At 39.4% G+C, this 511,821-nt stretch overlaps 10 protein-coding genes across 11 annotated transcripts; 5 read left to right on the plus strand and 5 right to left on the minus strand.

Annotated features, from left to right (window-relative positions):
- Positions 1-30,772: 30,772 nt before the first annotated feature.
- Positions 30,773-44,044, plus strand: LOC146703148 (uncharacterized). Its single transcript, XM_085467320.1, has 8 exons — positions 30,773-31,338; positions 31,431-31,506; positions 32,383-32,411; positions 32,841-34,928; positions 35,865-40,744; positions 42,291-42,407; positions 42,524-42,627; positions 42,732-44,044. The coding sequence occupies exons 4-6, from the start codon at positions 33,644-33,646 to the stop codon at positions 42,294-42,296; spliced, it is 6,171 nt and encodes a 2,056-aa protein (XP_085323446.1). The 5' UTR covers positions 30,773-31,338; positions 31,431-31,506; positions 32,383-32,411; positions 32,841-33,643; the 3' UTR covers positions 42,297-42,407; positions 42,524-42,627; positions 42,732-44,044.
- Positions 44,045-73,716: 29,672 nt separating this feature from the next.
- On the plus strand, positions 73,717-75,967 carry LOC146703149 (leucine-rich repeat-containing protein 51-like). The gene is made up of 4 exons (XM_085467233.1): positions 73,717-73,874; positions 74,329-74,534; positions 74,774-74,922; positions 75,804-75,967. Exons 1-4 carry the CDS (start codon positions 73,823-73,825, stop codon positions 75,928-75,930), a joined length of 534 nt encoding a protein of 177 aa, XP_085323359.1. The 5' UTR covers positions 73,717-73,822; the 3' UTR covers positions 75,931-75,967.
- A 10,797-nt stretch (positions 75,968-86,764) lies between these two features.
- LOC146703150 (protocadherin-15-like) lies at positions 86,765-317,540 on the plus strand. Its single transcript, XM_085466271.1, has 40 exons — positions 86,765-87,405; positions 115,927-116,077; positions 134,213-134,227; positions 134,707-134,772; positions 151,189-151,349; positions 151,816-151,971; positions 155,146-155,265; positions 157,683-157,793; positions 163,274-163,444; positions 172,814-172,922; positions 175,900-176,012; positions 178,864-179,070; positions 183,116-183,250; positions 186,205-186,354; positions 186,571-186,662; positions 187,173-187,274; positions 196,118-196,250; positions 196,449-196,528; positions 200,617-200,710; positions 211,318-211,446; positions 226,659-226,778; positions 227,783-227,968; positions 229,117-229,353; positions 236,916-237,032; positions 238,934-239,074; positions 240,590-240,702; positions 265,127-265,236; positions 265,452-265,592; positions 268,796-268,923; positions 271,875-272,105; positions 273,083-273,171; positions 276,732-276,908; positions 279,566-279,784; positions 283,936-284,046; positions 301,490-301,511; positions 302,143-302,181; positions 302,413-302,486; positions 310,151-310,280; positions 312,321-313,972; positions 317,483-317,540. The coding sequence occupies exons 2-39, from the start codon at positions 115,945-115,947 to the stop codon at positions 313,944-313,946; spliced, it is 6,288 nt and encodes a 2,095-aa protein (XP_085322397.1). The 5' UTR covers positions 86,765-87,405; positions 115,927-115,944; the 3' UTR covers positions 313,947-313,972; positions 317,483-317,540.
- Positions 317,541-324,478: 6,938 nt separating this feature from the next.
- On the minus strand, positions 324,479-402,509 carry plce1 (phospholipase C, epsilon 1). Of its 2 annotated transcripts, XM_085466272.1 has the most exons (47): positions 402,387-402,509; positions 394,250-394,335; positions 390,171-390,334; positions 388,701-389,355; positions 388,135-388,551; positions 387,831-388,040; positions 363,940-364,133; positions 363,407-363,549; positions 351,956-352,110; positions 351,566-351,724; positions 347,656-347,801; positions 347,378-347,525; positions 347,158-347,268; positions 346,929-347,038; positions 346,710-346,826; positions 345,146-345,187; positions 344,640-344,768; positions 344,420-344,556; positions 343,889-343,995; positions 343,668-343,792; positions 343,403-343,547; positions 343,060-343,221; positions 342,838-342,952; positions 342,523-342,682; positions 342,293-342,415; positions 341,131-341,267; positions 340,807-341,045; positions 340,635-340,696; positions 340,173-340,338; positions 339,976-340,083; positions 339,490-339,606; positions 338,449-338,607; positions 338,004-338,139; positions 337,700-337,741; positions 334,371-334,489; positions 334,031-334,148; positions 332,533-332,670; positions 332,051-332,341; positions 331,520-331,683; positions 330,372-330,633; positions 330,093-330,211; positions 329,744-329,872; positions 329,459-329,656; positions 329,126-329,317; positions 328,817-329,029; positions 327,773-327,884; positions 324,479-325,896 (listed from the first exon to the last, which is right to left on the minus strand). In XM_085466272.1, the coding sequence occupies exons 4-47, from the start codon at positions 389,307-389,309 to the stop codon at positions 325,709-325,711; spliced, it is 7,173 nt and encodes a 2,390-aa protein (XP_085322398.1). In that variant the 5' UTR covers positions 389,310-389,355; positions 390,171-390,334; positions 394,250-394,335; positions 402,387-402,509; the 3' UTR covers positions 324,479-325,708. The 2 variants fall into 2 exon arrangements, with proteins under 2 accessions (XP_085322398.1, XP_085322399.1); XM_085466273.1 differs by lacking the exons at positions 337,700-337,741; positions 345,146-345,187 and having other exon boundaries at positions 325,834-325,896; positions 327,676-327,884.
- Positions 402,510-408,981: 6,472 nt separating this feature from the next.
- On the minus strand, positions 408,982-417,448 carry slc35g1 (solute carrier family 35 member G1). Its single transcript, XM_085466274.1, has 5 exons — positions 416,995-417,448; positions 415,424-415,604; positions 413,934-414,068; positions 413,576-413,772; positions 408,982-412,181 (listed from the first exon to the last, which is right to left on the minus strand). The coding sequence occupies exons 1-5, from the start codon at positions 417,308-417,310 to the stop codon at positions 411,769-411,771; spliced, it is 1,242 nt and encodes a 413-aa protein (XP_085322400.1). The 5' UTR covers positions 417,311-417,448; the 3' UTR covers positions 408,982-411,768.
- Positions 417,449-418,134: 686 nt separating this feature from the next.
- Positions 418,135-433,873, minus strand: lgi1b (leucine-rich, glioma inactivated 1b). The gene is made up of 10 exons (XM_085466275.1): positions 433,273-433,873; positions 433,109-433,180; positions 430,750-430,821; positions 430,168-430,239; positions 424,846-424,917; positions 423,236-423,405; positions 422,983-423,147; positions 422,123-422,343; positions 420,865-421,111; positions 418,135-419,871 (listed from the first exon to the last, which is right to left on the minus strand). The coding sequence occupies exons 1-10, from the start codon at positions 433,521-433,523 to the stop codon at positions 419,522-419,524; spliced, it is 1,692 nt and encodes a 563-aa protein (XP_085322401.1). The 5' UTR covers positions 433,524-433,873; the 3' UTR covers positions 418,135-419,521.
- A 1,297-nt stretch (positions 433,874-435,170) lies between these two features.
- fra10ac1 (FRA10A associated CGG repeat 1) lies at positions 435,171-455,239 on the plus strand. The gene is made up of 14 exons (XM_085466276.1): positions 435,171-435,250; positions 437,256-437,335; positions 437,534-437,626; positions 437,855-437,900; positions 438,071-438,147; positions 438,337-438,420; positions 438,567-438,651; positions 440,902-440,947; positions 449,396-449,509; positions 451,799-451,841; positions 452,261-452,394; positions 452,991-453,041; positions 453,987-454,071; positions 454,695-455,239. Exons 1-14 carry the CDS (start codon positions 435,233-435,235, stop codon positions 454,735-454,737), a joined length of 999 nt encoding a protein of 332 aa, XP_085322402.1. The 5' UTR covers positions 435,171-435,232; the 3' UTR covers positions 454,738-455,239.
- A 1,101-nt stretch (positions 455,240-456,340) lies between these two features.
- Positions 456,341-467,364, minus strand: pde6c (phosphodiesterase 6C, cGMP-specific, cone, alpha prime). The gene is given in 21 exon segments (XM_085466277.1): positions 456,341-458,315; positions 458,405-458,558; positions 459,621-459,704; positions 459,830-459,904; positions 460,214-460,277; positions 460,439-460,546; positions 460,680-460,780; positions 460,872-461,150; positions 461,247-461,354; positions 461,856-462,011; positions 462,131-462,196; positions 462,516-462,659; positions 462,916-463,065; positions 463,158-463,205; positions 463,434-463,500; positions 464,376-464,440; positions 464,557-464,631; positions 464,726-464,866; positions 465,007-465,096; positions 465,998-466,150; positions 466,729-467,364. Coding segments are annotated over 21 exon segments (2,640 nt in total). The 5' UTR covers positions 467,197-467,364; the 3' UTR covers positions 456,341-458,271.
- A 6,289-nt stretch (positions 467,365-473,653) lies between these two features.
- On the plus strand, positions 473,654-476,184 carry rbp4 (retinol binding protein 4, plasma). Its single transcript, XM_085466279.1, has 6 exons — positions 473,654-473,736; positions 474,019-474,121; positions 474,232-474,368; positions 474,480-474,586; positions 475,138-475,350; positions 475,603-476,184. Exons 2-6 carry the CDS (start codon positions 474,020-474,022, stop codon positions 475,638-475,640), a joined length of 597 nt encoding a protein of 198 aa, XP_085322405.1. The 5' UTR covers positions 473,654-473,736; position 474,019; the 3' UTR covers positions 475,641-476,184.
- Positions 476,185-476,843: 659 nt separating this feature from the next.
- Positions 476,844-487,072, minus strand: cep55l (centrosomal protein 55 like). Its single transcript, XM_085466280.1, has 12 exons — positions 486,985-487,072; positions 486,244-486,463; positions 486,013-486,120; positions 485,023-485,178; positions 481,491-481,544; positions 481,192-481,336; positions 480,679-480,824; positions 480,169-480,362; positions 479,760-479,883; positions 479,365-479,436; positions 478,920-479,045; positions 476,844-478,774 (listed from the first exon to the last, which is right to left on the minus strand). The coding sequence occupies exons 2-12, from the start codon at positions 486,430-486,432 to the stop codon at positions 478,562-478,564; spliced, it is 1,527 nt and encodes a 508-aa protein (XP_085322406.1). The 5' UTR covers positions 486,433-486,463; positions 486,985-487,072; the 3' UTR covers positions 476,844-478,561.
- Between the last annotated feature and the right edge of the window lie 24,749 nt (positions 487,073-511,821).

Consider the following 511,821-nt stretch of genomic DNA (forward strand, 5'->3'; position numbering starts at 1 on the left):
GGTTATTAGTAATAGATAAAAGTTTAACATTAAATTTTTAAATGCTTGATGATGTTCTATCATTAATGCTTTGTTTTTGTTGACATTTTCCCGGGGTAAGTAGGACTGGGAAACCACCCAAAAACGTTGAATGTACTTTATTGGAATGACACGACCAGAAAATTTAGAACTGTTGACCTTGGTTGATATTAGCTACTTGCCTGCATTTATAACCATGTGAGAAGCTGGGAGAAACACCCTTCAGCTATTTTATGATGTTGCATAATGTGCCCACTAGAGGGCACTCTGCAACTTCCCTGTTGATTGGAACATCACAAGCACGACAAGCAGCTGATCTGAGCAAAGTCTAACACAGTGTAAATGAGTAAATCATTTGTTGTGACAAGTAAACTAGTTTACAAGTTTGCATTGTCATATTATCTTATTTGTAAAATACATGTAACAAATGTTAGGGAAATCTGTTTATTACCAAATATCAGTGGCGATATCACTCTTAAAAAGCATATACCCTCTGATTTCTATTCTAACCTTTTAATAGGACAATGGCTTTAACAACCTTTCAGCCTAAGGGCCATCACAAACAAAGCATGCTGCAAAAAGGCATCATGAAAATGTTCAGATATGAACCTGATGCGGGAAAATTTGTCCACAAAAAAACAAATACAGAAAAAGGAACCGTAGTGAAAAAAGGGTGAAGTCGACATCAAGCGATGATGAGCTGGTACTCATGTTTCTAAACAAGAAACTGAAGATTCTTGGTTCATCGAGTCCAGATACAGGGAGAAATTCATGGTTTGATGCAGGACTTGAAGCTTTGTCATGACCGCTTTCGTACATATTTGAGGAGGCAGAGAAATATTTTCAGATTGATCCCAGATGTGACTGAGGTAAAACATTGGACTATTTCATATTATTGTATGTTCAGTACTGATGCATGCTTTAAGCTGTCAGTGCACTTGTTGCCAAAATGCAGTCGTCTGATTGGTTAGATCAGTTTATTCAGATTTGATAAATCTGAAAAATTGAGCATGGTTGAAAAAAATAAACGCCTCAGATTCATCCATCCATCCGTGAAAATATTTGCATGAATTTTACGTGGCCTGAGTGTAAAGTCCTTTTAGAGTTATTAGACTCTGGCAAGTGGACCAAGCAGCTAACGGCTTATTAGACAGTATATAAGGCTCTATTCACCCAGGCTGAGGTTTTAAAGGTAACATCCAAGATGTAAAGCAGCATAATGCAGCCCAATAGAAGAATGTAACTGAGCTCCCAATAAAGCTGGAGACAGAAATGAAAGCAGATGAGCATCAGACAGCATGAGGCTGTATGCTGAAGCAGGCAGCAGAGCAAAAATGATATGCAGAAAGAATGAAAGCAGATCAGGGGATCATTCAGGGGCTGACAGATGAACAGGATGTCCACCATCAGGAGCTGGAAAGGCTGAAAGCAAGACTTAAGGAGCTAACCTCAACCAATCAGTGATAGAACTTGAGCTGAAAACTGAGGAAGAAGTCAGTCAGGCTCTTCAGAAAGAAACTGCTCAGCTGAAGGAAGAATCGAAAGAGCAGGAGGCCCTTGAAATTGTGCCAGACTCAGACAAGAAGCCTCCAAGCATACTTCTAAAATCAATAAATTCATGTTTAAGAATGAACGGGAAGCTCGACCAGCTATCAAGACAAAGGCATGCCCTAGTGAGTGACTGAAATTGGATATCTGCTTCTAAATGCAAAGTTTTTTAGAATACAAATTTGAATTGTCGGAGGTGATTGTTTCACATCAAAACGGGAAAAAAAAATCCAAGAGAATATGATTTCCTAGCACTAAAATCTGATCAATCAAACAGATTCTCACCTCTCTATTTCATTCAACCACAGTAAAAAATGTAAGGGCTTCAGCAGCGACGCCTTTCCGGTGACCTCGGCTGTTGATTTGTTTGTTTGATGCGTTCTACTTTAAATTCAGTGGCTGTGATCTTATCCACGCACCGATTAGATGATTACTAAATCGACCAAGTTCATCAATTACTCTGAGGAATTTTAATGAAGCAACGGAAATACTAAATTATTCTTCCTATATCAGTTAATCTGTGGGTGGACAATAAACTGGACTGGTCATGCAACACAGAGCACCTGTATAAAAAAGCCCAAAGCCGACTGTACTTCCTCAGGAGGCTGAGGTCTTTTAACATCTGCAGGAAGCTCCTGAGGATGTTTTACCAGTCGGTGGTTGCTGGAGTACTTTTCTATGCTGTGGTGTGCTGGGGGAGCAGCACAGCAAAGAAGGACTCATCCAGGCTGGAGAAACTGATCAGGAGGGCTAGCTCTGTGGTCGGCATGAAGCTGGACACTCTGGTGACAGTGGCAGAGAAAAGGACACTAAAGAAACTGATGGACATTATGGACAATGCCAGACATCCTCTGCACACGGCCATAAACAACCAGAAGAGTCTGTTCAGTGACAGGTTGCTTCTCCCAAAGACAAGAACTAACAGACTTAAAAACTCCTTTGTCCCACACGCCATCAGACTGTTTAACTCCTCCCTGGAGGGGAGAGGGAGGGGAAACAGGAGGACAAAGGAGGGAACAACTAAGCTGTAGTGCCTCTGCACCTCACTGTGCAATACCTTTTGTGCAATACTTTTTGTAAATAGTCAACAGTGCAATAGACCTCAATACTTGAAATGTGCAATTCACTTGTATTTTTATTTTTTATTCCTATTTATTCTATTTATCCCCTTCGTATATTTTATTTATATTTGTTTCTGTATTTATATATATGTGTGTGTGTGTGTGTGTATATGTGTGTGTGTGTGTGTGTGTATATATGTATATATATATATATATATATATATATATATATATATATAACAATTCTGTAACTAACTTCGGTCGTTGCTGTGCTTTTTTTGGAAATCGAATTTCCCAGAGGAACCCACCCGAGGGATTAATAAAGTTCTATCTTATCTTATCTTTATCTTATCTTATCTTAATCATGGTTCAGTAATGATGGTGGGCGAACATACCGTGTCGCAAAGAGAAGTCATAGTCTTCCCCCCAGCAGTTGTTTCTGTTTTTCAAGCCAACCTCTTTTTTTCAGCCTAATTATCATCAAGACAATCAAGAAAATATTATTTTTAGCAAAGTTCAGAACTGACAGATATCTTAGGTTTCCTTTCCCTCCCATCCTTTTTACTGTGTCGTCTCTTTTATTTATTACTCCTCTTCTTGCCTTTGCTGGATGTCAAGGAGAAAATATTGGCTTGAGATTTTTTTTTCAAGACATACTCTCATTCATCCCTCTCTTCTCCCCATATACAGCCATAATTAAGATTATCATCACAGCTATCAAGCTGGTAATGACCTCAGCAACAGATGAATGTTAAATCAATAAGCACAGAGCTTTGTCCATAATTAACTGGGCCTTTCTTATTCGTACAATAATAACTTCATTACAGTGGGAGACAACCAAAGTAATGGTGTTATTCTATTAAATTATGCAAGTAAAAGCATATGGGTTTCTTGCAAACAGCAGATTGATCTTTAAATGGACAGATGAGATTTAAGCTCATTTAGCTGAAACGATTTACCAACCTGAAGTGTCCTCAAGAAATCCTAAGGTCTCCTGTTGGTGATTTTAAGGGCTTAGAGCTGGCACTGACTATAATTTATTATAATCCAGTTTATTCTCCAGGTGGACGACGGCGGGTCCTCAGCCACTGTTAGGTCATCACTTACAATTATGCAGTCAGAGAGGGGTCACAGACTTCTTTCTTTAGACTTGTCACACAGAGTGTCACTGAGATCCTCTTTTCTCGCTGCGCAAGTGTCGCTGCTCAGTGGAGAGGAGACTAAAGCAAAGGGAAGAGAGACAGAGCAGGTTGTCTAGTAATCAGAAGGTTGGTAGTCCGATCCATCCTGCACATCGAAATATCCTTGGCAAGATACCGAGCCCCCCCTGAGTTGCCCCATATTCATGAAAAGCACTTGTGTGAATGAGGCTTTGAGTGCTAAAATTGAGTAGAAGAGCACTACAAAGGTACCAGTTTACCGTTTTATTTTCTATTTTTAACTTGAAAATGTATTGCTTTGTGTAGATGGATTTATGGAACAATGATAACCAGCAAAGGCCGTGTATGGAACAAATTAAAAATATGACCTATTGATGGCACGAGATTAAACATTTATGGGCTCATCAAAGTTATTACAAGTGAACCTGAGGGCAGCATCGATGTGTGAGCAGATATACTGGCAATCCAACCATCGGCTGGTAAAATATGTGAGCGAGTGGCCAGTTTGTTTTCTCAGCTTCTTTAGTTTCAAAGTTGAGAAGGCGTTTTGACTAAATTTGCATCTTGTGGTAAATATGAATCCTATCTGTGGAGGCATGCAACCGTCCATGATTCTTACATAAGATGTTTGGGACATGATTGTTCATCTTTGAGCTGCTACTTTTTCCTCACTATCCCTTGCACGCTTTTCAGTCACGCCAATCCCCTGCATGTCTTCTCTGCGTGCTTCCTCTTTTTCCTCCTGCCTGACGTCTTCATCTTCACCATCCTCTGTCCAGCATATCCCCTATCCCTCCTCTGCACACATCCTAACCGCCTCAGCTGTGCCTCTCTTAACTTTGTCTCCAAACCACTCAACCTGAGCTGTCCCTCGGATATACTCATTTCTAATCCTGTCCAATGATCCTCATTTGCTGTAAAGCAGAAGAACTGAGTGTCTAAATCCTGACTGTCTGACTTGATAGGAGCTCTTTCCTTTCATGTACAGTGTTTTGCCAGGGGAAAACAACACACACAATCTTTACAAAGAAGGAGGAGAAGAAAATAAAGCCAGCAGAGAGGAGGCACGATAACATATTGACACAATTAGAGCAACTGAGCCAAGATAATAAAGTGAACTAATAGAGGTAATTGAATTTTGTATCACCCTCAGTTATAATTTCACCTTCACTACCTACAATTACCGTCTACCTCTCAGCCATAGTATGAATTTGATGATTTGTCTTTGTTTCCGAGTTACTTAATCTCCTCCCTCCGGTATCCCTTCTTCTCCCCCCTTCTTCTATAATTTCCTCTCTTTCCCACTTCTTACTTTCGTTTATTTAAAAAACCCATCTCTTCCTACTAGAGGAAGCTGAAACTCAGAATGAACTTAATTCCAACAAATAAATATGGATGGATGAATGATGCTCACACAAAGGGAATTCAAACAAGGGCAAACATGCATAAACATACAAGACTGAATCACTGAGTTATGTGCCTCATACTGACTAGTGACTTTATGTTGCTTTAAGGAGGCGACTTAAGAATATTTCCGCTGTTGTCAACATAAATAGAAAAGGACCATGCTGTTGGAAGTTTTAGCTGGATCTTAGCTCGAACCCCAAAAATATCCATTTCATAATGTTTTTCCCCCCCTGTCAATACTCTGTGTATGCATGCCATTTTTAACAGAGTACAGCTTAAGTGTTTACACAATAGTAGTGAGGAGATGCTAAGTGCTGGAACAGGGTTGAGCACCTGAGCCATGCTCAGATGGGATTAATTTTACCGAATTAATATTATCACAAGACCTCTGTGTATGCTGAAATGTGGTAATGCGCGGCAGAGTTTTTATTTTACAAAATACAGACACAGGAGATTCCAGCAGGATTTGGATCACAGACGACCTCTGCAATTATTGCAAATTACTAGAGGTACCCTGGTAATAGTCCTGTGTGAATAGGGATTTACACATAAATGAAAATAAACTTTTTGGCTTACTGCGTTTTAGCATGGAAACTGCCACGATGTGTCTTCATTTACCAAAGATGTCGTGCAAACTAAAAAAAACAGGGAAAAAACCCAAAAAAAATGGCGTCAGAGAAAAGTGTGAGATGGCTGAGTGACAAATGAAACAAGGAGAAGACAATGAGCCGATCGGGATCTGAGAGCAGAGATACAGTAGATTGACTGAGCTGTCGAGAGAGAGGTGATTGACAGGGAACAAGCACAGAGGGAGACAAAATGAGAAAGGGAAAGTAGGAAGCACTCAAAGGCGGAAAAGGGGAATTTAATTTCTTTTAAATCCATACAGGTTATTAAGAACCCTTCATCAAATCCTGCTTGAAGTTTAAAAAAGATCAGTGGACATCCCCAGAATTACTGCTACATCATTTTGCAGTATACTGTGGTCAACAGTATGTATGTTTTTTCCTGAACACTCTAACTAGTTAGACTTTAATGCGTAGCTCTTATCAGGACATTGTTTGCTAGCATAGTAGCTTCTTTAAATGTGCTCTACAAAATGAAAGCCCGTGACCTTTACTGTGTGAGATACAGTAGTGGCCACATCAGCGCTATCTCACAGAAAGCCTTTAAGGTTTCTATATTAGAACTCTGTTCATTTCCTGTCCGGGCAGCCTGCCTCAACATTAATAAAAACCTTTAAATGTAAATGTAGCAGCCCACAGCTCCAAGCTTTTTTTTTTTCTTTTTCACCACTAGTTTTTAAGTGCACCCAATGAAACTGTGAACACAAGTTCAAAGAGGTCAGAATCTAGGGCTGGCGAGTTTGCAGGAGTCATCATGCTCATTGACCCTTTTTCTAATCTGGCAGGAAATAAAGTAAGTAATCCAACATGTCATTCTGTACACTTGTGTCAAATAAGACAAGATGCTGAAAAATCTGTAAATCTGGTTATTAGAGTTTGCCCTTTAATAAAGACAGGCTCTATATGTTAGCATATTGCTTGACTAATCTTACTGACAAGGAATTGGTTTTTCATGGAGATCATTAGATAGTGATCTGGTCTCATCTATTAGAACAAATATCGGTGAAAAACTAGCAGCATAATGTAAAAACGGTAAGGTCGCGGACAAGAACAGTATCACTGTGCCCCAGTATTTATGGGACTCAATTCTTTTAAATTTTGTGACAAGTGAAGATGTTGGAAAACGACTCAAAGCTGCCCCGATTGAAAAGAAGATGAGGGAAACGCACCTGCGGTGGTATGGACACATCATGCGCAGTGTCGAGAACAGCCCTGCGACTCCACCCTGGAGGTTGCCAACCAAGAGGGAGACCAAAGAAGCGGTGGATGGACGCAATCACCGAAGACATGTGCGCAGTGGATCACACCCCAGAGGACACTCAAAAACCCATCCAAATGGAGACGACAGAGCCATGCAGTGGATCCCATAATGGGAAACCGCCAGGAAAGAAGAAGAATTCTTTTAAATTTTAACCACTGTGTATTGTTAATGTTAATGATGGTTGATGCTTCAGTCCAAAATCAGCCATATTTATTCAACCGGGCCACGATCAGGAGACGGCAAATACAAGAGTGATTGATTCATACTTCCTACTTTCACTGCGCCAGGATAAAAGTATTCGACCACAGGACTGGAGTGATGAAGCAGAATAACTGCACTGTTTTCAACAGACAGCATACCAGCAAACAGAGTCACCAGTCCACCCCCCCCAACTAAATGGGTCAGGAGTTCAGATTTTTCCTTTAATATGTCATCCGTCTGTGCTATACAATAACTTCTAGCTCTCCCCCCACACATACAGTCTCTCTGTTGTCCTCTGAAAGTTATCTCCCCACTGCCCTCCCTTTATCGCCGACCTCAGCTGTCACATTATCAAAGGAATTGAAGAGAAATTGCATGTGTGTGTCTGAGAGGAGAGATGGTCTTTTGTCAGTATATGTCTAAGGGGGCTCTTTAACTTTTCAGCCCATTTTTAGGCTCGGATACGGCTGAGATTTTTTGACTTGTGCCAAACTCGAGGCTGATTTTAAAATAGATCTTGAACAGAAAAGAAAAAGAAACTCTACTACAGTGGGCAATACTTATCATTTGGAACCTGCCTTTAATAGACAAGAATATATGTGTTGCAAACACAGCAATGCTACTTGTATATTTTGAGGGTACACATTTGACACAGGTAAATAGACTCAGGTCTATTTGTCATACATCTGTGCATGAAAGCTAATTTTACTGGATTTAAATCAGAAACTAGATCTTATTTTCTTAGAATATGGGGTGAGCAGCAAATAACGTAACATCTAATTTTCATGTATTAACATTTGCCAGTCACTCAAAACTTTAGCTGAGTGTTTAAAGTAGAGAATTAACCAAAATTGTAGACATTTTCAACTCTTAGTGCACTGATTTTTCTCCTTATTGTGGACATTGCTGCTTGGTTGCATACAGACTCATTCTGGAATAGGTCCTTCACAGGAAAATATGGGGAAAAAGGATTTTTTCCTGAGTCTTTCCCGTCTGTACAATCCAATCTGTTCTGATGGACAACATTGTGGCTATGTGGAGGTAGATGAGTCTCTTCTCCAACTGGATTGGCAGCTGCTTACAGTCACGATTTTCAATGTGGAGTACCATAATCTGCACAGATGCACAGTCCAGACTGTTTGAACTCATTCTCGGCACTGTGTAAGCTGTCAATGCCACAACGCATCTGAGGACAACCTGCTAGTTTGGAAGAGAGCACTAAAAACTTCATTATAGCTGTTTTCACTTCACAATACATATGTGGTTGTTGTTGTTTGCTTTTTCTAAACATAGCATCTTATTCAGAGTTTATTGTATTTTTTTATTCTAATTATTTTAGTGTGAGTTTATTAATCTTGAATCCCCAAGTGTACATATTTCAGAATATATTGTACTTCAGTACAGAAGAAGAATCAGCAAAAATGTCAATGAATTCAGTATATCATGGGAACGGATTTGTTTAGATAGAATAAAATAAATATGGATAAAATATAGGATAGAAAAACAGTAACTCCTGCACAAAATGGAAGGAAAACTATTTCAAGTGTGTGTGCGTACTTTTCTTTGAATGTAGCTCCCTCAGAGTTGTCTTCTTCACTTTTAATATTGAAGATTTAAGAGATAACTTAATCAAGAAAATGTAATTTTTATGGCACTGCTCCGAAGATACCAATGTCAGTCTGCCGTTCCATATGCTAACTATGGTTTGGCACAATATTTTGAAGCGTTCTCAGAAGATGAATTGTAATGACTTTTGTGATCTACTGACTTTCCCTCCAGCACCACTAAAAGGTTCACTTTATTTTTTTCTTTGAAGGAATAGGCCTCATGAAATTAACACCCTGATGTTAGTAGTCATGACACATAGTAAACTCTTTACTTCTATAATGAATTCTTTTGATGACTGTTCATCATCACAGGTCCCAAAAGCCCAAAGTGTTGTCTTTGGTCAATCCAAATTTCACAAGTTATTGGCTCTGATTCAGTTCAGTTCAAGTTTATTTATATAGCACCAAATCACATCAACAGTCACCCCAAGGTGTTTTATATAGTAAGATAATGCAGAGAAAACCTCCACAATCAGCGAACTTGGTGATAGTGGGAAGGAAAAACTCCCTTTTGAACCAGTCTCAGGGAGGGGCGGCCATCTGCTGTGACCAGGTGGGAATTAGGGGAGGGAGACAGGACAAGAGACACACTGTGGATGAGAACCAGAGATTAATAATAATTAATGGTTAAATTCAGAGTGGTGTGTAATAGTTATTGGGGGAAAAAAAAGGTGATTGAAGAGTAAACACTTTTGTGTCATGGGGAAACTCCAGCAGTCTAGACCTATTGCAGTGTAATTAAGGGAGGTACTGTGATGTCTTTAAGATAGTATGGGGCCTGAGTTTTTAAGACCTTGTATGTCATAAGAAGGATTTTAAATTTGACTCTGGATTTAACAGGGAGCCAATGAAGAGAAACTAAAATAGGAGAAATATTCTCTTTCTAGTCCCTGTCAGTACTCTTGCTGCAGTATTTTAGATCATCTGAAGGCTTTTCAGGGAGTTTTTATAATCCAGCCTAGATGTAATAAATGCACAAAATCATTTTTCAACATCACTCTGCAACAGATTCAATTCTAATGATCATTTATGACTGAAAACTGTAGAAAGTCCTTGCACTTGAGAAGCTGATGTCAGTTAAGGGTTAATGTTTGACATGCCAGCTATTTATTCTGAATGGAAACTTTATGCAGACAAATAGAGTGGTCAGTGACCATTGGGTGACTGTGCATTCATTCACCGTTTGGCAGGTAGTTGCTTGAGGCTGCTGACTGTCCCTAGGTGACCATTCTTGTGATTATTTTTCCTGGTAGCAGATTGCACCGGTCACCTGTAGACTGCATGGACGATGCTGACTGGAAGTTGGTGCCTTTAATGCAGCCTGCTCAAGACAATCAATTGCCAACTGGTTGGAGAAAATACATTCTGACAGTTGCCAGGGTGTTACTGACCAGTTTCTAGGCCTGCAAGAATGGGTCCTACTACAAGTGAGCAATGTCTACCCAAGCCCTTTTAACCAAAATTGCTTTTTGATGTGTTGATTTGATTTACTAGCTAAATTTGAAAGCTAACTGTTTTCTGCTAAAGCATTTTGAGAAGTCATATACGTGCAAATATTTCCTTTCTACGTAAGGCTCAAATGTGACACTAATATGGTGATTAGTGTAATGCCGGGTCTTGCTGAATGGTCTGCAAAAATACCAGATTAAAACATAAACACAAGCAGGTATAGAAATATATAAAATGAAGCACATTCCATCATACTGTATACAGCCTGCACTCACACATCATCTGCAAACATAAACTCTGCATTACGCCCTCTTGCATTCAAGCTCTTTTGCTCATTCATACTCTCACGCATCAGTTCATTTTGTAATCCTCTCTCATTTTCACGCTCACATTTTCTGCCTCTGTTTCTATTTCTCTCTGAAAAACTCAGCCACCCCTGCACGCACACATTCATAGCTTAGCTGCCACAGTGACTAATGAGAATATGTGACAGCGCTGGCGGTAAGTGAGACAGAGAGCAAGTGGAATCGAAGGACACCTGAATTTGTCATTGAGGAAATGAGGGGTTACAGGGTTCAGTGCTTTCAACTTCCTCCTGCCTGACCAATGGCTGATGAGTATTTAGAATAGAGTTACAGACAGGGAAGACCACATCTGAAAGACCCAGATATGAATGTGACCTCTGTCTTTTTTATATTCATTTATCTTTATCCAGTTTGCTTTCCTGCACATCGAGCTCTGCCTTAACTCGGGCCTTCCCCTCTTTCTAGCTATTTCACCAGCTCGCTTTCCATCAACTCAATCATTCCCTGCTTTTCCCTTCCCCTTTGGTATTCATTTACTGTCTCTTCACCATCAAGCACGCTTTGTTTGTCTCTCCATAGTCTCTGTCCCTACGCTGTTATCATCTATTCTACCCTTCGTCTTCCTATTTCCTCTACTCATCTACCCTTTTTTTTTCTTATCCACACGCTCATATTTCTCTGTCTATCCATTTCTCTGCCTCTTTTTCTCAGGTGGCAGAGCAGATTAGTGCTTAGTGAGACCATCCCATTACTGTAAGGTTACAGATTCATTCTCAGAGGCAGACAGTGTGCGCATCAACATCCATGAGTCCTGTCAAAATGTCCTTGAACAAAATGTTGAATATACACCTGCACAGTCATTTTACGTCGGCCTTGATAAAAGCTGACTGTCAAAATTGTAAAATTTTGCTTTTACTGCCCTTGACGTTATTCGTATTGCATTCATTCTGTACTTTCTACTTCATCCGTCATAAGGGCTGTTATTACACTAAACCAGTATTTCGGGCAGTATGAGTGTAGGCTTATGGTCTGTTTCTGATATGTCTTTACATCTAAAGAGATAAAAGGTTGCTTTTAGAGCTCCAACCAGTCATACTTTATCACTTGTAAGCGGACCAATAATTTGGTCACGGAAACAGTATAAATATAGTGGTGAAAGAACTCAGTCCTAGTTTCTCAGAGTACTTAAAAAAATAAATAAAATGCCAGTATCCAAAAGTATATGGTACCAGCTGGACGGCCCAACAGATTGTGAAAGCAGGACAAGGTGTCGCGTGTGTGCCATGGCGTCAGGACAGTCTTCTATTTATATTTTTTATTGCCTCACAGCAATAAGGTTCCTGGCTTGAACTTCCTGGTCAGCTGAGGCCTTTCTGTGTGGTGTTTGCATGCTTTCCCCATTATTTTTAAAGATATTAAGGTCCCATAAGTCTGCAAAGTTTCAGCCCAGATCATTTATTATTCAGTGACTGCATCCCCCTGGTTTTGCAGCTGTTACAGTGCCCTTTAAATCCAGCTGCTGCCCAAGCCCATTTCACAAAAGGGTCTATGAGTGCTTGACATTAAAAGCTAATGTTAGTAGTCCAGATGTTTTACTAGACATTTATAGGTTTTATGAGCCTTAATAGGAACCGTGTATACCTTAGTCACTGTACATAAACAGTGTTATTGTCCGCCTGTAATACACACAGATCTGGACCTCAGTTGCTATCTCCAGAATTTTTTCCACTCGATTCTTGATGCAACTTCTCACAAAACTTGAAATCATCCATCGATCTGCATATGCAGGTGAAGTACACCCCGGGTAGGTCATCAGTCCATTGCAGGACAACCACAGACAAACAGGCAGATGATCCTTTCAGCTTATGGCCAATTTAGTATTGCTACTTAACCTTAGATTGTGGGAGGAATGCAAAGTTCCAGATAAAAAAGGTTCAAACCCAAAGCCTTCTTGCTCTGAGGTAACTGTATAACCCGCTGCAGCACAGTGCCTGAAATCAGGCCAGTAGTTTTTGACAAACCAGCAAATAAGCAGGAGAGATCCTTAATATAGAGACTGGGATTTGTATGCCTGCAGTAGTCTAAGGTGCCACTGAGATGTGATTTTCCTTCATAAGTGAGATTGCTTTCATTTAGAAGAAAAATTCTCCCTTATCATCTTATATCAAACAAATGAACAAATCTTCTTGTAAGTGGAGAACAAAATGAGGTTTTGTCTTCTTTCTGCCAAGTGTCCTAGAAAACCGTTTGCGACATCCTTCTTATCTGGCGTTCATAGGTTTATCTCTTGGAGAGAAAATATCTTTTTTTTTGAAGAGATGAAAGGCATCAATAGCAAAAGGCTTTGATTGTATGAAAGCTCCTTGGAAGCGTCTGTCAAGTGCTTAAAGTGCGAAGAAGCAGCTTGCAAGTGTAATTTATAATTTATTTTCTTGATAATTATAAATAGATGCTTGTGAGTGGTTTGCATCTTTGCTTTGGACAGTATTCCATCACATCAGAGGGGGCGCGTGATGGTGTGTACATGATCTCTGTATGTATCTATTGAGCCCAACGTTGGCATATGCTCCAAGGCCGCTGCTTTCATTAAATAAGCTTTCAGTTTGACTTGAGAAGAGTTTAACACGTTCTATGCAAAACAGCTAACAAACCAACTCAAAGAAAGACAGCACGATCGTGAATAATTTCATGAATTTTTCCTTATGTGGCCCACTCTGTCAGACGGTGTGTTTCTTTATGCAGCAAGTCATGATTCGAGCTTTAGGAAGAGATTTGTTTTTGTCACAAATCAAAAGGTATTCTTTCTGAGATTACAGGGACACCATAAGTTTTCCTTTGAAACTTGTCACAAAGGCAAGGCCTCTCCCATCCTCACCGCATGCTCTAAACACAAGAGAGGACAAAAAAATCCATAGTCACACTTTTTTGAGTTAGAGATGCCAAACAGCTTCCTGCATTCATTTGAAACTTAAATTACATGTTGGTATTAATATGTACAGTATACATTAATATTTATGAATTCAAAGTGCATATATTAACATTCATGCAGTTGTCCCTGTGTTTACCTCTATGCTTGTTTGACTGTGTGCCTGCCACCCTTCTGAGTCGATGAGTGAACCTTTCTAGGGTAACCTCTAACACTCACCGGTCAATATTACAGCAATTACCACCAAAGCATAAAATATCAATATATGGCATTTTTTTAGAGGTCAAACTAGAATTTTGTTGACCTGAGAACCCACACCAATATGAGCCGCCTGACGATGTTCGATCTAAAGTAAACTGTTAAGTAAGACTTTAATAGTCATTGATTTTTATAATGCAATCATTTGGAAAGTTAAAGGCCTCCCAAACTGGCTTTGCCATTCAGCTTGTTATTACAAGTGATGGAATCCCTAGATGTGTGCATAAATTCCTGCTAAATTTCAGTTGTTGCTATTTTTTTCCACCTCATGCTTGTTTGAAGGGGGTGAGGATCTGTTAGAATGTGAGGCCATGTCCACATGTAGAAACCTTTGGATGAGATTTTAGCAGCTCACAGGGGAGTGGATCCAATGCATGACATAGACCGGGATTAAAGCCCAATGAGCCAACAAGTCATTAACAAGTGAGTCAAGCAAAGCGAATAATTATAGTAATCAGCAGGCTAAAGGTAGAATTTTTACAAAAAGTCATAAGTAGGGAGCTCAATAGTGACATGAGGGTAAAGAACAAGAAAATGAAACCAAACCAAGAGGAGCACTGGGAAGGCAACGCTGACACTAGGAATGGACAAGAAAAACACATGAAAATGGCTTAAAAGCTTGACAGCTAAGTTATACAAAGACAATGTGGCAACTGGGAGGTGAACAGCTGGTGCAATGTATATCTACTGAGGGGGTCATTAACTGAGTGAACACAGGTGTGACACAAAATGAGTGGGGAACAGAACAAAGGATGGAAGCAAAACTAACAGCAGTGCCAGGGATTAGAAAAAAGGAAGAAGACACAACCAGAAATGAACGGACCTGAAATCTAAAACCATGACAAGCATGCTTCACTGGGTTTCCTCACACCTCAGGGTTTCTGGGCTCCTAGGGTACGTGCGATAAATCCTTCTACGGCTTTATTAGGACTAAATGGGGGGAAAATAACACAAAGGAACAATGTTCAGGGTTAGTGAGACTCATGAGGGTTAGTGAGACTTGATTTTATTACAATAGAGATTAGCTCATTCATAATTAAGACGGAATACTTTTTGATGATCGAGCGTTCTGCGTTTGAAGTTTTTTCTAAAAGACCTGTGCTTTTGATTACTAGCTAAGGGTAAGTTTATAGTCTTTACAATGCACAGTCAATGATCAGAGGAGCTTTATAAATTTTTAATTGAATATGTGATATTTCTGATGAAACATAGGGTATTTTTAGTGATGTCAGTCAGCATGAAGATAAATAAATCAGCGGGAAGGAAAAAGCAAGAAGAGAAGGAATACGGATATCGTTTAAAAAGTTGCACTCATGCTACACTATTTCCATTTCCAACCTTTTCTTTAATTTAGCATGGTGAGCTTTTTAATTTGACTCGCCATGAGGCTTCTAAAGTAGCCTTATAATCATCTTTGAATACTTTTAAGTAGGAAAACAAAACTGTGAGGCTTAACAGTGTGATTTAGATCACTTTGGAGCTGTAGGGTTTCATCATTTCGGAGACGGGCTCTTAACTGGTGCTGCTTAAAGAGGCTTGTGGTTAAACCACAAAATGTCAAATATCAAAAAAGGTGTATAAAGAAGGTAACAACAGCTTTTTTTTTTATCTTGAAAACCAAGACGACTGTCTTTGAACAGATGGAAATGTTAAAATTGAGGTCCATCCATAGATTCATGTTCTCTCTAAGCAGAGAAGCTCAGACCTTGTCTTCCCTGGCCAACTCTACAAGCTCATCCAGGGGACACACCGAGACATTCCCAGGCCAGTCAAAAGATGTCATTTCTCCACTTTGCCTTTCGTGAAAGATGCCCGGAACACCTCACATGCCCTAGGAGGCATCCACTGGCATCTTAATTGATGCCCTAATGAGGTGTAGCAGCTCTACTCTGAGCCCTTCCCAAATGACCAGACTCTTCACCCTGTCTCTAAGGGAGAGCCCAGCAACCCTTCACAGGAAGCTTGTTTCTGCTGCTTGTATCTGCAGTGCTATTCTTTAGGTCACCACCCACACCTCGTGACTGCGGTGAGGTCAGGTCAGGAAGGTAAATTGACAGCTTTGCTTTCACACAACTCTCTCTGGACCAAATCAGATCAGTAGAACACCTGAGTTACGAATGATTTAACATGTGACTTCACTGACCTGAGAAGTGAATGTGTGCTGTGCACTCAGTGCTTTACTCAGTAACATTTATTGTGGCTTCGGCATGGAGGAGAGATAACATCACTCAGTTCTAAAGGCTATCCTCAACATTTATGCCATTACCCCAGTCTACACTCCTTTCCTGATTAGGCAAAAGACTTGGACTAACCTTAAGTCTAAAAAGGAACAGCCTGGTCCTGTCGTCTTCAGTTAGATAGAGAGAATCCCTGACAGGCCTTCAGGTTTCCACAGACACATATATGAGACACCTGAGGTCAACTGTAGTGTCAGGGCATCGCTTTTCAAAAAAGGCCACACTGTATGTGACCCCATGAGATCTAACGAAATTGAGAGATCTGCTCTAAGCTGAAAAGTCAATAAGAAGGTGTCACAATCGCTTGTCATTAGAACCTAGGAGGGGCTTGACTTGACATGATTGATTCTCACCAGACCAAGGTGGGGTTTGTTTGTGACTTGAAGATGAAACCTTGAGATGTGTAGGTGACTTGGCACAGAAATACTTTACACCACAGCTCTCCAGCTGAGCTAGGGTCCCTTCAGTCTGTGAAGAACTAAAATCAACTCAAATCAATTTCACCATTATGGGGCTTTGTTAGAAGCCATGGTTATTTCCCTTGTTTCAGTACTAACATGATTACTTCAAAAACACAGAAGAAACAACAAATTGCACTTTGAGAGGGCTTGTTCAATTAATAATAAGATCTTCGCTCCACATTAATGTCGATCAGCTATAAGCACATTAGCTACAGTCATGAATCCACAGTAGAGGAAAGCAAGCATGGAAATTTTGGGGGTCGCTATGGCTCAGGTGGTAGAGCAGGTCTACCGGCTCCTCCAGTCCATGTGTCAAATTATCCTTGGGCAAGATACTGAACCCGGAGTTGGCCCCAATGTATCCGTCAGAGTGCGTGTGTGTGTGAATCTTAGATAAGTCTCTAAATAAAATGTGTGTGATTGATGTGTTGAATGAAATGTGTAGTAATAGGGAGCTCAAGTTGAATAGAATGGTGTTGTATGAATACCACTCCATTCCCCAATAAAAGCTAAAAACTTCAAAACATTAACACAAACATACATTCTTATCTCTTCCTCTTCTCTCTGAAGGGCAGCTCTTTGTCCTTGAGTGTTTCTATCATCAAAAAACCAGATCAAAATCGACGCAATATAATTTCAGCTATTCACAAAGAGCCAGAGTGAAAGACAGTTCACATCTCAGTGTGTTGGCATTATCTGTTTATACAGAGAGACGTAAATATACAAGCACGCGGGCTAACCAGCACGATGGTTATCACAAAGTGGGCTCTTTGTGTCAGCGGGTCCGTGGGACGGACAAACAGACCTGTGTAAATGATGCGTGTTGCGAAACCGCTGCTGCGGAATGAAGGTCACCGTTTTAGCATATCTTATTGTGCTGCATGAAACAGCAACGCGGCTGCATGAATAATGCATTCGGAGATGAAGTTGTCATGTTTGATGCCGCGGAGTTGAAGTGCAACTTATTATTTCATGAGTTGATTGGCAGATGATAATGACAAGTGGTGTCGTGGATTGGCTGTTTGATGTCATGCGCTCCTTTGATGTTTGGCTGGGGGGGGGGGGAGAAGCAGGATCAAAAACAAACAAACATAAATGTGCACGAAATCATGACAAGAAAATTAAAGTTTGTCCGTGGCACTTGACTTTCTGAAGTTTGCTTAAAGGAGCAATTATGCTGTCAATAATAGGTCAAACTTGTATTTTTTTCAAACAATATTTTTTCTTGTTAATGTAAAATTTGAAGGTTTTTTTCCTCAACAGTATTCCTTCCAAAATCTTTCCCACTCACACCCTGACATCCTGAATTAAATGCTCCCAGACAAGGCGGCTAAAGAAGTGTGTGTTTACCTTGTCAACAAGAAAAACAAGCACAGTGCCTGCAGCAACTATTTAGGAGCACTAACGCGCTTGTCAGAGTAAGAGCAAGTGTTACTGCCTGCCTGACAAATGTACAAACATAATATTGAATGTAGCACTACAATATGCAACCACATAACAAATAATATCTCGACACAGTTTAAAAATGCCCGTGTTAGCTCTTCTGTCTGTAGCATAGACTATCCGAACCTCATTTGACAATCACAAAGCCATCATTCACTGACAAAAGCAAGTATTATACTTCATGCACAGGGAGGGGAAGATGTAGCACGCAACCAAACCTCGTGTCTCGCAGGTTAGAGGCACCTGGGTTGATCTGCCTGCTCTCAAGTTGTAATCCTTGTTTGATTTCTGTCCTTGTTGAGCGTGGTTTAATTCTTTGTTAAATACCCAGAAACATGAATGAAAGGCTGGAGGTGCACAGCCTGTTGCTCCTCGCTCCATCATGTTCCAGCTCTACATAAAACAATTATTAGCTGGTTTTCAATTTTTTTTCAAAATGTTTTTGTTTCATTTTTTCTCTTTTATCTATTTTTAGATACATGATGAATGACTAAAGTAATCGGCTGTGGGTGGACAATAAACTGGACTGGTCATGCAACACAGAGCACCTGTATAAAAAAGCCCAAAGCCGACTGTACTTCCTCAGGAGGCTGAGGTCTTTTAACATCTGCAGGAAGCTCCTGAGGATGGTTTACCAGTCAGTGGTTGCTGGAGTACTTTTCTATGCTGTGGTGTGCTGGGGGAGCAGCACAGCAAAGAAGGACTCATCCAGGCTGGAGAAACTGATCAGGAAGGCTAGCTCTGTGGTCGGCATGAAGCTGGACACTAAAAAAGCTGCTGGACATTATGAACAATGCTGGGCATCCTCTGCACACGGCCATTAACAACCAGAAGAGTCTGTTCAGTGACAGGTTGCTTCTCCCAAAGACAAGAACTAACAGACTTAAAAACTCCTTTGTCCCACACGCCATCAGACTGTTTAACTCCTCTCTGGAGGGGAGAGGGAGGGGAAACAGGAGGACAAAGGAGGGGGGAACAACTAAGCTGTAGTGCCTCTTCACCTCACTGTGCAATACTTTTGTTAATAGTCAACAGTGCAATAGACTCAATACTTGAAATGTGCAATTCACTTGTATTTTTATTTTTTATTCCTATTTATTCTATTTATCCCCTTTGTATATTTTATTTATATTTGTCCCTGTATTTATGTGTGTGTGTGTGTGTGTGTGTGTGTGTGTGTGTGTGTGTGTGTGTGTGTGTATAATATTCTGTAACTGTAACTTCTGTCGGTGCTGTGCTTTTGGAAACCGAATTTCCCAGAGGAACCCACCCGAGGGATTAATAAAGTTGTATCTTATCTTATCTTAATCGCTAACGACAGTGATGAATACAGGTTTCATGCGGTTGCTCCTGTGAGTTCCCCAGGGGTGAAAATGGTGGACTCTGTCATTTAAAATTGAGACTACAACAGAATAAGAGGTGCAATTACTTAATTTGAGTACATTGAATTGCTCTTTTAGGGGGGGAAAAGCTGATCCCAAAACATGGTTTGATTTAATTACAGTTTTATTAAGATTAAAACTTGCAAATACATTTTTAATGGGAAGATTACATTTGGCTCAAATGAGGCTGTTTATGAAAAGTCAAGTGGTAAATTGTTTAAAACTGCAGCAGCATAGAACAGGAAAGCACAGATCCAGTCTACAGCTCAGGCTGACGGTGTGGGGGATATTTTAATGGCACTCTTTTGAACTCTTACAACCGGCTGAGGTTTATTTTGACAGAGAGTTCAGGGCCTCCACAGTCACCAGATCTCAGCCCAACAGAGAAGCTTTGGGTTGTGCTGGAACAGGAGATTTGCTTCTTGGATGTGCAGCTGACAAATCTGCAGCACCTGTGTGATGCAATCACATCAATATGGAGCAAAATCGCTGAGGAAGGTTTTTGACATCTTGCTGAATCCATGCCACAAAGAATTAAGGCAGTTCTGAAGGCATAAAAAGGTCCAACACAGCACTGACAAGGTGCACTTAATGAAGTGACCCTTGAGTATGTAGCAGTCTGTTCTTTTTGTTACTATTTTTTTTTTAGGTGTCACCTCAGCATCTTTTTCTTTTTTTTAATCAAAAGCTCCTCAAAGTTGTCTTTTTTGTGAATCCTTGTTTTTCTTCCTCTCCCACCTTCTAAAAGAAAAGATGTATTGTGAGGTTGTCAACATGACTTCTTATTATGGAGTTAAGTGAGTATAAAATTGACTTTGGGCCAGAATGTGACAACTCTCTGAAATCAATTGCAGTTTGAGTCTGCGGGGTTGCTTCTCACTGTGTGCGTGTGTCTGTGAGAGATATAGAAAGCATGCCTTTGCATATTCTCGTGTTTCATCATCATGTCCGCTGCTGACGACATGAGAGCTAGTGTGAAAATCGGTAACAAATTTGTCTTTCAAGTTTCAGATCTAAAGGGCACAGGAGAGTATAATGTTACCCTTTGGGTTTCTTACTAACACGTGTGTGCCAACTACTTGATTACTTTACAAAACACTGTTGTTGTGCAGGGAGACGGTGTAATCAGTTTTAAGCAGCATTTACGCCCACGTTGTCCGTATTGTCACCGGGATACATGTCAGTTCTTGTATAAAGCTGACAATAACTGCCTTTTTATTTTCTATGTATTTTAAGCTATATTTATCGATCCACACAGGCCTTTATGACATTATGCAAAGCCTATTGTGTCTAAATGGGGCCGATGGCGCGATATGGCAGCCTCGCTTCTGTCAGTCTGTCCCAGGGCAGCTGTGGCTACAACTGTAGCTGCCTCCACCAGTGTGTGAATGTGTGTGTGAATGAATAGTGGAATTGTACAGCGCTTTGGGTGCTGTAGAGATGAGAATATTATTTTACTGTTACTATTCATAATCATTATTATTACTGCATCACTTATGATTTATCATTATCATTTCATTAGAGCATTTATTGAAACTGTTGATGTTAAATTAAAGTCTGTATTTCAGGTGTTAGCATAAACACATAATAATCTTTCATTGCAGGTGCAACTGTAATCATGTTATACACATATTGAATTTTTGTGCTAATTAAAGAGCTGCCCTCAGCAGCCTGCTGCATTGGAGTTTGCCTGGTAACAGATGACTCAAACGGAGTCAGGAAGTATACTTCTAAAATGTCTTTGTTTTTTGAGTGAGGTCATGTACTGAGGTTAAAACACAGACACATGGGCTGCCTGCACACATGCACAGTATATAGACTTGTTTTTCTTGTAAACGGCATGCTCATGTTCTGTTCTGAAGTGCAGCAAGTGGAATAACAGGAAGCATGTGGCGGGTGGCGGAGGAACAGAGGAAGGAACTGTTCTTTTTTAGAATATGTCCTAAGACAGAATTACTGGAACATGCATATGTTTTTATCTGCTTGGACGCACAAGGGGGCGTTATATTTCCTGATACCCTGATGTTATATATATCACACCCCATTTATTGTTCGGAGAAGATCGAGGCTGATGTTTTGCAGAGCTCATCTTCCCACATATGTGTTTTAATAAAATCATTGTTTCGACGCACAATGGACCTTCAGTCGTATGTCTCTTCCTCAAATCACGAATCAGGACAGTGCCTAGAAAAGCGCTATATGAATGGAATCCATTATTAAATTTAGACCTATATTCTGTATATATCAGAGTTTTAACATCCTGTCAATTCCTGGATGGATTCCTGTTGTTTTTTTCAATTCATCTTGCAGGAACTAGCCACTGCAAGTGTCCAAGCTCTTGTTAGAGAAGCTTTACCCCTCAGTGAGCTGTAGATCTGCCCGTCGAGGCACTCCACACAAAGTTCAATCAATTTGATCTTTGACCCTCTTTGCTGATGGCCTTTATAGGGGCAGCTTCTGAGTTTACACAAGCTGACAAGAGAGGGAAGAGGGAGGCTGAGGAGCATTATAACACCCCAGAAATCCACTTTCCCGTGTCCCCCGAGTTCCAAAGGGGATTTTAAAATATATATTTTGTTCCCTGTCACAGCAAGCATGTTGTATAGGGTATTAATGTAGCTGAGAATTTGAGATTGAGGTTGTATAAGTTATGTGCCGAGTCCTCTCTGTAGAAACATTGCAAAATTACATGATTACCCTCACCACAACCGAGGCAGGGCAGGTGCTGTACTGACAACCAACAATAAATGCAGTAAATCAACACCTTGCACACCTTTCTTTTGAGACATATATATATAAATAAAAATGAAACTGCAGTACTCTGTTTTTGTGATGACTGGTCATCTGATAAAAACAACAGTTGATGTCACATGTGCTCTGGTGAAAAAGGTCAGTTGTTTTCAACTTTTGAAAGTGCTCTGCTCAGCCAAAAAAGCAGCTTGGTATAGAGCTTTTTTAAAGGGCAGCCACATTCTGAGCATCTGATTGTTTTTTGTAAAAAACACACACACACACACTGAAAAATAAGTTGCCGTCTGCTCTGTTCTGGGACACGCAAATGAGATGGATTTCTGTATCAACTGAGAGAACAGGGGAAAAAGAGGGAAAGAGAATAACAGTATTTAGTATTAGTATTTATTTATTTATTGTCATTGTCAAGCGGTAACAGCGGTAAATGGGAAGGAGATAAGTAGAGACAGAGAAGTGAGAGATTTAAAGGAGTGAAAAAAGAAACTACAAAGAACGCATGTGAGAGGAATAATGCAAGAGAAGTAAGGAGGAGGAGAAAGAGCTCAGAATAGCGTAACCGAATGAATGAGAACGAAGTGAATAGAGAGACAGAGAGGAGGCGAGATTGCAGATGTCATGTTGATGGATGGGCTGACATTTCCCCTACCCTCACTAATGTTGTCCCACTGCTGACACTGCTACTGTACACTAACACGCAGGGACACGCATACACTCTTAAAGTTTTATCTTTATTGAATCCTAAACACACACATTGACACGAGTGTGTTCCCCTGCTATCAGCCAGTCATGGCCATGCTTTTAGCTTTTCTACTTTTATCGTCATCACATTTGTTTTGCTTTTAATGCACACAAGTGTCATCTGTACCAGCAGATATCAGGGCATAATCCAACCAGTAAGGCTTTGGGATTGTGTCTCTACTTCACAACATCAAACCTACTCTGATCTGTTAACTACATAAACTGGACTACAACAAGCGAGCAATCAATCCTAACTCATATTTTCAGTGGGATACCTAAAAGAGGCACCAAAAGTAGGTCTCCAAGCCGATTTGGGAAACCAGCAACAAGGATGCCTTGAAATATGGTCCAGCTTTCTATCAGCTGCTCCTTTCACTGTCCTTGTTTTCCAGGTAATATTTTAAAAGTACAATGTGTGATCCAGTTTAATTGTAGAAGTTCCACTTCCTGCTACAGATAGTTTAGGGTAAAACACGAGGTGCATTATTGCAGCCATCTAAAGGGTTTCAGTATAGTCACTTCCTGTTTTGTTTTGAATGTACAGTGGAACCCCACCTTACGAAGACCCCATTTAACGAAAAATTAAAGTTACGAAGGCACTTAAAGGCAATATTTCTGCCCGTGGTATGGCAAAATGCCCACGTAACGAAATACATGAAATAGAAAATTTAAAAAAATTAAATTAAATTCCATAATTTTATGTACACGTATGTATGCATGGATATGTATGCTTTCTTCAACCTCCGCCACCTCCACCAAGAACTTCGTCTTCAGCCAGCATCGCCTCACTCAAAAGGCGATGGAAAAAGGTGCTTTGACTTACGAAAATTTTGACTTACAAAAGACCCTCGGGAACGAATTAATTTCGTAAGTCGGGGTTCCACTGTATTTGTTTTATTGCCTTCACTTCTACTTCCTCCCTTTGTTTCTGTTTTATGCCAATTTTCTGGCACAACTCTGTGCCGTCAGTTAATCACTCTCCCACTATACATAAAAGCACGCTTCATATATCCCTCAGTCTGTCTCAGCACTTTTATGAATGTTCCAGCATTTTCCAGTATTGCAGTTATTCTCTCATGTATGACCTTGTGCCATTGTTTAACTTCTGCTTTTAGACTGATCCCTTCGCCACACTACTGCCTACTCACGTATGACCCCAGTTATGATCGTCATCATTATTAGTGTGAATGCTTGAAAAGCATTCACAGTATTGTTCTTCTAATCTTTATTAGTGTGAATGCTTGAAAAGCATTCACAGTATTGTTATTCGAATCTTTATTAGTGTGAATGCTTGAAAAGCATTCACAGTATTGTTATTCTAATCTTTATTATTAGTGTGAATGCTTGAAAAGCATTCACAGTATTGTTGTTGTAATCTTTATTATTATTATTATATTTTATTCTGTATTCCGTACGTTTTTTGTAATCCTACTCCTTCAAAACCGTTCAACTTAGAAAAACCATTCCAACACCGTTAGATTCCTATTCTTTTGGACAACACTGCTTCCATTTTTCATATTTTTAACATTTATATTTTTAATTTTATTCAACTTTATTCAACAAAAATTTATAATGTATTTCAATGGGGAGACCCTTCAAATCCTCATTCAACTTACTCATTTTTAAACTCTTACTACTTCCACATACATTGACATAGAGCCACCATTCAAACTTTAAAACGAAGACAAGACATTCAACTATTCAACTTGCATTTATCTTTTCAATATCTATTATACTTTTTCTTCAGTTCCAGTTTAAGTTTCATGATGTTTTTTCACCCGTTTCAGAGTTTATAATGGGTGTGTATGGGACGGAATGTTGGGGCTAGAGTGAGGCAGCTCAACTGCTAGAGTGAGAGGAGCAAAAAAATTAATCTTAAAACCTTTTTTAAAACTGCTGCTGTGTCCGCAGCGTTTGCTCTACAGGTATGATTTTACCCTCAAAACGTAGCCATGGCTGTCCTCTTTCATCCAATGTGTTTACTATTGTACTAGGTGTTATGGTTCTTTCATAAATGTCACCAATGCACAGCCTCCTCCCTCCAACTCTTCCATAGACTCTAATGTTAAAATGGCTCAGAAGGTTCGTTTGAAAATCAGAAGAGCATGGTGTCTTTCCACTGTCACCACGTCCATATAATAAACTCCACAGACATGAAAACTGAGAATTTGGTAGATTAGACATTGCTGTCGCTCACAGTGAAAGAATTTTGTCAATACGACTTTTACTTTTAATTTGGGAACGATTTGTTTCGGCCTGACTTTTCTGTTCATTTTAAGCAGCAAAAGTGAGGCGCATGTCTGTGTCGTGTGTATGGAGCCATTGGGTGCAGTCACTATAGCAACCAGGCTCACACCTGCCTGCTTAACGAGCTCTCTCTCTCACTCTGCCAAGATTCATCTTAAACACTTCTCTTTCAACTGCTGCTGTGTCCACAGTGTCACAGCCATCATTTTACCCTCAAAACGTCGCCATCGTTGTTCTTTTTCCAACATCTTGTCTTTCAAAGCTCAGAGATGTAAACTTTTTAAACTGTGTGGATCAAAGTGGAGGGATCACATTTGAGTCATTCAGTGATTCAAAGAATATGACCTTTTAATATTCTTTCAGATGTTTTCTGACTCTAAATGTTCTTTTCTCATTTCTTAGGTTTTTCTAATTTACAATTAAAACATTTTCAGTTTTTTTCCAACTCCTTCTTCTGTGTAACCTTCAGCTTTTAGCAGTTCAGCACCTTTGTTTTCAGGTTAAATTCGGGTTTTTTTTGTTTTTTTTTTAATCTCATTCAATATTTTTAACTCAAAATTCAGCAATTAATTCATTTCAGTGCATACATTCAGATTCAAGCATTCACACTGCAGTTTCTTCAGAAAATGCACTTTCTAGTTATTAGTGTGAATGCTTGAAAAGCATTCACAGTATTGTTGTTGTAATCTTTATTATTATTATTATATTTTATTCTGTATTCCGTACGTTTTTTGTAATCCTACTCCTTCAAAACCGTTCAACTTAGAAAAACCATTCCAACACCGTTAGATTCCTATTCTTTTGGACAACACTGCTTCCATTTTTCATATTTTTAACATTTATATTTTTAATTTTATTCAACTTTATTCAACAAAAATTTATAATGTATTTCAATGGGGAGACCCTTCAAATCCTCATTCAACTTACTCATTTTTAAACTCTTACTACTTCCACATACATTGACATAGAGCCACCATTCAAACTTTAAAACGAAGACAAGACATTCAACTATTCAACTTGCATTTATCTTTTCAATATCTATTATACTTTTTCTTCAGTTCCAGTTTAAGTTTCATGATGTTTTTTCACCCGTTTCAGAGTTTATAATGGGTGTGTATGGGACGGAATGTTGGGGCTAGAGTGAGACAGCTCAACTGCTAGAGTGAGAGGAGCAAAAAAATTAATCTTAAAATCTTTTTTAAAACTGCTGCTGTGTCCGCAGCGTTTGCTCTACAGGTATGATTTTACCCTCAAAACGTAGCCATGGCTGTCCTCTTTCATCCAATGTGTTTACTATTGTACTAGGTGTTATGGTTCTTTCATAAATGTCACCAATGCACAGCCTCCTCCCTCCAACTCTTCCATAGACTCTAATGTTAAAATGGCTCAGAAGGTTCGTTTGAAAATCAGAAGAGCATGGTGTCTTTCCACTGTCACCACGTCCATATAATAAGCTCCACAGGCATGAAAACTGAGAATTAGGTAGACTAGACATTGCTGTCGCTCACGGTGAAAGAATTTTGTCAATACGACTTTTACTTTTCATTTGGGAGCGATTTGTTTCGGCCTGACTTTTCTGTTCATTTTAAGCAGCAAAAGTGAGGCGCATGTCTGTGTCCGTGTGTATGGAGCCATTGGGTGCGGTCACTATAGCAACCAGGCTCACACCTGCCTGCTTAACGAGCTCTGCCTGCCACTCTGCCAAGATTCATCTTAAACACTTCTCTTTCAACTGCTGCTGTGTCCACAGTGTTAAAGCCATCATTTTACCCTCAAAACGTCGCCATCGTTGTTCTCTTTCCAACATCTTGTCTTTCAAAGCTCAGACATTTAAACTTTTTAAACTGTGTGGATCCAAGTGGAGGGATCACATTTGAGTCATTCAGTGATTCAAAGAATATGACCTTTTAATATTCATTCAGATGTTTTCTGACTCTAAATGTTCTTTTCTCATTTCTTAGGTTTTTCTAATTTACAATTAAAACATTTTCAGCTTTTTTCCAACTTCTTCTTCTGTGTAACCTTCAGCTTTTAGCAGTTCAGCACTTTTGTTTTCAGGTTAAATTCGGGGGGTTTTTTTTATCTCATTCAAAATTTTTAACTTAAATTCAGTAATTATTTCATTTCAATGCATACATTCAGATTCAAGCATTCACACTGCAGTTTCTTCAGAAAATGCACTTTCTAGTTATTATTATTATTATTATATTTTATTCTGTATTCCGTACGTTTTTTGTAATCCTATAACTTCAAAACCGTTCAACTTAGAAAAACCATTCAAACACCGTTAGATTCCTATTCTTTTGGACAACACTGCTTCCATTTTTCATATTTTTAACATTTATATTTTTAATTTTATTCAACTTTATTCAACAAAAATTTATAATGTATTTCAATGGGGAGACCCTTCAAATCCTCATTCAACTTACTCATTTTTAAACTCTTACTACTTCCACATACATTGACATAGAGCCACCATTCAAACTTTAAAACGAAGACAAGACATTCAACTATTCAACTTGCATTTATCTTTTCAATATCTATTATACTTTTTCTTCAGTTCCAGTTTAAGTTTCATGATGTTTTTTCACCCGTTTCAGAGTTTATAATGGGTGTGTATGGGACGGAATGTTGGGGCTAGAGTGAGGCAGCTCAACTGCTAGAGTGAGAGGAGCAAAAAAATTAATCTTAAAATCTTTTTTAAAACTGCTGCTGTGTCCGCAGCGTTTGCTCTACAGGTATGATTTTACCCTCAAAACGTAGCCATGGCTGTCCTCTTTCATCCAATGTGTTTACTATTGTCCTAGGTGTTATGGTTCTTTCGTAAATGTCACCAATGCACAGCCTCCTCCCTCCAACTCTTCCATAGACTCTAATGTTAAAATGGCTCAGAAGGTTCGTTTGAAAATCAGAAGAGCATGGTGTCTTTCCACTGTCACCACGTCCATATAATAAACTCCACAGGCATGAAAACTGAGAATTCAGTAGACTAGAAGCTGCTGTCGCTCACGGTGAAAGAATTTTGTCAATACGACTTTTACTTTTCATTTGGGAACGATTTGTTTCGGCCTGACTTTTCTGTTCATTTTAAGCAGCAAAAGTGAGGCGCATGTCTGTGTACGTGTGTATGGAGCCATTGGGTGCGGTCACTATAGCAACCAGGCTCACACCTGCCTGCTTAACGAGCTCTGCCTGCCACTGTACCAAGATTCATCTTAAGCACTTCTCTTTCAACTGCTGCTGTGTCCACAGTGTCACAGCCATCATTTTACCCTCAAATTGTCGCCATTATTGTTCTCTTTCCAACACCGTATCTTTCAAAGCTCAGGCATTTAAACTTTTTAAACTGTGTGGATCAAAGTGGAGGGATCACATTTGAATCATTAAGTGATTCAAAGAATATGACCTTTTAATATTCATTCAGATGTTTTCTGACTCTAAATGTTCTTTTCTCATTTCTTAGGGTTTTCTAATTTACATTTAAAACATTTTCAGTTTTTTTCCAACTCCTTCTTCTGTGTAACCTTCAGCTTTTAGCAGTTCAGCACCTTTGTTTTCAGGTTAAATTCGGTTTTTTTTTTGTTGTTTTTTTTTAATCTCATTCAATATTTTTAACTCAAAATTCAGCAATTAATTCATTTCAGTGCATACATTCAGATTCAAGCATTCACACTGCAGTTTCTTCAGAAAATGCACTTTCTAGTTATTATTCTATTTAGTGTGAATGCTTGAAAAGCATTCACAGTATTGTTCTTCTAATCTTTATTAGTGTGAATGCTTGAAAAGCATTCACAGTATTGTTCTTCTAATCTTTCTTATTATCTATTATTCCATATTCCGTACGTTTTTTGGCATCTAACTCCTTCAAAACCGTTCAACTTAGAAAAACCATTCAAACACCTTCAGATTCCTCTTCTTTTGGACAAGACTGCTTCTATTTTTCTCATTTTTAACATTTATATTTTTAATTTTATTCAACTTTATTCAACAAAAATTTATAATGTATTTCAATGGGGAGACCCTTCAAATCCTCATTCAACTTACTCATATTTAAACTCTTACTACTTCAACATACGTTGACATAGAGCCACCATTCAAACTTTAAAACGAAGACAAGACATTCAACTATCCAACTTGTATTTATCTTTTCAATATCTATTATACTTTTTCTTCAGTTCCAGTTTAAGTTTCATGATGTTTTTTCACCCGTTTCAGAGTTTATAATGGGTGTGTATGGGACGGAATGTTGGGGCTAGAGTGAGGCAGCTCAACTGCTAGAGTGAGAGGAGCAAAAAAATTAATCTTAAAATCTTTTTTAAAACTGCTGCTTTGTCCGCAGCGTTTGCTCTACAGGTATGATTTTTCCCTCAAAACGTAGCCATCGCTGTCCTCTTTCATCCAATGTGTTTACTATTGTACTAGGTGTTATGGTTCTTTCATAAATGTCACCAATGCACAGCCTCCTCCCTCCAACTCTTCCATAGACTCTAATGTTAAAATGGCTCAGAAGGTTCGTTTGAAAATCAGAAGAGCATGGTGTATTTCCACTGTCACCACGCCCATATAATAAACTCCACAGGCATGAAAACTGAGAATTTGGTAGACTAGACATTGCTGTCGCTCACGGTGAAAGAATTTTGTCAATACGACATGTACTTTTCATTTGGGAAGAATTTGTTTCGGCCTGACATTTCTGTTCATTTTAAGCAGCAAAAGTGAGGTGCATGTCTGTGTCGTGTGTATGGAGCCATTGGGTGCGTCTATCTCCTTCAAAACCGTTCAACTTAGAAAAACCATTCAAACACCATTAGATTCCTCTTCTTTTGGACATGACTGCTTCTACTTTTCTCATTTTTAACATTTATATTTTTAATTTTATTCAACTTTTTTCAACAAAAATTTCCCATGCATTTCAATGGAGAGACCCTTCAAATTCTCATTCAACTTACTCATTTTTAAACTGTATCTACTTCCACATACATTGACGTAGAGCCACCATTCAAACTTTAAAACGAAGACAAGACATTCAACTATTCAACTTGTATTTATCTTTTCAATATCTATTATACTTTTTCTTCAGTTCCAGTTTAAGTTTCATGATGTTTTTTCACCCGTTTCAGAGTTTATAATGGGTGTGTATGGGACGGAATGTTGGGGCTAGAGTGAGGCAGCTCAACTGCTAGAGTGAGAGGAGCAAAAAAATTAATCTTAAAATCTTTTTTAAAACTGCTGCTGTGTCCGCAGCGTTTGCTCTACAGGTATGATTTTACCCTCAAAACGTAGCCATGGCTGTCCTCTTTCATCCAATGTGTTTACTATTGTACTAGGTGTTATGGTTCTTTCATAAATGTCACCAATGCACAGCCTCCTCCCTCCAACTCTTCCATAGACTCTAATGTTAAAATGGCTCAGAAGGTTCGTTTGAAAATCAGAAGAGCATGGTGTCTTTCCACTGTCACCACGCCCATATAATAAACTCCACAGGCATGAAAACTGAGAATTTGGTAGACTGGACATTGCTGCCGCTCACGGTGAAAGAATTTTGTCAATACGACTTTTACTTTTCATTTGGGAGCGATTTGTTTCGGCCTGACTTTTCTGTTCATTTTAAGCAGCAAAAGTGAGGTGCATGTCTCTGTACGTGTGTATGGAGCCCTTGGGTGCAGTCACTATAGCAACCAGGCTCACACCTGCCTGCTTAACGAGCTCTGTCTCTCACTCTGCCAAGATTAAATCAAAAATGTGTGTTACATCTAAGCAGTTGTAGTAAGATTAACTTTTTCAATAGGTACAATAAGACAGGTTTGACAGGCTTTTGCCACAGATTAACAGTATGTCAGTAGTTAATATAGGCTAACTGAATAGAGCCCTGAATTATTGCCCTGTTAAATTCAAGTTGATTGTGTATTGGTGGACTTGTCTTCTCCACACAGGTTTTTCATACCTCGGCAGTTTTAGTCAGTTGATGACTTTAAAATAATCTTTTCTGACTGGATAATTAAAGCTCACAGCATCTACCTGTCTGTAGTGTATTTTCCCACATTTTAAATAATCGAATCTCATTTAATGTCTCTGTTTTTAGTCTGTATAGTTTATCTCCCCACGAATACGCTCAAAGTAGTCTTAAAATAAAATCCATAAAACAGTTCAAGATGACATACTTTTTATTTGCTAATTTAATGCCAGTTGCCCTCTTTCCTGAGTATAAGCGAATGAGTGACATAAAGAGAAAAAGTACCAATTTGTATGCTGGTGAGTCTTGTGTATTTTTTTCTCTGTCTCTCTATGACAGAGAAATATATATGCTCATTATTGATGTTCAAACTGATGCTCAAATTTCCAAGCACCACCTGAACGCCTCATCAGTCTTTAACTAATCACTGCACCAACTGCCGTCATTCCGCTTTGCTCTCTGCTGTGGTAAGTACAATACACTCAGTACAGCACTGTTTTAATTTTATGATGGTAAAAATACATGTTTGACATTTAAACTCACATATCAAGTCTTTTTAAAGTTCAACAGAGTTCAAAGAATAAAGAAAGCAAAAAAAGAATAACCTTTGCTACCATTTATATAGGTTTATGACTTTTGCTGTTAGCAGCAGTGCTAACGCTAGCTTCAATGCTAATGCTAGCTATAGTGCTAACACTAGCCTTAGCAGTTGTTAACTGACAAAAAGACTATTCTTGTGATATTCCTGTGATATTTATTGGCGGTCAGTGAGACAAAAGTAACAAATGAGATTTATTATTGCCATTGTGCCTCAGTTTTAACAGTAAGAGTACTTCATGACTTTTGCTGTTAGTAGCAGTGCTAATGCTAGCTTCGATGCTAATGCTAGCATCAATGCTAACGCTAGCTATAGTGCCAACACTAGCCTTAGCAGTTTTTAACTGACAAAAAGAATATTCCTGTGATATTCCTGTGATATTTATTGGCGGTCAGTGAGACAAAAGTAACAAATGAGCTTTATTATTGCCATTGTGCCTCAGTTTTAACAGTAAGAGTGCTAGTTCTACCAGCAGTGCTAACGCTAGCAGGAATGCTAGCGTTAGCAGCGATGCTAAGGCTAGTAACAGTCTAACAGTAGCCTTATATAAGTACTTAAATAAATACTTCAGTTAATTAGTTTGAATTATAAAATGGCTGCTGTATCAGCTGGTGTGCTATATTACTCTATAATTACCCTGCTGACTATAAGTTCAGTGTATCATGTCGTGTGGGCTTTGTTTTTTTGTTAGTCTGATAACACTGTACAGACAACTAACATGTTATTTCTTGTCTTACACTTTCAGGAACTTGACTCACATCTGTGCTTTGCCTGGTAGGTGTGCACATACTGTTAGAGAAGTACACCAAATTTTTAAAAAAAGAGTCTGACTAATATAAGCTTTAAAGTGATGGGTTCAAACTTTGTGCTAGACCTTTTAAACACATTTTTATAATAAATACACATAAGTTCAGCTTAACAATTGGGCTAAAATATTTTTTTCGTACATTTTTGCACATTACATGTGATTAGTTAACAATTCACTCAATCATATTTGTATTTAAAAATATTATTGCTGAATTTAATTAAATATTTATTCTTTTAAAAAGTGCCAAATTGTGCAACTTTTTGCACATGGCAGCCGACAACAGTTTAGCTTGAATATTTGTTTTGCCCTTTTTCAGTAGTCACAATTAGTTCATACAATTACCATGTGATATAATTTTATTAAAATTATTTTTTTTTCTTGTTTTTTGTTCACAGTGTGCAGAAGAAGAACAAGGACCAGATCTCCAGTCTTCTATCTCACATCCCAACCCCCCAACCCCTCTATCTTCTGTCCTACTCCACCTGTTGTCTCTGCCTTCTTTCCATCTGTATTTCACCCTGTGGTTTGTGAGAAATTTTGCCAAACCAAGAATCTTATTGCGGTTTGATTTAAAGCCGTGTCTCTCCTGCTCTGTCTGTTCTCTCTGCTAAATTTTCTCTCTACCTGTTTTTCACTCTTTGGCTTGCTGCTGAAAAATGCACAAGCCAATAAAACAATAAAGAGTGCATATTTTGCCTCAACCTGAGAACAAACTGAACAAACAAAGAAAACTCTGCGGTTTGATTTAAAGCCGTGTCTCTCCTGCTCTGTCTGTTCTCTCTGCTAAATTTTCTCTCTACCTGTTTTTCACTCTTGGCTTGCTGCTGAAAAATGCCAAGCCATTAAAGCAATAAAGAGTGCATATTGCCTCTACCTGAGAACAAACTGAACAAATAAAGAAAACTCTAATTCACGGTTTGATTGTGATTTCCCAGCCGTGTTTCTCCTACTCTGTCTGTTCTCTCTTCTAAATTTTCTCTCTACCTGTTTTTCACTTTGCGCTTGCTGCTAAGTTGTGCCAAGCCAATAAAGAGAGTGCATATTATTCTCTCGACTGACAAACTGTCAAACAAACAAAGACATCTGTTTCTGAGAAATAAAAACTGAAATATAAAGACAAAGAAAACATCTCCTGCTCTGTGCCACTCTTATTTTATAAACATATTTTCTAAAGACTAAGAGAAACACTTGTGTAAAAATGCCAAGGAAGCAGAAAAAGTCACAAGCTGCAAAACAACGCTGGAAGAAGTTCCATGAGTTTCATGAAGTACCAACATGTGAACAAGCTGAGTGTGATTTTCCTCAGAGCTCTGCAGAAGACTTTGTGTCTGCAAAGACCAATGCTGATGGTGTCAAACAGGCAGGTCAACATGTTCCTGCACATGTACAACAGGTATCCTATGCAGATGCTGTAAAGATTGGATTGCAGCATGAATTTAATGATCATCAGGTAAACCATAGAGACCAACCTGAGGTGTCAAGTGCCCCACAGGTGGGTTATGCTGATATTGTAAAAAGAGGCCGTCACAGTGATGTGGCAGGACCATCTCATGCAGAAAGAGTGAACTTTGAAAACCAGCCCTCTGTTACACATATCTGTGCATCTCGCAGCCAGGCTCATCCTAAATATGGAGACTCCAGAAACAAGCAGTGCACATGTAACTCACTCACATTTCTTGCATTCCTTCATGAGAATGAAAACCTGACTACAGCTGGCCTTAATCTGGTCTTGGATAAAGGTGATGTGATGTACAAAGAGGCCAAGAAAAGATTTCCTAAAAATATTCATTTGGCAACCGATGAGCTGCCAGACAAAGTTGATGCTCGTAGGTCTATATATCATGTTGACATGACACAGCCTTCCCGGTATGGGACATTTGAAGAACCTCCAGAGGAGGCAGTAGATACCTTTCTGAGCTTAGAAGCAGGACTGAGCTGCCTGTTGTCAGATGTGCAGTATGCCTTACTGATTATGAGTGGATTGTGTATCGCAGTGTTCAGATCCACATCAGGCAAATATGGTTTCTTTGATCCACACTCCAGAACACCCAGTGGTCTTCCTCTACCACTATGGTCATGTAATCGTGGTACAGCAGTGATGCTGAAATTCACACTCCTGAGTGACATGATTAAGAGGCTCCAAGATTCTTATGAAATGATGGAGATATCACCCTCTTGTAACTATGAACTGAAGCCTGTGCAGTTTTACAGTGTGCGCACAGTCAATCTGAGTGATACTATCACAGACACAGTCTGCAGACCAACAGCCGCCACTGCTGTGGCACCTACTCACTCTGATACAACTGTTGATGAAGCAAACCCCTCTACTCCAAGGAGAAACACAACCACTGATCTTACTGAGATCTCTCCAATGTCTGTTTGTACACCACTGGTGAAACAACAAGAAGTCTACATTACTGAGTTCACATCATATGAAGCTCATGAGAATGAATTTACTAATATACCAACTGAAGACCAATCCAGTCAATTTAATTTCCTTTTATCAAATGATGCTTTTTCATGTCAATCAAATGCTGCAATAAAAAATGGTGCTGCCTGTGATCTTTCTGATGAAGTTTTTCAGAAAATCTGTAAACTGACAAAAGTTAATAAACATCAAAGGCGAAAAATGAAAAGACGATTAATGGCATCAGAGAAAACCAGAAATCAAAGAAAAGAAAATCAAAAAAGGAAAGAACGACAAAAGTATGCTTCAAACAAAGAATACCAAGAAAAGAAAAAATCTTGCACAAGCGAGGCATATAAAAAGAACCCTGAAGTTAAGCGGAAGCAACAACAGTATATGAAAAGACGTTACTGTGAGAATGATGAATTCAGGCAGAAAAAACAACAATATATTAAAAGACGTTATTATGACAATGCTGAATTTAGACACAAACAAAAAGAATATATTAAGAGACATTTTTCTGAAAATGCTAAAGTTAGACAGAAACAACAACAATATGTTAAAAGACGTTATAATGAAAATGCTGAATTTAGACAAAAACAAAAAAACTATATAACTAAAAGGTATCAAGAAAACCCTGAATTCAGAGAGAGACAGAGATCTCGAGTGACTCAGCGTTATGCACATGACAATGCATTCAGAGAGAGACACAGACAACTAATGAAACAACTAATGCGAGACAGGTATCAAAGTAATCTTGCATTCAGGATTATGCACAACATGAGATGTGCAATGAAAATAAAAAGGAAATACAGATGGGTGAACAGACAAACCCAAGAGAGTGACAACAGTGTGATCAACGAGGCCATATCTGTGTTCAAATCACAAATCAAAGTTGGACCATCATACCCATGTACTGTCTGTTTCAAGGCTTCATTTCCAAACCAAGTACGACCCTGCAGAAGGTCAAATTATGTCAAAAACCCACATGTGGTTGCAACATGTTTGACAGGAAAGTATGTTCATGTTTGTGATGAAAACTGCAGAAATGAGCAGTGCAAAGTGCCTGATGAGAGAAAGAGAGAGTGGATTTGTCACACCTGCCACGATCATCTTAAAAATGGATCCATGCCAGCACTTGCTGTTGCCAATAAACTGAATCTTGCTGATATTCCACCTGAACTGTCTGATCTCAACATACTGGAGAGACATCTCATAGCCAAGTGCATACCATTTGCCAAGATCATTCCTCTTCCCAAAGGCAGACAAAGAGCAATTAGAGGAAATGTGGTCTGTGTCCCATCCGAGGTACAGGAAACTGTTGAAGCATTGCCTCGATTGAGAATTAATTCTCAGATCATGAGAGTAAAACTGAAGAGACGCTTGTCTTACAAAGGTCATCAGCTGTTTCAGACTGTAAGCTGGTCTAAACTTGTGCAAGCACTGCATAAACTCAAGCAGATTCACCCACAGTATAAGGATGTGAGCATCAGAGATGATGCTGAGCTGTGTGATCCAACACTTCCTGATGAAGATGATGATGATGATGATGATGATGAAAACATGAATGAGGACGATTATGATGAGGCTGATTTAATGGAAATTGACAGCTGTGAGAAAAATGCACTGAGTGAAGCACAAAATATAAATGAACAGGACATTGACATGTTACCCTGTGATGGTGAACAATCGCATGAACAGATGAGAGATGATTCAGAGCAAGCAGATGGACTGACTAATGGTGGTTTTGCACTCGAGTCCTGTTTGCAGCCCCCTGATGTGGCTGAGGAGATATTATGTTTCAGTGAAGGAATCTACTCTGTTGCTCCTGCAGAGAGAAACAATCCAATAAGTTTTTTCAAAACACCTAAACTGGAGGCCATGGCCTTCCCTGTGCAGTTTCCTACAGGCCAAAACACACTTGATGAAAGAAGGCTGATCAAAGTATCCCCCAGTGGGTATTTCAAATCAAGACTTTTCTGCATTGATGATCGTTTTGCCAAAGACACAAACTATTTGTTCTTTGCACAGTTTGTGACTGAAATACACTTGGCTACATCCAGCATGACAGTACAGTTAAGGAAGGCAAAGCCTCTGACCAGAGATGGTAGAAAAATAACCTCAGGCATGTTACAAGATAAACATGAGGTGGAGAAACTGGTGCGAAATAAAGATGCAGTGAGATTCATGCAGCCTCTGAGAGGAACCCCAGCCTATTGGGAGAAAACAACAAGAGATCTTTTTGCCATGATCAGACAGTTGGGAACTCCCACGTTCTTTTGCACATTTTCAGCTGCTGAAATGCGCTGGCCTGAAGTGATCGAGGCAATAACAAGGCAGCAAGGTGAACAAGTGAATTTTGAAGGACTCGACTGGTCAGCAAAGTGTGACATCCTGAGAAGCAATCCTGTCACAACAATGCGCATGTTTGACAAGAGAGTTGAAGCATTATTCAGAGATTTACTCTTATCTCCCGCAGAGCCACTTGGCAAAGTCATTGACTACTTTTACAGAGTTGAGTTTCAGCACAGAGGAAGCCCACACATACACTGCCTCCTGTGGGTAGAAGGTGCTCCTGTGTTTGAGGAGGATGATGAGCAAACTGTTGTTGATTTTATAAACAAATACATCACAGCTCAGCTGCCTGATCCACATAAACAACCTGAACTGTACAAAAAAGTAACAGAAGTGCAAAAACACAGTAAGAACCACACAAAGACGTGCTTTAGGAGTTTAAGCTCCGGGTGCCGTTTTGGTTTTCCCAAACCACCCTGCAATGAGACAATGATCACAAGACCCAGTGAGGATGATGCACTGGAAGTAGAAACGGCAAAGAACAAGCTCAGACCACTGAACCAGCTGCTGAATGAACCTGAAACTGCTTCCATGAGTTTAGAGCAGCTCTTGGAAAGATGCAAGTTGACACATGCAGAATATCAGAGATACCTGAATAAAATGAACATGAGGAGTACGATCATACTAAAGCGTGATCCAAAAGACTCTTGGATAAATGGCTATAATCCACATCTGCTTGAAGCCTGGAACAGTAATATCGACATAAGCTTTGTTTTAGATGCTTTTGGTGCTGCAAATTATTTAATGAAATATATATCAAAAAAAGAGGGCGGGCTATCTGAGTACCTGAAAACTGTCATTGAGAACTCCCATAAAGACAGTGTAAATGAGTGCGATGAAATGAGAGCCGTCATGCAGGCATATTCAAAGAAGCGAGAGATCAGTGCACAGGAGTGTGTTGCTCGTGCATGTGGTCTTCACATGAAGCAATGCTCACGTGCTGTAATATTCATTCCAACTGATGATAATCCTGTGAAAATGAGTCGTCCCCTGTCAGTTCTGGACAACACAACACCTGAGTCTTCCAATGTTTGGATGACATCTTTGAATGACAAATACAAAGCCAGACCTGAAACACCAGAGTATGAGGAGATGTGCATGGCAGACTTTGCTGCTACTTGCAGGATTGTCTATGGCCAACAGAAAAAAGGTAAAGATGTTTTGCCCCTTCTCAATGAGATGGGGTTTGTGCAAAGGCGCAAAAACAATAAGCCTGCTATCATCAGATTTCACCGCTGCTCACAAGAAAAACATCCAGAGCAATATTACGGAAGACTGCTTAAACTGTACCTTCCTCATCGTTCAGACCACGAACTGAAAACACCATCGTTGCCAACCTATCAGGCTTTCTATGGTGCTGGCTGTGTACAGCTACCAGGTACTGACCATCTTGAGTACGTGCAACACATTGTCAAAAGAAACAGAGAAAAATATGAGAAAAACAGTGAGGAGATCGAGAGCGCTGTTGAGGAATATGAGCAGAACAGAGGTGTGACTGACGAATGGTGTAATCTGGCACCTGAATCAGATCTCGTAAGGTTGCCACTTGTTGAACAAGAAAGAGAGCGAGACAATGAAAATGAACAGGAAGATGTGCCCGACTACAGCCGTCAGGCTGATGCTTCAACAGAAGTCAGAGCCATCAGGGAACCCCCTGCTATTGATCCCACATTGTTACGTCAGATGTTTCAGAATCTGAACAAGAAGCAAGCCTGCATATTTTATGCAGTTAGAGACTGGTGCATTAAAAGAGTCTGTGCTCTAAACCCAGAGCAGTTTTTCTTTTATATTAATGGTGGTGCTGGAACAGGAAAATCACATCTTATCAAATGCATCTACTCAGAAGCATCTAAGATACTGAGCAAAGTGCCCAGATATGCAGACGACGTTGACATATCAAAACCCACTGTCCTGTTAACTGCTTTCACTGGGACTGCAGCTTTTAACATTTCTGGAACAACACTGCATTCTCTTCTCAAGCTGCCTAGAAGCTTAAAACCTCCCATTCAGGGACTTGGCAATCAGCTGGATGAAGTCAGATCAGAACTTTTGAATGCTGAAATAATCGTCATTGACGAAGTGTCTATGGTGTCAAGACATCTGTTTGCATATGTAGATGCAAGACTCAAACAGATCAAAGGGACTCGGAGACCCTTTGGAGGCATGTCAGTCATTGCTGTCGGAGACTTCTATCAGCTACCCCCAGTGCGACAGTCTAAACCTCTCTGTGTGCACGACCCGTCTGAGATCGACCTGTGGCGGGAGCATTTTCAGATGATCACTCTGACTGAGATTATGCGTCAGAAAGATGATGTTGTCTTTGCAGAGATGCTGAACAGAATTCGTGTGAAAGGAAAGTTGGATGAGCTTTGCGAAGCAGATAGAAATTTGTTGTCACAGGCCATAACTGAACCAGCCCTTTGTCCAACTGATGCGTTGCACATTTTTGCAACTAATAAAGAAGTGGATGCACACAACTCTGCAACACTGGCTCTGCTCCACACTCATATCATTGACATCCATGCAGATGATTATAGAAAAGATCCTAGAACTGGCAGAATGGCACTTCAAGACAGACCATTGAAAGGAGGTAAAAACGAGTTACCAGACACACTGAAAGTTGCAGAAGGAGCTCGTGTCATGCTCACCAGAAACATTGACATACAAAATGGTTTGGTTAATGGAGCTTTTGGAATACTACTTAGAGTAGTTCACTCTGAAAACGACCAACACATCATCAAGCTTGGACTTAAAATGGATAATGAGACATCTGGAAAGAATAACCGCACACCAGCAGACGACATGGTGTACATTGAGAGAGCAGAGGAGAATCTGAAGCAGAAAGGAGTGGTACGAAGACAGTTCCCAGTGAAGCTGGCCTTTGCATGTACAATACATAAGGTACAGGGTATGACAACTACATCAGCTGTTGTCTCTCTTAAGAGCATTTTTGAGCCCGGCATGGCCTACGTAGCTGTCAGTAGAGTGACGTCTCTCAGTGGACTGTATCTTCTTGATATGGAAGAGAAAAAAATATTCACCAACCCAGAAATCACTGCAGCGCTTGAGAACATGAGACAAGCCAACCTTGATGACATGATGCCTCTTCTACACGTGAGGCAAACACTGAGCAGGTCAGAGGTTTTCACCATTGTTCATCATAATACAGAGGGACTGCCAGCTCACATTAATGACATCAAAAGTCACCATGAATTGTGTCTAGCAGATGTTTTGTGCCTAACAGAAACACACCTGCGGGGCTCTTTTGTCGCAGAGAGTCTCCACTTGGAAAATTACAATTTGTTCAAACGCAACAGACACCTGTCCTACACAAACTTTCCCCAGATGGCAAACAGAAGTGGTGGTGGAGTTGCTGTTTATGTGAAAAGTGACATTCAAGTGCATGAAAAACAGTACATTCATAATGTAACTGACCTTGAATTTCTGGCTTTAAAGGTTGAAGCACCAGTCAGTGCTCTGATTGCAGTTGTATACAGACCTCCAGACTACACTCTGAGGCCATTCCTGAAAAACCTGGTAAGCCTATTAGACTCATTGGAGATCATGGACTGTCATCCCATCATAGTTTGTGGTGATTTTAATGAGAATGTTTTATCCAGTGCAAACAAACCAATCCTGGAGCTGTTTGAGTCTAGGGGATACGCACAGGTCATCACTGCCCCTACCACAGAGAAGAACACACTGCTTGACCTAATTTTCATTTCTCAGTCAGATCGATGTCTCCATTCTGGAGTCATGAAGACATACCATAGTTACCATGACCCAGTATACTGTGTATTGTCCTGTGATGATTCATGATCTAGATCTTTGAATACAGTAAGTAATTTCTATATTTTTGAATGACTTAAGAAAGTAGAGCGATATTTAAAAGTTGACGCCCTGCATTGCAGTATAATGTTTGAATTGTTTACATAAAATACAATTACATGAATTAAGTAATGATATCAGTAAAAGATGACAATTTTATTTATTACAGAAAATCTAAAATTCACTAACAGTAACCTATAAATGTCAGAAAAATCAAATATAGCAGTTTAAAATGAATAGTGTAGGCATATCCTCTCTGCAGCCAGGCTTCAACATCCTGCCAGGCTGCCCCAGTCTCACTGTGGCTGGGAGGGAGGGAGGGTGGACCAGAGGATTGCCTACACAACACATAAATGTTCAACAGCTTCTTCATTGTTTCTGAGAGAACAATAATGACTAAAGGTTGCTTTTTAAAACAAACAAACAAACAAACAAACAAACAAACAAACAAACAAACCTAATTACAGCAATAATGACAGTTAAGCCACTTTATGTGTGCCTCTATTTTGAAATACTATTTACAAAAATATTATTATTTTGGTTTGTTATAAACTTTAAACTTTTTCAAAAGTATACGATTATATTTTTGGACAAATCTTTCGATGAAACATAAATTTTTATGAGCTTTTATCATGTTTCGGCCAGTGCATTTATTAGGGTGGGTCTGGGTTGATAACTGCACATTTCTGGCCAGAAATGTTTCAGCAGTGTTACATAAGTAGTACATATGTAACACTTGCTTTCTGTTACCAGCTGATACCCTACATTTGTATAGACATTGGATGGTGTGAGGTTGGGGAGTTGAGTGGGGGGGGGTTTACGGTGGGAGCTGAGGGGGGGGGTGTTAGGTTTCCTTTTTTCTTTTTCTTTTTTAAGAGAGACACAGTCCTCCTGTGTCTTCTCCAAGCTTCACATGTAAGATCCAACAGTGTGAAGCACATAGCAGCTAGAAACTGTAATGCCACAGATCAGAGAGGCTTCATCATCACCATCTTCATCGCCGTACGATCAGAGCGTGAGACTTCACATCTGGAGCACAGGAGACATTCTGTGATAAGTCCTCCTTCTAGCTTGTCCCACAAGCAGCCGGTGAGATTTACTCACAACAAAAAGGGTTAATGACATAATTTCCATGAAAACATGTATTCATTCTTTGTAAAGTGTTTAAATTGTGTTTTCACTTGACCTTAGGAGTGTTAGAGTGTATTGTAATGTCTGTACTCAGGTGTTTCCCTCTGTGATCCATCCCCATCAGAGCTGAGACACTCAGGACTGAACAGACTGCACAGTTTCTGTGACCGAGCCTCCAAAACACCTTCTTTGAAACCACTCATGATAGAAGGGCTTCATATTTGCAGCAGCACTACTACAGGTATTCAGTTTATTACAGGATGTGTTTGTTTCTTAGGACCAGCTCTGAGTGCACACTACCTAACATATACACCTTTCTGTTCATTACAAACCAACTACTCTGGATCATACGGCCAGTTGGCAGGAATGTTGCTGCAGGAAAACATCCCTGGAGATCACCATCATTGTCAGACTGACTGTGCCTCCTCTGTGCAGTGTCAAGATCCTCTCTAAATGAGTGTGTAAGTTAACATTTTCATTATTTTATTCCCTTTGACAAGACAAGTATCACTGATATTTACATTTACAACTACATATGTTCCCGTTTTCTGCTCTTCTTTTAAAGTCCTCAGCTATCCTGCTTCTGTGCTGCTTGCCACACATCAAACACTGGCCGGATGACAGGGAGGATCCACTCTGAAGTCACTGGACATGATGAGGATCATATGGGACTTTATAGTTTCACAGAAACATTGTGCTCTGTGATTACAGGTTTTAAATGGACATAATGACTGCCTCTCTCTGATCAACAGGCTAAAGGATTGTTTTCATTGTTATTGCTCTGTACAATGTATGCTTATTTAATATTTCATCACAGAGCAAACCTTTATTTATTTAACATTTTTTTATTTTGTTTTAATGTTGAATTAACTGTGGGGATTTTTTTAAGTGGGCACTTGGGATGTCATATGACCAGAAATGTGGTAACTGGAATTCAACAGTATGGAAGAAAAAATCTGCTGAGAACGAAACACATACAAAAACCCCCAAGAAAATTCAAATTCATTCCATGTAATCCAATCTAAAACATTTTAAACTGCTGAACAGCAACACAAACAGTGTTAAAAAACAGTGTTAACAGAATGATTATGATGATTTTGTACCAAAGTTTCAGGTCACATGGCACACCTAGTGTGTAGTGTGGGGTATCAGCTGGTAAGTATAGGTTTTTTCATATTTGTGTCCTTAGAGTTTAGATAGATAAAGCCTTGTGTATAATAATTAGTCATAACCACAACTCAAAGTCAGGGACTAACTAAATTTGGGACTTTGTGTCTGAGCCCAGGTTAAAACAATGTGTAAAAAAGCATTTAGTGGCATGGCTGAACAATGCTGTAAACTATTGATACTTATTTATCCATGTTCACAAAAAGGACTAATGTGTTTATTTGATTATTTGCATGTGTTAAACTGTGTCACCACCTTAGGCTTTCATTTGAGTTTACTCACAAATCTCTATACAGTTCTCTTTTACCACTGTGTGGATTCTGTTTACATTAAAACATAAAAAAGAATGAGTAATAAAAAGATGTGTAGACAGATCAGAAGATTAAGTAGACCGATAGAAACAGCTGTTCAGCCATGTTCTAAGAAACCAACACAATTTAAAGGTTCAGGATTGTGGTTTTAAAAGTTGAATTTTCATGTATTTCATATGTTGCTCATTATTTTTTATTTAGTTATTTAATTTAGTTATTTTTCTTTATTCTACCAGTCCTTTTCAGAAAGAAGCTGTAAAATATGACTTAAGATTTTTATGTTATTTTCTATGACATACAAAACAAATTGATGTATGTAATACTATTAAACATGATATACACATGTGTATATGTCTGAAAAACATCATGCTGTATATTAAAGTTTGTATTTTCTGCAGAATGTTTGTTCATCTTTTAAGTTCATTTCAATTAGAAGAATATGAACTTTTAATATTCATTCAGAGGTTTTCTGACTCTAAATTTTCTTTTGTCATTACTCATCTTTTTATTATTTACATTTTAAACATGCTTAGCTTTTTCCAACTTCTTCTGTGTGAACATCAGCTTTCAAAGGTTCTGCACTTTTATTTTCAGGTTAAAAATTCTGTATTTTCCAGCTCATTCAGATTTTTAACTTAACATTCAGCAATTAATTCATTTCAGTGCATACATTCAGATTCAAGCATTCACACTGCAGTTTCTTCAGAAAATGCACTTTCTAGTTCTATTTTATTCTGTATTCCGTACGTTTTTTGTACTCCTACTCCTTCAAAACCGTTCAACTTAGAAAAACCATTCAAACACCATTAGATTCCTCTTCTTTTGGACATGACTGCTTCTATTTTTCTCATTTTTAACATTTATATTTTTAATTTTATTCAACTTTATTCAACAAAAATTTCCCAAAATTTCCCATGTATTTCAATGGGGAGACCCTTCAAATCCTCATTCAACTTACTCATTTTTAAACTCTTACTACTTCCACATACATTGACATAGAGCCACCATTCAAACTTTAAAACGAAGACAAGACATTCAACTATTCAACTTGTATTTATCTTTTCAATATCTATTATACTTTTTCTTCAGTTCCAGTTTAAGTTTCATGATGTTTTTTCACCCGTTTCAGAGTTTATAATGGGTGTGTATGGGACGGAATGTTGGGGCTAGAGTGAGAGAGCTCAACTGCTAGAGTGAGAGGAGCAAAAAAATTAATCTTAAAATCTTTTTTAAAACTGCTGCTGTGTCCACAGCGTTTGCTCTACAGCCACCATTTTACCCTCAAAACGTAGCCATCGCTGTCCTCTTTCATCCAATGTGTTTACTATTGTCCTAGGTGTTATGGTTCTTTCATAAATGTCACCAATGCACAGCCTCCTCCCTCCAACTCTTCCATAGACTCTAATGTTAAAATGGCTCAGAAGGTTCTTTTGAAAATCAGAAGAGCATGGTGTCTTTCCACTGTCACCACGTCCATATAATAAACTCCACAGGCATGAAAACTGAGAATTCAGTAGACTAGACATTGCTGTCGCTCACGGTGAAAGAATTTCGTCAATACGACTTGTACTTTTCATATGGGAACGATTTGTTTCGGCCTGACTTTTCTGTTCATTTTAAGCAGCAAAAGTGAGGTGCATGTCTGTGTCGTGTGTATGGAGCCATTGGGTGCAGTCACTATAGCAACCAGGCTCACACCTGCCTGCTTAACGAGCTCTCTCTCTCACTCTGCCAAGATTCATATTAAACACTTCTCTTTCAACTGCTGCTGTGTCCACAGTGTCACAGCCATCATTTTACCCTCAAAACGTCGCCATCGTTGTTCTTTTTCCAACATCTTGTCTTTTAAAGCTCAGAGATGTAAACTTTTTAAACTGTGTGGGTCCAAGTGGAGGGATCACATTTTAGTCATTCAGTGATTCAAAGAATATGACCTTTTAATATTCTTTCACATGTTTTCTGACTCTAAATGTTCTTTTCTCATTTCTTAGGTTTTTCTAATTTAAAATTAAAACATTTTCAGCTTTTTTCCAACTTCTTCTTCTGTGTAACCTTCAGCTTTTAGCAGTTCAGCACTTTTGTTTTCAGGTTAAATTCGGTTTTTTTTTTTTTTTATCTCATTCAAGATTTTTAACTTAAATTCAGTAATTAATTCATTTCAGTGCATACATTCAGATTCAAGCATTCACACTGCAGTTTCTTCAGAAAATGCACTTTCTAGTTTATTATTATTATCTATTCCGTACGTTTTTTGAAAGCCTACTCCTTCAAAACCGTTCAACTTAGAAAAACCATTCAAACACCGTTAGATTCCTATTCTTTTGGACAACACTGCTTCTATTTTTCATATTTTTAACATTTATATTTTTAATTTTATTCAACTTTATTCAACAAAAATTTATAATGTATTTCAATGGGGAGACCCTTCAAATCCTCATTCAACTTACTCATTTTTAAACTCTTACTACTTCCACATACATTGACATAGAGCCACCATTCAAACTTTAAAACGAAGACAAGACATTCAACTATTCAACTTGTATTTATCTTTTCAATATCTATTATACTTTTTCTTCAGTTCCAGTTTAAGTTTCATGATGTTTTTTCACCCGTTTCAGAGTTTATAATGGGTGTGTATGGGACGGAATGTTGGGGCTAGAGTGAGAGAGCTCAACTGCTAGAGTGAGAGGAGCAAAAAAATTAATCTTAAAATATTTTTTAAAACTGCTGCTGTGTCCACAGCGTTTGCTCTACAGCCACCATTTTACCCTCAAAACGTAGCCATCGCTGTCCTCTTTCATCCAATGTGTTTACTATTGTACTAGGTGTTATGGTTCTTTCATAAATGTCACCAATGCACAGCCTCCTCCTTCCAACTCTTCCATAGACTCTAATGTTAAAATGGCTCAGAAGGTTCGTTTGAAAATCAGAAGAGCATGGTGTCTTTACACTGTCACCACGTCCATATAATAAACTCCACAGGCATGAAAACTGAGAATTAGGTAGACTAGACATGGCTGTCGCTCACGGTGAAAGAATTTTGTCAATACGACATGTACTTTTCATTTGGGAAGAATTTGTTTGGGCCTGACTTTTCTGTTCATTTTAAGCAGCAAAAGTGAGGCGCATGTCTGTGTACGTGTGTATGGAGCCATTGGGTGCGGTCACTATAGCAACCAGGCTCACACCTGCCTGCTTAACGAGCTCTGCCTGCCACTGTACCAAGATTCATCTTAAGCACTTCTCTTTCAACTGCTGCTGTGTCCACAGTGTTACAGCCATCATTTTACCCTCAAATTGTCGCCATTATTGTTCTCTTTCCAACACCGTATCTTTCAAAGCTCAGGCATTTAAACTTTTTAAACTGTGTGGATCAAAGTGGAGGGATCACATTTGAGTCATTCAGTGATTCAAAGAATATGACCTTTTAATATTCATTCAGATGTTTTCTGACTCTAAATGTTCTTTTCTCATTTCTTAGGGTTTTCTAATTTACATTTAAAACATTTTCAGTTTTTTTCCAACTCCTTCTTCTGTGTAACCTTCAGCTTTTAGCAGTTCAGCACTTTTGTTTTCAGGTTAAATTCGGGTTTTTTTTTTATCTCATTCAAGATTTTTAACTTAAATTCAGTAATTAATTCATTTCAGTGCATACATTCAGATTCAAGCATTCACACTGCAGTTTCTTCAGAAAATGCACTTTCTAGTTATTATTTTCTATTCCGTACGTTTTTCGCCGACTATCTCCTTCAAAACCGTTCAACTTAGAAAAACCATTCAAACACCATTAGATTCCTCTTCTTTTGGAATGGTGTGCTTCTATTTTTCTCATTTTTAACATTTATATTTTTAATTTTATTCAACTTTATTCAACAAAAATTTCCCATGTATTTCAATGGGGAGACCCTTCAAATTCTCATTCAACTTACTCATTTTTAAACTCTTACTACTTCAACATACGTTCACATAGAGCCACCATTCAAACTTTAAAACGAAGACAAGACATTCAACTATTCAACTTGTATTTATCTTTTCAATATCTATTATACTTTTTCTTCAGTTCCAGTTTAAGTTTCATGATGTTTTTTCACCCGTTTCAGAGTTTATAATGGGTGTGTATGGGACGGAATGTTGGGGCTAGAGTGAGACAGCTCAACTGCTAGAGTGAGAGGAGCAAAAAAATTAATCTTAAAATCTTTTTTAAAACTGCTGCTGTGTCCACAGCGTTTGCTCTACAGGTATGATTTTACCCTCAAAACGTAGACATCGCTGTCCTCTTTCATCCAATGTGTTTACTATTGTACTAGGTGTTATGGTTCTTTCATAAATGTCACCAATGCACAGCCTCCTCCCTCCAACTCTTCCATAGACTCTAATGTTAAAATGGCTCAGAAGGTTCGTTTGAAAATCAGAAGAGCATGGTGTCTTTCCACTGTCACCACGTCCATATAATAAACTCCACAGACATGAAAACTGAGAATTTGGTAGACTAGACATTGCTGTCGCTCACGGTGAAAGAATTTTGTCAATACGACTTTTACTTTTCATTTGGGAACGATTTGTTTCGGGCTGACTTTTCTGTTCATTTTAAGCAGCAAAAGTGAGGCGCATGTCTGTGTACGTGTGTATGGAGCCATTGGGTGCAGTCACTATAGCAACCAGGCTCACACCTGCCTGCTTAACGAGCTCTGCCTGCCACTGTACCAAGATTCATCTTAAGCACTTCTCTTTCAACTGCTGCTGTGTCCACAGTGTTACAGCCATCATTTTACCCTCAAATTGTCGCCATTATTGTTCTCTTTCCAACACCGTGTCTTTCAAAGGTCAGGCATTTAAACTTTTTAAACTGTGTGGATCAAAGTGGAGGGATCACATTTGAGTCATTCAGTGATTCAAAGAATATGACCTTTTAATATTCATTCAGATGTTTTCTGACTCTAAATGTTCTTTTCTCATTTCTTAGGGTTTTCTAATTTACATTTAAAACATTTTTAGTTTTTTTCCAACTTCTTCTTCTGTGTAACCTTCACCTTTTAGCAGTTCAGCACTTTTGTTTTCAGGTTAAATTCGGGTTTTTTTTTTTTATCTCATTCAAAATTTTTAACTTAAATTCAGTAATTAATTCATTTCAGTGCATACATTCAGATTCAAGCATTCACACTGCAGTTTCTTCAGAAAATGCACTTTCTAGTTATTATTAGTGTGAATGCTTGAAAAGCATTCACAGTATTGTTCTTCTAATCTTTATTAGTGTGAATGCTTGAAAAGCATTCACAGTATTGTTCTTCTAATCTTTATTATTAGTGTGAATGCTTGAAAAGCATTCACAGTATTGTTCTTCTAATCTTTATTATTAGTGTGAATGCTTGAAAAGCATTCACAGTATTGTTCTTCTAATCTTTATTATTATTTTTTCCTATTCCGTACGTTTTTCGCCGACTATCTCCTTCAAAACCGTTCAACTTAGAAAAACCATTCAAACACCATTAGATTCCTCTTCTTTTGGAATGGTGTGCTTCTATTTTTCTCATTTTTAACATTTATATTTTTAATTTTATTCAACTTTATTCAACAAAAATTTCCCATGTATTTCAATGGGGAGACCCTTCAAATTCTCATTCAATTTACTCATTTTTAAACTCTTACTACTTCAACATACATTGACATAGAGCCACCATTCAAACTTTAAAACGAAGACAAGACATTCAACTATTCAACTTGTATTTATCTTTTCAATATCTATTATACTTTTTCTTCAGTTCCAGTTTAAGTTTCATGATGTTTTTTCACCCGTTTCAGAGTTTATAATGGGTGTGTATGGGACGGAATGTTGGGGCTAGAGTGAGGCAGCTCAACTGCTAGAGTGAGAGGAGCAAAAAAATTAATCTTAAAATCTTTTTTAAAACTGCTGCTGTGTCCGCAGCGTTTGCTCTACAGGTATGATTTTACCCTCAAAACGTAGCCATCGCTGTCCTCTTTCATCCAATGTGTTTACTATTGTCCTAGGTGTTATGGTTCTTTCATAAATGTCACCAATGCACAGCCTCCTCCCTCCAACTCTTCCATAGACTCTAATGTTAAAATGGCTCAGAAGGTTCGTTTGAAAATCAGAAGAGCATGGTGTCTTTCCACTGTCACCACGTCCATATAATAAACTCCACAGGCATGAAAACTGAGAATTCAGTAGACTAGACATTGCTGTCACTCACGGTGAAAGAATTTTGTCAATACGACCTATACTTTTCATTTGGGAACGATTTGTTTCGGCCTGACTTTTCTGTTCATTTTAAGCAGCAAAAGTGAGGCGCATGTCTGTGTACGTGTGTATGGAGCCATTGGGTGCGGTCACTATAGCAACCAGGCTCACACCTGCCTGCTTAACGAGCTCTGCCTGCCACTCTGCCAAGATTCATCTTAAACACTTCTCTTTCAACTGCTGCTGTGTCCACAGTGTTACAGCCATCATTTTACCCTCAAATTGTCGCCATTATTGTTCTCTTTCCAACACCGTATCTTTCAAAGCTCAGGCATTTAAACTTTTTAAACTGTGTGGATCAAAGTGGAGGGATCACATTTGAGTCATTCAGTGATTCAAAGAATATGACCTTTTAATATTCATTCAGATGTTTTCTGACTCTAAATGTTCTTTTCTCATTTCTTAGGGTTTTCTAATTTACATTTAAAACATTTTCAGCTTTTTTCCAACTCCTTCTTCTGTGTAACCTTCAGCTTTTAGCAGTTCAGCACCTTTGTTTTCAGGTTAAATTCGTTTTTTTTTTGTTTTTTTTAAATCTCATTCAATATTTTTAACTCAAAATTCAGCAATTAATTCATTTCAGTGCATACATTCAGATTCAAGCATTCACACTGCAGTTTCTTCAGAAAATGCACTTTCTAGTTATTTTTTCCTATTCCGTACGTTTTTCGCCGACTATCTCCTTCAAAACCGTTCAACTTAGAAAAACCATTCAAACACCATTAGATTCCTCTTCTTTTGGAATGGTGTGCTTCTATTTTTCTCATTTTTAACATTTATATTTTTAATTTTATTTAACTTTTTTCAACAAAAATTTCCCATGTATTTCAATGGGGAGACCCTTCAAATTCTCATTCAATTCACTCATTTCTAAACTCTTACTACTTCCACATACGTTGACATAGAGCCACCATTCAAACTTTAAAACGAAGACAAGACATTCAACTATTCAACTTGTATTTATCTTTTCAATATCTATTATACTTTTTCTTCAGTTCCAGTTTAAGTTTCATGATGTTTTTTCACCCGTTTCAGAGTTTATAATGGGTGTGTATGGGACGGAATGTTGGGGCTAGAGTGAGACAGCTCAACTGCTAGAGTGAGAGGAGCAAAAAAATTAATCTTAAAATCTTTTTTAAAACTGCTGCTGTGTCCGCAGCGTTTGCTCTACAGGTATGATTTTACCCTCAAAACGTAGCCATCGCTGTCCTCTTTCATCCAATGTGTTTACTATTGTCCTAGGTGTTATGGTTCTTTCGTAAATGTCACCAATGCACAGCCTCCTCCCTCCAACTCTTCCATAGACTCTAATGTTAAAATGGCTCAGAAGGTTCGTTTGAAAATCAGAAGAGCATGGTGTCTTTCCACTGTCACCACGTCCATATAATAAACTCCACAGGCATGAAAACTGAGAATTCAGTAGACTAGAAGCTGCTGTCGCTCACAGTGAAAGAATTTCGTCAATACGACCTATACTTTTCATTTGGGAACGATTTGTTTCGCCCTGACTTTTCTGTTCATTTTAAGGAGCAAAAGTGAGGCGCATGTCTGTGTACGTGTGTATGGAGCCATTGGGTGCAGTCACTATAGCAACCAGGCTCACACCTGCCTGCTTAACGAGCTCTGCCTGCCACTGTACCAAGTTAAACACTTCTCTTTCAACTGCTGCTGTGTCCACAGTGTTACAGCCATCATTTTACCCTCAAAATGTCGCCATTATTGTTCTCTTTCCAACACAGTGTCTTTCAAAGCTCAGACATTTAAACTTTTTAAACTGTGTGGATCAAAGTGGAGGGATCACATTTTCTTCATTCAGTGATTCAAAGAATATGACCTTTTAATATTCATTCAGATGTTTTCTGACTAAATGTTCTTTTCTCATTTCTTAGGGTTTTCTAATTTACATTTAAAACATTTTCAGCTTTTTTCCAACTTCTGCTTCTGTGTAACCTTCAGCTTTTAGCAGTTCAGCACCTTTGTTTTCAGGTTAAATTTGGTTGTTTTTTTTGTTTTTTTTTATTTCATTCAATATTTTTAACTCAAAATTCAGCAATTAATTCATTTCAGTGCATACATTCAGATTCAAGCATTCACACTGCAGTTTCTTCAGAAAATGCACTTTCTAGTTATTAGTGTGAATGCTTGAAAAGCATTCACAGTATTGTTCTTCTAATCTTTATTATTATTTTCTATTCCGTACGTTTTTCGCCGACTATCTCCTTCAAAACCGTTCAACTTAGAAAAACCATTCAAACACCATTAGATTCCTCTTCTTTTGGAATGGTGTGCTTCTATTTTTCTCATTTTTAACATTTATATTTTTAATTTTATTCAACTTTATTCAACAAAAATTTCCCATGTATTTCAATGGGGAGACCCTTCAAATTCTCATTCAACTTACTCATTTTTAAACTCTTACTACTTCAACATACGTTCACATAGAGCCACCATTCAAACTTTAAAACGAAGACAAGACATTCAACTATTCAACTTGTATTTATCTTTTCAATATCTATTATACTTTTTCTTCAGTTCCAGTTTAAGTTTCATGATGTTTTTTCATCCGTTTCAGAGTTTATAATGGGTGTGTATGGGACGGAATGTTGGGGCTAGAGTGAGACGGCTCAACTGCTAGAGTGAGAGGAGCAAAAAAATTTATCTTAAAATCTTTTTTAAAACTGCTGCTGTGTCCACAGCGTTTGCTCTACAGGTATGATTTTACCCTCAAAACGTAGCCATCGCTGTCCTCTTTCATCCAATGTGTTTACTATTGTACTAGGTGTTATGGTTCTTTCATAAATGTCACCAATGCACAGCCTCCTCCCTCCAACTCTTCCATAGACTCTAATGTTAAAATGGCTCAGAAGGTTCGTTTGAAAATCAGAAGAGCATGGTGTCTTTCCACTGTCACCACGTCCATATAATAAACTCCACAGACATGAAAACTGAGAATTTGGTAGACTAGACATTGCTGTCGCTCACGGTGAAAGAATTTTGTCAATACGACTTTTACTTTTCATTTGGGAACGATTTGTTTCGGCCTGACTTTTCTGTTCATTTTAAGCAGCAAAAGTGAGGCGCATGTCTGTGTCGTGTGTATGGAGCCATTGGGTGCAGTCACTATAGCAACCAGGCTCACACCTGCCTGCTTAACGAGCTCTGCCTGCCACTGTACCAAGATTCATCTTAAGCACTTCTCTTTCAACTGCTGCTGTGTCCACAGTGTTACAGCCATCATTTTACCCTCAAATTGTCGCCATTATTGTTCTCTTTCCAACACCGTGTCTTTCAAAGCTCAGGCATTTAAACTTTTTAAACTGTGTGGATCAAAGTGGAGGGATCACATTTGAGTCATTCAGTGATTCAAAGAATATGACCTTTTAATATTCATTCAGATGTTTTCTGACTCTAAATGTTCTTTTCTCATTTCTTAGGGTTTTCTAATTTACATTTAAAACATTTTCAGTTTTTTTCCAACTTCTTCTTCTGTGTAACCTTCACCTTTTAGCAGTTCAGCACTTTTGTTTTCAGGTTAAATTCGGGTTTTTTTTTTATCTCATTCAAAATTTTTAACTTAAATTCAGTAATTAATTCATTTCAGTGCATACATTCAGATTCAAGCATTCACACTGCAGTTTCTTCAGAAAATGCACTTTCTAGTTATATTTTATCTATTCCGTACGTTTTTTGAAAGCCTACTCCTTCAAAACCGTTCAACTTAGAAAAACCATTCAAACATCGTTAGATTCCTATTATTTTGGACATGATTGCTTGTATTTTTCTCATTTTTAACATTTATATTTTTAATTTTATTCAACTTTATTCAACAAAAATTTCCCATGTATTTCAATGGGGAGACCCTTCAAATTCTCATTCAACTTACTCATTTTTAAACTCTTACTACTTCAACATACGTTCACATAGAGCCACCATTCAAACTTTAAAACGAAGACAAGACATTCAACTATTCAACTTGTATTTATCTTTTCAATATCTATTATACTTTTTCTTCAGTTCCAGTTTAAGTTTCATGATGTTTTTTCACCCGTTTCAGAGTTTATAATGGGTGTGTATGGGACGGAATGTTGGGGCTAGAGTGAGGCAGCTCAACTGCTAGAGTGAGAGGAGCAAAAAAAATAATCTTAAAATCTTTTTTAAAACTGCTGCTATGTCCGCAGCGTTTGCTCTACAGGTATGATTTTACCCTCAAAACGTAGCCATGGCTGTCCTCTTTCATCCAATGTGTTTACTATTGTACTAGGTGTTATGGTTCTTTCATAAATGTCACCAATGCACAGCCTCCTCCCTCCAACTCTTCCATAGACTCTAATGTTAAAATGGCTCAGAAGGTTCGTTTGAAAATCAGAAGAGCATGGTGTCTTTCCACTGTCACCACGTCCATATAATAAACTCCACAGACATGAAAACTGAGAATTTGGTAGAGTAGACATTGCTGTCGCTCACAGTGAAAGAATTTTGTCAATACGACTTTTACTTTTCATTTGGGAACGATTTGTTTCGGCCTGACTTTTCTGTTCATTTTAAGCAGCAAAAGTGAGGTGCATGTCTGTGTGCGTGTGTATGGAGCCCTTGGGTGCGGTCACTATAGCAACCAGGCTCACACCTGCCTGCTTAACGAGCTCTCTCTGCCACTCTGCCAAAATTAATCTTAAACACTTCTCTTTCAACTGCTGCTGTGTCCACAGTGTTAAAGCCATCATTTTACCCTCAAAACGTCGCCATCGTTGTTCTTTTTCCAACATCTTGTCTTTCAAAGCTCAGAGATGTAAACTTTTTAAACTGTGTGGGTCCAAGTGGAGGGATCACATTTTAGTCATTCAGTGATTCAAAGAATATGACCTTTTAATATTCTTTCAGATGTTTTCTGACTCTAAATGTTCTTTTCTCATTTCTTAGGTTTTTCTAATTTACAATTAAAACATTTTCAGCTTTTTTCCAACTTCTTCTTCTGTGTAACCTTCAGCTTTTAGCAGTTCAGCACTTTTGTTTTCAGGTTAAATTCGGGGTTTTTTTTTTTATCTCATTCAAAATTTTTAACTTGAATTCAGTAATTATTTCATTTCAATGCATACATTCAGATTCAAGCATTCACACTGCAGTTTCTTCAGAAAATGCACTTTCTAGTTATTATATACATACATATATATATATTAACACTGTTGAATCACTGCTTCTGAGTTTACAGTTGGTTCAGCAGTTCAAGTTATTTTCTTATCACCTTTAATACAGAAAAGCACATTTAAAGTTTTGAATGTCTGTTGAAAGAAAGTTTAGACAAACTAATACAGGAAAAAAAACATACTTAATAAAGCAAACAAATAGTCAAAGCTGTGGAAAAAAATGTTTTCATTTGAAGAATTTTATTGATTTGAGCCCATCTGTGCACAGTATAATGGGCTTACTGTATGTAGAATAAACATTTATTTATAGTGGCAATAATGTATTTGGATTTTCACTAATGAAGCAGTTCATTGATGTGGATCAGTTTCTTTAAATGTCATTTGGATGTGAGAACCAGAATTGATCTTCAGATAACAAAGGGGACGTTTAGCTATATTGGCGTAAAGCTGAGTAATAAAACTTTAAACAGTTTCTCGGTTATATCACGGTGACGATGGTGGTGTTAGTATATTTTACACTAAAGAGTCATAGTGACGGATGATAAGACCCATTAACAACTTCTCCACTGTAGAGATCGCCCAGTGCACTAAACATTTGATGTGCAAGCTGGGTATTAATCAAACAACTCAATTAAAGAACTCGCCTTTCACGTCAGCAACAGATCAAAGCTTATCTTACTAATACACAGCCAGTAGCTTTCAGCTTTCGCATATGCATAACTACCCACAGATGCTGTGTCAGACTCAATTCTTAAAGTGGCTAGCATTTTTAATGGCTGTAACTCAACCATGAGGAAGCTGAGGACTGTAAAAAATAAGTTGGAGAAACAAAAGCAGTCAAAGTTCTCGTTCAAAATGAGCTAATACATGTTAAACACACTGTGTTAGATTCTGGCCACACATTGGCTCATTAAACATGTTACAGAATGGAACTAAACTATGACTAAACACTGCAGGAAAAACCTAATTCTCCTTAGAAGGTAACTAGAATCAAATCACAGACTATACAGAGTGCAGCAGTTCATAACTTAGTTGCTTGCTAAATGCAGTATGCTGACACTTTAATTTGGTCAACACCTTTTTGGGGCATTCAGTCATGCAGTACCTATCCTATTTAATTTTTGATTTAAAAGATGACAAGAACCCTAAACATTTACTTTTATCTTAGAAAATGATCAACAGGGGTATGAACTGGTGAAATGGGATAAAAAGTCAGTCTCAGAGATGCATCTTTTCATACTTGTGCAGTCATATGAAAAAGAAAGTTTTCAGAGGACTGAATGCAGTTGTGTGGGGAAAAAAACTAATTACAGCCTTACTGCTTCCATGGGGATTACGAGGGTAAGTAGCAGTCGCTGCTAATCAAATGCACTTGATTAACTGATCGTCATCAAGTGTGAGCACTTCTATAAAAAGCAGACATTTTGGCAGTTTGCTGACCTTGAGCATTCAGGTGTGTGATATAACACAGTGCCACAATCTACCCAGGAGAGGATGTCACAGCAGATTTACCCCCAAGATCTTAGAGAAGCAATTGTTGCCTATCAGTCTGGGAAGGGTTATCAGACCATTTTCAGACAATTTGAAGTTCATCATTCTAAAGCGAGGAAGATTATTCCGAAGTGGAAACCATTCAAGACAGTCGCCAATTTTTCCAGGAATGGGCGTTCCAGCAAATTCACTCCAAGGTCAGATGCTCAGAGAAACTGCAAAAAACCCCACGAGCTATGACTCAGACTGTACTGGTCTCCATTAGCATGTTAAAGTTCATGACAGTACAATTAGAAAAAGACTCAACAATTATGGCTTGTTTGGAAAGGTTTCCCAGATTTAAAAAACAAAACAAAACTTCTCTCTTAAAAGAACACGGCAACACAGCTTAGCTTTGCAATGGTGCTTCTGAACAAACTGCAAGATTATCATCACAAATACCACCAAGTGAAGTGTCAGCATGGTGGTGGGGTAGAGGATAATTTGGGCTTGTTTTGCAGCCACAGGACCGGGGCACATTACAGTCAGTGAGTTGACCACAAACTCCTCAATATACCAATTTATTCTAGAGTCAAATTAGAGGACCTATGGCTAATGTTTGACAGAATTATGCCTTGCAACAGGACAATGATCCCAACCAGAGCAACAAATAGTAAAAAACACAGGGTTGCAATGACCCTGTCAAAGTCCAGACCTCAATCTGAATGAAAGGTGACAGCAGTTTACGAGAGCAGCTCTTAAATGTACGGTCTCAAGCCTCAATGAACTGGAACAATGTTCTAAAGAACAGAGTTAGGAATTGAAATAATAAAACAACTTCGAAGTCCTTTATTTTCTAGGCAATACTCTATGAAGGTTTTGGCTGTATTGATTATTATTTCAGCATCTGAGCACAGTTGCTAAGTAAAATCGACACTGACTCTGACATAGCTGAGGATCTCCCGAGCTCCAGAGTGATTAGCAGTCGTATTGCTGTCATGAAATGAAGAACATGCTTCTCTGTTTGAGTTTTCAGTGTAAGGTAAAGCAAGGTGAATTCAGGTAGGAATTGTATATTCCTGAAAATGTTCCATATAATGGTAAATTAATTTCTCTTTTTGTGCCTTTGAAGTGAAGGCTATGATCAAAGGCAGGGCTGCGAGCCGTATTTCTGCCATCATGAAGAATCCTCTTGACTCCACAAGCATTTATATGTGTGTGTTTCACTTAAAAAAACAAAACAAAAACACAGTTTATGATGTTCTGTGTTTAAATTCAACAAGCCCTGGGTGTACACAATTTATTTTTACACGATTTTCAGAAAATATTTAGCTGTGAATCTGAAAATAAGCTTACACATATTTTCTAGAGATTGGAAAGTTTTTGTTCTTTGAGTTACAAGGTTTCAACTGAACATCCGGCTCTATTACATTGTTTCCCGTAAAAATAAAATGGGAACTGGCATGTGAGGCTCAGTGTCCCACGTTGTGTAAAATACAATAAATAGGATATGCCCAATTTATTTTAATCCCCAAACTGAACAGTCTTAGATGTTTTATTTTGTTAGAGAGTCATGGGAAGCAAATGAGCTTGAATTAGTCCCGTGGGTCATGTCATTGAAGGACGCTAAATCCATGTTGTCTTAATTAAAACTCAGTGAATAGATGAAAATTAGCATTGCCCAAAGCCTCTGTGAACAACACCACCGGGAAAATAAAGTTTTCCAGCTAATAATTATGGTGATTGTGCTTTTTAGTGTGAACAAGGCTTTCCGTGGGTACAAAGCAAAACAAGCCATTACAACGCTCATCAAGGGAAAAGCCAAACTCTTGATGGAGCCATCAGTCACTTCTAAATTAGGGACAGTTCACATCTCAAATGTAACTTATTAAACAAAAATCACAGATGAAAAAACAGGCTTCTTACAACATAAAGAGGCCTCTTTATGTTCAGGGTATAATTAGTATTATTTATTCATCTGAACTGTGTGTAGTGGGAAAAACTTTTTTTTTGTAACCATTCATAAAAGACGCAAGTCTCATTTTCAGTCTTAGAATATAAAAGATTTGAATTGATACATTTTTTTTGTTTGTTTTGATGATAACTTATCAATGCAGTGGGCAACTGAACAACAGTGACAGTCTTTCTAAATTATAGATTTCTGTGTGATTACGGCGCCATGTACTACAAACACAACATGTCCCAATAATGCATAGTTGGCCTAAAATGCTGCAGTCTGCTGATGAGAATTAAGAATATACAGCATATTAGTCCCATTTTAGATTAACTTTGGTGGCTCCACTTTGCAGTTTGGGATTGATTTTAAAGTGTTATTGATCACATAAGAAACAGTTTGGACTGGTGCCCAGCCAAAGCTCCCTTGGCAAACTGTTTCAGTCATTTCACGTTTAAGGCTGAAGACTAATGCCGACTTCACAGCAGATGATCCTTGAAGCACTTTAAGAGATTTTAACAACATTAGGACCGATATCTTTGGGGCGCAGAGAGAGAGAGAGAGAGAGAGAGAGAGAGAATATGAAGCAAAGCATCAAAAGCAGTCCTTTTAGTACTGTTATATTCCTTTAATTACATGAGATCCGCTAATATAGATTTTCAAGACCAGCAATTGGCCAATATTGACTGGGTGTGGGGGGGGGATCAATACACCATACTATTACTACCGCCATACTAATGTGTGGTAATAGTGTATCAAGTATGGGGTGCAAAATATCAATACTTTATCACATAAATTGCTAATTGCATTAAAGTTGATGAGCTTTTTAATAAAATGAAATATTACTGTCCTGAGATAACAGTAGCTAAAGATAGCATAGCTTGCTTTACAATCAGATGAAACGCCAACCAACACTGGACACACTTTGCTTGGCAAAACCTCCAATCTTGTCTTGTAACTTAATTCTAACTCAATTGAACTTGTTTTTAGTTCAATTTATTTGTAGTTAAATACCTCATCATCTCAAGATAGTTCAGATTTTAAGAGATAAAAACTCTGTTTCTTTATGAAAGAGTATTGGCATCAGTGTCAGAAAATAACTGATTTTTAACAGGAAGAAACCTCTGGTAGATCCGGGCTCAGGGAGGATAGCCATCTGCCTCGGCTCGCTGGGGTGAGAGGAAAGAGAAGGCAAAATATAACAATAAACAGTGTGTATGGTGGGGGGCCCCCGACTGCAGATAAAAAGCAATGCAGCTCAAGGGCCAGAGACAGAGGAAACAGAGGAAAAGAGTGGGGGACACAAAGTCAGTGCCGTGCAATACTGGCATACAAATGCATAGAAAGTAACAGGGTAACAAAAGGATGATTCAGGGTCACCTTAGCCTGCTCTACCTGAAAGCTTTGTCAAACATCAAAGTTTTAAATGTTAATAGTGTGGTGTCTGCCTCCTAAACCCAAACTAGGAGCTGGTTCCACAGAAGAGGAGCTCGAAGCTCTGCCTCACTCTGCCTTTACTTTCACAACTTTAGTAACCTCAGGTAATACTGCACTCTGAAAGCATGCTGTGTCCGTGCAATGATATGCTCTAAATCCAAAGTAAAACTCTTTAAATAAACCCTTCCTGTGCAAATAGTCACATAATTGTTTTCCAACAACCCTTTCAAATGATTTTAGAAATAAAGTATAGCTTGTTCTACCACTACAATTTCCTGGTTTTGCCCTTACATCCAGAATTCAGGCAGTCATTGACTGTGATCCTGGTACAGTTTGATGATAGTACAGTTTTTCTAAAGAAGGCTGTACAGCAGCTGTTTTGACTTTTTCTAACCAGAATAGAATAGAAATCAAAACCATAAGTTTTTGTAAAGGCTGCTAAGAGTCATTGTTGATAATTGTTGAACCTCTATGAAGTAGCCACACATGCACATGAAAAACTTTTTGACCTCTTTTAGCCCTGAGGAAGAGATTACTACATATTAATTTTAATTCCTAATTGCTTCATCACATATTTGAATGGAAATGCTTTAAAAATAAAGCAGCCAATATGTTCATATTCAAGTCTTGAGCTGCCCCTAATTTCTTTATATTTTGATAGAAAAAAGGAAAATTGGTGGAGTGATATACTGTTTTGCCTGTTTTGATGAGTTTAAAGTCATTATTTCTATCACCACTTTTATCTTAAGTAGTTTTCACGACAGTGTGGGGGGGGGATATGATATTAAGAATGGCTTCTTGCCCTCTTAGATCCTAACACAGCCTAATTATCAGATGGACCCCGCCCCCCCCATGAGCATGCATTGGTGACAGTGGGAAGAAAAATCTCAATTTTAACAGGAAGAAGCTTCCAGCAGAACCACGCTCAGGTTGGGAAGCTGCCATGACCAGTTGGGGGTGAGTGAAGGGAGACGGGACAAAACTGTGGAAACAAATATGTTTTTGCTAACAGTTGAAATAAGAATAATATTATGTGTCATTCAATGATAACTAAACATGTTACACTGTTTTTGAAATATTTATATGCTATAAAAAGAATATAAATTTAATTGTCAAACTACACTAAGGTAATCCAACAAAGGGGGAAAAAAACACATCACACAAAAAGTTTCATTGTATTTTAAAAACTGGCTATTTTAAATATCCAGTTTAAAATAAATAAATGAAAAAATATGTAAGGCTATTGATATCTGTGACCTAAAAAATAAGAAGCTTTTGACAAAATTCTGATCAGATTCCTTGGCCAGGGTTCATGCATTTTTAAAATGGTCCTTCTTTCCAGCTCATCATTTAACAGTCTATTGCCTCTGATACTTTCTAAATTCACCACTTGCCAAATAGGCCAATGGCAAAACACTCTTTTCTGAACTCACTTGTTTTCAAAGATGCTCTCCACAGGCAATCATAATTTCACAGAAAGCCACACACATGCATTAGCAGGCACGCCACTTTTAAGAAAGTCACTCAGAACTGTCCAAAAGAAAAAAGAAGAAAAAACCCCAACAAAAGCTTGGAAATCTTGCTGTGTTTTAACATATACTTTATACTTTCCTCTAACATGCACACACATTCAGTTTGGGCTGTGTTAAGTATTGTTTCTTTCTGTTGGCTGTTATGTGACAGTTAATTAAGCCCTTCAGTAACATCCTCAGCTTTGGCACCACAGACAGACGTTACTCACTCTTATCTTCACACAGAACACACACACACACACACACACACACACACACACACACACACACACACAGCTGTATTTCCATCACTTCAGATGGAAATCGTTACACTGATTTTATTAACCTAACTCAAGCCTTTACCTTCAAGTAATCCTCCCTTACACTAACCTTAAAGCAAGTCTTTAAAGTAACACTCAGTGATTATGGTGATTTGCATTTTTTTAAATCCCCACAAGCCAACCAGATCACCACAATGTCACACTCTTTTTATGTGGTGTCAAAAAGCTACCGTGTGTCCTCAGAATATATTTAACCTATTTCGACAGGGAGCAAAATGCGCACACACCAACACACACTCATTCATCATTCTTCTCTCCACGCATGTAGACATGCACATTCTCTCTCCATCACTTATTCCTCTAATGTTAAGAGGTCACTGCCTGGGCGTTGCAGATAATAATGAATTATGATTTTGTGTGCAAGAGCACACACACAGATACACTTTGAGGGGTTAACACGCATTTGAAAGACTGTCTGTGGTTATGTGCATTTGTGTGTGCTTGTGCGTGCAATGTGCTGATGTCAAATATTCACTTGACAAGCCATAAAGATGGATATCTTCCTATTACATTCTTAATTACATGACCTTTAAGAAGTCAATCAAAATGGATGTGTATTTTCCCGAGCCTTTGAACCAGTACCAGTGTCAGCAGCATAATACTGAATGTGTTTCAGATCTGTACTGTGTTTTTCATCGTGTAATTATATCTAACACATTAACAGTGAAGTTATCCTACTCTGTCCTATTCAAATGTGATTGGAGTCTCTTGAGCTCTGCATGAAATCTTCCCTACCAGCTTCACACCAGTGCATATCATTTCAAATATGTTTAAATGTGACTGACACAAATCTTTGAAAATTAAAGGTTCTTAAACTGAGTACATGTTAAAAGAATAGGCAGCCTGCTGCTTTTAAAAATGTAACGTTATTTTACTTGTATCATATATACTTAGATTACTGTGACCCAAGCTCAGCCTTTGTAATCAAATTCCTTTAAATCTTCATTAGTATGTCTGTGAAGGTTCTCAGTCATCCAGGTCATTGTAGTCTAAGGAGCTTGGAAAGAAAAGCGTCTGGACTTCTTTAAGTTTCCTTGAAGACGTTTCACCAAGTTCAGTCCTAAGAGTAATTGGTGGAGAGTCCCAGATTTAAGCCGTATAGGAGTGTCCCCAAGAAGGTCATGGACCCTCTATTGATCCTCTACTTAATCACATGAGCCAAGATGTGAAAATGGGTGTGGGTCACAATCAGCCAAGGTTTCTGGTGAACCCAGTTTGAAGCCTAGCCCCACCCTATCATGTGATTTCCTGAGGTCAAATGGCCCAGGATGTAAGTGGGCGTTAAAGCATCTGGGAAGGGATCTCAAAACTGGATTATAGATGGCAGACAGTTGGTGTCATATGCCAGCGGTCCCCAACCTGTTTTTGTGGTTTGTCTCATAATATTTTCACGGTCCGGCCTTTAAGGTGTCGCGGATAAATACAACACAATTAAACCAGTACCAGCACCAAAGAAAATAAGATTTATTCATAACACATGGGAAAAGACCCAGGGAAACAGAGTTAACGATAAAAACGATAAAAACCTGAAAACCATAAATTTCACACCCGAGCCTCAACTCTTGCGGCCGGGTACCAAACGACTCACGGACCAGTACCAGTCCATGGCCCAGGGGTTGGGGACCACTGTCTTAAGCCACCGCCTCTGTTCAAAGATGGTTGTTCACAGTGGACATAGATGGCTTCTTTCACTCCTTTTTCAAACCATCTGTCTTCTCTGTCCAAAATGTGAACATTGGCGTCCTCGAAAGAGTGACCGTTGTCCTTTAGATGCAGATGGTCCTTGCTAAGCTGTTCAGCATACACTACGTTCTTGTTGTGCACTGAACTTTTAAAAGTGCTACATGTTATAAACTTGTGTTAATATTCAAATATTCCGTTCTAAGAACACGGACTCATGATCCCTCTTAAAACAATTATTTGAGTTTGACTATAAGTATAATTATGTATATTTAATATATATATAAAGTATAATTACACACTTTTTGAGGCTTCTTCTTGGAATGTTTTGTCCTACATCCTTGCACCCACTTGCCAAGCTTCCTTTTCACTCTAGGGTTTTTCTCTTAATGAAGATATATTTAGGCAGGTAGCTGAACAGAGCTGCAGTTCTATCACACGAATGATGCTTTCATCCTAATCTGTATAAGCATACCGCAGCGTACGCAGTACTTCATTTTTACTCCTGGGAATTATGATTTTTGCCTTTGTTGGGTTTTATTTTTATAATTAAGATCTCAGTTTGGAGATGAAATTCCAGGTCTGTCTATTTTAAATCCAAAACCTTACAGGCAGAGAAACTTTTTTTATTCTTGAGATGCGCTCTTTTGAAGTTCCCCATCAACTTTTTTTTCACTTTCTCAGTTACACCAGCCATTCTCTAAAGTACTTGCCACAACCCGACTAATATTGGTTTTAAGTGTCAGCATTCGTAAAGATCTTTTTTGTTTGTATGTTGAAATTTCGTAGTATAATGTTGGTACCAATTTGTGTAAGCCTTGGCTGAATCTCACATAGGAGTTGAATTGTGTTTCTTTTATCAGTATACATGATAAATTCAGTCTAAAGTGATTCCTCAGTAGACCTCCGCTAAAGTTTAAAACACTGAGTATGCATTTGCAACAATTAAGCCCTTGGGAGTTTACACAATTTCGTGTTTTTGTCTAACATGAAAATATTCTGATAAAAAGAGCGACTACACATTAGTCTGTGAGATTACTTACCAATTTCTTACTAAAACAACACAAATGCTGATATGTAAGGGGCTTTGTGAGGTTGGGTTAAGGTATAACTGGTACACAATACAAAGAAAAAATGTTATGCTCCTGGTAACGAAAGTGAATATAACTTTCATTACCAGGAGCAACAATATAACCAAATTCATAAGATTTTGGGAGCAGCAGAAGCCAAGAGGGTGGATAACACTGTTAAAACAATAATCTGGTTTTATTTAGTTGTTGTTCAGATCAGCAACATGAAACGTTCTACACTGTGTTACAATCAGTAAACTCCAAGAAAAAACCCAACTGTGCACACATATGAGAAATCAGAGTGCACCTTTTTAAGGTCACTTTGATCCATTTCAAATTGCTGGTTGATCTGAAGCAGGTGGTTAGTGTGAAACCAATACACTTATCTGTGTTAGAGTACACTTTCTTCTACTGCACTTACTGCAGGCTGTAAAGTTCAGTTCCTTTTGGGCTGGGGCTTGTCATCCACTACAAATGGAAAGTTATCAATCTTCTGTGGGTCTCTGGAAGGTCTGCAGAAACTCAAACTTTGTCATGTCTGTCTTCTGAACTTCAACTGAAAGAAAAACTGACCTAGACAATTAATGTTTACAAGTTTACCCATGAACATTAGCTTAAATGATAAGGCTTAAGTGTAATTAGCTCTTTGCTCCTTTTCTAAGTGAGTTGTACAACCATGACATGCAAACCTCCATGATGCATAGCAATCTCATCCTGAAGCGTCATGGAAAATTAATTAATTTCAGAGAATGAATCCATGCAGCTCATTTAAGGCGGTATAATTATCCCTTTGTGTACCCTTAATCACAAAAAATGCTAGTAAGGCAGTTTTAAACAGGAGAAGTATACGAAATACTGAAATACAGAACAAGTGTCTGTCTTAATTTTGCTTCATTACATTACAAAGACTCTTTTTGTGCAGCAAAAATACTTAGTGTGAGTGAATGTAGTTTTGTGATTCACTAATTAGACTTTCACTTAGCATCATCTAACTTCATCACATGGATAAATTAAGCAGTTTTTAGCATATTGGCTAGCAATCATGTTTATTAAACATTACTTATATGCTAAATCAAGCAGTCAAAAATTTAGCTTATTAGCTAGTGAGCTTGTTTGTTAAAAGCTTCTTACCCGGGAAAAGTTCTGTACATTAGCAGAGAAACAGGCTTCAGGTCTGTAAAGGTTGGAGCAACAAGGATTGCTCTGCTGCTTCAAAAGTGTCAGCATTTCAACGTTTAAGGTTATGTTTATCTGTACATCTACTGGAGCCTACTTAAGCTCACAGTAACAGTATGCTAAAGGCCACGCCTAGCATGGCACGCTAATTTTGAGCAGGTATAAGTTTTAATGTTTAACAGCTTGGCATATAATGTCAGTCTTGCAGTTTACAGAGGTGGACAATCCTCCAGTGAAGATAAATGTTTCACCAATGGTCATTTGACTGTCTTTCAGTATGATTCTGCTAAAACTCACAGGCTGAATTGAGTTTTTCTGAGGTAAGCCATGGGAAAAGAAGGGACAGATTACATTTACTGATGCATATGTTGAAATGTTAGGGGCTTTAGCCTTGACAGTAGACTGCTCTACTTCAAGTTTCACATACTGAACTCTCTGATCTTGCTTGGAAATGATGAGTTATTGAAACAAATTTATTAACTGAACAGTTAGTGGTTCTTCAACCAAGGTTTGTAAAACATCAAAAGGAGGACCGAACAGGATCAGTGTAACATGATTTATTTTTCTGTACCGCAGCACTAGGTTTTCTCAGTTACATGTATTCCAATTATGTAATGAGTTTTGAACAAATCTGTGGTGTAAGTGTCAAAATTGTGGCCTGTGACTGGAGTGCACCTCCCAGCACTGAGGCAGAGCAGATCTTTGAGCAATGCTTTTACTCTTCACAAGCAAACCTCTGGTGGTGCCCTTGACAAAAGCACTTAACCCCACCTGCTCCAGCTGAGCTGTATTGAGCAACTCCCTGAAGTCACTTTGTTAAATTGAATGAGGGTGATACAGGTTGTATTGATAAAAGGGCTCCCAGTGATCTTTAGTTAACAAAAGGTATGAAAAAGACTGAAAGAGATAGTAACAACTTTGTCCAGCTTTTTAGTTTTATCTTTCAGTTGCCCTCTTTGAAATACATGCTTTTTAGCAAGAATCCTTAGCCTACTTAGGTTTTGATCTTCTTAGTTATTCAACACTGGGACTGTAGCCTAATACAACTACTGTCGGCACCTATTTCTCTCTTAAAATATTTCATATTTATGCCATTGACATATACCATTGACAAATCAAGTGATTTAACAAGAATCATCTGCAATGTTCTGCTTATAATAGATAGGTTCTGATATTCATGTAATTTAGATGCCACTTTGACATGCAGCAACCTTACAGTAGATCTAACTGGGTGTCGTACTGGTTCTACAGCTGTAGAGCCAGTAACACACCTCAAACTGCTACACACCACAAAATCCGGCCTAGGCATTCACCCATCTTCGAAAATCCTAGATCCAAATGCAATCTGGCATCTATGGAAGTCAGAACAAGCCAGATTCAGAGAGCTCCCACCCCGCAAACCTCCACAACATCCAAAACATATTTTGCTACGTTATGGTTTCTCAGACATCACAAGACACACTCTGGGATTTCTTTGCGCAGTCCTGATGAGTCACACGATAGTAACACAGTATTATTACAGATATTTAAAACAGGTAGCTCTTGAAAATGAGACCTCATGTCTCAGTGAGATTTACCTGTATAAATAAAGGTGAAATACAAAAGTAAAAACCACAGAAATGTAGCTGCTTAATGAATACTAATACTTAATCTTCAGACATTGATTACATTTAGCTGCATAACTATATTTATTGAATAACACAAAATAGTAATAGTTAAGAACTGATTGATGGAATAAACAATTATTTATATGGCTTTAAGGCAGGTGTGTCCAACTCCAGGCCTCAAGGGTCGGTGCCCTGCAGGTGTTTTGGTAAAATAGATGCAGTAAAAGAAAAACACTCTGTCATGAACTGATCTCCCCAGATTGCAGATCTCAGTGTTATTGAAACAGCGTGGGATCATCTCAACAGAAAGGAACTGTTCATTTATTTATGTCAGGAAGTAATTCTAGGCAAACAAACACAGTACTATCAGAACTTGAGTTACACTGCCTGCTAAAGCAATAGTGAAGATTCTTTATTTTCTGTTATGTGTTCGTATGTCTCTGATGAAAGCAGTACAACTGACTGGATAACTAATTAGTAGCATCGCTGTATACATCATCCATCTGACTGCCTCACTAATGGACTGATACACTGCTTTACCCACGCTGCCTGTCAAATTGACTGACATGACTGATGCATTGCGTGACTGGTTGAATGACCATCTGACACAGCAGCTTGCTGACAGATATACTAGCTTTCTGACTGACTACACAACTGAGAATTTAAGAGAGTGACTGGCTGTGGAGGCCATTGATGGACTGTCAGTATATTCTTAATAGAAGGTAAGCAGCAAAGTGTGCCCATGCCATGAGAAGCCCGAGTGACCAGTGTGCTAATAGCATGACCTCCTATGTAATACTAAAAGGAGAGGGTGGGGAATAGAGTAAGAGACAGTGACAGAACAAAGGTAAGAATATGCATGAAGAGAAGAAGAAACACATTTATTACATAAGAAGAAAAGGGGAAATTGCGGTGAGAAAATACCCCTCTTTAAGTCTGTTGTTACTGATTCTGAAGGACAGGGACACACAGCTGTTGTTAAGGACAAATAGGAGAGACTGATAAAAAGCAGACAAGGAGAATTAGAAGGTGAAATTGAGAAGATCAGTGCTTTTTAATGTAGAGTAGAGGCCGATAATGAGTGAAGGGAAGAGACATGGTAAGGGCAAAGCCTGAGCACTGGGGTAGAAAAATTTCATGGAGGTAGAATTTGGAAAAAAGATTCTTTCTATGTCCCTTTAGGCAACACAGAATATTGATTGTATCCATGGTCATTTAATGTGTGTGGTAATGCAGTTGTGTGCCAAGATCGTTGTACTTTTACAGTAACTGTGCACACTCCAGCATTCATTGTGTATGTCTGAATGTGTGTATGTCTTTGTACCCCTGGGCAAAGGGCATAAGTGATGAACTCGCCACTATAAATTTCTCATATTCAGCTATGAATGATGCATTTTGAGTGTGGGATCTATGCACCTCCAGGATAGGATAGCATAGTTTAAGTGTTTGAATACACTGAGAGATGCAGCAAAATCACATTTGCAGTATAGCATAATATCATTTTTAAGCACAAATCTGAAACATTTAAAGTACAAAAAGTAAAAAGAAGTATCAAAGAGAATGGAGTAATTTCAGTGGCTCGGACTTGATGATTACAGCTTTAAAATTAAACATTGTTTTCATAACACTGAAGACAATAAACTGTCGGCACTGTTTTCAGCACAGCATTAGCTGATGCTCATATATTGCTGAAAGGCCAACTTTTGACTGGTACTGCAAAGACCCCAATTAAGCACAGAGCAAACAAACACTAACAGTAACTTAAATACATAGTGCATTGAGTTAGGGGTGGGACTTTCCTCAAATGGATATTTTTTCTTCTGCTGTAACAATAGCTGTTTTCTCTCATGTTTATTGTAACAAGCTTGGATGTATGACTGGCTAAATATATATTCAGTCAAACAGAAGAAAACACAAAAACTAAATAACAGACAGTGTTAAAATTGTTTTGCTTGACCAGCATGGCATCCATTCCCCAGTTTTTTTCCTGCACAGTTAATGTTAAGATAATTAAAATGACATTAACTGTGAGAAAGCTGCTGTTTTGTTGTGCATGCTGAATACGCTGTGGATCACCTTGAATGTCACATGAAGAAATAATCTTGTTTAAATCCATCTCCTTTGTTTTAAATGTTCAAATACGATAGTTAAGAATAAAGCAGGAAGCAAGGATATTCCTCTAATACCATTACCTTTCATCAGGGGACAATGGCAGATGCACTTACGCCGCAGAAGTTGGTATTACACAACAGCGGCTGTGTTTATGCAGGTCTCTTACTGCAGGCTGAAAATGTGCCTGTATTAAGCCGTTCTTCTTGCTTATACCACCTATATAATATGCAGATGCAAGTGCGGAAAGAAATTAAAGGGATACGTGAAACACTAAAGGCTGCCCGAGCTCTACCAATCTTGCAGTCCAAACATTAACAGCACATCGATGCTGAACGATTATGTAAAAACATGCATTATGTTTCAAGCCGCTGTTTTTAAATCAGTCATTTCAGTGCTGTGTGTACAATGTCATAATTGTTGTTTTGTTTGAAGCGGGTGAGCTGAATTGGATGAGGAGTGATGTGGAGTTCTTATATCACTTTGACCTTTGATTTGAACTCTTCAGACCAGAGTGTCCATTCTGTTTCTTTTCTGCTATGTGACTCTTAAGAACACAAGTTCAGCTATCTTACTAAATCTTGATCAGAACCTGGACTTTATTTATTTCATGGTTTTTAGTCATATGCAAGTGTTCAGCTTACATAAATACAGAAATACAGTATACAAGGAAAGAACAGAGTTTTATGTTTCTTGAGCCCAGTACCTTACCTTCGCCTGATATTTCCTCATTCCATATTACACTGATAGCACTTACCCAAACAAGTCTTTAATGGAAAGTTTAAACTAGTTTAGAGCTACTTCAGTTTCACTTGCATCCAGTTCTCCACTTCCAGTACCGCGCTAATGTAAGGTGCTAATAAATGGAAAGAGACTTGGCGACAGCCATCTGCCAAGTTAAGCAGTGGACAATGCAGCTGAGAATAAACAGCTATAAAATACTATACTGCGAAAAAGTCTTAAGGCACCTCCCATTTCTTTATATTTGGCTTGGAAATTTGGAGAGTGGGCACAAGGGTCTAAAGTTAACATTTGCTGTGACCACCTTTATTCTTCAACACAGCATGAACTCTGTTGGGCAAGCTTGCTGTTTCTAAATTTTTGAAGTGGTCTTCAGGAATAGTCCTCCAGGCTTCTTGAAAGACATTTTTTGTCTGCCTTTTGTTCTGTTCTCTGTCAAGATGATCCCACACTGCTTCAGTAATGTTGATGTCTGGGCTCTGGTGAGACCAATCCATGACTGATAGTGTTCCCCTGTCTGTTTTCACTAGGTAGTTATGCTTTTGCTCCATTGGCAATGTGTCACAAGCTTTCCAGATGGTATTCCATGATGGATCAAGATTTGACAGTACCTTATTGTGTTATACTTCCATCCATTCCCCAAATCATGACAGAGCCTCTACTGTTTTTTGCAGATAGCCATAGACACTCATTGTTGTACCTGTCTCTTGACCCTTTCTGTACATAGTGATGATAGTTTAAGCTAAAACATTTCAAAGTGGAATTCATCACTCTATAAAGGTCTATGTAATTTGCAACCAATGGATCTGTAAGACCCGTTAAAGTTAATCTCAACTGAACTAAACTGAAGGACTGGATGAATATATATACTCGATATTGTGTAGCTGGATATTTTTCCTCCAACTCGCCAGTTTCCTCAGCTTTTTTAAGCATACACTGCTCACCTTGTGCAAAATTATTGAATAGTAGCTCCATTAGAATCACCTCATTAATAAACATTAACAAAGAAAAAAACACATTCCTCTGCCAATGTCCAAAGAACGACTTTGAGAGATTTTCAGAAAGCCTGGAGAACTTTTGCTCAAACTACAGCGTATAAGGAAATAAGGAGTGGCTCAAGAGTTTTGCACAGTACTCTATATTGATTATCCTGAGGTCTATAGCCTACAGTGTTACGGTGCCCTCATGAATATTCAATCCCTTCAAACCACTGCTGTTCAGATTTTTCAGCTTCCTACTGTGTGCGGCTGAATGGACTCACTGTAGTACATGGGTATTAAGCACATCACTCATGGCCGTTGCAGGGAGGAAAGAAGTCCAGATTTTTCCATCTGGTCTCCTGCTTGATGTTTTATTCATCTGAATGACCCTGTTTCCTGATCTATGATCTTAAGAGACTCAGCCACACACACACCAATGACACCACCCTCCCACATGCTTATACGCAATTTATCAGTGAGACATAAATTTGAAGATCACCTTAAACATTAGATGAACCATGCGGCTTGTAAATAAACACTCGATATCTCCTTTACATACCTCACATACTCTGACTTCCAAAACATTTGTTCAAACCCATCCTGATTCCAGCCTCTGTCTGAGTCTCTGTCTGTGTCCTTCACTATGGCTCACTGTCATTTTCATATCTTATTGAAGGACTGTCCTTACTCTTTCAATGAGGTGCTGTTGTGCTATTAGCGAGGCGTACACAGACACTGACATCTTGAGGGAGCAACAAGGTGAGGAAAATCTCCGGCTGATGGATGTAATTTTCCATGATCACCTCTTCTATCCTTTGAGTTCTTCTTTGTGAATATGTCCTCCATTTACCCTCTCAAACTCATATTCTGTTTATTTTTCTGTGCTCGTTGGTACATTGTCAGCATAGATGCACAATTCAGGAGAGTTAGAGCATATATATCCCAATAATAGAAATGCAGACAGTGACATATATTCTAGACAGGTGAGTTTTTCCACACCACACACATAATAGGTAAACATGTTTGCATCTGGTTCCGTGGACAACTCACTCACCAGTTCATCTGGACTCCGATGATGGCGTGAGGAAATTGGCATGCCAGGTAAAAGGCATTGATCTTTTCATACGATACAGGGTTGTGCTGTAAGATTTTTGGTCATGACATTCACACGATGTCCAGCTTTTAAAGTTGGGATTGGTACAATACATGATCCAAATATTGGATTGGAGCATTCCTTGACTTCCTGACGGCCTGAAAAACTTGATTCCAGGTTATGATTTAAGTCAAAAGCTCTAACATTGTTATTATGTGCTTTAGCTGACTGACTTGCAATGTAATCAATAATCACGTTGTCATGTTTTGGTTGGCAATGTACAGTCCCAATCAAAAGTTTGAGACCACTTGAAAAACGGCAAAAAACGTATTTTGCATAGTTGGATCTTAACAAGGTTCCAAGTAGAGCTTCAACATGCAACAAGAAGAAATGGGAGTGAAGCAAAACATTTTTTTGAGCAATTTGTTGAAAACAACGCTTTATTTAAAAGTTTAGGACCACACCTCCAAAAAACCCTGTAAACCCTGTAAATGAAAACATCTCAGGTGGGATCTGCTTGTCATGCCAGTAACGTTGGAAACCATCAGGACCATCAAGATTAAATTTTTTTTCTCATCAGAGAATAAAACTTCCTTCCACCTTTCAGTGTCCCATGTTTGGTGCTCTCTTGCAAAGTCCAAACGGTCAGTTCTGTGGCTTTCAAGGAGACCTTTGAAGACGTTTTTTGGTTTTGAAGCCCTTCAGTCTCAGATGCTGTCTGATGGTTATGGAGTTGCAGTCGACACCATTAACGGTCGTAATTTGGGTCGAGGATTTCCAATGTCTTGACGGACTGCCAATTGGTTCCTCAGTTCTGGTGAAATCTTTTTGGGTCTTTTACTTGACTTGTTTGTTCCATAACCCCCAGGATCATTTAAGAAATTCCAAATGACTGTCTTACTACTTCCCACCCCATTACCAATGGCGTCCTGCGAGAGACCCTGTTTATGCAGTTCAACAACCTGACAACGTTAAAAACGAAATGTTTTTTGTGCTTTTGCCATCAGAACATCATGACAATGTGAGTACCTGACAGAAATGATGATGAAACCACGTTTTTTTTCACAGATTTGACCTTTTACAAGCATGTGGTTCTAAGTGTTTTACCAACTGGAAAACAACTTGTTTCAGTTTAAGCTTTGTTTTCAATAACTTGCATGGTCAAATAATTGTTTTGTCTCACTCCCATTTCTTCTTGTTGCATGTTGAAGCTCTACTTGGAACCTTGTTAAGATTAACCATGCAAAATATGATATTTTTTGCCATTTTTTTTAAGTGTTCTAAAACTTCTTATTGGGACTGCATTACTGCAGGATAGTATTCTGTGATTTCCATGCATGCATGTATCTGTAAGAAGTAGAAAGATGAGGTGATCTATAATCAATGTTAGGTCTTCTTCTCTCTCCTTCTAAAATATATATCAATTGAATGCATTCTATATTGTGTGTGTGTGTTTGTGTATAAACTGCAAATGTTGACTTTTGAATTTCATCGCTAAGCAATATGTTTAATTTTTTTTCTCATGCAACCATGTGTTTTCAGTATTCAGTCACTGCTCTAGGTTTAATCTGGACATTCATTCTGCTGTTGCTGGAGACTTTTTGAACTGAACATGTATAGTCCACCAGTGGATCTTTCTTTTAAAAATCTCAGCAATGTTGCAGGTAGTATATTTTTAAAAATCCTGAAATATAAAGTAGATAATGAAATAGTGTTTACTTTTAAATATATTTCTTCCATTAATAATTATTTAAGTGCTCCTGGGGGGTGAGCTTTTTGGTAGGAAGTATTTTCTAGGACAGCACTTGCTCTTACAAAACCACCTAATTATAGTTAGTGTATCAACTGCTGTTATCAAAATGCATGAATTTAAATACTGCAATGTTTACACACTAGCATAATCTAGTCACACAAACTTGTAACTTATTGTTTTTAAAGCATTTTAAAATAAAATACTTCAAATCACTTCTTATTTCTACAGTATAAAATTCTGTGAACATGACTGCAGTAATCACTTTAATAGAGCGGCTTTAAGCAGCAGAAATAAAACCGCATATAAACAAGTACCAAAGCTGCCCGTATAATGTATCAAGTCTCATTATGTTATTTTTGGTTCAGGTGCATTGGCAGAGCTGCCCCGAAGTCTGCTCCGCCCTTTAACCACAAACTCAAAGGGGAAGTACCTGAGCTGCTCTCTGCGTCTCAGTAATAACAGCCTCACCGACCTTGTTGGCCTCCAGTACACGATCAACCACTTTTTTGCACAACCATCAAAGCTTGGATGGTTGGATCTGTCCTTCAACAAAATCACCTGCATAGAACCTGTAAGAATTATTTTTGTTCTTCTAATAGCTCATTTTCAGTTTTCTATGTCTTCTTCTGAAATTAGCCCCTGTCTTTGATGTATAATTACACACGTCTTATACAAAACATTTGTTCTCCCTGTTTATTTATGAAATGTTTATAATCTACATTTGTTTCCCCAAAATGCAATAAATTCTGATATCTTCGCAAGCTAACCAGCATTTTATTGATTTAAATTTACAACTAAGCCCTGTTACAGGTTTTGTGTGAGCTGAAAGAACTGCGTGTGCTGTATCTTCATGGCAACAGCATCTGGAACCTGTCAGAAGTGGACAAGCTGAGAGAGCTCCAGCATCTGCACACAATCACATTGCATGGCAATCTCATAGAAACAAGCAAAGGCTACAGGTGCAAGCTCATTTTCAGCAATTTCACTTAAGACAGACATTCTGTTCTCAGAGCTGATCTGAAGTTGCAGTGTGTGGAGTTATACACAGGCTGGTTCTAGATTGGTTGTAGATAGTTGATAGCAAGAGGCTAGGCCAGAAGCAGAGAAGAAGAAAAGCAAAAAAAAAAAAAAAGAATTAGAAAGAAAAAAATACCCCGACAAAACCTGCTTCATAGATTCATAGATCGTGCGGCATGTTGAGGATAACTCATATGTTGAGTCTAACTTGACAGTTGTTTCAGGGGGCTATGTTTTTTTAATGGGAAATCACAGGTGTGTAAGAGGGAATATTTGATCAGAAATGTAATAACTATTTTAGCAAAGTGGCAAAACAAGAGCTAAAATATTCTTCCTATTAAAGTACAGAATTTACCTAAAGTAGGTAAAGTAAAACTTCCTTTTTATGAAAAATGTCATTAACTGAATATATGTAGTACTGTACCAAGTACCATAATATTCTAGTTTAAACAGTATTTGTAATAACTAATGCACTGAATCGAATCGTATATCTTTTGCAACACCTACAGATATAGACAGAGAAATGTCACATTGAGATATGTGATACCTCTGATACCTGCTTATGTCTACATTAGATGTGTCAGGTTATTAGGTTCAATATCTCAGGGATATAGCTTCTTGATTTAATTTTCATCTCACTTCATACTCTCATTTATGTGAAAAATCAGCAAAGTCTGCTTCACAAAGACTTAGACATATCGTCCTTATTTAAAATCAAATGTTAATGCTGATATGAATTTTCATATATGGAAGCACTCAACATGTCCACGGTGCCCTTGGAGTCAAAGCTGACTTTGACGTGTGTGCCTTTTTGTGTGTTTAGGAATTACGTGATTTCTGTATTGCCTCAGCTGAAGACGATGGACTTCAGCGGTGTGACACGAGATGAGCGGGTCATGGCAGATATCTGGCGTTCTCACGGCACCAAAAAAACCCCCCGAGACCATTAAGTGTTTCTGCTGAATAAAAATGTTTGTCCTCTCGTCACCAGCCTGTTTTGTTTTTTTTCTCAATTCCCTGCGTCAGATCTTGGTATCCATGTTATTTACAGCTGAGCTAATATCCTGTGAGCATTCTCATTTTTGACCTATGGGCTGTGGCTATGGTCACCCATCTTCCTGCTTGATTACTGCAGTAGTAATTAGGAGGTAATCAGACTCTCGGTGGCCATCGTCACGACATGATGTCACAAACAGCGCACTACTTGTACAAATCTGAACATGCTGATGTGGCCCAGGGGTTATCGGTTGAAGTTAGAATCACTGTGACAGCTCAGACAATGTGAAGGACCTTGCGTAAAGTCAACTTCAGTGAACTGCGGTTGAACTGTGAAATACAGTTGCTTCCTCTTTTGGGATATTTCATATTGGGAGCACATTCTGTGATTAGACGAGTGTAAAATGAATTTGTTCAACTCAGAAGGGATCCAGCACATTTGGCATGACCCTCGATGGGAATACCTCAGTGAAAACATAGTCCTGACTCCCACCAGTTAAGCTAGAAGATGGGACTGTGATGATATGGGTCTGCATGACGAGTGTTGGGGATATGATATTATAGAGGGCACTTTGAATGCCCAGGGACATACAACACTTTACTGCCCCATGTCCAGAGGTCTATTGGAACAACAATATTCCTACTTGATCACAATCAAAATCACGCTGCTAAAATCACGCAAGAATTAAAAAATAAATCCAAACAATTACCTGACAAAGGAACATTTAAAATGTATAGTTGCAGCTTGTAATCACACCCACCTATATAGCAAATGTGACTTCATTAAATATACATACACATAAGCAAGCTTGAGTCTCTGGTATTGCCATCTGGTCTCGTTAGGGAAGAAATGTGCACCATTTATTAGTTTCTAGGCTGATTTAACTGGCTGTCCTCCAGGCTCTTTTTTGGTATAGATTCATCATTTTCTCTGAAAAACTTTAATTGGTGTGAATTAAATATGCCTGTATCAGCAAACACACCACACGACACAAAAATGGACCAATAAAACCAACACAAATGATATCATCTAAGTTCACATCAAGACTTTGACGTGCATAACACCTAAACTGATACTTTCCTAAGGGTTTTCTAAACGGAAGTATTTAGGCCCCTGTTTCCTTTGAAACCTGCACTTACATGGTTCTTTTGAAACAGCGTTTAGACCATGTGTCAAACTGTGCAGTGAAGCCAGAATCAATGAATATCTTTCAGTCACGATGGCAGCTGCTCTCAGCAGGATGGCCCGCTTTGTACAGTGCTTGAGGAAACACTTGCATGCACTTTGCAGATTTTGACGACTAGCTATTGCACATCGACATTTCGCATGTCGAAAGCTGTAGTGAAATACAATAAACATGTCCCATAAGTCGTCACAGCCATTGTTCGCATTTTTAGAAGCTAAGGGCAGTCGGCATAGACGTCTGTCCTGCCCATTTGGTAGAATACACAGTATTCCATTGTACTCTATGAATTCAGAATGGAAAGCGTTTGCTACTCTTGTCATGTTCTCTTTGCTGCAGATGGGAATGGCAGTCAAAGTTTGTTATTTATTAATGATTGTGCAAAAAAAGAATTATAGAAAGCATTAGTGCAAATGTATTAATAAATAACATCCACACTATGAATCTGAAAAACAACATTAGGAAGGGTTGATACAGAAATGAGTGTGGGATCATTTCCTCACGGACATTTTCAGCTGTCACAAAAAGGAGAGCTGTTGTACACTTTTATGGAGAATGGTAGAACTGATATCCTGAAACGTTCTTTGTGTCAGCGGGGTTAAATAAATCTGAGGGAGATGGGGCTCTGCTGCCTCGATAGTGTGGAATGGAGCAGGTGACGTGGGTTGTCTGCAGTTTTTCTTGTATTCAGTGACCTCCTGTTTCTCTCTGACTCCACATTCTGATTCTGGACAGTGATGGTTCCAACCTTGTGGATTATTTTGTTGATCCTTCTGGCATTGATGCTGCCCTCTACCCTCACCCCCACCACTTTGCAGAGAGCAGAAAAGTAGATGACCCTCGCTATCACAGACTGGTAGAGGATCTCCAGCATCTTGCTGCACAGATTGAAGGATCTGAACTTCTTCAGTAAGTAAGGAGTCTGTTTATCCCTTCTTGTACACGGCTTCACTGTCGGTCCTCTGGTCCAATCTGTCATTCAATTGATCACCCAAGTAGCTGTAGCCATGCATCAAATGTCTTTATGTAGTTTTTCTTTCTTTCTTTTCTTACCTTGTTAAGACGTCTGACACAGAGACCTAGCAACATTACTCACTAGAAAAAAGTGTATACCGTTGTAGTAAATAGTTCACAGGTATTTAAAGACAAGTCTTCCACAATGGCAGCTACAACTACAATATGCTAGCAATCAAGGCAACTGCATGGTGATTTTCAACATGGCACTGCACCTCTTTGAGATCAGTTTCACCTTGCAACAGCAAGAAATCACCCACAAAAATGTGTCTGGGAAAACAAATTTTTACTTGGCGGTTACCAGGAGGGTCACTGACTGGTGTTACTGTGTTACAGGCATTCTTGAGCAATCAGTTTCACAGGAACTGTCAGCAACCACTCGCAGCCAATGAGGGAATTATCTTGTTTCCCGAGCAACTAGTGGGTGGTTCCCAGGCCTGCCTCTTGGCCTAACTGAAAAGATCCTAAAACTGGATCTTTTTTTTTTTCTGAACAATATCGCAGAGCCAGGTGTATCAAGACATTCACATAGACTCATGCTTGAGTCTATCTGGTTTTCTGTAATTCAAAACTGCATGTGTGCCATGACAGGATGACAGCTTTATGGTGGAAAGATTAGCCAAAAAACTGTCTGGCAAACACCTAATATCAGGAAATTGAAAAGAAAAATAGCTATAGCAAATACACAGGATCTTAAATTAAGTGGGGTTTTCCACTTGTCAATCTCTGATCTGCATGAAGTACATGGCCACCTGCAGAAACCGCATCCGTCCATCACTGTCCAATCTAAGCGCTCTGTGTGGTCAATCTCACCGCAGCCACACATTCACATTGTGAGATAAAAAGCTCTATCTTCTGCACTCCTGTGTGAGGAAACTATCAAAGTCAAAGCTATCATCCCTAAAAGGACCTAACAGAAGTGCACCTAGCACCATGTGGCTTTGATGTGGTCTGAGCAGGCAGGTGACATGCACAAATCCCAGTAATCCGCGACACTAAAACTGTACTGCACCGCTTGATCGTCAGTGACACACTCCCCACTGTGCCTTTCCTCCCACTAGGTGCTGTTGTTCCCTGCTCCCATCAGGAGAAGTGACATCACTAAGGGACGTACTGTGCTTCGACGGATTGTTTTTGTCAAGTCTGAAAGCTCAAGCTAAAACAGACAGTTATATTTTCAGGTGGGGATAAGTGGTGGTGGAGGGTTTGAAGAGTGAGCTGCAGCGTGGGAGTCATAAAAGACAGAGTCCAGAGAGCGTTATTTTATAAGCCCAGATGTGTTTAATAAATCATTTTCCCCCAGACCTAATTAAACACTTACTGCCTAGCCCTGTTAAGCCATTAACATCTGCTCTGCCAAATGAACCAGGAAGAGCTCCAGCATGAGATGAATTTAATGGTGGCAGGAAGAATAAATATAGTGTTCTCTTTCATGTTGCTCCTCTTTTTCTATTTTCTCTCCCCCTTTCTGTGTGGTAATATCTTGCTGTCTGACGTGGTAATTGCCTCAGCATATGCCGCATATATTGCTTAACATTTTTTGAGATTATTTAGATGGAAAATAATGCTGTTTCTGTTATAGAAGTGGATATAGGTTGTAGGAAATATGGGTAATTTTGTTTCATCTGTGTGTCTAAGGGATTCTTTAATAAAGCAATAATCCAAAATAGTTTGTGAGGCTTCTGTTTTGACTTCCTGTTTTATTTTGAAAATCAGCCGTACACGCAGTTCCATCTCTCACCTTTGTTCTATTTTCTGCCCTTTTCTTGTGCCAGTTAATCAATCACCTGCCTACTACTCCCCTGTTGTCCAGTTCCCCTCTCTCTCTGTTCAACGTAGCTGTTGAGCTTTCAGGCCGTCTTCTCATTGTTTGTTCTGTTTACTTGTGTCCCCTTTTTTCCCCCCCTGTTTTACTGTTAGAGAGTAAAAACCAAAGATTTAGCTCTGTGTTGGAAAAATTAAGCCAGTGTGTAAGTACCTAAAAACCTGAATTCTCTCTGATAACCACCAGATAAAAATAGCTGTGGTTGCTAAAGGAATTCCAGTTCTAGAGAAGATGATGGAAAACCAGCTTTCTGTCTTTACCTCCGCAAACACTTTCCTATTGAATTTATGGGTCACTGTTGCCATTTGGGTCATTGAATATTAAAATGAGAAAAAAATAAATGGTCTTTTGGTCATACCATGATTCAGAGTTGACAATTATCTTTCAAACTACATGCTCATTGGCCAACGACTTCATTCATCACAAGTCAAACAGTCATTTCAAGGCTTCAGAATCAAATTTAAGGTTGGTGACGTCATGGTAACCACCTCCAAGTTTTATATTGTCTGTGGTTTCTGATAGACTTCCTCGTGTATAGACTTAGTAAGTTTATCATCTGTACCTCTTCCCTACCTCTTGTTGGGACTGTTTATCTAACAAAGTCCCTGTGCGTGACCCCGGTCTGTTTTGAATTAAAGACTTAAATTTGAGACTTCTCCCACTCTGCTGTGTCAGTCATAGATAATGAAATGCTGTCTGTCTCACAAAATGGTCGATTTTATTAACATATAACACATATCCATCATTAGAATGTATATTTATATGTCTTATTCTGCAAAACCCTATGTGAAGTCTTTCGATATAGAATATTATGAATATAGTGACATTTGAGTTCAGGCCACAAAATCAAGCTTGGCCTTAATAACAACAAATCAACAGGTGCTCTTCTAGAAATGTCATATATGCAGTTGCAAGCCACTTTGCAACCCAGCTCCCCCTGACATGCTGTGTCTGACATAATAAGTGTCACTGATGTCGTCTGTTCTCTGCAGAGGTCTTACCTGCTTGTAATTGCTTCTGGCTTTTCATTGAAGGCTGGAAATGTATGGTGTGTGAAGGAATAGTAATCTTATTTTAACTACGGTAGTTACAATTGAAACGATTAAAAAATGTCTCAGAAAAACATTGGTCCAGTGGTTTTCCCTCACAGTTAAACTTAAAGTTTGTGGACCTTGAAACCTGCGAAGGACAATGATCTGCATTACAGATTATATCCAAGAGATTAAAAGACTCTTTCTCATTTTGTTACAGTATTAAAATGCAAGTTAGCTACTATGTTATGTTGTGTAAGTGTTATATAATGCATCATTTAGGGTGCTAAATGGGGCCAGTTGAAAATCTGTGTAATCCTTTATACACCTGAAAGCTCTATCAGAGGAAAATTATACTGCAAGTTGTGGCAATGCATTAGTTTTCAGCTTTGAGGAAACTTATATTTTAATAAATATACTTGAGTATATCTAAGGCAGTTCAATAATAAACGAGGCAGATCTCATATATCCCCAGTTTTCTGTAGCTTAAACACATAAATCTTGACTTGGGTTTGTTAACTGCAACAAGGCAGCTTTAACTGAGGGCTTTAGAATAGGGAACCCATGTAAGTTTAAACATATTCTGAATTTGAAAGTGTTAACCATAAAAACACTATAAAAAAACGTGTGGTCTTGTGTTTAATTATGTAAAAATTCACCACAGCTATTATATGCTGCAGCAAAAACTGAACAATACATATTAAGATCATTTCTAATCAACAATTTCCTTAATACTATATCAAAAGTACTTTAGTACAGTAAAAGTAGAGTTTATAATGTTTAATGATAAAACAGCATGCTACTAATATGCACATATCTGTGCCAAATATCTGGGATGGAAATGACAGGTGCAAATATACCACAATGTCTAGTTATGATAATAAAACCCAAAGTGAAAACAGAACAACTGATATGAATGCAACACATCAAATGTACCTGTGGGGCTTCAAAAAAACAAACAAACAAACAAACAAGGTTTTATTTGTACTTTTTTTTGTTCTCACTCACCGAAAAAAAAACATTTTGTTTTCTTTGAGTCTGAGAAAAATGTGAACATTTGTTGCATCATAAAATGTTGACAGAGGCGATTTACTTGAAATTTTAAATCATGATTTAAAATTCTTTACAAGTTGCCTTCTTCATTTTTTTAAATTCAATTCAGTCTTATTTATATAACACCAAATCACAACCACGGGTGCTGTTTATTGTATTCCAATACAGAAAAAAAAGAAAAAAAAGGGGCAGGGATAGCTCAGTAGGTAGAGTGGTGGCCCCATGATTGGAAGGTCGGGGGTTCGACTCCACTGAACGGCTACCCTGAGGTACCCCTGAACAAGGTACCGTCCCTACACACTGCTCCCCGGGCGCTGCACTGGTGGCTGCCCACTGCTTCACTGGGTGAATGGGTTAAATGCAGAGGAACTATTTCCCTATGGGGACTAACACGCACACTTTAAAAAAAAAAAAAGATAAAATAGTGAAAACAGGCGAGAGTGGGAAGGAAAAACTCCCTTTTTAGATTCATCAGTATGATTCCATGTGAGTTACTACCATAACTGTTGATAAGCACATTTTTGCATTCAGCTCCCAAAATCTGTGCATTTGCATATCCATGTATGTACAATGTAAACAAAAGAGGAGCCAGTGTTACCTGTGGTCAACTTCTCCACTGGAAATTTTTAACTTGACTTTACTACCAATACAGAAATGGCACAAATTTCAGTTGAAACTGACTTACCTTAAAATAAAGATTATTCATTTTTTGCACGTTTATTTTTCTTCTTTTTTTTTTCTTTTGTTGGTGTTTTCTTCTTGTTTGCTCTGTACCTGTTGCTTTCCTATGTATCAGTGACAGCTACCTGCTTGCATACTATTATCCTCCTTCTCTATGTTCTCTATGTTACTTGTTAAGCACCTTGGCATACTCTTAGGGTTTTTAAGTGTGCTTTATAAATAAAGTTTATTATTATTATTATTATTATTGAGAAAATCCATTAAAGCTAGACCAAACTCAGTGAGAAAAAGGTGTGTTTTAAGAGAAGTTAGAGTTTTTGAGCTAAGATGAATAATCTGAGTGAATTTGTATAAGAAAAATTAAAAGGTACCATTTTTATATGCATTTCAAATGTACATCTATCCTGGATGTGTAACTTTGGTCTGCAGTACAGTTGAGGTTGGAAAGAGAATTTCACCTGTATGGATCAGTATTAAACATCAGTGGTGTTCAATCAGTTATGTGACAGTATCTTTAGCCACCTGACTCTCCTGTCTGTGCACCACATGCTGCACCATTTATTATTTCTGTAATAGCACTGTAAAATGTCTACCTATTATATTTACTCAGCTGAGCATTAATAATCACTTAATGATCATTCATTTTTAGCCACATTGTGCTTTGTAAGAAAAGACAAACTTCTCTTGTGCTGGTGGTTTATAATGATTGGTTCAGGCATGCTGATCTTGGCTTCTGTCCCATGAGCTCAATAGGATTTGATGTAATCCCAAAGAGCAGAGCGGAGCAGATGGACACACAGGTAAGATCACAGTGGTGTGGGGCTATAATTGGCCTGGCCCTCTGATGGCAAACCCCTTTTACTGGAAGCGATTTGAAACTTTTAATTTGTGCAATCAGATTTCAATTTAAAGTGGCCAAACTCTGTAACTGCTTTCACATCAATCCAACCCAACAGGGCCACTTCTGTTTTTGTTTTTTTTTTCACTGTTCAGTACATGTAGATGTTACAGTTATCGTGAGGAAACGCAGAATGTCTAGCACATTCATCATATTCTGACTTTTTCATCAAATTAATAAATAAGGAAGGTAATTACAAGATGCACTATTAAAAAACAAAAAAACGAGCAGATGGCTGTTTTACAGCTATCACTCTTCCTATCTCGTGTTTTATCAGTCGAATATAAAGCCAGGAGTCAAATCTGTTCTTAACTCAGGTGCACTTTTATCCTGGTCTATGCCTGCTGGTCCACATCCTGAAGTTGTTTCGTGGTGATTATAGATTTTTTTTCTACTTTCCATGCAACATGTTACTTAAGGGTGAAAAAAATATTCTCAGCTTTATATTTCTATTATAAACAGTGCTTAAATTACTGTGATTTAAAATCTGACCTCTATGAAGCAACACAAGCTAGTGCACTCATGAACTCGTGTGATAGCAGTAACTCTATTTTGTGCTACAGAATGACAACAACATGTGAATTTCATATTGCAGTGCCAACAGAAGCTAACCTGTACCTTTTCAAGATCTCCAAGTAAATTATAACTAAATTATAATTTGAGCAAGTGGCATTCTAGCAGTTTGATTTTTGTATTCAATAATCAATCGTTTGTATTATTATTATTATCTTAAATAGGCTCAAATGTGGCCTATTTAAGACAAACTATTTAACAGTTTGCTCACAGTTTCTAAACACTTGCACAATTTAAACAACGTAGCGGTGAAGCTTGATTATTAAGGATTACTCAGTTTTAGATCCCCTTCTTTCAGCTTACTGTTCTTTTCTGTCCAGATGAGCAAACAGACTAGACACTGGCTAAATGAAGTCTGTGTTTACTCTTCTTGTCTTCAGGTAGCCCATTTCTACTGCTATGCTGATATATTTTCCTTTTTTTTTTTCAAGTGCCAATGTGCAGTTTGATTAAAGGACAATGACTCACAAAATAAACAACCCTTTGTCATTGCCTGTGAAGTCATTTTTTGTTTTTAAAAAGAGGGGGAGGAGTAAAACGATCAGTGGATTGAGAATAATTGTTATATTATATGGATGTTGTGAGGTGCAAAGGTTGATTTTCTTTAGAGACTGATTAACCCTTGAGACTGACTTGTTATCAAGTCTTTACGGAGATTCTGCAGGAGTTGGGTGATGCTTCTGGAATCTACATTCTGTATCTGCAAAGAAACTCTTTGAAAATTAGCAAGTTTAGCCAGCATGCATTCTGCAGCTCCTCCTGTGTAAAAAGACTGAAACTACAGAATTTTTTATTAGAAATACTGCATTTTATATAGGCTTGTAAAACTTTTATATAGAAGTATCTTGGAAATATTTAAGCAACATTTGCTGATGTTCTGTATCATGTTACTGTCAAGGGTAGCAGTGTATTGGCAGTTCAGGGATTCGTTTCTACAGCAGGGTCAGTCTACAGTTTGCGTATGGAGTTACTTCCTCATACAAAGACATAAAGGGTAGGTAACCTGTGGTGTGAAATCTTTAATAGTATGCATGGAATCATTTTCTCGGGCACTGTATTTGTGTTTCCTCCGAGTTTGCACATCAAAGTCTGTTTACAGGTCTTGGGAAGTATTACAGTATTTGTAACCAAAAAAAAAGAAAAGCCACATGAAGCCTTTTATGGTTAAAGTGCAAGCTGTGCAAATACCTCAAGTAGTGGGGCCATGTTTAAAAAAAAAAAAAACATGGGTGTCAGAGTTAGAAAGATGTGACCTTACCAGATCTCTGCATGAGGATAATGACTTCAGGCTATTTTAGCTGATACTAATCTTAATGTACATAAATATCCAAAGAAGCTGGGGGTGGCTGAATTGTATTGTGGGTAAAGTGAAGGTCAAATTTTGAAAATGAAGAGTAGTTAGTCTGTTTTTAATCTGCCTATCATGAGTTTGATGGTGCCATTCAAATGATGGTTAACTAGTGGAGCACTCTTTTATGTACAATTTTGCCATTTTGCTGTCTTACTATACATGTGTTGTTCAAAGGTTACTTGCTGAATTATATTTGCATGCATGCAAAACAAATGATAATATGTTCAATTGCCATAGACTTCACTGCTATTTTATACACTAGGAATTTATAGAAGTCAATTCAATTCAGTTTTATTTATACAGCACAACAAGCTTTGCCTCAAGGCACTTTTGAGTGGCCCCGTGCAACAGAACAAGACCTTTGGAGTCTCCCGGCACTATTGAACAGCTCTTTGAGCTCTGTTATGCTTTTCTAAGCAGTTTTTACAATGTTACTGTGGCCCTGTGTGTCCAGGAGAGACCACTGCCATTGGGGAGTGTGATTGCTGGAGTAACTGTGAATGTAATGATGATAAAGTTCAATGTACAATGCCAGGATAATGTTTAATGTCAACTTTCTGTGCGATCTGCAGCATTACTTAGCTTACTTAAAAGAACATGTCTAAGGTGTTATTACGGAGAACTGAGCAAGGTGACTTCTTGAAATTGGACTTTGCAAGTATTGGAACAGTGAAAGAAACACATTAGCAGTCAGCTCTTAAAAACTGATACTCCAGAGAAGCATGAAATCCAGCGGTTAACTGGTGTCTCTTTCCACAATGCACGTAGGGAATTAAAGTTCATCCAGTCCTGCACAGTTGGCAAGGTGTGCCTTTTTAATATGGAACCGCGCACCTGTAGAATGACCTTTGCTGCAATGCCAAAAGAAACAGAAACACAATCACGGCGATTTTTGTTTGTTTTTACCTCTGAGTATCCAAATAAAAGGCATTTGATTTCAGGGCAGGAAAGTGATGTGCTGTCTCGAATCATTATTTGTGTCTTTCTGTCATTTGCTGTTTTGTTTTTTTGTTTTGCTTTTTTAAGTGAGTGAGTATGAGAGAGTACTGACTAATTAAAATTTGATAGGATAGTCTGATAGCGCTCCTATCCTCCCCTCTCCGCCATGCGACGCAAAGACCAGAGCAGAGCAGCGGGACATAGCAGAGCAACCACCCGCTAATCCGGGCGCTTTTTGCCGTTGAGGTAATTAGATTACGGCGCACCGACGGTGCACCGATCACCATCCCTGCCGCTTGCTGCTCCTGCGGTACTTGCACAGCTACCATAAGACAAATATTCTCTCTCTGACTGCGCATCGCCTCTCTCTTCCTTCAGCTGGTGTCGCTCGGTCTCTCCCCCCCTCTCCCTCTCTTTGGCTGGGAAAGCAAGGGAGAACATTAGAGCACATATACTGTTACTCTGTCTCTCCTACAGAGCTCGTAGTTACCTTGTGACTCCCACACTGGGGACTTAAACTAAAGGAGACTAGAGCAGAGGAAGACTATCTTTACCGCACGAAGGCGAAGAGCATGGCATGAAGAGCATCGCTTCTTTTTCTTCTTCCTCCTTTTCTTTTTCTTTCTTTTTTGTGACTTGAAAATAAACTACTCGATGTTTCTCTCGTCTTGAAGAGACCGACAACGGGATTTTCTTCTTCCCCCCTCAACACACACAAAAGTGGGGTCAGTCCTTAACCGAGGCGGGTGGATGAGTTGTGTGGATGTTATTTCTTGGATTTTTTCCACCGGGCTGTGTGTTACCGCGGCCCAAAGACAGCAACAGTGTGCGGAAAAGTAGATTTGTGTGTGAAACATATGGCTTCAACGAGGACGACACGGTAAGTCGTACACAGCATCCAGTCGGAGCCCGTGTTACTTTACTGCCTGAAACATCTCTGACTTATAGTGTGTGTGTGTGTGTGTGTGTGTGTGTGTGTGTGTGTGTGTGTGTGTGTGTGTGTGTGTGTGCGGTAGTGACTTTAGTCACCCAAAGGCACCGCTTCTGTTTCATGTATTTGCTCTGCTCCTGACTGCTGCTTCTATTTCCAGAGCATTATAAACCCACACAGTTCAAACCCCTCCACAAGGTATTTTCTTTCTTTCTTTCTTTTGGGGGTGGGTAGAGATGAAGCAATGCGCGTTTGTGTGGATACAAAACATCCCTTCTGCTACCAAAATTGGGGGGAGGGTGGGGGTTATAGGCTATAGGCATAATATGACACCTGCAATGAAAAAAGTCCAAAATACAGTATCATAAAGTACTTTGAATACTATGTTTATGGACCAGTGAGAAGATTCGCTCTCCGTGGTGCTGAAACTGGCTGAAGGGATTATTAATGCTGGTTTAGTAAACTGACGTCGGCTTTATTCAAGACGACTCTACATATTTGTAAGCACTCCAGAGCTGTAGTCTAGTTCAGATATCACCGAGCTATTGATTATGATTCTCTGGCTGTGATCTTAATAAGAGTAATAGTAAATGTCAGTAATTTCTTTAATGTCACCAGCACCACGCTTGTTTATGGGTATTTTTTTGACGCGATTAAGGTGGATAAAGTGAATTAAGTTGTATTTATGTTGGTCTTGAGGTTAAAAACCCATCTTAACCACGTGGTCTGTAAGTCACTTTCCTAACAGAGCGGCAGTGTCCCCGACACTACCTTGTAAGAGATCGTTCTCATGCCGTCTGAAAGAGTGTAATTTATTTTCAACAAGTAGCGTCCACGCTACAGTACGTGGGCTGTCTGTCGACTGCCTATTGCAGCGGTCCCGTCCAAAGCAGGTTACCTCACAGCAGCCTGTGTGTCTCGGATTATGAAAAGAGAGAGAATCATCCGATTACTTTAAATTACTGCAAGCTGTCGCCTCCTCAACACAAAGCAGATAGCGAGGGGAGAAAGTCAGAGGTGGCACGAGCTAGGAGTGATGTAAAGTGTGTGTAACAGGTACAATATGGTTCTGTGGGGTTTCTTTTAATCTTGATTCTTATGTTCCCATAATTGCATAATAAACCTAAACCCATCATATTAACCTTTGTATGATGGGACTCTTGCTCAGTCATGTATGAGAGTGGCTGGCACACACAGGTAGAGGAAGGCAATCAGTAATGACAAAAAACAGAATTGCTGCGGTGCCATTGTGAAGCCAAGTAAGAGGCTGTGTAACAGTGTACTCAGTGGATTATGTGGCATTGCTTTCGTGTGGCTTCCTGTAAATATGCACACAGGCAGGTGTGTGTGTGTGTGTGTGTGTGTGTGTGTGTGTGTGTGTGTGTGTGTGTGTGTGTGTGTGTGTGAAGAGAGGGTCAGACAGACAGAATGTGTTTTGTGAACCTGGGACCCATCCACTCCTCACCATGTCAAATCCTGTTAGTCACGCTGGATGACAGAGGCACCAGGACTTCGATTTAAATAACTGTGGCTTAGTCCTTGCCTACAAATGGGAGATTTTCTATGAAGTCGTGTTTCACTGTGTGTTTTGTTGTCGTTGAGTTAGTTACTTATTAGTGCAGAACAAGTTTGCTTTAACCTCCTCCTCTTCCTTCACCTTTTCTCCCCTAAAATATTTTTCTTCATTTTTAACTTAGTTATTTTAGTTTAGCACTTGCGCTGTGATCATTAACCTTACATTGCGTTTGCCGTGCTTAAATCATCAAAAATCATGAGAAAGCAACACATACATGAGAAATAAAATGTGTTTACTGCTTAAATCTTCATTCTTACACTGGTCAAAACACGTCATTGTTCTTGTGTTCGAATTAAGGTGTAGAAAAAATTAAGCACAGATTCAATTAAGCAAAAATATTTGTTGTCCTAAAAATGTTAATGTGATCTTCACCTTTAGACTTTTTGCTCAAATCCATTTTTGTTTTACACGTGTCTTCTCAAACTGTTGAGGAAAATAAGCATGTCTTTTCCAAGTAACCTGGACTAGACATTCTGAGTATTTTGTGATTTGACTGGCAGAAGCTCTTCTGTGCTGTCAGAGAGACAAAGCTCTGCTGAGTTTAGGGATTATCATTTCAAATCTGGCAATACTTAATTGATGCTTTCCGTCCAGTTTTTGCAGTGGTTCTCAATCCGGGGTCCTTGAGACTCAGAAAATTCAAATGCACCTTCTGGCAAGGTAACTCCTCCTGCTCTGAATCCCAAGGTTCACAATTAGGTGCGCTACATTAGTCGTGCTACTCCCAGTGCTTATCTCTTTCAGTTGTCATGTTTTGACAAGAATGCGAGGTGATGTCATCATATCTAGATCTTACAGTTTTGTTCTTCGGCTCTGTACAGTACTATCCACTGCAATAAAAAAGTTGTTTTTTTCACTTGAGCTATTAAAAATGCATTAAATGTCAAAAGTATGAGAGGATCTATTAAAAAATCAATAGAAAATGTTTCATATGGTACCAACATGAATTTCACACATGATGAAGCAGAAAGCCAAATGGATCTCAAGGATGTGATCGTCTATGGGAAATGTTTCGGTCTCTGGTGTTTGAGCTTGATACCACCATCTCCAGCAGCTGTTGCTCGCTGTTTGTCAAAGGTCTGTGTTAGAAATGCTGCACCACATTCTTCAGATTAATAGCTTATTAGATTACTGTCATCCATCCAGCCATCCATACATCATACTAACTTTCACATCTATGCACTTGCGGGAGGAAGCCAGAGTACATGTAGAGAACATGCAGACTCTACACAGAAGGGTCTCAGCCAGCCAGTGGATCCAAATCCAAGTCCTTATTGCTGTGAGGCAACAGTACTAACCATTACACCACTGTGCTGCCATTTTTCACCTGGCAGTGTGCCTGAATTTCGTCATTACAGCAGTTGTGAGACCAGTTTGTTGTTTAGTGTTGAACAGGAGGGCAACTGATTATGCTGATTTCTACACAGTTTCTCATAGGTGTAAGAGCTTTACACTCATATCATTACAGACACCTGGAAATGCTCCACCAACAGTATGCCTCCAAACACCGGTGCATTTTAAAAAGCACCTTTCACGACCTTCACTTAAATGCTCAAAGAGATATTTGCATTTCATTGCAACGTTTCAATCCATGCACCAGCACCGTTTCACTTTTTGTGCCTGACTCACACCACTCCTTAAGGGAGACTAATTCTTAGACTAACACCTGTTCTGCCTACGTTTCAGCAAACAGAGCAGTTGTATAAGACAGTTGCAGTTACTGCATCGTGATTTCTTACTCTCTTTGATCATAACTGACACAGATAGCAGTGTGACTTAATCATCTGATTTATTTCCAAACAGGGCGTTGTGGGATGGTTTTCTTTCGTCCCAATTCCTTGCGAGGCCTAGAAGGGCTTAATCTTTTGATTCCCTTTATTAATTTCAACACTAACTATAATTGCAAAAAAAGACTTATTATTATAGTTTTATTTACATCAACACCTCACACTTGTAATATCTGTTCACTCTGCATTTAGCTCAGTCCCCCCCAAGAGGCCAGACTACCTATTAGAAAGATGTCATATTGAATTAGCCACACTTGTGTAAGCAGGCCTGACTATTCATATTGCTGAGATCTGCAGTTTCTATGCGTGTGTAGAGGTATGTGCAGCCTTTGGAGACATTCACCAATTCCTTGTGTATATCAAAAGCATATGTTCTCTACCAGATCCTATTAGGGATTTTGTGAATGTGCTATATTCTCTTCAGAGCCTGCGTCTTAACAGTTGAATGGATCCAATTTTTATGTCTACAAATGATTTTTAAATGCACCCCACGATTAAAAGAGCTTGTCCGACAGGACTCATTTTCAGTGCTTCTTTCAAACACAGTTGTTTGCTGGGATGTATTATATATTTGGCATAATGCACACAATAAGCTGTTATAGATATAGTCTCCCTGATATAGTCTGACATCTGGACACATGAGTAGTTGCAGCAAATCTAAACCATTTTTGGTTTATTCGCCACACTTAATTAGGTACAATTCTTCAACTGCTCCTCAAGAAAAATGTTTAATCAGGCAATCACATGGCAGCAACTCTGCATTTAGATATGTAGACATGGTCAAGACGACCTGCTGAAGTTCAAACCAAGCATCAGATTGAAGAAGGATGATTTAAGTGACTTTGAATGCAGCATGGCTGTCGGTGCCAGACTGGCTGGTCTGAGTATTTCAGAAAGTGCTGATTTACTGGGATTTTCCCCCACAGCCATCGCTGAGGTTTACAGAGAATGATCCAAAAAAAAAAGAAAAAGCATCCAGCTGGAGTTCTCTGGGCAAAATGCTTTATTGATGACAGGCATATGAGGAGAATAACCAGACTTTGAGCTAATAGGAAGGCGACACTAACTCAAATTACTACATGTACATACCAAGGTATGCAGAAGAGCATATTTGAATACACAGCATGTTGAAGCAGATGGGTTACAGCAGCAGAACTGCACACCACTCCTGTCAAAACAGGAAGAACAGGAAACTGAGGCTTACTTCACTCAAGCTGAACAACAGAATACTGAAAAAACCTTTCTCTGATATACAGAGTCTCAATGTCTCCTCCCACATTAGAATGGTACAGTTATAACAACAACAATGCCTTTTATCAAATGTTCAGGCTGCTGCTGGTGTAATGGTGTTCGGGATACTTCCTTGGCACACTTTATGCCCCATAGTTCCAACTGAGAATCAACTGCCACATCCTACCTGAATGTCCCTTTGTGACCACAATGTAATAATCTGATGGCTGCGTGAATAACACGCCATGTCACAAAACTCAAATAATTTCAAACTGGTTTCTTGAAAATGGCAATAGGTTCACTGTGGCCTCCACAGTCACCAGATCTCAATCCAACAGAGCACCTTCAGGTATGAAAGGGAGATTTACATGGATGTGTTACTGCAAATTGGCAGAAGCTGCGTGATGCTGTTGTGTCAATATGGATCAAAGTCTTTAGGGAATGTTTCAAGTACCTTGTTGAATTTGTGCCACAAAGAATTAAAGCACTTCTGAACACAAAGAGGTTCTGAATCAGCACTAGCAAGGTGTACCTAATAAAGTGGACAGCGAGTGTATATTATCACATTCTTTTTTTTCTAAGAAAGAAATAGCTATTTATGATTTCAGACAGTTCTAACAGATCTACAACAGTTAATTGCTGTGCAGTCAGTCAGCGGAGAATACAGAAAACAGAGAAAACAGTGCTGCCGCACGCTTATGAAGAAGTCAAACGTGGTGCCCAACATAATGAAATGCATATTGGATGCCAGTCTATTCTGTGAATGTTTTATTTATTCACAGCAATAAAGACAAAGACACAAGCAAGAGTTTACTTGAGCTTGTTTGCTTTATTCTTATGTGGGCACTTCACACTGGGTAAAGTTTTGCCTGACTTCAATTGTTATGCTCCGGCTTCAGTGCAGATGTGCTGATCCTTATTGACATTTTGTTATTCTGTCTGAAAGATTGAGTTTATATTCAACAATACAACCAAGCTGATTGTGCCTAACAGGATTATCTGCCAGCTTGCCAAAACACTGCCTGGAATCTGCATATCTGGCAACGCAGGCAGGAGAAACAAAGAGGCAAATTAGCAAAAGCTGTCGAAATTATTTTCTTTGTGGCCAAATCTTCATTTTGTTTATTACTTATGAAGGGTGTTGCAAATTTGATTGAACTGTGCAAAACAAGCAACCACTTTTAATAATTCTAACAGGCAAGGGTTTTTTTTTTTAAGCAAAACAAAACACAAACAAAAAGAGTAAAGAAAAGGAAAAACAAGCCAAGTGAATTCAGATGTAGTTGTTGTTATGCTTACCTTAATGTCCCACCCCAGATATCAGTTCCCACAAGACTTGCAATTTCTTAAACTGGGTCAAAAATTAGTTTTTAGTTGTTGGTTATGGATTCCTGCACTTGCAACTTTACTAGTGTGAGTCTCAGGGTGAGATTAAATAAAACTAATTTTAATCCTGTGTGGTAAAAGTTCTGAGAACCCCTTGCCCCAGTTTAATACCCTGAGTAGCTTTCTATCTGATCAGGGGCTCCTAAAGCTCTCCAGTCCTGGACGCAATTTAGAGAGAATTTGTCAATGAGTCTTAGACATGGTAGACACGGTACAATGTTTCCAACGTGGATTCACCACCTCTGGTGTGGATACTTACTCATAATTTGACATATTGATGCAATGATACATGGCCGACAACAGTTAGTTCAATAGTAATATTTTTAGTGTAGTGTGGATGAGATTTTAAAAATAGGACATAACCAATGGGCAATGACTTAATGAAGTACCAGCCTTTCACCCATGTTGCATCCACCTAGGGCAGCATCCTTTTTCATCAGTGTTCTCAAAACACAGCTGCAGCAGTTATTTGAGGTCAGAATCCCATTTATTTCTGAGTCTAACAGCATCTCAGGGACAACATGAAGATTTTAGTGTAAATCCCATTCACATTAATGTAAATGGACACCATATAGACAAGACTGAGAGGTAATATCGATAAAATGATTATTTCTCACAGGAAATGGTATAAAAGAAATGGGCTCCTGGATATAAATCCATATATAAGGGATTAAATTATCACCATTTGGTAAACCTAATTGCAGAGAGTCAGGTTTGCAGCTTCTTTGCATAAACCCTGACAGTGAGAAGACATACCTGACAGGATGCTCAATAGTGAGTTAATTACAAAATTATATATTTACACCTTCTATTGTTAACATGCAGTTACATTCATAGCTGTTCCAGTCAATATTTTGATTTGGGCAAAAAGATAAAATGACTGAAGTGTCACTGGTGGTGACAAATGCAAAGAGCATTTTATACAAACATTGCAGCTTTCCAGAGCATCTTAGACTTAAACTTATTGCTGCGGTTTTTCAGACCTTACCTTTGTAATCGATGTTCATTTCAGGAGCAGCAGCTGGCTATTTTGAGTGAAAAAACAGAAGACTTCATTCTGTCTGCTCAACACCACATGGCACAAAGACGTAATAAGCAATCAGAGTAAATCAGTTACATGTCTGTGAGGGTGGAGACCAAAAGTAAGCAAAAAAAATGAAGTTCACACTTGGCCAGAAACTTGGCACAAAGTTGCAGGATTCAAAGGTGAGTATTTAGGGTCTACTTTTAAAGGCCACAGCATGAAATGTGTTATTTGTGACGTGCAGTGTTGGGAAGGTTACTTTTAAAATGTATTCCGTTACAGAATACAGAATACATGCCCCAAAATGTATTCTGTAACGTATTCCGTTACGTTACTCAATGAGCGTAACGTATTCTGAATACTTTGGATTACTTAATATATTATCATGCTATTTACAACTACGTGAATGTACTATTGCTGTGATTTATTACTGTTACTGAAGGTTCGCGGCTCCGAACCGTAGTAAAGGGACCGCTGACTGATACAGCGGGTTCCGTGTTGGGCTCGTAGCCGAAAAATAGCTTTACTTTGTTGTGTGGATCAACTTTGCTTGCGAGAGACAGAGAGAGGCGTTGAAAGGCTGCTCCAACGGACCTTATTGTTTCGAAGGAAAACACGAACACGGCGTACAGTCGAGTCTTAATAGCTTACTTACAACTGGGCTCGTCAGGCACTCTTCTTGGCTGAAGTGGTTATTATTATATTTACATGCTTCCAGCTCCCGTTTTTGCTCGATGACAACTCGTACTTTTCCACTCGCCTTTTTCTCCCTCCTCGCGTTCACAGACACATAACGGGTATGGCAGTCCATTCACCCTGCAGCACGGACTACACTGCCCATGATGCTACATTCTTTAGAGCATTCTGTAGCATTCTGCCTATTAGCTTAGCACAACAACAACAACAACGAAAAGGCGCTCTCTCACCCAGGAAACACTAGAGAGAGAGCGTCACCCTGTAACCATGACAACCGTAACGCTGCCATCTGGAACAATAGAACGTAGCTGTCAAACAAAACCCAAACAGTCCTGACCCGCCACAATATGAAACAGGAAAGTACCACCGTGTAATCCATTTATTTCAACAAAGTAACTGTATTCTGAATACCACCTTTTTAAACGGTAACTGTAATGGAATACAGTTACTCATATTTTGTATTTTAAATACGTAACGGCGGTACATGTATTCCATTACTCCCCAACACTGGTGACGTGAGATTAATATTTGTAATATCACAGAGATCTATGCCTTAGTGTAATTCATGTAGCGTTCATCCTCCGATAACTGCTTTTTAGGCAGTGGGGAGAGGACGAACAAGTAGAGAACTACACATCTTTACATAACAGCACTGTAAACTTAGATTTCTGGAAGCTAATGAAACTCCAACAGTTACAAAAGCCGTTGTGGTCACTGGTTAGTTGTTAACTGTATCCGTTTTAGATGCTGAGCATACTTATTTGTTTTCTGGGGGTTTTGTGTTTTCTGGGGGTTTGCTGCAAATATCTGCCTGCTGCAGTTGAAAATAACTATAAGGGTGGTGAGAGTAACAGAAAATTTGTGGACGGTTAAATAGTGATCCTTTAAATATTGTCTGTAAGCATAGGAAATACTTTCTTTTACTCAGGCATCTGGAGATAAATAATTCAACAGCTATGCATTCCCTTCCAAACATAACCCTCTGCTGTGCCTCAGATACTCTTTTAGCTCTTCTGTAGAGTGAAGGATATGTATTCAGGTATTATTATAATTACATGCTGTATAGGATGTGTTATTTATTACAAGGCATACACTTCATCGATAATAGGTAATATATATAAAGTCTTGCTTTCTCCGAGAATTTGCTGCATTTGGACGGTCACAGATGATCGCGCTGGAAAGTTAGCATTTCTCATTTAAGATCTGAAGATGCTCTGGGGCTGTAGAGTGATACACTCCAGAGTGGTAGTCACTTTTAGCGCACACACACGTCTGCAAAAAAAAAAGTAATTGACATAAATAAAACAAAGCACAGGGTCTGAGTGAGATTTGATTTATTTATGCATTTATTTGTGATTAATTTGCTGTTTTCTGTGTGTCAGGGACAGAATACACAACCATCTGCAACAATAGAGAGTGTTTTTGTGTATGCGTGTGTGGGCGTCTGTGTGTTCGCGGCCACATGCTAAGCCACAGAAGGTTTCCAGTGTTAAGTCTCCCCTCTGGCTCTGTGAGAGAGAGAAGGAGGGAGATTACAGTGCCTATTGCCAACTTCAAAGTGTCTACTGGTGTTGTGCCAGGTCAGCATGTTTACACAGGAGAATTGGTGTTGGGACACACAGGATCATAGGCACACACACACACACAGTCTTCTGCATGCACATGTGTAGACACACCTTATCGCCTGCTCTGGCTCCTGAACATGCACGCACACACAACGCGCACACTGCCCAGAGTGTATTGGTCTTATCAGTGGTCCCAGTGAGTTAGGGGAGGCATTTAATCAGGGTCAGCGCACAGCTCTTGGCATCAAACTGATTCCACCATCTCTCTCTCTCTCTTCCTCCTCTCTTCCATGTCTTTTTTTTTCTCACTGCTCACTCTACTTTTCGTGTAGTCGGCTAAATATTGCCCAGCAACAAAGTTTTGTTCCGAAAAAGTTAAAACTGGATCACAGGAGGCTTCAAAATAGTTTCACTTTTCATAAACTTTTCCAGCTACTTTTGAAAACATTGTAATACTGTTGCCGCCTTCACAGTTACTCATTTGGACCTGTGTGGTAAATAAAGTGGTTTGAGTTAAATCAATAGTTAGACATTCTGGGAATTGCACACATTTGCTTCTGCTGGTGGAGTGTTAGCTGAAAGGGCACAACATAACAGATGGAAATGGAGGTCCAGCTAACCTGGATCTGTCCAACACGTACACCTAAAGAGACCAGCTATTAAATCACAGCCGATATAAAAATAGATAAAACCTTTTTTAATCCCACGTGTGTATGTAGACTGGATTTGGCCCCCTTTTATCTTCAGATCTGCATTAATTCTTCATGGCATAGATTCAACAAGGTAATGGAAACATTCCTCAGAGATTTGGTCCGTATTGACGTGATAGCAATTGCTGCACGTTTGCACATCCATGATATCTCATATTAAACCACATCCCTAAAGCTGCTCTATTTGACTGAGATCTAGTGACTGTAGAGGCCATTTGATTGAACCAATTAGAGATTATTTGAGGTTTGAGGCTTTGCACATCATCCTTCTGGAAGCAGCCATCACATGGGTACACTGTGGTTCCGTTGTGTCGTGAGTTCTCAGAATTGGCTCCCTGAGCAAAAGAATGACAACACCACGGGACGAAAGTTTGATACCATCATGGGGAAGCTCGCGGTTCTCCAACGGGAGATTGAGAGACCTGTGTCGGAGTGTTAAAGAACAGCTTTGAAATTCTCATGAGTTGTTTGCAAAAGAAAAATCACCATCATAATCCAGCTACCCCTTCGGCGCCACCTGTGGGCTCAAGGCTGGAGCCGAACAAAAACTCCCTGATAACGACTGTGTTGAGTCTGTTCCTTCCCATTCCATGCAAGGCCACCTGGGTTGGCTGGAAGACTGTTTACTTAGCCTGGCAGGGCCAAGGACACTGTCTCAGCTGAACTATGGACGCGCACACACATACATATACTGATACTGATAAGCACTCACTGACGCATCACCCTCCCTACCCCGGATCCAACGCCACCTCCAACGCTTACCTCTGATGTGGATATCGAGTCAGCTGGAGGCGCAGTCGAAGATTGCAGCGGTCCCAGATCAGATGTACACACTGGAACACTTTCCCATGTTGCTTGTCTGTGTTTATTGTGCTATGGTGTGTTGATACCTGTGCATTCCTATATTATCCCTTTGTGTTACACATTTCGATGTTTTTTTCCTCGCTGCTTAGCCTGACCTGTCTCCCCAATGTGATGTTTGTGTATTGTATGTACGGTCGGCAAGGTCTGTCATCTCGGTTGTGGGCAAAAGACCTGCAACTGACAAATAAAGGCTATCTCATCATCTCATCATCTCAAAGGGCACATTTAACAACACTCAGGCGGTACTGAGGGGCTGAAAGTGTGCCAAGAAATGATCCCTCAACCATTACACCTCTGCCACAAGCTCAAACCATTGTTACAAGGCAGGATGGATCCATGCTTTCATATTGTTTACTCATCTTGTTCCGAATTCTGCAATCAGTACGCAGGCTCCTCAGACCAGGCAACATTTTTCCAATCTTCAGCTGAGCCTGTGTGAATTGTAGCCTCAGCTGCACCTGGGGCGCTTCATCTGCTTTAAGGTTTGACATGTTGTGCATTCTGAAATGCTTTTCTGTCTAAGTTAGTTGTAATTACCTTCTTGTAAGCTCAAAGTAGTTTGGCAATTCTCCTGTGATCTCTCTCATCAGCAAGACATTTTTGCAAATCAAGTTTCGCCCCTATTCTGGTGCCTCTGCTGGATGGGTTGGCAATAGGTTCAAATCACGGGCCAGGGTATGTGACTAGTAAGGGTCCCCAGGCGAGACCCTCAACCACGTTGAGGAACCAGGACATGCTGATGACAAATGGACTGAGAACATGGAATTGATGTGCTGCACATTGCAGGATGAATTTTAATAATTTAGGAGTTGGACTTTTCCTTTGTTGAGAAAACAAATAAAAACACAAAGAAGCTGAAATAAGCTTGGCAATCTTTATTCAGTACAGAATCTTACAGATTCTTACCGGTGATTTAATTAGAATAGTTTAACATTTTAAATTACTTCTACAATATTTTAAGGTCACGGAAAGAGAATTTGTGCGAAGTAATACACAAGAACATAAATTGACAAATTGTGGAAATATTCATATTAAATGCCAGTTTTGGAGACTTGACATCAAGCTTAAATATGCAGCGACTTCTTAAAATCCTTGCAGTTTGAAGGTTGCGGACCTTTTGTTTAGTCCCTTACTGCTAAAATTCCCCACATTCCAGATTACAAAACATCTTGTCGAGAATTAACATATCTTTACATAATAACGTATTATAATGAGTAGCTTCAACTGAGCCTCATTCAGACTTTTCTTGAAAGACAATATATGGCACGACTGAGCATCAAGTGGAATCCTAGACAAGCAGTAAGATTTTAGTAGGATCAGCAGACTGTTATCTGAGCCGTGTTGTCTGCTGTGTCGTGTCAAACTGGGGCAATACTCTCTTTGTTTTCACGACATAAAAAGATAGTGGCTTTATTTGTTTTCCTTTTTTCAGAGCATTAGCAACTTAATGTTCTTTGATGTACAGGAGCTGATGCATGTTTGATGAACACGCTGTGACTAAGAAGATAATTGAAACGCAAACGCTTAGTTTGCCACCTATTTCCCTCCAACAGTTTCCTTCTCTGTGTTTTTCTCCTGCTCCCTTTCCCGCAACCTAAAACCGACCGAAAACTTTACGACCAATTATTTTCACCCGTTCACCCGTGTGCTCTCCCCCATCCATTCTTCATTCTCCCCGCTGTTGTTAATATTTAACAAAGCTGTCAGATTTGAAGTGTTTTGAAGATGGTAAGTGTTTCTCTGTTGCTATCCAGTATAATACTCATGACCTTGTTTTTCAAAGCAAGCAGTTGAGGGGTTTTTAATATGTTCTTTGAGGCAACAGCACTTTTGCATTATTGTTGACTTAATTGTTTTTCACTTGTTTGTCAAGTGTTTAGTGCAAATATTCTCACAAATTATTTAATATCAAAACTCTCTGATGGGAATAAACCAATGATCCGAATCTTCTTTAACACACTGTAACATATAACAACGCAGGATCTGCTTTCACCAGCTGGAATCACTGGATTACACATTTGCTAATTTATTCAGTCACTTCATTAATAAATTATGAAATAATGACTGAAACAGAGCTTTGCGCCCAAGTCCCGTGTTTGCCGATCAGTGCTCTGCAGATCATTGGATCAGCAGCGTTGCAGCTAGACTCAGGTGACAACGTTTAAGCAGTGTTGGCAGCTGTGGATTGAGTGCAAGCCTGTTCCAGGGCAGTATGTCAGGTCTGCACAGCGAGGGTAGGAATTAGTTCACTAGGCTGACAGAGGCAGGTTATATAAGTCTGAAATTTTAATGTAGGGAATTCAGTGAGAATTGGAGAGCCCTGGTCGGAGCTAACAGTGGTATGGGTTTGACTCCACGCCAGCTACTTGCAAGAACGTGTTATAAATGTGTCCATTACTCCTGAATACCTGCTGTTAACAAAAATAGACCAAAGTAGACTTGAAGTGAATGAATTTAGAATTTTCAGGGAAACATGTAGCCTATTAAAATGCAACACTGCAGACAGAGAAGAATTCCAACCCACATTTTTTTCCATCATAGATGCCTGTCACAGTCCAGTAGACATTTCCTTGTGATAGATGTCATTCCATGTATGCCCTACAATAAATGAGTGACAGTGGTTTCCTTCCTACAGACTCCCATTTTACAGGCTATAAATTTATGCTAGCTGTTTAGCTTTTTTGTCTTCAATTACTTACCAAAAGTAGTTTATAAATACATTTCAGAGTCTCACTTTAAACTCATCATTTTGGTTTTATACACAATGTTTTCAGACTTAAATAAAGAAAAACATAAAAATATACAATTTATTAAATTAAGGGAAACAAAAACGGAAAACCAAAACAATCGACTCTTCTTCTTGTTTTTAGCAGTGAATAGGGACACTGAACAATTAGTATAAAGCAGGTACCACTTTTGAATGTTTAAATGTTTAATATCTCATTTTGGAACCCAACCAGCGCACGTCTATGTGGTGCTTCTGTTGCAAGCTCACTCATTGTTAGCTGGAGTTTTTCACACAAAAAAAAGTATCAGACTGAGGGAAATTGAACCTACTATGACATTAGAGGTGAAATCAACCACATTAAATGAGATGTGAGATTTATTGCCACCCGTACAGTTATGTGACTGTGAAATAATTGAGGAGAAGGGAGGTGAAGGCTATCTGACTGATCAGCCATGGTCACTAGTGGCAGCACAATCTGTCATAGTTAACACCTACTTACTCCATGTTAACCACGGGGCATGCCTCATTATTCACTCCCTCACATGTGAGAGGCAACATGTGAATACATCAGCACATGCACTATTACTATGCTCCGTTGTGTGATGCATTGCAAAGATCTGCCCAGGAAGAGAAAAGGAAAAAAATTATGAAGGCTTAAAGAAAGACAGGAAATAAATGTTCAGTCCACTAATAAGGAGCTATAGGCTTCATATTTTGATGTAGAGCAAAGACACAGGAGTGGTTATGGCTATACTGACACATTGTTTAGCTCACCAGTGATGATTTTTTTTTAATTTCAGTACAAGATGAAATATGTATGGGGTTGTTTGGTAAGGGTGTCAATCATGAGCAATAACAAACTCTCTTTCAGGACAGCTCTAGCAGCATCCAAGTAGTCGTAATAACTTTAAACCCAATTAGCCAGCGGAGCTTATCCTCCCTCCTCCACCCTTTAGACATGCCCATGCCTGCAGGATCACTGACAGACAGACAGACAGCTTGTAGTTAAGTTTAAAAAGATCTGAAAATGTGCAAGCAGTGGCATGCAATTCAGTTAAATTAAATTAAATTATTCATATATTGCCAATTTACAACAACAGTTACCTCAAGGTTCTTCATGTTATAAGGTAAAGAATCCCAGTAATCGCATGACACCTTATCAGTGAGCTTGTGGTGACAGCGGGAAGGAAGAACTCCTTTTTTTTACTCCCTTTTTATAGGAACCAGACCCAGGGAGGAGCACCCATCCACCCTGACTGGGTGGGGGTGAGGGGAGGGAGAAGAGAGCAGAGAGAGACAAAAGGCAAACTATAGCAAAGCGAGACAGAGTTTATTCATTGTTAATGATTAAATACAGTAGTGGTGTATGAACCACTTTTTTGCAGTTCATATTAGTTCAACAACCACACAATGATTGTGTCTGTTCCAGAGGTGGGTGTTTGTCATGAAGGACTCGTACTATCTTTCTAGCCACATGGGTTTTGATTGTGCTTAATGCAACCAGCAGTTTGTCTGGGTCCTTTTCAGTACCACAGTGTCAGGTTCTTGTTTTAAGTCTGTTAAATTTTGCTTCCTCTTTCGTCACAGACTCTTGTATTTATAGTGTTCTCATTTCCTTGTTTTCCCATTGCATTACTGTATTTACTCACTGTATTGTATGTTGTTGCTGCTGTGTGGGTTTTTTTTTTACATCCTGTTTTATTTTGGCAATGCCTTTCCTTCGTTTTGTCCCCTGTGCTTTTAATTCCTGTCTTTGAAATTCTAGCCACCAAATTGCAGTCTGTATTTGTTGCCATCTTGTCTACAGACAGAAAGAGTGACAGTAAAACTTAAAAAAGTGCAATACAACATTGCTAGGGACCAAAGCAATAGCAGGAAGGCTATACATGTTTGTAACCAATCATCCAGTAAGGAAATGCACATTTTACCCTGGTAACCAGTGGTTTCTGGGGTCAGTTTAAAGACTTGTGTTGCTGAGGACTAACTCTATGACTAGACTAGAACCACCAAAATGCTATAATGGTTTCAAAACACGAGTCCACAAACCAGCGAGTAAACGCATGAATTACACTGAGATACAATCTGTGGCAATAACTGCCTTGAGGTCATTAGTTAACAGCATCTATCTGTCAAGAATTAATACATTGGATATGTGGCTAAATTGTCCTCAGCTGACCTTACTTCCCTCATTGGATCTCTTAGTGCCCACTAATTTAAACTGGTCTTGCTTTACCACCTCTGCTGTATTTAAATAATTCAAGACTGCAAATAATATTGCTGGTATAGTGTTACTAATATATAGTATAATTAAAAGAAACACTTATGTTTATACCTTGCTGCTTTTTAATGCTTTAGTGCATAATTACCAGAGGTGTGGACTCGAGTCACATGACTTGGACTCGAGTCATTAATTTTATGACTTTAAACTTGACTTGAAAAAATGTTCTAAGACTTGTGACTTGACTTGGACTTTTACACCAATGACTTGGGACTTGAATTGGACTTGAACCGGTTTACTTGAAAAGACTTGATATTTTACCCCAAATACAAAATTTAACATGCATATTATATAGAGATTGAAAATGTGACGTCATTCACGGGTAGAACCGCAAAGGATTCTGGGAACTCGTGGCAAGCGGTACTAGCGCACGCAGGCTTTCAATTAAAATCAGTTATACAGCGATAAAAAGAAACACAAGAAGCCGTTGTATTATTAACTGCAATAGCCGGTCGCATGACAGCCATGGGAAGCCGACGGGTAAAGAGATCGGTTGTTATCGGATTACCTCGTTGAAGAGAAATTGTTCGAGCCATGTTTCCGAAGTAACAAAGAGGCGACGGATGGCCTGGATTGCAGCCATTCAAAGATCAAATATAACGTCCCAGAACACTCCAGCTCACAGGTTAGTCTGCTCCAAGCATTTACACAAAGGTCAGTCTGCTGTTGTAGTTAATACGTCATTTTCATAACATAACTGGTGATGTAGGTTACAAGCAAGTCTGGCGCTGAACAGAAATTGTCGCGCTATGCTCCTTTATTTATTGTGCATAAATAGTGAATTGTCCTGACACAATATTGCGTTTCGCCTCTGTTATTATGGTACATTGACAAAAACATATACTTTTATTCACAGGATAAAACAGGTTTTTTGTATCACTAATTGCCCAGTACGATTACAGCATACAGTATTATTGTCACTGCTACATTTCTGTGATGCTACCAGAAATTATTTCCACTACTAATTAATTACCGTTGAGCTCAAAGGTCCTATTAATAAACGGTTAATGAATGTGTATTTATGACGACGATTTGTGAGACTGGTAAACTTATGATACCTACGATGGTCTTTACTTTCTACACGGTGCATTTCAAGGTCCTGTACCCATCCGTCGGTAAACTGTACCTGGGCTTGTTGCAGTGACCTGAAGTTACTAAACTTCATGAGTGTATGCACTCACTCCAAGAACCGTATGATTATAAATATGCATATAAATATGCTACGATGAGATAGCTGACTTCATCTAACTAGCAAATGTTGTCCAGGCTACGTTGGTGATACAGTTTTTTTAATGTGTATGATATTTTTGTCATGCGATTTTAAAGCCGGTCCTACAACCGCATCCAAGAATGACATGCAGCTTATCTCAGAACTGTCGGTGAAAACTATTCTTGGAGCTAGGTTTAATTGAGCTGCATTTTAAAGAGGTGCAATTTCACAATTTGTGTATATTTTCTAAGTTAACTATTTTGTCATGTGTTGAGAAAAACACAGATTTTAAAATTACATGGTCTAATATTTACATTTAGCATAACTGCAACATTATTTTTTCGTTGTTTTTTTTTTTTTTAAAGACTCGAAAGGACTTGAAATTCAAAGTTTCAGACTTGTGACTTGACTCGGACTTTTACACCAGTGACTTGAGACTCGACTCTGACTTGCCTGACATTACTTGAGACTTGACTTGAGACTTGAGGATAAAGACTTGAGACTTACTTGAGACTTGCAAAACAATGACTTGGTCCCACCTCTGATAATTACCCTGTAAAATGTGACACACTTATATTTGCTACTTTTCTTGCTTTCTTTTATCTTGAATCTTTTATTCTGTTCCTCGTTTAAGTTACCATATTTATTTTGTCATCTTTTCTCTTTTCATCTTTTCATTCTCAGTTGGCTTCCATGCAAACTTGCTTTTCATTTTCTTCTTCTGTTTGCACTTCCAGCCCCTCTCTGCTGTCTGGCTTTGTCAATTTGTTGTATATTCACAAATGTTGTTCTGCATTGCCCATTTCCTTCTTTTTCCTTCTGGGTTGACACAACTAATCGATACATATATTTCCGCAGCCTACATTTTGTTTTATTGTGCTTTCCACGAGCTCAGCAATAGTAGACTGATTACATCTAGAAAACCCTTTGAGGCAGATGCAAACAAATTCTACAAATTGCTTCATTCATTTGGTAGCACTTGAGGTAATGTTACTGCGACAAGTGTCAGTTTTTGTTGACATGAATACGTGGCAGTGTAATCCTATCTTTTAGTATTCTGGCTCCAATACTGCTTCAAGTGCCACTGAAAATATAAAAATTGCAACTTGAGTACAGATGAAACCCCACAAAGCAGCAGAAGACAAACTTGAAAGCCTTATAATGAGAGTTTGCAGTGAGAGTTTGCTCAAAGGTGGCATTAAGAGAGCATTAAAACATCTCACTGCTATACAAACAGTTAGCTAGCTTTAACTAGCAATAAAAGGAAAACTTTATTGCATTTTTACATTTTCCTTATTTACTTATAAACTTATTTATTGGGCTCTGTTCCTGCCTTTGTTTATCTTTTCTGCTCTTGTTTGAGTAGAAGCCTTTTGGCTACGAGTATTTTTATTCTACTCAGACAGAACTTTGTTACCCTGGATAATAAAAGGAGCATGGAACTGCACTGCTCATTGAAAGAGGAGTGAAAGAAGCCATCCATGTCCACTGTGAATGGCCCTCTTTGAACAGAGGCGGTGGCTTACGCCCACTCACATCCTGGGCCATCTGACCTCAGGAAATCACGTGTTAGGGTGGGGCCAGATTTCATAATGGGTTTACCCAAAACCTTGGCTGATTGTGACCTACACCCGTTTTCACACCTTAGCTCATGTGATTAGGTAGAGGATCAATAGGGCGTTCATGACCCTGCTGGGGACACTCCCATAGGGCTTAAAATCTGCGACTCTTCACCAATTACTCTTAGAACTGAAGAAGCTTCTCGGATGAGAGGTGAAACGTCTTCAAGGAAACTTAAAGAAGTCCAGATTCTTTTCTTTCCAAGTTCCTTAGGTTGCATTCTTATATATATATATATATATATTTTTTTTATTTTTTTTATTTTTTTTTTCACCTTCCTTTATCTGGGAGTTTTTGTTTCTTCTTGTTCTGAAACTCTTTTTCACTTATTGAAAACTATCAATTCAGAACCTTAGCATTAAGACCAGAGGCTTTAAAAACAGTTTGAAAATATGTGCTTACTTTCTGTCTCTTACTAAATATTTTTCTCTGTCCACTTGGGCGCAGCTAGGGAAATGATGTTATTTGGCTACCATTTCTTCACACTAGCAGGTGCCGCCTGTCCCTGTGACACTTGCTGAGATTGGCAGAACAGTATGAGCCTAGTCAACACTGTGGATATGTGTGTGTGTGTGTGTGTGTGTGTGTGTGTGTGTGTGTGTGTGTGTGTGTGTGTGTGTGTGTGTGTGTGCTCTCTGATGCTGCTGCATTATATCCCTAATCAGCATGTTGCAATCCCACCGAAGTGGTTTAATGGCTGTTCAAACTCCAAATGCAGGGGCACGTATTACTGTAAATCTCATCTATATGTGTTCTCTAGACTTCATTTGATAGAATTATACAAGCTTATGCAAGGAACAAAAAGCAGACTCTAAATGTTGTCTACGTGTGCAGAATTATTGGAAGCTACTCTTTTGTTTTATGTTTCAAAGTCCACTTAAACACTGAATGATACACAAAAACGAAATCCTATTGAGTCAATAGGATTTGGGGAAAAAAAAAAAAATGTCACCGTGCTTTGTGTTTTGCCGTCCTGTCACCACGGCTCTGTTACAGACCATCCTACAAGCAACGAGTCGCGGATCATTTTGCTCTCTGTCCAGCACACTTGAGCCTGACAGTAAACCCCACAGTAAGTTGCTCAGTAAGGCTGTCAGCCATCTGTTGGAACAGAAAATAAGAGGGAAATTTCTTGTCTTGGCAGCATAGAAACTGTGAAAGATACAAAGCAAACAGAACACTGAAAAAAGAAACAGACAGACGCACACTTACACAAGCAACACAGGCAGGCAAAACAGACGGACTGACAGAAAAGACATAGTCAGATGTCGGTCATGACAGCTAAAGGAAAATATTTTGATTTGTTGTCTTTTTCTGCGCACACACATATACAGTCAGTCAGAGTGACAGCGAGAACCTCTCATCAGTCACACGCAGCGACAAGAAGCTGATCACAAACAAAAAAGGAGCTGAACAACTTGAGACAGCATGTCATCGTCTCTATTTTCTCCTATTGTTTCAGGTTAACTTACGTAGCTTCTTTATATTACTATTTTTTAACAAAACACATGTTATCTATCAATATTGCATCTGTTTAAAGCCCAAATTTTCGTTTTTTCCAATCCAGAGCTTGTCTGTTTTATTTGTTCGCTTGTTTTTAGGGCCCTTAACTTTTTTGTTTGCCATTGTTTCTACCTTATTATCTTCTTTATCCTTCCAATATGTTGGCTATACCCTCTACTTATTTCCTCCCCACCCTGCGATCAGTATCCTCTTGTTAACATGTGATGTATCGACTCCCAGGTCTAGGCCTTTAATGCGTCTTATGGGCACCTGTCTTTCCAAAATGCCACTTTGCTGTTTCCCTTGTTGAGTTCACAAAACTAGTCAGTTGTCATTGTGCCTTTTACAGACTTTTATTAGCATAAATCATTTATAGCACACCTTTAAGCTGAGCTTTTAAAAGCTCACAGTGTCCCATGCACCAGTATTTTAATGCCTTTGAAACTGCCCATCTACTGAAGATTTGATAAGGAGTTTTAAGGAGCACATAAATTAAACCCTGACATCATCTCTATGGTCAAAACTGGTCACGGTACGACGACAGAAACTTCAAGGGTTTAGGAAAAATGTTGGACTCAAAATTGTGGGTTTGAGTCATCACTTAAGTGTATTTCCATGTTATTATTCCTTTTTTTTAAAGAAAGTTTAAACGAATCAATAAAAAAGGTAGAAGACAATTCTTGTATAGAAGCTTTTGCTTACTAAAAAATATAAAAAGGACACCAAAGGTGATGTTTAAGAACTATATTGGACTCTTTGGAAGTATTTTTGTCAATCATGACAAGATGCTGAGAAAAGACTAGAAGTCGATGGTGATTCAGGATCCAAATTTTTGCTTGGTTAACCTTGTTCAGATATATTATAGCTGCACATAAATGTATTTATTGATTTTCTACAAATAACTAATCTAGATAACTGCTTTAGCTATTTAGGATGCTATAAACGAATCATTGTCATAACTTGTGCTCTTCTCGGTTGCTTGGTTAATATCAGGTTCTGACAGGGAGGCATAAAAGCAGCAGGATTGTCTGTTAACGTGTCCTATTGAAGCAATGCGGTAAATTTAACTTTTTTTTTTAATAGAAGTAGGTTTTGCGTTGGTGTAAAAACAGGATGAAATGCAACACTTTAAACAAAGCCATTATGTAATATTGCTAATTAGCTATGTGCTGTGGTTGCTAATGCAATGTAACCATTTGGAGCACTCAATACGTGGTTAAAGCAGGCTGGTTCAGTAACTGATTGTTCAGATAAAGAGTGGTTTGGAAATGCATCAGAATAATGGAAACTCTAAATGGAAAAAAAAAATCAAGGTATTAAGCAAACCTTTGAATCAAAGCAGTCACCTTTAAAGTTCAGGGCGCAGACTCTGGCTCTTTCCTATTTTCTCTTTTCTTCTGTCTGTGTAGTACTGACATGGACAAAGTCTCCTTCTTTTTTTCTTGCTTCCTTTTTCCTTAAGTAATCTCTTGTTGCCACCCGCCCCCCCCCCCCTCCTCCACCCCCCCCTCCTCTTGTTCTCTGTTTTCTCCGTTTCCTTTTTCTGTTTCCACTGCATTTCCACGTTTCCTCTTCGTTTCCTTTGTCTGAGTCTCTCTCGCGCTCGCTCGCTCTCTTCTGGGTGTATTTCCGCTCCTCTCTGGAGGAATAAAAGTTTTTGAAGTTCCACCAGAGGAGAAGCGCCTTCAGCCCTAATACACTTCATCCTGGTTACTGACGCTTACAACATGGCCTACTATTGTCTGCCAGAGTGCTCTGTCAACTTTAGGGAATTAAACATGAGGCAGCGACTCAGCCCAACACAGACATGCACACACAGAAAGAGTCTCACAGTTGTGATCCAGAACTTCTTTTTTCACAGAGATGAGTCCAAAAATGTATATGAAAATGTGTTTTTATTGATACAAGAAATTCCTTAGATGGATTGTTGCTGTTCTTAAATTGATTTTTTTGTGATATATCTGTCTAGCTGTCTGACTGGGCAACATTGTTTTAATTCCCTGTAATTGTCTGGTACTGACGTCTTTTATTACATCAACTAGCACAACGCTGGCAACCACTGACAAGGAACAAGCATTAAAAATGAGCTTTGACACAATATAGCTAACATCTATGTGGCACATTTCTCTTAAAATAAACCAAAAAATGTATACTTTGGTGTATTAACTAGTTATGCAAAAAACAAGTGCAGTGTTTTGATGTGGACTGCAGGCCAGGTATTAACACTGTGTTAGTACTGTGTGATTATAATGCAAAGGTGCATTCAGTAACTGTTATCAAATATTCTGTGTCATGCATGATGCAAAAAGAATCCTTGTTTTTAGCTCTATGATCAAATATTCCACCGTTAAATCTCTAAAACACATGTTTGCATGTATAGTTGACTGTAGCACTGATAAAGCAAAGTTATATTTATTCAACCAGGAAAGCCAACTGGCATAAAATAACTTCTGCACTCTTAGACTTCTTTTTTAAGTGTGTCCTATTTAAGTTCGCCATATGGATACAAATAATGATTTCCAAGCCTTTTTTTCCCTTTTTTTCTGTAATTAAACATAAATTTAGCATTTATTAAAGTGGATGGCAAATTTGGGACACATTAACTTTATCAATATCACTTTAAAATAAGTGGCACAGCCTGTCAGTGTTTTCAAGCCTGATAATTCTGATTAAAGCTGCTGGGATTTTCTGTCTGTATCTCTTTAATTGTGATTGATCTACACTTAATCAGGAAGCTGGGGTCATATTGCTTGGCAGAAGCACAGTGTAATATTCTTTTACTGAGGCGAGCTTTCATTCAGATGAACTTCCCCATCTTGTTTGCATATTCAGCGTAGACATTTAGGCTTAGTGAATCAACAAAAGACCTTCTGATTAAATCAGTATTTATTGATTACAAATGTCTGTTGATAATACAGTACTGTAAAAAAAAAACTTTTGAGCCCCTTCATTTCTGTTTTCTAGGAGAATGTGAAATAGGTGCAGCAATTTATTGGAACATGGGCAAACAAAAGTGGAAATCCAGTATATAAGGCAGATTTTTGGCTGATAGCGCTTTGGGAATCATCTTGTTGGTGCAAAAATACTGTTTTGTGCCTGTCAAACTTTGATATCTTTGACATTTTTCATAGATTCAACTAAAGAAATCTGAGCAAATTATGTGTCTTTGTGATAGGCTATGCAAAAGATACCATCTGAAATGGGCTCTTTATGAAGTTTTCTGTCATGTTGTGTAGACAGAGCACTGGCTCATGTCTTAGGTGGATTTTTAATGTCCGAATGATTCATGGAACATTCCTTCCTTCACCCACACGCTGTGCCGGCAGATGACCGCCCCTCCCTGACCCTGCTTCTACCTCTTCCTGTTAAAAGGGTGTTTTTCCTTCCTACTGTCCCCTAAGCACTTACTCACCCAAGTTTGTCAATGCGATAACTTGAGTACAAGGTGATGCCGGGTTTTCGAACTGATACCACAGTTTTATCACCTAATCTCATTGACCTTGACCTCAAAGTCAGAGTTCATCTTTTTAATATGACGTCTAATAAAGCACAAATCTATACCTACGATTAATACTGCCATGGTTGTTAAGGTTTGAGGTTATGAACTCAGTGATTTTAACTTATGAGAGTCTCACTTCAAAGGGTGACTGGGCTTCAAAGGCAACTGTGACTCATTATTGTTTGTGTGACAATTAAAATAATTGTTGAGTGGCTACATACTTAATCGAAAGTAACATCTTGACCCTGAAGCACGTTTTATTTTTTAAACCATTTTTAGAGGAAACTGATGACAGCTATTATTCAAAATACATCTAAATTTCATTTGCATACTGTATCTGCTATGCTTATACACATCATGTCCATAATAAATGCCATGACATATTTAGCCTGTACGCTTTAGGATATCTGTATGCTTGTAGTTGCTCAATGTACAAATTAAATATGCATCATGGGATTTTGCTAGGAGTTAGGAGTTAAGGTTATTTGAGAACCTTGAATATAGCATCACCTGTGGTTGATTATTGGGAAAAAGGATTAAATTTATGATATAAAATTGACCCAATTATGTTGAAAAAAAAAAATCCACTAATACTTTATAACTCTGACAAATTATGTTTTGTGTTTCATTTGTCATTTAAATACACTTCAAACTCACCTTTTGAGCTCTTTGGTGTTTTATCAGGATCATAATATGACATCCATGCTTCCCTAAGGAGGTTAATCAGCTTTAATGAATGATGCCATGATTTTTAAGGGTGAATGCAAGCAGATGATTAGAGCATTCCTTCTCTTACTAGTCAGCACCAGAAATACTTGCTGGTATCATATTTTATTATTGTTAATGGAAATAAACTATCAGTTGTAAGATGTTACTCAGCAAACTGCCTCTAGTCCCAGCAAACAGCAGCAGCTCGCTTCGTGATGGAAGGTTGTAAACAAGCAAGGTGAAAGGAGAGCTGATCTAAGCAGGCAAAGAGGAGGAAGAGACTGCTTTGAAGATAGTGGTTACTAACAGGGAGCTAATGGAGCTAACCGGCTAAATAATTATTCACAGTTGCTTTTAGCAACTATACAAAAACATAAAACACAAGCATTAGCTATGACTGTAACATGGCTATTTATGAAAGGACACAGATAGCCAACTCCTGTATTTTGGCTGTGGTAGAGTAAACTGCCATATTCTCTCTTGTAATCTGAACAATGCAACACTACATTGAGCAGAAGGGCATGGATGCAAAGAAGAAAAGCCTGCTAGCGCTAGCACCACTAACAGCAGCAAAGTGAGCTGGCATTTTGTTATGCACAGTGCAAACCGCCACACAATTTAGCTGCAGAATATGATTAATTGATTCAGTTAATCACATTGTGCAGTATGTATTTAAGTGCAATGAATCAATTCATAAATACACACATAAAATCTATCAAGACAGTCGCTTAGCAACTTATCTCCTTTAGCTTATTTTACTTTGTGGATGTTTTCTGAGTAACTGACACTATAGTTTATTAGTGTGCTCACTTGATTGCTTGGTTTTCAGTTTTGTTATGCATTTTATAGGATTTTTAATAGCTAAACACAGTTGCACAGCTGAAATTCCACTATAAAGGTTCCTTCGTGTCCAAACAGTCCTGGCTAGTTTGCATTGTTTAGACTCTCACCCTCTATCGGTGACTTCTGTATGTCATTATGTAACACACTGGCATAATTTTGTTTGGCCCTTTAAAAAAAAAAAAAGAAAAGAATAAACAGCTGCCTCGCTTGCAGTTTTGGTTCAAACTTTGATTGATCTGGGTGGTTCATGTTAGAAGGGGGAGAAGCTCTGAAAATGTCTGCATATTTAATAGAAAGAGGCACTGTGTCAATGTACAGGATGAAAACAATGATGTGTGTAAGATGTGCACTCAAAGTTTTGAAACATTTAGGACTCATAAAAATTAGACCCAACTGCCCACAGGCCTAACACCTCCGTGACTGGCCCCGGGGCTGACATACCACCACATCACACTGGAGTAAATGCAACTTGCTAAAGTAACAGAAAGACAACTGTGATGTCTACAGGCATGGGGGGAAAAATGGAGAAGCCCATTAACCACAGGTCCCCACAGACTGACCGGATGGGGTAACCTTCCAAACAAGCGAATCCCTCATTATCGAATCTTTCATTCAAGAATCATTTCCAGTGGATCAACTTCTAGATCTTTTACAGTTTTTCCACACATGAATTCTTTACAAAAGCAGAAAGACGAACTGCTCACCCATCAGTACTTCATTTTTCGACCTTATGCTCGGCAAATTCATTGACACAACCACTCCAATCTAAAGTCCTGACAGTGCATTCATTCCGCTCTCTTCTTCTTTTACGCAACTTTTTTTTTTTTGCTTTGGCTTGTTAAACACTTAAAATGCTGCTAAAAGACACTTGTTGCCATAAAAGCGATCCCACACATACAGTAATACACTTTCCAGCACGACCAGTGCCAGCAAAACTTTTCAGAAGCTCCGCTTATTTTTAATTAGTGGAGTTTGGAATAATTGAGTAAATATGTGCAGCTAAAATTCAGTTCATAAGGAAAATGTAAACTACATAAAGTTCAGCTCTGGCTCCCAAGAAGATCCAGGACTTGACAGCAAATATATGCATTCTTTGCAGTGTGGTAGTGCCCGCTTAATACTGGGCTGCTTTTACCTTCTGGGCCCTGGGGCATTGTTCTGGCTCCCTCTTCTGAAGCTGAGACATCCTTTCTCTGTTGAGACAGCATGTCTCTACAATATCCAAGGAGCTTTAAGATTCCTGCAGGCTTGCTGTGACACTGTCATTTCTAAAGCTGGAAACGTACGCGCGTAGAGCTGGAAAAACTTGTTATTAATATGTCATACTCGGTTATGAGAATCATTTAGTCTAAGAGGCACTTGTTAAATAAAGCTGCTCTTAGTTCAAGTCCCAGTCACTACAGAGTTTCCCCTCAGAGGTTTGGTGGAATATCACAGTTGTATTTTCATTGTCAGCCAACTTTATCTCCACTCAGAGGGTTGGGCAAAAGTAATTTGACTCTGTCACAGGAATTTCTGCCACGGGAGATTCATAAATTAGTCTCTAATTAAACAGACAGCAGATTTTGCATGATGAGGAGCAGTTAATGTTGTCCTAACTGAATAAGCCTAGTTGAGTTCAGTATCAGTATATTAAGGTCCTGCTCAGGTAAATTTTTTATGCAGATTAAATAATGTTCTCAGTGTGACTGCAAAACTAAGCAGATAAAGAATGAAACAAGGGTAAGGTGCTTGCATATTATAGTTCACTATCTCGAATATTTCACGTAATTGAATTCCATGATTGGGAGAAATGAACTTTTAACAAGAGACACCGTCAGTGTCGGCGCTTGACTCGTCCTCTGTAGCTACAGATGTAAGTAACTGAAACCTTGTGCAGAAAAACACTACAGCTCTGATAGAAAGATGAAAGCACAGCATGGAGGTGCTTGATTTGATATTATGAGTGCTATTTTGAATTTCCCTTGTACTCAGCTCTGTGTTTAAGCCGTGACATTTAACAAATATCTATCTGATTTGTAGGAACTGCGTTCAATTAAAAGCTAAAATTGCAAGGGTTTGAACATTAACAGACAGTTACCAGACCTTAGATCATACATAAGAGAGCTTAGGTGTGGCTCACCCTTGACTGAGAGTGTTTAGATTAATGTAGAGTTGTGTGTCAGTATCGTGAGTGACTGAAAGATGTTTTTCCTTGTACTTAACTGAACTCACTTTAAATGATGCTGCTACAAACCAATCCAAGACCAATTAATAGATATGTACACACAGAGTCAGACAGTATACAAATGTTTCTTTAACTTCAAAGAAACTTTTTCCCCTTCATCTCTGTGTTCTCACTATGACATTTAATGAATCTCATCCTAAGTGGTTAAAACACACTCACACACATGCACACACAGAGACAAGACTGCATGCACGCCAGCTTAATATATCTCTCCGCTCTTCTGTGGAGCATTTCAAATGTGGCACATTTTCCACCGCAAGATCTGAAATGTTGTTAGCACCACTGGCATTTTACACTGCACAAAAATATTTCCTTTCCTCTCATCATCCACAGGTTTCTATATTTCCCATTGTGGCGGCAATCCCTGTGAAACAATCATTTGCTTTCATGCACGAGCACAACGATTGATCAAAGATGTTAGATTGCCACGAAGTGGCTGTGAGGTACAGACACAAAACGAATATTAAATGATATCTGAGCTTTGGATTGGGATGATGTCTCACCCATAGGGATGTAATGGAGGGCGATGTCAATATGGAAAGTGTCTTTTTCTACTGAAGGGATGGGAAATCGGTGCATCCATTTCCAAGAAGTCAAACTTGGTAAGCTGAGATTCAAATGCAAGGGAGTAGATTGCAGGTGAAGTGTTTTTCACATTACATTAATCTAAGCTTAACCATATCCATAACCCTCTGCAGAGTCTCTCTGCTCTCTCAGAAGACTTGCAATCAAATGCTCTGCAACTCCTTTTGCCTGCTGCCTGTTTCTTTTAGTTGTGGAGAGAATCTCTAAATATGCTTCCAGATTGCATTTCACTGAGACCCTGGGTACGGGTCAGGCATTACATAAAGGCAACACCTGCAATTTACTTGAATTTTTTTTTCTTCTCTATTTTCCAATGAGTGAGGCCACCAGATGTTTTTATGCTGCTGCTTTCAATGTTGCACACTGCACAGCTAAAAGTGAATCAGTTGATTGGGACTAACTGTCTGCTCTGTCTCTCTCTGTTCGCCCAGCTGGATGCTTGGTGAAGCATGGTGGTGAAGATGGTTAGAATGCGCTTAACGGGGCCGCTGTCATGGGGCTGGTGCAAATGGTCAAGTGTAACAGGAATGGGAGTCCTGTATCTGCTGATGCTATCAACCTGCCTTGGCCAAGACACGGAAGGTAAAGCGAGTTTCTCTTTGCATGTCCTGATCACTGTCCTTCCTCTCCACTTTGTCTCTTTGTTTTGTCTCATGTGTCTCATTCAGTACTTCAGTCTGCTTTAATATCAGCACTGTGCATGACTTTTTTGAGTCAAGGCTTATTTTAGGTAGTAAAGTGCAGGATTTTTTATTCTTTCATGATTTCATGTGTGACAAGGTCTTGTCTGGGGATCTTGAATGTAATTGCTTTTACTTTTTATTCTAACATCTACTGCAGCTTTTTTCCTGTTTATATTACATTTTATACCCATTTCTGCCAGTACTTCAGAATTAATACCATCTGCTTAAGCCACGCTTCGTGGGTTATTGATTCTTTTTGATTTTATGACTTACATGCAGTGTACCATGTAGCGATAGTCCTCCCTGCTCACCCTGAAAAAAGTAAATTTTTATCTCAATTATGCATAAAATAATGATTTTTTTTCTTTTTCTTTTTTGCTGAATTATTGTCATGGCTCAAAGTACTGTATTGCACCTTGGTTCAGCAGACCAAACTATATTTCTGCTGTTGAAATACCAATATGGTGGTTTGAAGAGGCTGCATATGGAAAAGTAATAGCTTTATTGGTGTTTGGGTTTTACACGTAAACACAGTTGTTCAACGTGTCCAGCAGGTAAAGTCTTGGAGGAGTTGCCACAGTTCATCTCAGTTGCTCGTGTCTGTTTATGAATAGAGATGGACCGATCTGATATTATGTATCGGTATCGGTCCGATACTGACCTAAATTACTGGATCGGATATCGGAGAAAAATAAAAAATGTAATCCGATCCATTAAATATCACGAAAGCACCTCACAAAACTTGCAACACGCCGTAACTCACCTCAGAACGTTAGCACGTCGGAGCAGTATGCATCACGTGATAGAGCGGCTGTGGCATGCGGGACCTGTCGGTGGTCTGGATAGCATGTGGAGCTTCGCTAGCAACCTGGCATTTCATCTCCAACAAAGTTATCCCCGAGAGAAGTAAAGCAAGTGTGTAAGTCCATCTCTGAATGTTTGTAAAGCATTCCTGCGTTAAGCTTAACAAGCGATATATGGAGCGACTGCCTCTTCTTGCTGCTACTTCAATCATGAAACTGCTTAATGATCAGCTGATCGGCTTTTCTGTCGTGAGTCCGTGTCTCTTGTTTGTTTTTGGCCCACTTTGCACCAGAAAGAGGAAACCAGCGGCTGAACAACAGCAGCACGTTTAAGCTTGATCAGCTGTTGTTAGAATTTATTTAATATTACTTTCTACTCGAGGATCTTTTTCTACGTAGCTGACGCTGGTAACTGTGCAGGGGCGGATCTAGCAAAGTTTAGCCAGGGGGGCCGATAGGGCATGAACAGGGAAAAGGGGGCACAAAGACATACTTTTCTTTCTTATTCTCATTTAAAATGTCTAGCTTTTAATAAATAATTATCTGACACCCAAAGTTTTAATTTGATGTAAAATGAATAGAAGTCAATTACTGTATATAGTAACTATTAAGTCTAACATACCCTAGTAAGCTATAGTACTTTTTCCTTTGGGAAGGCACCATCTGTGAATTCTGCAATTTTGTTGAAGAAAGATGTTGAATCTATTTAATATTTCTTGAAAAATAATTTATTTCTGTGCATTTTTTTCCACACTGCATCAAATTAAGGTTGATTACGTCGATTAAGCATCATGAGGTGGAGGGTGAGGGGTGGTTCCCTATTTTTTATTTATTTATTTTTGTTGTTGCTGGGAGTTGGAACCCTATTAGTTAGGTTGCTTAATATTTACGCTAAGTACTCTTTAAAATACCAGAATAGGGAGGATGGTGTAGGTTTAAGTTTATTAGATTGATCAGTATTGCTGAACTATGAAATGTTTTTTTTTGCATACAGGTATAACAGAATAGCTTTAGTGTAGTTGTTGTTTTAAACTTGAGTATGAACTTATACAAAATGCAGCAAGATATTAAAAAAAAAAAACAGTTTTGTTGATTAAAAAACACTATATCGGATTCATATCGGTATCGGCAGATATCCAAATTTATGATATTGGTATCGGTATCGGACATAAAAAAGTGGTATCGTGCCATCTCTATTTATGAAATCCCAGAATGCCATGATGAAGTTACGATCAGGGCTCTGCGGGGGCCATACCATCTGTTGCAGGACTCCTTGTCTCTGAAGATGGTTCTTTATGACTCTGGCTGTATGTTTGGGACCATTGTCATGCTGCAGAATGAATTTGGGACTAATTAGACACCTCCCTGTTGGCGCTGCATGACGGATAAGAATGTTGATAGTAAACCTCACAAGACTCCAAAAAAAGTTGGGGAGGCAAACCTGACAGTGAACCACCACAGTGAAACTGCAACCTATTACAAGCTCAAAGTTAGAAATAGCAATTTAATGGGGATCTTTATGTTGTAAATGTATATGGTCATCACCTAAAGTCCTTTGTCTTGTTTACAGACAGATTTAAAGACGGACTAATTTAGTAAATGTCATGTAATAGTTGCATTTATATGAAAGTTTCATTGAAATTACAAATAATATACAAGAAGAAGAAACAAAAGAAGCAAAAGCAGAATAGCCTACCTAACCAAAGACATGCTATTGATTCCAATGTAAATGTTAAGGTGGGTGTCAGGGCTGCACTGGCCATCGGGCATACCCAGTGGGCCGCTCGTGATTTTTCATTTTTATGGGCCGATGGGGTTTTATTTCTTTTCTTTTTTTAACGGTATAAATGATGTGGTGGATTGGCCAGTTGGTCATGATCGACTCTGGGCTGAACCAATTACAGCCGAGGAGGTCGAACTTTATAGTTGAGGTGAAAAGGAACGCAATTTGTCCCGTACTACTTCAGCTAGAAAGATGCTAATTCAATCATGAAACTCATCAATGATCAGCTGATTGGCGTTTCTCTTGCGCCAGAAAGAGGAAACCAGCGGAGGTCGCGCTACACAACAGCAGCACATTTAAGCTTGATCAGCTGTTGTTAGAATGTATTTAATGTTAATTTCTACTATCAGCTGATGTTTGCTGGAGCCACAGCTGTAAAAGCTGCTCGTCATGATATCGGTTTGGATATGTGGTGAGAGGGAAACATGAAGATGAAACCAGGAGATATCCTTACTGAATCATCAGAGCTGAACAGGTGACGGAGAAACAGGTTTACCTTTTAGGTGACATGAATGAGTTGAAGGGAAGTTATGAACTGTTTCTGAGAGACAAATAACACCAGGATCCTTTTCTATGTAGCTGACAGCTGGTAACTGTGCAGGGGCGGGTCTAGCAAAGTTTTGCCAGGGGGCCAGGCAGGGCATTAACAGGGAGAGGGGGGCACAAAGAAATACTTTTCTTTCTTATTCTCATTTAAAATATTTAGCTTTCAATAAATAATTATCTGAATCTTCCAACCAAAGTTTTCATCTGATGTAAAATGTATAGAAGTCCATTATTGTATTCAGTAAATATCAAGTCTAGTATATACCCTAGTAAGTTATAGTATTCTTTCCTTTGGGAAGGTACCATCTGTGCAGTCTGCTATTCTGTTGAAGAAAGATGTTCAATCCATTTAATTACTGGAGAAAAATAATAGATTTCTGTGAATTTGTTTTATACGTGCATTAAATTAAAATCGGTTTTGTCAATTAAGCATCTTGAGGCAGAGGGTACGGGAGTGGTTCCCTTTTTTTTTCTTTTTTTTTGCTGGGAGTTGGCAACCCTATTAGTTAGGTATATGTAATTATAAATTAGGTTGTTTTATATTTTTGCTAAATACTGTTTAGAATACCAGAATAGGGAGGATGGTGTAGGTTTAAGTTTATTATAAAGGCTCTTTGGCTTTTCCTATAATACCATGGTGGGCCGGTCACTAGTCAAAATGCCCGGGCTGATTTTTTTTGTCCCAGTCCAGCCCTGGTGGGTGTTTCAATCTTTAAATCACTTGCTTTACAGCCCAAGTGATAAAGAGTATCTCTTCTATCACTTCACAATATATCAGTAATATCCAATGAGTTTAACACGAGCAATAACTAAAGGGGAAAAGTTGCCTACAAGTTATTGTAATGCTGAAAAAATATCCACATTCTGATTTCTCTGAACCTAGGGGAAGCTGAAGCAAGGTGAAGGATAAATGAAGTCATCACCTATGGGAGAGCTCAGCGTAAAACTCTCTTGACTTTCTGCTCGATTTATCTGAATATTAATATTCCATTTAACTCTTAGTCCTTGAGATTTATCTGGTTGGCATTTAAGTGACAGGGGTGTTAGTCAGAGGTGAGCGTCTTTGAGCGCCCATGCATCTGCGCAGAGATAGAAGGGGAACGTGCACTGATCAGCCAAAATGTTAAAACAAAAAAAAACTAGCCTCAATTTTGGTATCTTGCTTCAAACTAAGTTTTAAAAGTGCATTTCCCCTTACAAGTTATCCTTATGTAACACATGCCCAAAGTTAAATGAGATCCAGCATCTTTAAAGGCTCAATCAAGAGTGTTAATGTTCATTTTATTTGGCTCATCCCATTAAAACACAGAACAAATACCATGTTATAACAAACACACTATCTATATATTTACTATATTGATATTATAGATATTATAGCTCAGTAACAGTAGAGTAAAAATATAACAAGTTTTGTTCAGTTAGGAAACGTTGGTGGTTAGCCAATGATTGCACTGAATTGTTTTGCAGTCAGAGACCCATTGCAAGTAGTTCCTGTGCAGGTAACCTGGTGGGAGGGAACATGTCTGCAAACAATTGTCATCCAAATCAAACTGATTGCAATCATTTTCCAACAGATTAAATGGCAAATACAAAGGTTTGCACATGTCTCTTTGCAAAGGAGGACTTGGCTCAACAAGTTGCCAGCCAGTATATGGCAGTCAAAGCAAAGTTACTGAGTACCTGTGTCATTTTGTAGTTAAGTTTCCTTCTTGCAACAACTATGTCACTATTTGTGGAAGAATTTCTGAATTACTGCTTTAAGTCTATGAGGTTCTGGCTGGACTCTGATTGTAAACAGTTTATATAGTGAATTTAAGTGAATCCCAGTGTATGTGGTCAAATGATCACATTTGATCTCTGTATTATCACAAAGAGATTGCATGCACTTGCTAACTTGATCCCATTCATTGATGGCTACATTCATTGGTCAGTCCTTTATCTGATTGATAAAGGACTGACCAAATTTGTTTTGGAAGACAGCAACAGAGTGCGAGTGGTCAGAGACCTGCTACCCATCTTTGCAGTAACCATTTCAAAGGCAAGAATACTGCAATGTCATTGCACACAGTTGCAATAATTTGGTAGTGCTGTGGGCTCAAACACCAGTTTTCCAAGTGTGACTATAGGATTACTCACACTCAAATGGAGGAGTAACTTATAAAAGTCTTGCAATGTGGTAGACATCGTCCAACCCTACCACACATGCCTACTTGGATTCAGTTACAGATCCGGTCATTATCCTGGTGGAACTGCTTATAACAAGAATAGTATGTTTTAATGAGCCTGGGTACCCTTTTGACAGACAATGTTTTACTCAGTTATGGTCCCCTTATGACACAAGTGCTGGTGTTTTATTAATGAGCCCATGTCCCAGGATGAGCGGTTGCTTTTAACTTTTTGGACCATCACACGACAAGGGTACTAGGTTGTTTTAATTAGCCTTGCTCCCTAGGTAGGAATATATTTACTCACTTTTCGTTTGCCGGGTGAGAAGTGTACCAGTATATTTTTAATGAGCCTCAATCCCAAGATGATTAAACATACAATGAGTCAAATCAAGCTTTCGGGCAAAGCTGTTGAAAGTTGTAATTACTCCAAACTCTTATGCTCTTGTTTGTCTTTGTCACTAGAAACTTGGCACTACCTCCAATTAATAACATCTTAGTACTTATTGCTGAAATCATTTTGATTTGTAGCACACAAATTGCTTACTTTAGCCGTTGTCAGCTTATTCACATCTAAAATTTCTCTGCGAGACAAGTGAGAAACATTAATTGAAGTTTTAACTTGACTGATTATGAACTAATTTGAAGCTAGCATGTGCATAGGTGCTTCACTGTTTGTTTTAATTGACTGTGACTTATCAACGCATGTGAACAAGAGCCAACAAAAAAGGCTGAAATGTTATGCTCAAGTGGTCACACACTGAGCTTGATGGTCAACATGCTCTTTTCTAAACACTAAATACTTTAATTTGTTTTGCTGAACCTGAGTAATTACCTCTATGTCAGGATGGTAAATTAAAAAAATGAAAACTTCACCGTACATAATCAACTAGATATCCCGCTTTTCCCCTTTGTCTTCACCCTGTCCTGTTATGATAACTTTGTCATACCAGAAACCTTTTTAGATGTTCTAGGAAAAAAATGTGACATAAAATTTCATGAGCGTGACAATCTGCTTCTACTCACTAACAGTTCACCATGAGGTGACACTCACACTGTGAATGAACCCACACTCACAGCTGTGTGGTCAACGTTGCATTAGAAGTGAGGATATAAATAAATTTGCCGATTGTGTATCACGAACCAGCACGACACATCAATCACTAAAGATATTAAGCTATTAATGTAGCCTAGTGTTTGAAAAGCCCTTTCCTTGATTGTTTATAAAGGTACTGTGCAAAAGTCCCAAACCCCTCCTCACTGCTTTATTTTTTGGCTTCTACAGAGCCAGACGTTGTTATAATTCTGGTCATGATGCTAATAAACTGGGTGTTGAGCAGTAGTTTCAAAAAGCCTTTCAAAGTTTCTCTTTGTTTGTTAAACCGACCTATGAATCATTTAAGCGTAAAAAAGGCAACTATCTCAACGAATGAACCAGTGTTGTCCACATAAAACTGATATTGGGGTTATTACTAAAAAGAAAGTAAAGCATTACTCATTACTTGTCATTGTTCTTTAAAGTAATGCAGTGAGTATTTAAGTTACGTAATTACTCATTGCACTCACAGTAGAATTTAATTTGTCGTTACTTGTTGAATGACTTTTGCATTACTCCGTATCATGACCACTTTCACATAATTACCAAGTATCCTAATGAAAATATGTACAATATAATTAGTGCATACATATGAACACGAAACTAACAACATGGAGTAAAATTGAAAATTAGATCAAAGAGTCTCAAAAGCGATTGTAGTATAGAAGCAGGAACAGGTAGAAATGAATTTTACAATGTTTGGAGCCTAGCTACTCATCACTTGAAGATCATACTCTGGAAATGTCGACATGCACTCAGCCAATGACTCTGTGTTCTTTGCTAGCTTTGTGCTAGCATGCTGTCTGTGTGGATTGAAAGAGCTGGTATTGCCATAGCAGTATGACTTGGCTGTTTCTCTCTTGGATGCAGTTTGTACGTCACCATCATGATCTTGTACTGTTGTTCAATAAAGATGAATATAATGTCCATAGCTCCACTCCTCAAAGGTTTCCTCCACCCTGCTCCTGAAAATTTCTAATTATTTGGTATAACGTGCACATAACAGACAACTTAGCAAAGAACCATCTTCTCTTTAGGCATTTTGTCATTAGCTGCATGACACAAAAACATTTTAAACTTGGGTGCCACATTTCAATCAGTTTGTTTATTAGCTGTTTATTCTCAGTTGCATTTTGTCAGTGCATTGCTGCCTTTCTTGGAAGGTAGCAATGCATCCATGTATCAGCACCTTATATCACCTGTATGGCATTATTCCATGCCTGGTTGTGGAGGACTAGATGCAAGTGAATGTGAATCATCTTTAAACTAGTTTAAACTTTGCACAACGCTCCTGCTGCTGAAGAAAGACTTGTTTGGGTACTTGCCTGTCTATTGCTACAAGACTAATGATATCTGTTTTTAAAACTCTGGCCTGCATAACTGCAAATTAAATAGCACAACCCCAGTTTTATTAGACTCACTAATGTCTATTTGATTGGTCATACTTTGAAGTGCTTTAATAAATACCTGTCTAATCCTCTGCCATCCAAAGTAACATTAGACCGAAACTTAAGATTTATAATACTACTGCAGCGACCTCAATACACTTATTAGCCCAGGCTGTCTTATACGTTATTTGGATGTGGTCTTGTTTCAGTCCCAATAACTTGTATTAATCTAAAATTCTAATCCTGACATCTTATTCTTTGAAATGATCCACTTTGATCTTCTTTCAAACTCATCCTGTGACATCATGGTCACATATGATATTGCAGCATAGCATATAACACGATCTGGACTGATATATTGCGTCATGACAGCATACATTTGCCTTTGATGATAAGGCTTTTGATAATGGTGATTGTTTGCCTAGCAGCAGGGAAGAGACCACCAAAATGAGGCTACCCCTCATTCTAATCACCTCATGTTTGGCACTGCACTTACTCAAGTCCTTAGCAGTACATCCATCAAGTTTGATGTGGATGGGACGAAGAGATGTCAAGCTAAGCTAAGAACACACATACACAGACAGACGTAAACTGATTTGTTAGTTAGACATTTTTCCCTTGTGAGTGTGCGTGGGTGGAGTTTTCAAGGTGATTTTAATATTTATTACTGCTTTCCTTTGATGCTTGGGAATGTCTCTTCCATCTTTTGTTATATCAGCTTCTTTTTGTGCTTATCTGTCCCTTATTCCCTGTCTACCATTTTCTTCTCATATCCCATCTCTGAAGCAGACTGGTATTTCTCTAGATTATATTTTCTCTGCCTTTCCATTTGCTTTTGGAGCCTTACCCCTCTAACATTTATTGCTGTTTTTTTTCCTTATATCATTCCACTGGCACTACCCCTTAGTGCTGTCTCTCTATCCCTGTATATTACTTTCCACATACCCAATTCTTATTTATTATGATAAGTCAGTGAGGTTTACCAAATCATCTGCACTTGACTCACACATACAACAGAAACATAACATAATATTTAGTATGGAGAACTTCACTTTGGATGTGCAGAGCATACTATTGAAGGACATATTCAAAGTTCTGCTGAACTGAAAGATTTCAAAGTTCAAATTAAGGGGGAAACATTGAAGTGAACATAGAAAAGACAACAGATCCAAAATTATAAGTCAGAGAGCAAATGTTGTGCTAATCCCTGAACCAGACAGTGAACACTGAAAGTAAAGGGAACTGTCAGGTTGACGGAGTCCTATTGACCCTGGTTAGTCTGTTGGATTTCACAAGCAGCTGACACATACCAGTGGATGAAGATTTCATTCAACTTTGAAGCAGTTTTCCAGTAATTCTGGCAAATCATGAGAGGACTCAGAAGGGAAAACCAGTGGTCTTCTCGCATGGGTGAGGTTTGATGCTGCTTGACTTTAGTCAGGCAGTGGAAGGAAGGCTTTGAGAATGTACTCAATCCCACTGACACATCCTCCGTAGAAGGAGCAGACTCTAGGGATGAGGGTGATGTCTCACCCATCAGGTGGTATTGAGGCAGTTAAACAACTCCTTAGCGGCAAGACTCCTGGGTGGATGACATTTGTCATGAGTGCCTTAAGGCTCTGGATGTTGTGGGGCTGTCTTGGTTTGGACACCTCTGGAACACTGAGCGATAGGTGCCTCTATGCCTCCAAATTGGCAGACTGACAGTGGTTCCCCTCTCTAACAATGGAGACTTTAAGGGGATTAAACTATTCGGAATCCCTAAGAAGGTCTACATCAGGGTGCTGGAGAGGAGACTCCATCTGGTAGTCCAACCTCAGAGTCACGAGGAAAAATGCTGTTTTTGTCCTGGTCGTGGTTGTAGACCTTTATCATCTCAAGGATATTTAAGGGTGAGTGGAAGCACAACTATGTGCTTCATGGACTTGGGCAAGGTATTCAAGAATGTCTCTCTGAATTCTGTAGGAGGTGTTTCGGAAGTATCACCTCTGTGGATTCTGTACCAGTCGATCATATTGAACAAATGTCAAACTAGTCCTTTATTTTGTTTTTTAACTTCATCAGCTAATAGTATAGTCATAGCTATAGTCAATATTCAAACTGGATCTATAGATTGAAATGTGCGTAGCCTGGTGCAGTTGCAGGCTACCCAAGAAGCATTTTGGGTGCTGGGAAGGTGTTTATGTATTTCCGTTATGCGTCTTCAGATTAACTGCTGTCCGATCATCGCCACTACTGCTGTCAGCCGTGTTCAACCCTGCACTGGCTGCAAACAGACCTGACACACTGAAGCAGATAGGGAAAGAGAAAGGGGGGAAGCGGAATAATGGATAAGCCAGCACACTGACAAAGTGGTGATCCCTACAGCACTGAGTCTGTGTGTGCGTATGCGTGTCTTTGTGTGTATACATTTTTTTTTTCGTTTTTCGAATTCAAGTGGGTCGACAATCCGTTTTCTCCAGAGATGCATCAATCTAACACAAGGTTGCAGTGTCTTTCTTTGACAATCCCCTCCTTTTACTCCTCTCATCTCCTTTTTCCCCTTTCCTCTCATCACTACTCCCCATCAATCCGCTCATCACAAATGCCCCCTTTCTCTCCCCTTTCAGCCTACCCTCCTCCACCAATTCTCCCCTTCGTTTCTCTTCTCTATTCCCCTGAAATAATCTCCTCACCAATTTTGTCCCCTCTGTTCCTGCTCTGTCCTCAATGGATGAATGGATCAGGTAGAAAGGATGGATGGATAGGACGGGTGATGGATGAATGGCTGGCTGGTTGGGTAGAGGAGTAAAGACAGAGAGAAATTGGACCCCAGGGACTGTAGATGGGTGTACCTGCTGATGGAAGCTTAAAAAGAACATGACACAGGAGAACTTTAAAAAGAAAAAACAGCCTTTCTCCACTCTGCCCGCTCATGTATTTCAGCCGTTTACAACCATGTCTCTCAGTTTTTGTGTTTGAAAGATTTTGTAGTATATTTTTAGGAGTCAAACCTGTCAGCCAGCCAGGCAGTCCTGTAGCAAAACAATTTGATATATGCTTTGTGCTGTGCTGCAGCCATGACACAGCATTTGATAGAATAAATGGGCAAGCATATTAGCTGGGCTTCTTATTCTACCATTTTCATTTATTTTAACACTGTGCTTTTAAATGGTCTTGAAAGGACTTTTGTGCAGATTAAGTAAGTTGCATCAAGAAGAATGTCTAATTTAACTTGCAAGCTGTCTAGAACACCATGGCTAAAGACATACTGTGGTTATGTTATACACATATTATAAGGTCACTGCTATTCTATTTAGTGACAATTTAATAGAGATAGTCAACGCAGATCTTTCTGAAGTATCTCAAAAAAGATATTCTGGAAGATTTTTTTGGGTATATATATTTTTTTACAGTTCCACACCACATGAAGCTATTCAATCTCCTCTCTTGTTAAATTAGCCATTACACTTCAGTCTTTTTCATGAGACGAGACAGTATTATCATAAAATGTTTACCTTCTATTTTTGGTATGCCAGATTCAACTTATGTAGCCATCAATCAAGCAGTTTCAAATTCCTCTCTCCTTTGAGAGAGCAATATTTTTTTTCAGATATCCGATCAACCCAGGCGTCTGTTGAGATTACGCTTCTTTGCCTTTATTGCCACAGTATGTTCACATATTACTCCAGCATATTTTGTAGTTCACCATCATTGGGTTTTCCCTTTCACTCTGTATACTTCAGGCAAAGAAGCCATGCAAATATATAACAGATGGTAACAAGCAGAATGCAGTCAAGTACAACGTTCTCAAATGAGCACTGCTTTTTCTCAATATGGCCTGGTAAAAAATGATTAAAAAGCTTAAGAAACTATTGCAGAATCAGATGGAAAACAATTTGCCAGAAATCGAAAACTTTGCTTCCTCAGTGCTACCCTTAAATGTAATTGGTTTTTGCAACTAATCTGGTATAGTACTGGATATTAAGTCAACATATATTTACTACAATAATCGCCTAAAATTGTCATTGCGATCAGGTTTGGCGTAGGTGCTGAATTGGTTAATCTGTAACCTTTATATAGAGCTATATTAGCCATTATACCTCGTTTCCAGTGTGTAGCTATGCTAAGGTAGCTTTAATAGCTCACTATAGCTTCCTTTTCACTTTACAGATATGCATAAGGATTGATGTTCTCATCTGCAATAAAACTGATTATATGTGTATGTGAAAATGTGAAGATTTGTTTTTTTTTATATTAACATAGATAAATAACAAGTACCCTGTAAGATAGCTGACTATACTTCACTCACAGAGCCAATCTGAAACATCATCTGATGAAATGAATCAATTATTTAAATGGATGCAGGCCAAGGTGATGGCTCTGAAAGATCAGGGATGTCTGTGGTGTTCTTCACTGTCATTTGGGAAGAAAGCAACCTTGGCTCAGCAATCTGTCACGTTAGTCCACACCATCAGACTTCTTGCCATGAATTAAACTCCTGCAGACACACTATTAATTTGTTATCGAATTATATATTCAGAAGCTGTCTTAACACATGTGTGTGGCTAAACATGGAGATTAGCTGAAATCAGAGAACAGGTTCATAAATAAATTTCAAAGCTAGATCTTATTCGATCCATGGCGACTAACTATGAAGTTCCAAAGGTGGTGGTGCAAGAAGACCCTTCATTTTATTTTACTTTTGCAAATGCTCAAGGAAAGTGTTTGCTTCTGTGTTAGGTGTTTCCCTGTTTATTTGCTTTCTGTTTTATTTTGAAATCCACACATCTCTGGAGCTTTGTATGTACTTTTACGTGACTTGTCCTTTTTTGCTTTGTCTCCTTGTGCCTGATTGGTTTCAGCTGTATTCCTCATCTGTTACCTCTCCCTTTGTTGTCTTGTGTATATACTGTCTGAGTCTCTCCTTATTCTTTGCTGTGTTGTCCACATTGCTGTGTGTCTCTTGTGTACCCAGAGATAGCTGCTATTTGGATTTCTTGGCCGTTGTGAAATTCTTTTGGTCTTTTTTTTATGTGAGCTTATGGTAATGCGTTTTAGCTTACTCCCCTGCATTCATGTCTGCAAAACTTCAAGACACACAGTGGTTTAAGACAAAGTCTGTTTGTATCATGTGTGGCCTACAAACTCACTGACGTAGATGATTGTCCCATCAAAACTCTTAATTTCTTACATTTAGTGTCTTTCAGGTCATCTAGGCTTCATTATTTTCCCAACAGATCTATGGTTCTCTGCTATGCCACACATATATCTAGATGGATATAAAGGTTGACTGGAAATGTAAATAAAGAATGGAAATGGAGAAACGTGGTGTTATCCAAAGCTTGGCTCTAAAACTCAATAATTAAAATACTATGTTTGTTATTAAGGAATGTCAAATTTTACTTTTACTTGAGTGACAATAATACAAGATCAATACATTAATGCACTTTGTCTTCTCAGTGTGGAGTAACTCATTCTGTATCCAACCAGATAGACACACACAGCGAGCATCCCACAGTTAGGCTTGTCCAGGTGTCCCACTGAGTCACGGCCTCAGCATGTATATTTTATGGTAACTCTAGGATGCGTGAGTGTGTGGGGGCAGACCGACATCAGGGTTAGATTGTCTAAACTGTGTAAAGTGGTGTCAGTGTCCACATGGAGTTGTGGAAAACATGTCCTAAGCAACATCCATGTTTGTACCATGGAGACAGTTGCTGGGTTGTGGTTCTGTATGTACTGAAAACAATGACAGTCATTTTCTGCAAGCTCAAGTCTGGTTTGACTGCGGATCACTGCTTTGGTCATTAACAGTCAAAGTCACTTCTCTCTCAGTTTTTTCTTAGTCAACTTTGTTCTTAATGGGGACAGTTTTTTCTCTGCCGCTCTTGGCAACCTGTACCTGCTTATTGTGACTGCCAAATTTAGATGGACTGCATTTGAATAATAAATAAAGGAGTTATTGATTGAAACGCCCCGAGTTTAAATAAAGACGTGCTTGATGATGATAAAACTGAAAGGATTTAAACTTTTCTCTCTTTTTTTTCTGTGACTACCTGTGATATTGTCTGAATTTTAAAGTTTTAAGTCTTTTTTATGAGCTCCGCACCTTGAATGCTTCACCCCAATTCCCCTTGCACAGTTCTCAGTGGAGCTTTTCATCAGCTTGACAGGAAGCTGGCATTAGATGGATTTATTCACTTGCTCGTGCACAAAGTCATTCCAGTGATTATATATTTCTTTACAAGAAACTTTGAAAGATGAGAGCAAAAGTGTATCCTTAAAGAAGATTCTGTGAGCGCTTATAGGAAGACAAGTACATATCAATGAGAGAATAAAAATACACAGGTAAAGTTTTGAAGGTGAACATGAGTAGATACTTGCAGGATATGATATGAGCGCCTGTATGCTTGAGAACGCTAACTGTCTCGTGAGCCACTTTAATGGGTGTGAAAATATGCCTGTGACCTTTTGAAATAAAGAGCAGATAATTTGAATTTCTGTGAATGTGACTCTTCATCAGTGAAACAGAGGATTGCTTTAATGCATTATTTAATTTGGAAACTGGTAACAGAGTGGCAACAAAATTCATTCCATCTTTGTGCAAACACTTGGAAGAATTTGCTTTAATCAATATTTATTTTGGAAGAATTCACTGCACTTGAGAGAAACTTTAAATTAGCATGACCTTAAAAGATTTCGCTCATTTCATCTGGGGAAATCTCATCATGTTCATCTGCCACTTTAACTTACAACCCAGGCTGTTTACTGTTTCATACTGTTTAATTTTTATTATTTGAGGGGGAAATCAGGCTGACAGGTAGAAAGGAGGAGGGCAAATTAGAGTAGACAGGGAAGAGGAGAGACGGTGGGTAGAGAGAGACTGAGAAACTGAGGTGCCCCGTGGAGAACAAATGGCTGGTTAGTAATATATGAGGGGCATCAGCTTACACTGAAGGATAAAAAGGCAGTGAGGCAGGGGATACACATCTGTCATCTGCTGTTCGCACACACATGCACACCCTCATGCACCAGCTGGGAGAGTGTGATGTAACTAGTGACTATTGTTCCATCGCTCAATCCTCTTTTCTCGGTTGCTAACCTGAAATCCACCCTAGAAAAAAGCTTCAGAGGGGTAAAAGGCATGGACATCGTGGCCCGTCGCCTTCTCGACAACAACGGCAAAATCGGAAAATGCTTAAACTTCGTGAAACTCTAAATTATGTGTAAGAGCAGTTGTATTGGACTAGGTCGCTTACTCTTTAAGTGTCCAGATAATTATGCTGGCCATTGCTGCACAAGTGACTTGCAATCAAAACACATACAGTTTATGAATATGTCTAGACACATCATTTGGTTTGAGGGAGAAAATATTTTCTGAGTTAACTAATAAAACATTCAAAGCCTGCCTGGAAGCCATGACACAGCTTGACATCCAGGGAAATATGTGTATTTTTCAAGAAATGAACAGGACTGTGGATGATGTAGGCATAAAAAATATTTGGGTTACAGAAGATTATTCTTCTGTGTCAAAGTCTTTTGCTTTAAATATCTAGCTATCTAACCCATAAAAGTAATATTATACACTATTACTTGTGTGCAGTAAAGGAAGATTTTTTTCATTTCCCATGAAATATTGAAAAAAATGGGAAAATAAAGCAGCAATTGTGTTTTATCAATATGGTATAGAGAGATGATGAATTTAAATTTAACTAACATATGAACCCAGAACAACTTCATTGTATCTTAAGATTGAGTTTCATACCACTTTTATATCATTTTCTTTGAAGTTGATGAATTGAAAGTCCACAAATTTAATGTAGTAATTTTGGCTCAGGAGAAAGAGAGATTTATGTATCTCACAGAGTTTAAGTGTGTGCATGACAGTTACAACCCACTAAGTCAGAGCAACCTATATCTTGCAGAAGCAACCTACTGACTTGGAAAATGACAAGCTGGCTCTGGTATTTGATAAGGCTGTTTCACTTTACACACTGTGCTCTGAAACCCATGTTTTCTGTGGCGTCATGCAGTAATTGTTTTTCACTGAGTTGAGCAGTGAGCATTTACATATGCTTTGACAGCTTATTTAAGTGCAAAAAAACACAAGCATTGTGCTGTATTGCTAGTGATGTATAAATGGCTTTACCTTCCTAAGGAGTAAAAATGAATAAATAAAGCTTTTTTTGAAACTTTACTATTTCAATATACTAAACTCTAGAGTGATGTCACTTCCAGCACCGACATCCTCCTCCTGAGACAAATGGAATGCGGCAACAGTACATATGAAGACCATTAGCAGACTCAAAAAATTGTGTAAATTTATGTTGAGTTAGCCACACACCATAGAATATGAGCCATTTGCTCAACCTACCAGTCTGCGTAGGGTGTACTGCTTTCTATATTGAAGAACACATAGATGGTAGTGGTAGTTGGATGAGACAGCTTGGGAGTCAGTACCACAACAACAGTAACCATCTACTAGTACTAAACTAGCTAGGCTAACTTGATATTAGCATTCCAATGCTAGGGATTAGCAATCATTTTACTGTAACCGCAAATGGTAATAAATGTAATTGTGAATACTGAAACTTGTGTTTCTGCTCTGTTTCAGCTAGCATGTTCTCTTTCTTTTTCTGAATGTTTGTGAGGTCGTGCATAATTATTTACTGGTTTTGTTCTGGGGCTCTGTGGAAATACCAGAGATAGCTGGTGATGCTAACATTTCACCTTTGTCTTTAATCTGCCATTAGCAAAGCAAAAAAAAAAGAAGAGCAACAGTTATTTACTATGCCAACTTATTTAAAGCACACATGAAAGAGATTGAGAAAGAAAAGTGATTGAGTATTTCGATCTTTAAATATTCTTTCATTTTATGTTCATCTTTTCATTTCAAAGTCATCTCAGTTTGCAACGTTTTTCCTTCACCTCTTCCACAGGATTTAGTCAGCTTAATATAAAAATTAGTTAAACACATTATTGTAACATCATCTAAACTGAACATTTGCTACATACTTTTTTAATTAAAACGTAAGTGGCGGCACATGTGTGCGCTATGTGTTAGTGCTGCTCCAATATAATAGTACAAGTTAATCCAATGTATTCAGTTTCAGTTACTTTAGAAAGGAAATAAAGTTAGAATATTAGGTTTACCATGCTAAATTTATTTAATTTCAGCATTTCAATTTTTAGTTTACCTTAATATCCTGCTGTAGGTAGTCTGCCGACACGGAACATGATTGATTATTAATTGCTTAATTGTGCCATGCAGTGTGGCTGTCTGAGAGCATCTGTGTTGTTGTGTTTTTGCATTCATTTATTAAGGTTTAATATGTTTCTGTTTCCTAAAGCTATTAAGACTTTGAGATTATCACCTGTACCATGACCAGATTCCGTTTTTGAGGAACTATAGAGTAAGACAGTTTGAGTAGGCCTCAATCTATTAAGTAGGTCTTGAATAGATTTTTTCTTGAGTGAGTGATGTGGTTGGATTTTTACAGTATGGACAAAGAAAACGTTCATGACAAACTGGAAATCTGATATTTTTAGCAGAAAGATGCGCTAATATGAACTATTTGTGTTAACAGGCAAATAGTTCCCATTTGGGAGCTTCATTCTACATGAAAATACAACACACCACATCACCGACTTCTGATATAATCGCTGATGTCACACAGTTGTAACGCTTTATCCTGGAGAGGTAGAGCAAGAGGGTACGAGAGAGAGAAAGTGTGATCATTGTTCCATGAAGTCTATTTTCTAGGTGAGCAGATATCCATCTTCCACCCTTCCTCTGGGACTTTCCCAACCATCCTCGAGAGCTGTACAGTAATATCGGCTTGTCAGGTGAATGTGGGTGTTCTTTTTTTTTTTCACTGTATCTCACAAGAACAGGGAAATAGATGAAAGAGAATGTTTGAATGTCGGTGCTCTTTTCCCTCTGAATGAGACAGTTTTTAGCTTCTGGCCAGTTTTGAAATAATTTCTTCTCGTAGTAATACAGTAAATTGTGGGTGATGGCTCTGAGAGATGTTGGAAAAGCTCAGAAAGATTGGCAGAAATTGGCTATCATCTTCAAATCTTTGAACCTGCTTACTGCATTTCATGTTTGACGCCCTTGTCTTTACCTTTTGTCTTTGTTCTGATAGTTAATTCTGATCTTAAGTGAAAATTTTCTCCTAATTTCTCTTTCTTCTTCTCCTCTGTTCACTGCTACCTTTCTTTTCCCCTCTCTCTCCTTCCTGGTGCGGTGGGGCTGGCTCTTGATGCAGACTGGCAATATGAGGGTGAGAACATTCCTCCTTTTTCTTTCTCTGTTAACTGTGTGTTCAGTCACTGTGCTAGTTTATTAACCCCTGCCAACCTTACAGAGATGGTTATAGTGGGCTACGTCTGTCAGTCTCTGTACTGTCAGTTCTTGCCTTTCTTACTCCACCTCACCTTATTTATACACCTTTCATTCCCGCGATATAATTCGGCTGGGCTACAGAATCATTTCCTCTCTCTGTAAAAAGAAAAATGAGGTCATAAGCAACAGTTTATGTCTGCCAAGCTTTCCTTTTCAATCTCTGTGGAGTTGCCCTTAGACCTTTTCTTACACATGGTACTGCAACCCTGTAAAAAGAAAAGAAAAAAGATCTGTCCTCCAAGTACTACATAATGCTTAGAGGACCATTTAAAATGAAATTGAATAATGAAACTCAATATTCAGTAATGTATTAATGGTACCTTTTCATGTTTCTTTTTTCTCTGTTTTTCTATCCAGAATGCAAACTTTCCCGCTCGGGTCCTCCTGCTACCATAGTTGCCATCGATGAAGAAAGCCCCAACGGTAAAGTATTATTTTCTTTCTTGCTTGATGCTTCATAGGAGATTTCAAAAATGGTCTAAACTCAAGATGTGATGGGCGACCACTTCAGTATGATTACCACCTTTTAGCGTATGTTAGACAAACACTGTTTGAAAATCTTGACCTTTAAAAGACGCTGATTGGAATAGCATGTGGTGTGCCCTCATTAAAATATTCTGTGCCAACTGGGTCATAGTTGAAGCCTCATCTTATTTGAACTAATGAACGGTTCAAACTGCTATTGTGTTTTTCTATATGTGCTGTTTCGATCTGGTCACAGTAACTTCTTGGCGTTTTTACTAGTTGCCTGGCAACTTGGAAGTGATAACAAGATCTTGGTTTTGAGGTGAAATGTGTTAAAAATTAAGGTTTGAAGTTCCTTGCTGGTCGATTTCATTACCTTTGTTTGACTGTCTCCAGACAAAGCTTCACATTAAACCAACAGCTAAGGAAGAGGTGCGTTTCACTTGATTCAAGCTATATTAAGGTTTAGGAAAATCTTGTGTTCACAGGCTGTATTATGATGACTTCGTCAGTATTTTTAGAGTTTATAACTAATTGTGTTTCCGGTTATGTGGATATCTCTTCTCTTCTCTTCTCTTCTCTGTGTTTTTGTCTCCAGCTCAAATTATTTAAGGGCTTTATGGCTCATTAGTGGACCCTGGTTCAACATCTCCCATATGGAAAAGATATATATAAATCTTATAAAGTTTGTATCTGTCTTGTGTGAAACTTGTATGAAAAGCATATAAGAGTGAAAACAGATATAAGATCCCTTGAAAAATTATATAATGAAACTTGTATGTTTTGGATACTTACTAAAACAATGTATGAAAGTAATGCGAAAGTGGCCACTTTCATGAGTAAATCATGTAAGCCTTATATGATTTACTCATGAAAGTGGCCACTTTCATGAGTAATCACATATAAGTTTTTACTATTTCTTTTCCGTATGGGCTGTGCCATTTAGACCAAAGGGATGTAAACAAACACACATTCCTAGAGTCTGCTTCGGTTGGTATATCTAGCATCATGAATTTTTGTGTAGTACAGAGCAGATTATGTGTTGAGGGACCACACATTTCAATGGATTAATTTATTCCCTGCTTAAGTCAAGTAGATCAAAGCAAATGCATTTGCAAATAAAGGTAAATTATGGATAGACAAGTTGATCTGTATTGTTAAATTGCTCTCGTATCTCCAGCCTTTAGATTACTGCTTGGGGGAGGATGTTTGCTATGTCTGGTTTTTCACAAAGTTTTAAAGTGTGAGACCTGATTATAGTAATCCTAACTGACGTGAACAGAGATTAGCATAGCAGAACCAAACACAGAGGAGAGCAATGTTTTCCATAAACCCAGCTGGCATCGCTAGCTGTTAATGGCTTAATGCATCACACAAAGCTACCTACCTTTTATTTTCCTGGTGCTTTTGGTAATCAGCCTGGAAGTGTTAATTTCATGTAGGGCTTCCAATTAACACTTATATCTTTTACGAGTGAAACGTCGCTAATGTTCTTTTTATTTTTGTTGTTGTTTAAAGATAAAAATTTGTTTTAATCTGAGAAAACATTTAATCATAAAATCATAAATGCTATAAATCACCAATCAAACAAGCGTGCTGTTATTTAAAAAAAAAAAGATTTTAGTGGGACATCTACAAAGTACTAAAGAGATCCATTTTCAGCAAAAATCACTTTCGTGAAAATTGTTACCTAATACATGTTCGTTATGTTGAAAGGTTGATTGACCACAGGAAAAACAGTTTTTCCAATTATATTAGCATAAGTGAAGGCTGCTCTGCTGATTAAAGAAGCAAATAAATTAGGCTAGAGAAAATTGAAAAACTTGTGAGTCCAAAAACAGTGAATATTACTAATCAGACAAAGAAAAAGATAAAGTGGGAGACCACACGCAAGAGCAAGAAGACGAGTACAGAGCCTTTAGTTTGTGAAAAATACGCCTCACTGGTCCTCTGCTGCCAACTTCATTAAATGCACAAAACACCGGGCTCAGTGTCAACAGAGAATAGGGGACTCCAGGGTGTTGGTCTTTGGTCTGAGAAAAAGAGACTGGTTGATAAAATGAAAAGATAAGTAGATAACTCGACATTGAAATTCAAGCTTGGATTTGTCAGGCGAGTAAACACTAGCAGTTTCATCACATCAGAAGTTAAAAGCACAATATTGAGCATTATTATTGTGTATAATTAGTTTTCAGTTTTATTTACACATTTTCATTCTGGTTTCATTCAAGCAGCTGGTGGAATCCAGATGTTGACATCTGTATTTCTTTTTCTGTGCGGCGCCTCGCAACCTTGTTGCAGCTTTTCTCGATTGCTCTGCTGTCCCTGTTTAAATCTCAGAACTCATCAGAGACAGTTTGTACTTTTGTCAGTCAGAACTACAGATTTATCAGCTTCACTGCATTAGTGTTTTCAATCAAATCACTTCAGACCTTTTTTCAGATATGTATGAAAGAGCCTGATAAGTCACACACTGTCAGTAGCAGCACTGAAGCTGTCCTTCCAAAAGCAAATATAAACAACACATTGTAAGAAGAGTTGAAATAAATAGACACACATGAGGGTTTTTTTATATTTGAATGTGATTTCTTTGTCTTTTTTGGACAATAGTTTGTAAAGCTTTGAGGTGGTTCTGTGAGAAAATCCCAACAGTGTCCGAAATACTCAAACCAGCACGTATATCACCAGCAACCGTGCCGCATGTAAAGTAACTTAAAAACCTTTATTCCCTATTCTGATGCTCAGTTTGAACCTCAGCAGGTCATCTTTACCATGTCTTCATTCCTAAATGTGTTGAGCTGCTACCATGTGATTGGCTGATTAGATATTTGCATTAAGGAGCAGTTGAACATGCGTGCCTAATAAAGTAGTGTGGTTTTACTGTACTATACAGTAGCATCGTGTGAGTAATGTTCTCGGTTCTTATGAGGTTTGTTTTCTGACAGAAAAGATAACACAACATGATATGTGTTGAGATTTCACATATCATGTTGCTTTTCTCAGTTTCAGTATTTCTATCATGTAAAATTCACTTAAATCCCTCACATTTTACTTTTGGGTCTGAACACTTCTGAACATTTACTAAAAAAATGAAATGTCTAAACATTAGATACAATCACCCTTAACAGATTTAGTGTTGATAGTTGGGGGGAAAGGATTGTTAGGGACAGTAACCAATTACCAAACAAATTACTACCCTTTAATTTTTTTTTAAGATTTCACACAATGTCTCTTAACTACTAAATAGTTTGTTTGAATTAAATATATCATAGGTAATAGCTTGGCCACATTGTTTAACATTGTGTGATTCATTTGTCGGTGCAGTAATTGTGTACATATTGAATATCCAAGTGTGTGCCTGTTTAAGCCGTAATCTTCCTAATGGGGCTGGTGAAGAATAATTTAGCCTTGGAATGGTTTGTATGCATTGTGGCTTGTATTGCTCTACAACTGTAAAATAGTGTTACAGATTTAATAGAGGTTGTTGCTTTAGGGTGATTATCTCGGGTTGGTGTTAGCAAACGGGAGAGAGTCGAAGAAAGACAAGAGAAAAGAGAGGGAGACTAACAAGTTGGAAAATGTTTGCTCAATTTTTGCATTTAATAGTATCTAATCAGCTTTGCTTACTGCTATTTCTAATATTAATGTAAATATACTGAGGTTTGTTAATCTAGCTTGCACTGATAATAACGTAGCTGCAAGCTAAATAAAACCGTTATTAGTCTGCACTTTCAGAAAAAGTTGCTAGACATTATAGTTATGCCTGTAGGTTTTTGGAAAGAGGCACATCAGGATGTGATTAAAGTACAGACAAAAGTATTGGATTAACTGTTTAGTAGTTACCGCTGTTTTAACAGTCTCCAATTTTCATTTTAAATAAAAGATTGTTTTTAATAGTTGATGAAAATCCTTTGCAGTCAATGACTGCCTGAAGTCTTGAACCCAAAGACATCACCAAATGCTGTGTTTACTTCCTTGAGATACTCTGCTAGGCCTTTACTATAGCCCCCTGTTGTTGCTGCTCATTTGTGCATCTGTTCTCTCTGCCTTCAGTTTTGTCCTCAGTAACTAAAAAGCATGCACATGCACAAAAATGCACAGTTGTGTTGAACTCCAGTAACCAACTTGGTTATTGAAGAATATACCATTCATTTGCCTGGAGAAAATTATATGTTGCTTTTATATGTGCTTTGGGTCATTATCATTGAAAATCAAATGGAAGTGGCTGAGTGTGAGCAGAGTACAGCCCTATACACTTCAGAATTCATCCTGCAACTTCAGTCGGCAGCCACATCGTCAAACACCTGTGACCACTTTAGCCACCCTTTAAGTTTTCCCTTTCCCTGATTTAAATTTTTTTAACATCCTGTCCAACATGTCTGCTATAACCTTCCTCTGGACATGTCTAAACTACATTAGTCTTGTCACTCTTACATTGTCTCCACACTGCTCAAACTGAGCTGTCTTTCTCTAATCCCTTCTCGTCACTCCTAACACGAATCTTATCATCTTCAACTCTGTCACCTCCAGCTTGGCTGCAGACACCTGACACTTGTCTGCACCCACTACACCCTGCCCGCACTCTTTTCGTCACCTTTCTTGTGCTGGCCCCAGGTGTTTAAACTTGTCTACCTTTCACCTACCACCTTACATCTTTACCATTTCATCTGCTTTCCTCATATTCACACACATGCCTTCTGTCTTGCTTCTGCTGACCTTCATTCCTCTTCTCTCCAGAGCATACCTCCACCTCTCCAGACTCTCTTCCACCTGCTCCCTACTCTCACTATAGATCACAATATTATTTACAAATATCACAGCCCACGGAGACTCCCGGACAAATTGACCTCATCTGTCAATTTGTCCATCAACAATGCAAACATGAAGGGGCTCAGAACCAATTAATGATTTAATCCCCCCACCTTGAACCCAATCTCAATCAATCAATCAATCAAGGCTTTATTCGCCACATGCAGGTTGCCCTGCAGTGAAATGTGTCCTTCGCCCTGCTTCCAGCCAACCCAGGTGGCCTTGCATAGAATGGGAAACTTCTCCGTGATGTAATCCAATGTACGCTCAGAGGTCTTATTCTGAGTATTCACAGCAGCCGTAAGCTTCTCCAAGATCTTAACCATGCTGCACTCAGTCAGCCCATTCTGAGAAGTCGTGCCTACTACTTCATTCATGTCCTGCACCAACCTCGCATGCTTTTCTGCATATCCTTGGTAGCTTTGATTTCAAGCTCTAGTCAGCTGATGAAAATCCTTGTCTCCTTCCTTAGTGCCTAGCCTCATGTACAACACGCATTACAAGCTTTTTCCTTTGCCACCTCTCTCTTTGCAGTATAGCTAGCCTCCCAATACTCCTCTCTACTCTCTTCATCTCCCTGACTATCCCACTTTTTCAAAATTAACTGCTTCCTTTGAATAACTTCCCAGTACTTCCCCATTCCACCACAGATCTCCTCGTCTTCTTTCCTCTGTCCAGAGGATATGAAGACAGTCTCTTAGCAGTTTTTCTCACAACTGCAGCTATACACTTCCATTCATATTGTAACTCTTCCCTGTGCCACCGAGAGCCCATCTTAAGTCTTCCCTGAACTCTGCAACATTCTTCGACCTTATCCTCCACCATCTAATCCTTGCCTCTGCCTTCACTCAGTTCCTCTTCTTGATTTGCAAACTACCATTCGATTCTCCCCTGACACCACTTTGCAGTTTCCTATCTCTCCTTCCCACAAGATATAGTCCTCCTGTGTGCAGCTTCTCCCACTCTTATGTCACCTTATGTTCCTCCCTCTTTTTGAAGTATACATTAACCACAGCCATTTTTGCAAAACTCATCACCATCTGTCCTTTCTGCATTTCTCTCCTTAACCTACCCAAGACCTCCTCGTCACCTCTGTTCCCTTCACATGCATGTCCACTCAAGTCTGTTCCTTCATCCAACTTACTCCAGAATTCCTTTCTCTTCTGACATCCACATTGGAGGCAATACAACATCACCACATTCAACATAACCACTTCCTACAATATGTTCACCTCCACAACACGACTAACGCACTCTTCCTTCAAGATTACTTCCATTTCATTACGTTTCCTTCCTACGGTAGAAAAGTTTGAATCCATCTTTCATGCTCCTAGCCTTGACTCCCTTCCACCTGGTGTCCTGCACACACAGCACATCTAGTTTCTTTCCTATCAGCCAGCTCTAACCCTTAACTAGTTACAGTCTCTACACTTAAATTCCCTATACTCTCATCTCTACATTTATACCTTTTTATTCTTTCTCGTACCCTCTGAATACTCCTTCCAAATCTCCTCTTCCTCTGTCTTCACCTTTATGCAATTCTTCCCATTTATCCAGACTTGGGACCAGCACTAGGAGTACACTCAGTGGCGTGTCTAGAAAATTTTTGTTGGGGGGGCCAGGTAGGGGCACAGATTTGGAGAAGGGTGGCAGATGTAATTGGCAGATAATGTTTAAAAAAAATTCTACCAACCGTTAACCATAATTCAATAATCCTATAAACCTAATAACCGAATGCGCTTTTAACTCTTATTAGAATGAGATTTTAACCACTACGGTGCAAAGTTTTTAGATTCTGTGTTGATAAAGTACAAGAGATACAATCAGTGCTTTGTCAATGTTTACTCAGTATTCAAGGAATATTTGCATAGTATTTTTACTGACATATAGTGCACATATGTTTTGAGCAAAAACATTTGAATATTAAAATACAAACATTTGTAACAAACAATTGACAAATTAGCCAGTTCCAATGTAAAACTTTATCTGCCTGTTAAAAAAGAAGATCATCTTCTCACAAACTGGTGTTTGATTGTGAAACAGGAAAAAAGTGGGGAAACAACTGAAAAGACTAACATTTGAATAAAACCTGAAAGCAAGTAAATACTTTCTATGCTGCCTTATGGTAAACTTTGGTAATATTGATCAAGAGCAACACTGGCTGATGATGAAATACAGTCAGCTGGCATGGTGACACTGCCAGTATTAACCTGCAGGGCTGGACTGGGACAGAAAATCGGGCATTTTGACTACAGACCGACCCACCAGGTGTTAAAGCCATAAAGACTTTGAATGAAAACAAATGCTGTTGTGACAGTGATGTACACTGTCTTGTTGGTATATGTATGATTTCTATACATTTTACATCAGATAAAAACTTTGGTTGTACGATTTAGATAATTATTTAATAAAAGCTAGGTATTTTAAATGAGAATAAGACAGAAAAGTATTTCTTTGTGCCCCCCTTTCCCTGTTAAAGCCCTACCTGCCCCCTGGCAAAACTTTGCTAGACCCGCCCCTGCACAGTTACCAGCTGTCAGCTACATAGAAAAGGATCCTGGTGTTATTTGTCTCTCAGAAACAGTTCATAACTTCCCTTCAACTCATTCCTGTCACCTAAAAGGTAAACCTGTTTCTCCATCACAGCTCTGATGATTCAGTAAGGACATCTCCTGGTTTCATCTTCATGTTTCCCTCTCACCACATATCCAAACTGATATCATGACCAGCAGCTTTTACAGCTGTGGCTCCAGCAAACATCAGCTGATACTAGAAATTAATATTAAATAAATTCTAACAACAGCTGATCAAGCTTAAACGTGCTGCTGTTTTTTAGCGCGACATCCGCTGGTTTCCTCTTTCTGGCGCAAAGTGGGCGATAAACAAACAAGAGAGAAAAGCCGATCAGCTGATCATTGATCAGTTTCATGATTGAAGCAGCAACAGGAGAGGGAGGGGAGAGAATGAGAGAAGAAGAGGCAGCTGTGCAGCATAACGACAGAATAAATCCAGCTTTGTGTCTTTTTTTCATTATAGCTAAAGTTCGGGACAAACTGCGTCTCTTCTCAGCTCAATACGAAACACGTAATATTTTCTCTGAATGAGGGACCATTCCATTTTTTTCAAGGAGCCGTTGGCAACTCTACTAACCTTATGAATAAAATAAAGTTCACTATCAGTAACATCATAGCACCCACCCAGCTGTATAGAAACTCCGTCAAGCTGGCTAGAACGCAGTACGAGTTATTGCAACTGACAGTAAAAAGTCAGCACAACGAAAATAAACTCCACCTAAACTTAGTTTATATCTGACCCAGATAGACTGCAGGTCATAACTTCTTACCTGAAGTTCAGTTCACCTGACACTCGGACTGGCGGCTGCCTCGGGGCTCTCCTCCTGCCTCCCCTTCCCTCATCCACCTGCTGGCCTCTGTGGAAGCTCCGCCATAGCCACCACTAGTGATGGGCAGATGAAGCCCCATGAAGCACTGAAGCTTTTCATCCAATTGGTTCACCCCAACGCGAAGCTTCATGAAGCTTCATTTGCTCTAGCAGGACACCTACTGGACGTAAAAATAATAGCTGGCATGAATTTGAAGAGTGTGGCATTTTGCACACAGCCTGTAAATGTCAACAACAAAAGGAGTGTGTAAAACATGTATATTGTAGTGATGGCAGTATACTGTGTATATTTATAGTGGCAGTATGGGAAATGATCATTTGGAAATGCTTGAAATGGAAATGATCATTTACTGTGAGGTGAGGTGTGGTTGGGGTGTGGACAGTAGTTGTGCTTTTGTAACGTTGAGGTATGGACAGCTACACACTGAGGCTTTGAGCCTCAGTCCTGCCTGTTCACATTTTATTCTGTAAAAACTAAATTTTCACTGCTTTTATGACCTTTTTAGTGGGGAGAACATAGCTGGGATTTAATGATTTAACAAATCTTTTGAATCCTTTGTCCTCCACAATGCTAAATGGCTGGGAGTCCTCAATCACCATGCTGACCAGGTCTTCATCTATTTGAGATTGTTCTCCTGAGGAAAGACAATAAAGATAAAGCACAAATATAAATATCACATACGTAACTTATAACAGTTGTATAATATTGTTATATCATTTAGTAACATTACTGCATGCTATATTATCATGGCATTTGATGGCTCACCTGGTCTTGCTCCACAATCGGTGTTCCTCTTATTCTCATGCAAAGCTCTGTAGTGCCTAAGCATGGATGAGGTGTTGTTGTTATATCCCAGCTCCCTGGCACATAGCAAACACTTCTCCTTGTACAAAAGTCAAGACAGCTTAACATAAATTGTATTGCACCATCAGTATCATGACAATACATCTTCTGTAGAAATTTACATACCTTGTTGGGAGGAATAAAATCAAAATGTTCCCACACAGGGGAGGACATCCTCCTCTTCTTAGCTGGCTCCATTCTCTCCTGACTTTCTCTCCTCACTCTCATAAACCTCCAAACGGTCTCCAAACTCTCTCTAACCGCAACTCTCCATCAAACACCCACATTTTGAATGAAGTCTGAGGGGTTTATATCGCTGTCATATCTCGCGGCAAAGTTCGAACCACTTCATGAACCAGTCACGTGGTACAGCCGGGCAGCGAGGCTTCGGACGTCATCATTTTCAGCTCCTCCCATAAATGAAGCAAGCCTCGATACGCGCTTCGCGGAAACGCCCCCTCCATTACTCGACACACGCTCCGAAGCCTCGATACAGAACGTCCCACCACTAGCCACCACCAAACAACGGAGTTATTTCTACACATCGACCTGCATCTGGCCAATCCACCACCTCTCATTGTTCATGCCATTACAAAAAAAATAAAAAATAAGTCACCGGGCATATGCCGGTATGCCCGATGGCCAGTCCAGCTATGTTAACCTGCAACCAAATCTGCAGCTCCATACAGCAATGTTACGACTTAGATTATATCTTATAACTCATAACTCTTATGTTAGCTGCCCTCAGTAGCCTACTGTCTGAAATATTCGACGGCTGCAATAATTCTTTAAGTGTTATTTTTTCCTTGGGATTCTAATTTCACCGAAGTTTACTAAACTCAACAAACTTAATATTACTTACCGGGACATTTATTCTGTCCTCATTTTCTTTCACCGAAAAATTGTTTCCTGCAGTGCTGTCTTTCGTGCTTGGCTCTCCTACCTTTGCTAACGTGATGCACATTGCGCAGAAGCCGATGCTGCATTCACTTACACTCGGATATCTGAGCTTCACCGTGAAAACATAATCGGACATTTGATATTTGATTGAATTTTATTGTTTTGCCTTTGGGGTGGCACCTGGGGTGGCCAGTCTGGTTGGGGGGGTGGCCTGTGCCCCCCCAGGCCACCCCGCTGGACACGCCACTGAGTACACTGGCTTCTGGCCCCCTTGGGACTCGGTTTAGCCCAACCCTGGATTAAGGTTATCACTCAAAAAATTGTCATTGTTGCATTTGATGTAATTCAGTGTGGAAATACCAGCAAAGGCCCACATTGTACCTCTTTTTCTGATAAACTACCTTTTTAATTATTTATTTATTGAATTTTATTTTTCTTACTTTTGGTACAGATGATGTGAAAAGCCCTTGACTTGTTGTGTGAATGCAATGTTTTAACTTCCCTTCTCACACACCAAACAAAATGGACAGAATTCAGAATGCTGCTATGTTGAAAGAATGCTTTGTTTCAAAGAAGATTCATCTGTGAAAAGTGTCTCTCACCTCTGTACTTTTCTTCCTTTTATCACTTTGGAGGGACCACTTCAGCCTGTTTCAAAACAGATTAGAGCGGTCAAACAGATGTCACGAGTACTAAACGCTACATAGCAGAAACCATTATTTTGCAGGTGATAACATTGTAAATTATAGGAAGTCAAACTACTATAAAACCTCAGTAAGAGAGTCAAAACAACTTTTGATGCTTTTAGAAATTATAATGTTCTCTAATATGTCTTTTCTATGTGTCTGCCATCGAACTATCTCAACTTAAATGGTAGATAAAGTGAATTTACCTTGGCCAGCCAACACTCATTACTTCTTTTGTCCTTCCTATCCAGTGCTACAGTATTTGTCTTGAGTCTCTTCCCACCCACTAAGCGCTCAAGAAGGAGGTAGATGTGATGATTACTTTTCAGCCCATGGTTCATACCTGGATGACACACTAGCAGTGCAGCCACATTCAGTTAAGCTAATGTCCTGTAAAATATTCTATTAATGCACTGCCACTATGCTCATTTTCTCTCTATTTACTCCTAATATTCTCTTTATTCTTTATTTATATCACCCTCTCGTTCAACCCAATCTTTCTTCTCTTCTGCTGTCTTTCTCATTTCCTTTTTCTCTAAATGTTCTTTGTGTTTCTTTTTTTTTTAGGCAATTCCCTCCTTCGTGCACACCCACACACACCGGCGGCTTCATATGGTTCTGCCCGTGTGCTTTAACACGTGGGTCAATTTAATCAGATGCTGCTGTGTGCTGTATTCAGTCTACTATAAAGTGAGGTCACTGTGAAAAGAGTCCATTTGCATTAGATGGTCTGTGGTATCAAATTAGACACAGTTATACAAGGTATAGGCACTATTTCTATCAGGCTTCTTCGCCTGTCTTGGTGAGGGTTTTTTTTTTTTTTAATTTTTGCTAGAAAGAAGCAGAAAAACCAGCAGAGAGATAGCCAGACGATGGTAAGGAATGAAAGCCCCCTAATGAATTCCATTTTCTATCCCATTTCTCATATAAAGAAACCAATTTCATTAAAGTTCCTCGTTTATATAAAATCAGCAAATCACAGCAAAGCATTTGACATGGTTTCCATGGTAGCACAGAAGGCCATGACCCAATTTTATGTCTGGCAGATCAGATATGAGATCGCTCAGTGCGTGTGTGTTTATGTTGTTGTGTGTGCAGACGGGTGTGTGCACACAGACGAGAAGTTTTCCAGCGAGCAAACACAATCCTGCTTGCTTCTCAACTTTCTAGGGTTCTCTTACACACATGAACATACACACAGTAGTTTGTAGGTGTAGAAGTTTTTGTAGTTTTTTATTCCTTTTTTTGTTTTTATCCATTTTGTCTCTTTTGTGTGGTGCATTGGTCATTTTGTCTTATAAAGTTGAGTTGCGTTGAGCACAGATGAACACAGATGTAATTGTTTACAAACAAAAGCACTTGTTTCTCAAATCTGATAGGCCAGATCAGGTCTGGTTCTCCTAGTATACCCTTGGGTGCTTAAGGCAGCAACAAAATTTACATTGTTGTTTCTGTTACAAAGGTTTTGCTTTTCATTTTATTTTTTTGTACCAACCTGGAGTTACAGAGATCTCCCCTAATCTGGCTTCTCCCCTTGTACTGTACCTGGCTGACCCATGTGACCCTAGGCCCCCGCCAGCATAGCTCTCAGGCTGATTGAACAACACACAAGGGTTGCGATCCTATATGTATGAAAAAATGATGCAACGACAGGGATTTTTATTTCAGATAAGGTACAGGTAGGAGTGGAGACTCATCGCTGTTTATGTTTCCTGTTGGAAATCAAGCTTGGCTGCGGTTGGCACAGATTTAGCATCATTCTGCAGCAGGGAATAGTATTTTCTTTTGATATGTTTGGAAGGAATGGATGTGATGTTAGCAACAGTAGACAGTTGTTTCCAGCCTGGGCACAGTTTGCATAAATATTCTTGTCCATTTGTGCAATAAAAGTGAAAATAATATCTGTACTTCTCAAATGTTAGAGCACTCCATGAGAAAAGGAAATCAGCTGATTGACAAGTCCAAATAAAAAATGGCACATTTATTTTTCAATCCTCCCAGCTTGCATTCTTGAATATCAGTATTATAGTTTAATTAGTACAGAAAACAATAAGTTAACCCCATGATTCAATAACTCATAGATCCACTTTCAGTAGCAATAACTTGAAGCATAATTTTCTATAAGATTTTCTCAGTCTTTTCAGTGTTTTGGAGCCACGTTGACTAGACTATAGCAGCACCTTGATCTTTTTCTTTTTCTTTTATAGATTTCCTGCTGTGCTCTGGATTATTATCCTGTTGTCTGACCTAATTTAGGTCAAGCTGTAAGACGGATGGTACATTTCACTCTACGATTATTTCGCGTACAAAGGATTTCGTGGTTGATAACTCCAAGGTGCAAAGGTCCCGTGGCTTAAAAACAAGCGTAAATGATCATCTGTCCACCGCTGTGTTTAACAGTTGGTATGAAAGTATTTGTGCTGATATTTGACATTTTAATTGTTGTGTGTTATTGTCCAATATCTCCATTTTGGTCCCATCTGTTGAAAGAATGTTGTTCCCGAACTCTTGTGGTTTGTTCAGATACAACTTTGCAAACCTAAACAACGTCACCATGTTTCTCTTAGAGATATGTCACCTTCTCCTGGTAATCATTCCAAACAAGACATATTTGTTCTTTTTTATTATTTATTTATTTTTATTGTGATACCATGAACATTTAACATGCTAACCAAGGCCTATAGAGCGTGAGCTGTAGCTCTTTGTTTTTCTGAAGTTTTTCTGAGAGTAGCATGGTTTGACCTTGAATTCAATTTTCCGGAACGTCGACTGCAGGAAAGATTGTGGCATTGTGATAATGCACACCTGAATGCTCCAGATCAGCAGACTGTAAAAACTTCTACTTTTATAGAGGTGGTGACATTTGCTCAATTAATCAAGTGCATTTGATTAACAGCACCTGGCTACTATTTACCCTCTTAATTCCTGTGGAAGTGATAAAGGTGCACTTAGTCTTTTGTAGATCTATTTATGGTCATGTGAAAACTTTCTTTGTCATATGACTGAAATTATAAAGTGATTGCTAAATTTAGTAGAGCAATTAAATTTGTTACTGCAATACAGAAATATATAAAGTGATTACGGAAGTGACTTACTTTAGGTTGCATTACAAGCCGCTGTTGCCCTTGTGAACAACGGCATGAGCCTAATGAGGCGTAACTTGCTGTGCACCACTCAGTTTTCGTAACTTCACATATGCGGTCCGGTTGGAGACATGAGTGTAAAAGAAGGTCAATCTTTAGCATCATTTCAGTAATATATCAGTGCAGGAGCTCAGAGAGTCCCAGATTACAGAGATGAAGGTGCTGCAACAGCTTGAAAAGATAAGTTTAGAGAAAAACTAAAAAAGTAAACACAAGAAAAAAAGCAAACTGCAATCCTTTAATGCTTGCTACCTGTTTCTTCTATTCGTCAATCAGTGCTCACACAGAATTAGTTTTTTCTAAACTGTGGCCCCTATTTATTCAGTGTAGTGATACTCAAGTGCCAATGTAAATTGTCACATGGCCATGATGAATTTGCAGTTGGCAGCAACCAATGCACTAACCACAAACAAGGTTTAAGAGGAAAAGGATGTAGAGGAAGGAGAGAAGGGTGAGAAAGAATAAGAACAAGCCCAATCATTTCCGTCATTCCAGAATTGCAAGACAGGCACATAAGGGGGTGAAAGGACTGGCATCACATGATTTGCTGTAGCGTGTAATGGTGAATACTTTTTCTTTTGTACATATGGGGGAAAAAAACAATGCTTGGTTTTGAGCACAAGTCTTTTTTAAGCAGCTGCTAATGTTGCTGACAGTTTACTGCTCAGACAAAAGGATGGGAGGCTTCGAGAAAACCACAGTGATCTTCAGGTTTAGCCCTTCTTTTCAGTGTTATGGAGGTGGTTCATAGAGAGGGTTATCTTAGCCTCCTGAGCAATCAATTTGAAGACACTCTAAAGTTTTTTTTATCTTTCTCTAATGAGCTGCAAAGAAAACTTTAGATCCCTAGGCAACTTTAACTGCATTTTTTTCCCGTTGGCCACAAGCAATTATAAAGCAATTTTTACAAGGCTTAGGTGCCTGAAAATAGCACCTAAGCCTTGTACTTGTTGACCTTATATTAAAGTTACAGATAAACGACGCAAACTTAGTGTTTTTAGGTCTTTTTTAACAAGCAAAGTAGTCTGTTCATTTAATGGAACATGAAATGGTAGTGATATGTTAGTACCTGTTGGTCAAAAGATTTTAAATGCTCACACACATATTGTTTTCTTTTTTTAAATACCGTACTTTGTTTTCTACCACACATGCTCACACCCACTACTCTTTTGGCTAGTTGCAGCTGTGTTGCTGTACAGATTGTCCATTCTGTTTTTCATCCCTTCATATTTTTCTAACATAATACTTCGATCATCTTGGTAAAATATGCTGTTCTACTGCCAGAAGACCTGTCAGTGTTTGTGGCTGACCTTTCTCATGTGAGCACACTCCTTGGGTTTACTTTTCGAGCTAATAACCACCTTCGTGTAACTGCTCAGCATGATTTCCTGTTGTTTGGGCGAGTTGGACTTGGTTCGTAGCGCAGAGCCCTGGTCGTTATGTACCATCATCTGTTGAAAGGGCAGATGCCAAGTGAGATGTGTTATTAGTCTGGTAATGGGTCACTTGCATTGTGCTGGAGCGGTACAAATGGAGTCAAGCGGATACATTGTGATTCATTTTTTTAATGTAGTTGTTTTTTTCCACTTTTATTTATTTATTTTTTAATTTTTTGTCTCCTCTCTGTTTAAATATTTCCCGTAAACTAAAACAGGTCCTTTATGGTTAACGACATGAGAACATCAGCAAATATAACGAGGAGCACATTAGACCAACGCTCAAGTTATTCATCACAAGTTCACCACTAATACAGACATCCCTGTTTGATTTTCATTGACAGTTTCACCCACAAACAACAAATAACAGCACATTTTGTGACATTTCCAAGTTTATCATTTCTCATGTAATGTGCCTTCTCAGACCTCATGGCTTAATTTTTGTTTTTGCAGATAATATGCCCAGCTTAAATGTCTACAGCTCACTGATACCATTTAAATGGTCTTTTCTTCCTGTTCGTACTGTATTTCTCTCTTTGTTTTTGCTTTCCAGTAGTTGTCTAATTCCCAAATTACTTCACCACCCACCGATGATTGTATTAAATTAATCGAGTTTATTTCATTTTGCCATCTGTCTTAAAATGTTTACTTTTTAAAAATATTTCGATGTTTTTCTTTAATTAATTCCAGGCTGAGAAAAGCAATTAAATCATTAAAACATTTGTTGTTTTCTTGTTTCTTCCTGAAGTCTGTCTGTTATGTTTTGCGTTCGCAGACATTCTTCAGTATTCCAGGTATAGTTATAGCAGAAGGAAGCAGAGTAGCCCCACTAAATGCCTTTTTCCCCCCTCATGTCGCTCTCTTCTTCTCTGGCTCTGTTATTCTCCACGTAATTGCCCTTGACTTTGTCTACATCCGGCATATAATTTCCAGGTATATATTTAATTGAGAACATGAAGAAAAACTGAGGGTTCCGTCTGAATTGTTCCTGCTTCCTTTTCATTTATTAATCATTTTGGACCAAATGGTTTCTCTGTCTGTTTCTGTTTAACTCCAGAGGTAATTGAATTCTACTTTTTACATCCTGAAGCTCTGGACGCTGCGTCTGTCTCTCGAGCCAAAGGATTATTAAACCTGCTTTTATTTTATTTCAGGAACATTGTTGGTGGACAACATGCACATCAACGGCGTGGCTGAAGGTCCGGATCGAACCATCTCTCTGTCCCTGAGGGACAACAACGATCGCTGGGTCATTCTTGACCCTTCCAAACAAGCCCTTTACCTAAATAGCACGGGACGGGTTCTGGACAGAGATGTAAGATTTATTCTAGCTTTTCTTCAGTCGTGTTCACTCATTGTGCTGTATGCCAAACTAAAAGTAAAATTGCTGCTTCAGCAAATGCAGTTTTTGCTCCTAGTTTTTCTTTATTTCGATTGACCCCAGGAGACATAAACAATGGAAGTACATTTACATATCTACAGCTCTTATATATTTATTTTTACATGTTTTTTACTTTAGCCATCATGTGCTGTTGTGAGAAATTTAGCAGGTTTTAGCTCTTTTTGCCTCTGAGTAAACATTCATCATCCTGTTCTAAAGTAATCCAGCGCTTGTTTTTGACTGTGTGATTTGGCACAAAAAGTAAATACAATACACACAGTCTTTGTGTAGTCCTTTTTTGTAACATCTTTTTTTCCCTCAAGATAAATATACTTGATTTAAAATTGCACATTTAACATTTTAAGAACCTCTTTCTCCTCCTGTGTTTCCTCTTTTCCAGCCCCCCTCGTACATTCACTCCATCGTGGTTCAGGTTCAGTGTACCAATGAGCTGATAGGCACTGTGATTTTACACGAGGTCCGCATCGTTGTTCGAGACCGCAACGACAACGCGCCCCGTTTCCAGCAGCCGAGATACTACGTCGCCGTGAATGAGGTAAAAACCCAGTCGCACACAAAAACGTGCGCCATCTCTGTCTGTGAAGAAAAGATAAGTCAAAAGAAAGAAATAAAGCAATAAAGCCATTCATTAAACCGACCTGCACAGCTGCTGCTGTTGTGAAAGTATTAATCAAAGTCATCGATTTGAGTTTGAGAGCCGAGTGTGTTTGTAGGGGGGCTGCAGCTCACTCATACATGAATACAACATATCAAGTGTACTGTACACTAAGCCTTTCCACTGCTGCTCTTTCAGTCATGCCCTTTTATATATTCTATAGAGAAAATGCAGCAGTGCACATCGTCTGGCTTTTTGTGTGCGTTTTTGCTGTCATACCAAAGTTGAAGGGCAAGGTAGTGAACAGTAATGAAAAAAAATCTCAGTTCTTGGGCAGCTATATGAGCGATCTATATCTGTTATTCTGGGGTTTCCAAAATAATCTTTATGATGCCAATCCCACAGTTAGTTTGTTCTCCAGAGTCTGTAGAAGCAAAAATATAACTAGAGGAGGTTCAAACTTAAGCTGGACAAGGATACATGTAGCCGGCTGCCAGCACAGTCCTAGCAGTCCCGGTAGAATATCTCATTATACAGTCTTCCACAGCCTGTCCAACTCAATCTGTCTTCTCAGTCTCTCCCTTTCTTTCTCTTGGCCTCTCCTCTGTTTTTGCAGAACACCTCTCCCTCCCTCCCTGGCTCTCACACATATACACACTCACATGCCCCCTCACCACTCCCACCTCTTCATTATGTCACCTTTTCTCAACCTTTCCCACCTTTTCGTTGCCACACTATATAAATTTCTGGTTGTCGCCGATTCTTGTCCCCACCCCATCACCTCCCACGCATTTCCACTTCCTCATTACTCCTACTATAATAGTTTCCTCCATTCACTACCAAGGTTCACAATACAATTAAGAAGATGCACTGTAAAAAAAAAAAGATCCCTGTGGAAGGCCAAGATAAATTTATTCTATTTTGCGGTAGTAAGTTAAAAAATGAAAACATTAATTCAGATGTAGGTAGTAATTTAAAAGTAGTAGCACATTTATTGGGATCTGAGTGGAAGTGGGCTCATTAGGTGGTCAGCTATTTTCTAATTCACTTCTATTGGCCCCAGAACTCAGACAAAAGCAGTAAATTTGAAATCAAAAGGTGTTCATCCACTTTCATCTGAAATCTTATAATCTAGTCTTCTTCTTTGCTGTCTATTTCTAAGAAATACTGACTACAAGCAAGTGAGTCAGACTTATAAGACAGACAGATGATATATGGTTATTTATAAGGATGTCTAGGACACAATTTATGAGTTCAGTGAGTATTTTTTCTGAGTACAAGGTGATCACTGCGGCTGATTTCATGAGCTGGCACTGGTGCTTGAGTCTGGAGTTGCTTCATTACAGCTGTATCCAGAAGTGGCAAAGTGACAGCATGAGACATTCTGAAGACCATTGTGAGATCAGTGGGAGGCAAAGATAACCCTGTTGAGGGAAATGATGTAACAAATCACTGGTGCAACAGCTAAATTAAAGTTAATCGCGGATGCTTCCAGTGCTGTCTGGAGATTAAACTTCTGCTTTGACACGTAATCACAGATCCCTTGGCACATGGATCGAAAAATATAGCACAGCGATACATATATTGGCAAAGTTCGTCTCTTCTATGCACGGTGCCAAGTGTGCCTCTTCCACCCTAAAAATCAAAATGAATGGCGTTCTTTTTGAATGCCTTATCTGTTCTCTGTATGAAAGCAAGCTATCTTTTTCTGACTGTGACATTGAATTTAAAGGAAAATACTGGCTCACAGATCAGTGAGTTTTTGTAAACAACTGCAACAACAAGCTATTTTACAGTATTGTACAAAATCTTTAGCTGCCACTCGTTATTTAAATATTTTGGTGGGAAAATGGGAAGTACATGTAGTTATTTACTGAAACATGCAAACATGCAGTGCATAAGTACACAGTATATGAGGACGATGAGTTTAATGGAGCTTTAAGGTGAATATTTAGTATGACCACCTTTATTTTTCAACAAGTCTGAACTCGATTAGAGAAGCTTTTTTGTCATTTCTTAGTCTTAGTCCTCAGGAATAGTTCTCCGGGCATCTTGAGGGACATTCAGAGCTCTTCTTTGGATGTTGGCTGCCTTTTGTCCTGTTCTCTGTCAAGATGATCCACACTGCTGCAATAATGTTGTTGTCCGAGCATCTCTCAGGTCCTGTGTCAGGTCTTTTTCCCCCCCCCCCGTTTCTGTATTTTCCTATTTCTCAAGGACATGACTTTCAGATGCTGCTTATCTGCATGACTTTTTTAAGCCTGTCACGTCTTCTTTTGTCTTCCATTAGTCCAGTTTGCTCAGTCTTTTTTAAGGACACTGCACACCATGTGAAGATACCACCATGACAAGTTTTAAACAATTTGGGAATCCTGTTGGTGGTGAAAAATCCTATTTTATGTTTGTCAAACTGTTTCTCTTTGGCAATTTTTCAAGCCTGATTTGACCCTGATTTGACATATGGCAATGTCATGCCATATACTTACTAAATAAAATATATTAAGTTTTGATAATGTAATATATTACTCAGATGGATGTTTAGTAAATAAGATTCTCCATGATGCTGCTCTCCCATGTTTAAGGGGATTTGTCCAGCTTTGCTCTCAGTAAATGAGCGTAAGCAAGGCACCAGTTTGCGCAGTCAGCTTTGTCCTATAAATCAATTAAAACTTGTAATGTGCTTAAAAACAATTTGAACACTGGTGCAAGTTAATGTAGTTTCTCTCTGGATTTGAAACAACAGATTTTGACTGTGAGTCTTGTGAGCATCAGTTTGTGATTCTTAGTTTATGATAACTTTTTCTTTTTTTGTGTAATTATTGATTAACATTTTGATTTGTGTGGCTTTCCCTTTGCTACCATACGTGCAGGTATTTGAGTTTGTGTATGTGTCTCTTCTGATAGACTTGAACTGGATCTCACTGTGTTTTAACCGATCCAGGGACTGCAGATGGAAATGAGCTCGTACCTAAATGTGCTACAAAGCATATTTTCTCTTTTTGTTCATCTAAATTGAAATAAATAAACAAACAAACAAACAGCACAGTGTTGGTTGTTGCACTAAAGGTGTATAGAGAAAAATATTAAAACTCTCTTTTTCTGTTGTGTTTTCAGCTGACTCCAGTTGGAACGACTATCTTTTCTGGTTTCTCAGGAAACAATGGAGCAACAGACATTGATGACGGTCCCAATGGACAGATAGAGTACACCATCCAGTACAATCCGAGAGACCCGGTAGGTCATCCACTTGCCCACTGATCTCTGTCAACATGGTGTAGCATGGGTATATGTTCACTAGAGACCAAGCAGCAAAGCTGCATAAGCAGTTTTAGTGCTTCTGCCTCTTTATTCTTCCTCTTTCTTCTCTTTGACAATAGAGTATAAAGCAGTACTGATTTAAATTTTGATTGAGATCACAGTTGAGCACTGTTTACTTTTTCTTCTTGCCAAAACTGATCTTAGAAATCATATTTTTTAACAATCTGCTCCAGTTTCTAAAAACAAGTTACAAATTGGTTTCCTAATGCACACCAGCAAAATTAAGCAAAAGACAACCAACATCCAGAAAGGAGCACTTACAATTCCCTATTTACATCTTTATATAAAATATACATTATAGCAACATTAATGTAATAAACAATAAAAAAAATATTAGAAATTTTCATTTGATGCTCAAAAACAGTAGCCTATTACATTAGATTCTCCTTGTGCTTTACTTTCATCTCAGCCATAATTAATGTTAAAGGCTGTTTGGAGTAAATTACTTTTCACTGTCTCAGGGTTTAACTGAGCTACCTGAGTTCAGTAGCAGACTGACTAAAGGCATTTACTGTTCTAAGATTAGTGATCATTGCTAAAGACTGCACAATTAATCTTCTTCATAAAGTCAGCTGTAGCACCGTTTCTTATCTCTTTAAATGTTCACATCAGTGTTAATTTTGACACCAAATTTGTTTTAAGGAGTCTTTTGACTTAAACATCATTTAGTTTTAGTTATAATTTAGGCATCCTAATTCTTTTATTTTTAGTCTACTTTCATTCGAAGTTGATTTAATTGACCGAAAGGTTTTGTGTAAAAGTTTCTCTGTGCCAGTGAGAGCTGCTAAATGTGTCAGTAGAGGATGTCAACTCATCTCCTCCTTGTGTGTTGACATTTTGTTACGTTTTCATGAGAAACAGGGAGCTCATACCTAGGGCTGGGCGACATAATCATGAGTTTGTCCACGTAAGATGGTTAAAATGGCTTTATCGTAACCACTGAGTATAAATTGACATGTAAATACTGAGCAGTCGCCATGAGTTTTTCTTTTATCCTACGCACTGTGAATGCATCATTAATTCCGCCATCCCAGAAAATTTTCTACCTGACACAATGCTGAGCATGCGTGTTTATCTACTACCAGTAAAATATGGTGACAGGAGGAGTTTCGGGTAAGCGAGACTCGCTGGATTTCACATGGAGCTTGCAGAACAAGATGCAGTAATTTGAGTAGTTTGCAAAATATGCCGCAAAACTATTGCCGCAAAAGGTAGCAGTAGCATGAAATATTCCGCCAGCTGAAAGTGCAAAATTAAGACTTTTAAACTCTGCACTAATTATTTTACAATTTTTATATGTTATAAGCACAAAAGAGCACCTTTTTAATTTGAATTGTTTTATTTTGTGTCGTCAATTCTTGCTTCATGTACTTTTTTGTTGCTATTATCTTTTTTTTGTTGAAGGCCTAGTGTTGACCACAGAAAGAGACTTACTGTGACAGTAACCTCTGTGTCAACTGATGGTTAAAATGGTTTAAATAAAACATTTCAATTCATTCAGATTTTTGTTGTTGTTGTTGTTTTCAAAATGGAAAAATAATGAATAGTTAATTTGGATTTAAACATTTGGTGATATATTGTGTATTATGATATAGCCCCCCAAAAAATATCACAATATCAGATTTTCCTCAAATCTCCCAGCCCTACTCCTACCCTGTTTGTTGTAGACAGATCAAATTGTAGTGCACTTAGTGCACAAGAAGATTCTTCTGATTGGATGACTTCTGAATGCATCCTGCCTCACTATAAAACTTAATTAATTCTGATTTGAACTTGTCTCTCCATAATATTGTCATCTCATTTTTGTCCTCACGCATTTATTTAATTGTCTTGTTTTCATCAGAAAAAAGGTCTTTGACACAAACTAGTCAAAGAAATGAACACTTGTTCACATTAAGCTTTAGTAGAAACACTGAGATGTTATCTGTGCAGTTGAGAAATGTTGATGCTGAATCTCAGCTCCTTTGAATAAATTCTTTATTTCTGTTTTTTGTTTTAGCAAATTGTTGTCAGTACTGTGTCTTCTTCTGGTTTATTTTTCTTTGAATGTCACCTATTTTATAACCATACTAGTCTTTATTTTTTTCTCTCATCATAATAATTTTAATGAATTATTTTAAATATAGATTGCATGAATTATTTTTTTTAAGTTTTGTATCATGTCAAGAAATCTAAAATATATTTATACTGAAATTGCACAGTCAGGTTCATTGCTTAAACCAAACAAGTGTAATGCATGCCTTGTCAAAACTGTATTAAAAGAGAAAGAGTGAATGGCCGACCCTGGCTGCGACTCACTCTTGATGTGTGTAATGTATCTGTTTGTCTTTCAGACAGCTAACAGAACCTTTGACATCCCGCTGACACTGTTTGGCTCTGTAGTTCTCAGAGAAAGACTCAACTATGAGGATATAACAAGATACCTAGTCATCATACAAGCTAATGTAAGTTTTTTTCAACATTTCTATTTGTGTATTATTATGTCGCACTGTGTTAGGTTGCTTTTTTTAATCATATATTAAGTTAAAGCTCTTGAAGGGAACACCTTTCATGTGGACCTGTCATAAAGAATGGCTGAAGAAAATCAGCCATCTCTCATGGGTAGGCGTGTAGACTGCTGCCTGGAGTGTTGTTTTATGTAAATTTGTATTATCATGGCAACATTAATGTTATGCAGCTTTTCTCACTATTTCTGTATTGTTGTGTGAGCCTTAAGGGATCTCTTAGAGCACCCCTAATTATCACTAATGTCTCTGTTAGCCTAATTGTTTTCCTTTTATTTCTGAGCTCTGTGTATGTTTTATTTATAAAGGTGGCTTATAGTGATTTTCACTCAATAAGCAAAGCACAGTTATGGAAAATTGTAGTTGAAGTTTGAATTGTTTGTGTTGCTGATGGTGCCAAAAAAGTTTTTTTTTTATTGTGTCAAGAAAACCTTGCGTTCAAAAGCAGTTCTTGAGAAAGTATTCTGCAAAATATTCATATGTCTCAAGGCCCTGAAAGCACTATGGAGAGTCAGCAGTACACTGTAAGATTAATGTGTTTCTGGCTGCTTAACAAGGTGACATATCTGTTTGTCTGAATACAGTATTAAGAGTGTTTTGAGTAGCTTTGAAATTACTGTATATAAATTCCTAACAAAAGTTTAAGCTTAACTGAACCCATACAACCACAAAATAGAAAAGAAAAAAAAATCCCTGGGAACATGGCTGACCATTTAAGCTGTACATATATTGCAGATAAAGTATATACACCTTGTGTGAAAACCTGTGGTCCGGTACGAAACGACTCACGGACTGGTACCAGTCCATGGCCCGCGGATTAGGGACCGCTGTTTTAGAGTCTGTGGTTTCAATCTTTATGTTAAACTTGCTAACTGTGTCCACGTCATAGACTGTCCTTTTAGCTTATTCTCTGAGTCTGAAAACTGATTTGTCTTAAAACTGCATTATTGTTAATGGCCTCTAGTAGTAAAAAGACTTCAGGTTGTAAAGAAGTCTGTAAAAAGATGAGCCTCAGCTCTTTTGATCTGTAAACACTTTCCTGATGACTTCATGGCCTCAATTCCTTGAACTGTGAAATGAAACCTCGGTTTCAGTTCATGTTAAATAACACATGAAGTTCGTTTTGCAAGGTAAGTTCGTTATTAGAGTCACAATAGACAATTATCCAGGGGTATAGTCAAGACTCGTCATTAGCCGATGACTGCACAGTGCTCTCAGTTTTAATTTTAGATCCATCTCTCTCTTGTCTTGTCCAGTTTCAAAACACCAAGATAGTGTTGGCAGAATTGCTTGTCATGAGTCACTGCGTGATGTCACAGCTTCTCGTCAAGCATAGCTTACAGTAATGAAGCCAGCAGGGGAAAACTCCTCTGTGAACTTGATGGAAATCTACTATTTTTTTATGATTTTTTTCAGTCTTTAAACTATATATAATCAGAGTTTAATTATTTCATATTTGTGTTTTCTGATTTCTCTTTTTAGATGGTATCTTCAATCTTGCTCATTAAAGATGTTTCAGAAATTTTTTTTTTTTAAGTTTTGAGGAGATCATTTCTTGGCAGAGGCCCCGGTTTCTTTCTTTTACTGTCGAGTAATTGGGAATATAATGTATTGCAATGATTTGATGTGATTAAGTAATATTAAAATGGGAACTTTGAGGAAACCTAATTAAGGGTTTATACCTGATATCTTGATTGTCTAGTGCTTAAGTTGTGCTACTTAGAAGAGTTTAATGGCAGAAAGCAGCTTTATCTGAACAGGATTTGAGAGTGCTCCCTCATATGCATACATAAAATGTGAAGCTGATGGAAATCTAGATGACTCACACATTGAATAGCAGATAATATCTCGTGGGTTTCTTCCTGTAAGTAAGATGTGGTGATCGCACCGACTGTTGAGTAGTTGAGGAGTTTAGTTAGTAGCCTTATTTGGCTATTTCTTGCGTTTTATTTTTATTTTTTCAACTGGACTGCAGATGAAAAGTAGATGTAAATATTAGAATTTAAATTGTAGAGAATAAAGATAATAAATGATCTAAGTAGACGGAAATGTTTGTGAGAATGCTTACTATCAGTCTCTCAGTAGGACTGTGTTTTTTGGGATTTACTTATTTCTATTTTTTTATGAGGCTTTCAATGAAACCCAGCTTAGGGTTTACTGGCGTTCTTTTGAGTTACAAGTCACATCTATTTTTCAATTTGTGTGTACCAAGGTCATACATTCTAGTGTTTCTTGTTTCAAAAGCTTCAAACCTTTCCACAATAGTAACATTCTCACTGAAAAGTAATTTTAAGATTCAGTTTTTGTCTTTGAGTTCAATGTCATCAACCACCATGTGAATTGGTCAATTGAAAAGAATGTATTTATTTAAACACCTCTTACATATATCCTTCTATTTTTAAATTAATACCTATATGATAATTATATTACCTGCAGAATATTTCCGAGTTCTAGAGTTTTAAACTACATTATTTAATTAACTTTTACCAAAAAAAATCTAAATTTATGTGACTCCTCAGAGAGACATAAACAAAACGAAATCAACCTGTAATTCCAACACGTGGGAGTTTTTGACTTTGTACAAAATACCAAATTCTGTTGTATCAATGTCATTTAGTTAGAAAATAATCAAAATCTTCAAAACATTTTCACTGTAATTAACTGTAATCCCATAATAACCAGAAAGCATGTCATGAAATGCAGCAATGCTGTTTCATTTTTATGCAATCTTACAAAAAAAGGAAAAGGTGGGTTAGCAGTGCTACAACTTAGTCCAGCCAGTGGACCAATAAACAATTTTATTCATGCTATCAAAATATGAATAAAAAGTTTGGTTTTCAGTATTTCATTGATATGATTTTTTCTACTACTACTACTCGGGTATCTTGAAAGGCACTATACAAATCTAAGTTAAAATTATTATTATTAACTGTTATTATTTTCTCTTCTTAATTTTACATGGGTGAGACCAAATGTTGGAACTTAATTTATCCTTAGCATATATTTGCATTTAAGAAATGAGAAAACAGGCTTCTTTTTTGTCTAATAAAAATGTTACTGCCTTGCAAGGCTGAAACACCTGAAAGATGTTGAACATCATTTCCTGTGTATAGTTTTGAATATTTTCAGTGAATCATACAGGAGCAGATGGGAGTGGGAGCAGTGCATGCTATACTTCCATATTTGTTATTCTACTTTACTGGAATTTATGTAATATTAGATTAGATTAGATTAGATTAGATAGAACTTTATTAATCCCTCGGGTGGGTTCCTCTGGGAAATTCGATTTCCAAAAAAGCACAGCACCGACAGAAGTTACAGAGTTATGTTGCTGAATGTGTATTTTTGTGAAATTTTGGTCACCAAAAGATTCATGAAATACAGGGTGGGCCATTTATATGGATACACCGTAATAAAATGGGAATGGTTGGTGATATTAAAGTCCTGTTTGTGGCACATTAGTATATGTGAGGGGGCAAACTCCTCAAGATGGGTGGTGACCAAATTGGCCATTTAGAAGTCGGCCATCTTGGATACAACTTTTGCTTTTCCAATAGGAAGAGGGAAATGTGACACATCAAACGTATTGGTAATGTCACAAGGAAAACAATGGTGTGCTTGGTTTCAACGTAACTTTATTCTTTCATGAGTTATTTACAAGTTTCTGACCACTTATAAAATGTGTTCAATGTTCTGCCCATTGTGTTGGATTGTCAATGCAACCCTCTTCTCCCACTCTTCACACACTGATAGCAACACCGCAGGAAAAATGCCAGCACAGGCAGTTTCAGGTGCTGCACATCTCGTATCTTCACACCATAGACAATTGCCTTCAGATGACTCCAAAGATAAAAGTCTAAGGGGGTCAGATCGGGAGACCTTGGGGGCCATTCAACTGGCCCACGACGACTAATCCACTTTCCAGGAAACTGTTCATCTAGGAATGCTCGGACCTGGCACCCATAATGTGGTGGTATATATACCACACCAAACCATCACTTTTGTTGTTCCAACAGTCTTGGAGGGATCCACCCAACGTGGGTTAGTGTCAGACCAATAGCGGTGGTTTTGTTTGTTAACTTCACCATTCACATAAAAGTTTGCCTCATGACTGAACAAAATCTTCTGCGTGAACTGAGGGTCCTGTTCCAATTTTTGTTTTGCCCATTCTGCAAATTCTGTGCGCCGATCTGGGTCATCCTCGTTGAGATGCTGCAGTAGCTGGAGTTTGTAAGGGTGCCCTTTGTGAGTAGCTAATATCCGCCGAAGGGATGTTCGACTAATGCCACTCTCCAGTGACATGCGGCGAGTGCTACGCTGTGGGCTCTTGCTGAATGAAGCTAGGACAGCCACTGATGTTTCTTCATCAGTGACAGTTTTCTTGCATCCACATTTTGGCAAATCCAACACTAAACCAGTTTCACGAAACTTAGCAAGCAGTTTGCTGACTGCAGCATGGGAGATGGGTGGTCTCGTAGGGTGTCTTGCATTGAAATCTGCTGCAATGACCCGGTTACTGCGTTCACCCGATATCAACACAATTTCGATCCGCTCCTCATGTGTTAACCTCTTCGACATGTCAATAATAATAATAATAATAATAATAATGGATTGGATTTATATAGCGCTTTTCAAGGCACCCAAAGCGCTTTACAATGCCACTATTCATTCACACACTGGTGGAGGCAAGCTACAGTTGTAGCCACAGCTGCCCTGGGGCAGACTGACAGAAGCAAGGCTGCCATATCGCGCCATCGGCCCCTCTGGCCAACACCAGTAGGCGGTAGGGTAAAGTGTCTTGCCCAAGGACACAACGACCAGGACAGAGAGCCCAGGGATCGAACTGGCGACCTTCCGGTTACAGATACGCTTCCCAACCCCCTGAGCCACGGTCGCCCCAATGTCAATGGCTGTGAACAAAGAGAAACTTGTAAATAACTCATGAAAGAATAAAGTTACGTTGAAACCAAGCACACCATTGTTTTTCTTGTGACATTACCAATAAGTTTGATGTGTCACATGGCCCTCTTCCTATTGGAAAAACAAAAGTTGTATCCAAGATGGATAGAAGATCCGACTTCTAAATGGCCACCATGGTCACCACCCGTCTTGAGGAGTTTGCCCCCTCACATATACTAATGTGCCACAAACAGGACTTTAATATCACCAACCATTCCCATGTTATTACGGTGTATCCATATAAATGGCCCACCCTGTAGATTACAGTATGGTGTATACACTTGCTACATGAACATGAATGCTGTGCATTAGATATAGAATATATCAGATAAAAACCAGCCTTTCTGTATTATTACATGTTTTTCTTGATCATATCCTGATCGCTTTTCATTCAAGACACAAAGATAAATGTAGCCACATAATTATGCATTATCACCAAAAAAATCTGTCTGTCTGTCTAGGATCGAGCCCCTAATCCAAGTGACCGTCGAACAGCCACCACCACACTAACTGTGGATGTACTGGACGGTGATGATTTGGGTCCAATGTTTCTACCATGTACGCTTGTGGGAAATACCCGTGATTGTAGTCCCATCACGTATAAGGCTAATGTGCTTGAGCTGACCGAGCCGGTAAGTTTGTGTTTGTTCTGTACTTTGTTGTATTTGTGTGTACTATGTGTACTTAGCTTTAATTTTTGTAGCAATGTCCATTTGTGGATCACTTACTGTCTTCAGTGGACAATGATAACATGTATACACTCGCCGCCACTTTATTAAGTACACTGGTTCAGCTACTCATAACACAACATCAGCCAATCATATGGCAGTAACTCAATGCATTTAGGCATATAGACATTGTCAAGACAACCTGGTCAAGTTTGAACAGCAGCAGAATGGGGAAGACAGAGCATTGTTGATGCCAGTCGGGCTAGTCTTAGTATTTCAAGGTTCAAGGTTCAAGGTTCTTTATTTGTCACATGCATAGTTATACAAGTATAACACACAGTGAAATGTAGCCTGACACGCTCCTCGACATGTGCAAAAATTGGGGGGGGGGGTGTAGAGGAAGAACATTATATATATATACATATAGTATGTACACTGGGTGAATGTGCAGTAGTAGCAGCAAGCAGGTGAATTCTGTACATTAATATGAATAGACATCTGACTTTTCAGAAACTGCTAATCTCCTGGGATTTTTCTGAATTATCATTTCTTGATTTAGGTAATATCATACAGAGTTACTTTAGTTACAACCTTTTAGTTCCCTAATTTCCAGTAAAATGAAACTCTGTTGGCAGATTGCAGATGGTTTAGAAACTTAGGGGAAACTGCAATTATTAACCACAGGGTATATTGATAGACTGTGTCACTATGGATATCTTCACTTTCTTGTCTTCGAGCTTTCAAATCAAGGTCTAATGCCAATTCAAGCCAAATGTATTTACTCACTTTGGCATTTAAAATGTAGCTCATTTTGCTGTAAACTACAGACTATGTAATTAGAATAGGGGCTAAATTTTTTTGTACACTCTAAAAAAAACATGCAATTTCATTCTGTATGTTAACTCCTGCAGAACCCATTGTAGGTTTTTCATAAGGAATTAGAGCCATTTGAAAAGGAACCCTGATATTTTAATAATAAGACCTTGTCAAGCAATGTCTGCTGGGAGTTACAATTTGCATAAAAAAAGGATTTTACTGTGTTTATACAAATGACTAATGAGCATCATTGTATACAGGGAATGTCTTGGTTTTATATTTTTGAAATACAAGTAGGTATTGTTTTCCTTCGATTATGGCAAAATTGTATGGCGGATGAAACTGCTATCCTAAAATATGTCATGTGTGGCCATCAAAGAGTTCTTGACATTCAAAGTTTGTCTTTTATAGATCCGGCTGTTACTCTCTTTTGTATGAACAAGTGTTTCAGGGCAGATTCTGCAACACTGTAGCCCATATTTATGCTTACACAGCTGTATGTACTTTTGCATTTGTATCTGTGGCATTTAGCTGATGCTATTGTCTGGAGAAACTCAGAGTACAACTTTGTAAACAAGGGGGGGGAAAGTTGCTTTAGGCAAAATCTTCAGCTATGACAAGTCAGCAGTGCATTCATCCCTTACAACACATATACACACACCTGCACACACCCTTGATGGTGACAAGCTAGCAGTGCGTTCATGCCTTAATGCCCCCCATTCACCGACACACATGTACATAAATCCAGTATCACAGCCGTGGACCAGACACCGTCTTCTTCATCTCTCTATTTTACACTGAGATAGTTGTCGCATGCACACACATGTGCTGACTCTGCTCCAGACAGGCTGAAGGAACTATTTCTCTGCCTCAAGATTTCTCTTTTCACCTCTCTCTCTCTCAGACACACACACACACAGACACACACACACTCTCTCTCTCTCTTTCCAGCCAGAGGAGACAGTCTTGGCTGGGAGGAAAAACAGGAGTAAATCAACTTTACAGCTTGTGGTTTTCAGAAGGAGTAAGTGTATGTGGACAAGGACAGGGTTTAAGATGGAGATGGGGGGGGGGGGGGGGGGGATCTGGTGGATGGGGAGAGGGGAGTGAAAGAGAAAGGGGGGGAGGGGCTAAGCAGAAACAAACTGTTTTTCCTGGGAGTTACAATTTGCATAAAAAGAGGATTTTACTATACTGTCTATACAAATGACTAATGAGCATCATTGTATACAGGGAATGTCTTGGTTTTCTATTTTTGAAATACAAGTAGCTGTTTTTTTTCCTTTGATTATGGCAAAATTGTATGGCGGATGAAACTGCTACCCTGATATATGTCACAAAATGATACTATGTGTGGCCTTCAAAGTGCTCTTGACAGTCAAAGTTTATGTCTTTCATAGATCCAGCTATTACTCTCTTCTGCATGAACAAGTGTTACGGGGCAGATTCTGCAAATCTTGAGGGGTCACAAAACCCTTGTTATGTGGCAAGTGTTTAGTGTTGGGTTTAGTGTCCTTAAAACCCAAAGAAATATAGGAAAAAAACACACACAAAAAACCCCAAGTCGCTTCAAACACCAAGATTGTTTCTCACTTGTCGATTTTCTCCCAATACAGAGCTCTTGCTTACTCCAGACGCTTCGCTGATTTCAGTTTTTCTGATCTTATGCAATCACAGCAATAAAAATTGGAGTCAGTCAGATAAGCTGTGGTTGCTTGGCCTCATCTTTCTGTAAACTTTATATTCACTATTAATGAATTTCAGACTGCGTTCTCTCTTTACACGAGTTGGGAGCAGTGCAGAAGTCAAATTAAGGCGCATATTTAGGAAACCTATTTGACTGCCAGCACCCACATGATCATCATTAAGGAAAATCATTAAGAAATCTATTTCATAACAGATTACCTTAGGCAAATGACTGCCATGTATTTACTGCTATGACAGGTCAGAATGAAAAAGGTCCTTCATATAGAGCTGTCCTCTAAAGAATACAGTCTTATTTATCTTTAGGCTGCTCCCACCACAGAGCATCATTTCATCTCACCCTCCTTTGTCACGCCAAATGTCCCCCTTCACTACATCATGCAGTGATGTAGTGAAGGGGGACATGCAGCTTGTTGCTGAAGGAGGACACTACATCTGTGATCCGTGATCGTCCTCTTTGCCGTTCTAGTAACTCTGTACTCACCATGCTTTGTCCAGTATATCCACTACCCCTCCTCTCCACATGTCCAAACCACCTCAGTCTTGTCTCTCTAACTTTGTCCTCAATCTGCTCACCCTGAGCCGTCCCTCTGATACACTCATGTCTAATCCTGTGCATCTTGGTAGCTCCAATTGAAAACCGTAACATATTTAGCTTTGCCACCTCCACCCTGGCCTCCTGTCTTTTTTTAGTGCCGCTGTCTCTAAGCCATACATCATAGCAGGTCTCATTACCATCTTGTAAATCTTCCCTTTCACTCTTGCTGCTATCCTTCTGTCACAAATCACCCCTGACACTCATCTCCACCCATTCCACCCTGCCTGCATTCTCTTCACCTACGTTGTGTACTGTCCGTCCATCCAAAACAACGGAGAAGGGCATTGTCCATGATGAGTTTAAAAACTCCAGCTGCAGTATTTAAACTAATCTATTTTCAGTATCTCTACACCTTACATGTGCACCTTTCCTCTTGTTTCTCTCTCATTCACACAATTCTGTCTCAATTCCACAAACTTTTTATGAGAATACACCAAAGTCATTTGTGTCTTGTATCTGCCTCCCGACTGTCAAAAATCCCCATGAATAAAGAAATTAGAACTTTAAATTCACACTTTTATTTATTTATTTTTGTCATGAGATGCATTGAAAGAGAAAGTAATGTAGTTTCTTTATCACAGATATCTGGAAAATTGTATATATTTTGTATTTCTGTATGGAAATTTAAAAGACATGAGCACTGGCAAAAAGAAAATAACAAAAGATGTCTCTGAGTTATGAAAGGTAAGGGAGAAATAAAGCAGTTTTGGAGATTACTTCCTTCCTTACTTGGAATTAAAATTTGCGGGAATGGGTTTGACTTTATTTATTTTTTTATTTTGTGAATTCAGTTCATAATTTTAAAGTTCTTCTTTTTAGTGCAGAACATAACAAATAACTGCTTTAATTGTACCTTTTTATTCATTTTTCAAGGTAGTTCATTTTTCATTAAAAATCAAGCATTGCTTTTGCAAAGCAGGCTTAAGCCTTTATATATTTCCTTTGTCCACAAGTTAGTCAAAGTATGAGTGTGTCTGTAACTGAGGCCTTCTAGGAAGATTTGTCTGTATTAATCAACCCCTGTGGTCTTGGTTAATACAGTATAATTGTCAGTTCTGGCCTTTGCTTAAAGATAAAAAGAAAGTTCAATGATGTATTCTTGGAATAAATAAATGCAAAATCTCTTTTTCTCATAACCCATGATTTGGCTAGCATGACAGCAGTGTAGATGAATATCTACTTCCAGCTTTCAGAATAATGAGAACTTTGACTGTTTGAATGACACACACTATATTAAATTTGCATGTTATATTTTCTGTTTCTGATTTGCTTCTAATGCACTGTGCAGAGATTCTTCTTCTTATGGTTACACTTTGACACTGAAACACTGAACCAACAGTGCTCTTTTATGCCTTACAGTGTCACTATTTTGGTCAAATGTAATCATTTCTCTTGAAAGAAATTACAGCAGCTATAAGCCTTCCTCCCTCTCTCTGATTGGTGTTTATATACATAGTAATACACAATATTATATGCACTCACATACATTTAAATGATCAGCACAATGCTTAAACTGTGCTTTTTTTCCTCATCGGTTGCCTTTGGTGCCTTTACTACCAGTGTCGCAGTTTGGCTAGATGAACGAGCAGACTGTGTGCTTTGACAGTGGCAGCTGCTCTGCACATTTCAAAATTACCAAGGAGAAAGGAGCAATTAGAATTTTACCAAAAGTCTTAGAACTGAAGAAAGCTTGCATAAACATCATTATCAAATCCATCCAGAGTGAAAAAACAGGAACAGCTTGCAGAAACTGAAGAGAAGGGTAACGGGTTATGCTGTGCAACAGTTTTTCGTGAAACACTCAAAGGTTTAACCTGAAGAATTGATGAGCATTTAAGTTACTGGGTGGTATTTTTATGCCAACAGCAGGTCTCCTGTTGGTTTGGAAGCAAAGAACTGAGGAGGTGCAGGGAGATAGGTGAAGCTATAGAAAGAATGGAACGACAGCAACAAGCTGCTGTTCCTGGTACAAGAAAATTGGGGAGGAATGAGCGAGGAGGAGAGAAAAGGCACTGTAATAGTTTGAGTCCTAATCAGGCTGATGAGAGATGACAACCTCAGAGCCTTGGAGCCAGGATAACTATTCTCTCTCTGTGTCTTTCTTCCTCACATACACACACACACACCCCAAGATGCTGGTCATTATGCCGAGGAGTTGGCTGTCAGGCCATGTTCACACATACACTTCAAAAACACTGCCATCTCTGCAGCTCAGTATTTCATAGCTGTAAGGGATAAACCTGATTATTGACCGAGACTTGACCAATAATTTAGTTTATCATTAAATCATACTGCAATTGACTAGCAACAAGATGCATGATGCAAAGAATACAGTACTCTGTCTGTAATAACAGTATTTTTTGTTGTTGTTGTTTTTTCCTGCACTGACACACTCAGCTTCCTTCTGCAAATTCACATCTGTTACTTGTCCACATATAGTTATATGGGAGTGTGACAAGTTCCCATTGCAACATAAAGTCTTGCCGTGCACTTTTGTGTAGCTCGGTAGCCAGCACAAAGCTTCTTCTGACCACCAAATGCCCTCCAAGATTTTTTCCCCCGCTATTGATCGCCTCGCTGCTCCCTGGATCAGACACCTGCCTGCACAGCGGCTGCCCATTTGCTCATTAGTTCCTCAGCATATACGCATATATACATGCACATATATGTAAATACATATATATAAACACTACCAGTCATAAGTTTGGACACTTCTTCTCATTATTTATTTCTTTTTTTTTTCACATTTGTTACATTGTAGATACATACTGAAGACATCAAAACTATGAAGCAAGATACACTGAATTATGGAAAAAATTATAAATACCCCTAAATATGTCTTATATTTCAGATTCCTCAAAGTAGCCAACTTTTGCTTTGTTGACAGCGCTGCGTGATATAGTCACCTGAAATAGTTTTCACTTCACAAGTGTGACTTGTCAGGGTTCATTTGGGGAATCTCTTGCCTTTTTAGTGCGGTTGGGACCATCAGTTGTGTTGTGCGGGAGTCACAGCTGACAGTCCTATTTGACAACTATTAGAATTCATATTATGGCAAGAACCAATCAGCTAAGTAGAGAGAAACGACAGTCCATCATTACTTTAAGAGCTGAAGGTCAGTCAGTCCAGAAAATTGCTAAAACTTTGAATGTGACGAAACAGGCTGACATGAGGGGACCGCCCCAGGAAAGGAAGACCAAGAGTCACCTCTGCTGCTGAAGATAAATTCATCTGAGTCACCAGCCTCAGAAATCACAAGTTAACAGCACCTCAAATTAAAGCCCAGATAAATGCTACACAGAGGTCCAGTAGCAGACACATCTCTACATGAGCTGTTCAGAGGAGACTGTGTGAATCAGGCCTTTATGGTCAAACAACTGCTAAGAAACCACGACTAAGGAAAAGCAACAAGCAGAAGAGATTTGTTTGGGCCAAGAAACACAGGGAAGGAACTTAGTGGAAATCTGTGTTTTGGTCTGATGAGTCCAATTTGAGATCTTTGGTTCCACCTGCTGTGTCTTTGTGCAACGCAGAAAAGGTAAATGGATGCTCTCTACATGCATGGTTCCCACTGTGAACCATGGAGGAGGAGGTGTGATGGTGTGGCGGTGCTTTGCTGGTGACACTGTTGGGGATTTATTCGAAATTCAAAGCACACTGAACCAGCATCCTGTAGCGACATGTCATCCCATCTGGTTTGCGTTTAGATGGACCATCATTAATTTTTCAACAGGACAATTACCCCAAACACACCTCCAGGCTACGTAAGGGCTGTTTGACCAAGAAGGAGAGTGATGGAGTGCTGCGCCAGTCACCTGAACTAAACCCAGTCGAGATGGTTTGGGATGAGATGGACCACAGAGTGACGGCAAAATGGTCAACAAGTGCTCAGCATCTCTGGGAACTCTTTCAAGACTGGTGGAAAACAATTTCAGACGACTACCTCGTGAAGCTCAGCAAGAGAATGCCAAGAGTGTGCAAAGCAGTAATCAAATTAAAGGGTGGCTTTTTTGAAGAATCTAAACTCTAAAACATTTTTTGAGTCATTTCACACTTTTTTTATTTACTACATAATTACATATGTGCTCATTCATAGTTTTGATGCCTTCAGTGAGAATTTACAATGTAAGTAGTCATGAAAATAAAGAAAAAATATGAGGTGTGTCCAAACTTTTCACTTTTCTAGAGCAAAGCAGGTAAATAGCTTTCAGTATTACCTGCAGCTTGACTTGCTATGTTGATCTTTTTTTAACCCCCAGCTTATTATTTGGCCCAGTTATATCAGACTAAACCAAATACTCAAATAAAATTCTTAAGTTTATAACTAAGCTTAAGAGTGGCAGTAGCCAACAACTGATCTTCATGGAGTAACCCCAGTTTTGCCCAGTCCAGCCGAAGATGAAAGAGGCAGAAAAACTACTATATTTAAAAGTTGTAAGAATATTACATGGTATAGAAGCCAAATCAATCACATTACTGAGCAGTTTTTCTTAATGGTTTAAAAGTATTCGTGTGTATAAATTGGCTGTAGCGATTAATGGACTTTATTATTTTATTAATTTCCAAAATCGTTAGTTGCTTAACTTAAATACTAAACAGCAATTCAGTGACAGTGCCAGAGCCCTGACACTTCTAAGTAAATTTGATTTTGACCGTTTAAAATTTAATTTGGACCGTCTCTTAAAATTAATAGACATAAGTGATGGATCACTTTATAATAAAGCAATGCAATAAAAAAGCCTGATTAAAAAAAAATCCAGAGATCTCTGACTGAGCTGATGTGTGTTTATAAAGTCAAAAGCCCTGCTTTAAAATCAGGTTGTGGTCAAGTAGTCTTTTCTGTTTAGGAAAGTTCCTAATTGAGTGAAATGACCCAGTATAAAGTATGAGCTTATATAACTTTCTAAATTCTACAAAAAAAAAAATCATCAGTTTTGCTGGTTTGGGCTTAGCTGACGTGGACTGACTCAAGAATTTCTTCATGCTTTTTTTTACCAGCTAGTCAGTTAATAAGCCAAGCCATGCAGCAGCATGAAGAGCTTAAATAGAAGTGAGTGACTTCCCTGGAGATGCGTCACAATCATATCAAAGTTTGTGTATGCCCGTAGATAATGTGGCGGGAGTGATGGAGTAATTGACAGTATGAATGATAAATTATTTACAGTGTCACAACAGTATTGCCTCCACCGTCACAAATCACAGGCTGACTCTCACATCGCTTTTGTAGTTCTTGTTGTCAGTGCTTTTTTTCCTCATTGACAAAGTTAAATGGTGTCAATAACTAAAATTACAGTGGCACTCTTGCAGTGTTTTAGCGACCTGGTTGTCTTTCGGGGGCTTTAAGTTTCTTCCATGCTGCATTAACATCTCCCTGTCTCCCTTCACTCCTGACAGATTCATCTCCCTTCTATATATTTAAACCCTCTTTTACTCCACTCCATTACTCCCCATAACTTCTTCTCTGCCGGTGTTTTCGCTCCCTTCCTCTTCAGGCAACAGCAAAGATGGCTCGGTGAAGGCTGGTAGATTTTAAGTGGTGCATGACAGGTGCGGCAGTTAAATGTTGTGTCATAGCAGGTGTGTACGGTGCATGCATGTCTATGGGAGGATGCGTATTTAGAAAAACTCGCAGGCTTGTTGTTGTGCTTTGTTTGGCATTTTATTTCCTTAGTGATCATAATTTATTCCCATGGACATGTTATATTTCTCCCATCGGGGGTCTTCTCATTGCACGGACCACAGCAATATCGCACTGTCGTAAGTCAACATTATAGCCCGGCCACGTTAGTATGCAGATGGAGCCAGATTCTCAACTCCTGTGTATTTGTGTGTTTGAGTGTGTGTGCGTGGGTGTGTGCACAATATATATTACCATTTATATGCTGCACTTATATAATACATTTTAGTGTGTGGATGTGCATATTTACCCTCCTGTGTGATTTTTAAATTTACTCCAATTTTGTGTTGTCTTCAACAATACATTTTCCTGTTCTGCTGCTCCGATGTTTCCTCTGCTTGGATATAGTTTGTGCATTAAAATAACTTTTCCCAGACCACCAGTAATTAAATAATTGCTATGTCTTCCTCCTAATTTTAGCAGAGCTTCTGTTATCACACACACAACGTTGGCAGTGGATGTTAAAAGTGCTGTCCTATGTCCAAGTTTGATTGATTCATTGTTTTTCTCTCTCACTCTGTGGAAAATATTTCTCCAGAGTAAGGTGAATCCGCTCAATGTGACTCCACCCATACAAGCTGTGGACCAGGACAGAAACATACAACCTCCCTCTGACAGGCCGGGGATCCTGTATTTCATCCTTATTGGTAGGTTTGTTTGTTTTTACTAAACATTTTAGGAAGCTATTTAATAAATGGCAAAGCGGTACAGTGGTTTGCAGTCACGTCACAGCAAGGAGGTTCTGGGTTAGAACCCTCTGGCCTGCTTGGTCCTTGGTGTGTCGAGTTTGCTTGTACTCTGTGTGCCCACGTGAGTTCTCTCCAGGTCCTCTGGCTTCCTCCCACAACCTAAAAGGCATGTTGGGTTAATTGTTACATCTAAATTGGCTGTAGGTGAAAAGGAAAAATAGCATCCTTATGTTTTTGTTGTTGTTGGGTTTTTTTTTTTACCCAAACAATTTTAAATTCACATATTTTTTTTAAGACTGATTGGTGAAACATTATTTAACATGCCACTTACACAGGGCAATACGCTCTGACTCTGTTCTTTCGAGATTATCTTGTCAAATGTAGATCAGTGGTATTGCGGTTCCTTAGGCTAGATTTAAGGCCCAATGCTAACGTCCACACTCAGAAATTTTAATATAAAAGTAAAAAGCGCATGAATTATTGTATCTTAAAGGCTGCCTTGTACTATATTATTTCCACTAGAGCACTTTGTTGTCTAAATGCAGGCTTACTTGGTGGTCCTAGATGATCCGAATTTAAGTAGTAGAATTTAAGCAAGAACATTCAGCCATCAAGCCCATTTCCTTTGGAACCAGCTCCCGGTTTAGGTTTAGGAGATGCATGTTCTCTACTTTTAAGAGTGTATGCATATCCTGTATGGCATAAGAGAGGCTTAAAATGTTCCTTTTTAAAAAAGCTTAGTTACACCTGGATCAAATGATCCCAAACCAAACCATCCCACTGTTTTAGGCTCATGATACACAGAGAACTCCATTTATTTATTTTCCCTTTCATATATGTCATTATGTTTTGTGTTCCATCCTGTTTGTTGCTCATGGTTTCAGCTTTCTGTCATTTATTTCCCCCCACCAACCTCAGGTAATAAGGTTGGTGAGAGCATCTGAGCCTTTTTTGTTAGAGGTTTTTCTTGAACCTCTTCTTTTCCACCGTTACCAGGTGCTTTGTTGTAGGGGATTGTTGGATTGATGGGGTTCTCTCACTAATCAGTGTTTTTACTTTACAGTATAAAGCACCCTGAGCTGCCTGTTGTGTACTAGCACTGTATAAATAAGCTGTGCTGAATCAAATGGAATCAAGTAACACACCTACAGAAGCACCACAGCTGCACACACATTTGCCAACAGAGTGGAGAATGAGACCAGGCCTAAATGTCCATAAGGCTTTTGATGAAGCAACTTAAATAGACAGTGATAAAAAAGTATGCTCTGGACAGTTTGTGAAAGATAACATTTTACAGAATTACAGAGGTGGAATTGTTTCTCATTAGTGCTTTATACGTATCTAAAACTATAGGACAACTGTGCATCATACAAAATATTTTGATTACCATTTGAAACTATAAAATGCAGCATAACAACAACTTCAACAAGTCAGGATGTGCATAGTCTGTAGAAATGTACTGACATGACTTGACACAGGCTTGATTAAATTTCCCAGACCCCTCCTGTGAAACTAATCTCTCTCTGAGTGAGGATTATTAGAGAAAGTGTGACAATGGGCAAAGAAAAAAGATGTTGCAGCTTTGCAGCTCATCCAACATTATGATTCTAAATCTAAAAACAGAAATTACTGTTGAAAGTAAGCTGAGGAATATTTAATGTGAACTGCAGTGGTTTTGGTTACACTACTTGTGATTTTTAATGAAGGATCTGACAAATATTTGAAGTGCCATTAATGGAGGCAGTTTAAATAAATCAAAGTGAGGCTTTTATTTTACTGTTAAACATCTAAATGCGCCAGTTCACCTGAAAAAGCAAGAAACACGCAGGAGGTAAAAAGACACAGAGAAGATGGGAATTGCAGCACTATTTATGCACAAAAAACCATTTATACACAAAAGGGTAATCAGGAAATAGGACACAACGGGGTAACTAAACACAGGTAAAGATAATCAAGGACAATGAGACAGGAGGGGGAGTAAAACATTTAACACAGGAGACAAATAACTATCAAAATAAGACTGGAGTTGATAATCTAACAGGGAAATGTAGACATATGAGTAAACTTTAAAAAAAAAAAAGTAATTTATACAGGAGGATGAGATGAGATTTTTGTGAGACCACAAATTAAAATCTAAAACAAACAGTAAGTAATCTAATAACTAAAAACTGAAAATATTAAGGAAATAGAAAAAGATGCAAATGTAAATAGTAATAAAAGTAAAAAGAAGGAAACATTTAACAACTTGAAAAAAGTCCTCCATATGAGACGTCTGTCCAGTTGTACTCTTGCTGCATGTCGTACTTGGCCCTCATTCTTTCTGAACTAACATAGAAATAACATTAAAAGAAAGGGCTTTTGCAAAATTAAGATGCTTAATATATTTACCTAAGCTTGGATTCTAGGTAAAAACACATGCCTTAGAAATAATAATAAAAAAAAGATATAATATTGGGCACTCACTCAAAGAAATTTATGTAGCACATTTCATTCCAAGTGGAGGCATCCATAAACATAGTAGAAATAATCTGTCTTGCAACGTGCCATCTCTCAAAAGCCAGTCAGATCAATGCTAGCTGCTGTAGCTGTAAAGATGTAACATAGACCGAAGTGCACACTTGAGAAATGTGATTGTGTACATCTGCCTGTGTTGCTGCTCTTTTTACCAGAGCTTGATTTCCCCATTGAACAATGTAGCCTTCATAGGAATCATATATGTACGGGCGGTGTGTACCTGTTGCGAGCTGCGATCTTTAAACTGGGAGCATTATCCAAGTCTCTTGCCTTGGATTCTCCCTCTAGAAACCCATCAAGCAAACATAAAGTGATTCTAACACAAATGTTTCCTCCCCTCTCCCACAGCAGTATATCTTCTGTTAAAAATGCATTTTTGGTTTGCTCTTACTGTTTGTGTTTGTTGTCCTCTCTCTTCCAGGCAAACCAGAGTCCTATGTAGAATATTTCCGCTTAAACAGAACCACAGCAGAACTTCTGCTACTGAAGCCCATCGACAGAGAGCACTACCACAGATTTGATCTGGTGATCAAGGTGAGAAACACTGCAGCAGCAAACAAGGCAGTTTTAATGAGATTTTCTTTTTTCTTGCATGTTTCTTCTACCTCAAAGAAACCCGCCAGTTCACTCTGTAGTGCTTTTTTAATGCCTTTAATCTACAAATATTCATCAAGTTGATCAGCAAATCTCTAAGTCCTAATAAAGACTGTTTATATTAGGTTTATTTATTTCCTGACGATTAAAAGTAGTCTGCCATGAAGACATTTAAATGATAGTCATTTTAAAGCATTCGCTATAGTAGTATGCATATATATATATATATATATATATATATTAGGGGTGCAACGATACACAAAATTCACGGTTCGGTTCGATACTTTGGTGTCACGGTTCGATATTTTTTCGATACAAAAAAAATGTTCATGCCTTTTTAATTTGTCATTTATTAAAATTATAAATATATATTTTAACTCAAAAGTTCAGTTTTTAAATTTAATGTTGCTGAAACAACAAAGTAATAAAAATAAATAAATCTATCTGATTGAGGAATCACTCATCTTTGGAAAAGAGTTTATTACAGAGAAATGGCTCTTTCCAAAATAAAAGCTATACTATCCGCTTCTTCTGGGCTATATTCTCAGCAGCATATTAAACATATCAGGTCCCCATAAGGAGAATCATGTGCTAACGGCTGTCTAAATGACTCGGGTAAAGTTTGTAGCATGCGTGCTTGTTGTTTTTGTCTGCTTTCACTTGTCTTTGCACTAGGATGATGTCGGAGTAAATGTGCAGTCATATTCGTTGTGTTCCCACTAGTGCTGTCAGCGTTAATCTCGTTAAAATGACGTTAACGCCACAACACGGCAAATCTCCGTTAACGAGCTACCGCGGATCGCCCCGTGCGTGGGGCTGGACGGCCAACACGTTAACGAGCTAACTGCGCTAACGCACTAGTTCCCACCAATGTAATTGAGCATTGCGTGGCACATCCGACATACTTTTAGTTTTGTCCATGACGCGCTTACCTTCAGGGTCATACGTCACATGAAAACCAAAATAGTTCCAAACGCCACATCTGAATGAGGGTGGGGGAGGTTCAATTTGCCATGTTGCAAGGAGAGCTTAACTTCTGTCTCACTAGCTTGCCCTGCACTCAGTGAATCTGCACTCGACTACTCCGCCTAGGCTGCACTGTCGAGTGCAGATCCACTGAGCGCTCAACACAGACAGCATCGTCAGAAGGAAAGTTGATAAAATAAATTTAAAATTTTGTATTGTTCGATACATATGCGTACCAAACCGAAAGCACTGTATCGAACGGTCCAATATCGATACGAGTATTGTTGCACCCTTAATATACACACACACACACACACACACATATATATATATATATATATATATATATATATATATATATATATGTTACGCTACTCTCACATACTTACAGAATTTTACAACTAATAGCTCTTTCAAAAAAATGAAAGGAAAGGCAACAGAAGGGAGCAAAGTAACAGAAATACACTGGTTTTTTAATAATCCACCTGAGGTAAACTAAAAGGATTGGTACACATTTATTTGTACAAAACAATTTATTTTGCCGTTGTGAAATGAAAGAAGGACGTTTCATGACTTTAGTACAAACAATAACAGGTAAAGTAGGGTCTTTGGTCAGATACAGTATGTGACCAGCACCTCAGTGGTCACCGCCTCAGATGTTTCTTGTAACATTTAAAATCCTTCTCGAAGGACAACGATCAACTACACTCCATCAAGCCACTCTGAATGAAAGATTTATAAGTGCTGGTTTGGAGTTTGCCAGATGCATTGAAGGATTATTAGAGCATGAGGAAAAAATATGATCCGATGTGCCAAAAACTATTTGGGATGAACTCCAAGAACTCTGCCTGATGAGCACCAAGCACTGGTGTTCATTAAGCTCACTAATGCTATCCCTACAGTGAAGCATGGTTATAGCATCATAATGCTAAAAGAGCGTTTCTCACCATTAGGGACACGGAGACTGCTCAAAATTAAAAAGAATATGAACAAACCAAAACACAGTAACTGTTCATCTTTTAAGAGATCATACTCATGTGGATTTGACACAAGTCTGAATATACTTGAGTGGACTTGAAACCCACAGAATATCTATAGAAAAACCTTGAGATGGCATCCATTCTTTGTGATGAATCATGAAAGGTTTTTCCAAATAAAAGCTCTACTGGCTGCCAATGCACTGGATGAAGGGTTGGAATGCTTTTGCAAAGAAAGATTCTTGTTTTTAAAATGACAATTTCTCAAAAGCATGTTTTCGTTTGCTCATTGTCAGTTCTACATACTTCTAATGTTACGTTGCCAAAATGTAAGCAAACGTAGACAAAAAACGGGTCTCAAATTAGTACGTTAGCCCTGACCTGTAGCTGAACTTTCATTACGGATCCATGTTAGCATTTTTCACTTGTAAAATAGCAGAGAAGCCACACTATACAACTCTACTGATTACTTAAATAAACTTAAAAAAACAAAAGAAAAGAAAAAGAAAAAAAGACTGGAACTCAGAAATAAATCATCAACTCATACTTTTTCAGCAGCACTTAAACCTTTGAACTTGACTTACCAATTTCCTTAGAGAAATCATTTCATAAAATGACAGACTGATTAAACAGAATCACCAGCACAAACAAAAAAAGCACACTTGTTACTATTTTCAGCATGTGGAACTGTAATACATGGGTAGTCGCAGCATCTGTCATATCACTGTGTGTAATTTCGTCAACCACTGTAAAGACATAAAGGCTTAGCAGCGTGATTTATGGCTGGTCAGTTAGAGAAGATTCAAAGCTAAATTGGTTGTTATTACACTTTCCTCTCTCCCCTTTAGGCAGAACAGGACAACGGCCACCCCCTGCCAGCTTTCGCCAGCCTTCAAATCGAAGTTCTGGATGAAAACAACCAGGCACCCTACTTCCTGCAGCCTAGTTACCATGGCTACATCAGTGAGGCATCGCCAGTGGGAACCACCATAGCGACCAGCGCCAGCCTATCTGTACCACTGGCCATAATAGCACTGGATAATGATGTGGAGGAGGTATGATGAACATGTACAGAGCTGTGATTGATTACAAAAACAAAAACTAAATATTGTTGTTACTAATTAATCAAATTCTAACAGAGTGAAGAATGAAAATGTTCTTGTAAAACCAGAACGACGCAGCTGTTTTAAAATGGTTTGGATTTTTTAGTATGTGTAAAAACTCTTACAACATTTTGATCTGTTGAATCTACTTCTTTTATAGCTGGCACTCAATAAGACGCCTGTAGGTATCAGCTCGGTGCTTTCCTTCTATCTTGACCTTCAGAGTTCTGAGTGGTGTTAACAAGGACTGTGCTTCTAACAACAGACACATGACTCACTTATGTTAATGCTCATTGGTGTTGTGATGTTAAAGTTTACTATACTAGATGAAAACAGACCATTAGCCTTTTACTTCCTGTTGTATTAGAGATCATTTACCTCTGTAGGCCTGTCAAGCTCTTTGCTATCCTACTGATTTACTTGTTGTAAATAATACAACTGCTGAAAGGCACATCCTTGATAACAGGCAGACAAAAGGCCTGTTATCTAATTGCCTACTTTTCACACAGGGGATTGAAAATAACAGCTTAAGCTAGCAGATATTTTATTTTATTTTTACAATTTTGTTTTATCAGGTGCTAGCTTACATATTAAGCTAATATTGCTGATTGAAAACACTCTCTGTTCTTCGCTCTATCTCATGTTTTCAGCAACATTGTTAAATAACAAAAAAGAGAGGGAAACTGAGTGACAGGTTAGCCAGACATGATTAGCAGCTTACATAGGACCACAAAAGCACATATTTTAATAACTTACGACTAGAGTTGGATGTCTCGAGACCGGTCTTGGTCTCGAGACCGGTCTTGAGACCACTTTTACGTGGTCTTGGTCTTGTCTTGATCTCGACGGACTTTGGTCTCGGTCTTATCTTGGTCTCGCTGTCTCGGTCTTGCTGTCTCAGATCAACATAGTGGTCGGGAGATTTGGAGTCAACAGTATCCATGACACACAGTGTAACGTTCAATAATGTATCATGCGCAAAAGCTTTAGCTCTAAGAGCCGTGCTTAGAGAGTGCTTTGTAGTGAATCAGAATAGTCGACTCCCATTGAGCGAGAGCCGCAGCTCCTCAATTAATTTCCTTTCACTGCTCAGCTGTCACACAGCGACACACAGTGGCTCAGCCATGCTCAAATCCCTCCACATTGTGGATTATAATCTTCAGTTTGATGTTACAATTTTATCTATATATAAAGTATAACTGAAACCAGTTACATATTTCCCATTCTTTAGACAGTTTTTGGAGGTGATCGCTGTTTTGTCAGATGACTTTGGGGCCAGTCAGTACCATCATGTCAGCCCTCAAAAGCACACAAAAGTTAGTCTTTTTTGTCCCGGTCTTGGTCTCGGTCTTGGTCTCGCCTCAACTTGGTCTCGGTCTTGGTCTCGTCTCGACTTGGTCTTGGTCTTGGTCTTGTCTTGGTCTCGATACCCTCTGGTCTTGGTCTTGTCTTGGTCTCGATATCCTCTGGTCTTGGTCTTGTCTTGGTCTCGGATTAGGCGGTCTTGACTACAAGTCTACTTACGACTAATACATCTTTTTTCAGACAAAAGGAAAGGTGATTTAAGGGTCTTTGAATATGGGATGGTTGTTGGTACCAAACAGGCTGATCTGTATATTTTAGAAACTGTTAACTGACAATTCCCCACGCTACTATCTCTAGAGTTTACAGAGAATGTTCCAAAAAACAGGAAAAAATCCAGTGAGCAGCAGTTCTCTGAGCAAGTATACTTTGTTGATGCCAGAGATTAGAGGGGAATGGCCGGACTGCTTTAAGTTGATAGAAAAGCAACAAAAAATCAGGTAACCACTCTTTACAACCAAGGTCTGCAGAAGAGCATCTCTTGAACTTGAAGCAGAGGACCACTTCTGTCAGCTAAGAACAGGAAACTAAGGGTACAATTCATATGGGTGAATTCTAATCACCAAAATTGGAAAATGGAAGATTGGAAAAACATTGCCAGGTGTGCTGCAATGTTGAGATTGTAGGATTAGAATTTTGATTAAGCAACATTGTAGCATGTATCCATCCTGCCTTAGATCAGCAGTTCAGGAAAGATATGGGGGTATATAATGATGTGGTGGTATATTTTCATGGCACATCCCACTGTGCATCATTTAAATGCCACAGCCTACCTGAGGATTGTTACAGACCATGTCTAGCCCTTCATGACCCAGTGACCAATCTTGTGATGGCTGCTTCCAACAGTTTAACTCGTCATATCAAACAGCTCAACTTGGTGAATGGTTTTTTGAACATGGCAATGAGCTCGCTGTATTCAAATGGCCTTTACAGTCGTCGGATCTCAACCCAGTAGAGCACGAGAGAATGTGAATGATTCTAACATGTCAATATGCACTGAACTCTCAAAGAAATGTTTCCAGCGCAAAGTAGTAAGGAAGTCCTAAAAGAAAAAATAGATTTTGGCACTGTACTAGCAAGTTGTACTAATAAAGTGTTGGTGAGTGTATATTACCTTCAGATGCCTTGCTGCTGGCGGGGCTATGTAGAACATATCGCAAAATCTAGATCTTGACAGGTCTACCAAAGCTATGACTAAACAATCAGGGCATGGGTCTATCTTCTGGTCAGCTGTTAGAAGCACTTTGTATCTCTTTACCTTACTGATATAAAATCCTGCTCTCATGTAAATAAACCAGCTCTTGCCTAGAAACAAAATTAAACCATCATGTAAACAAAGCTAGAAGCATGGTGACAGTATTTAATCATACCATACAGAAATGAGGGATTGGTCTATTCAAGTGTCCATTTTCGCCGCCCTCTTTCAAGCTCTGCCGAATCTCGACTTTGTGCCTTGCTTGCAGTGTGTGAAGTGCCCTATCTAATTTCCCTCTGAATCTGGATAGTAAAACCATTTCCCTCTTAAATTGCCTCTTGGTAATGCAAGATATTTACAGTGCTGCAACATTGTTATCGCCGATGCATTCCCAGGAGCTTAGTTTGTTTAAGATGTAGCATAGGCATTTTGACAAAAACAAGCTTTGGTTCGCTGCTTTCTAAAAGACCCCAACAGCTTGGAATGGGCTTAGAGAGCATAATGTGTGCATTTGTGTGTGTTCCCGGGACTGTGTATGTGTGTGTCAAGTGATATACATTGAGTTATTTTTAATATTGCTAACCCTGGCCTTTCCTCCAGCATTAAGCACCAACAATGATGATTAGTCCTAATTGCTTTTATGTGACATCCATCACTTTTATTTATGTGTGTGCGCATACAAATGCAAGTATCTGTGTGCGCCTGTAACTGTGCTACTGTGTGTACGTGCATGCTTATTTATGACTCAATATCCACACCGGCTACATCGACAGCATTATCAGCTCCCCCACCCCCCACCCCCCACCCCACCCCACCCTACCCTGCTGAGCCAGCCTTATCTGGAATGAGAGCTCCCCTCTCTCTCTCTCCCTCATGCGCACATACACACACAAACAGACACACACACACAGAAGAGATGACTGTGTAGGTAATGTCAGAGGAGGGCTTGGATGAGGATTGCCTCTCCATCACTGAGTATAGCACCCAGACACACACCGATTGAGCCCTCTTCTTAGAAATTGTTATGTCAAGAAAACACAAGGGATGTTTTTCATTCATATTCTTAACCATCTCTTTTCCAAGCACTTCTTTGTTCACAGCTGTTTTGCTTATGAAGCGTGTGGATTCACTGTGTTTTGCCACTGATATATTCAGCTTTGTAATGTTTAAATATAATTATTTCAGAGAAACACAGTTTGAAAGCTGGCTCTTGCCTACTTTTGCCCATCAATTATCATCTTGGCCAGAAACTCTGTGTATTTTTTTTTTAACCAATCCAGTGTACCCACTTCACTACAGGTTTGCATGTATAGTAATTAATGTAGATGATAGTGAGACATGAGGGAACGGTATCTGAGTGCAAGCGATCCCCCAGCAGAGGATTTAAGGGTAAAAACAAAAAGTTAAATGTTGTAATGTTGTTATGTCTCTCTTCAACAGACACGGGATCCGCAGCTTCAATTCTCACTGGACAGCTATTCTCATGTTTTCTCTGTATCTGCTACTGGAATCAAAAGATACCTCACTCTGGTGCAGCCTGTCGACAGAGAGACACAAGACTCCTACACATTCACGGTACTCTATGGGCTTGATGTCTGTGTGCACTACACAAAGTGTTTGCATGTGAGGGGAAAAGCAATAGATAAGTGTCTGAATGCATTTGAATAACTCCCCTTCAAAGTCAGATAAAAGCAGGGATCTTGGGAAAAACAAATAAAAAAATCTCACGAAAAGAAGTGAAAAATGGAAATAAAATGACACCAGAGGAATACGCAGAAAAATAAAAATATGCTTGGGTTTCTTAACCTATGCTTGAGCCTGAATTTAAGCCATTTTAGCAGTAAGGCGAGAGAAGCGAGATAAAGTGAGGAGTGGAGAAAATGCAGAGGATGTGAGTACAGGTGAAGCACACACACAAAAAAAGCAGATTAGAAAGAAGAGGGCAGAGGGTTACAGAGAACACAAACAACACACCGACTGTGGAGGGAGGCATATAGAGAGGCCTGAAGTAAGAAAATCATGAGAAGGCGAAGGAAAAGGGCAAACATGGAAGGAATTTCTTCAACCTTCATATGTTTTTAAAAGTTGATTTGATTTTCTGTCCTAACAGTGCTTCTAAAAAATGAGTTTTAAATGACAGTATTAATTATTATACTGTCACTAGTAATTAATGCCTTTGTTGCTTACTGTAGAAATGAATGTAGCAAACAAGACTAATTACAGTGATTACAGTCCTTCTGTGTCCACATCTTTCCCTATTTTTTCTGTCTACCTGGTGCGTTTTCTTCATTTTCCCCTCCTTGTTTTTTTTTTTTTTTTAATTTATCAGTGGAATCTAATCCAGCAGCGTCTTCATTGGTAGGGCGCATGTAAGCTGCCCAATGTCAAGCAGAGTATCAAAATGTATCTCAGTATATGATGTACTGCATTGTTAGTTCACACAGCAGCTGTTATCTGACAAGCTCAGGCTGGTAACTCTGGCAGTGTGTGTTTGTGTGTGTGCACGTGTGGGACTGTATGCGGCTCTATGTGTCCTTGAGTGTGTATTCAGCAATTTGGGAGTTAGAGATGGAAAAAGCAGAAGGCCTGGTGTATTGATTTAAAGGCAGAGGTGTACAGTAATCATCATGAAGCCTTGGAGGAGAAATTAAACTCAAGGCAGAGAGAGATATGAGAAATGGTGGGTGATTTTCATTTGAAGGAGTGAATCAGCTTCTTGGCAGATGAGCTTGTGGAGAAGATTGGTATCAGCGAAGAAACTTCTTTCCTGCCGATATTCGCTTTGAATGATTTCTAAAACATGGCTGAAATGCACATTTTCGCTTGAATTTTTCTGCTACTGACTCATTTATGGGCGAGTGGAGGGACATTGGGGGAAAAAGAAGATGAAACCAGGCACGGTCATAAACAAAATTTGTCATGGATGTGAAGCGCTTTAATTGACTTTTGAATGCTTTGAACATCTCAGAGCATGAACTAAAGGACAGGGGAGACTAAAAACATGCTTGTGACATTAAAGTTGATTTAAAAACAAACAACATACTTAACGTGATTAATTTTATCTAAGTTAATCGAGCTCCTAAGACTTGAACGACAATCAGTTTTTGACATTTCTCTCATGTCGAGTTGAGCTTTTTTCGTGTTTGTACCTATGAAGCCACAAAAACTGATGTTTTAAAGTGGCAGGGTGCAAAACACAATAATAAAGAACAGGCTCTACTTAGAGGAGCTCAGCAGTTTGCTTTCAGAAAAACATTACTGCTCACTTGATAGTAAGCAAAAGCCAGCCAGCTTCACCTTTATTGTACAGTATCCTTTCAGTCTTCTTTATACGAGGTTGACTAAGCATAACTCTCACTGTTAATGCTATTTCTTATTTATATGCATTTTTAAATAAATGTATGCATTATAAATGGCGATAGTTACCGGGAGTGCTCTTGCGTGTAGGTTAAATTAGAGACAGCCAGCACTGATTAAAGAGTTTCCACAGTTTCCATTATTTTCCTTTCTGTACACAGATTTTGTAATTCTTTAATGTCCCTTCTTTTGGTAAATACTGTGAAGCATCTTGTAACTACACTCTCTTTATTGGGTACATCTCTTTGCTTGTTAATGCATATTTCTAATCAGACAGCATCCGAATGGAATAGAATAGAAATGAAAATTGAGTATTTTGCAAACTTCTGTTGAATGCTAAATTTTGAAGCACAGTGTCTACAGCAGAAGAAGACCACTCCAGGTGTCACTCCTTTCAGTTAGGGACACTTAGGGAAACTGAGGCTACAACTCATCCAACTTGGCTTAGGGTATATGGCATAAACAGCATGGATCCATCCTGCCTTGTATCAACGGTTCACGCTGGTGGGGGTGGTGTAGTAGTGTGGGAGATATATATATTTTTCCCCAGCAGAATTTTGGACCCAATAGCACCAACTGAGCGTAGTTTAAACACCTGCGTTTCGTTGCTGATCACGTCCATCCCTCTATGACCACGGTGTACTGATTTTTTTAACGTATATTCTGTGTCACAAAGCTCAGATGATTTCAAACTGGTTTCTTGAACATGATAATGAGTTCACTGTGCCCTCCACAGTCACCCGTTTTCAATGCAATAGAGCACCTTTGGGTTGTGGTGGAACCCAAAGATCTGGAGCAACCGTGTGATGCTATCACCTCAATGACCAAAGTCTATGCTTAATATTTCCAACACCTTGGTGATTCTGTGCAATGAATTGTACTTAAGACAAAAAAGGGGGTCCAACTCAGTATTTCAAGATAAAACTAATGAAGTAACGTCATTTAAAAATAACGTTATTATTATTCTTGTTATCAAAAGAATCCTACACCTTAATTTTTTTAAGAGAAATACAAAGTTAAGGAAACTCAAGATGTCAAGCACAGATTCAGTGCATAGTCCACCCGCCTTCTCATCAGCAGGCCTCTCAAAATCAAGACTGTGTTTTTTTTAAAAGAAGGAACACTTTGGCTCTTTGCTTTGTTAACTGTTTCTTTTTCTGCCTTTGTCTCAGCTTGTAGCATCAGACGGTGTCCAGGAGAGCACTGCAGTTACCGTGGCCATAACAGTGTTGGATGTTAATGACAACACTCCAACCTTTCCTAACGTTTCCTATAATGTGAACCTGTTTATCGACATGATGCCTGGAGAAGCCGTGTTACAGGTACACACTGTCGAACGCATACAGGTTAATAACACATCTAGTCTGTGGCAGCTTTAGCAGCATGATTCGTTAAAGCGTTTCTTGGAGCATGTTGTGAGTGTTTGGACATGAATCACATTTGTGTGTGTGTGTGTGTGTGTGTGTGTGTGTGTGTGTGTGTGTGTGTGTGTGCGTGTGTGTATGTGTGTGTGTGTGTGTGTATGCGTCTTTTCCTAGCTGTCAGCATTTGACTCCGATGCAGGTCAAAACGGTCTCATCACGTATCGGATTTTGGCTGGTCACCAAGGACACTTTGTCATAGGCAACAGGTAAATTGATGAGTGGCATTGTTTTTGTTTTATTTACTTTTTAGCATTGAGGGAATATGCTTCTTTGCTATTTTGTTGCAATTTTGAAGAGTGAAATCTCTAGCAGTAACCATTAATCGCTCAGCTAAACATAAAGGCTCTAAAAAGGTGAAACCGCTCGCCCGCACCAATCTATGCGGAAATAAAAAAAATTGTATAGGCCTAACAATGACAATGAGTCACTTGGGATTTATTGTGGCCTTAAGGTTGCCAGCAAACCAACACAGCATTGCAGTGGATAGAACTCCTGCTTAAGATGTTGCTTGGTATAAGTGCTTTAGACATTGGATCGAGAATACAAATAAATGTAGTAGTTAAATTGTCAGGCTTTTGCAAACTATGCATGTTAGAAATAATAGCATAATGGAAGTTATGTTGGTGATTTTCTTGAATAGCTCAGGTAAAGTTAGAAAATCCACTATGAAAGTGTGATAAGTATTTATAATCAGATAAATGTAACTATTTCCACAGCAGTGGGATCATCACTGTGGCACCAGGCGTGCAGCTAAGTGTTGGGCAGAGCTATGCGTTGACCGTAGAAGCCATGGACAACGGGCCTGAACCCCACCGAAGGTAGGGGTTTCTCACTTTGTGATTCGCCGGGTATTTTCTTTCTGTCTGGTGATGAAACTCAAAAGGTCATCAGATTTCCGGAGCGTCCACACTCATCGTCAGACACGGCACATCTCTGTCTGTCGCTTCCCACTTTGTTACCCCTCTCCTGTCACTCTTTCTGTTCACCATTTTCAGACAAGTTGTTTTCATTCTTAGAAATATATATATCTTAAATTATAGTTTTAAATCGGAATAGAGCTGAAAAGGAGTCTGAAACAAGAAAATGGATAGTGTGAGTGTGAGGGGGGGGAAGAAACAATGCAGAATAAAAGGGTGCCTCAAGACACCCTCTTCTTGAGAGCAGAGAGAAAATTATACTGTCTCTGACTCCAAAAAGGAACGATTTTAACAAATACTGACATACGTGGCATCTGAAATACCACAGAGAGAGGTAGAAAGCAAATGTAGTGCACTCTTCTGTTGCCTTCGAGGGGTACGGACAGACTTGGGAACACGGCTTTTTAAATATTTTCTTCTATCCTGTTTCCTGCTCTGCATCTCTACATCATTAATTGAATCAGTAAGGACCATAACTTTAAGCAAATCACAATTCCCTGCCGTTCTCCAACCAGCTTTATTAAATGGAAAAGGCAGCTGCTCCTAATACATTTTAAACTCTTTGTAAGTATTGATTTGCGTAGCTATAGTCTGGCAGAGATGTGAAATTTTAGTTTCAAGCAGTTACCGTACAATATTTGAGAACAGAAGCAAATCCAACCATTGAACCACTCACCCACTGGAACACACATTGATGTAGCAGCTGCACTCTCGGAGAGTTTGATTTTTTTGAGTGTTTTGTGCCGCTCCATGCTGCAACTTGACGCAAGAAACAAAAGAGACTCACTGGGAGCAAGCCATGAGCTTTTGTGTATAACAGTTACGCTTAGACTTTTTGATGTACGTCATCCTTCTTTTTGTGTTCCACTTAGTTTTGTTTTTTTGTTTGTTTTCTTGTCTTGTTGTATATCATCAGATAGAGGAACACCATAAAGAAGACTGCACAAAAGCATCAGAGTAATTGGCATCAATGAAAACAAAAGTCATACTCGCTGATCTACATCACCACACAGCTTTCTGATACTCGATGGGTGTTGTTCTTTGTATTCTGCACTTGGGAATAGCGCAGCAAAAGGACAAATTAACACTGAGTGTCCTTGTAGAAAGGACAAACAAGCCGAGTCCCTGCTTTACAAATGAGAAGCACAGAACAAAAGCAACACTTGGGTGCAAACATGGGGAAACATTTAATCAAGACTCTTTTTTTTTTTCCTTTACACACCGCTTGAGGAAAAAGAACAGGGCAATACCCAGGTGATTATCACTTGTTAGGCAGGCTGCTATAACAGGAAGTCAGTCTTTTTAAATTGATGTAAGATGAGCAGGTCAGTGGGAGATATATCTGAATTTCTGATTATAAAATACATTTGAGGATGTGATTGAATACTTGGACATTTAATTTGAACTGTCAGTGGGCACAGGTGGAGACTTCTGCTCTCTTTAGAAACCTGACAAAAATGCACCTGTATTCAATCAGCTCCCCTGAGACGTGGTTAAAATGCTGGAAGGTGTAAAATGAATGTTTTTGCATATGGTAAGGTCTGTGTATCAGCAGTGTGCAGCATCAGTAGTGTAGTGTCACTCCAAATAAAGTATCTGCACCTAAATTTCATTCAGATATTCCCACAGCTCTGACAGAATAACGCACTGTGCTCATGCACTATTATGTATGCAAACGTATGTGCTGGTGCTTGTGCAAGATTTGAGAATACAGTGCAGCTCAGCTCACTTATGATGTATAAGGTAAGAGCTTCATTAATAAATAAATAATGTATTTTGATAGTTGACATTTTGATTAGAGGTAATATTGTACATGTAGTTTGGGAAATGAACACTCAAATGCAAATATTAAACTTTAGCTTGCGAATCTTTAACTGAAGATTTCAACTGTGACTATGGGAAACCTGCATCTCAGACAGATCAATTGATAAATTTCATATAAATGGCAAAAAATGTATTGTGCCACATGTTTAAATACACACAGTTCTCTCATTTTGTCTCATACTGAAGGTACAGTATCTAATAAACTCTGAAGAAAGACTTCCAAAACAGTTGGAAGCAAGAAATTAACTTTAGCTCGCGTCTTATTAGCCTGACCTGTCACAGACATGTTACATAATTGTAACGCAACCTTTGCTTGGTTTTAGCGTAAAGAAATTATTTAAGAATACATTTCCTAAATTGCAGTTGGCCGTTTTGTGATTTTGGTTGCTATGCATTGGAGAAATTGCGCTGATTGGATGAAGTAACTTAATTTTTACTTAGACAATAAATCATAGAGGTTACTGCCATAACACTTTCACAATGTTAAATTTACCAGACAGAAACATCAGAAATATCCAGACCATATGGGTTACCTCTGGATATCAGACACTGTTGTGCCCTTGTGCTTTGTGTTTTACTATTAACGTCAAACAGTAGTTACATTTCTGATTGCATTTTGGGAAGCTAATGTAAATGTAAATAATGTAAAAAATAAAACGTGCAATGCCTTTCATCTCAAGCTTCCAAAGTTCAGGTACTTTATAAAGCATTAAAGTTTTTTGCATTTTCTGACCTGCTTACTGCCCTCACATTTACTCTGAATCAACCTACCAACTCTAATACATTAATTCAGCAAGACTGATAGTATCTAATGTGTAGAGCAAGAATAATGTATGGCTTGCATGCCACATTGCTTTTCTGGAGCAATATTTCTCAGTCATTCCAAAACTAGAATCCTTTTTTATCCTTCTAGCCATGAAGCTGCCAAATCAATATAGAATGTGAACTTCTGCAGATTGAGGTGGTTCCAGTGATTGGCATGGAGATTGTCCCCAAATTTCCCCAGACCCCCGTTTATCTCAGCTGAAAATGTAACCTGACAAATCAATATCTCTCTGTGCTACAGATTTGTTAAAACTATAAATCTGGACTCAGAATGAGCTGTGTCCTCATTATGATGGCAGCTAACAAAAACAAAAGAGAGCATTTTTTAAAGTATCGCGTTAGGCGTCTGGAACTTTTAATAATGAAATAAATCACCACAAGAGAGAGAGAAGATAACACAGATGAAGATGTTAGATAAAAAGTGAATTTGCAAAAAAGAGATCATTTTTACTGTACCTTACGTGTCATGTAGTGAATTATGAAAGGGAGCACAAGTGATGTGACTTATCAACTACAGCTAGCAAGCTTAGTTAACAAGGTGCATTGACTGTATATGTGCATCACCCAGACATCAATATTTGCTAATTAGTGCTAAGTAAGATGAAAAAAAGAATACTAAAAATTCACTCACTGAAACTGAAGCAGAGACCTTTGAATGTGATGTGTATGCGGTTTTTTTACATTTAGCTGATAAATTAATTCGCATCAAAAGGCACCAACGCCATATACACAATCAAAAGGTCCAGTTCAGTAATTTTAATTAGCTGAGGTGAAAAAAGCCAACAGCTATAACCACCAGTATTAATTGCCTTTTAGTCAAAGATTATCCTTGGCTTTTAGCAATTCAGTCAGGTAAGCATTTAAAAATTCAGCCCCATGCAGTTAGCATGAAAAGGGAGGTCAAGACTATATCTACCAGGCTGCAATGTTTTTTAATGCTCTTAACTTTTCTATGGAGACGTTTGAAGACAGCTTTAAGAAACAAGAGTTTTTGACACTTCTGCTTCAAGGTTTTCCAGCCCTGGAGTTTACCTGTTTATGTCAAGATTAATACTATACTAGGACATACACCAAGAAGATCGTCAGTTTCAGATCATCAAACAATTTTCATGTTAGACAAAGATAACCAGAGAAAATATGAAATGCACTTTATTAATTAAAAAAAAAGATTATCCAAACCTGCCTAACCTAATAACTGGAACTACAATCAAGCCATATGCAATAACTGCTAATGAGTCTCTCGCATCACTGGATCACAGGAATTGTAGCCCAGTCTTCTTTGCCGAAATATTTTAATTCAACCACATTGGATGATTTTCATGAAAGGCCTGTTTAAGGTCAGCATCTCAATCTGATTTAAGTCTGGGCATTGACTAGGGCACTCCAAAAACTTTCAATTTTTGAGAGCAGAATTCACAATTCCATCAATTACAAGTTATCCAGGGCCTGAATCTGCAAAGCAGCCTGTTTGTTCTGTAGATATCATTCTGGGGTCTTTTGTGACCTCCTGAGTGGGTTGTTAATGTGATTTGAGGGAATTTTTAAGGTAGGTTCATCACTGTTCCAAGTTTTCTCCGTTTGTAGATAATGGCACGCCTTTGGGTTATCCCCTTCTAGAATGATAGATGTCAATGACTTTGTTTATCAGCTGTTTATCAGCTTGGGGTTACTTTTTTACAAAGGGTCAGGTAGGTTTCCATAATTTGTCACTATTTATAAATAAAATGATTTAAAAACGACATTTTGTATTTACTCGGGTTGTCTTTTTCTAATATTGAAATTAGTTTGATGATCTGAAATTCATCATCATGGTACTGTATAGGTGCAAACATGAATGCATTGGGTATTGAAGCTTTGGAAAACTTTGAGTCTTAATTACATTTCATGTGCCACACATTCTCATTGAGCAGTGGAAAGGGTTAGGGAGAGGTTTGTGGTTTGTATTGCTGGCTTGCATTGAAAATAACAAGTAGTCAGTCCATTCTACATTGTCTACAGGAACCTGATGCTAATTTGATCATACTTGTGAACAAATGTGTTGAGGGTAGCCTAAATGTTAAACAGGAGTCCATGGGTTTTTGCTTAGAACTGCCATTTAATGCCAAAAACATTAAATATATAGCTTGACACTTAATTGAATAATGATTTGTTGGACAACCAAACTTTAAAAGTCTAACCAGGTTATTTGTGTTTCCCATCGATCTGAATGGTGACTCGAAGCTGAAGCGAGGTCAGTTGCTTATAAATTTGTGTGCTGACCATTGTTCTCGAGATTAAGCATCTGCCTTCTCTTTTAATTTGTGTCAAAGAACATAAGGTAGGTGATTAAAAGAACAGATTGTGGTTTTGTGTTTGTGTGCCTGCAAGGAGAAGCATTCATATACAACCATATCTGTGACCGAATTCTAGGATGTCAAACTTGAAGGCGAAATAAGTCTCAGTTACAGTATAAACCATGTCTGAATCATCTGCAGTCAATCGGTTTTCATCAATAATGCCTGAATTATGTTAATAAAATGCTGGCTCTCAGTCTCTCTGGTGGCTTACATTTTCCAGCCTTCATGTAGTTCTTTATTTATTTATAGTTGTGAGTGTAAACAGATTTTGTGGGCTATTGTTTAGACCCGGGTTTCTTTGGCGTTTTCAATCGATGATCCAGTTTGAGTGGAGTTAATCTCTCGCTTCTCCCCTTGCTGAAACTCAGCACTCTCACCAAGTAGAAACACAAGCTAAATCCCTGCAGTTTCTTTTTCTCTTAAATTCATGATCGGTCGAGCTTGATGTTAAAAGCAGGAAATGGGTGTAATAAAGCTTTTCAAACCTGTTAATGTAGGGTTAGTATTTAAGACTGTAATTTATGAGAATGGTGGCACTTGTTTTTGCAATTTAATCCAAACAATCTTCCGTCTGCCGCTGTGGGCCACAACACTAATAAGAAATTAATTATAATAAAATAAAATGCGCAAAGCTTACTGATGCACTGATGGTTTGGTCAGTGCTAGCTCACGCAGTGCAGATGAAAACTATCCATTCTTAAATGGACTTCAAATAGCCGTGGTGATTTTATATAATGAGTTTTGGGACCTGTGTTTGCAATAAGATGCTTTGATTATTTGCATTAGATGGCTGTCGATGTACTAAAACCTATAACACCTTGTTTAAACATTATCGTGCTTCATGCAAGTGTTTAAACCACCTACTACTTTACATTCGTCTTCAGCAAATCTGGACATACAGTAAACTAATTTCTAATGAAACCATGAAAAAACGATACAAATAAAACAGTAAAGTACATCTCACATTGTTATTTTATGGGTGATGGGTAATATATAAGAAGAAAGGAATTTTGTCCCTGCACTGCAGTCATTACTATAGTCTCCCTAAGCTCTTGTGGATCTGAATATGTTAAGAATCACTGCAAAATCAACTAAATTATCTATAATCATGTAGCACATCCCAGTGAGTACTGAAATACCAAAAGAATACAACAGGCTGTTTATAATGCCATAAATAAGCAGTCAATTTTAGGTCATTACAGTGACATGTTCATTTGGAATAAGTGTTATGCTGATTAAGCAAAAAAAAAAGTGTGACTACATTTTACAAAATAAAGCTGTCAGACCTTAAATCTTCATTTTATCACCATTTTTCATTTCTTAGACTTGTTTCTGGGAAATTTTTCTATTTTTGCTTTTAAAAACATTATTCAGGCATTATAATTTCATCATCCATTTTAATCACATTTCCACATTTAGTTTATTTAATACTGTTTACTGAATGTGTGGCTTAATTGAATTCATTTCCATCTGCTTTTTTTGGTATGTAGAATGATATAGATTCTTATATTATAGTTTTATGTCTTTTAATGCAGGGTTAGTTGAAGTTTAGTTAGGTTTAATTGAATTGGTTTACATTAGGGATGCAAAGACTGCAATTTTCGTGCCTGGTTTTGAATTCCGAGTTTTTGCTGATATAAATTTTCACCTATTTTGGTTTTCTTTCTAAGAGCATTAACTGACGGCATGAATAAACAAACTTAAAATTATTATTATTATTATTATTACTTTCAGTGGAATAGTGGTATTTTCATGCAAAAATTATCAAACATTATCATTTTCTTCAAACTGAGAAAAATTACAGGATTTTCTCTCAAACTGAAAATTAAGTGGTTTGGTGGTGGAAAGAGCTCCAAATAATTAAGTAAAAATTGCTGCACACCCACCTTATCTTTGCTGTATTTGGCTTGTGGTTGGTTAAAGTGAGTTCTGCATACACTTTAGCTATAGCCACTTTCCCTTTGGTAGCTTCATTAAAATACCCATGTTTAGCTAAATTTAAGTGCTTTTACAGACATGGTTTACTTTGGTGAACTCTGTGTCTTCATAGGTAAAGTCTGTGTCTTTGCCTATGTTGCTGTTTGCATGTTTTGCATGCATGAAACAGACTGTGAAGTGGACGAGCTGGTCACCAATCAGATCCAAGCATGCTAGAAAGCAGCTGGTCAATACATGGTTTTAGCTACTGTGACATCACCTATTAGTTTCTGAAGTCTCATTTTAAAACACCTCCAGTTTAGCATTTCAACCGTTGCCTTCTAAGTTGCCAAAGAAACAGATGTGACCAAGAAGAATGAGTCTCATTAACTAATGACTTGTGATTTTGTGACATTTTACAAGATTTACAAAACAGAGTAAATCTTTTTATTCAGTATGAACAAAAATGAGTAACTCAGCCCATAAAATCAACTGGAAAATGTTTAAAGAGGTCAAGACAGGAAGATAGACTTCTGCAGGACAACCATAGCTATCACCATTTGGTAGCCTTCAGGTGGAAAGCTGGTTTTTAGGCATTTCTGCATTCTACCCTGGAAGTTGTGTCTATCAGCACTGCCAGAAATAAAAATTTTCATGTAGCTATAGCCAACATGCATGTAATAGCTGATTTACATTAGTCCTAATAGGCTGCTTCTTTTATAACATCATGCTACAGGGAGAAAGAAATAAACAAATGCCAATGTTAGCCACACTAAACTGATGCTAGCACCAAGTATACATGAATCCATCTGTTGCTTGGGGGACGTTGCTACTTGGTCTCTGTTGAAGAACACCTGGTGTACTTTTCTCATAGCACATTTCAGAATTAGCGTTAGCCATAGCAGCACTAGTTAGGAAAAAACAGCAGCATGTTAGGCAGCTGGCTATATTTGGATTTAACTGAAGCAGCTACTCATGATTTGTTTGAAGGTGTGCCAAACTAGCAATTAGGCAATATGCTATTGTATTACATACTGAGACAAATAAGTACCAGAGCAAAAGCCTACAAGTCATGCATTCTGCAACTGTTGGATAGAAGAACTCACTTTTTGGCCTTTGTAAATTTGCTAGTAGTTTATATGCATTGAAAGCCTTGCAGACTAAAGCTAAAGGAGAGGTTAAAATACCCGAAGGACAAACTTCTGCACAGCATATTATACTTTATAATACTTGATAATAAAGGGCACAATAAAGAATTGTACAAAACAGCCTCTACAGTGAACACTGTGTAACTCTGTGTGTGTGTGTGTGTGTGTGTGTGTGTGTGTGTGTGTGTGTGTGTGTGTGTGTGTGTGTGTGTGTGTGTGTGTGTGTGTGTGTGTGTGTGCGTAGTGTAGAAATACTTTTATTATAATTAAAGAAGTCTTTTCTCCTAATGTAACATCACCCATGTTCTTTATAAATGAATCATTGAAACATTCACTCGGGTTTGAACAAGTCGCAATAGAAACCTCAAACACTGCATAAGAGACCTTGTATTAAAGTACTATCCAGTTTCTTTGTCACTTACACTGTTGACTTCATGCTCTTATTGATCAAACTCGGCATGAAGTGCAAAGAAACAAACACTGGCCAGCCACTCTTAACTTAAATAATGGGCCATTCACCTTCCCTGACACTGCTTTCCCCTTAGTATCCTCTAGCTTTCCCTCCTAACATTCCTCTGCTATTTCTTTTCCCGTTATAGGATGCTTCTCTTCACACTCGCTGTCTGTCTTAGTCGCCTAACCCCCTTTCTTTTCTTTGCCTTTTCACCCTCTCTTTTTCTCTTTCTCCCTTTAGGTCATCCATTACTACGGTCTACATTGAAGTTTTGCCACCAAACAACCAGAGCCCTCCTCGTTTTCCGCGGCAACAATACAACTTGGAGATCAGTGAAGCTATGAGGACTGGGGCTACACTTCTTAATCTGCAGGTACATGCTGTCATACCAACTATTACACAGTCACAGTACTTATTGGGCTTTTAGGATAGTGTTTAATTTACATTCAGATGCCATGGTGCATTAGTGCTTTCCAAAGTACTAGAACTGACTGATGTATATTACATACCGGTACCTAAAATGAGAAAGCATATATGTTTATGTTTGTGCCTGTCTCTGTTTACTTTTAAGGCAGTGGATCGGGAGAGGGACCCCATAACCTACAAAATCCAAAGCGGAGACATCCAGGGACATTTTGCACTACAACAAAAGTAAGTAGGCCCACAATTCCAGTTCAGCATGGGTTCAGGTCTTTACTCTCTATGTAGAAATAAAAGTTCTAGCTTTGACTGAAGTTAATTTTGACAACATTTGAATGCATATTATAAAATAAATGTTCAAAAATGTCATATTATGTGACAAAGTGTGCTGTCAGTATTGCATGTAGGTGCATGATAGCTGTATCGATAGACACACTATTGAGGTTTCTCAGGAGATGTCGTGCACATGGTCACTGTTTGACTAGATTTGATACAAGAACTGGTTCCTAGGGTCAAACGTCTGTTCCCTTAACCTTTAGCAGTTGTTCTCGCAATGGATTTGGTTGCTAGTACATTACATATAGTTATTCTTGTTTTTTTTACAAACACTAACTCAGAGACCAATAGCAGTACAACTTGAAAAAGTGTAACATTGCAATCTCAAGAAAATGTTTCTAACTGGTTGGAAAATGCACATTTTCCCTAGTGAAAAGTGGTTGCCAGATGGTCACAGACCAGCCTCTCGGCCTCTGTGATTGGGTCACTTGATCTTATGAATGTCACACAACCAGTATTACTGACTAGTCAACATAACATGGTTAGTGGTCACATTTCTAACACACCTTGTTTGACATTTTGAATGTAACGTAGAAGTAAATACAAAACCCACATCATCGAGATTTTCTTGACCTATTTCTTTACATCAAGACTTTAAGTTAAGTAAACAAAGAAAATAAATGTGAATCAAGGCTGTAATCATAATATCCATTAGAGGGGAAACATGGCCCCAATATTCAAATGCAGTCCAAATTTCTACCAATGTATTCATATAAAATGTATATTTGTTCATTTTAAGAGTTTTTCTGGGACAGGTAACCACATACTACCTGTTCTATTTCTGTACACTGCAGTTGTGGCTTGTCCATGTGGTGTTTTGATACTCAAGCAGAAGCCTTTGTTGAACAGGTGTGTCTAGATAATCAGCAGCAGTGCAGATTTACAGTACCACAGTAAAAATTTATTGTTTCCCTTGTAACTTCTTTTAAAAGTGAAATGCTTGTAAGCTAATCAACAGCTGGCAATATGATCCACTCACAAAACTCTAACTCAGCTCCAAGCGTTTCTTTAAACCACGTTACTCAACATCTGAACATCTGCACCACAAATGCTCTACATATATAAACTGACTTGACTTTTTGAAATTAAAAGAAGCTTTTCCCCTCCTCACACTACTCTGACATATTTTATTTTTCTTTTTTGCCCCTTTGCCCTAAATGTGAAAATGAGGCATTAAATTCCCAGAACAGAAAGGCCTTGGCTGTGTGTCAATTCCATCAGATCACAGTGTACACAGCCAATATAAAAACATAATGCATGTACAAACAGATTATTTAAACTCCGTGCCTCATGGAATATTCCTTGATGCTTATAACTTTCACATTAATTAATGCAAACTTTGAATTAAAACAAAAAATTAATTAAATATAACTCTAATCTCTATCTCTGAGAATTTGTCTCAGAATCAGAATCAGAATACTTTATTGATCCCTGGGGGAAATTATTTTTTGTTACAGTGCTCCATTTTAAACCAACATTAAGACAAGACAGACAATACGCTAACTAAGAATAGTACAATATATACATATATATACATACATACATACATAAGTCACTTATAAATAAATAGTTGGAAAAGAAACATGTGTAGTTGTAGCAGCAAACAGTGTGTTAAGTGGATGCGTTGTACAGGGAGATGGCCACAGGCAGGAATGATTTCCTGTGTCGTTCAGTGGTGCTTTTCGGTAATCTCAGTCTCTCACTGAACGTGCTCCTGTGACTGACCAGCATGTCATGGAGTGGGTGGGTCTGTATTCCGATTAACCCAAATTCATAAAACTGTATACGAATCAATTTGCTCGTAATCAGTAATGTAATGAGGGAATATGCTTCCTTATAAAAATTGGTCATGCAGGTCTTGGACGTCACCACGGCTCTTGCAAAGACACACACATACACTCACACAAGCACACATTCACCACATTCAAAGACACGCAGACTCTGATGGCTTTTGTTGTATTAATTCATTTATTTCTCATTAAAAATGCATTTCTGAAGCTGGGGGTAAGATCCTGTCTAAATTTCTGGAGGGTTGTATTGTGAAAGAACAACCCCAGCTGGTGCAGAATTATACAGATTGGGGGGGGGGGGGGGGGGGTGTGGGTGAGAATGAGTGGTTGGAAAAGAAGATAAGAGAAGAGGGCATGGAGGGGAAAATGAAGAGCAAAATGTTAGTATTAGAAATCACCAGGAAGAGAGACATGAGGAATTAAAATCACAAAATAAGTGTGAGGAAAGGAGCTGATTGCTTAGAAGATTTTCACAGTACAAATTAAAATTAAGCAAAGACTTCATTTCTGCATTCTGGGGATATTTGGTGGGTTGTTTCTGACATGGTAAAATCTTCCAATGAATGCCAGATATTTCAGTGTCTCCGCTCTGTTTTCATTATTATGGCTCCATGGGAGGAAGCGTCCAGTTGTTCTTTTTCCACTGTGCAAGTATAATATAACATATAACATATGGTGGCGTGGGAGGGAGTGATTTTTTTTTTTAACTTTTCATTTGTTTTGTGTGGTTTTAGGAGTGCAGCTTAAGTGCACTTTACGAGGATAACCAAACAGGAGCCAGATGAAGAAAAAACCCCTCTGTATAGCAGAAATGTGCATACGCGTTCATTTTGTCTGATTTATAAAGCCTCATTTGTAAATCTGAATCATCAAGAACAAGTCTGATTTTCACTCTGTGCTTTAGCTGTGGATGGATATAGGCACTCCTACATATATATTTTAGGATTTGTCCATCCATTTTCACTGGGGATTGGAGCCTTTTTGCCCTACCTCAAGAGGCAGGGTATACCCTGGACATCAAACCTATGGCCAATTTACAATCACCAACTAATGCAGGTACACAAGGAAAACAGTGATTGGAAACCATGCATTTTGAAATAGTTGCTTCAAAGACAGGGACCAGATCTGAGAGCATTTGCTGGCAGTTGCGATATTCAGAGCATCTTTGGTGCAGTGATTCACTGTGATAAAATGGTGAAAACTGCAAATCTGTTGCTGTCTACACAGAAAATCACATTAAACCAGAGATCGAGGGTTGCTCAAAGTCTGGCAAATAGTTGGTTGCAAGGAGGTTGCCGTCCTATTTTTACTTTTAATAATACTATTACTGATACTACTGATAATAATAATAAATTTTAAAACATATCTAGGCTTTAGGTTTGAAGTGTATGCGAGGTCTTTATGGAATTTATGTACACTGGAGATTTCTGAAGAAAATTTGTTGTTCATATGAAAAAACTAGACTGTGTGTGAGCGAACCTACACATTTAAACATGGACTGCTTTTTATTAGAAAAAAAGCTCTACATCTTTTTCTCTGTGGGCAACTCTTCTGCGCACACAGACACACAACTTTTCCCGTGCATCAGCACATGCACACATCCTGATACACACGACAGTTCAGATGGTTTCTAACACATTTAAGAGGTTCAAATTAAAAACACTTCAGTCATTATCTAAATCGTTACTGGAAAATTTAAAAAAAAGTAAACCAAGGCTAAAATCAAACATTTTCCTGGTTTTGATTGATCAGAATATTCAGACAAGTTGCACAGAAACAGATGATCTGATCATTTTTACTCAGACATAAAAATTCAAGATGCTGGTCTTTCACCTTTCTAGTTTTGTGTTAATTCATGATAACAAAACAGGTCAAGTCATCACCCTTGACCAGTTAAGTGAGTAGGAGGCACACTCTGCATTACTTAAATACCCATATTCACAGAAAAAATACACTTGTGGGAGTTAAAGTTTTAATGCAGTTACATGTATATATATCACTAGGGTTAAAGTAAAAAGTCAATCAAGACTTTTTGAATTTAAACTTTTTTTTAACTCTTTTTTTTTTTTTTTTTACTAAACTACAGTATGCAGTTTCACCATGGTTTGCACAGTCTTTCATCATCTTTTTATTTTTCCTGTTCTTTTGCCTGAAGGGTTAACACGAACTCTGTGTGTTTTGTTCTCTCTCCAGTTCAGGCTATTTGGTTCTGGACAAACCTCTGGACAGGGAGACTCTGGATTATTACACCCTGGTGGTGACAGCCTCAGACGGACACCCAGAAGGAGTAAGAAACTCTTCTGTGTCATATGGATATTTACTTGTTGTTTTACTCGAGTTGTCTCAAAACCCCCAGAGGAGAAGTGAGGAGCTCCAGGAGAGAATTCTCCATCCTTCACAATGAAGCTCCACAAACAACAGATGTGGTGTTATCTGAGAAAGAGGGCTATTAGAATTGTTTTAATTACCTGTCATTTAGTCACAGTAATAATAACAAAAAGCTAAAATCTATTTATAGCAACTGACTGTAAAGAAATGAATGTCTACATTTATTGAGCCTGCAGGCTCAAAAAATGTTAATAGAATAAAATGGCCTATATGCCAGGAAAGGCAGAATAATGTGTTTTAGCTGGCTGCCGATAGCTTTTTATAAATACCAAGTGTGTTAAACCACATTGTTAGTATGATTCAAACACTACGATGGTGTGTCCACACGCTGCCTATGTTTTTTCACACTGATACTCTTCAGTAACACCATCCAAAGAACTTGATGTTTTGGTGTTGGTGGAACGCTTTTGTGCTTTTCGGTTACATTGGCATCCAAAAGCCCTTCTAAGCACACAGTCCCAGTAATATCATTTCATTTCTTTCTTACTGAAAGCCAATTTACAATGATGGTGAGTATTTGAAATGCATAACAGAATGCAAAGAGCACACAGAGTCCAACTTAAAATATGCTTGAAACCAAAGAGGGCAACAGAATGCTAACTGTTTGCTGTTAAGTTCCTCTTCTAGCAGGTTTTATGTTTGCTTTGTCTGACAACTTTTAAGATTATCCATCAGTTTGGTTTCACACTCAGGAGGCCTGAAGCATGAGGGATTCAATTTGAACTGTTCACCAAGTTCAAGTATGGTGATTGAAATTTTAATGCATTGCGAACCTTCCGCACGACACTTTTCATAGAAAGTAGGTCGTTTTTACTGAATCATAATTTATGCTTTTTTTGACCTGTCTTTACAGCAGAAGCACTGTATACATATAGCCTGGTAAAAAACAACAACAACATACTGCTACTGTTCTATCACAATTTAAAATGAATATCCTCATATGTCGCCCTCATTTTTCTTAGAAACAAAAATTAGGTAAAAAAATAATCTGGTAATTCTTTGTTTTTACATTCATCGGGTCCCAATATGCTCAAATATCAAAGAGAAATTAAAAATGCATGCTGTGGAAGAGTTAGGGTCTCAGGAGGTTAAATGTAAGTTATGGTAATCAACACAGGCAATTAGTTGCACATACTGGTGATGTTTGGGTGCTAGAAACCTTACCGCTTAACATCCTTCTTTCACTGTCAGACTTTATGATCAAGCTGAGAGAAGATGAATTCTTTTTGACATTTGCATTGACCTCAAACGCTTCACTAAAACCCCCTCACATACTTTTCTGATGATAGATAGAAGGCGTGTTTTGTTCCCGATAATCTGACTTTCTTCACACCACGAACGTTTAGCTGTGCAGACGTGAGACAGAAGCCTGGCATTAACCTTGCAGTTTCTTCTTGTCTTTGTTTTCTTATTTGTTAACTATTTACAGCATTTTTCATGTACACAATTCAGCAACACTGTCATTGTTTCTGTGGAGGTATTGTGTAAAATGATTTTAAATGAAAGCTGCACCATCACCATCTGCATGATGGTCTTGCCGTTCTACGTCTTATTAAGGAAACCTGATATTGAATTGATAAAATGCTTTCCTTAGCCCCTTACTTTAACCATAACCATAACCTAACTGTATCCCTAAGCCTAAAACCACATTTTGAGCCTCAAAATGCCCTCAGATTCATGAGGACTGGCATTTGGTCCCGACAAGTCCTCAAAAGTATAGTGGCATGCCAGGTTTTGGTCCTCACAAAGATGTTTAAACAGGTACACACACACACACATCAATTAAAACAAAAGGTAAAGTTTAAGATCCCACTGTGGAGAAAATGCTGATTATAATGCTGTGACCTTTTTTATTATGGAATATGGAGGGAAACGGCAAGTGGGAGTGAGAGGTACTCATTGTGCTGGTGCTGCCCTAACGGTGGATTTGTGCTAAAGTGATATTACACAGACTCTTGCTCATGCAACCATGTAGTTAGTCTATTGCTCTCTGGACCTTGGCAATTAGTGTATTATCTTTGTATCCCAAGGGTCCAGAAGTCAGAAAATGGATAAAAGTAGTTTGGACATTTGTCTGCTTGACACTCCATTATGTTTTGAGTGAGAGTAAAAGAGTATAGGATTGTGAATGGAGAGAGAAAGAGAGGGTATACAAGAGGGGAATGATATCAGCTACAGGGAGAAACTGAAAGGAAGACAAGGAAAGAAAGAAATGGGGAAAAAGGAGAAGAGGAGATTGGAGTGTAGTTGCCTTATACAGGCCCATTAATCAGAATCACCTGGAAGGCCTTGGGTTGTCTTCATATGGGCGCACATACACACGCACACGTTTGTGTCCTATATTATTAAATGTCCTGTTGTGAGAGTGTCAGGCTACAAAGTGCCTAATTGGCTATTTGGCCAGTGAATCCATCATGCTGCCACAGACTGAGGACCCTACAAGTTGGTGCAGTAAACCAGCTTTACTGTAAGGACGGTGTGCATTGTGGGATGCCATAGAAACTGTCAGCAAATGGCCCGCGTTGGACTGTGTCATTGCATTAGTAAATAAATCCTGTCTGGATTAGCGCTGCTACGTTAATGAATGTGAAGACTTAATTATTATGTGTATGGAACAGACAAGGTCAGACTTTTAAATCCCTAGAAAAGACGAGAAACTAACAACGTGCTCATTCTTCTCACATCCACCATCTCGTCTTCTTTTCCGCGCAGATGTAACTTTGGGGCAAGTAAAATATTTGCGAGGTGTCATACTGTCTGTGTGAAAATGCCTCCTATATGATCTGTAGTACACACAAGTACATCTCAGGCTCCGGAAGATTCTTACCTTTATTGCACATTATAATGTCATCACGTTGCCTAGCAACCGCCTACTAATGTGCTAAAATGACCCATTTGTAGCATTTACTGTATGTACCTAGAAAACCTTATAAAAGTGTCATATTATTTTATTTTCATGACAACAACATAGTTTGCATCCAAAAAACCTAAATAATGTGTGACATATTATAATGCATTTATGTTGCCTTGCAATCACCTAACAGCAGACGTAAATTACAGACTGTAGCATGGACTTGTACTTGCTAAAAAAATAAGTCGGCCTGTACTTGCAACATTCTGCAAATCTTTCCTATACATGTGCAACATTAATCTCTTCAGTTGCTAAGACAGATTTATTGAAGACTCAGTACTCCTTTTCAATCTACATTCAGTCAAGTTTTACTTATATGTAAAAATAGAGTAAGAAAATGCAACAAAAACCAAAAACTAGAACAACAGCGATGGCGGATTTAAAAAAGGAGTCTGAATAAAACATTCAAGGAACAGGCTATGAACAGGATATAAATATGAAAAACTATACAGAATATGAAATAAATAACTTTACAGAAATCTGAGATATACAGCTATACAGAAATGGGAACTATGCAAGTTGTAAACAGTTGTAGGATTAAAAATTATCGAATGTACAGAATGATTATTTACACAGATGTATGCACTGTATGCGTGAATTGTAGCTGATTTATTGATATTTTTTCAGCATACTAGAGGACAGCATTACAATAAGCTTTCCTGTGTCTTATAAAAATAGTCATCAATCTATGTGTTACCTGCAATATCTAACAGTCTCCTCAAAGTACTTTTATATCTGTACTCAAAATCAGTGTTTTCACATTGTACACGTAGCCAAAACTAAAACTACTTTTGACCTTTCATTACACACTGGATTAAAACATGGGAAACACAAGGTCAGAGGCATATACAGTAGCTCCAGCAAAGCTTTGTTTATAATGCAGCAAATGCTTTTTCATCTGATTATTACAGGCAAGTAGTATTGCTGTAAATGTGTGGGGGATTTAGCGCTTTTCTATTCAGAATGCAAAGGCACATTACTATACACTAAATGTATCTTCTGCAAAATCAAAGTCAGCAGCAAGTCAGCATCAGGTCTTTGTTGTGGGTCGGGCCAGAAGACAGCCTTTGATCTGATCTTTAATCCTTCCTCTAAGGATTCTCTGTATACTCACTTCATGTGCGTATCCTGTTGTGCTGGAGGACACAGTCAATAAATGAAATGCTGACCCTGTTGATTCCTTCACACCTCCATCCTTCTGTACTTCATGCTGTTGTTTTGAAGGACTGTTTCAACACCGAGAGCGTCGTGCTGGGAGTTACCTGTTCTGTGCCCTGAGTCTTCTGATTACTGGCGCCATAAAATAAACCTGCTTAAAGTCTGCACTCTTCGTCCTGCTTTCATTGGTCATTAAACAGGAACACTAATCTACCACAGTTTCTCCAATTTCAGATAAATAAACAGTTCTTGATCTCGTTCTTCTCACCATCTTCCTTGCACTCTTGATTGTTAGTGAGAATTCAAGTATTCAGCTTGTACACCCTGCTGTCTTATGTTGGTTTCATTGCATCATTAGCAGCAAGTGTGAACAACTTTGCTTAATTGTGTTTAACTTCTGCCTGGTTGCCATCGTTCATTACGAGCACATCACACAGCAAAAAAAAATGTTCTTAGGCGCCGAGCGTGTTTAAGATTTTGAAAGTGGAACAAATAAGATCTGCAGATTGTGTGTAAGTCAGGTTCTGCTGAGTGACTGATTCAATAACTGGGTTCAACACACTGAGCATTTGGCTCGGAGAATGTGATTTAGTGTTTTAGCAATTCCGAAGAACTGCAGTGTTGTCAGTTATCAGCTGTGACATTGCATTGGCGGACCACTAAAAATTATATAGCTAAACCCTTAAAAATGCAGCGTTCTCCGGTGGGGTGATTGCTAAAATATGGCAGATGGCCACCGTGTCTGTGAAATAATAAACTCTGAGGTGCGCGGGTATTTAAAAGCGATGTTCTCAGAGCTGCCAAGGCGAAATGAACCTTACTCCATCCCTTTCTTTTGTGTCCGTATGTGTGTTTGACAGTGTTGCTCACAGACCGCCTTTCATTGTGTCATAGCTCTCTCTGCTTTACATACACTGCCATGCAGATAAACAGTTTTGTCAGGTGTGAGTTTTTAACCTTAGATCACTTGCATCACCAATGTTCCCTGTCAGCCTCAATAGGCCGTTGTCACCTCTGAGATTGTCACTCTCCCCACACACAGGCCCACACATACTGCCTCTGTTCTTCTAATCCCACTGATATAAACTGGTGAGCCCTTCTTCCTCCCAATTCCATTCTTTAAAAGTCAAATATTGGATGACTCTCTTTCTTCCACTCATGAAAGTCAAATTAAGAAATTGGTGACATCTAATCAGTAGGGGTGCAACGATACACAAAATTCACGGTTCCGTTCGGTTCGATACTTTGGTGTCACGGTTCGATATTTTTTCGATACAAAAAATGTTCATGCCTTTTTAATTTGTCATTTATTAAAATTCTAAATATATATTTTAACTCAAAAGTACAGTTTTTAAATTTAACCCTAACCCTCGTCATATCGCAGCCACAGAAATTATTTTGTCCATGAAACCATGAAGCTGCACTTTCTTTTTGCCTTATAGTCTGATTTGTCATAACTTTTCCGTTTTGTGGTAAGCTTTTCTTTGGCTGTCACTTCTTCACCCTGACCTGTCTTATTTGGCTCAGCAGAACTAAAATATATATCCTGAGAATTGCACTCACATACGCTCAGCAATTCTCTGCGCGATTAACCTCTCACATGTTTAAGCTTGCTGCGGGAGATTTCACTCGTCATGTTTGCGTAGTAAGCTAACGACTGATAAGACGATGTCAGAGGAATTGGTGCACAAATTATCATCACTCACAGATCAGTGCTGTCACTCTCTATACACAATTCGCGCGATTGCAAAGTGAAAGCAAAAAACAAGCGCAAATTCAAACGCGATTTCAATATGTCACATATTGACAGTTGCTCACCGATGCCAATGACATAATTACCCAGCTACATTTCAGAAAGAATGCAAAAGCATTGACATATATTTTTCCTTCTACGATAGGCCGACGGGCAGGGCAGAGATAGATTTTGGTAGCCCGACTGGAAAAATCGCTAGCCCCGGGACGTCGGGCTAGCAATATTGCGAGCCCTGTATCTGATTGAGGAATCACTCATCTTTGGAAAAGAGAGTTTATTATCTTTCCAAAATAAAAGCTATACTATGCGCTTCTTCTGGGCTATATTCTCAGCAGCTTATTAAACATATCAGGTCCCCATAAGGAGAATCATGTGCTAACGGCTGTCTAAATGACTCGGGTAAGTTTGTAGCATGCCTGCTTGTTGTTTTTGTCTGCCTCCACTTGTCTTTGCACTAGGATGATGTCGGAGTAAATGTGCAGTCATATTCGTTGTGTTCCCACTAGTGCTGTCAGCGTTAATCTCGTTGAAATGACATTAACGCCACAACACGGCCAACACGTTAACGAGCTAACTGCGCTAACACACTAGCTCCCACCCATGTAATTGAGCATTGCATGGCACATCCAACATACTGTTTTACTTTAGTCCATGACTCGCTTACCTTCAGGGTCATACGTCACATGAAAACCAAAATAATTCCAAACGCCAGATCTGAATGAGGGTGGGGGAGGTTCAATTTGCCATGTTGCAAGGAGAGCTTAACTTCTGTCTCGCTAGCTTGCCCTGCGCTCTTCCTTCTGACAATGCTGTCTGTGTTGAGCGCTCAGTGGATCTGCGCTCGACAGTGCAGCCTAGGCGGAGTAGTCGAGCGCAGATTCACTGAGCGCTCAACACAGACAGCATCGTCAGAAGGAAAGTTGATAAGATAAATTAAAAAATTTGTATTGTTCGATACATATGCGTACCGAACCGAAAGCACTGTATCGAACGGTTCAATATCGATACGAATATCGTTGCACCCCTACTAATCAGCTACGGCCTCTCCCTCTCTGACTCTTTCTTGGTTACACAGTCTGATAAAGCCTAAGACAAATTACATTTGCTTATAATGTTCTGTAAAACACATTTTCCCCTTCAAACCCGTACAAATATACATCAAAGCCTCAGGTTTGTTTCGGTTGATTTTATTTACCATCTTAGACACTTTTCTCCCTCTCATTCGCAATCAGGTTTAGATCACACTCCATCCGTCATCTGTTTTGCTGACACATTTTTCATTCCTAGAATCTAAAGGCAAACATTCAGATTCATTTTATTTATTTTTCTTAGTTCAAGTTTTTTATAGCAGGGCCAAAAGCCCTTTTAAATTAGCATGCAGGGGTTTTTTAAACCACACTTACCTGAATTCAGTCTGAAAGCAGCCCCTCTTTAACCCTTGTCTGCCCCCACATTTCACTCTTAATTATTCATTTAACACTGACTGGCCTATATTCAAGCCAAGTGAAAAGTCTGACACTGTGTTTTGAATGCCACTGCCTCATTCACAGTGATCTTCTGAAAGCACAAACCCTCATTATTTAAAGGGATTAAATGGTAAATGGTAAATGGCCTGTATTTGTACAGTGCATTACTAGTCCTTAAGGACCCCAAAGCGCTTTACACATCCAGTCATCCACCCATTCACACACACATTCACACACTGGTGATGGCAAGCTACATTGTAGCCACAGCCACCCTGGGGCGCACTGACAGTTTTCAGTTTTATTTGTCATATGCAAGTTAGCACAGGGTCAACATTTCAATGAAATGTGTTTGACGAGCAGCAGTCACTAAGCAGCATGATACAGTAGGAGAAAATATAATAAAACAAAATAAAATAATAAAGAAAATAGAAAAATAGTAAGGAGCAAAATATTAGAGAGACATGGTAAAAGAGAAAAGATGACTAAATATATATGTACAGTATCTATAAATATAAATATATGTACACTAGTGATTAAATAAGAAAATCTTGAAAAGAAATATGACGGGAGGGCAGATGGGATATTGCACAGGAATGAGCAGCAGAAAATTACAGTATTGCACTTTTAAATATAAATATCAATGACAATAAAGTGGAGTGACCAGTGCAGATTAAACAGAGTACTTGTGAAGCTGCAGGGTAGCTTCTGAGTGCTGTGTTGTGTGTGTTTAAGTGTTGTGGTTGAGGTGTCGTATGGCTTGGTGGTAAAAACTGTTTTTAAGTCTTGTAGTCCGAGCAGACAGGCTCCTGTAACGTCTGCCAGATGGTAACAAGGAGAACAGCTGATGTGCTGGGTGGCTGTGGTCCTTGATGATGCTGTGTGCTTTACGGAGGCATCGCTGGAGATAAATGTCCTGAAGGTGCTCTGCTGCCTTCACCACCACAAACTGTGATGCAGCTCGTCAGCAAGCTCTCAATTGCACACCTGTAAAAATTTGAGGTGATGTTGGCATTCGTGCTAAACTTCCTCAGCCTCCTCAGGAAGTAAAGCCGCTGGCGAGCTTTCCTGATAGCAGTGTCTGTGTGAAGGGTCCAGGAGAAGTCCTCAGTGATGTTGACTCCAAGGAACTTGAAGCTGCTGACCCTTTCGACCTTGACACCGTTGATGTGGATGGGCTGGTGTTCTCTGACTGGTCGTTCCCGGTAGTCCACTATCATCTCTCTAGTTTTGCTGATGTTGAGAGTCAGGTTATTTTCCAGGCACCACTCGTACAGCGCCATCACCTCCTCTCTATAGGCCGTCTCATCGTTGTCTGTGATGAGGCCTATGATGGTTGTGTCATCCGCAAACTTGATGATGATGTTGGACTCTTGTTTAGCAACACAGTCGTGTGTGAACAGGGAATATAGGAGGGGGCTAAGCACACAACCCTGTGGCGTGCCTGTGTTTAGGATGAGTGATGAGGAGGTGTGCTTACCAACTCTCACCACCTGGGGCCTGTTTGTGAGGAAGTTTAGAATCCATCTGCAGATCGGTGTTCCCACCCCAAGGTCGACGAGCTTCGTGGCAATTTTGAGGGGATGATGGTGTTAAATGCCGAGCTGTAGTCGATGAAGAGCATCCTTGCATATGTATTCCCTTTCTCCAGGTGAGTGAGGGTGGTGTGCGTTGCCAGGGCGATGGCATCCTCTGTGGCTCTGTTTGTCTGATAGGCAAACTGAAGAGGGTCCAGTGTGTCAGGGAGGGAGGAGCAGATATGACCTTTGACCAGCCGCTCCAGGCACTTCATGATGACGGATGTCAGTGCAACAGGACGGTAGTCATTCAGACAGGAGACCACTGATTTTTTGGGAACGGGAATGATGGTGGATGCTTTGAGGGACGTGGGGACCACTGACTGCCTCAGGGAGAGGTTGAAGATGTTGGTGAACACCTCTGCCAGCTCGTCTGCACATACTCTGAGTAGCCGGCCTGGGATGCCGTCTGGTCCTGGAGCTTTGTGAGGATTTACCTTTTTAAAGGTCCATCTCACAGCTTCTGTTTTCAGAGTTAGAGTTGCAGCCTCACTGTCCTCCTGAGGGTAGAGGATCTGCTCTCTGTTGTCTGCGTCAAAACGAGCATAGAAGTTGTTAAGCTCATCTGCAAGAGATGCAGTGGGCTGAACACTGACTGTGTTGACCTTCTTGTAGTCGGCGAGGCTGCCGGACACTGGCGCCACCGGGCCCTCTGACCACCACCAGTAGGCAACGGGTCAAGTGTCTTGCCCAAAGACACAACGATCGAGACTGTCGGAACCGGGGCTCGAACCGGCAACCTTCCGATTACAAGGCTTGAGCCACGATCGCCCCGGAAAAACATTGCCATGTCTCATGATTCTCAGTTTCTGCTGAGCCATTCAGACGGTTCAACTTTGGCATAAACAGCATGACAGCAATAGTTCAAGCTGTGCTGATGGTGTAATGGTGTAGGTGATATTGTCTTGACACACTTTAGACCCCTTACTACCAACTGAGCATCATTTAAAGGCCATGAGAATCGTTGCTGACCATGTCCGTCCCAGTAAGTGTCCAATCTTCTGATGTCTGCTTCCAGCAGGACAGCACATTATGTCACAAAGCTCAAATGATCTCATCTTGAACATGAAAATGAGTTCACTGTGTTCAAATAGCCAGTGGCTGGTGTAATGTGGTGGAATGGGAGATTGGCTGTGCAGCAACTGAGTCTCTGAGGCATGTTTCCAGCATCTTGTTGAATCTATACCATGAAGAATTAAGGCAGTTTTGAATGCAAAAGGAGGTCCAACACAGTACTGGCAATGTGTTAGATAGGAAGTGGCTGCTACCTATTTTCACCATAAATGTCACACAGCAATACTTCCAGGGTGTAAAGGGTTAAAACAAACAGACCTTTTACATCGAGAGAGAGAGAACAAGTGGACCAACAGTGAGCAGTTTTTAAATCTATTTATAGAGTGAACAGTTCTTACTAGCACAAAGGGATATGGCAGCCAGGGCCTGATTGCAACTCTTTAGTTAATTATATAAGACGATGTTAGCAAAAGGGACACATAGAATAAGATGGTTAAAAAAAACACAGTCTTTGAAATGTCGTGATTCAGTTTTAGTTTCTGATAATCATCATTTAAAAAAATAACGGTTTGTACAATAATTAGAGTCTTTGAACTAAACACTTACAGTCGTTTGTGTGTGTGTGTGTAGACGTCTACAGCGACGGTGAACATTGTGGTGACTGACGTTAATGACAACGACCCGCTGTTCGATACTTCCCTGCCAGTGAACCTCACTGTCATTGAGGAGCAGAAACACGCCTACGTTGGACAGGTTAAGGTAAGATTAGACACACACACACAGAGCTGCACACAACACACTCTAAATCATTTGGAGAGAAGCAGCCTGCATGACCAACCTTATTTCTCTCACATTCCCACATCACTGTTCACTACATGTTTTTGAATACATTTAAGCACTCACTGCAATTAATATTTGTAGTGTGTGAACAGGTATAATTACAGCAAGTTTGCATGCTAATGTGTTCATTTTCCACTCGTTCCTGCCTGTGCATTTGTTCAACCTTTTTAGTTTATTTCCTTACACTAATCCTTTATTATAATGATGAGTCATGAACAAACAGACAGTTTAGATGGGACTTTATCTCAATCTATCAGAAACACTGATTCTCATGCTCAATTAAAAACCCAAACACAGCGGTACAGCAAGATTACTTTTTTCTGTTATTTCTCTAGTGGCTCACACCAGTGTGTTTGAACTGGTTGCACAGCTCTCGTGTTATTGTGACACAAATCATCATATCTGAATCTAAACCATGTTTCGTCTCATTTCTTCAGTTATAACTGCAGATTCATTGACCTTTCTGTTTGTCACATGTTTCATCTTAAAATGTGTTAATTTGCATCATGCAGGCTGGCTTTTTTGTCCCCAGAAAGACGGAAGGATCCCACAATATGACTGTGTAAACAGATTATTGTCCCCTCAGCATAAGTACATGCACGCGCACACGGATTCACAGAGGCTCTAATTGAATTTAGCTCTTATAATCTTTCACAACAGGGACCAAAGACCACTAATGTAACTTCTTAAACTGTGGTAGCTTTGTAATTAGGATTGTTATTATGCTCATAGGACTTTGAGTGCATATTGCAGGTGGAAGGGGATACAAGGAAATACGTGCATGTCCTGTGGTGCAAGTGTGTGGAGTAGTGTCTATTAGGATTGTTACTGTACACAAAACCTTACAGAAAATAGGGAACGAATACAAACTGTGTGTAAATCCAAATATTCCCTGTTTAACCCTTTAGAGCCGATCGGAGCGGGAACGCTCTGTTATGCGTAACTATTTTTAAATCCCGGTAGCACTGCAACCACGTAAGCTAGCGCAAAAATTTTTTTTGCATATGAAACCGGAGGAGTTGTACTTACATATTGTGCCATCAGCTTGTCCTAGGTCACGGTTTCCTTCCACATAAAGCTTTGCAAAAACTGCATAAAAAGCGCTTGCAGGAACAAAAACATAATATTCCAGAAACACGCTTTGCTGGTCCGATCAGCTGTTCAAAACACTTCCTACGTTGGAATAGACGTCAGCGCGAACTTTTGCATTTCCGCCATTACCTGGCCGAAACCGGAAGTGACGTCATTTTCGCGGAAATGTAGTCGTTTTTGCGATCAGGGCCTCAGGGCCTATACTGCTCTTTTTAAAAGTTATCTTTGACTTTATGACTTTCTGTGTCGTTTCTGGGATGCTTAGGACTCATATTGCACTGCTGGAAATAGTTTATTTTGATGCATATGCTGCTTTTTTGCAAATTTGCAGTATAATATTTATTTTCGTTTTTCCTGCAGTGTATAAAAATTGGTGTATTTCAAAAATAAAACTATGAAGACACTCAAAATAAATTTCCTGTGGTGGGAAACTATTTTGTGCAACTTTTTTGTATTTACAGTTTTGAGGGATAAGCCTCTTAAATTTCTCTAACTACAAATATATGTTAAAAAATCAAAAACGATTTTCAATTTTTTTGTAGTTTATTGCACTTTTTTGCAATTTATGTAATTACTATGCACTTAATGAATACATATTATTAAAATCTGGGCTATAATGGTTGTATTGATGTATAGCAACTTGAAATGCTCCCAAAAATGGCTCCACAGCATGTAAAAATATAATATAAGCTCTGGCGGACTTGGTTCTATGGTAGGTCTTAAAGGGTTAAAAAAATGCACAAACCATCAGGTAAAAGCACCAACGATGGCACTAAGACCTTTATGAAGTTTCAACCAACTTGCAGTATTTATTTTCTTTCTTTCTTTTGCAACAAGAAAAAATAAAACTGAGACTAAACATGTCCCAATAAAGTACAATGGTTATGTTTTTCTTTTGTTTGGGGTTTCTTTTGTTTCTTTATTGGAACTCAACTTGGATGAGAATTCTTGGTTACATTCCCTTTATTTTTCCTGTGTTTGTGTTAAATCAGTAGCATGAAAATTATCTCTAAATCTGTGGAAAATCTACAAAAACAACAACTTAGTTAGTTGGGTTTAAAGGACGAGCTTTGCTTTCACCTGTATCAGCACTCTGGTCTCCACTTAGCAGAAAGACTCCTGGACTTGTTCCAGACCTAATAATGGACTTATGTATTCCCTAGACAGGGGCCATGGGTAAATCTGACACTTTGATAGGCTCTGATCTTTAAAGATGCTCACTTGGTTGCATGCTTGCTTGGATTTGCTCCAAGCTTAATTCATAAGCTTTATACAGCGATGTCAGGGGGTCTTTGATCAGCCTGACACTTTGCCAGGTTCTAAATGTTAATCACGCTTCTTTGCTTCAACACAAGGACTTCTCCTGAGATAAATACATGGCCCTTGTACACCCTTATCCGGGACTTTGAACAAGTCATACTTTAACAAGTTCCAAACTTAAAAACTTCAATAGTGTTTCTTATTTGGACCATCGGGCACAATTCCAACCCTTATGCCCCGAAGAGGATATCTCATTCCAAGCATTCCAGATTTTTACTTTCACTCAGATCTTTGGCCATGTTCCAAATTCAGCATCCAAAAACCCACCCTAATCTGTGGAGAGGGCACTTGAAAGAATTCCAATCCTGAACTTCCTCCCTTTCAAGGACCCTTGGATCTATTCCAAACCAAAACAGACTATGTGATCCCTCAGTGGGCTGATCAAGGCACGACTCTGGGCCACATTCCAAACCAGGGTTCGTAGCTGTAAGCATTAAAAAGATTTCCGGAAGAATGAATAGACCTGACCTTGGTTTGCTGATTCTAGTAGGTAAATGGGAACAGGGGAAGATGTGAAAATGCTTGGATGGCAGGAAGAAGTGGGAGAACCACAGTAGGGAATAAAATGTGGGATGCCAGAGCTAAGAGCCTCGTTCTTAAACTGTTTGTCATGAATTTAACACATATGGTTAAATAATTGCTTAGAAAAAGGACAGATTGAGTGAATTCAGTTTGTTGCTGTTTTAAAAAGCCCCAACATGAACTGAATTTTCATTATATAGTTGCAAATGGAAGCAAATACCTCACACTTTTAAAGCAGGCTGTTTTAAAGCAGGTCTGTTATACTCCTTCTAGCACCATATTTTCATTTCTTGAATTCCCCAAATTTACTTTGCATGGTCCACAGTTAAACATATCTATCCATCCATTTTCTTAATATTCCTGTCCTACTTGGGGTTGCAAGGAGCATGGAGCCAGCCTGAAAGCAAGGCAAGGAGGTATGAAACTCCCTGCTATGATGTAACAGTACTAACCACTGTGCCTCCCCAATTCAAAATAGAGACATCACTATGCCAGGAATGTAGTTGTCGGTACCAGTACCAGGAATAGATGTTTGCCAAGTTGTCTACAAACATAAGAAGAGATGTAGATTTGAAGAATAAAGTACCACCTTCCTGAGTGCTTATTGTCTGATATTCCAGCTCTATCAGCAACGCATAATGTTAGACACAGCCTCATAGTGAGATGCATCATATCAACTCTTAATCAGTTTACAGTTCGGTCTATCCATCAACTGCAGGGTTAGGCAGTCATCCTGGGAGGTCTTTCTCAGCTCTTCAGCCTGAGAGAGGGGAATACATCAGTGAAATGACCTGCTACACTGTTGGCTGTTCATTACATGATTACCTGTCGCTGTGTGACTGATAACTTTCTGTGTACTGTCAGTGGAAATGTGTCGCACAGAAACTGGCTCGGCCATTTATTGTAAATTGTTTTAAATTGATTGGTAAGAAAAACATCATTTAGGGGTAAACTTTTAGGAAGTAGGCCACACATTATCGATATCCCTTTAGACTGTGTACATGACTGTGCTACACCTCCTTAAAACTATCAGTTCTGGTTTAATATGGCACCTCATAGCCAAAAAAGCTGACGAGAAACAACAGAAAAAGAAGCAACTCCACAAAAGCTCACTAGAATACATTGTAGTAATGAGACGACTAGCAAGGGCTTGTCTGTATAGTAACTAACCTACTTAGAAAAGACCTACATGCTGTTATTATACCTGAAATAAAAGAAATGCACTCAGAGACAGATTAATAATATCTCAGTAATCGAGTTTCAGTTGCAGGTACTTCTTTTAGGAATTAAGTTAGAGGCGGAGGTGAGAATGGGATTAAAAAAAAAACACACAAAAGGGGGGGAACTGAAAGAAAAGAAGCCTGTGCACCTGAACATGACAGGCAGAACTTGTGAATGTAGAGAGAATAGTTCATATTTCAGGCTTTAAGGTGTGTTTTTTTTTCTGGAGTCGGTCTCTGTTGAAAAGCTTCCTGCATAAGGTAGCTGAGACATTAATTCTATTGTGGTCGTGGCTTTTAACTGTCTGGCAATGTAATTACGCTTAGATAACTGTGAGAAAGACATCAAGGGAGGGATAAGACACGAGGACAGAGAGCAAAAGAAGAGGCAGAATAAAAGCAGAGTGGAAAGTCACGCTCATTTTGGATACGCAAACCTTCTGCAGCAACCAACTCTGGGAACTGCAGCCATCAATATGTTTAACATCAGGTGATTAATCAATGTAAATGATTCAATCCAGCGTGTAAAATGTTGTGACAACTTTACTGTACTGTACTTAAAGGTGAGTTTTAGGGGAAATGTTGTCAGTTAGCCCCAATGATTTACATCATTACAGCTCAAACGGTTTGGTTTTTTTTTTTTTACATTTCAAATTTATGCAAAAATACATAGCGACAGTCAGGGGCCCTTCTTCTTCTTCTTCTTTCACCTGGTCGCCACAGCAGATCTTCTGCCTCCATCTCCCCCTATCCCCTAGCATCCTCCTCTCTCACACAAACCTTCTGCATCTCCTACTGTCTATCTGCTCAATGTTCAACATCCTTTGTCCTGTGTGAACCCCCTCCCCTCCAAAAAAACCCCACAACTCAGCCTTGCTTCTCTAACTTTGTCTCCAAGAACACTCAAGGACTCTGAGTATACAAAATCTTGACAAAAAATTCTCTTTTTAGAATTATTTGGAAATACATTGCAGATGGAGAAGACTGGTACCACTTTGCCAATGTCCAAGATGCTTTGGCCAGATTAACTTAATAGAAAAAAACAGGGGTTTAACCCATTATAAAAAGTATAACAATTTTCAATTCTGTCAGTATCTAATGCCACTGCCATTTTACTCTTATGGAAGCAAAAATATTTTGGACACTAAATGCTCTTAATCATTGTCGTATAAATTTAAAAACAATTACTTTTTTATTATAGTACAGAATCCTAATGTAGTCAACAACTGCTTACTTAGAAATACTCTCAATATGACACAGCGATTAACAGGCGTCATAAAAGTAACAAATGTTTTAGAACTTGTTTAAATCTAAAAAAAATGTATTGTTATGTTTTAGGCAAATAGCAAACTGGATTTATGTTTTTAGTTTGCTTTAGTTTATTTTTACACAGGCATGTTGAGTTTCCTGTTTTATTGTGAAGTTCTGTGTCTTATGTTAGTGTGTCTGGTTTTGCTTCCCCTTGTCTCATCAGCTCTGATTTCTCCCAGCTGTGTTTCTCTCCTGCCTCCTATTCCCTGATTACGCCGTTGTGTATTATAAGCCCTGTGTTTCCTTTTGCTTGTTGCTGGTCCGTCTGTGTTGTCTCCCCGAGTCTCCCCGTGTTTCCGCCGTATGATAGTTTCATGTCAGTTTTGTTAGTTTCCTCAGTTTAGGTTTCTCTTAGTTTCTCTGTATGCCCTTCTCGGTTCCTCCTGCATCCTGTTCACCTCAAAATAAAGCTCAATCTTCGCATCTATCTCAGTGCCTGCGTTTGGGTAGCACCTCTACATAGCCTGCCTTGCCAGCCGTGACATTAACAATACGATTCACCACAGCCTAAGCCAGTTTTGCAATACCCAGACCTAGTTTTTAATCATTTAAGAATTTAAATTTAAATTTAAGACGGTATACTGATTTTTTCTCAAGTGAGAAATTGATCAAGCACACCATTCAAGCATTTAAGCTAATTTTTCTGAGCTGATTTCAATTAAAGGCCTTGTGTATACTGCTGGATTAACCATTACATATCATTATCAGTACTGTTAGTTTATGGCATAATGTGACATAAATCTTACATTCGTTAATGACCTAATAAGCACTACAATCGTGCTTGTACACAGTAAAGACATTTTGTCACTTTTGGATAGCGCCAGGCTCATTCATTATCCTTGCATTTTTTTTTGCTAAGCTAAGCTAATTGGTGGGTTTTACAGCTAACAAATGACTGTGTGGTATTAGTCGTTTGTCTAATTCTCCACTACATTTCCCCCAAATGTTTAAGACTAACAATTTACTTCATTTGCACACACTAAAAGTAAGTAAAGAAAATAAGCACACACACTTTGTCCACGTCTCCTCGTTTTTAAGCTATAAAATTGCATTTTTCTACATTCTCGCCTTTTTACCTTCGCTCTCTCATTTATTTTCCATGTCTCACTTCTTTCACGCCTTTCTTCAAACAACATGGGATAATCATCCAATATGTGGATGCTCTATTAAGTTTCTAGCAGTTTTACCCCCAGATAGTAATGAATCACTGAATACGAATCACATCAAGAGGACTTCGTTTTTCTTTGAGTCTTCATAACACTGACAAGATGGAGTCTAATTTTCATTAATTCTAATAGTCGCTGTGTGAGATGCGATGAAACTTTAATGATCCAAAATTGGGGAAACAGACAAAAATGGGTCACTGCATTAGCAAGTAGTGACTGGAGTACAGCAAATGAGGTAGAAGGTAAATATGATTTGAGTAATGGGGGTTAGATGAAGTTATTCAACTGACAATGTTGACAATATTGCAATTAAAGCCTTTACATAAGGATTTTCCTCTCATTAAGTAAAGATGTATGGCCCCTGTTTGTTGTTTGATTTAGTGGCTATTTTTTTCAGAGATCATTACTAAATACTATTCAATTGTAATTCTAGCTTTTTACAGGTTGTTTTATTCTAGCAAGTCTTTAAGCTTTTAAAAAAGGGAAGGTTTACACATTTGCCTTCAGCCTTACACTGTTTGGGGGGGTTTTGTAACCCAAGAACCATTTGCTGGTTTCACACAATAATTGCTGTCAACCCAGCTGTACTTTTAAAGTGGATATAAAGTCAAAGTCAAACTTCATTCAAATCATTCACAATAATGCTCAACATTGTTCAGTTTAACACATAAAATACAGAAAAATGCTCTCACTTTTTAAGTTAATTTCAATTTTTATTTATATTCTGCTTCACAGAACCTAAAACATAAAAATAAAAATCAACCAAAAGCAAGTTTAAAAATATGAGTTTTTAGCTGTTTTTCAAAAGCGACCATGGAGTCCACAGATCTCAGGCTCAAAGGGAGAGAGTTCTACAGTCTGGGGGCACAGTTACAAAAGCTCTTTTGTTTTCAGCCTCGTGTGTTGGACAACCAGCAAGCCCTGGTCACATGACCTCAGGGACCTGCTGGGCATGTATGGATGTAAAAGTTCACTGATATATGTTGGTGCTTGTCCATGCAGAACCCTGAAAGTCAAGGTCAAAACCTTAAAGTGGATTCTGAATTTAACGGGGAGCCAGTGCAGCTGAATCAGCAGGGGCGTGACATGGGAGTACTTGGAAGACTTGGTCAGAAGCTTTGCAGCAGCGTTCTGAACAACTTGCAGACGCTCCAAAGAGGCTTTACATAAACAAGTAAACAAAGAATTACAATAATCCAGACGAGATGAAACAAATGCATGAATGACAATTTCTAATTCGGAGCGCGATACAATGGACTCAGTTTAGCAATGTCTCTCAAGTGATAAAAACAGGAGCGGACCAGAGATTTAACATGAGCGTCCAAAGTCAGAGCTGAGTCAATAGTAACACCAAGGTTCCTGATAGAAGGTTTGGCAAATGTAGCAAGTGGACCCAAGTTTTTCCATAACACTAGGTACAATTTTTTCAGGAGCACAAACGAGGACTTCAGTCTTCTCCTCATTTAGTTGAAGAAAGTTTCCAGCCATCCAACCTCTAATGGAGTCTATGCACTTATGCAAAATCTGTAGCTTGGGAACATCTTGGGGCTTAAAGGAGATATATAACTGAATATCATCTGCATAGCAGTGGTACAAAATGTCCTTAAAAGTGCTCAATAAGTGCTGAAGAAGAAGTAAAAACAGCAAGAAAAATAAAGGCCCCAAAACTGAACCTTGTGGCACACCATAGGCAAGAAAAGTAGAAGAGGAACTGTACTTAGAGATAGCCACAGAAAGGATCATTCATGCAAATAGGATTCAAACCAGTCCAAAGCAGCCCCTGATATACCCACCCACTGTCTCAGCCTGTCTAGCAGAACATGATGGTCCACAGTATCAAAGGCAGAGGTCAGGTCCAACATCAACAGAACGGAGCATTCTCCTGCATCACAACTCATCAAAATGTCATTGGAGACTGTAAGAAGTGTAGTTTCAGTAGAGTGAGCTGTACGAAAGCCAGATTGGAATTTATCCAGAATGCTGTATTCATCTAGAACAGCTATAAGCTGCTTAGCCACAACCTTTTCCAAAATCTTAGCAATGAACGGTAATTTTGAAATCGGTCTGTAGCTACTGAGAAGAGAAGCGTCAAGCTTAGGTTTTTTTTTAACAGTCGGTGAATGACAGCATTCTTACAATAAACAGGGACCTGACCAGAAACCAGTGAGGTATTGATAAGTATTGTGAGCACACAGGGACCAATAGACTGAAAGACAGTTGGGCGATTTCGGCCTACAAGCATGTCTCTTAGCAGGTGCCATTTTGGGATCCTTATAAACACAGCATAATATTATGTTGAAGCACAGGACGTATTACTCTGCGAGGCTCCTGACTACAGTAGCTGTAATGCTCCTACAATCCGTCAAGCAGTGCAGCTTCGTAACTTACCAAAGTCATACTAAAACATTTTGACTGATTTTTCAGGGCCATGTATCACATAGAATCAGTTCGAGGTCAGTAAGCACAACCAGAATTGATACATAAGGCGTACTGGATGGTACTGGAAGGCGCACTGTCAGTTTTTTGAGAAAATTGAAGGATTTTAGGTGCGCCTTATAGTCCAAAAAATACAGTACTAACTTTAATGTAGATGAGGCCATCTCTGACACATTACAGGCAGCAGTCCTGTCTGTAGCCACAATAACTTGTAACCACACAGCACCTGTACAGGATAGTTTTTGACCTTCAAAGGTTCTTTGTTGATGGCTTGCTTTAGGGAAGAGAGGGTGCATTAGGATCTGGAAACAGTGGATTATATAAGACTCAAAAAGCAGCTATATAGACACTGAAATTCTAAAAAAAAAAAAATGTTTTGCAATTAAATAATATAACATAGAGTAATATGCAAAGGTCTTGAGCCACCACTTATTTCTTTATAATTAGCTTCCAAAGAGAGTTTATTGTATTTTTAATATGCTCTTGAGCAACTGTTCCCCAGTTTTTCTGATGGTCTTTCAGAGTTTTCTTTGGACATTTGCTGCTTTTTCACTTATTTTCAGTCCAGTCATTGTACGTGACCATTTTCAGAAGAACCTCTTAAAAATCCATTTAATACTGACCTATTACTTTCTAAAACGTTACCCAACTCAAGGGATCTAAAAGTGTTGTGTCTAAACATGACAGGAAACAAATGAAAAGAGCTCATTTTAAATTGGATCTTTAGGTAGATTGGAAAGACAAAAGTGGCATGCCTGAAAAAAAAAAACAGAAAAGAAAAATAAAACAATCATACAACCAATTTTAAATCAGTACCTTGAGGCACTTGACTACTAGCAGCCATTTACACACATGTATATAATTTGTTTCTGTGGCTGAAAAAACAGAAATTGAGAAAGATTAACAGTCTGACAGCCATAAAATAGTATTTTTACACCAACAAGGTGTTATCAAAAACTTGGCATATCTTGGCATGACATACAATCTTGTGGAGTGATTGATTTGAAGTTTAGGGTTGATTTAAGGTTGAATTGCCATCACTGTACATCTGTATGTACAGAAGGAGTCAGGAAAAAACACTGTGTGGAGGCTTTTTCATGCATTCAGCTGTTGTATTTCAGTTCTTGTGTTTGGGATCTTGTCAAAATAAATGCAGAAACGTACAGTCAGATTTGGATCTACATCCAATGCCATGATTAGTAATATCTTGCCAATTCTCCCAAAACACTGCCAGTGCCATAAAAGCACACCTGGATAGAAAACACACAGTGGAGCACTATCAGTCATGGACAGGTATCCCCAGAGTGCAGACCGCAGCGTTATTAAAGCAGTGTGGGATCATCTCGACAGAGAACAGAAAAGAAGGCAGCCAGCATCCAGAAAAGAGCTTTGAAAGTTCTTCAAGACTGGAGAATTATTCCTGAAGACTATTTAAAGAAATTACAAGAAAGCTTGTTATCGAGTTCAGGCTGTGCTGAAGAATAAAGGTGGTCATACCAGATATTTACTCTCAAGCTTGATAGAGTTGTACAGCCTCTGGCTTTGCCTTATATAACGTATCTTTACTTCTGTTTGCACATTTTATTAAATTGCTGAACCTCTGCCAGTTTCACAGCAAAATACAAAGAGGTGAGGGGTGGCTCGAGATTTTTATGTGGCACTGTACACTTACCATCACTTAAGGGAGCTTTAAGGTTAGGACTTACTCTTACTGTAATTCGTGAATACATTAACATCCTTAAAATCATGCATAATTAAGCATATCAGCCTTTTCATCTGATACTTTCCCATCCATGTTGAATTTGTGTAACACAGATACCCCATCTGCACCTTGTGAGTGTCTTCTAGGGGATTTTCTGTCAGACATGTTTTCTCTTTATGCCCTTCCTTTTTTGGTTAAAACATAAGGCTGATTTGGGACTATGCTATGTGTCCCCATTGACTACAATGGAGACATACACTCTGTATACACTATATATAATGCTCAAAGCACTGCTGTGCTGTCAGTTTGCTAGCATGACTGTACAGTCTTGTTCCACAGTGTTGTTGCAAAGTAGGCAAAAAACACTTTGCTTTTTGTGTTACCTTGATCTCAAATTGATTTTGTCAGTTTTTTATCCTCATCTAAGAGTACAGTTATTAATAGCCGATAGTTGTCAAGGTATTACCTTCATTGAAAGAGAATTTATCCAAATTGAATCTGACAAACTACTAAATTTTTACCCTCAAAGAGCCCATTGAAGTTCTGGAAGAAAGTTGGTTCTGACAGAGCTAGACTATAGGATCAAATCAGCAACACTGAACATGTAAACAACAACCATAAGTAAAGCAGCCATCCTGAGAATACCCTTTGATAAACAGACTTTCATACAGGGCTTCAAATTTATTAGTTCTGCCATCTAGAAAAGAATGTTTATATGCCCCTGGAATCCTTCTGGAATTGTAAGCCAGATGGTAGAAGAATAAGGTGTGCCCACAGCCGTGAGTGTCTATTAACCCTTACCTTCAAAGTGCATCACAACGCCACCTTCAACCAAATTACTAAGAGGTGTACTTGTGATCAGTGCACCCTTGGCACCTTTATTCAGGACTTCCAATCTATGGAATGGATTGCAAAGTAATTACACAAGGACCACAGGAAAAGAGACTGTGCATAATCCAAATTTCAATTAAAGCTAATGTTTAAACATATAGTAATTCAGGTTGGCCTTGAGAATTAACAAGCAGAAAGTAAATTTTTGCTCATTCTGGAGTTCAGATGGTCATTGGGGACAACGTTTTACAAATTACTGTGAAATAAATAGAGACTATGACTTGAGAAGGGATCTGACCATGACCTGTTTCTGTCTGAGGAGAGAACTCTCCCTTAGATAATTAGCATTCATGGACTGCTTGAAAGGTTCCCTTCACTTTCCATTCAGTTTTCTGACCTGCTCCAACAGGTCAGCATGACCTCTAGCAAACCTCTTCACGATCACATTCATCACTGCATACTTGAAAACCCTTGGCACATTAGTAGCGCTGAAAACCTGACCATCTGCAACTCAGTTTTTAAAAAAAATCAATTTCCACAAATTTACCATCTCAGTAAATGGCTGCATTATTTTAACCTTAAGTATATCCAATGTTGGGAAGGTTACTTTTAAAATGTATTCCATTACAGAATACAGAATACATGCCCCAAAATGTATTCTGTAACGTATTCCGTTACGTTACTCAATGACAGTAACGTATTCTGAATACTTTGGATTACTTAATATATTATCATGCTTTTTACAACAACGTGAATGTACTATTGCTGTGTGATTTATTACTATTACTGAAGGTCCGCGACTCTGAACTGTAGTAAAGGGACCTCTGACTAATACGGCGGGGTCCCTGTCGGCTCGTAGCCGAAAAATAGCTTTACTTTGTTGTGTGGGTCAACTTTTCTTGCGAGAGACAGAGAGAGGCGTTGAAAGACTGCTCCAACATTCCGTTTTCGGAGGAAAACACGAACACGGTGTACAGTCGAGTCTTAATAGCTTACTTACAACTGGGCTCGTCAGGCACTCTTCTTGGCTGAAGTGGTTATTATTATATTTACATGCTTCCAGCTCCCGTTTTTCCTCGATGACAACTCGTACCTTTCCACTCCCCTTTTTCTCCCTCCTCGCGCTCACAGACCCATAACGTGTATGGCAGTCCATTCTCCCTGCAACACGGACTACACTGCCCATGATGCTACATTCTTTAGAGCTATGCTTGTAGCATTCTGCCTGTTAGCTTAGCACAACAACAACAACAACGAAAAGGCGCTCTCTCACCCAGGAAACACACAGTCGCAGAGAGAGAGAGAGCGTCACCCTGTAACCATGGCAACCGTAACGCTGCCGCCTGGAACAGCAGAACGTAGCTGTCAAACAAAACCCAAACAGTCCTGACCCGCGACAATATGAAACAGGAAAGTACCGCAGTGTAATCCATTTATTTCAACAAAGTAACTGTATTCTGAGTACCACCTTTTTAAACGGTAACTGTAACGGAATACAGTTACTCATATTTTGTATTTTAAATACGTAACGGCGGTACATGTATTCCGTTACTCCCCAACACTGAGTATATCATGCTGTAATACTGTGTTTTTGTTTTAGTCGTTATTTTCAATGTCTTTTCTCATCTTCTGGTTACTATGTTTTTGCGTGTCCATTTGTTTCTTTAGTAATTTATAATTGCTGAGTTGATGTAAGTTTCTCTTTAACTTTTGTCACATACAAGGCTTCAGTCACATGGAATTTGCTTACTGGTTGCTAGAAAAAATTCTCTACTCCCCAACTGACAAGCAGTGGCTGATGGTCGTTAGGTTGAAGTATGATGCTGCACAAGAAACATCTCCTTGTGATTGCCTTGGTCACTAGCAGATGGCAGAAATGGAACATTCTCTATTTTTGCAAAACGGAAACAGAGAATGTAAAAGTATGAGTAAACGTTTTGTCGTACTGCTTCAGCCAAAATGTTTGAAAAAGCGCAACTTTTTCTTTTAAGCCAAATGGTCTCCTGTTTTGGTTTATGTTGCAATTTTCACAGCTTCACAACAACTCAGAGAGTAGATGTCAACTGTTTGCAGACAATTTGGCAACTTCCATGCAAACAATGGGCAACTGCTGCAATCCACAAGTGATCAAATGCAAGAAGGTTTTGGGTGCAGTAGCATATATTTTTTGTAAATACTTTTTATCAAGCACGTACCAGTTACTTCCATGAAAATTTGCAGTCTTTAGTTGCTCGGGAGACATTAACATTTGAATTTAGCCCCAAAGCTATATAGATTATTGCAACTGTGGTGTTTACAGGTCATTTTTAGTTCTAAAATGTGAAATTCGAAGGCATGGGATCACAGTTTATTACTATAAACATTTAACACACCAGGTTAATGAACAGTTGTTTAAGGTTGTTTAGTAATGCTGTATAAACAGATTGCTAATTATCTGAGCAAAACTTGCCATACTATGCCATAGACATAGTATGTGAACTCACAGTTTTCTTATTGTTCAGAACAGGTGTGAAGCAATTATTTTTAACACTTGCCACTGACTCTCAAATTATATTTCACTTCTGGGAACTTGTATGAAACAGCAACGTAAGCAAACCCTAGGCCCGCACACACAAATACACACACGTGCGTCGTGTTAATGTTTCCTCTGTTCTCCTCTCCCCTGCTCTGGCCTCATCTATTTTAATGTAGTGAGAATGCTGATTGGACAAGATGAACATTTAGACAGGGTGAAAAGAACAGCAGCTTGCAATTTCTCACCTTCTCACTACTTTTTAGTAGTTGAAAGAGATGATGTGGAGAAGGGTTTGACTGGAGAACAGATGCAGAGATAAAAGCGATGCAACAAAGGGAAGAAGACAGTGATCTACTTTCTTCCAAGTGAAAATTGAAACCACTGTCTCATTAACTCTGGAAAAGTTTAAGAATTGCTGGTGGGAAGTAACTTTAACACCTTTGGACAAGTTGCAATAAGTGGGAAAAGAGAGCAGATCCCTCAAGTTTGTCTCGACACCCTTGCCAAATCAAACCCAAAAAACTTTGGATTTTTGTATAGGAGCAATAGCTAAAAGAATGTTGAATAAAGTTTAGCTCAGACAATATGGCAGGACAGATGATTTCATGTAACTCTGACCCGCTTTCAATTGTTGTCAAAGTTGTCAAAAAGTCTGCAAATACATAAGGCCCCTTATGAAACTGTACGGCAGGAAATGCTGTTAATAATTCTCATCATTCACAGCTATCTGTCCTTCTCACACATACATTGATTCACCCCCTTACCCACCCAGTATCTTTCCTAATTTCAAAAGAGAAACCATGCAGTTGTTAACAAGATTGAAAAAAATGTTAAGAGTTGTACATCATTGATTTACACATGTACTTTGTTTAATATGAGAGGACTTTTTATTCAAAGAATGACTCACCTCAAAGGCAGCCTGAAGTGCTGCTTGCATTTCAAAACAGCTGATTAAACCCTTGAATTCCCTTTTCTTATTATGTGTGTGCCTGTGCTTTTTGTTCTGTCTGGTTTAGGCTACAGATCCAGATCTGGGGGCAAACGGTCAGGTCCATTATCGGCTCGTCAACCACCAGGGGCTGTTTTCCATCAATGCCACTGGAACCATTACAACTGCAGTGCCACTGGACAGAGAGGTGAGACGAAGCTACAGATTCTGTTCCTAATTAGTTTAAGGCAAAGCAGACAACTGTAAACGGTAATAGTATTTTTATGACGTAACTCCACAAACAGGAATGGCTGAAAGAAGTGTGTTTTTGGTTTGCAAATCCTTCTATATGTCCCATTCTCTTAAATTTGATCTTTTGATGATGTTGGAGGAGTTTTGTCAAAATCTGGCATTAACATTCCCTTGGAATGAAAGATGAACTGCGGGGCTGAATAAACTGTCAGTGCAGTAAAGATAAACCTATCCAGATCAACTGAAGGGCCAGCAGCTTCTCTTGGATCCTGGGCCAGTTTCTTGCTGGATTTTTGTTTTCCCCATTTCTTAACGACATGACTTTCAGAAACTATTCATATGCTGGAGACTTGCCATTCAGGGCTAATACTTGTTCTTTTGTTCTCCAGTTGTCTATTTGGCTCAAATTTTTTAAGGACACACTGCACATCATAGCAAGATATGACATGTTTTCAGCAAATATTTTGTTATGAATCATCTTCTTTGTGCAAAAATAAAATATTTTGCCTTTCAAACTGTGTTTTGTTGGCATTTGTTGTAGAAAAACGGTTTTTGTTCCTAATAATAAAGTGCATAAAGAGAAGTTATGTCTAGACACTACAATGGATCATTCCAGTAGTTAGGTGCTGCTTTTATGCTAATATAGGTCTATAACAAACGGACTTAAAATGTGTGCAAAAGAAGCCAAAAAAAAACACCTTTCTGAACTGTTGCTAGAGAACTATTGCTCAGAACCATTGCCCTTTAAAAGCAAAATTTAAAGAAAAGAGGAGTGGTTGAAGAGTTTTGCACAGTACTGTCAAACAATATAGTGGTGACATATCCAGCAGCTCAGAATTAAAATCTGGTTGACATGAATGCAAACTGTAATTTGGGTGGTTGGTGGAAGAAAGCTGTGAGAAAGTAATTCTTGTTTGTAGCTTTGTTAATGCTAAATTTTGAATCTGTGTTCTCCTGAAGGTTAAAGGCCATTACTATCTCACGGTTGAAGCCTGGGATGGTGCAGAGAATCCACGGCGATCCAGATTAACACTTCGTGTCACCGTTCTGGATATAGACGACAACAGCCCAATATTCACCCAACAAACTTACAATGTCAATCTACCGGAGAACAGCCCAAAGGGCACTGTTATATTACAATTAAAGGTAAGTGTTTGTAAAGAGGAACAGGTGGTTTTGTAGCTTAGGCGTTTAGCGAATCAAACAAAAAGAAAAAAATCTGTAGTTCATTGGAACTTTTATATCTAAATTTTTGGTAAAGTGAAAAAGTTCTCCAGTGTAAATAAGGCTTTGTTGCAAACAAAAACTTACTGAAACTAGATCATGACAAATAAATCATCTCTGCTGATGCATTGGTTGGTTTTAGATTAGTACAGTTATATCTGAATCAGCAGATAAACAGTGCAGCAAAGAAAGATGGGGGTTTTTTTGAGAAAACTACCTGCATTATAAAATGTAATTTCTTCAGCAGATAACTCTGGCATGTATTTTTTATCTGAAGAAGATCCAACTCAGTGTTGCTCACAAGTCTTTAAACAAATGAATGGATTCCTAAAGGAACTGTTCTATATTGCTTATGCTGTTTTTATGTGTGCGTTAATTGTTTGTACTGCCATTGATCTAACCAACGATAATTTCCCAGAACAATTGTTTTTTTCTGTTTGTTTTTAGTGTATTTCTGAGAGCAATCACACAGCTTATATGTTTATATGTTTCTTAATTAAAACATCACTTTTTCTTGTGTTCTCAATGTTAGCGTTATCATTTAAATCTCTATAGCACTGTAGAGGTTTAGAAGAACTTTTTTTTTTATCAAATCTTAGCATTCCTTAGCAAAGACACAAATTGCTGGTTTGCATTTATTTTATATACAGATCAAGCTAATATGTTTAATGTCCTTAATAATGTTCTTAATAAATCCCTTTATCTTAAAAATTCCCATTGATGTCAGTCTAATTTAATGTTATTTGTGCACAAATTATTGAAAATTATATTTATGCTGCATGCAGTGATAGAACATTGATAGTTTGATAACACTTGCAGACACGCTGCACACTGCAGCAGAATGTGAGATAAAGCTGCACAGCTACACTTTAAAATTATTACATAAGATATGGACCACCAGCTGTAATTTAAAGGTTACTACCACAGGCATTTCTGACAACAACACAACATAGATCTAATTAAACTGTTATAGTGTGTTACAAGCAGGTATATATGGATTCTTGTCCTACTGACAAGTATTAGAAATTCACATTGCAGTGATATTGCTTTCCTTTCCATGTTCTCTGTAGGCGACAGACGCTGACCTCAACTCCAACCTTACTTACCGAATCAGAACCGAAGGCTCGGACCAGGACATCACTCAGCTGTTCCACATCGACTCCAGAACAGGCGAGCTTTCAGTTCTCAAGGTTCTGGACTTCGAGGCTCTGTCTGAGTCAGAGCCCACATACACGTTCACTGTAGAGGCCCTGGACACAAAGGGAAACATGCCTCCTGGACTAGCCTCTGTTACAGTCAGAATAATGGTGAGTGCGTAGGTATGTGTCTACAAGCTAGTTTCTCTGTGTGGACATAAAGATGGGTAATATTTTCTACTCTTTTAGTAAAGTGTCTTTAGTTTGAAGAAAGGTAAACTGGCGTTATGATGTAGCAGGTATTGGAAGATCATTATGCTTTTTGGTGGGGGTTTAATAAATGAATAATGAATGAAAATGGAATATGGAAAAGGCAAGCAAAGCATTTTCAGTCAGGAAAATAAAAAAGACCAAAAAAGCATTTTAGAACCAGCGTGTGAAAATACAGTGTGGTCTACATTGTAAAATGGCAAGTACCAATTGGCGGATACAACTGCTAACTTGCCATCCAAGTGGCATCGGCAGCATTAGAATTGATTGTTGCAACATCTGTTTGGTGTAGAGTCCAAGCGGCAACCTTTTGGGCTGAAAAAAAGCACCAAAAACTGCATTTTTTTGAATGACCATTTGACACTCGCTCCAAAAGAGAACTTTATAGTAGCAGTCACCATAGCTGGTTTTCCCTTTTAAATCAAATATGTGGAGGAATTCTTTTTAAACCCATCTGTTTAAATCATGTTAAGTCTTACATGTATTGGAGCAAGGCTGCTTTGAGTGTTAGATGGTTGCCAGTTCCTACTAGTTCAAATAACTTGTCACGGTCCGGGGCAGCGGCCGTGTGGAGAGCGGAAGGAGGACTCAAAACGCAGCACTTATTCAGGTGTGAGGGTGATTTATTGATAATATCCAATATAAAGTGGGGATGGTAAAACAGAACTAAGAATGAACTAACTGGGAGAAACTACACAAAGAAATAGCAAACCTGAGCATGAGGGGAGAACAGCAGGGAGAGCACGCAGGGGATTACACCAGGTATGAACACAGACGACGTGACGAGGAGCAGAGGAAAACACACACTATAAGTACACAAAGAGACACTGGGAAATCACACACAGGTGGGAGACACAGCTGGACCTGATTAACCTGACGAGACAGGGGAACACTAACACCAGGGACCAATAGAGGGAGCACAAACCCAAAACCCAGTATCTAAAATCCCAAAACACAAACCATCCCAAAACAGCCCAAGAATTATAAAGAGAATAACAACAATAAGGAACACAAACACAAAGTCACTGAGTCATGGCCGCAGGACCATGACAGTACCCCCCCCCCTCAAGGGCTGGCCCCTGACAGCCACAGAAACACACCACCAGACCCGGGCGGGCGGCAGGGGGCCCAGGACGGAGGGACCGGGCCATGACCAAAACGAAGACCCCAGAGTCCCAAACAAACGTTCACAAAACTCACAGCGGAGCAGAGTCCGAAGCACAGTTCAGGCGGCCGGCCACGAAGAAGGCCGCGGCGGCGCGTAAAGAGTTCGGGAGGCCGTCCACGAAGAAGGCCGTGACGGCGCACAAAAAGTTCAGGGGGCCGACCGTGCGGAAGGCAACGGCGGCCACTCAGGCGAAGAGGGTCCGGGAGCCGGCCGTGCGGAAGGCAACGGCGGCCGCTCAGGCGAAGAGGGTCCGGGGGCCGGCCGTGCGGAAGGCAACGGCGGCCGCTCAGGCGATGGCGGTCCGGGGGCCGGCCGTGCGGAAGGCAACGGCGGCCGGTCAGGCGACGGCGCCCGGCCAGTAGCCTAGCCAGCGGTCTAGAAAACGGCCGTTTAGCTCCAGACCCAAACGAGGCTGGGCCAGGCGAGGCTGAAGGCACGGAAGCCGGGGCCGCAGCGGGCGAAGATGCTGCTGCAGGCGATGGTGCGGATGCTGAAGACACTGCTGCAGGCAATGGTGCGGATGCTGAAGACGCTGCTGCAGGCGATGATGCAGACACGAAGGCTGGACCAGACGAAGATGCAGACACGAAGGCTGGACCAGACGAAGATGCAGACACGAAGGCTGGACCAGACGAAGATGCAGACACGAAGGCTGGACCAGACGAGGGTGAAGCCGGGCCGGGCGAGGCTGAAGCAGAAGCTGAAGCTGGGCCAGGCGAGGACGAAGCTGAAGCCGGGCCAGGCGAGGATGAAGCTGAAGCCGGACCAGGCGAGGATGAAGTTGGACCAGGCGAGGCTGAAGCCGGGCCAGGCGAGGATAAAGCCGGGCCAGGCGAGGATGAAGGCGTGGATGAAACCGGGCCAGGCGAGAATGAAGCCGGGCCAGGCGAGGATGAAGCTTCAGGCTGAGGCGTGGCAGTAGCAGGTGGTAGCGCTGCAGGTGATGGTACTGCAGGAGGCGGCGCTGCAGCCACAGGTGGAGAAGCAGCCACAGGTGGCTGGACGGGATCCTCGGGCCCCCCAGCAGGCGAAACAGGAGGCTGGACGGGCTCCTCGGGCCCCCCAGCAGGCGAAACAGGAGGCTGGACGGGCTCCTCGGGCCCCCCAGTGAAAACAGCCGCAGAACCAGTGGGCACCGGGGCCCCCGGCACACATGAAACATAACCAGTAGGCACGTGGGCCTCTGGCACACATGAAACAAAACCAGTAGGCACGCGGGCCTCTGGCACACATGAAACAAAACCAGTAGGCACGCGGGCCTCTGGCACACATGAAACAAAACAAGTAGGCACGTGGGCCTCCGGCACACATAAGGAGGGCTGCAGCTGCGCAGAGCACTGAGCCTGCTCAGGCAGTGACAGCCCGGTGCAGTTCACAGCTGGCATCTTGGCCTCCAGGGGTCCAGAGTAAGCTGAGGGCAGTAACCCAGCCTCTGGGGAAGCCCCGGAGTGAGCAATAGTCTCTAATGTTGCCAGCTTTTGAGGAACAAGTCCGTAGTGAAACAGTTTGTCTCCCTGCTCAGAAACAGCGGTGGAAAAGCAGTGTGAAGGTTGTGACTCAGCCATTAACTGAACTACGGGTTGCGGCGATGCTAGCGGTGGTGGTGGCTGAGTGGCTGACTGGAGTGGCGGCAGAACATGTAATTGTGCCCTTAGGGAGGCTAACGGTGGAGCTACAGACTGGGAAGCTTGTAGCTGGACACAGAACTGAGCCGGAGAATGGCAATAAAGTCCTGGCTCAGAAGGAGCGGCAGAGACACAGTCTGTCAGTTTTGCAGCGGGTTTGTACACGCCCACTTGGGAAGGATCCGTTACCACGAAGGTAGGTAAGCGATCCATACAGTCTCCCATCCCGCTCTGAATAGCCCCAGAAAACAGAGTCCCGGAATCTGGGGAAGCCAGAACATGTCGCTCGCTCACCGCCTCGGGCTGCTCGAAAGTAAAAGCAGACGGGGGGTGAAGTCCGAGGTCCAAAAGGAGGAACTCCCGCTCCCACGAACAAAGCGAGCCCAGAAGCCATGGGAGACCGGTCACCAGACGCTGTAGCCGCCTCTCTATAGCGCGCTGGGACGTGCCACCCGGGTTTTCCAGCCACCGGTCGATGAGCTCCTGTGTGGCATCGATGAGATTTTCCCGTAGCTCCCTGGACGGGTTAAGCGCTGCTGGGTCCATGTTGTGTTCGCGTCGTACTGTCACGGTCCGGGGCAGCGGCCGTGTGGAGAGCGGAAGGAGGACTCAAAACGCAGCACTTATTCAGGTGTGAGGGTGATTTATTGATAATATCCAATATAAAGTGGGGATGGTAAAACAGAACTAAGGATGAACTAACTGGGAGAAACTACCCAAAGAAATAGCAAACCTGAGCATGAAGGGAGAACAGCAGGGAGAGCACGCAGGGGATTACACCAGGTATGAACACAGACGACGCGACGAGGAGCAGAGGAAAACACACACTATAAGTACACAAAGAGACACTGGGAAATCACACACAGGTGGGAGACACAGCTGGACCTGATTAACCTGACGAGACAGGGGAACACTAACACCAGGGACCAATAGAGGGAGCACAAACCCAAAACCCAGTATCTAAAATCCCAAAACACAAACCATCCCAAAACAGCCCAAGAATGATAAAGAGAATAACAACAATAAGGAACACAAACACAAAGTCACTGAGTCATGGCCGCAGGACCATGACATAACTAAAGTATTGGTGGCTTTTGGATCATTTTAAATGTAAATATCTAACAAATAATATGGTTTACTGTGTGATTAATTATTATACTAACAGACCTCCCAAGAAGTCTGTCCTCCAGTTTTGGTGAGTAAAATTTGGGTATTTTATTTTTATGCTCTTATTAGCAGGTATCTGTGTCTGTGCAATGCACCCATAAAGTCTATGGATGCGACTTGCTAATCACCTTTGCTAGTGTTAGCAGATAACTTAGCATTCCACCCTCTCGTCCAAATACAGTCCCTTCTGGCTCCAAAAAGCAACACAGTGATGCTCACAATCATACAAAAAAAAGGGTTCACAAACCAATTTGTGATGAAACAAGTGGTGCTGCCATATACCAGAAGAAGCACATGGTGGACTGCTGTGGGTGGATACACTCAATGTAAAACAGTATAAATATAGGCTCAAACATATTGTATTGCCCAAGGTTTTCACTCGTCTGCCATCACATGCATATAAACTTGAGTGACATCACATATTTTAATTCATAAGCTTTAATATAATGTTGGCACATCCTTTGCAACTATAATAGCATTAACTCTTCTGGGAAGGCTTTCCACATTGTTTAGGAATGTATTTATTTTTTACCATTCTTCCAAGGTATTTCCAAGGTTTGACACTGATGTTAGATGAGAAGGCCTGTGTCACAGTCTCTTCTGTAAATTATCCTAAAAGCGTTCTGTTGGGTTGAGGTTCCCAAACTGTTCCCACAAAGTTAGGACCATGAAGTTGTCCAAAATGCATGCATTTATTATTGAAGCATTGAGAGTTAATTTGACTGGAACTAAGGGCCCGAGCTTAACTCCTGAAAAACAAACCAACACCATAATGCCCCCTCCACCAAACTTTACACTTGGCACAGTGCAGTAAGACAAGTACCGCTCTCCTGGCAACCACTGAACCCAGGCACATTTGTCAGTTTGCCAGATGGAGAAGTGTGATTTTCTACGGTGTGATTTCTTGATTTTATACACCTTTGGCCATGGAAGTGAGTGGAACACCTGAATTGAATTATTTGAATGAATCGGTGAGGAAATATGCATAAGTGTGCTGAAGGTTTTACAATAACCTTTGATTAGACAAGGTCCAGGCCTATTAACCTCTTGCTAGTGATCATGATTGCATACTACTCTATGCAGAGGTATATAATGCTCAAGCCTACAGTGATCTGGAAACTGCTGGAAGCACCAGTGTGATCGTCCACAGTGAAACCAGTTTTAGATCACCATGGACAAACAAAGTGATGAATTAGAAAGAAGTCCCTATCCAGTCGTTAAGTGATGACGTGACGAATCCTACTTCCGGGCCTAAAGTAGTCTGCGTCTAATATGGCTTTTGTGTTAACATGTTTAATGTTTTGTATTTTCTTCTATTTAATCTCAAAAAGATCCTAAAACAGTCAGTGATCACTGTTGACCTCCCTCGTCTTTTATTACCGCTAATCATTTATTTAAGCTCAGTTTTTAAAACCTTAGGATGTAACTACAGCCCAGCCCATGGAGCAGTATATGAATGACTAACCTCGTATTGTGGATGGATTATCTCAGTTGTTCTCCTGGCTGAAGTTTGGTCCTTTTACAGCATCCTGCCATGTGATTACATTTGTTCCTGACCACCAAGAACACTCACATTAACTTTTATTGAGTGGAAAAAAAGTTAGCTTGTTTATATTATGCTAACATAGCTGTGTCGCTAGCGGTCACGTAACACATCATTATATACCAGCTAGCCCAACTTCAGTAACCCTACAAACGTCACTGCTGTTTAGTTTTCTGTCCTTATTTATGTTGGAAGTGATAACAGAGCTGTACGTTTTAATTTGTTTCCAAAACCCCGCAGTCAGGACATGCTATATTGTATTTAGATAGAAGCTAGCGAGCTAACTCCCTGCTAACTTCTAACTCCGTTAAATGTCATAAATTCCGTTTTCATGGATGCCTGGATGTTAAACTCAATTGTTATACCTGGTAGAGCAGAACGCTGATCATTTTATTAAAGATGAAAGACTTTAGACAGTTTTTCAACTCTCAGTAATGCCATAGTGATCGTTTGATATATGGACCGAAGCAGCGGAGTTTAGGCCCAGACACGGCTAGTGACGTCAGACTTAATGACCGGATTACAAAACAGATGAAAACTTGGACATTTGGGTGTTCCAGCAGGACAGTGATCCCAAACACACTTCAGAACTGGTTTTGGATAAAGTAGGCGAACATGTAACTGGACACAAAGCTCCAACCTCAACCCTCTTGAAAATTTGTGGACTGTTCTTAAAAGCCATATCTGTGCCAGGAAACCAACCAATTTGAATGAATTATAACATGAAGAGTGATCAAGTATTTAGACAGAGTCATGCCAAAAGGTTGGTAGGGACATTTAACCAAACATTAGTAGGCATGTGCAAGCCTATATGTATACTTTTGACCCTGTGTGAATTAGAGAAAATCCAAAAATAAGTTCAAACTTGAGCACCCAGTTCTTGTCGTTGCTGATGTATAGTGTACAATCATTTCACCCAATGTTACATCTACTATGAAATTTCAGGAATTTGAGCAAAGTGTCAAAGAGCAAAACTGTACATTTGGTCTTCAACAGCACTGACTTCCTGCCTTTAGCCTTGACTATGTCAGTCTCTTATATACAGTATGTGGTAAAACCTTGTCTTTCATACATAGTTCACAGTATAGATGACTATACACAACAACAGATGTACATCCACTACATTCAAATTCATCTTAAACGTCTACATGCTAGTCTATTTGATTGCTTGACCTTGAACTTCTGTTCAGAGCATGGCTACTATTAGAGTAGTATATGCCAATATTTATAATCAAGGAAATGCATCAAAGCATCACAGCATCTTCATTTTACACAGCCAAAACAGCACATTGTCTTCCTGCTTTGTTTTTCTTTCCTGTAGTGCTGCTAGACACAGGATGGATCCTGTTGTCTCTGACACTCAATGACTATACCAGAGATTAGCATATGAATCTATGCAATCTATGGACTTTAGGTTCTGTTATCAGAAACTTTAAAATGACGGAGAAATAAGTGGACAGTTTCTGTGCTTTATACAACATTTAGTTTACATAGTGTGTTTTTGTTTTGTTTAGTTTTTTTGAGTTTGACAACTGTGAAAGAATTTTTTAAAAATCCATCATTTAACCAGCCAATGGAAAATTAAAAGCACAATTGTTTTGTGGTGTCCTCACTTTCACCCTTGCTGATGTTTTCCAGTACTGCTGACGCCTGCTGTGATTAAAGCCCCACAGGTTTTCATGAACACCCCATTTATTCTACTCACTACAGCATTTGTTCTATTCAGAGATAAATTAGAATCCAAGCCAAAGAAATAAAATAAACTCAGCATAAGCAATAGATTATATGCACTACTGTTCATATATATATATTCCTATGACAAAACTGCTACAGTAATTTGCTGTTATTAAAATTGTCAACATTTCAGGAACTTCAAGGAAACAAAAAGCATTTTGGTGCAGTGTATTTTAAAAATGCTAATGCCGTACCATCTCTGTGTTTGTGTTAAATCTCTCTCCAGGACATGAATGACTTTTCTCCAGTATTCAGCCAGTCAGTGTACCGAGGCATGGTTGCCCCTAATGCTGTCAAGGGAACCATCGTAACCACAGTGATGGCCAATGACTCTGACCCTGCGGTGAGCATTATCAGATGCAGCTATTCAATCAAACTGTTTCACAGCCTGCTCCTCAAATTGTGTACTGGAATGATGCAAGATAATGGTGCTTGTCTTCAGTCAGTGTGTGTGTAGGTGTGTTTTTAACACATTTTCACTTCTTTCTCTAGTGGAGTATTTATTTTTTTTTATACCTCAGTGTGTCACAAGGTGAAATCTCAAGAGAACATTTAATGCTGAGCATCCTTGTTGTGTAGACTGCTTTATTCTGGTTGTTGTAAAACGAGGTTTAGCTGTTTTATGTGAGTCTGATTTATGTAACTGTAGGTTAATAAGGTGATAACATGCTCATACAGAATTCTCATAATCGGCAGTATGTGAGAATACCTCACGAGGCTTCATTGAATCATGCAGCGACACTGGGAAAATCACTTTTTTAAAAATATTAGAAAGAAAAATAAACCAGCTGATGCGTTTAATTCACAAAACAGGTGTTTATGAAAAAGCACTGGGAGTGCTTTTATTTTGCATTACTGCTCAAGATGCCATGAGCTTATTTTTCCTTCCTCCTTCTTCATGCAGGATCTTCTACACCAGCAATGTTCTCACATAAGCCTCTTTAAAGCACCGCTTTCCTTTCACTGTTTCGCATGCTGCTTCCTGTGTCAGCTGAATTGCTTCATACTTTAGATTTAAGCATGAGAAATTCTCTTGGGTCAAAAACAACATTATAAAGTCCAGGCTACATGCTATAAAGGACCTCCCCGGTGCTCAACAAAGGTACTAAATAGCACCTTGTTTGAGCGCTGGAGCCTATAATATTCATATATCTCTGTGTAATTTCCATTTATACCCTCCAGATCTAAAGTATCCCTCGAAAGTACAAATACTTTCAAGAATTTATCAGCATCGGGTTTTGCTGACTCACTCTGAGCTGTTGTGCAAGAAAGTGTTACATCAATGTAGACAGTTGCTGAAATACTGCTCGCAACAGCAGTGCTTCTGCAAAAGTGAACTCAGATTAGACCGTTTGATGGCTGGATTGAAAAATGGCTGTTTACATAATTAAAAATATCTATTTTGTCTGTCTGGAGTTTCTCTTTAACTTCCCCCGTTGCCCTTACTCTTTCAGCGTTTCAGTGTGAAAATATGACCTTAGCGGACTTGTCATTGTTGTTTTTTCGCTGGTGGATTTACAGCCTTAAGGGAGATAAAGTGAATAAAGTGTGTATGACAAGCAAGACATGTAGCAAGAACCTTTCGTCCCCTGAGAATAAACAGAGGGCAGATATACTGTATGACTTTTAGCCAAAGGACCAACTTTTGTTGCTGTAAATGTTGTTCCTTTCTGAAAATAAACTAGCAAAAGCACCAGTTTTATCACATTGTCAGCGCGTATTTTTAAAGTTCAAGGAAAGCTTTAAACGCAGAGGTCTAATTTGTTGGTGTGTTTATTTTTCCTCCTCAGAATGGCACAGCTCATTAAAGAATACGGAGTATTTTCTTAAAATATGTGGATATTACAATGTAAATGTATGTATTTCCTGACATTTTGTGTCAAATCAGTCATAGTAACTTATGGCTGCTCATTATCAGCAACAGTTAAGAGGTTAATTCACGACCATTTGAACCGCATTTATTTAAAGTAATGATATGTCTTATAACGCTCACAATTATTTCTATATAGAGACTTAACATTTGGATCCCTGCTAATTGCTTTAGATATTAAATACTGCAAAACTCATTACATAGCCATCACCACACTATTTAATTACAGTTCAGAAGATATTAGAAAGAAAGAAATGGTTTTCCAGAAACCATGCATGAGGCATTTCATCCTATAGTTTTTTGTTTAATCAACTTCAAGTTTTTTATTTTTTATTTTAATGTTTAAAATGGATATTATTCTGTTGTCATCATAGGGTACTCCAGCAGGTTTAGTACGTTATAAGGTGGACCAGGAGGCGTATCCATACTCAGCCAGTATATTTGGCGTAGAAGAACAGACCGGACGTGTGGTTACTAGAGTGAACCTGAACGAGGAGCCGAACATGAAGTTCAGCGTAAGTGTGCACAGACGTCTTTTTTAAAAATCAATTTTTCTTTCTTTTTTTTTTTTTGGTAAAACACAATGAAGATGACTCAACTTTGCACTTGAGTCATCTTCATTGTTTTATTTAAAATCGACTGTGGTGTATAGAGGCAAAACTACAAATATTGCATCTTCATCTTCAAATTATGGATGTAACTGTACTGAACTGCTGCTACATCAAACCCATCATTACAAGTCTTTTGCAGTATTTTTTGTTAAAACCCTGAAACCAGGTTTTACATTTGTGAAGTCACGGCCCACTCGGTCTTATTCAATAATGCCTATATTTCATTAAATGTAGCCATTGCGTAGTGAGTGTTTAATTGCATCATCTTACATAACAGCGGTTGTTATTTAGATAACATTTATCCTGGTGACCTTCTTTTGGCTTTATCGTCTGGATTCTGGTATTCAGTAGGTGGGGGCGTGGAACGACATCATACAAAATAAGTCAGAATGATTAGATTACTAATTCCAGATTTGATTTGCTTACATGTAATTCTTATGAACAGGGAACTCTGAACAATTCCCTATCCACTCTACAAAATATATTGCAGCAGCTTATTAGTTTCAAATCTACCTTCTCCCAGCTGTATTCCTCAATGGGCCTTGCTAATTTCATCTTTTCATTGGGCTTTAATTAACACAACAAGGATTCAGCATCCTCTGAAGATATCACTCAAGGGACTAATTCTACCTTGTTTGCTCCAATAACTCAAACAAAATGAACTAGTCCAAAACTGAGTACAAGATTTGGCTTATGACTGAGATAAACCTTGTCTAATGTTCTCGTACACAGTAAAGACACAGTAAAGACGGTTTAAATGATGTGCAGCTAATTACTACCCAACTCGCTCGCCTAAAGACACCACAGCATTAAAAAAAATGAATTTGGTGGGCAATTCAGCGTGCGTAAGCAATTGTGCAAAGAAACCAATTGAAATCCTCAGTCGGAAGGAAAAAATAGTTGTGATGAGAATCAGCAAGCCACTTAACTATCACATGTCGCAAGTTCCCAACTGCTAAAGAGTTATTTATGCGTGTAGCTGTTTCCTATTTAAAACACTAGTTACTGTATGAATATAAAACAGGATGCATGAGCTGTAGCGTTCACCTGACTAAAGGAGATGAAGGAAACACAATATTTCAGTGTGTTGATATTTAAGGTTGGCCCTCATTAGGAATCCTTTGGGCCTGGTTAACAGCAGTTAGCCCCCCAATTAAATGAAGAATAAAAGCCGAGGCAGGAAAAGTCAAGCACACCAGTGGGACACACACCCTCTCTGTTCTTCAAATCCCATCTGAATCATGTGCAGGAAGAGAAAAGTACAATTTATTCTGGTTTATTGCGGGGCTGTCACGCATTGGCTACATCCCATTTAGCGAGCGTAAATGAGAGCGGCGGCGGCATCAGACAGCCATCTCGCAGGGGCGTGGGTATCAATGGCGTGGTGATGTTCTGGCTTTGTCTATATTTGTTTGACAGCTGGTGGTGGTGGCATACGATCATGGTGAGCCTGTAATGAAGAATACAACTCTGGTAGAGATCACAGTCCTTCAGCCCTCTGTTATCCCTGTCTTCACCCGTGAAGAATACAGGTATGTGCACATACATACACATTACCATTGTTTAAATTAAACGTCAGCCTTTTTTTCTTACAATACAGTATGATGACATCAGGCTGGTAAATGGCGTCACTAGTATGTGACACCAATACCAAAACAATGGATTAGTATAGCTTTTGTCAGACTTGAGGACCGCAATGTTGCTTTTGTGCAGCCATTTCCCTTGTTGCCAGGTTTCAAAAAAAACATTTTTGTTTTGATTTTCATGAGAGCTGATCACATGAGTCATGACGTCTGTTCTCGTCACATTTTCGGATCGCATCACTGGGAATCCCAGACGAGTAGAAAAAAGTATCTGGTACCAGGTACTATCACCTAATGTAAAACGAGTCGAGTCAAGCAGAGCCGACCCAAGTAAGTACTAGTGTTGTTTTTTATTAGTGGAATTGTTGCAAAGCAATAATCGCAATATATTTACTCAATATGGCTGCATGTATTTTTTTTTAACTCAGCTTTGACCTTGAGTGCTAACAATGAAGGTTCAAAATCAGCTGCTTAGCCAACCTTTAGGTATTCATATTCCCCAAAGTCTAGCATTGAGCTCACTGCACCACCCCTCCTCTGCAGCTGAGCCACACCTCCACCACATCTACCATCACACAAAATTTGAAAATGATATCTTGAATACTGCGGACGCTAGACTACTAACAAAAACAGACAGATAGACAAACAAACAGAACCAATTACATACTCCCTCCCTCCAGGAAGAGAATTATTGCAAAGGTTGTATTCCTGTGGAGCAAGAGGCAGGCACACATCTCAGTTTCTCACAGTTAGCTGGATAAAAACATAAGAAATGCTGGATGGCACTCTGTTGTGCCTCCCAAGTAAGATGAACAATTTGTTTCTTGTTTGGCAAATTAATGAAGTGAATTGATTTAACGGGTGATTAGAATATAGGAAAGAAAAACTATAAGGTGGAGAACTGAATTAATTTTCCCTGACAGATTAAAATCCAAAGTGCTTAGTAAGGTTCAGCCACATTTCAGCATGGACCTCTATCCATCCATCCATCCATCCATGAATGATATATTCCTGAAAAATAATATTGTAGAGCATCAGGAAGCTTTTCTGGTGACTGTTTTCTCAACTCAGATGTTCTGCCACATAATAACACAGAAGGTGCTAAATCTGAACAGCATGATTGATGTTTGCTGCTATAATTCAGTTTTGATTAGAAGTGAAGTGATGTGCTTCACTGTGCTGAAATTCTTCACAATAACTTGAACAAATTTGGCAAAATTTATCTTGCCAAAACAAATATGCATATCGGCATCAACATATAAAGGTGAGCTTTCCGCACTTGTATTTCTATGAATTCTGCAAAAGCTGCTTACACTCACCTGTTTTGCAACAACACTAAGCCACACACTATAATTAACTACCACAGAGCATGCCTGTTTCATCTTTGAGGAGCAGTGTTATGTGTTTGATAACAGTAATTTTGTCATCAGCTAAAGGACAAAACTCATCCACAAGAGTCTGTAAAAGAATCAACCTTACACCGTTTTTAAATTACATTGTGTCAAAATATTGACTCATATTCAAGTCATAAAGCAACAGTATGTAATTTTGTCTCAATAAAGTGTGTAATCCATCTCCTTTGATTATAGAGCTACATACTCTAACTGGCCACTTTATTAAGTGCACCTGTTTAACTGCTCATTAACACAACTATTTACTCAGCCAATCAAATGCAAGTTCATTGCATTTAAATGACCTCCACAGTCACCAGATGTCAATCCTGTGTAGAGCAGGAGTAGAGCACCTTTGGGATGCGGTGGAGCAGGTGGACATTCACATGATGAATATCCACAGACTGCGTGTTGATGTCAGTTCAGCATGGACCAAAATCTCTGAGGAATGTTTCCAACTTTGTTGAACGTATGCCACAAGGAATTAAGGTAGTCAGAGGTCCAACCCCTGTACCTGCAAGTTCTACCTAATAAAGTGTGAGTTTAAATGTCTCTGCACAGGAGATTTAAAAGAAGCAAAGAGTAAATATATTTTTTAAGACAGCAATTTTTCATTCACTCTGTCAAGCGAAACCCAAGAGAACCCGGCCGATCAATGCCCTTACCTCATCAGCAGACACAAATACACACTCATTCTCAAGTTGTCACCACAACTCTTTCAGTCGGTGCTCGTTTTGTGAGGTCATGGTGTCACCTCAGGTTTTCTTTTCCGCAATTGGCTGTGGTATTGTCCCATAATGTCTACCTATTATCCTTTTTTTCCCTCTATTTTGATCTGTCATTCTTTCTAACTATTCCTCATAAAAATTGTTCTCCGTTATCCTGGTTTTTATCAGCCCCGTTCTATGTCCCCTCATTGATGTTAGAATGAATGAATTGCTCTCTTTCCATTTGCTCCTTTGTTATGCTGGCTGTCAGACACAATATCGAAGACATCAGACTGGAAAAGTGAAAATTGCAGGAGAAGATGCTTTTAAACATCATATTTTTCTAAGTGTTTCAAATATTTTCACGTCGCTGGACTTTCTGTTAACGCTTGGCAGTGCGAAGGAGAGTAATACTTCGTATTATTCTTTTATTCACTCTTGCAGATTTTCTTTTCATTTTAGTTTCTTCGTCTGCCTTCATCATATCTCAAAGCGATCCATATTTTTCTATGCAGAATATGTGTAGGCAGTTGCAGCGATACAACTCACTTTTCAAGTGGCTGACAATACCAGCTGTCTCTGACACCTCAATATTCAGCACTTGAAAAAAAAAATCAAACCTTTGATACTGATTTTGTAAAAGTATATCTATATTGACATTAAAACTCACTTCAAAGCCCTTATCTCTCTTTATTCAAACACCGGCTACCGCGAGTTTGCGGCTAAATGTTTCAGAACATTGTAATTGCAACATTAACGTGTCAAATCCAACACACGTCTTACTTGTACAGATCACATTTCAAGACGTCAAGGTTTGTCTTTCACGCAGAGTAAAGCTCTTGTCTATTTTTAGGGGAAAGGGTTGGAGGCAAGAGAGAGAGATGTCATATAATACTGCATTTATGAATATGTAACATAGCTTCCAGCTAAAAGAGCGTGCACGTGTCTGTGTGAGCGTGCACTTTTTAGTATTTTTCTGTATTTGTTAATCATCACACAGTTCACAGTATTTGCATGCATCCACACATTGTTGTTCGTGCACATTAAAGTCCCTTCTTGCGCGTCTGTCTTTGAATGTGTCTGTGCATGTTTACTATGTACAGTATTTCAATGTGTTTGTGTGTAAAAGACAGCATTGTGTGTGTGCGTGCGTGTGTGTTGTTGCAATTCCTTGTCGTATTCACACAGTGTACACTGTACCAGCTTTGAATTAATTATCCCAGCTTTATAGAATAAAAGCTTACCATTGTACCAGTGTGATTTTGAGAGCTAGCTAATGCAGCTTAATGATTTCGCATGGTTTCAGCAGACCGGCTTCCAGCCATGGCCGAGTCTGAATTAGTACTAGAAAAATTTGCATTTCCTGCGAAAATGCAGTGTGGATGCTTAAAGCTGAAGCTGTATGGAAAAACTAGCTGAAAAAGCTGAAAAGTTGCAGAAATTGTAAAAACTTTGCTTAAAGCATCCACACAAATATTGATTCCTGTAATGAAAAAGAGAGTAGCGCTGTTAAAAGTGACTTGTTGAAATTTCCTCTTTTCCCCCCAACATGGAGTATTTGTTTGATTTGGTCCAGTTGTCTTTCATTTGAGACTTGTAGAAAACCCTGTGCATCAATTTACATTCTTATACTGTAGGGGATCATAAAATTTGACTTGTAGTATCAGTGCACTGAACATGCATTAAGGAGCTTTCAGTGAATTTCCTGTTTTTGGTGTGCAGTCCTGTTTAGGCTTAATAAATACAAGACAAAAAATATAAAAGAATCAGTTTAATGGCATCGGTTTATGTGACACAACATCCGAAAACAATGTTAAAGTCCAAAACTGTTATTTATGGTGTACTTGCTTCCTAAAATGTAAAAGTTCCATATTGATATGTAACTTGTCTATCTTTGTTTATTTTCTATCAGGGCTGTCAACGGTAACGCATTAACGTGATTAAAATCTTTTACGCAATTAACCCATCTGGAGCGCAGAATGACTCAAAATCCATGAAATGTCTCTGTCAACGCAATTTGCGCAATTTGTTCAAAGTTTGTCCATTCTGCGCTCCAGATGGGTTAAAGGGGGGGGGGCATTGCTGTTACCAACAATGTAGCTTTGCCGAGCAGTTTTCACATCATAGCCAAGTGATTTGCTGGACAAAGATCTGGTGCAAAATAGTGTGTTTATGCACCAGAAAATATTCCATAAATTACATTTTTGAGATGTTGTTTGAAGAGGTGTGCCACTTTAATTGATTTCACACAGCCTGACAAATTTCCTTTGGAGTTGGGGCTGTATTTGCAGACAACGAAGTTAAGACAACAAACACAGGAAATAGTGGAGTGTCCTCTTGTTCTTGATTCTGTCATTACTTGCTTGTTTATGTGCACAATTGAGATTTGTTTGTCTTTCTGTGTCTTTGCCCAGCTGTTCCTGTGCTGGGTCACATATGTGCAAAAAATGTATGGTAAAAATGCAGCTGTAAAAGCCTCGGTAATATATGTCTCAGTTCAGTTCTCAGCAAACTGCTTCAAGGGCCATGTAGGTTGGTTAAATCCATACTGGGTGAGCAATACGGGACTTGTAGCCCACAGTTTCACCCCCAGGAGTATGTATATGTATATGTGTACTGAAAAGGTCAGAACTTAAACCTTTTATACTCTCAATAAGCTAGAACCATAAATAACGCTGGGCTTCTCATTTGGAACTGTTCAAAACAAATATTCAGAAGAGTTCAAAATGCTTACACATAATGCAGTTTTTCAGCATAGCTAACCAAAGATATGTAGTTTTCATTGAAATGATGTCTTCTTATTTAATAACATCAGAAACTAGAGTTGAATTTTCACTGTATTTTGAAAAAGTGAATTATGAAAAAAAATGAAAACAATGTCTTCATTGTTTTTCTGGATGACACAAGGTTTCTCTGAAGGGGTGTATTAAAAATACAGCTGCAGATCCACACTTGCTCGCAGTATATTAAGACCAAAAACAAGTAAAGCTTTGGCACTGTCTGCTGATTCTTCCTCCTTCATCTAATAAAACCTTTAATGAGCCAAAGAGGAAGTTTGTTAAATCGTTGTAGCCACTGAGTGTAGAATTGCGAGGAGAAATTCTCCCCTTCCCCTCTTTTTCTGGACGTAGTGCCAACCTTGCACCTGCAGAATTAGTATGCAGTCGGTATCATGTACACATGAATAGTTATCAGCACCCAGTGGCAATTATCAGCATGAGGCTACGTGAACAGAAAGAAAATATTATCTTTTCAAAGATTATTAAAAGCCCTCCACTCATCTGCTTGTATATGTGTGTGCAGTCATGTGTGTGTCCATGCACGCAATTGTGCATCTGTAGGTTCAGCCCCCCCACCCCCACCTCCATGCCATCTAAATGCCTCATAGCTCGCTTGCTAACGAATCCAATTAGAAAGTAGGGAGACACATCTGAGAGCTTAAATGCCTCTAAACATCAAAGCTTAGTTTTTAATTTTTAAAAAATTGATCAAAATGGCTGCATGTTGCTTTATCTTATACGGAAAAAATGTACTTTGAACCGACTTAAAAAATGACTCTAATTTATTACAGCTAAATGTGTTAGTTTTACTCAGACTATTCAAATTTGACTGAAAGTGTAAATTTGTATTTAAAATAAGTCAAAAATATTTATCTTTCCAGAATCATAAATGTAGATTGAAACAAACTCAAAAGATAATTTATTCTAAAGACCTTAAATCAGGGGTCCCCGATCCCAGTCCACGAGGGCAGGTTTTAGGTGTGTCCTTGATCCACCACAGTTGATTTAAATGGATAAATTACCTTCTCAACATGTCTTGAAGTTCTCCAGAGGTCTGGTAATGAACTAATCATGTGATTTAGGTGTGTTGACCCAGGGTGAGATCTAAAACCTGCAGGGACACCAGCCCTCGTGGACTGGGATTGGGGACCTCTGCCTTAAATCTTTTTTTCACTTTGGTAAAACCTGATAGTTTGAGTGAGTTCCAAGTTAATTTGTTCTTTTAATAGTTAATTGAAGCACTCACATTTTTTTTACAAGGAAGTTCTTTCAACTTCTACTTTAGTCAGTGTAATAAAATACAATTTCTACTTGCACATAATGGAAAATTGGTTTCTTATTGTCTGATTCAAACATACTTAATAACACTTCATAAAAATCTATTTTTTTCCTTAAAATTCACAAACAAAAGCTTTGGTTTTGCAAAAAGATGATTTTTTTAAGGTAAAATCAAGATTTTGTCACAACGAACTTGCTGGAAATAAAGATAAATTCTCTTTTGAAGGACTGAATTTATTCAAACAAAGGCTCCCTTTTATGCACAAAAAATACAATAAAAACGACAAAATAAAGCACTGAACAGTTGCTAAAGAGAAAGGAAAAAAAACCCACTTCCCAACCCACACTCACCAAACCCATGAAATGAACATCTCACCTTTAAACCATGAGATTGGTCAGCCCGTTCTCACTCCCGAGGCGTAACATTCCGACGATTTGTCACGTTCCTGAGGAACGCCAAAGGTGACCTTCCGCGTTCTTATGCTATGCGCCGGGTTAATGGGTGAAATCCAGTAGATTGATGGTCCCGCAGTAATACACGTTCCAGCCATGTATTCCAGCCCTAACCCTAACTTTGTCCCTAACCTTAACCACCACTTTAATGACGTTAAATAGTGTTTTCCAAAGCGATTTAAGTAAAATGAACAAACGCGTAGATTGATTCCTAACGGTTCTCATGTTCCCTCGGTTTTTTTCCAATCTCGTCATTTAGGGAAGCATAATAGGTTGACAATTTGTCACCTAGCGTAAAATATTTGGGAATGAGAACGTGTTGGATTGGTAATGTAACAGCCATTAACATTAACAGCATTTCTAACACTATGCAAACACAGCTACTTAAATAAAATGAATATGACAGATTTTTTCTCAAATTAAAGTCTCTTCCTTTCCAGTATAGTTTAATATAAATTCTTTATACTTCCCTGAAGTGTATCCGAATACATCCTGTATAAGCTATCTATGCTCACACGTCTCTTTGGCTGATCCAGTGCTTAGAGCTTGACACTGAGACTACAGACTCAGACATTTTCTTTGGTTGTGTCTCCAGTTTTTGAACAGTTTGTCTCCAGAAAAGTTTTTGCAGTGCATTAAATGTTTACTTTTAATTTGAGGTATAGTGAAATAAACAGTTTCAAACCAGAAATCCCGATCAATTCAATTCAACTAAATGACACGGATGTTTCACTTTCTTCAGTGAACGTCTTTACAGTGATGGAGATGAGACACTAGACAATGGCAAGCAACTCAGTCAGGCTGTTTTTGTCAGCTTGTCAAAACAGATGCATAGGACGCTGTGTGTTCAAGAATCAAAGAGCTGTCTTGTTGAAGTTCTTGCAGACGCCATAGAGTTCAGCAACCTTCGGTAAATTGATCGAGTGTTACAGCATCATGACTAAAGCTTTAATCTTGCGGTCAGAAGAAGAGATTCTTTTTTCTGCTCCTCCTCGGTCCCTCTTCACATAATAGATGCAGCTGCAGAATACAGACAGTCGAGTTTTTTTATGCTTTTCTTTGTAGAGCTGACAATCTGAATGGAAATTAATCAAACTCTATTTCTGTATCTTTCATACAAGTTAAAATTTTCAGGACGGCATTTGTGGTTTTGCAAGTTGCTTCATGATTCATTGTCGAATGCAATGCTCAAAATAGGTATTCTCCTTTGGACTCGAGTTTAAATATTTATACAGCTTTTTCTCTTTGACCATTTCAAACAGCTCTTCTGCATGACAAATTAAGCACTGGGGTGTGCAATAGTTAAGCCTTAGAAATCATTAGGTTTACAAACATCGTCGGTCGTGCTAAATGTTTTATTGTTTACAGGGTTGTGCAACGGCGGACGAACAATGATGAAATTGTAACTCAGATTTTACAATAAACAAAGCAAACACAGTCTAATACTATAAAGTAGTGTGCGAAAGCTTTGAGCCACCTCACATTTCTTTCTATCTTTTGATTCCATGGAGCCAGACTTTCCTGCAAAGTTTTCTTGAGCAACAGTTCTTCAGGCTTTCCTAATGTTTTTCCAATTTTTTTCTTTGGACATTCGCTGTTTTTTTTGTTGTTGTTTTTAACCTTCCTTGTGTTCAGTCCAGTCCTTGTCCCTGACCAGAGGTAAAGGTTTTTATCTGTTAACACCAAAAAATGAAAATCCTTACCTACTCCTACATAATGTTCATTTCTCCCTCATCCAATTTTACTCCCTTAAAAACATCTTAAAGTGTTTTGTAAAAAATTAAGCTAAAATATACATATACGGTCCCAATCAAAAGTTTAAGACCACTTGAAAAATGGGAAAAAATCATATTTTGCGTGGTTGGATCTTAACAAGGTTCCAAGTAGAGCTTCAACATGCAACAAGAAGAAATGGATGTGTAGCCTGTTTCAGTTTAAGCGTTGTTTTCAATAAACTGCACGCTCATGAAAATGTTTCGTCTCACTCCCATTTCTTCTTGTTGCATGTTGAAGCTTTACTTGGAACCTTCCCAAAAAGTTGATTCTGTTCATCTGGACAGTGTTGGTCAAGTTACTTAAAAAAAGTAATGAGTAACTAATTACTGGTTACTTCTCCAAAAAAGTAATCCCGTTACTTTACTGATCACTTATTTTCACAAGTAATTAGTTACTTAGTTACTCTTTAAAAACATGAGATACACAACATGAATAGGTCATAAAGCAATAGATCTTTCAGCCCAATTCTACTTTTTCTGCATAACCATCATATAAAATGTAATCAAATAAAAAGTCTCTCTCTTTTTTTTTTTATTGAACTTTTACTTGCAAAGCAGGAAAACAGCAGTCACCAGCATATACATATACAGGACAAAGATGCATCTACATGTATAGCAGGACCTGGGAGGTAGAAAGAATAACCCAACAGCAATAGTAATAGACAATGAAAAAGGTTAACAATTGTCCCTTTGTTGCCAGGCTACATCCTGTAAGCCCGATTTCAACCTATGAGCAGAAGGAGTGTCCAGAAGGGCCAATAAAGGGTCCCATGTGCGATAGAAAAGGAAAGGTTTGTCCGTAAGTGCCGTAGAGAAGGCTTCCATTGGCACAATACATATCACAGACTGTAGCCACTGGTTGACAGATCAGTTGACTTATCAGAAATCCACAGTACCATAATGCACTTTCGAGCGTAGTGTAGCAGTATGTGAAGGAGATCTTTGGTGCGAAAGCCGGCAGGTAGCTCATCATTTAGTCCTAACAAGCAAGTCCTTGGACCCAGATGCAGTCGGCAATTAAATATAATACATAGCGTATCTATTAGTGATCTCCAAAACTGTAGAATAACAGGGCAGCCAATGAAAAAAGGAACCAACAGCAGACTGACATTTGTTGCAGAGATTAGGCAAAGTTGCAAACATTATGTGCCTCTTCTCAGGTGTAATATAAAGCCTATTTATAAGTTTAAACTGTCTTTCCCAAATAGAATTAGATGCCAAGGCTTTAAAAGTAAGACAACACAACTCATCCCAAGCTTCAGCATCTATGGCGCCTACATCTGATTCCCATTGGCCCTTGATTTTGTTAGAGTTATCCATTCTAAGATCAGACAGAATGTTATAAATCTTTTTAGTGATACATTTTAGTTGGGTAGTTTTTACCATGAGTGATTCTATAGGAGAAAGACCAAACCCTCCATTAAAATCCTTCAATTTAGAAGTAATATAGTGCTTTACCTGAAAGTACTTCAAAAAATCCTTATTGGTCAGACCAAACTTGCTTTTCAGTTGATTAAAAGTAAGAAGAGAGTTCTCATGAACAAGATCACCCACTGTATTAATCCCTTTTTGAGACCAGTCTCCAAAACCAGCCTGAAGACCAGGTAAGAAGTCAGGGTTTTCATGAATAGGAAACAATTATAATATCCTTCCAGGCGCCTGACTTTGCGCCAAATAGTGAGCATATTCTTTAACACCATATTATCTTGTGTTAGAACTGTGGCTTTACCTGAGGAAATATATAGCAGGTTCCGCAACGGCCAAGAGGGATTGTGGGAAGGAGGGAGCGACAAGACCGCCTTTCTGAACAGGCAAACACAGAAAACTGTATCTCAATCTAGGTCTTTTCTTACGCCATATAAAGGAGATAATTGAACCATTTAATTTTGACAAAACTTTTTTGGACAGAGCAAGCGGTAACATCTGGAATAAATACAAGAGACGAGGGAGGATATTCATCTTGACCAAATGAATACGACCTAAAAGAGGCAGAGGGAGGCTGCACCATCTATCCAAATCGCGATTGATGGTCTGAATTAAAGGGGTGTAGTTCAGACTATACATTTCATGGAGACCAACGAAAAGGCTGAGAAATGTTTGGATCAACCTCATTTATAACAGAGAGGGGCATAGCCTCACTTTTAGAAAAATTGATCTTGTAGCCTGAGAAGGAGCCGTATTGGGAAATTAACAAAACTAATCTAGGAATTGAGTGAGCAGGAGAATTTAGGAAAATTAAAACGTCATCTGCATAAAGTGAAATCTTATGTTGAGAACTGTTCAAACAGAGTCCTTCAATAGCAGCATCCTTCCTAATGGCTGTGGCAAGGGGTTCCATAGCTAGGGCGAATAACAAAGGGCTATGACCATTGGTAATTACTGCCGAAAGAGGGGAAGTATAAAGGATCTGGATCCATTTAACAAAGTTGTCACCTAAACCAAATTCTTCAAGTGTGAAAAGAAGAAAGAGCCTCGGGGTTAAACAAAGATGAGTGCTGAATAATGTTAAGCAGACGCCTCACGCTATGTGCGGAATACCGCCCCGTATAAAACCAGTTTGATCATTCTTAACGATCGAAGGTAGTATTGGCTCAAGACGTATAGCTAGGACCTTGGCAAGTATCTTCAAATCAAGATTTAAAACAGATATAGGCCTATAGGAAGCGCATTCTTCAGGAGGTTTCCCCTTCTTCAAAATTAGAGAAATATTAGCCTCCATTGGGGAAGTTAGAATCTTACTGAATTTCTTAAAAAATTCCCCCGAGAACCCGTCCGGAACCGGAGCTTTGTTATTTGGAAGCATCTGAATAACTTTCAAAATTTCGCTTTGCTTTATAGGTTTACATAAATCATCCCTTTGGATTTCAGTAACTTTAGGTAAGTTTAGTCCTAAGAAGAAGTGGTGGATTTAAACTGGGAGGTATATAACTGCTTATAAAAAGCTTTAAAAGTATCATTAATAATTAAATTGTCATATTTAGATAAACCAGATGAGTCTCTAACTCATGGGATATTACAACCAGCACCCTTATTATGAAGAAGATTGGCCAGATAGCGGTTAGGTTTATTAGCAAACTCTTATAACTTCTGCCTCATGAAGAAAAGAGATTTCTCAGCCTTTCTTGTCAGTAGTGCCTCCAAAGCTGTTTTAACCACCTGAATTTCATTCCTTAATTGCTTTGAAGGTGAATCATTATGTTTAGCTTGCAGTTCATGCAATTCCAGTTCTAATTTTCGTCGCTCCATCTGATTTTTCCGCTTCAGGCCTGCTGAATATGATATAATCAGCCCACGGGTGTAAGCCTTCAGGGTGTCCCAAAGCAGGCCTGGAGAAACTTCAGGGGTTGCATTATCCTTTAAATTTTGGGTCGTGAATCAAAAAATTGTTAAATCTCCAGTTATGAGACCGAGGGACAGGATTTAGATCACTTAGCTGAACAAAAACCGGCGCATGATCAGATATAATAATATCACCTATTGTACATCTCAAAATGTTTCCCAGTGATCGTTTGGGGGTGAAAACGAAATCGATTCTACTACTTGTTCTATGAACACCAGAAAAAAAAGTAAATTCTTTATCGTTAGGGTGAAGAGTCCGCCAGGTATCAACCAAATCAAGTTTGTTACAAGTATCTAAAAGTGCTTTGGCCCTTGTAGACATTTGAATTTGTTTGGGAGGGGATCTGTCCTTAGTTGTAGAAAAATAACCGTTAAAATCTCCGGCTATCACAGAATTATCACAAACCTAGTCAGAAAAGGAAGAGAAAGTACGAGCAATAAAGTCGTTAGACTGTACTGGTGGAAAGTAACTATTCAAAAATGACACTGCCTGACCACCTAGGATGCCCTTCAAGGAAACATATCTACCAAATAACAGTTAACAATTAACACTCGTGTTGACAGGATAATGAGACTTTGTGACCTCCATACACAGTGTTTACTTATGTGCCATTTTAATTGCTTTTATTCTTTAACAAGAACAACATGCTAATGATTTCATTAAAACGTCAGTGATCGTAATAGAAAAACTTGTCAGTGAAAAAAACAAAATTTGCTTTGTTTCACTTGGTGTTAAAAGTCATTTTTGGTTTTCTTTTATTGATTTCCAATGCACAGTAGAGTTTGAGGGATAGAAACTGTTCGTGGTCAGGCAAGGTTTAATATTTCAGTATCCCGGTGACTCAAAATTGCTTTGACAAGCACAAAGCAAACAAAATGTACAGTATATATCTTTTCCCCATCCAGCAATGCACCAAAGCAGAGGGCACAAATGAAAGGGAAAATAAAAGTACCAAAAAATCAGGCATGAAGTAGTAGTTGAACAATCACAATCCTCTGGGCAGAAAATGGACCAATGACGCACTTTTTAAACCTAAACTCTTCCAAAACAAAAGGGACAAAAGTGTAACACTGTGAATTACAATGGCTAAAACTCACACACCAACCACCTGTTTAGTTTAGAGTCATCTGCAGTACAGCACCTGTAGCTTTAGTAAAAAAGACTTTTAAGCACAGCATTAGTGCTTCATCATTTGCAGCTTTTAAATGGAAACTTTTCCAGTTTCATCAGCAAATGCTTGTGTTGGTTGTGTTGCCAATATAGTCAGCCAAAAATGTGACACCTTAACAATATCATTTTTAAGATACAACCTTGTTAAAACAGTGTGTGAGTGTTGTTCGAAAATCATAGTACTCTCTGGTATAAAAATGTACATTAAAGCACATCTAATATGTTGCTCTACAAAGCTTCCTAAACCATTCATTTCAAGGTTACCTTGTTTTACTGTTGCACACAGACACATGCTGTGCTCTTGGCACTTTTACGACTCAGACAACAAATGGAAAACGGCATCGGTGGTGTTATTTGCTGCTTGCAGTTGGGAGACAGCAAGAGAGATAGTGGTGAGGAAGAAGACTGAGACAGAAATAAGAAGGACAGACAATAATGTCGGGAGAGGATAGTGGCATTGAAGCAGTTTGGGAGATGGTGGAGTGTGAGTTTCAGATGGAAAGAAAAAGTAGGAGATGGAAAGTGAAGGGGGGAAAATGTGAGGAGTGGGAGAACAGGGGAAATACAACCATAAAAGTTTGAGGAGGTTAGAAAAAAAGGAGAAAACAAGTGACAATGCTGCCAGAATCCATTGTTTCAAAAACACACTGAAGTTGACAGGCAGAAAGGCAGACGCACATGCGTGCAGACAGATCAACATACAGGCGGAAAAGTCTTTAAAGTGCCAGATGAGCTGACAGACTGAAGCAGACTGAAGTATACAAGCAGGTAAAGATTCAAACAGAGAAACAATGTAATGCAGATGGACAATGAGATATCCGATCTAATTGATAGGCAGGCAGACAGCCAATCAAAATATTCTACTAGCTTTAAAGATCAGTCAGTACTCAGTCAGGTAGACATCTGTACCCACATATTGTTGATATGAAGACATATGGTTTTCATGTGTAATCTTTCAGATTTTATGCTTAATATATTGCAGCAAATTCGTAGTTTCAGCTCATAAAAACATCAGTGTTATTAAAAAACAAACAACGCATACCAAATCCTAAATTTGCTTAGTTTACCTAAGGGCTAAAATGAGCCTGAAGTATCCGAAGTATTACAAGGCAAGGCTAATATGAATATTTCAAGTTTTTAAAATGGAGATTGTGGCATGACTTTGTGAATTCTGCAGTTTCCTGTGACCTTAAACCAACCAGAGGTTCACATGAAACTCATGAAAAGGATGGCAGCCACAGTCAGAATAGGTTTGAATAGGCTGATGTCATTCTAAAGGGTCCAGGTTATTTCACTTCTCTCACTTGTGCAGGCAATTTCTCTTGCCTTTGACACCCAGATTACCAGACCAACAGATCAAAGGAAAACGTTAAATTGGGTTCACTGTAAAAAAACCCAATTTTGGACAGTTTCTTTAAACAGAAAATCTGTTGCCGACAATGTTGGACTGCATGTCTGCCATTCCCTGAAAGGCCGGCCTCTTTCAAGTTCCACGTTGCATTTTGAAAAGATCTTGATATTTGTGGTTACTGAAATGTAGTTCTGGGCCAGTGTTAACATCAGCACAAGGAGGAAAAGAAACATTGTGAGACTGCGTCAAGTATTACCCAAACCACTATTATCCAAATCCTTCTACAACATTTGTTGGTTTCTCCTTTTGAAGTGCACAGTGTATCGGACATTTGCTGCTCTATACTGACTATGTGCTACCAATGCATTCGACACTCACGTGACACTTTATAAAGATATACACCTTAGAGATGCCAGGTTGGACCCCCCTTTGCCTTCATAACTACTTTAGTTCTTCATATCACACACTTAACACATTTCTTATAGATTTTGGTCCGTATTGACATGATAGCATCGCACAATTGTTGCAGATCCAGATAGCAAATCTCCCATTCCACCGCATCCCAAAGGTTGCTCTTTTGGATTGAGATCTGGTGACTGTGCAGGCCATTTGAATGCAGTAAACTCACTCACCTAAATTGGACAACACAAGATTGGAAAAAATGCTGCCTGGTCTCATGAGTCTCAATTTCTGCTGCAAAATTCAGATGGTAGGGTCAGGATCTGGTATAAACAACATGAAAGCATGGATCTATTCTCCCTTGTATCAACAGTACATCAATATTTTTTGGTGCACTTTGGGCCCCTTAGTACCAAGTGCCACAGTCTATGCCACAGTGTTGCTGCTGACCATATCCGTCCTTTTATGACCACAGTATACCCATCTTCTGTTGGCTGCTCCCAGCAGGTTAACGTGCCATGTCACAAAGCTCTTGTTGTGCTGTTGAACCAATATATAAATGATAGAATACTGTAAGAGTGAAATCTATGAGCATTTGTTGGCTATGTTTCAGTTATATAATGTGTAGAGAAAGGCAGTCTCCCATGGAGTGACTGACAAAGGTAATCAAATTATCATATAATATTAAAAAACATACAGAAAAACTCTAATTAGGCCAAAAACGAAATTATAAAATTAGTTTCACTTCAGTATTTTCGTATACTTGTGTTAAAGTGGTGATTCAAATTTATCTCCTTCTGCCATTTAGCAGCTGATGTCACATACAGTATTACTCTGGAAATCACTAGAGACAGAAAAGATGGCCAAAAGATTTGAGAAGACAGCTTCTTCTTTGAGGAGATAGCTTTTAAATTAGTAATTTCATCAGCCAGGATCGAATCCGTTGGAAAATGCATGCGTGTTTGGTCAAGTAAAGATATTCTCTCAATTCTCAAGGCTTAAGGCTTGAACAAAGTGGGAGAAACATACCTCTATACGCAGTTCTTTTTGACTCATTGCAGTATAACGCCACACTAGTCTATTTCTCCTTTTTTCTTAATTAGCTCTCATAGCTCTTTTAAGTATGTCTTTTTCAACATTATTGTTCGATATTTCAGTAATTTTATTTTTCATTTTATAAACCTGAAGCTGTGTCTTCATGCCTGATTCTCATAGCCTGATAGTTCACTTTAACTAATATGTTCAAATTCAGACAAACATTTACTCAGATTCATAGATGATTTGATTAAATTATTGTGGTTTAAGGTCAGAGGCTAAGGTCATAGTAATATCATCTCCTCCCCATGAGATATATGAGGATTGTGGGACTTTTATTACACTCAGCACAAAAGTTCACTTATCCCAAGAGCGAACTAATGGCATTGTAGAGGTCGAGGTCAATATGTGATAAAGAAATTAAAGTGACACATTGCTTAATTAATAATCTTCAAATTGTAAAATCACAGACATAGACATAAAAACTCATTTTGTTTTAAACTCACTGCATTATCCTTTGTTTAATTTAATTTCTATTAGAATCTGAAGTGCAGTACAGTTGAAAAAAACATACTGTGACATTTAAAATATATAACCAATGCTCCTTTTTAAGTGTGCTATGCCAAAAAAAGATGTGGTTTTTTTTTTCTATTAAACTACGTAATTGCATTTCTGAGGCTCGTCTGGCATTTTTAAGAGACCGAGGGGGAAATGTATAATTTTTTTTTTTAGTCGACGCTGTTCTACAGTAACCTGTGTCTTTCCAGTAACGTTTGCTTGTTTCTTATTTTTGTTTTATTTACTTGATTAGTGTAATAAAAGACCATTGTTAAATTTGTTGTCCACAAGTTAAAGAAGACTATCTGTTTTTGCATATTTCAGTTTAAAGGATAACACTAGATCAGAATAATAGGTATACGACAGCACTTCTGAAAACGTGCATGGTATGAGGTTAAAGTGGGATACGCATAAGTTCTGCTGACTTGTCCTGCTGCGTTATCTGTGGATTTAGCGAACTACATTCCTTAGAAATAAGACCTATTACTTGGCAGTCTGGACAATTATTTAAATAAGTAAGTAAGCAAGTAAAATGTTATTGTTATTTATATAGCACGCTTTGAGACAATGATCACAAAGTACTTCACAACAAATTAAGCCAAAAAAAAAAAAAAGATTAAATGCAAGTTAACTAAATGTAAGTCTAAAAAGATGGGTTTTTAGTTGTTTCTTAAAAAGTGACCACTTAGTCCACAGATCTCAAATTTAGAGGGAGAGAGTTCCAGAATAGTTATTAACTGTGCGAAATAGACTCAGAGCAACTGTATCTTCAGTGAGCAAATATGCCTGAATTGCACCAAAACAATTCATATTTGTATTGTTTGAAGAATGCCTTTGAAAAACATTGCATACTAAAGCACTTCTATTGCAACTTTATGGACATCTGCGTGCATGAACGCAGGGGGGTGTCCATCACGTTCTCTACGATGTCAGCTGGAAGGACCGTCACATTGGAGCACATTCAAATTTTATTTGCTTGAGAGTATTTTGTATAAAAATCAGATTGAATTACTTATTTGATCATTACACAAGTTACTGCAATGCCATCCTGGATCATTCCAGCCCACTGCAATACCTTCTTGTTTGAACTTTATCTTTTAATTCTGTATTGAAAGCAAGCCTCCATATCTTATATTATACGATACAACGGCTAATATGAACATGTCTTTTTTTAAGTTAGGTTTAAGCAAAATCATTAACACCTGGTTTGATGCACAGAGTTGTTAGAAAAAACATTATAGGAACGCCGGATCTGTTGGAAACCTGTTGTACTCGTTGCCTCTGGCTGAACTGCCAAGAAAACAAATGCAGTAAAATTATCTTTTGAACAACACTATGTAAATGCAATCCTGTGTATGCTCATGCACATGCCCTCAAATATTTATAGTTTGACCCAAGACATACTTTTTCATGTTCAGTTATAAAAAAGAATACATCAGGATGTCAATACAAGGAGTCTATTATGCCATGCAGTAACAATGAATTTAAAAGTAGTATAAGCCAAGGTTTTTGTAATTCATTAGATTCAATGGCTTAAAATACAATTTTCCTGCAAGAATAGGATGCTTAGATTGTGAGCTTGCATGCTTATAGAAGTGAGGTTAGATGAAGTTTCTCCTCCCAGACAAACTGCACAAAGGCATGGACATATATTTTTGTTATCCCCCTTCTTGGTTTTCTTTCACTCTCTCATTCTTTTTCATCCTTTGTTGCTTTTATTGCATGTTTATATGAATCAATATAACCATCCGTCTGATGAAATTTCACATGTTTTATGTATTGGTACTTGAATGTTGCGTCGCTCAAGTTCAGACTGCTTGAGATGTATTAAGCCATTTGACTTTGAGTTGACAATTGTGTCAAAACTGTAAAGTAAAAGGTGAGAAGAGGCCTGTAAAAAGGGGAAAATATGCCAAGACGCTTGCTGACAGAATACAAAAAAGAGAAAATCACTTTTAGAGTCGGAAAGACTGCTGCAAAAAAAAAAGGGAGGGTGATTGACAGGAAGGAGGAGTGACGAAAAGGGAGCGGCTCCATGTGGACTAGTACAACAGAATGGAGAGAGGTAGAAGAGAGAGATTTGGGATTAGAGACAGGAGAATGCCAGGGGATACAGAAAATGAGTTTTGATTATTCCGACAGTGCGGAGCAGAAATGAGAAACAGAGAAAAAATAGATTAGTTACATGCCCCGGCAACTGTAATAAAATCACCAATATTGGCTCACCATCACAATATTTTAACTGCAGCGTGCTGCTCTAATGTCACATTCTAAACAGACCAAAAGCAACAGTTTCAAAATCTAATTTTCACGTATCTGATTTTGTAACTCCCCACTTCTTCATCAGAAAGCCGCACTTTCAACCATCATGTCACAACAAGCTCTTATTACAGCAAGGGTATGTTAACTAAAAACTTAAAACTTCCAGCTACAGCTAGAGAACTCTAACCAACCTTTGAAGGTTATTACCTCACTCTACAGTCTCCTAATGAAAATCCTGCAGCTAATTAGAGACCTACTGAAAAAGCAGGATGATAAACTGAGAGATTTGGAACCAGCAGGAGTGAACAGCAATTTGTCATTTTTATCCACCGTTACAGCACTGCAGCAGTCCAGGCTGATGCTTACCAGAAAGCAAACTGGGCTCATCTTATTGGAAATCTGACTGCCTGTGCTGGATGTGAATGGACCCATGTAGATGGCAAGAGAGCCGTAGAGGGTGTAAAGAGAATCAACCTTTATTTGAAATGTACGAATGCATCAAAATAAATGGGATCATTTACCAAAGAAAGTTCATAGAAATTGCTAGCATAGGACCCTGTGATATTGTATCCACCTTACTTGATAAAGTAGCTGACAATCATGTCCATTAGCTGGCAGACTCTCAGCCACAACCATGACACTGTTTCTTGATCCACTTACTTTGTCTAGCCTTACAATGTGGCCATTTGGATGGTGGTTTAATGATTTAGCTTTTGGATGTGATTGCTTGACAAGTTGTATAGGCTGGTGCTTTAATAGCCAAAACATTCTGCAGAATCAATTCCCACCCGCTCACCACCAATTTTCACTTTAACAAACTTCTTGTTCCATTCGGATATTCAGTTTTAAGGGGGTTACAGTGTCTGGCTAGTTGCCTGAACAATCAGATGGCTTTTCCTGCATGTTTGTGTATTGGGCTGCCTTTCAGTTTGAACACTTCATCTATCTACCAACTGATATAGCAGATGCTCTCAAAGGATTTGTAATGAAACTGTAATGATGTTGTTTAATTGAAGCAATATTTTTACATATTTTGACTAATTAACTGATGATGAATGAATCTGAAACATTGCTGCAAAACAGCCCATATTGATCTGTCAGCGTGCAACCAGGAGTGCCCTCCCACGCATTGTAAAGCATCAGATCAAACATGACTTTCATCTGAGATTTAAAAACAACAACAACAAAAAATCTTTTGTGCAGTGATGTTGCCAAAGCAAAACGGAGCCAAAGAAATGCCCGGTACTGGACACAGCAGAAAAGGACCAGACCAGAATTGCTGTAGAGAAATAGAGAAATGAAAGGGAGCAGTGTGGGGAGGGATGGAAGAATAATGACAAGAAGGGCCAAATGATGCATCATAAAGAAACAGGAGCTGAAATAGACGAGATAATAACTGAGGAAAAAAACAATAAGTGGGACAAATGGATGACTGTGGCTTTGAGAAAAAGACCTACAAGGAGGGAGGGTATCATCGCCAGCATCTATCACTTTCCCCATTATCCTGTCTGTCCTTTCACAGTGTTAAAACTCTCTTAAGACTATGTCCTGCAAACTGTATTTATTCAGAATGTGTACTTTGGGTAGGTATGTGTGCTTTTTTTAGAGCTAGTTTTAAAGTTAAAGGTTTTTTTTGAAATTCTGATGACTTTGCACATGTAGTAAGCTTTTAGGGAATGAATGACAGTCAATACAGTATATCCGCAAATATAGTTTAGGTGTGTGTGTGTGTGTTTCTGTTGTTATCAGTATCAGTCCAGCTTGCAGCAGTCAGAACAGCAATGATTAGAGAGTGCAAGAGGGGGTGTGACATAGGCTTGGTAATGAGCTTTGTGCATATGCAGTTTTATGTGTATGTGCGAATGTAAAGGTGCGCATAGAGCATGATGTTTCGAGCATGTGCATGGGTGCGTGTGCACATGCGTGCATGTGTGTGGGCATTCACTCAGTTTTCTTCCTTCATCCCTGTCAAGTAGCCACTGTGGAGATGGAGGGTTGGAAGAAAGGATAACAAATAGCTGGTAGTTGCTGAGGTCTGCTGGGATGGTGGTTGGAAGCAGCGGCCTGAGGGAAAGATAGAGAGGCCGAAGGAGATGTGGAGGGAAAAATGCAGGATGAGGAATCTAGACGGCATGAATGGAGTGAGTCTAAGTGAGGAATTGAGATTTTAGTGGGGATGAACTATAGAAATGGGAAAGATAGAGACATGAGAAAGGGAGGAGGAGGAATAGTGCTGGAAGAGTAATAAAAATGTTTATTTTCATGTCATAACTAAATAATTAGCTTGTTATCACAAGGAAATGAGCGTTACACCAAGATAACACAGTAAATGAATGCAAAGCAATTACAAAATTAAATTTAAAATGATTAAAATCAGAGGCGTTCTTGGCTTTAATAGTACAACAAAAGGAAGGAAATCATTTATTCCAAGCCTTTTGATAAGTTGTTGCACTACAAAAAAACACTTCATGTTTATTCTTTATTGTTGGCTAGAATGGTGCTCTTTTTTTCTTCTTCTTAGAAACAGTGTGCTTGAAGAAACTCAGCCGTTTTCTCAATTAAATGCGTCTTTACCACAGAGATATTTGTATTTAAGGCTATATTATATTGTATTATAGCTGCTTCTCTTTCCTAGCAACCCTTTACTTATGGTACATTGTTTAAAGGAGGAAGAAAATAACCCCAGTATCAGCTATGATGCTACAGATCTTTTTAAACAGGGGTGCAATGATTAGCACTGTTATTTTACAGCAAGAAAGTCTTGGGTTTGAATCCACCCTCCTGCTGGGCCCTTTCCGTGTGGAGCTCGCACCTTTTTATCCCCACAGTCCAAAAGACTGCATGTGCTGGTTTGGTAAACTGGCTATTCTAAATTGGCCGTGAATGTGAAATGTTGTCTGTCTCTCTGTGATAAACCTGGTAATTGTCTGGGGTGTAGCCTGCCTTTTGCCCTATGACAGCTGGGATAGGCTCCAGCACCCCTGAGACCCTGAACTGGATAAGAGAAAGGAAGGGAGCATGGATATTCTATGCTTGTAGAAGTGGTGAAATCTGCTCTTTGGATATGATTGCAGAAGCAAGTGACAAAAATGCAACATCCAGTTTTCCTGAGTGTGCCCAGGCCCTTTTGTTAGCTTTGTCTCTTTGTGCTATTTTCCTGTCAACACTTTAATTACTGTACACTGTGTAATAAAGGAAGAAAATAGCCTCAATATCAGTACTGCAGACACAATAGATCTTTTTCACAGGAGATCTTTTGACTTGTTTACATTCACATAGACTGAAATGAATGATGGCTTTCAGGGTTTTGGTACAAATGCATGATGGGTCGCTGTCACACTGTCATACCTTGCAATGAAATAGTAGAATGAATAGAAAAGAGATATCGCTAGTAGCTTGTGTTTTTATTTTCCTTTTCCTAGCAGTAACAGGTCCCTATTTGAGTCTGTATTCATTTGATTAGCTTCAGGTTTACTATACCATTACCTGCAAGAGTGTTTGGATAGAACAGGTGGTTAGAGAAGCAATTGACTGGACTGGAAGTTAAAATTCATACAAACACATTCAGCACGCACTCTCTCACACTCTCCAGCAGTCCCATTTATCACATAGTGATGGCTTGATAGCTTAGCCAGTTGGTAGCCCATGTTATAATGTTTAGCCAGCTGTGACGGTTGGCCTAATGACTGGACTGGGTTTATTTAATGGAGCGAAGCCTGCTGGAAATTTGAGATTTGCCAGATTCTTAGAAAATCTGTCAGGGTTGTAAGTAGGGAAAACTGCACCACACACAATAAGAGGCAGGTGGACAAAAACAAGACCACGCATGGGTTCCCTTTGAAAACCTATTGATGGTTTAATTTCAGCGCTTGGCTCAGGCCACTAATGGGACCTGTCAGACAAGTTGTTCCAAATGTGCTGTATCAGAGCAAGTTTCATCCAAACATCATGTAAGCCTTCGTCAAACGACCAAAGCCCATTAACATATGTCACATATGGTTTATATCACTAATTAAGGTGGGATTGATCATCTACTAATTTGTTATTTAGTCCATAGGTATATCAGCAGAAAATAACTACAGACTGATTTATTTTAATAATCACATATTTTTAATGTGTTAGGCACAAATATGATGGATGTGCAGGCTCCAGCTTCTGAAATGGAGGATTTTCTCTGTTTTAAATGATGGGAATTAACTGTGTTGTTATTAGTTACGAGTTAATTGGTTAAACAGGAATTAAACCCTTTATTTAAATTCAGCAGAAGTTTAAAGATGATTAGCCAATGGGTCAATGAGCTTGTCCACAAATCACAAGAATCATCACTCCTCCTGCAGCGTTTTTAGTAAATATTACACACAGTGATCAAGGTCAAGATCATATTAGTCGTTTTACGGCCAATAACCTGTGAACTGTGATAAATCAGATGAGCTGCTATGCCATTGATGCTCTGGGTTTTTTTCTGTCACATTTGGCTCTTTGACTGTATTTTTGGATCTGCCCACCTGTCCAACTGAATGTGCATCTGCAAGGCTAAAGCGACTTACATGGAGCAGCCTGTTGATTTGCTATTAGGATTTATAAAAGGGTAACAGCTGATCCATAAGCTGTTCTGCTGGTTGCTGATTCAGCTGTATTTTGTAGGATGCCTGAACAAATGCCATTCAGTTAGTTTGCATATTTTATTATTTGTTCTCAGTTGAACATCGGACTTTACAAAAAACACATAGATGCTTAAAGAACGTCCTTACTGACTTTATTCTTTGTGTGCAACTCATGTTATCAGTGAGAGCAGAGGCTGTTTTGACTGCTGTGTTTTGTCACACTGTCATTGGCATCCTATAACTGTTATGTGACGGCTGTGTGCAGGCAGGAAAAGGACCCAAAATGCAGACTCCGAAGACAAAACTTGAACTCAAAACAGCTTTAATGCTGAACTCAAAAAGGGTAACAAAACTAAGACTACAAAATAACCTTACACAGAACACACAGCAAGATAAGGGTAGATCACGACAATGACAAACTGAAACACAGGGCTTAAATACATAGAGGGAGCAATCAGTGAATGGACAACAGGAGGGAAACACAGCTGGGCAAATCAGAACTGACGAGACAAGGAAGCGTAAACTGAACACACTGAGATAAGACAGAGACCTTCAAAGTAAAACAGGAAACACATAACACAGACTGAACAAAGACACAGACTCACATGCAGGCACTACAACAGAGGGAACAGAGACGTGGGACCAGGGCAGACACAGACACTGACTGGACACGGGGATATAGCGGACAGGGAAGACAGCAACTAAGGATTACACAGAGACAAACCATAAGACATAACTCTAACAAAAACCCAAAGACTAGAAATTATAAATAATATAATAAACTCAAAAACCCTGGGTCAACGACCCAGGCATCCTAACAATAACTGACATATGGCTGGAGAACAGCAATGCACTGATCTATGGTGTCTGACATTACTGTACTGAGGAATATAAACAGGAGTGTTGTCAAAGATTAAGTGAGTTTGTTTATTAAATGCATTTTTAAAAAAAGCTGTTGTTCAGCAGCCACGTCTTGCTTTATCTCTAAGTGCAGTTTCGAAGAGCAACTTCTTACGCATTTGTTATACAATCCAGTTTTTTAAAAATGTAAACACTACTTATAGACTTTGTCTCTGGGGTTTGAAGGATCATATAACTGTAAGCATGAAGGAAGGAAAAAAAGAATATCTTGGAAGTTTACAGATTCAACTCTCATGTCTACTGAACTTGCCAAAATGTGATTACCCTTTGAGAAAAGGTTGGCCCACAGTGTACACATACATATTTCATTTTCTCATCAGTTTGTATTGATTGACTGATCCATTGCCAGGTTTCTGCCAGTCAGCGAGGAGGCTGCTGTTGGAACCCCAGTGGGAGTCATCTTAGCATCTGCTGTCAATCAAACTATCGTGTACTCCATCATCGAAGGCAACGAGGGTGGTGAGTAAACTTAGAGCTGGTTATACAGAGTTTTCCTGTGTTCGGTTGTGGAGCTCAAAATCTATCACTGTATGCTCAGGAGACATTATATGACTTCCACTTCATCCTATAAAACGCTACTCACTAGCTGTCGGCATCCCACTCACTAACTGAACATTATGGAACTATATGCCACCCTTCTATCTTTCTTAATTGTTCTGTCTTGTTCTACCCAGGTGTGTTTGCTTTAAATGAAACAACAGGAGTCATTTACACTGCCAAGCCCCTGGACTATGAGACCAATGCCAGCTATGTTTTGAAGGTAGAGGCGGACTCCATGAGAGTGGTGTCTTCAAACCTGCGAGCTCCCTCAAAAAGTAAGTGCCTGATGACAGGACACCTCATGACCTTTTTTAATATACTGGTGCACTATATGGAAAAAAGCACCGGGCCACCTACATGAGCTGGTCAGCTATGAAATGCCATCCAATGAAGCTCCTGGTGCACAGTTTTCTGCTGATGTTAACGCTAGAGGAGTTTTGGACATCTGCTTGTTCACAGTGAGCAGAGCACTGGTAACTTCTGCATAGCTCAGCAAACGTCATGAATGAGTTGTTGTGGTTCCTAAATGCTTCCACCTTACAATAACATCACTCACAGATTACCGTGGAATGTCTAGGAGGGAAGATTTAGTATTCTCAAACTGACATCTGACATCACACATACTTTGTCCTGAGCTCTGACAGGTTAAACATTATTTTCTGACCGGTTCAACATTTGCATTATCATATGCATCTTCATGAGGGAAATGTCACAACACGTTCAGAGCTGCAGTGCATGTGTTAAAACTTTCACCTTGCACACGCTCTACAAAGCTCTACTTTTTATTATACTCTACCTTGTCAGTTAGTGTTGCCTTTAAAGCAACTTTTTCTTCTCGCTTAGATTTCTATCAAAGCTGCAGGTTTTGCCAGTTTGTTGCCCTCACTGTTGATGTTGATTTTTTTTCAAAAAACCTAGATGTGTGTCTCATTGCCTCTCACTCGAGGTCTCGGCACATGTGCAATTATATAACTGCCTAGAATTTATTTCTCAAATGTCAAAGAGTGTTTGCTATGATCAAAGTGGGAAAATAAGCTGGCAAGCGGGTTGGAAGATTGAAGATCATATCTGTAAAGCTGTAACTTTTTCCAGTCTGTCCCAAGCATTGGTACTCAGTGATCTGTGCAGGTCAGTTCAGTGTTAAACCAGCTGTAATCTAAGTTTTCAAGTCTTTCTTTTTACTTTTTTTGTTGCCACAATTGCATGTGAGATCAAGTGTTGACTAAAACTGAAATTGTGGCTTTCCTTCCCCTCTTTAATTGTTTCTGCCTCTTGTTTCTGCAATTTCCATCTGCCTGCTGGTGTTTTTGCTTTGAAAACATATCTGCATTCTTCTTAATTGATGTTCAGCTACCAAGGTCTCTCTTCCTTAATTATAGTGTTTACCACATGCTGTTCTTGTTTCATTTAAACGATTTGAATTGAAGAATTCTGCTGGGATTAAAGCTACAAGTCATTGTAGTCATTAGCAGAACTCCTTCAGTTCTTCTTGGTGCGCATTTTAATCAGGAAACAAATCAATAGGAGATTTCAACAATATGTTAATCCTGCTTCTTAATTCAAGTGAAGATATGGCTTGAAACTATATGTTTTGCGCTTGTGTTTTAAGGATGCCTGTTAAAGATAAGCTGAATATTGTTTGCTTTATCCTGTCAGCAGTGCAAGTTTATTAAGGGAATTTTTTTTCTTCTTTTGTCTGTATTGAAGTAAACAAAAGTTCACAATCCTGGGTTTGTGCTGTCTTTCTGACATGATTCACCTTTTAACCCTCGGGTTGATTTATTATGATGCAGTTTTCCGTGGGTGTGATTCTGAATTTCTTGTTCATGGCCAGATAAAGACTGAATGTGAGTCATTCTGAGGTACAATTAACAAATACAAAACACAGTAGCTTATACTGAATATTTAAAGGATATGTAAGACATTTAAAGCAGCTTTTTCTGTGTGTGTGTTTTCAGTACTAAAACATGAATTATTGATGCAAAATCTGGTTTGTAATCTTGGCAAAGACATTGCTTGTGAAGACAGTTGCCTTGGAAAGGCCAAGACGTCTCTGATGCGGTCAGTTATCATTAAGGGTTGAGATTTCTTGACACATGTCTCAAAAATCAGATCAGATCCTTCAGGTCAATGTTATTGCTCCATTACTTGCATACTCCACATTGAGAAGTGTCTTAAATATCTCACTACATACTTTCAGATGATGAACTTGAAGTCCTTTAGTCATTGTTCACTTAACTAACCCATGTTTTGAAATCCTTTGAATGCCCTGAAAATGCAGTTTGTTTTCCAGCTTCTCAATGCAATACATAGAACATTCATTGAACAGTCTCGGTACCACAGCACATACCACAGCACGCCAATGACTTTTTAGGGACATTTGAATCAAAATGGAAGCATAGATGTTTGGGATGGTTTGCAATACCAAAGTTTTTTAATGAAATCTGATGAGAGCCCACCATCAGAGTACTGATGAAAGAGATGAGGAGATTCTTTTAATCAGATTTTTCATTCGAAGCTTCTAATTGTAGCCGAATTAATCATAGCTGTTGATGAAGGGAAATGCTTGTGATTAGTTACTTTAACTCGGAGCTTTTCTTTTGTTTTTGGTGTTTTTTGGGGGGGTTGGTTGGTTGGGAGAGGTTTTTTTTCACCTTTGCTAATGGTGGCAATAAGTTGTAACTCTGGCTGTAAATTTTAAACTCTTATTCATTGTCAGACAAGTTTTGGATACACCAACTTGCCTATACTGTACATATGCACTTCCTAGGAGTACGCAATGTGCTTTTAACATAAATCTAAATCAAGTGGCATTCTTTTAGAAGCTATGGCCAATGAGCGGATATGATAATATGAACGTAAACCACAAAAATCAAACTTTCAAATCAATTTGAAACACCTAATAACACTGAAACAATACATTTGTAAGCAATAAATTGGACAAAAAATGCCAAATGTAGCAAAAATGATACAAATTAAAACAGATATATGCAAATTGAAATAGTCTGAAGTTTCAATAAATACTTAAAAAATTACAATTTTCTGGCAGTTATTTTATGATTCAAGTTTCACAGGGCCAAAAAGAAAGTGATCAAATCTAAAAGGGATGTCTTGAACTCATAACATGGATCAGAGTAAATCTGATTAATGTTCCACAACCTGAAACACATCTGTTATGCGACACAGGCATAGACTCTATATAAAATATGATGTACTCACTGGGACGTCTCCTTTTGGTTTGTGAAGCTCCATTTTGAACCTTGACCATAGTATTTTAGGCCATTGCTATTATTTTAGCTATCGGCTAACTCTAGCTAGCTCGATTAACAATCTGCTGACATGAACCTGAAGGATGAAATTACTGGTGCTACAGCACTGCAGCCAGTCAAGCTTGTGCTTGTCCTTGTATGTGTTTCACAAAAGCACTCCTTTATGGAAAAGTGTATCACAATGTGTATTTTGTGTTTCTGTTTTCTAGCTAACACAGCTAAAGTGGTGATTGATGTCCAGGATGAAAATGACCATGCGCCAGAATTCACTAGACCTCTCTACATTGGAGGAGTTGCAGAAGACTCCAAAACCTTCACCTCAGTCTTGCAAGTACAGGTACAACTACACAAAGATATGCCTATTAACACAAATAGCATAAAACACACAGTTCAAATTGCTAATTACAGTAGAGGCTTAAAACAAGACCCCGATTTATGTACTTTGTAGGCTTGTAGTATGGATTTTACTATATTGTAAGGTACTGCTTACACAGTGCTTGTTTGGAAATAGATTTTTTTTCTTGTTTTAAAATTATTCAAGTATTACAAAAATCATGATTGATAGGTATGTTTTTTCTTTCTCTGTTGATTGAGAAATCTCTCTGTTTCCCTTTGGTATACCTGACTGCTACAAAGATTCATGTAACTGTAAACAACTTGAGCGTATTATTAAAATGCCTTTCAGGACCCTAAATGGGTCACGGAGCCTATCTCTTTCAGCCTCTATCTTAGAAATTGCAATATGTTTTAATGAGCCTGGATGCCACAAGAGACCCAGTCAGGGTCCCTGGCAGAAAAGTATGCGCTTTAATATTTCATTACTGTTTTTAAGATCATTCTTAGATATTCCTCCTTCATTAGATCATTCCAGCGAGAGTGACAGGAACGATGAGAGCATCAGGAGAGCATGTTTCACAAGTTCAGACGATGTGCTTTTCTCACTAATGAACCGAGTGTCTCAATTTGCTATTCCTCTGCTTCAAACACCTGAGGTTTGGGGCTTACATATGGGTTTTGTATGGGTTAGAACTATGTTTGGTTGAAGCTGGATTACAGGAACCAGCTTTTTAAACAATTTAAATAAACTGAGAGAGAAAAACTGGTTGCAGGCTCAATTGCCACAGAGTGAGGCAATATATCTAAAGGTTAAAGGAGGAGAAAGGATTGATGGTTAGATAAGAAGAGCTGACACCCTGCTGAGAGACAAACTGACTGGACTGAAAAAAAAGCAGGGAAGACATACATGATCTATGATGGATGAATAGATAACAGCAGGGAGTGACTAGAAAGATGGACAGGGATGCTAGCTGTACACATGGTAGCATCAAAATGAAAAAGGGAGTGAGACAAAAGCTTCAGAGTAACTTTGAGAAATGTGCTTTTCCAATCTTAATTATGAATAATCCTATCTCATCTGTCTGAAGCATGCAAATCGTCTTCTTCAGACAAAATGGTTTTTTTTGTCTGTGTGTTGCTACATGCAGGACGTTTCTGCCTTTAGGGTTTACAATTTGCACATGGAGGAGTTGATGTGTTATTTTGTATCCTCAGAGGATGCCATAATTCAAATATTGATTAGACTACATCAGCAATCAAGCTCAGTCATCTCCATTATTTTTTTCTAAATTCATTAATTTCACTTTTTGCCCGTTAAAAATGTTTTTCCAGATGCACTTCTGCCTCCGTAGTGTGGTGGTTTACATATTTGCTTGGCAAAATAAAATCACTGGTTCACTTCCAGCTGGAGACATAAATCCCCTTTGGGGTTGTGTAAAACTGCTAAATCATACATGCAGAACTATGTGATGTGGTAAACCCAGCTGAATGTAGCTATTTCTACTTTTCCAGCTGTGTAAATCTTTGACATTTAAGCTTCTTTCTCTCTTTTAACTAGTGTGTTGACCAGAAATTGCCTTAAAGCAAAGCCCTGCTTGGTGAGGTTGTGTTGTTATGGGTTCTGATAAAATGAAAATATACTAGACAGAAAGTCCAGCTTTAATAATCCATCAGAGTTTCCAGTGCTGGGACTTTTTTTTTCCTCCATCAAGGCAATTACAAGGTAAACAGCAGAGCTACAATCCAATCTTTTTTTTTTCTTTTCTTTTTTTAATGGGAACAGCATCTGTTTGATCAGGATGCATCGCTAGATGATGCATCGTTGCTTCTGGGTTGAGTACTACCTTGCTCACCAAGTGCTGGCGTCATCTGTGCAAAATGCTTCTGAATAATTCTTAGGTGTGCAGGGCATGAGTATATTAAAATGTTTGCAGCTATTGCTCAATTATTCATTTGTGCCCACATATTTCATGTTTACAGGAAGTTGGGTAAGTGTACAGGTGCAAAGGCAAATAAACTGCGACTTTAGAACGACACAGACGTGCTTGGATTTGGACATATCTCTTCATAGGTGCAGCAGAGAGACCTGCACCCTGTACAGTTTAAAGCAGCTCTTCTCACTAGTGCACATTTTAATGTATTGCTGAAAAGTTACCCTCATCTCTGCAAGGAAGAACCCAGAAAATGAAAAAGATGTATACATTTGTTCTTCCTTCAGTACGCCCCCCTTCCCGATCTCATCTTTCTCCTTATTACCTTTGTTTCTTTTTTGTTGCTTCTTTATTCCCTAGCTATGAAAAAAAACATTTTACTTTGTTTTTATCTACCATATCTTACCTTTGATGTGGCGGGTGTCTATATCTACATTTCTAGCCCTTCTTATAATAACCCTGCATAAAATCAATGTCTGTCTGAGAGTGTGTCTGGATTTTAATGTGAGATTTGCATGTATATTGAACAAGGGAGAGACATGATAGTTAGCCAGAATCATAGATTAAATGATCTGCTCAGATTTCAAAGGATTCTTTTTACCCTTCCTCTGATTCAGAATTATATCACATTAAAAAAAATGAAAGAACTGAAAGCCTTTGAACAGGTTTTAAAATCCAGAAAAGCAAAAATAATATGTGACCTCATGATGAGTAAAAGCTGAGACACACTATCAGTCCTGCGCTACTCAGTGTACATGACAGTGTCTTGTATAGTGTCAAACTCCTGGACTGAAATGATGATGGTAAGGAGGCAAAGAGCAGACCAACAGCATTATAATAATTACAGCATATGGAATTTGTTTTACAAAAAACCCCAAAAAGACAACAGTGGCTTGATCATAGTGTTTGTGTGCATGATGATGATGACATTTCATAATGACAGTGATTATGGTAATGCTTGGCGGTGTAATTATGATCACAGTAATACCATCTAATGGTCCTTATTTTTCTTATTTTCCAGGCCCTGGACAAAGACACTGGTAACTACAGTTCTATAATATACCGTCTGATCGTCCCCCCTCCAGCTAGTAAAGACACTAAAGACACCAAAGATGGCTTTATCATTGAACCGTACAGCGGCGTTGTGAAGACTGCTATCATGTACCGCAATATGAGGAGGTCGTATTTTAAGTTTGAGGTGGTTGCTACAGACAACTATGGTCAAGGACACAGCAGCAAAGCAGACATAGTGGTATGTATAATTTATGTTTTTTTCACAATGATTACATTTTAATGGCAGGTTTACGATTACTTTTTTTAAGGCGTCCAACCTAAAATGAACTGAGTGACATGATTAGTGCAATGAGATTTTTATTGCTCATAGGATAGTGTGAAGGAAGCTGCACTGAAAGGATAGTTTTCCAAGCTGCTAATGACTTCTTACTGGAACAAGTAAACACAGCAAAACGATGCCTGCAGGGAGAAATCGTCTTTGGTTAACTAAAGCTAATGAGAGAGTAGTTTGAACTCATTTTTCTAAAAAATCTGACAAGAGTGAGAGTGCCCATTTCATAAGAAACCCTTATGAAATGTAGTACAAAAACATCACATATTAGTAAAAAAATGTTGCTCATCTGAGTTCCTACTTGTTCGCACAAAGGTCCCACATAAGGCAAAAAAAATAACACATCCCACTTTAATCTCTGCATCTTGTGTCTACTAGTCTGACACCTGCCTTTAACCTAAAAAAGTATAGTCTAAGGTTGCTCAGTTAACCACGTCACTTCTAAAGAAGGCTTGATTTGTGAATAATTAATACATGTGACTAATTTACATCCAATATAGTCAAGTTAATTGCTTGCAGGTTCTGTAGTACCCTAGACAAAATAATGGCAAAGTACACTATGCAAATATGAATGTAGTCCAACCACCAACAAGCTATAAAAAAATATGTAATCAAACTGCTAAATTACATGTGCTCCACTGCTCCCTTACACTGCCACATACATCCTTTAGCAGGTAAGTGTAAAAACAAATTCAATTTGTGGCAAACCTGAAGCACATTTTGTGTGCTGTAGAAGGGAAATGTTATTCATTTGACTGCATTTACAAACATGTGGAAGTTCTGTCTGTTAAGATGCACCGAAATCAGAGCACAGGATGTTATTTTTGGTTTATTTTAAGTGCTTCAGCAGGTTTTTATCTCAGTTTTCCTCTCCTGTTGTGTAGGTGTCAGTCGTGAACCAGCTGGACATGCAGGTCGTTGTATCAAATGTCCCTCCTACGTACGTGGAGAAAAACAAAGAGAAGCTTCTGAGGTAACGTTTGATGCTTTTGACAATAGAGCAAAAAGCTTGGGTTTAACCATTTGTACATCCAACTTGATGAATGTAGTTTATCTAAGAAAGAAAAAAATCTGTAGGAAGAGTTTTGGTGTTTGCAGAGGCAAACTTCTAATCCTCTCTGAAGCAGTGGATTTTAATAAACGGTCCTGCACTTAAATATATGAAGGTCAGGTGTTTTCTTTCCTGCTGACATGTGTGGCATCAACACACCAAGATTGAAAGAGCTCTATTTGAAATAAATAATTTCACTCTAAGAGAAATCATCCCTTATTTTAACCGACTGCCAGCAGGAGCCTCCTGGTAACTATTCCAGCTGTCAAAGGGCATGGCTGCACACCAGAAAGAGATAAATTTGACCTGTGTGTCAGGTGTGCCAGAAAAAGTCTTTGCTGTCCAAAAACCTTATTAAAGCAAAAGTACAGTTTTGCAAAGAACTTTTAGTCCTTTAGAAGAATCTTCTCTGGACGAAAAAAACATTAAACATAGCAGTGTTTGGCCAAAGAAGCAGTAAATTGTTCTAGCACCTACCAAAGAAAGCTTTTTACAAAAGGAACTTCATATGTAAAGTATAGTAGTGGTGGAAGCCTTATAGCTTGTGTCCAAGTATAATAATGGGATGGCTTCGTCAAAGTCTACGTATGAATCCCAGAGGGATTGAGAGGGATGGGAATGGACTTCAGACAGGCAGTATATACAGGAACATCAAGTGTGCAAAAGGTTGTTTTTTATTTGCTAAAGAGAGAAATACTAGCTTGGTATGTTAACATACCTTTAGCCCTTTAGCAATATAGCTTGGTAATGGTATCTTGAGCGTCAAAACAGTAAGGGCTAATAGTTCTCTGAAGGTTCTCGGTCATCCAGGTCATCGTAGTCTAAGGACCTGGGAAAGAAAAGCATCTGGACTTTCCTTGAAGACTCTTCACCTCTCATCGAGAAGCTTCTTCAGTTCTAAGAGAAAGCATCTGGGCTCGTGCAATTAGGTAGAGGATCAATAGGGCTTCCATGACTCTCTTGGGGACACTCCCAAAGGGCTTACAACCTGGGACTCTCCACCAGTTGCTCGTAGAACTGAAGAAGCGTCTCGGATGAGAGGTGAAGCGTCTTCAAGGAAACTGAAGTCCAGATGCTTTTCTTTCCAAGCTCCTTAGACAATAAAGGAGCTTGGAAAGAAAAGGGATATACTTTTTGACACCTTTTTCACTTGGTGCTTGGATAATGTGTTTTACTAGATTTGATAAGACAGATCAAAACTAGACTGCTGGTTACCTTAAAATACTTACCTGCAGTGTCATCAAGTAGCAAGGTAACAAAAGTGAAAGACAAATCAAGCTCTGTGCAAGCAACAAGAAGAGAACTCTTGTAAAAGTTTTCAGACTAAGTGTACTTTTCAGCATTGAAATTAAGTTTTAGTCACAAATTGATTTATTTCGCGTTTGCACAGTTTGAAGTCCTTGTATTGATTTAGCGATGGTGTCTCCCCACAGGAGGGACTTAAACTCTAATTGTCGCATGGGGTTTTCAACAGCAGTAGTTAAAGAGCAAAAACACTCTTGTCTTTAAATTTTAGATGTGCTCTTATAATGATTTCCGAAAATGTCCTTGTAAGAATAAGATCTCAAGTGTTTCATTAAATTAGAACACAATCTCTATAACAGTCACATGCAAACCACCACAGTTACAGAGTGCACAATGGCAATTGTTCGTTTTTAATTGACGTTAAGAGCTACTAGTTTTAATACAGTGCTGTGCAAAAGTCTTGAGCTCCCTTTCATTTCTTTGCAATACTAACAAGCTCGAAAGTGAATATTACCACTTTTATTCTTCAAAACAGCCTCAACTCTCTCTGAATTTTTTTTTCGTTTTTGTAAAATCTTTGCATAGTCTTCAGGAATAGTTCTCCAGGCTTCTTGAACAACATTCAGAGCTCTTCTTTGGATGTTGGCTGGTTTTTGTTGTGTTCTCTGCCAAGATGATCCTACACTGCATGAGGTTCAGGCTCATGGGAGGCCAATCCATGACTGATAATGTTCCACTGTGTGTTTTTCTATCCAGGTATGCTTTTGCTACACCAGCAGTCTGCTTGGCATCAGTGGCATGCTGAAAAACAAAACCAATCCCACTCAGATACTTTTCAGATAGCACTGCATGGTGGATCATAATCCCCAGTACATTTCTACATTCATAATCTCATCAGTTCTACCACGTTGTAGATACATTGAGACACTCACCTCTCTCCTGACCTCCATAAATACTGATTGCAATTTCAGTTAAAAGTTCATCAGACCTGTGTCCACTGCTTTTGACTCCACTTCTTTTGTAATTTGTGTAATTTCTCCACTGAAACCATTTCTGATGAGGCTGACACAGGACAGCACACCTGTCCTGTGTCATGTTTGCTGAGTCTTTCCTGTTTTATTGACTGCCACATACAGTTCACCTGCTGTAGATAATTTTTTAGGCATGCCAGTTTTTCTTTTGTCATCCACTTGTCCAGGTTTCTTTCCTTTTTTTCTGTCCTTGAATGATTCATAGGTCAGTTATTGCCTAACAAACAAACAAACAAACGTAAAAGAACAATTTCTCTGAAAGTGGTCAGCCAGAAGAAGTGGGATGAAAACAACAGCCAGTATCCAAAGAAAAACTCTGAAAGCCTGGAGAACTATTGCTCAAGACCACTTTAAAAATTGAAAGAAAATCTGGTTACTTGGAAGCAAAATAGAAAGAAATGAGCGGTAACTAAAAACTTTTTCACAGTACTGAACAGCTTTTGTATTGTTTTCTCTTTTGTTGAGAGCAATTTTAAAGGGTATTTGAAAGCCTCTAACAGCAAACATTAGCTATTTTGTTACCTATGCTATCCGTCATCCCCTTTTTCTGCCTCCTACTCTCTCTACATTCTGTAAAATATCACTTGCTATATTCAAAGTACCTGACCTTATCCCCACATCAGTGGCAGCTGGAAAGTAAAACACTAAATGCATTTTCTTTTGTGTGACGACAGTCAAGCAAAACACAAAATGCATAAATCACTGCATGATATGATATTTTATATACACAGTCAACAGTGGGCCTTTCTGTGACACGTAGCAAGTACTCTGCACAGCTGGTGCTGGATTGATGCTTTGTTTTGCCTCGCAAATACAGTATAATTTGTTAATGATGTTTTAAAGCACTTGTCATCTTTTCTGTCTGATTCACATGCACATGCACATGCAGACACACATGAGTTAGAGTTCCTGCTGTGAGCAGGTGTTTCTGGGGGGACAGAAATCAATACTGCTCAGCAGGAGTCTGCCTGGCTGACAGGATTTTTTTTAAAATGTGCATGTGGTGGTGTGTGTGTATGTATGTGTGATGTGGTGTGTTTGGAGTCTGACGGCTTTGTCTGTCCATATATATGAGAACTTGTTTGGATCTAAGAAACAGTATTTTTCTCTACATTAATGTGTGTATGTGGATGTCATGCTGGGAATACTGAAGGGGTTATAATGCTTTGATGCTGTATATCAAAATCCAATCTTTTCAATCCTCAGCATTTTGGAACGCTATGTCCAGGAACAGATACCAGGAGCAAAGGTTGTCGTGGAAACCATCGGGCCTCACCGCCATGGGGATGGGATGGAGCAGGAAGACTACACCAAGTCAGACCTTATGATTTATGCCATCGACCCACTGACGAATAGAGCTGTATCAAGGCAGGAGCTCTACAAGTAAGAACTTTACCAACAAGCTAGCTTTATATGTAGAAAAGAACAGAAACTAATCTACGTGGCTTTGCAATTAAAACTGGGTTAGGCTACATCCTATAGTTGTGTTGTACATGTACAATAACAATAAAGGGCTATTCTATGCAGTCATGGTAAAAAGTAAGTTTTTACATATCAGGACATCATAATTTATTTTCTTGTCCTTAGCAGCTCTTAAAATTCACAGGTGAACCACAACACATGACATATTACACCATGCTATCATTTATTGAACAAAAACTGAGCCAACATCCAGAGACAGTGTGTGAAAAACTAAGAACAACCCAATGGTTGAGTAGCTAGAACCATCTTTAACAGCAATAACTTGAAGTAATTGTTTTCTGTGTGATTTTTCTCCGTCTCTCACATTGTTGCAGGGGTTTTTCTTTATAGAAATGCTTCAGTTCATTGAGATTTTGCAGGCAGTCGTTTATCCTCCTACATTTCAGTTGTGCTGAGGTCTCGACCTTGACTAGGCTATTGCAACCCTTTGTTGCAGACTTGCTGCTGTGTTTGGGATCATTGGTCTGCTTTACCCACTTTAGCTGTCAGTTTTGATGCATGCTCAATCATCCAGGTAATTAAACCCCAAAAAGTTGATTCTGTTCATCTGGACGTAGCGTTTTCAGTGGGAGAAATGTTTCAGCACTCATCCAAGTGACTTCTTCAGTCTCAGCTGACTGCAGGTTTACCAACCTTATAAGCAGTACATTTGCACAATGACTGAACCTAGCACAACTGATGAACAAGGTCAGTTCCTTGATATGCTAATTGTCATGACCATTGATCAGCAACCACTGGTCAAAGACCATCAATCAATGGCCATGAGTACCATTCACAGAGAGCTGGGGAATGTCTGCAATCACAGCATTGTAAGATGGTGACAGATGTACCCTTAGGCGCTAAACCCCCCTAATTTGGGGTTTGAAAGCCACAGAGACGCAGTGTTGAGAGAAAATACATCTAAATGGTTCTGATACTTCTGACACATTTGGGACCACTAAGGGTTTTTTCTTAGGCAGCAGTTGTCACTTGGATGAATGATGAAACATTTCTCCCACTGAAAATGCTACATCCAGATGAACAGAATCAGCTTTTTGGGATTCAACTGTCAGAGTGATGGCCTCACTTTTGACTGTAGAATACTTATAAAAGCATGTACAGTATACAGAGCAGTTCATGGTCGACTCAGTGACTACAAGAGGCCCAAATCCTGTGGCTGAAAAAGAAGCCCACATCATCATACCTGCATCACTGTGCTTGACAGTCAGCATGTGCTTCAGTTTCTACCCAATATGACGCTCTGCATTTTGACCAGATATCTGCACTATGATCTTGTTTGTCCAAAGGCCATTCCTCCAGATGTCTTGTGGTTTCCTCAGATTCAACCTAAACTGTTCGACTATATCCCGTTTTAGAGAGAAGATGCTTTCTTTGACAATCCTTACAAACAGGCCATATCCCTTTAGTCTTTTTCTAATTGCACTGTCTTGTATTTTAACATTTAACTTGCTAACTGAGGCTTGTAAAGTCTGAGATGTAGCTCTTGGGTTTTTCAAAATTTCTGACCTTGGGTTGAATTTGCAGGTAAGATTGGCAACTGCCTTGAATGTTTTTTACTTATAAATAACATTTCGTACTGTAGAATGATGGACAATTTGATGGGCATTCAAATTGTTTTGAAATCACTTTATAACCCTTTTTCAGATTGATGGGCAACAACAATTGCTTTTTTGATGTCAGTAACACTCAGCTGAATGCTTCAGAGCAGCAAACTGCCAAAACCTCTCCTTTTATAGAGGTGCTCACACTGGCTGATGATCTGTTAATCAAGTTGCATTTTATTAACACCAGCTGGCTGCTGCCCTTCAATTCCTGTGGAAGCAGTAAGGGTGTGTTTTGGCCTAGTATTTGTTAAATAAATAATGAATTTGTGTAATATTTCATGTGTTGTTGTTCTCCTGGGTTTTTATTTACCAGATTTTAAGACCTGTTAAGGACCCAAACATTTCTATTATATTCTAATTCATAAAATATTTGAGTTTTAAAGGGTATTGTTTCCTTTTATGTGACTGTATGTTTAAAGAATATATACTGATCATTTAGTTGATGGTAATTCAAGTCTGAGGGGGAACTCAGGTCTGTCACCTTTTCTTGGCTCTATTTTAGGCTTCAGATAATCTAGCCCATGACATGGGTCTTAAGCCTTTTTAGACAGGATCAGGTGAGTAGCTTAAAGGGCAAGTAAGAGTGGTCTCAGTGGCCTTTTGGGTTGAGAAGAGGGCCTTTTACCCAGGAGTGCCAGGTCTGAATCTGTAGACTGCATCAAAAAGATGATGTGTAGTTTCAAATAACTGGGAAGGCCAAATTGCTCAGCTAGATGTTTCACAAACTAGTGGATGATGTCCCATTGGCTACAACTGTCTTTTATATAAAGGTGTGGAAGGGTTTTGCTTCAGGTTATATGTGTGTGATGGGAGTTGCAGAGAACAGAGAAGTGAAAACAAGAGAAAGACTGTTAACCTTGAATTGCTTGTTTTTATGCTATTTCTGTTTTGCGTACTTTGAGATATGCAAAAGATCTGCGTGTTCTCAGTTACACTGTTTGTCTTTTATCCAAGGTTTCTTGATGGTAAACTTTTGGACATCAATAAAGAGTTTCAGCCCTTTCTCCCTCCTGGTGGCCGGATTTTGGAAATCCGAACTCCTGAAGTGGTTACCAGTGTAAAGAAAGCTGTGCAGACTGTAGGCTACACAGAGGGGGCGCTGTTGGCTCTGGCTGTCATTATCATTATCTGTTGTGTACCCGCCATACTGATTGTCATAATCACCTACAAACAGTAAGTACGATTTATATATTCTACAGATGCTTTATGTGATGAGATTGTGTTTAAAGAATAAGGCTGATAATACTCTGCATATTTCCTATTGTCAACAAATGAATGACAGACCAAAATTTACCAAAAGCAAACTAGTCCCGCAAATAGTTAAATAAGTAGCCAAAGCTATTAAAATAGAGCTCATTACTTCCCTTTGTGGCTCAAAAAACATTGAAAATCTGTAATATGGGCATGCTGCACTAAGTGACCGTGTTCCTTCATTATAATCAACCTGAGCACTGTTGTTCATTTTGAGTCAATGTGCCCCTGGCATATTGAGCCACAGCTAAAAGTGCTCCAAACCAGATGCATCATTAATTTAATGCTTGAATAACATTTGATATAAACAAAAACATCCGTCCACTTTAGAAAATAACTGAGTGGTTTTTTTTTTAAATACATTCAGAGTATTTTTTTTATTTATTAGGAACAAACTGTTTTACAGCTAAAAAAAGCTGTTTGGGCAGGAAGGTCGTATGAAGAACCACCTTATCCATGTTTTTATTGTTAGTTTTGGTTTTTTGGTTTTTTTTGGGGGGGGGGGTTTCACTTGATTGGGATTCAGTTTTAGTTCCTTGGTGAAAATGTGTATTAGTCAAGTTTGAATCATTTGATTAAAATGTTTACACAATAGGAATCTGTTAAGTCAGCTGTAGAGTGTTGTGAGTGTTGTCTTGACCCACCCCTCATTTCTTTACTTTTTGCTTCCAAGCAGCCAGACTTTCTAGTTATTGTTAAAGTGGTCTTGGGAAATAGTTCTCTTGGCTTTCTGAAGTTTTTCCTTGGCTTTTTAACTCATTTGCAGTTCAGTTTCTGTACATTTTTAGAAAATTAATTATAGAACAAAGAAGACCTAAAGAAGATTAACAATATCTAAAAAGCCAAGTCTTTGTGAAATATAAAAATCCCCAAAAGTCCAGACACAGGACCTGATAGATCAGTTGGTCCATCATCACCCGAAATCCATCAGAAATTATCTCACGGAAGGGAAACAGTGAGAAAAAATCCATAAGAACTGGACTGAAACTCAATATTAACAGGTCTTATAGAGGGATAAATCCAAATTTGAAGTTTTTCTTTTGTTACCAGTGTCTACAGTCTAAAGAGGGACTGTAAAACACAGCTGAGGCTCTATCATGGTCTGTATTTCAGTAAGTGGTTGTGACGTTGGACCCGTTACACATGTACAGAACACGGACGTGATGACAGCACTTCTTTATTTACTCGTTTGGTTTTACTGTGATTTTGTTTACTGGGACACAGACACTCCCGCTCCGCTGTCACGTCCGCTCTCCTCTCTCTCCAACTGTCACTGTGAACATATAAAGAGTCACAATCACGTTCACATCCCAGCACACCTGTTCACCCCGCCCCTGCGCCGCCCCGGGAGCTCACTGCATCACCCCTCTGCTGCAGCCGGCCAGAAACCACACCCACGCCACAGTGGTATTGAAGAGCTTGTCAAAACTGATTGGCATGAGCTGTATTTTGGATGACCATGATCTCAAAACCACTATTAGTGCAGTAAAAGCATACCAGATACCATACCAGAGCCCAGATCTCAACATTACTGAAGCAGTGTGGGGTCATCTTGACAGAACAGCTTCAAGAAGCCTGGAGAAATATTCCTGAAGACTACTTAAAGAAATGACAAGAAAGCTGGATGAGAGAGTTCAGACTGTGCTGAAGAATAAAAGTGGTCTTATCCAATAGTCACTAACAAGCTTATTAGAATTGTAAAGAAATGAGAGGTAACTCTATTTAAACTAATGGCTCAATTAAAAACACTTAAGAGAATTCAAGCTGCGTTGAAGAATACCAGATATTGATTTTTAAGCTTGTTAGAGTTGTACAAACCCTGCCTTTGTCTTATATACTGTATATATAGATATTCATATATAGGCACATGTTAAAATACATAAATTACTGCATCGATCTCCCTTTTTTTTAGCAAAATATCAACAAATGAGGAGTGGTTCAAAGTCTTTTGAAGCTCTTTGTAATGCATGTCTGATGCTGACACTTCAAGCACAATTATGTCAGTGGCTGGAAAACGTGTGCATGAAGTTAAATCATCAGCATAAATTTGGCTCAACAGATTTATAATGCATGCATTTAGGTGCTCAAAACTAATCAGTATGAACGGAGGATTTGACTTCTAGTGTAGCAAAGATAACAAGCCATATAGAAGACTTATCAATTTCTTTCAAGAGCATGTAGGCAGTCAAACAGAACTGACAGTCGCTCTTTTTCCACTGTTTATCATCACCTGGGCCAGTCAGTTCCCCAGACTATTCAGCATGGCAGACTGCCCCCAGAGTGCCAATTCTAATAGTTTGTTTAGCTAACCACAGTGAAAGGCTATTAATTTTATCCATCTCCCAAACACGCGTGAACCATTTCACACATACACACACATCTGAATTAAATCAGTGCATTTTGGAAAGAGCCTTTTATCCTGCTGAGAAACAGAGACAAATAACAGACAACAAGAGGGAATATGAAGACAGAAAAAACATAAAAGCAATCATCAGCATGATAATCACTAGTATCTTTTGCTAAATTACTTTAATGAAGACCAATTGTCCAACTTCGCTTGTAAATTGCAGTAAGTAAACTTGGCTAACAGGAAGAACTGTGATTAATGGCTCAAATAATAACTAATCTTTCTCTCTCTCATCTGCCGCATCTGTCGCCACCAGATTCAAAGAGTGAGTACCGCTTTTATTTTCCCAAGATAAAATATTAATGTCATGGCTGTCTTAAACACCTTTCACTTTGATTAATCTGTTGACTTTCATTGTACAATAAGATGGATGAGATCAGAAAGAGCTATGAAACGGAGAGGACAGCAGACTATCAAACAAATGAATCCTGAAGAACATGGAGCATAAATGTCCAGAGCAGATGCTTTTATTAGAGTGTGTGTGTTTTCATTTGTGCGTCAAGTAGTAGTGCATATCAGGATTATGTAGAGTGGATAACAGTAGCACTCCTACGTTTTTATTTGAAGTGAGGATATAAAACTTTAAACAGTCATTTCAATTTATTGTTGCAGCGTCTGATGTTAGCAAACATTTACTGCATTATGATGTGTAATTCGTATTACTCAGTCAGTGTACTTACTTTGAGTTCTCACTACTCGCGTCTGCATTCCCCCGTGTTTTATGATGCCATGCATTAAAACTTGAGTAGTTTGGGACTTTAACATGCTGCACCTCAACAAGAAATAGAGGTTTGTCGTTACTGGGTGGAGAAACAAAACTACCCTGCCACAAAAAGCACTTGCAGACATTTTCACTGTGGCATTGTTGCAGTAACCTTATTTCCATCCAGAGTTTGCAATAAGAAGCTATTTACTGCATTAATTAGGATTAAATATTATATTGCAAGCCAACACTTATTAATCACTGTGGTAATTATCCAACAGAAGGCTCTTACCTATTTGCTTATTTATCCAGGTGGTGATTTTTTATTGTTTTTTAGCCTGGCAGTGCATTATAAGAGTGCTACAGTATCTGCAAGACTGAATCTGAAAATACTACAATAGCAGCATGCTCCGATACAGTGTTACACAACTGTCTTTTGCATTTGTGGGTTTTTTTTTAGCATTTTGTTATGCTGATATTTCCTAATTGCAGCCAAGGCTTATATATTCTTAGACAGATCGCTGCAGGGAAATCTTAAGGGATCACCAGTGTCATGACAGTGCATCCTCATGGAAAATGTAAATATGAGGCCAGAAATGTCAGCCTCAATGTGGTAGTAATGAAAAGGTCATAGGTTACCACATTCAGACATCTTAATCCCCATGGACTAATGAATCTCTGTGGAAAATGTGACAGAAATCATTTCCTCAGTTGGGATTGTTTAGTCAGAACTAAAGTGCAGAACAGACTGATGTTTCCTCTACAGCGGACACTGGATAGTGAAATTATTTTTTTGTTAATAACAAGGTGTTGATAGAACACAGAGGAGACATTTTAGAGAAAGTAGAAAGTTAGAGCCTTCGTGCTTGATTATGCCTACATCACTGTTTTCAAAGGTTGGTTCAAATGGCTTTGCTCTGACTTTAGATAACTAACTCTGCATTTCCTCTCTGCTCTGTCCAGGCGTCAAGCAGAGTGTGCCAAAACAGCCCGCATCCAGATGGCACTGCCAACAGGCAAACCTGGGGGAGGCACTGCCAACAACCTGTATGAAGAGCTGGGTGACAACGCCATGTAAGTGATGTGTGAAAGTGGCATTTAAACCGATGAGCCAAAGCACAGTCGTTAGCTCACATTTTGACGGCTGTTAAACTTCAGACTTTGGCAGTGTGGGCGCTTTGGGAGCTTTGTGGTGCAGTCAGACCATTTTAACACATTTTCAATATTGCTGTGAACCATGCTCCTGCAGTTCAACATGCACTCTTGATTCCCAACAGAATAAAAGTTGCAATTTAAATATTATCCCAGTTTGGTTCTGTTAAACTACTAAGGCTTCATGGTGGGAGAGTATACACAAAACCTTGCACATTCTGTATAAATATACCACATATCAAACAGTGTTGACAGGAAAGCGATCGCCACCTGGACATGCTTGTATAACAAATCAAAATGCAGTGAACCTTGCACCCATTATTGGGAAAGTTGACTGTGTTGGTTCTTGATCCTTAATCAGCACATATCATCATGACTGACAGACTTGTTGAACAACCATATTTAAAAACTTGGCAGCAAAGATTTGCAATCAGACTAATTGGAGAAAGCCTTGAGCCAGTCTTATGTCCAGCTAATAAATGCTAAGAAGGCTGTACTGACACAAAAAGCAGTCTGCATCAGATTGTTGGGAAGCTTGCTGCTCTAACTACAAGTCTGGTTACTGGGTGTTTTTTAGTACTAAGCAAAACATACAAAAATGTAGTAAATGTTGTAGTTTGAATAAAGCATGGTGAGATTTCTTTTAGCATTTTCACTGGAATAGAACTCACTGATTTATCATCACACTTGAGTTGCTTTGTTGAACTTTCCCAAATCACTCCTAAGCTGAGAGACTTTTCAAGGATTTATATGCCGAGTTAAAATATCTTTGGGCTTTTGTGAAAGTAGTCTTTTTTTAATCGGTGGGGAGGCAGGGGACATGGCCTTTGCTTTATTTCACATTTTCCACTGGCCAGAGAAACTGACCCAAGCAGATAACACAGTCTTAGATTAATCAAGCAGACCTTGCAACCCCGCATCAAACTAACACCAAACAAAGGTCTGAGTTTTGAATGTGTTAACAGTCAGAGATAAACTCTGAAAATCACTATGTGCTCTTTCTTACATATTGTAATGCATACTAATGTCCTCTCTTTAAAAAAAAACTGAATGTCAGCCAATCTGGCCTTACAGCAGCAGTCACTTCAGGGGCAACTGATTCTATTCACATGAAAAACTATACAAACCTAAAACTTCAAATTCGGTTTAGTAACAACTGCAAAACATTAAGGTCAAAGTAAAAAATGTTAAAGAAATAAGCTGAGGTGTCCTTGTGCTTCCATCAGATGTTGACAACTTTACTGTCACATAACACAAAATTATCAGCATTAAAAAAAAAATAAGATAATGAGTCAGTGACACTGAACCTGTTCTAAAATCTAATGCAACACAAATAACGCCCAACAGATCCCGCACCTGTTTTAGTCATGATGGTCGTAGGCGGCCTTCTCACTGAATGTCCCATGATGGGTAACCTTTGAAAAATGGCACCACTCCGGACCCAGAACAGGAGGGAAGCGGTTAATGACACATTTTTAGAAATGTCAAACCACACTTTTTGGATGGTCCATTTGGTAACACCGTCACCTCACAGCAAGAATTTTGCTGGTTGAAACTCCATCTGGGGCTTTGTGTTTGGAGTTTGGATGGTCCCTGTGCCTGCGTGGGCTTCCACTGGGTGCTCTTTTCCACCCACAGTCCAAAGACATGCATTTTTAGGTTAACTGGTGCAGCAAAATGGCTAATGAATGCGAAGTTGATTTTTTTTAAATATATGGGATAAAGCACCTTGTGAATGTTTGATTAAAAATGTGTCTTGCGGTCTAAAGTGCTAAATGCAAGTAGTGTATATTAGGTCAGTCAAATTTAAAAACAATCGTTTTCCTCACTCGCCTTCATGCCGGATTGTTTTTGATTGCTGACAGTAAACTGAAGCAATACAAATAGGCTTTTAGGTAATTATTGTGAAATTACTTTAACTTTTTATTAATTTTGTCCTCTATCTCGACTCACTAGATGGGCAATAAAACTAAAAGGTTTTATTGCTCATTTACTCCGTGTGGCCTTAAAAGGTCCCTTATTTCTGTCGGTTTTATACCAGACTGTGCTTAATTTATTCCCAGTTGTTACTAGTTTGATACATTTGACTTGGTTAAACAAGTTTCTAATAAGAGCTGTACGTACAGACACCATATTAACTTTTATCTAAAAGTTTTCTGACTTGCTCATGCACACATACACTGAAGGCACACAGATAGTTCATTTACAATTCCTTACTGGAGCGTTAAGGAGAAGTTGAGAGGAATTCTTATCAGCATTACATGCATCACTGGTTTCCTGCCTGTCCTTGATATGCCTCCCCACTCCCATTAACATGAGAGCAATTCATATGCAAGATAGCAGAAACTATCTGCTAATGACAGCAAGGGATTTCCAACTGTATGTGTGTTTGTCATTGTGTGCGTGTGTGTGTGGATGTGAGATGATTAAAGCCCAAGCGATTCCCTGAAAAACGTGTGCTGAAATGAACTTGGATATGAGATGATTGAAATAAATGCGTCCCTTAATTTATAAAGACTGCCCCGGGCGATAATTATTTCTATTGATAAACTGCAGCTCGTGTTTAACTCAAGTGGGATCTTCCTGTATTTGTGCGTGTATGTGTGTTTACTAGGATTTCTTCCCTAATACTTCCACATCTATACTACTGTATCTGCATCTCTGCCTTCTTGCAGGCACTGAATCTCTAAAAACCATAAAACCCGGCAAAGTGCAAAAGTTTGCACATTTATAATTAAAGCCCATTATCAAACTGCTCAGTAGACTGATTTTCAAGGCTTTTTTAAATGTAATTATCTTTGGCTGTTCTCTTGACAGACTTAGTTTTTAATGTCTGTTTTCAATTACCTGTGAAAAATTAGGTGTTCTTAACTTATTATTAGCAGCACATTAAATGAAGCATGTTTTTTAAATGTTAAATTAATAGTCACATTATTAAGTGATACAGCATATTTCATCTCTTGGGCTGGCTACATAACCAGATCTGTAGAATAAGTCCAGATTTGTTCAAATATGTATATTTGCATAATGTCCCCTTGTATCCATGGCGATACAGGACTTTTTTTTTTTCTTTTCTTTAATGGTGCTTGGCCATTAGGTAGCAGAGAAGAGCTTAATTTCAGCCAAGAAATTAAATTACAGAATAATACCCTATGATTTTATGTACATAGCAATAACTAAAGAAATTAGCAGTAAATTATTTACATTTTTTTAATCAAAACATCAAAATAAAAGTTTTTAATGAAATGCTTCAGTACATCTTAGACGAGCACTAAAATGTGTTTAAGGTGTTTTTTTGCAGCCCCCATTCCTGAAGCAGCTGTCAAATCTTAGTATATAGTAAATACCTTAATGTATAATAGTAAAGTATTTATTAAAGGTAAATGAATGCCATAAAAACAAGGAAGACTGCATTAACACTCAACAGCAGCACAACCAGGGCAGAAAAGTTATATAATAAATGGATATATTAAAAAAACAAAAAGAAAAAACAGCATCCCAGTGTTCCCCTACTTGTCTCTGATCTGCTACCATGTTTTATAGACACTGACCAAATTATTCCTTCATAAAGCCTCTGTCACACAGGCCTATAAACCAGTGACCACCTGGAAACCTCCAGGCACCGGGGGAAAAAGTGTATTCCCTGTCCAGTAGCTGAGTGGTTGCACGCCACGCTGTTTGCTGAAACTAACAAGCCTTCCAAGAAAATGTTCCGCCTTTTAAAGCGTGCTGGTTCCAGCCATAGGAAGTATAGAAGATAGACTATGCTACAATGACATCACTGCATGATCATTGGCTGCTGCCTTGTCAATCTCAAGTCAGTAGCCAGTGAGCATTAGATAGATTGGATGGTTAGGCTTTCTTTTTGGCACTTAGAATGGTATTAATTAGGCAAAGATTGATTAACAATGATGTATTAAGTTCTGAAGATCTCTTATCTTGATCTTGGTCTCATTTATTTAAAAAAAAGGTGGGGGGGGGGGGGTAATAATCCAGTCTTTTAGTTCTGTTGTAGATTATTCTAAATGAAGTTTCTCTAAAACTGCCTGGAGCTCTTATCTTTCACAACTCTGACCATTTTATGTTTTCTTTTTATTAATTTTATCTAATTATCTAATCTTCTTCACATCTTATCATCTTCTTCATTTACTCTCTTCCACCCAACCTCATCCACCGCTGACAGACAAAAGTGAGTAGGATGTTGAAAGCTGTGTCTGTAACGAGGAGTGTAACTCTGTGAATGTGTGACATTTTTGTTCTAATTTTGTCCTGGATAGTAAGTAGTTATTCTTTTTTTATATTCATGGTAGGTTGGTAGATCTCACAGCAAATGCGTTAACCGTTAGATTTTCTTTTAAAGCTGTATGGTTATGGGACACCAAGAGTCTGCAGAGTTTCGTCGCTGTCACAAACTAACACTACTGAATTCACTGATTAAAATACTTTTGTTAGAGAGAAGAGAACGTAACCAGTCCTTTGCTGTAAGAAAATCTGCATACTCTCAACGCCTCATGACACAGTAATCTATCCCCCCGTCAGATGTGGCATCGTTCATAGCAGTGCTGCAGAAACGTCTTTGTGGTGTGCTTAAAATCTAGTTTCCTTTGTTATTCAAATCTATTTTTTGTGCTCCATCTTTTGGCCCCCTGGTAAAAAAAAAAAAACAGCACCGAAATAAAAACATCTTACCTCTTAAGATCCCTCCGCCTTTGCTTCCCGATCTTTTCTACATTTATCTGTTATTGTGAGGTGTGTTGTCATTACACGTGTCCAACCTCAGGTCTAGCAGACCGTCCTCTTTTATCTGCCTTTCTACCCTTCCTCTTGATTCTGTTGTTGTCTCTTCTCATTGCAAAACATTTCATTTTATTTTTATCAGTGTAATTGTTTTATTGGTGCTTTCATTTAAATTTCATTCAGCTACAATCCTTCTTCCATTTCATTTAGCTTTGATTTATATAGCTACATTTTTCCTATTCATTATTACCCTTGTCCCTCATATTTTATCTGTAATTCTTTTATTTCTTCTTTCATTCCATTTTCTGTCTCATTTTTTCCCCCTCTATCCATGTACCAGCCGTTCAAACCACAGTGGTGCTGGCGGGAGTGGTGGCAGTTTGGATGAAAGTGACCGCCAACGTCTGATCTCAGACTTTGCCACTAGAGCGATTGCGGTCCATCGCCAGTGCGTTGCTAATGGAGGAGTGCTCCACAATTTCCCCAAATCTGAATCCAACATCACCTTTCTTTCTGATGAAAACCCCCTGACTATTAAAAATCCCATCTACCATGAGGATGGGACTTTGAGTAGTCCAGAGACTCTTGGAAGAAGCCAAAGAAGAAAGGATCTTCTTGGGAATTTCTCCCCTTCCAGGAAAGGCCTTCGAGAGGCCTGGCTGAGGCTCAGCTCTCCCGTGTGTGATGTGGGGTTTGGTGGTTACAGCGGCAGTGACAGTGGATGGGGATCAGGTGGTGGACACAGCTGGACCCTCCCATCAAGACTGCATCGAAGAGAGATGTATGACGCTTTGAGGCGCCAAGTAGTTATGGATCCCGTTCAATGGGAGCTAGAGCTCCTAAAGGCCAAATTCAAAGAAAGTAAAGATGCTGGCCTGGATTCAGGCTTTGATCGTGGGCTGGATTCAGACGTAATGGGAAGTCCAAGTCTGGAACCCAAACTGACAGTGAAAGAACAAGCCAGACAGTTTGAGCAACAGGCACTTCAGGAAATGAGACAAAGGCAAAACAGAGACTCCCGAGGATCTCTGTCACCTGATATTTTACTTTCTGTTTTGCCAGAAACTCCTCAGCATTACAAGCATGCCCCCACCCAGAGTGTCCAGAATCCTCAGAATACAGAGGGACCCCCAAGTATCATCGTCACTCAGAGTGACGGAGGGACCCCTCCGCCAAGTCATAAGCCAACTCCTCCAGTGCTGCGGCGCTTTGGGGCAAATTTAACAGGAAATCAGGGTTCAGAAGACAGACTTCAGGTCCACTTAGAGTTTATTCCCGATCCTCCTTCAACACCTCCACCGCCACCACCGCACCCTCAAACCTCTGCTCCTCCTCCTCCACCTCCTCCTCCCCCCTCATCTCCTCCTCCATGTCATCCTCCTTCCCAACCTCCTGGCTCTCCAGCTTCATCCATAAAGTGTAACCATATAGAAAAACAGGCTCCTCCACCCCCTACACCGCCACCGCCACCGCCTCCGCCTCTCCCTCCCCCAGTGTCACCCTCAGTCCACCATCCATCCATGTTTGTCCTCCCGTCACTCTCAGAGGTGCCTGCTCTGCGGCCTGTGTCCCTCCGACCACCACCGCCGCCCCTACCGGTGGAACCCGAACCTCCCCGAAAAGAGCTGAAGGGAATCTTAAAGAACATCCAAAACATAGCAGATATTGAGAAGTCTGTGGCCAACATGTTTAGCCAGATAGATCAGAAGCAGATTCCGCTAAAAAAGGTAAGGAAGAGCCGGGCCTCCATGGATTCCCTGGATTCTCTCGATTCCTTGGATGTGCTACCAGCTGGAGGGGGAGAAGGGGGAGACAGTGGTAAAGAAGGAGGAGGAGGAGAAGATCCTCCACCTCCACAGATTCAGCCCAACCCTAACATGAACTCCATCGTTGAAGAGCTTGAGAAGCGATTCCCCTCTCAGTCAACAATGCTCTAGCCTTTCCTTTTCTGGAATTTCTTCACACTGCTGCAGAGTCGACCATAAAGCTGTCAGGGAACGGATGTTCAACTTCAACACCATCAGAAAAAGAACTTTGCCGCATATACTGTAAACTCTACGGGCAAAAGAAAAATCATTTTTCTCTCAGCTGAAAGTTCTTGCTATGAACAAAAAAGAAGGTTAAAATTCTCGCTGATGGGCGTTATTGAAACAAAACTTGTGAAGTATATTTTTCAGGTAAAGCCAATTACATAAATGTCAACAAAAGTTATGCTCGGTCAGCAGGAGTCTGTGTTTTTCACACACTGATATTTAACGAGATACATAGTTGTTGACAGACACTTGCTGTAATGAGAAACTGATTACAAGCTGGACTCGGCTTCAACGCTCCCTCTGAACTTTGAAACAAGTTGATTACAGACGTATCAGATGTGAAAAAGAAAATCAGACAAGGAAGAACATTGTTAACTCCGACAACCTTGATTGATATTTGCCGGACGGGGATTCTTTGTCTTCAAATGGGTAATTTTGTTGCAGTATTTATGCTCTTACAGAGCAACAAGCAGTGATGCTTATTGATTGATGCAATTACTGCCAAATTGAGTTTTTCCATTTGATTTATTCTTTGTTACACAGTTACAAAGTGCTGTCATCTTTACTGTGACATTTTTTGTTCCCCTGTACAATTACATTTTCTGTCTTGCCCTATCAGTAGGCTGCTGTCTGCAACCATATTTCCATCTTTTCTATTAATTCGAGCGGTGCACTGTTTATCCTTTTCTGTCAAGTCTCCTAAAAATGTTGTTTCATATGCACAGCCCAGCCACAATATTAAAACCATCTTCCTGTCTCCTTGTTAAGTCTGAAGTACCTTCCCAGTTCTAGGCTCCATCAAAAGAAAATCCCTAAAGCAAACAAACAGGGACTATTTAGGATTTAAAATAGTCCAAAGTCTTCCAGCTCTAATAAGGTGATCAGAAAAATGTCCTTAATGAAGTGTAGCGTCCAGCCATCCATTAAAAAGAGGATTTACAGCAGGATTAGAAGATGATATTACAGAAGCTACTAATATGACATATAAAGAAGAGACACCATGTCAGGAGAGAAATGTTTCAAAAAGAAAAAAGTGCAAATAAATAAAAAAAACACTACTATAACTTTTCACAAAAAGTAAAAAAAAAAAAAAGCTGAAAAAACGAAAGGTTTTGGGGGATGAGTGAAGTTAGCTTCACTAACTTCTAATGATCTGCCGCCCCATAGGTAGCTACAGAGGTATTGTTAGACTAAAATAAATACCCAGATCTATCTCTTGTTTCCTCAGACTGTCCCCGAGCATTTTTTTCAGTGCAGGAGAGCTCATTCTCCTGCTGAGAGAGGCTGCTACCATCAGGGTGCATGGGGGTGGGGAGATGCTGTTTGTCTCTAACAATGTTTACCTGGGTGGTATGTGTCAAAGTAGCATCTGTGCCACGACCCAAAGTTTCACTGACGGACGTTTTATTATAATGAGACTGTATACTTTATATTTTACCTGTTCATGGTTTTAACGTAGGCGGCCTAATGGGTCTGTTTTTGATGGTAAGGCGATGTAAATTCAAACTGTTCTTGCAAAACAGGACGGGATGTAAAATAGGCTGCCGGCTTGCTAAGGGGCAGTGGTTTCGAGGGTTTGGACTGTGTTTGCAATTATCTTGTTTGCTTCAAGTAAATTGACAGCGATGTCGACTCTGGTAATTCTGTGAATAAACTTCCTGTATCATCTGCTCCTATAATGTAAGGAGACTGTCTGTATTGTCATGTTGTGTGTCAAGTTGGCTCCACAGTGTAGTGCAGGGGTGTCAAACATTAAGCCCAGGGGGCCAGAATTGGCCCGGCAAAGACTCTAATCCAGCCAACTGGACAGCTTTAGAAGATGTGACTGAGGGCCCACATTTTGGATTTTGAATAGGATTTTCATATGTTTTACAACTTTTTCTAACGATAATGGTCATTCATGCAACACCAAAGTAATCAACTAATCGCTAAACAATTAAAATACAGTTATGTACTATGAAGAAATTTTCACAGTAAATAAAGTAAAATAAAATAGGAGATTTTGACAAAAAATAATAAAAAATGTCTGTTTTATAATTACAGGCCAGTCAGTGATCTAAAAGAACTTTTTCTGTGATTTTACACATTTTCCTACAACTTCAACCTGATTAGTCTGCTGACAGATTTTTTTCATTTTTACTACTGCAATATTTCTCCAAAAATTGAGATTTACTGTTGACATGATACATATTTTTCTTACATTAAAACAGACAGAAGGGCAGGTTTCTGGTGTGGTAAAGTAGGCGTTATGTGGTCCATGATCTGAAATGATTTTGACCCCACTGGTGTAGTGGTTTTTGCAAAAATCCCTGGTTGATCAGGTAGGGCATCTGGTGTTACAGAAATCTGCCAAATCAGACATGTGGAGCTGCCTGCTGTGGTAACCCTTGTGTCAGACGTTCCCTAACCTAACAAATTACTGCCAGAGCCAAAACAGCTGTTAAAAAACCTCAATGGCAATAGTAAGTTCCTAAAAATACTATTATACTTGCTGTTGCAAATTACCTGTTCTTGATCGTGGTTTTTAGGAGACAGGGTTGGTCTTTTTACACTGTTTCAACTTAAGGAATTCAAATCGTGGCCACATTCTTATCTCTTTTGTGTGTTTTTCTCATTTAGCTGATAGTTTGTGTTTAAACGGGAAAAAAACACTCATTTGTCTTCAGTTCCTCAGGTTGATTCCCAGCTTTCTTTGTCATTCCACATCTCTCGTTAATTCCTTAAGTCGATTCATGTCATTAGGTAATTGCGTCTTTTCTGTTACCTCTGGACCCATGTTGTCTGCTCATCCATAGTGGCCCCAGCCTCTTTTAATGTCCTATAAAGTCATGAGCCTTGTTTTCTTTTTCAAGGACACAGTTGTGATTTATGCAGATGGGTGAACAGCCAAACTAAAAAATAAATCTAAAACATTCATGCGGTTTGATGTTTTTGTTAACAATATCTGCTACATTTTTCACAAAGATTTTCTAGAGGGTTTCTCGAGGGCGGATTTCTCTGGGTACTTAATGTGTGAATAAATTGAAAAATACAAAAAAGGCCGAAAAAATTAGATTTCTTTTTTTCAATAAAATATGTGGTGCTACCAAAGGCTCCAAGACATTTTTGTTTTATGAAAATCTGAAATTACTTTTACATGACTTGAGAACACAGGATATATTCAATGGCAGGCATAAATAAAGCTATTCAGCGCATTAATACTTGAACAGCAATCTCTTAAAAACTGTCCTCAGATGAACTTGTTCTAGATAGTTTTCACTCTACTGCTTTACATTAGTTTAACTGGAACAGAAACAAAGTTAGAAACCCCACATGTGTATGTGTTTCCTGCATGATTTCCCTTAAAAAATGCCTCTGGGTCAGGGAGAGCACCCAGCACAAAATCTGTGCCAAATCAAACGTGTGAACCCATCCACTGTGATGATCCTCTGGGAAATAAGTGAGCAGCCAAAAGTCCCAAATAAAATTGAGGTTAAAATTATGCCTGAAAGAAAGGAAGGAGCAGGTAGAGCCAGCGACATCACCATAGTAGCATATAGCACGTGTCACAATGTGTCATCATATTCATTCTCCAGTTCAGTGGGTACAACTTTCTTTTATTCTGATGAGGTGTAATCATAAAGCTGTACAAATGTGCATCCCTGTGCACCTCCTGACTGTTTCCAGTACAGCTCTTACAAATCTCACTTTGACTTTGACACTTGCACATCTACCATTTCACCATGCGGAGAAAAAAAAAAAAGCCATTTTCAGTTCAAGTTTGTGTTCTCCTAACTCAAAGATATGGCTTCAGCTCATGACCATGGGTTGCCATGATACCAATGTCTGCTTTTAACTAAACCTCTAGGAGGTTTTTATCTTTTTAGTTACATCAATAAAATCTAAGCTCATCAGTAGCCCCACTGACAGATGTCTTTCCCTCTTTGTCCTCCTACCCTAAAAAGAAACTCAAGTCCAAAAGTGGCTGTTAATACACATTGGAGGAGCTCCCATGTGTTATACAGGAGGACAAATGCATGTAGTTAGACGTGACTATGGTGATACGATTGCAACGCCGGCCAAGAAAATAATCTTGAAAGGGAAATTAGCCAAACTTAAATCAAGTATGACTTTTTTTAAAGCAAGAAAGAGTGAGTCATTCTTGGAGAATGAATCGTGAAACCTAACTGGGCAGTCTCACATGAAGAAGTTACCAAGAAAAACAGATCAATTGAATAATTTATGCCAAATGCTGCTGTGTGGCATCGTTTGAAAACTGTGTAGTAGTGTGTGTTGTAAATACTTGGTCATTCCCTTCCATTCACAAGGGATGCACTTTTGTGCAGTTAACACAAGTGATTGAAAGACATGGACGGAACTGAAAAATGTTGACTGTCTATGACTCTTATGATGTGACACCAAATTTTGTCGGGTTTTTTTTGGCTTTGTCAGCTGCAGATTTCACAAGTCACTGACAGTTTCAACAAGTCTAAGGGAATCACAAACCCTGATGCTCGTATTTCTGCACAATGAGAGGATTTACGATGTGAGATGTCAAACTCTTTCCTCCTGTAGATTCGTGCTGTACTGTCGCAACAGAGTTTGCAAATTTGGTTGTTTTTGTTTGGGTTTTTTGTCATCATTTTTGTTTCTAAGCAGTGCGTTTTTCTTCCCAGCACACAGCACATAATTCCGCTATGAGTGTTGTACTGTCAAGATTTGATTTAATAAAAGGCTGTGTGCATCCAAAACAAAGGCCCAATCACACATTCACACAAGAGCCTTTGCATAATCAGGAGTGTGAATATGTACACACACACATGCACACACATCTACACAGCAGCATTAAACGGGTTGCAGGAGCTACTGTTTCAGCTGACTGGGCTGGAAATGTTTTATGTCAAGATTAGCTCTCACCCTCAGTCTGCTGCGTGTCTTTACACATACACACACACAGCATATCTTCATTGTCTCACAGACACATTTTGTTTGCAGCCTTTCAGTTCGTATTGTGCGCTTTTGCCGGAGAACAAACACCTTTAAGAAAGTGTATTGTTTTCGGCAATTATGTATAATTTACCTGAAAACTCAGGTGTGAGACACAGCCACTGAGAGTCTGGTGTAATTTTAAAGTCGCAGGTCTGTGTCCGTGTCACTGAAGCAGCAAATAGCCACTGAAAACGACAAAGGAAATAGTAATGCTTCGGTGTAAGCCTTCATTATTTTTAACACAATGTGTGTTGGGCTACATTGAAGTGATCCCTCGTTTTGCACTTTGCCAAACTCAAGCTGCCACACAGCTGTGTTGTCACTGCAAAATAGCAGTGCCACATTAAAAATAAAGAAAGAAATATGATGTGTATTATGTTCATTTCAGTTTGTTTACCATTCTTGTTTTCTTTTACCAATTTAAAAATTTGATTTGAGAATGTAGGTACCGAGTTGAAACCAAAAAGTCATCTCCGTGGTCAAAACTGAGCACTGTCAATGTGGCAAATATTGAAGCAGCAACAGATATTAGTCAAAAATAAATAAATAAATCAGTTTTACAGGTATTTCAAGCAATGTTCGCGTAATGAGTCGAGCAACTTAAAAAAAAAAAAGACTAATATGTACTAATCCACCCAAAGATAATTCTTTAAATCAACAATAGTCTCATTTTTTGCGTGCGTTTTGGCTAGTTATCTTTAGCTTTTCATTAAGATTAACATTTTAAAATAAAACAGTTAATTTCTTAGAAATTATTTAACATAGTCATGAGAAACCACCTTACATCACTTTTTTTAAGTGAATCCCAAAAAACAAGGTGTTGACTTTAATTCTATGTAGATATGAGGTTGGCTCAGAGTGATGAGTGAGAATTAGACCAGAATATTGCAAAGAACAAACTTAAATATGTAATGTTGTGATGTGTACACGACACCTTTTTCACAAACTCAAACTAGTATTACTGGGGTCTTTTAAGCTATTTAGAGTTTTGTGCATTTAAAGTCTGTTTCATTTGTCACAGGGTGAATTTAACACTCCAGACTCTTACAATTATTCCATCTTTTCCCGCAATATTAGTGTCACAGACTTAGGACTCTGTTAGCTCAGTAGGATAATGGCAGATCCAAAAGTATGACTCACCACTGAAGATTTTTTTTTTTATATTATTTTAAAAATCATACTCTAATAGATATTCGAAACCAGTTCTGAAACAGAAACTTTCTTTTGCTGTACTAAAAGAAAGTTGTTGTTTTTTAACAGCATGACCAGGTGACATTTAAGAAGTAACTCTAAATGATGTTGTAGTAATAAACACGACTTCCAGGTCTACTTTCATTTTGGAAATATTTTTCATCCATGACTATACGTCTAGAAAAAAACCTAAAGTGTTGTCAGGTGTTTTCAGCTGCTCCTTTATTTCTCAAGAAGTAATCACGATGACCTCCAAAGGATATGCGTGTTGATTTGTCTCAGACTGTATACTGAATGTGCTTCCTGAAGCAGTGGCTCAATAATATGATGGTTAACATGTTCGTCTAACATATGAATGATCCCGATTTAAGACTAGGAGCAGACACAAATTCCTAGGAGGGTTGTGCCTGGTGTAAAAATCTACCAAATCAAATACGCAGATCCATCCACCTCTTGTGAATAACGGAGAAGCTAAAAGAAGCTTTATGCCATCCCATTTATCTGGTCCTGAGACCACTAGAAGCACATTTCATTTGTGTCACCATCGGATTTTGAAGCAGAGCTCTCCCAGCTGTAAGGCAAATGTGTTAACCACTACATTCAAATTTCACCATCATGATGATGTCACACGTTCCTGATCCTGATAAAGAATTATCGCATCGCCTAAAATGTAACAAAACGTACCTGTTTTTGTTCTGATTATAAAAATAACTCGACTGAGCACGACTCCAGACATCTAAAACACTGCTCACATATTCAACACTGATTAGCAATTCAAGTAGTTTTGATGTTTTGCTCTGTGGAATTACAGAGGAATTGAGCCAGTGGCATTACATTTTTAGATTTTCGACTACCTGACCAGCTTTAATTTTTTTTAAAAACGTTGGCCTTACAAGATGCTGTGGCTCAAAATAATAAAATCAAACCTATGTAACGACTTTGGCACTGCAGCTCGAAGCTTTTGTTAAAGTGCTGAATAAGTATAATGCAAATAGGAAAATTGTTTAAGACAATATCTGTAATGGCCCTGAACAACCATATTTGCAACTCACCGGGGCACTTTCCTGCTTTCTCATCCACACCTGGTATTTTCTACATAACATGTGACTGTAATGAAAGGACAAATAGGTGAGGAAGGAAGAGGTGCAGAAGGCAGAAATAGAGGGTGAAACAGAAACATTGAGTATAAAGCCCTAAGAAGAAAGAGAAAAGAGGCTGTTATTGGGTGTCATAGTCTGAGTCTGTTCTTTAAGAGCTAATATTTCTCCCCTCCTGTTTCTCATACACGCTATGAGACAAGGTGGAGAGGACATGGAGAGCGAGAGTCAATCATGTCAAATGTGTGTATGTTTGTGTGCACGGTGGAGATCAGATAGCCGTCTGTGCCTTTTTGTCTCGAGAGGACTCGAGAGGACCTAATAATGTGTCTGTCAGAGCAATAAGGGCAAGAAAAATAGACTTATCCTTCCACAGAAATATGCGCAGACATACACAGATTATGCTACACATGGTGGGAGGCATATTCTGATTCCAGCTCAAATGTAGACAGTAAACACACACTTTAAGATACAGTGACTGTGAAAAGGGTCATTACATTTTGAACCCGTAGATCACCCCAAACCATCCGTTTCATCTCTCCTTCCATTCACTCACCCATTTACCCTGTCTGCTCATACGCCCATCAGCGGTAATCCGCCCCATCCGACATCCTCAGCTTCGTATTTTAGCCGCATTTTGATACCCACTGGAAGGCGTGTGCCTGTGTGTGTTTAAGAGGCACATCTGAAATTCTAAAATGAATTAATGAGATGCTCGAGTGATTTACCAATTTGTGTGGATGCCTGCATGTGTTTGCACTTGAAGAGCAGACAGGAGAATGTGATGTGTCCTCCAAAAGTCTGCTTGTTGATGTGTGATACGTCTTCATTTTGCCAGCATTACCTTTGTTTCACATGACTGTACAGTCTGTGCAGCATAGTTAAGACAGACCAGACAGGTTATTGACTGTTTTTCTTCATTTCTCTCTTTGTATTTGTTCTTTTTTGCTTTTCACCCTCCTTCTTTTTAATCACATTTCCTGCCTCCCCTTATTAAAGTGTCTGCTACCTTCAATGTATCTACTTCTCTCTTAGTTGGTGTTTCTTGCTCTCTCTTTGTCATACTGTCTTTAATTTTATTTTTCTCATAGCAACAAGTATTAATTTCACAGTACTGTAAACATCATTAAGCTGTTGCGCATACATAATCAACTTAGCTGCTGGATGGATTCAGTCAGATATACAGTAAAATTAATTGCATGTTTGTTGACATTCTGAGTGTTTATTTTTTTCTGTCAAATCATATGAACTTGTTATTGTAGGGATACAAAAAAAGAAGTATGAAAAGTTACATAAAAAAGGATATCACTATGGTTGAGCTAGTCGATGATTAGCTTAACTTAGCACAGGGAAACAGCTAGCAAACACATGTGGTGCAGCACCCCGGAGTGAACGCTAATCTAACTCTTTAGTTGCTCACCTCTTCCCCACATCTGGATGATTGACAAGGTTACTTTTAAAATGTATTCCACTACAGATTACAGAATACATACCCCAAAATGCATTCCGTTAAATTACTCAGTGTGAGTAACGTAATCTGAATACTTTGGATATCTTGGATATATTGTCATGCTTTTTACAACTACATGAATGTACTATTGCTGTGTGATTTATTACTTTTACTGAAGGCTACTCGACACTGAGCTAACATTGTTAGCTGGCGTTGGCTGAGGTTAGTTCATCGACTGCTTTCAGAACTGCACACGATTATTTGCAGCTAGCAGGTTGTTAATGCTATCCATCAAGTCTAACAGTATGCAGTCTATGATAGCTCAGTGTAGCAGCCTTCAGTAATAGTAATAAATCAAACAGCAATAGTCCATCAAAGTTACTGAAGTGTCACAAAACTCAGGTAGCTCCCACAACTAAAACAAGGTAGTTACAGTAGGCTAACGTTAGTTAGAACTTACTTCCAGATGTTTCTTTTGGTTGGAGGTGGAGTCTTTTGACTCTGAGAGCAGCTTGTTTGCTGGCAAACAGATTTTGCATTGAAGACTTCTCAGACTTCTCCCATTCCTTTCTTATTTAAATAAGAAGTGGTGTCGGAATTTCCAAGTAACATATGCATTCCTGCCCCGGCTCTGTTGTGTTGGCTTCAGGTCCATTTTGTAGCTGACAGCACCAACATTAACAGGACGCTTACATTAGAGCCTCTTATTTTGTGTTTTGTTTGGGTTTCCAGCAATGTGTGGATTTACCAGAATTAGAGAAGGGATATCCTAACTTATGAAACAGGAAAAGACAGCCGTGTAATCCATTTATTTCAACAAAGTAACTGTATTCTAAGTATCCCCTTTTAAAATGGTAACTGTATCATATTTTGTATTTTAAATACGTAATGTCGGTACATGTATTCCGTCACTCCCCAACACTGCCCAAGACTTTTAAGGTGATATTTTGTGGACTTGCGAGACAAAACCTGAGCTTTTTGGAAGGTTTGGGTCCTGTTACATCTGGCACAAAGCTAACACTGCGTTTCATAAAAAGAACATCACACCAACAGTCAAACATGGTGATGGTAGTGTCATGTTTGGAGCTGCTTAGCTGCTTCAAGACCTGGGAGACTTGCTGTAATTGAATCATTAGAATCATGCATTTTCCATTGTGAATGAAATCACTATTTAAAAACAGCATTTTGTATTCACTCAGGTTATCTTTGTGACACACAAAAAACTAAGAAATCAAATAGGGTGCAGATATTTTTTCACAGCACTGCATGGGCCACCACAGTATCACCTGCAGTATATGCTTCCCTGTGTGTTTCCATGCACAAGTCTTTGCTGATCTTGAGAATAAGTACCCATGTACTCAGTTGCTAAACTAGTTGAAATTTACACATTTACTGAAATATGATTATTACTTCTTTGGTTAATATTGACATACACCATTAACAGTATTCTCAACAGCAGAATGACTTCATATGAGTTGCAAATGAGATGTGAAATTGCATTCGTAAATCTCTAATCACAATATTTGCAAAGATACAACAACAATAGACGTGGATGACACAATGGCTTCTATTTCATTTGGCTGTGTTTCTTACAAAGTCGTCGTCCATTATCCATTTTTCTCAACGTACACAAAATCTCATACAATCACTTAGACGCATCTCATCTTCTTGCTTCCTTCCTGGAAACTGGGTTAATTTACACTCACTGTGAAATATTTCCAATAAGCCTCATCTATTTTTTTTTTTTTTTTTATTATTTAAAAATTTCCTTTACAGGAAGAAAAGATTCTCATCAAAGCACTGACATGTATGTTAAGACAGAGCTATAGCCCAGGCAGTGTGTTTTCTTGGTAATATTAGGCTCACTTTTGCTCTCTTTGATCTTGTAGGCGTGGATATGGACAACATGAGGTAGGTGTCTTGGGTGTGCATGCTGTCGTTGCATGTCTGCACGCTTTCACTTACATTTATGCCCTGGTTTGCTTTCCATCTTTTTTTCTGTTTGATGCTATCAAGAAGAAAGAGCATTTACAGTACACAGTGCATGTAACTGGCTTTATAAAATATAATTTAAAAAGGCCACTACAGTACATGGAAATCTTGAAGTTAAATATATGTTTAAAAACTTTACCCACTCTTTTAAGATTCCAAAAAGTTGGCTCTTTAGACATCCTGGACATTTCTGCCACGTCCCCATTGTTAAATACATGTCATCGGTCTAGCCTTCCTATAAAGAGTCATCCAGTCACTTGTGCAGTGCATGCATTTTCAAACTCAATTTCAGCTTAAATTGAGTTCAGAAGTTATATCCGCTGCTTGATAAAACCTCATCCCCATGTTCCTACAATCTGACAGATAACATCAAATGAAAGCATATACATACATTGGATCCTGAGCTTTCTAGAGAAGCTGAATGGCAGGGCATCAGCTATCGATTTTATGTTTCTAATATAGATGTACACATTTCTGAGGGACAGCGCTGAAATACTTCCATTTTGCTTGTTTTTTATTTCCATTCACCACTTTTCTGTCCCTCTGGTAGACGCAACAACTTCTCCGACCTTCTCTGCTCCGACCTGAGGTACTCAGTCCCTCTCTTGTTTCAGTACTTATTTAATCCCTATGGGCGTCTGTCTGTTGGAGTATGGGTTTGTGGAAGTTTTAATGCAGTCAAAGTCATCACTATGAGTGTGTATGTATGTGTAGTTATGTCCTATCAAATTATCTGTTTGTGTGTGTGTGTGTGTGTGTGTGTGTGTGTGTGTGTGTGTGTGTGTGTGAAGCTTCTAACAAAGATCTGTCAATCTAACAGGAACTATCAATGGAATCTGGCATCGATCCTGGCCATGACTACTACACACAGGATTATTACAACTATGACCACGGGTTAGTACATCGCCGCACATCAAATTGTACTTCTTTGTTATACCCAGCTTGTTTTTGCACGCGTCCTTTATCGTTTTGGTGTTTTCTTTCCATGTAAATTTTGTCAGGCTTTGAAAACGTTCATATTAGCTCTAAAGTCAGGAACAATGAACCTGAGAATATCAAATTTAAAATAATGCAGTTAGCAAAAGAAAAGCTATTTAGAGCTAATCTTTCTTTTCCATGCTTTATTTTTCAACAATAGACAGGACGTACAAAAGACATTGAACAATAACAGGGGAAAAAAATACATAAATATTCAGATATGTGTGTGCATGTTGCATGTTTTAGGGTGGTGCTGTACGACTTCGCTTTCAATAGCTGATATTAGTGAGTGAGGGTAAAATAAATGGAATCACAAGTAAACAAATGCAGAACAATATAAGAGCAAAGAGCAACAAAAACACAAATCAATCAAGTTAGTTACACAGTAAAGGTTTGTGTGTAAAAGACTTAAACTATCTCTTATTTTTATATTTTGCTGGGAAAATCAAGTGCTTTCCAGATGGTGGCTCCAAATCTGACGATATTTTCCGCATTTATAATTCTATCAGTTTTGAAAACATCCCCACCACCAGCCAAAATGCAGCTCTAAACTATAACAGAGTCTCCATGTTGATGATGAACTGAACCAGAAATTTGGATTCATCTCTTTATCAGACCTGTTGCCACTGATTTTGAGTCCAGTTGTTGTGTAATTTGGTTCTTTCCCTTCCTTAAGAATGGCTTCTTGACTGCCAACCTTCCACTGAGACCATTTCTGATGAGGCTTCAGTGAATAGTAGACGGATTCACTGAAGGGCCAGTTGCATTTTTTAGGTCCTGTGCTAGTTTTTTCATTTTAAGGACAGAACTTCATAAAATTTTTAAGGATTCACTGCACACTGCCAAAATATGCCACGTTTTCAAATAATAGCTCTTCGGGAAACACATTGTCGGTGCAAAAATTTGAACAAACGGTGTGTTTTTGTTACTAATTACAAACCTAAAGATTTAAAATCAGTTCTTTGGTAAGTTGTCTGTTATGTATAGACATAACACTGGCTCATCCCTTTGTGTCAGTGCTTTTTTATGCAGTACTAAGTAAAGTTAAATATTTTTTGCCTTCCAAATCACTCCGGATACTTTATTGTTCACTTATATTGCCATATTTGGAATACTGTGTGGAAATTTGGGGAAACACATATAAAACTGCACTTCAACCAATATGTAAAATTCAAAAAAAAGCAATCAGGATGATTAATAAAGCAGGATTTAGAGACCATACTAACATCATGTTTTTGAAATTAAAAATACTGAAGTTTATGGATCTTATAAAATATAAAACTGCAAAAATTATGTACAAGGCCAGATACAATATGTTACCAGGAAATATACAGAGGATGTTCTATGACAGAGAAGGAGACTATGAATTGAGGGGGAAATTGAATCTAAGGATTCTTAAAGCACGGTCAAAGGTTAAAACCTTTTGTGTCACTATTTATGGGGTAAAACTGTGGAATAGTTTTACTATAGATCTACAGCAATGCTCAGGAATTAGTAAGTTCATGAAAATATTTCGAAAACTGATTTTGGAAGAATATGATACCGATAAAGATGATCACCCATTGTATGTATAAAAATATCAAATTATATCCAAATTATATCAGTCACGGTAGCCAAGTTTATATAGGTTCTCCTCGTGTATCGTGTGGAGTATGTGATGATGGGAATTAGGTGAATTATGTGGGATCAATAAGATGTTGAGCAGGGGTAGGAATTAATAAGTATGTTCATACTTCTTCCTACTCCTTTTCAGACCAAACATTGTTACATTATGTCAGACGATTTTGTTTTATTTCATTATATATTTTTTGTTTATCTGAACACATACGTGTGTGTGTGTATATCTACATATATATTCGTATCTGTAAATGAAAATATATGTAGTGTGTATATATTGTTTTTTGTTTTATATGTCTGAAACAAATAAAGATACAATACAATACAATACAATACAATGCTTTAATGATCAAGGTTACGTGTCTTTACGCACAAAAATCAGATGAGAGTAGCATGGCAGATCTTTACTTTGATTACACAAACATTATGTAGCAGTGGGTAATTGATAATAGGTATTGATTTGCAAATAACTGGATGTGAATAACTTATAATATTATACTTAAGTATATCCTAAGCAGCTCGTTCTCTTACTCTTAACAATATTTAAATGAAGAAGAGTGCGCGTCCAAAGTAATGTGTTGTTAAGAATCCTTATAACTCATATGTGTGGTCAATACAAACAATGACAGTAAGAAACATAGTTTTAAATAGCTCTAAATAGCATTATTATAACTGACCTTCAGATCAATGTTTTGACCTAGAAGGAGAGGTCAGAGGTCAGATGTTACATGATGTTTTAAATCTTTATACAGTACTTTCTATGTGGTAACACGCCACACTTGTAAGAATGACAATTTCTAAGTTTTAAATTTCTAACTTTTCAGTTTTAGACTAACTGATTAAGTTGACCTTGAAGATCTTGGTGGATATAAGCCAGTTTTTTAATAAATTTTAAATTATTAACTTGACCTCACTCAAAATTAATTTAAATTAATTTTTAAAAAAAACCTAATTCCTAGCATTTTTGGACAGTTGTGTCAAAATGTCTCAACCAGTCATCAAGCAGTGTTGTTACTCATAAAAGGAATCTATTACACATTACTTTTTACTTGTTTTAAAGAAATTACTTATTTTACGTATTTACTATAGGAAGTTAGTTTTTAATCTTATATATTTTCTTATATAATTTCTGTATCTAATTAGACACATGGAAGATCTTTTTTAGTAGTAGTCCATTTAAATTTTACCACAAATCTGATATCAGAGGTGATGAAAAACAGCCTTCAGATAACGTCGCAGAAAAATATTGTGCTTACTCTGATTCTGCTGTGTGGAGTGTGACGAGACATTACAGTCATGTTCATCTCTGCCTCTCTCACCCGTTGAAAATCAAGCTTTGGCTCTTTGGTTGGGCTTGGGTTAAAATCAGCTTATGCATCATTGTGAGTCTGGGGGTGTCTGGCTGCTAGCTTTGTGTTAGCGTCACAGATTATATTACAAAAAAAGAATGTATTTTGCTTTCAATGTGTTTGCAGCAGTGGCTTATTGTCTCTGGAACGAACAACCCAGTTCGCACTCTACTGGCACAATCTTATGAATTAATAGTGGCTATCTATGCTGTAGAGTGCAAATCTTTTAGACCATCATCCAACATAAGGTTTATGCCACAGCTTCCTAAGCATTGATTAAATACATTTTATGTGTCTGTAATGATGAATTCAAGAGAATCCTCAAGCTTTTTAATTAACATATTTTTAATGCAAAATTAAGTATTGTTTTTATACATGAATATTCAAAGTTGCTCTTTTACAAAAAAAAGCAAAAATAATAGTTAAGCACTATTTTTTTAAAATTACAGTTGTTTAATTAAAATTAGTTTTAATGCTTGAAAGTCCCGTGTGTCGGTTCAAATTGGGGCGTAAAAAACATTTTAGTTCCATGAATTCAATAATTTTTTGATTTAAATATGTTTTTTGAAAGATATAAAATGCTTTCTTTTTCTTGTTTTTATGACAGGTGTAATACATTTTTTAAGTACTGTATATTGGTCTAACCTTCTTCTGTTTTTTAATGTTACATAACTGCTTGGATGTATTTTACATGGTTACAAACAGCAATTGCCACAAACCCTCTAAAAGCTGCATATCTAGGTTCATTCACTAACTGCAGAATTAACACAAATTGGTGCTCTAAAAATTAACGGTAACAAGACCCACGAAGTAGCACGGCGTAATAACGAACAAAAAGGAGTTATTGAAGAGTTCACGTTTCTCACAAAAGGTTTGTGATGATATATAATCAGAAATAATCGAACATAATGCAACGACCTTTAAAATAAGCTTATACAGATAAAATTCTCGGTGTTATTTCCATGATCATGATTGTAACCACTCGGCCAGTTTCAATGTTGAACTTGCAAATACATCATTTAATTCATTAAAGAAACATTCAGTAGGTCTCATGTTTTAACAGCAGTCATTCATAGCAGCGTGAACAGAACTGTAGCAGCGGATTTCTTTCAGCTCTTATCTTTACCTGGCACTTTACTGTTTGTGGTGTTACAGAGCAATGCAGCATTTACCAACAGTGATACACAGCGGAGAAAAAAAAGTCTCCAGGAAATGAATGCGGGCAACTCTGCTATGTTCCATCTCCAACCTTTGACCGCTAGCACTGACAGGAAGGGTCCCTTACAACATATTTCCTCCTGCGTGAGTCTGGACCTCACTGTGTTCGCTTTATCCAGCTGAGTGTCATGTCAGCCACGTGGCAGCGGCTTTGACATCAAGCTGATTGCATCAGTCACACAGTGTGTTAGCTACTGTGAAATGTTGACACCGGCGACCTGCCTCATACTACGCCGCTCCTGTATTCTTCAAACTACAGGAAGCCAGGAGATTTCAGAAAAGTGATTTTGTTCAGTGTGTGTTTTGGGTTCCTTGAAGGTAAAAAGAACACAGTATATAAAAAACGCACACTTTAGTGTGTGTGTGTGTGTGTGTGTGTGTGTGTGTGTGTGTGTGTGTTATTCACACACAGAGCTTGCCATCTGTGATGCATTGTGTAATTTTTATAATTTTAGCTGCAGACTCCAGAGAACTTGATTTTCTACACCCACCTACGCACACTCATAAACGCACAGTGGAAGAACACACACACACAAATTCTCTTACGGCAAGCATCTTCATTCACTCGCACTTACAATCACTCAGATGCTCTCTTGCTCGTTCTTGCACACACGTGCATAGCATACGCGTACACACATACAGCTAATTCTCTCTGCCTAGCTTTGCAATACTGTAGCAGCTAATCAGGCAGCCAGCCGTGGAAGCAGACAATAGGCCAGATGCTGGTGGCTTAGAGCAACATCCACAAACTTGTGTCTGACTCTGTACGCACACTGGATCAGAAAATCAGACTTTGTGACCCTGTGGGACTGAGATCTAATCACTTTGTTTCGTTCACTTGCAAAAAAAAAGGCGTAAACAGTCCGCGCCAGCAAATACCGAACCAGTTCTCAGGCTTTGGATAACATTTCTCATTCCTGATTTTTGTTTTTCCACAAAATCCTTTTTTATTTATTTTTTTTACAGTATACACTTCCAAAAGCATGGTTGGCAACCTTTTGACCTTTGCTTTGAAATTTCTTGAAAATATCAGGCCAAAATGGGATTTTCTCTGCATGTGGGAATGTAGCCATCTGCTGCTGGCATGATTCTGATTGGATTTACACAGATGCAGAATATAAACTGGAACCATTTGTTGCACAGGTCTAATGTTTTGATGCTGTTTTAAAAAAAAAAAAGGAAAACAACAAAAACAACAAACTGAGCCAAATTCATGTTGCCCTCTAGTCAAGAGTGAAATACTCAATCCATAAATGCTACAGAGCAATAAGGGATTAAATCTCGCTTTTCCAAAACTGTTATTGGTGTGGGTGTTGAGCAGTGTGACTGCCGTGGAGCTGATAGGAGCTCGGTTAGGGCACCCACATAAAAAGAAATGTGAGGACAATAGAAAATGTGGAAAGATTAGCTGAATGAGAGCAGAAAATACAAATGGATTAGCTGAAGTCATGTCCAGCTTATTTTAGATGCACGTTGTATCAAAGTGACAGCTCAACCCTAAAATCATATTCACATTGTGATCTAGTCTGTCCACCTAGTGGAAACGTTCTGTATTTTTAAATCATGATCCATTTACTTTATTGTAGGAACTGCTTTCTTTCCATCTCTACATCCAATCTAAAGAAGCAGCAAGCCCAATAATATTTCCATGCTGTTTTTATTAATTTAAAAATTCTTTGCAGTCAATGACTACCCAAGGTCGAGAATCCACGGACATCTCTGCAACTACCACTCAGACCAAACCTTTAACATCATTCTTTTTCACATTGTAAAGGTGGTGATTGGCTATGCCATGTCTTGCTATTGTCTGGCAGGCTTTAGCTTCATGTGATTGTAAGAAGGTCGGGAGCATCTTACAACTATATGGATGTGTGGACTAAGTGAAGAACCAACACTTCTGTGCATTAAAAATTGATTTCATAATCTTTTAGTAAGGGAGAGCCCAGTTCCAAATACATTTTAACTGCCTATTAAGAAACTGAGTCCTCCATATCAATATGGATCTCAACAAATTTCAACAAACATGTCCAAAATATGATGACAACTATCATTTTTTTCAGTTAGTGAACACGTACAGCCTGCAGTACTACCTGTGTACAAATGAGATCACACACTGACTCATCATTTACCATTTGGAGATCCACCAGTGACCCAGTTTGGTTCATTTAGGTTCTGACACATAGCTACAAAAATACTATGAAGCGCTGGCAGTGACTGATGTTGGTATCTTGATGCTGCAGAAGACATTTCTCTGACTCATGTGACTACTGCCCCCTAGTGGCCACAGGAGGCAGGGGGATGAGTGATAAAGGGTGAAACGATTGAAGGGAAGACAAGAGTTAAAGACAGAGGGGAAAGTAGGGGGAAAGACTCCTCAGATAAAAGAAGGAGACTTGCCTTTGAGTAATATGTTTGTGTGAACACTTCTGTTTGAGTCTGCAGTTTAATAATTAAAATCCTATCATTGAGAGAAAGAGAACAGTTAAGATACACTACCTTAGCGTTCAGGGGCCATACTGTTGGTCTATGTATTACCCAACCTTTCTCCTCTGACCCCCCTCCATTTTTCACTCATTCTTTCTTCTTTCCCTTTTATCTCTTAAAACACCTCTACCTCCTTCTTCTCTCCCCCTCACCCATCTGTCATCCACGTGCCTTTTCCATTTGTTTATTACTTTGCTACTTAATGTAATGGGAGGGCGACTTCTCACCGGTTGACTGTAAGCAGAATGATTACACAGGGCAACATTTCTGCACAGCTCTCTAAATGAAGCCAAAGGACTTGGAGCACATTTGTTACTTTAATCACACTGGGACATATTGTTTTCAGAATGGCATTTGAAAAGATGTGCTTTTTGACCCACTGGCTCCCTGAGTTGCTTGCTGCAGGGCACGGAGCCTAAGTAGTGATACACAACACGTTTTTTTCGGTCGATGGAGTCAGGCAGCGCTCCCGGCAACAGGCAACAAAGAGAGACAAAAGGGGGAAAATCGATTGCAGTGTTTTCTGCTAACAAAATGTCTCCTGGCAACAAAATGCTCCTTTTGTGATTAAGGCAGCTTTGCCTAGGAAAGTCATTAGACGCCGCTTATCATTGGCATGAACCACAGTGTGGCCCTATGTGTTATCGCTTTAAGTGTCTGCGAATAAGCACTAGCCAAGTTCATCAGTTTTGTCTGTAAGCAGCTTTCTCTCCTATCTTTACTTCTGATTGGCTGAAGCTGCACAGTGGATTCTGTTTGCTTATTAATATAGCCAACAATAAAAAAAGAAGCCTCCAAATAATAACTTAAAACTCAGTATAGGCTCAACTTACTCTGCATATGTGCCTATTGATTGTAGCTTACGTGTAACATCCTGGTATTTCCCCCCCTCCCTCTGATTTTTTTATCCAGGTACGACCTTCCTCAGTACGGCAGCCGCAGGAAGCTGATCTCGCCCTCTGGCCTCTATGATGAATACGGAGAAGTCGTTGTTGACGATGACGGCAGCTACTACTACAGCCCACAGGAGTCTGATGGAGAGGTAAATGCAGGAAAACAGAATGCAAAGGGAAACGCTGGAGAGCAGATTATACAGGCTGGTAACAGAGTCCGTAATATTTTCACGATATTCTCAAAAACAGAGAATAATGAACCTACAGTTACACAGTTAGTTGGTGTAACTGTAGAGAATTGGTTAAAGGAATAGTTCAACACTTTGAGAAATGCTATACACTAGTGTGCTAAAGTGCAGTACTGCAATACTTAGATCTTCTTTGGACATTGGCTGCTTTTTTACTCATGTTCATTCCAGTGTTTGTATCTGATGATTTTCAGAGTAAGAGTTCGTTAACACCGACCTATAAATCATTCGAGCATAAATAATACACCTAACTCAAGGGATGAACTGGTGTAGTGTCCACACAGAACTTAGCAACAAGCTCGTTTTAAATAGCATATTTCGCTTCTTTGTTACTATCAGTCTGTTGCACAATCACATAATTTATTCCCTTTTCTTTGGTTTCCTCTGCCAAAAATGCCCAAATTACCCAGTTTTGTAGTCATTTTGCACCAACAGTGTGATTCCCAAAGAGCTAAAATGTCTCAAGGGAACAGTGCCTGTCAAGAAGCCATTATTATGTAAGAAAATTGGGAGAAAAGCTTGAAGTAAATTTTCCAAGAACTAGATTGAATAGAATAGATAAAATTAGATGATAGAAGAGGGAGCCAGGGAGGAGAGGAGAAAGCTACAACAGCGAGCGTCTACAGTCATCTGTAAAACACCGTGGAGGCTCTGTCATGGTTTGCGGGTGCATTTCAGCTAGTGTTGTTGGGCAGTCGTCCCCAACCCCCGGGCTGGGGACCGTTACGGGTCCGTGAGTCGTTTGGTACCAGGCCATGAGAGTCGAGGCTCGGGTGTGAAATTTATGGTTTTCAGGGGTTTTATTGTTAACTCGGTTTCCCTGGGTCTTTTCCCGCGTTGTAGTTGTGTGTCTTATTTTGAAAGAAATATTTGTGTTACCATAGCAACCAGAGAGCATTAAGGGGGAGATGCGGCGCATTTCAGGAGGACGCTGCTAATAAAGTTACACAATTACGCGGTGAATTTGCGTTTAGTATTATATTTACAATATACCACAGTTTTTCTCTTGGTTATATTTTTTATTTGGGTGTATTTATCCGCCACACCTTAAAAGCCGGTCCGTGAAAATATTGTCTGACATTAAACCGGTCCAAGGCGCAAAAAACGGCTGGGGACCGCTGGTGTTGGAGATCTTGTCAAAACAGAAAGTCAGAAAAGTCAGATTTAGATCCACTATTGAAATACCATTTGGAAGGATTTCTGATCGGCAGTAACTTCAATTTTCTGTAGTGCAGACAGTGCAATAAAAGTCATGGACTGGCCTCCCTAGAGCCTGGACCCTAACATTACAGAATCTGTGTGGGATCATCGTGACAGAGAACAGAACAAAGGGCAGCCAACATCCAAAGAAGAGCTTTGAAATATCCTCAACACAGCCTGGAGAACTATTCCTGAAGAAATAAGTTATAATAAAGCTTGCCTAAGAGAGTTCAGGCTGAAGAATAAAGGTGTTCATACCACATAATGACTCTTAAGATCATTAGTATTCCTGCATATGTTTGCACATGCAATAAATCAGCGCATCAGAAATGAAGGGTGGCTCAAGATTTACAGTGACTGAAAGCAGAAAGATTGAAACGGGAGGAATTAGCTAGAAAGACAAACACTGTACAGCATTATCCTAAAAAGAAACCCTAATTCAGGCTCTTCTCATCTCAGATGGCAATGTGTGTTTGGCCCATATTTGCAAGCGCTAAAAGTAACGCAGATTAGGCCTGTATGTGGATGCTATTTGGGATCTGTCTGTTAATCCTAAATGTTCAGCTATCCTTTTAAGGTTGCAGTACATCCTTTTTTATTTTTGTTACAATGTACTACATAATGGAATGTGACTATTCATATTGAAAGCATGCTGTAAAGTTAATATGTAGTGGTTGCTCGTTATGGTCAAATGTTAGTGTTATCTAACTTGTTTTTGGACTAATGTCATCATTGCACCAGGTGAGGAGAAAAGTTCAAGGAGACAAATTAGCTCCACACCCTTCCCACCTTCAGGCTCAAACTATTCCAGCCCTGAGAAAGACCCACGGACACGTGAGAACTGAGGATGACAAAAAACAAGAAGGCAGTACAACTGCTAACACTAAACCTAAGAGCTCGAGCGTGGCTACCAGGTTGCAGGCTTTGATGCGAGTGAGTACGGCGCTGTCCTCTGCAGGGAAAAAGTCTGGACAGCCTCCTGCCATTCACCCTCCGTGGAACAAAGCCAGAATTGGACCGATAGAGGAGGGAGGCCGAGGAAGAGAAAAAGTGGAGGGAAAAGCGGGAGGAGTGAGAATTGGGTTTGAGAATGGGGGAGCAGGGAAGAGGGAAAATAAAAGGGTAGGCAGAGATGAAGCAGTAGAAATAAGGAGGGAGAGGGGAGGAAGAGAAGAAGTAGAAACATGGGGGAGAAACAACAGAGGTGGCGGCTCAAACAATGCAGTTGGAGGAGGAGGAGGCATCAGGCCAGAGCACAGGGGACGGCTCCCTGGACTGTTGTCCTCTGGCCAGTCTTTCAGCCGGGATGGCAGCATGGTCATAGATGGGAGTTATTTCCAGATGTCCACTGAAGCAAGCAAACCCCCAGCAATGGAACAAAAGCTGAGCGGGGCCCTCAGTCTTATCTCCCTAGCCAGAAGGCTCCAGGGACCAGCCAGGGTGGGAGGTGGACAGTGGAGCAATGGCGAAAGCTGGGACACAGGGAAGATGGATGGCTCCATGGGAGATATGAGCGTTTCTGCTTTAGTGTCTAAGGGAGCCACAGGAGAGGAGGGGAGGAGGTGGGAGTTCGGAGAGCCGAACAGCTCCATTGAGGGATGGTGGAGAAAAGAACAAAGATTTCGCGGCGGTGTTCAAAGTGATTCGGAAACAGGAAGTGGCAGCAAAGAGTCTCTGTCGGAATTCAGTTTCTCAGACGCAAGCAGCCACACGTTACGTGTCCCGGCAGAAACAGACGAGGCCGAGTATGACACAGAAACAGAAAAAACTGAGTCCGACTCAGGAAACGCAAAGGAAGAGGAAAGCCAAGATGAGCTGGGAGAGTGGTCTGAGTCTGAGACGGAAGATGAGAGGAAAAAAATGAGTAGAAAACCGGCAAAAAGACACGTTAGTGATAGTTCTGTGAGCAGCAACAGCAGGAGTCATAAAAGCAGAAGCAGTAGAGGGAGCTTTAGAAGGGAACGCAGCAGCAGACGGCGAGACCGGAGCGGCAAAGAGACTGATAGAAAGAGCAGCAGGGACTCGGAAAGTTCTAGACATTCGCGTTCAACCGTTTCTAGTTCCAGGCCCAAAACTTCCAGACGGCCTTCACGTGAAGCAACAGAGCCAGAGAGTGAAGAAGAGAGCGAGGAATCTGAAGAAGAAGAGGTAAAAAGTGCTGGATTGGGAAAGCCGTCAACGAGCAGGCAAGCTTCCAGTCACACCCAGTCAGACATCAGCTCAGGCCCGACGGACAGCTCGGACGACTTGTCACCAATCATGGAGGACAGCGAAGAGGATGAGGAGGAGGAGAAAAGCAGCGACCACGATGGGGAAGAAGGCGAAGATCCCAAAGATGAAGAAGAGGGGGATTTGGGAGTCAGCTGAGCCGAGATTAAATTCTTTGCCACTCAGTAAGGTCTGGGGTGAAAATGCTTGGATTGAGAGTGAAGTCATTACCTGAGTGGAATTTATAACTTTAATCTCTCTCTTTTTTGTGTTTTCTTGTTTGGCGTGATTTACATCCACTGTAATTTAAAGTGTCGGCATGTCCTCTGCTGCCCTCTCTGACTGTCTCTCTTCTTCTTTTTTTCTTTCTTTCTTTGGCTTGTAACTTTAATCCCCCTTTTTTCCCCAGTTAGCCTTTCTCTCGTCTTCGTGAAGTGCTTTTCTGCTTTACATCTACAGTTTTTTTTCCCCCCTGAGCCGACTTGTCTCGTTTTCCGATTGTGAAAGCTCCCACTTCGAGCTGATTGTTTCTCTTATGCTGCTACGGCTCAGAGATTATTTACTGACCTCTCTTTGTTGCACTTAAGGTTTACTCAAGCTTTTTTTCATTAGTCATTTCTCTTTCTTTGCTCATTCTTCTGCTAGCAGTCAGCTCTTCCAGCAGCGTTTACCAGCAGGAAGAAAAGATGCTTTCTTTGTTATGGAGAACATGTACTTTCTTCTATACAATGAAGGTTCTTTAAATCTTTAAGGGTTACATGGTGTGTATGTGTGTGTGAACATGTAGCAGTGTTGACCCTGACCTACTATATTATACTTAAATAATTTAGTTTTGTGTTCTAAAAGATTACATCCAAGACCAACATGTGCTATATTTCCAAAATCATTTCCCCATTTCAGTTTTTTTCATTTAAAAAAACACAAAAAACCTCATCATTAGATGATCCAAAGGCCGGTTTGTTGAGTCACACTGCTGACATGTCTTTGTATTTGCAGTGAGTCAAAGTGTTTTTTTTATTGTTGCTCATTTTCTCACTTTAAAATGAAAAAATGTTTATTTTAACAGCAATTAAATCAAAATCTTTACAAATGACATGGAAATGTTGGGTCTTCTGACCAGAGAAGGTTTGGCATGTCTTCAGTCTGGTGTGTAGATAGCCTTATTTCCATATAAATACATATATCAACTGAAATACAACCCCAGTTCCATAAATGTTGGACTGTTGTGTGAAGAATTTAAAGTTGATGGCAGCAACAGTCCCAACTTTAACCCCTTTTTTTAGTCAGAGGAGAGCAGTTTCTGGACATTTCTTGTCTGGTAAGTGAAGCTAGCTCCCCAACAGTCCAGGGTCTTATTTGTCATAGTTTTCCTTTATGTGCCAAATGTTTCCCGGTTGGGGAAAACTCTGGATTGCAGGGAGGCAAGTTCAGCACCTCAACTCTTACAAACCCATATTCTTGTAATAGATGCACTATGTGGTTTAGCATTGTCTTGCTGAAATATGTAAGGCCTTCCCTTAAAAAACAACACCATCTCAGACTTTCGTTCCTATTGTCACCTAGTGTGTGTTCATGGGTTATTGTGATTGTTTATTTCTGATATTTTGAGTCTTTACTAGTGCTGTCAGCGTTAATCTCATTAAAACCACGTTAACGCCATAACCGCATTAATGTGGCAAATCTCCGTTGGCGAGTTAACGCAGATCGCCCCGTGCATGGGGCTGCTCGGCGCTAATGCGATAACAAGCTAACCACGCTAACGCATTGACGCAAGGATGCAGGTTTTTGAACTGAGCACTGATATCAAACCAGATGGTGATAGTCCTCTTTAGTCCCAATGATGTGGCCATCCAGTCCCACTTAATCTAATCAGTTACAAGATTTTCATCTAGCTGCTCCTTTTTTGAATCACTTACATTTCCAGGCTTTTGTTGCTGTCGTTCCAACTTTTTTGAGTTGCTCCCATCAAATTCAAAGCGAGCTAATTTATGTCTCAGTTTAAACAGTTTTTTGTTTTTTTTAATTCCATTTATTTTCTGTGTTCTATTATAAATAAAACATGGGTTTATGAGATTTGGATATCACTGCATTCTGTTTTGATTTACATTTTATACAGTGTAACAACTTTTTTGGAATCAGGGTTGTGGAATTCGTCCTTTGGCCATTTCCGACTATGAGAGAACTCTGAATGCAATGTAACCTAAACATAAATGCTATCAATGTTCACAGTTAGTCAAATCATTTATTATTAGTTATAGATTTTACCCAGCATTTTTTAGGATGTCTTCCTAAAAGACTGTATTAACCCAGAAAGCCACTGTGCTGATATTGTAACACATCGTCTTCCTAGCCCATCACACAATGCTGTTCTGTCAGATACCGCTTCTGTCACAGAGAAACACACAAGGTGTCCTTTGGTGTAGCTGCCTTGATGCACTGGCAGCGGTAGCACTGGATGCTGAGAGATAACTGTCCTCTTTTAAAAAGCAACGCATAAATAAATCACAGTGTCTCTGTCAGCCAGCGGGCCATGTCCTGTTTGGAAGCTTTGTACTTTGCACTTTTTGTTTTGCTTGATTTTCACTCGCCGAATAGTTCTTGCTGTTGCTTTTACCTCCTGCTTATTTTTCAGACATTGTAAACTATTCAAGTTAAAACAAGGCCGTCCTTTACAAGCGCCCATACTGTACATAATGAGTTGGGAGTGGGACCTCTCTCGGTTTTGCCCCAGTATTGCCACCGAATGCATCACAGCAGGGATGCCATTGGATACCTTGTGCTTCTCTACAAGACACCAGCAGCTTTGACACCTTGGGAATGAGACCCAGGTGGTTGTTACAACTTGTAGTAACACCTCTGTTAGTTGTGGGAATAACTGTTTGTTAAATGGATGCTAATATCATCACCGGTAAGTCTCTGATGCTCACAAAGGAAGCTGTTTAATGTCGTGAAAGGCTTTAATCCTAGTTTGTACGCCTAAATCAAACCAAACCTTGGAAATGAAGCTTAAAATCATAAATCAAGAATACTTATGTGGGTCAAACATAGTCAGTCTTTATTTTTGAAAAAGATTAGATCATGGAGATACGCCATCACCCTGTCAACTTTTTACACATCCTTGCAAAGCTGCTGGTGCAACTAAAAGTACTTATTTCCCAAGGGTTTGCTACAGCAGATGGGTAAACAGACTTGATTTGGTACAGTTCTTCCTGAGAAAGCCTTCCTATTTATCCAGGCTTGGGGACTGGCAGAGGAAGTACACTAGCTTTTGACACCCCCTGAGGCTGGGTTTGTATCTCCTCCTGATCTCAAACCAGAGACTTTTTGCATGTAAGGCAAATGTGTTCAATGTCGACACCACAGAGGCACTCGCTGCTAGTGAGAGAAGGAAGAAGGAGTGCATTATTCTCCAAAATGCCTTTAATTTCAGTTTTAAACTTTCGATGGCCTTTTGTGAGTAGATATGTGAACTGTGTGAAGTTCCCCAGTGCACACCACAATACATCATCAGGGTAACTACTCAGTACAGTTCACCGAAGGAGTTTTGAGGCATTATCGAAAAAGCACTTTGAGGCAGACAGCAGATGTTCACTTTTTGTGCTTTGTATCATCACTTTTACGATTCATTTCTCTTGCCTCAATGAAACTCCCAAGGTCAGCAGTTTAAAGTCACATTATTGATGTGTTTCTCTCAGCAGGGCAGCAGAAAACGTCGGGTCAAGTTGGTGTTTGACCGAGAGTACGAGACCAGCTCCACGGGTGAGGAAAGCGCGCCAGAAACCCAACGTGGGCGCTTGTCCTCCACCCACAACAGCCAAGTCAACGTTAACGGGAGCATCTACGTGGCCCAGAATGGCTCCATCATCCGCACCCGACGCTCAGTAAACACCACAGGGCCCACGCAAACCACTACTACGAACAACAACCTCAAACTCCCCTCTCCTATCTTCAGCTCAAGGCTGGCAAAGCACTTTAAAAAACTAGACAAAATGGCTGCCACACTGGAAGAAAGAGTTCCCCTGAACAGCTTCAGAACGACGCTGGACGGCGGGTGCAACACACTCCGCACTTTCCAGAGCTCGGGAACGGTTGCCACCACGACAACCACGTCCTCTTTCTCCAATCCTGACAGCAAAACGCTGAATGTGTTCAACACGCGACAATCCAGCGTTTCTTCAGGGTCAACCAGCACCAGCAACGCAGGCCCTGAAAGCGTGGCGTCGAAATCGAACCTGCTCAAAGTGGCACAGGAAGGCACGGAGCAGTCCCAGAGCACAGCGGAGAGAAACGAGTCGGAAGAAGGCGAGAGAGAGTCCAAGGTAGACGGCAGTAACGACGACACGGACGGACTCGTCATCAGAGAGCCGCTGGAGTGCCCGAGTGACAGAACGCAGTCGGACGAGGAGGAGTTATGGATGGGGCCGTGGAACAGCCTTCACATACCCATGACCAAACTCTGACTGAACGCTACGCTACTGTGCTCGTCCCATATTGCCAAGATCACTGAAACATTGAGACATGATTTCTGTTCATTAGTTGTGGAACTAACAGGGATGCTCCAGGTCAATTGGAAGAAATCTAATTACATGATTTGCTAGTCTGTTGTCTGTGATGGAAGATTCCTCACATATCAGCCAGTAGAACTTTATTTTATTTACATTCAGAGAAGTGATGGAACTATATTTGAAGCAAAAACAGAACAAATTCATTGGCGTTTAATTGGTTATTTGGATTACTTATTAAATGTCACTTTTTTGTACCTTCTCCACTGAAACTGACCTGATTTCAGAGCTGCAACACCTTTAGAAAACTGGACCTAAACTGAGAGGACTTATATTTCTACTTTGATAGCAGAGGCAAAGGTGCGTGAACTTTTTAATGGCCCTTTAAGCGACTGGTGTCTGTATGGAACTGAGTGACTCATTCAGTATTACGACTACTGACGCAACTCATCTTGAATTTGCCTGACATGTTTCATTAACACATGAAGTCGTGTATTGTTCACACTTGCCTTTTTATCCTTGTAAAGTTGCTTAGCAGACTTTACCCAAATAAAATTCCAGCCATTGAAATGTGGTTTCGCTAACTTGATGATATGCTGCTAAACCCCAAGCTGTAACCTTGAAGGCTGGAAAAACAGGAGCCAAGGTTCAACTTCAACACCCGCCTTTTTAAATTGGTTAGTTTCCTGTCACGGACACGGCTTTTTAGCGTAGTCCACAAATTTTCAATAGAGTTGAGTTTTTGGGAAGGCTATTTCAGCAGATTAATGTTAGCCTGCTTTTTTCATTCCAAAATTAGTTAAGTGTGTTTGGTATCATGGTCCTGTTGGAACAAGATTTAACTATCTAGCTGCTGATTTTTGGTGAAGTGAAGACTTTGGAGGGACTACACCTCCTTCATTGTTCCATACACCTTCTGCAGTGTACCAGTAGGACGGGCAGCAACACACCGTTGGTCCAGTGTGCTCAGGTTTGAAAACCTTTGACATATATTTGTTTCCTTGGAGCCATTCAAGGAGCAGACTTGATGAAACAGGTTTCAGATCCTCAAGATTTTCATATTAAGATATGGAATTTAATTGTATTGAAGGCCAAATAAAAATCAACAATACTTTTGACAATTAGGTTCAATAAGCTCACAGTGGCGTTGTCTACTCTTCTCTTTGGTCTCTAAGCAAACTGCATAGGGATTAAAGCACATACTCTGTTTTCCTTAAAAGCTCCGTCTTAACTAATTTTACAAGGATTTTCATCACCGCTGTTGTATGGGCAACCGGCCTGGAAGCATTTAGGGTTTTTGGATAACCGAAATTCGGAACAGTCACTAAAACAGCATCTTTCAATAAATTAGGTAGAAGCTGTGCATGTAAAGTCAAAACCTCTGCTTTTTGCCAACAGGCACTTCAGCCTAGCTTCACCCCCTGTAGAGTGATATGTTAAATTCCCAATTTGAGATATGAAAATTACCGCCTTGTCTTGTAGTGAATACCTGTTACCTGATGTTATGGGGTTGGTGCTTTTTGGAATGTTTTTATTGGAACTTCTAAAAAACAATACATCCCACTGTGTGGTACAGCTTATTCGATACGTTCTAGCATTTTATTAGCCGAAGAGCTAATGCTTTGGTTGGCAGCATTGGGTCTGTATACAGACTATGAGCATTTGGATTTGGAAACCAGACTCAAATATTTCAAAGAAGTGCAGTTTGTTGCTGCAGTTGTTTTAATTTTTGACTTGAAAGCAAGTAAAAAGGACATTGTGGTGATTAGTAACCGTTGGTTAGGTCTTAAGAGCAGCAGTTCCCATTTGAAGATGCACCTACAAGCTAAGCACAGCATCTCCACAACATAAAGAAAGCAGGAGAATCAAGCCAAATGAAACTGCTAGAGTTAATTTTAAGCTTGGCTAAAGCTGTCACACCGAGGGACAGTTAACGAGGTGGTGGTGGAGATTTGGGGTTCAGGGGTAGATGCAAACTCACAGCAACGTTATAGTGAGGAAAGATGATTATACGGCAACTATAACATACTTTAAAGAGTTTTTAATGATTTTATTTAAAATGACCCCTTGAAAAAAGGACTTAAAATAAGAGTTAATTTTATTCTTGCTTAAACAAGATCAATATCACTTAAACACCTGTCTAATAAATATGAAAAAAGACCGATATGCCTCCTTCCTGCTTAGCAGCAGTCAAAAAAAGAAGGTTACAGCTTTGTCCCAAACTTCTCAATTTCACATATTTTATAAATTAATTAAAAGAAAAATGCTAATTACTAAAGTTCATGGATGCAGTTTCCAGTCTTCATGCCTTTCTCTTATTGATCTTCTCTTGCAAGAAGGCATATATTGCCAAAAGTGTAAAACCAAAGCTTTAATTTCATGAACAAAAAAAAACTTCTTCTGCGCCATTAATAGTTAATTAAATTTCATTTAAACCGATATTGATCAGAAGATACTGAAAGAAGAGATTCCTTTTAATTATAATTCCACACTACCATAGGAAATCTGCTTAACTTTGCACATGAAGCCCTCTCCTTTATCAAAGTTGCTCACAATAAGGCTGGAGGAAACTTTTTAATTGTGAACTGCATACAGTTTTATTTGAAGTCTTGAAAGACTGGGATCATTAAGCTCCAGAATTACCGGGGTTTAAAACTTTCACCTTTAATTGGATGACCACATAATTTTGCATTAAGGAAATCAACAGAGGGTGCAGTACGGGTGGTGATATTTGAAACTGTGTGCTCCTTATTACCTGGAATTAGTGGAGTGTACCAGAGTCATATTTTAAACAGTTTCTGGAAGGAAGGGCACATCTGAGCAGCTAACACTGATTCAACAAAATTGATTGTTAAAATTTTCACCGATTCCGGAGGCCACTGTTTTACTGGAGAAGACAGGCTGAACGTGGCTTATTAAGCTCTGACAGAGCAACCAGAGATTTGATTAGTAGCTGGAACATTGTGAGACAGAACATTTCATCCCCAAAACAAAGTGAGTCATCATGTTTGCTTAATTATAAAATGCTCAAAACATCTCTGACAGGTTACAAAGAAGCTGGCTTTAAACTCTCACAGGCCATTTTATTTTGTACACTTTGCCATTATTGGGTTGGACCCTGTTTTCTATCAAATCTGCTTTAATTCTTCATGGTATGGATTAAACAAGGTGCTGGAATCCTTAGTCCATATTGACACGATAGCATCACACAGTCGGACAGATGGGCACACTGGGGTCATAAAAAGATGGATGTGGTCAGCAACAATGCTCAGGTAGGTTATTCCTACTAAGGGAATATTAGGAAATATTACTCACATCATTACATCACCACCAGCAGGCTGAAGCACTGATACAAGATTGGATGGATCCATGCTTTCATGTTGTTTATTCCAAATTCTAAACTGAATGTCACAGCAGAAATTAAGACTTAGTACATCAGGTAACATTTTCTCAATCTTCTATTGTTCACTTTCACTGAGCCTATGTGAACTGTACTCCGTTTCCTGTTGTTAGCTAGTACCCAGTGTGGTCTTCTGCTGCCCTAACATTCAGAGATGCTCTTCTGCATAGAGTTACAAGTGGTACTCCAAGCAGTCCGGCCACGTTTTTTCTAACCTTTGGCATCAAAAACACATTTTTGCTCAAAGAACTGCTGCTCATTGGATATTTTCCGTTTTTTGGACCATCCTCTGCAAACTCAGATTAGAAACTCTAAATCTCTACCATTCAACGAGAAAATTAGAAAATAAATAAGATAAATAAGATCCGGACATGTGTCCATCCATGGTCATTGAAGATGGACTACAATCAAGTGGAAAATTGCCACGTGGTCTTATCAATCTCAAAATGCATAACAGTTTCTAGAAATCCTGGATACGCCCTCCTCTGGACATAAGAAAGAGATCAAAGTATTTCCCATTTTTATTGTGATTCATATGACAAAAAATAAAATCCACCGATTACCATCCATTTAAAGTAAATTCAAGTAAATAGACAAATGTTCACTTGACAGTCATGGCATAACACAGAGAGCGGATGTTAAAGTGTATAGTGGACCACTTATGGAAAGTGCTAACAATCAAAACATAGCTTGACAGCATACACGTGGATATAATGAATACACCAAAATGTAAAATAAAGTCTCAAATTGTCAGATTTAGTCCACAGTTATGGAAAATAAAATGCTGCTGCATACTGCAGAATAACATGCCATAAGTATGAATAATACACTAAATATTTTACAGTAAAATATTTCTTTACATATCTAAATACGTTTGAGTAAAGTCAGGGCAGTAGAGTTCACCCTCTCACATACTGAAATAAATAAACAAACACTAATAACTACTTACAGGAACTTACGCATAAACAACACAAATGCCAACCAGGGCTTCACATTCAAATAAATAACTTCAAACACACATTTGTCTCAGGTTAAGAACAGTTACATTCAGAAACGAGGTCTAGAGGTTAGAGAAAAAAAGGAAACAAGATGTGGTGGTGTTATAACTCAGATTTAAAACTGAAAATGTCCCTTCCTGTGTGGAATCACTGTGGATTTCACACGCTTATTAGAGCTGATATCGCTTTCATCCAGGCATGTAGTTGTAATGACCATTTCGTGAAAGATTAGGTTTTGCTTCGCGTAATGGCTTTTTTTTTTTATCCAAAGTTTAAATTAGAAACGGTTAGAGTAACAAAAGCCTGACTGGATTAAAGGATTGCAGCTTAATTATCACCGATATAGAGTTGTGGTTTCTGGGATCACAGTCTCATCTACCTTAAATATCATACGCCTTAGGTCCCACCCTACTCCCTTACTCCCAACAAAACATAATCCATGCATGTGATTAATATTAATCAGGTCAAATTTAACCCATTAATTGATGGTCACAAGTTGAAAGTATGAGTTAAAGTGGAACATGTCAGTCGTTTGTAGGTATTAAAAAGATGAAGAATAACAGATCTTCACTATTGCACTAAAACTATAACTCATTACTTGGCATTAAGCCTTTTTTGAAAGGTTTTTAAGCTTCTTTAAACAAATAATTCTAGTTTGTTAAATTTTTAGTATTCTGGAATATTGGTAAAAAAAAATGATTCCATTTTTATAAAAGTAGGATTTATAATAAGCCTAAAGCTGAGTAAGCAGGAATGAATTGAAACAGCTTTCAATAAAGAGACTCAAAAGTGATTTTTCTGAGTGAAAATTTTAAATGGAGAAATAAAATAACCCTAATACAGCAGGTCTGTGTTCTTGAGTCTTGATGATGGACTTGATTTTGTGTCACGGCTCCTTTTTGGGTAATAATCAAGATGTATCATGTCGTTTTACATCTTAATGTTATTATTTTTTAATGTATATTTGGTAACGTCATTAACCAAATGGGAGGAAGTAAAATAAAAAGTTACTATTAGTCCTAAAATATTGAAATGTCGCTAATTAAAAGAGAGAAAAGTGGCACCAAATGAATTTTGAATGTAGATTTAGATGTGCAGAAGAAAGAAAAAAAAATCTAGTCATTACTTACATTAAATATCTATAAAGATGCTGCTCTTAAAATCAAGGACAGTAAGTCCAGACCAATAAATAAAGAAAAACCAATCAATTGCATTACGAACATTCAATTCTGTTGGGGAACACGGAATACATACCTATAAGTCTGACAAAAAACTCCCCCAAAATGTACTTGTGCTTTCTTTAAAACTAAATTTGTGACTGGGCTGAAATTGAAAGTAATAAATACAACGACATAACAAGACAGAAGCAGTTCTAACCATAACAATCAAGTCGCTGTCACTAATTAGACAGTAACACAAAAACATTGATGACGACACCAAAAGGAAAACGAAAAGTGCAAAACATTGTTTGAAGAAGACCGGGATGCTCTCCAAAGGATCTTAGCACTACAACCATCATTGCACCAATAAAATAATGTAGGAATTTGCAGGAAATACTCAATTAGGTCCAACAGAGGAAATGTCCATATTTGAACAATCTCTGAAGTAATGACTGTCTGACTAAATTTGTAACTATGTTTTGGGCTCCACCAGTTTTGCATTTAACAATGTAAATATTCAGAAAGCTTACTGTTGCACAAAAAAGGTTAACAAACAGTTCTGGTGATCGCATTGTATTCACACTATTAAAAAGCAATACCCCATGTTTAAATTACATTTTAAATATATATATATATATATAGTAATGTATATATATTCATATATAAACATTTTTAACTTTTTAAGCTTTTTTAAGTTTGGCTGACAAGGTGAGATATGGTTGATATTTGTGCACAATGATGTGAGCAATAAGATACTCTGTAAAACAAAGCAGATCATCCTCAGAGATACAGCCACAAAATCATCAAATGTTGGAGGCAGTGTTGCAACATTTTAAACCGACACAAGACAACTTTACCAAAACAGTGAGAAGTTGCTCCACATTTGCATTTGCAGAATATAATAGTGTGTGCCTACACTGCCTTAAAACGCTCCTCATATATCGACTATTTAGGGCAAATACGGTAGTGTCCGATAAACTGCTTCCATTTTTACGACATTTAAATAGAATAGAAGCCTCCGATTCTTTATCCTCACATTTGCTGCGTCTTTCTGTGAGCTTTGCTCATCTGCACTGCCCCAAAATGTGCTCTTACAGTACTGTGAAACTGGAACAGTAGGGAAAGAACCAAACAAGCCAGCTTGTCAGCCTCCTTCACAATGCCCTCAACCAAATGAGCCCATACCTGAGGAAGCAACAATCTCCTACATCTCTTCGTCCATTTTAACATTTACTAGCAAGTGTGGATTTTACTTCTTTGTTTTAAACATACTGTACAAAAGATTTATTCAAACAATTATGCTAGTGCACAAGGCGTGTAGTCACTTGTGGAGATTTAATAGTCCTTGAAAAGGGAAAATAAATACTCCAAATAGTTTGTGTTTTACTATTTCAATAAATCCAATGGCAATTTAGCAACCATCAAAGCCAGAATTATTCTCTGTATGTGACACAGGAATCTTTTTTATCCTCTCTTATTTATTTGAAATATGAGGGACAGTTTGCCATTTCATGTCCCAGCGGACTTCAATAAAAACAGCTGCCCCGAGAGGAGCTGAGCTACCAGCCCACGACCATCACAGTCCTCGTGGATGACTTGGATGACAGCGGGTGGGCTCGCCAATCTCCTCCCAAGCAAAAGGGGCTCATTACCTGTCACCTAACCCAGTAACAGAGCCTGGACTGAATCCTGTCCTTCACTTGCTCATTTAACACAGGGTAGGATTGGATTCCTTCAAGACTTTGACAGGAGGGAATCTCAGAACCCGACAATGCACGAGACCATCACTGAAAACACCTTGTGAAAAGAGAAATTCTCCAAGTTAAGAAGTAGTCAATGCAAGTCTCTCTGTGTCTAGAACTCATTTGTGGGTCTTCCAGTTCCTGAGGAGGTAAAGCTTCCAGGCTGAAGGGGTCAGAGAAGAGGTGGGAAGGTGGACAGATAGGAGCTCCTCTCTGAAAGAGTTGGAGGAGGCCTGTAGGAACCTTCCAGCCCCCACCCTGCCCTCTGTCACCCATGCCCTCAGACCTGCAGCTGCAGACAGGTACCCTGAAGAGGAAATAGGATCAATTTTCATGTTTCTGTTTTTCAATATTTAGTTAAAAAAAAAAAAAAGAGTTTAAAGAAAGACACAACACTTGTTAATAACACAACCACAATGAATTGTTGCTACACCGCAAAGTGATCTTCTGTTAAAAATGTGAAAAATGGCTGCCGTTTCAATATTAGACTGTAAGGGGTTTTAAAACAACAGACTTTGAAGTAAACTGCAAAAATGACCACAAGCACAAATACAAATCTTTTTCTGCGTTCCAGTTAGCATATTATTGTGCATCACCTGCACATTTGTCACATGGTTTTGCTTCTTCAGGGCTACTTTTTTTAATCTGTTTTAAATTGAAAGTCGCAATTGAGGGTGCTGATTAAACACGTCTTCTACAGCTGACCGATGGTGACAATTGCCACTTAGCCTTGCACTGTATGACCCTTCTTTGTAGCATAGTCTGTAATTAGGATTAATTTACTTCAAAGTCCTTACAAGGGGAGTATTGTTACTACTTTTAGAATGAAGTATGAGAGGGTTCAGTCCCAATGAGAAAACAGCAATGACGTTAAAAACGCAATCCTAAATGAAGGAGAATGACTGTGTTGCCCTGTTGAGCAATATTTGATCACGTTTCTGTAGTTCTCTCATGCATAGCCTCTCATTTGGGTCATGAAATACACATTTCTGCTGTTTTAACACACATCTGCTAACCTAGCTGTGATGATAAACTGCTAATGAATCCAGCAATAAGCCTGCAAAAGTAGGTAAGAAGAAGAAGAAGACAGGATCTGAATGACAAAAGATTTCAAAAGGGCACTGCAATTGTTTTATGAAGGGGGGAAAAAAAGTTCCAGACATTTGTTAAATGTCAAGAATACACACTGGACGTCATTGTCAGAAACAGTGACGTCATCACACGATGACAGGTGATCAACCTATCAGAAATGTAATTACCTATCACTGCAATGCAGACTGCCACAGTTATGAGCGGCGTTTGCATTTTGATGATGCCTCTGTGAGACTAAACCTGACAGGTACAGGCTACCACAGCATTCATCTTCCTCATAATGATAACACAATAGCCAGTCTAGTGTCTGGTGCAGCAGACGAAGTACATCCAGTGAGTGTATACACTGTAATGTTTCTATTTATTGCAGGGATTTTATTTATTTTTTATTCATTTATTAGCCTCAATTTCACGTTAAATTTGTTCAGGTTCAGGTACAAGAAGAAGCTCGACACAGGATAAAAACACCACTTACACTTAGAGTTTTAATGGTGGAGTTAGATTAAAAATGAATATGCTTCCATTCATTTTCACTTTATTTCTTTTTTTGAACAAAAACTCTGCAGATCACTTTGGAGACGTGAGTCAGAAGATCCTGCAGCCTGGAGCAGATTTGGAGTTAATAAATAGCCTGTTTTTTTATTATTATCATTATCATTATTATTATCATGACTTTAATTTTCCATAAAACTTTTGAAAGATTAAAACATTAAAAAAAATAAGTATCATCCAAAATCTCAATTGGGAGACTTTAAAAAAACTATAATAATAAGAAGAGTGTAAGGCACTTTAAAAGAAAGGTCGATCACCCTGAGAGCTACCATATTTTTGTTTGGTTTTTGCATTGTACTTACATGACACCTATAATCCATCAACAATTTTAAATCTATCCCATCCAAACTCTGCTTGTACTTTTCAAAAATAGTGGCAATTTTTCCCACTCACACTGAGTTCTACTTCTCGAATGTTAGAGGTTAGAGATGACATACGGTACCTCTGTTGCTTTTCCATGCAAACACGGCAGACAGAGTGTGAGCCTCACTCCTGGAGCTCTGTCAGAGCCACACAGCATGCAGCTCTATCATCCTTACTCTGGGCAGGGCCATCCACTCCGCTGCCAGTTGTCATGCTGCGGCTGCGACTAGTCAGCTTCTTGAGCTCACTGGCAAAGGAAATGACTTTCTTTTTGTCCTCCCTCACCACCTGGAAACAGAAGTGAATCCGTGTAAAAGAGATGCATTTACAGCATAAGAAATGTGCCAATAAAGCCTGAGCAGACTCATAAGAGCTGAGAAAACACCAATGTACATGATCCCCTTTACTTTTTTCTATTTCTTCAGATCACATTTTGTCTCAAGACAGACGAAAAAACTTAAACAAATAGAGCTTACAGAGGCATTAGACCTTTATTTAGCAAGGCAGGACATTTAAACACATTATTTCCAGGCTGTCAGAGCGAGAAAAAAACAAAACAAACAAAAATCGAGCGCAAAACGATGACAAATAGATAAAACGCTAAAAGCATTAAAATGTACAGAGCATAGAGTTACATAAGCATATTAGTAACAAAGCAGATGGAAAACACTACAAAGGAAATCACAAAAGCACAAAACAGATGAAAGATTTGGGAAATAAAGGTCACAGGAACGGGTTATTTCATGTAGGCAATTAAGCATGCTAAAACACATTAGTGAGCAAGCAACAGCATACTGAGCAGGAACTAGGCATGCAGCGATTATCAAACTCTGGGCCAACACTCATACTGATGTTTTTAACACCCATTTGGCCTTCTGGCTCTTCATCACTATTAAAAAGGATGCAACTCAGCAGATAAATATCAGTTGAGTTATATTGGTCATCCTATTGGCTGATACAACAAGGCTGTTATCACCAATATAGATGTTCGCCCGATGTATCGCTGCATCCCCAGAAAGAACAGCATGTTAGAAAGATGGTGGCTGAGAGCAAAGTTGCACATATAAAACGGTCTCCTTTGTGGATGTGCACAAGGAAAGCAAAAAAACAAAAATGTTCTTTAAAAGTATTGCTACAATAAACATAAATATTAAATAAAACTAAGGAAAAAACCTAAAGAGTCTCTAGGACTAGAAATTGGTCGTCGTGCTCAGAGCTACCTGCTCTTTGAGTTTAAGAATAAACTTTCCCGCGCCCCGCCAGCGGCTCTGAGCTTGGTAGACACACTCGTGATCCAGCAGCACTCGCTGAAGAGGCTTGGTGGACGAGGACTTCTTAGAGCCGACGTCCTTGGTCACTTCCTCCATCAACACGTAGTCGCATGGATTGGGGTTAGCGAGGATACTGTAGGAATACTTAGCCTTTGACAGAGTCTGGCCAAAAAACAAAGAAAATTGAAAATATTAGGATGTGCTTTCTGCTGTGACTCATGCTTGTTTATATAATGTGTTTGCTTTTCCTGGACTCACCTGCTGTATGATATCCTGAGCCGTGCTGTAGCGTGGAGCTTTGATGACAGTGTGAGGCTGTTCGGGTGAAACTTCATGGACCTGGACAAAGAACATATCATCCTCCCCTCCTCCTCCTCCTCCACCTCCTTCTCTGCCTGCCACAGTCACCTCCTCCTCTCCCTCCACCACCGTGTTCTTCTCATTCAAGTTCTGCAGCAATTAAAAGCAACAGTAACAGTCAAACAGTGCATGACACAACCACAAGGGGGAGCCAGAGTCTGCAAAATAGCCTTCACAAAAGCTTTTGAGAAACCGCTTATTACTCTAACTGCATATACTAAACATGTGTACCTCCTCTCTAGTTTTGAGGCACAGTCTCCTCACATATCCCTCCTCAGTGTTCCAGCTGGACACCACCCTGACCACCACCTCCTCAGGTGCTAGAGCTCGGTGCTGCGGGCAGCGCTTCACCTCGCTGCGTTCCTTCAACAGGGGAACCTTCTCCTCACACAAAAAGTATTCGGATGGGTTTCCCGCTGACCCCACAACCTGTAGAGAAGAGAGATAAAGCTTAAAAGTGTGTGACTCCCGTGACTGCAGCCTTTATAAATGCTCTACAGATTCTACAGCACTGACCACGTCCAGCAGCTGTTTGGCGGTGGTCTGCTCAGTAACACAGAAAACAGTGAAGGGTTCAGGACCGGGAGCGCAGTGCACCGTCACCCTGTGCTGCTGGGACGCATGCTTCTCCTCAGAACTGAACAGCTGTTTTGGGAGTCAGAGAGATGTAAGGCAGCAGGTCATTATAAAAACACACTGAATGCCAGATGCTCCCTCTTACTTTCTCCACTTTCTCTGAATTTATTTGGATTGCAAAGCATTATTTAGTGCGCCTTAAAGAAGTTTCTTAAAATTACAGTAACACGAAGAAGTCGAATCTGATCTACAGTTTTTCTTAAAAGCAGCAAACCTGAATAAATCTTACCAAAGATGAGGCAGTAGCGCCCCCTGCTGGACCTTCCTCTGTTCTGTGGCTGTAGATAAATAAGCTGGAGACTTCAAGAGACTCGTTGTGCTGTGTTCTCAACTGTACATGTCTGTAACCTACAACACAAACACATAAAAACAAAAAATTAAACGGTCTTGAAAACCTTTTAGTGGTTTGAAATAGACTGATTACATCATATTTTTATTGGTGTATAAAAGTCCCATCTACAGCCTGGAGACAAAGTTTTATCAGATGTACATTGTCTGGTATTTGTACCTGGTTTGAGGGCTTTAAGTGGGAGAGTCCTCTGAGCTGTGGTCTGGGAACTGTTGTTCTCCACCACGGCAAATCGCAGGAAACACATCTCTTCAAAATGCACAGTGAACTGAAAGTGTTCGTTCCACATGGGGTTGAGGGTGTTGCGGTGGATCGGTTTGGTACGGAAGTGGCAGCTGTCAATGGGCATGCCCAGAACATCCAGCTCGATGCAGGGGCTGCCGGCACTGTTACTGGGACAAACGTTCTGCCCGGACACAATCTGAGCAGAAAAGAGCAGCGGAGGTGTCATATCGTTAAAGACTATTAGACGACCCAAGAATATAAAAATGTATTTAACGTTCTTTTACCATTTCTTAAAGTTACCTAATTCTCCAATATACACACACACAAACTAAACATTTCAATGTGTATGATATCATTTAAGATAACAAATATATATACAAATTACTTTGACTTTATTGTAATTAAAAGCAGTAAAATAAAAATCTACCAATTATTAAGATTAAGCCTTTTTTGAGTTATAACAAACCTGTATGAGACCCACAAACAGTATGTAAAGATATACCATCAAAATGTGCACTGATATTAATTTTACTTCATTTAACAGTTTTGTAAAAATGTAACTTCAGTGGCAAACCCTTAAGCATCTTAGCATATTTATACTCATTATATTATTAATATATTGGGCACCTTAATGCACTGCAAATATGCAGGTATGTTGGTGAGTTTTAAGTTTTAAAGGCCTAGAGAGTTCAAAAACTGCACCATATACAGTAGATGAAGATTGAAAAGGATGTAACAAATTCATATGGATTTATTTATGGAATATTTATGAATACTTAAAATGCAAACTGGAAATTCAGCCATTATCAGGTCCTCAGTTGAACTCACATGTAGGCTTTAGGCTTCAGTAGCTTCAGATGTGGGTCCACCTGAGTGGGCATGACACTCACTCGCTTGCTGTGTGCTCACCTGACGACTACCTGCTACCGAGACCTGTCTGCATTTGTACTAGGCAGCTGACAAGACTGTTTAATGTTGGATATGACTATGTCAGGTGTTTGAGCTCTAACACGTAGCTGTGGCATGTAATGTCGAGCAAAGTTCAGGGCTGAAGGGTGAAGAGAACATTCTTCCTAACTCACTGTGAGGGAGTAGACAGCAGGGCTCATTTTCTCCACATCCCGCTCCATCGGACAGAACTGCTGATAAAGTGGACAGCTACGGTCCCATAACACTGCCGGCTTCAGTACGTAGCCACATCCACCGTTGGCCTCAAATAGCGCCGTGTTCAACTGCATGGGCAGGTCTGGGGAGGATACAGAGAGTACGTTTTTCTAAAACAGGTCATAAAGAGCGCTACGTCGTTTGGATACTGTCAGTTGTTTGACAATTTGAAATCGTTCTTGTCTATTTGCTGTTGTAGAAGACAAGAGATTTTCCTTTAAACAAAACATCCACGTTTAAGTGAGAGCATGCACGAAAAGTCTCACCAAACCCAATATGAAATTTTTTTTTCACCGCTGTAAAAAAAAAAGAAAAAAAGAAAAGGGCTGCAATAAAATGATAAAACTGTCATTTCTTCTTTATCATCCTCTGGCTATTACAGTGTTATATTAAATTCTGAAGTGCTGTTTGTCAGAAGTGAACGGCCCTTCATACAGACATACGCTCACCATCAGTCTGATAATTGAGTGCCACCAGCTGGATGCCATGCTGCCAGAAAAGCAGAGGGTTGGGGTTGGTTGAGTCGATCCTGGTGGCCGCCGGGTAGGTTCTGAGCAGCTGGCACTCCGTGTGCTGGATGAGCTTTTGAGAGTAACGGCGGCACAGGCGCTTGGCGGCGTTCTCGTTGACGGAGGAGATGTGGTAACACTTTGGTGTGCGGATGATGGCGCTGAGTGAGGTGGAGGGGTTGAGGACAGGAGACGTTTGCTGCTCCTCCCAGCTGAGTCGCTCCGAACCACCTGAGGGACAGAGACACTTTTAAAGGCCATGAAAACTTCTCCATTAAGTGATGTGGGTCCTACATGATTTAAGTTGGGATAAAACAGCATTAACTAAAAACTTTGGCAGTTTTACATCGTGTTTCATGTTTCCCATATGCACCCGCACACATAAGCCTCTGCTAACGCCGAGTTCCTCGGGCCAGGCTCACCTTTCCCAGGGGTGCGGCTCTGGGTCGTGACCTCCCCTGTTGCACTGCTGCGAGAAGGAGCCGTGCCAAATATGGACTTCCTGCTCTTTCCTCGGTCCTTCCCCCTGCTAGAGCCAGCCGGAGACAAAGTAGAAAGGCCTGGGTTCCCACACAGAGGAAGCAGACAGAAGAGACGAGTCATTAATGAAAGGCAGACAGACTAGAGACACCACAAGTATCCCAAGAGTCTCTTCTTAATCGTAATTTGCTTGAAAAAAACAAAACATATCAGAGCCATTTTCTTTCAGTATTCACTTGAAGGGAATTTAATTTGAAAACTTACATCTGCCATAAAAAGGTGTTTTATAATCTATATTTTGGGCTTCATGTTCTGTAAAGCAACTCAAAAGTTGTTTGCCATTAAGGCCATGAAATTAATCATCTATCAGTGGAGAGGAATAGCATGCAAATGATGTTGTCCTACTTCTTATTTAGCAACAGTACTCTAGTCTCCCTTCTGAAAATACTTCAGATGAGAAATGCCCTTTTCATTTTATGAATGGTGAGTGTTTTTAAATTGATTCAGACACTTGTACATAAGTGGCCCGTTCAGCTAAAAATCACTCCCGACTACACAAAGCTGCAACCAGTCTGCTGCCTGTCCGAATTGGACCACTTGCCCTACTGCCTCTTTCTCATATCTCGGGTCCCTGGAAACGGTAAACAAACAGAATACCAGTGGAAACACAGGCAAGTTTATAAGGGCAGATGTCAGTTAAAGAAAAGAGGAGACAAACAGAAGAGGACGCTCGAGGGAAGAGGCGATAAGAGGTTGATGTTTAAGGGACAAAGAGAAATCTTTTCGAGATAAATGCAAGCATGCAATCAGGGCAGATTCCCGTAAACGGGCGAGATAAGATGTTTTATAAGCACATTTTTTTTAAAAAGGAAAGAAAAAGAAATTTGAAGCCAACTCAAGCATTTCTCACTTTCTACTTATTGCAAGGCAATGAAAGTGCATGAGAGCTACAAGGGCGACATGACATAACACGACGAAGACCCTGCGTTCGAATTTGAACTGTACTCATCCATCAGGACATCCGCAAAACAATTTCTTACTGTCCGGCGTAAAATAACTTGTGTTGTTGTGCCGTCCGGGGAATAACAGCAAAACTAAGTAACTGTATCTTTTCCATGGGAGGAAGATGATTCATCATCTTAGTGGGTGTCCTGTGTGGGATAGGAATGGAGTGTAACACAGGGATATTGGATGTCTGAAAACACGGGGAAAGGTTTGACCTCTTAAATATAACATGGGAGTGGATTAGGGTGGGACAAGATCCAGAAAAAAAGAGAAATGAAATACACAGCATTTAGAAATTAAAAGGAGAGAGGTGAAAGCAGAATATCGGTGGATAAAAGGAGACGGCATGTATAGTAAAGATAAAGAAAAGTCTGTTCTAATGAAATTCAAGGGAACAGGGAGATCTGTTTGGCAAAGAGACGGAGCGATCCCTACCAGGGAATTTCACAGCCTGGCAGTAGATGACGAGGTCGGACAGCTCCTGGGCGATCTGTCGACTCTCCTTCTTATTCTGGGGAAGGTAGAACTCCTCGCCGAGCTCCATGTCGAACACCTACAGGTGCAGACACACACGGGACATGGAGAGCACTGCTAACATTTCACTATATAAGTGTAAATGTAGTGCTGAATCAGAGGCTGAACCACACTCTGAACCTAACCTAACTGAACCTTTCTTTTTCAGTAATCTGACATAATCAATCTTATAGGAATTTCTTTTAAAGGAAGCAGCACGAAGGGCAACTTTCCTTGAGATTAGGTACATTTATATCTCTACCTTTCCTTTGCTCTGTGTAGTGCTATCAGCTTTCTTCATCCTTTTGGGTATTTCATCAGCAGGTTGCTCTTCTTTCTCGGCCGAACTCTTGCCTTCTGGCTTGTCATCAAGTATATTATCTATACAGAAGAGGACAGGGAAAAAAAAAAGGGTTTTAGTGACACCTGAGCTTTACACCGAGCTGACTGTACGGCAACAAGCAGCCACCAAAATTAGCGAGCCTTATGCCTGTCAATCAAGAAAGCAAAATCTGTGCTAATGCTTGCAATATGGACTCTGATAATGAAAGTATACTAAATGCACCATCCCAGATTCGTATTTTTCATCGGTCAAAGCAGGCAAGTATATTTAAGGCAGAAACTGGCCTGTCCATAAATAACATTTGTGCACTGGAGCTGCTCCTGATATAGTGTACATTAAATCACCAATAAGACATAGCATGCAAGGGAAGAAGGGAAGAAGAATATTTATCATCTGGGAATCTACTGCTTGAAAAAACAAAAGCAACTTAAATGAGGATTTTTCTTGTTTTCTCAGAGAACAGAGTGGCCGTTAGATTTACCTGTTTCAAGTCATTCTGACCACTCATTAAAAACTTAATAAAAGCATTTATATCATACTGATGACTGACTGTCCACGCTGACCCGCTTCACAGCTGGGAACAATTAAAAGAAGAATTTTTAGTTTTAGCTGAAACTCGTCACCTCGTAAATCTCTGCTGACTACTCGCACGGTTCAGGAGCACCGAAGCTAAAGCGCACAAAGGCCCCTTCCTACTAATATTTAAAGCGATGTCTCTCAACTGTAAACAGGAGCAACAGCAGGGGAGTTCTTCCCATTCCTCCTACTCATTAATCGCAGCCAAAACCACAACAAACTTGAAAATGCAGACGCTTTTTATCACAGACAACGTGTTCAATTCTTGACATCTTCTTCTTTAGAAAAAGAACAAAAAGAAACAACTGTTTATCAGAAGGAGCTGACACTGAATATTTAAGCTATAGACAGCAGCCAGAGAAGTGAGCTGGACCAGACGGTGACTGGAGGGGAGCCACTACTTATCGGGAGAGGGTGGCAAGTTGGCAGCTTAGTTCAAAAGTGTTTGTATTAGCGGGGCCTGTGCATGTGCCAAATGTGTATGGTGAAATGAAGACGTCAGGCTGGGGCGGGAATTGTTCGCTTGCCAATTTTAACATCCAGCGTCTGAAATTACATAACAGCGGCACTAGGTATTAAGAAGCAAGGTTTAATCAATCTAAAGAGTTCAGATGAGAGAGATGGGTTTGTTTTTGATTTTTAAATTGGTCCATGACCAGTAAGTTCCTGTGACTGAGACGAGCATAGTGGAGGAATTAGGAGCGAGCAGTGTTGGGACTGGGACAGGGTAGTTTCCCCTGGTCTGTTGTTTAGTGCAGGGGCAGCGCAGGGCCTGAGAAACCAGATGGCTTTGTTTTGTTTCCCTGATGAGCCTGCCCAGCCACTGGCGAGGTCATGGACAAATACAGTACGGAGGGATGGAGGAAGGGAGGTGATGCGTTTGTGGGAGAAAGAGACATAATGCTGACCGTATATTGTTTGATCACATATAAAAAATATGTTTTTCTCTTTTTAACATGCTGTCCCGTCCAAGCACTGCATCTATACAACTGAGGAAAAAAATTCTGTGTACTGCAGTAAACAGTATCTAGTCACAGGCTACATATTGATATTGCTTCCAGGGAAACATGGCGTAAGTATGGAGGCAAGCTGGGAGGTTGGGATGCTATCGAAATTACATAAGAGCAATAAAAACAAGTCTACATCATAACAAACACTCCTGATCACTCACTAATCATCCTTCGTTAGCAATCTACAGCCGATTCAAATAATCAGGTAATCCCTCACAAAACTATGAATTAAAATAACTATAAAGCAGGACCTGAATAGTACCCGAGTGAACAGTGAATATCTGCGCTACAGATGGCTGCCCTTATTTGTCAGTGGTGCCTGAGGCAGAATGTTTTGCCTGATCGCTCAGGCTGACACTACTACCACATTATTCTTCCTCGTTTCTGTCAAACAATTCTTTGATATCAAATGGACTGGATGGAGTATTTCTTTTCCTGGGTTCCAGATATTATGTAACAGTGAAATTTTGAAATGCTTGTTACCATGGAAGATGGTTACACTACAGCACTATCTGAAGAAAGCTAGCAGCTACAACAGGAATGCAGGAAAATATAGGCGTACGTCCAAAGCAGCGATGCAGCACAGCAGCGCATGTTTCATACCAATGCTTTCCAACCCTTGTGTCTAGTTATTCGGCCGCAATAGACGAGATCAGCAGCTAAAGTGCAGTGCAAAAGTGTCGAGCCACCCATCATTTCTTTATATTTTGCCAGGGGGAAAAAGGGTGATTTTTTTAAACATGCAAATAGAAATAGAAATACGCTATATTGGTCGGAGGGCCCAGTGGTGCCAGTGTCCTGCAGCCTCGCCTCTGTCAATGCGCCCCAGGGTGGCTGTGGCTACAATGTAGCTTGCCATCACCAGTGTGTGAATGTGTGCGTGAATGGGTGAATGACTGGATGTGTAAAGTGCTTTGGAGTCCTTAGGGACTAGTAAAGCGCTATATAAATACAGGCCATTTACCATTTATATAAGACACAAATGTAGTTTGTACAGTTCTAATAAACTTGAAAGTTAGAGGTAGTCATACCAAATACTAAGTACTTTTCAGGAATAGTTCTCCAGGCTTCTTGAAGGACATTCAAAGCTTTTCTTTGGTGTTTCTGCCTTTTGTTATGTTCTTTGTCAAAATGATACCACACTGCTCCCACACATGTTGAGGTGTAAACTCTGGGGAGACCAATCCATGACTGTTGGTGTTCCACGGTGTGTTTTTCTATCTAGGCCTGCTTTTACTGCACAGGCAGTGTGTTTGGGATCATTATCATGCTAAAAAATGAAGTCGCTGCCGATCAGACACTCAAGATGAAATTACATGGTGGATCAGAATCTGACAATATTTTTCTGTGTTCATAATTTCATCCAGTTTTGGAAGATCCTGAGAACTATTGCTCAAGATTACTTTAACAAATTAAAAGAAGCAAAATATTTTTTAAAAAGAGGGGTCGCTGAAGACTTTTGCACAGTGCTGTAAATTTGCACCAACAATCATAACATTGTCTTAAAACCCAACTGAATATAGTATGTTATGTAGCAATTGGTAAACAGTAATAAGGGAAATTTCAGTGGTTAATTTTTGAAGAACAGCATGAATCTGTAAAAGAAAAGGAAAAAAAGCAGAAGGAAATACTTAGAAAGGCACATCATAGGTGCGCATTTACCTTCAAGACCATACGAGGCAGTAGAGGCAGCGAGGCCATCAGCTAAGTGGAAAACAAGCAAGATAAAATAGGAAGGGTGAGGGAGTAAGAACAGGGTGTCAAAATAAAACGAGAATTAAGTGTTAAAAAGAAGAGAAACAGAAAAACCTAGTGAACAGAAACCGATTTAAAGCTTACAACACAAGAATCTATGAGTAAGTCGTGCACTAGTTAAGTCTGAAAGGATGTAGAAATCTGATAAGTCGCACACTTCAGTTGAATTCTAGACGTTTCCGATCACACACCACAATGCGGGTTTCATTACCATCTGATAGAGACTCATAATCATAATCATAGTCGTCTTCTTCTTCTTCCTCTTCCTCATTGGCATGATTGTTGGGTGAAGTCACTCCTGGAGACCCGTTGCTTGCTTGGGCTTGCATGTGGGCGAGCTGGTGAGCCTGGGAAAGGGGTTAAAATAAAAATACTAATTAAAAAAATAGAAAATTCTACTTTGAAAGCATATATATAAGTGCCTATGCACACAGCATCTATACTGTAGATATAAGCATTTTTCTTGCTTGAAAGTTATGATGGGGTGAACCTTTTAGCACAGCTCCATCCATTATTGATGTTTGACTGCACTCTAATGACAAACAATGATAGATGTTTAAGGCTCTGGAGCTACCTGGAAGGTTCTTATATTATTTATGAAATTTGAACAAGTTTTGCTGACACAAATGTGTGAGGAAGATGCGTTTCTTCTTCACCTTCTGCTTGAGTATGTCCACCGGTGCCTGATGGGCTTTGAGTTTCTTGTTCTTGAGCAGTATCCTCCCTCGAAGCTGCAGCGGCGATGGTAAATGAGGGTCATCGTTGAAGTCGCTTTCGAAAAGGAAGCGCGTCACAAGGCGTTCGCCGAACACAGTCTAGTTTAAAAACAGAAAAAATTAACAAAAACCACACCATCAGGAAAGGCAAGTCGAGTGCTAAGAAAAGTATCAAGTGAAAGGATGGAATTCAGAGGCTGCGGAAGAATCTTCCAAATACAAATAAAGTAATTTTATCCATGCAAAACAACATTACAAATAAACAAAACCATGGTGATGTTAGCTGGCCTGAGGCACAGAGCTGTCTGCAGATAAAAGAATTTCCTTTATCAAGCTACTCAGAAGTCAGTCTCCAAGGAGGATGAAACGCTCGGAAGTTTTGCGAGATGAAAGCACAATGATATTCCACGATATAGCTGTCGTGCCAAGATATCTGTGGGCTTCATAATTTAGAAAAAAAAAGACGAAGAAGAAGAAGATGAAAGGGTCATTTGCGCCCTGAAGTTCATAAAAGCAAGCGTCTGGACGTTGGCCAGTTTGAATGCCCAGAACAGCTGGAAAAAAAAACAAGGGTCAAGGAAATCAAATGAGTGGAGTCGCACAACAAAAAAGCCTACTTGAAAGGGAACGTTATTCCCTAAATATAAAGGATAGAATAGCTGAACAAGGAGCATGGCTGCCAAACTAAGGATTTTAGTTCCTTTTATTTTATTATTGTTTATTTTTCCCTCTGCCACAAATTAGTGTCGCTCTGAGATTTAAACAAAGACAGACGAAGCTTCTAATTGGGTGAATTTGTAAGTTACCTCACAGTCACGCTATGAGATGTCCAATCCAATTGAAAAGAAGTTTTTGTTTTTTACTGCTCAGTGGCATTCTCATCTGTCTCGCTTACTAATCAGTAACTGCAAAATTAAATTAAAGACACACAAGAAACACAGTAACTCTAAGGACAGAGACAGGACTAGGCTGCCTTCATACCTTGAAGATTTCAGCCATCTTTCGTTGCTGAGGAAGGGAGCAGTGGTTCTCTATGGACAGGATGACGGGCATATCAGAATTGACAAACGCAGACCGGTTAATTGCTTCCACCACATCCTGAAGGACCACGGGAGAGAAGATGAAAAGGAAGAAATTGTCGATAAAAGCACTGCAAGTCAAATATGTAACAATAAAACTCAAACAGCTTTGGGTAACAGCTTCAAATTAGATGCAGCTGTAGGCCCCAAATCAGATTACATAAAATAAATAACGCTGACACAATTCGTTTGACTTTCTGGGATTCCTCTCTGGATCCGTCACCCCTGAGTCTATCATAAGAGAGCACTTGTGTTTAAAGATACAGATTTTGTTCTAGAGGCTTCCACCGAGTCAATGGGATGAGGTATGGAAGCAGAGAGCCAGCGACTGATGCCCCAACAATCTATTTCCCCTTTATGAATTAAATTATTCATGTGCATTTCAAACCTTAAAGGGTATCTTAGTGGTGAGTGTGTGACCGTGGTAAATAACAGGCATGCCATCGTCTCCGTCCCAGCAGTCCAACTCGACGCTCCTACAGCCTTGCAGGAGCACCTAAGCAAACGAGACGTTCACAAGTAAGCGGCAGTTTTCAACAAACCGCACAATCTCAGCGGGCTTGGTTAAAAAACGATCCGGCTTACGTGGCTGTAGAGCTCAACAGAGGACTCTCCTTTGAGCTGGTGCCCAGTCAGATAGGTGTTATGAGAAGACTCGATGTAGTAGTAAGACAGAGGGTATTGCAGCTCCTCTGGATTCATCTGAGATTCCTCATTACGTGAAGCAAAGTTGTCCTTGTCCATCAGGAACCTGATATAAAGAGAAAGATGCCAACAACATGCAATGAAGCATGTTAAAGAAAGAAAAAAAAAAAAAAATATAAAAGCAAAATGCATCACTGAGGCTGTATCAGCGATACACAAACTCATTATGGTGTAAATAAATGTTTAAAGTCCAAAAGGGAGTCGGTAGAAGTTTAGCACTTATCAAGAGCTACCCCCTCAGGCTTCCTACAACAGTGACAACTTTTATGTTGTGCTCTATACATTTACATTTTCATGCACTTTGAAGTATAATGATCTATGATAACTCCTATTTTTCTATACCTTGCAAAACCTTCAAATGACATCCACCCCATTTGTCTCATGCTTGATGAAGGCTCAAATTTCTGCAAGAGAAAAAATTGGTGAGTTCCTTTTCCCTTCTTTTTCTTCCTTCATCTTTCCCCCTAACCATGAAGATGATTTGAGAATGTGAATTTAAGAATCCAGACTTTACTTGTATAATACTGAGAATCTCATCGTAGCTCAGGTTCTCTCTCTGACAGTTGACTAAAAAGTCATTGAGCTGAGGGATAGCCAGTCCCAAGACGCCTAATGACGCGTTCTCCACCCCCGTCCCGTTGGTCACAATGCTGGCTGCTGCGATGGCATCTGAAATCTGCTTCTGGTTGTCGGACATCTGCTGCCTGGTCCGGATAAACAGGCCGAGATCCGACCCGTTACGAGTTAGCAAATCTACAGAGGAGAGGGAGAGATTTAGAGTAAAAGAGAAAGAGGTGTGTATGTTTTTGACTTCTGTAACTTCTCTTTGATCTTTTACCAAGGTCTGGCTGCAGTCCTGTGTCTTTGTCATCTATCCTGAGGTTGGTGTAAACAGGACATGATTCTGGGCTTGAGCGACTGCAGGGGACAGCAAAGGTGTCAAACAGCTCCTTCAGGTCCTTCCTGCTTCGGATACTGTTGAAAAACAAATTACAGAGTGGAGTCCAGTTTTAGCAGCACATCATGTCCCCATGCCCCTAGTATATTAAATTAAATTATTATATAAAGGGTTTTTTATACATATACCGTCACAATGGAAGATTCTCAAATCATGAGTTTCAAATAGTAAGTGTAGACGCAAGCAATCCCTGTGAGCCAAAAGCTCTGGCTTATCTGTATAATGTCAATAAGTGTGGATATCCCTAATATGGTCAGGGGAGAGAAGCTTGTGTCAGACAGAAGATGAACTTGGGAGTTGCTCCAAGAGTAAGATATAAGGATTAATTCAAATTGTGAATCATGCAAAGCTACTCTAGAGTCTAGGGGAAAAAATATGTAAATCAGAACAATAGCTCTTCTTTAATTTTCAGCTTTGCAGCCATGCCACTTGAACTGGGGAGGAGGCGGCCACCCAATCAGAAATACATTTATTTGCCTCTAAATTTCTTTTACAAGAGAGAGTTTGAAGAGTTGCCCAAGAGCTTTTGTCTTTATAAGAAATTAAAAGAAATCTGCTGGGCAGCAGATGAGAGGACACTCTGCAATCTAAGAAATGCAGAGGGGCTAAAATTAAAACAATCCTTTGCTTGTCTGGGCGAAAGATGTATGTCCATCCATTTGACTGGGGAAGAATTCATGCAAGCTAAATATTATGAAGAATGCTTGGAAAATGCCCTTGGCACGATAACCTTGAGAGGTATTTTTTATTGCATATGTTTTATCACTGTCTTTAGCTACTATTGATAAGAACAGTAGTTATATAACAAGAGGGCCTGAGCTCCAAAAGCACTGCACAGGGCATGTGCAGTATGTGATATGACATACAGCATATGTGAACAATGAGTCATTACACTTAGCTGGAAAAATGCATTTTTAAATAAAACAGAAGTTATATTTAAATAGTCAGAACTTGAACTGAATGAAGCCAGCACGGCCGACATCTCTTCCTCTGCTTTGGAAACATGTAAGAAATGTAAGAAACACAAGATCAGATCATTTACCTGAATGATTTGAAAAGCTCGACAAACTCGATGAAGCTCATTGTGCTGTCAGAAATCATGAGATTCTGAAAGCCTTTGAAACAGCCTTTACCCCGGCCGTGCCACGATCTGCTGCTCCATGCCCTGCAGGCCCCAAAGAAAAGGAAACATATATTCGCTGGGATGGAAAAAATAAAGTGTTAGACGTCAGTGGGGTCAAACGTGCCCCGCTACAGTCATTTTTCACATACCCTGGCTGGGATTTAGCATTTCCCGAAAGGATTGGAGAAGACTGCGGACGGGTCGGGTTGGACCCTGCCATGCTGGAGGAAGAGGAGGAGGAAGAGGAAGAGGATAGCAATCCGGGGCTTTTACTGGATGTGAGGGAGAGTGATCCGGGGATGCTGTCTTCTGTGGAGCCAAAGAGTGTTGAGTGTGAATAAAGATCGGTCACACAGACAGAAAATTATAAGATCTGAAGCATTTGGTCGGGTTTCTAGAAAACACCAATTAAACTGATCTGGCCTTGTAACTTCTACATGTTACCATGAGTGAGGTAACATCACCTGGATCTTCTTGGTCGATGCTGTCAGACTCTGGACCGTTTCGATACAGTCCTTCTTTACAGCTCCGTGTTTTCCTGGAAACCATCTCGTCATCGGTTGCATCCCCACTGTCTCCCTGTTAAAGGTGTGAGGAAAAAAAGACCGATGTCAAAAATGAGTCTGTGAAAAACCTAAAACCTAAAGTTAGCATCCATGACTACAGCAAAAGGTCAAATTACTGACCCTGACAAGAACCTTCTTCTTCTTCTTGGCTTTCTCATTCGACAGGGGGTTGTTCTTCTGGGCTCCAACCTTGTCTCCACCACCCGTACCCATATTCCACCTCCGACCCCCAAAAAGCTCAATGGCGTGGGCTAGTGTAGGGCCTTCATACCTGCCGTCCTCCTAGAATAGATGAATACAAATGTTACTGTTAATTAAACACACACCACTTCTTTTCATCCATCCAACTCCTCCATCCTTCTTTGTGTGCTGAACATTTTTACAGGCTTATAAAATACAGTCAGTGTCAATAATAATCATTAAAAAATTGATGGGAGAGAGACATGTACTTTTAGAGTTTTACCTGATACAAACTGACATACTGCTTCCTCAGCCACTGCAACCTTTGGTCAGGAAACTTCTTTAATTTCCTGGTTGCATTCACCAACTCCGACAGGCCCTTGTAGAGCATTTGTGCCGTGTGATTGGGGGCCACAAAGTGCAGAAGTCTAATGGCATCAGTCAGGAGATTAGTTAGTTTTAAGTAAAATGAAAATGTTTTAGCAGTGTAACAGTAACTCTATATAAAAGTGCATTTGAATCCTAATAGATTATAAAAAGGCACCAACCTATTGTCTGTGGTACTCAGACCATACAGAAGGCTGAGGCCATTCTCCTCCACTGTCATCTGACTCAGCTTGTTTTGCAAACATACAGCATGAACATCGACACCCTGATGGCCCAGAAACACTGCCTGCACATTCAAATAAACACAAAGTTATGAACTTGAAAGCTAATCTGGGTTTTTAAAATCTACAAAACCAAAAAAATATTTCTTTTTATGACAAACCTTCACTATTCCCAGGTCCAGCAGGCCTTCTGCTAGCCCAGCCACTACAGGCTGCCCCAATCCCAGTGGTTGCTCTGCAGGGGAAGGGCCTCCGCTTTGAGGTTTACCTGCCGTAAATCAACATATTTATGACTGTTTGAGCTGCTGTAACGGCAAACGGAAATTGAAGAGCCCTTGCATGAATGCACAAATTTACAAGCAGTTTAAACTGAGGCTTTTATTCTGTAGATAAACACGTAAAGCACATTTAAAATAAAAAAATATACTTTTTTTTATAATGCCCTTTAAATCTGTTTAAAGAGAAACAACGAGAGAGGAAATTGGTCTCGTCTGTTTGAGGTATAAACATGCTAAAAAAGTTCTGAGAAAAGGAAGGTTTGATGCAGTGATTTCAGCGTATCAAGCCTCCCACACCCCCTTACACTGGTAAACTGGAATCCTATATGAATATGACTCATGAAGAACGAGGTTGCTGAATAACTCAGTAGAAGATAAGGTCAAATTTCTTAATACTAAACTCTTGCAATTTACCCCAAGTGAGTGTTGTATTATCAGGCTGTAGACGTAGCAGACAGCGAGCACTGCCATGGCCGTCCTGGTCGTAATGAATGACCGTAGCGCCCTGCAGCAGAAACTGGTAAATTTCTGGTTGTAGTGACAGCACATACCTGGAAAAAAAACAAGAGTTTGTCGCACGTCTGCTGAGGCACCAACAGCTGGATGTGTTTGCATGTGTGCTTGAGCCTCTTACCAGGGAATGAGCTCCGTGCCATGGCTAAAAGCTCTGTGCGTCTCCTCGGTCCCCTGAAATTCCACTTCTTTCACCACCGGCTCGGTAGACAAGTCACCATCTGAATCCGACAAGTCTCCGACCGAGAATCTGAAGACAGACAGGGGTTAGATGGGTTTGGAAAGAAAGTTTAAGAGCCAAAGATTTTTGCGTCTTTTAAAGTTTTTGCATGCTGATTTCCGAGGCGATTTTCCAAATGCACATCTCAGTATTCATAGGACTCATTTTATTTTTAAAAAGCAATTCAATCAGACATAAGAAATGACCTGCATCTCAACTAAGAAGAACCAAACAGAAACTGAACCTATCCTGCAAGCATTGGCTTGATCAAGCAAAAAAAAAAGAAGAAGAAAAAAGTACCATGCATTAGTCACTGCTCATGCTTCTAATTAAACCGTAATCTGAAACATACTGATGATAGCAAGCATTGTTCAAATTCCAGTAACTTATACTGTGAAACAACTTACAAAACATGTTTTTTTTCTGGAGTCGTCTTAAATGAAAGGGAACTAGAAGGGGAGCAGGAAACAAAGAACGAAGAGAGGATGTGAGACGAAAAAAAGAACGCATAAAGAGTTTTCAATAGTTTTTTGAGGTCTTTTTTTTAAGTGGGTGCTGGTGGGAAAAAGATCCAGAACACAGAAGAAAGGTGATTTTTTTTGAAACTGTAGTCTATGTTTAAGAAAGATACACACTATGAAGCTATGAACTCCAAATTCTGTGCTAACATCGAATAATTTGTCTGAATCTGAGAAAACAGTTTACAAACACATAAAATGGTCCAGGTTTCCTGACTGCAAACATAACAGATCACAGCTGGAATTAAATGACTTTCTACGTCCTCTAAATTCCAGCCTTTGTTATTAGCTACCTGCCACCAGAATGCTGACAACAACCAGAACTCTGTTCCTTCCTGTCCTGACAGGAAACTAACCTGTTATCTATTTTTTTTTTAACTCTGCCCCACACAGATTTCATGTCAACATCACTTCATCTCAGTAACAATCTGCAAATGTGTTCCTTCACAAACCTGTTATCTCGCGCTGGAGTTTATGAAAGAAAACTGCGCACTAATCCAAAATAAGACTTTGGTGAACATCCAGCCTACTTGGCACTTGAGGATATCCCCTACATTTAAAATAGCTGTGCATTAATCATTAAAGCTTAGTGGCTTTGTTAAATGTTAAACTTTTGTCTATCGCTACATTGCAGTGCCTTGTTTGCTTCAACAGAGGCTGTTGTAGCTGCACATTTGTAAGCAAGCTAATGAATGCACTGCATCTATTGTGATTTTGCTCAGAACTGCGCTACCAGCAAAGCCAAGCCCTCACAGCATGGCAGTATTCGCAGTTCTGATATAAATCTGTATATAACATTCTTCTGCTGTGTCCATGAGTCATTGTCTGTGAATGACCAGCAAAATAAAGAATCCAATTTTGGAAACAGACCTTTGATAGAAAGGGTCACAGTGCTAAACAATACAATCTTCAGGCTGCCATAATAGAGGGACAAAAACGTAACCAAAAATGTAAAATAACACAATGGTAAAGTGAGAGCATGAGTATTACTAACTTTTGTGCAACGTGAGAGCAGGAAGTCAAAATAAAAGTCAAAAAGAAAAAGAAAGAACAGCAAAATGTTGCTTTTTTTGTATTAAATCAACACATCAGCATGATGAAGCAGAGTTCATCGGCAGTTGACAAATAGTAAAAATAAAAGCCAGTCAAGTGATTCATGACGTCCTTGGGTCTTGGTGAATTTGGTCGCATGCTATGTACCATTTAATACTTTCTCCTGTATGTCTTAAACTACTTACATGAACATCCCTTACACTGCGTTAAAATACACACTATCCGTCAACTGGAAAGAATCAAGACCCGGTCACGGTAAACAGATGCTATTCTGGGATATTCTTTAACAAAACACCTCATTTTTCTAGGGTCTCATACCTGACACTGCACGCTGAAATATCTCACAACAAAAGCTTGGATGGCACACTAAAAAAAGGGGGGGAGAAGAAACTGAACTAACTGATTGTGGCTGCGGTCTTTGAAGGAGTTGTTTCTGGATGCGGGGGACGGGCCAGTAGAAGACGGACTGGTGGACGCGTCATCAGGATCTTCTGCCTCTAAACTCCGGTTGCAAGATCTAAGGAGCAGGAACAGTCGAGTCAAACAGACGGATAAAGTAAAGAACAGGAGAGACGACTGTGTCAAACACCATCGCTTTAGTCATTAAGCATGCACATACCTGATAATCTGAAGGATGTTGCTCACAGTAGCTTCCTTCTCTGGCACATGGAGCCCATCTGGGCCAGATCGAGACAAGTAATTGCGCTGGCCGCTGTAATCGGACACAAACTGGAGGCAGAAACAGCAGTGCAAGATGGATTATACTAACAGGATATCAAATATGTAATGTAGTGTCAGTTTTATCAGATCTGTGTATTTTTGCGAATGACTGCGGGTGTTTTCTGCACCTCTATCGAGTATTCCGTGTTATCAGGAGACGGTTTGAGGCTGATGATGCTTGCTGTGCCATCCAACGCTTCACTTAGCTCCTTTAGAAAAACCCCACAGAATGGCACAACCTACAGTGTATATGTGTAAGAGAAAAAAAAACCCAAAAATAAAAATTACAGTGCAGCCAAGGTCAGTGAGTTAGAGGATCAAATGTCATTGGGGTAAACATAGGCCCACCTTGCATCCTGGGATATTAAGAGCTCTGGTCACAACCTTCTTGTACTCAGAGGAGGACTCATGCTGAGCCATGGCATCCTTTAAACCTCTCATGGTCTCGATGTCTGACTGGTCCATAAACTGCCACATCTTCAGCACCTTACGAGATCTGAAGGGCGAAAAAAATGAAACAAAACAGAACACATTGATATTTTTGTGTGAGAACAGTGCAGATAATAAATTGCCTGTATATTCAGTAGGTGGGTGTATTTGAGTTGCGTCATTGTGTTTCTTAAAACCTGAGTCCAGCCAGGAACTCCATGACACCATTGTAGTTTCCCATGTTCCAACAGCATTTAGCGACATGGACCAGATATGAGAAAACTTCTCTTTTCTCCTCCATGGACCCTGCAGTCAGGACCAGCCACGTCACCCACGAACTCACCTGCGTGTTCAGAATTTCGCATTTCAGTATTGCCAACTGTTACAATCGTAATCAAGCACCAACAACAGCTGCACTTTATTGCGCTCTTATCTTACTTACAAAGTAAGCTGACACATAAACTGCAGAAAACCTCCCTAGTAACTCACAGCACCATCTTTGTCTGGTTATTCATCAGCTTTTCCCTTGGAGTGAATAACATTTTGGCTTTAAAGAAACATTAAGTTCCAACATTGAAAATACCCAATATGGGGCTGTTTTTTTATTATTATTATTATTGGTTTAAATGGTAAATGGTAAATGGTAAATGGCCTGTATTTATATAGCGCTTTACTAGTCCCTAAGGACCCCAAAGCGCTTTACATATCCAGTCATCCACCCATTCACACACACATTCACACACTGGTGATGGCAGCTACATTGTAGCCACAGCCACCCTGGGGCGCACTGACAGAGGCGAGGCTGCCGGACACTGGCGCCACCGGGCCCTCTGACCACCACCAGTAGGTTTAACTTGCACTTTATTGCCTTTTGAATGCATTACAAGCAGAAAGAGTTTGAAACATTTGCATTTTTAAAAATATGTATAAACCTCATAGGAAGTGGAAAATAAACAGGTTATTTTCTACTCTATTTTCTACTATATACAATTTGTCTGTAACTTATACGCCCCTAATGTTTTGGAATTATTATTGGAAAGGCTTGTAATGCCTCCATAGTTGGTGTGATTACAGCTGGAGACACATATTCCCACTGGCGTTGGGTAAAGGAGGGCATGTGGCATAAAACTCCACCAATTCAAATATATTAAAGGACCTGTTTTGGTGACCCCTTGTAGCAGGGGAGCGGCCGGAAGTATATATTAGAAATGCTGTTACTGTACTAGCACAATATTTCTTAGTGGAATATCCATATAACAGGTGACATCATACTAAATCCCTGGATAACTTTTTAAGTGTGCTGGTGTGCTGTTACAAGGCTGGTATTAGGTATGATAAAACATGGGGGACACGGGACGACATCCAAAGGCACCTAAAATTCTTGAAAGTGTACGGTCATGTCTGCGCTCATGAATTCTGCTCTGGAAACTTGTGCCTAATGTGGCAATGTATGCACAGGACTGCACCAGCTAGCCTCACACTTTCACCCCGACACCTCTCCACACATGCACACACATAAAAAAGAATGAGATCGGATATCTATCAGCTGCGCTGCGTCTCTACACTGACTGACCTCAAGCACAAGCAAAAGACATGACGGCAACAGCAGATATGCATCAGGCTCGACCTCTCTGTATGAGCACAGGTACACAACACAGGAAAAGATCCGATTTCAATCTGGCCTGTTTTAACTATCTGGTGTCTTTTTCTCTTTGTATTAGCGCCCCGTGAATGCATTGGCACACAATAAAAACAAAAACGCACTCACACTGAAACTCTTTAATCCACTTGGAGGTGGTAAAAACATCCCCCTGACCCAGAGATCTATTACTGGGTTACGTAAGGATCAGTAAAGCCCACCAACATCTGACCTGACAGGGACTAAATAAAGTCACACACACACACACACACACAGGAACTATTCTTCCTATTGTTTCCATTTCCATACTGCCTGATGAAAAACTGTTAAAATGTTCCAAAAATGTTTCTCATACACTCCCCATACCTGTCCATGAACTATAGCACAAACAAGCGCAGAAATCAGACACATGCATTATTAGATTTTCTTGTCTTTGACACTAAAATTAAAGCCCCCAGCCATAAGGTCATTGGCCCATTGGACACTTTATGTTCCCCAAACCAAACTGAACGAGCCTATCAAGGTTCATCTTCGGAAGACTTACTGCAATTAAATAAACAGCGCTTTTAATAGGCTGATTTTATTAGAGAGTCAGAAATTCCTCTGACATTTGTAATCACTGTCAGCCTGATCAGATACAGGGAATCAGTTACAGAAATTCCCTCCTGGGGCTTTCGAGGTTTACATGTTAACTTTTCAGTGGAGCAGAAGCTCGTTCTGCAATCTACTGTATTTGGTTACCGAAAAACAACACTGCAGCCCTCCAGTCTCTTATCTGCTACTCCCCTGCTCTTTGCGTGCCACGCATGAAAATCTTGTATCATGCACTTTCAGCATTATGACATAATGCGAAGCCATGTCAGCATCGGGGTTTTAGTTACACTCACCATCTAAATCATTCTGTCCATCTGCAAAGTGGTTTTTTGCACTTCCACACATCAAGGGATCGCACTGAGTTGGCATCTTTTCAGGTATTCCAGATAGCAAAAGTGCGTATGCAGTGTTGTGCATGACGACAAGCAGGACAGGATGTGAGGATATATATGTACAAATGTACACAGAGCATATAATGGAACAGGAAAGCAGCAAAGGGTAAATATGAGATGATACAAGAATACAGCAACTTCCCATAGAAGCATGAAAAGGCAGTTTTGAAGAGCATTCTGATAGAATTGCAGACACACACTCACATCCAAATTTGGATCTGGCTATATGATCCCCCCCTCTTTGATCTTTGTCTGTGTGTCCACCTGTCTGTCCTGTTGTCTGTCTGTCACCATTTGTGCTTGTGGTATTAGTTCATCTGTGAGGGTCAGTTTCTCCTTGATACACGAATTACATAATGGAAAATAACAGAGAACCATTACAAACTCGAGCACACACTGGTCCCGTCAAAGCTAAACACTTTGGAGGCCCAAACTGCTCACAACTCCCTGCTTCCCAATGTTTTTCTCAATCCTGTTTAACTGATTAATGTTTCACTCCCACACATGCCTTAAAAATGAACTCTATCAAAAAAGTCTTGTCTTACAAGTGGGGAAATAAACTTCTTAATTAGTTACCATCTCAAAAACAGTGGATCCAGTCAGTGACATGAAACGTTTGTGAACTATTTATCAGGGAAAATAAAAATAATAGTCAGGTGAATTAACTAGTAATAATTTAACCTTGAAATATATTCCACAGTTCAAAAATGAAAGGTAAAACCCAACCTGACACAATTAAAGGCAGCTGAAGGAGAGATTCAGTGCTGTCAATATGACTCTCGTTCCACTGTGACCATATATGGCAACACTGCACATTTGGAAAACTGTCTTTCGTGCTTCTCCTCTGGCTGACTTAAATGAAAACCAGCTGATGCGAAGAGGCATGCGACCTAAACATGACATAATCATCTCCAATCAATCTCTCTAGCACTTTCTCTTTCGCAGCAGTGGATTTGTGCATTTTCAAAGTCATTCGCCGTGAACGAGGCGAGGCTCGGGGGGTGTAACTTAAGCCGGTGAACATGGTCGTGAGTGAGTTGCGCTCATGATAGGTCCGTATAACTCGCACAGCAAATAAGAGAAAAATTGCCATTTAAATTTTTATGTTACTGCAAGAACTGCATTTCAATGCCACTTAATCATCAAAGGACAACTAACTTATTAACTGAAAAGTGCTCTCTTAAGATGAAAACTATCTCCATATGGTTCCTTTGGCACAACTTCATTAAATGTATCTGCGTAAGATGTGAGAGTCTCCTGAATGCACTACACATGTCTGTGTATATAAAAAGTCGCTCAAGGCTTTTAATTGTTAAGCTACATTTGTGCAGTGTCAGTGCTTCTACCCAGTCTGAAATCCTGCTGTAAACCCTGAGCTGCGGAGAACTAGACAGGCTGTGTAACATCCTTGTGTAACTACATTCACATGTGTGCTAAAAGATTCGTGGAGTGCAGACAAAGTAGACAGAAAGCCCCACCCACCTCGTTGAATCGCGCCACCAGTTCCTCCACGGCGTTACTTCGCTGAGTGGGCGTGGCGGGCGCTGACAGTGAAGCCTTGAGGTTTGGGTGGCGTTTAGTTTGACACTCTGGACTGCCCAGGTCTCGGGTGAGGAAATAGAGGTAGTCCAAAGGGAAGACCTGCAGACAGACAGCACGCTCTCAATCAATGGCTGGGATTGTTGTGTCATTACAGACACTACTTACCACCACCTACTATTCTCCTCATCCAACTTCTTTGCTAAACCTCCCCACAATAAAACACAGCTGTACAATTTCAAATAAAGTGTAAGGATCATATTGACAGCTGTAATTGCACGTTCCTGCCTCTGCTTTCCCCCTCATGTATATTTTATATAAATTCTCTTATACCTGCTGGTAAAGCTGCTGCTCTTGCTCTGTGAGGATGCAGGCGATCTCCTCGGGGAACTGAACAAGGTGGCGCAGCTCTGCCAGCTCCTTACTGATCCCGCTTACACTGGGAGGAAGAGTGCTGCTGCTGGTCATGCTGCTGGCCAGCTGACGCTCTGCGTGCACAGATAAAGACAAGAAAAGATTTAGTCAGGTTATACATCAGCATCTATGCTCAACAATTCTAAGTAAAAGGAAGCCGTCAGAAATGAGAGCAAAGCAGAGACCATGCATGCACGCACCAGTTAAAAGCAGGTATCACAGGAATGAGGGAGAGAGGAGGGATTAACAGTGAAACATTATCTTAACAGATACTTAACTTTCACTATAAAAGTTTAAAAGCCTTGTTTTTCTGGCTTTCTTGTGCATGCCCCAAGTCTTATGATCCATCACTGCCAGTAAACTATACACTCTCTATTCCTCCATCCACTGAGAGAAGCTCCACTTCACCCACGGGAAGTAAACACCACTGATCACCTGCCAGATCCTATGTTTGGATTTCAGTTAGGCCCATTAGTCTGTCTGTTTACACATATACGCACACACACACACACAAAACCTGTCCTCATCTCTGCTAACAAAGGACTAATGGACAGTTCCTACAATGGCGCAGGAGCTACCAGGTAGACATTCTGTACATTGTTGGGATGGATGCCACATAAACAGAACTTTCTCACTGCAAGAGCTCAGTCAGGAAACACTCTTTGAGAAGTTTCACCTGTGTTCAGCTATAAAACAGTTATTTTAGTCATTGGGAAAACCTAACCTTCCCAAGCCTCCATACTCCTACAAGTGGAGACAAATATCTATAACATTCAGACAAAAGCAAGGAGATGTCACCAATATCTCTATGGTTAAGGATGTTGGGAGGAAGATGTTGGAGTGAAATGTCTGCCACAGAATCAGCTTCATGTGTTGAATTAATGGGAATTAGATTGCCGACAGTAAAACCTCGTGAAATCCAAGGAGACGTACTTGAAATAAAATGAACAGCAGGAGTTAGACAGACTCTCTGGTCATTGTCAACTGTCATACACAGAAACCTTCCAACCCCCTCCCACAGTCACACTGATACAACACCGCGGATGCATACAGAAGCAGACGCACACTTAAAGGTCGTCCTTGGTAACCCTTGAGATGTGCAACAGGTAGGCATGGCAACAGCAGCGGCTGCTCCACAGGAACAAAACTTGCTTATTTACACAGTTTGATTTGTGGATCCGGTCTCACAGCTTGTGTAATGAACTCACGGTGTGTGTGTGTGTGTGTGTGTGTGTGTGTGTGTGTGTGTGTGTGTGTGTGTGTGTATTTGTAGGATAAGAAGACGGACACACTAAGCATAGGAGACAAGGAGGAAGGAAGGGAAGCAGGAAGAAAGGATAAATAATTTAACCGATAAAATAAAAAGTAGGGAAGCAGGAAAATATCAGCTGAGGAGGAAAAAAAATACTTTGCATAAGAAATAAAACAGTACGATAGAGGAAACAGAGGGAAAAATTAACAAAGCAAATGAAAGAAGACAGATAGGAAGGAAGGAATCAGTAAAAATAGCTGGAAATTCTATAGTTTACATTGTAGAGCAAGTTGTAGCCATTTATCACAGTTAGAGAGACAGCAGAAACCACTAAATCCTTTAAATGTCCTACGGAGAGACAGAACTGCAAGTTACAGGTCTGAGCACATTTTTCAACGACACTTGTGCATTTAATGAATCACAATAGAAATAATTTGACAGGTGAAAAAGAGAAATGTGGCTTGAAGAGTCTGCTTACATAGATAGATTACGTAGAATAAATATTATCCCATTTTTAACATGCCATTTCACACAAATGCTGTGAAACAAAACCATTTTAACTTGCATAAAAAGATCAGAAACTGAAAAGGCTGAATCGAATAACATAAAGTCGATGCTCTTCTTGTTGCCTTGTACAGATGCGCTAAAATACAGATACTTGTATAAGCTCCATCAGAATGAACTAACTGTAAACATCAGTTCCATTAGGTGACTTTAAAACAGTTAATTTGTGTTAAATAATTAAAATGACAGTGATAGTTTTTCTCATATAGATGATCAATCTCCACAATTCTACCCCAGAAGTGTTATTGCAAGCAAGCCTTGTGAAGTGGAAATTGAGACACCTCCTCAAATTAGCTATATGAATTTCATGACCATGCAGTGTTCTCAATCATTCATTTATTCATCCCTTTAAACAAGACAACACACAGATGGACGAAGCTGTCAGCCAAGGGAGTGAAGGGAAAACAAAAAAGGTCTTAAGAGATTCTGCAGAAATAATGAAATGCAAATGTGCATTAAAATAAAAAGAAACATCCAAACCGTAAAGAGGTGACAATCTATGTTTTCTGTCAAAGTAAATGGTAACATTTAATTAGCTTGCTTCGGGCACGCTATCTTTGAATTCTTCAGGCCAAGCTGCACACATACTGTACTATGTCAACAGTGACAAAAAAATAAACAACCGCACGGAGCACTTACTCAATGGAAGAAGGCTGTGGATTAGATTGGACTGAGGAAAATAGGGCGCTTACAAATTACACATCGTAATCGTTCGTTTGAGCAACACTGACGGGTAAAACTGAACATGCATCAAGAGATCGAAAGAGCACGAACACGGACTAAATGACCATGATGTCCCTGTGCATTTTATGCATGAGCTTCCTCATCTATAATGCATGCGGAATATAAATATGTGTGAGTGTGTGTGTTTGCATTCTAAATACAGCTGTGGATCAAGTGCATGGTCTGAACATCCTTTTTATGGTTAAACCTCTGTTTTAACAAACAGCATGCCACTGAGAGCTGGGAAATGACAATGTTTAAAGTGCACATTTTCCTTCTTGTGTTTATTTTCTCGATATATTCATTCTAGATTTGTCTTCTGTTTTAAGGTATCAGGTTTATCTGACTTGTTTTATTTACATTTTGATTTTGATTCACATTTCCGTACTGTGAAATAATTTTGTTCTTGTCTGTCCCATAACGTGAACAGCACCTCAATCAGCTGTGGCCCTTTTAAAACATGCTCTATAAATATTGGACTTGAGTTTGTTTTAGATAGATCAATAAGTCAGTTTTATTACACTTTTAAATTTAAAATGAACACTTTAAACTTTAGTTACTTTTGCCACATTATTGAATTATTTCAGTTGTGATCATCACTTCAGCAGTCTTATCAACCAGCACTGATTGATTACATGCAGTGAGCATATGCTTTGAGAGCTTCACCCTAATGCAAACTGAAGCAACGCGAGGAAACTTTTGTCCAAATGATCAATCAACATGAAACGAAACGGGAGAAGCATTTCTTGAGTGAATCACATTTATTTATACTAACCAAACAAGATGAACCTTGAACATGATTGTTGACTTGCCAGCCATGTGCATGCACACACACTGCATGTACTGTTCTCAGAAGTACGTTTAGAGCTGATGACAACGTCTCCGTGTGCCCTACATACTTGAGCAAGCAGGTGCAGCACAAACAGCTTCGGTCTAAGGTCTAAGGCGGTTTGTGTTGCACAAACGTGTCCTATAAATATATCACCAATATCTTGTGAAACATGCTATTTTTTAAGTACTGTGTTAAAGTCTTGAGTTGCCCCTCTTTTAAAAATAAATAAATATCTTGCTTCTCAAGATCCAGACTTTGTTTGTTTGTTTTTAATGGTCTTGATTAATAATTCTCCTGACTGTCTGAAGGTCTTTTAAAGTTTTTGCGATTTTTACTACAGTACAGCACTTGCCCCTGATCATTTTTATAGAATTTTTTTTGTTTATTTCTTATTGTTTGTTAAGCCAAAGTACTTAAAGAACCAACTTTAAGTAGTTTCCTTAAGCATTTGCACCATGAGGTTAAAACGTGTCATAGCTTAGCAAGGTCTGCAGTGTGTCCTTAAAAAGATTTGCGGAAACTGGAAAAGCAGAGGACAAAAGAAGCAGCAGGCATGAGAAAAAAACATACAAAAACAGCATCAACAGCAGCTGAACAGTATCTGAAAGTCATGTCCAAAGCCACATCAGAATGAAAGAGTGGCTGTCGAGAAGCCATTCTTAAGGAAGAAAACCTGGGAGAAAAGGTCAAAGTATGCCATATTATACAAGAACTGGACTAAAAATCACTTCCAACAGTCCTGATGGTGTAATGAATTCAAATATGAAATGTTTGTTCAAATAGCCAAACAGTAATTGTCAGTGAGTGTCTACAACCATCTGTAAAACATGGAGGAACAGCTACTGGTTCAATTTTGAAAATTGAAATATCAAATTAGAAAGGAAAAAGAACAACAGTCCGATTTCGATCCACCATTCAATACTATGTAGAAAGCATCTGAATTGACTATAATCCCAAACAAAATGGCAATGCAATGAAAGCATATACGGATTCAGTAAAAACAAAAACACAAACACAGTGGAACATTATTAGTCATGGATTGGCCTCCCCGGAGTTCATACCTCAACATTATCGAAGCATTGTGGGATCATCTTGGCAGAGAACGGATCAAAAGGCAGCCAACATCCAAAGAAGAGCTTTGAATGTCCTTCAAGAATCCTGGAGAATTATTCCTGAAGACTACTTATAGAAATTAAACGAACTTTGCCTCAGAGAGTTCAGGCTGTGTTGAAGAATAAAGGTGCTCGTGCCAAATATTGACGTTCAAGCTCGTTAGAACTGTACAACTGTATTACCATGTTTGTTTGCACAAGTTTAAATAAACCGTTGGTCCAATTGCCCATCTCTTGGCAAAACATAAAGAAATGCAGAGTAGCTCTTTTCACTTTTTGCACAGTGCTCTATCTGCGAGAAATTTTAAACTCATGGTCTTTGGCTCAATTAATGGCTTACCAGACCTTCAGTCCATTGTATGACCCGAGATATTCCCCTGCGTTTGCATATACACATTCACACTAGAAAATCAACAAGCAGTAGTACACACCAGTAGAGCACAAACTAACACTTGCACAGCAGCAAACATAAACACTCAAGAATAAACAGTGCAAGTACTTGGAATTCACAACTGCAGTAACATTCACAGACACGCAGCAGCAGCAGCAGCAGCAGCAGCAGCAGCGAACACTGATCTGTCTGACTGCTGGCTTATCAGGGAGTATACCACTGGGTTCAGATATTAACTCGCTTACACACAAAGAACGAGCTGCAGATGTAAGTGTAACATTCAGTGAGGACTAGGAAAAAAACAAAAACAAAGGTAAAGTTCAAGCTAATCAAGCAAACAGTTCCATAAAGTTACACTGTCTTAACTGTTGCTGCTTATTAAAACTGTCATCCATATAGGAGGTAATTGAGTTACATTGTCATGTGAATACGGTCCATTTTTTTAAACACTGAGAAGCATCACAACTGAGAAAAACAAACCTCTGACTAAGTTATAAAGATATAAGAAGTGTTTACTTTAAGGATCAATTCAATGTGAAGTAACCCAGATTTCTGCAGCTTCTCATACGTCAAAACGCAAAATACTTTCTCAAAGACAGTCTTCAAACATCGTCAAATGTTTAAATAACAAAATGACTTTTTAAAAATTTGAAATCAGCGTTTTCTACTGCCCCCTGCCTCAATTTTGTTACAATAAGCAACAACAGTTGATCATCATCACACTTTAAATTTAAGTCTTAAGTCTTCTTATACAAGATTTGTGTTTAGTGACATACACATTCACTTTATCAGTAAACAACTTAAAATGACATATATAAATGAAGACATCTCTTTGAACAGCTTTGAACCTCACACAATAAAACCACAAGACCGTTGCATTGCTGAAAGTGTATGTCTGCATTCTGCACCAATTAGAAAGCAAGAACAGAAGTAGTAATACCAGCCACAGAGTCTATGAGACTCTCCAGGTTTTAAAATGACTAATAATGAAACTTAAATAACTAAGTAACGTAATAAAGAAACACGTCCGTTGGTGACATGTTGTCAGCCACGATATAATACAATGAAGCATGAAAAGTCAGCGGTAAATCACCGCGTTCTCTCTGTCAACAACTGAAAGAAGACGGAGGACACAAAGCACATGCAAAACTGCATTTTCACTGTGCTCCACTGAGTCACTGAAACCAGCAGAAAGCCACAATTTCATTTCTTAACTGTGTGAAGACACTGCTCTGCACTGAAACTCACATTTCCACTACTCACTGATCATCTTGAAGTCCATTCTGTGAGAGTGCTTCACGGTTGCTAGCTACAGCTGGCCACGCTGCCTCCCACACTGACAGCTCAGTGCCGGGCTGACCGAGGTACACTCGTCCACATTTGAGCCGCCAGTCCCGTCTCTCCTGCAGCTGCCTGTGTGCTCTCTCTCTCTCTCTCTCTCTCTCTCTCTCTCTCTCTCTCTCTCTCTCACTCTCTCTCTCACTTTCTCTCTCACCTACTCCATTTCTAACTTGACCTCTCTCTAACTAACGCTTTATCTTTCTCTTCCTCTCAACTTTCTTTCAGTCATTCAGCTTCACTGCGTGTCCTCATCACCAAAGCGGTCTTTCTTCGATGTCTCCTGACTACATGCACTTCTCTTTTCCTCTCACTCTCTCGCTTGCGCTCTCTCTTATTACACACAATCTCTGTTTCTCTGTGTCTCCCACCCCCTCTTCAACGACACTATACATAGTTCTCAGCCATGCGCTACAGTCAGACCCAGCATACTATCCCACTACTCTGTCATAAATCACACACATATATAGATCATTAAAAACTTTGGAAATCTACACAGCTGTGCTCCCTTTTATGTCCTTTACAACTTTATTACGTGAAATTACTTCACTTTTGTTGCATTAATCATCAGGTATAAAAGAAATAAATAGCCAATTTACCCCCAGTCCCAAAAACGAAGCAGTATTTTTAAGCTTTACTAGTGAAAAAACGTAATGACTGTGCGTGTATCATGTCACAATAGGAATGTCAATGTATATTTAGTTGAAATGGGCATACGAACAATACGTGTTTTTGTAATCCCTGAGAGTTTCCTTTTGATTCGCCACCACATCTGCTGTCAATGGGTCTTAAAAGCAACACAATGTACAATGACAACAGAGTGGAAGAAAGAAAATGAAAGAAATAAGGAGAAAGAAACACCAACATTGAGCTAGAAGGATGGCAGCCTGTAAACTAAAGCCACTTACTTCCTTCTGAGCAGTACAATGCAGGAAATGATCTCAAGAAAATCACTTTAAACAACCCCCACTTAGAGTTGACATAAATATGGCTAAATCCCACTGGTCTTCAGTTGAGGGGTTTTTTTTTAGTCTGGATGCTTTAAGAGGAAAAAGGCCCGCAGACGTAAACATTTAGTGCCAGGATTACACATACACTATTTGAAGAGTTACACCTCCTTCACAGTCCTGAAGGATCGCACATTTGAGGGCCCCGAAAAGCGCTATATAAATGCAATCCATCATTATTATTATTATTATTTAAGCAGAGAGTGTGTATATGTAAGGAATATATTTTGTTTTGACTCTACTTACACAACCTGCTAGCATTAAGAGGAGGAATAAATACATCAGTCTTCACCAGACTACTGATTTAACACAGCCATGCTAATGTGTAAACGTATTCAAATATTATATCTAAATCTAGAAGCTGCAAAAGACAAGTATATACTTGAAGCCCACTAATAAAGCAACACATAATAATAAAGGTTAATGACAGAACTTTTATCGCTGCAAACCCAAGCTGTGTGCATCAATCGAGCGTTAAATAATAAGATAATTTGGCACAAGCCTGTTTTCTGGAATTACAAATCTTGTGTTAGCCGGCTGACTCGCTAAGGCAACACTTCAGTCGAGCCCGTGGAGAAGCATTCTTAAACAATGCAGGAAAAAAAGAAAACGGGGCTAAAGTGAGGCTGGAGTTGTGTAAGCGAGTTATCTGCTGAATCAGGATGTGAGAATGAAACTGACTCATCTGCGAGCGCGGGTTTGGTGAAGAAAAGCACCTTGCAATTGGTAGCTCAGTGGTTTTCAAATACTCTTGTCAATTGTTGTTTTATTTTGTCATTTTTTAAAGCAATTGCACTCGCAACATGCAATCTATGCATGAATGCCTAATCAAAGTCAAAGCTCTTGTTCAATTATTAGCATTTTACACCTGCTTTTGAAGCGGAATGAGAAATTCTCATTAAATTTCTGCCTTTCTACCTCACTTAAATCTCTCCATAGACTCCAGAGTTGCACATCCTACATTTGTTGTAATCTGAAGCAGACCTAAAATGGTACACAAATAAAGTAACATTTTAGCTCGTAGTGCAGGTTAGCTCCAGAATGTTGTGAGATCCTTTGCAGAACACGCAAAGATATTTAAAATCTTTGCATGTTCTGTATGCAAACAAACAAACAAACAAACACAATGTATACAGAAGCACATAATCACATATGTGCATTTTCATATATCAAACATGAACAACGCTTGGCATCAGCTGATCCGGCGTCAAGCTTCACATGTTTCATAAAGACGAGCGCCATGAAAGATAACTGCAACCCTAACTACCAGCATTCTCCACAGTGCGGTGCGCGCTCTCCATTGGTCTGCATTCCTCTTTACCTGCATGTTAGCAGCATAAACCACCCTGTCCTTACCCTTTTGCTTCCAAATGCCAGTATTTGTGTTCATAGGTGTCACATGTTTCCCCTCACCACAACATGACTGTCACGCTGGCTCAAACACATGCCAACATGAGTTGCATTTATCATTTTCAAAATGGTTCTCCCACTCTGCCTCTAGAACCAAATGTTGATGCAACAGAAAAATATAACGCATTTATACAAATATATGTATGAGGAACGAGAAAAACCCTTTCATTTCTTTAGAGCGACAGGGCAGTAAAGAAGCAGGGCAGCTGTGGCTACAATGTAGCTTACCATCACGAATGGGTGAATGACTGAATGTAGTGTAAAGCGCTTTGGGGTCCTTAGGGACTGAGTAAAACAAATGCAGGCCATTTAGAGCGTTTGTAGCAGAGATGCAGAACAAGTTTCAAAATAAATAATCTGTATTGATCCTATCCAATCCTAAAATTGTCATGTGCATATAGTCTGAATACACTAGGAACAGCAAACTTCTCATAATCTCTGTCTTTATATCATCAAGTATGAGAGCCATACTCTAAATATAAATATATACAGTGGACACACAATGTGCACAAGAAATGAATTAAGGAAATAATCTGGTAATAAATCTGTAAATATGTCTGCATATGTACTATTTACTTTACTAGTTACTTTAACAGCTACATAACTTTGATTGTAAAGCTTTGAAAAAACATAAAGACCAGAATCAGGTTAGAGCACTGAAGAGAGGAACAATACCAAAAATGGTAAGAAAGCAATAACAACACCAACACTATCCAAGTTTGAAACTTAATGCAGAGCTTGCCCAAACTCGGGATAATAAAATGTCTTTTATGACATCAGATAATCACTTTAGCCTTCACGTCTTTAAACCTGTGCCCTGACAAAATGTCAGCTGGGGGAGTCAATGCCTTACCCAAGGCCAATTTTACAGTAATAAAGACCACTTCTGACTTTTCAATTCAGCACTCCTTACTTCTAGGCTTGTAAGTGCTTCAGAGCTTTTAAAAGAGGAAAACTACAGCATGTGTTTGTTACAGGGATATCATAGTCTCTGAACTAAAAATAAACTAAATATAAAATCATTCAAATTAGATTCAATAAATATATTACATCACAATAGCAACACATGCCTATTTAAAAGCACAATAACATGGCTATGGGTAACTAACTTTGTTGCTTGATAACAAATTCTACAAGTTTTGACGGGCAGGGTTCATGCTATGCATGAGCAAGACTTCTAAGCTGCTATGTGTGCGCGCGTGTCTGGCTCAATTCTGTTTCCTGTAACACCCATTAGAACAGAACAGTGTGTCACGTTAAAGATATGCACTGTGTAAGCGTGCGTCTGTGTGCGATTGTGTGTTGCCTCAAAAAAGCTGGCCTGACAAAAACAAATGCTTTATAATTATTAACACGACCGAGAGCAAATCAAAAAGAAAGAAACAGAAAAATGTGTTTGCATACTTGTGTGTGTGTCTCCTTGATCCTGTCAGAGACAGCCTGTCCGCTGTCTCACTGCCAGTGGAAATTAATGACAGTATTGGCTTACATTTAAGTCATACGTAACATCTCTACAGAGAAGGTAGACAGACAGCTGAACAACGGACCGACAACCTGACTGGTTGGACAATGAAGTCATGTGGAGACTGAGGAAAAAGGGCAGTGAGAGTGAGAAAAAGAGGTGAAACGCAATATGCATGATAGAATTTAGCTTATTGTCTTATCTTCTCACAACTGACATTTTAATTTACTCCTCAAAGCATTTAAGTGGCAGAGCTTGATGATCCTCTGCTGCATAAAAAGCTGGAATGTAAGTCTATCATGCTGTGATTCCGAAGCTTTTCTGGGGAGCGGCGCAAGCATGTTTGAAGTGCATATCGCCTCTTTTCAGATAACCTGATGTGTGTGTAATGAGTGTTGTGTAGACTCTGTGATGTCTGGAAGTTTTTCCTTCCTTCTTAAACCACTTGAGCACGAGTGTATCTAAATTAGAGAATAGAAGGGAAATGGGGAGACGGTGAGGGCTATGTGAATGGAGAGAACACAGCAAGGCAAATAAAAGAGAATGGAAAGAGGGAAAGGCCACTGGGATCAGCTACAGACCCCAACATACCCAGATCACGCTGTGGATAAGGAATCATGTGGGAAAAGTGCAGAGAGGAGGAAAACGAGGGGAGCAATAGACCGCAGGGGAATAATGAGAATCCCAGAAGTTCCCGCTTCACTTGGGATCCAATTTGTGCACCTCTGTTTATTATCTTATGAGCAGAAATAAGAGCCAATTATCCTATAATGTTGAGACAGGTGTCAAATTAATGGAAATCTTAACAGAAAGTGTCTTAGTAAGGTGTTAGACCACCACATTCTGCCAGAACAGCTTCAGTGTGCACTGGAATAGATCCTCCAAGTCTCAGGAGTCTCTTCCAAAGGATGCTGCCTCATTCTGTGTTTTGATGATGGTGGACAGCGCTGTCAGTCCAAAATATTCCACAGTTCTTTGTTCGCATCGAGATGATGATTGCAAATAGGATAGCATTTAGGTCACTTCATACTTCTCAAACCTTTCTATGTCGTCTCATGCTCCGTGATGCGGGCATTATAGCAGAGAGCATGTTTCACTCAGAACAAGTAGAATAAGTGGGATCAAACCATGCCAGCAAAAATGTCCTCCACAGCATAATTTATTATTTTTTTTCCTTATAATGTGTCATCTGTCTGTGTATTTAAGATACACATACTCTATATCACATTATGTTATTTTCCCAAGATTACGTGCATGCAAACAACAGCATGAAGCCTACCTTTCAAGACAGCGTGGCTGTTGGGGCACTGGGGTAATGGGTAAAGGAGTGCCGTGCGAGCACCAAGCACGAGTGTGGCCTCTAGCAGTGCTCCAGTTAGCAGGGAACCCAACTTCGTCTTCTGGCTACAAGACCGATAAAACCTAGAAATAAAGTTTGTTTGCAACTTTAATCTAAATATCTCATGATATATCCAGTCTGTAATTTCCAGAGCATTCAGATTACATAACTGAAGGTAAAATATGTAGCATTTTGGGGATGCATGCAGCTGACAAGCAGCACCACTGTCTGTTAGCAAAACTCTTACTAGTTAATGGTTTGACCAATTAAGAACTGGAAAGTAATGGGATATTCTCTACAGCACAAGATTTTGCCCCCAATTATGTTCATACGTCTTGCATGCAGTATAATTTCACACCTAAATTCTCTTCATTTTGTAAATTGTATCATTTTGTGGACTCAGTCATTTCCCTTAGGACAAATGTTGGTTTAAACAGGACATTTCAGACAAAAGAAAACATAAATATCCAAACCTGGAGGTGTAAGATGAATGACAGTGCTGAGTTTTAATGTAGGGCTTCAGATCAAGGCTGGCTGGGCTGCTGCTGGCCAAGTCCACTGGCCAGAGAGACTCCCTGAGACAGACACATCCAGGGCACAACAACAGGAGCTTTTTGGCAGGATGAATCAGGTTGATCTCCTCTCTTTCCTCCACATAGTTGTTAACCTGTAAAGGAAGCCATTACCAAAATGGTTATTTGCAAAGAACTAAAAATGGAAACACCTGTTTGTAGGAAAGAGACCTTATACATGTCCATATAATCAATATACACAAGCAATTCTAAACAGGCTTGACTTTTTCACATACAGTGCTTACCAAATTTATTAGACCAACTGTCATTGAAAACAAAAACAAAAAAAACAAGCATTTTAGAAATCTGGCAAAAATTGTTGAAATCTAAAAATTTAAATATTATTTATTTGGCAAAAAAAAAAATACATTTTATACCCAAATCATAACATTCAACTACTAAAACAATTTTTTATGTTCAGGGATCTGAGTAAATAACTATAATTTTAATCAACTATAATCAAACTCAAAAAATAATAATGTGCTTTAGTATATTTTTTCAGCTTTTTGTTAAACACTACATTTAAAAATGCATATGTAACAACATGAACTATAAGAAGTAACAGCACTGGTAATTAAGGGCAACAGTGGCATTAAACTTACATTTTTTTTAAGCACTATACATACATTACGTTGGCTTTTATTTATATAAAAGTAACTTCCATTTAAAGGTTTTGTTTTCAGGAAGTTGAACATACATAATGAGTACTATATGATCATCTTTAACAACCTTGAATACCCTTGTACGCGCTAATAGAATACGCAAGATGAAACAAAAATGTATGTAATCCGGTGTAGTTGCAGTGTATTGTGTAACATTTGAATTAGAGGTCACTATCATGAGCTTCTTCGACATAGTCATTCTTAGAAGCAATTTCTCTTCAATGACAAGAAAAAAATCAAAGCTTCAAAAGAAATAATTAACTGAGAGAACTGCGATTGAGGCACAAAACAGATAGGAAGAAAGGGAGGAAAAAGACCTTGACAGAGTGAGACAGACAGATATGTGGTACATAGAAAAAGGCGAATAACAAGGAAGATGGAGAGGAGAAGGCTGGAGGCAGCTGTCAAGCTTTACTGGGTGAACGTTTTGACCTTTATTTCATGCTCTTCTCAGAAAAAAATCCATCTGACTTAAAGGAAACAATTATCAAAAAAATATCGCTTGTTCCTTGTCCTTGTTTGAACCTGCACAGGGGCTCTGCTGGCACAGATTTCAGAGAAACGCTATTAAGAAAAAGATTTTGTGGCACTGTAAGCGGGCGTTCATGCTGAGGATGGATATCACAATGGGGCAAAAAAATCAATACTGGTTTTAGAGTGGGGAATGAACACAATACAAGTTTAATGAGGACATATTCCTCGAAGTGTATGATCATCAACTGCTTGATAAAAAAAGCAAAAGGAGCAAGATTGCAGAAAAGCTAACGTCTATACAAATACTAGACACTGACTGGCACTGGTGTGGCATAATATCCACATGCACAACCGTGCATATTATATCTCAGTGGGATGGGTTTCCTGCATGGGGTGTAGGCCTAGCTGTTGTCAGATCTGGACCATCCCCAGGGAAAGGAGACATATCAGCCTGCACGTTTAGAGAGTCAGAGTCAAGAGTGAGAAACACAAAGAAGAAGGGTTACACACAAACGCGCACACGCACGCGAGTGAGCATAATTACCAAAAGCCTAAACTTTAAACAACATGTTGGAAGGAAAAAATATAAAACTGACATTAAGCATATTTGGGCTAATCGCCTCTCCCAGTTCTTTCCCTCTTCTTATCTAACATTTCTCATAAAAGACCTTCCTTTACTGGCATCTAGAGACTGTGCATGTCCACCGAACAGACATTAAGTCTACTACTTTAAAAGGGTAGTTTTTCCACAATGAACGCCATGTTTGACCTGGGCCAAGCATAGCACTCGTGCCTTTTAATATTTATTCTGCATTTTAAAAGGGGTTGAATTTGAGTTAATTAGAGCTTGATTTTTTTTCTGTTTCCCATTAGTAATAAACATTCATGGGCAGAGAAGTTTCGCTGCTAGTAAACACTGCATGAATGCTCCAATACTGAGTATCAAAGCAACAGAAATGCCAGTGGACCAAGCAGCTGCAAATAACCCCAAAACAGAAGAAATAGAGACTACAGAATTACATCTATAAACTGTTTAGAGGTGCAACTGATTCAAGGAGTCAAAAAGAAAGTACATTATTTTGATAAGCAATTATCAAAGTGTTTTGTTTTTCTCCGATATGAGTATTTGATCTTTTTATTAGTCATAAAAAGCCTTAAATATGTTGTGGTTTTGAACGTTTCGTAAGCCATAACAAGACATTTGATTAAATCACCAAAGATGTGGCCTCATTTTCATGGATGGATTCAAGGATTTCCTTTTATTTTGTTGGATACTTTTTTCCTGGTATTCTCCTCTCCTGTAAAATATCTGGCAGTCCAAGACACTTTTGTAAAGCGACCAACTGTTTTAAGACTTTTAAATATAAGTCGCTGTAATAATGAATAACCCCCGTCTATAACAGCTTTTGAGAAAGACCAAAACAATGAATCCCAGACTAAACAATGGTCCATAAGTCTAGCAGCTCTTTTAGACACAAGAAAAAAGTCAAGGTAATCCATTATGTGGCGATCACATGGGGCAACATCAAGTCTGTTGTTCTCCTGTAACACTAACTCTTTCAAACATGTAACAAATGTTTTAGTAGCACAACAGACCTGAAAATTGGGAACTAACAAAGTAAGAAAAAGAGTGCGTACAAGCATGTACGTGTGCTAAAGTGAGCTCAACTCCAGAGGACACTGCAGGGAATCTGCTGCTGCTGCTTTTGATCGACACAAAGCAGCTGTCCTCACACACACACACACACACACACACACACACACACACACACACACACACACACACACACACACACACACACAGTCATTATCAAACTTCAGGCAAACACATGGGGAAAGAGGCTGAATTTCCAGTTAAAAGGAAACCCACCTCCTCCTTTTTTTTTTTTTTAGGCTAAACTCCAAAACTACAGGTCACCATATATTCATCATACACAGGCACATTTTTCTTCATATTATAGAACACTGCTGAGTTTGTCATTCAGCCAGTTAGTTGCTACTAATATAGCATTGTATCTCATGTTACACTGTGCATGTGCAAGAAATTTTAATGACTTAAGCTCAGTTTAGGGGAATTGTGAATGCCAGAAGCGGCTGCACCCACTCAGCTCCCATGGACGTAACATATTATCAGTTTGGCTGATTGTCTTTAAAGTAACTGCCTACAGTTTGGTATATGATCTGTATTTTGGACCATTCTGGACAAATCTATCGTGCTTTAAGTGCTCAGCTAGAGTAAAACTGTGCTGCATAGGAAGTATATACTGGATTTATGCTGTATCCTTTAAGCTATACAATTTAAGTTGAGTTGTAAAATCTTACATGATGTTGTTTCTCCATTCCTGGACATTTGGAAAGCGTGGACTCAAAGTCATTTGTTGCTGCCACTTACTGTATGGTGTCAACCTACCTTCTATCAGTACTGCGACCAAGGTTAGCTCCTGACAGCTGACATTTCCTTCATACCTTTCTCTTAGATAGATGATTTCCTTTTCACCTTTGAGTTCAACCGGGGCAAAATGGCATCACCGATGTGACGGTGCAGTTGTTCTATGTTCCTATGAGCATGTTTGTTTGAGCCTTGCTGACATCCATACACCTTAAACCGAGGACAGGAATCAACTGTGTGGTGCTTATAATGGTTTCAACAGCTAATTGGGCATATTAAGAAAATAAAATTACACCTGACATATAAGCTATGAGTTCAATAAAACCTACAGAGCTGAGTTTCCTATTTAGTCCCATTAGCACCCTGCTGGGTAATTTCTCTGCCTGGCAACAGCCATTTTGGGAATGGATTAGCAAGGGGCACTGCAGGGCACCACACAGACTACTGAACTTCGAGCTGGAATGCACACAGTCAAAGACACACGTATGCAAACACATGCTAAAATGCAGACACCCAAACCCATTGTGACTCATGCCCGTGCCGTAATGTATATCATGCCAGAGGCATAAAGTCATGTATGAGCATGCTGGACACCAAAGACGCTCATGCAATCCCTTTGAAATCCAAACGATCCACATCTTGAACTCTTTACTTTGATCTCTCCGACCAATCTCACATGCACACTCACAATGACACCCCCTGACCTCCATCAACAGTGTATTTCTAGCAGTGACACCAACGTGTGCGTCCACACTCCTCTGCAAATACTTCTGTTTATATATTATTCAAAGTTTAAGTACCGAGGCTCAACACTGCTCAGCTGCCAAATGCAAAATGCCACAGAAAAGACGGCGCGACTGTATATTCCACTTGCCTTTCCACCATTTCCATATATGCACACGCAAACACACAATCTGGTAATGATATCATGCAATTAAACACAAGTGTACACATGGGATTAGGCAAACCACTGTAATAGTACCATGCCCCCCCCCCAGATGCACTCTCCCACGAAGCTGACATTCAAGGAACAGAAATGCATCCTTCTGTCTTAAATCTACTTTTAGAAGCATCCTGGAGGGTCTAGGTTAGTTGAGGTTACTGGTTGTATTTTCCAATACAATTAATGCTTTGCAGGAAGGAAGAAAAATGTAGGTGTGTGTTTACAATGACAGTTTCTTGCAAACACGACAGATTTCATGACTGATAGATGCATAAAAACAAGCCAATTAGTCCTTCAAGGTATTCAACCTGAAACCGGAATTTTCAGTTCATTCTATTATCTTATGCGGATTATATTTGCTTGATTAATAAATAATATCAAAATTAGAACCTACCCTTTTCTACATTAAAGATTAGCATGAATACATTGTATTTCTTCGCCTTCAAGAAGAGCCTAACATATTTAAGGCTTCTCTTTCATTTCATATTAAAGCAACCCTGAGTTCTTAAACTGCTTAACAAAAAGTTCCCAAAGCATAAATTAGAAGCTATTTATTCTTTTCATCCAAGTAAAACTTTACTCAGAGTTTGTGCCTTGAAACACAAGGACCAAAGAGCACAACATACAAATAAATTATATAGTAGAGTATGAAGAAAAAGCACTGTAGCTGAAAACGTTTTTTTTTTCTTCGAACTGCCAAAAACTGACTTCTCCAAGCATAGAAATGAACTCTGTAATTCTCTGAATATCCACAACATCATTCTTGAAATACTACAAATTACTAGAAGTTTTACATGCAGCACAGCCTAATCTTTCAAAACTCAATCACATGATTTTGGACTGTGTGTTTGCTTTAATGCGGCGAAAGTGAAGCCGACGAAGCTGGAACACGTGAAAACCTGCCCACCCAACACGACGAGAACATTTAAATCAACTGGGCCTCGTCTATTTGAAAGCAAGGTGAGGGGCGAGTTATGGACAGCAGCTCTTCTATCTCAGCACAGGGACACTCTAACCCCACCCTCCCCAGGAAAAGTATAAACCAAATCAAAGGACATAAACCAAGCAAACCCAAACATGCCAAGAAGATGTCCCGCCACTCGGGCTGAACATGTGATAAGGTGCAAACGTGTTTCTTACTCTCCAATCACCGGTGCAGATTTATATGTATGCACATATCACGCCATCCTCTTTATCCCGGCAACCTCTAATCCTGGTTTGTATCACTAAGAAACTCTCCGAACTGTCCTGCTCTGTTCTAACCTTTCCTGCCATTACTGTCTCCAGAAGGTAATGTTTGCTTTCCTGCACCCTGAGCCTGGACAGTCTCACTACTGACTGAGCGCCGTGCTCATTTGCTTCTACGTTTATGTCTCATTTTTTAATGTATTTATAGTTACACTGCTATGCATTAAATGAAAAATGCAGGCTCTATAAAATGTTAATGTTCATTTGCGAAAATAACCAAACATTCAAGTGTGAACGACACACCTCTCTTGCAAATTGAAGTAACTGATTTTCAGCAGGTCTTCCTTCCTCAACACTTCAAGCCCTGGTATACTTTCAAGCACTCTTACAGATAAAGTGTGTTTATTTCAGTGACGTTCAAGGACACTGGGGATCATGCCCAACACCGTTGGATTTCCTGAAGTGGCATCTGTTTCTCAGTCTCGTCTTTTTTTCTTGCTCACGCTCCAGAGCCTCCCACTTCTTTCTTTCAAAGTTGAAGCCAGTTTTCAGCTTTAAACCAGGAAAGCAGGCATCATGCTACCAAAATCTTTATTTTGTCAACAGCATAATGCTGCAACAACTGAAAATGGGCCTCTATAGACATGCAATTAAAAATCATTAATAATTATGTTAACCATAAACATCCATTTGCAACATTTCTAAACAATTAAATGTGATTTTGTCTTTCAAAAACAATGCATCTAAGAGGGCCGCGGACTTGGAAGTGCTGTTGTTCATGTTTGTTTTATAAGTGTGTGCGCTCAGTTTGTAGTGGCTGAGTATACATGTAACACTGTATTTACTCTATGATCTGTGTATTTATACTTCTGAACAAACACACGTCCAGCCTTCAAGCTCATCTTTTGAAGAATAAGTGTTTAGACTGCAGAACCCTGATGTCTGAGTCCGAGTATCTGCTTTGAATAAGACAGTAGACTCCATACTTTGGTCTACATAAACACAGAATCTCTTGAGAAAGTCTCACTTATCAAAACATGTGAAGAAGAAATTAGAAATCAAGAGCAAGCGGACTGGTGCTAGGAATGCATTCACATAGTCAAGCACCTGCAACGCATTAGAGATGAACTCAGGAAAAAAAATGCCTACAACTTGCTGCACAGAATCAGAACTGAATATTCATGAACACAAAGCTTGCACTTGTTTTTTCATGCACTGTCTTGGCTTCTTGATTACAAAACGTCATCTCAGCGAGCGCTTCGGCCTTGTCAACCACATTAAAAAAGATGAAACTGGAGACAAGGGGAGTGTGCGGTACATCAGAAGCACATTGAGTGCTAGACTGGCAGCAGCATGCGCTCAGTTGACACATAAGATATAACTATAGGTCAGATGTTCAGTGGGAGGGTCATCGTGGGTTAGATTCATGCAATACTGTTCTGTCATTGTAATGTGGGTGTTGTAAGCATGTGGGTATTTGGGATCCCACAAAAAGGAAAATGATTTCAAGGGATTCCCAACTCCCACTGACATTCCCTTTGATTGTTACAGCAAAAACACAACTGTGATAGCAACAAAAATAAAAATATAGTCGCAAGAGGTATATATTAGAACTCCAAATACATTTAAATCTGTTTCATAACAGCCCATTATTCATGAAATACCACTAGTAATGCCACTTGCTGCTACTAGATCCCTTGTTGTGTAATCAGGTTTCAGCGTCCCGTACAGCGTCCGAAAGCCTGGTTGTACAAGGCAGAAGCATAAAAAGGTCAAAATAATAGGAAGCAAACAATTAGAAACGTCTGAGGGAGGTTTGTCAAAACAGGAAGCGAGGCTCAACAAAAAGCAGGAGAGGAATTAAGAAAACGACCAGGACAAGATTAAGTGGAAGAGGAGGTGAAAATGAAGGGGGCAAAAGAAATGAGGGGAAAGGATACAAAAAAAATAAGACAGTGGTGCAGGAAATACAAAAAGGGAGGTGAAAAAGAGAAAAACACAGGTTAGCACAACACAGGAAATGGAGAGGCACGGCCAACGGTGACTTGAATCATAATCCTCCTGTTGAATTTCACAAGGAGCAGTTTTACCAGAGATCCAAGAGTTGGGCCCACCTCCCAAGCACTGCCTCACACCTCTAACAAGCTTAGGGTATTATTGTGCGTGCGTCATGTTCAGAGTTGAGAGCAGTGGAAAACGCAGAGTGATGGGCAAAAACAAAAAAAACAAAAACTGTGGGCAAAGTACTTTAGTAGAAACTAAAACAAACTGAAATGCAGCAACTACAATAACATGCTGCACAGATTCTAAGTTTGTGCTTGCACTTGCTGGGCATCCTTTAAGGTCATGCAAGAACAAAAGAAGAAAAAGCAAAGGAAACAAGAGCCAAGAGAAATTGCAACATATAAATGTATGCACAGGAAGGGACTAAATAATCTAATTTTCAAAGAGTAATTGGTGAGTAGACAGGAAATAAAGTCCAACTATCATACTTGTAAGCTTGCATCAACCCCAACCAGTCAGGGAGATGGCTGCCCCTCCCTGAGCCTGGTTCTGCTAGAGGGCTCTCCTTTTAAAACTGAGTTTTTCTTTCCCACTGTTGCCAAGGGCTTGTTCAGAGGGGGTGGTTTGATTGTTGGGGTCTTCTCTGCAGTATTGTACCTTACATTGTGAAGCGTCCTAGATAAATAAAATTGAATTCAATTAAACTGAATTAAGACATCAGGTCAATGAGTCATTAGAAAGTAGTACCACGTTAATAACAAAATAATTATAGATGGAATAAGTAATCTTGCTTTTTAACTCTTAGTTATCAGGTAGTATCTACGATCCACTTCACATTAAGGTGAAGAATATTTTTTCATGTTAAATATAAGTTCACTGTTTTTACTTACAGTGTTGTGCACACAAATCAATATATGCAAGAGCAGAAAGACAGGACACAAAGTGTGCCACTAAGCAGCTGATAAGAGGGTCGATGGGTGCTCTTGCAACGATTAGCACTACAGCTAAAGATCCAGTCCACAACCAAAACACTAAATCAATGAAGCAAATATGTGGTCATGTAAGCAGTCTCTTTATGGTTAAAAAGTACAAAGTAAAGGTGCGAATCCTTGCTGATGAGGATGTTCCTATTGCCATCCTCACATGAAGGAGGTAGGACTTAAATTAGTAGGAAAAAAAAAAAAGAACAGAGAAGTTTGAGGGCAAATGAGGAAGCATTACGGAAAAGACAGAGGAGAGAGGAAGAGAGAGAGGAAAAGAAGTGGGGTCATCATGATGGCCAAAACAATCTAAAACCCATTACCCAGAGCACCCAGTGGGACCCCTCTACACCACCACCCTCCCCCACTTACAGTTCTCATGATGTCATACTACAGCGAGCCACCACACTCGCTTAAATAACAGCGCACAGCCTTGGTCAGACAGCCAGAGATAAGCGTGATGGATGTTTTTCACTTTTGAAAGTATTAGGAATAAATAACTCCACCTACTACATGCAAAAGAAAGGTGTCTTTTTAGAGAGTTAGACGAAATACAATGGCTCAGTTATTACTCCTATATCACATTATTGTTAGGGTACACTGGACACCAATGTTGCTTTTCTTACCTTGACACTTTTAGCAAGCCATCAACTGACAGGTGAAATTAAAAAGCTCTTCCAAAGTTCGCTGCTTTCTTTTCTTCCACATTCAAGCGAACACAAACACAGCAGAGAAGTTCAAATGCATGTTGATAGCACCATGCCGAGACTCTCCCTGTGTTCAGTGTTGCATAAGACATTCTACTTAATGAACTACACCAAAGCCTGTTGCTGTAACACTAATCAGACAGCAAGATCTGAGAGCAGTCCCCTACAGCCACAAGACAGAATGAAAAGATGCTTAAAGCTGAAAGGGAGTTTTCCCCACTCTTTCTCTAAGTATGGCAAGAACTTGTAGTAAGCAGTTTACTTACTGTAGCACAGAATAAGCTGATCTATTGAAGAGAAAGGAAAAGCACAGAGCTCCAATCCCTCTTAGTGTGTGTGCACACTTACAGAAGTGAGAGAGGAGGGCTTGACCGGCAGAGAGCATGAGAGAAACGAAGGAAGAGAGGGAGTGTAAGAGACCTCTGAAAAACTAACAGAGAAGGGAAAGAAGGGCGCGAGAAAGAAAGTAGGGAAAGAAACGAGACGGCGACTCAGATCTCTCCCTAAACAGAGAGGGTACCCCCATATTAGGTTAAGAGGCAACAAGCCCATCACAACCCAGCAACAAGAGGGAAGATTTTATCAGGGAGCACACTATAAACACACAGAAACACAGGCAACGCTGGTATACAAGGTTTCAATCGATCCTTCTCTAGGAGCCTGTCCAATGTGTAAACAATGTCTGACCGAACTTAAACGGGGCCTCTGTGTTTTCATTCAAAACAATTACACAGAACCTGTAATTAATCACTGAAGCCCCTCTTTCCTCAAGAGACAAAAAAGACCCCATAAGTCACTTAACTGGATCAAAAATGAGAAACCAAAGGTGCTTAGTTACGTTTAGGAATACAAGAAGATAACGTGTGGTTCCTGAACAAGATCGGGAAATTGATCTGAGCCTATTGTGAACGTTAAAGGTATTATACTAGAGCTGGGCGATAGAACGATAACGATATGTATCGCGATATAACTTTTACTCGATAGAGAAATTAAGCTATCGCGATAGACCTCGCCGCTCTTGTCCTCTTAAAAAAAAAAAAAAAAAAAAAAGGTCAGCCAATCCAAATTAAGTAGCCCAGAGCCGAACCAATCACAGCCGCAGCGTCACGTCGCGTGACTTGTTACCTACAGCACAAGTGCCAAGCTGCACGTGTGTTTGTTTGGGAAGCAGCCAGCGGGTAATGGAGCCAGCCCGTAATGGAGGAAATGAGTGTGCCGACTAGAAAAATCAACCGAGCGTGACCGAAGAGAAAACAGATGATGGTTCCAATGCCGGAGAGATTGTCAAACGGAAGAGCCATAGAAGTTCCGTAGTGTGAAGGTATTTCGGCTATTTCAAGTCTGACAAAAAACAGAGTAGCGTGCACTGTAAATTGTGCCGAAAGCAAGTCTGGAAATACAATAAACTGGTGCATGCGTCACACTGTGCGCCGCGTTATTGTTTCGGTGAAATGAATTTCTACAATACTGTTAATTCTACTCTCTGCAGTGTTTAAATGCTTACATATACACACAGTTACTGTCCCTCCACACATACGACTCGGTTCTGCTTCTATGCCCCAGCTTTGTTTACTTTTTCCCACCGAGGCTTCTAGACTTCTGATTGGCCAACATTTCTGCACGGTTAGGAATCTAGCGCCACCTGCTGCTTTGGCATGTTCATAGCAGCGTTTTCCTTCATTTCTGCCTTTATATGTGGACGGGATTATTTTTTAAAACGAAAACGGAAAATCTCCGTTTTCAAAAATACCCGTGTACGTGTGGACGTAGCCTCAGTCTCTGACTGGAAGCGCTAATTCGTCATTCGGCTTTTGTCAGACTAAAGTAACTGTTAAAACAGTTTGAAAAGCTCAGCTATACAACAAGGAGAGATTGAGAATTTCCTTTTAGTTCTCAGTTTATTTGATATTGACAAAAGTTAGTCAGTTTTGTCTGTTCTTCTGTAAAACAAACTAAGATTTATTTTTAGAATTAATATTTTGTTTCTAAGTGGAATTGACAATTTAGTCTGTTTCGTTTGTTCTATTTTGAAACTTAAACGCTTTAGCGGCTGCCTTTTGTGTAGTTTGCAATATTTGCCTTTATTTATCTGAAAAAGTCTCATGTTCCTTAAGTACATCTACCCTGTTGAACTTATTATGGGAAATAAATATTTAAATAAAAACAAGCTGCTGATTATTTCACATTTTACTTGTGAGCAACGGCACATTTAAATCTTACAAATATAGTTATTTGGCTTATATCGTGATAGATATCGTTATCGACTGAAATGAAAAAAACATATCGTGATATGAAAAAATCTCATATCGCCCAGCTCTATATTATACTGTAAATAAACAGTCTTAAGAAGAGTAAAACACAATCCAATTAACTACAGTCTTCTATTATTATTTTACTTTTAAACTAATTCATGGGAGGTGGTAGACTGTGCAAAGCTACAACTGATTACTGTTTGACCGTCAGCCTAAGATGAAAAAAATATCGCGTTAACAAAGATGACACGCTAACAGAGGTTACACCGGATGTGTTGTTAATAGGGAATGTGTGGTGTTGCTTATTAAAAAGCTTGATTGACTACATTTTTTTTCCAGCAACATTAAATGATCCTTGAAAAGCCAACGGCAGTAAACCTGTTGTCACCTTTAGAGCTTTATAATGGCTAAACAATATTCATGTGCCATAGCTTGGCTATTCAGGTGACGCTATGGGACCAATGAACCAATAGAAGCTGAGGTACAGCCACTTGACGCTTGCTATTAGCCTTGCTCTGGCGAGTGTTTCTATGCCAACCTCTAATTAAGGGACCAGTATTACAGCTTTTCGATTGAAGCCAGCACACACGTGGTAGCCCACAGCTCTTGCAGTTTATTACAAACAAACTCTGTATCATTATTACGTGTGCAAACACAATCTCTGCTTACACGTCAGAGACGGTCAACAGATGAATAAATAAAAGAGGCGAGTTAATGGCAGCCAAGTTTAAAACATTAGCAGAAGAATTCTTTGATTATAGTTACGTGGATAAGCAGAGGCAAACAAAATGTGCGGTGTGGGGATGATCGATTCATTAAACACGCGGCGACCGAGTTACTTGTGTTTTGGAGAAACACAAGTGGCTTTTGTGAGAGAAAATATCTGTTATGCTGAAGTGTTATCATAACCAGTAATAACAACTTACAACAGAAAAGAGGGGAAAGAAAGAAAAAAGAACATGCTACCACACGTTAAGGTGTTTGAATTTGCTTAAAAACTACAGCCTGGGCTCTTTTGTGCCATAATCGAGGGAATCGGAGCGTACCCTCCGGTGTGGACACACATAATCGGAACAGTCACAGGTCTAACAGAATACAGTGTGTCCTATTGCGTGCGCCTAATCAAGTGGAAAAATGAATCTGCTTCATGCGCAGCTGACATCAAAGTGGTCTTCAGAACAAAGCAAACAGCTGGCCTGCCCTCGGTCTTTGCTTTGATCAATACGCAGTTAATGAGTCTAGTCTCCTAAGCCAGTAATGAGGGGTCAGATTCATGTATCATACAACATCTACTGCGTTAATTGCCTTTAGAAGACATGTTATTGGATCAATATTAATTAAGGCGATAATATACTGCAGTCTGTCATTGACAGACTGCAAATTTTTCAGCCACTGAGCAGAGACGCCAGCCATCCCCACACTGGAGTCCTTATTACAAAATATAGATTATATTAACACACAGTCTGAAAAGATAAATATTGAAAATGACAACGTACTGTTTATATAAAAAGCATGCTGCCATCTGGTGGATAAGCATGTAAACCATTACAAAAAACAACTGTCCAGAATAAAACAATAATTTATAACTTCCAGTATATGACTTCTAGTTGGGTACAATGAGTCTGTTTAACAGGTTATTCTGAGCTTTACAGAACGTGACAAACATCATTCATTCTGACATTTTGAAGGCTAGGCAGTAATTGGTAATAATGTAATAGCCTACATCTAGTAGCAAACATTTTATCAGCTTAATAATAGTTTCAATTCTTCTTCTATGGCAAGACTTTTGAAAAAGCAAAGAAAAAAAAAAGCTATTGATGTTTCCAAAACTGTGACATTGCTGACTTTTTTTCCTGACCAACAGCCTTCATCTCAAAGTAACTCTACTAAGAAAGGCACAGATTTACTAAAATGTGCAGATCCTTCTCTTACACGAGCACACTCGCAAACGCACAGACCCACGCGCCAAACGGAGATCAAAGAGCATCAGTAAGTTGAGATTGTATGCCAGGAATTTCTGATTTCTCATGAAACATTAATCAAGACTCAAGGTACATACCAAAAATATTCAGCAATCCAAATTCATCTGCACAATAAAACATTTTATCCTCCACTAGGTGGCACCAGAGGCCGATTTATACGGCTATGCTCTGTCCCAGTTCAACCAGCTCTCTCTCTCTCTTTATCACAGCAGTTGTCATCATATTTTTTATATTAAAAAAAGAGGGGAGGGCATATGAGCAAAGCACTTTTATGCAATGCTTTTTCAATCCAGATCAAGGCTTAAGGACTACATGGCTACTGCTCATTACCTCTTAAGTTGTCGTCTATATTTTAAACAGCACTTGATGAACCTCATGCTGGCTGCCAGATTTGATTGTGTTTGTGTATGGGGGCTCCCAAAACTACTCAGATATGCCTTATCAGTTTAGTCAATGGTGTTCAATTTGAAATTACACCAAAAGAAACTTTATTTTGTTAAATCTCACTGCCTTTGGTGATGCATTTAAGTGCTGCTATGCAAAAGCAAAAGATGCAATTAAAAGCATCACTCGACAGCATCCTGCGAAGCTTAAGGGTTTAATTTTAGCTAAATCCCCTCTGGTTGACCTGTTAAGTTATGAGCTAAAGCGTTAGGAAGGGGAGGTGGCTGGCTATTTTTTGCAGCAATTGTGTTATTCTTTGAGTTTCAACAATAACACAATAACAAAAGCACTACCCACAACTGCTTCAGGCTCTCACTTTATCTGTTTTTTGGAGAAATATTGCTAGTTCATTTGCCTGCAAATGTCTTTCGAAAAAACTGCTAGAGGTTTGTGTGGCTTGTTTGGCCCAGTGATTATATCACTAGAGAAGTATGGAAATACTGTAACACATACAGAGGGTAATAACACATAGAGGGTAATAAACTGGCCAAAACGAGCAAAATTCTAAGTATTTTTATTAGCTTCAACACTATATTGTGGTTTTCATCTAACGAGTGACACATATAGGCTTTGAGTTCATCTAGACTTTTATACAGTTGTTTTTGTGCGTTGTATCTTGCAACACAGTGAAAGTGTCCCTGCAGGAACGCTTTCCTAACTCTGAAGATGTGCAGTTTTCCCACATTTTCACAGAGGTGTGAAAGGCCTGAACTAACATCTAACAGATGCACGCATTCTTAACCAAGCAAAGTGAAAGCACACACACGCCACTTTGACATCCTTGTGTCACTCCAGAAGACCAGCAGGTAAAATTTGTTTCAACAAATACAATCAGAGCTCCCACATGTGCTCCAGTGCAACGGATTTAAGTATATGTAGAATTAAAAAAAAAAAAAAAAAAAGGAAAAATCTGAGAATGGAGTTTTGGCACGTGTTAACACCTGAGCGGCCACATTGTTTTGAGATACTGTCACAAAACAGTACACCTTACAAAGGCATGCAAGACACCTACTGTCCTACCCCTTTTTGTCTGTTTCCAGCACCAAGAGTGTCAACACACACACACACACACACACACACACACACACACACACACTAATCTCTGGCTAAGCTACAACACCCAGCTGGGCCAGAAAGTGGCCTGCTAGGCACATTCCTTTGTAGTGGCACAGCACACACAGAGAACACAAGAGGGATAGACACAAGGTTAAATGAGTGTGACATACATTGTGTAAGACGATGTGTGTGTTCCTGTAGGGTTGGTATGTGATTTTTTTTTTACTTCAAAATCAAGAATGAAAAGACTATTGTCTCAAAGCAATATTTTTAGACAACACAAACACACTAGCCACCTCATTAGTAGTGGGTCGGAACTCCTTTTGCCTTCATTCCATATCCCAAAGGTGCTCTGTTGGATTGAGGTCTGGTGACTGTGGAGGCCACCTAAGGGCAGTGAACTCACTGTCATGTTAAAGAAACCAGTTTGAGATGATCTGAGTTTTGTGGTGCGTTATCCTTCTGAAGCAGCCATCAGAAAATGGGTACACTTTGGCATGAGCAGGGTCAGGTATGCTATGGAATTTAAATGTTGCTTAATCGGTACTTCTCACGCTTTCATTTTGTTTACGCCACATTCTGATCCTACCACCGAATGTTGCAGTTAAAGTCAAGTCTCTTTAGAGTCAAGCAAAGTTTTTGGTACTCGCTTCGGTCTTCTGCTGCTGTAGCCCATCTGCTTCAACATTTGACAAGTTGTACATTCAAACATGCTCTTCTGCGTACCTAGGTTGTAACAAGTGGTTGTTTGTCTTGTTGCTGCCTTCCAATTACCTCAAAGCAGTCTGACCTTTGACATCAACAAGGCGTTTTCGCCAAAAGAACTCCTACATACTCGATATTATCTCTTTTTCTGAATATTATTCCAAAGAGCCTCTTCTCTTTAAAAAGAACTTGGCAGGAAGACTCAACTTTCCAAATTTGCATCTGATGAGATTTCTGGATCAGTTTCTGCTGTACAGACAGGACCACAGACAGAGCAGTAGAGATATGTGGCCATAAAGTTTTTCAAAAACCAAACAAAGCACTGACACCATATACAAACTGTGAAACACAGTGATGGGGAGGGTGATGAAGTCCTCTGTGTACCAAAGTATGCAAGTATGTATGTATGTATCCATCCATTTCACTTATCCAGTTCAAGGTTGTGGATCGCTGCAGCCTATCTTAGCTGCCATAGTGTCTGTCTGACAGATAAAACTTGGCACAAATTGGGTTATGCAACAGGACAATGACCTCAAGCATATCAACAACACTACAACAGAATGGCTGAAAAAGAGAAGTATCAAGATGCTGCAACGTCCCAGTCAAAATCCAGACCTCAAACAGACTTAAACAATGTGGCAGGACCATAATGTGATTACACAACTGTAAATAGGTGTGTGTGTGTGTGTGTGTGTGTGTGTGTGTGTGTGTGTGTGTGTGTGTGTGTGTGTGTGTGTGTGTGTGTGCGCGCGCATGTATGAAATATATGTAACTAAATTCTACTCCTTGCTGATTAGGTGTACAAATAACAACAGCATGTTTCCTGCACTAAGCAGTCAAGACACAATGTTTCATAACTGCTGTTTATCCTGTAAATATACATGTGGCATGCTCAGGCAAATTTTACAGCCTGGCATCATCTAGATTTTTTTCTCTTTACTTTCATCATGGAAAAAAATTTTTTTCCAGCTGTTGATTAAATAAATAAATGAGTAAATATAAAGTGTGTGGGCTTGAAAAATTAAACAAGGTATACATGTGGACTAGCTCCCTCTGTGAATTTGACTGCAACTCCATTTACTTTTACCTTTTTATTAACCTTAACCTATTTAGATTAATAGATTACTATGTTTGTTCACAGGTATCACCATCTCACACTGCAAGCCAGAGATTCTGACATCCATTCAAAATGATCCTTGCAAAGTGAAAGTTTTTCACATATACAGCACTTTTTTTTGTTTTTTTCTATTATAAATGTACCATTCTGTGCAAATATGCATAGAATGAAAGAAAACAATACCAGGTCTCTGACCCTAAGGATAAAATGAACCAGTCTATTTACAGAAACAATTATCGGAGAAAAAAAAAAAAAAATCAACGCAAGCTGAGCTTATGTCAACATCTGTCATTAAACAGAGGTCTAAAACCGGATATTTTCTGGACGTTTTAAGCGAGCACTAATTGGTAACCAAGATGTAGAGACATATACAGAAGTAATTATCCGAGCTCTCACATAAGCCATCTTTCACATGGATATTTAACTAGTAAAGGTTTAAAGGGAACACGGCACTCAACAGAGCAAACATGAAGAAGTTTAACAGGAGCTGCCATATGCCAAAGGCTGCACTCTTATTGCACGGGTCAGCGCAGTTATATTTGCACACCAGAAATAATCAGCTGTAATTTAGCACTGCAAGTCAGCCTGACATTAGCCACAGCCTTGAGGATGGTTATCAAATTTGTTCCAGAGATGTAATGAAAAGAAAAAAATGTTCACTCATATACAGAGCACTCAGACTTGCTTTGAGACAAGGTTCATTTTTTTATACAAAAAAAAAAAAGTTAGGTAGAATGCAAAAAAACTAACTGCACAGACTGAGATTAAACTTTTAGCATAAACATGTTACACATTAACTTCTTCAGTCTGGGGAGTACTGAGGGCTATCTTCAGGTTCATATTTTCTTTTCAAACTGAATGTAAATTGAATGAAACTGAAGCGTGTGTGTATAGTTCTTATTACCACCAATGACAAAAGGAGAGAAAAACAGGGAAAATGGTGTAATGAGAGCTGAGGTCGCTCTATTAATCGACCCACGCAGGAAATGACATGCGTGTTCAAGGATTGTTGTTTTTGTGAATCAAACTTGACTGCAACCGATTTTGGTAGACCGCCTTTTAAACTGAGCTTTCTTAGCAACTGCAACAGCTACAACAATGCGCACACAGTACAAGGAGCCAGGATGGATGTGACACCTTGTGTGTTTTAAAATCTAAGTATTTTATATGTTTGAGTCTGAACAATTGTGAGCTGCTGTGCGTTTGTGTATTTTTACAGTGTTTTAACTTTACAGCCCAAAAGTCAAAATGTCAAGGCCAAACCAAGTATTGAAAAAACAAAAGCAAATTATTATTCCTACGGTTTATTGGAAGTGAATTCTCTGCCAAATATTTATTAGAGAAGGGGTGTCAAACATAAGGCCTGGGGGCCAGAATTGGCCTGGCAAAGACTCCAATCTGGTCCACTGGACAGTTTTGGAAAATATGAAGGAGGGGATACATTTTTGGACTTTTAACTTTATTTTTATAGGTTTTTCAGCTTTTCCTGCTGATAAAGACCTCACTCACAGACATCCATACCAAACCAGAGTAATTAAGCAATAGATAAACAACTTAATGACAGAAAGGTTCCCATTTTCTACTGTATACTGTGAAAAAATTCAGTTAAAATTTTATTTTTTTATAAATATGGGACAGTGTGGGCAGTGAGCTACCAGAACTTGATCGTAATTTTACATTTGGTATATAGAAAAACTGAGACATGCTGTTGAAATTGCACTACTTCATCCTATATTAAGATATTTCGGGGATTAAATGTGTAGTTAAATCTCTTAAAATTGACTGAAAGTGCAGTTTCACTCGTCTGATCTATTTAAGATCAAAGTGGGCTGTATGTGGCCCTAGTAGCCAGATATTTTGTATTTTTAGCACCCGATTTAACAAAAAAAAATATAGATATATGTTAAAAGCAGAAAAATGAAGGAGTTAAAGAGCAGATCTATGAGTCAGTTCACTTGTTGAGACACTCAAGATGTTTGAAGAGTAATAGTTTCTAAAAATCAATTCTTCCTTTTCTTTCAGCTGCTCCCTTAAGAGATTGCTACAGCAGATTATCTGTCTCCATCTCCCCCACTCTCTCTAACATCCTCCTCAGTCACACCAACCCTCTCCAGTTCCTCCTTCACTGCATATCCATGAATCTTCTCTGTGGTCTGTGTGTCCAAACCGTCACCCTTGCCTCTCTAACTTTGCACTAAACCTGAACTGTCTCTCTGAAATACTAATTTTTAACCCTGGTCACTCCCAATGAAGATTTCGGCATCTACAGCTCGGCCTTCTGTCTTTTTGTCAGAGCCACTGTGTTCAAATCATACATCATAGCAGGTCTCAGCCTTCCCTTTCACTCTTGCCACTATCCTTATGTCACAAATCACCCCGGACACTCTTCTCCACCCATTCCACCCTGCCTGCTCTCTCTTCATTATCGCTCTTGTGCACTGTCTGTCGCTTTGGATGACTGACCCCAGGTAATAATGTGGGATCCAAAGAAAAGGAAATAACCATGAAAAAGAAAGTTTGAAATCTAAACTTTAATCTGCTGTAAATAGCCAATGCTTAAAATGCTCTAAACATTAGTTATTTTCATAGGCTAGAGCATTTCAAAGCCTTCTGTTGGCTGCGTCAACAGTAAACACCTGAAAATAATCTGCTTCCTTGACAAAATTCTGTCACCACATGTAAGACTCCAGTGTGTGTGCTGCTAACAGTGAGGTGAAACTACTTAATTCACTTTGAAGAAGTCTTTGAGCACATTATGGACTTCTGTATAATGTTGCACCAATGATTTACAGCCCTGACTTGTTCTTCAGCAAACCATAAAGTGAGGCTCATTGATATTCTCATAGAGTTACATGTTTTTCTATTAAACTGCTTATCCACATGGGGTTGCAGCTAGAAGGGGGTCAAGGGGTGGACTTTAATCCAGCTGATGTTGGGAGAGATGTTGAGCACACACTATAGTGTTAAAGGTTGTTCTCCAAACCAAAATCATGGAAAAAAATATTACTTTTTAGAGATGCAGCATAAAAAGGGAACGTGACTAACAACACATCACATTATCATGATTACATAAGTGAGCTGATTACATTTTAATGACAGCCTCCTGTTAGCAGCTGATCCATGGTACTGAATTTAAAGATGCCTTGTTCAGCAAGGATCAGTGACAGCAGTTTTTGATAGACAGCACAAGGCATTTAAAATCTATTTTCCCACCACAGATATTCCTGGAAATGGAAACATATTGGCTGTAGATCTACTTATGACAAGACACACTGAGGAAATAGGAAAGCACAGAACATCCCCAGAGAGAACAATGTATTCATGCTCCTAAAAACTACTTGCATCCTCAGTAATGGGTAGAAGATATATTTATAAGCATCCATCTCCCAGCCCTATAACCACTTAGCCCATACAGCTCATTTTAAAGGTTTTTAATGGTCACTTACCACTTTTCCTGACATCATTGCAATTTAATAAAGGGACTCAGCAGGGCTCTAATTGGTAGACTCCACAAAGGCAAACATAAAATGTTTCCTTCAGAGACCATTTGATCCTCATGCCAGGTACGTGTATGAGTGCTTTCACTCGCATAACATACTGAGACACTCCCCTTCCCCTTATGTTACACTTCCCTGATACTTTTGGCAATTTCATTTCCAAAGACTGAATCACGGAGAGCATGAACACAGTTCAACAGGAAGATTGCCAATTATAGTTAAACTCTGATAAGGATTTTTGCATTTTATAAAGAAATTGGGATGCGGAGGAACCTTTTTTGAAAAATAAAGGTGCAAAACCACTAGACATAGTAGCTGCAGTATGATCCTAAAGAGCTCCGTTTGGTTTTGAGGGCTGTATTTAGGCAAGTGCACAAATGCAGATGTCAGAAAAGCAAACTCTGAGCAGAGAAATAATAGTTTAAGATCTTAAATATTTTATAACATATATGTACAGCTTGTACTGCAAGTAGTTTAGGCCACAGTTTATAGTCATGACAATGCATAGTTTGCTTAGGCTCATTAATTACAGCACATAAAAACATTCAGGTTCACAGCTTTGTCTTGGGTTAATAGCTGTTTTGACTTCCTCTTCCCACCACCACCATGAGGTTTCTCACTTTTCTTCCATAGTAAATTTTCCTCTTTTTCCACTGTTAAAGTTTCATCTTCTCCTTCTCTTTCTCTCCAACCCAACTCTCCTTTACTCTCTTTCGCTGCCCTGCTCCTGTCCCTCCTTCACATAATCCTGTGTTCTTTGGCTTGCTTGATTAGCTGAGGCAATAAACACACGAACCCACAGGATACCTCCAGAAAACTCCTCAACATGATTACTGCAGAGTCAGGAGGAACACCACATGCAGGAGGCCCACGCGCTATAAAGTCTGATTTGCTTAGAGGTGTGTTTGTGTGCACGGGGGCTTGGCACCATAGCGGACCGTAAATGTTTGAGGGTTTGCGTCAACAAATTTGTGCGAATCTTGTTAAAAATTATGCAATCACTTAAAATGCCCGTAACATTATGACCGGCTACCTGAAAGAAACACACTGTTGTATAATAAAAAGCCTGTTGTGACTAGCTGCTGTGTATCAGCCAGTAAGTAAGCAGAAAATTCATGATTTGGGGATCCTTGCATCTATGTCTCGCTGTATAATTTGGTAAATGGATGCGTTCCTTCTCTAATTCTTTTATGATCTTGATGACAACTTATTCCTCGGTGCTTGGTGTTGTCAGAGTTTCTCTCTTGACCCTTCACTGGAGGAACTCAGCTGGTGTTTTGACAAGGGAACTGCTGGCAGCTCCCCAGTTTTCAATAGGCTCATTATTAAAGCAGCTCTCCGTAGACTACCTAAGCCATAATTCTGCAACCACAAAGGATTCATAAAAACTCTTTGGCAAAAGTCAGAAACCACGCTGCAGCACGCACATGAGTGGAACTATGTGTGTTTTAATGGCATCAGTGCATAAGCGCCCGCCACACGTGAGAAACTTTAGACAGTATTTGGCTCTGTTGAGGGAAAAAAAGGAAGGAAAAAAAATCAAAATTAGGCGCACACGTATAACAATGCACATTTCAAAATTCTATCGTAAAAATGTAACACATTAAAAAAAAAATTTAAAAATCAAAGTCACATGCAGATACACACTCATGTTCCTGCACGGGCACGCCTGCAGCTTCAGGATCTGATTTGAATTAAGCGATCTAAATGGTGGCGAGAGTTCTGGTTATCACATTCATTAGATGCAAACTAAACCCCAGCCCCTAAAACCTTTCTTTTCCACTTAACTAGGAATCATAATATCTGAAGTGACACTGCTGAAATTCTGGCCATTCAGTCTTGTGCAATTTAGTGGTTGCACTGTATCGTTCAGTCTCCATGTGTTTCAAGTTTTTACAGGAAAAGGAGGAATAAGATAACAAAAAACAACAGGAAAGCATGTGTAATGCTGCTGATTCTCAGTCCCTACAAAATATGTGCACCTCTAAGGCTGGAAAGCATGGCTTATTTATCTACAGAAACTACTGCCAGCTAGTTTTCGCCGTTTTCCCTGCAAAGGTTGCTAAAGTTGAACAGCTCCTGCGAGAGGTTTTTATGTGTGTAAAACACTCTCTTGCTTGGAAACTTGATTTTTTTTTAAAACAAAAACAAAAAAACAGTAGTGTGTCCTGGATCGCTCTTTCGCTTTCTCACTCTCTGTTGGGCTCAGTCTCCTTTCCTTCATCTTCCACCACTTTCTAACTGTCTCACCACGTCTTGCTCGCTCGCCCTCTCTCCAATTTCCATGCCTGTAACTTTAACGCAGATGCCAATCCTGCTCAGTCCATTTAAACTCACTCGGGTGCGCGCGCGCGCACGCGCGCACACACACACACACACACACACACACACACACACACACACACACACACACACAAGGCTCAGTCATTCAGTCTGTCAGTAATAAGGGGAGCAGAACCAACAGAGAATAAATCATTTTTCCGCAGTAGGGGCCTACCCCGAACAAAAGAGCCAGTGTGTGCGCGCTTTGCCGTGTGTTTTAGAGTATGTCTCTGTTAGTCTATTTACATATTCCTTGGAAAAAATCTTTCATCTTTCATATTTTGCAGGCAGCAATTTCAATGCAAACAGAAAAAAAAAAAAACACCAAGAAACCAAGAACAATTTTTCCTCCGATGAAACAATCAATCATAAACACTCTTGTGCCACGACAGCTATTAAGTGTTAAGATTTGTTTTTTTTGTTTTATTCCCCACGGTAGCTGAGTTTGAAAAGCAAACCACACATAAACCCACAAAGCATAGATGCACCAGCATTGGTCCAGTGGATCAATGATGGAATAGATTTCTGCAGATTTATAGGTAGGTTTATACTTTTAGCAAAATGTGGAGGGCTTGAATAAGATAGAGCTTTGCCATGTGGTCTCTGCTCTGTGCGAGTGAGGACCTGATCAGTCCCAGCGGTGCGAAAAGGCAGCAGTGCAGAGAACAAGACAAGAACAGACGTGCAAAAGCTGCCCGGGGTTTTGGGTGGCCTTCATGGTCCAGTTAATTAGCTTGCCTATGTGACAACAATATATTGGACACCAATATATCACGCTCTGCTACTAGAGACTGAACAGCACATTTGCTGAACGCGTAAAAAAAAAAAAAAGCAATCTTAATAACCCTAGGCTTAGACCAATTATTTAAAAGAACGGCTGGTAGCAAAGCTGTGTCTGAAATCCCTTTAGGGTGCACTGCTACAGTTATGTCTTAATGGAAGCATTTTAACAGTAGCGTGGGTGTGAAAGATAAACAACCCATGACAGGATAAATACAGAGCACTGTTGTCCTCGAACAGCTTTAACAGCAATGCCTTCTTCCATTATCTGCATGTATTCACTCTCTTACCTGATGTAGTTTAAGTCCAGCAAAGCGCAGCATCTCTTTGCATCTTCTGAAGTCTTCTCCCATGCCCCGCTTTACGGTTAGCCATGTATCCTCCTTACTGGGAGTCCAACATCTGTAGTGAACAACCACGGCCCAGACATCTTCTGAGATGAGTCCCGACGGCAGTGTCCTGACAATCGCTCTGGTGCCAGTACACACCGACTTGGTCACCTTATGGAAAAGAGAGGCAGTTGAGATTACTTCTAAAAAACACTGATTAATTAATTGATTAAAAATGATGATGTTAATCAATTTAAACACATGCCTTCTGATTATTCTTGCAGAACCGCCTCACCAGGACAGTTGAGCGCTCTTTACGATTCCGAATAAAATCATTATCCACATTATCCGAATGTGCTTCTACTTCTCCCTCATCACTGCTGTGATCCTGGCTGCAGTCCCTCGTCTCTTCTGTAGGTAACCTTTCATTGTGAACAGGGGTCGACAACATGGTTTCAAGAGAAGACCTTCGAAGGAAAAGTTTCTCCAAAGAGCATTTGTTAACCCGGGGCCTTCGGTTGAGCCTCTCTAAACTTGAGTACCCATCTTTGAGGCAGTGCAGATGGATGTGGCCGTTTTGGTGACGCTTGCGGTGGACGGGAAGAGGAGAACTAGATGGAGATGATGTCAAAGAGCTCGGTTCGCTTGAGGAACTGCCCTGGGATGAGAGGTAGGGCGATGTCTAGAAGCATATAACAAGAGAACAAAACACAGCAGTGTCTTGAGTGAGCTATTACATGGAGTAAAGCTTTACATTTATGGGACAGTGAGGGTTGCTTTGCTTATCTTAAAAATGCTATAAAACAGGGTTAGCACCATTTGCTTAATTACCTTGTGGAAAGCCAGCATAGACACAGGGAGGCTGCCGCGGCGGATGTGTCTGTATTTGGGGCCAGAGGGCCTGCAGCTGAGGCAAGGACTGTGAACAGGGCTGGAGCCAAGGCTTGGACTGGACCTAGAGCTGTGGCAACAGTAGGTGTTCGCATTGGTATAAGGGCTAGAATGGGTACAGGAGTAGTGGGTGCTGCCAGTTCTGTTAGTGCCTGCATCCACGCTGTCTCCAGTGGTATCCAGCTGGCTCAGAGATTCCTCTGAACCTTTCCTAAGTACTGGAATCATTTCTTCAAGTTTCTTGCCAGTGGAGAACTCTGGATAAGGTTTCTCTTTAGTGCTTATGACTTCTGAGCTGTAATCGGGGCACTCATATTTTTTGTCCAAAACAGCGCCTTCCCCACTGTCACACGATGGCTTCCTACACAAGGGGAGAGAAGGGCCGCTCGACTGTTTTGATTGACACATTTGGTCAGCGTCTCGCCACACTTCCTGCCCATTATTTGCATGTTTGGCTCCTCTGCTGGGTCTGCTCCCAGCGGACAGAGGCGAAGCAGACTTTGCCAGTACCGCGGGCCCAGCCTGTGTCTGGGTTCCTTCAGTGGCCATCACGTCTGCCTGCGGTGTCCTGCTTTGTCCTTCTGTCTCCCTGCGGCTTGGAAAAGAAGAAACACTTTACTGATGATGACAGAATGTAGAAGAAATGCTGAAGCTGGTTTCTGGTTCGGTTTGGTTTTAAGTTTTTTTTTTCTGAAAGTGGTTACACCTCTGTTAGAGCTGTAAGGATAAGTGGATTTGACGGACAACTATTCGGATGGTTTACAATTCCTGTTTTTCCTGTATCTTTGCATTTTGCACTCTTCACAGATCAAAACAATCAAAACAAGACATCTACAGGAATTATTACAACCACTACTGCTCACAAATTCCTGAAATCCTATAGAGAAAATCTGCAATAGAAGTCAAACAAATTCCTGTAAAACCTCTGAGATTCTTTGGAACCTTCCAATGTAATTCGTGATTCAGTAAGTCATGAAGTAACCGAAAGAGCAGAAAGAGGAAATGAAATTTGCTGGGGTCATAAAATAATTCACGTCATAAATTATTTGAAGTTATGGCTTTTTCATGTTTACCAACTCAGCTGCTTTAGATAAACAGTATTACCAAGCCCAGATCAAGACAGATAGCTTGTGCTTTAGCCACAATAACCCGCTTGTTTACATAATATTTATGTTGCATCAATTATGTCGTCATTAATCTTTAATCACAAAGATCAATTCTATTTTAAAGCATGCGTTGCATTAAGCCCACACCTCATTTTTATGCTCCACCATAGGCACAGGCCTTTGCTGTAGGAAATGATAGCTTCAGCTTCTGCTGACCTCTTGAGTGACTAAGACGCCACATCAGTGCTGAGCGTGCTCTGTGTATGAGTGTTGTGGAAACAGAAGCTTGTACAGCTGTACAAACCAGCAGATAGAGAAGCCAGCAGATAGGTGACCCTGGAGGACTCAGGAATTTCCTTGATAATACGGTCGCCGCCACAGCTTACAAGGCCACGTGTGTCCCTGTGGGTGCGGGGTCTGTCTCAACCTGGACGCGTATCTGCGACATAACTAACCACTCTTTAGGCCCTGGGATTGAGAAACAATGAGAACACAGACACATAAAAAAAGGAGTTAATATTGTCAACTTTTATGCCATTAAAACACATTCAGATAAGACAAGTTTGGACAGCTAGCAAGGTTAAAACAAATAGAAGCAAAGGATAAGGAGTCAAACCAAAACTGAAAAACATATCATCAGCAAATCCAAGTTAAGGCAGTTTTTAGAGTTTTCTTCTGTGTCTCTTTTCTTCATCACATCAGCTTTAAGAACTAAATTAGTAAAGTAAATGACTACAACCCTAAATCTGAAAAAGTTCTGATGTAGTCTCTCTTTAAATTTCGACCACAGAACAGTTTTAAACTTCGCTTCAGTCCTTTTTAAATGAGCTTTGTCCCAGAGAACCAGTGGCTTCTGGGTATCGTGCTCACATGTGGCTTCCTCTCTGCGGGACCGAGCTTTAACCTGCATTTGTTGTTGGCATGGTGAACTGTGCTCCCAGGCAATAGTTTCTTGAAAGTGTTCCTGAAACCATGCAGTGATTTCCACGAGACAATCATGCCTGTTTTTACTGCAGTGCCACCGGAGGGCCTGAAGATCGCAGGCATCCAATACCGATTTTCACCCTTGCGCACAGAGATTTCTCCAGTTTGTACGATTATATCATGCACTGCACTTGATGAGATGTTCAAAGTCTTCACAATTTTATATTAAAGAACGTTATTCTGAAACTGTGATGAACTTCTGCTCATCTTTACTTCTGAAACTGTGCCTCTCTAACACACCTATCATTTTATATCCAATTATGTTAACAATCTGTTGCCAATTAACCAAATTAGTTGTAAAATGTTCCCCCAGCTGTTTCTTCTTAGTACCACTTACTATTCCAGCCTTCTGTTGCTCCCATCCCAACTTTTTTGAGACATGCTGATCCCATCAAACACAAAATAATAATAAATTTATAAGATCTGATAAATTTTCAGTGTTCTATTGTGAATTTGAAAAAATGGGTTTGCGAAATATACAAATTGTTGCATTACGGTTTTGCATGGATTTCTAACTTTGTTGAAACTCTGGTTGTACAAACAGCATGAACTGTGGGAAGACTCATTTTACACTCATCAACCCAGCTGAAGCAATGGCAATAAAACAGTTTATCTTCATCTCTTAAGGTATAGCACTTGTGCAGTGTGCTCATGCACATAGTTGTGTTCATGAACAATTCATTTTATGGCTAGCAATAATCACAAAACATTGTTCAATAAATCAGGACTCTTGGATCTCTCTAAAGTGACATAAAGAAAAATTCATTTCACTTTTTTTGCTAGCACAGTTGCAATAAAGTGAGAACATTTATGAACCATGTTACTATGAAATATATCCTTAACAGATATAGTCAACCACAACATGTACACATACTAATTGTGTGGTGTATGGTATCGTCATGGTGGCCAGCAGTGAATAAATCCAAAAACTAGCGTCCAAAGCCTCACAATTAGAGTGACCACAGCCCTTTATTCCCTGCCAAAATGTGTGGGCCTCAGCAGGAATGTGGGACCGACACAGAGAGGGTGGACCAGCAAGACATTTAGAGTGTGAGTTTGCGGGAGAGAAAAAGGACTACTGATACAAACACATATCAAGGTGAATGTGTTTCGTGTCTTTTCAAAGCTCCATGCTACTTTCAATCAAACAGAACTTTGGCTAAAGGGATGAAAAAGGACAAGTGCTCCATTCATAAGCTGCAGTGATATCTAACCACCATACCACAACTGCTGCTTTGCAGCTTAACAGTTGCTTTTTTGATCGGACTGATTTGATAACTGAATACAGGAAATCTTATAACCTTTAAAGAAGCCACAGTTACAGAAGGCACTGCTTGATTTTTCCTCGCTTTACTCAATACCAAACAGATTTCACACAAACGAAACAGACAGTGCACCAATGACACGGCATTACTCTTATCAGTGCTGCAGAGAACAGTTTAAAAGAATAAAAACTACCAGGATATGCCAAGACGCAGGATTCCCTAAATACAATTTTAAAATAAGTAGACTTTACAGTTTACATTTAGAGACAGATTTACTCAACAGGTAAAAATACCGTGTGAGCACAATCCTCAAATAGTGCTTAGAGGTGTGGTTAGTTTTTACAGATCATTTACAAAAGTTATTCTGTTTTCTAAACATGGGTACGGTCTGTTCATTTCAATATCAAGTGCAAAAATTAAGAAAAATTAATTTTTCCCTATAAACTATTCGAGCAATTTGCAGTAAAACACATAGTGCCCACATGCAATCTTGTCATTGTGCTCTCTTTGTAAATATCGACAGAACTTAAATATAAAAAAGACTTTTTTTAAAAATATTTTAACACTATAATATAGCAGCTTCTGAAAAGACAAACATGCTTTATATAATATAATAATTTAATGAATCCTAGCAAATAATGTTAATATTGTGCTTATTAATCGAAACTCCAACACATGGACACAAACTGCCTGGAGCAGTCTTTGACATTTGCTCTACTGACATGGCGATGAGATGAGACAAATTTTCACCTCACTTGTGTAATATTTTCCAGAAAAGCCTCAGCTACTGTATGTTTAGGCTAAGAAAATCCAATTCAACCCCCAGGAGCTGATATTACTATCACTAGCAGCAAGTTGTCATACGATTATTTTTATTACTTTGACAAAGATCGTTATGGCAGTCTGCGCCAATGAGAATCTCTCGAACCTATATGCGTCACAGTTAACCAACTGGTTTAACCAGACACATCAAAAGTTTATAAAATGTGCAACATTAGTCACCTGCCAGAGTAGTTCCCGCTACAGTATCTGTTGTAACGTGGTCACTCCTGCTAGATATGAACTCAAATGAAATGTTTCACATTGCATTTTCTAAATAATGACTACAAAAAGTGTTAATTATAACACAATATTACTAAATATTCCTGCTAACCTGTGTGTGCCTGCCTCTATTCACAACTGCTCTAAATCCCTAATCAAGTTTTGCCTGTATGATGTGTAGAGCACCTGCTATTGAACTTGGGTGTGGTTTAACAAACTCTACAGCAAGTCATGACAATGACAGTAATCAAAACAACACAAAAAAAATGAAAAATGGAAGAGCGGAGAAATTAAATATGCAGAAGACATCTTCAAAAATATAGAAAGCACTAGTATCATAAATAGAAACCACGTGTTCATCATCTGCTGCTTAATGTAAGTGTATGAACAAACTGTCTTATATCTAAACTGTGACACATGTTAGGGCATGAACCTGTCTAAATATGTGTCATGAGGGCAGTGCTGGGATAACACTTCGATTACTCAAGGCAAAAACCTGCACGCTGTAGCTTTAAATCCTGAGCCATGTGCATGATAGACAGCTGTTGTTGCCATCAAATCACTCTGAAATTAGCAACAGGATAGCATTTCCACACAGCGGTTGCTTAAAATGGATCTGTGTGCAAACAAAGTGAGATTTGGCATTCAACTCATGACTTATACAACAACTAAATTGTTCCTATGCGTTCAAGAAAGGTGAGATTTACAGACTAGAAATGGCTGTTAAACAGACAAAATCTCCGCAGAAAGTGAGGGTAAAAAAACAACCGTGCACTCAAACACACACATAAACACGCACTGTTTAAAGTAGCTCCCGTTATCAACTGAACTGTGACCCTGGCTGGGAGAGTAAATGGCTCATCCAGCCTAAATCTCAGCCTAGAGCTAAAAGCGCAGACACACCCGCGCTGGAAATCAGGTCACATACTGTGACAAGTGCACTGACCAAGAAAGCACTCAATCACTTCTACTTCACTTGTTATTAAAATATTTTCCAGCAATCCTCATACCAAGCTTCTCATTTAACTTAAAAAAAGAAGAAAAAAGCTAAGATTACAGCATTTGATTGGAATTATAATGAGGCAATACTTACATTTAAAGTTAGATACGTGGCTCTGGGTGCTTTCTGCGTTCTAATTCTCCCGATTTACCAGGTGATTCAGGATTCCCGCTTGCTGTCTATCGGAAAGAGAGAGAGACAGAGACCAGATCAATGCAAGAGAGCAAGTGTGTGAGTGTTAAACAGAGCGAGAGTGTGACAACAAATGACATGAGGGATGTCCTTTAAACACCAAGTTCAGCAGCTAATCAAAAATGTTTTCTTGAGTCTGAGCATGGTTCCCAGAAGTTTTGCTTTCACATCCAAGTGAATGACACAATGTAAAAGCTGGCAGCGGCACAGAGTTTCCTCATTGTGAAATATTTGTGAATGGCTTCTTCTGTCAAGAGGTATGCACTATATGTCAGTGTTTTGTTTTGGGTTTTTTTTTTTCTTTTTTTTTTTTTTTTGGGGGGGGGGGGGGGGGGGATAAATGATGATCACTTCTTATCTCTAAAGTGAAACTACTTCTATGCCTACAGTATATTCGTTAGGACATTAATCTTTGTAGAATAAAAAACAAAGTGGGCCTGTTTCTAAAGTCACATCCTGAAGTTTTCTTAGTGCCATAAGGCTCCCAGAAACCAATACCGAATATTTACAGTTTTAGACATGATGACAAACAATAAAGTAAAAAGTTCAACAATTGAATGAACTCTTGCAGTTATTGAAAGCTCGCATTTGTTAACACGACCCAAGGAAAACTTGTGAACATCAACCACAACAGTGCAAAGGCTGAAGGTTTCTTTCTATATACAACTCTATCCAATAGGATTCATTATTTCCCATGCTGCAATAAAGTGCAACACATGGTGATGAAAGCAAAAGGGTATGATCTCAGCACCTCTGAAAGTCCTGAAAAAAAAACAAACTGGTCTAATCACAGTCAGATGGTTGACAAAGAGCTGAGTATGTGTTTTTATGTGCGTTGGCTGTTCCCTCGTTTATCTCAACAGTCTGGCTTACAAAGCGGCGCGCATGAAATATCAAGTAATTGTCAAAAATACAGCCACGGATAGCTTTTGCTTATCAATCAACTTAAAATTAAAAATTTAGTCAATAGAAAAAAAAATTTTTAAGTAGACTCTGGCACAGAGTTTAACAGTTGCACACGATTTGTAGATATTTAGCAGCTGGATTTTCCCAACCCAGTCTTCCACAACAGCTTTTCGGAATTTAGCCTCTTCTTCTATGTCTTTGTAGAATCCCAAACAGACTCGTTTCATGTTGAGATCAGCGCTCTGTTTTGGCCATGACATCCATCACAGGACTCCTTCCTATTGCTGTCACTAAAATGGTTCTGTAGCTCTTAACATTACTAGATATATCAAAAAAATAGTATGTCTCTAGTCCACATTATTCTGTAAACTTATCTGGAACATTGATACATAGTACTAAAGTTTTTTTTTTTCCACGTGGTACAAAATTGAGACCCATTTACTTTAAAAAATGAAGTTAAAAAATTTATGTCAAATTATTGTATTACCATTTTAAAGGCACTTCTCATATCAACCAGTCAAAGGAGACCTATTATTCTTCTCCTTACTTTCTGGCATATCCATTCATCTATCCATATATATGAGTATGAAATTCTTTGAAAGTTTTAGGTTGTTCTCCTTTCTAAACATGGCCTTGTGCGACGTCAGTTTGAGTGAAAATCTTAAATATGACAGACAAGTTTGTCTGCCAACCAGCTGGTCAAACCTTCTGCCTGCAAAGCAAATCCAATCAGAACAAATGCTGGCCATAGGAGTGCGTGACCTTGAAGGTAGCTAAAGCAGCTTATTTCGGGCACTAGATGAGGGGCTACAACTTAAGCACATAAGGATTATTTTGAACTGCAAGTTATACAAAGCTACTTTCATACTCGGAACATATGTGTTGAAGACAGAAGCAGTTAAACAGGTTTGGTATTATTAAATGAAATGTGAAATACATTTCCTTGAGATCTAAAGTTACAGTCGATTAATGGCCAGATAAATTATTTCGAAAAAAGCCAATGGCCTGATATTGGATTCAGAGTTAGAAATATAATGACAATTGGACAGATTTTAGATTGAAGAAGTATGAATCATGTGTCACTATATACTGCTATGTTAGCTTAATGCCATAATTGAAATTTGACATTTCAAAGTAAGCAACTTTCTTAACTGAAGACATTCCACCTATCAAAATTGTGGATTTGAACACTAATGCTCCTTTTGTGTAACAACTCTTTGTTTCATACATATTAAACAAAAGGAGCTGCAATTTAGCTAAATGAGTTTGTCTCAGGAGGTAGAACAGCCTCTGAATCTCTGGCCTCAATCACTCTATGTGAATCCCCTCAAGAGGGGGCTTGAGTGTTGCATAAAAGCCTTTTTTTTTTTTTTTTGTAATTTTCATTCAGGAGGGATTATTTCACAACTCATCCACACGATGACTCACAGCCCAGGATGTGATTAGATTCACCCTTAAATGGAGCACAGGAATGCAAATGCCAATCAGTGAGGTAGAAAGTCACAGAGTGGGTAGTGGTTTACAAAAAAAAGCTCTTTACACTTGATTACTACTATACGATTACTTTTTAAACAAACTTTAATATTGCTTAGTAATTGGGAAAAGGACAATCAGAGAAAATGGAACTGAAGAAGTTTGAACATAAAACGAGATCTACATTCAAACAGACCTGAAATGCCACTTATCCTCCTGAGCCTCTAAAATACTCTGCTAAATACTGCCCAGGGAGGTTTAACATTGGATCTTTAGCATTCCAACAGCACAAAGAGTAGACCAAGGAGAGAAGGAATCCCCTCCTCTGTTGTGCAGGGCGGGGGGTGGTCGCAGAAAAAAAGAAAAAGGATGTCACAAGAGTACAAAAGGATGACGCATCACCCAACTGTACACAGTAAAAATCCAGGTTTCAAGCAGATTATTTCTTTAGTCACAAATACCTCGCTGATGCCAAGAGAACTGTAAAGAAAAAGAACAAGAAACACAAGGTTGAGGTGCCATAATGGGAAAGTTAAAAAGAGTCTTCTGGAAACCAACAGAATCATGAAATCACTTACTTTTGAAGAACTCAGGACATACTTTAGACTATATAAGTTCAAGCAAATGTTTAATAATGATGTGGAGCTGTGCTGGAAATTCAAACTGTGCTATACAGCCAAGTGCAAGATCCAGTAACAGAAACTCCTCCTGCAGTTTGCACTCTTTGGGACAAAGAACACCCCTCCTTCTCTCTAACATGGGGCTGGAGAAGAAAAGATGCATCATATGACTACAGCGAATACAATAGAATCACATTCCTTAAAGGTTTTCACAGTTGAAAAATGAAAGAAGAAAAGAAGGTTGGAGTTGGTGGGAAGATTTAAAAATAATATGCATTTCACAATGTAACAGAAACCACATCTGACAAATAAAGAATGAATGTTTCTATTTACAACATGTGCAAGGCATCTTTATTTGTGGGTCGGTTTTTTTGTTGTTGTGGGGGTTTTCTTTGCATTTTGGGCAGAGAAGTACTGATCTGGCTCAAGAAATAGGCATTCATCCATAAGATGACGTGGTTCCGGTTCCACCCCGAAAAAGGTTGTGTTACAACCATGCTAATGCCCGAAGGTAATCAAAAGAAAAATCTTCTGTAGTGCTTCTGCTGCTAAAACATTACGATATTACACAATTTTATCTTTAAAAAATGTAAAGATAGGGAACTGACCCATACCAGGCAGGCAGAACTTGGCCAAATTTGGAGCAGAAATTTGAAATTGATTTCCACTTGGCCTGTAAATAACAATACACTGCAGTTTATCCATAACCAGAATAACAGGATACGATCTCCCTTCATTACAGTAATTCAAGGCGTGTATCAACAATCATTCAAATCAACTACTGTTAAACATTTGGGACCTAAAATGAATCACAGTCCAGATTCTGATGGGTGTTTATATAACAAGAGCGCAGGTTATGGTTACGATGACTTTAATGAGCGAAAGTGGGAAGGTTTCGGATTCATCCGAAGAGGAAACCTACGTACACCGAATCCGTCATGAACAATCAAAGCTAAAGAACGGAATTTCTTTGATTCTTTAAGATTGGACTAAAACCCATCCACCAGATCAGCTTATAAACAAGCAGACAAGTGCTTGAGAAACAGGAATATGAATTGGATTATGGATTAAAGTGTGAACCTTCCCGTCATTAAAATATATTGCTGTCAAATTGACCTAGATAGTGCCCAAAGAGCGGAACAGAAATTCAAGTCTGTAGTCTTTTGCAGGTTAATTTTAATTTTACAGTGACTCCGTCTGTCAGTAAGCAAGTGGCTGGTTTCACTGAGAACAGAACAGACTTTTCATGCAAAGGATCTGGAGAACATATGGCTTTGATTAGAGGGCAGGGCAGAGAGAGACGCCAGTGGAAACTGCAGAAAGAGAAAGAGGTGCTGTGTGAGTGCATGTGTGTGCATATATCTGGTTGTGTGTCCAACGGTTAGCGGGCTGCTTCCAAGAGTGTTGTCACGGTGGATGAGCCTACGCACACTAGTGTAGATGTGGCGTGAGCGTGTGCTCGTAAACAATGGCACAATAAAAGATGACTCAGAAGTGGGATTGCTTTGTAAATATGTGTGTGTTTTTGCGCGCGTGTATCAGCAGCAACACAAAGAGCGCTGTGGTGGCATGACAAATGTACCACCGTGGCCATACAGCGCTTTGCATATGCTACAAAACTTTCACTATAGCCTTGTGTTCTCTGTACAACAACATCAACGTGCTTCTGACTTAAAATCAAATGAACTTCATCTGTGAAGTCTCCTCCCTGTAATCTGCTTTTTTTTCTCCAAAGCACATAAAGTTTTTGGGAAAAGGCCAATAACTGTGTGAGAAAACATATGCTTTAGCTACAGCACCAGTCAGGATCTCTGTAAAGTATTTATTCTGTGCAGATAATTAGTTAATTCCCAGTTGTTGTCAAGACAAGCCCAAATCAAGGTAAGTTCAAACCTGACAATCTGAGTTAATGGAAAACTGGTTTAACACTCAGACCTGTTGCATAGGATCTGGACTGGTTGTATTGGTTTCACTAGACAAGACCGAACAAATGACATAAGCTTAGTGACACATCGAATAAAGCAGCGTTTACAAATCTTCAGCCCCATGGTTGAGCTCAACATTTTGAGGACTGTGAGCCTCATCATCCAGTGGCCCAGCCCTACTGGCACACAGCAAGCATTAATAGTCCGGTATGGCATTTGTGAGTTTGGCGTAGTGACACATGGAGCTGGAGTTTCTCCACCAAGAGCAGATATCTGAATCAGACATTGGTCTCATTCTGATTCAAATAGTGAGATCAGACATGGGTTATATGGGACAGATCGATTTAATTCCAATCTGTGTTTAACATGCAAGTGGTGCACTGGTTTGGAGGCGTTTCACGTCTGCTATGCCAGCACCTTTTGTCTGCATTAGAGGTGGAACGATCGACCGGCCAGGGACCGGAGTCGGCTGTTTTCCAATGTTCTTGGCCCGGACCGGTCGACCGGCTGGTCAGCCTCACGTATGCCCCATTACAAGCTGGTCTATTTCATGCAGCATACACATGCTTTATACACTGGCCCCAGCTGTTTGTGCGTATTTCACTGAAATAACTCTGCATGGTGATGGTTTGTAGAGGCAAGAGAGTGATTTCCCAGCAAAAGACAAGCAAGGAAAGTGTTTGTAAGTAACCCAATGTGCAGCATAAGTCATAGACACTCATATACACTTTATCAGTACTGGACTGGACCCCTTTTTTGGCTTCAGAATTGACTTAATTCTTCATAGCACAGATTCAGGATGGTGCAGGAAACATTCCTGCAAGATTGTGGTCCATATTGACATGATAACGTCACCCATTTGCTGCAGAATTGTTAGTTCGACATCTGTGATGACAAGCTCTCGTTCCACAATATCACAAAGGTGCTCTTTTGGACTGAGATCTGGTGACAGTGAAGGCCATTTCAGTACAATGAACTCACTGTCTTCTCCAAGAAACCAGTTTGAGATGATTTGAGCTTTCAAGTCATGTAATGTGTTATCCTGGTGGAAGCAGCCATTAGAAGGGATGGACATGAACAGCAAAAATATTCAGGTAGGCTGCAGAGTTTAAATGTGGCAAAAACACATCCCCGCACTTCTACACCACCCCCGGTAGTCTGAACTGTTGATACAAGGTAGGATGGATTGATACGTTCATGTCATGTACACCAAATTCTGGCCTTACCATCTGAATGTAGCAGCAGAAATCAAAACTAATCACACCCGGCAACGTTTTCCCAATCATCCATTGTCCAGTTTCGATGAGCCTGTGTGATTTCTTGTACTTAGCTGACAGGAGTAGCATCTGGTGTTGTCTTCCGCTTCTGTAGCCCATCTGCCTCAATGTTTAGCATGTTGAGCAATCAGTGACGTTTTTCTGCATACTTTGGCTGTAAGGAGGAGTTACTGCTGCCTCCCTGTCAGGTCAAGGCAGTCTGGTCATTCCATTCTCCTTTGACCTCTGACATCAACAAGGAATTTTTGCTCAGAGAATTGCCACTCCATGGATGTTTTCTCTTTTTTAGACCATTCTCTGTAAATCCTAGAGATGGTTGTGCGGAGAAATCCCAGTAGATCCCCTTTTTATAAAATACTCAGATCAATAACCATCATTCTCATGATTCATTATACTTTCAGCAGGTTGCCTTGACAATGTTTACAGGCCTAATTGCACAGAGTCTCTGCTATGTGATTGACTGATAAGTAATTTGCACTAAGGGGCAGTTGAACAGGTGCACATACTAATGATGATATGTTGAAAAACAAAAACTGGTCCAGTGGTCCTTCCTCACATGTAGCAATCCAGAGTAAATAGTTTGCCTCAGACACCGCACCACATGCTTTAGGTGAAGGAGCAACCTGGAATGCAAGCATGCATGGACACACCAGACACATCTGCAGGATCAAACAGACTTTGCACTTAGGAAAGTAGAAGGTTAAAGACCAGCTAATATCAGGTCTGACTGAGTCAGGCAAGGATCTCTGTACTTTACTTCCTCTGTACATGCCTGAGTTTATGGATGGGAGGATGCACAAGTAAACACTAGTTTTTTAAAAACAAGTCCAACCAGACCATTCTTGTCTCTCTCAGATTTCTATCTCAAGACACCATGTTCCCCAACTCCATTCATGTGCCATGATGTGATGACGAAACACACAAACTGGGTGGAACTTAAATAAATATACAAAAACAAACCATATTAATGTGGGAAGAGGAAAAAGTTGTATTTGTAAAATAAACCATCCCCTCTTTACGAACGCTGTGACGTTCAGTTCTGTCAATATCCATCTCGTTCAATTTCATGGTGATTTTTTTTCCTCTGGCCAGAAAAAGATCTACTTACTAGCTCAAAAACACCACACACTACTGATGTAGAAGTATGTATCTCACTATATGCTTGCATTTCTCACTGTGGCATGTTGTGTGCACTATTATCCTTATATATCCTTGCATATTTATTTATTTTCAAATGTATGTGTGTCCTTCCTGTTTCTCGTTCATTTGAATGCGGAACAGATTCACCTGAAGCAGCATCACATGCAACTGAGGTTGAGGTCGCTTTTGCCTAGGGGTGTCTGGGGGTGGGGTTGTAAACAGTGACCTCACCTGTCATACTCAAAAATAACACACGTGAGAGGACACACACCTCAAGTAAAAGATCAATAATAATAATAATAATAATAATAATAATAATAATAATAATAATAATACATTAAAAAACACAAAGCTAACTTTAGATATAAATAAGTTATCCATACAAAACACTGCAGATTAAAGCACACGTGCTGCTTCTACTCGTTAGAAGCCAGTAGAAGCCCATTTTTAACACAGAAAAGTGAAACAATGTCAGCCTACATTCATTTCTAGCACTCGGTTCAAACAATGCAACAAGTTTTATTAACGGGCTTATTTGGGTACATGCTGAACTCCTGGCCATCAGTTTGGGAACCACGGATGCTACGAGCCAACTTTACAAACAAGCCGCGCGCCCTCAACCAAAACACTCACCATAGGTTACCTAAACTCAACGTGAGTTGACTGTTTGAGGACACCGTGACACAAACTTACTTACCAGCCGTGTCAGATCCACTCAGCATCCACCTAAACGCCGCACGAAGACATGTACGGCGCACTTTGTGCAAAGTTTTCGGTGACCGACTCGCTTCACAACTCTCGCCGATACAGTTGATGGAGCAGCTCGTGCTGCGGTGGGAAAAACCGCTTTCTGCTGTGCTGCATTCAGTGGCCCTCGGAATACTGCACTCCAAATGCATGCGCAACACTAAGACAGGGATATCAAACTCATTTTACATAGTGGGCTAAATACAGCCCACTTTGATGCTAAGTGGGCTGGATGTTAAGTGGAAGTCTCTCATTGTAAAAAAGTTTAATTACACATTTAATCCTTAGATATCTTAATATAATAAAACGTGTAATTTCAACAGGACATCTCTACTTGATAAACAAAAGCTGCTGTAGAAAATTAAAGACATCTGGCAGTATGACTCTTTGTGTTTAAGTTGTAAGAAATACTCGTGTAAAACTATATAAAACTTATTTAGTTATTGAGTTATAAAATAGAAAGTATTTGTTAATTCACTAAAATATAACAACATACATTTCTATTGTAAGTGGAAAAAAGAGGAACTTTACTGTCATTTCTTTTTCTTTCTTCTTCTTCTTCTTTTTTTTTTTTTACCAAATTACTTTGGTGTAGCATGGGTTTATCTTTGTCTGTAAAGATAAAACTATAAAACTTTTCAAACTATAGTTCAAAGTCCAAAATTTATGTCTTCCTTCACGTTTGCTAAAGCTGTCCAGTTGGACAAGATTGGAGTATTTGCATAGCCAATTCTGGCACCCACACCTTATGTTTGACACCCCTGATTATAGAAAGTATATCAAAAGAACATCCTGGGCTTTCTAGTGGTACCACATTCATGGGGGTTTAACTTACAGACAAGACGGAAATTTGTTTTTAAAATGCTTTTATGGGAACGAATTAGGTTAAGTAATAACATTTTTGTAGCTACTATGATTCTATTGCTACAAACCAAATTGATTCCTCAATTTGAGATTATGAATGTCAATTTAGCAGGATTTGAGAAATGCACAGTAAATTTAACCCTTTCAAAGCAAAACTTTTATTCATTGTTCTTTGTGGTGGACAGCAGGACATACTGCCTCTCATCAAGAGATGAGATGGAGGATGGCCAGTCAAGAGTGGGAAAGTGAAAGCTCAGACAAGAACCAGCTTTTAAGTAGCGTGAGCAGGAGTAAAAGTGATGGTACCTATCATCCATTGTGGATACAAAGCAATGTGTAACCTAGGGCTCTAAAGTTTTATAGCATTACAGTGTGTAGAAGGTGAAATAAAAGCCTTTCAAACTGAATTCGCACACATATACAAACACACTTGTATAAATGTAGAGTACATAATCAGCTAAAAGTCTGACTTCTCAAACAATTTGCTCTGCTCATGAATTTATTTTATTTATTTACTTTGCTAAAAGTGCAAATCCACCTCCCCTTTCTTTTGTCAATTCAGTTTCAAACAGACTGAAACCAAGGCGACCTGATTACCAGATTTATCAAAATATGCCAGAAAACACAAACCAGAGGGAGGTGCTCGTCGCTGAAGGCAGCCTCAAAGCTAAAAACGTTCTTTAGCATATCTGTGCCCATGGCATGACTCGGATACCCTAGCATCAAGCTATACTGGGTCCTAGTTATAGCCATTTCAATAAATCAGGACAGATTCTTCAAGATCAGGCAGTCCATCAATGAAACAAATGATCTTGATGTCTCTGATAAGGGTAAAAGAATAAAGCCCTCTGGAAGGCGATCTGCCTCAATCTGCCGGGATCATGGAGGGCCTGTGGAGATGAGCAGATGATTCCCTTCACAGGCTGGCGTCATGTTCTGAAGTTTGTGCCAGATCCCCCAACTTAGCCTACACAATACTTATCCTTAATGAACTCCAGGTGTTGTTGTTTTGCGCCAGCTTGTGCTCCTCAAAAGCCAGTATGTCCTCCTGACCTTTCACTTTCCTGCTCTACTGTCTGGCCCACCTTGACTTTATCTCCTGATAAGTGTGACTAAGTCAGTCCTTTCTCACTGACTCAGCCCTCTGTCATCAATGTTAATGGATCTAACAGCCTAATTATGGTGACCATTTGGTGTGCAGGGAGCAGTTGAATCAAAAAGCTCGCCTACGACAAGTTATTTGTTAAAATCATCTTTAGGTATTCAGATGTGTTTCCTTCATTTAACTGTTTCTTTCAAACACAATACTTAAATTAGCTATGAAATGAGATGGCAAATCTAAACATGTTAGTCTAGTTAATATAAGTACACTGGGTTGGGTCAACCACGCTTTTGCCTTCAGATCTGCCCAGATGATTTGTGGCCCAGATTCAGGATGATGCTGGAAACATTCCTCTGAGATGTTGGTCCATATTGACATCTTTACATCACACAGTTGCTGCTTATTTGTCAGCTGCACATCCATGTCATGAATCTCCCATTGCGTCACATACCAAAGGTGCTCTACTGGATTAAGATCTGGTGGCGGTTAGTTGAGTACAGTAAACTCACTGCAGCCTTTGAGAAGGCAGGGCATAAAAGGATGCACATTATTAGCAACAACTCTCAGGTATATTGTGACATTTCAATGATGCTCATTTGACAAAGTCTGCATGTCTAAATGCATTGATCCATGTTATTGGGTGATTACATAGGCATGTTAACAGCAGCTGAAACACTATACCCAAAAAAGTGGCCAGTGAGTCGTTTGTTAGTACTCTGTGTGACTCAATAAAATTGCAAAACAATGAGTGCCACTGTTTGGCTCGTATCTCAGTTAGAGTTGGCAGTATGTTATCTTAGGCGGGACCAAGATCCGATAAAAATCCTGCCAAAGTAAAGGTCCAAAGCCAAAAATTCACTTATCTCATTCTTTTTATAATTATTATTATTATTATTATTTCACCTCTTTTTCATCCATTCCTTATCTGCTCAAGAATTTGCTCTACTAAAAGTTTACTTTACTAAAAGTGCTAAAGTTTGAGAGCTGCATCCGTGCTGTATTTCTTCCTTGCTGGTGGGGAAAGTGGATGGGAAGGCATGTACTTTAATTAAGCTATTATAGTATGTAGTGTTCTCTGGCCTACTCTGCTCCTACAATAAGATCTTTAAATAGATAATTAGGGGGTTGTTTGGGGGGGGGGGGGGGGGGGGGGGTTTAAGACTTTTGCACAGAATAATTTATAATCCCTGTTTTATATAGTGAATATGTTCTATATAGGATCAGCACACTCAAACTAGGTGAATATTTGTTACTGTAAAAGATGGCAGAGCAGTCCTTGAATAGAAAGAGAGAGCATATTTCTCCCATACTGGCTTCTCTTTGTTGGCTCCCTGTTAAATCCAGAACTGAATTTAAAATCCTTCTTCTCACATACAAGGTCTTCAATAATCAGGCCCATCTTATCTTAAAGACCACATAGAGCACTTCATTCTCAGACTGCAGGCTTACTTGTTGTTCTAGAGTATTTAAAAGTAGAATGGGAGGCAGAGCCTATAGCTTTCAGGACATTCTTCTGTGAAATCAACTCCCAGTTTGGATTTGCGAGACAGAGACCCACTCTTCTTTCAAGAACTTGCATTTTTTGATAAAGCATATAGTTGGGGCACTGAATGCTCTTTTAATAATGCTGTAATAGACCTGGGCTGCTGGGGGCTTCCCAAGATGCACTTTACCTTTTCCCCCCCACTGAATATGTGTTAATAGACCTCTCAGCAGTTAATCTTTAGTTATTATTAATCTCTGGATCTGTTCCACAACATGTTTGTCCATTACCCCTGACCAGGTTGTGGCAGATGACCTCGCCCCTCCCAGGTTCTGCTGGAAGTTTCTTCCTGTTAAAAGGTAGTTTTTCCTTCTCACTGTCGCCAAGTGAATGCTCATAGGAGCTCTTCTGATTGCTGGGGTTTTCTCTATAATAATTTAGGATCTTTATCTCAAACTATAAAGCACCGTGAGGTGAGATAAAATTCAGTTGAAATGGCAATGCAGGTAAATGCTGCATATGCGTTTGCCTGCTCTCGTCATGACTGTTTTTTTTAACACATCAAGCCAAACCGCAGTATTTCCCGTAACTGCAATATGGCCAATAGCACCTGAAGGCAGCATTGCTTTCCCTCATTTAGCCAACTGAGCCGTAGACAGGAGGACAATAAACACTTCTCCTCTGTAGCAGGCCTACTGTGTGTGTGTGTGTGTGTGTGTGTCACTCTATTGGAATGTCTGGCAGCAGTTCCTTACCGTAGCCAGTCATTCACTTATTTATGCCGCATGTCCTATACATTGTTGCTACTAGCCCAGAATGATTCACTCCAGTCAAACGTTTGCAAAGCTCTTTACGACCATTTGGTTTAACTCAGGGGGCAATCGCAGAAATCATTTTGACAGCCGACTCCGGTAAATAGCTGCCCCGGTGCAGCGTCTGTCCGCATGCTCCATCAGCTGCCATCCTTTGATGTGTCTCACACACAGAGATCTCACCTCGGCGAAACAGCCGGATCACTGTGAGGCACTAGTTCAATCAAAAGACGAATAGTTTTGGAATCGCGCAATGCTTTCTTCCGACAGATAAAGGCGGGATTCATGGGAGTGTCTTGATTGTGTCATTGTTTTAAACGATTATCGTCGCCCGGGACTTGAAATGAGCGGTGGCCCGAAAAGCACGTGCTCAGCGTATTACTGCATCTATTTCAACTTGGAAAATGAGGGATTTTTTCCCAATCCCCCCCTCTCCTCACCCACTCCATTGATGGGAAATCTGATGCCATCCGACAGGAATGTGCAACCCTTCCATCCCTCCAACTCTCCTCCACCCAGGAGCGTGCAAAGTGCAAAACCTTTGGGAATCCCTGGTTCCCTGATGATTAAAAAAAAAAAAGGGAGAAAACAAAAGAGAGCGGGTAGCTCTTCCAACAAGTCAAATGTGACTTAAAGCTTCCCCACACTACTTTAAAATCTGATAAAAAAAATCTTTATCCTTTTGAAAATTAAAATCGGAAATCTAACTGAAGCATTAAATGCAATGCAGGATTTCTTGGGGAGAATATTATCTCCCGTATTTTTGTGGAATATAAGGAATATAAAAAAATGAATAAATAATAAGAAGCAGATAAAGGAAAGACGCACCACTCTTTTCATATTTACATATGTTTCAGATATCTTAAAAAAAGAAAAGAAAAGAAAAAGAAAACAGTTTTTATGCTTAACTGAAGCGACAGTCAGTACATACACATATCCCAGAGGGCACAGTCTCACTTTGCTGTGGAAAAGTCCTCCCATTTCTCACGGAGTTATCCAGGAAACCTTAGCACGTGGGCAAAAAAGCCTCTAGGCCTCGACAAACTCAGGCATGCTTTGAGTGTCATGACTGCCCGGAACAAACAGCGACAATTTTTATTTTTTTTTAAGCACTGTTTTTCCTGGATTCTGTTGCAGGCGCAGGGCTGCTCCATTCTTCCACAGGTGCTGGAACTTTGTAGATACATCTCATCTGCAGTGCTGGACCAGGTGTTTCGTGGAAGATGACTTTTGAAACATAGGTCTGAAGATACCATGTAGGGAGGAATGGATTATGTTACTGACTTGATGCCTGTGAGACACTAGAAAACACAAGTGAAATCGTACTCCACAACCATTGCTTTTCTTTTTAATCACTCTCTCACAATGTGAAGCCCGTACTATGCGCCTGTGGCACTTTTACTTTAACTGTTGTTTATTCACTGTAGAGTGGACTACTTTTATTCCTCATCCTCGTCTACCAATCCACAGTTTTAAAGTGGCACTACTGATGCGTTCAAGGGCACGTCCTTATTTTTGTGGATCCTGCCCTCTGCCGTCAGAACATAACCGTTACATATGCATGACCGTCTTGCTGTCCCGGTGATGTCATAATGAAGAGACTGATTGTAGCTGAAGCACAAACGCAACTAATAGCAGAGTGGAAACGGAGCCATCTGCTGCTGTGATGAAACATATTTATCCAGATGCTGGATCTCTCCAGATATCTTGCTGGATGACACTGCCTCTTTGGGGCGTTTTTTGCCTTTAATTTGCCAATTTATTCTTTACCTCAAAAACAAAGAGCTACTCTGTTTTAGTTCAGCCTTTTCACACTTCACCTAGCTCGGTGCCTGGCTGAAGAATTACCCTGCAACTGTGCCTAAACCCAAGGCACAAGTCTTTGCTTTTTGCAAGATATGAATTCTACTGTGGTACCAATGCAACTCTGTTATTATGCATGGAAAAACACAGCCCTCACAACTGTGTGTTGTGTGATAAACAAAAGCCACAGTATGAACACACAAGTGTTCACTCAGCCAGGTGCTATTCTGAGCAGTACAGCTACCTGACTCAGTGGTTTGTTGAAAGCTTCTTTGCCCATGGCCTGGTTTGTACCATTGTCGCCTATTGAGCCGTTAGTGGAGCATCATGGCTAACACCACGGGTGTTTGGACAATAGTTTAAGTAGAAACAAAACCTCTGCACAGTTTGGGTGCATTCCGCAAACTTCTGTCATATTTAAATGATTTAATAAGAAGTGATGATCAAGTGCTTTATAAGAGAAAAGACAGGAGGCAGAGGGTAAGACTTATAAATTTAAATAAGATTTATTTTCAAGTTATAATATACTAAAAAGTTATTCATCACTGTGTGGAAATACATACATCTGAGCTTCTGTAAAACATTGCAGAAATAATAATAATAATAATAATAATAATAGTATAAAAACAGCTTCAGTAGGTTTTTAAGGCTTGTAGGTCCTGAGACTGTTCACCTTACCAGCTCATGAAAAACAACACATTGTGCTCACACTACCAGCATTCATGCCATTTAAACTAATAATAATAATAATAATAATAATAATAATAATAATAAATTCAATGTAAAACCAAAACACACTTAAGAAAATTAACTTGTGGACATTTGATGTGACCGTCACATGCATGAACAACTGACAAATGTCACAGTGCCTTTATTTTCTACTAGTTCCTTAAAAAAAAACAACAAAAAAAACAGAGTGAGACAGCTAATATGTTTTTTTGAATCAGTAATTAATTTTGGCAATAAAACTGAGTTCTTCTTCTTTACATAATATCTCAGAGCACGGCTGGGATTTACTTCAACCACAGCAAATTCTGTAGATAAAATGCATTTTTATATTGCACACAAAGTTTGTTGCTTTAGTCTTCTACAGCTCACTGTGTCATGTCCTACAGGACCAACATGAGCCAGCTGGACTTCTTATACAACACAAGGAAATAGTTGTCGCATTGCATAGAAGCAACAGTGTGCACACTAACATTTACTGCATAAGTGGAATAATTATAGCAGGAACGGGTGTTGACTGTGCAAGTTGTGCTGCAGACACAGTTCTCCACAAGTTGAAAAAAAATAAAAATCCAGAAAGAGGAGAGTGTGAAAAACAGCAAAGACAGCACCGCAGGATATAGCGTAGCAGTCTAGCACCACTAATTGCTTTCCCTTTCCAGCTGTATTGGACCCAATTAAATTGTGTCAAATACGGGACTGCAGTTGCGAAAATGACCTCACTGGTCGTGCCACTGGGAAACTTGTTGTTAAATGTTAGAAATACCAAAATAATTTCTACCAGATACAAAACATAGAGACAGCTGTGCTGGAGAGCCAGATTTCTAGACATAAATCATACATCAGAGGCAGAAAAAACACTCTTTAAGCGTGAAAGAAAAAAACAAACTACTGCTTTTAGCAGAGAAGCTTTTATATTTGTGCTTTAAAATATTTAAAGTCTCTAGAACTTTTGCTGGAATTTTATAAATCAACTAAAAATCCCAAAACTGCTTTACCAGCTGAACGCCTCTGGACTGAAGATACAATGGATCCACTTATAATCACAGGGCGAGTGCAAACGTCCAGAATCTTAGATGCTAGTATTGAGTTGCTAAGGCTAACATTAAAATAAAACAAAGAAACGAAAAAGAAAAAACCCTACTAGGCCAAAACCAGAACATGTGCCTTTATATAGAAGACTGAGTCTAACTGTTTGCAGATATTCACCTGAGTAATGAGGGGTTGAGCACGGTTATATTAACAAAACTGCACTTCATTGTGCCGTTTTACCTCTCATTATTTAGCTTTACCTCCTTGAAATAAATGAGCAAGATTTCATTGTAAGACACTTGAAGCGATCTTTGTGCGCAGTTGTTTACCAGCTGATTTGCTGAATTATTGTGACAGCTTACTCACACTTGCTCTGCCCTCTGGCAGAGACAAAGCGCAAATGACATCCCACTTCGAGCATCACAGAAAATATATTTTTGAACTGATTATGCACTAATTGCCTGCTAAAATGGCACAAGGTGATGACAGGATCTGACTCTCGTGTTGATAAAGAAATCAGTGCAGCCTATCGCAGGGGTGGGGCTTAGTGTTTTAGCTACAAAATTCTCTTAGCACCCTAATTCTTATTCATTTTCATGTGTATTTGCACAGTTATCTGAGAGTATCTTAGGACATGCTACTGGTTACTGAGCCGCTCTATTAAGGAAAGCTTTCCTACATAAGGCACTTTAAATATTGCACAGTGCACAGCTAGAGGTTGGGCTGCAAAGTTGAAGACAGGGAACCTGGAGAAAAATGCACAGGGAGGACATACAAGTGGTCCACTGACTAGCACTAGGAGTGCTAACCAACATCACACCCTGCTGAGAAATCCCTGAGAAAATAGTACAGCATGACAGTGTTGGAATTTATTGTATTGTTTGTAGTGACTAACTGCATTAAAGTGCTTTTCTTGAGTTTGTGGTTTTTTTGTTGTCATTGTCGATGGCAGAGCGATCATAGTCGTAGTCTTAGCATGAACAGATTCAAACATTTTTCTTTTTTTTGAGTAAAATCATAATAAAAATCTAAATTTGCACACTTTTTAGTACAATATGGTTATGCCATCCTCTCTTTGGCTATTTTATTCAGGTTAAAGTAAAAGGGGAGTAAATGGGATGTCCTTCATTGTATTTATACTGTGTACATATACACACAAGTTCCAGGGATCAGCGTACAGTTTTTAGGAGAAGTCTTTTTTCTCGTTTCTTTAAAAAAACCTAAACCTGTTGATTAATTTAAAAAAAAGATACAAGCATTAAATTGCACAGGTTGACTCTTAGAATCAATGTGTATAGATGCACTGACTTCATTTCTGAATACATCACAAGCCAAAACAGCCCCATATTAGATTGGGTCTGATCTATTTCTGCTTCTAACTCTATAAAGAGCTTAAACTTCCACTCAGGTTTGCATATAAATAACAAGTAAAATAAGAAGTAAATTAAGACCATATGATGGTAAAGAGAAAAAAAAAAATCAATACTTAAACTGACGATACGTCTGCTCATCAGTTCCTACGGGAACTATTATACCACTTCCTTATTGCTACTCCACTGGTGCTCACCGCTATGCACAGCGCTCCGCCGAGGCTCCACCATGTTGGTGCGCGGCTAAAGAAAATGAACTGGTAGATGAACGCCAGCACCACATCCACAGTTTTCATCAGGGCTACGGGTCCGGCCTTCTCAACCTGCAGAGCCTTTATGAGGAAGGTCTGGCCTGCGATACCCAGGATGGCGATCAACATCAGCAACCAGCGGTCGCGGCCACAGAATGGGATTTTCCATTCACCCAGGACGGATACGGTGATGATGCACTCGATTAACCCGATGACAGCATAGTACCACACGGAGACGTAGTAGTGGACACTCTTGCCCAGCTTGCGAAGAATAACAAATGTACACGCAGCTCCAATTGCTCCTATACATAAATTAACCATTGAGAGAGACACAGAATGAATCAATTAATCTGCAGGATAATAAAAATGAACAAATCCATAAGAACCACTTTAGACTTGAAGGACAGCTAAAGGGTATGTTCGGCTCTATTGCTTCAGAGCTACAAAGCTATTATTAAACTGATAGAATTACTTGAATTAATGAGGTTAAATGTTGTCCTAAACCCGTATGTTTCAGGTTCATCGTGTGACATTTTGGATCACATTATTACTTATTGTTATGTAGTATTAACATCTATGCATTTCTAATCATTCCTGCTGATTCAAAGATTTAAATTTCGAAATGAATGAGTCCATAAAAAGTTTGCCAAACTGTTAGTCAGTGAGAATCCAATATGGGTATCATGCTTTGAAACCTAATGGACCTCTTTTACAGAAACTAATAAGCTGCTACAAAAGAAAGGAGACAGCTTTGAGCCCAGCCACAATTGACTGGAAACAATTTATCACCCATGTTTAGCATTCAGTCGAGCAGCAACGTGCTGGCTCTTAAAAAACATACCATATAAAGCCAACATGGAAGTGCCAAAAATGGCAGTTCCTTGAGTGGCCACTTGAGGCGGACTCTAATAAAAGTCCATCCACACAGACCCCAGTGTAACTTCACTGGTATGAAAACAAACAATTTTCATCAACATGGCCAATTTTTCCCTTCACTTTCATGTTTAAATCACTTCAGGGTTTCTTTTCATGCATTATGCCACTAGAGCATAGGTGTCAAACTCTGGCCCGCGGGCCAAATTTGGCCCGCAGCCTAATTACATTTGGCCCGCGAAGCCATACCAAATTACTATTAGAGCTGGCCTACTGGTATTATACAGCTAATATATATATTGTTTAGTGTTAGGCTTTGCTTGTTCCATATTCAGTTTTTCAGCAAAACTTGTTCGAGTCCATAACAAAAGATTCATTCTTATATCTGGAGGAAGATTTTTCAATAAATATTAATGTTAGCCCGTGACTTTGTTCCAGTTTTGAATTTTGGCCCACTGTGTATTTGAGTTTGACACCCCTGCACTAGAGAGTGGCATAGGAGGCTCTTGTGTAATTTGGAAAACCTTTTCGCTCTGCAACTGAGTGTCAGTAAACAGTAGATGGATAATCCTAAGGTCCAGATACATCTCTTAGGTCTTATGTCAAGTCTTTGCCAAAATGTTTCCTGTTTCATTAGGACGTGACTTTCAGATACTGTTCATCTTATCTACCACATATCCATTTGTCCTCCATTCATTTTGCACTCCACCCTCTCATCCAAATGTGGTTCAGTTCCCCTGGTTGCCATGGTCAACTTGACCATGAGAGCAAACAAAATCCTCAGCAAAATACTCAGTGTAAATGTTTGGATAAATCATATCACCTCCAAATGCAGCAAAAGTCCCCTTGATGTGGTTCGTGTAGTCGCCCTCAATGCCATGAACATTCTCGCCGAAGAGAAATGGCGGTCGGGCAATGAGGATGACTCCGGTGAGGGTAAAAACAGTGAAAACACAGTCCCAGATTGTACATTTCTCCTTCAGGAAGATCCAAGCCAAGAGGGAGGTAAAGACTGGATTACTGGAGGCAGGGTTCAATGAGAGAAAGAGTTAAAAAGGAAAAAAAAAAAGCATGGAAAAAGTGTAAATGTAGCTGATGAATTCAAGGAGGATGCAATGCATCTGTAGTGTTAACATAATCTGAAGTGATCTGTAATAAATGAGCTTTGAAGCAGCTCTCACCTGAATGTGATAACGGTGGCATCTGCCAGCGGCATCAGCTGAACTGCATAGAAGAGCAGGATCATGGCATTGGAACCAAGGAAACCCCGAAGCATCAAAACTAAACGTTTATCTCTGGGACCAAGAAAACCTGTCCTGGAGGAGCACAGATATGAGGATGATGGATGAAGGGATGGCTGAATGGAAGGATGACTACAATGACTGATAGAGGAAGTAATAAACTGAAATTTCAGGGAGGGACAGATGGAGAAAATGCAAGTACCGTAGGGAGTTAAGGGATGACAAATTAGTGGATGGCTAAGGAAAATGATACATTTAGGTAATGTGGGAATGACAGTGATGGATGCATGAGTGGATGCTGCTGAAAACAGGGAAGAGAGACAGATCTGTAAATGATAAATCAAAGTTAAAATGTATGTGGAGGATGAACAGAAGGATGGGTGAGAAGGTTCAATGCCTTTTTTAAGTTATATTTCTCAGTATTAAAGGAATCAAGCCAAGCTAGTGGAATAAATTGACAGGGGGAAAAAAAGAATTCAATTTTATTTATACGCCTCCAAATAACAACAACAGTTGCCTCAAGGCACTATATATTGTAAGGTACCCTACAATAATACATACAGAGAAAAACCCAACAATCATATGACTCCCTATGAGCAAGCACTGTTCCTGTTAAAACTCCCTTTTAACAGGAAGAAACCTACGGCAGGACCAGGCAGTCATCTGCCGTGACTGGTTGGGGTGAGAGGAGGAAGACAGGACAAAAGATATGCTGTGGAAGAGAGCCAGAGATTAATAACAAGTATGGGCACAAGATAGATTTACTCTTTCCCCAAAGGGAGGGAGCATTTAATCGTTTCTGTTTGTCTGTCTGTCTATTAGTAGTCTAGGGTCCACAGTTTTTAAGATATCAGTTTCAAATTTTCTCTGATGACAGACACCAATAACTGCTTGAGATTAATTCCCTTTGGCCAAAAATCGGGCCAAGGTTAAGGTAACACCAAATGTGAAAAAAATCTGTTTGATTATATTTTGTTTGCCTGTTGGCATATTAGTCTATGTATGTGTAAAAATTACACCTCAAGTGGTTTGTTTAATATACTTGACTATACTTAAGCTCTGATTATGAAATGGGGAGTTAATTTTAGGTGGCTATATAACTTGATGTGGGAGTATTATTCAAAACCCTTTCCCACACTGAATTTAAATGCACATTTTTCCATCAACAACAGTGAGGGGAATAAAACAAATCTCTAACAATATTTTGTAAACCTCATGTTTGGACCGTGAAGTCAGTAAATCTGGTTAAAGGCGATAAAATGACAGATAAATTACAGGTGAGGATATGCGCCATCTCTTTGACTGTATCCTATTATAATCTGCTCAAACCAAAAAGATTGTTGGTTTGAAAATGTACAAACAAATACTGGTCTTAATTATTTCATATAGTATACAGCGTGTGTAAATCTTAAACCAGCTATTGTGCTTACTTGTGATAGATGATTACTGGTGCGACAAACAGCATCTGAAAGAAGCATCGTATGGCACTGATCTCTATAGCATGAATTCCCTCTATAGTTTTCACCAAGAGGTTGATGATGGAGAAGAAAACTGTGGACAGGAAAGCATAGAACAAGCCAAGACCTGGGCATCTATTTGGTTTCTCTGGGCCTGTGGAAAAAGAGAAAAGAAGGCATTAGTTTAAGTAAGTCTTAAGACAAAAGAATGTAAGAGAAGGGCCATGAGAGGAAAATCACTTACATTTTTAATTATAAAAATGTATTATGTTGTTCTTAATACAGCACTCCATATTGGATGGCGAAGCGAGGAGCAGAATATGTTATTGAACCCCATGTGGCCTGGGTAATTCAGCTGCAAAGATCACAAACAAAAGATATGCCAAATTGTGGGCTGTGGTGTTTGCAAACCCTGACTGTGAAACAACTGATACGTGTGCAGGGATAGACTTTCAGCCCGAGGTTAAACAAGTATTTTTATTTGTACTCACCAGTCCGTTTGCTTTCCAAACTTTGTACCAAGCCACAAGCGAGGAAGAAGATTGACAATGTTTAGTCACAGTAAAGCAGTACTGTAAGACTTGTTGTCATAGAATCATTTTATGTTAGGAATTTTCTTTGATTTTAACTACATAATAGTTTAATTACATACTTTAAGTCAACCTCTGTAGAAACTTAAGTGTACAGCTGGACCAGATGGGAGTTCAATTTTATACCCTGTGCTGTTCTACCCTAGCAATTATGCATCAAATACAAAAGTAACCAAAAAGTAATAAACTAAAACTGGTATGTAAAGGTCCTGAGGAAATGTCTTACTTCCTTGTCAATTTCTAATATAAACCCCCTTCTTCCTTGTACAGGATTATACCAGAGGGAAGACAGGACCAAGCCCTATACAAGTTAAACTAGTTTTAGAAAATTGACATCAGCAGCCATATGTATAAACCACCTCCTGTTTAAAAATAGGCACGTTTTTGGTTAGTTTTTTTTCTTTTGGAAAAGTGCACAGTCATGCATCCGTTTTATAGCACGATGGAAAATGTTAAGCTGGCTTATGAAACAACTGAGCCACCAGCTTCACCAGTCAACTAGGTTCACTACTGGGCAGAATCACTGTAAGGGGAACATTTTTCTTAATCATATTTTAAGTATAATTTGGTGTACAACTTTATTTAACATTACCGTTTTATTCTGAAATAAATAACATACAATGAAAATGGGCTGTTTTAACGGATGTTTTATTATCAAATACCCCCCCCCCCCCCTCCCAAAAAAAAGATGTTATAAGTTTATATAAAAATTGCGCGTAATCCAATTTGACTGTATTACAGTTTATAGGCCAATAGCATACACGTGATATCGCCGCTATCACCGATACGTGACGTTGAACGATTGTATAACGTGGTGCTACGCAGGAAGTCACTGTTTGTGTATTAGTATATTATTTATTCACACGACGAAGTTTATCTGCAGGAGAAAGTCGTAAAAACGGGGGATGCTGACTACTTTATGCTAACTGTAAGTGCATGCGCGTGCGCTTCTACCTTCTGGGGATGGGGACTTGTTTCTGACGCAAAACGCCGGTGGGCACGACGTTTTCTCCTCGCCGCTGCTTTCCAGTGAATTTCCTCTTGCGCCCTCCAGTTGCTCATCATCATCATCTTCTTCTTCATCATACTCGCACGAAGCTCGGCCCTTGCTCCGCAGATGAATCCTCTCTGGTGCCCGGTCGTTTGTGCCGGGCTCTTGTCGGTCGTAGGCGCTGTTTTTGTCATGGCTGTCATCTTTGTAAAACGCCACCGTAACGTCGTCCTCTACGGATAAAGCCCGCTCGTGCGTGCAGTGGTTACAGTCTGCCATGCTAAGATGCGACGGCTGAGCGGTAGCATGCCTCAGTGAGAGTACCGCGCGACTTCCCCGGTGTCCTGAGTGACTGAGAAGACGAGGTTAATGAGTAATCTTATCTCAGGGGGCAGGTTGCTAACGACTGTGCGGTGTTCAGTTTAGCCACAGGGGGGCAGAAGTGGACTCAAACCAAGTCTCCTACCTAGGCAACTAAAATGTTCCTAAAAGTCCATGCCCATTTCATACACTTACATTTTTGATTAAAGAAGTTCTGCATACTGGTGAACTAACCATTACAGAAATATAGATTTTGTCATTTCCGATACTGTTATTGTAATGGCAGCTGTGGCATAAACCGTGCAATGGTTGGCGATCTCTCTCTCCACACAAGCAAAAGTTTACAAGTTCTATTTGTTTGTATGTCTGTATTTATTTTATTACTTGCATCCTCGAACAGAAAAATGAGTTTTAGTGTTTGTCATTCATTTCTGAATGTGAGCCTAGTTCACAATAATAATGAGATTTCAGGATTTTATTTATTTAGCTTGAATTAATTTTGACAATTTTTTTTTTTATCAAGAAACACACATTTTACTCAGTAATAGATTGGTATCCTTGTGAAAACAGTAATGTTAAATCCTTTATTCCCACCACCATGTGGTGCCCCAATACAGTTTTCACCTCAGGACTGGATGCCACTGTGGTTAAAAAAAAAAAAAAAAAAAAAAGGAACACTTTTTTATTATCAAGTGAAGAGAATCAGCTGAATACAAATCAAATCATAAAGACTAAATTCATTCAGTTTGTAAGTATAATTGAACAAAAAACAATACGAGAAGTTGCTTGCTGATTTAGTATTTTATTACCACTGTACATAAAATAAAATGCGAAAAGAAGGCAAAGGGACATGTAATATCCTCTATCCTTACTCAACTAGATAAAAGTGACACAAGTAAGTCTACAGCAGAAGTATCACGTTACACCAAATCTTATCACTATATCTACACCAAAAAAAGAAGCATCGAGTGTGGTCCCCTCTACATACAAAAGTAACATAATTTACACAATATTGTAAAAACGTAAACATTATTTTTTTGGCAAATTGTTCTCAGTGAAGTTTTTAATTGTCATCAAACTTCTTTTGTGTCAGAATAAGAGGCGCACGTGAAAGCATAGGTAGTATGTGCGGCACAGTGGTTGGCTTTTCGTTGCAGAGTAAAGACAACAATGGCTTTGTCAACGGGGGAGAAAAGGGGTAAGGTTGCAGTGAAAGAGAAAGGGCTGGGTGACACAGTGGGATGCTTCTAGCGAGGCATTCATCAGAAATCAACGCCATGAGTGTGTTGCGCACACAGTCTTGTTCAACTGAGAGCAGAGAGGAAGCAGTTCTTTTTTTTTTAAACTCAGTTTCTCACAGTGTTTAGCAGATTTGTCGTTCCATTTATTGAAGTGAAATAATTACAAGCTGCCAACTAGCTGCCATGGAAAAGACACGGTTCTCAGCAAGTAGTCCAATTTTTACCTGCATTTGGTTGAAAGTAGTATTATTATGAAGCTCAGGTGTCAAATACTGACAAAATGCTTTATTGCTAAGTACAGCACTACATCTATAATCATAGATTTAAAGGTGAAAAGGGGGTTTTGTACATTTGTCAGATTGTCTGTTTTCTGTAAGGTATCTGTCAAGCCTGTCAGTTGAATGGCTCATGTGACAGGATGAATGAGACTAACCTACACAAGCAAATAAATCAAGTACTTAAACACAACACACCTATTAGTATTGTAGGTTAATGTCCCATAGTCTATAATGTATTTTCCATTATAGACCCCATTTCCAAAAACAAAAACAACAACAACAAAACATGAATGGTAATCAGCACTATCAAAATCCTATAGGAGAAACAAAACTGTATGTAGATTAATAGCAAACTCATGTGTGAATGTCTTCTGCCTTTGGAGTTGAATAATAGACAAAGAAGATCACTGACTTCACAACTTTAAATGGAAAATAAGGCATTTCCAAATATTAAGGGATTGAGATATAAATACAGGACTTGCAGACCACTGCAGCTGATCACAAAATATTTATAAGTTTAGCTACAAACTAATCTACCAGGATTTTGACAAATCTCTCTTTTTGTTTGAGCAAAGGTGGAAATTGTTGATTGATTAAAATGGGACTGACGAGAGCGACAATCTCGGGGAAAAGGCATTTAGACGATGGGCCTAATTGCTCAGATCGATCATGAGGTGCTCGTATATCTGAGTTTTTCCCTTGAAGCTGGATGCCAGTAGGAACACCCGGTCGTCAATGGAAACCAGAGAAAATCCCCGAGGCGCCTGGATATTCAGCTCCTGAGATGGGACAAACTGGCCCCTCTTGGTGTCCCATTGGTAGACCTGCGTCAGTGAGTAATCGCTGCCCAAGATGGCATACTGCCAGTTGCCGGTGGAGACGGGCTGGAACACCATAGAGCCACGGGAAGGAAATGTCTGGACCTCTTTGAACATGGCACCGTCCCAGCGCATCACCTTGGAGTCCCCGATGAATCTTGTCAAGCATATAAACAGATCACCTTTGAAAAGGACAAAGATTTCAAGAGGCCGTTTAGTTTAGACATTCAGCCACTAAATGCGGATCTGACACAGGAAAGCTCACAAAAAAAAACAGATTATGTAATCCCAAATATAATTCATTGTTTGCTACAAATATTTATTCAGCTGTGGGAGACATTTCGAGCTACATTATTCATGCACATTCACTCATTTTATATTCACACATTGTGTGCTGTGATCTTGAGTCGTGTCTTCCCTGTCTGCTCACATAGCAGAGTTGGGCTGATCTCAGCCTTATGCACTGTTTTGGGAGAAAGAAGAAGTGGATGCAGATGTTACTCTGGGAATGGTGCTATTTGTTTTTGATGACAGATAAAGCTTTCTCTCAGTTTTTCTTTCAGCCCTAACTAGGCTAGCTGTTATGGCAAACCCATAATATTCTCATAATATTATGTATACACCCCAGATTGCCTGTTTAGAGAAGGCTGAGAGTGTCTCCTGGTAGGCAGAGCGCCTGGTGTACCACATTTCTCTCTGCTGGGAGGTCTAAGGTGAGGGAGAAACCATAAAGTTGGAATTGCAAATTAATTCCCTGTCATTTGTCTTTGGAGACCTGTGTCCAGTACGCATACGGAAGCTGTTGTAAACCTCGAAAGAAAACTGCTTTCCTTGAACTAACTTTTCCCTGACATCAGCTAATAGCCACTAATAGGTAACCTGTTAATATGAGAGAGAAACCCCCACCCCACACTATCATAATGTTTTACAGTCTGATTTGTGTGCAGGTTTTATGGCAGTGACATTGCCTCTTATCGCCTTCAAAATAAATGCCGACGATATGCAGCGGGAAAATAAAGAGTAATAAATCAAGTCTAAGAAAGTAGGTCATAAATGTTTTTATTAACCACACTTAAAAAAAAAAAGTTGAGTCCAATATTAAGCATGTGGTGCACTAAACTTAATGGATGCAACTAGAAGTTTGCACAGTGTCCTTTTGCTTGCATGGATCTCACCTTGAACTCGGAAGTGTTTGATGGAGAAGACGTCCTCCATGTCCGGTATGTCAGTCCTGCGGTCAAACTTTTTCTGGCTCCTGTTCCACTGGTACACGACAGGCCTCTGGGAGCTACTTGACAAAATCAGGTGGGGTTTGTTGGAGATCTCTAGATATTCTACATCTGTATCCCTGTACCAAGGGTGGAGTGACTGGTGGGAATAAAATCCATTGCCGTTCCATTTGTACACCGTTGTGGAGCCCGCCTACAGGAAGAACATGTACAAAACATCAGCTCAAGCCAACTACATTCAAAACCTGAACAAGCATTTTAATTAAGTACTCAATAGTGATTTACAGTTGAAAACAATTATAGCTCAACATGAAAAAAAATTAGGCAACAAACTTCAAATTTTGCATGAAGCCAAACACCAGAGTGTGGTGGTGTGTCTGTGCTTGTGTGCCTGAGTTGTCCCCAAGCATATGTGAGAGCATATGTGAACATTTGGCAATACAAGCTAATCAGCAGGAGCAGACACAGACCGACATGCTGCAGAGAAGGACGCCCGGGGAAGGACTGGCTGACGTGGTGGGAAGAGTAGATTAGAGGATATTTATTCATACAGGGGCTGGATGCAGTAATAAGGACATGTCTACAGTATTGTTGTTGTTGTTTAAGTCAAGTCAAAATTGATATCTGTTTGCACATTTTAACAACCCCAGCTGACCAAAGTACTGTACAAGTTATATAGAATATACAGTATATACAATGATGGCTAAATCAACAATAACTATGCACTAAAAATCAAATAAAAGAAGTAAATAACACTGTGTTTGCACACTAAAAGCCAGGATACTCTGCTCAACTAGATTTGAAAGCAAGCGAGAACAAATAGATTTTAAAAGGTGTTTTAAAATGATTGAGGGACGTGGCAGTTCTTAAGTAAAAAGGTAAGTTGTTCCAAAGATTAGGAGCCACCACTGAAAAGGCCCTAATGCCTCTGCTTTGAAGCCTGATTCTAGGAGAGTTCAAGAGCCGCTGGTTCAAAGCCCTCTGTGCTCCAGTAGGACTGTAGGGTTTCAAAAGTTCTGTTAAGTAAGGGAGTGCTAACCCACTGAGACTTTAAAAATCAAGTAATGCAATTTTAAATTGAACCCTGAAATAGATTCATTTAAAAAATAAACCGTCACTAGCGAAATGCAAATTTATGCCACCTGCCATGAAATACTTTGTTGATTTTGAGTGACAGTGAAAGAAAACAGAAAACAGGCCCAACCTTAGAGCTGTCAGCGATGACAAAGAAAGACTCTCCGTCGATCATGAAGGTCTCGATGTCGTTGGGTTTGCGAATTTTTAGGATGTCAATGTCCTGGATCTTGATGAACTTGCTGGCGGAGGTATCATGCTTGTAAATGTGTGAGCCCCCAAACAACTGGGCCACAATGACAAAGAGGTGGTTCTCAATTAGCATGGGCTTGCAGACGACAGTTGAGGTGCCTAAAGAGTAAAAGAGAGAACAAAATACACATTCAGTACATGCACAGAACCCAAGCAACTGTTTGTACTAGAATGTAAGAACAATTAGGCTCACTAACCTTTTTTTCATCCAATAAAGAGTGTCTAACTACAAATACTACATGAAACCCGTAGTTCCTTTTTTCAAGTACATTTATCTAAACCTTATCAAAACCATTTAATGACGTAATGTGGTAACTCTGAGGTTAAAGTAAATCTCTGTGACTGATAAAAATATTATGTGCATCACTGTTGGCAAAGATCTGACTGACACAAAGTAGTGCTAGGATCTGATATCTTTCTACATCCAGGCACTCCATTTATGCCTGGATGCAGAGGAAATTTTCTGCATTAGCGGGTATGCTGTGTCAAACATCTCTTATTATACTGCTGGCTTAAACGGGTAATTATTTTGAATGGGAACTAGTAATTACATCAATCAGATATATACTCAACTGCAGTCACCTGAAAAAATGTATTGTGAAGTTCTACAGGGAAGCCAACTCTGACTGAGACCAATATAATCCATACAGGGTTTCTTATACATTTACATACTACACATTGAGGTCATTCCAGGTGAGAATATTTACACATTCTCGTACTGACTTGAGAAAAACTCACTTTCAATGGTGTCATATGTTCTGAAGGTCATCTCCACGTGATCCCATTCTAAGAAGCTGCATGTCCCAGCAAAAGGCTGGGCAAACACGACATACTGTTCATTACCAAGAGTGAAGGCATCCACCGAAATGGACTCAAACTTCAGTGACTGATAGGTGGCAAACTCTGAAAGGTGGGACATAACAATTAAATAGACATGAAAGAAAGAGACTGTAGATGCTGTGATACAAGGAGATGTGCAAGAGGAAGGTACCTGCTGCGATGCAGTCAAAAGAGTGAGGCAGCAGGTCGTTGATCTTCTTCCCCTGGTGAATGGGTGGGCCACTGCAGTAGATTTGGTCTAGAGTGGCATTGGTGTGGTGCATCCACTCCACCAACCACTTGAGCTTGCAGTCACAGATCAAATTGTTGCCTCGCAGATCCCTACATGAATGGATCACAAGTAAAATACAGTTCAATTTTCTTTATACAGTTTCCTCAAGGTGCTTTACATTGTAAGGTTAAGACCCTCCAATAACACAAACAAAACCCCAACAACCAGATGGGCTCAATCAGCAATCAGTGGGAAGGAAAACTCCACAGAACCAGAACCTGCCATGACAATCAAGTAAAACACTAATGTTACAACATGAAATCGTTAATATTTATTCTTTATTTCTTGCTTTCTTTATTCTTTTTAAAACTTACAGGCCTCTTATTTCCAAGAACTGTTCAGTTTGCTAAACCACAGCACGTGTCCCATCTCCTGGGTAGTCTCTGCTTATCACACACTCTCAGTTTGAATAGCTATTAAGCTTGAATGTGGAGTCTAGTGAATCTAGAGACACAGGAATTAATCTAGCTGATTGTGTCAGTGTGACCTAAGCCAGTATCTAGTTCTTTTGTTGTGTAATTGACTTGCTGACCATTTACCCTGACATTGTAGCATCTTAACCCAGCCTTTCCTTTCTCTAGATTTCTCAACCGCAGTATGTAATAGCTTCCTCTATAATGATTTACTTTCTCAGACTATTCTCTCATTTTCCTTCTTGCACAGTTATTGTTTCTTTCTTTGAAAAGGAGGAGAAATACTAATATTGTTAGGTGACGGCTGTGTGCAGACAGGAATAGGACCCAAGGTGCAGACTCCGGAGACAGAACGTAAACCAAAACAGCTGTAATGCTGAACGCAAACATAACATAACTGGAACAAAACTCAAAATAAACTAACACCAGTGGATGGGCAAAACACACAGCAAAATAAACGGTAGATCACGACACGGACACAGAGAAACACAGGGCTTAAATACACAGAGGGAGCAATCAGGGAATGAGTAACAGGAGGGAAACACAGCTGGGGCAAATCAGAACTGACGAGACCAAAGAAGCGTAACCTGAACACACTGAGAAAAGACAGAGACCTTCAAAGTAAAACAGGAAACACATAACACAGACTCACATGCAGGCACTACAGAGGGAACAGAGACGTGGGACCAGGGCAGACACAAACACTGACTGAACACGGGGATATAGGAACTAAGGATACACATAGACGCAAACTAGACAAGGGGATACAGGTGATAGGGGAGACAGAGCAACTAAAGAAGACAGAGACATAAACCATAAGACAGAACTCAAAGAAACCAAAAACTAGAAAGTATAAATAATATAATAAACTCAAAAACCCTGAGTCAACGACCCAGGCATCCTAACAAATATAGATTTAGTAACTACTTGTGTTTTTCAAACTGTGTGAAAAGGACTAAACATACAGCATATAAATAGTAATCAAACACAAATACAATGAACCCTTGATGACCATATTAGTAATAACTAAAGTGTATATTTGCATTGTGAGGATGGATTAAGGAAAAACAGACTCACACTTTGGTCAAAGCATCCATGCCCTTAAAAACATCTTTGGGCAGTGTCTCAAGGTTGTTGTAAGCCAGACTCCTAATCAGCAAAAAGGAAAAAAATAATAAACAAAGTGATTACATTAGATGTAGAGTGCAACTCTTCTGACATATCCATTTCCCTTAATGTATTTTTCATTGGTTGGTGGAACAGAATGACTTGAGAAACAGAATAAAACCAAGGACATTACAAACAAATAAACATGTCACAAAACCTGACTACTTCTAGATTCCTCTCATGACATGTAACAGGTGCTTGAAATGGAAGGCAGTAAAAAACACATAAACGAATTAAGATGCAATATGTTTACTTTACTATACTATTTGTCCCAGATGTGGGATTTTTCTTTTGATACAGCAGTGTGTTTGTTTTTTAAATGTAAAAATTTAAATTAAAAAAGAGCAATCACACCGATCTGTCCTTCACATACCTGAATTGTGCATTACTGTTCTGTGTATTTTGTTCTGTTAACACTGGTCACACTTGTGTTCAATTTATTTCAAATCTTCTAAAAATATACAGGAGTTCATTTAGCAAAGAAAAGAAAAAAAGTACTATACAAAATAAAACAAAATACATTTCAATATTGCTTCACCTGTTCTGATTCACTTACATATTAAAAAGGAATGGGAAGAAGTGCACACTTATTTAATCCCGCCTCCTCGCCATAAGTTATCAGTTAATATTTATTTAGCTTCCTTACTGATACAAACCGCAGTAATAACAATGAAAATATTTCTAATATAACGTATATGACACATACAGTACAAATTATCAGAGCATTATGTTTTTGTAGCTCTATAAGCCTCCACACAACAAAGCCAATACTTCCAGTTTTGAAAAGTTAATTATACAAATATAAAATCATATCTTTATAACTATCTTTGAACTGCTTTATGTTTGGCCAACTCCACACTCAAATTGTTCCACAGTTTCACTCCATGCATAGAAAAACAAAAACTTGTTGTTTTTTTGTTCCTGGTATTACACAAACTCACAGCTTTCAAGAAGAAATCCATTAAATTACGGTATAGCTTCCTTGTCTCAAAAAACAAAAAGAAAAAACATGTGTTGAATGTCACCTGGTAGTTCTGAACTGCTTTTTTTTTTTTGAAGAATAAAAAGAGAATCTAATGTACTTTTATAGTCATTGCCCCAGACCTCTGCACAACAGCTTATAGAATATGGAGTGATACAGTCTAATGCCTCCTTTGTCTTGTTCAGTATTGCAATGTTTCTTAATACTCTGGAATGAATATATCTTATCTGTGCTCTCTAATTAAGTATCTCATCTATTATTACCCCAAGAAATCTATTATATTGACTCTTTCAAAATGAACACCATTTATTTGAGTTTTTACATTTATACTTAATCTGCTCTTTCCAAAGAACAGTTTTATTAGGTAGTTTTATTCAAATGTAACAGTAATTTGTTTTTAATCATGCCCAAGCTTTAATTTAATTATTTCATTAGTTACTTCATCAAATAAATGCAGCAGATCCTCACCAGTGCAGAAAATGTTTATATCATCAGGAACAGTACCATTTTAACACTCTGGACACTTCACACATGTCATTGATAAATTAAAGAATCTAGGGCCCAAAACTGACCCCTGGGGTACACCACAGGCAATGTCCATGCATACAGAGCAACAACCATTTAATTTCACAAACTGCTTCCTGTCTCTTAAATAACTCCCAACCCAATTTAAAACTACCCCCCGACACTATAATGATACAGTTTTCTTACTAATATATCCCGATCTATTGTGTCAAATGCTTAAATCTATGAATTATCCAGCCACATATTGCTTTTTGTCTATAGAATTTGTGATGTATTCTATTGAATCTAATAGTGCCAGTGATGTTGATCTGCTTGATCTGAGCCCTCAGGCTCTCGGTGAGCAGTTTATGTTTATCTATATGTTTTTCCAGTCGATTGTTATACAGTTTTTCAAGATTTTCTAAGAATTGACATAGTAAAGAAACAGGCCTGTAGTTTTTGAAATGGTGTTTGTTGTCAGATTTGTATAAAGGTTTATCTCTTGCTATTTTCATTCTGTCTGAAAATATACCAGTTTGAAATGATAAATTCCAAATTAAATCTTAAAATAGCCTTAAGAGCTTTCTTAACTACTGACTTATCAATATCATTAAAATCCAAGGATTTCTTATTTTTACATGTTTTAACCATTTCAAAAACAACAGCTACATGGACCATTGAATAATGATTTCTGTCTATCAAGGTATCCAGTTTTTCCTCTGTTATCCCAGGTTCAGTGATGGTGTAGACCTACGTTATACAACGCTGGTCAGTATTTCTCATATTCTTTTAATATTATTTTTATTTACTCATGTTTTCTATTATATTGCATTATTGGACAGTTTGTATTATACAGTAATGTAAATAATCTAAGGAATTCATCATACTTACTTGGCATCTTGTTTTTGATATATTTCACCTGTTTCTGTTTCATGAAATGGTTTTTAAAAGCATTTATTGATTCCTCTGTTCTGAATCGTGTGTACTTTTTTTCTGTCCATATTTTTAATCTTGTAATTCCTATCACAGACTGTAAAAACAGGAAGATGGTCACTGATGTCATTAATCAGAAGTGCGCTTACTGTCTTATTTTCAGTGTCATTTGTAAAAATGTTGTCTATGAGAGTGGCTCAATGTGATGTGATTCTAGTAGATCTGGTTACTTTAGGGACCAGGTTCATGCAGTACATTGTGTTAATAAAGTATATACGTGAATTCATAACCCTTCAGTTCAAAGTCCATTCCTTTATCCATGTTAATACAAGTTTCAGATATGGTAATGACACTGAATTGATGTAAAAACTGGTTTAGATAATCCTTGTTATTAATAAAATTTGTATATAGACTTCTACAGTTAAACTAGATAATTGACCATCTCACCCCAGCCCCCTGGTTGTACTGTTGATTTGTATAGTAGCAGCAGTTGTTATTGATAGAAGAGAAGAAGTTGCCTGGGTCTATTTCATATTCCAAGTTCTGTGTTAATTAAATGTTTTGACTTCAAGTTGATCATGTTCTGCACGTATGTATCTGACTGATGCAGTTGTTTTTTTCCCCCCAGATGTAGCCGAGTTGTTCCTTTCAGAGTATGTCATAAGTGAGTGTGTGGTTGTTTGTTACCTTGTATATAGTCTAGCTTCTCCGGTGCTGTCAAATGCAGGGTATTTTTTTGGCCAACAGTACAAAAAAACCTACAACAAAAACAAACCCTGGAGCTAGAGACTGAACTTCAAAACACACAGAGAGATGTGAATGAAATGAAATGTTGGCGTAATCCATGAACACTGCATTATTTATATGAAAGTTGGTTCTCCAAGGAAGAGAGACCTTTTAACTTTACAGTTTATGCAAGAATGCACTAAGCAAACACATGAGGTTAGAGCAGAGTGGAAAGGATTCCAATATAACTCCTTGCAGATGCCCTTTAATAATGTATTTACTGTGTGTGATGCTCTTAAAGTGTCCTCTGATACTGCATGTGGTATCAGCGTTTGTTTACTTTTTTCTAGAAGGGAACCGAAAAAGGGCATCTTCACTGACATGCTATGGCACTTTCTGAGTCATGTTAGCAATATAAAAAAATCTTAGCTGACAGTTTTAGCGCTTCATATTTTATTGCATACATTGTTATTGGAAAATGATTTAATTCTAGAGCAGTGATCCCCTACTGGAGCTTGGATCTGACCTTCCCTTTGCAGTGAATTATCTTGCCTACAGGAAAACTCCATTTGTAAAGTTATAACTTTGACAAAAGCAATTAAACTCGTTACCTAGATAATTATTCTTATATAGACAAGGTTTTATTATGTTGCTTTTATCAGAATATCTGTTGGTCTACAGTACCACACCATGGATTTGTTAACTCTGGCCTGATTCAGGTATTACTGTTTTTGAAGAGGGCTGGTGGACAATGTATCCTCTGTTTGATTGGTTTAAGTTTATTCATGTGTCTGAGTTTCCCAATTGTTATTCCCTGTTGTATTTTTCTATTCATTTTTCTGATGTCTTGTCTTTAGTTTTACTTCCCCTCTTGTCTCACTGTTATTGATTGTCTTTCTTTTTCTTCCCCCAGCTGTTTGCACTCCCCTGATTACCTTCACGTGTATAAATAGTCCTGCCTTTCCACTCAGTCTTTGTTGCAGTATCTGTTTACCTTTCTTGCATGTTTGCTGCCTGTTTTGTAGAAGTTTGGTAAAACTTGATTCTTAATTCTTCATCCATAGCACATTGAAGTGGATTCACTTTCAGTGTAAATCTTTTTAAAAACCATTTGCTTGTGATTTCTTGTAGATCAAACTATTTTCTATACTTTGCTGATGTTGGGATAAATGTTTTAATCTCTCCTATTTGACTTTTATTCCTCTTCATAACAATATATAGTTTAAAAGATGGTGGTGATCATAAGGATGATGAAGGGATGACAAGGAAGACCAATATGCTAAAATCTTGTTTGCCCTGTGCTGCATGATGTTAAAGGGAAAACATGTTGGAGAGTCACAGAGTGATAGGTCACCCGGTTTAAGGTTACAGCACAGTTATATTTAACTTGACCGATAAGTCACTCGCGCTCTCACCTACCTTTAGTTCTGGCAGGCTTTGAGGTGACATTGTCACTGTGTTTAGAAAAAACACTGTTAAGAATGTGTTAGCATATTTCGTATAGTTTTGTTCTACAGGACAGAATAGTGGTTTTATAAATTGTCTAGGCAGATTTTGAGCAGTTGTATCCAATATTCACACTAATAGCTTCTTTTTTTGGTTTTAGAAAAATCAAACTTTGACAAAATCAAGTCTATTTTACTGTCTAAAATATATGAACAGCTTATCTGCAATGAAACATCCAGACCTGCCCTTCTGCAACCTGATCCAGCTGATATCTTCAGTCACCTTGAGAAATGATTACTGGCAGCAGCGCTTTTGCCTACCTTTTCATTCCAGACAGTGACAAAGTGAAACGGGGACAGAAAAGGCAAACTGATGGAGGGTATGTCAGGATACCTCGAAAAATAATGTTCAGTTACTTTTTACCTCAGATTACTCGAAAAGTGAAACAGACGTGTGAAAGGGACAATGCAGATGTTAATGTGAAGAAAGGAAAAAGCCACAAGTTCTAAGAAAATAGAAAGGAACAAACGAGAGATGGGACTATTCCCTGGACAGGGATTAAGGAGAAGATAAGTAAAGACTGGAGGAAGAAAGAGGATAACAAGAACTGAGTTAAAGTTTTTTCAAACCAAAATACTTACAGATGTACTAGAGCTTTCAGGCCCCGGAAAGCATATGGGGATATTTCAGCAATTTTGTTGTTTTCAATAAATCTGTGAATGAGAAGCAGAATGAATGAGAGTAAGTCATGAAATCCTACACACAATGAATACTGACATCTATTGTGGTCCTGTAAGAAGATGAGATGTTTACTGCAATCAGGCTATGGAGAGTTTTACATGATCGCTAAGGCTAGTAAAACACTGGGAAAACATGTCAAAGTAAATTATACTGTAAACACATTCAAAATGCAAACAAGTGTTTTCAGCCATTTAACTAGCTGTGGTTGTAGTTGGATGGAGCACCCAAACAGGGAACATTAGTGTAAACATGCTTATGGGTAAAGCCTCATCGTTCAGATAGATTTATATGCCATCATGTAACCAAGCATGCACTACAGTAAGGTTTTGAGTGCAATATTTCCGCACAGGTTCACATAGTGCTGTTATTAATCAGCACGTGCCTCATATTTGTTTAATACAAAAAATATGCAATTATGATACAGTGTTTCATACAACAGCACACAAATGTTTTCTGCACATGAATTAAAAACAGTTACTTACAGGTATTCAAGATGTGGTAAACCTTGAAATGCATCCTCATCAATCAGGTCAAATGAGTTTGCTGTGAACAATCTGTGAAGGAAAAACAAACCAAAAAAGACATAGATAGATAGATAGATAGATAGATAGATAGATAGATAGATAGCTCTCATAAGAATAACATCAAAATTTGATATCACTTTTCTGCGTTCATACTTCAATAGATTTTTGACAACACCGCTGGCTGAAATGCAATAATATGACATTATATGAGATAATATTTCTCATAAAAAATGGCAAATATGACAGTCTTTTACAGACAGTTTCAAACACTCACTGTTGCACCTCTCTCCTGACCTCCTCCATACATGAATAGAGATGAATGAAACATTTCAAATTTAGATTCATCACTCTGTAACACAGATCGCTGCGGTTTTTCAGTTCATTTCTTGTGTAATTTGGCATACCTGAATCTTTTTCTGTTTCCCTATGAAATGCTCTTGACAGCCACCCTTCCATGACATTTCTGATGAGGCTTCAGTGAACAGACGGATCAACTAAAGGGCCAGATGCATTTTTCAGGTTCTGTCAGGTCTTGGCACACTGTGCAGTGTGTCCTTTACAAAGTGTGTCCACAGGAAACAAATTATGCACCTTTGTGGCAGGCTAGTATAACAGTGCCTAAAAATGAAATTTAAAAGTAGCTCAACAACAAAAGAAACATTCCTCTGAAAAGGGTCAGGTAGAATGACTGGAATGAAAATGAGTGAAAAAGCAGCCAATCTCCAACGTAAACTTTTGAAAGGTCTTCGGAAAGCCTGGAAAACTGTTGATGAAGACCACTTTAAAAATTATAAAGATATTATATAGATAAAGTCTGGTTCTTTGGAAGCAAAATATAAAGGATGGAAGCGTTTAGACTAATGCAAATTGCCATATTTAAAGCAACTGTACATAGATTTTTCTTAACAGCTGGTTGCTTGTGTTTCACAACTTAACTGAGATGAACTCCAACAAGATATTGATTTGTGTGGGCTGTGCACAATAAGAAAAGGTCATGGATGTTTACGTAATGTCAATGGCAGTAAGTCTATTGCAAAAAGCAGAGAAATTGGATGGGGGACTGGGATACTGTAATAGACAACACTCATTCACCACTTCTACCCACTGTGTATGTGGTCAATGAATGACTCAGATTAAACAGAGAAACAACCACTCACTCCTACATATTTCTCATAAGAAATGGCAAAGAATCAAGATTCTTACCCCCCCCCCCCCCCCCAACTTGTTTTTGAGTCACTTTTTAAATAACTAACATAAGAATCGTGTCCATCGGCAACATATTGTACACCTCATCTCCACCAGATTATTAAAAATCTTAAAGGGTTTTCGTTTATTATTAAGCTGGCATTTGGTTACTGTACAGAGCGGCTCTTTTCTTTTAAATATTGAACAAAAGTACCATCAGTATTATTTATTATTATGTCAAGGTTGAAATATTACAATCCTAAGATGTTAAAGTCTTTAAAATGAGGAAGCCAGTTACCCTGACATTTGGCTAATGCAGACTACAAAACAGTGGCACTGATCAAGCATGCCTTAATGGAGGTTAAGATGCTTCAAGTCACCTTTGCAGGGAAAAATAACAGATGAGGCAGTCCACTTATTCACTCATCTTCAGTTACCTCTCTCCTAACAGTCACGAGCTCGGTCTTCAGATGCGTGATGCTACGTCCTCCTACGTTTGAGGCTTCGTGCACATTTAGCCTCGACTTCACCGTCATCTGAGAGAATGAAGGAACCGGTGCCAGGAAAGCTACTGACGCTTGACAGCATGTTATTATGTGTGGCGTAGAGTACAGTTAAGTCTGACCTTGCTGTTAATTTGTGGATTTGCAAGAACGCATTTGCTCAATAGACTCAAGTCCTGTCAAGATACTAAATAATGAAGGCCATTAATCAACAGCACTGTTAGGAGAAGGTGAACACTCATGTGCACGCCTGTTATTTGACTACAGATTAGGGCTGAATTCTTCAGGAGAATAAGAGAACATGCTCATTGTTTATCTCAGCCACCCTGTTTCTAAAGAAGATACGCACACACACACACACTGTTCCTCTTGCTGTTAGTTGCTCTAGCCATGTGGTCTATTGCATAATCCAGACACCATTACAGAGAATTCCCCCTTTAAAGCTGAATCTAAGCCTGTGTGCAAGTTGCCTGTTAAGACACAACCTTACTTTTAAATCAAGGAAGCAGTGAGACAGACAGGCAGACATAAATTATAAATAGACAGATAAATAAATAGGCAGACAGATTGACAGATACATAAATTGATAGATACATAGATAAATAGATAGATTAAAAGCTATTACTCACAGCAGGTGTAGGGTAGGTGTGTGCGCAAAGCTTCCTCCAGTAATTTCATTAAATCCAGACTTGACAAAAGATCTGATTAAAAGGAGAAACAAATCAAAGTGGAAATATGACACAGAATCTAATAAGCTTTCTGACACTTCACCACTTCATGCAGCATCACTTACAGTGAAACGACGTCGGATGGGAAAGTGTGGGGCACAGATCGGACACTCTCACATAGGGCATTATCTTTTGTGCAGGTGCATCCGTGGGGGCATCTGGGCTGCCTCACTCTCCGTCCGTCAGCTAAAGCCAAGCTGACAACAACGACCCAAACCAAGAGCGTCCATCCTTTCCGTCTTCTCCATCCCCTCACTTCTCTGCTCGGGTATCCCATTCCTTCTGTCCCGAGCCGAGTACTTCCACTCACGAACATGCAACTTACAAGCAAAATCTGCGACGTGTAAAGCCAATCGGGAAATATTAACTTGACGCTTTCAGATTGTTTTCTCGTTTTGCTTTTAAAAGCCGAGGTCCTCTGTCTTGTTTGCTCTTAATGATAGAGCGCTCTGAGGCTGTCTTCTATGCTTCTAGCGTCTCAATAGGAAGGCACCAGTCCAGTGGATTTGTTCTGCAAGGGGCAGGATTACAAATGCGGGGCAGATGGGACATAATAGCAGAAAACATCTCAGATTTTTGTCGTGCCTAAGTAACAGGCAAGGGTAAAAATCTGGCTTTTTGGAGTTGTCCCGTAGCCTAAATGCTTTGCTAAAAGAAAAAAAAGAAAAAAAGAAGAAGAAGATGACCTTAGAGAGAGAAAGCGAGTGGAAGAAAGAAAGAAAGAGAGAGAGATGGAGGGGGGGAGAGGGGGAGAGAGGCCCCAAGGTGCGCTTTTTTTTTTTTTTTTTTTTTATCAGCGGTGCCAGCTATTATTTATGCGCGCTTCAGAGCCGTGCATGGCTAATGGGGGAGCAGCTATTCATGAGGCGCTCTGTGCAAATGCACCTGCCCCACTCATTCAAATGCTGCCTCTTTTCTTTCCTTCTCTGGCATAATAATGACATTAAATGTGAAAATATACGGTTAAATATACATCAAAAAGACTACTCAATCAGATATTTGTGCATAAGAAATGGCTGGTAAAGTCTGATCTCCAGACTATCATTACACAGGGGGGAAAAATGTAGAGCAGTATTTTATATTATGTTCATTAAAATGAATGTCGTGGAATAGCATACACGGTGAAACATATCATAGGATTTCATGAATAAAATATAATTTCAAATAAAAATTTCCATCCGTTTGGATTGCGTGGTTTTTAAACTCGTTTTAAATCCTTATTAAAACAGACTGTTTGCCTGACATGTATGCAAAAAGCCTTTTGTGTTGTTTATCCAACTGGATGAGTACGCCTATGTGTGTTTAAATAGCTAATAGGACGACATATTTTTTCAGTAATAAATGACGAGAGCTGTGCCGTTTCTTTCCTGGATGAGGTCCTTTGATGGGTTACATGGGAAGTCAGGGAACACTGCATTTTTGTTCCCGGATTGACTCATAACCCCGAGTCCGAATTAAACTCAAAACATTCACACAGTACAATGCCCTCTTTATTTTCCGTCCACAATTCAAATACATTCTCCAGTGTCACTCAGCGGAAGTGAACGATATGAATCAATTGCCGGTTGATCCGTGTAACTGGGCCATTTGTTCTAAAATGAATGTCGATGCTCGATGTTGTACTGCACCCCCTTTCATCCCCAATAGATTATTCATCTCACCTGGTGACGCTGACTTGCCCCCTGATAAATGGCTAATTAGATAAATTGGGTGATGGACAAACTGATAAATTAGAAAAGAATTAGATGCCCGATTAAAGAAACTGTTATCAGCCAATTACACTTACACAGAATTAGACTTTAGAGCCTCGTTATTGACTACAAACCAATGTAAGCTTTAAAATCATAGAAAAAAAGGAAATGATAAATTATTCTTGGACTTATTTCTTGATTTTTCTCAGATTCTTCTAAATATAATTCGTGTAGGTCTGCGTCATCATACCGCGACTTACTTCCTACGTCATCACATGGCGATTACATTTTGTAAACAGTCAGCGGCAGTTCATAGGGAGGAAAAAAAGAAGCCATGGATGATCTTGTGAAGGTAAACTTTTATACATGCGATATAGTCGCGTCTCTTCTTTTGCAAACAAGGCTGTGAGGACGCGTTCGCGTAGTTGTTAGCAGCCAGTTATCCCCCTCACAGATACGTGTGTCGGTGCTGCCTACTAACGCCGTGTTGGTTCCTGACTGCTTCACTGGTCACAGTCAGGGATGAGCGGTGTCTGTGGCGCGTGACAGGTCCAAAGCGGTCAAAGCACGAGCTAAAGCGCGTGCCTGCGTGAAATTCACAGCAGTCAGAGTCGCCGTGCACCTGCTACAGTGTCATAGCTCGTTTCTGATGACGGGACCTCCAAAATATCTCACTTTATTCACTATTTCATCCATCATTGAGCACTTGCTCTGCCACACCGAGTGAGGGAAAGCTATAGTCTCTCGTTGTAACAGTTACTCCATTTGTCTTCCTTTAGCCAGACATTTGGTGACTTTGAGAGATAAATTACACAAAAACAAATTTTTTTTACATCATTAAAATGTGATTTCCGATTTCTGGGTGTGTTCTATGGGTAATATCGTTGCTTATATTGATAAATAGGCTTCAGCCAAATAGATTTCTGAAGGGGTTACATATAACATAAAGAAATGACCTGTTTTGAAAGTATTTTTATGACTCTGCATTATTGTACCAACCTTTTGTTCAACATTATTATCAGTACAGACCGTTCTGGCCACTTTAAATGTCTCTATAGAGGTATTTTGTTATATTTGTTGCACTTTTATTGCTACACCCAAGGCAGGATCTTTCTTGACAAAGACATTTTTAATGTCAAGGAAACTTTTCACATGGATAAATAAAGGCTATATAAAATTTACATTTCCAAATATTGATTGCAGCTTCTACTTGTGACAGGAATGTGTTTTCTGGGTAGAAATGACTTTATATCATCAAGCTATGCAGACATGTTTGACAGATTACAGGCCAACCGGATATTATTTTTTTCAGCAGACAATCACTTTTGGGGCGAGACACTGGGTCAAATTCATCCCATATCCATTAAGATGGACTTTTAGATCAACCAGTCTGGGTTAAATAAATGAAGAGATGATTTTATGGAAGCTCGAAACATTCATGAGACATGAAAACTGTCTGTGTTCCCACTAAATTTGGAGGCCGGCACTTGTGGAATAAAATAGAATGGGATCATTCTAGTTTTTATGTTTTCATGTCTTAATTATATCGGACAATTATGTGATAATAGATGCTTTTCTCCAAAAAACAGTGTTGTGAATACCTAAAGACCTAACAATAAAATCTCTCTCCTACTCTCTGTTTATTCATGTCAGACAGGAAACTTGTAGACACTTATTATAAAGGAATGCTTGGCCTGAGACAAAATTGACCTGGATCAAACTATAAAGGCATAGAATATGTTCTAGTTAACTTAAACCTGACCTGTTATGCTTCCTGTTTTCTTTATTTTCTGTTATATTTATACCCTTACAGTATTAAACATGATTAATGTTTGAAAGAATGAGGTGAGACTGCTGCAGCCGAGTTTCTGTTTTATGTTTTTTCCCCCACCTTTGGGTCTCTATGGTGTGAAAGTGAGGAGCCATCTATAATATGGTTAATTTAAGCACATAGGAGCTCAGTCCACCTGCTGTTTGAACCCATTCTTTATCAACAATCAAAAGAAAGTTGACTTAAACTGATGGGGTCTGTTTTGTTTCAGACACAGAAAGCACTGATCAGAGGAAATATGCAAAAATGCCCTCCCTCATTCAGAAATGCATACTTTAATGGTTTTATATATATGTGTGTGTGTATATGTGTGCAGCAGATGTTAATACATAGTGTCATGTTTACTCTAAGATCAGTCATTACCCTATTTGTGTCACAAGTTGCAATACATGTCTCACAGTTAGGATGTACAGTACAAGTGTACGCATGCATTTTTTAACTAATATGCCTAATTTTGCCAGAAAGTGTGTGGATGATTCACAAATCATCAGATATGATTCACAAATCACTTCCTGTGTTTTCTCAGGTTCACGGGGGCGGCGGTTATGACTCTGACTTCAGTGATGAAGATGGACAGGGAGAGTCCTCACAGAGAGGCCTTAAAAGGTCAAATGAAGGCTACAGAATTATTTAGGCTCAATGATACTTTTTCGCTTTATTCACATTTGGCTCAACTGAACTCCTGGTACTGTATCTGTGCTGACCAAATGAGATGGGATTGTACAGATGATAATATGAATAAACACAAGTGTTTTTAATCCATTTTTTTCACAAGCTTTCTGCTATTATGTGTACCTTCTACAGGAAACATGAGGAGGAAATCTTACAGAAGCCGTTTCAGAAAGGTCGCCACTCTAAGGTGGCTCACCGCAGCTTGCACTCAAATGAAGTGGACAGGTATGGTGACTAATAGCAGATCGAATAAGTGCTAATAGCTTTTAGCTGCTCGCATTTTACCTATGCACACTACAGTTAATGTCAATTCTTATGGGCCAATCTGATTAAATGCTCTCAGTGGATTGTTTTTTCTTTGCAAGCTATCACACATGATCTTGTTTTGTTTTTTTGTCTTTTTTTGATTAAAAATGCATCATTTATATTTATATATATTTTTGTTTTGTTTAGAGAAGAAGCCCGGAACAGACGAGCCCATCTGATATCCATGAACGCCGTATCCTTTCTCAATTTATCATTTCTTTCGGCTGTGAGTAGACGACGAAGAGGCTGATGAAACGTAACTTTTTAAGATATTAAAATGTGATGCGGTGGGAAATTTTAGGCTGTTTACAGTTGCAAAAGTTAACATTGAACAACAGAATGACCTTAAGCAGATGTCTCCAGTTTGAGCGGCACAAGAAGTTTGTCGGTGATTACATACTGTATTACGGGGGACAGATGGTTGACTTCAAGCGCTCAGTGTGAGTAATCTTACTCACAGTCAACTCTGGGGAACAGTCAGCTTCTGTCACTCCAGGCAAAATAATGGCAATATGTCTATGCATCACTGCAATCCAGTTAATCATTTCATTAAAATTGATAGTTGCAGAAGTTGTTTTTCGGTTTATGCGCGCTCATAAACGTTGTCATTTTACATTTATTCCCCGTAGAGCCAAGGACAAAACAGATCTAGACGTGCTGCGTGAAAACCATCGTTTCCTCTGGAGGGATGAGGACGAGGAGGACATGACATGGTGATCAACTTAGTGGCATCAGTAATAATGAATTAGTTTTTTACCTGTTCAGTTCTCTTCCGAAAAGTCTATACGTTACATTAGAAGTTAGTTAATGATGTGTGTGCTGATTTTCTTAGTTGCTTGTGGGGTTTTTTCTGTGGCAGGGAGAAAGAATTGGCCAAAAAGTATTATGACAAGCTGTTTAAAGAATACTGCATAGCTGACCTCAGCAGATACAAGGAAAACAAGGTGAGAGGAATGGAAATATAATTGATTTCTTATTAATTTTTAAACAGTAATACAGCTTATGTAAAGCAGTTTCTGTATGATATGATAGCATTTTTGAATATTTGAAAGCATTTAAAAATTGTCATATAAAAAAAGGCAGTTTCACACAAGGTGCAGGAATTAAAACCTTAAATTACAGTTCAAATGAAGGTAGCACTTCATGATACCATGCTTAACCCCTGGGGGGTCTTGGGTCGATTTGTGGCTCTAGGTCCGATAGTGTATGCATTTTTCTAAGACCCCCCAGGGGTTAATAAATTATACATTTATAGTTAAATAAACTTTAGTATAAAGTTGATATAAAGTGAATGCTAATGTTAGCTAATCATGAGTAATATTCATGTTACTTATGTAGTTTTATTTATTGCATTATGTCAACGAATGGATTATAATTACAGTCTGACAACTTAAGCACACATGACATTTACTATACTGTAGTAAACTACATGTGTCAGTTATTACCAAAAGGTAATAACTCAAGTTTAACCCCCTATAGCATGTCTTAGTAACACACTTGGGCCATTGTTTTCCCCAAAATCTAACCAAGCAGCCAGTTAAAATCAAAGTAAACAGAAGGTAAAACAGGGAAAGGATCAGGACACATCTCCAGGTTCACAATGTTGTGACTGCTTGCACAGTTAGGTTCAGAATCTGTTGGAGAGACAGAGGCTTTCCTCTGAACGTCACAGCAGTTGCCTTTAAATCAAACACTCAAGATGTGATGGAAGTGCCGACTTCAGCTTTAATTCGGAGGCTTTTACACAAATGTTTTCATTTCTTTTATGCAGAGTCTCTCATATTTGGAGGATCAAAATTAATTGGACAAACTGACATCATTTTAAATATAAATATTGTTTTTAATACTTGGACGAAACTCCTTTAGAGTCCATGACTGCCTGAAGCCTAGAACCCACTGATGTCACCAAATGCTGTTTCTATTCTTGAGATGCTCTCCCAGGATTTTACTGTAGCCTCCACGGTTTGCTGCTTGTTTGTGAGTCTCTCTGCGTTCAGCTTTATCTTCATTAAACTGAAAAACATGCTGCATTGAGTTGAGATCAGATGAAACTCTCAGGGTGCTTTTGCACCATACTTTGGGTCATTATCCATTTGTACTGTGAAACACTGTCAAAGCCATCTTCTGTGGGTCTTTCAGGCTTTTTAGTGTTGCTGAGCTGTCCACTACTCCTAAACTTTCTACTGTCCCCCTGATAGGTTAATGTTATTTTTTGTCAATTAAAATAAGTCCACAGATCAGTCGCATCTCGATTGTTTGATTTCAAATCCACTCTGGTGGTATACGGAGTCAAAACTACAAAAATTATGAACCAATTTCTAAATCCTAGAAATCGATTTATCACTAACGCACCTACATGCGCTATAAGATAACATTACAGTGCCTGTAGATACCTCAGCAATCAGCGTTACAAGGACCTGCTCCAGTATTCCAAAAAAGATTACACTAATTATCCCTGCAGTGTTGCCATGTGTAAAGGTTAATATTACCTAAGTCTCACTAATCTCCATAATAGCGAGCCCATTTTAGCCTGAAGTTGGGGGTATGATGTGTTCTGGCGCTCTGCTCTGTCTCCAGTGATCGCTGAGCCTTTTTGGAGCGAGGCCAATGTTTAAAACTGATGAAAAGTGGCACACGTGGGGCCCAACTCAGTATCTCCTGCATTTGTGCTGATGAGTTTTCTGTGCACACATCTCTTTTACGCTTACACCTCTGACATGGCGCACAATACACAATACCTGGAATTATCTATGTTTATCGGAGGCACTGTAGGTAAATTGAAACATTTCAATTTAAAAAGTCCAAGCCGCTAAACACTAAAAGGTTGTGCACTTGATTTATTCACTAGTTATTCTAAAACGCCTACGAATAAAAATATAAAGGGCGAGTTGCAATACGTGGGGTCAAAAGGACACCACTTACTATAGATGTGTTTACATTAACAAGTTAATGTGCATGCACAGCATTTAATAATAAGAGTGCATGGGTGAATAAACACAAATATATGCAGTCCTTATATTCTCAGTTGTTTTTCTGATCCAACTGCCTTCGAAAACTAATAAGCATTAAAAGGTGGGAACAACACAGCTATGGCTTGCAAGCTATATGGATGGAAATGGATCTGATGCTTTAGTTGGTTTCGTGTATATGATTTTGCTCATTTATGCTCATTTAAAAAAATCTGTGCCCAACAGTTTGGATTTCGATGGCGGACAGAGAATGAAGTCGTCTCTGGAAAAGGTATGGCATACACCTGTTATATGCTTGCATGGTCCTGCTAATGTTGCTGTGTCGAGCACTTGCATTTGATTCGTAGTGAGAATAAGGAAGAGAATAAGCTGGAAAACAGCCTGGAGAGGTGGAGGTATGCTGCGGGGAGAGGAGGGATGCAAGTCAGTTGAAGCAACACAGAGTAGGTGTGTGTGTGTGTGTGTGTGTGTGTGTGTGTGTGTGTGTGTGAAAAGGGGACGGGTGCAACAGTCATGCTGCAAGGAGCAAAGGTAGTGAAGGTAGAATAAAATACCTGGGGTCAACCATCCAAAATAATGCAGAGCTCACAGGGTGGAGTGGGTGGAGACGAGTGTCAGGGGTGATTTGTGACAGAAGGAAGAACAAAAGGTAGAAAGAAGCCAAGCTGGAGATGCTTATATTTTTAAATGGGAGTGATCATGATGGACAAGATTAGAAATTAGGCACTTTATATTGTAAGGTAAAGACCCTACAATAATACAGTAATACGCAATATTAGCCTCCTAAGACCCGAACTCTTCCACGTCATGCATTTTTAATTTCTCTTTGGTATTTGGGCTGATTGGGGCCCGATGAGTGTAAAAACAAAGAATTACCAGATTATTTTTTTTTTACCTTATTTTTGTTTTTAAGAAAAATAAGAGCCACATATGAGGATATTCATTTAAAATTTTGATAGAACAGTAGCAGTATAATGTCCTTGTAAGTGGATATCAGGCCCTTGTAGAGCAAAATTGAGTATTTTGGTCTAAATAACCCACATATGTAGGTCCTAGGAGGTTAATAATGAACCCCAGTAATCAGACTACCCCCTTTGAGCAAGGCGACGGTGGGACGGGAAAAACTCCCGCTTAACAGGAAGAAACCTCCAGCAGAACCAGGCTGAGGGAGGGGAAGCCATCTGCCACGACTGGTTGAGTGAGGGGAGGAAGACAGGAAAGGCAGCATGTAGGATATGCAGGGCGGTGGTGGTGATAGGGTGAAGGGAGGAAGATGATCTGCTGTGACGAGCCCTAAGGGGAGAAGTGATCTTAAATTGCAGTAAAAAGCATACTTGTTGAGCAAAGAGATCCGATTTAATCAAGAGGCTGGAACTGAATCCTTATTGCATAATATTCTATGTAATGCTGACATAAAGTCCGGATTCAGGGAGGTGTTGGAGATATTTTAATCACTATTTGTGACGTTTTTGCTTGCAGTGATGCTCTAAATTCACATTTTAGTGAACCTCAGTGAACCATAGTGAAGTGGGATTATAGCTTTCTCACCCACACCTCACATCCTTCTCCACTAGATGGAGACAGAGATAAAGACAATTCACACAGCAGTACATCAGCTATGATTGGTGCTTCCCTTCAGGAGTCTCTCCACATGTCAGGCTCTTTAAAAAAATCTGCCTGCTGCAATTTGGTTTGACTTTATGGCTCTCCAGAATGGCGTCATAAATCTTTAAACGATTTGACCTTTCATCTGAATTTTCTTTCCGTGTTTGCTTGTGGCTTCCCATCTTAAGCAGCCGCGGATTAATCTGTCCATTGATACCCAACACTGTAGCTTTCTGATAGCGCTGGACTAGCTTGATGGTTTGGCAGTGGTTCCATGATTACTGTTGCTATTATTGCTCAGGATTAGTACACACCTCTCTGTCTACCGCTGCGTTTGTGTGACAGTGGTATTTATAAGTTTACCTGGAAGGACAATAGCTGCTGCTCAGCAAGGGAGCCTGCCTTGACAGCTCATTAATAAAGTGAGCTTCACACACATACACAATCTCATATACACACATACACATATGCAGAGTCATTTAACATTTAAATTATTATTATAATTATGTTTATACCAGTACAACCTCACAAACACACAAACAGCGTGTCTGGGAAAGCTGACTAAACCAATATGTTGTTCCGGATTAAGACAGTGTAATCTTGGACTCTGACAGTTCAAGCCATGTAGCAGTACTCTACAGGAAGTGGGATTAGATTAGGTCAGATGCACTGCACTTTAGCTGCCTCAGCTGTGATTTGTGGACATTAATAATTACTAGAGACATGCTCCTTAAGTACTGTTTAGAGCATGGGACTCTAAACCCTCTCCAGTGAGATCAATACTAAATAAATTCTGTAAGTTGGGCCTGACGCCCCCGTTCAGACGTGAAGAATACACTGGTGCAAATCTTTGTCATGGATTGAGTGTAACATGAGTTTGATTTGATTTGTAAGCTGATATAGGGTGTCATCAATCACAGACACTTGAATCTTGGCAACAATCTGTTGGCGAGTCATCAACGTGAATGTTTTTGATTTATTGTTCAATTACCAGCAGTTCCACTTGGACTAAGTGTTGCTAGTCCGAGCTCGTGTAGTACTGCTTCCCGTCAATTAAACTGATCTTGTACCACCTCCGATGGCCACTTTTTACTTTTGCTCTGGCATGAATACCTTTTTTGGAAACCATCCCCTTATCATCGCTGCTTTCTGTGCACCTCAGATCATGCTGGTGGATAATGCAATAAGGTTGGATCACGAAGAACACTGACCTTTCTTTTCATTGCTATAGTGTTATATTGGATCAAGGAGTGCACAGTACCAAAAGGTTTCATTCTCTCTTCTTTTTGGGGGGGTTCACAGGTTATCCTCCCACTGGAATCTTGCTGCCGATTTTTTTGAAGAATGAGATGTACTTCTAGTCCTTGCTGATAACTTTCTCTCATCTCAGTGCCTTTATACTTCTGAAAGTTCCACATGAATTCCTGTAGTTGAATATAACAGAAAGCTACAAATGTCTCATATTAACAGATCTTAAAGGTACTTTCTTGGTTTTCTTTTTTTTTTCTAAACAGAAGTTGTCATTTGTGTTTGGGAGAGTAGCATGAAAACTTCTAGAGTTATACTTGGTTGCATACAAGCGAGTATAACTGTGGACTGTGGCTTTCCATGGAGGGTACATGGACATGTATTCACCCTCTGCCTATGAGATAGATATGGATAGCATTGCAATAGTGACATATTCATATAAACAATGAGCAAAGTTTCAGAAAATGAGTCGAGACTGCTATGAACATCTTTTTTTTTTTTCGTGCTCTTGACTGCAAACACACAAGCATGAACCACTTGCTGTTCATTTTTAAATATGCGGGGCAGCCAATCAGAAGACAGTTACTTTAAAGTTCAAGAATAAAAACATAAACAAAATAGCTGAGGCTAGGTTGTTGTAGGTGGGCCTCCTGTCAGGGTACACACTGACACAGCAGGAGTTAGGTTTGACCCAGCTTCTGCTGCCTTGGAATAAATGCCACTGGTAGCCGAAATGTGAAGCCACTTTTAGCATTATACTACTGTCACACTTCAATGAGTGGTTGAAGACTGGCAAAACAAAATTAGGGCCAGGTCTGCGACTGCTTGCAATCACTGGCGTTAAAACCACATTAAGATGTTATTAGTTTGCAATTGATTGCATGCAATTGCTAACTTGACCCCAATCTGTTTATGATAATAGGGCAATGAACTGTGTTGTATTGCAAAAATCTGCTGTTTAGACACAGAAATTGATGTTTCTAACATTCAGAGTTTAGCCAGAAATTCCTCCACAAGTGTTATATAATATCAAATTAAAATTACTGCTGGGATCTGCTAAGTCAAGTCAACTACTGTAAAGCTGTTCTCACTGGCGCACATTGCCAATAATCAGCTGGGGTCAATCTGTGTGCGTTTGTAAATGAGATTATTTGCAAACCTTCACCAATCTGTCACAGAGAGTCACAATCAGTCGCAGTCAGTCTGCAACTGTTTTGAGACAAGTTGCCTCCCAACTGGCAACCTATGCAACTGTTTTGCGTTTGAAAGCTGTCGACCACACGCTGTGGGTGTTGCAGGCTCAAACTGTGGGCGACCAACTGATCACTGCAGCAACTTGCAGTGAAAAAATTCAGTGCAGTTACCAGGCAACCACAGATTGGTTGATTTAATTATTTTACGGTCGCAAAAAGGGTGCCATGACATGCTGATTTAGTTGATATGATAATCAGTTTCCTTTTTTTGGCTTTTCATTGTTTGGTGTCACATTTTTACTTATTTCATTTTGCTCTGTCCTGGATTTTCTACTGTTTGCTTATCTAAACGTTTGATCCTGCCTCTGCTCCATCTACATTTATTTGTTGTTGTCAGGTTCATATAAAGCAACTACTCCACCCTTAAATGAGCAAATTCAAATAATGTTATATACTATCCTACATCCTGGTGGTTTCCTTTCAATTTAAATAAAACAAAAGTGACAAGCCAATTTAATTTAAGGGGTGAGATCGTTTCTGTTGCTTTAAATGATTCCTTCGGCTCGGCCTGTGTTCTAGGCAGGCTTTGCACGTAGTAAGTATATCCTGCTGGGCTCTCATTTGCCAGACAAAATACATCAGCTCCAGAGAAGTAACTGAGTGTATTTTAAGTGTGAGAAGTGGAAGCTCATTATCCGACAGTGCTCAAAGCTTTCAGAGTTTCCCAGTCTAACAGCGGCCAGTGTCACTGTCTCCATTCCTATTGTTTCAAAGTGTGAGTGTCAGAGTGTACCCTACAAATGTCAAAATTTGAATATTTCTCTGTGTTTTAAAGAGGGACACGTAGATGTAACACAGATATTCTTGTGCAGATAGAGTATAGAATGCTTTCATAGTACTTTGTAATGCTATTTAGTCTGAGCAGTGAACTCAAAGTCATTGTGGAAGACAGACCCCATAAAAACAAAAAGCAGGCTAAACCTGATCAAGCATCAGAGGTGGGAGTGGGTGGTCAGAGAAGCATCCATCTGATTCCTAGTTACATTTCCAATATTTGAAAAGTCTGCCTGAGGGAACCATATATTTTCCACAGGCTGCACTTTTATTGAAGGCATTTTACTTTGGGAATAGGCAAGGTTAGAGTCCTGGTGAGTATCAAGATTTAGCTGAAAAACAACAGCGGATGCAGACACTCACAGTGACCACCTGAAGTCTGCATCCTCACAGGCTTTTCAGTCACTAAATGATCTGAAGGGTCATTTTGAGTTATTTAAGAGTACAGTACAGTCCATGTACCTTTGAACAGAGTCAGCTCACTGTGCAGCAGTAGAAGCTGTTGCATGTGACAAGCAGTTTTGTGATGATCGTGATATTAAACAAACAGGTCAGCATTATGGGAAACTTGCGTATTTGCTTTTGCTTACAGCCCTGACCCTAAGAAACAGGAGTTGACGTGTATCATCTCTCTGTCTGTTTGTCTTATGGCAATAAAGTCCGCCTGCCAGCATCTCTTCATCTCTATTCATCAGTCTGTTTGCTGCCTCTTAGGAGTAGCAGTCTAAGCAGCCTCTCTCTCTGTCTCTCTGCTAACATCCTCCAGCTCATCTGGGTGGGGGGGACACAAAGGTGTTCCCAAGCCAGCCGAGAGAGCATGTCCTAGGTGTGCCCTCGCCTAGGAGGCGTCCAAGATGCCAAACGACCTCGACTGGCTCCATTTAATAATGAGAAGTACCGGCTCTACTCCAAACCTTTGCCGAATGACTGAGCTCCTTACCTTATTTCTAAGGGAGAACTCAGCCACCCTTTAAAGCCAATTACTCGATCTCATTCTTTTGGTCACTACCCAGAGCTCGTAGCCATAGGTGAGGGTGTGAACATAGCTCAACCAGTAAATCGACAGCGTCGCTGTTTTCACCACGAGCGACTGCTACAGTGCCCGCATCACTGCTGGCACCACACCAGTCCGTCTGTCAATCTCCCGCTCCACCCTCCCCTCGCTTGGGAACAACTCCTCCGCTTGGGGCACCAATTCGTCCAGACCCAGAGTGGGCACTCTACCTTTATCTGGCGTCACACTTGGAGGTGCTAATTCTCATTCCCACTGTCCTCACAAGTGACCTCGAACCGTTCCGCTGCGAGTTTCACGCCACCTTCTCATGAAGCCAACATAGCCAGATAGTCCACAAAACACAGAGATGAGATCCTGAGCCCACAAACGCAGAGACGCTCCGCAACCTGGCTGCGCCTAGAAATTCTGTCCATAGAAAATCAAAATCCCTTCATCTTACTAATTAAAAAGTAAAAGAAAACAAACTACAAGCATTGGTATTTGTGATTTTAAGAAAAAGTTTTTATGGGATTGATGTGTTAGACTTTTAAGTGTGTTCAGTGACTTCGCTCAGCTGGATGCCTGCCAAGCCCTTATAAGAAGAGAAAAACTGTCCATGTTTGTGCTCAGTTGGTTGTGTCCTGTAAATAGTTTTTCATAATAGTGGTCTTTGGCCAGAGTCCTTTTCTGGCTGCAGGGGATTTTTAATGAATTATTTTTTTTATTTTTTACTGCAGCACCGCTAGTGACCACAGGGGAAAATGAACAGCAAGACTAAGGTGTGGTTCTGTGTGCAGCTCTGCTAATGTGTGTTTCCAGAAGTTCCACACGGTGCTAATCTAAGTTAATTGGCTCCCTTGTTGTAGCTTTACATGAAAGTGGATTGGATCTTTTTTGTCTAACCCAGCGCGGCACGTCCGGTCTGATAGCAATCCCTTTGATAGAAGGGGGGAAAAACCCAGACAAATGTGTCATTTCGCATCATCGTGTGGACTTGGCAGTTATCCAAGAGTGAATAAAAAGTGAATGCACGCTAGTTCAGGTCACTCCCTTTTACATCATTAAGTTAGTGTTAATCGTGCACCCATCTGTCCTGTGGTAATTATCCGTCTTGATCTCGGGTCGCTGGCTGGTGGCATTATTAACCAATGACGTAGGAGGACCGGAGTTTCCTCTCCTAACTGGATTCATCGGCTTTTTTCTTTTTCTCTTTCATGTGGCACGTGAGGCTCACCTGATGTGTAAAAAAAAAATACCTGGCGCCTCTCAACAGTTGAAATCCTTCTTTTCTTTCACCAGAAAATCCGATATAGCTCGCATCCATCCGTCAGTTTTTTTTAAAAGCTTACCGCAGTTGGCTTTGGGTAAAAAGAAGCGGTGTGCCACCCCGGTCAGGCCACCACAGTTTTATCACTGTGTATAAAACTTGTTTTATAAAGCAGCAATTCTCTCTGCATCCCAGTTTTTTGTTTTAAACCAGTTTTCCAAATACAGTACCAGGGACTTGTTGTAAGGTTTCAAGTGTGAAATTTCTGGGCCCAGGGACTGAAAACTATCAGAAATACGTTGACAAACTACTTCCTGGCCTTGATTGTATTTAGTTTTTGACATTTATTTGTCAAAGAAATTGCCTGGAAACAGATTTATATTGGCTCCACTCTCCCAGGGTCACATTTGTGTGTAGCTGGAGGGCTCCACACATTCGAACGCTCCATGTTGTAACCTTCGAATAAATCACATTCTTCTCTGTTTTACACTGAGCTGCTTCTCAAAGGGAGCAAGGGGAATCAGAATGATGTTCAAGGGCGCTTCTTTATTTTTAATATGCAAAGCAGAACCTTTTAGAGACTTTCTTTACACATGTTACGTCCGGCTTTAACAACAGATAAGAAAATCATTTTTTTCCATAGGCATCGTGATCGTCATTGAGGTCACAGGAACAGGATATGCTGACATTTTCGAGTAATATAAATACTTTTAGTGACATCCTGACGTTCTCTGTGACATCACCGAGGAGTTGATATTTGTGTTTTGACTGGAAATTGTTGGATTCTTTCACGGGTCTCTTTTGTAAGTACAGTGTCTTCCCCTGACACATAAACTCAAGTAAACCTCATTTGAACCGTAGCCAGAAGTGTCTTCTTCTAAGCTGACGTCACTGAATCTTAATCTCATACAGCACGTGAAGAGAGAGTCCGCCCTACGGCTCAAAGTGGCCCGAGTCCACGAGCCCTGCGTCATCTCACCTGAATGTTTACAGAGTCGCAATCCTTTCCAGGTGAGGGCAGGCATCACTTTCCTTTCACGGAGTTAGGAATTCGTGCCAAGACTGGATGGCTCTGACGCATTCGCTCCCTCTGCTGCAATCTGGAGGAACCCCGGAGACCAGATCAATGCCACCTTAAGCTCCTCTGGGGATAACAGGCAGCCTGTACAGCGGCTGGAGGGAGGCCTGAAGGGATGAGACGAGGGGAAGAAAGGGAGATGAGAAGGAGAAAGGGGATAAGGAGGAAGGGGTGTAGAGATAGACTGCGGTGGGTAAAAGTGAGCAGTAGGGTTTGAAGGTTGTCTGACAGAATCTTTTTGGAGATTCTTAGTCTGTCACTACTAAAACACATCCTTCTTATTCTGTTCGCTTTTCTAGTGTAAAGGTTAGAATTTCACACGATAATTCACAAGTTGCCTGCAGTTTGTTCGAGCCCTCACTCAGTAATTATATCAATTAAAAATGCATTTCTTTGCTTCATGAATTGGTGTTAACAAGAGAGCTTACAGAAAAAAGCGGGCATGAGTGTAAACATGTGAAATATTCAGATTTGTACATGTGAGCTTCTTCACGTTCCAGGTCAGTTCCAGTGTGGAAACAAGCACTGCGAGAAGGAGGAAGGCCTCAAAAGCTGGGAGGTGAATTTTGCCTACGTTGAACACGGGGAGAAGAGAAACGCACTGGTCAAACTCAGTAAGGAAAAAAAGAAGAGAATTATCTCTTTATTTTATAGCCTCATTTTTTGGAAAAGGTGTGGCTGTGGCCCAGCAAATGGTCCCTATCTATGACCTTAGTCATAATGATCCCCCTTCAGGTTATTATACTGCTGAAAATAATTACTGTAGTTGGAGGAGTCAGTTAAGCAGGAAATGAAAGACTTTTAACAAGCTGGTCTTACAGGTCACGTCCAGGTTCTTTCTCCTCACAAGAAAAAATAAATCCCACTTTGTGCCAAATTAAAATTCATTCTTTAGACAGTCCCTATTGTTTAAACAGTAATGAAACGTGATTTGGCAACCCCAGTGCCTCAGCTTTACTGGAAAAATATGATCCATAAGGATGATGATGCATTGGTTCATGAGCAGAGTTATTAGGAATCTTTTTTTGTGTTTTGGGAGAAAAACATGAGCTCCACCGGGTTCTTTCGTGCTTTCTTCTCTGTAGTTTATACACAGATGATTCATTTTTATCAACAGCATTCCCTTTGTATTAGAGGTGGGAATCACCATACAACTCGCGATACGATATTATCACAATACTTAACGCATGATACGATATTATTGCGATTTTTAAAAAATATTTTGCGATATTTAAATTCTGCACATAAAGGTAAACTTTATCAATATTCATTTTATCTAATATCAAAGTCTCGCACTCAGTCTTTCTCTCATTTCAGTCAGTTTTATTGTTGACAAACTGAACGGTTTGTATTACAGTCTAGTCCAACTTAACTGAATGCAACCATCTGGTACAATTATAGCTATTCTGAACTATGCAATTTATGAAAACTATGCAGCCCCTTCAGCAACTGAAGAATTTGAAAGTAAATTAAAAAAAAATATAATTTTACATTAAATAAAAAAGTTTTAAACTTAATTAAAATTAAACATGTCTTAAATTAAAATAAGTAAACTGTCATGTTTATTGCTGCCAAAAAAAAAAGTTAAACACATTTGGACAGTGAAGGAATGTCAGGACTCTTGCTCAGAAAAAGGATCAACATGCTCTGAAGTCAACATGCTCTGACTCCAGAGCATGTTGACTTCAGAGAAAAAATTGTTTGTAACAAAATATCGATTTCTGCTGTCCCTGTATCGATACATTATTAGCAAACAAAATATCACGATACTACACAGTATCGATTTTTTTCCCCCACCCCTACTTTGTATGTGCGCAATACTGTTATAGACTGCTGAGCAAAAATCTTGAGCCACCGCTATTTTCTTTATATGTAGCGAGGAAAATGGGTCCATAGATCTATTAAAAATGTGCAAAAAAGAGAGTTTGTACAGTTCTAACAAGCTTGAAAGTCAATATTTGGTGTGACCACCTTTATTCTTCAACACAGCCTGAACTCTCTTATTCGGGCTTTCTTCTCTTTTCTTTAAGTAGTCTTCACGAATAGTTCCCCAGGCTTCTTGAAGGACATTCAAGGCTCTTCTTCAGATGTTGGCTGCTTTTGTTCTGTTCTCTGTCCAGATCATCCCTTTCCTTTTGTCCAGTTTGATTGAATTTTTTTTTAAGGACACATTGCATAACATGCTGGGATATGCCAAGGTTTAAGCTAATAGCTTCCAGCAAAAATATTACTACTTAATGACTCTTAACATTTTTTTATTAGATAGCGATGGTGGAGACAGAGGAGGGAAGACACGCAGCAAAGGGCCACAGGTCAGATTCGAACCCAGGCTCAAGTTACTGCGTCTTGAATGGTGTTAGCTTTGATCAAATTGTGTCATTTTTGCTTTTTTTCATCAATTCGACTAAGGAAATGACAATTAGTTATGTGTTTTTGCGACGGGATACATATTTAACAATTTTAAATCTGTCCTTTGATAAAGCTGTGTGTCATGTATAGGTACTAATATTGGTCCATCGGTTGGGTGAGGTGACTTTTCCCACATGGGAATTATTCAGAGTTCAGTGTTAAATTGCTTGAAAAAAAAACAAACGTTCCTCTGGAAATGGAAGCTTCTTGGAAGCCAAATATAAAGAAATGAATGGTGACTCAAGACTTTTGAAGACTCAGCACTGCATATGAATCAGGTTGAACATTTTCTAAGTGTACACCGGGGTGATGCTGCAGTTACTGTATCTTCTATAGAAGCATCATTTTCAACCACTAGTAGTTACAAAAAGTGTGAGCATTAACACAGAAGCACCCTGACACTGTCACTATAATAACAATCGCAGGAGTAACAGTGGATCTATTTTTAGAGCCGCTACAATAGATATGAATATGTCGTGTTGTTTCTGTTCTAGGACTTTGCCCTGAATGTTCTTTCAAACTCAACTACCATCACAAGTAAGCCGACTTTCACTTCGCCTTTTTCATGAACATGTAGCTCTGTTTGCCCGTGAAGACTGATTTCTGAGAGTGCGCTCGTCTGCTAAAAGTAGGCCAGTTCACCATGGACAGTCAGCACGTGTTGTTTTGTTGCTTGCAGAGGTTTAGAATTCAAAACATGATTCATATCTCCTGTCTGACCTTACCAGAGTGTCATGATTTTATCACAGTTTTTTGAATCTGGAAGCAGCTGTGTGCATTATAGCGTCGCTTTAGCTGCTGAAGGATGGCTGGAAGTCTTGTATTAGATGTTTTCATTAAAGCCGCAGTTTACTCGTGTTTTGGATGTGCCATTCAACCCACACGAAGGGTTTCACGTAATAGCATTTGAAACAGTGACTTGGCTGACGGTTTGGTCAATTTGTGATTCTGTTCAGGAGGAAGGAGGTGAAAGCAAAAGCAAAGACTGAAATGCTCTTGGATCAGAACCAGAAGCCAGCGAAAGCAAAAGCAAAGAAGAAAAAGAGATCGTCGTCACATTCGAAGAAGCACAAACACAAGAAGCACCGAGGTAAAACTCCTCTGCTCTTCTTTCTGAATAAACGTTCCTTTAGAACAGTAATAGGATGAAAAAAATACCCTTGGGAACAACCTTGTTTGCATTATGTTCTTCGAAATTATGTAATACCAACTTTTCTTTTGTGTTTGACATTTAGTTTTTTTTGTTGTTGCCATAATTTCCATTTGATCTCATCTTATTTTATTACAAGAGCTCCAAGCTTTAAAACTGCTATTATTTGTTCTGTTTTTTCCTCTTTCACTAAATTGTTTGTGCAGCAAAAACATTCATAACTAAAAACATACAGTTTATCCTCCCCCACCACATTAAACTGGAAGTACTGCACCCATAGGTGGTGCTGTAGGAGTCAGGTTTATGTTTTTAGCAATTATGCAAAATGTGTTGCCAGCAGGGAAGTTGCATGCAGAGTGCCCTCTGGTGGACAGAATGTGCAATGTTAACGCTCATAACACAGTTGAAGGGTGTCTCTCCACTGTGGGGCCAACAGTGTGGCAAGTCATGCACATAGTATTTTTAAAGTGTTCATTAAGGTCAGCAAAGGCCGGTAGCTGTGACTCTGATCGTTGCCTCTCTGTGTTTCTCTATAGATCGCTCCACCTCTTCCAGCAGCTCAGAGGAATTGCAAAACTCGGATAAAGGTAATGTCACGATGGCCTGATGCACACAGACCCACAAACAGCATGAAGTGAGGTATGACTTTGCCCCCTTGTCCCTGTTCTGTTTGTTCAGCCAAGGTCTGGCTGGATAAATGTGTTGGTAGGTGGAGGTGTACACTCTGAGGTTATGTCACTGAGTTCCACATGCAGGTCCATACACAAAAACTCTTATGCTTTCTTTCTGCATCACACATGCTCAAAGCAATTGTATAAGGTTGGAGAAGATTAAATTTCCGACTCTGGTATTTAGTGTAATGTATAAGCAGCACTTTCAAAGAGGGGGGAGAGATTTTTAATATCAGGGAAGCACTTTGTGCCCTAGAAACTTTATATTAATGCCAGGGAAAATGAATGGAAAAATATGCTGCTTTGGCCCAGTATAGCATCACATAATTAGTGGCTTATGCTGATAACATATTTGTCTACTACAACCTGCCAAAACTTGTTTCTGAATAAATTTGTGAAGGAGGAAATAGGCCACGTTCTTGAAGAAGAACTATTTTGTTTCTGCAGGGTTTAGAGTTTACTTCCTAAACATTCACTGGTTGATCAGAGGCTATATGAGTGACAAATTAAAGGAAAACATCAACTCTTTATATTTATATTAATAAAGGGTTTCAGTGGGTGTGTTATGCGCATGATGGAGGTGATTTGGGTCAAAACACTCCACTCCTCTAACTGAGGTCTTTCTCTATTTAAAGACCTAAAGAGGTGATCGTGGCTCAAGAGTTTGGAGTTCGCCTTGTAATCGGAAGGTTGCCAGTTCGAGCCCCGGCTCAGACAGTCTCGGTCGTTGTGTCCTTGGGCAAGACACTTCACCCGTTGCCTACTGGTGGTCAGAGTGTCCAAAGGTGCAAAGGTTACCGGTTGACCCAGTTTTTCTTTGCTGTGAGTGCGACTGACTGCTCTCTGAAACTCTCCTACTAGACTCTGACGCTGGGGATGAGCCAGAGGACCAATCAGAAGGCGACCACTGGCGAGGACCTGCCCCTGCAGTGGAGGAAAAGTCGAGGTGAGGTTAACAGTTAGTGCTCGTTTTAAGCTTCCCGTTTGTCACAGTTACATGGGTTACTGCTGTCTATATAGCACTATGAGAGCTGCTTGCACACACTGCGTAAAGCTGCTCACAAAATCTTGAACACGTTTATGTCAACTTCCACCGAGCTTTGATAGGATAATGATGGTAATGCTTCTGAGCCATTTCACTGGCAGCAAATGGCTTATTACTCGAAATATTGGCTGTGCTAGTTTGGGTTTTATAATCCGTGTAATGAATATTTTTGATGTTATTATAAAATAACGTCAGGGAGAACATAAAGACCTGCCTCTTACAAATCTGACATTCGTATAGATTGGGTTCTACTTTCAGTCAAGAAAGCGATAGTGAGTAACTTAAGTGCATTTCAGGTCTGTTTGCTTTGTTTAAAAATGTTCAGTCTCTCTTGCTTCTGCCCCTCACTGTGTATTTGTTTGTGTTCTGGATCAGTGTTGTCAACATCATTTTATGCTGTATAGAAAACTGACACTGACCGAGTTATGCTGGGGTCCCCCCATAAGAAGCATCTAACAGTTTGTGTCAGTATCATGCATGACAGGAACTTACATTTCTGTGTTTTGCTTGTTGTGTCTCTTCAGGGAGGAAGAGTTTGATGAGTACTTTGAAGACATGTTTCTTTGAATCCGCTGGAATCAGTGGCTTCCCTGCTGCGACTACACTTCTGTGTCTTCTGAATACTTAAAGGTGTTCTGTTTGAGTCTTGACTGTATGTAGGTTTATTTCACTGCGAGTTCCATTACTGCCAATGAAATAAACATCGTGTTTACATGGCCTGTCCCTGTCACCTTCTCTTTATATCTGTTTTTGTTTTTAATGTTGCAAATTTTACCATTTTAATGTCCCTTTTTACGACCCAGCACATACAGGAAATGCTCTTTTTCTTTCCAGCCGTGGAGCTTGCCCCTTGCTTATGATGCATAACTTAATTAAGTCTTAATTCAATAACCTTGTCCCTAAGTCCCATTTGCAACTAAACCTGCATATATGATTGTTTTGTGAAGTGTTGCATAAGAGTCAAACCTTCTGCTCCTTAAAAAAAAAAGGATTATCTTTAACTGCAGAGGGGAACTACATGTTGCTGGGGATTAAAGACCTTGGCTTAAATAAAGACAATTACCACATACTGCTCTGTCTGTGTCCTTTTTTACTTTCTGCTTTCTCGGGAGCACTCTTTCACTGTGTGATTCATGGCAATGTAAGCTAACAGGTAGTTAAGTACAGTCCACTGAGCAATAACAGCTTGTTTTGGAGTTTAGGCAGGATGCGATTCAGCCTGCAGCTACACTTGTACACCTTTTCAGCTGATCAATTGTGCTGTCAAAGTCCGTTTTCTTGGATATGTTGCTTATGTTTTTCCCTCGTGATTTAGAAGTTGAAAAGTAGCACCAATTTTTCGCTCTCATTGAAGAACCCAGAAAAAGTCCAGTCTGTATTCAAGTCCAAGTTTCCACAAAATAGATTCTCCTCAAACTAGATATTGGTTACTTGTGTCTTAACATCAGCTGAATCTCAGCCATCCGAGTTATAATAAGACACTAACTTTTTATTCCAGTAGAGGTGGACTGTGAAGAGAGTTGCACTCGCCGACCTCTAAACTCTCCGGGGATTGAAGGGTCGCGTTGGCGCAGAAGCGTGCGGCGAAATGATAAATTACTGCTCTGTGTTTCATGTCACATATTTCACATTGTCAGTGGAGGCCTCAGCAGCATCCTGTCCTCTCTATGCAACGCACACGCTGGATTGCACTGCTGCAGCCGCTTTTAATTGTGTTATTTTCCTACACTTCAATGTGCAATTTCCAGCTTTCTCCAGGCGGAATTTGCACACAGCAGGTCACAGGCACAACACTGAGCAGAAAAGTGAGATGGTACTGAATCGGGCAGGGATCACAACCAATCCACTGATCCTCTTTCCCCAATGGCTCATCCAGCTTTGGAGCCTCTAAGATCCCCCGGTGATATATGGCTTTCCGACGAGCATTGTCGCAGCTAAGCCCAGAGGATCTCAGGTTCACTCTCTGCCTGTGTTTAATTTTAATCGGCATAACTCAACTTGCGAAGAAGAGAGAAAACGTCGCCTCTGCACGTGCTGTCCTATTTTCAAGCCCAAAAAAGCGATGCTCTTTACTCTTTTGCATCCATAATATCCTTTATTTGCTTACACATATTACATCTCATGACTCATACAGAGGTCATTTCATACATCAAATGATAGAGCTCTAATGTCTGAAGTTAAAGTAGTCTGGAGACAGAACTGATGGTGTAAGATTTCATATAAAATGTGTGCAGCAAGATAAGATTATGAAATCACTGAAACATATCTCTCACATTTCGTAAATGTTTGTTTTCTTGCACAGTTTTGGATCCAGGGATTACAACGGCTCCTCGCTTCACCTCAAGCAGCAGACAAGGTAGTTTCCAGGTACTCCCAAAGCCCTTCTGATAGGATCAAGTGCCTCTGATTGATGCCACATTGATTAGAGGAGACATTGCGTAACAGGGAGATGAAAGCCACAGCCGCAGTGCTAACAAGAAAGTGCACTCTGCTTGCACTGTAAACTCTTACGTTTTCAGCCCAGATCGGTTCAATTTGGTTTTACGTGGGTGGCATAGATTTACACTGAGTTGAGCAGTTATTGCCTTATTTGTCTCACGGTTACATCAATGAAGAAAGAAGGAGACGACTTTGGCCTGTACCACCGTACAATCAATGATGCTCTAGCTGCATCTTCACAAAAACAAGTCTCTGCACATATATATGATAAGCCTTTTTTGTTTACCTCCTCAGTAAGACGGTTATTTAAAGCTGTGTGGATCGCAAACACTGGCAGGCAATCAAATCCTCTTACAGAAGAGGTAGATCTACTGCAACGCTCGCCTGCTTACAAGAAGCAAAAGTTGCCTTTACAACCTTCAATAAGTTTATACAATTTACATTTTACAATTCCTATGCCATAAACTATAAACATGTGAAATCATTCACATTTAAAAAGACTTTTAAATGGAATCGATAAGAAATTGTAAGTTCAATCTTAATACCCGTGTAGTAAAATTGTGTCTTTTCCCAGTTCAGCGCAGCTCAGAGGAATTCATCAAAGCTGACGATAAAGTTCAAAACACAGACTCGACGTCTGGATGTGATTCTAGTGATAATTTGTCCTCTTTCAAAGCTCCCCTCCATCCTCCTTCCAAGACAGTCCAAGTACAAAATACTCAAATAATCAAAAAAAAATATAAGTATATATAGATATAGTTGCATATTAAAATACAAACACCTTCACACAGCTTCTTAGTGCCTTTTGAGGTAAGAGACATCGGTCTTTATTTCAAGACAGTGCGTTTCTCACTATTACATGCATTCCTTGCTTTTCACCACTAAAGCATTAACAGATCCCTCAGATTGCAGCTTTCCTACTCTTAATGTGAAGGAATTCATTTCACACATTCCCTTTAGCCCCTTTCCTCAGGTCCGTAGCCATGACGTTACATTACCCTCACTTTATCACGTCTGCCACTGTCAAAATAGCAGCAGCTAAGTGCGTTGTGCGACCTACAGTATCAAAATATACTGCGTGTTAACTGACTGCCAACAGGAGCGCTCTCTGAATTGTCTACTGCAGCACTGTACATGCTTTGGCATGTGTACACCCCACACGCTGCACCCTATCTGAACTACACATAACTAGGTTTTCCTTCCTGAATATTTAAGTTTATCCAGCCACACTTTTAAAACATGTCAGAAATATTTTTGGTTAACGCTAAGGAATTTTTGCGACAGTATGATTTTTCTTTAAAAATGTCCACAGCATTGTTCAGCAGGAAGGAGAAACGTGTCTTTCAAAGTCGAACAGCTTCTCTTCCAGGTTTCACGGTGAAGTCTCTGACTCTTCCCTCCTTGAAGAAAAGGTTAGGTGGGTCTATTCCAAACTGCAGTGCAGACCAGACCTGGCAGGCTACACAGAACCAGACTAGACCATACAGGGCTGGACCGGACTACATGAATGAAACAGCGAATAACCAGAACTATAGCGGTGTAGGCGAGACCACACCGAGGAAAAAGCTTCGATGAGATGAGCTTTCAGACCAGGAAAGACTAGTGTTGTCTAGATTAGTCCTAAACAGACTGTTTCAGTTCAGATCCAAGCACTGGTGGAACTTAACAGATGGTGCACGTCTTTGATTTCCCTCCTTCGCCGCCACCTAAATATACAAAGAAGAAAAAAAGAAAAAAGAAAGATGAACTCTTCTGTCGAGCCAACAGATTAATGATCGCACAAAGATATTCTTACCTTTCTTGGCTTCCTCTTCTTCTAGTTTCTTCTTCTCATCCTCAATGGCCTTCATCTTCGCGTTGTATACTTCAGCCAGCTCGTTCCAGTGTGCCCTGTTATTGTTCAGGCCGTCAAACATAGGCTGGATCTCTTTGTGGAACCTTGAGAATTCCTGGGAAAAGAAAAACAAATGAAATGTAAGTATGTGTTACTTATGTTATATAATAACTGGAAGAATGCAGTTTTTTCCCCCCTCTTGCACTAATATGTTCTGCCTCTTACAGCACCGGCCTGCAAGGACAGCAGATTCATGGATGTAGCCTATGTGTTTATTCTAGTGTAAATACCATCTGGTGACAAATTAACAGCAACACTAATTACTTATACACGCTTTCCAGTGATGTAGAACTGGTGCCCAAACTTGAACCGAGAAAGAAATGGCTGGGCTTAAAGTCAGAACCAGAAAGCATGCTGGGTATTTGAAGGACGCCTGCTATAAATTTACTGATCAGGTACAGACAGAGTCCTTTGTTTCTTTGTGCCATGATTAGGAAAAATCCCAAAGGTGATCACTCAGAACATGCCTGTGTCTCTTCTCTGTGGACAAACAGACCCAAACCACACCAGCACGGTGTCCCCAAAGGTCCTGTAGTTTCTTAAAATTTCTTCACCTGTCGTGTAGCTGGCCTTCTGGGCTCAACAGGTAATCTCAATACATCCTGTTACACAACCTAAGATGGTTGATGCTGCTGTGCTGCTTTCTGTAAAGCTAATAATGACACTGCGTGTGAAATTGCCAGTTTGCAATCGGCACCAATGTTTTTGCTCCTGCGCTGTGCAGTGACGTTTTGGTGTATCGTTTTGGTGTTCAACTTTATCACCACAGAGTCCTCTCTGTTCTAATTATTATTTATGAAATATGGGAACACTTACACCTGGCTTTTCATCGAGCTGTTCAGGAGGGCTTGAAAATAAATATTATTGCCTTGGAAAAACTATAAAGGCTCCGAGTAAAATTAATGACTGTGCTAAGTTATTTTTGTTTGGCTCTGCCTTTCTTAAAGGCCCCTCACAGTAGGATTACACAGTTGCAGTAGTATTAGCGCTTGTTTAAAAATACAGATAAACTACTGCAACATAGACCAGACTTCCTTTCTTGTCTGTTTCACTACCAGCCTCCACTAGTCATCTTTTGGCACGGCGGCACAGTGTAAAAAAAAAAAAAAGTTTTCACCTTGTACACAAATGAGCACACAAAGTCGATGAAACCACACTGCATCTTGGGGAGCTGTTCGGCACAGTTTCTGTCCATCATGGGCTGAGAGAGACAAGAGGAAGAGTTTTCAGGTGAAAGAGGGTCAAACAGTTGCTCTGTAATGCTAAAAAACAAACCAAAACGTGAACGGACAAGAAGAAAGCCACAGGAGGGGGTGCGGCTCTTACAATTGGTTGCTGGTCCAAAACACTTCTCTCCAAATCGCCCTGTTCCCAGAACTCAGCAGCCACCATCAGAGCCACCTGCAGACAAAACAGGGCGACAAACAGAACAAAGCGTGATGATGCAGGGAAATCAAAGGCACGCAGTGGCGGAAGTACAGCATGAGCGCGTCGAGTTATTTTCAGTACTCTTCAAACTACACATGGGATTTCACCGGCTCAGGTCAGGATGTCTTCTAGCAGCTATAAATATGGAACTTTTTTACTGATATCAAATAGAATAACACAAATAGCTTATTTCTTCCCGTATTAGTGAGAGTTTTTATTTTCTTGTGAACTTCACCTGATATTTTGAAATCAGGCCATGTCAGCACTGCAAAGGTCACCCACCTTGCTCTGTACCTCCCAGGGCTTGGTGATGGCTGACAAGTCACAACCTGTCATCATCATGGCCCTGAAGGTGTGAGACAAACACACAGTCAGAGGGACAAAGAAAAAAAAACAGGACGTGCAACACGCTGATGATTTGCCGTGGCCTGCTGTCTCAGAAATCTCCTCATCTTTCTAAAATCAACTTGACAGACTTTTCTCAGCACGTTAAATCAGTTTACATACATGACGATTTCCTTCCTGATGGGGTTGTTGGAAACAAAAGCCGTGGCCTCTTTTTCGTCTGTCATTGGCTCCGTGGCATTCACGATGTTTTGGAACATGGTTCTCTTTCTGTGTGGAGAGAAACAGGTCACATCAACTGGGCTGCTTTTTTACAGCTTTTGCGATCACGTCTTCGACTAGCCGTTGTTTTACGTCTCGCATTAACTGTGGCTGCAAAACGGCCGATCTGCAGCAAACCTACTTGAAGTAAAGCGCCAGATCTGTGGCGATGATGCAGACGTCGAACAAGTGCTGCACATTCTCAAACTGACGCTTCTGGAGGTTGCAGAAGATGTTCAAGCTCTGCGGGAGATCATAAATAGTGATCAAACGCGTGTGTTTTTCCTTTTTAAATATCACAACTGAAATTACTGGACAAGAAAAAATGTCGTACCTCCTCCCCCATTAGAGTCTTGCTGTACTCCAAATGGTGTCTCTCCATGATGGAGGAGCCATGAAGTCTGGCCAGAGGAGCTGCACTCCTACAGGGGGAAAAAAGAGACAGTTTAGACACTGGTCCATATATTGCCAAACACGATCATAAAAGAGTCGGTTTGACTTGCTTTGTCTGGTAGAGGTTGTTGGTTCCTCTGTGGTCGATATCATGGCAGAAAGCAGCGGCCACCATGGCAAAGGCATCGAGATCAGTGTAGTATTTCCTTAGCTTTCCTGTCTGTAGTAGAAGAAAGAGTCAAATAAGAGCTTAGAAAAGTTTAAAAGGCTTGTGCTTAATCTATGCAGCAAGAACTGGATGTTGTGCAGGCCTTACCTGCAGCAGGCAGAACATAGTGTGGCCTACGTTGAAACCGTGCCTCCAGTTGTGGTAGGTAATGGCACGATAACCCTTCCTCACGGTGTACATCCACCTGGTCAGTGTCTGAGGGGGAAAGGGAGGGTTCGGATTTAAAAACAAAGCAAAAAGGAGAGGAAATTGTATAGCTGGTGCACTTTCTTTTCATGCCTAAGGAAAGCAACTCTTGCCCTACAGCACTACAGAGAATCACTCATATTTGTAACTGCAGTACAGCATGGCACGCTTCGACAGTCTAATTAAGGATCGCATCCACTTCTTTGTTCCCAGTGAAACAGAGCCATGGCAGCTTGCCTGTTGCCAAAAAAGATTCACAGATGATGGCACGAACATTCTGTGTCCCCAAGGCTCGTCTCTTCTCTCATTATTAATAAAATAGCAGCAGTTTTAAGTTCCAAAGGATTTGGAACATGATGATCATCTTTATGTTTGCATCAGAACTTTGCTTCGGGAGCATTTAAGGACAAGAACGCCACGTCGAGAAATGATAAAAGAACTGGGAGAGCAGTTCGAGCGCGTCTTGTTTGAACAGGTTTATCAAAGCAAGCGTCTGATTATAGGACTCACTTCTGCGGGAACTTTAAACTTCTCGACGACTCCGAGTTCGAAGAACATGCGAATGCCGGCTTTGATGAGGTCGAACTCGGTCACGGGGAAGTCGCTGAAGGAGAACAGGTACAGATTCTCGCCGTTGACGTTGTCTGCCACCGGGATGTTTGCCCTCTGAACAGAAACACATGACATGCGTGGCTTATTCCCTGAAATGCTTACAGTGTCTTTCTTGTGGACCAACTTTATTTTGGTTCAAACTAAATGAAACGATTGACTGATGAGCAGCTCACCAACAGTTTGTACATCTCTTTCTGGTCGCAGTCTTCAGGATCAGCATCAAACTTCTCCTTGGTGTTCTGGTTGTAAACGAGAGAACAAGCATTTCAGCTGACATTTACATTGCATGTTATGTTATACTTTCAGAGATTTCAGACAAGTACTCCCAGAAGTACCCTTGTAAACTCTTGTCAAATCTTCTCTTGCCAAGTGGATATATCATCCATTAGACCTCCTATCAGTTCCCTAATAGCTGGTAATGTAGGACTGCTACTCAATAAGCTTTTCACAGTGCATTACCTTTTGACTACTTTAAATCCCTGCTTAAATTGCTTCTCGAACAAATGCGGAGAGGTCAGAGGTAAGTTTCGGGAAAGAAAAAGGCAAGGTGACGCTAACCAGAATGGACTGCAGCTCATCCGTGGTACATCTGGTCTGGTACATGAGCATCTCCTGGGCGATATCCTTCCTCCACTCCATACGGTTCAGCTTGTCATAGGTGTCACAGTTCAGCACTGACCAGCCGAGGAACTGTGTCAGGGCCTGGTGCAAACAACGAGATCAAGAAAGCATGAGAAAAAAGAAGCAGGATCTACTGAGCTGTGACCCCGCATAACCCTGATTTACATCAAACTCCTGTAAAAACACTTTCCCTCGTGTAATATATGCGTAGTAATACAGCCAACATGCAAATTCATGCAGTTTTCTGCTACAGAGAAGGAGTGCTAAAGATTTACATACAAACAACAACATGACATTGTGTGTGAGGGTCACAGCGAGGGTGAGAGAGGACGCCAACCTCAGTGATCTGTTCGTCATATTCATCGAACGGTTTGCCGTCTTTCCTGTTGAAGAACGTGGCGATGCCCACGATTTCTTCCTTCTTGTTGACGATGGGCAGCGACAGGACGTTTTTGATGACAAACCCCGTCTCGTCCACAGCCTCTTTCTGAAAGACACGGCGATGTGTTTTATACGTTTTATGTTTTCGTGTAATGTGCATTAACCATCCAAGCACAAAGAGAGGAAAAAGTCCCGCACCTGGAAAGTGAAGTAGTCGTCTGCAGCCACATTCATCATGTTGCAAATCTGCAAGCAGTCACAAAAAAATATTTTCACATGTATCAACAGTTTTAATCAATCTATCTTTGATTGTTGCATGTGGCCTTTAAAGTTTGCAGATTGTATTCCACATAAATGCACCGGTTATATGCACAACTGGTTTTTAATCAGACCGCATCAGTTGTTGTTGGGTACACAGGTTACTTTCATTCTTTGCTCGTTTTGGTAATTCAGCTAAAAAGAAAATGTACTTACAAAGCCATTCTCTGCCACATAGGTTGGTAGGCCGCTAACCAAAGCCCAGTGATCGGCTGGGGGACCACTGCAAAAAGAAGCACACGCAGCAAGGTGAATTTGAGTGAGACACATATTAAACAGTGGGCACTCTTTCAAAGCAGACTTACTCATATACACCTTCTTGTTAGTCTTCAAATAACATTCATCAGACCCCCCCCCCAGAATTACTTCTTATCTAAATAGAAGATTAATGTTGTGGGCAAGCGTGACTGCTTCATCTATTTTAAAATGTACTGACTACCTGCAATTTTGACCATTTTGTACATGGACTAGCTAGGACTTTTATTTTGAAAAATATAGCCTCTCAAATTTATAATGTTCTCAATTACAAGTCAAGGACACATACTCGCAAAAAAATTATTTGCTCCCATAAACATGAGGTAATAGTTTTGAGTAAAATGCAACTGAAATATAAAAATGAAATGTTTATTTCTTAAAATAATTCATTCTTGTGGTAAACTGACTCAAGTAAGTTTTATTTGACCAGATTCCAGTCGATTTAAAGTTGTAGTTTGCACTTATGTAACACAATTACCAGGACAATTCACATGTAATCAAATTGTTTATTAAAGTAATTGTACTCAATTTAATTAGTAGTTTGACTTGTTGTTAAATTACTAATTAAATTACAAATGAATATCATGATCCTAACGCACTGCTGTGCCAAGAGGAGCTCTTTAAACTCTCTATAGGCTCCTCGTTAGTGACTTTATTTTTTTTTATTATTCATTTTGGGTAATGTAGTGATGCCAGAGCTGACAGGCGGGAAGGAGAAGAAGTGATAAAGAGCAGAAAATTACTTACTTAAAGTCAGCGGTTTTGGGAAGTGCACTTTGGCTTTTATGTTGTATATTGAAATGAAATGTTTGAGTGCATTTGTATGTAGCCGGTGTTGCTCACGGTATGACTTTGATTTCTTCTTTGCCTTCCAGGAGGTAGTCAATGATCTTGTAAAAGATGACTTCCTGTACAAAAAGCAAATGATCTTGATGATGATCTTTGCAAAAAAAAATGTAATTAGGTAAAAATGCCACATGGAAAAAGAGAGCTGATTTAATGAAGATATAAATGAAAGTCTTACCCTGCCGTCTGGTGTTTTGGGTCCTTTATAAGGTTCCACATCTCCAAGTTTCACCGGCCATTCATCATAAAATTCCTGGAGGAAAATAAAACCCAGGAAATGACTGCATCGGGTTATTTATGTGTGCAGCTACCTAACTGCATAACTGAATCAATTCTGCAAAACCAACCTTCTCTTTGGTCATGTCCAACAGACAGACTGAGTATCTTTCACACTGTAGATAGGTCCTTACGGTGTACAGTGCTTTGTGGAACTGTCTCTCAATGTCTGTCAACTCCTCAAACACTTTACTGGCTGACCAGAGCAGCACCTAAAGTCAGAAGTAAAAACGTGAATGCAGGAAAGCATGTGGGGGAAATGCTTGTTTTTGTTTTTTCTTTAAATACAGATTTTAAAGGAGACAGAATCATCAGTGATTTTAGACTGAACACACGGCACAGTTGGGTTTACCTGACTTCTCCTGGATTCCACATTCCACATGTAGGCTGTGTAGTGCTGCAGGGTGACGACTTGAGCAAAGTTCATGTACTTGTGGAAGAGCTAAGGACCAAATCAGATTAGACAGCAGGTTCAAAGCTGTGACACATGAGAACCTTTACTGCTACAGTGCAACTTCGCAACACGATTTTGCGTATAACGGTAACTGTGTAGGAATAATATGATAGAAAGCAGGTGAAATCTCATTTCACTTTGATCCTAAGTGCGTGGGTTTTTTTTTTTCTTAAATGCTGGAAATTACTTTTGTATGGTGCAAGATTTTCATCTTAGGAGTTAAAGGCTTTGCCCTGCACATCATCAACCAATTCTCTCCTTCTGAAAATCATCACTGTTACCAGACACTATCGCCAGACTCCCAAGAGTCTGTAAAAAAAACCACAATTTCCTTCTGACCCAGTTTAATCTTCCAGTAATTGTACCTCATTGTGAGCGTATGGCTTCAGAGGCAGTAGTGAATGGTCTCTGATGCAGACTACAGAGATAACAGAATCATATTTAAATCTTTATGCCTTACTTAAACGTTAGTGCTCGAAAGCAATCGCACCGAGTCACTCAGGTCTGATTGGCTCCCACTGACATAATTGAAGTGTTTTGCACCCCACTGGTAAGATGTAATTACGCCAATAACCTTTATTTAGCTGCACAGTTCAAACGGCTTGAGCGCAGTAAAAGAAGTAAAAGAAGAGCAACTATGCATGTGTTTAACACAATTACTGCCAAATAAGATGCAGTTTAGACGTTAAGACAAAGAGGGCGTAATAATCGTTTGATGACACTCTAATAACATTATGTAATGCCACACGCTGAAAGCCATTAGGGATAAACCCATATATATGTATGTATATATATATATATATATATATATATATATATATATATATATATATATATATATATATATATATATATATATATACACACACACTTAAGCTTGTATCCTTACCGCCTCATCTTCTGGAGTGAAATGCTCTGCTCCTATTTTGTTTAGCGCCATGACGACTCCAAGGCACTCTTTTTCAGCCATCAGAGGGAAGGTCATCATGCATTTGGTCTTGTATCCAGTCTGTTTGTCCACGAAGTCAGAGAACTTGTTATTCTGAGGGGAGAGAAAAAGCAAATAACTTTCAGCACGTCTTATTAAACCAAACTATTTATTTGAAACTACAAAGGCCGTGAAATTTTCATATGTTCATCAACTACCAAAACCTTTCATTTTCAAACAAACAACTACATTACATTTTTATATAATTAGTAACTGTCTTCAGTTAGAAGATGAAAACAATCAGTGCTGCAGGCACATTTTTGCAGTAGATGCAGACACATGACAAATAATTCTGATATTTACCTGGTTTAGAAAAAACATGGCACGATGTGAAAAATATATGTTTCCTCTCTGTTATTAGCTTATTTCGGTATTTACTATAGCAGGACCCTTATTAAATATAAATAATACAGGGAAGATGAATATAAATGTAGGAAATAGATACAAACTATGATATTGCCTCTTTTATATAGTAGCTGATTTCTGTATGAAAGCCTTTATTTAAAAAAAAGAAAAAAATATTTTATTTAGTCATTATTGTTATTATTTATTTATTTTTAACCTAGATTATTACTTTTTCTTTGAGTTTGTTTTGTTTATTTATTTTAGCACAAAACGTCACAACTCCTCACCTTTGACACATCAGGAACATTCTGCGTTTTTTTGGAGGTGGCGGTAAAACCGACAACACCGATATCCAGAGGAAACACGATTTCGGTCTGCGGATCGACCAGGTTAGCCTCATACTTGGAGGTCGGAGTCACGTCAAAGAGGCTGGTGGCGAGCTCAAGTGTTCCGTTTCTGCCTCGACACATGTAGTAACTGAGCCTGTCAGCCTGTATGATGAGGGCCACTCTCTGCAGCACTTTGTGGAGGGCCTGCTCCATGTTCTCCGGCTTCTGCAGCTCCTTGACGAGCTCGAAAATGATGGCGGATTCTAGCACGGCGTTAACATCCTTGAACGAAGCGGTGTCTTTGATGTCCACGTTGGCCGAAAAGGCGGCGGTGAGAGCTTCAGCGCGCAGCTTCTTATCAAAGTACTCTTTTGCAAACTGCGGGTTGTTTTCCAGATATTTTTCCACACTATCCTTGTCTGCCATTTTTTCTTTCTTTTTTATGCCACAGTCCCCCCCTTTTTTGTTTTTGTTTCTTTTAAAAAAGCATCACCTGCAGGGAAAAAAGTGCCAAGCTGGAGGGTAGGAGCTGTGCTGGGGCCTGCAGGGGTGGATGGATCAATAGTGTCCGTTTGAGCCTCTGTGCATCCTCCTCCGCGGTCCCCAAAGGGAGTAACGCATCTCGTGGCAACCGACAGACAGAGCAGGGCAGAGTGCGGCTAAGAGGCTGAAAGGATCAAAGTGGCGCTAATTAACGTGACGTCATGACATTAAACCTCCTGCTTTAAGCGTCCTTAGGCCGCAAATCCCAGCCTGATCATTTTATATTGGGCAATCCTTGCTATGTGAAGCTGGAGGGAGGAGAAACAGATTGTTGTCAGGTCAGATGTCAGACTGGGCATGGTGGAGAGGTAAAGAATAACAAAAGGGAGCTGTCACTGAAGAAACAGGGTGTCAGGCATTTTGGCGAGAAACTAAAGTCCACAGACCTTAGTTACCTTTAGGACAGGAAATAGCAACACAGGTGTTACCAATAATGCTAATTTATCCCCTGCGGTTCAATAGGACAGAAGCTTCATTAACGTCTTAGTAAGATGCTGTTACCTGTATTTATCTGATTCGGTTAAAAATAGCTGCCATGAAATTGGTTGATACTTGCATCCCTGCAGCTGTAGGGGGATTAAATAGCTGGCCAGCACCCCAACTAAAAATTTGCCCCCAAAATAAGTGTTTTTTTGCCCTAATATTCATTTCTAGCTGTATATAAGAGTCACATCAGTGAGGATCCATCGTCTAGTGGTTTACACATTCAGCAAACAGGTGAAAGGTTGCTGGTTTGATTCCAGCCTGAGACACAAATCCCCTGTGGGGTTGTGTCAGGAAGGGCATCCGGCGTCCAACTCTGCCAAAACAAAACATGCAGAGCTGCATGCTGTGGTGACCCCGTGTGACAGCGAGCAGCTGAAAGTAGCTTTCTACGAGATACACAGCAGTATTCTATCACTTCCTCCACCAACCTACAGGCAAGCCATTCCCAAATTCAGTTTTATTTATACGGCACCAAATTACTACAACCATCTCACCTCAAGGTGCTTTGAGATATAGACCCTATGATGATACAGAGACAACAAAAAACAGTCAGATCAAGTCACATCAAGAGTGCTGTGGCCCACTCAAAAACCACAAACTCTCATGGGGCCCACTCAATCTTAAATCTTCACTCTAATCAAAATACAAGACAAAGTGATGTTTTACCTTGAAAATATTATTTAATAAGCATAAACAACACAGACTGTTGGCTATAAATTACTGGCTAGTGCTACCCAGTAGTAATGTTGATATCAATGCAACACCAAGCAAATGCAGAGCCAGTATTGCTGATATCAATACTGATAGTAAAACCTTTAACTTCAAAAGGCAGCTTGTGTAACTGTGTTATGATCTATTACATGAATCATCAGCAGTTCGCACATTTTGAACACATTTTAAATGACCATCAAATCAATGTGACTTTTACTTTCCACAACAATTAGTTAACACAACAAAACAGCTTTTTCGGTGCTTATTATATTTTGAAACTGTGTTTTTTGGGTTGGGAGTTTTTTGGTTTTGTCTCTTAAGCACTTTGGGTCATTTTTCATAGTGAGTGTTTGAGGTATATTATTGTAATTTCCAAATAAAATAATTAATTCAACACAACTCAGTGGCCTACATCCTGAAATAATAGGATAGAGACTGGTATCCTATTATATTGATTGATACTATTGTGCTAGTATCACTACTACCAATACCTGCATCGGTATTGATACTATCAATATTTAAATAGATCTGCCCAGCTATACTACCCAATGCATGAACCACTCACCACTGGGACACAAACTCCAATAAATCTAGGTCAGAGTAATGAGTAATATCAAAAACTAAACATCTCCAATTACCAGTTTTAATTCACTTTTTATATAAATAAATACATTTATGTAAATATGTAACGGTGCATACTGAGTAAGCAGTTTTGAACTAAATTTATGTTTTTCTGCAGTCCACCAGGAGCCCGGCCCACACTTTGGGAATCCCTGCTACAGGCTAATGTGCAGTCACTGTTAACTGTAGTTATGAATTAAATTGAGGGCTTTCCTAGCGAGCCAACCTTGCTTTAGGTTTGTCACTGTTGTGTTATTGTGGTTGCTGCTACAGTGGAGGAAGTAGTTTACTTAAATAGCATCAGTCTCTGGCAGCGATTGTGTCCCTGGCCATAATCGTCTATTTAAAGCTCACAGTGTGTGGGCAGCCTACCTGCGCTCTAATGAAACCTTCGTGGAGGCATCAGTGCTGGAACTGGAAATTGGTTAATTAGCTGAACTTGGATGGGTACAAAACAACCATGGCTGGCTATTATTAACCGAACGCCACTGTCTGGTTAGCTGCTGGCAGGTCTTTGAGAAAAGGAGTGTCCCATTTTTTTTTCTACTTATTTATTTATTTTTTTGTTTCTGCTGTAAGGATTAAGGAGACAAGCCTATCAAAAGTGAGAACTACAAAAGGTGTGTGTGTGGGCGTGCGGATTTAGCAGGGTTTGTGGAAATAAATTAGACTAGTCAATTTCACAGCGGGAGGAGGTGGTTGGCTTCTAGTGTGTGGAGGAGGAAGGACAGGCAGACAGAAAATCAGCTATCAGATGGGTATTTTCTTGGTTGTGTATTCATATGTGTTTTCTACAAATATATAAAAAAACATTTTTATTATATTTTGTGTGTTTTGAGTACTTTTCAGGATATGACACTATGGACAAAAGGACCAGTTATTTTGATCTCTCTGCAATTCCATTCATTCAGTAGTAGTTCAGTAGCTGAACATTTGATACCAACATAATTCAGGTCCTGTCGGAATGTATTTGCACATTTATTAGACGAAGCACTGTGAGATCAAACATGTCCAAACACAAATTTTCTAACCATTGCACTTTATCTGCCCACCAGCACGGACGGAAAGCAGCTAGCTAGTACAGGCCTCAGGTGCATAAGCATTATTAGGAATTGTTTCTTTCTGGATACAAAGACACCAAATTTGTCAGTCTAATATACTTTTTCTTTCAAATATGCCCTCATTTTATTCATTATCCTTTCTTTTATTTCCTTTTTTGTAAGATTTTTTCACCTTTGATTAATAAGCACACACTACTTAGGTGTTTGTTTGTTACTTTTACATGATCCATGCATACTAGCAAACAGAAGGAGATGTTTTTATGTGCAGTGCATGCTACTGTAACAAATCTTTTTGATCTTTCTGATAGTAGTAGGATATCAATGAGGAGGTAAAGTTGTGTTTAAAGGAGTCATTCTTCGTGACATGGCAGTATGCATTGCCAGCGGATTATCATTTAAGCACATTTTTATCTATTAAAGCCATCCGTCTTTTTAGTCAGTTCAGGTTTGCATCTTGGCTGGAGCCTATCCCAGATGTCATAGGGCGAAAGGTGGTGTACACCTTTGACAAGTTGCCCATCTATCATAAGGGCTAACACAGAGAGACAGAAAAGCACTCACACCTACAGCTAATTTATAATCACCAATTAACCCAACAGCATGTTTTGGACTGTGGGAGGAAGCTGGAGAACCTGGAGAGAACCCACACAGGTACAGAGAGAACACGCAAATGCCAAACAGAAAACCCACCTGGCAGCTCAATGGATTCACATCCAGGATCTTCTCAATGTTCTTCATCCATTGGTGCTAACCATGCCCTCTATTAAACATAAACCTATATTTAGAAAAGGATCGGCCATGGCAAATTATGCACACACCAGGCAGCTCAGCTGTCACACATGAAGTCACACTGTCAAAGTTAAATCAGTTTTGATTAACACCAGGTATCTTCAGGAGTCCTGAATTTGTCACAGCTTTTATTTTATTATTAGCTCATCTAGCCAAAGGACCCATGAGCTTGTGGAATCCATTGTGTGTCAAGAGAACGAAACAGTATTAGTTTGAATTTAATCAAAATTACATACAAGGATCTTATACAGAGTCTTCAGCCAAATTGTGCCCAAAGTCCAGGTCATATTGTTATTTTACAGACACATTTTCACTCCTCAGACTATTGGCTTGTATGTTTATATGTGTCTATGTGCTATCTCCATACAATCTGGGGCATGGTTAACATTAGATTCTTGATGTTAATAAAATGTGGATACCATAACTGCATATCGTGATCATGGAGTGTTTTTACTACCACTTCTAAAGACCCTAATGATATCACACATAGATGATATTCTTAATGTAACACTAACTATTACCTTTTGTTAATGTCCACATATGGTAACATTACCAATAACAAATAAATCATGAACAGAATTTGTAGCAAAATCAGAATGATTTTATAAATAATGCAGACAGCCGATTTGTGTTGATAATTATTCATTCACTGTTTGACATCATTGTGTTTTTGGACCTTAAGCTTCACAGATGTGAACTTGTTTTACCTTGGTTACACAATGTGTCCTCTCCCCCCAATCCCCACGTGCACTATCCTTTATATATCCCAAAAGGTTGATTATGTACATCTGGACGTAGCGTTTTCAGTGGGAGAAATGTTTTGTCACTCTTCCGAGTGACTTCTTCAGTCTCTGTGCTCAGTATCCTTTATACGCTTACATAGGTTCAAGCTTCAAGGTTCTTTATTTGTCACATGCATAGTTATACAAGTATAACACACGCTCCTCGACATGTGCAAAAATGGGGGGTGGGGGTGGGGGTGGTAGAGGAAGAACATTATATATATAGTATATACATTAGGTGAATGTGCAGTAGTAGCAGCAAGCAGGTGAATTCTGTACATATGTAGAGGAATAGAATAATAACAGAAAAGACAGCAATTAAAAAAAAGATACTATAAAATAATTATGAATGCCAGTAATTGGAACATAAGAAAGTTGTAAGCATTTTGCTAAATAGGTCGATTAATGATTAAAAACCACTGCACTTAATGGATCCTTGTGAATGATTGATCTGTTTGGATAAGATGAGATGAGATTTGCAAATTGCACTCCTAATCATTTAATCGTGATCAAATCTGTACAATGTATATCCAATACATCTTGACATTGTCAGTCCTACATTTTGGCCCTTAAGGGCACAGGTAGGGGTGGAATTTGATTGGATTATGTTACAAGGGGACATACTACTCTACCCAAATTCAATCGGCGCGTGTTCAGTGCTTTTGCCCTCTTCAAAGCTCCAAAGTTCAGATGGGGACTGTGGATGTAGCCATGAGGTGTTTTACTCAAGTTCCAATTTTATACAGGGATTTTTACTAACTTACTTTTCCATGAGAAAAAAGAAACTCGCTCTTACTTCAAGCACTACATTCCTATTCACCAGCACACAATAAATGTTTAACGCACAGACAAATCTGGCAGTGCAATGTATATAGCTTCTTGGCCAGCGTTCACAACTGTGAAATGTTACAGCACCTCTGGCCAAATTCCAGGAGCTATTATTTCTACTCAAGAGTGATTGCCCTGTTTTTCAGCTGGCCAGCTCTTTGGTTATGCAATCTGCAGATGTTTGGCTTCACTTTTGCTCTTCTTTATTCAGCTGAGCTCTCAGAAGACCGGTTTTACGATCTTAGTGAAAAACAACAGCATCGATGTATTTAAAAGAAAAAGCCCCAGCAGACGAAAAACAGACCTGTCTTAGAGAGTAGAGTAGGTATTTCTTTTTTATGCCAAAGTGTATTTTAACTGTGCAAACCTTTCAAAAAAACAAAATAATGCAAGCGTGAAACATTTGGGAAACATTGTTCATGCCTGATGGCAATCGAGCACGATCCACTTTCTTCAGCACAAGAACTGATCGATAAGCTTCTTTTGTGTTCAGCTATGATCGACAGCATTAAGCGCTCTGGATTTCATTGACATGGATTAATCCCAAAGGTTAAAATACATAAAGATCAGCTTCCATATATGTTGTGCTAACAGTTCCTATCATTATTGACCTCCGTTTGAAACTTCAGACTTTGCTTTTAGAAAAGACGTAATCACCTTTCTTTCGCATTGATTATTTTCTGCCGAGCGTGGACTCTGAGCTCCAGTTACACAAACACGGAGCTGGAAGATGAAAACAACTGATGCAATAACACAGATGCTGGTCAAAGCGTGTTTTATGATTTCTTTGGCAAATACAGAAAGAACCCTCCCCCCTCAAAAAAAGATATACATGTAGATCCGATCTTTCTGGTTCTACCAGTCATTGCATTGATAAAAATAGGAATCCTTTAGCAATAAGTGAAAAAACAGATATTGTGGTGGAGATTGGGAGGGGTGGTCCACCAAATGTGCAGAACACATAAATCAATAGGAGTGGGGTCTGCGGTTATGTAAATGTTTGTCCAATGGAAGGCAAACTCGCTGTGGGGAAAGCAGGGGCGCTCTGGGTCTCCAGAAGTTATTATGTAATACTGGCCAGCTGTATTTAAGGCCAGTCCAGACTGAAAATCAGAGGATTTCTTTGGAGTCTTTGTGGTATCAAGGTACACACTCACATGGATTGTTTTTTGGGGGGTTTTGCTTTTACATTTTCAGTCAAATATTTAAAGATATATCATTTTTTCTGGTATTGGTTTTATTTTTTAAACACTATTGTAGCCCTGTGGAAGTACTTTTTGGAGTTTCATCACATTCTGCTCGTCTTGAGGACTTGCAGTGCAGTGTGCATGTCTGTATTTCTGTTGTTGTTCTCCATTATGCCTCCTTTTTTTCTCTAACTGTCTGTGGTCTGTGCCTTCTTTCTCTTCTTCTTTCCTCGGAGGTAGAATGCTTCGGTACGTTGTAGCCCTCTCTCTCCTGGCACTGTCCTGGGCACAGGACTGCCAGGTAGCCAACATCAACGTCATGCAGAATTTCGACAAAACTAGGGTGAGTTGAAAAATATTAACTACGTTGTTATTTAAAAAAAATGTTTTACATAATTTCTGAGTAGTACTATTCCACCGTGATTTTTCTTTAATGTGTTCTTCTACTCGTAGTATGCAGGGACATGGTATGCTGTAGGGAAGAAGGATCCAGAAGGCCTGTTCTTGCTTGATAACGTCATAGCCCAGATAAATATTGAAGAAGATGGCAAAATGACTGCCACCGCCCAAGGCAGAGTCATCATCCTCAAGTAGGCTCTGTTCTGTGGAGGCTTTTGCTTTGAACGTGTGCAATTTGCAATATGAGATTTTTTTTGTCTCGCATTTTTTGTAATGACTTATTCTCTCTGTTTGACCTCTAGCAACTGGGAGATGTGTGCCCACATGTTTGCCACATTCGAGGAGACTGCTGACCCTGCAAAGTTTAAGATGAAGTATTGGGGAGCTGCATCCTACTTGCAGACAGGAAGTAAGTTATGAAGTGAAAAGCACCTTTAACTTTCATGTTGAATCAAATTTGTCTTTGTTCAGACTTTAAAAAGAAATCCTTTCAACAATGAACGACCAGACACTGTAATTGTTACTTGATAGTCACCACCAAGGGGGTTTTGACCTTAAGCCAACTGATAATATAACATAATTATCAACTGCTGCACTTAATTCGTGACCCCGGACACTGGAAAATGAATAGTGTTTTGTTGAGTTCAATTTTAACGTCAGGGGGTATGACTATGTATTTACTGTGTTATTAAAGAAAAAGGAGGTTAAGTAATAATTTTAGACACGGGATGCAATCACTAAAACATCAGTATCCACCACTGGATCAAACAGCTGTATTATTAATATTACTTTAATGTTTTTTTAAGTGAAAAAATATACATATATATATATATTTTTTTCTGTTATTTTGGCTTCATACTTTCTTTGTTGTTTTTTGTTTTTCTCAGTATGTAAGTTGAAAATTTGTAAATGAATGGTTTTGCAAAAGTAACCTCTCCTCCACACTCTCCGTGCTCTTAGATGATGACCACTGGGTTATTGACACTGACTATGACAACTACGCAGTCCACTACTCCTGCAGACTAGTGGACGCTGATGGCACTTGCCTAGATGGGTACTCCTTCATATTCTCTCGTCACTCAACTGGCCTAAGGCCAGAAGACCAGCCAGTTGTCCTCCAGAAGAAGACAGACCTCTGTCTGTTGGGTAAATACAGACGGGTTGCACACACCGGTGAGTTGACTATGCTTTGATTCTTTGATCTGTGGCTTTTATCAGTCCGTCATTCAATAGGGTAAAAGACCAAGTGAATAATTGACTAAATTAAAAGGTGAAAATTCTTGTGGTCAGTGTCTGCCCGGCCTATATTGCCAATATTTTCAGAAATATAGGAAAATAAAATGCTCAGTACTAATGCATGCAGGAGATAAAGATGTTTAAGCTACCATATAGTTAATAATGCTACTTATCTCCCTTGTGTTGCAGGCTTCTGTGAGAGTGGCACATCTCTTGACCCACAGTGACACTTTGCTGATCTTGGATTGAATCCCACTGCTTAGTCACCTCTTCTGTCTCCATCTCTATTATAAAAAAGCAGCACATTCTTCTTTAAAAATGAACCAAAATTGAACTATGAACAGCCACATTTATATAGCTGCAATCTCAAATTAAAAGGAAAGATGGTTGTTATTGTTCTCTTCCTATATTCCCTCATGAGTACCATTAAAACAAACAAACAATCAGAATGACAGAATTATGCAATCAGCCAATCAGCTCTCTCTCAATGTGACAAACAATTATCTGTTAACCTGGATTTTTAGCAGTACTGCAGCTCTGGGTAAGAACCACTATGTTTATTATAAAGAAAACACTGGTTCAGTGTTCTAATGAATGCACAGTATCTTGTAGTCCTCGAGGAGATAGTTTTTTAACTATACATACACAGATACACATTAGCTCATGTGCTATATATTTATAGGGTCATAAAAGAGCAGTTAAGTTGTTTCTTCTTCATATGACGTTTGCTTCTTGATCCAGTTTTTGAAATAAAACATTCATACCACTGTGGCTCACTTCATTCTTTATTGCCCTTTAAATATTTATCTACGTTCCTGGATCACAAATAATGAATTCGTGTCGTTGCTTTTGGATTCTGTCAGACAAAACACATCAAAAGTACAGCCAAGTAGAATTTTTTGCTTTTTTAAATCTTTTATAATTGCGCTACAAGAAAACAAAGCAAAAGGGGAAAAACACAATGGTACAAATTAAGCTTCTAGCTATGGCTTCTTATATGTTTGTTAAGCAACTAGCATGGAAAAGTGGGAAAATATATTTATAATTTACACATACTGCACATTCTGATCAGTGGTGAACATCAGTTTATTTAATATGATTTTTGTGGAAAACAAGAAAATGATGCTACCATCTTTTTTTTTTTTTTTTTTTGTAAATGGGTACGAATTGCTAAATTAGTAAGCATGGGGTGTGAACTTCTTTATGCTTCTGCAAGTGAAGTTGCCATAAAAAGAAATAACACAAGAATCCCTGCTTTAGCCGATAAGCTTTGTGAACACTGTACATGCAAAATAGCAACATGCTAGCTGACATTTGCATAGGTTAAAGTTTGCCTGGAAAACAACTGATCTTGTTGTATAGATTGATATGAACCCCTCCAAAATATCAACAACTAAATAGAAGAAAGAAAAATTAAACAGGGGAAGATGTGCTGGGAAGAGATTTACATCTTTATTGCACATTTTTTGTACAGTACAGTACAGATCATGGCAAAACTACTTTGGTGTACATGATTGAAATAAATCAGGTTTAAAACAAAAAAACAAAAAACAGGTAAACTTATTGATAAAAGTTGGACTCTTGGATCTTCTATGAGAGCTAGCCCAAATAAAAACAACCACATATAAGATGCACAGCAGTGTTCGTTTCATGTCAACTGGTCACACTGCCAAGGCTGCGAGAATAGACACCTTAACCTCTTTTTCCCCCCTACCGGGAGGACCTTTGGTAATCCCTGCCTTAAATAGTTTAGTACAAGGAATTAACTCATGCAATCTAATTCCAGCTTTAAATGGCCGCAGGCTTGAAAAGTCAAGGTGGAGATGGAAGTGAGCTTCACTTGAACAGGAAAGAATACAGGGACAACCACCCACATGTGACTAGATAAGCTCCCGACTGCTGTACATTTTAAGTCTGGTTCAGTTCAGGCAAATAAAAACTTGGTCATGGTTTGGGATACTTTACACAGCTGTTTACACGTTAAACAGAGAAATGCTTTAGCAATTGCACAAACATCACTGACATAACCGAAAACACATGGCTAATTAGGTAACATAACACTTTCGCATAAAGCCAGGCAAAAAGAAACATGACTACTGCTGCCGATGATGATGGAGGGAAAAGAAGAGGAGTTTAGAAAGTGTGTGTTTAGCCGTTTCATCAGTGGAGTATATTAGACAGGCTTGTAAACTTTTATGCAAAATAACATAAACAATAGTCCCTCGATAGAAAGAAGGCCATTACAAAAGCAAAACATTGTCTGGTGATACACACTGAAGCAAAATAAAACTAAATCACTGAAAAGAGACAGTAGTTCACCAATTAAAAACAAAAACAAGAATAAATACTGTGATATACACACACACACACACACACACACACACACACACACACACATTTACACACCAAAACAACACTGATTCACCAAGAGTTTAACAAACAGCAAAATCTAAACAGAGACCCCAGATGTAACTATATGGATGGAGTATTAAAGTTTTTTTTTTTTTTTTTTTTTTTTAAAAAACTGTAAATAAGAAGATGTTTGGTGATTTTCTAATGGCAAAAAGAGCTGAAGTACATGTTCGAGCGATTTGCATGTTAAGAGTATCCTGCAAATCCCTTCTATTTAAAAAAAAAAAAAACGTATCTACACAAGCATTCAAGTATCGCACCTGTTTGGATATTGAATGAGAAAAAAAAAAAAAAAAAACAGAGTAAAAAAGCCAAAATACTGTTATAAAATAAATTTAAAAATCATTTTTTAATGGACACCGTAGACCCCATCATTCTTGGAAAATAATGCACAATATGTCCCATGATTTCTTACATAAATGAATATTTTATACATTTATGTTAAATGATCATTAAGGCGGTATTTCTAACTTTGCGATAAAAGAACAGGATCGAATGCAAGTGGTCTCCAGTGACTTCAAGAAATATCTTATACTCTGTTATCAGTGCTATGTTTGTAGAGTCAGTGTCTAAAACTGCCTGTTCATTGTTTTATTTTACCTAGATTCAAAAACACAAATTTCCTGAATGAATCAGAAATCTTGTAGAGTGATCTTGTGTTTGTTTTTACCCCTTTGAGTAAGCGGAGGTCCGGACATGCACACTGAGAATCACTCATCTATGCTGATGTGTTAGCTTACGCAAAGCAGTAATCGATGTGAGTCAGCAGCTCCCTGTGACGACTGGTGGGATAAGGGGCCCGACACTTTGGGCACTCCAGGAAACTCTCGTCCAGGAGGTTGGTGACTTTAGATGGGGATGTAGGGCCAAGAGGGTTTTCAATAGTGAGACGCTCAAACTCGAGGCTATTATACGAGCTGGGCTCTGAAAAGCGAGCATTTGGCTGCTTCTGAAACACAAAACATGACAATACATTCATTTAGCAGAAGCCCTGGTGCTTTAATTGGATACAAAAAATGGGACTGAAGTCTTGCATGCCAGTGTTCAACAAGAGCCATCACATTTCTTCCCCATTATTAAAGTCTAACACTTACAGCAGATTCCAGCTTTGCAATCTGATCACGGGCCTTGCGAAGTTCCTTCAGCACCTTATGTAACTGGTGCTGCATGCTCTGACGATCAATTTTTTCATTCTCAAAGTCCTTGGCAGAGAGTTGGATCTTAGGAGGGGCAGAAATAAACAGGAAGTAGAGACAAGTGGGAACGGTTTGGATTGCAACTCTTAAAAAACACAGCTCAAAACTGTTACAACTCCACATCACATACTACCCAGAAGGGCCGTGCTGACAGAATTTCCACTCATAAGTGGGTGGTGAACATTAAGGTTGTGCAATCAGTAATTACTGATCTCAGTTTTTTTGACTTCTCACAGTTCCTAGTGATTATATATTTGTTTTAATAAATCCAGCCACTCAATTACAAAACAAAGACTTCTATTAATAGGAACAATTTGGGTAACATATAAACACAGAGTGTTACCTGTTGCTCCAGTGCTGCAATTCTTCTCTGCTCTTCCTTCTGGCTCAGGACGGACTTCTGCAGCATATTTACCTGTGAAGCACATGATCAAGGCAAGGCAAACACACTTGTATAGCACCATTAAAGAGTAACACACATGCTATCATTCAGTTCTTTTCTTTTCAGATAACCCTGGAGCTGTATTTTATTTAAATATGCTGGTACATCTATTGTGCTCTTGCACTTTACTTATTAAATATAATTGCTAACGGATGAGGTCTTTCCATTTTATATGCAACCCTATAAATGCAGACTTTTTTATGCATTACAAATGTTTTGAAAGAAAAACTTTGATAAATAAGTAAATATTACTGAATACTGACTAAAGGATACAAATCACTGAATGGGAATCTCACCTGCAACAGAAGCTCAGCAGATCTCTTCTTCTCCTCCTCCAATCTGATATCCATAGTCTCCAGTTCCACCCTCATTCTGTCTGCACGCTCAGACGACACCTTTCTCTCCTCACAGACTGCATGTCTGGATGAATGGTTTATTTATTCCATAAAAGTATCAACAATATTCATATTTGTAGTACTTAGCAGCAGTTAAAGCCATTAACAGTCACTATGTGTGGATTCTTAAGGGCTCTTCAGTGTCACCCCTCTGTATTCAAGAACCTGGGCTTGTAAAGTACTTTGCATAAGTTGCAAAGCCAGTTGGAATCCATAAATAAACCAACCAACTGTTTATTCAAAGGAAGTGTCCCATTTAACTTTTAGTTTGGCCACATCTGCTTTAGTTAGGTGCTAGGACTTTCTTTACCTGTTGCTAAGTCGCTCTGCCTGAAGATCCATCTTGGCCTCCTCCAGCTCTTTGCACTTGTCTTTGTACTTCCTCAGTAAGGACGACAGCTCGCTGCACTTGTCGTCGTACTTCTTCTGCAGTGCCAACATCTCCTCCTGAACCCTGGTGACCTGCTCCCGCTGAGAGTGCAGCTCAGCCTGAGCTTTCAAGGCCTACCAGGTGCGGACAAGCCAAATTGTAGGATATTTTATATATTTCGCCTTCTTCATTCTTTAAAGGAACGCTTTAGCTCAATTACAAAGACATCTGAATTCAAGAAATGCTTAGTGAAACTAGCCCAGTTGCTTTCTTTTAAATAGATGTGAATTTCAGTGAATTTGCACATTGTTTGATAGAGACTGAAAGTATTATCAGCATGAGCAGCACAAGCCACAACATGGAGAATATATAAAGAAAGGGGAGCAAGCTGGCAAAGTTGTTAATCAAAATGAGTAAATGGTGATTACATGAAATCTGTTTGGCATTTACCTGCTCCCGATGGACACCGAGCTCCTGTCTGGCTCTGGTAACCTGCTCTTTTTGGCTCTCCAGGTCTTTCTGCATCCCAGACACCAAGTGGTCATATTGGCTTTTCAGCTGAGATTCCTTTTCTGGATCTGCCAAGTTGGCAGGAGCTGAGACAAGAAGTGTTAGTAAGCAAATGAAGAAACATTATTTGCAGTGAAAATGTTAGGATTATCTTTGTGAAAGCTGTATGGAAAGCTCAATCCTGACCGCTACTGGATTTGAACACATTTTTATTCTGACATTATTACCCATTAAATCATTTTCTAATTCAAAGCCTGTTGCTGCATTTTATTTAACTTAAAAAACAAAAAGTACATTCATTTTCCTGGCTTGCCCCTTTCACTTTCCATGCCACGTGTCTCAAAAAAAGCTGCTTGTTAGGCCAAAAGAAAGTTTTCCATTTACTGTATGATTGTTGTGAATAATAAAGGAATAGTGAGCAAAGCCAATTCAGTTCCCCCCCACACTTCCTACCCTCTGGACTGGCCTCTTGTTTGGTTTGTTGCTCCTTTGCCTGAGCCAGCTGCTGCTCCAGCTCTAAAGTACGGGCCAGGACAGACTGCACATAGGCCTCTCTCTGCTGGTCGTACACCAGCCACTGCTGGTTCTTCTCCAGAGCCTGGTAGGGAGAGAGGCACAGCCTACAATGACAAACTGCATCCTATACACGATATGTGAACTTTTCAGCTGCTCAAATTCATGAGCACATCATTCGGTAGCAGGATATACATGATACGGTTACAAATAGGTGAACATCATCTTGCTGGACTCACATCTTTCAGTTGATCTTGTATCATTACGAGGTTTGCAGCAGGTGCCTGTCCATTCTGAAAAGAGAAAACGTCTTTAGGTTCACTCGAGTTGGCATCAACACTTACATCTGATCTAGCCATCATAAAAATGTTAATACTTTCATTAAGAAAAGATTGGGTTTCATTTGTATTAGCAAATCCTAATGATAAAAGGTCTATCCAATATGCATCCGAGCTGTGGAGCTGCTGTCTGCACCTGTGCTTTCCTTTTACTATAATTGTTCTGGACATAGCAGAGTCTTAAAGCTGAATTTTTTTTTTAAAAAAGGGGGCTCAATTCAAGGCAGCCAAAGCTCTCGGAAAACAAAGAGACCCTGTCATTCCTCCAGCAATACAAGAACCAAATCACGTGATGATTGTAGCTTGTTTGTCTGTCCATTTGCCAGGAGATCGCACAAAAACCGAAGACAATGAAACTTGGTGGAGAATTGCAGCGTGCAAAGGGAAAACAGAAGGAGGCACTCTCAGAGCATCCTCTGGTTTTATAGTACTGCAGGTCAGCTGAGTTGTATGTGCTGCATTTGTGTTATTCAGTTTATCCAGCTTCAAGGGCAAATACTCACACACTAAAAACTTCAGGTTATACAAGGTTGAGACAACAAAGGTGTAGCGGGTTTAGGTTTTTCCATCTTCTAAATGAGAATGAAAAGAAAAACACTATCGATAGTTATCAGCACAAGCACTGGTTTTAATAGACTATGAGAGACGAGGCTATCAAATCTGGTGCAAATTCTATTCATCGCTAGAGACACAGTCATCTCCCAATTCTGTCACCCTAACTCTGATGCCTACATGGCCGATCCCACCAGCAGATCCTATAAAACCTTCACAGAGATGTTGGAGTTTGCATCTAAATGATCATCTCTGTGCTAAAGCTCTGCGAGGAACGTGATGGATTTGAATGTGCAGCCCATAAACTATGCCCACTAACAACTTTTCCAAATTCAAGAAGAAGAGAAATAGGTGGCGTGGTCAGATTATATGTAGTAATTTAAAACCTGCTAAACGAAGTGGAGAGTATTGCTGTAAAAAAAACAAAAACATAACCTTGAAGATATTAAGACATAAGATTAAAAAAAAAAAAACCCCATAAAGCTCTGCATGAAAAGACTACAAAGGCAACAAGTACCAACTACTCCTCCCACATATCAAGTAACTCAAGTATTGCACTGTAATGCTTTCCAGCCTTGGACTCAAGTTAGACTTGAAACAGTATAAAAACAATCTAAGAGCATTTACATTCAACCAGCATTACAACTCTTCTTGCGACCTTCATGAGTAACAAAAAAGGAAAAAAGAAGAAGAAAGAAATAAGAAATCTCTGGGCTTCTTGTAAAAAAAGAAACAGAAAACTACTTTTGATTTTGAGTAATATTTGACCCACAATGGAGAGCAAGGAGATAAAAAAAATAAATTTTGTGATAGTGCTGTTTTGTACATCACTGAATAATGTTTTCTGTGTGTGTGTGTGTGTGTGTGTGTGTGTGTGTGTGTGTGTGTGTGTAACGGATTATGATTAAAACGGCAGGAGTTTGATAAAATATACTGCGGGTGAACTCCATTTAAAACACAGGCTGAATTGATTTTTACATTTGTAGTACTATGAGCAGGGCTTCAGCACCCCCATCTCTAGAAAGGTACTTTTGTCCATAAAGGGAGGTATGACATGACTGAGTCTTCCTCAAGTCCCTACTTGTGATTTTTGCCACCAAAGCCTCTTCAGAAGCCAAGAGGAATCCTGATGGGCAGCAGGACCAGCTGCACTCAAAGCATCAAAGGGCTACATTTAAGAGCCTACAGTGACAAGGGAAGTGGCACCTGCAGACCCACTGAAGGCTCTCACACTGCTGAATATGAATCATTTGATGCTTTAGTCAAAGTGCTATTTGAACAAAGATGCTATTTTGTCTTTCATGACACTATTGTAACGGCTGTGATGCTACCAGGGGTGTTAATAGTTGGCAAAGAAGACAAAGGGAAAAACATTTTCATTATAAGCAACGTGTAATGTGAGACTTTCATTAAAACAAATTATTAAATCTGCTGCAGCTAATGTCAGATGATGAAGAATATAATTGGAGGTCACACAGTGCCACCTAATGGACAAATAAACAGCTGCACTTGGATTTTCAAACAAACTTCATCTCATGAAGTAGTTATTGAAGAAAAATAAATAAATAAAAGAAGAGAAAAAGCTCCTGGTGAAATGTGAGGGAAAAAAATGAAAATGAAAGTCTAAGGTGCATCAACCTCAGATCAAAACAAAAGCCTTATCATGAGCAAATATTACACATATTTTACTTTTAGTCAGCCTCCAGTTTTGTAACACAAGTCAAGCAACAGCTAAAGCTGAATTTAATTTGACCAGATTGTTACAAAACAAAAGAAATAGCTCTACTGCATCAGCACTATAGATACAGAAGAAGGGAAAAAAATAAATCAGAGGAGGATATTAGAATGGGAGGCAGAGGACAGAAAGCTGTTGCAGGATTTAATCCGAGACCAGGGGGAAAATTTGCTGTCAGAGGAAGGGATATAACTACTCAAGCAACTCTGTTCCTTTGTGATTTCTGCCAAAAAGAGGGCGCAACTTTTTCCTCAAGTTTTCCCTTTTTCTTCACACTCAAATAAAATGATTTGTGCTAGCCCAGGCGTACTCATAAATGCAGTCACGGTAAAAAAGAAAGTGCATGTTGGGTTTTACAAATTAAGACAATTTAAAAAAAAAGTCAGGTTCTTTTCAAGTTCTACATTTTTAAAAAGCCTCAGATAAAAAAAACAAGATGTGATTTACACCGTGTATTTTTTTAACAAAAAGGAAGCCAAACTGTAGAAACACTGTGTGGGAAAAACTGAATAGAACTTGCGATTGAGTAGCTTGTAAAACCACATTTAACAGCAAAAGATTGAAGTAATTGCTTTCTGCACAACTTTATCAGTCTCTTACATCATTGTATCTGAACTTTATGTGATTTCAACACACTGATTCCTTTCTTTCTTAGCTATTCTGTTGCAGATTTGGGACTATTGTTCTTCTGCGTAAGCCAATTTAGGCCAAGCTTTAACTGTCAGACAGATGGTCAATTCGATCACTGCAAAGCGCCCAGGCTCTGTGACTACAAAACAAGCCCAAATCATCACTCCTCTATCACCATGCTTGACAGCTGATATGAGGAGTTGGTGCTGATACGTTTGGTTTTCACCAAATGTGGCGCTGTGCATTTGGTCTTGTCCCTCCAAAGTCTTGTTATTTGCTCAGATCTAATTTTGCAAAACTAAATTGTGGTTTTTTTTAACAGCTTCTCTGAGCATTGCAAAGACTTACCTTAGGGGACAGTGGTATGCACTTATCAGTGTAATAAAACGAATACCACTGTAGTAATAGATATAAAAAACAACTAGAGTAGAGTACAGATTAGTAAGGCAACTGGCCGTTTGTAAAATGAGACACTGACCCTGGCTAATAAAATCAGAGGTTATAATATCAACCTACCGCCACCTGAGTTTCCAGAGTCTGACATCGGGCAGAAACAGTGACCAGCTTGTTTTTCAGATTCTCCGTCTCTTGTGACAAACTCTGGAACAACGTGTCTCTCTGCTCTGCTTCTTTCCTCCGCTGCTCCAGCTGGGCTTGCAGCGACGCCACCACCTGAAATGCACACAAAACAACACGAAGCAAACAACAACTTGACTAGCCTCCAAAACAACCTGTAGCCAAAACAACACAATTCTCTTCAAGCAGGGATGGTTTGTGTTTTCCAGGCAATTATCCCCTTCACACAACTAACATAGCACAGCTGGCTGATCCACACAGCAGCTCCAATTTCTTTCTTTCTTTTACTGGTGCATTTCTTAATGAAGGTTAACAACCGCAAGGCAAATGTGATTAATGTCTGGGTTACATAAAATATTGATATTCTATTTGTCAGAGTGTGTCATTTCCATGTTTCCAGCTAGCCCAAATTAAACTCCAACAAAACTTCAAAAATAGACAAGAGCAAAGTCTACAGCATAGCAGTAACTTGTTTTGAATGTTAATCCACGCAAAAAGACCCACTGCAGACAGATAGCTTATGAGTCAAGTGAACAGCTCATAACACCATGTGTTAGTATGCCGTTTCTGTTAGTCGTCAAAACTTCACTTTGCTGAGCTGCTGTCAAGATGAGATAGAAGCCATTTCCCCCCAACTGTTTTTGTGGCAGCTTACTGGAATTCTAGTACAGTTTTTTTCCTCTCTCTTTTTGACAGTTGTCTGCTGCTAGCAATACATATGCCACCAATACAATGCCACGAATGCAACATATCTTGAAAAGTCGAGTACTTTCAAAGATACAGCTGCAAGTCTATCTTGTCACTCTGAGCAGAAAAGTGTCCAACTATCTGACCACGTTCACAGAGGACTTCTTGATGGATAGAGCTATAAGAGTCGACTGTATATGTGATTTTTAACTGTGTATTTCTGTAGAGAGGTGTTGTGTGTACCTCTCCTCCTTTAGCTGACAGCTGCTGTCTCAGAGTTTCCAGCTCCTGCTCTTTCACCAGCAACTGCTGGTTGTTCCTCTCTCTCAAGGTCTCAAGGGAAAGAATCCTCTGAAACAACCAATATTACACACACACACACACATATATATATATATATATATATATATATAAAAAACAAGGAAGTGCTACAGGTGCTTAATGTTACTGAGAAAGCCAAGATTTCCTTTTTACCTCCAGCAGCTTGCTTTTGTCCGCATCAGGCGGTTTGATGTGCCGTTTGGCCAGGTCATCAATCTTTTTTCTCAGGTGAACATTTTCTTTCTTGACTTTTTCCAGCTCTGCCTCAGCCTTGGAGCCAGAGCTGCTGGATTTGAAACCCAACTTGGCAACTATGGTCTCTTTGGCACTTTTAGATGTCATGGCTGCTTCTGTTGTTACTAAGTGCAGTGCTCTGGGAAGAAAAGTAAAGTGACTGTGCTGGTGTTGAATCCACCAGAAGGTACGCAGTTTAATTTCAATCAAAGAATTTCGTGCAAGCACTCCAAGTGAAGAGCAGCTCAAAACACACCCTCAGCTAAGAACACAGCGAAATGAAAAACAGAGACAGAAGTGGAACTGACTATTAATAATACATTTTACAAAAGCAAGTTGAGTCAAAATCGACACACCCGTCGTGCTTTCAATGAACATCAAAATTTCCTACATTTTTTTTTTCCAAATTTCATTTATTGAAATAGGTTTAATTCCTCACATTTACCTTACATAGTGCCAGGAAAAGAAAATCCTTTCATGCTAATTAAACATGAGAAAAATAAAATAAAAACATGACAGCTCTACCAATTCTCGTGCGCATGTCAATGGTAGCTAGCAAACACAAATTAACGTAATATTATTTTTTCTGTCGTACATGTAGTGTTGAAAACAAACGCTATAGGCATGCACACACAACCAAAGAAAATATTTAATACTTACAAAGAGAACACGGAGACGGAAGTTATCCACTAAATATCGTCTGTTTTGTGGCGAGACCGTTTTAAAACGACACTTTCGTTTCCTGAAGTTTGAATTGGAGCGCGTTGACGTCACACCCGTGACGTGCGCCGCGGTGCGCATGCTTATGTAGCCTTGGATATCCCGGATAGTGAAGTGTTGGGCGGTTCAACGGGGGGCAAAATAATCTCTGTAAAGGTAATTTGAAACGCTATTTATTTAATGTCATGCATTTACATACTAGAACCCTCAGAAGTCTAACCAGTTTGGAAGTAGAGTCATAGTTTATTTATTTAGCTTTTTAGCCAACGGCTCCTCGTTTCGTTAGCCCGGGCTGTCTGCTGCACTTTATCAAACGAACAGACAGATTAGCTCTAGTTTGGCTTGTTGAACCTGCATGTCAGAAACAACAGGCTCTTGCCTTTACAATATACGAAATATTTAAAGGCCATTTTATTGAAAGCTCCGAGACTTATGATTTCTCAGTGGTTGATACTGAAGTAACATTGGAAATCTATTCGGATCAGATACTGTATATGAACAGTTATCTGAATACATCTTTTTTAAAACCTCCACTTCAATGGGTTTAAAATAAATGAGATTTAATTGACAATGAGGAATTTCAGCTTTAGGCCATTTAGCATTTCGGATTTAAAAACACTTTCCACTGGGTTTAACTAATGTTGTGGTGTGCAATAAAGAGCCATTTTTAAATTTCATCCATCCATCCATTCGCTTCCGCTTATCCTTTTCAGGGTCGCGGGGGGCGCTGGAGCCTATCCCAGCTGTCATAGGGCGAGAGGCAGGGTACACCCTGGATAGGTCGCCAGTCTGTCGCAGGGCTAACACATAGGGACAGACAACCATTCACACTCACATTCACTCGCACATTCACACCTAGTGACAATTTTGGATTATCCAATTAACCTATCCCCACAAGCTGCATGTCTTTGGACGGTGGGAGGAAGCCGGAGTACCCGGAGAGAACCCACGCAAACACGGGGAGAACATGCAAACTCCACACAGAAAGACCCCGGCCTGATGGTGGAATTGAACTCAGGCCCTTCTTGCTGTGCGGCAACAGTGCTAACCACCGTGCTGCTTTTTTAAATTTATTATTATTATTATTGTTATTACTATTATTATTTTGCCTAATAACCATCAGTTAATCTGTGATTAATTTCATTCACAAGGCCTAGTTTGAGGAAATCCATCCATCTTTTTCTGGTTATCCAATTCAGGGTTCCAGGGGGGCTGCAGCCTACACCCGCTGTCATGGGGTGAAAACAGACCTTGGGCAAGTTTTTCTATCGCAGGGATAACACATAGAGAACTAACTTAGAATCACTATTTAACCTAACATGCATGTCTTTAGACTTGGGGAGGAGTACCTGAGCAGAACCCATGCAAGCACAGGCAGAACATGCACTAGTAGATTCAAACGCTGGACCCTCTTGCTGTCAGGCGATGGTGCTAACCACCACTGCACAATCATGCTTAGCAGCTTAAAGAAATTTTGTGTGCAATTATTCTTGGTCTCAAACTGAGCAAGCTTTCTAATCTTAGTGCATCTTGAAGCATTGCCCTCAGCTTTACACTCCTGAAGCCATCTTGATTGTAGACTTGAGCAGTCATAACTCCTGGCGAGCATTAGACTGGCTAGATATGGTGAAGGCTTTTTCTTTTCCTTACCACAAAAATAATTCCGCAACTATGTATTTCAGGGTTATTTCTGTGCTCTTCAAGGCCTTTGTGGTGCTACTGTTCATTTTATATTTTTATTTTTTAACTGTAATGATGCTCTTTAACGTTACTCGGGGCCACATACTGAAAGATCCCGTGAGCAGCTACTAAATGCAAATTCAGCACTTGGAAGTCAACTCCTGACTTTTTGTTTCCTTAATCTATTTAGGAAATGGCAAAGAATCCCCGGACATCTGACCACGACTGTCTTTTGAGATTGTAAAAATCAGGGGAAAGTGTCTGTATTTTCCAAATAGATAACCCATTATTCAGACCCTGGTCACATTTTGATTGCCTCATTTCAAGCCCATTGTTGTTGTGTACAGAGGTTGTGTACAGAAAAAAATATGCCACTGTATATTTTTTTCTTTTTAAATAACCTTGTTTTAAACAGCAGCGAAAAACAGCACTCAATATTTCAGCTCATGCCTTCATCAGAGTAAACAAACGTAATGAGGAGTCGGTAAACATGAAATAATCAGCCTTGTCACTCATATCAAGCACCGATTCTTGCAGTCAGTTTCGCACACATGCTTTCTGATTCTTGCTGCATTTCATGTAAGATCAGAAGATTCTGTGAGAATCTGGCAAAATGTGTCCAATAAATTTCCACTATCTCTAAACTCTGTAACTCTTTAACACATATTTCATCAAGCCGATATGTGCACACCGATCACGAGCAAAAATCGGTTTATAAATGCGAATGTAATTATTAAGTCATCCAAAAAGACTTTGCTTTTCCAAAGTAATGCACCCAGATTGCCAATTTGCATTTGGGAATTTATTGTCAGCCAGGAAATAAATGTGTGTCTCTGTTCCAGAAAATGTGAAGTTGGGCTCGTTTTCTCTGCACTTTCTGTTCTGGGATCTAAAGTTTTACTTTTTGCCTTGTTTTGTTCTCCCACATACACGATCTACAACCACAGGGGTCTTTAAGCGTATAAATAACTCTACTAGTAGGGCAAGTAATGCACTTCCAAACAAAAAACAGTCCTGAATCGAATCTTTTTTATTCTTTATGCTCAAAATGTTTCTTCAGTGGGCTATTGTGGAAATGCGTCGGATCTTTTCAAACAAGATAAATCTAAAAAGCCCTTCAAGGTTTTCTTTGAATTTATTTGAAGTAAAGGGCAAATTCTTCAAAATTCAATATGGATTTGATCGAACAAAGGTGAAAACTTAAATACGCAGAGTATTTGTGCAAGTAAATACACAGCAATGGTTTTATTTGATATACTGCTAGCAGCCAATAAGGCTTCACTCTAAAAACAGTCAAATCATTTTACTAAGATAAGACCTTGTTGGACACTTGACCTTGCATCCTAACCAAAAACACAATTTTTATTAATCTGGAAAAAATGGTGAAGAGGCAGCTAGGTTTTAAATTCCTTACAAGAAAACAGCTTGAAATCAATAGAGCTTTCTTATCAGTGGTCAAGTGTAGCTAGTGGTGGACAATTGTGAAGTCTACTGTTTATTTTCAACACAGCATGGATTTCATATGTGAGCACAAGCTGAACCAAAGTTGCACAACGTTAACTTTGACTTCATACAAGTGAACAGAAAATGTCTTCAGAAACAGATTATTGCGTTAATTCAGGCAAGCCACAAAACCCACCTCAGCACACAGTCAGTGCTGTCTACAGCTGCCCACACTGGAAGTGAATTGCTCATCATGCATTGCTTTGAGGCTGACAGCTGGTTGATTTCTGACATTTTGGGCTTTGGTTAGGAAGGTGACACTCTGACGTACTTACTACCGGGTCATATGTCAATTATACTTTATATTTTATACTTTTACTACATTTACTATGGTTTTTATGTTACTATGCTGCTTCTTGTTTTATTGCTGCTGGCCTCTGTGAGCTACCAAACAAATTTTGTTGTATAACTACAATTAGGGCTGTTCGATATAACGATATATATCGGATGACAATATAAAAACGTCTATCGTTTCATTTTAGGCTATCATTTGTTTCATGGTGTCCCAAAATAAACTGTTTACGGCAATATTTTTTCATCGTTTTGATGGTCACTGTAGTGGCTCTATTAATTTCTTAAAGTTCTCTCTTTCTCTTATATTTTATATAACCACACTACAGACGGACAAGCGCCTGTTTTTATATGGTAACAGCATCGCGTGTCCGCTTGTTTCTGTTCCACATAAACCTTTCACAATAAAGCTCAAGATCCTGTTGAGACTTTTCAAAATAAACTGAATCACGTGAAAGAGCAGATTATTATGAGAAGTAAAAAAGAGCTGCCAGGTGCTAAAAAATAAACCTTAGACTCAAACGTTAGAACAGGCTTTTCCCCGCAGCACGCTGTGTAATGAATGCTCACAAAGAAAACAGCGGCCGTTACAACTTATGTCTAAAAATGTATCGTTTCATGCATCGGTTAAAACACTGGACTCCAGCTACATGACGCGCAGCTGGAAACACTTCCCGCAAGACGAGCTGCCCGAGATTCACAGAATTTACAGAAAATGTTACCTTTTTGTGATTTATATCGTTATCGATGATAGAATTCTTATATCGGGATATGAGATTTTGGTCATATCGCACAGCCCTAACTACAATGACAATAAAGTTCCTTATCTTATCTTATAATTAAAGGTATTCTTTACTCCCACTGGTAATCCCTTCAGTTGCTTGTCAATCTATCATAGATCCTAACCACATCTGGTTGCCAGCGGGTATTTTACTCATGGTTGGCTCTCTTCCACAGTGTGTTTTTTATCCTGTCTTCCTCACATTCAGCTGATCACAGGAGATGGCTGCTCCTCCCTGAGCCTGGTGCTACTGAGGGAGGAGCAGCCATCCTCCCTACTGGTAGTTCTTCCTTTCAACTGTCACCAAGTGCTTGCTTAAAAGTGGTTGTTTAATTTTGGGGATTTCTCTCTATTATTGTAGGGTCTTTACTGTACAATACTGTATGTTGTTGTAATTTGGCACTATATTAAAAAACTGAATTGAATTAAAGTTCATTCACTTGATCTGGTTTCCAGTTGCCACATTTCTGCAAATCACTTTCAGTTTGTATATAGCTTAATGGGTGATTTTCACATTGGGAACGATATTTAGGTGTCCTTAGTCCGCTTGCAGTTGCTGTTTTAAGGTTCAAGCCGCATTGTAACCTACCCCTCCACTGCTGTTCCTCTTTTCTTTTGTCGGAATCTATTTTTTTCTACTCTGGGGTCTTGCTGCTATTTTTCCTACCTTAGCCTTTGAGAAAGGCAGTAGGTCCCAGTCTAGACCCATGCTGTCAGATATACTCTATTGGTCCTGATTGAAACATTTTAGACTGTTGTTTCTGTTCTCTCTACTTTATTTGATTGATAGTATTGATGGGTATCCTGTGTTCTGCATGATGTAAACTTCTAGTAGATAACTATTCATAGCTGTAATTATGGTGTTTGTTTTCAAGTGGTTTCTTACCATTTATTGTTATAGGAAAATTGGTGAAATAAGTTTTTTTTCAATTATAAAATGTCTTTTAATTAGTTGGCTGCTTTCTCTTTCAGCTTATGTGGATAAGCATGAGGCCTTCTCACACCAGTAATTGCATTCATCGTCCCAAGATACAGTCAAAACAAGGTGTCTATAGTTCTGGTCCTTGGAGATAAGCAGAGAGATGGAGAATTGCAAAAGTACCAATCAGTATGGAGCTCCAAAGGTCTGGAGCTAGATCTGCCATGCCAAAGCCAGAAAACTCTTCCCTGCAGGTTTACTCAGCCAGTTAATTAAAGACAACAGTAAGACAACAGAATGGCAAGAAACATGTCTCCACATTAGGGAATCTGTAAAAGGACTTTCCGGATGGAGTTAAACATGTCGGTTCATTTTCAACATCTGTTCCTTGACTGATTAGCAGAACTGTCTGTCCCCAAGTTTCCTCATCACAGCCAGGGAGGAACTCGGCTCGTGGATCAGTCCCCTGGTGAGCCATGTCTGCATCATCAGCAGAGTGCACGCACTTCTACCATTTTGCAGCAGAACTCCTGCTGCTCTGCATCACTGACTGGCCTTGCTCCTATCGCCTGGAGCTGGGTTTCTGACCTGAGCGAGGTACACTTCTACACACAGCCTTTCAGCGGAAGAGATTTTGTGCCCACAAAGAGCCATAATGCGTGAGCCAAATCATCCTGATTAGATCAGATCAGATGAAACAAATGAAATTGGCCTGAAGGAAGTAAATAGTGAGAATTTTGCACGATCTCCTGTGTTCCTATTCTATATTTTGCTCCTGTACTGAAAACACAAAGGGGTGGAAGAGCTTAAATTTTACATTTTTTCCTGTGAGCATTATTCAAGTTAGGTAGTCTGGGTAGGATGTCCCCAAGTCTTGTGGCTCTGTAAAGTTACATAATAAAAAAAACCCATCTTCAGACACCCTTAGTTCTGAAATATTACAAAGAAAAACGCCAAACCATATGTGCATAATAAAAATATTTAGCATAAACTTTGGATTCAAACCTGCAGTACTTCTGCAAAGTGAATTTCTTCATCGCCCGATTTGGTGTAAATGACCAAGAAAAGATTGAGATGGTAAACACTGAGCCGTTGTACCGGAAATAAAAACTTAACTGACACCATTGACTGTGACATCAGCTCAGCTGTGAAAGACTATGACAAATATAAATTTTACAGAGGAATCCACCTACAGATCAGCAGGCTGCCTGTCCAGGCTGAAAATGAAAACCGCGACGCATTCCGCCGCAGATGAATTCTAGTAAATCACTGACATTTCCTGTCTGCACGACAGAGCATTTTTAATGTCTATCACTTTGTTTGTCTATTAATTGCTTGAAATATGTGTTTCTTTCTCTGACAATGCACCACCTTTATAGTTATTTCTTGGCTCCTGACAAGAAATAACTTGCTGGCTTCTTGCTTACTGCAAGAAGAAAGAAGATAACAGTGATTTTTAGCTGAATTCTTGTGCACCAAAGCGAAAAGGTCCTGAAAGTCTTTTTTTTTTCTTTAAAGCAGCTTATTACTGTGACTGATGGCGTCCTGCATCAAGATGTATTTTTTTCATAACCTGTGATTCTGTGCTTTTCTCATGAGTTTGTCTTGGACAGGGCTCAGATGATGAAAAACAATGACATGCAGTTCTTGTGCATCAATCAGGAATTTAGCAGCATTTAGTGACAGCTGTGAGCTTTTTGCCTGTCAAACATATTTGACGAGCCATCAGGCAGCCTTCACACCTCCAACGACCCCAACAATAGAGGCACTTTGGACACTCATTCCCCCACCTCTCCCCCCTCCATAGAGCCATCACCACCTTCAAACTGTTCACCTGCAACACCCGCCCCCTCACCCCACACAAAAGAGGATTTCACACCACCTCCTCCGACCACAACTCTTCATATTCATGAAGCAGATGTGAGGAAGCAGTTTAGGAGTCTGAATGCTCAGAAAGCTCCCGGCCCAGACGGTGTGTCTCCTGCCACCCTCAGACACTGTGCAAACGAGCTGGCCCCAGTGTTTTCTGGCATCTTCAACTCCTCACTGCAGGCATGTCATGTGCCTGCCTGCTTCAAGTCCTCTACCATAATCCCTGTCCCCAAGAAACCTAGGATCACTGGACTAAATGACTACAGACCCGTGGCTCTGACATCTGTGGTCATGAAGTCATTTGAGCGCCTAGTTCTCTCCCATCTCAAGACCCTCACGGCCCCCCTCCTGGACCCCCTGCAGTTTGCATATAGAGCCAACAGGTCTGTAGACGACGCCATCAACATGGCCCTACACTTCATCCTGCAGCATCTGGACTCCCCAGGAACCTACGCCAGGATCCTGTTTGTGGACTTCAGCTCTGCCTTCAACACCATCCTTCCAGACCATCTCCGAGGCAAGCTTTCCCAGATGAATGTGCCTGATCCCATCTGCCGGTGGATCACTGACTTCCTGATGGACAGGAAGCAGCACGTGAGGCTGGGAAAGAATGTCTCGGACTCCCGGACCATCAGCACCGGCTCCCCTCAGGGCTGTGTTCTTTCTCCTCTGCTCTTCTCCCTGTACACCAACTGCTGCACCTCCACCCACCAGTCTGTCAAGCTAATCAAGTTCGCAGATGACACCACCGTCATTGGGCTCATCTCGGACGGGGACGAGTCTGCCTACAGGAGGGAGGTTGAACGTCTGGTGTCTTGGTGCAGCCACAACAACCTGGTGCTGAATGCCCAGAAGACAGTGGAGATTATTGTGGACTTCAGGAAGCACACAGCCCCACTCCCCCCCATCATCCTTACTGACACCCCCATCACCTCTGTGGACTCATTCCGCTTCCTGGGTACCACCATCACCCAGGACCTGAAGTGGGAGCCCACCATCACCTCCGTCATCAAGAAAGCCCAGCAGAGGATGTACTTCCTGAGGCAGCTGAAGAAATTCAACCTGCCAACACGGACGATGATGCAATTCTACACTGCAATCATCGAGTCCATCCTCACCTCCTCCATCACCGTGTGGTACGCTGGAGCCACTATCAGGGACAAACAGAGACTGCAGCGTGTTGTGCGCTCTGCTGAGAAGGTGATTGGCTGCAGACTCCCATCTCTGCAGGACCTGTACACCTCCAGGACACTGCGGCGTGCAGCCTGGATCTCAGCTGACCCTTCTCACCCTGGACACAGTCTGTTTGACCTGCTCCCCTCAGGCAGGAGGCTCCGGTCCATTCGCACCAGAACCTCTCGCCACAAGAACAGTTTCTTCCCCTCTGCTGTTGGACACATGAACAATAACCACATGACTGTCCCCGCCACTAACACATGACCCTACGCTGTGTCACTGCATCATTTCATGTTTGGCACTGATCACCACCTGCACTCATGTATATATCTTTCTACGTAGCACTCATAAGTCTTATTCTCATGTATATATCTCATGTATATCTCATGCACATATCTTTCTTTCTACATAGCACTTTAATTCTTATTGTCTGCACTGAAGCACCGCAGCAATTTCCTAATGTTGTAAACCTCAACATCTGGCAATAAACCCATTCTGATTCTGATTCTGATTCTGATATTTAGATTTTTGTTTATATTTAGCATTGTAGAAAATCTGAAAGGCAATTTTAGGAGCTACATTAGTTATGTGAGTACAGGTGAGGAGTTGAGGACCTAATAGGAGTACAAGGCAAGAAAAATTTCAACAAAAATACAAAAAGCTCCAAAAAGGGAATAGTAAATGTACTTGTGCTCACAGTATATAGCACCTTTTGTATTCTGTGCACTCAAAGAGCTTTTTACTACAAGCTACATTCACACAGTGCTTTATCCTATGCCTTTAAGCACTTTTTTAAATGTCACACGCACAGTCACTCTGATGGGTGCCATTATGGGTTCACTATTTTGCCCAAGAACACTTCAGCATCCAAAGTGGAAGAGCCAGGGATTGCACCACAGATGATTGGTGGAGAACCCACTCTACCTCTGAAACCACATCCAAACAGAAAACCAAAAGCCATCAGAACATTACTCAACAATACAAACTTTAAGATAAAACTTGTGGGTTTGACAGTAAAATACTGGCAGCGGGCTCTCCAGCACTTTACTTTTAAATTGTACAGTGACCAGACTGTAATTTATGTACTTTTTTTAAAAAACTGCTGCTAAAATAAATATAGTGACAAAAGGTTTGATATTCTTTTCAGCACATCACGTTATTTTAGTACAACCATAAACTATGTACGCAAATGGCAAAATGTTGATCCATACCGAAAGCTTACCTTATGTATCAGTGCCAAAAGCTCCTCAGTGTTCACTAATGATTGCATTAGCAACAATCAAGCTAACCTTAACCTTGCTAGCAGATGATAAGCAGTGATATATGTTTAACGTTGCTTTTAATGCCAAATTTAAAGTTTCTAAACATAAAGACTAAAAAATTTAAACTTACAACCACTAGAAAACCTTTCACTCACTGCTGAAAATTCTCAGGACTGTTAGAAACCCATTATGCATTTGTAAATTTAAAATTTGTATTATAGGCTCTATATTAACTAAACTGCCACAAGCTCCCAGAATGCATTGTTATTTACAGCATATGACAGTGTGGAGGTAAGCATCAACGACACAGAGCTCTCAGTTCTCACTCCTTTATTCGTCTCCAACATCAACTGCGCATATCGCGCCATAAAACACAGGAACACACTTCCTATACACTGGGTGTGAGTGGAGCCCTCTAGTGGTCCACCACACATGCCCCCCCCCCCCCCCCCCCCCCGAACACCTAGCAGAACTAGTCCAGGACCCGGGGCTTAAGCAAACGGCCGGAATGGCTGAACTGGGGGGGTGGGGAACTGACAGAGGGCAACCCAGCCCGGGAGCGAGGCTGGCACTGACGGTCAGAAAAAGCTACAGACGACTCGGACTCCGTTGATTTTGGGTCGCTCCTGGGGGAAAAAACAGAATCCATCAGCCCGGTGGCAGGTGGGCGGCCGCGGCGAGGGGCCTGGGCCGGGACCACCTGATCCTCTTGCATAACATGTGCAGGCTTAAGTCTGTCAACAGAGACAACTTCCTGCCGACCGCCAAAGTCCAAAATGAAATGTTTGTTGCCTGGTTTAAGAACCCTGTATGGCCCGTCATATGGTGGACGCAGCAGAGTCCTATGGGCATCGTGCCTGACGAAAACGAAATGAGCAGAGTCCAACGAACTCGGAACAAAAGTGTCAGGCAGGCAGTGGTGCACAGGACCAGGAACAGGAAATGAGTCTCTTGGGGGGCGAAAAGGCAACAAAGAGGTATCGAAACATGGGGGAGGGCTCTCAGGTAAGAATTCCCCGGGGACCCGGAGAGGCTGGCCGAGGACCAGTTCAGCCGGGAAAACCCCGAGGTCTTCTTTAACCGCGCTACGCAATCCCAGCAAAACCCACGGAAGACGGTCGACCCAGTCGCCACTTGTTAAGGAAGCCCGGAGCGCGGCCTTAAGTGACCGGTGAAACCGTTCGCACATCCCATTAGCTTGCGGGTGGTATGCTGTGGTGCGGTGGACCTTGACTTCCAGGCCGTCAGCCATAGCAGACCAAAGCTCGGAAACAAACTGGGGGCCCCTGTCCGAGGTAATGTCAGCAGGGGGGCCGAAACGTGAAACCCACGTTGACAAAAATGCCCTGGCCACCGTCGCCGCTGCCGTGGACGCCAGGGGTACCGCCTCCGGCCACCTGGTTGTGCGGTCCACCACAGTCAAAAGGTGCGTGAAACCCTGTGACTGCGGCAAGGAACCAACCAGGTCCACATGAACATGATCGAAACGCCTACCCGGGACACGGAAAGGTTCGAGGGGTGCCTGTGTGTGCCGGTGGATTTTCGAGCGTTGGCATGGGATACAAACTGCCGCCCATTCTTTCACCAGCTTGTGAAGGCCCGGCCAAACAAACCTGGCGCTGACCAGCTTGACCGAGGCCCGGACGCCGGGATGAAGGGCAAGGACGTCCGGGTCAGCACGTTGCTCGGCGGCCATGGCAGCGTAGTCGATGCCGACATACACCGGAGAAACCAACACACGTGAGAGACAGTCAGCGACGTGATTGGACTTACCAGCCACATGCTGAATGTCTGTGGTAAACTCTGAAATGGCCGCCAACTGGCGCTGCTGGTGTGCGCTCCATGGGTCAGAGACCTTGGACATCGCAAACGTCAAAGGTTTGTGGTCAATGTACGCAGTAAAGTTGCGACCCTCGAGGAAAAAACGAAAATGTCGTGTCGCGAGATGCAGGGCCAGCAACTCCCTGTCAAAAACACTGTACTTGCGTTCAGCATCCCGGAGCGTACGACTGAAAAAGGCAAGCGGTTGCCAGAGACCTGAAACCCGCTGTTCCAACACCCCACCCACTGCCACGTCAGAGGCGTCGGTGAGGGCATAGCGCCGAAGAAGCAGCTCTTTGAGGGCGGCGTAGTTCCCTTGGGCGGGTGGGTCCCGGAGAAGCGCCATCGCGCGACGGGTGGCCAGCGGGTCGAGCGAGGCCACCACATGGTGATACTTCGTGTCGTCAGCCGAGATGCCGCGAAGGGCGAACTGAGCCTCCACGTGTACAAACCATGATGGGGGGTCATGGAGCCAAAAGTCCGGCAGTTTCAGCGCCACAGCGAACGTAGCTGCAACAGGAGGCGGAGGTCCGGCGGCCGCTGATGCATCCATAGGGGAGTCTGCGTTATCTACGGCCCGTTGCATGCTCGAGTCAGGGGTCACCAATGTGGAGGTAAGCATCAACGACACAGAGCTCTCAGTTCTCACTCCTTCTTTATTCGTCTCCAACATCAACTGCGCATATCGCTCCACAAAACACAGGAACACACTTCCTATACACTGGGTGTGAGTGGAGCCCTCTAGTGGTCCACCACAACAGTACTTTTGAAAGACAGCCTGCTTACTGTAAAATCACGTTAGAATTCATACAGCAATTTGTTACAGTACAGATGGCATAACAAAGGCAATACATGATTAGGAAATAGGAAGGGAATGAGACACAGGCGTATACAATTGATAGGAATAAAAAGAATAAGGGAGGAGAGGGCAGCAAAACTAACACAGGACATGAAAGAAAACTAACCTTTAAAGTTAAACAGGCCATCAAGTAGCTAAATCATGAATGCAACAAGACAAAGACAGGCAAAAAAGAAGCACTAAGGAGACCAGTACTGCTACTAAAAAACACAAAAAACCCCCAAGATGATGCAAAAACTAAAACTCATTACTGAAATACAGATGAAACGTACACACACAATAAAGGCTAAATAGAACTGAGACTTATAATATCCTAAAACAACAAATTAAGAGAGAGCGAGCAGAGATTCAAATCAACCAATCGGATGATGAAATTCAGATGCATCGTATGTCATCACTCTGTCACTTTGAGTCAGTTAAGCAGTAGTCGGTAACCATGGTGATGGCTTTCTGTGTGGCTGACTGTAACCAGCTGTCATAAGTTCTCTGAAATGGGCTTGGCACTTCTCTTGCAAAACAGCTTATCCAAACTGTAACTCAACTCGACCTAGTTTAATAACCCAGAGTACCCTAAGAAGTTGATCAGTGTTTTTCCGTTTTTTGTGGGGGTCCTTCGTGTTAAAATTGTGTGTCATGGGTTGCGGTCTCTAAGAATCCTCGATCGAATTATAAATGATCTCTACGGGTAGTTAAATAGCACTCCTCTAATTCAAATGCCTACAGATCACAAATTGTAAGTCTGTCAACTTCGAAAAAAAGACATTGTTTGGAAGAAAATGAATTTTCCTTCCATTTGGTGCTAAAAATTAAGCCTGCAGAGTAGAAACTGTGGGCTCAGCAGCAGGTCAGAGAGGGAAAAAAAAAGAAAATAGATATTCTGCTTCTCCAGCTCTGTTGGTTAATTTGTGCGTAGTATCAGGTGCAGTTTTAAATCTGAAAAAATCAATTGGAACTACTTCGATTTCAGTTCTTAATTCATGAGGCAAATAAGCAGAAACGGATGGATAATGCATCCACACAACCAGGAAAATATAACCAATCAGAATAGAAGTCAAAACATTTAAGATTGAACTCATAATACTTGTATCAACATAAGGTCTGCTAATAAGGACAATACAAAACAGTGACACATTTACTATGGCAATTACACATACAACAATTAATTAAACATTCCAGTGATATTAAGAGTTTATTACTGTATAAGTGAGAAGCGCTTACTTGCATACTGTGTATTATTTATGTTCAGCCAGTTATTAAAAGTCTTTCAGAGCTCAAGTTGTAATTATATATTATGTGGGGTGATGACTTGCAACGAATAAATTAATAATTGTTTGTCATTATCGTCGCTTTTGCTTCCTTTATTGTTATTTAAGTCCAGCTTTCACGCCCTTCATCGCTCTCCCATCACTCCTTCTTCCATCATCACCCTCTGCAGCCTTCTCTCTCCCTGCCTTTCATTACTTTGGCTCTCTTACACTTCATCTCTCTCTCCCATCATGCCTGAAAGACTTACGAAAAAAATACGTCTGGCTAATCACCAAAATGCACACAGGGCAACATCTATTAAAAATGCAACTTTAACTGACGCAGTTTTCATATCATCTAACTCTTCACCAGTCCTTAGAAGGGCTGGTGGCCGCCCCAGCTGACACTGGACACAAGGCAGAGTACACCCAGGACAAGATGCCCATCAAGTCATCAGCCTCGCATTCATACAGACTTCTGATTTGAAGCCACTAACTTCACCTAACATGCATGTCACATAATGTATGAACTCCTGCAGAAATAAACGCCCACTACAGCGGGGAAAGCACTCCACAGTTTAGTGCCCCAGGTTCACGTTCACACCCAGGTAACGGTACTACCCACTGTACTGCTGTTAAATAAAATACATGAATTTAAATGTAATTTCTCAGCGAATGTGAGCGACATTTGTTTATCCTTCTCAAAGAAGCACATTCATCCACACCTCCTTATATACGGTGTCCTTGTGAACTCACAGTTCCTGTTTGAAACCTTCCCAGTCTAATGAATAAATTATTGCTCTTCACCCTCCACAAAACCAGCCACAGCCATGCATGTTATGACACTGTGCACACTAACAAGCCAGGCTGGAGGAAAGCAGAGTGAGGAGAAAGAAGCTGGAAAGATTGAGATGTGACTCAGGCCATGAGTTTGCAATCAATTAGGGGCCTAATAGATATTCCCCAGGCCTCTATGTTTCAAGGAGAAAAAGGAAACTTATTTTCAATACCCTGACAGCTTGATTAAATGTTCCACCCAATGACATTAGAAAAGGACCGGGATGGATATTTTTGTGTTGCTGTAAAATAAGCAGCCATTATCACACCAATGTAATAATAATGTTCCACAGAAATGCTCATTACAAAGCATAATTAATGAACAACCAAATCCTGCCAAGCCCAACTCCAATGGATTCCAGGCTTGATTTCCCCATGCTGTTCCATGTGGGCAAATTTAACTGAGATAAGGCTAATGAACTGCTCTGCTTTCTGCTAGAGAAAAACGAAGCTCACGCTGTTTGAGACTTCTTTTTACACTTTCGACAGCCAGAGAATAAATTAAAGGAAGTTATATTGTGTCTGGTTTGCTTTTTTCCCCACCCGACTGTAGATGAACCAAGTCCAAGTCTGACTCGTCAAGGACCAAATCTCAAATATTCCCTTCAAAATGTTAAAGAGAAAGTGTAGAATATAGTCTTGAAGGGGAAAATTAAGAACACACTTAGATATGATGAGGCCTGAAATTTAGAGTCAAAATGATACTTAAATTTTATTTTTTAATTTAATACAGAATGTTTCATTTTATAATATTAACCTATCAGTTTGAATAAGTCTGTGGAGGCGATTTCAGAATACTTTTTCCTTTATTAATGAAAGCATGCGCTCAAGCTGCATCTTCTGCAAAGGTCTGTGCAAAAGCTTTCCCTGCACGATGTGAGAATTTTCTAAAGGGCTTTGCGTGGTGTCAGGAATACTTGACTTGCTCAGATTTTAAGTGGCACACAAAATTATCAGCAAGGTTTAGGTCAGGTCACTGCGACTGCTACTTCTCCTCCGAGATAGCTACAAGGCAGACTTCTTGAGTTCTTTAGTACTAGTCTCGACAGTGTAGACAGAATTGTTTTCACCTTTTGAGTTTGTGTGTGATGATATCAAACTATGATGAGGACCCGGGAGGTTTGAAGTACTTTGGCAGGTGTCTTTTTCTCTCGCTGTCTGTCTCGCTGTTTCTCAACACAACAGTGCCACAAATATACAGTCATGAAACTTTAAGTTATGGTGGGTAAGATCAAAAGCAAGACAGTTCAAAAATTTGTATAGTCTGAGCCATGTGTACTGAGCACTCCTCTAATAATTTAGTAATGACAGTTGAGTACTCCAAAGATGGCAAGTTTTGGTGTTCATCTTCTAATGCTGTGATTACTTTGGGCTGCCCGATTGTTTCTTTGGATGGAACTTTTCCAGTCCTAGAGGGACCCGTAATGCTAGCTTTCAGTCTAGCCCTCATTTGACTGTGACCAAGCCCCATATGACATTCTGACACTTTTACTTAATTCTGATGCCACATTATCTGGGTAAACTGAGGACAGGTCATATTAAAAGTAAGTAAATAATGGCTACAAGTGGATGGGAAGTGCCCTCAAGAAGCCTGTCATTTTAAATTTTTGTGTTTTTAGCGCGATAATTAATCTATTAAAGTTGGCTGAACTAAGAGTTTATAAGATCTTCGTGTCTCTACCCTTATTTTCTGTACGGAATGGCTATAAGAGTGCCGATTGACATCTGTATTATGCGATAAGCCATAAGTGTGGGAGTTTAAGGAAACATACATTGAATCATATTTAATAGTAGAACCTTTGCCTATCTATATTTTACATGATGCCTCTGTCTATATGATGTCTTGATCTTATGAAACACATTCATCACGTTATTACTAAACATTTATATCTATCCCCAAGGCACCATTTTTCTTCTTCTTAGCAGCATGAAAATGAGCTTGACCCTTCTATAGCTAGATTGCTCATCATTAACAGTATGCAGTGTATTACCATTGTGCTGTATATCCTGAATAACAGCCATGCAATTTACTGCACTCAGGTTCTATTTAAAGGACTGAGAGTCCAGGTTTGAGAGTCCAACTGAGTTGTATAACTGTAATTTATAGGAGGCAGGGTTGGAGGGTCAGCTGCCAAACAGCACTGCATTAATGAGATTTGATCAAACCCCCAGCACAGACGGTAAGCACGCACTGACATTAAAAAGTTAATGTTATTTGAGTAGTTTTCAGCAGCCTTCTTTTCCCCTGACTCTGCACGTAGTAAGGTCCACAGCTATGCACTGAGCTGTACACACATCTAATAAAGGTTGAAGACATGGAGCAGGGCTTTGAAGTCTTTATTTGAAACAGTTGTCAAACTGTAAAAGCAAGAGAAAAAACTGGCGATGGAGAGATTCAAAGAAAAAGAGATAGTTCTGATAAAGTAGGATTTGCAAAAGTAGCTATTAACTGCCACGGAAACACAATAGGGTAATTAACTACACGGGTTAAAAAGAGTAATTATCAATTAACCCAACATTAATGTAACAGCTACTTACTGTATTCACAAAACAATAGTGACATACAGGTAGTTGCTGGCTTGCTTAGCGGTAAATTGATAAAAAACATGGCTAATCAGCAATCACATAACACCTCAGGTATACCAAAAAGAGTGCCTCTAAAGACTATTCTAGTAAGGGCATTCAGGGTTGGAGTGTAGATGATTTGCTGCTTAATATTTCATTGAGATTCCCTGCCTCTGCTGTCTGAGTTCATGAAGGTTTAGCTTTTAACAGGAGATTAAAAATTAAATGAATGAGCAAGTAAAATACTACACTTAAATATTAGGCAAATCTTTAAAAGGCTAGAATTACTGGTTATGTGATCGAAACAGAGAAAGGTTAAAAAGAAAGGTGAAAGAAACTATGCTATTTAAGCTAGCTAAAATAGTTAGCATTTGAAGGCTAGCTACAAATGCTGAAAAACAGTTTGAATAACTGGTAGACCTAAGAAAGGGTGAAAGGGATGTTAATGTTTGTATTTTGGAATTTATTAGAGTTGTGGAAACAAGTAGTTTACGTGAAGTTCATTTACAATAGCAGAATCCCCCCCATTTTGCTACTGTGTATACCTATGCCTAACAAGATTTAACTTCTGCTGCTTTCAACATAATTATAGTCAATTTGTTTGTCTTTTATGTTATCCAAATTGCTTCTTTCTGTAATTGTTGTCAAGGGTTTTAATTTGATGTGCTACGCTTCACCCCATCTATCAACACTAAATGAGATATGGCAAAATTAAAGGTTAATACAATAATTTAGGTAATGTAGTCTAGCAGATATTTAACTCAACTTTGGCCAGAAATTTTATCTAAACACTAACTTTTCATTTGAACAAATGTCCACTTCATATTAAATAACATTTATCTTAAAGTCAGTTCAAACGAACATATCTGGATTAGGTTAAGTAGGACTGTGTGGGTACACTGGACAAAAAGATGGAAAACTTGGTTTGCAGTGGTGACTGTTTTATGTAGGAGTAAAGCAAGATTGTTTTAAAATCTAAATCTGCCCCATCCAGCATTGCCCATAAATTAATCAGAACCTACTTCCTCTATTGTTTATTCCATTGTTCTTGAGAATTTTAAATGAGCTGTAAACATGAAACTGAAAAACAAGCAAGCTGTGCGTGATCGATAGTACGATCAGCAGCCAGCGGAGAGCGGTTTACACTGTCACAACTGGCTCACACATTACTGAGAAATCTTAGTAGGTATAGCCCACTACACTCACTGAAACCGAATGAAGTTAAATACCTTGAAAGATGACAAAAGACCAAAGATCAAATATTAAGGAAACACGTTTTGCTTCAGAGATTATTCATGAGATTTTCCTTCTGCTCCACATTTGTTCTGACGCTTCTCTTTGTCTGAGGTGATTCAACCTAAGTCTAAGTTGAATTAAGGACATTCATTTCTTTTTCATTTCCCTTTTTCCTTCTTAATAAAAATGTACCTTGAAATCATTGTTTTACCTGTTTGAGAATTCATGCTAGATAATCTTTTCTTTTGAATGGTGATCTGGCAACTCTCGGTGGTGGAGATTTTTTTTCTATTAAGAGGATGAAAGATTATTGTACGATTCTTGCAACAGTGAAAAGAGACCTTAGGCAGCCGGCGTTATTAGTGTGAAAAGTGAACCTTGTCTACCTCAGTGTGTCTTGACTAGTCAGTCTCAACCACAATCAGTGAGCTCTCTAAGCCCTTTCTTTCACCAATCCTCCGTAACTCTAGTTGATTTGGCTGTAATCGTAATGACCGTGAAGAAAGTACTAGGTTTGCATGTACTAAGAAAGGCACAAATCACAGTGATGATGCATATGCAGAATTGTGCCCAATTACCAACACCTCTCATGCAAATGTGGTTGTTGCAATTTTGATGCTCTCTGAGGCTGGATTGTGCACGAAACACCTCATTAAATGGAAGAACAAAGAAGGATAATCATGGAAGGCCTGAAAACACCCAAAGAATGTTTAGTTCATTATGTCACTGCTGGTCATTTTAATATATTATATTGCTGATTGCTGATGTTTTTTCCTACATTTTTGTCCACATCATCTTTTTGTACCCTCCAAATGCAGGTACTCACATATACCATTAAATTGCTGTAATTAGAAGTTAAAGCTCAACTTTAATGCTGTGTTAGATGCTAGAATATTCCTTTTGGAGCTATAGTGGTGTTTCATAATTACAAGTAAAGTAAGGAACATTTATATATGTTACATAAAAAAAACCCCAAACTGTATTTATCTCAGATGATCTGCAGCCTTTTTAAGCTTCACTTTAGTACCTCTAATCTGATTTAACCTATGGCACACACAGTAAGTTACATAGTGTCACATCATCTCACTATTATTGAAATCAGTATGCAGTTTTAAGTTCATCTCTGTTTATCAGACCAGCTGAATGTGTAATGGCTTTAAGTCTTTATATAGTTGAAGTGAAGTTTCCTTTGGCGATTTGTGTGCAAACTTGAAAATTGACAAGCTGCCATGAATAGACATCTGCAGAGCTCCTTAACTACAGCAACATAAATATATGCTAGATTTTCTTCAGGCAAGGGCCAATAAAATCTACTGAGAAGGATTTCTGCAAATGTACAGATCTGATGTCTAAAGCTGCAACAAGTTGCTCACTTTTTGATGAGACTCGGATGAGCTGCTTAATGTTGTAATACCAGCACATGGTCTAATGTTAATACAGTCTAGCTTGTCAGTCCTGCAGCTAGTCTAAAGTGATTCAGCATAGACAGAACACTCAATGATTATTAATGAGGGGAAAAATATATATATATTCCTCTCTTTCTGCTCCTCATTCACTCCCTGTTTGTCTCGTCAGTGCATTTGAAATGTCTGAAGCAAAGTGTGTCCATAGTGACACACTTTGAATGTCAAATATTACTGCGCGCTGATGAAATGTTTACAGCCTTGCTGTCAACTTCATGTATGTGCAATAGCCAAATGGTTACATAAACATGTAAAACAATTTATGAGGCATAACCAGACTGGGTAGTATATCAATTTTTTAAACATAGCATTTCAAATGGGGTTTTATGTTCTTATATAAGTAACCTAAGACCACAACTTAAGAAGGCATATGCAGACAGAGCAAATACAAATTAGGAAAACATCTTCATATCAACATATTACATGCCAGAAGTGTTCACAACATCAGCAAGGTCGGCATGTTTGACAATGAAATTTCATTGGATGCAAAAACGGATAAATCCATTTGGGCTTGTTATTCAATGCTTTATGATTCCTTAGGTTGTCGGTTTGTTAATGGTGCTAAGAATATGTATGTTTTTTTTTAATTTAACATATCTTATGTGTGCATCCACAGTGGACTGGTAAACATACAGGGAGTACAGAATTATTAGGCAAATGAGTATTCTGTCCACATCATCCTCTTCATGCATGTTGTCTTACTCCAAGCTGTATAGGCTCGAAAGCCTACTACCAATTAAGCATATTAGGTGATGTGCATCTCTGTAATGAGAAGGGGTGTGGTCTAATGACATCAACACCCTATATCAGGTGTGCATAATTATTAGGCAACGTCCTTTCCTTTGGCAAAATGGGTCAAAAGAAGGACTTAACAGGCTCAGAAAAGTCAAAAATAGTGAGATATCTTGCAGAGGGATGCAGCAGTCTCAAAATTGCAAAGCTTCTGAAGCGTGATCATCGAACAATCAAGCGTTTCATTCAAAATAGTCAACAGGGTCACAAGAAGCGTGTGGAAAAACCAAGGCGCAAAATAACTGCCCATGAACTGAGAAAAGTCAAGCGTGCAGCTGCCAAGATGCCACTTGCCACCAGTTTGGCCATATTTCAGAGCTGCAACATCACTGGAGTGCCCAAAAGCACAAGGTGTGCAATACTCAGAGACATGGCCAAGGTAAGAAAGGCTGAAAGACGACCACCACTGAACAAGACACACAAGCTGAAACGTCAAGACTGGGCCAAGAAATATCTCAAGACTGATTTTTCTAAGGTTTTATGGACTGATGAAATGAGAGTGAGTCTTGATGGGCCAGATGGATGGGCCCGTGGCTGGATTGGTAAAGGGCAGAGAGCTCCAGTCCGACTCAGACGCCAGCAAGGTGGAGGTGGAGTACTGGTTTGGGCTGGTATCATCAAAGATGAGCTTGTGGGGCCTTTTCGGGTTGAGGATGGAGTCAAGCTCAACTCCCAGTCCTACTGCCAGTTTCTGGAAGACACCTTCTTCAAGCAGTGGTACAGGAAGAAGTCTGCATCCTTCAAGTAAAACATGATTTTCATGCAGGACAATGCTCCATCACACGCGTCCAAGTACTCCACAGCGTGGCTGGCAAGAAAGGGTATAAAAGAAGAAAAACTAATGACATGGCCACCTTGTTCACCTGATCTGAACCCCATTGAGAACCTGTGGTCCATCATCAAATGTGAGATTTACAAGGAGGGAAAACAGTACACCTCTCTGAACAGTGTCTGGGAGGCTGTGGTTGCTGCTGCACGCAATGTTGATGGTGAACAGATCAAAACACTGACAGAATCCATGGATGGCAGGCTTTTGAGTGTCCTTGCAAAGAAAGGTGGCTATATTGGTCGCTGATTTGTTTTTGTTTTGTTTTTGAATGTCAGAAATGTATATTTGTGAATGTGGAGATGTTATATTGGTTTCACTGGTAAAAATAAATAATTGAAATGGGTATATATTTGTTTTTTGTTAAGTTGCCTAATAATTATGCACAGTAATAGTCACCTGCACACACAGATATCCCCCTAAAATAGCTAAAACTAAAAACAAACTAAAAACTACTTCCAAAAACATTCAGCTTTGATATTAATGAGTTTTTTGAGTTCATTGAGAACACTTGCCTAATAATTCTGCACTCCCTGTATATGACAACTTTCAGCATTTAATTGTATGTCATAAAATGAAGATTTGAATTGCCAGCCTAAAAATACACAAAAAGCAAAGGTTAGGATTACAGCAGACAAATGTGTTAATTATCAGTAGTAGCAGCTGCTCCTTTATGCACAAGGGGTTGCAATAGTTGGTAGCTCCTCGTGTTCGATTTGAGTTTTTAGCATGACCTCTTGCTTGCCAAGCGAATACAGGGAGTGCAGAATTATTAGGCAAGTTGTATTTTTGAGGAATAATTTTATTATTGAACAACAACCATGTTCTCAATGAACCCATCATGTTTTTCTTGAAGGATGCAGACTTCTTCCTGTACCACTGCTTGAAGAAGGTGTCTTCCAGAAACTGGCAGTAGGACTGGGAGTTGAGCTTGACTCCATCCTCAACCCGAAAAGGCCCCACAAGCTCATCTTTGATGATACCAGCCCAAACCAGTACTCCACCTCCACCTTGCTGGCGTCTGAGTCGGACTGGAGCTCTCTGCCCTTTACCAATCCAGCCACGGGCCCATCCATCTGGCCCATCAAGACTCACTCTCATTTCATCAGTCCATAAAACCTTAGAAAAACCAGTCTTGAGATATTTCTTGGCCCAGTCTTGACGTTTCAGCTTGTGTGTCTTGTTCAGTGGTGGTCGTCTTTCAGCCTTTCTTACCTTGGCCATGTCTCTGAGTATTGCACACCTTGTGCTTTTGGGCACTCCAGTGATGTTGCAGCTCTGAAATATGGCCAAACTGGTGGCAAGTGGCATCTTGGCAGCTGCACGCTTGACTTTTCTCAGTTCATGGGCAGTTATTTTGCGCCTTGGTTTTTCCACACGCTTCTTGCGACCCTGTTGACTATTTTGAATGAAACGCTTGATTGTTCGATGATCACGCTTCAGAAGCTTTGCAATTTTGAGACTGCTGCATCCCTCTGCAAGATATCTCACTATTTTTGACTTTTCTGAGCCTGTCAAGTCCTTCTTTTGACCCATTTTGCCAAAGGAAAGGACGTTGCCTAATAATTATGCACACCTGATATAGGGTGTTGATGTCATTACACCACACCCCTTCTCATTACAGAGATGCACATCACCTAATATGCTTAATTGGTAGTAGGCTTTCGAGCCTATACAGCTTGGAGTAAGACAACATGCATGAAGAGGATGATGTGGACAAAATACTCATTTGCCTAATAATTCTGCACTCCCTGTATTGTGTGTTGGAGGACATAAAGTTGTGAATTTTCACGACACATTTCTTTTTGTAGCCATTTTAGTGTATTTTAAATAAAATTTGAATTGTGTTTTAAAATAAAAAATACTTTGAAATCAACAGATAGCAAGCTCGATCAGTCTGTCTTTCTTAATAACTACATAATATTAAACTTTTCATCATTACTTCTTTTCCCTATATTTACTACTAATTTGCAATTTTCTCCTTTAGTTTCATCAAAAAATGTTGCTGTTTCTGCTCGACTCTTGAATGATATTTGGTGTTAGTTTTGAGGCAGCATCCATATTGATTAATTGCCATTTAAATTGTTTCATTTACCTGATTGGTCAGATCACATTGCTGTGAGATTTTTGATGAGATTTAATTGATTACATACCTGATTTGCCATGACAAGTAAGAAGATGAGTTATGGGGGAGCACACACAAAGCCAAAGAAGTAATACTGTACCTAATCACCTGCTAAATCGCTACAGTTTTGGTTCGTTTCTGATACTCTCTAATCACTTGCTACATCTTCTATTTAAACTGCACAATCCTCTTTCCAGGGTTTTTATAATCCGGTTATATGGAGAATGACTCGGCAAGCTTTAAAATTCTCCTGTGGGTTAAATGTCTAATTTTACTACACACAATACACATCCCACATTTTGAGAAATACCCAACACATTTAGCAGAACAAGTGAAACACTTTGAACCTCCCGAAAAGGCAAACTGGTGTGTTAAGGAGTTGTTACTTGGCAGAGGATTGCTTGAGAGTCTTACATTCTCCCACAGAACATGCTGTTAACTTGTGCCTAACTACACAATGTGCCAATGTTATCTCTTATCCAGTAAAAAGCAGCATTAAATCCTCTGCAAAATGAGGTGTTTTCATCATTAACGCTTCTCCTGGCAAGGTCTACATGCACCTCCCTTCACTGGTGGCCTATTCTTCAGCAGTGTGACTTTTCCCTTCCTTCTACATCAATTTCAAATTCTCGACACTTAACCTTGTCAGGATGGAAAAGATTACCAGAAAGATACCACCACTGAGTTGCCAAGGGCAGCTCTGCTGTGGGTACAAATGTGATATTTTTGCAATTGTTGGACCTGATCTCATCCAGTAAATTTATTAATATCTGTTGTCTGTTATCATAAACCTCATTTGAAATGAGGATGGAATAAAGCAGTGAAAGAACGGAGGTGACTTGCATCATAATAATTGAATTGAAACCCCAAAGATTCTACTAATCTCCAAATGTCCTCTTTACTGAGAACAGTTTGTACCAAAAAAACCCTTTATATTGAATTAAAACTAGTTTTTAATATAAATTTTATGTTTTTTTCCCTCTTTTATTTACCAACCCGAGACTCAGATTTGCTGTCAGACACTAAAAGAATAAAGATTTACATGGGTACTGCTTAATGAATCACCCCAAATATGTGATTGTCTTTTTGTCCAAACTGTCATCACACAAACAACTCACTCAATGGCCACTTTGATTACCTTGCTTCTACATGGTCGGACACCTTTTATCTTCAGAATTGCTTTAATTCTTCATGGCATTGAGTCAACAAGGTGCTGGAAACATTCCTCAGAGATTTTGCTCACAGTTACTGCAGATTTGTGAGCTGCACATTCATGACGCAAATATCCCATTCCACCAAATCACAGGGGTGCTCTACTGGATTCAGATCTTGGAGGCTTGGAGGCTAAGTGAGGGCAGTGAACTAGTGAACTAATTGTGATGTTCAAAAAACCAGTTTGAGATACTGTGAGCTTTGTGACATCTGTGTTATCCTGCTGGAAGAAGGCAGAAGGCGGATACACAGTGTTTATACAGGAATGGGCATGGTCAGCAACAATACTCAGATAGGCTGTGGTATTTAAATG

The sequence above is a fragment of the Copadichromis virginalis genome, linkage group LG8, assembly GCF_057382275.1.
Source record: "Copadichromis virginalis isolate Kocher_CV1m ecotype Utaka linkage group LG8, C_Virginalis_male_GT1.1, whole genome shotgun sequence".
Taxonomy (NCBI): domain Eukaryota; kingdom Metazoa; phylum Chordata; class Actinopteri; order Cichliformes; family Cichlidae; genus Copadichromis; species Copadichromis virginalis.

What these genes read in the sequence shown, in the direction of transcription:
- LOC146703148 (XM_085467320.1), top strand. Translation starts at nt 33,644, where the DNA reads ATGCCAAGGAAGCAGAAAAAGTCACAAGCTGCAAAACAACGCTGGAAG. An exon ending in ACCAACTGAAGACCAATCCA is followed by an intron (nt 34,929 to 35,864) that starts GTCAATTTAATT and finishes CATGTTTGACAG; the next exon opens with GAAAGTATGTTCATGTTTGT.
- LOC146703149 (XM_085467233.1), top strand. Translation starts at nt 73,823, where the DNA reads ATGTATAGTCCACCAGTGGATCTTTCTTTTAAAAATCTCAGCAATGTT. An exon ending in AAATCTCAGCAATGTTGCAG is followed by an intron (nt 73,875 to 74,328) that starts GTAGTATATTTT and finishes TTTTTGGTTCAG; the next exon opens with GTGCATTGGCAGAGCTGCCC. An exon ending in GAAACAAGCAAAGGCTACAG is followed by an intron (nt 74,923 to 75,803) that starts GTGCAAGCTCAT and finishes TTGTGTGTTTAG; the next exon opens with GAATTACGTGATTTCTGTAT.
- LOC146703150 (XM_085466271.1), top strand. Translation starts at nt 115,945, where the DNA reads ATGGTGGTGAAGATGGTTAGAATGCGCTTAACGGGGCCGCTGTCATGG. An exon ending in TAGTCATCATACAAGCTAAT is followed by an intron (nt 157,794 to 163,273) that starts GTAAGTTTTTTT and finishes CTGTCTGTCTAG; the next exon opens with GATCGAGCCCCTAATCCAAG. An exon ending in CACAGGAGTCTGATGGAGAG is followed by an intron (nt 310,281 to 312,320) that starts GTAAATGCAGGA and finishes TCATTGCACCAG; the next exon opens with GTGAGGAGAAAAGTTCAAGG.
- plce1 (XM_085466272.1), bottom strand. Translation starts at nt 389,309, where the DNA reads ATGGCCACTGAAGGAACCCAGACACAGGCTGGGCCCGCGGTACTGGCA. An exon ending in CTGTTGAGCTCTACAGCCAC is followed by an intron (nt 340,084 to 340,172) that starts GTAAGCCGGATC and finishes TCGTTTGCTTAG; the next exon opens with GTGCTCCTGCAAGGCTGTAG. An exon ending in ACTTAAAGCCCTCAAACCAG is followed by an intron (nt 330,212 to 330,371) that starts GTACAAATACCA and finishes TTTGTGTTGTAG; the next exon opens with GTTACAGACATGTACAGTTG.
- slc35g1 (XM_085466274.1), bottom strand. Translation starts at nt 417,310, where the DNA reads ATGGCAGACTGTAACCACTGCACGCACGAGCGGGCTTTATCCGTAGAG. An exon ending in CCAGTAATCATCTATCACAA is followed by an intron (nt 414,069 to 415,423) that starts GTAAGCACAATA and finishes GTGCTCCTCCAG; the next exon opens with GACAGGTTTTCTTGGTCCCA. An exon ending in GACTTTTGCTGCATTTGGAG is followed by an intron (nt 412,182 to 413,575) that starts GTGATATGATTT and finishes ATTTATGTATAG; the next exon opens with GAGCAATTGGAGCTGCGTGT.
- lgi1b (XM_085466275.1), bottom strand. Translation starts at nt 433,523, where the DNA reads ATGTTCGTGAGTGGAAGTACTCGGCTCGGGACAGAAGGAATGGGATAC. An exon ending in CCATCCGACGTCGTTTCACT is followed by an intron (nt 433,181 to 433,272) that starts GTAAGTGATGCT and finishes CCTTTTAATCAG; the next exon opens with ATCTTTTGTCAAGTCTGGAT. An exon ending in CAAACACTTCCGAGTTCAAG is followed by an intron (nt 419,872 to 420,864) that starts GTGAGATCCATG and finishes TCCTTTTCAAAG; the next exon opens with GTGATCTGTTTATATGCTTG.
- fra10ac1 (XM_085466276.1), top strand. An exon ending in AAACGCACTGGTCAAACTCA is followed by an intron (nt 449,510 to 451,798) that starts GTAAGGAAAAAA and finishes TTTCTGTTCTAG; the next exon opens with GACTTTGCCCTGAATGTTCT. An exon ending in CAAACACAAGAAGCACCGAG is followed by an intron (nt 452,395 to 452,990) that starts GTAAAACTCCTC and finishes GTTTCTCTATAG; the next exon opens with ATCGCTCCACCTCTTCCAGC.
- rbp4 (XM_085466279.1), top strand. Translation starts at nt 474,020, where the DNA reads ATGCTTCGGTACGTTGTAGCCCTCTCTCTCCTGGCACTGTCCTGGGCA. An exon ending in ATCCTACTTGCAGACAGGAA is followed by an intron (nt 474,587 to 475,137) that starts GTAAGTTATGAA and finishes CCGTGCTCTTAG; the next exon opens with ATGATGACCACTGGGTTATT. An exon ending in CAGACGGGTTGCACACACCG is followed by an intron (nt 475,351 to 475,602) that starts GTGAGTTGACTA and finishes CTTGTGTTGCAG; the next exon opens with GCTTCTGTGAGAGTGGCACA.
- cep55l (XM_085466280.1), bottom strand. Translation starts at nt 486,432, where the DNA reads ATGACATCTAAAAGTGCCAAAGAGACCATAGTTGCCAAGTTGGGTTTC. An exon ending in TACAAGATCAACTGAAAGAT is followed by an intron (nt 481,337 to 481,490) that starts GTGAGTCCAGCA and finishes TCTCCCTACCAG; the next exon opens with GCTCTGGAGAAGAACCAGCA. An exon ending in GCAGAGCGACTTAGCAACAG is followed by an intron (nt 479,884 to 480,168) that starts GTAAAGAAAGTC and finishes CCATTCATCCAG; the next exon opens with ACATGCAGTCTGTGAGGAGA.